Source organism: Stegostoma tigrinum, chromosome 23 (assembly GCF_030684315.1).
Source record: "Stegostoma tigrinum isolate sSteTig4 chromosome 23, sSteTig4.hap1, whole genome shotgun sequence".
Lineage (NCBI taxonomy): Eukaryota > Metazoa > Chordata > Chondrichthyes > Orectolobiformes > Stegostomatidae > Stegostoma > Stegostoma tigrinum.
In genome coordinates this window covers 22,079,223-22,620,016 of record NC_081376.1, presented here as the reverse complement: position 1 = coordinate 22,620,016, position 540,794 = coordinate 22,079,223, and the positions used below count along the sequence as shown (strand labels likewise).

Below are 540,794 nucleotides of genomic sequence, written 5' to 3'. Positions count from 1 at the left end.
AGTTTTTCCTGAATGCTTGTGAAACTGGTTTCAAGTAGTACCCTAATGTTTGTTCAATAGTCCTCCCATTGGAGGATGTAGTAGAGGTATTGCTAATAGAGTTTCTGTGGCATTCTTATATGTTGCTGATATAAATCCAAGTCTCACTGTACATGGTGCATGGTGATGACAACTGCTCTGTATAATAAAACCTTGGTTGATTTGCAGAGATTGTTGTTGGACCACCTCATCACTGGTGGACCTTTGAGACAGATGGCTGTCAATGTATGCAAATTCCTACTCACAGAAACAAGTTAGAAGGGTCCCAACCTGAAAAGTTGACTTTCCCACTCCTCTGATGCTACCTGACTTGCTGTATTCCTTCACCTCTACTCTGTTGTTTCTTACTCCAGCAGTTCTTGCTATCTTCACACACACAAACAGTATGCCTCAGTAGCCTATTTCTCTGCAATTACTTTTGAATTCATCAATTCTGAAACATTTTGCTTCAGATGCGCTCCTCTCAAGTGATTAAAATTCCATAGACCTCCCATTGTATTTTTTCTATGTATAAAGATAAATTGTACAATCAAAAATTGAAAAAACATATTTTCTGGGAGTGGTTAGCTCAGTTGTTTAGGTGGCAATTGTGTGATTCCGAGAACAGTAACAGCGAACGATATGGGTTGAATTCCTGTTCTGGTTGAGATAAGCTTGGAACTCTCTCTTTGCCTGATCTGAGAATTTCTGTTCAAGCTATATAGCCAATTGTCTCTCTTTAACAATGAAAGACATCTACAGTCTATGGTTATTAATTTTGTTTTCCTCACATTGTGAAATTTGATACTGAAAGTGAGCTACAATTCTGTACAATCATTGACAATTATGTGTGAATATCGTAGTCAATGTGCACCCTTTCTCAGTATATTGTTTTCATAGGTGTCATTCTTGAAAATACAGTGTCACATAAGTAGGTCTAAATGAGACCAGGTCTTTCAATGTCGTGCTCATTGAAGCATTCACATCAACAACTCTCATTGTCTTTACACACAGATTTTTATCTTTTGAACTTCTATCCAATATGTGTTGATAATTCAAATTGAAGTCAGCTTGCACTATTCAGAAAAGAGGGATGGCTTATGGTCGAGAGGGGTGTTGGGTGACTTTAATAATAAATCAAGCATTGCAGAGTCATAAAATAACATTTTTATTGGATCTTCATTGGAGTGAAACAATATTATAAGATTGCCAGCAATTTTGTTTCAATGTCAAACATTGTCAACAATTGTCTCATTAAAAAACAAGAGTGAGATATCAGGTGGATCACAAGATTGAATGGGGCTAATTGTGATGGCAATTGGTAGAAGCTGAGGAACAGAGTCAAGATTAATGGTGTTCAGAGAGGCCACAAAGCTGTGGATAATGCCTAAGGCTTTTCCCAAAGATAGTTATTTTGGCTGAGACCATTATGAATGCTGGATTATGCTTCAAAAACTCTAAAACCACAACAGCTTAACAGAGGAGATGAGTTCATATTTCAATTTACACTTTAGCTAGTCTTGTAATGATCTCCTGTCTTTGATATCATTACTTGTTTGGTTTTATGTAAGATTGAATGGATTTCATGAAAGATTTTTTTCTGGATCATGTTAAGTCTGAGCATGTTATTGGGAAAGATAATAGAAAGTTATAATTTATTACAAGGTGAATTGAGTACAAAAGTAGGGAGGTTATGAATCAGTTAGACAGGGCACTGGTGAGACCAGATATGGAGTCCTGTGCAAAATATTGGTTATCTTATTTAAGGAAGGGTGTAAAAATGTTGGAGATAGCTTCATAAACCTTCTCTGAACTAATACCTTAAATGGAGATGGTATCTTATGAGGGAAGTTTGGACAAGCTAAACTAGAAATTAGAAGAGAAAGAGGGAACTTGATTAAGGCACATAAGATCCTTTGGGTTCTTAATATGTTGGAGTCAGAAAGGATGTTTCTTCTTAAGAGAGAATCAGATGCAAGGTGTCAATGTTTTAAGAATTAGGGGTTGCCCATTTTAAAGCAGAAATGAAGTTTTTTTTCCTCTAAGAGGGCCATCAATCTTTAGAATCTCATTCTAGAAAGGTGGTTGAAGCGGACTTCTTAATTATTTTTAAAGCAGAGGTAGGTAGATTCTTGTTCAGCCCCAAAGGGGGTGAAAGGTTATTGAGTTAAGAGGAAATGTGGATAAGGTTACAATCAGGTCAGCTGTGGATTGGTGGACTAGGCTCAAGTTGCGAAATGGCCTACTGCTGGTCCTCTCAATCTGTAAAGACTACATATTTTGATATCCTGAATTTATGGACTGTGGACCAAAGGAGCACGATGATGCTTTAAACCAAGGAAACTGTGTAAAGAGATGCTTGTAGTTTTAAAAATTGTTTACTGGAGCACGTTGTGAGTTGAATACAATATTGCTTTCTCCTAGAACAGTAACAGCAAAAGCTGACACCAAAAAGCTGATGGGTTCTGAATTAGGGGGAACAGGTACTTGACAACATAATTTTGTTAGCTCCTGAATAAATGACCACTGTTTATTTGGGGTCATTGCAACAAAAAAGAAACACCTGTTCCTACAGTTTCAAAACAGTACATTGCTGACACTGGTATCCTTCATTGTGATCCACATGAACCATCTCTAAAATTCAGAACTCGTATTTAAAGGCTAGATAGCCTCGATGCAGACAACACGATTCAGAAGTCTAGAATCAGAGGACACCATTGAAATATAAGGCGGAACCACTTAGAAGCAAAGCAGCCTGCAAAGAAAAAGCATCAAAAAAAATCTGTGTGCTTATCTCCTGTGCAGAGATACCAGAAAGTCTCCAGTAACTGCCAAACTAAAACAAATAAGTAAAATAGCAGATGCCGAAAATCTGAAACACAAACTGAATCATAATCTGAAATTACTGAGAAATTCAGCAGTTCTGTGCCATCCAGTGACAGCTAATAGTTTTCTAATCACCTATCTCTGCAAATCTCTATTACAGGAAGAATAAAACACCTTCAGAGAATCTGAAAGCACAAATTCTCAACCAGTGAATAAAAGACAGCACTGATGTGCGTACAGTGATAATGGGAACTGCAGATGCTGGAGAATCCAAGATAACAAAATGTGAAGCTGGATGAACACAGCAGGCCCAGCAGCATCTCAAGAGCACAAAAGCTGACGTTTCGGGCTTAGACCCTTCTAGGCCCGAAACGTCAGCTTTTGTGCTCCTGAGATGCTGCTTGGCCTGCTGTGTTCATCCAGCTTCACACTTTATTATCACTGATGTGTGTACAACTTTGTCTCATTGGCAAGGTTCTGAAAAGAATTGAAAGGAACAAAAGGGACAGTTCATTGAATCCTGTCATCCAGACTGGTGCTATTGAACTGTGTTTCCTGATTATTTCACTTTTCACACCTAAAAATATAGCAAACAGGAACAGGAGTCGGCCATTTGGACCATTGTGCCTGGTCCGCCATTCAACATGATCACAGTTGATCATCCATCTCAATCTCTTCCTCCCTTTCTCTCCTCATACCCTTTGATACTTCCAGCTTTGAGAAATCTATCCATTTCTTTCTCAAACATATTCAGTGACCATCTCCAGTAGCCTTGTGGTATAAAATTTCATGAGTTCATCACCCTTCGAGGAAAGAAATTACTCCTCACCTCTATTCAAAATGGCCTACTGTGTATTTGAAGCCCTTTGTATCTCTCAGTCAGGGGAAGCATCATTTTTGCATCCAGTCTGTCAGCCCTGTCATTCTTCTAAACCCCAGTGAATCCTGGACCAGTTGACAACCTTCTAAGTAAAACAAATCCTCATTTTGGTTCTAAATGGTTCCCTCTTATTTTGAAATTGTGTCCCCTGATTTTAGACTCTCCAACCATAAGACATAGGAGTGGAAGTAAGGCCATTCAGCCCATCAAGTCCACTCCGCCATTTAAATCATGGCTGATGGGCATTTCAACTCCACTTCCCTGCACTCTCCCCGTAGCCTTTGATTCCTTGTGAGATCAAGAATTTATCGATCTCTGTCTTGAAGGCATTTAACGTCCCAGCCTCCACTGCACTTCTTGGCAATGAATTCCACAGGCCCACCACTCTCTGGCTGAAGAAACGTCCTCTCATTTCAGTTTTAAATTTACCCCCTCTAATTCTAAGGCTGTGCCCACGGGTCCTAGTCTCCCCGCCTAACGGAAACAACTTCCCAGCGACCACCCTTACATTATCTTGTAAGTTTCTATTAGATCTCCTGTCAGCCTTCGAAACTCTAATGAGTACAATCCCAGGATCCTTAGCCATTCATCGTACGTTAAACCTACCATTCCAGGGATCATCGTGTGAATCTCCGCTGGACATGCTCCAGCGCCAGATGTCCTTTCTGAAGTGTGGGGTCCAAAATTGGACACAGTATTCTAAATGGGGCCTAACTAGAACTTTATAAAGTCTCAGAAGCACATCACTGCTTTTATATTCCAACCCTGTGAAGATAAACGACATTACTTTCGCTTTCTTAATCATGGACTCTACCTGCAAGTTAACTTTTAGAGAATCCTGGACCAACACTCCCAGATCCCTTTGTACTTCTGCTTTATGAATTTTCTCACCGTTTAGAAAATAGTCCATGCCTGTATTTTTTTTTCCAAAGTGCAAAGCCTCACATTCGCTCACGTTGAATTTCATCAGCCATTTCCTGGACCACTCTCCTAAACTGTCCAAATCTTTCTGCAGCCTCCCCACCTCCTCAGTACTACCTGCCTGTCCACCTATCTTCGTATCAACGGCAAACTTCGCCAGAATGCCCCCAGTCCCTTCATCCAGATCATTAATATATAAAGTGAACAGCTGTGGCCCCAACACTAAACCCTGCAGGACACCACTTGTTGCCATTCCGAAAAAGAGCATTTTATCCCAACTCTCTGCCTTCTGTCAGACAGCCAATCCTCAATCCAAGCCAGTAGCTCACCTCGAACACCATGGGCCCTCACCTTGCTCAGCAGCCTCCTGTGAGGCACCTTATCAAAGGCCTTTTGGAAGTCTAGATAGATAACATCCACTGTGTTTCCCTGGTCTAACCTACTTGTTAGCTCTTCAAAGAATTCTAACAGGTTTGTCAGGCACGACCTCCCTTTACTAAATCCATGCTGACTTGTTCTAATCCGACCCTGTGCTTCCAAGAATTTGGAAATCTCATCCTTGACAATGGATTCTAGAATTTTACCAACAACTGAGGTTAGGCTAATCGACCTATAATTTTCCATCTTTTGTGTTGATCCTTTCTTAAACAAGGGGGTTACAACAGCAATTTTCCAATCATCTGGGACTTTCTAAGACTCCAATGACTTTTGAAAGATCACAACCAAAGCCTCAGCTTTGTTTACTCAGCCACCTCCCTCAGAACTCTAGGATGTAGCCCATCGGGGCCAGGAGATTTATTAATTTTTAGACCTTTTAGCTTTTCTAGCACTTTTTCTTTTGTAATGCCTATCATACTCAACTCTGCCCCCGGCTCTCCCTAATTGTTGGCATACTACTCATGTCTTCCACTGTGAAGACTGACGCAAAGTAGTTAAGTTCTTCAACTATTTCCTTACCTCCCATCACTCGCCTTCCAGTATCAATTTGGAGTGGCCCAATATTTACTTTTGCCTCTCATTTGTTTCTTATGTATTGAAAGAAACTTTTACTATCATTTCTAATATTACTAGCTAGCCTACCTTCATATTTGATCCTCTCCTTCCTTATTTCTCTCTGTTATCCTCTGTTTGTTTTTGTAGCCTTCCCAATCTTCTGATTTCCCAGTGCTCTTGGCCACTTTATAGGCTGTCTCTTTTTCTTTCATACATTTCCTGACTTCCTTTGTCAGCCATGACTGTCTAATCCTACCCCGGATAATCTTTCTTTTCTTTGGGATGAACGTCTGCACTGTCAGCCATCCTGTAAACATTCCATGAATTCCCTTTCTTTGGATCCACTGGCAACATTATTCACCCAGTCTACCTGCATATTGAAGTCCCCCATGATCACCGTGACCTTGCCTTTCTGACATGCCCTATCTATTTCCCAGTGGATCTTGCGCCCCTGGTCCTGATCACTGTTAGGAGGTCTGTACATAACTCCTATTTTTTTTTTGCCTTTGTGATTCCTCAATTCCACCCACACAGACTCCACATCCTCTGACCCTATGTCATTTAGTGCCGTAGATTTAATTTCATTCTTAACTAACAAGGTCATCCCGCTCCCCCGCCCACCTCCCTGTCTTTTCGATAAGTTGTGAATCCCTGGATGTTTAGAACATAGAACATAGAACATTACAGCACAGTACAGGCCCTTCGGCCCTCAACGTTGTGCCGACCTGTCATACCAATCTCAAACCCATCTAACCTACACTATTCCATAACTCCCAGTCCTGAACTCCCTGCAACCATGTCTCTGTGATGCCTACCACATCATAATCATTCAAGATGATTTATGCTGTTAATTCATCTACTTTGTTGCAAATACTACGAGCATTTAGGTAAAGTGCCTTAATGCTAACTTTCTTGCCATTATTAGAGATATTGGAAATCCTAAGATGTCTTAAGCTGTCCTTCCTTTTTGCTGTATAAACCCACCTGTACACATGCCCTCCTGTTGCTCATCTTTCCATTTAACTCCATACTCCCTGTCACTTTCGCTTTCCCTTCCCCCCAACTCGAAGTTTAAACTCCTACTGACCACCCTATTTATCCTTTTTGCTAGAACACTGGTTCCAGATTGGTTCAGGAGGAGACCGTCCCAACAGTACAGATCCCCCCCGGCTCCAAAACTGATGCCAATACCCCATGAAATAGAATCCCTCTTTCCCACACCAATCCCTTAGCCACGTGTTTACTTCCCTTACTTTCTTATCTCTATGCCAATTGGCACGTGGCTCAGGCAGTAATCCAGGCATTATGATCCTTGAGGACCTGTACTTCAATTTCTTTCCTAGTGCTTCATAATCCCTGAACAGGTCCTCTACCCGAGCTTTGCCTATGTTGTTAGTCCCAACGTGGACCACAACAACTGGATCCTCCCCCTCCTGCTCCAATATCCTTTCAAGCCGGTCAGAGATGTCCCGCACCCTGGCACCGGGCAGGCAACATACCATGAGGGACTCCCGATCCGGCTTGCATAGGATACTATCTGTCCCCCTAATTATAGAATCCCCTATAACAACTACCTGTCTTTTTGCTCCCCCCTCTTGAATGGCCTTCTGCACCACAGTGCCGTGGTCAGCTGGCTCAACCTGTCCACAGTCCTTTCCCTCATCCATACAGGGAGCAAGAATCTCATACCTGTTGGTCAAGGTCAAGGGCTGAGGCTCCTGCACTCCTGAACTCAGAATCCCCCTAACTGCCTCACTTACAGTCATGCCCTGTTGTCACTGAACACTTATTGAATTTGAATTACTTAATCTACTGGGTGTGACTGCCTCCTGAAACAAAGTGTCCAGGTAACTCTCCCCCTCCCGGATGTGCCACAGAGTTTGAAGCTCAGATTCCACAACATTAATTCCCAACTGCCTCTCTGCTCCGACTTCACTTCCGCCCAGCTCCTGCTGCTCTCTGCTGAAAAAAGGTCCTGTGTGCATCTTGGATAATAAAATGTGAGGCTGGATGAACACAGCAGGCCAAGCAGCATCTCAGGAGCACAAAAGCTGACGTTTCGGGCCTAGGCCCTTCATCAGAGAGGGTGCTCCTGAGATGCTGCTTGGCCTGCTGTGTTTATCCAGCCTCACATTTTATTATCTTGGAATTCTCCAGCATCTGCAGTTCCCATTATCCCTGTCTGCATCTTCCCTGTTTATATCTTTTAAGTGTTAGTTCTGAGTGTTAGTGATGGGTTAGTGATCATGATCACGTCGATCATGATCAAGGGGACCAGTATCAACAATGAATGCTTGCAAAACGTCATGAACAGGTGGTAATTTTTTCTTAGCTATATCAGGTGACCTGTAGTAGTTTTGTTTTATTCTGACCAGCAACTGCAGCTTGTTTTTTGTTTTCAAGTTTAAAGGTCTGGGGAATTTTAAAAACTTCAGGTCTTTACAGCTAACAGACTTTAACTGTCCATGAATCTGTGTCTATAGGTTAAGGTCATTGGAGCAGCAAAAATGTTGTCCATTTAAATTCAGCACTAATTTCAAATGGTGCTGCTGAGTTCAGGTTCCAGGTGTGTGAGTCACACCTTGTCTCCATCCTCCTGCATCAAAAATGGGATTTGTCACAACTGAGGATGGGATGACCACATCTAGGTCCTTGCATTTCATGGCAAAGCCCACAGACCTATTGCATTTAGATCACTCGAAAATCACTTACACAGTTAAAATCAGGTATGAATAGAAAGAAGATTGTGGATCTTAACTCAACATTTAAAATGTTTCTGTTGAAGCCGACCAATCTCATCCTTGTTTGAAATTATTACAACAAACCTGGTTTTCTTTAATTTCTTGCCCCAAGTTATTATTTTGAGGTGGGCAGTGAAGAATTTTCTCAATGTACTTATGTGTGTAATTATATACTTATTTTTAAGCCCCAGACATATGTTATAATTTGTCCAAACAGGCTGATTAAAAACACCTGCCCTTATTTCTTTCCTTTGAATCTACAGTTTAGATCCTATGAATTTCATGAACTAATGGATCTGACTGGTAGTAATTCTGTTAAATTCAAATTAAAAGAACCAAATCTGTATTGTGAGGTTACGGGGTTTGCATTTTGACATATTTGAGTGCTATTTTTATGTTCTTGTCTTTCTCTAAGTGTATAAGCCTTCATGGCCTCACCAATTCAATTTGTATGTCCTCATCCAGGCTTCTTGCACAGTCCTAATTTTAATTAGGACACTTTCAGAGAATCATTGGTGGAAAAGCCTTCATTTTTCAAAGCCAAAGCCTGGAATTTTGTCCCTACAGATTTCTGACACTCTACCTCTCTCCTTTTTTAAGCTACTTCTTAAAATCTGCTTGCTTGACCAAGAGTTTGGTTACCTGCCCTAACATGTCTTCATTTGGCTTAGTTTCAAATTTTGTTTGATAATTCTTTTACAAAATGCCTTGCCATATTTTACTATATTAAAGGCACTATTTAAATGCAAGCGTCAATTCTGGACAGATAGAAATTGGGGATGCATACGAAAACTGCAGGAGTACAGTTTCAGAGATAATGGGAACTGCAGATGCTGGAGAATCCAAGATAACAAAGTGTGGAGAGATAATGGGAACTGCAGATGCTGGAGAATCCAAGATAATAAAATGTGAGGCTGGATGAACACAGCAGGCCAAGCAGCATCTCAGGAGCACAAAAGCTGACGTTTCGGGCCTAGACCCTTCATCAGAGAGGGGGATGGGGTGAGGGTTCTGGAATAAATAGGGAGAGAGGGGGAGGCGGACCGAAGATGGAGAGAAAAGAAGATAGGTGGAGAGAGTATAGGTGGGGAGGTAGGGAGGGGATAGGTCAGTCCAGGGAAGACGGACAGGTCAAGGAGGTGGGATGAGGTTAGTAGCTAGGAGATGGGGGTGCGGCTTGGGGTGAGAGGAAGGACAGGTTAGGGAGGCAGAGACAGGTTGGACTGGTTTTGGGATGCAGTGGGTGGAGGGGAAGAGCTGGGCTGGTTGTGTGGTGCAGTGGGGGGAGGGGACGAACTGGGCTGATTTAGGGATGCGGTGGGGGAAGGGGAGATTTTGAAGCTGATGAAGTCCACATTGATACCATTAGGCTGCAGGGTTCCCAAGCAGCTTGGGAACCCTGCAGCCTAATGGTATCAATGTGGACTTCACCAGCTTCAAAATCTCCCCTTCCCCCACCGCATCCCTAAACCAGCCCAGTTCGTCCCCTCCCCCCACTGCACCACACAACCAGCCCAGCTCTTCCCCTCCACCCACTGCATCCCAAAACCAGTCCAACCTGTCTCTGCCTCCCTAACCTGTCCTTCCTCTCACCCATCCCTTCCTCCCACCCCAAGCCGCACTCCCATCTCCTACCTACTAACCTCATCCCACCTCCTTGACCTGTCCGTCTTCCCTGGACTGACCTATCCCCTCCCTACCTCCCCACCTATACTCTCTCCACCTATCTTCTTTTCTCTCCATCTTCGGTCCACCTCCCCCTCTCTCCCTATTTATTCCAGAACCCTCACCCCATGCCCCTCTCTGATGAAGGGTCAAGGCCCGAAACGTCAGCTTTTGTGCTCCTGAGATGCTGCTTGGCCTGCTGTGTTCATCCAGCCTCACATTTTATTATAACAAAGTGTGGAGCTGGATGAACACAGCAGGCCAAGCAGCATCTTAGGAGAAGGTTGTAGGTGCCTTCAGATAATTAGAGATGATCTCAGAGAAGGATTTGAAAACAGAGATGAGAAGTTTAAAACTTAGAAATGGCCCAGATCAAGAATCTTAAGTACGAGATTTGTATTCAGACGTTTTCTAGAGACAAGATAGACATAGTGATTGACTAGCCTCTCTAATGATGTGGATTTGTACCTTACACCTGCAGTTATGCAAAGAGTGACCACTAACTGAAGGATATGAGCACACATTGAGCTCCTGTCCATTCCTGGAAGACCAAGTGACAGTGACAAACTTGACTGATTGTGAGCTATTACCAGATAATGTGCTTATACCTTTTTGAATTAACCTGTTCTGACATGTTATTCCATACTTCAGCATCTGGTGGGATTTGAACCTGAGCATGCTTATTTGCTTATACTTTGATTTGTATAGAATTAGCCATTGCTTATAAATTCTCAGCATTGATAGATAAAGTAGATAATTCGTGAGATGAGTCTTTGCAAGACATAAGTAAGACACAGGGGTATGAAAATTTATTTTGCAGTGTAAAGCAATACTGTTAATATATTCGAAATTTTTATTTTAGTGCTTGCAGAAACTTTCAGGTTGGGTGAGTGATGGCTTATTTCCCCTGTAACACTCATTCTAGGTCAATGCTTCCCAAACTTTTCTCCTGTGCCTTGATCCAATTTCAAGGCTTGAAAATTGTCACAACCCCTGAGTGAGGACTGACAGCATGTGGAACTATCAGAGAAGTAGCACAACTCCATGATGGCCATTGTTACCTCCACTTTGGGAAGCCCCGTTGTAGGTTCAATCTGACAGCTCCAACACTGGGGACCGAAGAGAGTTTTAAGAAGTATTGAAAATGCTACACTGCATGGTCTCCACAACCAAAGGCCTTCACTGATTAAAACAGAACTCCCTCCACTAGCAGAGCAATGGATTTTCACAAGTCCTGCAGATTCCAAAGCAGCAGATCCTGGAATTCATTCAGATTTGAGGAAATTCTCCACCACATCCAAGAAAAAAAATGCTCAGAAATCTTGCAAGCCTGAGGCATTGTCTTCAATTTTTTCCACAATGAAAAAGGAAAGTGTACCAATAAAACAGAATGCAGTCAGAATAAGGAGTTGTGACGGCAGCACCAGATAGTTGCTATATCCAAAAGCCACTGCAGCAGAAATGGACTGAAAGCCAAGCAGAAAGAAAACAGTCACACAGACAGAGCCAGTAATTATTTTCTACTTCGAGGTTCTGTACACAAAACATATGAAAAGGATCTGCTAAATTCTTCCCTGTCCTGATGTGATGCTACCATTTCAAATAACTCAGCTATCTCCAACATGCCAGAGAGACAGAAACATCAGAGGTAACAAATGTGAGAAGAAATTTAAATAGATGGAGTGGATTTCCTTCCCTATTACGCTAATCAGGGAGTAACCTGGATACACAGATTAACTGCTCCTGTACCCATTAAAACGTGCTTACTCAGAAAGATTTGTAGGTCCTGTTAAAGGAATGCAGGGGGGGCATCCATAATCACCGTTTCAGTCTGTTCCAGAGTCCAATAACTCTCTCTGCCAATGAATATTTATTAACACGTCATCAAACTTTTGGACCAAAACAATTCCCACTTTTCCCTGATCCATCCCAGCTGAAAGTACTCTTCCTTCATCCTTTTAAAAGCCTAGGACTGGGTTAGTTACCATCCATTGGCCTTTCTAATGTCTTTGATGTTACATATCATGCACAGGATTAAATGTATTATACTCTAATAATGATGGATGATGGGGCCGTATCTCACCTGTGTGAAGCATAACTTGTGTACATAATGGCAGTGTTTGCCGACCCTGGCAACTGTGGGCATTTACACATGTATGCTCATTGGGGATCAAATGGTTTCAAGCACTGACATCACCATGTAGATTTTACATGTGACATCATGTGGCTATGACACCCTGAAGTCTGTGCATATGCAATTTAAAGCTGCACATAATGCGTGTGCATCAGTGTCAGCAAACACAGTCTACTGTAATTTAGTGTCATGCACATTATATTTGTAATTCAGTGCAAAACAGTGCAGGAGGATACAAGAAACCCAGTATAAACCAGTGGGAGGACAGCAGAGATCGCAGTATGTAACAGCAATGATGAAGGGAGAACTCGGTATAAACCAATGGGTGGAGAGCAGGGATTCTGTTATAAGACTGCAGGAAAAGAGCAGGGATCCCAATATTAAAAAGTAGGAAGGCAGTGGGTATCCTAGTATAAAACAGCAGGAGAGCAGCAAACCTAGTTAAAAATAGTACACCTGTGCACTTGACATATAGTGTACAGTTACTCAGACATAATGGGAACTGCAGATGCTGGAGAATCCAAGATAACAAAGTGTGAAGCTGGATGAACACAGCAGGCCAAGCAGCATCTCAGGAGCACAAAAGCTGACGTTTCAGGCCTAGACCCTTTACTGATGTGTTTGTCTTTTATAATTTTTATTTGAGTTCTACATCACCAAGATACTTTTGGAGGAAATAAATTGCAATGATTCTCTAAGTATTTTAAATTCTACTACACATTCCAGACACACACACATTTTCTAATATCCAATTGGGTCTCACTTATTTTCTCGTGACTACCACTGCATTATGGATACTGTGTGTATTACAGGTTAGAATATGAACGTTGGATACTGTGTGTTGTTCATGGCATGCTAAGAACATTGTTATGATACATAGGTGAAGGGGAATATTTAATTAAGTGCTATATGTCATCATATCTGAGCCAGAAAGTGTAGGTTCAAAGGTGTATAGTTTCAGAACAGGTTAATTAGAAAATATCCTTAAAGCACCTCCAAAAAAGCAAGACCGTGCCATATCCGCTGTCTGCTCAGGCCTTCCTACAACCGGAGGGCACCACAGGGGCTGGATTGCATAATCACTCCCAAGGAATTTAAATTTCAATTTTGCAATCTTTGTTCTGGAGTTATTTTCCCATATTTCAGCGCCTTTTATAAGGGCTGTCTTTTGTTTTATTTGGATTAATTGGTCTTACCCAAAATAATATGAAGAACGATTGCTTGATAGTTTTTGTGTTACCATTCCCCTTTTAAGGGGCTATTACTATTCAGTTTGATTTAAATAGCTAATTTGATTTTTAGTTTTTGTTCATTTATTTGGCTTATAAGGGAGACTTGACGCTTTTAAATGATGGTTATTTTAAGTCAATTATTTATTTGTTCATTCCTTTAACCAAACAAGTGTAAAGAGAGATTATGGAATACTGGTTTTAGTTAATAGGAAGCAGATACATGAAAAGTTGCATTCTAAATAAACTAGCTGTCAAGAAAAATATTTTCACTGAGTTTCTACTTCACTGTCTGGTTTGGAATTCATTTGTATCTCATTGGGATGCGTAATGAATACTGTATACAACCTAAGTCAATGTAATGGCTTAAGGGATACTGCATGTATATCCTATGTTAATGGGATGTTACTGGATACTGTGATCATAACTTAGCTCAGTGATAATAAATTAAACATAGCATTGTTAGACTGATTCTTTCTTGCAACTGTACCTGTACAAATTTGAAGATTGCAAAGGCTGGGCCACTTTGCTGTGCATACAGGATGCCAAGAATGCTGTAGAGTTGAGTGTTGAAGCAACTGTCACCAAGGCCAAGGAGGAAGCTGCTTACTAACGCTGCAGAGGGACTGTAAACACAATAAATGTTATTGGTACTGTCCTGCCTGTGATACCAAGGACCATTATCTGTCCTGAAACAGTCTGATCCAGTATTGTGTTCATGCTCCTATTACACTTACATCCCAACATTGTCCATGCTCAATATCTATCTACACCTCAGTGCTGCTCAGCACCCTGACACTGCCCAAAGAGAAAGAAGAACAGTTGGATAGACAAGGAGTGGATAACTACCTGGCCAGGAGGGTGAATAGCTATTAATGTGGACTGTTAGTGGCCAACAGTGGGTGGTGTGTAATTGCCGACTATGTGTTAATAAGGCCTGATCTATGGGAGTTAGAATAAGGACATGAGAGAGCTCAAGCCCTAATGTTATTGAACTCAATATTGAGTCCAGAGCAGAAAATGAGGTGCTGTTCTTCCAGCTTGTGCTGAGTTTTGCTGGAACACTGCAGCAAGCCTGAGATGGAGATGTTGACCAGGGAACAGGTTGAAGTGGCAAAACACAAACAGAAATTGCTGGAAAAGCTCAGTAGGTCTGGCAGCACCTGCGGAGAGAAATCAGAGTTAACGTTTCGGATCGAGTGACCCTTCCTTAGAACTGATGGTAGCTAGGAAAATGTCAGTTTATATGTAGGTCCAAAACATTAACTCTGGATTTCTCTCCGCAAGTGTTGCCAGACCTGCTGAGCTTTTCCAGCAATTTCTGTTTGTGTTTTGCCACTTCAACTTGTTCCGTGGCCAACATCGCCATCTCAGGCTTACTGCAGTGTTCCAGTGAAACTCAGCACAAGCTGGAAGAACAGCACCTCATTTTCCACTCTGGACTCAATATCGAGTTCAATAAGTTTGGGGCTTGAGCTCTCCCATGTCCTTAATCTAATGTTAACTCTGATTTCTCTCCACAGACGCTGCCAGATTTGCTGAGTTTTTCCAGGAATTTCTGTTTTTGTTTCTGATTTACAGCATCCTCGGTTTTTTTGGTTTTTACTTCACCTTGAACCACTGGCTAATAGCACAATGGTACAATTGGTACAATAATGATATAATAATTGACAGGCCAATTCAGAAGATAGTGAAGATTCAGTCACATTGCTTTGGGTCTAGAGCCACATATAAGTCCAGACTAGTAAAGATGGCAGGCTTTCTTACTTAAGGTGAGCCAGCTGGAATTTTGTCACAGTCCGTCAGTTTTGTATGGTCATTTTCGCAGATCTTACCTGGGGAACAGGTAGGGTTCATAGCGAGCACTGGTTGCATCCCCTACTGGAGCATCACCTGGGATTATAAGGAAGATCAGATAGAAAGCCAGAAAATGCACAATGACTCCGAGAAGGATTGTTGAGGTACGTCGGAACTGATTATTGATACACAGCAGCCCAAATATCCCACCTCCTGTAACAGAGAGACACAGATTTACCATGTGAACACAACATTGATATCTAGCTACTCAAGCATTTCTAAATGGGCCAGTTGAGCAGATTTTCTGAAGGGGTTTAATGAGCTAAAGGCTGTCACCCTACTAAGATTACCTGAATGGTCATTCTAGGGGGACATAAGGAGGTCCCTTTCTGATTTTTAGCACCACAGACCACAACTTGCTCACAACAAAAAACAAACAAAGTGCTGAACTTCATTTTACATTCATTCATGGGATGAGGGCATCACTGGCTGGGCCAGCATGTATTGCCCATCATTAGATACCCTCAAAAAGGTGGTGGTGGATTGTTTCTTGAACTGCTGCAGTACCTGGGAGTGGGTACACTCTCAATGCTGTGAGGATGGCAGTTCCAGGATCTGGACCCAGCAACATTGAAGGAATGGATTTGGTTCCAAGTCAGGATCGTAAACGAATTGGAAGAGAACTTGTAGCTGGTGATGTACCCATGTATCTGTTGCCCCTGACATTCTAGATGGTACAAATCACAGGTTTGGAAGGTGTTCTTGAAGAACATTGGCATATTGCTGCAGTGCAACTTGTAGATAGTAAAGATTGCTGCCACTATGTGTAAGTGGTGAAGTAACTAAGTGTAAAAATTAGCGAATGGGATGCCAATGAAGCAAGCTATTTGTTATGGATAGTGTCAGGCTTTTGTGTGTGTTGGACCTGCACTATCCACATAAGTAGAGAGCATTCCATCATACACCTGATTTGTGCCGTGTAAATGTTGAACAGACACTGAGGAGACAGAAGGTGAATTACTTGCCACAGTATTCCCAGCCTGTTCTTGTAGCTACAGCATTCATGTGATCGGTCCAGTTCAGTTCTGGTCAACAGGAATCCCCAGCATGTTGATAATGAGGAATTTAGCAATAGTCGTGGCATTAAATGTGAATGGGTGATGTTTGAGATGGTCATTGCCTGGCACTTGTGTGGCATGAATGACACTTGCCACTTATCAGCCCCAGCCTGTGTCTTGTCTTGATACATTTTGGTCATGGTCTATTTCAACTGAAGTTTCATGAATGGTAGGGAATATTGTGCAATCACCAGTGAATACCTGTAAGAACTTACAGCAATGAATGAGGAACTACTGTGAATTAGATTGTGGTCTATAACCCCATGCTTTCCCACTTTCCACCAGTCCATACTAACCAAAGAAGTCATTTGGACCATTGATCTGACAGGAACATGAGGAGACCAATTAACCCACTGAGGCCTTTTTCTGCTATTCTGTTAGATTCAGGATGACCTATATCCACTTAGGAGACAGAATCCAGATTTTCGCAACTTTTTCTGATTCCTAATTTCACAGAGAATGTGCTGGTTCAATTTTTATATTGGGCTACTTTGCTCACCCTCTCAGACCCTCTATACAACCTTTTACATTGTTGCTCAACATGTAACCTCCTCTGACCTCTCTCCCATGCTTGCGGGCTCTTTGTGGCCCTGGTATTTTTTTCATACTCACCAAGAATTTCTCCAATGCCAATGAATATCCCTGAGAGACCAATCAAACCCTTGGCCATTGTCCCAAACTGTCTGGTGGCTCCAATGCATGTTCCATACACCCCACTGTAAAAGGTCAGCACCAGGCCTGGAACATCAAAAGCCCCAAAATAAAAATTAACCAGTGACTGACCCACCAAGATTATGACAGCAGGTACAGCACAAGTAAAATACAAAGTAAAGCTCTTTCTTCACTACTTTTTGAACATCATAATCTAACTTGCCTCATCAGTTGCCCTTCTTGGTCTCTAATTGCTAATGTGGTTGAAACATGGTGGATCCATGTCCTTTAGGGACCAGATCAGACTGACACCAAATTCAGTCCCTTACAATGTCAGAGTGAGAGGAGGGAATGGGATGGGGTGGGGTCAGCATTGGGGATTCGGGGTTGGGGATGAATGTGAGGAGTGGTGGAAGTGAGTGCAGTGTAGGTGTAGATAAGAGATGGGGACAGTGTCAGGAAGAAGAGATCTGGGACGATGTGGGGGTGGAGGAGCCGTCATCACCCACTGCTCTGGCGGTACAGTTTAATTGTCAGATATCCATTCTCACATAATGCAGTCTGTATTTCTCACTTCCTGCTATATGTTCACTCATCCATTGCCGTACTCTCACTTACTTACCACTGTAGGCAATTGGTATGCTCAGCAGCACCATGTTCTTAGTACAGAACACCCTCAACATTGACCCTGAAAAAGAGATTGAACACATTGAGGAAAGAATGTTTTTCTACATTATAACATTGAGGCTGAGAAGGTTTCCCAATTTTCAGTCTCTGTGCTCTGACCTATGACTGGTCATTTTACCAAGCACCAGAATCTCCCACATCAGCTTGGAGGGTTATGTCTCTGGAACATGTCCCTGAGAGACCCACACACCTTCACAGTCCAGCATCAAAACAAAGGGCTTCCGTCACACCAAGGCTTCAAGCTTCCTACATCTCAGAATACTCTTGTTACCCACAAATACAAATCCACTGAAGACTCTGCTCACTGAAACACCTCATCAATGGATCCCAAGTGAAAACATACTGTACTCCCCCAATTAAAATGTACCACCCTCTCCCCTTCAGTCAATGACGACGCATACCTCCAAGTCTACTGTACACCCCAATCATTGTCTACCATACCCTGTAAGAAATAAGATACAGAAACCGAAGTAGGCCATTCAGCTTATTGAGCCTGTTTTGCCCTTTAATTAGATCATGACTGCTCTGATAATTCACTTTCCAGTCTCAAATCTATAATCTTTGATTCCATTACTGATTAAAACTCTGTCTTTTCTCAACCTTAATTCTTAACAACCTAGCTTATTTAGCTCTTTGTACTAAAGAATTCCACACATTCACTACTTTTTGAGAAAAGAAATTCCACCTCATCTCTGTCTTAAATGGACAACCCCTTTCTCTGAGATCATACCCTCTAATCCTAGACTCTCCCATTAGGAGAAACAACCTCTCAGCCATCTGTTCTGTCAAGTTACCTGTGTTTCATCGAAGTCATCTCTCACTCTTCTAAACTCCAATAGGTCCAGGCCCATCTTCCTCAACCTCTATACAAGGAAGTCCCTCCATACCCAGGATCAACCGGGTGAACTTTCTCTAGACTGCTTCTAATGTCAGAATGTCTTTTCTCGGATCAAGTGACCAAAACTGTTCGCAGTATTATAGGTGTAAACTGACAAGTTCCTTACATAGTTTTAGCAAGAACTGCCTATTTTTGTACTCTATTCCCTTTGAAATAAAGCCACAGTCCATTTGCCTTCTGTATTACCCACTGAACTTCTAAGCTACCTTTGTGATTTATGCACGAGAACACCCAAATCTGGCTGTGCTGCAGCTTTCTGCAGTCTTCTTCCATTTAAATAATATTCATACCCTCCAAAGTGTATAACCTTGAATTATCTCATACTATATGCAATCCCTCCCATCACTGTCCATTGTTCCCCCAACAACCGACCACTGTACACCTCCAATCACTAACCTACATTACATTCCCAATTACTAACCCACCTAGCCCTCAAACATAAACACACTTTACCCCTAATCACTAATACTCATACAATGCAAATCACTAAACGACCACACATCTCCACTCACTAACTCACCTTATTCCTCCATTAACTAACTCACTCTACCATCCAGACTTTATCCCATCATACCCCTCAAGTACTAGTCCACCATACCCCTAAATCACTAATCTACTATATCTCTCAATCACCCCTCAACCACTAACCCACTATGTCCCTCAAGCACTATACCATCTTCTCCAGACTATACCCATTGCCAAAAAGTGTCAATTCAGAACCATATCACATTTGGGAGCATTTGACAAGAACAGACGTCCGGAATGAGTTCAGCATCCTCAGGCACTTGTGCACAGGAACAACTTACTGAACTCTGATGTAATCTGGTCCAGGGTCGACATCACCTTCTCTTTAAACCTAGTCAACATTGAAATGAATCATATGGTTATAAAGACTAATATAAAAATAAAAAGTAAAGAAAGAGTTGATTTATATAGCACTTTCGACTACCTCTGGATGTCCCAAACTGCTTTGCAGCCAGGTACAGTCACTGTTGTAATGTAGGAAATGTGACAAGATGCCACATCTAAAAACACAAATTTGTTGCTGACAAAGAAAATCTTTTTGAGGTGTTATCTGAACAAAAAACATGGATTAGGACAACGGGATAACACCCTTGTGCATGTCTGAAACAATGCCTCAGGATCCCTAACATCCTGAGATAGGATTAATGGGTAGGTGGCATTTGAATTTGTCCTACTCCTGAAATTTACACTGGACTGTCAGCCTGGATTTTGTGCCCAAGTCTCAAGAGTTGAACTTCAACCCATGACCTTCTGATTCTCAGACAACAGCACTAGCCACAGAGTGATGTCTGACACAAATGTGATTTTAATAATTTTTCCAATGATTTCCTGTTTTGGGTTTGACACGTTGTTTATTGCAATACAGTGAGATCTTGATCTCAGCCAGGGTAATTAGGAACAGGGTAAGAAAGTTTTCTTGCATTCTGCCGTGACCAGTTTGAGAACTGCATGGGATTTATCTGCCTGAATTTAGAGCCATCCATGACAAATGGAGGAGAGCCAGTGCATTGGTTTTCACTTGAGTACTTACGGTCTAGGATCGAGAAGTAGAGGATCATTGATCTCAGAGTAGTGGTCCACATTTTTGGTGCTTTTCAGCGCAAGTAGGATGACTGTCCCAGCAAGAGAGATCACGAACAATACGATAAACAAAGTACTCCTATCATGATCTGACAAGTCACAAAGAAAAATAAACTTGCATTTCCAAAATTTTTCTTCAAATGTCTAGACATCTCAAAGTGTGTGATGTGTAACAACATCTCTGAACAGGTTGATTACAAAACGTCTACCCCACTAGTCATTGCCTGCGGCTCACAAAAAGAACAGTGTATAATTTTAGGACTCTTGTGGTTGCAGTGATTGTAACAAGGTTAGTCAGGCAGACCTCATAGAATTTGAGTTCCCATTTTTAGGGCTATTAATCTGGTCCAATCAGGAAGCCCTGGCTGAGAGATATGAACAGGTGTGTCAGACATCATGTTCACTCTGAGAGTTGGCTCTGAGGGAGCTGGATCAGTGTCAAGGGCTTGGCATGCGTCAAAAAAAGGGTGACTTGGTGATGGGATACTGGCCTCCCTGGAGTTTTCAGTGGTGCAGTGATATTTTTCCTACATCTGAGCGAGGAGGCATGGGTTCAAGTTCCACTTACTCCAGCGGTGTGTTATAACATCTGAGAACAGGTTGATTAGAAAAGGAGTGCAGAACTCCCTCAATACTGTGTCAGCCTGATTATAGAATCATGTTGTTTTGTAATGGGTTCAAATCCAGGACCTACTTACTCAGAGGCAAGAGACTTGATCCTGTATCAGTGGAACCCTGTACCACAGCGAGGCACGTCCTGTATATAGATCACTCAGTACCTGAGCTAGTGGAGGCCATGGTGGAATTATGCTATTGTCGCATTTGTGGGTCAGTAAGCCTGAGGTGGACAGGGAGGCTCAGATGGTTAGAAGGTTTAAGACAGTCAAGGAGGTCAAAGAGAAATAGCAGGGTGCTGGTAATGTCACTAGACAGCTAATTCAGAACCTCAGGCTGATATTTTAGGAAAATGGGTGTGAATTCCACCGTGGTAAGAATTGAAACTTGAATTCAACAAAATCTATGATTAAAAGTTCGCCTAATATTGACTTTGTAATGACTGCTGACTAAGATAAAAATGGATTTGGAGGGGAAAATAATGCTGTCCAGCCCCCCAAAATTTTTTTTATATGTACCATAAAATCACCAAAAAATCAATCACCAATCACCAATCAAAAAAACAACTAACAAGCACTACTTACCAAGGGAAGGTGAGGAAGAAAGGGAAGGGATTAAAATAAATGGATTTGGAGAGGGAGATAAGGCATTTCTGAACTGTTTGTTTTCCATCACCAGTTCACCCATGTTATTCTTTCCTTTGCAATCCACCACTAAATCACCTGAGCTTCTGGTTCAATTACCAATTTGTGTGCTTACCTATAGCGGTGCCCATGTTTTTTAAAATATTTTGTTTCATACCCAGAAGTGCTTTCATGCACAACTGAATGTTTTTTTACAATCCCCAAATCACATACAAAGCCAATTAGGGCAATGCAATAACACCAAAAAGTATGGGTAAATAAAGGGAGCGAGGGTGGGGACTAAATCAAAATGGAACCTTTTTTTTTCCTTGTTTTTCATAGACCCACAGTTTTTTTAAGACAAATTTTACTTTTATTTTAAATGTTTTAAAAGTATGAAAAACATTTTAGTTTTATAAGCAGACACATACAGTGCAACCAGAGTGAAACTGACATTACCTACCACCTTTCACCAAACCACACAACATCACAAATTTTCCCTACACCTAATGGAATCACTTTGGATTATTACTTCAGGTATCCCACTTTTTTAGTACATTTTCTAATCAACCTCTTGTGACACAGGGATAGTTTCTTTACCTCTAGACCAGGAAGCCTGGGCTCAAGTCCAACTTGAGCTGTGTAATAACATCTTTGATACAGGTTGCTTAGAAAGTATTTTTTGGTGGACCATTACAAGGATGTGTATTTCCAATACTGATAGCTCAACTATCAACTAAAGAACTGAACTCCGGAGGTGAGGTGAGATGAGATTGACTGCCCTCAGCATCAAGGTCCCAAGCAAAAATGGAATTAATGGGAATCAGAAGAAGCCTCTTGCTGGTTGAATCATTACCAGCACAAAGGAAGATGGTTATAGTTGTTGGAGCCATCTCAGCTCCAGGACATTTCTGAAGGAGCTTATCAAGGCAATGTTCAAGATCCAGTCATCTTCAGCTGCTTCATAAATGACCTTCCCACCTTAATAAGGTCAGAATGTTCACTGATGATTACTCAAAGTCCAGCACCATTCAAGACACCTCACACTATAGCAGTTTGTGTCCATTGACTGCAAATCCTGGACAACATCCTGGGTTGACAAGTGGCTGGTAGCATTTGTGCCATGTAGATGTGGGGTAATGATCATCTCCAATAAGACTGAATCTACCCGTCATGTCTTGGCATTCAATTGCAAACCCCACTACCAACAGCCTGACGGTTACCGTTAACCAAAACCTGAACTAGACTAGCCATATAAATACTTTGGCGACAACAGCAAGTCAGACATAGGAAAGCTGTGACAAGTGAGTTGCCTCTTGTCTCCTCAAAACCTGTTCACCAGATATAAGGCACAATTCAGGAGAATGGAATACTCACCATTTGCCTGGATGCGTGCAGCTTCAATAACATTCGAGAAGCTTGACACCATCCAGGACAAAGCAGTCCATTTGATGGGAACTCCATTCAATACTTTCAACCATTCAGTCTCTTCACCACTAACACATACTGGCAGCAATGTGTTTAGTATACAAGATGAACTGCAGTAACGCACCAGGCTCTTTTCACAGTACTTTCCAAACTTTCAACCACTACCATATAGAAGGAAACCATCAGCATATACATGGGTATGCCTCCACCTCCAAGGTCCCTTCCAAGCCCCACATCGTCCTAACTTGAAACTATGTCTGTTCCTTCAAAGTTGCTGGGTCAAGATTCTTGAATTCCATTCCTAAAGGCAGTTCACCATCTCCAGTGCAATTAGAGGAGGGCAATAAATCCTGGTTTAGCCAGCAATATCCACATGCCACAAATGAATACAAACAAAATCCAGAGGAACTGTGACAGACAGAAAATCGAAGGCAGTTGGGAGACTGAGGGGATCCAGACTTGTTGAAATATCTGACATTGTCTAGGGAAATGCCCAAATTGACCTTGTATTCAAGGCACCAACAGGGCTAAATGCTCCCTTACCTCATTATGATTGTCATCTTTGCATTCACACAAACAAGTCCTTTTGTCTTGTCACCCTGATCCCTCAACATACCTTTCATGACCTTCTATTACCCCAATACCCTACAGTCAAAAGCCCCATGCACCCCTAATGCCCCTGACAAACTTTACCCATCGCTGCTTTTCACATTTCTTGCTCTCTCGCTCACCTTAAAATGATAAAGCTGGAAGAAAAGTCAGTCCTTTACCTGAGATTGTTGTTGTGTCTCTCCATTGTAGGTAAACATAAAGGTTTCCAAACAACATGCTGTAATAACACATCAAGCATGTTAGTTGAGAGGTGAATGTATCAGACACATAAAGAAAAACACTAGGACTGAGATTCCCCATCACGGTAGATTATTTTGGGCACATTACTAGATGAGGTGGCAGAACTGAAAAAACAATATTGTATCCACTTTTCATTCAGAACAGTATATTGATATCCCAGGACACAGAATTACATGCAATTTACAACACCAAAACAGATCATTTCATTGAACTGTTCCGTGCTGGTATGTAACCTCAAAGTGAACCTTCTGTCATTCAAACCAATCATGGATGTAATGGGCTGAATGACCTCCTTGTATGCTGTATGTTTCTATTATCCCATTAGAAAGAGGGATAGTCCAGTCCATCAGATTATATCAGGCACCATACAGGACGCAGAAAGAATATTAAAGGGTCAGACTATATCTATGTTGCCCAGTACTTTTAAGAGTCTGCAGTTCCTTACCTGGATTGTAACAGAGCCCAAAAGGTCCCCGTATTCCTATTGATATTGGTGCAATCAGAGTTCAAGATAAGGAAGTTCCCCTGAGCAGTCCATAGCACTGAAAGAGAAGAGAGAACATGGACAGAGATGTCTCCTGAACCTGTACCACTATATTGAGTTAACTGGCATATGGTGAGATAGTGATTGGGGCTACAGCTGAGTTTGGAGTCCCTGGTGTGAGGAAGTGTGCAGAAAGCAGAAAGATAGTCAGGATTTCTGATCCCATTACTGCTCTGGTTAATAGGGAATGTGAAAATCTGTTCAAACCGTGACTAGAGTTCGCTGCAAACCCCTCTTAACCTACTCATCACATCTACCCCCTCACTTCAATAGCGTGTGGATTTTCATTGTCTGAGCTCATGCACAAAGATTGATCACTCATTTGAAACAGATGATGAGGAGACATCTCCAAGGTGTGGAGATAGTGACAAGGCAGATGGGGCTCCTCAGGAGAGAAGATGGCAGGACACCATGGTGGCTCAGTGATTAACACTGCTGCCTCTCAGCACCAGGGACCAGGGTACAATTCCACCCTCAGGCAACTGTCTATGTTCAGTTTGCATGTTTTCCCTGAGTCTGTGTAGGTTTCGTATGGTTTCCACTCACAGTCCAAAAATGTGCAGGTTACGTAGATTAGCCACGGGAAATACAGGATTACAGGGAATAAAGTTAGGAAGGCATGGGTCTGGGTGGGATGCTGTTCAGAGGGTGATGTGGACTAGAAGGCTGAATGGCCTGTGTCCACACTGTAAGGATTTTGTGATTCCATGAGAGGAGATGTGCTGGAACTGAGATTTGGAAATAAAGGTTCAAGAAGCATTCCACTCACCAGCTGCAGCAAATCCAATGAGGATGGAGGTAATGTAGAATGACCAAAGCATTGGCTTACTGAATGAAACCACGTAACCGCTGGGGATAAACAAAAAAAAACACACCAACAATAAAGGGCAACAACAAGGCCACAAGTCTGAGCTTCATTCCAGATGCTTGTGAAACAGACAATCATAAGAACAGGAGGACAGCATTCAGATATTTCCCCCAAATAGTACAATGCCATAATCTATTTTCAATCTATTTTCACCCTGAAATGTGTGAGGTGATTCATTTTGGAAGGGCAAATCTGAAAGCAGAATACAGGGTCACCGGAAAGATTCTCGGCAGTGTGGAGGAGGAGGGATCTTGGGGTTCATGTCCACAATTCCCTGAAAGCTGCCACCCAGGTGGATAGAGTTGTTAAGAAGGCGTATGGTGTGTTAGGTTTCATTAATCGAGGGATTGAGTTCAAGAGTTGTGAAGTTATGCTCCTGCTATACAAAAGCCTGGTTCAGCCACATCTGGAGTATTGCATCCAGTTCTGGTCGCCTCATTACAGGAAAGACATGGAAATGTTGGAAAAGGTGCAGAGGAGATTTAGCAGGATGTTGCCTGGAATGGACGGAAGGTCTTATGAGGAAAGGTTGAGAGAGTTAGGACTTTTCTCTTTAGAATGACAAAGGATGAGATGTGACTTAATAGAGGTGTACAAAATGATCAGAGGTATAGATAGAGTGGACAGCCAGAGACTTTTTCCTAGGGTGGAAGTAGCTATTACAAGGGGGCATAGTTTTAAAGTGAATAGAGATAAATATAGGGGAGACGTCAGAGGTAGGTTCTTTACTCACAGAGTGGTAGGGGCATGGAATGCATTGCTGGAGAGGGTACTGGAGTCAGCCTCATTAGGGGCATTTAAGAGGCTATTAGATAGGCTTATGGATGATAGTATAGTGTAGGGGTGGAGGTTAGATAGATCTTAGATTTAGGGTAAAAATTCGGCACAACACTGTGGGCCAAAGGGCGTGTACTGTTCTATGTTGTAAGGGGCTGTTGTAGCGCAATGAGCCAAGAGACCTGGGTTCAAGTCCCACCTGATCCAGAGGTGTGTAGTATCATCCCTGAACAGCTTGATCAAAAACATCTAGAAAGCTGACGCAGAAGGGGTCTTGTGGCATGATGGTAGTGTGCCTACCCTTGGGCCAGGAGACCCAGATTATCATCCCACCTGCTCCAGAGGTGAACAGGTTCATTAGAAAATATTTTTAAAAAGGAGACCCAGGGAAATGTACCCTTGTGGTGCAGTGGTTGTGTTGCTATCTCCAAACCACCTTCACCAGATGTCATGACTGATTAGGTTGACTAAAAAAAGCAGACTCAGTTGGGCACTGTGGGAGGGGGAGCATGTGGTGTCCATCAACGCATTCAATGCCTTCAGAGAGAGGTGGGCACCATAAGTATACAATATTTCCCCCTCCGATTCTATTTTGATTTACCCCTTTCCATTCTCCCCATCCTTTCTTCACATTTGACAGTGCACATTGCCTGTAATGGGCTTTGCATGTAAACATCTAACTGGCTACACAGTTAATTCACTAATGGCGGTTAATAGTTAAAAACAAAAAAAAAGTCACAGTGATTTGATGTTGGGAAAGCTATTGAGTTTTGTGTAAGAGCACTTCCAGACATAAAACAAAAAGCAGGCCCAAGGATGGGTCTGCAGAACTTTCTGTCCCACGCAGGGACGTCAGAATAGTGGCAATATTTTGGTGTTCAACAATAAATGATGTTCCCTTCCAGGCAGGTTTCCTGAGTTTTACACTCTGCAACATGAAATGATAGTCCACAGATTCCGGCAAAAAAAATTCATGATTTTTCTGTGCCTTCGCCAAGAATCTGGTGTTCAATCCACCAGAATTGTAAGAGACAAAAATCCAATAGGGTCCAACATTACCTGTAAACAACTCCACTGAAAACCATTGACATCTTCGGTCCAACAACTGCTACCACAGATGGTGCAATGAGATTAGAAGCTGAAAACACTCCATAGATAATGGCAAGGCTGGCAAAAGAAACATAAGAAAGTTTGATGCTTGGGCATACTATTTAATGATTCATTCCTGCTCTTCCAACTACTACTGGCAACATTACAATATTCTGCTCTGCCCATGGCATCTCTTTCCACAACTGTTGTGAAGTTTACCCATCATGGGCTTCTGTAGAAAAATGTTTCTTACGGAAACAGAAGAATGATGTGCGACACATCCTTAGGTTATAAATTGGACAGATAGAAGAAGATGCCCATAATAATGAGGATGATTCAAACTAGTAGTAAGACACAGTCAAGGCATGTTCACTGATTATATTGAGAACAGTTGGAAGCACAGAAATACATTTTGCAATTCCCAAATCATACCAAGTTTTACTGAGACATTTTCTCTTTGTTCAACTACATTAGCTCCTGGTCCTACAATAACTGAATGTTAAAAATCTCATTCTTGTTTCCAAATTGCCCCATAGTTTCAACCCTCTCCATCTGTAAACTTCTCCAGCTGTACCACTCTGCATGTTTTCTGCCAACCTCCAACTCAGACATCTTGCTCACTCTGATTTTAATTACTCCACCGTTGGAGTAATGATGCAGGGGTAGTAAGCTTTGGAATTCCTTGTCTTAACTTCTTTATTTCTCTATCTCCTTCAGGGTGCTTCTTAAAACTCAACACTGGCCAAGCTTCTGGTTCCCTGTCCTGAACATCTCCTTCTTTGTCTTGGTGTCAAATTGTGTCTTGTTCGTCTTAAGGCATTTTACCACATTAAATGTTCTATGAAAATGCAAGTTGTTGACTGCAACAAGTAATAGACTCCAATAAGATCACAATCAGAAAAATATTTTCTAGGGAGCAGGAATGCGTTCTAAATGTTCACCCATGGTCTCATCATGTGACCTCACATATTGCAAGGAATTCCTCTGCTATGGACGAGGCTTAAGAGTGAAATCAAGATGCACTGATTCCTGGCAACCTGGGGAACATCAGATTTCAAGTACGCCTCAGAGAAGTTACCAGCCTACCCCCCACCACCCCCCGCCTTGAGGTGAGTTTGGTGATATGGGATTTATTGGATGGGTCCCTACTGCTTTCCTACCTCAACCCTGATTAAGTCTGTGAATGGCTGGCAATTAGTCAAATGATATTGGCTACTAAGACACCTACCAGAAGCATCGTGTAAAGGCTGTGAGATAGGGTGTGGGGTACATCAGTCTGCATATAATGCTGCAGACTGTTTCAGCAGTCAGTAAAGAGTCAGGATTTCTGGTACCTGTTGTAACCACTGCCGGAGAAACTGCTGTTGGTCAAACTCCTTATTACTGTTTGCTGCAAAAGAACATTGAAAGGATTTACATTTATAAATTGCTCAGAAATATCCACAATAGAAGCAAGTTCATATTACACTTCTCAGGCTCACAAGGGCCAACCATTCGCCACATTGCTAGATCCCACAAGCAGAAATGAAATGTGTTAATAGGTTTTTTAATGGTCTTGGTTAAGAATTGCATATTGACTCACAGAATCAGGGACAGGTCTCCTTTCAATACTGGATCTGGGATCTTTAACATCTGCCCCAACTAGCAGAATGCACATTGGTTTAATAGTTAATGTTTTATCTGAAAGGCAGTCTTTGTAATAGTGCAGCACTCTCTCAATACTCCACTTAAGAGTCACTGTAAATTCTGTGTTCAAAGCATGGTGTGTGGCAAAATTATAATTACTTATGAATAAAGAAATGATATGTAATGTTTAGAAGGGATAAATGTGAAAGGTAGTAGATTCTAACTTCAGGTAATGCTGACTCTATTGGCAAGAAACAAAGACCATCACTATAACGTGGGATTATCTGTCCATGGGTTTGATGCCACTGATTAGAGTCAAGCATTCAAAAAGGAATTTGACACGATAGATAATCAGCTTATGCTTCCATAGGGCAGGGTTTCTATTTGCCCAAAATAGAGACATAGACAACTAAAGTGGTGAGAAAAAACATAAAATCAGAAGGAAAGCATTAAAAACTCCATTGCAAAAAATAACACATATGTTGGTGAACAGGAAGTGTATATGAAAAAAATCAGCACAAGGACAAAACAGAAAATAGGAACTATAAAAAGGGAGTATAATAAGTTTGCAACTATCAAAATCGACTCCAAAAACTTTTGCAATTACATTGGGATATGAAAGTGGTTGGTGTGTGTGCTGCCATCCATATCGTCTAATTGTGTGTTCTTTAAGGGTTACTTGGTCTTTTGCTTGCAATGGTAGCTACTTTCTTGTTCAATGAGAAGAGGCTTGTAGAGTAAGCAAGATGTAGTTTATTCCATCTCTGTAAATATACACAGGTTGTAAGAATAGGCTCTACATCAGTACAAAGACTGTTGGGAGGACACAGCCTTAGGTCTGTCTCCCATGAGATCCTACGTACTCTCCCATGAAGTGCTCATGATATTATTACAGTGGGTGATGTTTACTTCACTGGGTCATTTATTAACATTCTTGGATCATTCTGGACCCCAACAGTTGGAGTAATGTGGGGCCCTTGAAAATATATAGGTGATACTGTCAACAAAAATAAGGAAATGACAGACATACTGAATAGTTACTTTGCGTTAGGATATACAGTAGAATGAGAGGACAGAATGCCAGACAGAATGGCACCAGACACAGCCCAACACCAGACACAGCCCAACACGGACACAGGTAGCACCCCAGGTCAGTGTCATTTCCTGTAGTGAGAGGAATGCACAGCATGGGTACAAGACGGTTAGTGATCTTCTGTGATAATGGGAACTGCAGATGCTGGAGAATCCAAGATAATAAAATGTGAGGCTGGATGAACACAGCAGGCCAAGCAGCATCTCAGGAGCACAAAAGCTGACATTTCGGGCCTAGACCCTTCATCAGAGAGGGGGATGGGGTGAGGGTTCTGGAATAAATAGGGAGAGAGTGGGAGGCAGACCGAAGATGGAGAGAAAAGAAGATAGGTGGAGAGAGTATAGGTGGGGAGGTAGGGAGGGGATAGGTCATCCAGGGAAGGCAGACAGGTCAAGGAGGTGGGATGAGGTTAGTAGGTAGATGGGGGTGCGGCTTGGGGTGGGAGGAAGGGATGGGTGAGAGGAAGAACTGGTTAGGGAGGCAGAGACAGGTTGGATTGGTTTTGGGATGCAGTGGGTGGAGGGGAAGAGCTGGGCTGGTTGTGTGGTGCAGTGGGGGGGGAGGGGACAAACTGGGCTGGTTTAGGGATGCGGTGGGGGAAGGGGAGATTTTAAAACTGGTGAAGTCCACATTGATACCATTAGGCTGCAGGGTTCCCAGGCGGAACATGAGTTGCTGTTCCTGCAACCTTCGGGTGGCATCATTGTGGCACTGCAGGAGGCCCATGATGGACATGTCATCTAAAGAATGGGAGGGGGAGTGGAAATGGTTTGCGACTGGGAGGTGCAGTTGTTTGTTGCGTATCAATGTGGTATCAATGTGGACTTCACCAGTTTCAAAATCTCCCCTTCCCCCACCGCGTCCCTAAACCAGCCCACTTCGTCCCCTCCCCCCACTGCACCACACAACCAGCCCAGCTCTTCCCCTCCACCCACTGCATCCCAAAACCAGTCCAACCTGTCTCTGCCTCCCTAACCTGTTCTTCCTCTCACCCATCCCTTCCTCCCACCCCAAGCCGCACCCCCATCTACCTACTAACCTCATCCCACCTCCTTGACCTGTCCGTCTTCCCTGGACTGACCTATCCCCTCCCTACCTCCCCACCGATACTCTCTCCACCTATCTTCTTTTCTCTCCATCTTCGGTCCGCCTCCCCCTCTCTCCCTATTTATTCCAGAACCCTCACCCCATCCCCCTCTCTGATGAAGGGTCTAGGCCCAAAACGTCAGCTTTTGTGCTCCTGAGATGCTGCTTGGCCTGCTGCGTTCATCCAGCCTCACATTTTATTATCTAGTGATCTTCTGTGTTCTGAAAGCTAAGTGTCACTGCCTTCTCTCTACTACCTTACACTTACACTAACTCTGCGACTGCACATACCTCTCACCACTATCACTATCCGTTGTCCAGCCATTGAAGTCAGAGTGGTGCTGACTTGCCAAAACTCTCCTTCCTCCAGTATCCCACACCCTCCCATGCTAATTTTTTTTTCATTCATGGGATGACAGCACCGCTGGTTGGGTCAGAATTTATTCCCCATCCCAATTGCCCAGGGGCAGTTTAGAGTAAACCACATTTCTGTGGGTATGGAGTCACGTGTAAGGCAGATCAAAAAAAGGATGGCAGTTCCCTTCCCTAAAGAACATTAGTGAACCAGATGGGTTTTTCCAACCATCGACAATGGATTCATAGTCATCATTAGACTCTTAATTCCAGATTTTCATTGAATTCAAATTCTAACCATCTGCCATGGCAGGATTCAAATATGATTAGGCCATTACCTCCCTAATCTTATACTTTGGAGTCGACCTCCTTCATAGTCTTTATTCCCTCAGAGTCACAGCCGCAATGCATCCCATACCCAATTTTGAGTTTCCCATTTTCCCAAGTACAGCATGGATTGCTCTCTGATAATCCCCCTTGATATTCAGGTGACTATGGCAAGCCCACAAAATTATTTGTAAGGACAGGTCTGCATGAGCACAATCTAGCTCCCTGACTGATTTAATGATAATTCTGGACTGGTTAGACTTGACCTACAGGATTGACCATGGGCCAGACTCTGGACTGGAGGGACACAGATCCCTGGATCCTGATCACGCCAAGTGCCTGACTGACCATGGCTCACTCCCTGACCGAGACTAGACAATACGTTTGATAAAATGTGATAGTACCCCTTGCCCACAGACTACCTTCACTTCTCTAACAAAATGGACGAACTTAAAGCTAGGCTTATCTTCCAGACAGAACTGACAAACTGGTGTGTGTTCTGTTTTACAGAGACATGGCTCACACCTGCTACACCTGACTGTGCCTCACAACCTGAAGGTTTCTCTATACATCACATGGACTGCATGGTGTCCTCAGGTAAGGCAAGGGCCAGTGCAGTCTACATCCTAATCAGTAACTCTTAGTGCTCAGATGTGGTGACCCTGGCGAGTTACTGCTCCCCACACATAGAATATCTAACAGTGAAATGCCGTCCCTATCTACCTGCTGTGCGAGTTCACATCTGCCATCCCGATAGCACAGTCATAGACTTCATTAGCACAGACTGCATCCCAAAGAAGTCAATCTGTATGTTCTCCAAGGGGAAACAAAAGAAGAAGCAGGAAATCCATTGCCTACTGAAGACCAGACATGTGGCGTTCAAGGCAGATTATCCAGACCTTTACAGGAAATCCAAATATGACCTCCGCAAGGCCACTAGAGATGCCAAGAGGCAACACAGAACCAAGTTAGTGACTCAAACTAGCCACACAGACAGCCACCATGTGTGGAAAGCCCACGCAACATAACAGGCTACAAAATGAGGCAGACCAGAATAGCGACCAAGAAAAAATACATCCCTTCTGATGTGCTCAATGCTTTTTACATTGAATTTGAACAGAACATCAGTAAAATGGTGTTACCAGCCCTGACAGCTTCAGATACACCTATTCCCTCAGAGAACCTTCTTGAGATTGAACTCATGGAAAGTGACTGGCCCAGATGAAGTCCCCAGTCGTGCGCTCAGATCCTGTGTGGACCAGCTGACAGGAATATTTGCTGACATCTTTAACCTCCGCTTCCTCCAATCTGAAGTCCCCACCTGCCTGGCGTTCATCAGCCTTACCTGTAAGATGCTTTGTGTTGAAATAAATGCAGTTTAATTCTTCAGAATTACCTTGTTCTCTGACTTGCTCTCTCCTGCCTTTTCTAATTAACTTACAGTTTTCTGATTCAGAACCATACTTATCTGTCTTTCTATTTTTAATGCTACTTAGGAAACCCCACTGCCCTCTAGTTTAAAGCCTCCTGAAATAGAACTGGCAAACAGCCCTGCCAGAATATTGGCCCTTTTCCAATTCAAGTGAAACCCATCCCTTTTGAACAGGTCTTTTCTCTCCAGAAATCATCCCAATGATTCAAAGATCTGAATCCTTGCACATTGCAACATCTCTTCAGCAACTGGCTTACTCTGCCCTATCTTTTTATTCCAATGCTCACTAGAATGTGACATTAGAAGCAAACCAGAGATTACTACATTTGAGGCTCTGCTCGTTAACTTTCTATCTAACCTCTTATATTCATTCTGCAAAACCTTAACCCTTTCCCTAACAATGTCATTCCTACCAGTGTGTACAACATCTTGCTGGATCTATTTGAAGTCTGTCCACTTTGGCACCTAGGTAGTGCCACACAACATGATGAAGGGTATCTTCAATGTGAAAATGAGACTTCCTTTATATAATGACTGTCGGCTAGTTGCTCCTACCAATACTGTTAATGAGGGATGCATTTATAACGGGTAGATTAGTGAGGATGAGTTCAAGTTGATTTATCACCAGCCACACATCAGGTCTAGCAGCTATGTGCTTTAGGTAAAGACTGGCTTGGTCAATAGTGGTGCTACTGAGCCACTGCTTGTGATGGATCTTGAAGTCCACCATCCAGGGTACATTCCATGCCCTTGGCCACCCTCCCCCGTGGTGTTCAAAATGGAGGATTACTGATTCATCAGCTGACGGAGGATAGACATGGCTTACTATACATTAGTGCACACAATATATAACTCAGACTGTCGGGTTCTTATAGAGTCATAGAGTCATACAGCATGGAAACATACCTTTTGGTCCAACCTGCGCATGCTTAACATAATTCCAAAATGAACTAATCCCACCTGCCTGCCCCTGGCCCATATCCCTCCAAACCATTCCTATTCTTGTACTTACCAAAGTGATTTTTAAAAATTGTAACTGTGATGGGATCCACCACTTCCTCAGGAAATTCATTCCGCATGTAAACCACTTTGTGTGTAAACATTTTGCCCCTCATATCTTATTTTAAATTTCTCACCTCTCACCTTAAAAACCCCCCAGTCTTGAAATTCCTCATCCAAGGGAAAAGACACCTATCATTAACCCTATCTGCTTGTAAACCTCCATAAGGTGACCTGTCAACTTCCTATGCTCCAGTGAGAAAAGGCCCAACCTATCCAGCCTTTCTTTCTAACTCAAACCTTCCATACCTGGCAACATCCTTTTTCTTGATTCTTCTTGAATCAGATATTTGAAATTTGTTTACAATACTAATTATTTACAATGCTATGATATCACGGGCTTACACACAGTCTGCGTTCTAAGTTTACTGTGTTACAGCATATTATATATATATCTTGATAACTGACTACGCTGACTCCATTGCATTGACAGAATGATTGCAGGCAAGGCAGAACATCCACACACAAGGGTCTGGTCTGAATCTGTGCCATAAGACAACAACTAGTGCCCCCATGTCAGGCTGACCATTTTTACCTTAAACAACCCTGACATCAATATGGTTATTCTGATTGACCATTTCAAATTAAGCCTGAATTGTGAAACAAATTCCATGGGCTGAAAGGTCTCTTTCTGTTCTAGTACTAAGAACTAATTTATGGCCTCTTGTCATCAGTCAGTAGAATTAATGTCTCAACATATAATTTTAAGCTTTCCCAGAATATGGATTACTTGTTGGATTTTCACTAACTCTCTGTACTCCTTTGAATATAGACTTAAATTTCAGCTGTCATGTAGTAACTCTTAATTCTCAACCTTTCCGTCATCCTGATGAATTTACACTGTAGGTGTCACACAGAGAAAGAAAAAGAAAAAAAGTGTGGGAGAGAGAGATGAAACTTGTTCTCAAGTAAAGATCTCATGTTAAGTTTGTCCAAATATTGTGTTTATTGTTATGATGAGGAACTTGAGTTACTGAAACAATCTGTATTTGAGCAGAGAAGGGTGGTTTGCTAAGGTTTTTATTGGTATAGAAAGATTTGAAGATACAGGGTGATAAGGAGAGAGGTAAGCAATGGGATTGTTTTTGGTTGCCAGCACAGATATGATTGGCCTACCCTGTGCTGTAAATATAGTATGGTTCTGACCAGCAAGTTAAATTGAGACGTGCCCTGTGACTCCTGTTCAAATGATGTCATGATCATGGGTTGGTGGTGGGAGATAATGTTATTTAAAGAACAGAGTTTTTGTTGTGTCCCAGTTAAGAGATCACATGTTATGAATCAATGAGTAAATAGCAACAGCAGCCAATTGTTTCAGTTTCTCCTGTAAGGTCTGTTTGTCCCCTTATTTCCAGCTGGCCTCTTGCCATCACTCCTCCAATATTTCATTCTTCAAAAGTGGGCTGGTCAGTCAATGTCAGCCAACTGCTTGGCAATGGTGAGTATAAGCCCCCTTCCCTGCCAGAAGCATGAGAAGATTCCCTTGTTCTCACCTTCCAACCTCCAGCCTCCATGTTCAACAGGTCATCTTCTGGTCTTTTTGTTGCCTCCACAATATGTCAGCACTAAACATAGCTCCAACCCTTATCAGCATTCCCCAAACCTCTGGGTTCACTTCTTAGCCACTCCCAAAACCCTTTTTCCCATAGTAGCATGCACAGTAGAAGCAACCTGTCCTTTTCCTGGCACATTCTCACCACTGGAGACCACCACACACCTTCCAGGTGATTAAACAGTTCTACTTAAACCTCTTTTTCAATAAACCTTCTGGATTTATTGTTCACTATACTTTGGGGAAGGTAAAAGCAGATAAGGTGATCAGTTTGTGGTACACCTTTATTCAAGCCACAAAGCTAGCACCAAAGCATCCAGTAGCCTTCAATTTTAATTCTCTACTTTCCTACTCTGACCTCTCCTGCATGGATCCAAGAAACTCAACATAAACTCGAGGAACCTTTTTATGGACTTTTTACAGCCTTTCCGGATCCAGCACTGAGTTCAACAATTTCAGATAAAAGCTTTGCCCCTTGTGTTTTGGACAGCAACTGTTGGTTGCAAATTCCACCCTGTCCATTCAAGCCTAATTAATTAGAACTCTTTTATCCTTATTAACATTTCTCTTTGCATTGTAACATCTTCGTTCTGAATCTTCCTTCATATCACAGACCTTGCAGCTTGCTCTTTAAACCACCCCTTTCACCACTTCATTTATAAATTATTACATCTCAAAGCATTGTTGGTTTTAAGGAAGGTTTACAGACCTGAAACTTTAACTCCGTTTCTCTGTCCAGAGATGGTGAATGTTTCTGCCTTTATTTCAAGTTTCCAGCACCCAAAACACAGTACTTAACCGTTGTAATAGGTTTAACACTGAATTCTGTTTCCCTGGGACTCGTTGCCCGTATACTTCATGTTAACCGAGTTAACGCTCACCTCTATGTTCCCGCAGGTGGTAAAGGCTGTGAAGATGAGCATGAAGGCGAATCCCAAGAGGTAAACATTGATCACCTTGCGATCGCCCATTTAGACACTGTACGGTGCAGCAGCGGCTTAGAGTGAAGGAGAGGGGTGGTAACTGTGTACATGACAGAGGGGCGGGGTCTGTTGATCAGCATATAATGTTCATGAAGCTAATGCAAGAAACTGCCCCTCACTCACCATGACAGCTGAGCCTGTGATTCCTCTCTGATTGGTTTTACTCTTCGCAGGCATCCTTCAATTCACTCACGTCTCCATAAACGAATTTACTTATGACATAGAAGTCGACTTTGAAAGACATCACAGCCTATCCTAATCCTCACCTGATATTTAAATACGTTTCTCAATAGCTATATAGTTGTTGACTAGTGAGCAAACTTCCTCCTCCGAGTACATAGTCACAAAGCGTCCTGATACCAGTTGAACACAGACTCGATGGAACCTGTGATCACATTGATCAGTGATTTTATCTCGAGCCAGCAGCAGGTCTGCACAGAATCCTACAATACAGCAGGAAGCCATTCGGCCCATTGTAACGGTGCTTTGAGGTCAATCTTAACTCCGCAACTCTTACCTAGACGCCAGCTGGAAACAATCTACAGCTATGGAAAATTTACATTTACAGTGAGAAAGACAATGTCTGAAATAGAGCAGGAACAATTCTGATTTGGGTTATACCTGGAACTTTGCCTCCAGATGCTGCCTGGCTTGCTGTGTTCTTCCAGCGTCCTGTTTGTCGACCTTGATTTCCAGTATCTGCAGTTTTCTTTTTGACATCTTTATGTTTACTCTTTCTCTTTGTACATATGCTGCCTGATCTGTTGGGTATTTTCAGTGATAATGGAATGATCTTGGAACTGATTTCGTACCTCCTTCAGATTATAGTTTAACAACCACAACTGGAAGTAGGGCATGAAATGAGGGTGAATGGAAAGCAGAGTAAAGCAATGATATATGGAAAAGATAAGGAACTGGGTGACTAGTGATAGAAAACACATAGATAATGAATGGAGGTGAGACAGTAGTTAATGAGGGCCTGGATGGTTAGTGAGAAACAATCTGTACCATCCCTCAGACGGTGAACGTAACAAAGTGACATGGGGAGAGACACAGACAGGCGAAAGTGACGGAGGCAAATAATATGGTCAAGTACGTAATGAATAGGAGAAGGTGGTGAGGCTGGTACAACAGCAGGTATAAATTACCTGACCCCTCCATATCTTTGTTAGCTCTTTAAGTCCTACATCCCACTCCACAGTTCTCCATTTCTCTGACCCTGACACATTTTGTATCACTGTCTTTAACTCCAACATTGGTAACTGTGTCTTCAGTTGTCTAGGCCCCAAGCTCTGAAACTCCTGAACTAAACTGTTCCATCTCTCTCCCTCTCCTGAGACCATCTTTAAAACCATCTCTTTCACCCACCATCTTTTTTTTCGCCTTATCACGCTGTGAAATTTCACGGGCCATTGTTTCCTAGTTACAGGCAGCATATATACAGAATTGTGGAAGAAGATATAAACATGAGTAAGCCGTTCAACCCCTCAACTCTGTTCCTCAATTCAAATAGGTTATAGCTAATTTGTATCTTAACTCCACTTACTTACTTGGGTATTGTAACTCTAAGTATTGCAGGTGACCTAGAATTGATCAATTCAGTTTTGAAATTTTCAACTGACCCCGAATTTCAGCAGCTTCTTGGAAAAGAAATGCCTGGATTTTCATTATCTTTTGTGTGAAGAAGTGCTTCCTGACATCACTCCTGAAATCTAAAGTTACGCATCCTTGGGTTCGCCCATGAGCAAAAACAGCACGTATCTCCCTCCCAAATAAAATCCTTTAATCATCTGCAGCATCTTGATCAGATCACCACTTAATCTTCTATATTCAGGGAAGTACAAGCCTTGTCTATGCAACCTGACCTCATAGAATTTTAGAAATTTACAGCACACAAGAAGGCTACTTGGACCATGGTGTCCATGTTGGCTAAAAAGGAGCCTGCCAGCTTTATCCCACTTTCCAGATCTTGGTCCACAGCATTATAGGTTACCACACTGCTACTTCTGGTGCATATCCAATCTTTAAATGTGGCGATGATTTGTGTCTCTACCATCCTTTCATGCAGTGAGTTCCTGATCCTACCACTCTATGGTTGAAAAAAAACTCTCCTTAACTCTGCTCTAATCCATTTGCCAATTACCTCAAATACATGCCTCCAGGTTATAGACCCACTTCAACCATGGGAAATAGAGCCTTTATATCCAACCTGTCTTGATGTATCCTAGTTTTAAATATTTCAATCTAGGTCGACCCTTGACCTTCTCTGTTCTAAAGAAAACAGCCATTGTATATTAAAAATTTGCTTGTAACAAAAATAGTTCAGTTCAGGTAGCATCCTTTTTAATCTCTTCTGTGCCTTCTCCAATGCAATCACATCATTCCTGTAACACAGTGACCAGAAGGTCATGCAGTAGTCCACATGTGTCCTAACCAGAGATTTTGCAGTTCCAATACAACTTCCCAGCTTTTACATTTTATGCCTCAGCTACTAAAAGTGAATATCCTGTATACCTTCTTGACCAGTGCAACAAAATATCCAGTCACATTAGACATACATGCCAAATCTTGTTGTTCCATTTCACTTCCAGTATCTGACCAATTCCTGCGTGTCCCTCGCCTTGTTAGCCTTCCCCAGTTTTGGATTGAATTCTACCAATCAACCTGCTGGGGTAGTCCATTGATTTCTTCTTATAATCTTCAGTATCTTTCTTTGTTACCAGACACACAGTCAATTTTAATATTACCTGCAAATGTCTTAATCATGTCTTCTACATTCAAGTCTAAATCATCAATATAGAATACAAAAAGTAAAGGACCTAGTACTGAGCTCTGTGAAACCTCACTAGAATAATCTTCTACTTACAAAAGCATCTATTAACAATTATCCTTTGTTTCCTCCCTCTAATCCCATATAGTTCAAAATTGCTTCTTCACCTTAGATTCTATGAGTTATCATTTCATGACTAGTTTGCATCTGTGTTCTTATCAAAAGCCTTGCTACAATCCATATAGACAACATCACATGCACCACCTTCATCAACCTTCCTTGTTACTTCTTCAAAAAAATTCAGTTATGCTAATCAGATCTCTCCTTAACAAATGTGCTGTGTTTAATTCATCTATACCTTTCTAAATGAAGCTTTAACCTGTCCCCGAGGATTTTTAAAATCATCTTCCCTCAACAATGTAAAGTTGACTGTCCCTTAATAATCAGTCTGTCTCCTTCTATCAATATTCAGTCCTGTGGCATCACACCAGCAGCCAGAGAGGATTGGAAAATGGTGGTGTGAGTCTCTGCTATTTCATTCCTTGCTTCTCTTAATTGCCCAGGTTATAGTTCATATGGGCCGAGGCAATTATCCACTTTTAAAGATGTTCAATCCTTCAATACACTTCTCTCACATTGCTAATTTAATATTTCATAATCCTTCCCTCATTATAATCCCTGTATTATCCATCCTCCCCTCTGACTGCAATGTCGACATCATCCCTCTCTTTTATGTAAATAGACGCAAATGTTCATTAAAAATCATACTAACCCAACGCATCTTCAATTTCCACAGAGAGGTCACCCTTAGGATTTGGAATGGATTTACTCTTTCTTAAATTATCTTATCCTTCATGGAAAATCAAACAATTTAGTTCTTAGTGTTGTCACTTTTAGGATGCTGAAGGTGCTGCTACATCTGAGGAATGTCCTCATTGTCAAAATGCTTTGGTATTCACAGATCCCCAACATTGATCCTACATTCCCTCTAGTGCTAGTGCCTCCCAAAAACCTGCCTGCTGCTTCTGGGTCTGTATGTGTATTTGGATGAAGTTCTTAATGGCTAACAGTATGGAGTCTTGTCCTGTCTAGGGCTGAGCAAATATATGATCTCTGGTTGTCCTTGGAGTATCAGAAAAATTGGTTATTTCTTCCTTGACCAGCTGCAGACACATAGCAGTGAGGTGCTCACCTGCATGTGCTCACACCTCTAATCTAATTAACATGCTCACCGAGGTGTCAGTATCTGAGTTGTGGAGGTTGCTGGAAGCAGCCTTGCAAAGCTTCTTTTGAGGGATCTATAGTATAGAATCTATACTGGGCTAGTAGATAGTAGGTAGGAGCAGGAGGCGGCCATTTGGCCATTTCAGCCCACTCCGCTATTCATCACAATCATGGCTGATCATCCAACGCAATAACCTAACCGTAATTTCTCCCCATAACCTTTGATCCTAATCACCCCAAGTGTGATATCTAGCTGCCTCTTGAATACATTCAATGTTTTAGCTTCTCCCTCAGAGTTGAGAAGGGGTTGTCTTGCAAGGCTGTCCTCTTTATAGTGCACTCTGTGCGGATGCCACTGAACCTACAGGAGACAAAATATGAGTTGTGAATTAGGATGAGAGGTTTTGGCATGTTAAAAATACAATAATAATGGCATAATGAGAGAGCAGCATAACAAAGGACAATTACTTGGTTACCAGATCATCACAGTTACAGCATCTCCACGTGAACAGTCATTGTCCTCTCCCACCAAGGCAAAGATCCTAATCTCTAGGGGGACCCCACTGTTGGGCACCCCACCACCTGTCCTTGCTCCTTCAGTCCTATTATAGCCATTTTTTTGTGGAATGAGGCAGAGGAAGAGAATGATTGAGGTGCAAGTGGCTGGCACTGCTCTAAGTGCTGGTGGGACAGGGGTGAAGTGATGAGGAGTCCCCAGTGAGTGAGTAGGCAGTGCAGAGGCCATGGTGAATTAGTGATGTGGGGAGAAACTTTGATTCAGCAGGAACCACTGCATCCCAAAACCAGCCCAGCTTGTCCCTGCCTCCCTAACCTGTTCTTCCTCTAATCTATCCCCCACCTCAGGCCGCACCCCCATTTCCTTGCTATTAACCTCAGCCGGCCCCCTTGACCTGTCGGTCCTCCCCAGACCGACCTATCCCCTCCTTACCTCTCCACCTACACTCACCTCTACTGGCTCCATCCTCGTTTCTTTAACTTGTCTGTGTCCTCTCCACCTATCTTCTCTTCTATCCATCTTCGATCCACCTCTCCCTCTCTCCCTATTTATTTCAGAACCCTCTCTCCCTCCCCCTTTTCTGATGAAGAGTCTAGGCCCGAAACATCAGCTTTTGTGCTCCTAAGGTGCTGCGTGGCCTGCTGTGTTCATCCAACTCTACATTTTGTTATCGCGGATTTTCCAGCACCTGCAGTTCCTATTATCTCTTGTTCAGCAGGAACTGTTTCCTCTAGGAACACCCTGGTCCACTTCTCCTCAATTCACGACACCTCCTCATACCGCAATGGCATAAGCTGCAACATTTATCCATCAACCTCCTTCTTCCTCATTACTTAAGGCCTCAGGTACACATTCCATGTGAGGTAGTGATTTATCTGCATTTCATTTTATCTGTCCAGTGTACTTGCTGCTCACAATGTGATCTACTCTACACTGGGGAGATGAAACACAGAATGAGCGACAGCTTTGCAGATGATCTACCGTCAGTCCATAAAAACGATCCTGAGTTTCCAGTTGCCTGCCACTTCAACACATCACCATGTTTCCATGATAACAAGGTATAGAGTTGGATGAACACAGCAGGCCAAGCAGCATCAGAGGAGCAGAAAAGCTGATATTTTGGATCTGGACTTCTGAAGAAGGGTCCAGGCCCAAAATGTCAGCTCTCCTGCTCCTCTGATGCTGCTAGGCCTGCTGTGTTCATCCAGCTCTACACCTTGTTATCTCAGATTCTCCAGCATTGACAGTTCCTACTATCTTTCACCATGTTTCCATGCCAACATTTCCGTTTCTAGACTGCGGCAGTGCTCCAGAAAAGCTCAACACAAGCGGGAGGAACAAGACTTTGTTTCTGCCGAGGTGCCTTACAGTCTTAAAGAATCAACATTGAGTTAAACAATTTGAGAACGTGAACACCCTCCTCCACGTTTGTCACTCAATCCAACAGTCGGAGGTCCTGTTTCCCAGAGTGGTGACCTCCCGGTCTGGCCTAGTGGCCTCCCCAACTGGTGTGATGGCCTTCCTGAATGACGTCTCAGCATGGTGGGGCGATCTCCTGGCATGGTGCCCATTTGGCTTGGTGTGGTATCTGTGGTCCTGTGCAATGGTCTGTAGCGATCTACCAGCCTTGTGATCCTCAAGGTGAGGCCTGGCATAGTCTGGAGCCAGGACCGGTGCAGATTGGAGGCTAAGTGCCGCTGTGTATGGGTTAGAAGAGCGCTGTTCTGAATTTTAATTTTGGCAATGCTGGACATTTTATTTCTCTATTTTCCAAGATCTTGTAACTAAAGAAGCTGTACCTATGTACCTTTGTACTTAAGATCGCCATCTTAAGTGGCGCATATAAACGTTTCACTGTACTCATTGAGTATATTTAGCAATAAAGCTAATTTATTCATTCATTCATTCCATTTTCAACATTTCTACATTTTTCATTAGCACCCATTTGGTTTTTATCTCACTTTCTGCTTATCATAAATTCCTTTGTTGCCTCTCCATTTTTCTCTCTCTTTCTCTCAGTGCTACCTCCATGTATTCTACTCACTTCCTGCTATCCACCATCATCATCAACATTAATACCATTCCCATCTGGTTTTAGTCCTGACAAAGGGTCACTGGACTTAAAACATTAACTCAGATTTTCTCTCTACAATTGCTGCCAGACCTGCTGAACTTCTCCAGCACATTCTGTTTTTGTTTCAGATCTCCAGTGCCTGCACATCTTTATTTTATTATGGGCAGCCTGGACTGAGTGACAGTAAATTAGAGATGATGTATATTCAATCATGAGAGTTGTGGATCATGAGTTTTGAGGGGACATGTGGGCAAAAGCAGAATGAGTGTCAGGAAGTAGAGAAAAGAACCTACCCTTGTGGAGCATGGAGGGTCATTGACTTTTATTATCACATTGCTGGGCATACTTGTGGCTCGTGGACACTGCATTAACCCAAGGAGCAACTTTGGATCTTCAGGATCTTGTGCCACGGTCTTCTCTGGAAATCTTGACAAAATAGAATGACCCTCCTCTGCACCAGTAGCCTGACTTCTACCACAGATAGCAGAAGATAGTATGGACAGGGAATCTTAGAACCCTGGTGCATTGGCAATGAGATGAGCTGTATGGATTAGCATGGAAAAACTCATGCGAACTCATGGCCAGAAATTAACATTTAACTAATTACTGATAAAATTCAGCCCTATGACTTTATTTACAAAGCTCAGGATCCCGTAAGAGTTATCATTTGCTTTCTCAACCTGATTTGAACCTGTAAAATCCAGATCCCTCTGATCCTGCATTCCAGTTAGAATTGTTTTGTTTATTTTATACAGCCTTTCCTTGGTCTTCCTACCAAAAGGTATCACTTCAAATTTCATTGCCTTGAATTTTATTTACTAAATGTCTGCCCATTCCAGTGGTATTTCTATCTCCGTTTCAAGACTATTGCTACCCTCTTCACAGATCACAATATTTCCGTGCCTTGTGACACCTGCAAGTTTTGAAATTGTGCCCTAGATGTCAAAGTCTAGGTCATTTATATATATAACGTATCAAGAATGTTCTGATATGGTGCTGACCTTCAGGATACTCCACTGCATACTTTCCTGCAATATACAAAAAAACTAATAATTAAGAAATAATGCATCTGTACCTGTCATTCAACTAAATATTTTCTGTACTGCCGCTGCTCCTTTTATTCCATGGGTTTCAAATTTAATGGTAAAGAAGTTCTGTGGCACTTTATCAAATTACTTTTGGAAGTCTCTATAAACCTATCAACTGCATTATGTTCATCGACAGTCTCTATTATTTCATAGTAAGTCTCAACTAAATTAACGCATAGCTCCAGGGACCCATGGCAGATTTTTTTGAAAGCATGTGTTTGGTTTCTGGTTTGTTCCGGCACATGGAAACACACACTGCTGTCTGGGATTGTGATGAGGCCATCTACATATTCTGGCTCATTGGTTCCATGCAAATGTGAACCAAAAGTCTGCAATCTTCATTCTATACATAGAATTCAGGGTTCACATGGTTTCTAGAGTAAGTAGAAATTGGGTAATAATCCTTAATGAAATGGGAACCACTACTGATTCAATTAAAATTAAGGAAATATTTGCACTCATAATGTATTTTCACAACCTCTCAAAGCATTTTATAAACTAACAAAGTACTTTTGAAATGTTGGCAATGCTCAAACCACACGGTAATAGGATGATAAAGGACAAAAGGTAGCCATTCAATCCATTGTAACTGACCTGGCGTTTTGAAAGTGCTAGTGGATTAGTCCCACTCCCCTTCTCTTTTCTCATATTCCTGTAAACCTTTTTCCCTTAAATATTTATCCAACACCATTTTGAAAGATGCTATTGATTGTGCTTCCATCCCACCCTCCTTCCAGGTAATACATTCCAGATCATAATGACTCTGCATATTTTTCTGTTGGCACCTCTGGTATAGCAGCGAATTTATGCAAAGCCAGAATCCACAAACAACAATGAGTTAATGATGAACAGAAGGGATTCATGAGAATGATTCCAGGCATGAAGGAATTCAGTCGTGAATATAGATTGGAATTTCGGAGACTTCCTTGAAAAAGGCTGAATGGAGATCTGATAAAATTATTCAAAATCATGAAGTGTCTGGACAGAGTAGATGGGGAGAATTTGTTCTTACTAGTGAAAGGGTCAAGAAAGAGAGGGCACAGATTTGGATAGAGATAACAAGGTGTAGAGCTGGATGAACACAGCAGGCCAAGCAGCATCAGAGGAGCAGGAAGGCTGACGTTTCGGGCCTAGACCCTTCTTCAGATTCTCCAGCATCTGCAGTTCCTACTATCTCTGAAACAGATTTGGATCGGAAAGGTTTGGAGGGATATGGGCCAGGAGCTGGCAGATGGGACTACTTTAGTTTGGGATGATGTTCAGCATCAACTGGTTGAACCAAAGGGTCTGTTTCGATTTAACGCATTCAGTAAAAGAAGCAAAAGTGATTTTAGTGAAAACAATTTTGTGTAGTGTTTTGAATAAGATCTAGAATGCATTGCCTGAAAGTATAGGGAAGAAATGTTCAATTAAAACAACGCTATTTTGAAAAGGAAGAATGTGTAGTGTTACAGGGAGAAGGCAGGAGAATGGGATTCAGTGAAATGTTCATTCAGAGAGCTGATGCCAATATGATGGGCTAAATTCTCTACAATAATAGTAAATGAACACTTTTACTAATGTTGCTTGAAGGAGTAATATAGGCTAAGATAACAGGACGAACTCGTCTTCTGTTTTACAAATATGGATTCTTATTTCTTTTTAACAGGGCAGACTGGGCTTTTGTTTAATATTTATTGGAGTGTTTACTTGAATTTTGTGGTCATGTCTGAACTTTCTGACACAAAAGGAAAAGAGGTACTGTATCAAGGCTGACACAGATTTAAACACCCCGACATCATCTCTGCCACTAAAGATCAAAAGAGAGCATGAATCTTAAATCTGGAGCAGGGTTAGGCTGCAATGTTGGGCCCTATTTTAATTTTGTGCAAAAAGATCAATTTTGAATCAGTTGAAATCTCATTGCAATGATTCTGCAGGAACTGTTATCACAGACATGCTGCCAACGTGCTTTACTGTGTCACTGTGGCTTAGTTGGTCGCACTTATGATTCTGGCTATAGGTTGAGTTAAGGTCTCTAATCTCTAATTTAAGAAGGGATGGAAGTGATGCACTATCATGATCACAGCTGTGTCTACCTTTATTCTCAAATCATAGACTTTAACTTCGCATCTTAAAACTTCCTGTCTCATGAACAATGAGAGTGTCTTTAAAAGACGAGATGGTCAAATGAAATTTAATTGGCAAAACATGAGGTTTAGGACATAATCAAGACATTACTGTAAATGCTGGAGCTTGAAGAAGTGATAAGCAGAGTTATCTTTAAAAATCTAAGTGGCTTTCATCCCAACTACCACTGAAGTGGAACTGAAATCTGGGTCAGAACCTGGATATTCTTGGATTCAGTACCAATCATTAGTGCTTAGGGTCAGTTTCAAGCGATGTGTCAAGGATGGTGGTATTCCCAGGCTTTGCATGGAAATTCCTTAGTTTTCTGACTTTAAAAGGCCTTAGCAGTGATAAAAAGTGAGTACAATTCAGGCTTTCTGAAAATTCAAATCTCTACTAGAGTAAAGATTGGGAATTTAACTCATATATTTCTTGTTCTGAAGAAGGGTCACTGGACCTGAGACGTTAACTCTAATTTCTCTCCATAGATGCTGAGATTTCCCAGCAATTTGTGTTTTTGTTACTAATTTCCAGCATCTGCAGCCCTTTATAATAAAGTGTGAAGCTGGATGAACAAAGCAGGCCAAGAAGCATCTCAGGAGCACAAAAGCTGACATTTCGGGCTTAGACCCTTCATCAGAGAGGGGGATGGGGTGACGGTTCTGGAATAAATAGGGAGAGAGGGGGAGGCGGACCGAAGATGGAGAGAAAAGAAGATAGGTGGAGAGGAGAGTATAGGTGGGGACGGGATAGGTCAGTCCAGGGAAGACGGACAGGTCAAGGAGGTGGGATGAGGTTAGTAGGTAGGAAATGGAGGTGCGGCTTGGGGTGGGAGGAAGGGATGGGTGAGAGGAAGAACAGGTTAGGGAGGCAGAGACAGTGATAATGGGAACTGCAGATGCTGGAGAATCCAAGATAATAAAATGTGAGGCTGGATGAGACAGGTTGGGCTGGTTTTGGGTTGCAGTGGGGGGAGGGGAAGAGCTGGGCTGGTTGTGTGGTGCAGTGGGGAGAGGGGATGAACTGGGCTGGTTTTGGGATGCAGTGGGGGGAGGGGAGATTTTGAAGCTGGTGAAGTCCACATTGATACCGTTGGGCTACAGGGTTCCCAAGCGGAATACGAGTTGCTGTTCCTGCAACCTTCGGGTGGCATCATTGTGGCACTGCAGGAGGCCCATGATGGACATGTCATCTAAAGAATGGGAGGGGGAGTGGAAATGGTTCGCGACTGGGAGGTGCAGTTGTTTATTGCGAACCGAGCGGAGGTGTTCTGCAAAGAGGTCCCCAAGCCTCCGCTTGGTTTCCCCAATGTAGAGGAAGCCACACCGGGTATAATGGATACAGTATACCACATTAGCAGATGTGCAGGTGAACCTCTGATTAATATGGAAAGTCATCTTGGGGCCTGAGATAGGGGTGAGGGAGGAGGTGTGGGGGCAAGTGTAGCACTTCCTGTGGTTGCAGGGGAAGGTGCTGGGTGTGGTGGGGCTGGAGGGCAGTGTGGAGCGAACAAGCGAGTCACGGAGAGAGTGGTCTCTCCGGAAAGCAGACAAGGGTGGAGATGGAAAAATGTCTTGGGTGGTGGCGTCGGATTCACACTTTATTATCTTGGATCCTCCAGCATCTGCAGTTCCCATGTTCACATCTGCAGCCCTTTCTTTGTTTTTCAAACTACGTATATTTTTGTCTTCAGCCCAGGTGACCTACTGCAAATGGCGGAAACATGACCTAAATATCCAAAGGGCCTTACACCAGAAACTGTCATAGCATCTCTGCTCTGGGCCAAGAGTGGACCCACTTAAATGAGCAAAACCACGCATTAAGCTCAACCTGAAGGACATGTGTAAAGTTTTGACCATTATAAATGTGTCAACAAATTATAGTGAATTTTGAATAAGTCGCGTTTAGACTATGATGTACTACGATAGAAAATACTTTGAAAAATATCGAAGATTCACCAAATTATGTCAGAAATAACTTGAAGTTAGCTAACATGAACACAACAACCCGAACAAACTCCTTGTGAGCTCCGCGACTGGGCGATGAATCAATCCGTAATCCACCAGGACGCTTAGATTATTAACCACGCCCACTAGTTGCTAAGGGAACACGCACCTGCCAATCAAGATAATAAAATGGGAGGCTGGACGAACACAGCAGGCCAAGCAGCATTCTCAGGAGCACAAAAGCTGACGTTTCGGGCCTAGACCCGCCAATCAATTAGTCCCCGCCCTCCAGCGGCAGAAACTCACCATTTAGCTGAGAGACTCACCCATCACGTGATTCGGTGGGTGTCAATCATGTGGAAACACGCGTATGGGCGGTTTCAGGTATGACACCGTCCTTTGGAACTGCCAATCAAATTAGAGCGGTGGGCCCGGTAACGGATGTTGTCAGCGTGTTCCCAGCAGGCGTTGGGCTTTGCGCGATAGCGATGGCGGCTAGTGATGGTAGGTAGCGGTTATGGCTGAATGCAGAGCTCGGCAACCTGGTCTGCTTACAGTGGGATACTGTTCTCCTAGCTATGCTAGTTGGTGCTGCACATGGATTTTCATGTGTCGGGATCGCATTGTCAAGAGACAAGTGTTGAACAGGCACTCGAGGCCCAGTGTGATCAAGATGCAATCATCTAAGAGCGAAGAGTTATCAGGAGACCGGGGTGCGAGGGTTTTGTGGTGGGGTGGTGAGCTTGGCGACCAGAGTGTGAGAGATCTAGCTGGGTGTATTGTGTTGGACAGCAAGGTGCAAAGGAGTGGTGGGGGTGTTGAGCTGGAGATCAGAATATCTGGTAGCAACATGCTAATATTGTGGCGTCTCTGGCTGGCTTCTCCATATAACCGTCACTGTAGGCAGGATGTGATAACCACTGAAGTTCAGTGGTGCATTGTATGGAAGATTCAGGATGTTTTTTTTCCCAATCTCGAATGCTTTCTATGCAGTAATTAGGTTAGGTTCTGTTATTTTGGGTACTATGTATGAGTGCTTTGAGACAGTGCAGGCAACCTATATGAGCTGGTGATTTTTTGAGCTTATGGTCCTCCAAAAGTGGGAAACTAAGAATTGGCTCAGGATTTGAGGGTTTTCCTCCTCTCATCTCTGTCTGTAGAGATTGATTTTAGTAATAGAGCTGTACAGCATGAAAACTTTGTCTTTGGTCCAACTCATCCATGTAGACCAGATAACCTAAATAAATCTAGTTGCATTTGGCCCATAACCCTCTAACTGCTGTGCCCTGGTGAAGTGTTGACTGTCCTACTCTTCTGCTGGCTGACTTGTTGTGTTCCTCCAGGTGCACACTGTAAGATTCCAACTAAACTGTTGCCATTCATATACTCATCCTGATGCCTTTTAAATGTTGTAATTGTACCAGCCTCCTCCACTTCCTCTGGTAGCTCATTCCATATGCTAGTTGGTGCTGCACATGGATTTTCATGTGTCGGGATCATCACCCTCTGTGTGAAATAGTTACCCCTTAGGTCTCTTTTAAATCCCCCCCCCCCCTGCTTTGAATCTATGCTGTCTAGAACATAGAACGTTACAGCACAGTACAGGCCCTTTGGCCCTCGATGTTGTGCCGACCTGTCATACCGATCTCAAGCCCATCTAACCTACACTATTCCATGTACGTCCATATGCTTGTCCAATGCTGACTTAAATGTACCTAAAGTTGGCGAATCTACTACCGTTGCAGGCAAAGCGTTCCATTCCCTTACTACTCTCTGAGTAAAGAAACTACCTCTGACATCTGTCCTATATCTTTCACCCCTCAATTTAAAGCTATGCCCCCTCGTACTTGCCGTCACCATCCTAGGAAAAAGGCTCTCCCTATCCACCCTGTCTAACCCTCTGATTATTTTATATGTTTCAATTAAGACACCTCTCAACCTTCTTCTCTAATGAAAACAGCCTCGAGTCCCTCAGCCTTTCCTCTTAAGACCTTCCCTCCATACCAGGCAACATCCGAGTAAATCTCCTCTGCACCCTTTCCAAAGCTTCCACGTCCTTATAATGTGGTGACCAGAACTGTACACAATACTCCAAGTGCGGCTGCACCAGAGTTTTGTACAGCTTCACCATAACCTCTTGGTTCTGGAACTCGATCCCTCTATTAATAAAAGCTAAAACACTGTATGCCTTCTTAACAGCCCTGTCAACCTGGGTGGCAACTTTCAAGGATCTGTGTACACGGACACCGATCTCTCTGCTCATCTACACTGCTAAGAATCTTACCATTAGCCCTGTACTTTGCCTTCTGGTTACTCCTACCAAAGTGCATCACCTCACACTTGTCTGCATTAAACTCCATTTGCCACCTCTCAGCCCAGCTCTGCAGCTTATCTATGTCTCTCTGCAACCTACAGCATCCTTCGTCACTATCCACAACTCCACCCACCTTAGTGTTGTCTGCAAGTTTACTAACCTATCCTTCTACGCCCTCATCCAGGTCATTTATAAAAATGACAAACAGCAGTGGACCCAACACCGACCCTTGTGGTACATCACTAGTAATTGGTCTCCAGGATGAACATTTCCTATCAACTACCACCCTCTGTCTTCTTTCAGCAAGCTACTTTCCGATCCAAACTGCTATATCTCCCACAATTCCATTCCTCCACATTTTGTACAATAGCCTATTGTGGGGAACCTTATTGAGCGCCTTGCTGAAATCCATATACACCACATCAACCGGTTTACTCTCATCTACCTGTTTGGTCACCTTCACCTCGTAGCCCTCAAGTGCTCTAACTGAGCCTTAACATCTCATCCTAACATAAGCCTTCTTCTTCCTCTTGACCAGAGATTCCACCTCCTTCGTAAACCACGGCTCCCACACTGTACAGCTTCCTCCCTGCCTGACAGGTACATATTTATCTAGGACACACAGGAGCTTTTCCTTGAATAAGCTCCACATTTCTAATGTGCCCATCCCCTGCAGTTTCCTTCCCCATTCTATGCTCCTTAAATCTTGCCTAATCTCATCGTAATTGCCTTTCCCCCAGCTATAACTCTAGCCCGGTGGTATGCACCTATCCCTTTCCATCACTAAAGTAAACATAACAGAATTGTGATCGCTATCACCAAAGTGCTCACCTACTTCCAAATCTAACACCTGGCCGGGATCATTACCCAGTACCAAATCTAATGTGGCTTCGCCCCTTGTTGGCCTATCTACATACTGTGTGAGGAAGCCCTCCTGCACACTCTGGACAAAAACTGACTCATCTATAGTACTCGAACTATAGTGTTCCCAGCCAATATTTGGAAAGTTGAAGTCCCCCATGACAACTACCCTGCCTCTCTTACCCTTATCGAGAATCATCTTTGCTAGCCTTTCCTTTACATCTCTGGACCTATTCGGAGGCCTGTAGAGAACTCCCAACAGGGTGAACTCCCCTTTCCTGTTTCTAACCTCAGCCCGTTCTACCTCAGTTGACGAGTCCCCAAACATCCTTTCTGCAACTGTAATACTGTCCTTGACCAACAATGCCACACCTCCGCCCCTTTTACCATCTTCTCTGTTCTTACTGAAACATCTAAATCCCGGAACCTCCAACAACCATTCCTGTCCCTGCTCTATCCATGTCTCCGAAATGGCCACAACATCAAAGTCCCAGGTACTAACCCATGCTGCAAGTTCACCCACCTTATTTCGGACGCTCCTGGCATTGAAGTAGACACACTTCAATCCAACTTCTTGCTTGCCGGTGCCAACTTGCTTCCCTGAAACTTTATTTCGGATCACCCTACTCTTAACCTTTTCTATAGTCGAACTACAATTTTGGTGCCCATCCCCCTGCTGAATTAGTTTAAACCCACCCGAACAGCCTTAGCAAATTCCCCCCCTGCCCCAGGATATCGGTACGCCTCTGGTTCAGGTGAAGACCATCTTGCTTGTAGAGGTCCCACCTACCCCAGAAAGAGCCCCACTTATCCAAGAATCCAAAACCCTCCCTCCTGCACCATCCCTGTAGCCACGTGTTCAACTCCTCTCTCCCCCTATTCCTCGCCTCACTAGCACGTGGCACAGAAACAAACCAGAGACAACAACTCTGTTCGTCCTAGCTCTCAGCTTCTGTCCTAGCTCTCAGCTTCTATCCTAGCTCCCTGAATTTCTGCCTTAAATCCCCATCTCCCTTCCTACCTATGTTGTTGGTGCCAATGTGGACCACGACTTGGGGCTGCTCCCCCTCCCTCATAAGGATCCCAAAAACACGATCAGAGACGTCATGCACCCTGGCACCTGGGAGGCAACACACCAACCGTGAATCTCTCTCGTCCCCACAGAAACTCCTATCTGTCCCCCTAACTATGGAGTCCCCAATGACTAATGCTCTGCGCCTCTTCCCCCTTCCCTTGTGAGCAGCAGGGTCAGACTCTGTGCCAGAGACCTGTGCCCCACTGCTTTCCCCTGGTAAGTCATCCCCCCGCAACAGTATCCAAAACGGTATACTTATTGTTGAGGGGAATGGCCACAGGGGATCCCTGCACTGCCTGCCGGCTCCCTTTCCGTCCCCTGACCGTAACCCATCTGCCTTTTTCTTGTACTTGAGGAGTGACTACCTCCCTGTAACTCCTCTCAATAACCCCCTCTGCCTCCCGAATGATCCGAAGTTCATCCAGCTCCAGTTCCCTAACACGGTTTTCTAGTTATGGACTCGTCCACTCTAGGGACAAAGATCTTGTCTATTTACCCAATCCATGCACCTCATGATTTTATGAACCTCTGTAAGGTCACTCCTGAGCCTCTGACATTCCAGAGAAAGTAGCCTCTCCCTATGACTCAAACCATACATATCTGGCAACATCCTGGTAAATTCCTTTCTGAATCCTTTGAAGTTTCACATCATCCTTCCTGTAACAAGGAGATGAGAATTGAAAGCAGTTTTCCGACAGTGGCCTCACTAATGTCCTGTACAGCTGCAACATTACCTCCCACCTCCTGTACTGAATGCACTGACCAATAAAGGCAAAAATACCAAATGCTGCCTTCACGATCCTGTCTACCTGTGGCTCCCCTTTCAAGAAACTATGAACCTATACTCCAAGATCTGTTTATTCAGTAACACTCTCCAAGACCTTACCATGATTTGCTATTGAATATTGTATTTTGCAACTGTAGGCCTGCTGGATTTAAAGGAATTCAAATTTTGTTGAGTTATTCATGTGCTTTAAGTGCAGCAACTGTCAATTAAGTCAAGTTTAGGGTTTGAATTTGAAAAACAGTAACCAATTTTGTCACTTATGCAAGATTTCTTTAAGTGCACATCTTGGAACTTGTTCAGTTTACTGGTCTAATTAAAAATGACAAATGGTTTTCTGACCTTTCGTTTAAAAAGGAGAACAGGCAGAGGTCTGAAAAATACCAGAGAATGTTGAGTTGACAGTGTTTAATTCCAGATACTCTGGAGGAGAACAACCATTTGAATAACCAGCTTGTGTCATCGAAAAGATTAAGTAGTCTGTCTGTCCTATCTCAATACAGGTAACAGCCATTATGTCATCAACAATGCCCCTTGCCACATCAGATAGGCACAAAAAAAATCCTGTGAAGTAGCAGGGGATTGCAGTTACTTGTATCAAAACATCACTTGTTCCATCTTTGCCTACTTCTGTACCTTGAGATCCTCAAAAATGAAACTTTTTTGGAAGTGTTATGTGATTCCAAACTTACTGCATATTCCATTCTGATATCAGTGATTCAAAAGCATAGCACCCTGTATTCTGATCCAATTTTTTTCAATACCCTCCAATACATGAGGCAGTAATGGAATTGAAGACTTGCAGGGGTACTTGCAACAATTGGATTTTTCTGAAAGAAAGGGTCTCCCTGGAACTTTTTAATTAAATGAATTGAAGGAGAGGACAATGTTTAGGTGGATTAAAGATTTTTTCATCTTGATGTGTATAGAGTAGTCATTCCTTGTCTGAACACAACTAGGTCTTACTGGCATGCTCTTAGAAGAAACCGAAAGGAGTAGAAGGAGAATAGGAAAGAAATATTGCTTTAAAAATGAATTTGCTTTATGTTGGGAGTTCTGCAGTGTGCCCAGAATTGCTTCCTAGATCAATGTATTAAGCTGAAATGGTACAAAAGAAAAAGCTGGAAACATTTAGCAGCCAAGGCAGTATCTAATGTTTCTGGTTGATAACGTTTCAACAAAACAGATGTATCTGTGATGAATTTTAAACAGTTATAGTAAAGGGAGAAGAACAAAAGAATAGGCAGATCTGCAATTGATTGGCAAGCAGGAGAGACTGTACTCAAATGCATGGTGATATGGGAAGACTTTGGGGGGGTTTTGTTCTTGTGCCAAGAAACCAAAGTAGAGTGACTAGATAAGACAGTAATAATCATAACCTAATTAGACTTGATATAAAATTTGAAGGAGTAAGGAGGAAATTCCAGAGTTGGGACTTGGGCGTTGGTGGATTAATTGAAATTTGTCATTGTGCAGAACAGGAGTAGAGCATAGACCTTCTGACATTGTAGGGAGAGTAAGTCAGGCAGGTGAGGATTACCAACAAGGATGAGAATTTTAGAACTATATAATCACTGCACTCTTTCAAATGTTGCTATTGATCTACAGTTTCGGTTTAAACAGTTAGAATACTTCTCAGTATAGTAACTGATCTGATGCTGAGATCTCCAGCAACGCATGACTCGAGTGTCATACAAAGTAATGAGCTGATGATCCAAGCTCCACTTCAAGACTATAGCCATCTCGGGTGACAGTGCTACCACCTTTAAATAAAATGAACCCTATCATTATTTGAATAAGTCATTTCTGATGATAAATGATGTTTAGGTGACTTTTATGAAGATTGAGTTGTGGTATATTTCTTTAAGCATAGGACTTTATTTCTCCCAGTATTGCAAGCAAAATTGGGCAAAACTTTGCTGATTAGTTTTCAAATAGTCAAAATTAATTTACAACTATGAAAAATTAATGTGTATACTGTTTTAATGAGAGAAAATTACATTCCCACCCCCACGACCACTTGTGTTTAAGGAGATTCACTTAAGAATTATTTCTAGAACTAAATAAGTTTTTTTTTATTTTGTTTAAACAGGGAAGAAAGTCTGAATGAATGTTTTCAACTTACGGAGAGCAACTGTTCTCTGCTATTTGGAAGCGATCAGAATTTTATCAGTAAATGATGTCTTCTTGGTTGGTGCTGCTGGATTAGATTCACGTGTAAGCATTGCATATTAGGAGGTAGATTTATATTTGAAACCTGTCTGGAGATGCTTGAAGGGAGGTTCACCTTTTGCCCAATAGGTTATTCTGGTTACTTCTTAATTCGTGCATGTCTGTAGGCTGTCCTAAACCACCATCCTGTCAATTTTGAGAGCTGTCACAGCTGAAGTTGATCCTGTCATTGCCTAGAACCTACTTGTACTCCATCCTGTGTTTTGTTGGTACCTGTAATGGTCAAGTAATTGAAATGTTGGAAGGGATTTTCATTTTTATAACTTAAATAAACATTTAAAAGCATCCATTCTCCACTGATGCGAGTCGATTGAAAGGACTGTGGGGTCTGTGATTGTTGGCTAGGGATGCACGTGGGTCAGTAGAACATGACATCTCTCTGTTTGTCTTTCCTCACCCTTTTCTTTCGTTGAATTGTCTAATGAGGTCTCTTAATACCATGTATGCAAGATGGCACTTGGGACAATGCAAACCTAGGCAACTGTATATACTCCAGACATACTAAAACTGATACACAGCAAAAACGAAGATCATTGAGCAATTGTAAATCCATGACCTTGCTTGGATGTTGGGTTGACTGCTGAAGCTCTTTTTTTTAAACAAATATGTACCTTGTATTTATTCATAGAATGCTAATTGGATAAGAAGTGCTTAGCACTTTAGAAAGAGATGCTGTCTCCTTCTGTTGACGTTGAGCTCTTTCAGTTTAGTGTTCTCTCCCTATAGCTGCTACTTGTAATGCTGAACTCTGCTGGCTGCATATGTGGTAGGATCCTTTTTGAACCCGTAGATGCCTTGCTTTCATTTGTTGAGTTTTTGATGTTTGGTGATTTTTTTTTTTATTTGTTTACAGTAAGTTGGGCGATGGAAGAGGTGTGACCTCACCCTAGACCCACTATTAGCCTGGCCAGCTGACCAGTATCAACCAATGATACACAGACTTTGACTTGTTGATTTGTTTGAGTGGTAGGGATATGTAATTCAATTGAAAAATCTTTTTTAAAAAAGAAACTTCAGAATTGACTGTGAATAAGCTATCAGATCAGGGCATGGATTTAATGCAGGTAACATCTTGATCACTTTGCCTTATTTTTGTTTAATTTAACTGGTGGTTTAACAAAGAAGTGATTCACAAATAGAAGAACCTCTCTAATGTATGTTTGAAAGCTAGGAAGTACAAAAGTGAGGTGTTACAACATGGCCAATTGAAAGGATATAGAACATAGAACATAGAACATAGAACAGTACAGCACAGAACAGGCCCTTCAGCCCACAATGTTGTGCCGACCATTGATCCTCATGGATGCACCCTCAAATTTCTGTGACCATATGCATGTCCAGCAGTCTCTTAAATGACCCCAATGACCTTGCTTCCACAACTGCTGCTGGCAACGCATTCCATGCTCTCACAACTCTCTGCGTAAAGAACCTGCCTCTGACATCCCCTCTATACTTTCCACCAACCAGCTTAAAACTATGACCCCTCGTGCTAGCCATTTCTGCCCTGGGAAATAGTCTCTGGCTATCGACTCTATCTATGCCTCTCATATAATTGGTGTGAGAGTTACATAGGGAGTTTTCACTGTACATGGGTATGTAACCATTTTAAAGAAAGAGTTAAAAAGAAAATATAACAAATTTCTGGTTGTGTGGATGTGAAATTGGTGTAAGTTTTTTAAATATTTTCAAGATTAATTCAAATTCTGATATTTGGGTAATTAGTAACCTCGTTTTCTTTGATTTTGTAGGGGCAGATACTGGTGGAATGGCAACAGAGGCCTGCAAAGACATCACCATTCAGAAAGAGAAACCAAGCTGTGGGACTGCTGGTGAAGGAGATGCTCAAACCTTGCTGACTGAGCAAATGGAGAATGAGAGTGCACTCCCTCAAACTTCAGTTAGCAATGGTGGGGAGTCAGATGCAGGGAAGGAAATGGTCGACCTGAAAATTATTTGGAACAAAAACAAGTATGATTTGAGAGTTCCGTTGGATAGTACAGGAGCAAGTTTGAAAGAAAAAATTCATACACTCACAGGTGTGTTTTCCTGGGCCACTTTGGATCATATTAACTTTCCTGCCATGTCTGTAGTTGAGGATGACAGATGGCTGAACAATGCCAAACCTTGGTGTACTGGGGAAATGCTGGAGTATTGGTTCTGCCACTATTTGCCACTATTTGCCATAAATTATATAGCATTTACAATACACTAACAGCATTCAACTCTGGTGTTTTATGCTTCACACAAGCCTACTTTCATACAGTTGTCTCGCTATCAGCATGCCCTTTATTCCTTTCTCCCTGTTGCCTCTCTGTTTTCCCCTAAAGGAATTTATGCGATTTTTATGGATTATGCAAATAATCATGTAATTTTAGGTTCACTTTCTCACCTTGTCTTCATGAAGAAGTTTGTCCTGAATAGTTTATTGGATTTGAAAACCTTCCTTATCTTGAGTGGAGAGAATTCCTTTCAAGTTGTAGGAAACTGATATTGCAGCAATTTGGTTTTCTGTGTAGTCCTTCCTCTCTAACCTGAAAAGCTACCGAGCTAGTTGGATTTTTCACCATTGGAAACTCTTAACCAGAAGCTTGATTGCTGCTATATAAATAATCTTGTGTGTTGTTGAGCAGTTGATCAGTGTGTCTTGCCCTTGTTTTAATCTGACCCAGTCCCATGGAGACACACTTTTCTCAGTAATTTAGATGTTTGACACCAATGTACAGTACAAAGTACTGACTTGTTAGTTTGCTAAATTCTCAGTCTTGTGCAAGGATTTTGAGTACCGTTAAAGGAAATATAAACATTTATACTTGCGAGGCTGTTTTTCTGATACTTGACTGTGCTTTATTGTGTCTCACCTTTTCCCGTACTTGCCCAGGAAATGTTGAAGGAGTATTTTGTTTTATCTAACTTGTGTTGTAGTTACTCTGGGAATATATGGTAGTGTAGAAAGAGCTTTATTCTGCTTCAAGATTGTGCTGTATCTGCTCTGAAAATATTGAATGCAGCCATAGATGGTAGCTGTGGTATATCATGCTGTATTAGTGCTATGTGGTACCTCCTAACATTGGCCATGATAGTCATTCTTACAAAGTTTGCCACCGCTCCCAATTTTCTGATTATACTGATTTTTGGCAAGTGATCTCTGATCATTCATTGGAGACATAACATTTAACAACTTGGGAGTGGGAAACCAGAGAGGATTAATTGTGTTGGTGGTTGGGGGTGGAGAAGTTGAAGTATAGATTTCATACTGGTTTTCTTATTTGTATTGATCCCGGCCTTTCTGATTCTCACTGGTCCTGACAGTGATGAGAATGTTATCCCAATTTTTCAAGCATTAGACTAAGATCAATACTATCTTTCCTCTTTGCAGGTCTCACTCCCGCTATGCAGAAGGTTATGCACAAGGGTCTGCTCCAAGAAGATAAAACTTTACGTGAAATTAAAGTCACGAATGGTGCGAAGATAATGGTAATCGGATCAACAATTAATGATGTTCTAGCAGTAAACACGCCAAAAGAAGTGGTGCAACAAGAGGCCAAAGCTGAAGAGCCTAAAAAGGAACCTTTATGTAGGCAAAAGGTAAAGACCATTTTGTACAAAAAAATTCTAGTGTTGGGTAACATGAATGGGAGGCTTTTTAGCTACTTGAATCTGCAGTAGACTATTGAGCCCTCAAGCCCAACCGACAGCACTGGGGACAGGTTATTCAGCCCAGTGAGTCCACGGTCAGATCATAGCTGATCTGTAATACTATCGGTCGTAGCCTATGCGCCGTCCTTGACTCCCCAGTCCAACAAAATTTCACATTGGTTCACAGTACCTTGTGTGACCCAGTGAAGCCTTATTATCTCAATGTGGTCCATGCTAGATTGCACTTACAAACGTATGATTTAGGAGCTGGAGAAAGCCACATGGCACCTCTAACCGCCATCATTCAGTAGGATCATGGCTGATCTGGTTGTGACCTCAATACCAAGTTCTTTCCTTCTCTCTTCTTCCACCCCCAAAAAGCTAATCATTGAGTCCCTTGTTATTCAAGAATCATATCTGTCTCTGCCTTGATTATTCAATGCTCCACCACATTGCCCTCTGGGACACAGTTATGAAGACACCTGACCCTCGGAGAGAAAAAGTTCAACTTAAATGGGAGGAACCTTTTTATTTCTAGAGTGTGTCCCTTGATTTTAGTGTCTTCTCCAAGGGAAAACATCTCTTTTAAACATGCACCCTGTTATGTTCTGTTTAATTCAATTGCTTCTTATTCTTTTAAATTGAAGGAAACGCTAGTACCCATTTTAATTCCTGTAACCATGATTTTCCCATCACAACTGCTGTTCCTCCCCAAACCCCACCCCATAAAAACTCAAATACAAGTTAAGTAAATCTCATCTGAACTACTGCTAATGCATTTAAACCTTTTCTTAAGTAGATAGATCTACTTGTATATAATTGTAGTCAAAAATCTGAACTCTTATACTCTGTCTTTCTAATCTCAGTAAGGACGCTCTGATCCTTATGTATGTCTATTCTGTGATTTCTATTTAAGTAAATGTAGACATATTCCCTTTCCTCACACACTCTTCTGCCAAATGTTTGTTGATCTGACTTTATCCCCCTTTGCAGACTACTTGTGTTCTCTTCAGAACTTTGTTTCATACATATCTTTGTATCATCAAATTTAGCAACCATACATTTGGTACCTTCATCTAAGTAATTGATATAAATTGTTAACAAATTGAGGTTTTATCAGCAAATCCTGTGTACACCACTTGTCACCTCCCAACCTCAAAATGGCCCATTTTACGCACACCCTCTACTTTTATATTAACTTACCAAATCCCTCTGTGTGATGAGATACTTTTGTGTGTACACAAATGCTCTTTGTTGCATCGTAACTTTTGTGGCATCTTGTCAACTACTTTCTGGAAATCTAAATAAACGCATTCTTCTTTATCCCAAGTTACTTATTAAGTCCTCAGAGCTCTAATTTAGTCAAACATGATTTCTTTTCACACAACCACATTGACTCTGATTGCACTAAGATTTAATTACCTGGCAATAATCACCTGCAGTTAGTGTTGCTGTCTTACATTGCCTTGTGAGTCATGGCACCAGAACAAAAATGGACCTACTTGGACTCCAAAGGATTCTTCACTGGCAAGCTCTTAGGATTTTTACAACTCCTGACCATTTTATACTGTCGGTGGGATTCATGCGAGGGTTGCAGTTGGAGGACAGCTCATTGCATTGGTCAGGGTTATACGCATCAGCAAGCTAGATATCTCCCTGTTCTTTGCCGGATTGTAGTTCATTCCGTTGGTATCTAATGAAGGCATAATTGACATCCGATTGGTCGGTGGCTGAGTGAGTTGGCCATTCATTCGTTTTGAGTCTGCAACCATCCAACAATATAATGGCTGCTCATTCAACTGAGTTTACTGTTCCCATTTTATCCCAATACCCTGTGATCCCTTTAGCCTTAAGAACTATATCTTGAAGACATTCATCGTTTAGGCTTCAATCACTTTTTTTGTTCTGTGACAGAGATTTTCACAACCTAACGACTCGACATTATCCTCATCTTAGTCCTAAATGGCCTGCCTGTTGTCCTTAGATTGTGACCTCTAGTTGTAGGTGCACTACAATTTTTCATAATCATAGAATGATTACAGGCCAGGAGACCCACGTTAAAATTCTACCTGCTATGGAAATGTGTGAAAACATTGCTGAACAAGTTGGTTAGAAAATATCTAGAATGGCTACACCACAGAAGGGGCTGTTGGATCTTTCATGTCTGTTTGGCTCAATTCAGAATCTACTGAACTGTCCACACTGTTCCTGTAACACTGCTTTTCAGATAATTGTCCATGCTCCTTTTTGAAGGTCTGATTTGAATTTAGCGCTGTTGCTTTCTGTGGCCCTGCATTTCTGGATTTAAACATTTCTTTTAATCCTTCCCTGATGCCTTAGATTATCTTGCCTTTCACCTAAATTGATCATTCTGCTATTGGAACAGTTTCTTTTCCTTTTTTCAACCCTGCCCTGATTTCATGATTTTGATGAAATCAAATTTCCTCTCCATCTTCTATAATGAGAGCAGCCCTACATTTACTAGTCCATCCAGATGTCTGGTTCCAAGGCTTTTCGAATCATTTCTGCAACCTCTCCAATATCTTCATCCTTCCTTGAGCGTCATGCCCAGAATTGGGCGCAAGAGTTGTGTTGAGTCCCTATCCATGTTTTATAAAGGTGGTTGATAACTTTTTTTGTATTCTGTCTCTAATAAATTAAGAAATTGATTAAAAACAAACCTCTGTGTCCTTCCACCTTCGAAGATTGCACACAGGAGCCACAGGAAATGGCAGTATGTACTTTCGGATCATTCGGGAGGCTGAGGGGATAATTGAGAGGAGTTACAGGGAGGTAGTCACACCTCAGGTACAGGAAAAAGGTAGATGGGTTAAAGTCAGGGCACGGAAGGGGAACAGGCAGACAGTGCAGGGATCCCCTGTAGCCGTTCCCCTCAATAACAAGTATACAGTTTTGGATACTGTTGGGGGAGTGGGGGAACTTACCGCAGTAAACCATGGGGTACAGGTCTCTGGCACACAGTCTGTCCCTGTTGCTCAGAAGGGAAGGGGTGGGGGGAGAGGAGGAGAGCATTGGTCATTGGGACTCCATAGTCAAAGGGACAGATAGGAGGTTCTGTGGGAACGAGACAGACTCGCAGTTGGTGTTTTGCCTCCCAGGTGCCAGGGTCCGTGATGACTTGGATTGTGTTTTTGGGATCCTGAAGGGGGAGTGGGAGCAGCCCCAAGTCATGGTCCACATAGGCACCAATGACCTAGGTAGGAAAAGGGATGGACATGTAAGGCAGAAATTCGAGGAACTAGGGTGGAAGCTTAGAGCTAGAACAAGCAGAGTTATCATCTCTGGTTTGTTAGCCATGCCGCTTGCTAGCGAGGTGAGGAATAGGGAGAGAGTATCCCTGTGGCCACAGGGATGGTGCAGGAGGGAGGGATTCAGACACCTGGATAATTTGGAGCTCATTCTGGGGTAGGTGGGACCTCTACAAACAGGATGGTTTACACCTGAACCAGAGGGGTACCAATATCCTGGGGAGAAATTTGCTAATCCTCTTCTGAAGGGTTTAAACTAATTCAGGGGGATGGGAACCTGAATTGTCACTCCACTATACAGGAGGTTGAGAATAGTGAGGTCATGAATAAGATTTCAAGGTCGCAGGAGTGTACCGGCAGGCAGGAAGGTGGTTTGAAGTGTGTCTAATTCAACGTCAGGAGCATCTGGAACAAGGTGGGTGAACTTGCAGCATGGGTTGGTACCCTGGATTTTGATGTTGTGGCCATTTCGGAGACATGGATAGAGCAGGGACAGGAATGGTTGTTGCAGGTTCTGGGTTTGGATGTTTCATTAAAATCAGGGAAGATGGTAAAGAGGGGGAGGTGTGGCACTGTTAGTCAAGGACAGTATTATGGTGGCAGAAAGGATGTTTGAGGACTCATCTACTGAGGTAACGTGGGCTGAGGTTAGAAACAGAAAAAGAGAGGTCACCCTTTTGGGAGTTTTCTATAGGTCTCTGAAAAGTTCCAGAGATGTCAAGGAAAGGATTGCAAAGATGATTCTGGATAGGAGTGAAAGTAACAGGGTAGTTGTTATGGGGTCTTTAACTTTCCAAATATTGACTGGAAATTCTATAGTTTGAGTACTTTAAATGCGTCAATTTTTGTCCAATGTGTGCAGGAGGATTTCCTCACACAGTATGTAGATAGGCCAACAAGGGGCAAGGCCACATTGGATTTGGAACTGGGTAATGAACCAGGCCAGGTGTTAGATTTGGAGGTGGGTGAGCACTTTGGTGTTAGTGACCACAGTTGGGTTCTGTTTACTTTAGCAATGGAAAGGGATAGGTGTATACCACAGGGCAAGAGTTATAGCTGAGGGGGAGGCAATTATCAGGTGATTAGACAAGATATAGGATGGGGAAGGACTAGGCACAATTGAAATGTAGAGCTTGTTCAAGGAACAGCTACTGCATGCCCTTCATAAGTACGTATCTGTCAGGCAGGGAGGAAGTGGTCGAACGAGTGAATCATGATTTATTAAAGAAGTTGAATCTCTTGTTAAGAGGAAGAATGAGGCTTATGTAAAGATGAGGTGTGAAGGCTCAGTTAGGGCGCTTGAGAGTTACAAGTTAGCTAGGAAGGATCTAAAGAGAGCTAGGAAGAGCCAGGAGGGGACATGAGAAATCTTTGGCAGGTAGGATCAAGGAAAACCCTAAAGTTTCCATAGGTATGTCAGGAATAAAAGAATGACTAGAGTAAGATTAGGGCCAGTCAAGGACAGTAGTGGGAAGTTGTGTGTGGAGTCCAAAGAGATAGGAGAGGTGCTAAATGAATGTCTTTTTCCTGTGTGAATACTGACAAAAAATATTGTCGAGGAGAATACTGAGGTACAGGCTATTAGACTAGATGGGATTGAGGTTCATAAGTAGGAGGTGTTAGCAATTCTGGAAAGTGTGAAAATAGATGAGTCCCTGGGCTGGATGGGATTAATCCTAGGATTCTCTGGGATGCTAGGGAGGAAATTGCAGAGCCTTTGGCTTTGATCTTTATGTTGTCACTGTCTACAGGAACAGTGCCAGAAAACTGAGGGATAGCAAATGTTGTCCCTTTGTTCAAGAAGGGGAATAGAGACAACCCTGGTAATTATAGACCAGTGAGCCTGCCTTCAGCTGTGGGTAAAGTGTTGGAAAGGATTATAAGAGATGGGATTTATAATCACCTAGAAATTTGAATAGGGATAGTCAACATGGTTTTGTGAAGGGTAGGTCATGCCTCTCAAATCTTGAGTTCTTTGACAAGCTGACCAAACAGCTGGATGAGGGTAAAGCTGTTGATGTAGTGTATATGGATTTCAGTAAAGCGTTTGATAAGGTTCCCCACGGTAGGCTGTTGCAGAAAATACAGAGGCATGGGATTTAGGGTGATTTAGTGGTTTGGATCAGAACAGAGGGTGCTGATTGATGGGGAAATGTGCATCCTGGAGTTCAGTTACTAATGATGTACGCAAGGATCTGTTTTGGGGCCACTGCTGTTTGTCATTTTTATAAATGACCTGGATGAGGACGTAGAAGGATGGGTTAGTAAATTTGCGGATGACGCGAAAGTCGGTGGAGTTGTGGGTAGTGCGGAAGGATGTTGTAGATTAGAGGGACATAGATAAGCTGCAGAGCTGGACTGAGAGGTGGCAAATGGCGTTTAATGCAGAAAAGTGTGAGATGATTCACTTTGGAAGGAGTAACAGGAATACAGACCACTGGGCTAATGGTAAGATTCTTGGCAGTGTGGATGAGCAGAGAGATCTCTGTGTCCATGGGCATAGATTCCTGTAAGTTGCCACCCAGGTTGATACAATCATTAAAAAGGCGTACAATGTGTTAGGTTTTATTGGTAGAGGGATTGAGTTTCGGAGCCATGAGGTCATGTTGCAGCTGTGCAAAATTCTGGTGCGGCCACACTTGGAGTATTGCGTACAGTTCTGTTCGCTGCATTATAGGAAGGATGTGGAAGCATTGGTGCAGAGGAGATTTACCAGGATGTTGCCTGGTTTGGAGGGAAGGTCTTATGAGGAAAGGCTGAGGGACTTGAGGCTGTTTTCATTAGTGAGAAGAAGGTTAAGAAGTGACTTAATAGAGACATACAAAATGATCAGATGATTAGATGGGTGGACAGTGAGAGCCTTTTTCCTCAGATGGTGATGGCTGGCACGAGGGGACATAGCTCTAAATTGAGGAGTGATGGATATAGGACAGATGTCAGAGGTAGGTTCTTTACTCAGAGTAGTAAAGGCGTGGAATGCCCTGCCTACAACAGTAGACTCACCAACTTTCAGGACATTTAAATGGTCATTGGATAAACATATGGATAATAATTGAATAGTGGAGGTTAGATGGGCTTAAGATTGGTTTCACAGGTCGGCAAAACATCAAGGGCTGAAGGGCCTGTACTGCGCTGTAGTGTTCTATGTTCTTTAAAGGGTTGGGATTAGAATGAGGATAGGTATCATTTTAGAGTTCTTTACATTGAATTTCATCTGCCACATGAGATCTTGAAAGGAACTCTGTAAATTAAGCTCTGTATTAAAATACTGCCCACCCTTGTATACACTGCTTATGAATAGAGTGCTGCTTGTTAGTTTTCAGCAAAAGTGCTTACACCAGTGGAAACAAGTGCCCCCAAGAGACCTTTTCTTACTGAAGATGTTCATTTTAAGGAGTATGGATAAACTAATAAATAAGGCGTAAGCTCTGTGGCAGTGGCGCATACTGCAGCTCAGAGGGAGGTAAGTACCTGGAGCAAACTGCTTAAAGGAAGTGCTCTTTGATAGAAATGAAGGAAGTTGTGTAGTTCGTTTTAATATTGTTTTGAGGCAGATTGAGATGCAAATGAGATAATGGGAACTGCAGATGCTGGAGATTCCAAGATAATAAAATGTGAGGCTGGATGAACACAGCAGGCCAAGCAGCATCTCAGGAGCACAAAAGCTGACGTTTCGGGCCTAGACCCTTCATCAGAGAGGGGGATGGGGGGAGGGAACTGGAATAAATAGGGAGAGAGGGGGAGGCGGACCGAAGATGGAGAGTAAAGATGATAGGTGGAGAGAGTGTAGGTGGGGAGGTAGCGAGGGGATAGGTCAGTCCAGGGAAGACGGACAGGTCAAGGAGGTGGGATGAGGTTAGTAGGTAGCTGGGGGTGCGGCTTGGGGTGGGAGGAAGGGATGGGTGAGAGGAAGAACCGGTTAGGGAGGCAGAGACAGGTTGGACAGGTTTTGGGATGCAGTGGGTGGTGGGGAAGAGCTGGGCTGATTGTGTGGTGCAGTGGGGGGAGGGGATGAACTGGGCTGGTTTAGGGATGCAGTAGGGGAAGGGGAGATTTTGAAACTGGTGAAGTCCACATTGATACCATATGGCTGCAGGGTTCCCAGGCGGAATATGAGTTGCTGTTCCTGCAACCTTCGGGTGGCATCATTGTGGCAGTGCAGGAGGCCCATGATGGACATGTCATCAAGAGAATGGGAGGGGGAGTGGAAATGGTTTGCGACTGGGAGGTGCAGTTGTTTGTTGTGAACTGAGCGGAGGTGTTCTGCAAAGCGGTCCCCAAGCCTCCGCTTGGTTTCCCCAATGTAGAGGAAGCTGCACCGGGTACAGTGGATGCAGTATACCACATTGGCAGATGTGCAGCAGATCCTCCGACACTTCCGCCATTTACAATCCGACCCCACCACCCAAGACATTTTTCCATCCCCTCCCCTGTCTGCTTTCCGGAGAGACCACTCTCTCCGTGACTCCCTTGTTCGCTCCACACTGCCCTCCAACCCCACCACACCCGGCACCTTCCCCTGCAACCGCAAGAAATGCTACACTTGTCCCCACACCTCCTCCCTCACCCCCATCCCAGGCCCCAAGATGACATTCCACATTAAGCAGAGGTTCACCTGCACATCTGCCAATGTGGTATACTGCATCCACTGTACCCGGTGCGGCTTCCTCTACATTGGGGAAACCAAGCGGAGGCTTGGGGACCGCTTTGCAGAACACCTCTGCTCAGTTCGCAACAAACAACTGCACCTCCCAGTCGCAAACCATTTCCACTCCCCCTCCCATTCTTTAAATCACACGTCCATCATGGGCCTCCTGCAGTGCCACAATGATGCCACCCGAAGGTTGCAGGAACAGCAACTCATATTCCGCCTGGGAACCCTGCAGCCATATGGTATCAATGTGGACTTCACCAGTTTCAAAATCTCCCCTTCCCCTACTGCATCCCTAAACCAGCCCAGTTCATCCCCTCCCCCCACTGCACCACACAACCAGCCCAGCTCTTCCCCACCACCCACTGCATCCCAAAACCAGTCCAACCTGTCTCTGCCTCCCTAACCGGTTCTTCCTCTCACCCATCCCTTCCTCCCACCCCAAGCCGCACCCCCAGCTACCTACTAACCTCATCCCACCTCCTTGACCTGTCCGTCTTCCCTGGACTGACCTATCCCCTCCCTACCTCCCCACCTACACTCTCTCCACCTATCTTCTTTACTCTCCATCTTCGGTCCGCCTCCCCCTCTCTCCCTATTTATTCCAGTTCCCTCTCCCCATCCCCCTCTCTGATGAAGGGTCTAGGCCCGAAACGTCAGCTTTTGTGCTCCTGAGATGCTTCTTGGCCTGCTGTGTTCATCCAGCCTCACATTTTATTATCTTGAGATGCAAATGATTGAGCTTTGTGATGTTAAGATGTATGTTTTCTTCATTATGTATATTTATGTTCATGTAATTCACAAGTTGGATTTAACTGACGAGTGCTCACTTTTCACCATGCTATTGTTTAGGGGGAAGCTTTCATACTGATGTTTCAAGTGAGTTTGCTTCGGTGTGTCATTAACTTCCTGTGGTTTCATTGGCTACTCTTTTTCTTCTCCTAGCAACACAGGAAAGTATTAGACAAAGGAAAACCAGAAGATGTCATGCCGTCCATTAAAGGTGTTAAGGTAAGTTGCTGCATTTGATGTTTTTCTGTGCTTTATGAAGGATTCATGGTGTTTCTACCTGTTGTCTGTGATCAGTAGGAGTGGAGCCTGTCTTGCCTCTGAATTGTAAAGCATGGGTTCAAGACCTACTGAAGATACTTGTGTGCAAGTATCCATGCTGAGTCCTCAGTACTGAGGGAGTGTTGCCATCTTTCAGCCATAGATCTCCACTGTATTGGAAAGATCTAAGATCCATTGGTGTAATGATGATATTCCAGGTCATAGTAGGAGGGGGAGTTGCTGCTGAAATTTCTAAAATCTTTGGAAAATCCAGGAGTATCAGACAGCTTGAAGATGAAGAAAATCACTCACTGAGAAATCAGCCCATTACCATCAGCACTGATCTCTTACGCATGAAAGCTTTCAAACTGTATGCAGAGCCAAGCCCAATTTACGGTGCCGCCTCAAATTGCAAAGATAAATATAGAATAAAGCTTCTTTGACACTGACAACTCCAAGACATCTCTGCAGCAGTAACAGTGTAATATCCTTGGCCTAACCATCTTCAACTACAACATCAATGGCCTTCCCTCCATCATAACAGCAGCACTGTTCATGATTCAGACATTGAAGTATCCATGTCAATACTCAAAAAAAATTCTAGATCGTTTTAAAGCTTGGTCCGTCAAATAAGTAGTATTTGTGCCACACAGCTATAATTTTCAACAAGAGCATCTTAATTATTGCCCCTTGATATTCATTGGTATTTCACTGAATCTCCTGGGGGTTACTGATGACCTGAAATTTAACTGGACTAACTGTAAAAAGACAGTGGCTACAAGAACAGGTCTGAGGTAATGAATCTTACTATGTAACTTAGCTCCTGACTCCCTGAGGCCTGTGTCCACAAGGCACAGGTCAGGAGAATGATTGATTGCATCCTTCTCACTTCCCTGGGTGAGTACAGCTCTAACAACAAAGAGCTTGACGCCATCTAGAACAAAGCAGCCTACTTCATTGTCACCACATCTGCAGATGTTCAGATTCTCTACCACTGATGTCCTGCTGAGCAATGTACTATCTACAAGATGCACTGCAGAATTTTACTAAGGTTCCATTTGCTTCTAAACAAATGAGCATTGCCAACTAGAAGGGCAGGACAGCAGATATGATAACACCATTTTCAACTCCACATCCAGGCTTGCAACTATCTCTCTATTCCTTCTGTTACTGAGTCAAACTTGTAGAATCCTCTCCTTTAATATGCGTATGGGTGTCTGTACACGAAGTGGACTGTAGCAGTTCAAAAGGCAGCTCGCAACCATCAATTAGACATGGGCAATAAATACATTGAGTGAATGTTTAAATTCTTGAAGCACTCAGGATTAGCTGTTGAATTTAACTCTACTCCCCCACTTCAAAGTAGGCTGCGCTAGTGTGATAGTTTAATTTGGCACATCTGTCTTTGTAGATGGTCTAAATTTATACCTTCCACTCTGCACTTTGGGGCAGTTTGGCTCCCCCAGTGGTTGAGATTTGTGATTCTTATTTGAAGCTCTCATTTCTAATACAATGAATGGGGCAGTCTGACAGGCCACCTTATCCCTCAAAAAGGTTTGTGATACTAACTGGTGCATCCTGAACACTCTGCAGGAGCGCTTACCGAGTGTACCGTTATCTGGCATGTACAACAAGTCAAGTGGAAAAGTAAGGTTAACCTTCAAACTGGAGCAGGACCAGCTCTGGATTGGAACCAAGGGTGAGTTTTAAAGTATACGTGTTGCTTTGACTCGTTGCACTCTCGTAACAAACCTTGTATGTGTAATAATACTTGCCCCCCACACCCCTATCCCAGGCCCCAAGATGACTTTCCACATTTAAGCACATCTGCCAATGTGGTATACTGCATCCATTGTACCCGGTGTGGCTTCCTCTACATTGGGGAAACCAAGCCGAGGCTTGGGGACCGCTTTGCAGATCACCTCCGCTCGGTTCGCAATAAACAACTGCACCTCCCAGTCGCAAACCATTTCCACTCCCCCTCCCATTCTTTAGATGACATGTCCATCGTGGGCCTCCTGCAGTGCCACAATGATGCCACCCGAAGGTTGCAGGAACAGCAACTCATTCTGCTTGGGAACCCTGCAGCCCAATGGTATCAATGTGGACTTCACCAGCTTCAAAATCTCCCCTTCCACCCACTGCATCCCAAAACCAGTCCAACCTGTCTCTGCCTCCCTAACCTGTTCTTCCTCTCACCCATCCCTTCCTCCCACCCCAAGCCGCACCTCCATCTCCTACCTACCAACCTCATCCCACCTCCTTGACCTGTCCGTCTTCTCTGGACTGATCTATCCCCACCCTACCTCCCCACCTGTACTCTCCTCTCCACCTATCTTCTTTTCTCTCCATCTTCGGTCCGCCTCCCCCCTCTCTCCCTATTTATTCCAGAACCCTCACCCCATCCCCCTCTCTGATGAAGGGTCTAGGCCCGAAATGTCAGCTTTTGTGCTCCTGAGATGCTGCTCGGCCTGCTGTGTTCATCCAGCCTCACATTTCATTACCTCTTATGCGTAATAATACTTGCATGTTTACCCTGATCTGTCCAGTCTCTGAGGAAGTGTTATAAATACTGTATAACTGTAAACTGCAGTGGAAGGTAGCTGAGCAGTGTCCTTTTCTGGTGTCACCTATATATTAAATGGACTTTCTGGCTGGTTTTTATTAATCCATCCTCAAAAATCTGCACTTGGAAAAAGAACCAGTTAGAGAGCAACTGGAAAAAGTGGGGAAGTGCATCTTATTGGATAATTGTTTGGAAGTGTTTCTTGGGAACAGCATGCTGAATGGACTCCCTTGGTACAATAAGATTTTGTGGGTAACTGGGGTTTTGTTTCTAACAGAGAGAACAGAAAAAATCCCTATGGGTTCTATCAAAAATGTGATCACTGAACCCATTGAAGGACATGAAGATTATCACATGATGGTGAGTACTGAGCCCAGTGCCTGGTAAATGTGGAGGGCGTAGGGTTTCTGGATATTGGCGTGTGTGGGACTGTAATTCATGTTTACATATTTTTGAGGGTTGAACCTTGAGGATTTACTGAGAATTTATATTGGATCTGGTTTAACAGCATATTTGGTTGAGTTGAGATTTTTGGAAGGTAGGAGATGGGAGACTGATCAGGACTAGACTCTGGAGGAAGAAAATTGCAGATTTTGGCATTAGATGAGTTGAAGGAAGAATAGAGTATATGGTGGAATGGCAGTGGCAAAAGGTATTCTTGTGTTGGAGTATGTAGAAATCGCAGAGTCCTTGAAGTTTGGTTCATGTCAGAGATTGACTTGATAAGGTAATGCATAATGTACAGATTTCCAAAACCTCCAGCTCATTGTGTTCTCACTGTCCTGTTAGTGCAATTACATGTGAACAACTCTTTCTGCCACTCTGTAACCAGCCATTGGGATTTACACGCCAGTGCAGCCTGTATGCATTGTCAGTAACTTCAATCCTTGTCTATTTAATTTGTTGTTGATGACACTTGCATTAGACTGTTATGGATCAATTGCTGTTCAATTACCACTTTTCAAAATTAAAAAGTTACATGATTGGCACAATTCACTGAAGCTGTAACTCCCAATATCTTCTGATTGCAACTGCATTTTGTTAAGAAGACAAGATAATCCCTATATAACTTCCAGGAACAGAACAAAAAGGTCAGACCTTTTGGCCTGTCGCCAGTAAGTTAACTAGTCTGTAGTTTCTTGCTTTCTGCCTCCCAGCTTTCTTGAACGAAGGTATTGTTTGCTATCTTACAACCTGCAGGAACCTTTCAGATCTAACAAATTTTGAAAGATTATAACCAATGCATCTATCTGTGCCGACACTAGATTTAATACCTTTAGGATGCAGACTGTCAAGTGCTGATTGACTTGTCAGTCTTTAGGCCGAAGAATATTACTAAAACCCTTTTGCTGGTGAAGTTTGGTCCTCAACATCATCTCTCTTGATTTTTATCTTTTGGAAGTTTAAGTTTTCTACAGTGAAGACAGCCAAAACATTCTTGTTCATATATCCCCTCTGTTTTTGTTGTTTTCCTTTATCAATGCTCCAGCTTCAACCTCTGGAGGACTAACACCTGCTTTAGTGACACATTTTAACTCCTTTTAAAACTTGAAGGAATTCTACATTGTTTCTGTATTACTAGCTAGCCTTCAAATTATACTTTGTCCTCCTTTTTACTACTTTGTTCTTTAAATATTGTCTAATCCTCTGGTCTGGCTTTGTAATACTGTGACTTCAAGAGCAGGTCAGAGGCTAGAAATCCTGCAATGGGTATTTTGCTTATGGGCTCCTTCAAAGCTTATTCACTGTCTACAATGTGCAAGTCAGGAGTATGATGGAATTATCTGTTGTTGGAGTTACTGTCTTCCAGGCATTCACAGAACATAGCAGGCCCTTCGGCCCACAATGTTGTGCTGACCTATTATCTGAGTAAGATCAATCTACACTGCATATTTTGTTTTACTGTCCTCCATGTGCCTATCCAATAGCTGCTTAAAAGTCTCTAAAAGGAGCTTGTTTCTATCCAGGACAGAGCAGGCAATATGGCCTCCTGGAATTTTGCTCTCAGCTACAGCTGCCACCATCACCACCGCACCCTCTTCGCCTGGTTGGGGTGGGGGGGGGAGGTGGGATGCAAGGGAGAGAGGGATTCTAACTGCAACCTATTTATCAATGGGCCAGGTAATGTCTGAGAACCTAGGTTTGAATCTTGCCATGGCAACTCATGAAATTTAATTCCAGACATTTTTAAAAAAACAAAATTTAAGAATCTAATCACTATGAAACCGTTGTCAATTGTCAGAAATACCAATCTGTTTCACTAATATCCCTCCTTTTTTAGGAAGGAAACTGCTGTCCTTATCTGGCCTAGCCTACATGTGACACCAGACCTAGCAATGTGGTTGCTTCTTAATTGCTGTCTGTGCATTTGGGGGTTGCGCAATAAATTCTGACCTAGGCATTGAGGCCAACATCCCGTGAATAAATTCAAGATAAATTGCACCTGGTTGAATGACACCATCCTATAGCAAGACATTTAGTTTGCCTATTAACCTTGGAGTCCATGTTGAGGCAAGGGCAGACGTTGTGAACACTAGCACGAGGTAGGCAACATAGCTGGCTGGTCTCCCTTGATTATCCTCTCCTACCATTAAATTCTTGATAATGTCCCTGCTAGGACGGCTACCTGCACTGTGGTGCCAAGATCAATTTACCCATCTGCTGCTTTCATCAATACAGGCTCCAAGAATCCTTGCTACTCATCAAGGTTTATTCCTGCTAGTCAACTTAAATACCAAAGAAACATTACAATGCTAATTTTCTGGGCTTCTCACTTTCTCAAACAAACAAGATTCAGAATAATGAAATTGAGTAAAATTGGGAAGCAGTGCACATATGACACCAAGTTAAAGTTGTAAAAGTCATTAGGCTGTGCCATTGGAGGAGGATGAGAAGAAGGTTTTCTCCATATTGTAAGTTTGTTTTAGTGCACAGTTCAGTTATCAGGTATGTCTAAAAGTCTTGGTGGGCATGTGGGATGTTTTAGTTGAGTGCAGTCTGAAGGAAAAGTTTCTTTTATTTCACATTGCCATTGGGATGTTAAACAGCTGTTTTAAAACTTGTAGTTCAGAAGAAATGTGAGCTCCGCTGGTGACCTGGCCAACATTACTCCCTCTACTCCACCAGAAAGAACAAAATAACTGGTTGTCCATCATGTTGTTTGTGGAATTTTCCCTTTGCATGTGCTGTTTTCTAGCCCATCAGTAAAATGAAGACATTTGAAATGTTTTGGTGTGAACTGTAATTTTGAATGAATGATCTTGTTCCTGTGGCTAAAATGACTACTCTAATTTTTTTAGACGTATGTCCCTACTGCAGTTCTAATCTCCATTCATTGATTTTTCTTTTTGTTGCTTTTCTAGGCATTTCAGCTGGGTCCCACTGAAGCGTCATACTATTGGGTTTACTGGGTGCCTACACAGTATGTTGATGCAATCAAAGATACAGTTCTTGGAAAGTGGCAGTATTTTTGAATGTGCCTCCACCTCTGGCAGTGAAGGATGGACTCAAACCAAAGGACTATAAAACTGATTAATTGGAACTTTCTCATACTGGATTGTAATTCTTCCTCCCCACTCCCTTCCCAACCCTTGGAAGATGCCAACAATGATAAATAGATTTATAAAAATGTGTTGGAAGATCCTCACCAGCAGCTGGAGGTGGTATGTCCAATCAGACTTTACCTTTGAACTTCAAATTCAAAAAATGTTCAAAGAAGGAAAACTCCAAATTATTTGAAGTTCTGTAAGAGCCACAATTACTTGCAGGTTATGCACTAGAAGCATTATTATATTTTCTGTAACATGGATAACCTCTCATCCAGGGCTGAATCTCTAATAGTACAGTGGGCCTCTACTTACTTGTACTCCTGGCTGCCTGGTCCTGCTATCATGTGTGGATCTACTATATCAACTTATAAAGCTTAATTGGAGTGTTTATTTCTATAAACAAGCTTACATTACATGTCTATTCTCAGGACACTTTACAGTCAGATGCCTTCTATTTAAATAACTTCTCCTATTGTCTCCTTAGTATCCCAATGGCATTCTTTTGACTTGCCTTGTTTGCAAAATCCAAGTAAAAGGGAGAGTGCAAAGAAAAAATGGTGCACAATGAATTCTGTTTGTCTACCATCTTGACTGTCTAACTGGCTTTGCTAGTTAATTGCATTAATTTTTCCAGGCACAACACTATGCAATTAAGCGGAACCCACTGTACTTCCACTAATTTCTGAGGGATTTTAAAAAACCATATTTGGGTGAACCATGTAATTGTACTGTGTGTGCTGAGTTTTCAACTTGTTGCCATAATGCGGTACTGATTTTTAAAGTTGCATGACCATTTCCACTTCATTGGTTTTAGTTTCCGTGTAGCATGAGGGACAGAGGATAAGTCTCAAAGCATTTTGTCTCTGTTAGTAAGTTTCAAGATCTTTTTATCAAGTAGATAGTTTTACCTGGGACCCCAAATGGGAAGGTGATCAAGGATAAAATGCTTGTTATTTTTAATGCTTGATGTTGAAGGATCTTCATTGTAGTGCCATATATACCTCTTCTCTGGGTTATCCTGTAAATCAGTTCTCATTATAAAGTTGGTAGTGTGCACTCGGCCAAGTCAAGTATTGTCTTTCGAACAAATTAAAATGATTACATGTTTTTAAATAACTTCAAAATTAAACCTGATTCTTTGTGAGCAAACTTTTCAGCAATTTTGAAATGAGAGCAGCAAACAATTTTTAAATCCATTTGGTACTTCCACTTGATGCAATATATTGGGCACTGATAAGGGGTTGTGTAGGTTTTGGCTTTTTTGCTGTGTAATTCTGTTTCAAGTGGTGAAAAGAGTTCCCAGCTTGGCTAACCTCTCAGACTGAGAGATCTGTGCCACCCATTCACTTTCATAATCTTCCAGAAAATGCATTGTTCTAAACAATGTGGATGATCTTTGCTTTGTTTCTAACCAGTGTTTTCAGCACTGTCTAACCAGTGTTGCATCTGCCCTGGGAGCTTTTGATCAGACACTGCAGAAGGAGCTTTACTGTGTAACTTCACATGTGCTGTGCCTGCCTTGGAAGTATTTATAAAAGTGCAGTAGAGGCTTCATTCTGTACTGTTCACATGTATAGAATAACTGCACTTATGGCAATAAATGGCAGTTTCTAATCACTGATAATCCTTACTTGAATTCATATAAGCCAGTGAAATGTTTTGATTTAATGGGCTTTGGATAAAGTTTTTAATAGATCAAAGGCCAGATAACTATGAAAAGAAGGTGCAATATTTAAGTGTAAATACCATCTTTCAACAAAACAAATCCTCTGTCCTATTCTGGAATTTTCCATGTTTGGAAACTGATGCTATGATTCAGATGATTGCAAAGGGTCATGCAGCTTTTAATACCACTTAACTTGCAGAACGCATGATTCAAGCACCCCAAGTATCTGGTGAACTGAGGGAGTTGACTTGGTTTTAGAGTTGCACTGCTTCTGATTTTAGTGCTGACCATTAGTTAGCCCAATCTTTAATTGTAAAGATTAGTCTTTATTGCCAATTAAAGTTTGTTACTTTACAGTATTAAATTTGTGTTGTCTTCTGTTGTGGGTCTAATGTGGAGTATCACCAGAACTACACAAACAAAATACTGTGTATACTGAAGAAACTCGACAGGTCTGGTAGCATGTGTGGAGAGAAAAACTACCAATTTTAATCGTGTTCCAAAGAATTAATTGAACTGCAAACACATACTGTGTACTGAATGCTGCTAAACCTCTTGAATTTTACCAGTATTTTCTATCTTTAACTACGGTTAAGAACTGCTGAGAGTGGATTTGCTTTGCTTTTGTCTGATTGCGGATGAATGATAGAAACGGTCTCTCGGGACTGGCCTACGCCCGTACCTACATTAGATCGTTGCTAGTGTTTTCTATTGGGTTCTTAGTAATGTAAAGTGGTGTTGTTTGCGCCGTCAGCATGCTCCCGGAACAGGAAGTTACTGGAAGCTGTCTCCAACATTTACAAACAAAACAGCTCCACGTGTCAGAGCTGTCACTTTCGTTTGTAAAGACCCAGCCCCTGACGCGCACCAGTTTCCGATTCGTTAATCTTGAGGTCCCGCCTATCGCTCGAGAAAGATGATTGGTTACTGTCAACAGGTTTCATGGATTATGCACGCCGTCGCCTGCAGTCACGTGGGTGTTCCTCCCAATTCTGTCCGAGCTCCTAGTTTTGAACCAATGAGAAGGGAATTGGGTTGTGCGCGCGCCAGCCCAGGCCGGATGTGCGCGCGCCCCCGAGCTGCGTGTTGTCCGCTGGCGGTTGGAGCCGTGAAGTATGGAGGGAGACTGGCCACTGACAGCGTTTCCTCACTACCAACCCTCCTGAGTGAGTGAGCCGGGTCATGGCTGAGCCTCGGGGGCTACCAGCCCCCCTCTTGTTAGCCATACTGTTGCTGGGCGTAAGGCAGGTGAGTGAGCCCGAAAGGTCGGAGACGCTTCTAATGGCCGGAAATCTCGGACCGAAGCTTGAAGTTGGCTCCGACGGCCGCCCGACCTAAGTGGGGATTGGCGATGGAGGGTGGGAGGTTGGCATTCACTTGTCGCTTTGTGTCTTTGGTGGCCTTGATAATACTAGGAGCCATGAGCAGAAATTTGGGTTGTATGGGACATTAGTACACCGTAATGTGCCCTGACTGATTCTTCTTGCCTGTGTCTGCAGATCATGAAAGTGACTGTCAGTTGTCCGTAATCGTTGAATGTTTTGGGACGATACAAAAACATCCTTTTTTTTATTAAAAGCACGACAATTACTAAAAATAGCAATTATTAACAAGACAGACACTGTCAGATTTCCATAACCCGTATAAACGATTACAAGTGATATGTGAGGCTGGAAGAACACAGCAGGCCCAGCAGCTTTTGTGCTCCTGAGATGCTGCTGGGCCTGCTGTGTTCATCCAGCCTCATATTTTATTATAAACGATTACAAGGTTGCCACATTGACCAACTGCGTTTCAGCCCTGTTTTATTTTGCAAGGGCTTTGCTTTGATTTGAACGTTTGAAATTTGTTTGCCCCGTTTTCAGTTTTTTTTAGTACAGCGAGTCGGGGAGCCTCTACTTAAGAACTTGGCTTAAGGTGGCTGCCGGAGGAGAGGGTCTGGGCTGTTGGTCTGTCCAGACTCGGGCGTGTTGCATGGCGGAGGAGCAGGCTGGATGGTGCTGACATAGGTCAGTTACCAGTACTTGGTCAAGCCATCCGTAGCCTCATGACTCTTGTACTCGGCCCGAGAATGCACCGGATTGAGGTGACTTAAATGCGTGGTGGGTTTCCAGACGAACTGAACCCGTCCATCCAGAGCTTAATGTTGACCACTAAGCGAAAACCTGCCTTTGAACTTGCTTCGCATAATTTGGCTCGTCTGTAGAAAACTAGTTTTATGCACTTTTAAAACAGCACAAAGAGGCTTTCTCTGTGGACTACTGCTGCACCTACTCCTCTTCGCCACCCAGATTTGCGTTACAGCAGCAAACAAGCCAATTGGAGGAATCTCTGTAAGGGAATCCTTTCAATCGGGGATCTAGGGTGGAGGCTGTTCCTTGTAGGAGTCTCGTACAACAGACACTTAAGTCAGTACCTGGTGTGCCAGGCCACATGTAGGGGGTCTACATGCTGTATCTTTGCGAAGATATGTTTATCAAAGTGACTAACAATTACAAATTTTCCTTTGTAGGTTCTATTTGAAGTAACAGTTGTGCTGGATTCAAATGTAGCTTTGTTAGTTTTGATGATGGAAGATTTTCTTGTGGTCTGGAGAAAAGTTTTAAGTTGTAATTTGCATGATTTTTGTTTGCAGCCTCTTTCAAAAGACTGCTTTAAAATTCTTAGTCGCGTGAGGCTGAAATGCAACCGACCTCAGGGCACTTGGTGGGGCAGGCAAATCCAGAAGAACTCTTGGGCTGGCCTATGTGGCCATCAACAACTCTATTGCTATGGGATCTTCCTGTCTGTCCGTTTTTATGTGGTTACATCTGTGCTGGAGTGTCCTCAGACGGGGAGATTACATGTTCTCACTTGCATAAAAAAGTCATTACCATGGGTGATAATGCACCCAACTCCTGCAGTGCCATCTATCCCCTAAAAGCCTTTTGTTGTAGTTAACGTTTTGGTTTTGTTTTGTTAGTGCTCCACTGGGCTATCTAAATCATTTTTGAGTAACATGTTTTGAGAGAGAGCCTATAAATGGAAGTTATTCATATCTAAACTCGACGGACAGTCCAATGAAAAACAAGCATGCTTTTGTCACATGACTGCAGCGTGTGGGATAAAAATAAGAATTTGGAGTTGCTGCTTTGTCTCCAGACTATTGGTTGCTCTTCTGTGAATTTTCAGTACTTAATTTGTATCTCGTACAAGTTGGTAGTGACAAACTGATCATGAACAACTGATTTTATTTTCTTTTGAAATTTCAATTTGCTTGACCCTGTTGGGCTACGGAATGAAATTATTGTATAAATATTTGACTAAAGCACTGGAGCTGGAATTGATTTAATCGCAGAATAAAACCTACAAACGTGTTGCACTGTTTATGATGCAAGACTTATGGTAATTAAGTTTGGAATGTTTGATGTATATTACAAACTAGTGTTTTGAAGGGACAAAAGTTTTCCTTTAAACTGTCCACAATCAGTACCTATGGCCAGTAATGTATAATACTTAATTTAAATTAAGGTTTTAAACCAAGGTAATTCTTTGTTTGAGCTCTGCATTAAGTTTGACTGTTGATTTGTCATGCTATTAAGTGTGCAACAGATTTACTACAATTGTAATTGTCTGTCTTGTTTAAAATGTCTTCTATGCCTCAACAATAGTGGCTCCAAATATGACTTCTCCCCCTGTCCCAGGGTTCGCATATGTATATGTTCAAAGGTATGCTTATTGGAGGGACTGACAATAAGTTTTTCTTTGAATCTTGCGCATTGATAGACACCAGCACAGTCCTGTAAATTCCATGTGAAGTGCTAGTTGTGGATCAGGAATTGAATGTTGTTTTTATTATTAGATGCTTTTTTAGCTTTTTTGCTCCATTTCAAGCACTTCACTGTGTCTTTGAATTTTGTTATTACCACTTTTTAAAAAATCCTTGAACACTGTGGAATATTGAAAACATAAGTACTAAATTTTAATTTAAAAACTAAGTTTGAATCTCTGAAACCAAACATGCTGAGTCACTTGCTGAGTTTTATTCAATTGCCACTTAGTCTGTACAGGTTGCACTCATTGGAAGTGTGCAGTGTTTGAATTTGTAGAAAGACACAAGGCTTGTACTGTTGCCCCATTGGTGGCGTTTGGCCGTATAGGGGCTGTGGACTGTTCCACAAGGGCCAGTTCGCTGTGGTAGTTCAAGGATTGCCATTCAATAAATCGGTTATGTCACTAGAAACATGATTTCCTGTTTCTTTTCTCACATCCTTTTGAATTGAGAGATCTTGTTCAAGAGCGTTGCTCTATGTGGGTTACTGAGATGGAAGAAGTACGATGTGTAGGTAGTCATAGTGGTAAGTGAAATGCAGCATGGATGGTTCTAACCAGCTTGTCAGTTTTCATCAGTTGGCAGATGTGTGCGGCATTGACATTTGCAGGGAAGGAGATTCATTTTAGTTGGAGCATTTAGTGAATAATACAATCCTGAGAAGGTAAAGCTTTAGCCTTTTGAAGTTCTGAAAACTGTTGAGCTCGTCACAGAATGCGATGAATAGATATTTAAATCTTCCCTTTCAATAAATCCAAGTAATTCAGTCATGTTAATGAAAACATTTTGTTTAGTGAAATGCTATGAAGTATAAGTTCATATTCCATTGAAATATAGAGTATTGATGCTGGACAGAGTTTGTATACTAAACTAGTAACCTCTTCCTTTGGACCTTCCAACCAATCTCCTTTTGGGAAAACCTAGTTTTAAATTGTCAAGATAATAAGGTGTAGAGCTGGATGAACACAGCAGGCCAAGCAGCATCTCAGGAGCACAAAAGCTGAAGTTTCGGGCCTAGACCCTTCAGAAAATTGTTGCTGTCCACCTGTAGTGCTGGAGGGTCTATCAACTATTGTCAGAATAAAGTTGGGCATGCATCTTTCGCTGTAAATCAAATACAGTCCATTATTGGTAACTTAGTACAAGCTTGGTGTGCCAAGTACACGTTGAACCTAATCCACTTCTTGCCTTGATAACAGAGCAAAAGAACAAAAAAAATTACAGCACAAGAGCAGGCCCTTTGGCACTCCCAAGCCTGCGCCGATCCAGATCCTCTATCTAAACCTGTTGCCTGTTTTCCAAGGATCTGCATCTCTGCTCCTGCCCATTCATCTATCTAGATACATCTTAAATGATGCTATCGTGCCCACCTCTACCACCACCGCTGGAAATGCATTCCAGGCACTGACCAGCCTCTGTAAAGAACTTTCCACGCATATCTCCATTAAACTTGCCCTCTGTCACCTTGAAATCATGACCCCTTGTAATTGAGTCCCGCACTCGCGCGCACGTGTGCGCGTGGTGGGGGGTGGGGAAGAGGAGGAGGGGGAGGAGAAGATGTGGTATGCTTCTTGCTATCCACCCTGTCTATCCCCTCATGATTTTGTAGACCTCAATCAGGTTCCCCCTCAACCTCCATCTTTCTAATGTAAATAATCCTAAACTACTCAACCTCTCTTCATAGCTAGTGTCCTCCATACCAGGCAACATCCTGGTGAACCTCCTCTGCACCCTCTCCATGCTGTACGCGGTATTCCAAATGTGGTCGAACCAAAATCCAATACAACTGTAACATGACCTGCCAACTCTTGTACTCAATACCCTGTCTGATGAATGAAAGCATGCCGTATGCCTTCTCGACCACTCAGTCCACCCATGTCACCACCTTCAGGGTACAATGGACCTAAACACCAGATCTCTCTATCAGTTTTGCCCAGGGCTTTTCCATTTACCACAGTTCGCTCTTGAATTGGAACTTCCAAAATGCATCACCTTGTATTTGCCTGGATTGAACTCCATCTGCCATTGTTTTTGCCCAACTCTCCAATCTATCTGTAGTCTGCTATAATCTCTGACAGTCCCCTTCACTATCTGCTACTCCACCAGTCTTAGTGTCATCTGCAAACTAGCTTATCAGACCTTCCTCCAGATCATTTATGTATATCACAAACAACAGTGGGCCCAACATGGATTCCTGTAGAACACCACTGGTCACAGTTAACTAAGTGTGAAGCTGGATGAACACAGCAGGCCCAGCAGCATCTCAGGAGCACAAAAGCTGACGTTTCGGGCCTAGACCCTTCAACAGAGAGGGGGATGGGGAGAGGGTTCTGGAATAAATAGGGAGAAAGGGGGAGGTGGACCGAAGATGGAGAGAAAAGAAGATAGGTAGGGAGGGGATAGGTCAGTCCAGGGAAGACGGACAGGTCAAGGAGGCGGGATGTGGTTAGTAGGTAGGAAATGGAGGTGCGGCGTGGGGTGGGAGGAAGGGATAGGTGAGAGGAAGAACAGGTTAGGGAGGCGGTGACAGGCTGGGCTGGTTTTGGGATGCAGTGGGGGGAGGGGAGAGTTTGAAGCTGGTGAAGTCCACGTTGATACCATTGGGCTGCAGGGTTCCCGGGCGGAATATGATTTGCTGTTCCTGCAACCTTCGGGTGGCATCATTGTGGCGCTGCAGGAGGCCCCTTGATGGACATGTCGTCTAAGGAATGGGAGGAGGATTTAAAATGGTTCGCGACTGGGAGGTGCAGTTGTTTATTGCGAACCGAGTGGAGGTGTTCTGCAAGGCGGTCCCCAAGCCTCCGCTTGGTTTCCCCAATGTAGAGGAAGCCACACCGGGTGCAGTGGGTACAGTATAACACATTGGCAGATGTGCAGGTGAACCTCTGCTTAAATGTGGAAAGTCATCTTGGGGCCTGGGATGGGGGTGAGGGAGGAGGTGTGGGGCCAAGTGTAGCACTTCCTGCGGTTGCAGGGGAAGGTGCCAGGTGTAGTGGGGCTGGAGGGCAGTGTGGCGCGGACAAGGGAGTCACAGAGAGAGTGGTCTCTCGACCACTGCGGGGTGTGGGGGGGAAGCTGCTGTCCTTGAAGAATGTGGCCATCTGGGATGTGCGGGAGTGGAATGCCTCATCCTGGGAGCAGATGAGGCGGAGGAATTGGGAATAGGGGATGAAATGTTTGCAGGAGGGTGGGTGGGAGGAGGTGTATTCTAGGTAGCTGTAGGTAACTGGTCACAGTTCTCCATTTTGAGAATCTCCCTTCCACTACAACTGTCTCCTATTGCCCAGCTAGTTCTCTATCCATGTGGCTAGGACACACGTGGGCTCTAGGGACTTCACTTTCTCCATCAGCCTACCATGGGGAGCCTTATCAAAAGCCTTACTCAAGTCCATGTACGTGATATCTTTAGCCTTCCCTCATCAGTCAACTTTGTCACTTCCTCAAAGAATTCAATCAAGTTGGTAAGACATGACCTTCCATGCACTAAACAATGCTGCCTATCACTAATAAGCCTATTTTCTTCCAAATATAAATAATCTTATCCCTCAGTATCTTCTCCAGCAGCTTCCCCACCACTGTCAGGCTCACTGGTCTATAATTTCCTGGATTGTCCTTGCTACCCTTGTTAAACAAGGGGACAAGGTTAGCAATTCTCCGGTCCTCCGGGACCTCACCCATGCTCAAGCATGCTGCAAAGATATCTGTTGAGGCCCCAGCTATTTCCTCTTTTGCTTCACTCAGTAACCTGGGATAGATCCCATCCGAGCCTGGGAACTTGTCCACCCTAAAGTCCTCCAGAATAACAACACCTCCCCACCCTCCCCGCCTTATGCTGATTTGACCTAAAGTAATCGAACATCTATCCCTAACCTCAATATCCGTCATGTCCCTCTCAGTGAATACCGACACACAGTACTCACGAAGAATCTGGCTCATTTTCTCTGACTCCTCGCGTAACTTCCCTCCTTGAGTGAGCCGATCCTTTCTCTAGTTACCCTTTTTGCTCCTTATGTATGAGTAAAAGGCTTTGGGATTTTCCTTAACCCTGTTTGATAAAGATATTTCATGACCCCTTTTAGCCCTCTTAATTCCTCGTTTCAGCAAGGATCGTGAATTTCTTGTGTGAGGAAACGGGCATCTGCTGTGCTGTGGCACACAATCCTACCTTGTAAATGCAGTTATGTACAACTATCTGAGTTTTGTATATTCTTCAAGGTGAAGGCATCATTGATCCAAGTGTTAATTGTATCTTTTCATTAATCTGCCTATCCTGTCCAGTGCTTCCAGCACTTTTTCCTGTTTTTGGATTTTCAGCATCTTGTAGTATATCAGTGTAATAGGTTCATGAGTGCAGTACCCTAGAACAAGTTGCAATTGTTATGGTGCAAAAGGAGGCGATTTTGCATGTAGAAGGGTCTAGGCCTGAAACATCAGCCATCCTGCTCCTGTGATGCTGCTTGGCCTGCTGTGTTCATCCAGCTCTACACCTTGTTATCTCGGATTCTCCAGCACCTGCAGTTCCTGTTATCTCCGATTTTGCATGTCTCTGAGCACTTAACTTGGCGCTGTCTCTCTAATGTCTCATGTGCACATTTGCATAGGTAAATGATCACCTAATGCCCTCCTTGGAATGTCACCTGCATGTTTGAACAGAGCATTCATCTCCACGCTCCCCCCTCTCTTCTTGTCCGCGCCACCCCCCCCCCCCCCCTTGCTTTTCTTTTGTAAAACACTTAAAGGACCAGCGGGCACAGTTTGAGTTTGGATAAAGTCATTTTAATTGCCCTGAAATTCTGATGGGCACCTTAAATTGCATTTCATGCAATTTGTAACTATTGTTACATGGAGTTTCCTTTGGGAGCCGCCACAAATTGGTTGCCATCATGACCACATATCCAGGATATGTTTGAGCGTGGAGTGCTTTGGGCCTTGTGGTTTTGAAACGTGCTAGACAAATGAAGTCTTTTTTACCCCAAGTGTAGGTTAGACTAGATAGGGGTGATGAAGTCCCTTTTGTGAGGAAAATTAATGAGATAGTTCATCTTTAATTTGGAAGCCTTGTTCATCTTGTACCAGTCTATAAAGATTTAATGAATTCAATTTCAATAATTTACTGTTTGAGAATTGAAATATTTGTTTCAAAATTGCTAGTCCAGTACCGGAAACACTGCAGTGGAGTTTGTATTATTCATTGTCAGTGCATTCTATTGTACAAAATACTTTTAAAGACAAAAGTTGCACATAATGGGAATTCATGTGACTTGTTCAAATGGCTTATTGAGTGAGTAATCCTCAAATGTGTGTCTGTCTGTGTGTCTACATGTACATATTATGTAGGTGGCAGTAGCTTCTTTAGTGTCTAACAAATCTGCTCACCTGACCAAAGAGCACCATTTTTCTAAGCCCTACAATGTAACACTGCTGTAAAGAGTCCTGAACCCTGTGTTGTCAGATTGTCGCTTGGACATGGGAAGCTTGTCACATGATATATGTGGGTAATAAAATGATGATTCAGCACCCACACCCCTACTGCCTATCATTTGTCAGAGGTGCAGCTACTTCCTAAAATACTGTGTACTGTCAGGTGACTGCCCTTTGGATGACAAGCCCCAGGCCACCCTGCTGTTGGCTGAGTGTGAAAGCCATCACCAAGAGCAAGGGAATTATTCCCAGTGTCCTGGTCAGTATCGATCAACATCGTTAAAAAAATCATTGCGCAATTGTTGCTCTGCTATTTCTGGAAATTAGTTCTGTGCAAATTGCCTTGTTCATATTTAAACAGTGATTTACATTTCAAAAAATCTTCTAACTGTAAAATGCTTCAAAGGTACTGTAATATGAAAGTCTGGTTTTTGACGAAATGAAAGGTGGAGGAAGAGGACATCTGTCACGTGACAACTAACAATCCAACTTGCTTACAGGTCATTGGAGGTTTTTTCAAAATGTGAAGAGTTGAAATTCCTATCTACTGTTTAAAGATTATCTCTGTCAAGTTGCACAAAGGCACGAGTGGATGGGAAAAAAGGTACAGCTGTCTACTTTGCCCCCACTAGTAGAGTATAAAAAGCCGGGGTGGGGGGGGGGGGTGCGGCAACAGGAAAATAAACTATAGTTGGCAGAGTAAATATTGAGAGAATGACGGAACATGTTAACCTTGCATTTTAGTTTGGTTAGAATAGCTTAGGAAGCCAGAGACACTGCCGAGTGAGAATGTGAGGAGCTGTAAAAGTTGCCAGCTTTTGTCCCTCTCTGCCTGAAACATCAACTGTCTCTTTTTTTTTGGTGTTTAAAGGATTGGTAGAGTATTTTGTTATTTTCTTGTTAGAGCTGTACTGCCTTTTGTGCAATGGCTACTTCAATACTTAACTGCAATAAGAATTTAAATAAATTGCATTCAGATCTTTTAAGTGGTGATATTCCATGAGGGCAAGCTCTCTTTACCCTGCTTACGCTCCCCAGGCAAGCGAGGATTGTAAAAGATTGATCAAGAGAAATGTACAAATAGGGCCCTGTTTATCACTGTGCTGCCTTGCCAATAAGAAGATAAAGACTACCTTGGCTCTAGAATGGTTATTTTAACTGACCTGCTTAGTCAAACCTCTTGTACGTGGGAGTTGAACTTTCTGGCCTAAAGCTAGGGATACAGTCGCTGCCACAATACGTTATGCCTGTGGCCAATCCTTCTGGTATTGTCTACAACCATTTAATCAAACACTTACAAATCACTTCAGGCTGCATTCAGGCAACTTTGGAGGGGATATGATATGCAAGCTGAGTGATTTTTGGTAATCTATTCCGTCCGCTACCCTGATCTAGCAATGAAAAACTCCAGGTTTGTTCAGGCTGAGTCCAGGCAGTTCATGTCTGTTTTCAAACTTCCACCTCCAGTTAGGTCTGCATTAGCAACAGCATACAGCTGTGTCTAGCAATGGATAAACATGAATTTCAGGTGAAATGAATAAAGGGAGAGATGGTTCAATGGTAGAAATTAGCATGGAATGTCATTGATTCCTGGAATGATAGGCCTAACATACGATGAATGGCTGAGGATCCTGGGATTGTATTCATTGGAGATTTTAGAAGGTTGAGGGGAGATCTAATAGAAACATACAAGATAATGCATGGCTTAGAAAGGGTGGACGCTGGGAGGTTGTTTCCGTTAGGCGGGGAGACTAGGACCCGTGGGCACAGCCTTAGAATTAGAGGAGGTAAATTTAGAATGGAAATGAGGAGACATTTCTTCAGCCAGAGAGTAGTGGGCCTGTGGAATTCATTGCCGTGGAGTACAGTGGAGGCCGGGACGTTAAATGTCTTCAAGGCAGAGATTGATAATTTCTTCATCTCGCAAGGAATTAAGGGCTACGGGGAGAGTGTGAGTAAGTGGAGTTGAAATGCCCACCAGCCATGATTAAATGGCGGCGTGGACTCTGGGCCGAATGGCCTTACTTCCACTCCTATGTCTTATGGTCTGGTGATGCAGACTTAAAAGTAGCAGGAATACGGTATCCTGCAAATACTATGTGGAATGCAGTTATCTCATTTACTCCACATAAGTGACTTTGATGTAGAAATTGTGGACACTTCCTTAGTTGGTTGATAACAGTAGATTAAATTGAGACCACCAGCATGACTAGGAGGATGGGTATACATGAGCAGTATGATATATGTGGCAGATGCAGTTCATTGGAGACATCCATCTCTCTGTCCTTGTGCAATATTTCAAGACCATCCGCATGCAGTAGCAGCAAAGAAAGCCATTCTGTTTTGTTCTGAGGCAGTCGGGAACTTTTCCTTTCAAAACTCCATTTTCTCCCCCTTGGTGCAGGAGCTCCCTACCTATATCTGTGACACCACCCATGCTCTCCACCTCCTCCAGAACTTCCAATTTCCCGGTCCCCAACACCTCATTGTTTCAGGGTATGGAAGATCTCATTCCGTCTATGCCTGAAACTGTAAGAGACTTGTAAGCTTGTCGCACCACATGCTTTTAGTATTATGTGTAAGAAATGTAAGGTTTGAGTGATTAATGACTCTCTCAGAAATGGATAAAACACCCAGTGTGTTCTGATTGTCCTGAGACAGGAAGCCTGAATTCAAATCGCTCTTGTTCCAAAGGTTTGTCATAACGTCTCTGAACAGACTATTCAGAAAATATTGACATTGTGTGCATCTTAATTTTGCTGAGTGTGTGATAACATATCTAGAAGAATGGGTATGTATTATACTTTCTCAATCTACCCAAGCCTCCCTCACCCCTCCAGCAGCATTGTCATTATGGATCACATAGGAAAAGACATTCAGTGACTTAAGTCGATTCTTTCCTTTTGTTCAGTGAGATTATGACTGATCTGTGCCATAACGTCATCTATTTACCTTGGTGAATACTCCTTAATATCAAAAAATCAGTCTCTCAGATTTTAAGTTTTACTTGAGCAAGCATTTGCCAATGTTTCTCACTTCCATTCTCTGAAGCAGTGTTTCCTAACATAGTTCCTTAATGGCCTGATTCTGAATCTACGGTTGTCTTCCTTGTCCTAGACCCATTTTTAATAACTAATATAACCGCTTTCAAGTCCTACAAACTTAATCCAATCTATTCCTTATCCTTCTGCATTTCAGGCAACATAAGTTTAACCATACAACCACTCATAATTTAACACCTTGGAGACCTGTTGTCATTCTGCAGTGTCATCTTTTTAAGGTCAAATATGTCCTTTTCTAAGGTACCTAGAACTGCATACTGTATGCCTCGTGGTCTGCCTGGGGCTTAGTATAACTAATACTTTTAGCCTTTTTATAGCTTAGTCTTCCAACCGTAAAGGCTTGCATTCCATTTCTCACCCACTCCAACCTCTTCCCTGCAGAACGTGCAGCCCTCCGCTCCAATCCCGACCTCACTATAAAACCCGCAGACAAGGGAGGCGCAGTAGTAGTACGGCGCACTGACGTCTACATCCACCTCATCTCGGGTGACCTTCCACCCATCGTTCCCTAACCCCGTGCCGCCTGCTTCTATCTCCTTCCCAAAATCCACAAACCTGACTGCCCACTGTCTCCGCCTGCTCCTGCCCCTCCGAACTTATTTCCACCTACCTGGACTCCATTTTCTCCCCCTTGGTGCAGGAGCTCCCTACCTACATCCGTGACACCACCCATGCTCTCCACCTCCTCCAGAACTTACAATTCCCCGGTCCCCAACACCTCATTTTTACTATGGATGTCCAGTCCCTTTTACACCTGCATTCCTCATGCAGATGGCCTAAAGGCCCTCCGCTTCTTCCTGTCCCACAGGCCCGACCAGCCCCCCTCCACTGACACCCTCATCCGCCTATCCGCAACCCTACTTTTTCTAACCTCCTTATAGCTCATAACCTCCAATCCAGACAGCATCCTGGTAAACTTCTTCGCACCATTTCCAATGTTTCTGGACCCTCCCTGAAATGCAACCAGAATTGAATGCAATAATAAGTGTGGCCTAACTTTTTTGTTTTTTGAGCATCTGAGACCTGGGATATAATCACCATATTTCACCTTGTTTAAATCCATGTAGACGACATCAAATGTGCTACCCTTTATTGACCTACTTGACTCAATGTTTTGAGAAAGTATCACACTGGTTAGACATAACCTTCTTTGAAAGAGATTAATGCTGATTGAGTGCAATCACCTGTGCCTTTCTAAGTGACTATTTATATTTGGATGCAATGTTTATACTATCAATATTTCATAAGTACAATGTCAGCTTTACCTCCCCTCTTTTTTATGAAAACAGTTGTAAAACATGAGCCATTCTCATTATATCTGACTCCACACTATATTTTTGGACTTATGTGACTGACTTAGTAATCAATTTGCTGTTTAGGCATTTATAAAATTACTTCAGATTTTCAGTTTTACCTGTCAGATATTTTACTCATTCTCTACTTTCTTGATTTTTATTTTTCCTCTTACATTCCTCCTGCTGTTTCTGTACTTTGCTAGACTTTCTATAATCAATTGTAGCCATCCAACAAAAATTTCTGTTACTATGCTACATCTAACTAAACTATGATCGCTATCACTAAAACACCCTCTTCTTTTAAATTTACAAGAATTTTAAACTGAGGAGGCTAGGCTGGCTTCCGAGGACTATTCCCGTAAATCTTTTCTGAACATCTCCAAATTAATAATATCCTTCCCGTAGTTGGGTGACATGTTTTCACTTATTTGCAGAGACGTGGTGCCTGGTTCATGCTTCAAGTTTTTGTATTATTGGGTAAGAGCCACAGCTTAACAGCAACTGATCCCTAAACCAGCCCAGTTCATCCCCTCCCCCCACTGCACCACACAACCAGCCCAGCTCTTCCCCCCCACCCACTGCATCCCAAAACCAGTCCAACCTGTCTCTGCCTCCCTAACCGGTTCTTCCTCTCACCCATCCCTTCCTCCCACCCCAAGCCGCACCCCCAGCTACCTACTAACCTCATCCCACCTCCTTGACCTGTCCGTCTTCCCTGGACTGACCTATCCCCTCCCTACCTCCCCACCTACACCCTCTCCACCTATCTTCTTTACTCTCCATCTTCGGTCCGCCTCCCCCTCTCTCCCTATTTATTCCAGTTCCCTCCCCCCATCCCCCTCTCTGATGAAGGGTCTAGGCCCGAAACGTCAGCTTTTGTGCTCCTGAGATGCTGCTTGGCCTGCTGTGTTCATCCAGCCTCACATTTTATTTTCTTAGATGAGTTGTTTTTTTAAAATTACAGAGAAAGACAGCTGCTTCCTTATGGGAGGGCTGATGGATTATGACTGAACGTTCAAACCTATAAGCAGCTTACCTACTTGAGAGCCAACTGAGTAGTTGCAGAAAGACTCTCAACTGGTCACTATTCCCTAGTCCAATCAGCCAGTTGTTGCTGACTAAATCTTGGTTTGTAAAATGCTGTTGGCTCCAGCTTGTCTGCGATTATACCACTCATTGTTTTAATGAACGGCAGCGTAAACAGCTCTTACAATTAATATCAGGTAACCTGCTTTTAAAAAGTGCAGAAATCCTTCTACAATCTTTGACTTTTAAAACAATTCTTTTCCCATTTCAACCCACAGACAAAAATAAGATATGGTCTTTACCAACCTCCACCCTTTTTAAAAGAGAAATGCTATTCTGAAATTGCGTTTCATCACAATGAGAGATATAAGGACAACACAATTTATTAGTTCATTCTTCCTCGATTTTATTCCCCCCCAACATATCTCCAACTTTACCCAAACCTAGCAATTTTTTAAACCTTTAACTTATTCAGTTATTTTCAATTGCCACAATGAATCTGCGGTAACGTTAGCTTTTCCAGCAGTATGAGTAATCTTTACATTAACTATTTGAAACAAAAGACTGGATTTGGAATGAGACTATTCACATATTGACCTTTTCGGTGAAGGGCAGTGGCTTTTAATCTGTTTCCTTTGTTCCCCTGTCAGCCAGAGACTTCAAAGTATTGAAGAGTCAGAAACTGTGAGTCTCCTTTTCTGCAGTAGAGTACTTTGCGTGCAGGTTCAGTTTCTTCAAATAGTAATCCACTGGCTTCTCTATTCCTAACGTCTTCAGGCAACAAAACTGTCCCTGCTCCCAAGTCGCTGTCATTATTTGCCATTTCGAAAGGTCTGGAAAAATCAAGAGTAGCCAATACCAGTTTGTGTATTAGGACTGCCTTTGCCTTCACCTTCTCAAACACTGCCTGGCATTCTGCTGAACATACCACCTTTGCTTGTTCTTTTATATATAACAGATTTGTTAAGGGCACAGCTGAAATTACAAACAGATTTACAGCAATACCATCCATTCCTTAAAAAAAACTCATGAATTCTCACTTAGTTTTAGGAACAGGGACTTCCACTAATGCCTTCATTTTCTCTGATCTTGACAGCACTTTGTTTTTGTCCTATAATAGTATATTGTAGGTATATAATTCTCCAAATTCACTTCTAGGCGAAAGTTATTACTATGCCAGCCAATTGTAATGGTTTAATCAGGTCCTAGACTTGTTTCTCATGATTTTCCCATGTGCCAATATGTACTACAATATAGTTAAACTAGACAGTTATGGACCTTGAGACTGCCCTGATTCATGAGCCTCTAGAATGAGGCTCAGGTGTTCTTTAACCCAAATGGCATCACAAACGTAAGCAGGAACAGATTTAACATTTGATGTTAATTACACTTGCCAAGACTCCTTCAATAGGTTATTCTTAAGAATGAGGTACTGCCAGCCCTATCAATGTAGCCTTCTAATTGTGTAAGTGGGTAAAGATTGTCTTCATAACTGCATTTATGTTTCTATATATGAAGTCTAGCCAATCCATCTGGTTTAGGAACTAACGCTACCGGTAAACTCCAACTGCTTTGAGGTTTGTTGAGGTGGTTTTCCAGCAAGTACTGAATCTCTGTCTCCATCTTAGCTTGTTTTATTTTCTTGGCTTAGCTAGTAAGGATGATATTTTATAGGTCCTGATTATCCTGCATCCACATCATGTATTTTGTTAGCTAAGCAACTGGATGTATCTCTACAGATTGCTGATACTTCCTTGGTAGTCTTACAAGATTGTCCCTTTGTTTGTTCTATAAATATGAGAAAGATCATGTAACTTTCCTAATATTTGTGTTAGGGGGTTCACTTTGACAAGGATCTACCTCATCTACTACTCTTACTGCAAGACATATATGTTTTCCTCATCTTCTCCGCTATGATACCCTTTCAATATGTTTTTTTTTATTGGACCACTAAACTTCACTTTCAGGAGTTTATGCACAATATGAGCACTACATCTCCCATGTGAAACATTCTAGTTGCTGTATGTTTATCTGCCCATTCTTTTATTTTCATTGTTAAATGTACAAGTAGTTGGTGCCACCTGACAAGCTCCTTCTAAGTTTTTCTAGAAATGTGCGGGGTTGAACCCATTAGAGGCAAGAATGTTAGCTGCTGAGCCTGATACTCTCTCTGATACTTTATTGAGTTATCTAATTCATTTAAGAATGTAATGCTTACTTTAGACCCTAGCACAGATCCATGATGCCTCATTGGGATAGCATATGGGTAAATCAAGCCCCTGCTGTTCTGCAAGTCATCACCTTTTTAAAATCTTTAACGTTTTTGCAAAATTACCCATTGGTTGGGCTGAAGGGCTTGTTTCCTTGCTATGACTCTGACACTCTTGTACTGCAGTGAGACCTAGACTGTGAGTCCTTGATGCATGATGCCTTAAAAAATTTTCCATCAGTGATGCCCCCACTGAATCCACTGGATTCAGGTCCTCTGTGGTATAATGGTTAGCATACCCACCTATCACGTGGGAGACCGAGGTTCAGTTCCCCGCTGGCGAGGATTCAAGCTTTAGGGCAGCATAGTGGCTCAGCGGTTAGCACTGCAGCCTTACAGTGCCAGGGACCCCAGCTCGATTCCACTGCCGGGTGACTGTCTGTGTGGAGTTTGCACATTCTCTCCATGTCTGCATGGGTTTCCTCTGGGTGTTCCGGGTTTCCTCCCACAGTCCAAAGCTGTGCAGGCTAGGTGCATTAGCCATGCTAAATTGCCTGTAGTATTCAGGGATGTGGAGATTAGGTGGGTTATAAGGGAATGGGTAGGTGTGGACTTGTTAGGCCGAAGAGCCTGTTTCCACACTGTAGGCTTTCGATGATTCAAGTGCTAGTGACCTGCGTGAAGTGGGCTGTACAAGCATTGAGACAAGCCCGCTCCAAAATCGACCTCATTATGGCCTAGATACAGTGTCTGGCTGGCTGAAAAATGGCAGATCATATTTTCTCAACACAAATTACATATTTTCTATATTGAGGATAAAGAAAATGCTTGAAAGACACTCTGAAGTTCTCCATGATGCATGTGGGAAATGACGTTAATGATTGGGAGGACCTTTCAACCAATTGTTTAGAATGAAGACAATTTGTTTGTATCAAGCTGTATCCCATTCTGAGTCCCAGCATCTTGATGAAGTAGAGTGGTGCCAAAGTAGAAAAGAAGTGGAAGCACATCATGAATTCTGGTTTCCAGCTCCCCTCAGGACATCCTGCCCTATCCGGCCAAGATCTGTGGGAATCACAATTAGACTTTTCAATCGCACAAAGACCTATAGCAGCAATTTGTGACCTGGAATCGACATCACCCTCAATTCAGGGATTGCCAACAGTAGATTATACATCCTTTTTATGGCCCTAGAAATATCATGCAAAGGTTTTTCCACAAAAAAGATTTTTATTACAGTGTATGAAGAATTTAAAGCTTAAATTAACTCTCTTCGAAGTTTTAAGTCCAGTTAAATGTATGTGACATTCATGTACGGAATGTGTAGATTTCTGCGCAAAAAGATCCATTCCGTTCTTGGACAAATGTTGATACTCCTGTTAAAAACGCGTAGGATGTGGTTCAAAATAAAGAATACTCTGACATCAAGCCTCCAATGGCATTCTCTGAAAATGTTACCTGAGTAATGTTTTTGTCCTCGAGCCAGGTTTGGGTGTGGTACAGATCCTGTTCCTTATGTGATTTCATGTTATCATGATAAAAGCTGCACTGAAAGAATTGTATTTATTAACTAGGATGTGGTGGTTGTCCTACTAAAAATGCCATTTTAATGTTTATTGAGCTTGACCTTGCATTTTATCATAATTGTGAGAAACCAAAAGCAGGTAATGAAGAAATGTTGCAGGTCATATTTCATAATTGTTAAATCTTTTAGAATATATAGCTGGGCATTTTATATATTAAATTATGGAATTGATAATCGTGGCATTACGCTGCCCAATGAACTCTGTTTTCACAGCGGTTTAAATGTGAGAACAGCCGTCTAATGCTAAATTTGTTTTACTTCTTAACGAAGGATAGATGTGAATTTCTTTTATTGAAGAATGCAGCCAATTGTTCAAAATAATTGCTTTGTTGTCCAAACATTGTGAATTAAAATTCAAATTCATTGAAGCACTCTCTGTACTTTCTGTGCTATACAGTCTTCTGTTGGTTATTTGTCTTGTGTTTTAAAGTTTAGCAGTAAAGGGTTATCTTGCATGCAGATTTTGATTTCCCCTTTATACATGTGATGTTTTGCACTAGAGGAAAGGGATCTTGACAGTATCCCAATTTCTGATATCACTGATATATATTGCAGTTGTCACTGTGCTATTATTGATCAGCAATATTAAAATGGAAAATAAACACATTTAAGGTGTTTATCTTCAGAGAAGCACATTAATTTGAATATAATTGTTTAATCCTAAACATTATGATTAGACTATAGAGATATACTTGATCCAGGTATTTGTGTTTTAAATCATGAAGTCTGAGACTCCTGCAGTACTGCCAGTATAGAATAGGGAAGGTTCACAAGATAAAAGTAGTTCTTCTATAATATGATAGTTGCGTTCTTGTGTGACCTCACACTTTGGAAAACCACCATAGAAAATTGCTATACCTGTGCACAGAAAGTTTGTGTAATCCAGATGGCATCCACTATTCATCAACTGTGTTAAATCCAATTTGCGTTAACGAAACACGTGTTTTGGCAGAACTACCCTGTATGACATGTTCCCATTGTTTAAAATTTACATACTTGTATTTGGATTACTGTAAAATATTGAGTAGGTGTGTGCATATTTGTTCAATGAATCAAGGTAATTTTGGTAACTGTAAGTTACACTTGTTCTTCGAATATGGAACAGATCCAATACCTCTGCAATTTGACCCAGAGATTGAGTACATATTCTCAATTACAAGTCCATCATTTAGAGTTGGGTTGCTTTCTTTTTAATTTCTTTTTCAAGTAGAGGGAATTAATTGAACATGTGCTTTTCTGTGAATTTAGTATATAAATGTGGTGGAGAGGTTATATCTTCACAAAGGTTGAATGTATTGTTTCTTCTTTAATTTGTTCATAGGCATATGGATGTATTCGCCCAAGAGAATGTCGTGATGAGCTGCTTTCCTGAATCACTGCAGTCTATGTACCTTCAACACACTATTAGGCAGTGAATTTAGAGTTTCACAATTTTGATCTAATGATCGTGAAGGCACAGTGATGGATTTTGTGTGGCTAGGAAGGGAACTTGCAGTTGGTGAGTGCATCATTTGCCCTTGCTCATCTAGGTGTAGAGGTTGCAGATTTGGAAGGGCTTATCGAAAGAGCAGGGATGTGTTACTGCATTGCATCTTATAGTTGGTATACGCTGCTGCTGTTCGTTGGTGATGACGGTGGATGAGGTGTCAGGCCGTCAGACTGCTTTGTTCTGGATATTGTGGAGCTTCTTGAGTGTTACGGAGTTGCATCTAACCAGGGATTTCAGCTGAGTTGTTGCTGTTCAGACCCAGTAACCAGTTAATTTAGTTTGAGAAATGTGAGGCCTCGACTAAAATCCATAAAGGACATTTCTGAATAAGGCATAGGTTTGCTTTTGTAGCTCATAATGACAGATAGTTCTGATTGGTGGCTCATAATTTTGAGCTCTAGAAATTATTATGCTCTTTATCATCTTAAGGTTTTGATAGGATTTCTATCACATAAAACAGGCCTTGTCATTGCAGTGGCTGAGAATTGATTATCTAAGGTTTGTTAGTATCACTTAATTTCACCAAACTTGGTTGTTAAATTTAATAGCCATCAAAAAAAGTTAATTTATGAATATTGAAAGTTTTTGATGTTGGAATATCTAACTTTTCCTTCAATACATGCACTCATTCACAGCATCAAAAATTCCTGTGTCAGACAGTGGGGAAAAAGAATTGAGTAAAACTGTCCATACTGTACTCACCTGCTGCTTCAGTAGGTCAATTCCATTTTACACATCAGTCCTCACTTTTGGATGATAAAAGTAAGTTAGAGATGTGTTATATTCTGTATCACTAATTGTTCATGCCACTCAAAAGAGCTATTGTGTAAAATATGATTGCATTGGTAGCACTTTTCATCAAAAGAACAATAGAAACCTTGAACTCAGTCTCCAAAAGACTGTTGAAATTGTTGCGTGAGTTGGACCTTTCAAGACGGAGATACTTTTCCATGAGGGTTTCAAAGAATGTGGAGGAAAAGGCTGGCATCTGCAAGTCAATGGTGTTAATAGTGCATAAATAAAATTAATTTAATAGAGCAGACTCAAACGACCAAATGACTGACTGTGGTTTCCGAAGTCCCAACGTGCAATGAGGTTGATCGACTGATTGGCCCTTTTCTTGTTCTGAGAGTTGTTAAATTCTTAACTTACCACTATGGGAACATGAATGTGAATGGACTGGGAAAACCCTGTCTTTACTTTATAAACGTCTTGTTTAATAAAGGACATTTGTCCCTGATTTGATTAGTGAAAGTAATCAATGCTTACTGATCTATTATGTCAAAAAAAGCCATTGTTACTCTTGGATGACGAGTGCCTAATTAATGCCACTAATCAAAGTATAAATAAGTTAATTTATTACAAGAAAACAGTTTTGAATTTATAAGCATCATTGAATCGTAGAATCTTTACAGTGTGAAGGCAGGCCTTTTGACCCATCTAATCCACATTGACCCTGTAAAGAGCATCCCGCCCAGATCCTCCATCCACAACCCCCCCCCCCCCCCCACCCCTCTCTGTAACCCTTCGTTTCCTATGGCTCATTCACCTAGCCTGCACATTCCTGGGCAACTTAGCATGGCTAATCTACCTAACCTGTACAGCTTTGGACTGTGGGAGGAAACCGGAGCACCTAGAGGAAACCAATGCAGACACTGGGAGAGTGTGCAAAGTCCACCCAGAAAGTGGATTCGAACCTGGGTCCCTGGCGCTGTGAGGCAGCAATGTTCGTATAGGTAGAAGAAGCCATCCCACGAACAATTCAGGATCTCAGATTTTCTATGCTTAGTTCTATACAATACTCTTAATCTGAAACTTTCTATCCTTCATTTGAGCATCCACAATTCAGTTAATAAGTAATCAGGCACAGTAGGGTTATTGCAGCTTTTAAACAAACTAACCATGAGCTGCAAGGGTGTTGGTCTAGATACACATTGCAATATTTCCTTGTTACTGTTTGCTGTTGGGTTGTATTCAGTTTAGCTCTGATAGGGAAATTTTATTAATGTTACTTTATGCAATTCTAAGGGAAAATAGTATCATTATTTAAAGAAGTGAAGAAAACAGACTATGGGAGAGAATAGAGATAATAGGAACTGCAGATGCTGGAAAATCTGTGATATACAAGTTATAGAGCTGGATGAACACAGCAGGCCAAGCAGCATCAGAGGAGCAGGAAGGCTGATGTTTCGGGCCTAGACCCTTTCGCAGAAGAAGGATCTCGGCCCGAAATGTCAGCCTTCCTGCTCCTGTGATGCTGCTTGGCCTGCTGTGTTCATCCATCTCTACACCTTTGGGAGAGAATAGTAAGGTAGAATTTATTTTAGTTGCTTTCCCAAAGATCTAACAGGTTTGGGTCTCAGTTTGTCTTATAATGAGAGATTGGACAGTAACATGCTTATTAGCCTGTGACAGACATAAAAACTTAAAAGTAATTACTGATAAAAGATAACTAAACATGATGTGGTTAGTCAATAAACATTAATCCAGAATTACTTTTAATTTTTGTATGTAAAAAGAAACTTGCAAGTGATATGGTGTGTAGATAAACATCAGATACAAAAATTAAAAATGTTGACAGATAAAGGATGCTGAAAAGTGATGTCATTTCTGTTTGTAGCATTAGGTCTTTGACTTCTTTGATCACGCCCATGCTATCTGGCTTTGAGAGAGAGACCAAATACGATCAACCAGATCCAGGCCCCAAAATGTCTGCTGAGCTCTCCCTCAAACCCAAAGCTTTGTGTGCAATGCAAGACCACCTCTTCGGGTGTCGTGCTTCACTGAAGCCACTGGATGGAAGCCCCTATCAGCTGCTTGGTCTTCTATTACAACCCTAATGTGATGAGGGACAAATCCACAACAGACACCAATGTATTGGATTCCCAGATTAAAAGCATTTGTCGCATATTTATACATGTCCCATCTGGTGAGAATTTGTGGCACCAGACCAAATGAAAATTTGGGAAGACCATTGAATCCTTCTCCTGTTGTAGCCAGCTGTGTACAGATCCATGGTTTGCATCATTAAGTGTGTTTTTCCTTTGGCAGCTTCTAAACCTTTTCTCATAAGCATCATAGTTTTGAGGCAACTGGCTAACTCAAAATGGTAGTTTGCTCTAATACTGCCAGTACCAACATTTACAAGCCTACGTGCACTGTATCCTACTGGTAATGCAGTCAAATCACCTGGACCAAAGCATAAGGTGGGACTAACTGGTTTACCAGATTCCTTCAAAATATGAACTATTGACTCTGTTTCCTTCATATGTTGAAAGTACTCAGCAAGCATGAAGTTTCCGCTTCTCTTGATAAAGACATCTAGTTATTCTCTGAAGATTGTCTCCACTCCTGCCTCATTTTTGCAGCTGAGGTCGGAAGGGATTTGGCTGACTACTCCAGTAACAATGGTGTCTCCTGCATCAGCCATCACCCTAGCAACGTCACAAACTGCTTCACTTTCAAGCCTGAAAATTTTTGTTTCATATAATTTTCTCTGTTTTCCAACTTGTCTTCACTTGCATAAAAGGTGAAATTTACATGCCTGTAGAACCTGCTCTGAGGAGCTCACGGTGTAGCTGTTCATAGCCTTGGATTTTACAGTTGTCACTTCTGGTGTCCAGGGTCCAGCTTTACATAGGAACATAAGAACTGGGAGCAGGAGTAGGCCATCTGGCCCCTCGGGCCTGCCCCGCCATTTAATAAGATTAGATTCCCTACAGTGTGGAAATAAGTCCACACCACCCTTTTGAAGCATCCCACCCAGACCCATTGAGACTCGACTCTGCTTACCCGCCCACTCACCGTAAACCCTCAATTCCTTTACTGTTCAAAAATTTATCTAGCCTTGCCTTAAAAACATTCAGTGGGGTAGTTTCAACTATTTCACTGGGCAGGGAATTCCACAGATTCACAATCATTTGGGTGAAGAAGTACCTCCTGACCTCAGTCCTACATCTGCTGCCCTTTATTTTGAGGCGATGCCCTCTAGTCCTAGTTTCACCTAGCGGAAACAACCTCTCTGCCTCCACTTTATCTATTCCCTTCATAATCTTATGTTTCTATAAGATCTCCCCTCATTCTTCTGAATTCCATTGAGTATAATCCCAGTCACCTCAGTCTTTCTTCATAATCCAACCCTCTCAACTCTGAAATCAACCGAGTGAATCTCCTCCGCACCCCCTCCAGTGCTAGTATATCTCTTCTCAAGTAAGAAGATCAAAACTGCACACAATACTTCAGGTGTGGCCTTACCAGGACCCTATACAGCTGAAGTATAGCCTCCCTGTTTTTAAACTCCATCCCTCGAGCAATGGCAGACAAAATTCCACTTGCCTTTTTAATCACCTGCACTCCCACCTTCAGCGATTCATGCACAAGGACACCCAAGTCCCCCTGCACGGCAGCGTGCTGCAGTTTTTTTACCACTTAAAACATAGTCGATTTTGCTGTTAATCCTACCAAGATGGATGACCTCACACTTGTCACCATTGTACTCCATCTGCCAGACTTTTGCCCATTCATTTAGGCTACTTATATCCCTCTGCAGACTTTCAGTGTCTTCTGCACAGTTTGCTGTACCAATCCCCCTAGTGGCTTCTGCAAATTTTGACACACCACACTTAGATGATTTGCAGTTGGGTACTATGTAAATTGTAAACAGTTGAGGTCTGAACACTGATTCCTGAGGCACACCGCTAGCTACTGACCGCCAACCAGAAAAACACCCATTTGCCCCTACTCTTTGCTTTCTACTGGTCAACCAATCCTCTATCCATGCTAATACATTACCTGTAATACCACGCAATTTTATCTTGTGTTGCAGCCTTTGGTGTGGCACCTTGTCCAATGCCTTCCGGAAATCCAGATACACCACATCCACAATGCAAATAATGTCCTCAAAGAATTCCACAAATTAGTTAAACGTGGCCTATCCTTCATGAACCCATTCTGGGTATTCCCAGTGGGATAATTTATATCCAGATGTCTTGCTATTTCTTCCTTAATGATAGATTCAAGCATTTTCCCCACTACCAAAGTTAAGCTAACTGGCCTATAGTTACCTGCTTTTTGTCTACTTCCCTTTTTTAAACAGTGGCATCACATTAGCTGTTTTCCAATCTGCAGGAACCACCCCAGAATCCAGTGAATTTGGTAAATAATTACTAGTGCATTTGCTATTTCCCCATCACCTCTTTTAGTATCCTGGGATGCATTTCTTCAGGGCCAGGAGACTTGTCTACCTTTAGCCCCAATAGCTTGCCCAGCACTGCCTCTTTAGTGATAATGATAGTTTCTAGTTTCAAGAGCAAAAGCAAACCCTCCATCTCCAATAATGACCTTCCCAGAGGACAAACACTCCAGATGCCTTCTTTTGGCGGCAGTTTTTCTGTCTTTCCTGAATGGTGAAATTCCAAAAGCACTTACTAGCTCTTAAGAGGCATATGGCTGTCTCCTTGTTTTCAGCATTGAGGGACTATTACATATCTATAAATGCAAGCATTCTGACTCTGTTTCAGGCATGGACCCAGGATGTTATTTATTTTCTTTCACTGAATGGGATGACAAATTTGTGACTAAAAATTTGCTTGTTACTGTCCAACATATGCTTATTGACTATTAACAAAACAATTGCACAGTACATCAGATTTCACATGAGTGCAAACATAAGGTTGAAGCATTTGCAACAATTTTGAGCCAGAAATGCTAAGTGGATGATCTATTTCAACCTCCTTCAGAAGTTCTCAATATAAGAGATGCCAGTCTTCAACCAATTTGACTTCACAAGAATCACAAAATGGCTGAAGGCAGTGAATATCGAAACAGTTGTGAGCCCTAACAACATTCAGGCAACAACGCTGAAGACATATGTTTCAGAATTTGCTGTGCTCCTAGCCATAATATTTCAGTGCAGCTAAACACTGGCATCTACCTATGTAGAAAATTGCCTAAGTATATACAAAGCACAAGACGAATTCAAACAGGCCAATCACTTCCCGAACAGTCTACTACCAATCATAGAACATAGAACATTACAGCGCAGTACAGGCCATTTGACCCTCAATGTTGCACCGACCTGTGAAACCAATCTGAAGCCTATCTAATCTACAGTATTCCATTATCATCCATATGTTTATCCAATGACCATTTAAATGCCCTTAAAGTTGGTGATCAGTAAAGTCAGAGAAGGGGTTATTAACAGTACTTAGTAATAACCTGTTCACTGATGCTAAATTTGGGTTCCTCCAGGACCACTCAGCTCCTGATCATATTACAGCCCTGGTTCATACATGGACAAAAGACCTGAATTACAGAGGTGAGGTAAAAATGACAGCCCTATGCTGGTGTGAGTCATACCTAGAAGATCAGAAAATGGTTACAGTTATTACAGGCTAATCAGCTTAGTGCCAGAACATCTCTGTAGGAGTTCCCCAATGTAGTGTCCTCGCCCCAACTTCAACCACAAACACACACACCCAGACTTACATCAGCATTTTGTGATGACTCATTGCATCTGGGCAAGAATGGATATGATGGATTGCTGTACTGCACAGATTGGAACTAGTAGAATGCATTGCTAGGTCATAAATGCTAAAACAGGCACATGTAGATTCTTCCTAACAGTAACAATTTTTATGCGCTTAAAATTTCAGTTACGGTGTGTAACTGGATTACATTAAATCAATAGGAAACACAAATAACTACTAGACTGAAACTAGAGGCTCTTTTGAATCTTTCTACTTGTTCATGAAGTTGGTGCCTATGGTAGCCTAAAATATGCCTACGCTCTTTCACACCCTTGTAGAGAGTTTAAAAAGATCTGGTTGCACAAGTTATAAATGAATGGAAATTGCCCTGCAATTTATCACATTGTGATTAATCTGCAGACATTCAATAAATAACCACACAGATAATAAGTCGCAAATCTTCTTCCTAAACCGGCATCCAGATGGATAGTGGTGAATAATAATAGTTAAATCACCACTTTATTCAACTGCTACGTGACCTGCAGAACTTTTAAGCCAACTAAATCTCCATGAAAAGTACTGTAGTTTATTACCAATATTGTATTCTGCTTATTTTAGTTGAGAATGCTGTAATTGTGTAATTTTCTATTTGTTTGAACAGGGGTGTGCTTGCCTACAGTTCTGTTCCCTTCCAGTAATATGTTGCATTACTTGCGATCAAAGCTTATACATCATAATCATGTATAAGTACCAGAGTTTGTGTCATAAAATGGCAATGAATTTATCAGTTTCAAGAAATGAAAGGAAGGGAAGGGAGTAATGGTGTGAAATAAAAGAAAAAAAATTGTGAAGCTAATAACAACAATAGGCTGAATTATGTGGGTTTAGGAAAACTCTAAAAACTTTTCTATGTTTTTTTTTAAATTCAATGGAAGTAGAAATTTATCTTGTGCTTTGGTAGTAACCTTGTACTTCAGGAAGCAGCCTGCAGTGATTATTTCACATTATCTAGAAAAGGTAAGAAAGCTGTGTTTGTATCTTAACATACAAAAAAGCACTTTTAAAATCCAGATCATTATCATATTATTTTCCTGTAAAACATGGTGAGATTTGCTTGTGTTCCCCTGGTTTATCAGTTGTACCATTAGTCAGCCATTCTAAGGGTTTTCTGAGTTGCTTGTTATGAACTGAAGGAACATTCCTGGTATTAATTCTTTTTATATAATTCATTCATTGGATGTGATTGTTGCTGGATCGGCCAGTATTTACTACCTGTCCATAATTGCCTAGAGGGCAGTTTAAAGTCACCCACATTGCTATGGGTTTGGAGTCACATGTAGGTCAGACGAGATAAGGATGGCAGTTTCCTTCCCTAAAGGACATTCATGAATCTGATGGGTTTTTCTGACAATCAACAGTGGTCATCCATGGTATCATTTGACCCTTAATTCCAGGTTTTCTCATTGAATTCCAATTCCCCCATTTGCACGGGAGGATTCAAACATGTAAAAGTTAGCGATTAATACCACTAGAAAATACGTGTCTCCACATGTTCGTATTCAGGAATATCCCATGCATTATGCTGCAGAGCATAAATGGGGCCTCCTCGCTGGTTGTTTGTACTTGCAGTCTTGGCTCAAACAGAAAATCTGGTCACCTAGTTGGCATACTAGCCTGTGTCACAGTCTGAGAACGATGTTCTGTGGTAAGTAAGCACTCTTGACAAAAAGCAATCATTCAAATTTTAAAGAAAAAACAAACCAAGTTGTACCAAAATATGAATAGCTCTATGATTACTGCAAGATTCTGCAGTCTGATGACTAGAATTAGCCTTTCTCTTTAGGTGCTGTGATAGAAAACACAGCCTCGTCCTCCTCTCCATTTTAGGTATTCAGCATTTAGAGAACTTTTTTCTTTAACTATAACATCACATGTTGTACTGAGTGTAGAAATGGTAAATACATTAATCTATGTGAGAATCAGGTAGTGTTGTGAAACTTCAAAGTGGCTGATGACCTTGACTATCTGTGGACCTAAGAACTAAGAAGTCAGCAGCACTTGTTAGTCAGCAACATACAATCTTCTTTAACACAGGGTGAATAACTTCTTTAACTCTTTCAAACGTGTCTGCACATCTGGATTGCACTCATCAGAGCAGTAAGTGTAGATGTTTTACTGAAACATATGTTCGACCATCTTAGAAAAATAGTGCTGAAATATTGACTTTACAACTGACCTCTTTCTCTTATTTCCCATCATTGCCCTATTTTCAGACTTTGGCATGGATGAGTGTTCTGCATTCCAACCAATGCCAACACTCAGTCTTAGCCCAGAACTAGTTGGCAATTTTGAATTCACTTTTCTTTCCCAGTGAGATATGTTTGGCCAGAAATCAATGCCTTTCCTGACAGCACAACTGATATCAGAATTATGTAAATAGGAAGCTATTTCTCGCAGCAATTTACATTGATCCTGACCATTAGTTAATAATCTTGGGTATTTCTGAGCATCTAATTCTTTGCAGTCAAAGTTTAGCAGCTGTATTAGATGCAAATATCAAGAGCTGAACCTAATGAAGTACCCTGGAGGCAATACCATTCTTGTTAAACTGCACTGAAAATCTTAGTCAGTAAAGATGTTGCTGTTGATTTCTGTAAGCCAGTTCTAGGAAGAAAATTATCGGACCAAATTAGACGCAAATGTGTATGAATGGATTTGAATTTTGAGTTATTTTCTTATGTTTTGAATTTTGACAGTGAATACCATTTTATATTTCACCAGTGTGCTGTTAGCACAGTGACTATCCCAGAAACATTACTCTTTATATCAACACTCGATGGGAACCTGCATGCTGTCAGTAAACGAACTGGAGAAATCAAGTGGACCTTAAAAGAAGGTAAAACATTTTTAATGGATATAATATTTTTAAATAAAGACAAATTGTTATTAAGGCTTTCTGCATAAATAACAGAAAAGTCACCAATGAATTGAAGGTAACTTTCTGAGTTTAACCAAGTTATGGCCAATTGATGGTAAACATTCTTTACCCCCTTCCTACTTCCTGAAGTTGTCAACTCTCTTTTTATACCAGAGCTGTAGCCTATTGCAGCCGGTGTTCCCAAGATATCTCCTATCTTCGTACTAACCAAGTGTGAGTCTGCATATTTTCTGAGATCAGACAAGACTGGGTAATTTCGGACTTATATAGCCATAGGCAGAACATTAGCCTGGAGTTCTGGATTGCTAGACCAGTGACATTGCCACTACGTTTCCGCTTCCCCCAATTATTTTTAATCAGCCTATTCAGGCATGAACAGCTCTGGGACAGGTGGGTAATTGAGCCCAGATTTTGTAACCCACACTTTATCATTGCACAATATAGCACGTTAATATTTTCAAAATCAGCCTGTACAGACATGTTATATATTTGTTATGACAGATGTGACTTGAATTCAGAGTTTCTGACCCAGAGGTATGAACAGTACCCCAGCACCGCAAAAGCCTTTTTGCATGAGTTACATGCTGGTTAACAGATGGTGAAAACCTTTTGTATGCTTATTATAAGCCTGGATCACCCATCAGGGTCCAATGGCTGCTGTAAAAAAAATTAATCTCATTAGGTTATATCATTACTGAGAAATCTAATGTTCGTGAGAGTACTGTGGATTTCGTTCTGGTTGGGTGTGGAGATCTGATTTCTTTGCTGGCTGTAAATGACCATCAAAAGCTTGATCTTTGACTACAGAATATTGTTAATCAAAGAACAAGAAACATGCAGACTAGCACTGTGCAGTAACAATACATGGTTCCTCTTATTCTATTTGTTTCTGCACCCAGTGAGTTCTCAGTCTTTTTTGGGCTAAGTAAGGAAGCTGATGTCATACTTCTCTTGAAACTGTGCAAATTGGATTCAGTGTAAAGCACAAGGGAAGACAATGGCATAATGGTAATGTCACTGGACTAATGATTGATCCAGAGTCTCCGGTTAATGTTCTTGGGTTTAAATTGCACCATGGCAGATAGTTAAACTTAAATTCAATAAAATCTAGAAATGTAGAGCTAGCCTAATGGTGACTTTATGATCACTGTTGATTGTCATAAAAACCCATTGGATTTATTAAGGTCCTTTCGGGAAGAAAGTCTGCTGTCCCTACTTTCTTTGGCCTACATGTGACTCCAGAATCACAACAATATGGTAGACTTTTAACTTGCCTGTCAAAGAACCTAGCAAGCCATTAAGTTGTATCAAACCACTATGAAGCCTAAACGAAAGAATGGAACTGGACAGACCACCTAGACTCAATTTAGGCACCGGAAACCAGAATAGCAAGGAACAGCCTAGGAAACTGTTAAAGTCTTCCTTAGCAATAACAAGAGGCTTGTACTAACACTGGAAGAGTAATCACACAGACTAGTCAAGCAAAAGTTATACTGATAGAATTATACCTTACAATGTTCCGTACACCGCTACCATCACCCCGGGTGCATCCTTTCCCAGCAGCAGGACAGTTCCTTCGGAGGTGGCAGTGCAGGGGTAGGCAGCCAAGAAGGGGTTGTCCTCTGAGTCATTAACATTGACTCTGGATTTCATGGCAACAAGTCAAATATGTGCAAAGAAAGCTTCTGCTTACTGGTAATATCAATCTGGTGAAGTTACAATACAGGATGACTTGCATGCTAACAGTGAAAGCAACTTGCAGTCGACAGGCTAAGTGATCCCACAACCAATCGATCAGATTCAATCATAGCAATCTTGTCACAATCAGTCTGAATGGTGGTGGACAATTAAATAACTAACAGGAGCTAGAGGCTGTAGAAGGGCTTCCATTCTTAGTGATGGAGGGGTCCCTGCATAAAAAGAGTAAAGGAGAAGGCTGAGCATTTGCATCCATCTTCCATTGCTATGATCTGTTCCACCTTGGTCTGTTACTGAGGTTCTGGCATAATTGGTGCCAATTTTCAAAAAAATTCAGTTCATTCCGCATGATCTCAAGAAATGGTTGAAGAAACTGACTACTGCAAAGATTATTAACTCTGATGGTATTAATGATAATACTGAAGGACTCGTGCTGCAGAATTAGCTCACTGATGTCTAGGGGATCCAGGATAGCTATAATATTGGCAGCCAACTGTCAATGTTGAAAACTGCTCAGTTATGACCTGTACACAATAAACATTACAAATCCCCAATTGCTCATTCTCGATGGAAGTGGTCATTGACAATACTATCAAGCAACAGTTCAAAGGTTTGACCTGCTGACTAATGCTCAGTTTGGGTTCCTCCAGGTCTGCTTAGCTGCTGACCTCATTATATCCTTGGACCGTACATAGACAAAAGATCTGAACCCCAGAAATGAGCAGAGACTGCCTTCCCTTGATACCAAGACAGTATTCAACCAAGTGTAGCATCAAGTGAGCAGTATCAAAACTGGAGACAGTGGAAATCAGGAAAACATCTCTGCTGTTTGCAGTCATACCTAGCTCAAAAAGAAGAAAGTTATAGTTGTTAAAGATCAATCATCTCAGCACCAGAACATCAGTGCAAGAGTTTGTTAGGGTGGGAGCTGATGGCAGCTACCCACCTCAGTGGGTTACTGAGGGTGGAGAGAATCTAGGTTACTGGAGGCTCAGAAAGAACCGATGAAAGCTGAACATAGGTTTGACATTCAGAACCATTCAACTCTTCCCCAAATTAGAAACAGGAGAACGGGCTTCTCCTGTGAGGGAATTAGGTAGGGAAATCCAGCAATTCCTAATATTTTAAAGAATCAATAAACTCCCGACCTCTCATTAATGATCTTTAGACTTTTTAAAATAAATCTGTGCAATTCCAAACGCTTTTAAAAATCAGTTAGTGGACGGGGTGGGGTGAGATGATAAGTAATTTTGCAGATGACACAAAAATTGGCTGGATGATTATCAGTGAGGAAGAATCTCTTAGATGACAGGATGTATATGGATTAGTCAAATGGGTAGATTGGTGGCAGATGGAATTTGGCCCTGAAAAGTGTGAATTGGTACATCTTGGAAGAAGTTGCAAGACAAAGGAGTACTCAATGAATGGCAGGAGGCTAGGAAGCTCAGAGCAATGGAGGGATCTTGGAGTGCTTGTCCATAGACCCCTGATGGCAGGTTAAAAGAGTAGTTAAGAAAGTATAAAGAACACTCGCCTTTATCAATCATGATGTAGAATATAACAGCAGATAAGTTAAATTGGAGCTATACAAAACTTTGGTTAGGCCACAATTGGAGTACTGTGTGCAGTTCTGGTCACTGCATTTTCGAAAGGATGTGATTGAATTGGAGGGGTGCAGATGAGATTTACCAGGTTGTTGCCTGGGACAGAACAGTTTAGTTCTGAAGAGAGGCTGGATAAGTTCAGGTTATTTTCTTTGGACCAGAGAATACTGAGAGCGGACCTGGATGAGATATGTAAGATTAAGAGGAACGTAGACATGGTGGGTGGAAAGCAACTGTTCCCATAGTTGAAGAGCCATTTACAATGGGGGCATAATTTTAAGGTAAAAGGCAGGATGTTTAGAGGGGATTTGAGGGAAATAATTTTCACCCACAGGATGGTGGACACCTGAAATGCACTGTGCGAAAGGGTAGTTGAGGCAAGAAACCTTGTAACCATTGAACATACTTGGATGAGCATTTTGAAATGTCGTAACATTCAAGGCTATGGGCCAAGTGTTGGAAAATGGGGCTAGTGTAGATTTAGAGTTTTTATTAGTGCAGACTCAATGGGATAGAGGGCATCACCTGTACTGTATGATTCTCTGATAGTGTCTTCAGCCCAACTGTCTTTAACTACTTCATCAATGACATTTCCTCTGTCATGGGAACAAAAGTGGGGATCTCCACCAATCGTTATGCAATTTTCAGCACAATTTGCAGTTCCCCAGATACTGAAGCAGCCCAAGTAACTATGCAGCAAAATCTGGATAACATCCAGGCTTGGGCTGATATGTGGCAAGTAATACTCATGCCACACAAGTGCCAGGCAATGACCAGCTCTGACCAGAGAAAATCTAACCATTGCCCTTGACGCTGAGTGGCAGTTAGTGAATCCTCTACTGTCAATATCCTGGGGGTTACCATCAGAAATGGAACTTGACCAGTCATCTAAATACTATGGCTGCAAAAGCAGGTGAGAGGCTGGAATTCTATGGCAGGTAATCCAGCAACTGTCTCTGCAGCACCCTTCCATCATCTACAAGGTACTAATCAGAAGTATTATGGAAAACACACCACTTACCCAAAGGGTGCAACTCCACCAACATTCAAGACATTTAACACCATCCAAGACAAGGCAACCATTTTGATTTGGACCCCAAGCACAACCTTCAGCATTCACTCTCATCACCACTGAAACACACTGACAGCTGTGTTTACCATCTTCAAGATGCAGAATAGCAATTCACCAAGACTCCTTCAACAGCATCGTATGAACCCACAACCTCTACTGCCTAGAAGAACAATGGTAAGCAGATGCATGGGAACACCACCACAAGTGGGACGAGTTGAGCCAAAGGAGCTTTTTCCATACTGTATGACTCTATGACCACCAGCTGTAAGATCCCCTCTAAGGGGACCATTTTGACTTGAAACTATTTTCCATCACTTTTGCTTGGTCAAAATCCTCGATCTCCTTTGTTAACTCACTGAGTGTCCTTGCATCCCAAGGACTGAATAGATTCAAGCAGGTATCTCACCACCACCTTCTCCAGGTTAATTAGAGATGGCCAATAAATGCTGACCTAGTCAGAGATGTCTGCATCCCATGAATGAATTTTTAAAAAATTGCAGTGCCTTATTTGAGGGCTGGTGTGAGATGACTTGAAATAATAGCAGAAGCGATACATCAAATGAATCATAATCAAACCCTCTACAAGGCACAAAAATCTATACATGAAAGTACAAACCATAAACATATACAATAACATGTTTTAAATCATTGATTTATAATTACAGTACCAGCTGTCAGTCATCAGTGACATGAGTGGATCTTACTGTTCAGATAGTCAAATAGCTCTGCATAATGCACAAGTTCATTTTTTGAGTACTTAAGATAGTAGATCTTTACATAAGATCATGACGTAGGAAATTTCCAATCAACTTGTTCAGAGGTGCTATCACATGCCTCCAGAGCAGGTGTGATTTGAACCCAAGCCTACTAGAATGATAGAGATAAAACAGGATATTAGGATTAATTGGGAGTACTGAGAGTCAACATGAACTTGACAGACAGGTAGCCACCTTCTCTGCCATAATGATTCTAAATGAACATGTGGAATTCTAGTCCTGTAAAATAGTTGGCAGGTGGGTGCAGACTTTCAGTGTTGTGGTATAATTATCTCAACAACTTTGAAGAAGAACCTCAAGATTGCTTGGATAGATATGAAATAGGTGCATGATTCAACAAAGTTCTCAGTTTGGTTTGGGAGAATGGATCCAGGTTTAGCACTGTCACGGGGATTCTGTTCAGCATTGCCACATTTCTGAAGCAGGACTGAATTCTGTCTATAATTTATTTTTCAGATCCCATCATTCAAGTTCCAGTTTATGTTGCTGAGTAAGTTTCTGTTGGAAGTTATTTTAATTCTGAAAACTTCTACAATATAGGTTTGAACTGTTCCGCTATGAAGACACCCAGTTGCTGATCTTGTGAATGATTAAATGTTTTTCCTGTAACTGTTGTGTACTTGACATTGTTGCAAAGAGCCATGTTGATGGGTTGAGTATGAGGTTAAGTCAGTCTATAAGCAGGTAAGGCACTTAGCCACATCCTTCACTTTATTTAAAATCAAAAATCCACTTTCACTTAAAAACTACACTTACCTTAAAAATGTATGATACAGCCTTTTGACATTGGCAGTTTTCCATTCCCTCTCATTATTTCTCTGCCTTGCTGTCAATTTCAGGATGTTCTTATTTAAGTGTTGATCTGTTGCTGTAGCAGTTCCAGAAGGCAGCTCACCGCAACCTTCTCAAGTTCAACCCGGGATGAGAAATGTATGTTGGTCCAGAAAGCAACACTTGCATCCCATGAATAAAACAAAAAAAACTTCCCTCTCGTCCAAGTCTTTCTTTGGTAGTCCGCTTTGGCCTCCCAGCCTTAATTGGGGGCCTCTCATTTCTCATGCGTAAGCCTTGTATTTGCATTATTCCTTCAGCTCACTTCATAGTCCCTTCTACTATTACAATGGTTTTTGGTCCGTTAGTGACCTTTCTATATAATTTACATGTGTAATTCTCCCAGTCCATTATGAACTGCGGTTTGTCCTTTTAGTCGTGCTTTTTGGGCCCCTTCCAAATGTGAGAATAAGTTAATAAAGTGTGAAGCTGGATGAACACATCAGGCCAAGCAGCATCTCAGGAGCACAAAAGCTGATGTTTCGGGCCTAGACCCTTCATCAGAGGATTCTCCGGCATCTGCAGTTCCCATTATCTGTGAGAATAAGTTGTTGGATTTTGCAATCTCAGGTTTCATGGCCAAGATTTTTTAATTACTGAATGTTCCTCAGTATTGATTTATTTCTGTTGATGTTCCTTCTATCTTCAGTTATATAAAATTTAGGTTACCTTTTGTTTCTGAATGACCCCTCCTGTGTTTAAAAAGTAACATACACTTAACCACAGCTTCAATGAGTGACATTCTGCATAATGCGAAGTCCACATGAATAAGCAGTTACCAAAAGTAATCGTCTGTCTTGGCACTGTGACATTTTAAAGTAAGTGTCAAACTTCAGAGAGTTTTTGCTTGTATTCTACCCACTCTATTTTCAAACGAGTGTGTCTGCCAGTTGACTAGTTACAATGCCTCAGAAGAGCACTGGAACCATGGCATCTTAGAGCACAGAAATGGATCATTTGGTCCATTAATCCTGTTTGTGACAGCATAAAACTGTAGGAAAGGGAAAAGAAAACCAGATGTAGGTGGCTCCAGTGATTGATTAAAACATAAAACACTACAGCGCAGTACAGGCCCTTCGGCCCTCGATGTTGCGCCAACCTGTGAAACCAAACTGAAGCCCATCTCACCTACACTATTCCATTATTATCCATATGTTTATCCAATGACCATTTAAATGCCCTTAAACTTGGCGAGTCTACTACTGTTGCAGGCAGGGCATTCCACGCCTTAACTACTCTCTGAGTAAAGAACCTACCTCCGACATCTGTCCTATATCTATCGCCCCTCAATTTAAAGCTGTGTCCCCTCATGCTAGCCATCTCCATCCAAGGAAGAAAGAGGCTCTCACTGTCCACCCTATCTAATCCTCTGATCATCTTGTATGTCTCTATTAGGTCACCTCTTAACCTTCTTCTCTGTAACGAAAACAGCCTCAAAATGCTTCCACATCCTTCCTATAACGCAGCAACCAGAACTGTACACAATACTTCAAGTGTGGCCGCACCAGAGTTTTGTACAGCTGCAACATGACCTCATGGCTCCGAAACTCAATCCCTCTACCAATAAAACCTAACACACCATACGCCTTCTTAACAACCATATCAACCAGGGTGGCAACTTTCAGGGATCTATGCCCATGGACACTGAGATCTCTCTGCTCATTCACACTACCAAGAATCTTACTAGTAGCCCATTACTCTGTGATTAGATTGTTTTCTAAATCCTCAAAAAATTGTTAATAATTTATGATTGTCATTTGAAGCTATATTAAATGCATTTATTACATTTTGTTCATTTGTATCTATTACAAAGTGTATCCTACATTGTGGTGCCTGTTTCATGCCAAGTTTGTACAAATTGTTTTTGTGTTCTGAATGTAGGCCAGCATTTCTTCCAGATCCAAATGATGGCAGCCTTTATGTCATGGGAGGGGCAACCAAAGAGGGTCTAATGGTAAGTTGCATAACATTTCATCAATCCCAAGAATGAACTTCAATTCTGAACTTGTTATTCATCTGCAATACCAAGAGTGTTGCTAGTCAAACTCTCCAGCTCTATCTCTGTAGTCCTTTAAGTTCATCACTTTCAAGTATATATCTAACTCCCTTATGAAACTTCCAGTAGAATCAATCTCCACCACTCCCAGGCAACACATTCCAAGTTGTAAAAACGTTTCTCCCCATCTCATCCCTCGCTCATTTGCTGACAATCTTGAAATTGTGACCCTTGATTACTGACATTACCAGCTAGTGGAAATAGAATATCCTCTTTACCCTATCAAAATTGTTGATAATTTTGAGCACCACAATACGGTCATTTCTTAATCTTCTCTTCTCCAAAGAGAATAAGCCGAATTTCTCTAATCTTTACTTGTATCTAAAAACCCTCATTCCTGTGTCATTCTAGTAAATCTGCTTTGAACAGTACTCCAAATATGGTCTGACCAATTATTTGTAGACGTGTAGCATCACTTCCTTGCTTTTATACTCTATGCCTCTACTTGTAAACCCAGGATTTCTATAAGCCTTCTTAACAATTGTTTCAACTGCCTGGCCACTTTCAAAGAATCATGCGTGTGAGCCCCCAGGTGCCTCTGTTCCTGTACTCCTCTGACGTTGTACTCTTGAGCCTGTATTGTATCTCTGTGTTTCTTCTACCTAAATGTATTACCTCACTTTTCCCTGCATTGGAATTCATTTACCAGGTGTCTGCCCATTTGACTAATTTCCCTCTGAGGTCGCTCAGCGTCATTCTCACAATTCTCTATTCTCCCTAGCTTAGTATAATTTGCAAATTTAGAGATTTTGCTCTCAACTCCCATCTCCACATCATTTACATAAATCATAAAAAGCAACTTTCAAGTCGTCTGCAATCTGAGAAATATCCATCTATGCCTAGCCTCTATTTCCTGTCTTTTAGCCATCTTCTAATCCATGCTGCTAAAGACCCATCAATCCCAATTTGCTCATCATCCTGTCATGTGGCACTATATCAAATGCTTTCTGAGAGACCAAATATACAACATCCATAGCACTACCCTCATCCACTTCCTGTGTCATCTCGTCAGAGCACATTTAAGTTTGCCAGACATGACACACTCTGACAAAGCCATGTTGACTATCTAGTATGAACTTATTTTTCTCTATGTGTATATTTATCTTATGGTGTACAATGCCGTTCATTAGTTTTCCCACTATTGATGTCAAGCTGACAGGTGTGTAGTTTCCTGCATTATCCTTTCTGTCTTAAACAACAGTGTCATAATTACGATTCTCCAGGCCTCCAGGATAAATCTCTGTTCAGGGAGACCTGGAAAATTTCTGAGATTGTTTAAAAACTAATCTTTCATCGTTAGAAAAAGTCGTGTCAAATAGTTATTTGGTGCAAAAGATCACTAATGGTAGTCGTCTTGCTCTTATTTCCAGCTTTAAATTTTAAGCAGAACGTTGCAAAAGGAAAAGAAAATATGGAATAAGAGGCCATTCAACTCCTATACCAGCTGCTTTCGCATTACAGTCTACATTGAAGGACTGTACTGTCTTCCTTTCATGCCAACCCACTATATTACCAATACATTATCTTGAACATTCACTCCCTCCACAAATGATGGAAGAGACAAATAAGTCCACAAATAACTCCCTGTCATTATGTATTCCTTGTTTATTCTTAAAGGCCAGCATCGGTTGCAGACGAAGGAGCATCTACACGCGCTCCTTGTTACGTTGTAAGCTAGAGAATGTATGTTGCAACAGTGCAGATTTGATTTTGAGAGTGTAACAAATTAATTTATATTGGGAAGCTAATTTTCAGATTAGCTCAATCACTATACAAATTGGGACTGCTAATAAGGGCTGGACATAGAAGAGAGTGCAGAAACTGATTGCTTATGTAACTTGTGTAGATACTTGAACAGGCAGGGAATAGAGGGATACCAACCATGAGCAGGCAAATGGAATTGGATTAAAATAGCATCGTGGTTAGCACCAATATGGTAGGCTGAAGGATCTGTTCCTGCGCAGTACTGTTCTATGTTAACTCCATTTGCAGAGAGAATTTGGAATGAACACACCATCATTATGGACCAGACCAAACCCCCTCAAAATATATTAAGGAGATAGGCTGGACCCTAACTTTTATCTTATTCAAAGGCAAGTGTAAGGTGCTACGTTCTGGGTGCAAATGGATTGGTCGTACTCCTCAGCTTTAAGGAAAACACACTTAATTCTTACCTCTAGTTAAAATACTAACAAGAGAAAGAATTGGTATAACCTTCTCTATTGGAAAACGTAACAGAGTAGTAGATTCTTTAACTATTAAACTGTTCCAATACAGTAATATCCCATAAACACACCCTTGTCAAAGGAAAGTCAGTAAAACAGATTGTATCACACGCAATTCTGGCAGTTGAAAGGAAACCCAAGCATTTTAGCTGTAACAGAAAGAGATGCAACAGCTTCCACAGCCAACTTCAAAACCCTAACAACTGCCGAAAGCTAAACTAAAAACCCTGTTTCTGTGGGAACCTGACTCCATCCATTCATGCTGCTTCTGTTGTTCCAACTTTTATAATACACTCAAAGTCTCAGAAGCTGTTTACTTTATTGGCTTCTCGTAGACAGTGTTGCAAGTATGGCTCAAAATTTCTCTTCAAAAAATAAACCAGGACAAAATACACCTCTTAAAGCCATAGTATTGACACACCAGTACAAAGTCATAAGAAACAATGATCCATGCGTGATATCAGTATGTCACATGATGAAGATTATTGTTGACAGTACCTATGTGGAAAATGCCAAATTTAGGTGTGTTTGGGTGGTAATAGTCCAAATGAGGGAAATACAAAATATAAGCCAGTCACTTTGGTGGAGGGATTGGGTGTAAGGAGGAATGGCAGGGAAAGTGACGATGAGTAAACGGCTGCGAATTTTTGCAGTATTCTGTGGTTTTATGTCCTCTTTAAACAACGTATTTTCAATGGCTAACTGAGAGCTAACAATGGCATCTATTTTCTAATGTTATGCTATATCTGATTTTTAAACAGTATGTATTACCATTGTGTTATAATGTACCATGTATTATTGTCTGAATAATATATTAAGAGTCGAAAAAAGACTTCATTGAATACCATTGTCTGAAAGTTAGTGCATCTCTCTGCTTTTGGTCAAAAAGAATTGTTTATTTCAGAAACTACCTTTCACCATCCCTGAATTGGTCCATTCCTCTCCATGTCGAAGTTCTGATGGAATATTGTACACAGGTAAAGTTGTTTGAATTATTAACTAGCACTTTATGCACTTGCATTTCTTTGGTTATAGTAAAGCAATTTTTATACATTTAAAAGCCTCCTTTTGTAATAAAAGCTTCTTAGGTTACATATTACAGCATTTCCCAAATTAGACGGTGATTTCTCATGCCGTGAATAATGCTCTTTTTAAACAGTAACTAAGAGAAACATAGCTGGGCAATTGCGCTGAGTTGTTACTTGCATTAATGAAAGTGGGAAGAGATAATGTTTGTGCCCCTGTCTGTTAGTCTGTTTGTAAACAATGTATCTTAAAAATTAGTGTATAGATTTCAGTTAAACTTGGTATATAGATAAGGTATGAACCAAGAAGGAGCTGATTTCTTAAAATTCATTTATGGGATGAGGGCATCGCTGGCTAAGAAGCATTTATTGCCCCGGTAGTTAAGAGTCAACCATATTGCTGTGCGTCTGGAGTCACATGTAGGTGGCTCAGTGATTAGCACTGCTGCCTCATAGTGCCAGGGACCCAGGTTTGATTCCACTGCTGGCAACTGTTGGTGTGGAGTTTGCACATTCTCCCCAGTGTCTGCCTGGGTTTTGTCTAGGTACTCCAGTTTCCTCCCAGAGTCTAAAGATGTGCAGTCTAGGTGGATTGGCCATGCTAAATTTCCCTTAGTGTTCAGGGATGTGGAGATTAGCTGGGTTATAGATGGACGGGTCAGTGTGGATTTGTTGGGCTGAAGGGTCTGTTTCCACACTGTAGGGGTTCTGTAATAAGGGAAGGATGGCAGTTTCCTTCCCTAAAGGACATTAGTGAATTAGATGGGTTTTTCAACAATCAACAATGGGTTCACAGTCATCATTAGACCCTTATTAATTGAATTCATATTCCACCAGCTTCAGGGTGAGATTCGAACTCAGGTCCCCTGAACGTTCTCTGGGTCTCTGGATTAAGAGTCCAGTGATAATGCCACTAGGACATCGGCTCCCTACGGGTTTTTGAAAGATGTAGCTCCAGATCTTGGAATTTTAAAAAATTAACATCTAGAAAAATGCTAATTGACTTTTATTTAAATTTTGCGGATTGTTTTATTTTGAATGTTCTGCATTGCCTCAGCTGTTATGGTACAATTTGCCATTGTTGTCAAAATGTGAGCAGAGTTTTCAGAGCAAATTATTGGATGTGGATTGGTATTCAGTCTCCTCAGTGAAATAGAAGCATGATAGAAGTACATGCTCTACTATGCCATTTACTTATCCTACAATGTTTTTCCCTGGCACCTTATTCTCCATTCATTATACTTCACACCCAGTCCACATCTAGGCTCAGAAATATACCTTATAAGTAGGTATAGGTTTGGTTTATCATCATAACAATGGTACGGAATATTGGAATAGCATACTGCACTATTTCTACTGTTCACCTATTGCTCAAGGGAAATCAGAAAGATGTCATTGTTACATTATTGAGTTGCACATGCTTTTTGTATATATGCTTCTTTTCTGTGTGTGCATGTGCTGATGCCATTGTCTATGTCAACTATTTTCCCGGCATAACTACTTGTGCCTGAGTGTGTATCTGTATTAGACACATGAATAGATCAAAGTTTGAGATTATTCGACTTCTAGGAGTTAATAATGCAAGAAGAAAAGAATACAGAATTTTAAAATAGGCCTCTTCACCCTTTGCTTCAACAGATTGAGCACAGTTTACTTTATCAGAGACTCCAGTCAACTTTTATTCACCAGAAACAGGTAGCTTCTGAAAGGCTCGAATAGAATCAGTCTGGCACTCTTAATTAAATATCAGGATCTCTAACATTAACAATGCCTAACATTACAAATCTATCTGATTCAATCATGTCTGGTCATATTCCAAAGATGACATCCACATGGTCTTAGAGGCACAGGAACAATCATGTTCCAAATTTTGCTAACCGTCTTTGTGTGTACTTATCCTGAGAACCTGTTTTATCAGATTTATCCAATCTTTTTCAAAGGCATTGACAGGGTTTGCATGTTTGTCTGTTTCACATGTCTACTCCTTTATGGACAAATAGATATACAACAAACTTGTGTTGATTGATTAATTTGAAAGAGATATTTGTAATCCTGGCAATTCAGTGGCAAGAGAATCATTATATTGGATCTTTCTGTGATTGAGAAGGTATTATGTGGTATCTATGTAATAATTAAGCCCTTTTTTTGTATGCCTGCTCTTGCGGAAGCTGTTCAAGCAAAGGGCAGCCTAAAGAAAAATAGTTTTTAACATTTGGCTGCATAATTGCAAGTTTTAAAGCATGTGTGGTCTGCTTTTTTTTAACACCAGGTAAGAAGCAGGACTTGTGGTTTGTTGTGGATCCCACAACTGGAGAAAAGCAGACTACATTGACCACTGATATGTCAGAGAACATTTGTCCATCAGCCCCCCTCCTGTACATTGGACGCACGGGTAAGAACACTGGTTGTTTGCGCGGTAAAAGAGGTGAGCTTTTGGAAGGTAGATTCATAAAAGTGAAAGATTTTGGTGCTTTGAGGAAGAGTCCAAATTCCAGGGAGACAAATATAAAAGAAGTTCAGAGTGTGAAAGTAAGTAATGTACAACACTCTTTAATAGGGTGTGGAATGAATGAAAAAAGACAGTATAAATTGGTTCAGAAGGCAGCTAGATGCATTCCTGGAAAAAGGGAGGCTTGGAAGTTTTCATAGATTTGGAGTAAAACCAATACAGAGGAGGATGGCAGGTCCGTTCTCTGCTCCTAGGAATTCTTATGCTCACATGTACACAGTGAATATACGCTTAAATTTTGTCTGCTGCCTGGAAAATTGTAATCTGCAAATGGGTAATGCACTTTGTTTCCCCAAAATTTGCTTGGCCTAGTGAGTTGACAGAAATGTTTTAATTATTGAAAAAATAGATATTTGGTTTCATTTAAATATTTGTGGATTGGCAGTGTTGATTTGCATATGTAAAACAAATAATTAGACCAGCTAATTGCTACTTGAGAGCTTGCTATGCACAAATTGACAGCTTTATTACCAAAGACAGTGTCTGCTAACACCAGCGCAAGCATGTTATGCATTGCTTAAACTCACATGCACATTTAAAAGTGCTTGGGTTCAAATGTGGCGCGCTGTGAACGGATGTGCCGTGAGGTGTGGCCTGTGAGAGAAATGTGAAAGAGGATGGAGGTGTGGCATGAGTGAGAGATGTGAGGGCCATTTCAATATTGTGTTTCTTCTCTGTGCACATACAGTGCTGCCATCACGTGGTAATGCAGTGGGACTGGAATTGAGTACTTATGCTCTTCCAGATGAGCATGCATGTACAGTTGTCCCACAGTTACAGGTGTCAGGGGACAGTCATTTCCAGGCTAGAACAGTAGCTACACTTCCCAAAGTGTTTTACAATCAATTAAGCACTTTTAATGACCGAGGCAATGAAAGAAAAGCTCCTGTCCTTAAAGGACATAAAAACTGTCTTAGAATATGGTTCAGCATAGTAAAACATTTTTGTGACATGTTGGTCACCTAAATTGTATTTGTTAGTATAGTTGTACTGTATCAGTTTTATGGTGTGCTTAATACAGGATGGTGGTCACTTCAAGTGGTAGAAATGGTCCTGTGACCAACTTTGTCCATGAATCACAAAAAGCTAGATTCAGCAAGTAATTAGGAAGACGGATGGAATGTTGATGTTTTTTGTATAACAGTAAGGAATTTTTACAGCAGCTGTACAGCATCTTGGTGAGACCACATCTGGGGTACTGTGTGCAGTTTTGACCCCCTTGTTTGAAAAGGGGTATAATTGTGTTAGCGAAGGTTCAGTCAACTGATTCCTAGGAAAAAGCCCTACCTTATGAAAAATGGTTGAGTAGGTTCAGCCTGACTGACTGAAGTTCAGAAACATATAAGACCCTGAAGAGACTTGATAGGATAGATACTAGGAGTTCAGAGATAATGGGAACTGCAGATGCTGGAGAATCCAAGATAACAAAGTGTGGAGCTGGACGAACACAGCAGGCCAAGCAGCATCTTAGGAGCACAAAAGCTGACATTTTGGGCCTAGACCCTTCATCAGAAATTTTTTCTGATGAAGGGTCTAGGCCCAAAATGTCAGCTTTTGTGCTCCTAAGATGCTGCTTGGCCTGCTGTGTTTGTCAAGCGCCACACCTTGTTATCTTAGATACTAGGAGTTGTTTCCTCTTTCAGGAGATACTAGAACTATGGGACATTGTTTAAAATTAAAGGGTCTCCCTATAAAGATGGAGCTGATGAGAACTTTTGTTTTGTCTCAGAGAACCATTCGTCTCGGAATTCTGTTCCACAGAAAGCAACGGAGAAAAGAGTTAGATAGATTGTTGACAGATAAGGGAATAGTGGGTTGAGGTGTCGACAGGGAAGGGAATTTGAGACTACTGTCAGATCAACCATGATCTTATTGAATGCCAGTATAGGTTGAAGGGAACAACCGGCCTACTGCTGCTCCTCAGTGCTTTATTTGTAACTGAACAAATCTCTACATTTAACTTAAGTGTTACTGAAAAAGATACATTTTGTCAAAAGTTTTTGGTTTTGCAATTATCATGACAGTTTTCAAGATTACCAATTGAAGGAGAAAATCAAAATTAATACGACATGGGAAGAAAGTGTTGATAAATCTGCAAGTGGACTCCAATTGGTAGAGATATTGGCATGGAGAATGAACCTATTAATGCTGATTGACATTTAACAGCCATATTTTACTTTAGTGATTGGCCAGGGCATTGCCCTGAGAATTGAAACACTGAATGGCTGTCATTCATTCTGTTGATTTGAATCAGGTGCAGTGCATATCCAAGGTCTTTCTGTCTGAAAAGCATAAGGCCTTGTGTAGTAATATATGTAGCTTCTGTGGGTCTGCATGGCAATCCTAAATTTGTGGTCAGTGTGATTATTTGCTCATGCAGGATTATTGAAAAGCTTTAACAAAATGTGTTTCTAAATTTCTTTATTCATCTCTTGAAAATTCCATCCTGTACCAGAAGAAATTGAGATTGATTATAACATTATTCACATCCTAGCTTCAAACAAATGGCCTGGATTTTTGCCAAGACAAAGAGCATTTCCATTGTTGCAAAAATGGCATTTGAGCCCAAATATCAGAAGTGTGGATAGGGAGAATAGCCAAGGTCTTTTAGCCAGAGTATGGGAGTCCAGTACTGGTGGGCATAGGTTTAAGGTGAGAGAGAAAAGATTTAAAAGGGACTTAAGGACTAACATTTTCATGCAGAGGGTGGTGCATGTGTGGAGTGAGCTGCCAGAGGAAGTAGCGGAGACTGATACAATTATAACATTTAAAAGGCATCTGGATGGACACTTGAATAGGAAATGTTTAGAGGGATATGGGGCAAATGCTGGCAAATGGGAGTAGAGTAATTCAGGATATCTGGTCCCATGGACAAGTTGGACCAAAAGGTCTGTTTCAGTGCTGTACAACTCTATGACTTTAAAGCTAGCACCTACAATTTTTGTGGAAATGTGAATGAGGGCATGTCCTCGTTTTGTGCTTGCACATTTCAAAGAGGAAGCTGTCCATATAAATCTGTACCTGCCTCCACAATGTGTAATCTTGGTGTTCTGGGTATCAGAGATATGATGTGTGCAAGTTAAACTGGAAAGGAGTGTTTCTGAACTTGGTGGATTTGTTTGGATAGCCAGGATGTTCTTTTGGAGAGTTAAGGTAATCGTTTACATATGATCCCAGGATGTCTTTGGGCAGGTCAGGTGGCCAAACTGTTAAATGTAGGCACGAGTGTGGATTAAAAAGTGCATAAACGTATTGAAACTTAGACGCTCTTTGGAACTGAACAAAAGTATAAGAGACCTACCAAAAATACCATGAGGATCTAATGTAAGTTCAAAGAGGACCTGGCAAAAAGTGCCACAGAAGGACCTGTCACTGAAGGAAGTATGAGGACAGCACATGTCACAAAATTGTCTGCCAAGAGAGCTGTCAACAGCATCTAGAGGAGCTATTAAAATGAATTGTCAAATGTATCCAAACATTTAAACTCCTACCCTTAAAATCTCTGAGAAAAATGTCTGGAACTTCAAAAAAGCTTTCTATTTAACTCTTTGTTGACAGAAGACTGAAGGTTTCCATTACTTGATAGGTGCCATGTGACTGAGTTCACAGCCTTCTATTATCATAATATTATCATTACTACTTTGTTATTGAGAGTCATGAGAAGTCAATGCACAGCTGTATCGGGCATGTTTGCCCAATGTGATTGGGGTTAGGGGATAAATTAGAGCAATGAAGACTGAGATAGTGTGGTTGGTTGTGAACATGGGCAAGTTCAGAGCCTGTGGCTTCATAGGGAAGGTGATCAAGACAGGAATGAGTACATTTGGAGTTCACCAAGTGGCTGAGCCAGACACTCTCAGTCTGATGGGCGACCACTGCTTTCTTTCATCCTGCTGTAAAAGATAAGTGTGCAGTGGAAATGAGAATAGCTCCCACCACAGCCAATGTGGGCAGGGTAGTTGGTTCATTCTTTGAGGCAGGACAATTCAATTTTGAGCAAGACGAGACCCTTCAAAGGGAAAGAGCATTACAAATACACTCACACCGTAAAACTGAAACACACCTGGGAGCACTACATGCTGTTTGAACATTGGGCATTAACTTACTGTGTGCAGTTCAAATCCTTTGTTTAAGGACTTTTGAACACTGGGGCAGCATCACCAATCGCACCAGTAATGACTGTGATACACATGCAATGTGTTATAGCCTGGCGAGTTGCCAAAGGAGCAGTCACCTTCCTAATTCCTATAACCTATGCCTGCTGCAGGAGCTGCTAAGTTCACATCTTGGACCATAAAACCTTGCCTGACACTAGCAATGATTAAGCTGTGTACCTTCATTGTGGCTAGATGGTTATTTGCTCACAAGACTGATGATTAAAAGTGAACGCATGTTAACAAATGTGATAAAGTAGTTACAACGATGCATCACCAGTGCTACCTGTGTGCTGTTAAAACTTCTTTCTTTTCCTCCCTGTCTCAGTGCAGTGTTGGGGTCTGAAGTTGACATGAATGAGTTTGCCCTAAAGTGGAGTCTGTTGATGTTGATGTTTGGTTTGGGCAGCCCTGAGGGCATTTAAAGGGCCCAGAAATGTCAATGTGTTCTGCCCTGAGACAGGTCCACCCTCCTTGGCTTGACCTCCCGCAGGGCTATGAGTGGCAGACAAAGTGGACATGGAATTACTCCACTTCTGGATTATCCTGAGGAGGCTTCTGGGGTCTCGTATGTGGTTCTTCCTCAACTAGGCATGTATTGGCTCCACTTTGTGTCCTTGTCAAGTCAAAGACCCTCGTCCCCTGACACCTTGTTGTTAGTGTTGAGTATTAATGACTTAAGGATGGAGTATAGATTGGTGCAGATATTCAGCAGACTGAGAGATTGCTGCACCTGAATCTCATGGCAGCTAACAGTGTGTCCATGGAGGTGCCAGACATTCGTAAATCTGAGGGAGCAGTGTTCCAGCAGTGCTGGTTTAGTCTTGCATTCTTTATGTCTGTTGCCAGTGCCCCCGACAAACCTGCTTGCTGCACTTCTGTATGCTCTTGTATCTCAGAGCGGTTACAATTTACTGACACTTTGGGGTCATTTCCTGCCCAGAGCCAAGTAGATGCCAATTCTCCGGCAGTCTCCTGAGTTCCATTGGTCTCGGGCATTACTTTCTTGACTAGCTGCAGAGACATGGCAGTAAAGTACTCACCAGCATTCTAATATAGCTAAATTACCTCCAACGTGTCAGAGAGAGAGGCAGCTTTACTGGTGCATCCTCTGTGGTATCTGTGCACTGTTCATCAGAGTTGGGGGAGGAGATGTTTTGTGGGGCAGTCCTCTTGGCTCTGGAGACCATGCTGTTGCTGTTTGTGGCTGTTAAAGACAAAAGAGAGAGGACAAGGGAGACCAAGAAGTTCTGGTAAGTTAAGAATATAGTTGGAGAGTAGCACCACAATAGACAATGAATCTTACTTGGTTGCTGGGACATGGATGTTTCCACATCTCCACAAGATTGGTCCTGACCCTCACCAGCGATGACCAAGATTCTCTTTTCATTAGGGGTGAGGAACAGAATGTCAGGTAACCCACCACCCATCCTGGCTCTTTTGGTCCTGCGATGGTTGTTTTCTCCTGTAATAAAAGAAAGGGAGGAATTGAGTAAAATGTGTGACTGGCCCTGCTTGTTACAATGGTTAAGTCAGGGAAGGTAACGAGGTGTTCCGAATGAGTGGGCAGTACAGAGGCTGTGTTGAATTGATTGTCTTGGGGAGTGGGAGTTGTCAGCAAGTGAACAAGATATTGCATGCAGTAATGAAAGTGGTAGAACCTGAGCTCTAGTGGGACTTAGGTGCAGTAGCAGAGATAGAGTATGAGGGAACAGGGAGGAGATCGTAGTCCTTACCACCCCAGCAATCATTCTGATGAACCTTTGTTACAGTTCCTCTATAGCAAGTGTGTCTCTTTTAAGCTGAGGAGACAAAAACTGCACAGAACTTCATGTATCTTCTCATCAAGGCCCTGTACAACTGCAGTAAGACTTCCCTGTTCCAATCCTTAACCCATAAGAAAATTATAATTTCTGGGCCCCATTTCCCTGATTGGTTTGCAGAGCTGGAGAATATCCTGACTCTGCTCTGCTGTTGCAAGAGTTTAAAAATTGGTTTTATGCCTTTTAGATAATAAAGTCAACAATGGAATTGGTGTTTTCAGGCTTCACTAAGTTGTTGGTATTGTGAATGATAAAACTCCTCTCATAAAGCCAACCAATTGTTAATCTATATAGCATCTACTCTACTGTCAGTGTTCGCTATCATTGGTCTTGTGAGACTGATAGCAACATTTGGGATCAGCATATTTGAGGTTAAGCATGAAAATTTTAAAAGTTGCTGTCAGTGAACCCATGTTTCTCTATGCGTAGCTTGTGTTCCTGCAGATTATAATTTAATAGATGTCACTGAACTGACAAGAACTCCCTCTTTTGTGCTGAAGTATTATGATGAAAAGCTCATCAAAAATGTACATCTTATTAATAAGAGGTAACCAGATATTATGCAGGTGTGCTTAGTCACAAGTTCTTCTGAAGAACCTGTCTGGCTGAGAAAATTATTTTTACGTTGTGTGTAATGTCAGTTTTTCTTACTGAGATATAAGTCCAAGTATTTTAATATGACAATTAAAAAGCATTATTGTTTCAGCTATTAGTGTATGCCCCAATTATTTATTTAGCTCTCTAAAATTTAAATCAAAAGTGATAAGATAATTGCTGCATTTTACTTCAGGATTTGCAATCTGTAAGCACATTTCAGTTTGACCAGCTGCTTACCTTGCTTGATGACATCCTTGTTGCTGGATGCTTGGAAGACTACTTGAATTGCGCCACTTTAAGACTAATGTGAGACAAAGTGAAATCCATGTCATAACGATCGCTGAATCTATATGGGCAGCTCTCTTCCAGGCCAGTAGTGAGGGTCTTGTTAATTGCAAAAACCAAGCTAATACGATTTGGTTTATTTGTGTTTTTGTTTGTATTTTCATTGAATGCTGTTGCCATATGACTGATTGCAGTGGATACATTATGTGATGGATGCGTGCATAAAGAGAATATGACTAAAAAGCTCAAATTAATCTGAAATTTGAAATGTCATGTCCATTATTTGAGTTGTCATATAGTTCTGCGGGTAAAATGCCTTTGCCAGCAGTTTTTAATTCCTTTTAAAATTCCTTAACTGATGTTGAAAAGGGAAAATTCATAAGCTATATTGTGACTATTTTTCCATTTCATGTCTTGACAGAGTATATGATTACTATGTATGACACCAAGACTCGAGAACTTTACTGGAATGCTACTTATTATGACTATTCCGCTCCTTTATGCAATGAGAATACAGACTACAGTAAGTTTGAGTTTCATTTAATTAGCAAAGTTTGCTGACACTTCTCAGGAGTTTTGCTACCTATAATTATTGGGCATTGGAATTGGATCCACTTCTTGTGTGAAATTTCAACTTTTCTCATTTAATGAAATCGTTGTTAGAACTGTTGCATCTGCCTTGTTTCTGATTTGTACAGAAATGGCTCATTTTGCATCAAATGGGGATGGTTTGGTGGTGACAGTAGACAGGGAGTCAGGTGACGTTCTTTGGATGCAGAACTACGGCTCTCCAGTGGTGGGGATGTTCATTTGGCAACAGGACAGCCTGCGGCGGATACTTCATCTCAATGTTGCCATGGAAACTCTGCGGTATCTCACTTTCAACTCTCAAGACATCCGAATGATAAAGTGGAAGTACCAGTTCCCTAAAGAACCGTCCACCACGAAAACTCAACTGGTGTAAGTAGACACTTTATTAAACCAAATGTAATCCCCAAATATGTATCTGATAGTGACTAGTTTTCATACAATCACTTAAAAAAAATTAGAATGTAAGACAAAGGCTGTCAGAAAAAAGTGCCTTTTTAATGAATATTTACGCTGTATCTTTTCTCTTCATTTTTTTGCTTCCCTATGGCTTGTGTTGGTACTGTGCTGCAAATCACTTAACTGCAAAACTTCAGTGTCTTTCTGCACTGAGGTGCACATGAGTGCCTTGGAATGTTGTTCCATTATTCTGCAGTTCTGAAGAAGAGTCATACCAGATTTGAAACATTAACTCTGTTTCTCTTTCCACAGATATTGCCAGACCCGCTGAGTTTCTCAAGCGCCCTCTGTGTTTGTTCCTTTAATCTACCCTCTCCACAGCAACAAGACTGAAGTAGAGAACTCGGACAGCAAAGAGACCTGCGTCATGACTGATGGCATGCTTCAAGCCATTCAGTTAGTGACACAGTTGAACTGCTCACAGTTCCAAGGGCCGCTATGGTTAGGAAATAAGCGCTGGCCTACCCAGCAGATCCCAGATCTCAGGAATCCACTTTCCAACATGTTAAGCTGTATTTCAGACCACCATTATGAGGCAAGGCTTAATGTCTTCCAGACAGAGCTTTTCAGTGAATCATGTAACAACATAAAATGTGCCAAAACACTTTACAGGAGCATTATCAGATAAACAATGCCATCGATGAAGCATACGTTAAAGCAGAGAAATTTTAGGGCTAATTTTAGAATCTGTATCTCGTACAATATAATATTGCGTTAATTAAAATAAAGTCATTTCTAATTTAAACTCTTGAAAGTGATCATGCGGATATATGATTTCCCACTAATTTAAAATGCTGTCTACTTTAAATCTTGTCCTCTTGTTACAGACCCACACTTTATGTTGGGAAACATGCATCTGCTTTCTATGCCTCATCATCACTTGTCCATGAAGGTGTTGCTGTAGTGGTAAGTACATAATTCCATTGGGGTCAATGCACCATCATTGTGAAGTTGTTGATCTTAATTAGCAGTACTGGAAGTAAAAAGTAAGTCTCTGAAAAATGTATAAAGCCCACAAGAATTTTTTTTTGTCAGAAGAATCTGTGAACACCATTTGGGAAGGAAAAAACTTTCATTCAACTTTTATCAATATAGTCAACTAAGTTGATAAAAGTTGAATAACAAGTTCATAGCAACTTGTCTTAATCTACAAAATGTTCATGAACTACCTGTCTTTTTTCCCCAGCCGCGTGGAATCACTATTGCCCGTGTTGATGGTCCCATGACCGATGATGTCACTGTGGGGGAGGAAGGTGCATGTGAAAGAACTCCAAGCACAAGTGTCAAATATCCACAAGGGAGTATCCTATCGTCTGGAAATGACAAGAATCAATGGTTGTTCATAGGTATGTAAATAATCTCCCAATTATTGTAATGACAATGAAACTCATGATCTTTGACTGCAGAGCATGTTTTAACAAAAAAAAGGCATATAATTCACTGCCCACCGGCGTGTTCCCCACCCCCACCCAATAATGTGGATTCTTTCGCACTGCCAGTTTCTACACCTAGCGAGTCCCCACTTGATCGTGAGCCATCATGGAAAGGAGATACTAGCTTTGAAAATAGACACATTAGTGAAGTAGTAGCCAACGAGCTTAAACTCCTGCCATGGAATCCAACATACAACCCCTCTGCTCAAGAAAAAAATGCGTGACACATAGACCAATAGCAACACACGTCCCTGAATGAATGAATAATTTATTTATTGTCACATATATCTTGAAGATACAGGGAAATGTGTTCTGTTGCCACTATCCAGCTTCATCTTGTTTTACAATAAAGATAAAACAAATTACTTCAGTAACAGTTCATCTTCACTGCAGCAAGTAGACTACAAAAATCTGTGTTGGAGATCAAGTGGTGCATTAGCATTGCAAATGACTTAAATTTTGGGGTCATGTTTGCAGACTAAATGGAGAGGTTCTGCAAAGCAGTCACCCAGACTGCCTTTGGCATTCACGGTGTACAGGAGACTGCAGTGTAAGCTTTGAATACAGTATACTAAATTGAATGTACAACTACATCGCTGCTTTACTTGGAAAGAGTGTTTGAGGCGTTGGATGGTAAATTGAGTTGAGGTGGGCTTTTGGAAGTGGGGTGATGGGGTAGCGAAAAGGACAGCTGTGACACTTTCTGCAATTGAGTACGAAAGTGAGAAGGGACAAGGTGTTGATAATTATTGAGGAGTGGTCCAGAATGTCATCAAAGGGAATTATCCTTTCAGAATGCTAATGAGAATGGAGAGAAAGATATGTTGGTGGTAGCAACCCCTTGGAAGTAGTAGAAATAGTGGAAGATGATCCTTTGACTATGAGGCCAGTGGGGTGGAAAATGAGGAGAAGGAGAACCTCACCAAATGGAAACAAGTCTGGGTTTAATAAACTGTCAAACATTCCTTAAATAATTAACATTCAAAGGATGATTTACTTCTTAGACTCGGTAGGGGTGGGGTGGGGTTGGTGGTGCAGAGAGAGAGAGAGGCAGAGAGAGAGAAAGCTGCCAGGAGTCAACTTGAGAAGACAGTGGTATACTGGGCAGCAGCCAAGAAAAAAAGCGTAGAGGCCATCAGAAAGCAAGATAGTTCCTGCATTGGAGTCACGGAAGACCAGTTGAGAGGGGAGCTCATGCTCACAGCAAAAGGTTTAAATTCATGAAAACGTGAAGTTATCAGATCTGTCTAGTAAAACTACTGGAAGTGATCCACAAGGGAACCCTGCAGAGAGCAGGAGCTCAGAAAGTCTAAGTAGCAAATTTGGAAACTGAGGACAAAAAACGCATTTCTGAAAGCTGTGGCACACCATGATTTGGTGCCAGGAGAAATGAAAACCCCTCAAAATCCTGGAATTTAGGGAATTCTTCGGTGGAATTAAAGACAGAACAGAAAGTGATTCTTTCAGTAAAGAACTGTAGAGGTTTGAATTTCTTTTTAAAAGTTAATGGTTTCCTTGTGATCATAACACCATGAATGGAAAGTGTTACCAGGCTGTCAGAGAATACAGTTTTACAGTCTTTACAGAATCTCCACCAGTTGAGAGAGTCAGTTTTGCGGAGAAATACTTCAGCAAAGAATGCAGTAGTTGGAGATGCATGGATCAGATTTCATTGTATGTGTCCAGATCTAGAAAACTGTTCTAGGAAGAATAGATCAGCCTTTAAGGGGGACGACTCATATTTATCAGAACATCAGGTGAAAAGGGATAAATTACAGACAGAGGTAGACTCGGTTTGCATTCCAGTGGTGTCCAAAATATTAAGGACTGATCAAATCAAGATATTTAAGATGATTAGAAGTTTCAATAGCATAGATATGAAGCACCTCTTTCTCTGGTAAGGCGGGGGGGTGATGTGGAATTCTGAATAAGATGGAGTACAATCTTAAAAAAAAATTGAGGTACACTGTTCAGGAGTGATGGCAGTTATTATTTCTTTATTCAAAACATAATGGAAACCTAGAACTCTCACAGGTAAACTGAAAACACTGGATAAGAATGCACCATAGAATTATCATTAGTTTGCACTTAAAACTCAAAAAGATACATTACTGAATTAGAAAGCTTTCTACAATACCTTTGTTGATCAGACTTTAATTAGATCTTTAAAAATCGATATTTCCCAGCTTTATTCTGAAAGTGTGTGCGACAGTTATTCATACAGGTCCTTTTGTCGAAAGCCTCCATTAAAATATTAGTCAATGTAATTTTATATGAATATATTACACACCTCAGATCTGGAATAGAATAGAAAGCATTGTGACAAGATTTTCAGGAAAACACAATTGCTTTCAGTTCTCTAGATAATAAGATGTGAGGCTGGATGAACACAGCAGGCCAAGCAGCATCTGAGGAGCACAAAAGCTGACGTTTCGGGCCTAGACCCTTCATCAGAGAGGGGGATGGGGGGAGGGAACTGGAATAAATAGGGAGAGAGGGGGAGGCGGACCGAAGATGGAGAGTAAAGAAGATAGGTGGAGAAAGTGTAGGTGGGGAGGTAGGGAGGGGATAGGTCAGTCCAGGGAAGACGGACAGGTCAAGGAGGTGGGATGAGGTTAGTAGGTAGCTGGGGGTGCGGCTTGGGGTGGGAGGAAGGGATGGGTGAGAGGAAGAACCGATTAGGGAGGCAGAGACAGGTTGGACTGGTTTTGGGATGCAGTGGGTGGGGGGGAAGAGCTGGGCTGGTTGTGTGGTGCAGTGGGGGGAGGGGATGAACTGGGCTGGTTGAGGGATGCAGTAGGGGAAGGGGAGATTTTGAAACTGGTGAAGTCCACATTGATACCATATGGCTGCAGGGTTCCCAGGCGGAATATGAGTTGCTGTTCCTGCAACCTTCGGGTGGCATCATTGTGGCAGTGCAGGAGGCCCATGATGGACATGTCATCAAGAGAATGGGAGGGGGAGTGGAAATGGTTTGCGACTGGGAGGTGCAGTTGTTTGTTGCGAACTGAGCGGAGGTGTTCTGCAAAGCGGTCCCCAAGCCTCCGCTTGGTTTCCCCAATGTAGAGGAAGCCGCACCGGGTACAGTGGATGCAGTATACCACATTGGCAGATGTGCAGGTGAACCTCTGCTTAATGTGGAATGTCATCTTGGGGCCTGGGATAGGGGTGAGGGAGGAGGTGTGGGGACAAGTGTAGCATTTCCTGCGGTTGCAGGGGAAGGTGCCGGGTGTGGTGGGGTTGGAGGGCAGTGTGGAGCGAACAAGGGAGTCACGGAGAGAGTGGTCTCTCCGGAAAGCAGACAGGGGAGGGGATGGAAAAATGTCTTGGGTGGTGGGGTCGGATTGTAAATGGCGGAAGTGTCGGAGGATAATGCGTTGTATCCGGAGGTTGGTAGGGTGGTGTGTGAGAACGAGGGGGATCCTCTTGGGGCGGTTGTGGCGGGGGCGGGGTGTGAGGGATGTGTCACGGGAAATGCGGGAGACGCGGTCAAGGGCGTTCTCGATCACCGTGGGGGGAAAGTTGCGGTCCTTAAAGAACTTGGACATCTGGGATGTGCGGGAGTGGAATGTCTTATCGTGGGAGCAGATGCGGCGGAGGCGGAGGAATTGGGAATAGGGGATGGAATTTTTGCAGGAGGGTGGGTGGGAGGAGGTGTATTCTAGGTAGCTGTGGGAGTCGGTGGGCTTGAAATGGACATCAGTTACAAGCTGGTTGCCTGAGATGGAGACTGAGAGGTCCAGGAAGATGAGGGATGTGCTGGAGATGGCCCAGGTGAACTGAAGGTTGGGGTGGAAGGTGTTGGTGAAGTGGATGAACTGTTCGAGCTCCTCTGGGGAGCAAGAGGCGGCGCCGATACAGTCATCAATGTACCGGAGGAAGAGGTGGGGTTTGGGGCCTGTGTAGGTGCGGAAGAGGGACTGTTCCACGTAACCTACAAAGAGGCAGGCATAGCTGGGGCCCATGCGGGTGCCCATGGCCACCCCCTTAGTCTGTAGGAAGTGGGAGGAGTCAAAAGAGAAGTTGTTGAGTGTGAGGACGAGTTCAGCTAGGCGGATGAGAGTGTCGGTGGAGGGGGACTGGTCGGGCCTGCGGGACAGGAAGAAGCGGAGGGCCTTGAGGCCATCTCCATGCGGAATGCAGGTGTACAGGGACTGGACGTCCATGGTGAATATGAGGTGTTGGGGGCCAGGGAATTGGAAGTCCTGGAGGAGGTGGAGGGCGTGGGTGGTGTCACGGACGTAGGTGGGGAGTTCCTGGACCAAAGGGGAGAAAATGGAGTCCAGATAGCTGGAGATGAGTTCGGTGGGGCAGGAGCAGGCTGAGACGATGGGTCGACCAGGGCAGGCAGGTTTGTGGATTTTGGGAAGGAGATAGAAACGGGTCGTGCGGTGTTTTGGAACAATGAGGTTGGAGGCTGTGGGTGGGAGGTCCCCTGAGGTGATGAGGTCGTGAATGGTGTTGGAGATGATGGTTTGGTGTTCGGGTGTGGGGTCATGATCGAGGAGGCGGTAGGAGGTGGTGTCGGAGAGTTGGCGTCTGGCCTCGGCGATGTAGAGGTCAGTGCGCCATACTACCACTGCGCCACCCTTGTCTGCGGGTTTGATGGTGAGGTTGGGGTTGGAGCGGAGGGAGCGGAGGGCTGCCCGTTCTGCGGGGGAGAGGTTGGAGTGGGTGAGAGGGGTGGAGAGGTTGAGGCGGTTAATGTCTCGACGGCAGTTGGAGATATGTCTAAGATACTGGAAAATCTTAGTTTTTTCACAAGGTTGGATTAATGACTGCCCTCAACTGAGAAAACACACAGTGTCCATCTTTGTTGAAAATCTTGTTTACACTTGTATAATATTAATGATATCAGGCTGAAAACTTATGGTAGATGCAAATTTGGTGAGTTGGGTGCAAATCTATCATATTCGTATTAAACATAAGAGCATTGCCAAGGTGTTGAATGGAGTTTGACTCCTGTAAACTAAGTCAATATACAGGCAGTTATTATGCGAAATGGGCATATGGCGGCAATGAGTGAATAAATTGAAATTTCTGGGATGTACAACGATCAATTAAAGCTTCGCAGACAGTGTGTACTTGTGTAAGCTTTAATTTGGAATTATGATGTCAACCTTTTCTTTCTAAGAATTGATTTTTATCTGAAGGTCACCATGAGCTGCCACCAGTAGCACATACCACCATCCTGAGGGCATTTCCAGATCCATTGAAGAAGAATGAAGAGACTGTCATCACCACAAAGACTAACACCAGGACTCTTGATGAAGTAGGTTGCAAACAGTTCATTTTTAGTTTTCAGTGCTGATTTATACCTCCCATGCTGCGCTTTTTATTATGTAAAGAGAATGAGCGGCACCAGTTTTTGCAAGGAAAGAACCTCAATGACCTGCACAATTTTCGCCCCACCCTGCACTGATATAAGTCTATGGAGCAGAATGGGCCATTCAACCCATGAAGTCTACTCTACCATCCAATGAGATCATGGCTTACTGTATCATCCTCAATTGTATAATTTCACTTTCCTGTCTTTTCTCTTGATTCCCTGAACATGCTTGTCTCAGTGATCAGCACTTCTGCCTTACAGCGTTAGGGACCTGAGTTTGATTCCAGCTTTGGACGACTGTCTGTGTAGAGTTTGCACATTCTCCCCCTATCTGCGTGGGTTTCCTCTGGGAGCTCCAGTTTCCTCCCACAGTCCAAAGATGTGCAGATTAGGTGGATTGGGAATGCTACTGTCTGGGGTGTACAGTTTAGATGGATTAGCCATGTGGAATGCAGGGTTACAGAGGTAGGGTGGGTGTGAGTAGGATGCTTTTCAGAGGGTCAGTTTGGACTTGTTGGGTTAAATGACTTGCTTCTACACCACAGGGATTCTATAATTAAAAATCTGACTGTTTCAGCCTTGAATATAGTCAGTGACCTAGCCTCAACAATCGTCTGCACTAAAGAATTCCACTGATTCACTTCCCTGTGAGAGAACAAATTCCTCCTCGTCTCTGTCTTAAAGGTATGACCACTTATTCTGAAATTATGTCCTCTGCGCCTAGACTGTCCCACAAGGAGAAACAACCCATCCATATCTACTTGTCAAATCCTGTATGAGTCTTGTATGTTTCAATAAGGTTGCCTCACATTCTTCTACATTGTGTTGTCCAATCTACACAATCTTTCTTCCTAAAACAGTACTTCCATACTTGGTATCAGCCCAGAGACACAGCTACTGCCAGGGAAGTGACTTTACCAAAATCAATCCATATTTTGTCACCTTTTGGCTTGCAACAGAATCATTGCGTTTTTATAGTGTGCAAAGAGGTCCTTTGGTCTGTCATGCCAGTGCCAATCATCAAGCATTCATCTATTTAAATCCCATTTTCCAGCATTTAGCAAAGAGCTTTGAATGCTGTGATGTTCCAAATGCTCATCTAAATAATTTTTAAATATCTTGAGAGGTTCCCGATCCACAGCACTTCCATGCATTGACTTCCAGGTACCCACGATCCTTTGGGTGAATTTTGTTTTGTTTCCAATCCCCTCAAAATCTCCTACTGCTTACCTTAAAACAGTCATTCCTGGTTATTGACCCCTCTATAAAGGGAAAACGTTTCGCCCTAGCTACCATATTTATGCCCTTCAGAATTTTGTCCGTCTCAGTTAGATCCACCCTCAGCCTTTTCTGCTCCAGCCCAGGCAACATCTTGTGGATCTCTTTTGCACCATTTTTGTGCAATCATACCCTTACAATAGTTGAAATCACCTATTATTATTGCCCTATTAATCCTGTTGTTGCTTCCTGATGTGCTTCCATGAACTCTCACCTGCATCTCTAGTGTCAGAGAGTCATCCAGCATGGAAACGCACCCTTTGATCCAACTTGTCCATTCCAACCATGTTTCAAAGAAACATAGAAGATAGGAGCAGGAGGAAGCCATTTGGCCCTTCGAGCCTGCTCCGCGATTCATCACAATCAAAGCTGATCATTCAACTCAGTAGCCTAATACTACTTTCTCCCCATAACTTTTGTTTCCATTTGCCTAAAGTGCTATATCTAGCTACCTCTTGAATACATTTAATGTTTTGTCATCAAGTACTACCTGTGATAATGAATTTCACAGGCTCACCACTCTTTGGGTGAAGAAATGTCTCCTCATCTCCATCCTAAATGGCCTACTCTGAATCCTCAAACCCTTGATTCTGGACACACCCACCTTCGGGAACATCTTCCCTACATCTACACTGTCCAGTCCTGTTAAAATTTTATAAGTCTCTATGCGATCCCCCCTCATTCATCTGATCTCCAGCGGAAACAATCTCTCCTCATATGTCATTCATATTAAAACTTCAGTGCACTCCCTCAAGAGCAAGAGCATCTTTCTGCAGGAAAGGAGACCAAAACTGCGCACGATATTCTAGGTGTGGCCTCACCAAGGCCCTGTATAACTGCAACAGCACATTCCTGCTCCTGTACTTAACCTCTCGCAGTGAAGGCCAACATACCATTTGCCTTCTTTACCACATGCTGCACTGCATGCTTACCTTTAGCGACTGGTGCACAAGGGTACCCAGGTCCTGCTGCACACTCCCCTCTCCAAGATAACAACCATTCAGGTAGTAATCTGCCTTCTTGTTTTTGCTTCCAAAATGAATAACTATCCAAGTTATACTGCATCCGCATTGATTTGACCACTCCTCCAAGCTGTCCAGATCTTGTTGAAGGATCCTTGTCGCAATTCACCCTCCGACCCAACTTGGTATCACCTGCAGACTTTGAGATGTTACATTTTGTTCCCCCATCCAAATCATGTAGTGTGACTAGCTGGGGTCACCGCTGATTCCTGTAGCACTGCACTAGCTACTGTCTGCCCATTTGAAAAGGACCCATTAATTCCTACTCTTTGTTTCCTCTCTGCCAACCAGTTTTCTATCCATCTCAGTGCACTTCCTCCAATCCCATGTACTTTAGTCTTGCGCAATAATCTGTTATGCAGGACTTTGTCAAAAGCTTTCTGAAGTCCAAATATACTACATCGACGGCTCCCTGTTGTCAAATCTACTAGTTACATCTTTATAGAATTCTAACAGATTTGTCAACCATGATTTCCTCTTCATAAATCCATGCTGACTGTGATCCTGCCACAGCTTTCTAAATGTTCTGCTATAAAGTCCTTGATAATGGATTTGACAATTTTCCCCACTGCCAACGTTAGGCTTATTGGTCTATAATTCCTTGTTTTCTCTCTACCTCTCTTTTTGAATATTGAAGTGACATTACCTACCCTCCAATCTGCAGGGACAGCTCCACAGTCTATAGAATCCTGGAAGATGACCGCCAATGCATTTCTAGATCCACTTTCTTAAGTACTCTGGATGTAGATTATTCAACCTTAGGGATTTATCCGCTTTGAGTCCCATCAATTTTCCCAGTACTAGTATTGATCTTCATCAATTTTTCCCCTCACTAAATCTTGTGTTCTCCATCATTTCTGGTATCTGATTTGTGTCTTCTTTTGTGAAGACAGAACCAAAGCATTCAGTTACTCAGCCATTTCTTTTTCCCCTATTCTACATTTCCCTAATCTCTTTTTCTTCATGTACCTATAGAAATTCTTAGTGTGAGTCTTTATGTTCCCTGCAAGCTTACTTTCGTACTATATTTTCCGCTTCTTAATCAATCCCTTGGCCCTCCTTTGCTGAATTCTAAACTGCTCCCAATCCTCAGACATAGTATTTTTCTTGGACAATCTGGATGCTTCTTTCTTGGGTCAGATACTGTCTCTAATTTCCTTTGCAAACCATGGATTTTGCCCTCTTACCCATTTTGCTTTTGTGCCAGACAGAAATAAACAGTTGTTGCATGTCCCCTATGCATTCCTTGAATGTTTGCCATTGCCTATCCACTATCCACCCTTTAAGTAACTTTCCCCAGTCCATCAAGGCCAACTCGTGCCTCATATCTTCATAGTTTCATTTGTTAAAATTCAGCATTCTAGTCTCCAAATCAACTACCTCACTCTCCATCTTAATAAAAAATTCATCATGTTATGGTCACTTATCCCCAAGGTGTCCTGCACAGCTAGATTGTCAGTGATTCCCTTCTCATTACACAGTACCCAGTCTAAGATGGCCTGCTGTCTTGTTGGCTCTTCCACATATTGGTCAAGTAAACCATCCTGTATACACTCCAGGAATTCCTCTTTTAGGACATTGTGGTAAATTGGTTTTCCATATCTCTGTGCAGATTAAAATCACCCATGATCACAAATATTCCCTTATCACATGTTGATTCCCAAACTGAACCAGGTGCATTTGCCTGCATTTGGCCCATATCCCTCTAAAACTTTTCCATTCATACACCTGTCCAAATGTTTTTGAAATGTTGTAATTGTACTTACCTCCAGCAACTTGTTGCACATTGGTACCACCCTTTGTGTGAAAAGTGTTGCCCCTCAGGTCCCTTTTAAATCATGCCCCTCTCACCTTAAACCCTTGCCCTCTAGTTTTGGACTCCCCTACCCAGGGAAAGAGACCTTGGCTATTCATCTTAATCACTCCTCAGCCTCCTACATTCCAGGGTAAAAGGCCCAGCCTAGCAAGCCTATCCTTATAACTCAAACCCTCCAGTCTTGGTAACATCCTTGTAAATCTTTTCTGCCAGAATTGTATGCAGTACTCCAAAATTGGCTTCACCTGTGTCTTGGACAGTCACAACATGATTCCCAACTCCTATACTAAGTGGTCTGACCAATGAAGCCATGTGTGCCAAATGCCTTCTACCTATGATGCCACTTTCAAGGAATTATGTACCCATACCACTAGGCCTTTCTGTTTGGCAGCTCTCTCCAGGGCCCTACCAGGACTTACCTGTTTAAGTCCTACCCATGGGCGATTTTGTTTGGTGTATAAGGGGAATTCTCGTAACAATATGTAGATAGGGAAGGGCAGTACTGGAACTTGTACTGAGGAATGAAACTGGCCAGGTGATCAAAGTTTCAGTGGGGAAGCATTTTGGGAGCAACAATCACAATTCTGTAAGTTTTAAGATAGCTATGCATAAGAATAAGACTGGTCCTTGAGTGAAAGGCTAATTACAATACTTTTAGGCAGGAACTGGAGAAAATGAATTGAAAAATATCAAGGTTGCTAAGTCCCCATGGCCTGATCCCAGGTTACTGAGGGGACAGCTATTTTAGGGTAAATCCACATTTGATACAGCAGTCTTTTAAAGGCTTGTTGATCATTGCTTAGGAGCAACATGTTCCTGTGAGGTTAAAAAGATGGGATAGCAAGATTTGGAAACCCTGGATGACAAGATGTTTGAAGTTTAGTGAAGAGGGGAAAGAAAGCAAATATAATGTTTAGGAAACTGACATCAGACAAGGCCCTTGAGGGTTATAAAAGAAGCAAGAAAGAACTTAAACAAGGAATTAGGAAGGCTAACAGGGGCTATGAAATGTCCTTGACAAGTAAGATTAAGAAGAATCCCAAGGTATTTTGTACATATATTAGGAGCAAGAAGGTATGTAGCAAAAAGATAGGTTCCCCTAAGAGCAATGGAGGGAATTATGTGTGGATTCAGAGGAGGTGGGTGACAACCTTATCACCAAGGACATGGATGATATTAAGATAAGGCAGTGGTATATTGATATTCTAAGGCATGTTGATATTAAGAAGAAGGTGTTGGGTATTTTGAAAAACATTAAGGTAGCTAAGTCCCCAGGGCCTGATGGGATCTATCCAAGAGTACAGAGAAAGGCAAGGGAGGAGATTGCTGGTGCCTTGTCAAAGATCTTTAGCTATTCTGCACTCTTCTCAGACCTCGCCTGAGGCTAAACAGGTACAGTGTTGTTCCTTTGTTTAAGAAAGGCAGCAGGGATAATCCAGGAAATTATAGATTGGTGAGCCTCCCATCAGTGTAGAGAAATTATTGGAGAAGATCCTTCAGACAGGATTTACCCACATTTTAAAAGAATGGACTTCTTAGGGATAGTCAGCATGGCTTTGTCCATGGAAGGGCTGTCTCACAAATTTGATTGAGTTTCTTGAGGAAGTGACAAAGATGATTGGTGAGGGTAGGGCAATGGATGTTGTTTAAATGAACTTAACTAAAACATTGGACAAGGTCCCTTATGTTAAGCTGGTCCAGAAGATGATGTCACGTGGGATCCTCAGTGATTTGGTAAACTGGGTATAAAATTGGCTTGGTGTAGAAGACAGAGGATAGTTGTGGAGGAATATTTTTTCTGACAGGATCACTGTGATCAGTAATATCGTGCAAGGAGCAGTGCTGGCTTCTCTGCAGTTTGTAACATATATAAATTGTTTTGATGAAAATGTACACAGTCTGATTACTAAACTTACAGATGACACGAAAATTGTGGTGAGTTGTGGATAGTGAGAAGATTGTCAAAGGATACAGCAGGATATAGATCACTTGAAAAGTTGGACAGAGAAATGGCAGATGGAGATAAATCCAGACAAATGTGAGGTTATGCATTTTGGAGGTCAAATGCAAGAGAAAAGTATACAGACCGTTAAGAGCATTGATATACAGAGGGATCTTGAGGTGCAATTCTGTAGCTCCCTGAAAGTAGCAGCATAAGTGAATAAGGTGGTAAAGGCGTATGGCGTGCTGCCTTCATTGACCGAAACACTGAGTATAAAAGTTGGCAAGACATGTTGCAGCTGTATAAGACTTAAGTTGGCCATATTTGGAGTATTATGTGCATTTCTGATTGCCTTAGGTTTGGAGAGAGTGCAAAAGAGGTTTACTGGAATGTTACCTGAATTAGAGTGTATTAGCTATAAAGAGAGGTTGGACAAATTTGGATTGTTTTTGCTAGTGCAACAGAGGCTGAGTGGTGACCCGATGGAAGTATATAAAATTATGAGAGGCATGGAAAGGGTGGATAGTTCGGAGTTTTTTGTCTAGGCAGAAATGTCAAAAACTAGGGGACATAATTTTAAGGTGGGAAAGGGAAGTTTAAAGGAGATGAGTGAGGCCGTTTTTTTTCACAGATGGTGGTAGAAGCAGATATTTAGACAGTCACATGTACAGACACAAATAGAGGGATAAGGACTATTTGCAGGCAGATTGGATTAGTTTAGAATGGCATCATGATTGGCACGGAAATGGTAGGCCAAAAGGCCTGTTCCTGTGCTGCACAATAAAAAGGGATAGAAATCATGCTTTAGCCATGGTTAGATCGTCCCAGAGTACATGAGAAAGTTTGTGCACCACACCCCTGGAAGGGTATTTAGATCTTGGAGAAAATAGGAACTGAATCACAGTTAGTAGTCATACTCTTGGACTTTGGTATACAGACTAAAATTAATTTGGTAAATACATACTATTTATGCCTTCTCTGATTGGCAGAAAAGTACCAACTCAACAGTCTATATTTCAGACTAAACTGCGAAAGAAAACATTTTTAAAAACTGTAACTTTGCAAGAAGCATGTATAATTTTTCTAAAAGAACTCTTCCTTGTTTCCTTAAGTTTATGATGCATTCAGACCAGATGCACTCGAAAACATTTGATGAAAGTTATCGGATGGACAGTGACATAAAGCAGGAGGCTGCAAGTGAGATTGTGCCTGAATCAGGAAACCACGACATCTTGACTGTGGCCATATTCACTGTGCTAGTAGGAGGATGGATGGTGTTTCTAATTATATATCCAAAAGTAAGTTATTTTTATTATGCAGAGCTTTATGTTATCCATTATTATCCTCCTGCAACTTGCATGCATTAACATAGCGTTACATTTACCTGCCATACAGCTCTCCTCCATTTAACTAGTACCCCGGTGTACTCCTTTCGCCCCTTGTCATGACTATCTCACTGAACTTGCTGCCATTACCCTGTTGTCATACTCAGCACCCCCACCCAGAAGTCCCCTTCCTTAACTGGTGTTATTTTATCTGGCGTTGCAGTCCTGACACCCCCACCCACTGGCCACATCTCTGTTAACTTGATGCTACAGTGAATCTGATCTGAATGTGTATTCTGTCTTCAAACTATTTTGTGTTGCTTTTGTTTAGTGTGGTGGGATTGGAAGAGAGTCAGACTTTTAACCTCAATCATGAGCATTTACCTCTGGATTCAATTGCTCCACACTCTAACGTACTGTTATCAAAGTTTCCCTGTCTATTTTAACCTGCACTTCCATCTTTTCTGTGGCAGAAAATGCACCAACAGCAGAAACTACATCAGCAACAGCTGGAACAAAACCTGGAAGAGAAATTCCAGCTGCTTCAGCAGGAGCCCCCACAATCTGCCGACCAGCTCAGGGCAGACTTCCCAGAATTCTCAGAAGATGCAGCTCAGGTCTCCCAAAAAGATCCACAGGGATCCAACTCCTCCACCCAAGACAGGAACAGCCAATCCTCAGAGCAGCGTGCCTACATTTTGCAAAATGGCACTACCTGTTATGATGAAATTGTTGCTGGTTGGTATTTGAACTTGTCTTTGGTAGTTTAGAATTTTTTTTTAATTTGGGAAAAGATTGAAGTGATGCAGCATAAAGCACCATTTTATATAAAAACTCAGAAACCGCTGGAAATTCACTGCTGAATACGCAGAGTTCTGTTACATTCTGTACCTAGAAATGCCTGTGATAATAGGGGTTAAATGCCTATCAACTCAGTTTGACATCCCTGATTGCCTTTTATGTCAGTAACTTCTATTTTGAATAGACTTGTATCTCCGTCAAGATTGCTAAGAGAAAAATGCCTCATCAATGCTTCATTGATATTGCAAAAAACAATTTCTTGGCTGTGGTCAATTTTAATCTTGATTTTGTCTCCTTCTCACTACAGCTGTTCATCTTTTTTTCACTATTCATCACTCTGCCTCTTTCCTTCTCTCTGCATGCCTTCCTTTCTGTATGTGTACACCAATCCAGACATTGAAAGTGGATAAGAATGTTCTAGCCTGATTCTTTCTCTGCTTTAATTAGTATTTCTGTTTTTTTTATTTTGTTTATCCTGCTGCCTCCCTCTGAACAAGCCTAAAACATAGAGTGTAGGTAAGAACGTGCCTGGAATAATATATGCAATTTTTGTCACCTAATCTAAGGAATTATGTGCTCACTACAGAGTGCGTGCAATAATATTCACCAAACATATAGGAATGGAGGGGTAATCCTGGGTTTAAACAGGATTTGTCTTCTCTTGGTTTATAAGAATCAGAGGTGTTGTAACAAGCAGAATTCTTTGACTACAATAGCGTTGATTACCTTGGCCAAGGTGTCTAAAATCATGGCATACAGTTTCAGAACAAGTGGAGGGACTTTCAAGAATGAGGCTTGAAGAGATTTCTTCACTTAGACCGTAATGAAACTTTGGAGTTTTCTGCTCAAGAGGACTGTGAAAGATCAATTGTTGAATATATCTAGACAGAAGTTAATTCCGACATTTTAAAAGTCTCAGGAATATTGGGCTACTGCATCAAAATGGCGTTGAGATAGAAGATTAGCCATCATCTCACTGAATGGGGAAGCAGGCTTGGTGGGTTGAATGACCAACTGCTGTGATCATTTCTTAGGTTTCCAAAATAACAAAGTTCACAATCTGACAGCACTGTCACCGGACCATGCTTAGTAAATCTGTTGGTAGGTTTAAAACTCTGCTAAGCGATCATGATGACTGTGTCAGAAAGCAATCAGAATAACTGTGTCCAGAAACTGTTCTAAGCTGAATGTGTTAAAACTTTTGAATACCTAAGTGATTAACCAGAATGCACAGTGGCCCCTGTGCATGAGCATTTGGCTGAATGAGGATGAATAATGTTTGGAGAGGAGTATAAGAACAAGGTGGAGTCAGAAGCTATTGCTTAAGGGGTTTGGCAGCTGAGAAGGCTGGGGAAGGCAGTGGTGGAGGCTGGAACTGATGAAGTGGAGCTTCCTATACCTGGCTGTGTTTCCTGAGCTGCTGGTATTTTGCGTGGCTCACCTGGCTGTTGCTGTGTGACTGGAATCTGGGTGGGATGATGGCAAGTGGAGCAGCTTGAACAGAGGACAAGCACTGTAGCAGTCTGGTCCCCAAGCATCACCTTCTGGTTCTAGGAAGGGTGTCCCACTGAGAGCACAACAGAAAGAGATGGAGCATGGACAACAACTGGATCTTCATAGTGAGGGAACGGTGCTTGAAGAGACACAGGGAAAGCTCTTCTCCATCAGCCTCTGCCTCTGCCTCCCAGAGTTTTGGATCACACTTGTGGCTGAAGTTTCCAGCAGTACCATCTTTCTGGTTCACTGCTTCTGATGCCTCATAATTACATTGAGGGCCTCTTTGCAAATGTGTCCTCTTAGCACCACCTAACGGTGGAATTTACAATATTCGCAGCCTGTGAAGACAGCCAGAATCTCAGACATATGTCCAGGCTTTGTAACAGCCAGACCGGTGGCTGAGCTGACCTTCAAGGAAACCATGAAAACTGTGGGACATTTCACTCAACTATCTGAATTTTCCTTTTGCACAATGGAAAGTATTATTTCTTGAGCAGATAATATATTTAAGTTCAGCTGAAGACTTTTCACTTTCACAACGCTGTTCATTTCCTCAACAGCATACCAGATTGTCAGAATTGACTACCTGATTATTTAATGATATTTTCAAAGCAAGTCCTTATCATCATGCACTGTATTGTAAATGTATAATTTATGATGCAGCACCTTTTGGTTTTACCTTCCATATGATCCTCATTTCCACGCCAGGGTGTCTCCGATAGTTCATAACATCTTTATCATGGTATAAGACGTATTACCTTCCAAAATCAGCCTAACTCAGTTAAAATTGTGAGAGGTCTGAAATGTTCTCTTCTGCAATGGAGCCAGCAGTGAGAGGAGAGCTGTGTAGAGGCTTGCAAAGCACCCTTTACCTGGGCCGTTGAAAATTACCAGTGCTGGTAGTGGCAATGGAAATCCATAGTTGGTTCATGCCCATTTTTAAAGTTAATTCAGTCCCACATCAAGATGGAAAAATGTAGCCTTACAGTTTTAATTGTGTTGCTTTCAGAGTCTTTACTGTATATACCAGAAGATTAATGTAAATCTGAAACTTGAGGTTTTTTTTGCTTCTGTCTGGCATCTTTCCTGAAATATACCTCTAAATTTCATAAAATTATCTTCTTTCTTCTCTGTGCACTCTAATTCTCTTTCTTTACCTTTAGTTTCCAATGACTTGAATTGTGTTTTAAAACTGAACTATTCTTTAGCTTTTATCTAACAAGTTGACTACAATTCTCCTTTACTGGATACTATTCAACTGGTCTGTTCTTGAACTCAGGGTTTAAGTGAGCAGTGGAAATCTCAATGCTTAATAAGAGTAGATTGAACATACTCCCTCCTTTTAAACCTTCCCCAGAAATATTTGTAACTACAAACTTGAAATGATAAATGGTCCTGCTTGAAAGATTAATGGAGTTCTGTGTTCCCTTTCATCTAGATAATGGAACCAACTTGGTTACCGTAGGAAAGATTTCCTTCAAGCCAAAAGATGTGTTGGGTCATGGAGCTGAGGGAACATTTGTGTTCCGGTAAGGCAAGGAAAACCATGGGTGATAGTCACTTCACGTACAGTCAGTAATGGATCGAAAAGCAACACGTGCTATTGAGAATGTGCCCTGGATTCTAATATCAAAGACACAGCTTCTAGTTGCAGTGAACTTCACAATCAAGAATTTTAAAGGGCAAATGTTCTGGTATAAGTATTAGAGAATGAACATGCTTCACTGCCTAATGCTGGTATATGAGTTCATGCTGTGATTCATTGACCTTCATTTGCTAAGTGGAAATTAAATTCTCCCCAAAGCAGAGTAAGTGAAGAATCATTCATTTCAATGTCACTCTCTTGAACTTCGTGCCAGGCAATTCCAGAATATAATATTAGTTGAGGCTTGGATGACTACATAGGATAGGAGAAAACCATTCGATTCCTTTAGAGGATTATGCCGTTTAACTGAACCTTGACTAACTACTCTGGGAGAAATAGGTTCCAATTTGTTATGCACTTATATCAGCTCTGTGAGAAGGGAGAGCTGTTCCATTGGCATGGGCTTCAGTTGAACCGTGCTGGGACTAGTGTTCTGGTGAACTGTTGTAACTAGAATTGTAGATGGGCTTTAAAGTGTTACAGAAAGAGGCAGAAAATACAAGCAGAAGCGTGCAGCAGAAATTTTACTTTATTTAATAAGTAAAAATGGTTGAAAAGTCAAACATTAAGGCTGTTTATGGGAACACACCTGTAACAAGATAGATGAGTAACAACACAAAATAGAAATAAATTCATATGACTTGTTAGCTATCACAGAGACATGCTTGCAAGATGACTAGGACTGGGAGCTTAATATTCAAGGATATTTGACATTTTGGAAGAATTTGCAAAAGGAAAATGTGGATGGGATGGCTTTGTTAATGAAGGAGATTTCAGTGCGTTGCTGTGTAGTGATATAGGTGCAATAGATTGTGATGTGGAATCAGTTGGAGTGGAAGAAAGGAATAGCAAGGGAAATAAGTCATGGATAGAAGTTATTTATTTCATCCAAAGTGTTGGCTCACTGCATTACAAAGTATAGATTAGGAAATAATGGAGGCTTGTAAAAAGGCCACTACAATTATCATACGTAATTTTAATCTGCATATTGACTGCACAGATCAGATGGGCAAGGATAATGTGGAGAATTTGTACAGTGCATTAGGTATTGTTTCTTAAATCAGTATGTTGCCAAAACTGCCCAGGAATGGGCTGTTACATCACCAGTAATATGTAATGAGGTAGGTTTAATATGAGATTTTGTACTTTAGGATTCTCTAACGGGTAGTGATCATATCATGATAGAATTCAAAATTCTGTTTCAAGGAGATCTTTGAATAAGGACAATTAGAAAGCTATGAAGACAGAGTCATCTAAAGTGGACTGGGAAAATAGACAAAGCAGAATGTTAATGGACGAACAGGTATTTCATAAGACTCAGCAAAAATTTAATCCAGTCAAAAAAAAGGATGCAATGAGGATGAACCAACCTGTAGTTAACAAAGGCAGTCAAGGGCAGTGTCCAATCAAAACTAAGGCAATACAAAGCAGCAGAAACATGTGGTAGGGCTAAGATTAGAACATTTTTCTGAACCATCAGTCGATGACTAAAAAGCTAATAAAAAGGGAGAAAAAATAATTATGAAAATAAATAAGCAGTGATATAAGAGCAAACCCCAAGTCCTTCCACAGCTAGATAAAAACAGCAGTTAAAGTGAATATGACACTTGAAGGATATGACTGGGGAATTGACAGTGGTGAACAGGAAAATGGCAGACAATTTAATTTGTTATTTTATATCATTATTCACAGTGGAGGGCCCTGTAAACAATCCAATGATATCAGATAAGCAAGATGCTTGGGAGTGTGGAGGGTGGATAAATTGGAGAAAGGAGTGGGAGGTCTTATAAACCTCTCTTTTATAAGGACAAAGAATTCGACAAAATAACGGAAATGAAGACACATCAGTCACCATGACCTGATGGCCTACGTCCTGGGGTTTTAAAGAAAATAGCTGTAGAGATATTGGAGGCATTAGTTGAAATATTCCAGAATTCATTCAGCTCTGGGAAGGTTCTGGTAATTTAGAAAACCACTCATGCAACACCACTGCTCATGAAGGGAGAAAAAGCATAGACCATAAAACATAAGAGCGGAAATTAGGTCATTCAGCCCATCGAGTCTGCTCCACCATTCGGCCATGGCTGATAAGTTCCTCAACTCCCATTCTCCTGCCTTCTCCCCATAACCTTTGTGATCTCCTTAACAATCAAGAACCTATCGATCTCTGTCTTAAATATACTCAATGACCTGGCCTCCACAGCCTTTTATGGCAGTAAATTCCATAGATTCACCACTCTCTGGCTGAAGAAGTTTCTTCTCATCTCCGTTCTAAAGGGTCTTCCATTTACCCTAAGGCAGTGCTATCAGGTCCTTGTCTCTCCTACTAATGGAAACATCTTCCCAATGTCCACTCTATTAAGGCCTTCCAGTATTCTGCAAGTTTCAATTAGATCCCTCCTCATCCTTCTAAACTCCATTCAGTATAGACCCAGAGTCCTTAAACATCCCTCACATGTTAAGCCTTTCATTCCTGGGATCATTCTCACAAACTTCCTCTGGACCCGCTCCAGGGCTTCTGACATCAATGTATTTCAAGAGTCAAGCAGCATGGTCTCAGCTTGAACCATTTATCTGTTTTATTCAAACTCAAAAATACCAGTATTCTAAAACATTTTGTTTTGTTTTTATAATCTCTCATACTTGAATTATCTGTTCTACCCCCCATAAACTCAAAATTATTCAAAATTACTATCCACACCCTAACTTCTATCGCATTCCATTTGCCTAACCTACATTCTGGTCAAGGAATCACCTCAATTTAATATTCTCCTCCTAGTTGCCACATCCTTCCCCATCTCTGTAATCTCTTGCAGCCCTCTAACCAACCTAGATATCTTCGTTCTTTCAAACCTGACCACTTGAGCATCCCCAATTTTAATTGTCCATTGCTGGAGACTGTGCATATGGGAGTCCTAAACTCTGCAATTCCCCTGTCTAAACATCTCCAATTGTCTGCCTCTGTTTTCTCCTTCAAGCCGTTCGTTAAGACTTCTTTCTTTAACCAAACATTTGATGATTTGTCTTAATATTTCCTTATGTCGTTCAACATCAAATTTTGTTTGATAATCCTCCTTTGATGTGCCTTGTTATAGTTTACTATGTTATGGGACTATAGGCACAAAATTTTGTTTGTGTTGGTAACTGATTTTCCTATTCATGACCCAGAGGCAGCTTTGATAATCGTAATGTTGCTGTGAAAAGGATTCTCCCTGAATGTTTCAATTTTGCTGACCGTGAAGTTCAGCTCCTTCGTGAATCTGATGAGCATCCCAATGTCATTCGCTATTTCTGCACCGAAAGAGACAAGCAGTTCTACTATATCGCAATTGAGCTTTGCACTGCCACACTGCAGGAGGTGAGTCAGAAATTTTCTGTTTAATGTTTTAGTGGTTCCACTCACTGTATCAAAGGATATACCCAAGTTAGTTAAGGTTTCACTCAGTTCGAAAAGTTTTGAGTAATCCAGTTGATGTTTCTGAAATTAGGTAGGAAACTGCCCATGTTGATTTGGGCAAGTTGTTCATTTAATGAAGGGTTAAAATAGCAATGGAAGTAATTTGTAAAAACAGAAATTATTGTATAAAGAGAATCTGAAGTTTCTGTTTCATGCAAAGGATAACAATTATGAATTATTTTGCCTGTGAAGAACATTGAAATAGATGGCTGCAGCAGGTTCATGGTTTCTGATTAAGGAACAGATTAAGGTGAAGTTATGTAAATAGGATTGTATGCATTTCTTTTCAATGAATTACTTATCTTTCTCTGTGTCCGACTTGCATTCATTCCAGTTTTCAAAGTCCAGTCTCATTTCAGTGCAGGAGTGTTGTGCAAACTATTGACACCGAGATAGAAAGGAAAGTATGTTGTGAAGATGACATAACAAGAACGCAGGTGACGATAGATGAATTGGGTGAGTTGGCAAAATTCTAGCTCATGGAGTATAACATGGCAAGTTGATCACTTTGCCATGAAGGCCACAAAAGCAAAGAATTATTTAAATGGCGAATAACTGTAAATTCTGAGGTGCGGTCATCTCATCATTCTAGTGCATGAGTCACAAAAGTTAATATGCAAGTGCAGCAAGAAATTAAGAAAGCTAATGGGATGCAGTCATTTATTACAAATAAGCATGTTATGCTTCAGTTATACAGGGCAATGCTGAAAGCATATACTGTGTGTAATTTAGTCTTTTTAAAGTTATCCCTGATTTATGAATGTCTGATTTACAAATAGATGCTTGTAGTTACAAACACAGTCACATTCAGGGTGTAATTTTAAAGACCCAACATATGAGTATTTCTTTTATTTACAGACAGCTGCTTTACATTGTCCTGCATTGTGTTCTGACTTGCATGCAAATTGACTTGTGAACAGACTCCAGACGGAAACCATTCACAACCCAGGGAGAGCCTATGTATAAATGCACTGTAGGCAGTTCAGAGGATACTTACTAAATTGATACCTGGAATGAGCTGGTTGTCTTGTGAGGAAAGATTGCACAGGCTGAGCTTGTTTTCATTTGAGTTAGAAGAACAATTGAAAGGTCAGTGAACAAATGAAAGTTGATTGATTGAAGTTTATAAGATACTGAACAGTCTTGACAAGGTGAACATGGAAACTTCTGAGCCTGCTCAAAACTATTTGACTGTTTTAAGTTAGGAGTCACCTTTTTTAAGGCTGAGATAAAGAGAACTTTTCTGTCAGAGGGTTGTGCGATTTTGGAACACTATCACAGAAGGCAGATGAGGTGGGTTCATGAATGTTTTAAGGCAAAGATGGATTCTTGTTTGGAAAAGAGTCAGGGGATAGATGGGAATTCAAAACACAAACACATCAGTGTTGATCATATTGAATGGTGAAGTGAGCTTGAAGGACTGAATGGTCTACTTCTAATTTTTATGTAAACACTGAGTTTTGTTGATTTCCTGGGATCTTGACTGTCAATCACTCACTGCTGTAATTTGTAGAAGGCTGAACTGGCACAACATTTCAGTGTTGAATCTTCACATTATTGGTGGCTATTTGAGAAAAGTGGCTGCCAATGGGAAGTGCTCAACAAATTCCAGAATCTGTTCTTCCGCAAATACAAGAGATGGAATATTTGGCTGATTTGGAGTAGGATCAACAAGAGTTTTGTTTTGCCAGATTTCAAGGAAAGACAGATTTTCTTGTATGCAGTGTTAAAGAGATCAAGAGTGGCTTGCAGATGTGATGCCAAGTCAGCAATGTCACCACAGTTATACAAAAACTCTTCAGTGGTCAGATTCATTTTGACACAGAGGCAAATAAGGTAAAAGAGTTTTCCGTCTAGATAGTCTCAAATACAGGCAGTCAGTCTTGATGAAATGAATACTTGGATTTATCACTGACACATGAGAGTGCTAGAGAAGTTCCTTCATTACAGTTTCCACCACCTCCTCTGGATTCACTGAAATAACCAGCAAACATGCTAGTATCCCCTAGCTGACAGCCGTAGAAATATTCAGGCAAAACTTGAAAAACCAACTTTAATGGACTAGACACTTCTTTTAGTTGATAAATGTCTCCCCACCAAGTCTTGTTTACCTAATTCTCAAATGGTTAGTATTTCAGGGAGGAGAAAGGAAACATTTAAAGACACCTTGAAGCAAACAGGGAGGAGTTTGCTACCATTCATTCAGAATGACAATAACTTGTCCATCAAGCTGCATTACACTTTAAGTCTGTATGCCTTGATTATGAGGTAGAGTGGTGGCAGAGAAGGGAAGAAAGATACTAAATGCTGAACTTCGAATCCCTTTGCCTCATGATACATCCTGCTCCATTTGCCCAAAGATCAAAGTGTTGAGAATTAACTGTTCAGCCGCATGAAGACCTGTGGCAGAAATGAATGACTGAGTAGATTTCACCTTCAAATAGGAACAGTGGGCAACAATGAGCCTATGCAGTGCCTGCCTTTAGAGTGTTTGATGGAATATTGTAGAGGAATCTTTACTCTGTTTTAGGCTGTTTTCTATTTGTCCTGGAAATATTTGATGGGACAGTGTCGAGGGCAATTTCCCATGTACCCAGAAATGAACCTGTCCTGCAATATTTAATAGAACAATGTAGAATACATGAAAAAGGAGCTGAGTTAGACAATATAGACTGTTAGACTATATAGAAGTGTGCTTTTCCATTTAATAGAATCATGGCTGATCTTGGGCTTTAACTTGATGTTTAACTTCCCAAATGACCTTAGATGGATGTTGCTAAGTTTTTATTTTACAATTAAATGTATTTTTGTTAAACATTTTGAATTTTTTTTCAATGTTTCCCATGTTTGTTTACTGCCATAATTTTTAGTCTGTTTTCTCAGTTAACCTGAAGTTCTCCCTTTATATTTATATAATTAGTTTTGTTTACATTTAAGATTCTTGTATGTAACGAAGTATGTCACTTTCAAGCATAACATGGAATTTAATGGTATATTGGTCACTTCCCCACTGAATTTTTTATTATGACATTAATAATTAAACCTGCCTCATTAAACAATATTAGATCTAATATGCTTACATCTTTCCACGATGTATTGCTCCAAGAAACAGTCACAAAATATTTGACTAAATCATCTTCTATAACAGTCTTTCCAATTTAATTGTGCAATTCTTCATGAAAGTTAGATTTACCGTAATTATTACAGTTCCTTTGGTACAAACTCCAATGATTTCTCATTAAATGTTCTGTCCAGCGGTTTAACCATTGTTGAGGGTGGTGGTGCAATATACCGCCTACATCAGTGTTTTCTGACTATTGCTACTTCTGATTTCCACCTATACTGATGCAATTTTGTGATATTCTGAAGCCAGATCCTTTCTAAGGAATTTTCTTTTGTAATTCTTTACTGTCAGGACTACCCCTTCTCCTCTGTCTTTCTCTCCATTTTTCTGAATATTTTGTTCCTTGCGATATTTATTTTCTAACCTTGATCATCTTGTATAAACATATTTTTGAAGTGACAATTTGATCTAAATCACTTTCCTCTATTTTTGCCTATGGTTCATCTATAATATTGGAGATGTTTCATGCATTCAGGCAAAGAACCGTTAATTTTATTCACTAATTCCATTCTCTGTACAAAGTCGGTTAAACTCACTGTCCCTTCCCACTTGATTTTATCCATATCTGTGCCACGACCATTCCCTTTGAATTTCTAAAACTCCCTGTCCACAGGTCTGCTTAAACTATTGACCAGGGTTCTGGTCCTAGCCGGTTGAAGTGGAATCCATGTAAGATCTGGGATTCATTTTAAATTAGTTATAAGATTTAAGTGAATGATAATTATACTTTTGAATTAGGAAAGTTAACATTAAAAAGGAAATGACTATTATGAGGGTACATAATTTTAAGATGATTGGAGAAAGGTATAGGGGAGATGTCAGAGGTAGGTTCTTTACACAGAAAGTGGTGGGGCATGTGGAATGCGCTTCCAACAGTGGTAGTGGAGTCAGATACTTAGAGACTTTTAAGCTACTCTTGGAAAGGCACCAGGATGATAGTATAATGTAGGGTATGCAGGGTGGTTTGATCTGAGTAGGATAATAGGTTGGCACAACCATCGTGGGCTGAAGTACTACCCAATGCTGGTGCCCGAAATGTCAAGCTTCTGTCTTTCCAACCATTCTTAGAACCAGTTGACTCTATGCCAGTTAGCAGGTGGCTCAGGTAACAATCCATAGTTGATTACCTTTGATGTTATGATTCTTCATTTGGACCTTAACTCTCAAATTCTCCTTTAGTAGAGGATGCTTTAGTCTCTTTTTAGCCTGTGCTATGCTTGCTAAAAGATCATAAGACCATATGATATAGGTGCAGGATGAGGCCATTTGGCCCATCGTGTCTGCTCTGCCATTTAATCATGGCTTATACGTTTCTCAACCCTATTCTCTTGCCATCTCCCCAAAATCTTTTATCTCCTTTGCTCAGGGAATAATTGATGATACGTTGTCATAAAAGAAAGTATTCTGTCTCTAACCTATTGTTGTTCCTGCTCAAAGAGATCCTTGTTTATTGCTGGGAACCAATAACTGGCATTCTATTCCACAAAATTATTTTACCATGGTGAGGTCTGATTATCCCCTCCCCCCCATTTGTTAGTTTGGGTGAGAAACATATTTTATCTGAATAATATAAGCAGTAGATGCTGAAAATACTCAGCAAGTCTGGCAGTATCTGTGAAGAAAGAAACATTGCTGATGTTTCAGTATCTACAGTATATCTCTTTTATATTTTACTACTTTTATTTGCAGTATGTGGAAGATTCCAAGTTTGACCGCGTTAATCTGGATCCGGTAACTGCACTTTTTCAGACCATGTCTGGTCTGGCTCACCTGCATTCCCTCAATATTGGTGAGGCCCTTCTTACATTTCAATATATAATCTAAAAATAATCTAGCTAATTGGGATAATTAAGTTAACATTCGTGTTCCTGTTTATGAATCACTTAGTGTAATCATGTTCTCCTCACTTAACCTAATATTTACTATTCCACTAAACTGAGTCCTATTCTATTGAGTTTCTACTCAATAGAATTCTACTGACCCTCCCCATTCCACCATGTTTTTTACTTTTCAAATGATTCTAATCCTACTCTTTCCTTGACTCTGCACATTTTCTGATGTACCACCAAGTTTAATACCAAGTTTAATCCCACCCACCCCCCTACCTTCATGCTCTTATTATTCAAGTTAGTCTATTCCACACTTTCCTTCCCAAGAATTGATTAATTATGCTTACCAACATTGACATATTGGACCAAATGGCAGTTCCCAGGCTTTAAATGCTACATGATACCTCAACAGCAGTCTGTTGCTCTCTGTAAAGTTACTTTCTAACAACCCCTTCAGGTCTTTTTGAGATTATTTTAGATATATGCTCCCTTTTGTAATCGCTAAATGCTTTTACTATTTCCATCCCTTCTTAAAAATTCCTTCTCTGACTAAGGCATTTTCATATCTACTAACTTTCCCCTGTGCAATTCTGTATTTTGTTGAGAGTGAAGTGCCTTGGAATCAGTTACTCTGGATGGAATCTGTCAGCCCTTGAACAATGTTGGCACTGGGGGGTCAGTTGGGAAAGTAGGATAAGATTGGCAGAATTTTGTTCTTGAGAAGTAGAAGTCTAATTCTAAACCATGTTTTTAATGACAAGGTGAGAAGCTCACTAGAGAATAACAAGAGGTCTATTTGCAAAATGCCATCATTACCTCACTACACCAACATGCAACTTTCCAATCTCCCACCACCGGATAGAAGATAGACGTCAACAATTCCTGACACGAAGGAGCAGGTTCCTAGCAACAGCAGCCCACTGCTTACTCCTCCAGACCTCCATCTTGGTCAGCAGTCACCAACACCTCAGTATGCACTCCATGGGCAGCGACTGCCACATCTCTGTCCACAGATGTTGCTATTTGACATGGCTCAGCCTTACTGTACCTTCATGGCACATCTCTGACCCACTTGCACCTCATTGCCACACTTTGGAACATACTGGAACCTCTCATTGTATTGCTGCTACAGCAGGAGGTTTATGCACAGGAGGAAGTGCCTATCTCGAATTGGACTGGGTACATCTCTGGACTCCTCACTTGCTGTCTTAGCATTCACTGACTTACCCTTACTTCAGTGCATGCAACATCTTTGCCTTGCATTTTTGCAATTTTCTCCCTCAGACAGAGCTTAAAGACAAGCATATGGACGTAGATGGAATAGTGTAGGTTCGATGGGCTTCAGATTGGTGTGGCAGGTTGGAACAACATCAAGGGCCGAAGGGCCTGTACTGTGCTGTAATGTTCTATGTTCTATGTACCACTGCACCACTGTGTTGTGTTGTCTTTTAATGCAGATGCAAAGCCAGGCAGCTTGTAAGGTTGTCAGCAATCATCAGCCAAAGGTGTGGACATGTTGCTGGATGGTACCATGCTATGTTGAGCTCACATCTAAACCATGAGCTAACAGCAGTCATGGCAATCACACAATGTGCTTCAACCAAATGGCCATATCTCAAATAAAAACAAAAAGAACTGTGGATGCCGTAAATCAGGAATAAAAACAAAGTTGCTGAACAGGCCTGGCAGCTTCTGTGAAGTCCTGCAGGTCCAGTACAGCCAGTCCAAGGAATTGCAGTAAGTCAGTCATGGAACTGGATAGAGATTAGATTAGATTCCCTACAGTGTGGAAACAGACCCTTCGGCCCAACAAGTCCACACCGCCCCTTGGAGCATCCCACCCAGACCCATCCCCCTCTAGCCCACACACCCCTGAACACTATGGACAATTTAGCATGGCCAATCCACCTAGCCTGCACATCTTTGGACTGTGGGAGGAAACCGGAGCATCTGGAGGAAACCCACGCAGACACGGGGAGAATGTGCAAACTCCACACAGACAGTTATCCGAGGCTGGAATCAAACCTGGGTCCCTGGCGCTGTGAAGCTGCATTGCTAACCAATGAACCACCATGCCGCCCAAGATCAGTCAAGGGTCCTATCACTCATCAGTCAGGGCTGCCCATCCAGGTCTGTTGGGGGTTTGGAAGCCATCAGCCCTAGGGGACAGCTCAGTGGAGCTCAAAGAAAATTATCAGAGGACACTACTGTGATAGGAGGTTGGGGAAGTTAATTGTGGGGATTGGAAGCAACACACTGGATTGTGGCAGGGACAATACTCATGATGGCGGGGGAAACTCAACATGTAAGTTGGGGGGGAAACAGTAGTGCATTGAAAGACATAGGTACTGTGGGAGGGAAATCATCAATGATCACAACCATCCTGCCTTTGATGGGTGGGGGAGCGAGTATAAGCTATAGTGCAGGGGCTCAGTGATTACTATTGAGAGATGAAGTTGTAATTCAAAGAGATGTGTGGGCATCTTTGGAAGCTCAGTACTGGTAGCTCAGCAATGTTGCAGGGATCATGGAGGTTCAGGGTGGAGGTGCTCTTTATTACCAGGCTGAGTCTATGTCTCATTGTGTCAAGTGTGCCCTGTGTTACCTTCCATACACATGTCACTTGTAATGTACGCTGCAAATGGAAAATGGCTGAGACAAAACCCAAAGCAGGTGGAGTAACTTTTGTTGTCTTTCTGAGCATGGGAGCTCTACTTGTAAGCAATGCAAGGCTGTCCAGGGGTCTATTGCATTAATCTGGTGCTAACAGTGTACATATAGGCGTCATCGTCATCATCAGCATTTATTCGCTAATGAGCATGATTGTCCATCGAGGAATTTCCATACCATTGGTCATGCGTTCTTTGGGTCCTTGCTTAGCCAATTAGCCTGTCCCTAGAGCCACATCTCCGACTGCATATGGCACGTGTTTCTGAGAGATGGAAGTGGTGCTTGGCCTTGAGATCACTGGCATTCCTTTTTCATACTTCTTTTCCATACCTTCTTTTGCTGACAGGTGTTCTCATCGAATTATTTCCCTTCATATAGGAGGTTCCTCCAGGTCAGTTTCTTCCGTGTGAGGGTTTCCCATGTATTCCTTCAGGTATTTACCTTGTGCGAGACATCTTTTAATGTGGAAATACTGTTGCACATCAGCAGACACATGGTCCTTGACAGACGTAGATCCATTTCTAGTGGCAAGAAAACCTAGATGACTGGGGATCTCCCTAATCTGCAGCCTTCATCCGTCTTCACAGCTGTTGATGTCCCACCATCATCTTACATCTGAATTGCCACTGAGGACTTGTTTTGGATTGCTTTTGTCTGGTTCCTCCCCTCTGACTTTACTTTCATGACCCTACTTATATGATCCTGCCAGGAGTATGTAAATGCATGCAGTGTCAGAAGCAGTCTTAACCATGTCACTAAGTTCTGAGGAAGGGTCACCGGACACAAAACATTAATTCTGTTTTCTCCTTCACAGATGCTGCCAGACCTGCTGAGCTTTTCTAGCAACTTTGTTTTTGTTCTTAACCACATCATTGGTCTTTGCAGATTGAAGACAGTCATCTCTGTATAACAGAATTAATCACAGATGACCTTAAAAATGGCCTCTGTGGCATCACAAAGACGCTCCAAGATCTGATATGTTGCACAAGGGTACAGAACTGATTTCCTGTCATCTTGATATGTAAATATTCGCCAACATGCTTTTCTATGCTATGTTGCCTTTTTGGGGTAATGTCGGGTATGAGGACAAGGTATCAGCATCATGCTGTCCTTGTAATTTCCTACAGTATTTGCTCAATATGGATTGTACTGTATTCATTCAAAAGGTCCTACCATCATAGGTCCATGTAGAGGCATTCCATGGCTTCAGCATTCCTTTTTGAAGCCCTCCATGTCCCAATGTAGGGATGACAGTGCTAAGCGTCACTTGAGACTGATGGAAATGCTGATTGCTCACATTGCTAAGGACCCATTCTGTTTCTTATATTCTCCACGTAAGTTAATTGGAATTGTGGCCGATGTATCCAGCCATAGCAGGGGTTATTGTTGCGTTTGTTGTGGGCCAAGAACGATGCAGAGAACCTGAGAACAACAGATTGGTCAACAAGCACAGGACCAACAGCTACTTCTAGTGCACTCCTGAATAACTCCACATGAAGCCACCATAGTAGAAGGTCCCCCAGGATTTATAGGAGACCAAGAATTTTCAATCTTTGATGCTGTTTCCTTCAGATTAATAAGTTTCAAACAGTGCATAAGTTTCAACGGTGGCTCAGTCGTTTAGCACGGCACTGCTGCCTCACAGCACCAGGGACCCAGGTTCGATTCCAGCCTTTGGTGACTGTCTGTGTGGAGTTGCACATTCTCCCGTGTGTGCGTGCGTTTCATCTGGGTGCTCCGGTTTCTTCCATAGGTCCAAAGATGTGCAGGATAGTTGGATTAAATTTAGCAATTTAACTATGCTAAATTGCTCATAGTGTCCAGGGGTGTTTAGGTTAGGTGGGTTAAACATGGGAAATGGGTCTGGGTGGGATGCTCTTTGGAGGGGCAGTGTGTTGGGCCGAATGGCCTATTTCTACACTGTAGGGATTCTGTGATTTTATGAACTCAGATCTAGGATTTTCCGGGACACTCATAGTTCTATGTCAATTGCTGGAGCAGGATCTGCAATAAGAAGAATGGGTAGCCATCTTATCCTGATGTCATTAAGGTGACAGCTGTGCCAATTTTTCATGCATTGGGCTGCTTCTAAGGATACCCTAAGGAGTTGTGCATATCTCATTAACAACTCATAAATCTGTCAAGGCAGTTACCATGCAATTTATGGAAATTTGCACAATTTCATCAAATTTCCCCGTGCTAAGGTCACTGCTGCAGATGGGCAGTATGCTTTGACAACATAGCTGGCATCCTAAAGTACAGGGCACTATAGATTGAACACACATTGTATTGACAGTGCATATTGTAATGCAACCGACTTCACGATCATGTATTCCATGCCATCAGTGCATGAGTCATCTGTGGTCATTGCTACCACGTCGTATGAGACATCACCAGGGATCCTGGGAGACAAATGATGCCTGTACTCTCATGAAAACTCTCATGTTGCAGCTTTGTTTCAAGCATTGTATACCTTACAAGGATAATTGCTGGGAGATAAGAGCTATGCTCTGCAACCATGGTTGATTTCTCCAACATTCAACCTCTGGCTGAGGCCAGGTATAGATACAATGCAACCTGTTCTTTGACCCAGGCTATCTTGGAGTAGACGATAGGCCTGCTGAAGATGAGGTTCCAATGCTTGGATTGGTCTGTGGAGCGTTTTCAGCATATTCCAAAGAGGGTGTACTGTGTAACCCTAGCTTGCTGTGCTGTGCACAATTGGAGCAGGCAAACGTGGGATGTGATAGACATTGAAGAGTTGGACAGTGACAGTTGTCTTCTGAAGAGGAAGGTGAGGACGTTGACCAGAAGAAATGTCACCTTTTGCGTGATATGGCTTCTGTTTCAGTTGCTGAATAAAAGTGAATGCGTTCAACCATCTGAAGACTTTTCAGTATGTGATACTCCCACATTGAACAAAGAGAATATGTTAGGCCACACTGGGCATTGGGGTAGAGGTAGCACACCTGCGACAGTCTTCTCAGGTGGGCTGCTACTAAGGCTGTGTAGCTTGGTTCTTAAATAGAAATACATTTATGAATGAGCATTCATTGCATTTGCATTGAAGTGTCAGCTGTGCCAACGTGTACCCCGAGAAGCACTTCTTTTTGGTTCTCTTCCTGCTACTTTGCACAGTGAAGGGCAATTCCTGACTGGCAGCAAAACCAGAAATTGCTGGAGAAACTCAGCAGGTGTGGCAGCTTGCTTGGCCGGGTGCCTGATGGGGCTTTGAAAATGGCACCAGCAGGAGTGAGTACTTCTGCCTCTGCTGACAGAAATATGACAAGCAAAAAGCCATCGAGGTGAGGTGGATTAGTAATGAGATTAATTTCAGAAAGTAGTGTGAGAAATCCCGTGAGGGATTATGGAGAGAATCCCTCTGTGAAACATAACTTAGCCAATTTCTTGTAAAATTTAGATGTCTGTTATGTCAGCAAGTTGCTATTCGTTAGCCATATCTGATCATTGTTTTATTTTTGGAATTCTGGTTCTAGTCCATCGAGATTTGAAACCACGCAACATCCTTATCTCTCTGCCAAACTCTCATGGGAAGGTGAGGGCAGTAATCTCTGATTTTGGCCTGTGTAAAAAGCTCTCTGTTGGGCATCACAGTTTCAGCCTGCGGTCTGGCATACCTGGAACAGAGGGCTGGATCGCACCAGAAGTCTTAAGAGAGGAGCCTAAAGATAAGCCTGTAAGTATTGGCACAAAGATAGTCTGTTCTCTCAAAAGTAGGCACTTGGATAAACAGCCTCTCAAAATTTCAAGGCTACAAAGAAAATCTGGAAATGTCCATCAGTGAGCAACTGATGGACAAATTAAAAGTTAACCTTTTCATGGAGATCCTCCTCAATTGGAACCTGTCACAGCAGTGCTGACAAAATTCACCTTTATTTTCTCACCTGCGGCAAACAGGTTTGTATCCCCAGTATTTTCTGATTTACAGTAAGCGACTAACTAGTCAGCTGTATGTTCATTGAAGTGTTAGGGATTTCATTAATTTTTCTGATAAATACTGAGACTTACAACTTTAGCCTTCCCACATTGAGAATGGTAGAGATAGTAACTGCAAATTGTTCCATTAAATGAGCCAAATTGAGAACAGGACTGTGATCATGTGAACTGCACTGACCTCAGGATTCAGTATGGGTGGGCAGGGTTGACCTGGGGCTTCAGGACAGATGAGTAGGGTTGACCTCAGGATTCAGGACAGGTAAACAGGGTGACCTCAGGATTCGGTACAGGTAAGCAGGGCTGACCTCAGGATTCGATGCAGGTGAACAGGGCTGACCAGTATTTGAGACAAGGGAGCAGGGTTGACCTGAGGATTTGGTATAAGTGAGTAGGGTTGATCTCAGAATTTGGGACAGGTAAGCAGGTAAGGGGAGAGGATGGATGTAGTATATTTGGATTTTCAGAAGGATTTTACTAAGGTCCTCCACAGGAAGTTGGTGAGCAAAATTAAGGCACATTGGATATGAGGTAATTGGCCTAAGGCAGAAAACAGCGTACAGGAATGAATGGGTAACTAGTGAGGTACTGCAAAGATCAATACTTAGACCTCAGTTGTTCACAATATACTAATGATTTGGATGTGGGTTCAAATGTATTAATTCCACATTTGCTGAAGATAAAGAAAGATAAGCAGGAATATATGTGCTGAGGATGATGGAAAATGTTTCCAGGAGAATGAGGAAAGTTTTAGTGTTTGAGCAAGAAACATGGCCAGTGGAATATAATACAGAAAGTTGTGAAGATATCTACTGTTGTAGGTAGAAGAAATGTGCAGAGTGTTTCTTAAATGGGAGGTTGAAAAATGTAGACATGCAAAGGGATTTGGGTCACTGAAGACTAACAAGGAGATGCAGCAAGCTTTCAGAAGACTAATGCAATGTTAGACTTTATTGCAAAAGGATTTGAATACAGGAGTGGTGAATTCTTGCTTCAGTTGTACAGGAGCTTTGTTAGAAATGCACCTGGAGTACTGTGTGCAATTTTGATCTCCTTATCACAGGAAAAGTATTATTGTCATCGAGGGAATGCAACAGATGTTCACCAGACATGTTCCCAGAATGGTGAGGCTGTCCTGTGAAGAGTGATTGGGCAAACTAAACTGTACCTCTGTGCTGTAGAGTTTTGAAGAATAAGAAACGATCTAATTGAAACCCACAAAATACTTAAAGGAAAAGGCAGGATAGTTGTTTCCCTGGTTGCTAAGTGTAGAACCAGGGGCATAGTTTAAAAATAAGGGGGATGCCTTTTAGGTCTGAGTTTGGGAAAAATAATTTCATTGAGAGGATGGTGAATCTTAGGAATTCTCTATCCCAGATGGCAGGGTTACGGGGATAGTATGCATAAAAGGCATTGAAGTATTCAGTCAGCCGTGATCATGTTAAATGATGAAGAACTTAATGGATGGAGTGGCCTACTCCTGTTCTTACGTTCCTAAGGGATATAAGAGGCAGACAGGAGAGTAGGTTTGAGATCACAACCAGATCAGCATTGATCTTATTTTGTGGTGGAGCAGGCTCAAAAGGATCAATGGTCGAATTCTGCTCCTGAGCGCTATGTCATTTTGAGTACTTTGTGTTCAGACTCAGAACCACTTCAAAAATAGCACTTGTATTTTCCCATCAGACATATGCAATTGACATTTTCTCAGCGGGCTGTGTCTTCTACTACGCTATTTCAGAGGGGAAACATCCATTTGGCGATCCTTTGAGACGGCAGAGCAATATTTCACTTGGAAAATATAATTTACAGCACTTTGAGCAAGAGGTATATGGTAAGGACTTTCTTTTTTTGGTTATGGTTATGATATGGATTTTGCAGCTTCCATGCATCTTCAGCATTGGGTATGGCTACCTGTTATGGTAGAACCAGTAAGAAATTGTGTTCAATTTTCTGAGCTTGTTATTCTAAATAATAAACAGACTCTCAAAACGTAGCTTTGGTCTTGCACCTGTATCTAGCCTCATCAGAAATCTGGAGAGTACAGCCAATAGTTCACGTGCAGTCATTGAAATTATTGTTCCAGGCTTGTTCAGATAGGTTCAAATAGATTTAGAACATTTGTTAGCCTTTTCTTGGTCTGAGAGGGAAAGTTGGGAATCATCACATCTCTTGAATGGATCTCCTGAAGTAAATGTTTGATATAGCATTTACCCTCACACTCAAATGAAAATCTCTATGTTACAAGTTATCTGAACATTCCTAAGACCATAGGACATGGAAGCAGAAATAAGCTATTCAGTCCATCGAGTCTGCTGCACGACTCAGTGATCTTGTATTTTTCAACTCCAATTTCTTGACCTTTCCTTGTAACCCTTGATTTCTTTCTGTGTAAAAATCTCTTTATCTCAGCCTTGAGTATATTAAACAATATAGTCTCAGCAGCTCTCTTCAACAAAGAATTCCACAGATTCATTACCCTTTGAGAGAGGAAATTGTGCACTCTGGTCCAAGACCATTCCATAATGGAAACAACCTCTCAGTATTTACCCCGCATGCCCCCTAAGAATCTTACATATTTCAATGAGGTTGCCTCTCATTCTTCTTAACTACAATGAGTATGACCTACACAATCTCTCCTCCTAAGAAAATCCCTCCAGAATCAACCTAGTGAAACTTCTAGGGACAGACTCCGATGCCTGTATATCTTTTGTAATATATTTTGTGCTCACTTTTATTTATGAATCCTACAGTCCAACATACTTTGCTAACTACTCTCTCAATATATCCTGTTACATAGGAAACACCAATAAAAGTACTCATTAGGCATTGTAGTTTTATTTTCCAACTACCTTCTCTGCCCTGAATAGACTCCACCCACCTCTTATTATCTATTACTGTTTACTTACTGGTGGAAAATTTTAGATTGACTGGTATACCATTTCATTATACCCTTTTTTTTGCCAGCTCAATTTTGCTGTTCCCTTTCCCTCTCCTCTCAATTGATTGCATTTGCTGTAGTTCTCAGTTAAGAAATTCATCTGGCATGTATCATACATTCCGCATTTTTAATTAATCATATTTGCAACTTCCCTTGTCATCTGAAGAGCCCTGACTTTGGTTCCCCTACCTTTTCTTGTTGTTGGAATGTTCATTGCCTATTTCTAAATCAACTGTTTAGGCAATTGTTTCTTCCTTGTTGGAGAGAGAACATACTGGTCAAAAAATTTCTCCTGAGCAAACTTCATAATTCATGCCTGTCTTTTTCACTTTACTCCAATATTATCCCATTGATATATGGGCACTTAAAGACTCATAAAATTACCACCTTCCATAAGTCTTGCACGTTCACAATTTTCTTGACGTTTTGCTCTCCTCTCCCCCACTTTTTCATGGTATACAGAATTCTTCCTGTAGCACAATCGTATTTTTGTTGCTTCTCAGCTCTAACCTAGTAGATTTGACCTCTCACCATTAAGGATATCCTGTCTTTCCAACTCTATAGTGATGTCCTTAATCAGTACTGTCCCTCCACTGCCTTTTGTTCCTTCTCTGTTTCTGCTGAGATCCGTGAATATTAAGTTTGCATTTATCACCATTCTCAAGCTACAACATCATATTCTCCCACGATTATTTGCACTTGTAGCTCAGCAAACTTATTGACTGTACTGTGTTTACATACAAGTTCTGAACTGTACTTCATTGTTCATTGTACTTTTTAATCTACTACTAATGTGGAACAACTCCCTTGTTTGGTACTCTAATCCCTTTATCCACCTTATTCCCCTTTTTTACTTGAACATGCCGGCTTTTTACTCACATGCCAATCTAGTTTAAACCCTCCCCGGTGACAGGAGTGAAACCTCCCCACATGGATCCGGTTCTGTTAAGGTGCAACTCATTTTTGACTAGGTATCACTTGCCCCAAAACTGTACGCAATGTCTGATGAACATATAGCTCTTCTTTCTGTCCCGCACCTCAAACCATACATTGCTCCCCCTATTTCTGCTCTTACTGGAGTGAGGCATAGGAATAATCCAGGGATTATCACCTTTGAAATCCAGTTTTTTAACTTTCACCCTAGCTGCTGAATGTCTGACCATAGAACATTGATACCTATGACCTTTATGTCTGGTATTGGCATGTACCATAATTCTGGCTCTTTCCTTTTCTGCTGTAGAATATTCTAATATTCTGCATCATGAAAGAAAGGATTTACAAAAATGCAAACAAAACACAGATCCTGTTGAATGGGAAAAGAAACAAAGGCTAGCAAAGGACCACAAAACATCTTATAAGAGCTTCTAAAAAGGATTATGAAAGAAAACTTGCCAGGAACCATAAAATCATTAAGAAGAGATTTTATAGTTAAGAGAAAATAGGTGGTCGGAGCAGCGTTGGCCCACTAAAGACTGAAAATGGGGATGTTGTCAATGACTATTGGAAATGGCAAAGATCTTAAATAATTACTTTGCCTCAGTATTTACAGTAGAAAAGGACAATAGCTTGCCAGAAGTCCTGAAGAAATTAGTAGTGGATTGGGAACAGGAACTGAATTAAATTAACATGAGTAAAATGTCAGTGATGAGGAAATAAATAGAATTATAGAGTGACAGATCCCCAGGACCTGATGGTTCCCTTCCGAGAAATGAATTATGGGAGCACATTGTAGACACCCTAACTATAATTTTTCAGAGATCCCTAGATTCAGGAGTCATCCCTCTGGATTTGGAAATTGCTCGGCGTTACTTCACTTTTTAAGAAAAATGAAAGAGAAAAACCAGGGAATTACAAACCAGTTAGCTTAACATCAGTGATGGGATAAGCGTTAGAGTCTATAATCAAGGTTGGGGTAACGGAACATCTTGAAAATTTCCAGTTAATCAGGGAGAGCCAGCATGGATTCAAGGCAGGTGATTATGCCTGACAAACCTCATTGAAATTTCTGAAGAGGTTACTAAGGTGATGAACAGGGAAATGGGTAGTGGACAGAGTCTACGAATGTTATTTATGTGGACTTTCAGAAGGCATTTGATGAAGTCTGACCTAAGGGTATATTAACTAAAGTAGAAGCCTACAGAATTGAGTATAATTACTGACGTGGCTGGGAAATTGGTTGAGTGGCAGATGGCAGAAGGTGGTGATAATGGGTAGGTACACAAATTGACAGGATGTGGCTGGTGATGTCTTAGAAGGATCTGTATTAAGGTCTCAATTATTCACATTATTTATTAACTATTTGGATATGGCATACAAAATCATATTTGCAATTTTGCTGATGACGCAAAGTTAGGCAGCATTGTAGACAATGAAGATAATGGCATAAAAGAGAAAGCGATGCAGATAGACCAAGTGAATGGGCAAAACTGGCAGATGGAGTTTAAATACGTGAGGTTATTCATTTTGGACCAAAAAAATGGGTATTTTCTAGAATGTATGAAGTTAAATACAATAGATGTCCAAAAACACTCTTTTTGAGGAAGATGTGGGGGAGCTGGCATGGTGGGCTGGAACAGATTTGAGGGGCTGAATGACGTACTCCTGTTCTTATGTTCTGCTCAATGATGCCATGTATCCTAGCAGCAGGAAGGGAAGGCACCATTGCAGGACTTAATAGTGTTTAAAGAATCATCAGCAATGACTGTCTAGACTAGTAAGTCCAAGAGGTAAATAGTCTACCTAAATTGGATCTTGGACAAAGTTCCACCTTGATTGGAAAATGATTATCTTGTTGCAGTATTAATCAGCATGGACTAGTATATGTTAGATGGGAATCATATAGTAATAGGAAATCAATCAAGATCTTCATTGGCTGTTGATGGAATAGGATCATATGTACACTGGTAAAGAGAGGATTGGACTTGGCTGTGGTGACTGTACAGTCAATAGTTTTGACAATTTTAAAACTGAAAAATTACATTTGCATTTGCATTTTTTTAGAGAATGTTGTGGGTAGACACTTAATTGAACAGATGATCAGTGAGGACCCAAAACAGCGGCCCTCAGCTCAGTGTGTCCTGAAACATCCCTTCTTCTGGACTAAAGAAAAGCAGCTTCAGTTTTTTCAGGTAAGATTTCTCAAGGGAAAATCAACAAAGTTAATGAGGCTCACATGAAACAGAGTATGACAGGGAACAATATTTACCAAGCTGCCTTTGCCACATTTTCCTCATGTTCCTTTGTCACAAAGCGTTGCCAGGATTACTGATCATAAATCCCAGGACTGCCTGTCATATTTTTCCATTCTTTAATTTTAAAGGATGGAAAATCAGGAGAACCTAGTTTCAATTTACCAGCTCCCAGAGGATCAGCCATTGAGACATGAAAAAAAAATCCACTATCCAATAACTGATATTACAAAAGAAGGCGTGACTGTCACTATATTCTGAGCTATTAAACCAGAGTCCAGTTGTGTAAAACTTCTCTTACCAGTGTCATAAATTTGTGACATAGTCTGAAGTATTTTCAGCCATTTACGTTTGTGACCGACTGAAATTAATTTGCAGGAAAATTTAAGTAACAGGAAGATATATACAGGTTAATGATGGCATTTTGGAATTACATTTTGATGTAATGGCATCTTAAATAATGTGAAATAATTGTTCCTTAACAAGAGTTCAAAATAAAATGGATGTTATGCTTTGAAGTAAATTAACAGGCATAGTGTTTGACATATACAGCAGATTAGCCAGCACCTAAAGGAGGACACAAGGAACAATGTTCTGATAGAGGGTCACAATCCACCCAAAATTTTAACTTTTCTTTTTGAGATGCCAGTCAACCACTTATGCATTTTCTGTTTAAATCTTTCACTTAAATGGTGGAATTTTAATTGCATGAGTATGGGTCATAACAGCATAATTTGCCAAATTGTAAAAATTGACAAATTAAATTCTGCTCAAATAAATGAGGTAATATGGTTTGGAGAGAAAAGGTGGCCGCTTATTATTTAGAAGAATTAAGTTTAGGTCGGCTAGAACAACAAAGGGATCATGGAGTACAAATTCATCAATCACAGAAATTTGCGATACAAAAACCCTCCTCAAAAGTGAGTGGATGCAGAATCTTTAAATACTTTGAAGACAGAGGTAGATATATTCTCGACTACCATGGAATTGAAGGATTATGAGTGATATGCAGGAATGGAGGTTAAAATCAGCCATGATGTTATTGGATGACAGAGCAGACTTGAAGCGCTGAATGGACTACCTTTATTCCTTGTTTATATTAGAAAAGGAAAATCAAGCACCAGATTTTACTTTTTGAGAGATAAATTGAGAGGACAGATTTTATGCTAAACCTGCATCAAACCTTGAGTTGGACAGCACTTGGAGTGCTATGTGCATTTCTGTTCACCATATCGTGACGAGTGTGGCATTGGAAAGGATAGTACCAGAAATACATGGGTTTGTGTATTTGGTAAAGGTTGATAAGCTGCTGCCGTTTTCTTTTCAGGAAGAAGTGCTGAAAATAAACCTATTTGAGATCTTTAAAGTTATGAAGTATTTTATCAGAGTGGATACAGAGAAAACATTGTGGAAAAGAGTACAGTTTGAGCTTACCAATGTAGGATATTCACCAAGAAATTCAATGGTGAAACAAAGAAGAAATGCGTTTACCTGGAGTATGAAAAGAATGTGGATTTAATACCAAAATTTTAAGTACAATTGTAGTGAATAGTATGGTTCCATTAAGGGGAAGCCAGGTGAGGATGTGAAAGAAAATACCGTAGTAATTATGTTGTAGATTTACACGAGGAATGATGAGGAGAAGCCCAAGTGGTATATAAACATTGTTATGGACTTGTTGGACTGAAGGACCTGTTTTTGTGTCATAATCCCAAAATAAATCTTTGGGGGAGGCGATGGCCTAGTGGTATTATCGCTGGACTGTTAGTCCACGAATCTAGGTCATGTTCTGGGGGCCTGGGTTCTAAACCTGTATTTAAATTAAGAGTCGAATGATGACCATTGCTGATTGTCGGAAAAACCCATCTGGATCACTAATGTCCTTCAGGGAAGGAAACTGTCATCCTCACCTGGTCTGGACTACAAGTGACTTCAGAGCCACAGCAACGTGGTTGACCCCTAACAGCCCTGTAGGCAATTAGGGCTAGGCAATCAATGCTGATCGAACCAGCGATGCCCACATCCTGTGAATGAATTTTTTTAAAAATCAGGCCAGATATTCTAAAGTATATAGATTAAGAAATATTAATTATAATCCAAGCAAGGGAGATATTTGTATCATCGATAGTCACAGGTGATGTGCTGGAAGACTGAAGGTTGGCTAATGTTGTGCCATCAATTAAGAAAGGTGGTAAGGAAAATCCAAGGAATTATAGACCTGTGAACCTGACATCAGTGGTGGGTAAGTTGTTGGAGGGAATCCTGAGAGACAGGATTTACGTGAATTTGGAAAGTCAAAGACTGATTAAGGATAGTCAACATTGCTTTGTGCGTGGGAAATTGTGTCTGACTAACTTGATTTAGTTTTTTGAAGAAGTAACAAAGAGAATTGATGAGACCAGAGCAGTGGACGTGATCTTTAGTAAGGTGTTTGAGAAGGTTCCTCATTGTAGGCTGATTGGCAGGGTTAGATCACACAACATACAGGGAGAACTAGCTATTTGGATACAGAACTGACTCAAAGGTGGAAGACAGAGGGTAGTGGCGGATCAGGCTGGAGGCTTGTGACCAGCGGTCTGCCACAGGATCGGTGCTGGGTCCACTGTGTTTTGTCTCTTATATAAATTATTTGGTAGTGAAGATAGGAGGTATGGTTAGTAAATTTGCAGATGACACCAAAATTGGAGGTGTAGTGGACAGCGAAGAAGGTTACCTCAGAGTACAACGGGATCTTGATCAGATGGGCCAGTGGGCCCAGGCGTGGCAAGTGATGTTTAATTTAGATAAATTGTGAGGTGCTGCATTTTGGAAAGGCAAATCAAGGCAGGACTTATATACTTAATGGTAAAATTCTGGAGAGTGTTGCTGAACAAAGAGATCTTGGCATGCAGGTTCATAGTTTCTCGAAAGTGGAGTCGCAAGTAGATAGGATAGTGAAGAAGGCATTTGGTATGCTTGCCTTTATTGGTCAGTGCTTTGAATACAGGACATTGGTTCGGTCACTTTTGGAGTATTACATGCAATCTGACCTTCTGCCAATAGGAAGGGTTTTGTGAAACTAGAAAGGGTTCAGAAAAGATTTACAAGAATGTTGCCAGGGTTGACATGTTTGAGCTTTGGGAGGGGCTATTTTCCCTGGAGTGCCAGAGGGTGAGGGGTGACCATGTAGAGGTTTATGAAATCATGAAGGGCATGAATAGGGTGAATAGACAAGGTCTTTTCCCCAGGATAGAGGAGTCCAAAACTAGAGGGCATAGATTTAAGGTGAGAGGGGAAAGATATAAAAGGGACCTAAGGAACAACTATTTTGTGCAGAGGGTGGAGCATTTATGAAGTGAGCTGCCAGAGGAATTGGTGGAGGCAGGTACAATTACAACATTTAAAAGACATCTGGATGGGTATATGAATATGAAAACTTTAGAGGGATATGGGCCAAATGCTGGCACATAGGACTAGATTTATGTAGGTTATCTGGTCGGCATGGAGGAATTGAACCAAAGGGTCTGACTCATGCTGTATGAGTCTATAACTCTGACTCTATCTAGCGATGATTCCACTGATAGTAGTAATGGTTTAATTTTGTCACATATAATGCCCTAACTTGTCTGTGACAATAGGTACATATCTTTATCCTTGTAATTGAAGTGAACTTCAATAGAATTTCTATTTATACTGCATGAGTTTAACCTCAACAACTTCAAGGAAAAGTCCATAGCTATTGTTGGCAAGACCAGCATTTATCACCCACCCATACTGCCCTTGAGATAGTGAGGGTGAACCATATCTTAGGATAACTACGGTACTTACCACAGCAGTAAAAAGTCAACCATATTAATGTGGGATAATAAAGTGTGAAGCTGGATGAACACAGCAGGCCAAGCAGCCTCTCAGGAGTATAAAAGCTGACATTTCGGGCCGAGACCCTTCATCAGAGAGGATATTACCCCTATTATTGTGGGTATGGAATCACTTACAAGTCCCAAGAGCAAAGATCTTTCGGAACCAGTTGCGATTTGACAGGAATTTATATCAGAATTAAGTCATTAAAACTCCCCAACTCATGTAGGGCGATTTTAACTTATGACTCCAGGTCAATAGTCTGGATTTCTAGAGTAGTAACATTGCTACTGTATTACCATACCCACATTGTGGATAGGGTAGTTTAGTGGTTATGTTATGGACTGCTAATCTGTTAGCATAGTGTAACTCAGCATTAACAGTTAACCTCGGTTTCTTCCATCTGTATGACTAAGCTGCACCTGTTAGATACTCAGTAGTTATAGTCTGTGAAATCTGGTTACATGTTGTACTGTTGGACTGATATTTTGTTTTCAATCTTTGAGCTTGAATTCATCATTGACAAAACCTGAAATGCACCAAAAAGTGTGGAAATAAAATATCGGAAAGTTATAGTACTGAAAAACCACATTCAAAGCTCACTTTACATCTAGGATGTCAGCGACCGGATAGAAAAGGAACCATTAGAAGGGCCAATAGTTGGTGGATTGGAGTGCAATGGCAGCATGGTGGTGAGGACTAATTGGAGGATGCACATCTCCATCCCTCTACAAACAGGTGAGCTATCCCAACACAGTAAATGATTCAAAATAAAAACCAAAAGAACTGTGGATGCTGCAAATCACGAACAAAACAAATTTGTTGTGACGGTAAATGATCCACAGTAAATACAAAGATCCAGTTTACAGTGTGTTTCTTTTCTTCCTAAGATTTGAGAAAGTTTCGGACATACAAAGGAAATTCTGTGCGAGACCTACTCCGAGCCATGAGAAATAAGGTGAGGAATAGGCCATTGTGTTTCTTAGCCAAATCGAAGACTTTAAAATGTAGCTGTTGGGATTTGGACTTAATTCTGAACCCATGATCAGAACTTTAACCATGCTGGCAACAAGGACAGTTAATAATTTAGCAAGCAAAACTAACATGTTTTATTGGAGAACAATACTTAACGTTCCACTAGTCGAGATGTGGCACAATACATGTGTTTAATGAGTTTAATTTCCTGTGAATTTCTGCACTTCAAGGGTCTTCTCTTTGATTCCTTTTACCTGGTTCTCTTGATTCACAACTTCCTTTGTTGTTTTAAGTTACTTAAGTTAAACTTAACATAAATACAAATTCCTTTGTACCTTGAGACTTCTCAGTCTACTTTAACTGTTAAAGCCAAGCTGCACCTCATACAACTACACGAGCACAACAAATTCTTCCTTCCCACACAAATGATAATTCCTTCGAAAGTATCTTACCCCCACTAACTTTAATTCTCTGAGTAAGTGCCTGCTAGCAAGTGTCTTTTTACAAAACGCTATTCCTTAGCAAATGCAGAGATCTTATTAATGTAACTCTATTCTGCAAACCTCATAATTAAAGACTCCAAATCAGTATTTCTGACTCTTGCCAAATGAGAATGCATTCTAGCCTCTCTTAGCAATAATGCTGGAGGCAATTATTTCAGTCAGTCAATGTTGTGAGCCTTCTAACTGTTCGTGATATTCTGTATCTCAACAGGATGCCCTGGAATAGGTGGTGGTCTAACCCTTTCTTGGCTATAACTTCAACTTTTTCTTTCTGTTAAAACCACTTTACAACACCAAGGCATTTAAGAGACATGGAATTTAAGACTTGTCATCACCAAGCTTATATACAGTACAATATGACAATCCTAAGCTTTTCAATTGCACCAATATACTAGCAAGAACTCTTATAAAGGACTTCTGTATTAAAGAAGAATTAGGGTTGGGGAGCAAAGCCAAGTTTAAAAGGGATTCCATGAGGATGATTTTGGAAATGGAGAGATGTGACGAAGAGAAAAATGGGACTTTAGTGGTTGAAAGTTTTAAATTAATGAGGATGTATACACAGCAGAATAATATCTCAGAAATAGTGGTGTGTGCTTCTGTATTGGGTTAAAGAGTTTGTAGAGCTATATATCTTCGATAACAAATAAAAGTTAACTCAAATATACGTTTTGAAACATGGTCGGCTGCCCTTAAAATCCCATTCACTTTCATCTAATGCTACTATTTACCTCATACTTTTAAGGGATAGCGAAACTAGTTTGAATGGTCTTGGGTCACTACCTTGTGGGCATGGGAAGACAGCATTCTACTGTTCCCAGTAAAGTGCTAATTGTTAATGTTATTCAGATAGTCTTAAAGAATGGCTGCTGTGCAAAATGAGAAGTGTCACAATGTTGCAGTAGGGAGAGGATTGGTGTAGAGTGGAGGGAGCTACACTCTGTATGTGGCTGTGTTTAACTTCCCAGCACAGACCTGATGAAGTCAGTGACTGCTCGAAATTGAAGTGTTCCATTTTGCCAGTGCAGTCATCAATCACCTCAGTGAGCGAAAGAACATTTTTGTATTTAAAAATCAGATTACATTTTATAGGTTAAAATATTAAAAGTTGTTTTCACTTATCTTTTATGTATAATAACTCTTCACAGAAACATCACTATCATGAATTGCCCCCAGAGGTACAGGAGACACTGGGAGACGTACCTGACCAGTTTGTGCAGTACTTTACATTTCGATTCCCAAACTTGCTGTTGCACACTTACAATGCAATGCAGATATGCAGCCATGAGAGGCTTTTTCACCCATACTATCATCAGGGAGTTGGAGACGAGGAAAAATTAACTACTGTACTTGCCTGCACTTCAACTGTGCCAACATAAAAAACTTTCTAACCCCAGGAACCCCACGGATATGCTTGTGGTATCCTGTGAAACTAAGAGAACTGCTCTTCACATTGGGATTTGTCATGTAGAGAACAAGACAGCATCCTCGGAGAACAGGAGAATTAACTTAAATCACTGCACTGACGTAAGTTTATGTTTGGAACTCTACATCCCACAACAGAACAAACTGCTTTACTGCACTTCGTTGGCAAGATTGGACTGGAAGCCAAAACATCCCTGCTGATATTTCCACTCAGTGTGGTGTACAACCAGACAAATGGACTGTCCTGCAGGGAGATGGGGAATTAAGACATAATGGGGAGAGAAGTGATCTATTAACATTGCTGCATCACTTAACAGTGATGTCACTACTGCGGAAGCAAAAGTGTTTCTCTATTAAGGAGGGTTCTGTGCTGTTGGCATTGTCAGGACTATTATTCATAAATGAACTGAATTGACTCATCAACATGTTTGTGTCATACACATAATCACTGACCATTGCAGAAGACTAGAGGGCAGCAGCTAAAGATATCTGAACAAGTTTATATGTAGCTGTAATTTTGTTGTATAAGAATGGTTTCACTAGTAACAAAAAACAATGACAATTTACTTGGTAAGATTCCTGCTTTGTCACTAATCCAAGAAGGTGAGAAACATGGTAGAATCCCAACAACAACCTGCACTATGTTGAAACAATTGATTCTGGAAATGTCATCAGTGCGCTTGTGAAGAATCTGCTGTTTGTGACAATGTTATGAAGGTTTATAGTGTAATGTTGCTGCAGCATGATTTTATTACGAATGATTGGATAAATCTTTTCTACAGAGATTATTTTCATATTGAGTAATTAATGTAATGTATTTTTTGAAAAAAAAAATTTTAATTTTATTTGAACAACCAAAGTGACTTTTCACGTCAGTAAATACATGGTTGCCCCTTCACGTGGGTAGGAATCACTGTCATCATTTACCCCTCTCTACTGAAGCCAGTGCTGTTTTGCTGAGTTACACTGAAAGGAGGGGTAGTAATGTGGTGGGTAGTTGATAGTGATGGAGGGCAGGAACAACAGGTCTCAGGACCACTGCTGTCTCCCAGCTAAGTCTGCGTAAATCCCTTTACCTGCCAGTTTCTAAACTCAACTACTCATTCCTTCTGTCAGCACATCAGTGGAGGGCCATGCATTATTTGGCTTCATAATTGAGCAAATTCAGAGATACTTTCTGTAGGCTCTATGCATTGTCTACACAGTGAAGCAGGACATAATTTAAAATGAGCACTGCACAATTGGGAGTGAACATTCTTATGTCTAATATTTGGATGTTTGACCATATCAATTTTTTTGGAGGGAGAAAAACCAGGAACCCTATAACCTACACTGCAGCTGGTATGTGTGATCCTGTATAATGTACATGGTTAAGATTTTTAAAATATCAATAGAAAGATAAATGGCACAGAAAGGTCCATTCAAATTCCATCTTCCAGCGCTTGAGCCTCTTGGACTGTAGCCATGAGGGTTATAGCACTTCAGGTGCATAGTCAAGCATTTTTCGATGCAATTAAAGTTTCTATCTTGATCAACCTTTTAGGTAATAAGTTCTAAATCCGTTACATCCACTGGGTGAAAATATTATCAATTCCTTCAGCCAATTATTTTTAAATTGTGCTATGCCTTGTGCTTGTTGATCTCTGCTAATGGAAATAGGTGATGGTATCTTTGGTGTATTCTTAAAATGCATTTGAAAAATCAAACTGCTAAAGATTTGAGGTGAATTAAAAATGGTTTGCTACGGATAAATTGTAGGAGTAGTTGCATTAAGAACTTAATAAAACACTGGGAATTTGATGTGCAATATATTTAGTCTTAGATACAAATTATTAAGATAACCATGGTTATCTCAACTCATCATTTCAACTTGCTAGCTGCTTTGCAGAAAAATTCTCCACATTGACATTAGAAGAGTGTTTGACATCTGCTGTTTGGATTTCTTTCACAGTTGACTTTTGAGCCATCAGTTCTCAATGCACCTGTAGCACCTAGTGTGTTTACACCACTATTTTCCAGCTATGCTTTATGCACATTAGTTTCTCACTCAGTTGCACAGGCTGGGTGGTTTGCGATCTTAGGAATTAGCTGTCCACCTCAACAACTTGGATAAGTTCATTAGTCACTGTGACTGCTTGGGTGCCTGAAACCCTTTACGCAAAGGGTTTCAATAATCTGCCCACTACTGCCACTAAGGGCATGATCTATTACAGCTGTGTATCCTGCTCCATTCAGACAGATGTTTTATAAAAGAGCAAATAGTTAAACGTGGGTATTGAGTTTTTTGTTTTACAAGTAACACTGACTGTATAGAAGCTCTCTTTACTATGCAGGAAGCAGAATTGTGGCACATGATTTTGTTAAATGAAGTTCACCTTCCTGTATCCTTTAATTTCTTGGATTGTACAGTTTATATTGTAAATATGATTAAAAACTTTTGTATTGGAAAGTAAAAAGGATAAAATAAAATTCCTAAACACCAAGCACCCTATGCTTTCTTCCCACACTTGGCAGAACAACATTCATGCAGAAAAAGAAAGCAGCTGTTGGCTATTTGCATTATATTGTTATTTCCCTTTTCTGTCGGGCAGAAACAGACTTGTTTCCAGTGATCCACATCCATGATTCCACTTACCAGGTGTGTGTCTTTGTGGAGGAGGTCTTTCAACAAGTACTGGCCATGCAGCTAGTAGAGGATACCCCAAAATATGTTGGGGTATGAATGTACTGTCTTTTTCCTCTATTTTATCTTTAAATCAAACACTACAAAAATTATTCAAGAACAGATTTATTTCTTTAATATGTTATGTTAAAAAATTGTAATCAAGTACAAAATGTTCTCCCATTAAACAGAGAGACCAGTGTTAATAGCTGTACAGGTAGTTGTTCCTAAAAATGTATTCAGCTGTACTCAGGATAGGTTTCATTGGATATATAGGGCCAAAAGGTTTAGCAAAATATATTCATCAAGATTCTCATTTCAGTTTTTCAACTAAACAAAATTACATGCCCATTGGAAATCAGTCACTGCATTTCCTATTGTTAAAACACCAACATACAATGTTTTCCTCCAACCACTAGAGTTCCTTATCTCCAATCTGACCAGGGAGAGGTTGGTGCAAGAAAATACAAAGTGCAAGATAGTTGTTGCCTGAGAAGCAGTAGATCAAGGTTGTAAAGTGCTATTGACATTGAGTATAAAATGTAGAACAACTAGACACCTGCAAAGAGGAGTGTAAAAGCAAGCTTGGTGGCGCACAATGTACAGCTTAAATTTACATGATCTCATCTGCGAGTCACTACACATAATGGAGAGTCACCATGTTTCTTCCCTCTTCCAACTCGATTCAAAACACATTGTTCACATGTTTACTTCAAAAAAAGTGTTTTAATACAAAAGAAAACCGAGCTGTACAAAAAGAGGGATATATTTACACAAACATTTTGTGCCCTAAAATAGCAAAGACTTGGTCCAATGAGGGCAGACATAGGTCAGCCAGACAGAAGCGCCAGTCTTCATGCTGCGTGTTTGACCCGTGTTCCCATAGTTTTTGTGGTGAGCAGCTTCTCCACCATTGTGCGTGCATAACGCAGTCGACTTGCCAGCTCCTTACAGCAGCCATGCTCCTCAATCATACTCAGCTTGAATGTATGAAATTCTCGTTTCTCATCAATATAGGTCACAGCATTCATTAGTGGGCACAGGATGATTTTGGTGTGGTCCTGAAAAAAAGTTAAAATTTCTGCATTGCATTGATCCACCAAAAGTAACTTCTAAATGGTGATTTAAAGAGGTGCTCACCTGAAAGAAGTTGATCTGAACAGTGCCATTGCTGAGGTGCAACACAATTGCACTGCGAGTCCTGAACCAGATCCGCAGGAACGGAAGCCGTGCCAATTCGTCACCTTCCCGGGGAGTGATGTTGGCCCCCGCCTTCAACAAGTGCTCACTCATGTAGTTACGGAAGTATTTCAATAGAGTTGCCTGCAAGTAGAGGACCCAATGAACAACACTCCCACTAACACTCCCTTCAACATTTTCACTTTCATGACTGTTTTGGGGCAGGTCAGAGAAGTTGTCATCCAGTTCAGGTGAACTATTACCATTCTGAGAAAACAGAAGTTGGACAGGCACCCACCATCCTCATACTTTAGAGGAGGCAGAGTCCAGATGACCACAATTCAATTGTCAAAGCTCAATCCTTTTCAATTTTAGCAGGAACCAGTGAAGTGGTAACCCTGATTTTGCTGATCCCTGAACCCATCCTGAAATCAAATCACATTAATCCTAATGGGAGGATGTCCAGGCTGACTAATAATCTCACAGACCTAACAATTATACCTCAGGCTGGAACCACATGGATTGTTGGTAGATTACTTGTTTACTGCAGGAAGACTTATTCTTCTGACAGGATCTGACGATTTTTAAGAACAGAGTGTTGCATTTACACAGCAATATCTCGCTGAATATCAAGTGACAATTCAGAGCTGCAACTCATCTCCATGCCAGAGGAATATCTGGGTTAGGAGTTCAAAACTGTTCCTCCTGATAAAGGTGGGAGTGATTCTACCAAGCTAAAGTTTCCTCCTTGGTACATTAAATATGTGCATTTAACAGATGATAGACCACTTGTGCACACCAAAGTGGATGAGATTTCTGGGATTTCTCCAATGCTTATGAATAACAAGGCAGACCAGGGTCTTGAGTCCAAATCACCAGAACTATCTGTTGATGACTAATAAATCCTGCCAGTGCTTCTCTGGTACTCACCTTTTTACTTAGGCTGGGAGGGTAGGAGCGAAAGTTCAGGTAAGTCTCAGTCATGTCACGCTCAATGTATTGAAGACTCTCCCCATCATTGTACATGATTAAACGAGTGGAATCATTGAAGAGTACACCAACACTGTTGTCACATAACTGATAACCTAGAGAATGATTTAATTTTGGGTCAGTGTACTGCCACAAGGTAAATGAACAGAATATAGAGGCTACTGTACACCCACTTAAGATACAGTATCTGACCAGGAAGAAAATTGTCATCGAATATTACACACCATGAGACACCAATAAAAAAAAGAAAGCCATCTACAAACAAACAAAAAAAATACAAACAAGTCCTGAACCAGTATGGCAATATCTGTTTCTCCACTTAGCCATCCAGATCAGACAAAAGTACAGGATGGATATGGCCTACTTGACGCAAAATCCAACATTTCACTGATTGCAAGAAGTTTCTCTTGATATTGGAATTTGTTAACTACACATCAAGCAGATAAATTATTGCAAGCGTAGTGCATTTCACAAGTTGTCTGAACAGTACTGTTCAGACTGGTACTTACCTAAACCATATTTATCTGAATAATCCACCCATTTACTGACCCAGAAGATTGGTATACAGGCTGGGTCTTCAGCCTCCTCTGTGGTGGGGAAAGAGAAAAAGGAAAATTGGTAAATCGCACATGCATACAAACAAGTTTAATTGAGAAAACTCAGACAAACAAAGATGGAGAGGGGGAAATTAAAAGTTCTTCTAGTGGTAGGGTCGACACATTGAAATACCCCAACTTTATTTTAAAAAGTTGTTTGTTTTTCTTCAAAGAAGCTTTTTCAATAGGAGAACAATTCTTTATTTGGTTCTCCCAATAGCTCTGGAGGTAGATAAAGCACTTGCCAGTTTTCTTAACTACTTTTATCCTGAAACAGGTCAGGAGAAGTCAGTTTGAGGAGTACCACACCACATAAGTTATTGCTGACTGGGGAGTTTCTTGCCTATACCACCTGTCTGAGGCACACTGGCAAGCTTTACTAGTTGATCGTGTGGGGAATACAATCAATTATGAAGAAAGCTTGCAGGACCATCAAGTCCTAGAGTTTTACAGGAATGGAGCTACCAGCTCAGAGGCAGTGACACTAATAACTGCAAGACAAAACCTCCTCCTTATATTAAGATTACTCATCCACAAAAGTAGTGATTAGTTTAATGGATCTAGCAATTTAAGTAATTTGTTAAACTAATAGGCAGTATTTTCAGAAAGAAACAAAAAGTTAACAATATGACATCATTCCACTGTTCCATTGCCATTTAATGGAGAGATTAATTGTTCAGACTAATCTTTCTCCATTACGCCAGGTCAAAAGGAGGCCCAAATTGCATTAGAAAATAAACAATTTTCAAGAGCTACCACTGAGAAAGCAGTTTCCATACCTTGTCTGATGACTGCTTTGTCAGCTGGCCTTGCTGCTACTACACTACTTAACTGTTGCAATAGATCAGAGAGGTAGAAATCACTGCATTCCCCAACATCCCTGTAGAAAATAAATTTGTTTGGTTAAAAACTAATGTTCTTAAAGCTACTCTTCAGTTTAACACAGTCACCATTACTAGCAACGGTTATAAAAAAGTCCATCTAGTTCACTGATATTGTTTAGGGAAGGAAATCGGCTTTCCTCTCTCTCACTCAGTCTGGCTGGCTGATATGTGACTCTCGACTCAAACATGATTGACTGTTAAACAACCCTGAAAAATCAGTTCAAGGACAATTAGGGAGAGGTTCTCAACATCTTGCACAATAAACAAACAAAGCTTGAAGACAAGCAATCACACTGCACAGCTGTTTGCTATTTAATCTAAGTCACAATAAGCATATGTCACCATATAAAACAGAGATTTTCTTGATCAAATCTTATGGTTTGATTAGACCAGTACAGTAGCTGTGACCCACATTCAGGATATTTGTAAAGTATTGCAAGTTGTTATTTGGAAGTACCATTTTAAGCCTTCATTCAACTCCCTTCCTATATTTGAGCAGGATATAGGTAGCATGAGTGGTATAGGAGCAAGTCCATAGGTTAGGTTGACAATGAACCTGGGCTGATAAGAGGGCAAGTATCAATCATACCAAGCAGTGACCATCTCCAATAATAGATGGTTTAACCATCACCCATTGGCTATCATTGAGGGTTTACAGTGACCACAAATGGAACTGAAATAGCACTCCTGCAGTGAGCAACTCATTGTACCCACAAAGCCTGTCCATCATCTGCAAGACAGTAGCATGATGACATACTCCCCATGTGCCTGGATGAGCGCATTTCCAAAAACACAAGAAGCTCGACACCATCCAGAACAATGTAGTCTGTTTGATAGATACCCCAAAACATCAACTATCACCCCAATTCGCAGTAGCAGCTGTGTGCCACCTGGCGAGATGCACTGTAGAAATCCAAAGATTCTTAGACAACACCATCCAAATTTATGACCACTTCCACCTAGAAGGTCAAGAGCAGTAGAAACTGGAGAACACCATCACCTACTATTTCTTCTCCAAGTCACTCCTATCTTGACTTAAACACATCGGCCCAATGCCAGTGAAAAAATGACAAAATTCTGGAAATACACCACTGCAAATCTACTGTAGTCCATAGACTGAAGCTATTCTCAGCAGCAGCAGCCCGCTACCACTTACTGAGAGAGCCAAGGTCAGGCAAGAAGTGCTGGCCCAGACAATAATGCCCACATTCTATGAGTGAATTTAAAAATCTAACTGATATTTCCATCACAATATTGAAATACAACAGGTCCAAAGCATTGTTTAAAAAAAATCTGAATCTCCTTGTCATAATTAAAACTTCCTCTGACTTCCATGAAACAATCAATTCAGAAGGCAAAACACAAATTCAAAAGGGCATTATTTACCTTGCTACTCCATCATCTTCTGACTTGCCTGGTCTGTCACCAGCTGGAACATCTATTGGATTAACATTAGAAGGATCAATAACTCAAAGACATGACTTAGAATCTCAAACAAACAATTAGGGGAAGTGAATCACCAACAGACCTCCCTGATAAGATCAGAATTATGATGCTGGCAAATTGCAGATGAATTCAAGAGGCAGAAACTTATATGTCCTCAAACTTGGCCTTTTGTTAAAAAGCACTTTCAAACCCCTTTTTAAGATTACAATGTGATCATTGATGTAATCAGAATGCAGTTCTACAGCTTGGGATAAGAAACAATTACTCACTGGACTATCATTAAGTCATAGCATCTTCAAAATTCTGGTGATGCTTTCCCTGAACGGCTGCTGATTTGTGCTACAATAGTTGCATGGAGCACTTTCATCACATGTGAATGCAGTGTCAATCTCAGCGCGTTCATTTAACACTGAGGCTTTTAAAAATCAAAGTACAGCTTTGCCTTGTTGCTGAATTATGAAAAATGTAGTGGAGACACCGGCACGCAGTTTTAAACAAAAAAAAACATAAAACAGTGCTGCACTTAAAAACATCTCACTCTAAACAAAACATTTGTGAATTCTAGTATGTATGTGTGTTCAATAGAAATAAAAGCCATGAAAAGAAATTTCCAACAAAGTTTTGACCCTATCCTATTAACTACTAGAGTTGCTTGCCTGTGAAGTAACTTGCTCCAGAAAGCTTTTTAAAAACACAAGCCATGATAGAATGGAACCAGAGAATCAAATAGTGAAGTGTAGTTTGTATATTTTAAAATATATTAACACAATTGTTCCCAATGCCTTTTCAGTCAGAGAGAGTTATAATGTTCGTTGTGCAGAAGTTTCAGTCAAATATCAACAACCAACATACCATCCTACAGATAGAGTAACTGGACTCAGTGGTGATATCATGAACAAAGTAAAGTCATCAGACAGTAATCATAGAATCCCTACAGTCTTTAAGCAGGCCATTCGGCCAACAGAGTCCCCACCAACCTTCCAAACAGCATCCCAAGCAGACCCACCCTGCTACCCTATTCCTGCAACCCGACATTTCCCATGATTGAAAACTGACCACCTAGCCTGCACATCCCTGACTCTACAGGCAATTTATCACAAACAGTCTAACCCGCACACCTTTAAATTAGATTCCATAGTGTGGAAACAGGCCCTTCGGCCCAACAAGTCCACACCACCCCTTGGAGCATCCCACCCACACCCATCCCCCTATAAGCCACACACCCTTGAACACTACAGGCAATTTTGCATGGCCAATCCACCTAGCCTGCACATCTTTGGACTGTGGGAGGAAACACCCAGAAGAAACCCACGTAGACACAGGGAGAACGTGCATACTCCACAGAGACAGTTACCAGAGGCTGGAATCAAATCTGGGTCCCTAGCGCTGCAAGGCTCCAGTGCTCACCACTGGGCTCACTTCAATATCAAGGAACAGTATCACTACAGATTCCTTCCATTTGGACTTTTACATCTTGCACAACTGTGGATGACTTATTTCATGGTCACTGGTGGCGGAATTGTGTGTTATTACAAGTTGGCTACAATTCATAATTCTGCACCATCTATTCTGTTAACCTTGTTGCCCAATCATTTCATGCGTGAAAGTCTTTACAGCCTATCATTCTTATAGCTTACATTTCATTCTAGTGTTGATGATCTGAAAGCTGACATACATTTCTGTCCTTTCACCCAAAATATTACAGATTGTAAATAGCTATTTATTGATTCTTGTAATAGTCAGTCTGTCAAGTAGTTTATTTATCCCTACTGCACATTAACCAATCCAAATATTTCTACTGCCCCATCTGTGAACACTTACCTTGTAATAAATTTAAAGCATCACAAAAGGCTATGATAATTGATACTATATCCTGTATTTACCATGCTCATTACAATTTCAAAATACTGCTGATTTTCTTTGTAAAAATATAATTTACTTTTTGACTGATTTTCAAAGACTTCATTACTAACAGATCCAGCATTTTCCCCAGCTGTTAGTGTTGTGATTGCTGGCTGCAGCTCGTAGTTTCATGTCTGTTCATGTCCCTAAATCTAACAACTTCAATCAGGTCCATTCTCAGTCATTTCCACCCCAAAAGAAAAATAACTGGAGCTTATGTAGCCACTCTTCATAAAGAAGATGCTCCACAACAAGCAACATCTTGGTGAATCTCACATCTTTCCGTACAATGGTGACCAGAAGTGTACACATTACTCCAGCTGTGGCCTAACCAAAGTCCTGTATGGTTCTAATGTAACTTTCCTGCTGTTATAAACTATGCTATGAATGATAAAGGCAGGGGTCCTGTATGCCTTAACTACCCTATTAACTTGTCCTACTGGCTGCAGGGATCTGTGGACAAGCACCAAGAATTTTCTATTCCTCCGAGCTTCCTGGTGCCCTGCCATTCATTGAGTACTCCCTTGTCTTCTTACTTCTTCCAAATGTATATCACCTTATACTTTTCGTGGTTAAATTCCATCTGCCATTTATCTGTCCAATCTATTTATATCCTTCTTCCTCTACACTCAGATTCCTACTTCACACAACGCTACATACATACCAAAAGTCAAGGACCAGCAACATTCAACACATGATACCTTTGTTGAGTTCAGCGAGTGGCCGTCTCATACTGGAATCAATCCCACCAGGAGCCAGAGAAAATCGGGGAGCCATAGTCAAGCAAGTTGTGGGCAAACGTACAGGCAGGTAGCCAGATGTAAAGAACTCATCATTCAACAGCTCATGGATGCTGGGCCGTGCACTTGGATCTGACCGAAGCATCCTCTGTATGAGGTTGGCGGCCACGGGATTAATGTGCTAGAAAAGGAATTAGAGCAGTTAATAGTTTCAAAAGCAATATGGAATTTATAGAACTGAAACAGACCATTAAATCCATCCAGACCAACCTCTTCACATTTGAAATGCCACAAACGTTTGTGCACCCCCCCACTTGCCTGTGTGGCTTTCTCTTCAAAATGTATGCTGTTCACCTCATCCACTTTGTGTAATAATCAGTGGCATATTTTTAGTAGTGTCTGGGTGACTAAATCCATCTCTCTTATCAGCGTGGATGGGGATATTTGTGGAGTTGCTTCCTTCAATACACTGAAGTTAATTGCAGGTTATCATTTCAAGATCACTGTAGCTGCTTTAGCACTTAAAATGCATCATGCACAAAGACAAGCAGATGCTTGGACATGAAGAGGGACCAATACAGTGAGGCCAGTGCTAATTAGTTAAATGAAGAATATTGAAGAAAACAGAACTGTTCCTTTTTTAGGCAGAAGGCAGCGTGGTTGTGAAAAATGTTGGACAGATCTTTAGAATTCAAGAGGATACTATCCCATCTGCCTATAAATCTGTGTTACGTGCACAGAATTTCATAAAGCTGCCGTACTCATTATTGAAACAGTCATTGAAGTGGCCAGTTACTCATTTTTCTTTCAATTTAAATCGCTTAAATTAAAAAAGGTATGCCTGAGAGTGGGGGTTACAATCAAAGAAAACAAGATTCCCATCCATGTTAGTGTGCATCAACCTTATTTCACACAAGAGCTTTCATGTTGCAGATATTTTTGAAGCAATTTCCCCATAATAGTAGCAAAATGCACACACCTTGGGAATATTATATTCATTTTTCTTTATCCTCAGGTAGGTCTCTTTCAGACAGGATGTTTCAAATGGAGGTTTCCCCACAAGTAGTGTGTACCTTTAAGTGGTGGTGGAGAAAACAAGGAGTTAAAAAAGTGACAAGTAAGATGCAATACATTTTTTAAAATTAAAAATGACCCAACAGCAGATGATGAAATACTCACATAATACAGCCCAGAGACCAAACATCAACTTCAAAACTATGCCCTTTCTTGCCAATTACTTCTGGGGCAATGTAGTTGGGGGTCCCACATAAGGTCTTTTTGCGTTCTCCTTCATACTGTACGGTCGTGGCTAGACCAAAGTCACCTTCAAAACAATCCACATGCAGGCCAGTGATTATTCTCAATCATAGACTGGTTACATCGCAGCTCAATTTGACCTGATACTTAAGTGCCAATTTCCAGATGCAGCAACTCCATGTTTGCATCATAGGCCTTATTTTCTTAGGCAATCATCCAATTTTTTTTGGGATTACAAAAGGGATACAATCAGAAAAAAAAAAGACCAAATTAGAATCCACTGACACTGTTTGAAGGTAAATCCACATTTGATACGTGGGAGGCTTTTAAGGAGAGGTTGATTAGCGTGCAGGAGAGACATGTTCCTGTGAAAATTAGGAATAGAAATGGCAAGATTAGGGAACCATGGATGACAGGTGAAATTGTGAGACTAGCCAAGAGGAAAAAGGGAAGCATACATGGGGTCTAGGCAACTGAAGACAGATGAAGCTTTGTAAGAATATCAGGAATGTAGAGCGAATCTGAAAAAAAGGGATTAAGAGGGCTAAGAGAGGACATGAGATATTGCTGGCAAACATGGTTAAGGAAAATCCCAAAGCCTTTTATTCACATATAAAGAACAAGAGGGTAACTAGAGGAAGGATTGACCCACTTAAGGGCAAAAAAGGAAAGTTATGTGCTGATTCAGAGAAAATGGGTGACATTCTTAACGAGTACTTTGCATCGGTATTCACCAACGAGAGGGAAATGACGGATGTTGAGGTTAGGGATAGATGTTTGCTTACTCTAGGTCAAGTTGACATAAGGAAGGAGGAAGTGTTAGGTATCCTAAAAGACATTAGGGTGGACAAGTCCCCAGGTCCGGATGGGATCTATCCCAGGGTACTGAGGGAAGCGAGAGAGGAAATAGCCAGGGCCTTAACAGATATCTTTGCAGTGTCCTTAGACTCGGGTGAGGTCCCAGAGGACTGGAGACTTGCTAATGTTGTCCCCTTGTTTAAGAAGGCCAGCAAGGATAATCCAGGTACAAAGAACAAAGAAACCTACAGCACAGGAACAGGCCCTTCGGCCCTCCAAGCCAGCGCCAATCAAGATCCTCTGTCTAAGGTAATTATCGACCAGTGAGCCTGACATCAGTGGTTGGGAAGCTACTGGAGAAGATAGTGAGGGATAGGATCTATTCCCATTTGGAAGAAAATGGGCTTATCAGTGATAGGCAACATGGTTTTGTGCAGGGAAGGTCATGTCTTACCAACTTAGTAGAATTCTTTGAGGACGTGACAAAGTTGATTGATGACGGAAAGGCTGTTGATGTCATATACATGGACTTCAGTAAGGCGTTTGATAAGGTTCCCCATGGCAGGCTGATGGAGAAAGTGAAATCACATGGGGTCCAGGGTGTACTAGCTAGATGGATAAAAAAACTGGCTAGGCAACAGGAGACAGAGGGTAGTAGTAGAAGGGAGTTTCTCAAATTGGAGACCTGTGACCAGTGGCGTTTCACAGGTATCTGTACTGGGACCACTGTTGTTTGTGATATACGTAAATGATCTGGAGAAGGTGTACGTGGTCTGATCAGCAAGTTTGCTGATGACACCAAGATTGGTGGAGTAGCTGATAGTGAAGGGGACTGTCAGTGATTACAGCAGAATATAAATAGACTGGAAAGTTGGGCAGATAGAGTTCAATCCAGGCAAATGCGAGGTGATGCATTTTGGAAGATCAAATTCAAGGGCGAACTATACAGTAAATGGAAAAGTCCTAGGGAAAATTGATGAACAGAGAGATCTGGGTGTTCAGGTCCATTGTTCCCTGAAGGTGACAACGCAGGTCAATAAGGTGGTCAAAAAGGCATACGGCATGCTTTCTTTCATTGGGCAGAGTACTGAGTACAAGAGTTGGCAAGTCATGTTGCAGTTGTATAGGACTTTGGTTCGGCCACATTTGGAGTAGTGTGTGCACATTACCAAAAGGACGTGGATACTTTGGAGAGGATGCAGAGGAGGTTTACCAGGATGTTGCCTGGTATGGAGGGTGCTAGCTATGAAGAGAGGTTGAGTAGATTAGGATTATTTTCATTAGAAAGACAGAGATTGAGCGGGGACCTGATTCAGGTCTACAAAATCATGAGGGGTATAGACAGGGTGGATAGCAAAAAGCTTCTCTCCTCTCCTCTCCCCCCCCCCCCCCCCCCCCCAGAGTGGGAGACTCAATTAATAGGGGTCATGGGTTCAAAGTGAGAGGAGGAAAGTTTAAGGGAAATATGCATGGAAAGTTCTTTACAGAGAGGGTGGTGGGTGCCTGGAACACGTTGCCAGCGGAGGTGGTAGACGCAGACACGTTAGGGTCTTTTAAGATACATTTGGACAGGTACATGGATGGGCGGGGAGCAAATGGACGCAGACCATTAGAAAATAGATGACAGTTGACAGAGGATCTTGATCGGCACAGGCTTGGAGGGCCGGTTCCTGTGCTGTAGCTTTCTTTGTTCTTTGACACTATCAAGCTGGACCTTCCAGATCCAAACCACATACTGTCCGGTTCATTCGCATCAAATGCACAATAACATCTCCCTGTCTGTGCCATACTCATGCACTCTGGTTTACCATGCTTGCACAGAGCTTCCTTTAAACACTATTGGCAATATCCACAGCCCAGATGACCCTTTTGCTAGATTGGGATTGCCTATTCTAGAACCATGTACATGCAAAACCACCAACAAATCCAGGGAGGTTTGGGCCAGCTCTTGAGTTTTATAGTCAGGAATGGGATACAATAATCTAGAAAAATTAAGCTAGCGTTTAACTGCTCAACTTCTCTATTCATCTTCTGTTAAAATGAAGACGCACAGGGCAGCATAGTAGCTCAGTGGTCAGCTCTGCTTCCTCACAGCACCAGGGGCCTGGGTTCAATGCCACTTTCAGTCTGTGTGGAGTTTGCACATTCGCCCAGTGTCTGTGCAAGTTTCCTCTGCGTGCTCTGGTTTCCGCCCACAGTCCAAAGATGGTCAAACTACCTAACATGCACGGGGGAAATGCAGGGTTACAGGGATAGGGTAGGCAAATGGCTTTGGGTGGGATACTTTCTGAAGGGTCAGTGTGGACCTGTTGGGTCAAATGGCCCATTTCCTCACTGTAGGGATTCTAGTTTCATACGATGCACTTCTGTTGCAAAACTAAGTGTCTCCATCAGATCAGCTGAGGAGTTGCAGTAGAGGTTTAATTTGGATAAATAAATGTGAGGTGCTGGTGCTGGTAAGGCAAATCAGGGCAGGTCAGTTGTACACCTAATGGTAAAGCCCTTTTGAGAGTATTGCCAAACAGAGAGGCCTTGGGTTGAAGGCTCATAGCATAGAAGGTGGAGTTGCAGGTAAACCAGGTAGCGAAGGTAGAGTTTGGTACACTTGCCTTATCAGTCAGTGCAATGAATATCGGAGTTGGGAAGGTCATGTTGCGGCTGTACAGGATATTGGTGAGGCCACTGTTGGAATACTGGTCTCCGTGATAGAGGAAAGGGATCGTTCAGAAAAGATTTACAAGAATGTTGTTGGGTTCAGAGGGTTTGAGCTAGAGGAAGAGGCTGAATGGACTGGAGTTTTCATCCCCCAACCTGGACATTGGAACCTGAGGAATGACCTTATAGGAGATTTATAAAATCATGAGGGGCACAGATATAGTGAATCGCCAAGGTCTTCCCCCCCGCAAGGTATAGGAGTCCTAGATTGGAAGGCATAGGTTTATGGTGAGAGGGGAAAGATTTAAAAAGGGACCTATGGGGCAACTTTTTTTCCACACAGAAGGTGATGTGTGTATGGAATGAGCTGCCAGCAGTAGTAGTGGAGGCCGTCATAATTACAGCATTTCAAAGGCATCTGGTTGGGTGTATGAATAGGAAGGGTTTAGAGAGATATTGCCAAATGGGACTAGACCTATTTACGATATCTGGTTGGCATGGCTGGGTTGGACCGAACGGTCTGCTTCCGTGCTGTACAGCTCTATGACTAAGTGACTGTTGGCTTCATGAACTGGCTAAAGACTATCGACAACCGACTGCAATGCTTTACCTATTTAACAATGAACACAGCAGGCCAAGCAGCATCTCAGGAGCACAAAAGCTGACGTTTCGTGCCTAGACCCTTCAAGGTTCTAGGCACGAAACGTCAGCTTTTGCGCTCCTGAGATGCTGCTTGGCCTGCTGTGTTCATCCAGCTCCACACTTTGTTATCTTGGATTCTCCAGCATCTGCAGTTCCCATTATCTCTTATCATGCTTTACCTATTTTCACTTCCATATCATCATTGAGGAAAAGATTGCCAAGCTTGAGATCTCGATGAATAACGTTGTTATCGTGCAGATATTGGCTGCCCAGGATGACTTGCTTCAGGTAATACCGGGCCTCGGGCTCAGTGACAGCCTTCCGCCTCTTGTGCAATTCTAGTAAAGACTGAATGTGACAATTAACTTGTGATCGGTATTAAAAGAAAACCAGTTCACTTTATAAACAAAATTAAAGAAAAAAACAGTATTGAACTTTTGGCCGCAGCCGATCAGTAACACAAGGCAGTGCCAGCTGACAGAGGAGAGGAGAATCACCAGCTAGACTTAGGGTAGCAACTGTGGCTTTACCGAACCATTTGAGGAATTAAACAGAGTGAGGAGTGGAGATGGGAATAGCACGAAACAGGATCAGACCAACCAGGGGCTGCTCCTTCTGGCTCGCAAGGCCGAAGCTCCGCCTTCTTTAATACGAGGCACCCGCCAGCCAACCGGCTCCGAGCTGCCGCAATTTTAAATACAAACCCCATTTCAACTAAAAAAGACAGCAGCGGGCAGCCCTTCAACCTGGATGGGGGGGGGGGGGGGGAAGAGAACGGACAGGCTGAGCGCTGCCCAGGCCCAGGGCCCTGAGCTGCTGTACCCGGTCTGACAGTGTCCAGTTCCCCCACCTGATCGGTGCCACTTATGGGTGAGACCCTCCCCCAGCCCCAAATTGTTACAGTTGGTTCCAATGGGAGAACGCTCCGACTCGGCTCCATTCACCGGGATCCTTTGTCCCGCAGCTCTTCCCTTCCTCCGCTTACAACCGTCGATCCCGGGGGGAAGAGAGGGGGTGGGGGACGCGGCGGTCAGTATAAACCGGTGCCAGCAGCTCCCGTCAATTCTCCCCCCCACTCCTCAACCCGAGGCACTCACCCTCCGCCTGCATAGCTCCAGGACAACGTAGACGAAGTCATCGTCCTCGAAGAAGCCGTGGAAGCCCACCACGTTGGCGTGATTGAGGCTCTTGTGTATGGAGATCTCCATGGACATCTTCTCCCTCTGGTGCGGCTTCATCAGCAGCGTCTTGGGCACGATCTTCCCGGCGAACACCTCGTTGGTGTCCATGTCGGAGATCTCGTAACACTTGGCGAACCCCCCTTTGCCCAAGAAACGGCCCCGCACGTACCTCTTCATGGTCTTGGGGTTCACCAGGATGTCGGGGATCTCCTTGGCCACCGGAGCGACGACCGACGGGGCCGCAGACCCCGGCTTGGCGGACGGTTTACCGGCCACCGTGGTCATTATTTGACCGGTTCACAGTGCAGACAGGGGGAATGGGGAGAATGGAGTGCCAAATCGAAGTTGAGCAGGGTCTTCTCCGAGTCTGGTTAAAAAGTCGCTGCAAACCGTGTCCGTCCCAGGCCAGATGCTCGGGGGCTCTGATTCAAATCTGGAGCGTCGACAGTTAGCAAGCCGTGCGCCGCTCCTGATTGGCCAATTGTATTTAAATAGAACCCGAGGGCCCGGCTGAATGCCGGGAAAGAACGGTTTAAATGCACCGTGCCGGCTGCTTGGTGACTACGCTGAATGACAGCACCTTCCACCAATCACAGCCGACACCCCCAACCTGTCGGTTCGTTTCTGAGCAACGGAAGGAAAGGGCTGGGATTCGAGCTGCGACCCCCACCCCAATCCCTCCACGTTCTCAAAGCTACCCAAGCATCTCAGTCTGCCCCAGGCTTCTGAAGGCATTGATTGGGTGTAGGACTTCCAAAGTTACTGCTCAGTTGGGAACATCCTTGCCTGAGAGCCTTAAACAAAATAAAATTAGATTAAATGCCTTAAATCGGGTGCTTGTGCACTCCACCTTAGAGGCTCTGGAGCTATAATCCAGACTGACATTGACAGAGATGCTGTTTTACAGATGCGATTTTAAATAGAAACCCTGTCTACTCTCTCAAGCGGACATTCTGGGATTCACCTGGTTCTTTTCCTAACTATTGTGAGTTACATGCATCCTTCCACTTCCACACGATTAGCTCTGATGACCCTCAAAAATCTATTTACACCCCCTTCTTGCCTACATGTTCTCTTTTAGCAGCATCTTCAGAAAACAGGGTTACTTACTAATGCTGACGATGTCCAGCTCTAAGTTGCTAGCACTTTGTTGATTCCTGTATTTCCAATTTGTCAAATTCCATAACTGACATCCAGTAAAGTACAGGTAGAAATTTCCTCCTATTAAATATTGGGGACACAAAAACTCAAACGTAGAAATTAAAAGTTGATTGTATTAGTTTTAAACACATTAATAGGAAAAACTGATTAGCAAGTTTGAGACTCTAGGACTGGTGGCATAGAAAGAAAACTTGGAGGCAGACTTTCAGAAATTACATTAGGAAATACTTCTCACATTAAAGGTAGTAGCAAAACTCTCTTCTACATCTAGCAATCAATACTAAATTAATTTATAATTTCAAAACCGAGATACAGTTTGTCTAAGTGGCAGAGTAGCCTGGGTTTGGATTTGCCCACATGGGACTTTCAAACATTTTCACAATCTTTCCTCAATCTGTTTTATTTGCTCCCTGCCCCCAATTCCTCTTCCCGCTCATGTCTGAGCCTTGGAATTTTTGACCTCTGAAACCCTTATTCACGCCTTCATTACCTCTAGATTCAACAATTCCTGCATACTTTTGGTTGGCCTCCCACATTCTACCCTTGCAACAACTTAAATTCACCAAAATCTCTGCTGTTTGTGTCCTTAATTGCAACAAGTCTGTTTAGCTAATACCTTGTCTTTGCTGACCTAAACTATTTTCTGGTCCAGTAAAGCATTAAATTAAAAGAAATCTTATCTTTATTTACAGATCCTCAATTGCATTGTTCAGCCCATCTTTATAATCTCTGCCAATCCCGTAACTCTCCAACAGACCTGTATTCATCTAAGGTAGGCTGAGGAATGGCTTGATTTTAATTGTTCCATTCTTAACTGTCCTTTGTCATCTTATCAAAGGTATGATATCAATGTAAGTACGTTAAAAAATGGGATGTGGGTATTGCTGGTTAGGGCAACATTTATTGCCCATCCCCAAGAGACAGTTAAAAAATCAATCACATTGCTGTGAGCCTGGAGTCACATGGGCCATACTAAGTAAGGATGGCAGTTTCCTTTCCTAAAGCATATTAGCCCAAATCGGTTTTGCCAAAACAGTGACATAGTCATCAATTGACTCTCAATTCTGGATTTTTATTAATTTCAATTTGCACGATCTACCATGGCAAGATTCTAACCCAGTTCCTCAAAACATCATCTGTCTCTCTGGGTTAATAGTCTAGGGCTAATGCCATTAGGTTGTTACCACTCCGTTATGCTCAGTTTTGGTCATTTTATTTAAGCAGGGACACTATCGCTTTGGAGGCAGTTCAGAGAAGATTCACTTGGCTAATTTCTGGTCTAAAGGAACTTGTCATGAGGAGAGACTGTGTAAGTTGGTTTGAATGCATTATAGTTTTGAAGAATGAGACACATCTTTTTGAAACTTCTAACACTACAGGAACATTGCAAGGTAGAAGCTGAAATAATGTTTCCTAAGTGTGTCGTTTCAAAACAAGGGCTCACCTATTTAACGCAGAAGTAAGATAATATAATTTATTTCAATGCTGTTAACATTTGGAATCCTCTCCCCAACGAGTATTTTTCAAGGCTTAGTTAGATCGTTGGTTGACAAGGGATCAAAAATTATGGGAGAGGGGCAGCAGAGTGAAGATATGTCTATATTAGACAACCAATAATCTTCCTGAGAGACACAGCAGGCTTGAGGGGACTAACGGCCTACTCTACCCGTATTTCTTACATCCTGAAGGCAGGTGACAGTTTGGTCTGTACCAAGAATGGGGCATACTAAGATGGTGTTTTGATCCTTACTGAGGATACAGCATGTTAAGGTAATGCTTACTGCACAGAATGGGTAAGGCAGGTTAGGATCATGCAAGATCAACTTCAGTTTCCTTTGCTCATTAAAGATCTCTTAGGATACAGGTTAGGTTGTTTCTCTAACCTGTCTGGCTGCCACTCAGTCTGAGGCAAATTTTGCCAAAAAAAAACAAAAAACAAAAAAACCCAACAGATAGCCCACACAGAGCCACTCAGATCAATTTAACACACAGACTGGAACATCTTTAAGTCAGTACTGTTTGATTTATTGGCTCCGAGAAATTAGTTGGTACCAAAAGGGTCCTGAAAAACACTCTGGGTAGCCACACCACATAGATGTAGCAACTCACCACCACCTTTCCAAGTGCAATTTGGGATGGCAAAAAAAATCTGGTCAAGCCAGCAAAATGCTGCATTATGTGAAAGAACAAGAAAAACTGAATAGGAGAGAATAAAATAATGAGCTATTCATTGAATAATGATCAAAGGTGCAATATAAACAGAGCAGTATACTGTCAGAAGTGCCATTTTTCAGATAATGTAATTAACTGAAGCAAATATTTACACTTGCATGCCATTACTTGAAGAAAAACAAAGTGTCATGGTCATCACTAGTAAATATCAACTACACTTACAGCTTACATGTAGTTTTCAACACAGCAAGTTATTGCATTCAAAAGCAAAATATTTTATTTTACATTGTTTCAGAATTGTAGTTTGCCATATTATCGAACCCTACACTCCTTCAGCTATGGCTTCCTACACATTGTCTAAACTTATCACCTACCAACAGTGTGGACCCCAACTCCTGAAATCTCTCCCCAAACTTTTTTAATTTCCACAAAAAGTTGTTAAAAGTAGGTTTTGAGCCATCTAGTTCAATACTTTATGTCCTTGTTGTCAACTTAGATTCAGTTACTGAAGTGTTTTGAGATTTTACTGTAGTAAAAGGTAGTATAAAAGATCATTACTTAAGATTTGGCCTGCTCAATTCCCCTTATCCTCTGGGTGGTTCTCTTGGCTCACTGAGGGAGCATATGAAACACGGCAAGATGTAAGACTACTCCAACTGTGGCCTGGTCATGCTGCACAGTCATCACACTGGGAAGACTCCCTTGTCAACCAAGAATACAACTAAGCCTTGGTAAATACTCACAATGGAAAGGATTCCAAAACAGCCAGAATAGCACACTCAAGCAGCCTATCTTTTAAAAATTTCCACTGGCACCAGCAGCAGTAACTGAGGTTAAACAGAATAGCCGTTGGGAGACAAGGTCAAGAAAAAAAAAATATTCAAACTTCGTGCTTCTACTGCAGCGACTTTCTCAATGTAATACAAATATTTCTTTCATAGTTAGTTGAAAAATACGTAAATATTTGAGAATGAAAAAAGAAGCAGCAGGATAATTGGAAAAATGGAACTGCTTTTGTAGAGAATTGTCACTGACACAGTGAGCTGAATAGCCTACTTCTGTGTTGTAAAGTTGTGATTCTAAAGCTTGCTGGATTGAGTGTTTACAGCCTATTATAGATTGTACATCTTTCCCCCACCTATCCTTTGAGCTGTATAAATTCCCCCTGTTCTGCAGTCTGTCATGTTTCATTTATACATTAAGAGAATTTACACAAACAAAAATGTAACCACAATCATTTATTTCATTTGCATGTCATTTTCCAATTTGTAATTCTTTGACAGATGTGATTGACAAAACAGGTCCAAGTTTAGTGTTCAATTATCCCAGTTTCTTTTGAAGTGTTGCATGCAGAGTGGACTGCATAAGGAACCAGTCTGGAAACATCCTGGACAGCACTGGCATGGGAAAGTATAGAATCCGGTTCTCCCTCCAAATAAAAGACAAGTAGACTAGGTACTGTACACAGTTGATAACAACAGTAAATTAGGCTGCATTCAGATTTTGGTTGGAGCTGGGTACTATGAAATTGCACGATATGTACTGCATGAAACAACACTGATATCCATTTACAACTACAGTGTAGTTGTACATTTTTTTAACCACTGCAAAATTAGAGAGTGTTATATTGCAAGTTCTCACTAGCCACTGTCCATACGTTTAACTTCAAACAACTCATTTACTATGCAAAGAATTTGCAGGATACAAGAATCATTTTAAGAAGAGATAAACAGCAGAAAAGAAAGGTACAAACAGCAGAAAAGAAAGGTACAAACAGCAGAAAAGAAAGGTACAAACAGCAGAAAAGAAAGGTACAAACAGCAGAAAAGAAAGGTACAAACAGCAGAAAAGAAAGGTACAAACAGCAGAAAAGAAAGATATAAACAGACAGACAGCTTAAATGTAACCCTGTAGTTCAGAATCTTGTATAATTCTTACCCCTAGCAGTGAGATGACCTGTACTCTCAGAATTATGGGATTACATGATGCCTTCCACAAAGTCAATTTATGGACCACTGACCAATTCAAGTGAGTGAGGCAGGTTGCCCTAGTAGATGCCAAAAGGCTACCCAATTCCTTAACATCCATTAGCCATGGGTGGGGATCAAGAACAATCAAATAACCAGGGAGCTCCAAAACCAACACTGACTTGTACTCGAGATAATGGGAACTGCAGATGCTGGAGATTCCAAGATAATAAAGTGTGAAGCTGGATGAACACAGCAGGCCAAGCAGCATCTCAGGAGCACAAAAGCTGACGTTTCGGGCCTAGACCCTTCATCAGAGAGCTCTCTGATGAAGGGTCTAGGCCCGAAACGTCAGCTTTTGTGCTCCTGAGATGCTGCTTGGCCTGCTGTGTTCATCCAGCTTCACACTTTATTATCACTGACTTGTACTCTATTTGCTTGCCTCAAGATCCCCAAATCTGGACTGTTACATCTTTAGTTAGAAGGATTAAAGTGCACATAGCTATGCTAGACGATACTGCACATAACTGTAAGTAGGGTTAAATTTATCACATAGCATGCTCACTGCAGTAGCCTGAAAAACTAAATTTTATTTGTTAGTTAAAGCTCAAACAAAATGCTGCCTATCCTTTAGTTTCCCCGTGGTGTCAATTCCCTTGGGTCATACTATTTCATCAGGCAACATGCCTTGCCTGAGGAATTGGTCTTAAATGAAAGTTCTGTCATACAACCTAGTTACATTTTAGGTAACCAAGCATGACTGCTATTTCGAAAGGAGGGCTGACGCCCTACTATACACCTATCCACCCCTTAGTTCTCACCAGGTTCCAAGAAACAGCCAAAGCCCTGACATAATGCTGCATGTTGCACTACTCACTGTTTTCCAAGAATCCTGCCCGCTAGAGATCCGAGTAATAACTGAATCAGTGAGAATTCCAACTGGTGTTGGTAGTCAAGCAGACTAAAGTCACGAACTTCGCAAATAGTAAGTACCAGTTAATCAGAAGGGCATTTCAGACCAACATTATACCTAGTGTAAGTGAATTCTAAAGACAGAACTCGTACAATCTTTACATTCAGTCACAATTGAAGTCTTTTCCAAATTAGAAAGGGATTAAATCCAGTTAAAGTGTGTAGGAGGATCAGTGATTTAACATTTAGTCAAATAAGTATATTCTTTAGGGTCTGAATTTTCTCTGGTATTATACAGAGCCTATTTATGCTTTAGCATCGAACTGAAGGCTACGTAGACAAAGAGAATCACTCCCAGTGTGGAGCAGCAGCAAATCTTCATCAGACCAAAGTTGAACACATTTATCATTTGGAAGACTTGAGCTTCTCCATGTTAGAGCCACTCCATCACTTTGAAGTGCTCGGGCAGAATTTGGGCCCTGTTTTTCCAGCTGTTCACTTTCAGGTTCCCAATTAACTGGATTCTGCAACAAGAAAAGTAAAATTAAATGTAGAATGATGGACGCTCAGTAAGAGTGAGTTTAAAAACCAGGATTAAATGAAAGAGTTTGGCTGGTTTATACAAAGAACAAAAAACATGGTGACAGAGTTAGGATTGCACAATCCTAAAAGACTGTTAAGAATTGATTAAATTATCAACTATCAACAGACGACATGTCTTATCTCACTGGATATATATTTAGATTATGCACAGCAAGCAGAATTGTACATGAGCAAATTTGAGAACAAATGAATCCAGCTAGGTCCTTAAGCATTGTTGGCTTGTAAAATATAGCAGCCCTATACTAAACTTTCAAGACAAATCAAACACTGCCTCCAAACAAATGTTGGAAAAAACTGAAAGAACAATTTGCAGTTGTGAATAAGTGATTTTTCAAAATTAGTTTGGGGTGGGATAGGGTAGAAATGCTGAGTCAGATAAGCACTGGAACATCAGTCACTAAATACATGTATTTAATCATAAATTTCCTAGAATGCTTTATATTTAGTTACAATGCACCAGACAACATTACATAGCTATATATTATATGTTCATTTTGTATAGACAGATACTGGATCATGGATGACCAGTCATAGTTGATGAAGGTTGTTGGTCAGGAAAACAAAACTATTTACATACATATCATGTCACAATATCTAGGATCTTGAACATCTATTGACACAAAGACAGGGCCTTGGTTTAATGCCATATTTGGACGATGGCACCTGTGACAACTTAGTACTGTCAGAATGGAAAGTTGAGAGAATGGTCAAGTCCTAATGTTTCTGGCACCCTTCTTAATCAGTAGCACTGGCTATTCAGTAACTCCTAGCTCAGTGCACCTCTTTAAAATCTAGCGGAGATCTAGTTGTAAATTGTTTTACTCTGGTTAGAGGGATGAGAACAGATCAACAGTTTTCAAAAGGAAAATGCTTTAAAGAGAAATCAATATTTCTACAGGAGTCAGAAGAGAGTCAAGCAAATCACAAAGGAAATAAAAACTTCAGGATTTGGTCCACAGACGAAAAAAAAATAATAATGGGGTCTCAAATCGACCTTGGAGATCAAGAATTCAGACGGGGCTGGAATGAAACAAGAGCACCTTAAATATTAAATCAAATCTTGTTTTCAAACCTAGTATATGCTGATTTTCACTAAGTGCTTCACTAGCACAAGGTACTACTGATCATCTTACCTGTACTCTTAATGCTCTGAAGTAAAGCCATGTCTCATATCTGAGACAACGGCAGGAACTTCTGGTAATAACTCTTTGTGACATCCATCATAAGCTCCTGTGTACACTCTGGGAGCTCACCAGCAAACAGGCCTATCAACAAACAAAATAATTCCATAAACCTCTCCATTCAACCAATAGTGAATTGCAATGTTATTGTATACATGAAAGCTTGGCTTTTCATAGTTGCTTTTAGAATTTTAGGATACTTTAAAGTGATTACAGCCACAAAATGACTTTAAATGAAACAGAATAAATGTGGGAAACATGGCAGGCAAATTACATATAGTAATGCTCCACAAACAGCAATTTGATAGCGGTCAAATAATCTGTCTTAAAGATATTGATTGAGGAATTAATTCTCTTGTTTGTCTTTAAGTAATGTTTTGCATCCACCTGAAAAATCATACAGGATCTTGTTCTATTACTTGATTGGAAAGATGCACCTCAGCTGATGCAATGCTCCTTCAGGGCTGTACTAAGTGTCAGCTTAGATCTTGGGCTCAAGTCACTGTAGGTACAAGTCCAATTTCAATCAGAGGAGAGTGCTACCCACGGACCTATAGCTGGACCTTGAAACAAACAGGACAGTCCACTATAGATAACAAAGTGTGGAGCTGGATGAACACAGCAGGCCAAGCAGCATCTCAGGAGCACAAAAGCTGACGTTTCGGGCCTAGACCCTTCTTCAGAGGGCTCTGATGAAGGGTCTAGGCCCAAAATGTCAGCTTTTGTGCTCCTGAGATGCTGCTTGGCCTGCTGTGTTCATCCAGCTCCACACTTTGTTATCTTGGATTCTGCAGTTCCGTTATCACAGGATAGTCCACTATCTGAGGAACACACAAATTATACTGCAGGTGAAATAATCCAAAACAATTAGGAATGACGTTCCACCTCTGATACTCAGTTTCTATATCAAGCACTAATCTGTGGATTAAATGACTTGAAAAGCTGCTGGGATGAAGACATCAGAAGGTGAATAGAGTGATTCCCTTTTACCAAGGGCCTTCACATGAACAAACATTACCCCCATACCTTGAAGTAAAGTGAAAACATTACCAACAGTTCAAAGATTCTCGAAATTATGTTCAGATGTGAATATTCAAGCATCTGATTGCACACTGTGCCAATGTGTCAGAAGTGTATAAATGGCTGCAACCAGAACTTATATTTATATCGTGCCTTTAACATAGTAAAACATTTTCAGGTGCTGAATTACACTTAGTTTATTCTGTAGCCGCATTCCCATGTAATGCCACACTATTACAGAGTCAGTCATACAGCATGGAAACCGACCTTTCAGTTCAACTCGTCAATGCTGACGAGACATCCCAACCCGACTTAGTCCCATCTGGTCCATATCCCTCTATATCCTTCCTATTCATATATCCATCCAGATACCTTTTAAATATTGCAATGTGACATCCCAACTCCTTTATTCAATGTTCTGACCAATGAAGACAAGCATGCCAAACACCTCCTTCACCACCCTGTCTACCTGTGACATCACTTTCAAGGAACTGTGTGCCTGCACCTCTAGGTCTCTGTTCAGCTACACTCCCCAGGGCCCTACCATTAAGTGTATAAATCCTGCCCTGGTTTGCCTTATCAAAATGCAACACCACACATTTATCTAAGTAAACTTCATCTGTCACTCATTGGCCCATCTGATCAAGGTCCCGTTGCACTCAGAGATAATCTTCTTCAAATGTTCAGTGCACCACCTATTTTGGCGTCATCTGCAAACTTACCAACCATGCTCCTATGTTCACATCCAAGTCATTTACGTAAGTGACAAAAAGCAGCGGATCCAGTATCAATCACTGCGGCACACTGTTGATCACAGGCCACATTCTATCACCACCCTACGTCTGCTACCTTCAAGCCAATTTTGCATCCAATCGGCTAGGTCTCCGGATCCTATATGATTTAACCTTACTAACCAGTCTACCACGTGGAACATTAGAAGCTCTGCTGCTAAAATAATACATGCACTAAATATGACTTTATCCAGCTCACTAACTATAATAAACATGGCTGCCTCTCCTTCCTCGACCCAAAGAATCAGCTATTGTGTGTGTGATGTGGTGTTTTAACTTTACTCACCTGGACAGCCCGAGAAGACAGTGAAAGGTGGAACCACGGTTTCTGGTGGAAGGACAGTGTTGTCCAGAATTTTGCAGCAATCTTTCAGAACACATCTTCGACCCTATATAAAGAAAATAGTAAGGATTAGAGACAACACACTGCATCTGCCAAGAGGAAGCAATAAACTGTACAACCAAGTATGCACACTGAGAAACATCAACAGGACAAAGGTAAAGATGATCACGATAAGTGCTAGTTGCTACTGTAGTCCTATTAAAGCTGTTTATTTGTTTGTGAATCAGCTCAGGGAAACACTGGCTTAGTGGTAATGCTCACTACCCAAGAACATAGGTTTGTATCTCATCATGGTGGTTGGTGAAATTTGAATTTAATAAAAATATAGAATTCAAGTTGAACTCAGTAATAGTGACCATGAAGCCATTATTGATTGTCAGAAAAACCCACCCGATTATTTAATACTCTTTAAAAGGAAGGAAATCCGCTGTCCTCACCACCAGACCCACAATCTTAAATGCTGTCTGACTGCATCAAATTACCACAGAAAAGTCAATAAGCAATGAAGTGGAATGGAATACCTGGCACTAGAAACAATAACAGCACATACAGCCCAGTTTTCTCTGCTCAGTACTTAAGAACAACCGGGGCTTGTGCCAAAATTGAAGAAGAGATGCCTGTCATAGAAACATACTATAGTTAAAATGGCAGACACTGTCATCCCTGGCACTGTCCTATCCCTCTGTCAAAATGGATCCACTAGATGTCTTGGTGTAATTGTACACAGTAGCCAGGGAGTTCTCAACATTGACTCCAGACCCCCATGGAGTTTCAGGACATTAGGTCAAACAAGGGCAAGGAAATGTCTTATTAATTACCACCATCACCCTCCAGGAATAAGTACTTGGAAGAAAGGCAAGGATACAGAAAATAATCCAACAGCACCAAAACACCAAATCCTTCATATTTGTGGGGGCGTGGGGCATGGACCTCCCATGGATAATGCTAGAATAGAAATCCATTATCCACCACGAAGTACCATGCAATCTGTCGAAATCTGTCCATATGAGAGAGAGTGTGTTTTCCAGGGCTAAACCCACAAGTACATGAATTGTAGCAAATTCGTGTATAACAAAGTTATATTACTGACAGAGCTTGCCGCATTTTAAAGAACATAGCTGCTAGAGTGGGTCTGTTACAAGTAGTGAAGAAACTAGTGAGGAAGAAAATTTACTTCTCCTCGTCATCACCAATTTACTTGTCACAAACATCCATCCGTGACAACAGCTGAAAAAAAAATTACACAGCCCTTGAGACAAAAGTCTTCTTCATTTTGAAGATACCCTCAAGCTTTTACATGGGGTGAACACCTGCTAAATGGAATAATTTGCAAGCAGATCTAGCATCGTGATTCATAAGTTACAGTGGCCTATCAGCAGCTGAAAAAATATATTCAACTACAATCTGTAACTTCATGACACGACATAGTTCCTACTTTGCCACTGCCATCACATTCAAAGATGACTGCAGTATCACATGCTAGGAGCAGCACCAGGCATACCTAAAAAACTGCTGACACGTGGTGAAACAACAATATTCAACTATTTCCATGCTAACTAATACAAGCAATTTGCAATAAACAGAGCCAAGCAATCCCACAACAATCACACCTGATCTAAGTTCTGCAGACCTGCCACATCAATTGAGAATGATGGTGGACAATTAACAAACTGGAGGAAGGTCCACACATATCCCACTGTCAACGATGGGAAAGCTCAGCACTTCAGTGAAAAAGATAAATCTGTAGCACTTACAAGCATCTTCAGCCAAAAGTGCCAAGTGACGATCCCATCTTAGCTTCCTCCTGAGGTTGCCAGCATCACAGATACCAGCCTTTGATCAATGTGAAGTGAATCAATTTGACATCAACAAATAACTGATGACACTGGATACTGCAATTGCTGAACCATGACAATGTTGTGGAATTAGTATGGAGGATCGTGCCACAGAACCAGCTGCATCCCTAGCCTGGCTGTTCCAGTACAGCTACAACACTGGCATCTAGCCAGGAATGTGCAAAATTGGCTGGCTATGTCCTGTCCGCAAAAAGTAGGACAAATCTAACCTGACTGTCTAATTGCACAATCAGGCTATCAAAGTGATGGAAGGATCACAAAGTCCTACGAAGCAGCAGGTACTCAGAAATTAACTGCTTAATGAGGCTCAGTTCAGGTTCTGTTTGGGCGACTCACCTTGCGGCCATATTATAGCCTTGGTCTAAATCTGCACAAAAGAGCTGAACATGAGGGGTGAGGTCAGAGTGACTGTCCTTGACATCAAAGCCATGTTTGTTGGGGGGGTAGTAGGAACTACTGATGCTGGAGAATCTGAGATAACATGGTGTGAAGCTGAATGAACACAGCAGGCCAAGTAGCAGAGGAGCAGGAAATTTTCTGAAGAAGGGTCCCGACCCGAAATGTCAAACTTTCCTGCTCAACTTGCTGCGTTTATCCAGCTTCACACCATGTCATCTCATTTTTGTCGGGTTATGGTTTCAAGCAGCCATTGCAAAATTGAAGTAAATGGGAATTAAGATGAAAACGCAAATGTTTTGAGTTATACCTAGCACAGAAAGGTAGTTGTGCTTGTTGGAGGTCGCCTATCTCAGTCCCAGAACATCACTGTAGGAGTTCCTCACGAGAGATTCCTAGACCCAAACAATTCTATCTGCTTCAATGATCTTCCTTCCTTACTACAGTTAAAAGTGGAATCTTCGCTGAAGATTACAGTGTTCAGCACCATTTGCAACTCATACAGAAACAGCTCAAATCCTTATGCAACAAAACCCTGACAACAACCCCAATTTCGCTAATAAGTCATCTAGAAAAAAGCAGTCCACTTGGTTGGCAGCCCATTCTCCATCAACAGTTACTCCATTCACCACAGACATGTAGTAGTAGTAGCAGCAACGTGTATACCATCTACAAGATGCACATCAGTAAACTACCCAAGCTCCTTGAAAGAAACTTCCAAACTCACCACCTCTACTACATATACAGATAAGGGCAGCAGATACACGTGAAAACCACGAGCTGAAAATTCTTCTCCAAGCCATACCTTAACCTGACTTAGAACCAAATCACCATTGTTCACTGTCATTAGGTTAGTGCTGTGGGTATCCCTACTCCCCGAGGACTGCAGCAGTTCAAGAAGGCTTCTCACTACGTTCACAAAGGCAAGCCAGCAACATCCACATCCCGAAATCAACTAAAAACACTTCATTGCCCATTTATCATGATTAAAAGCTAATGAACAATACACTATTAAACACTTTATTGACACCATTATCCCACACAAAATTTCAGGCTTTCAAATCCCAATGTCTTAATGAGGTAAAGTGGTGGCAGAATAAAAGAAAGCAGGAAAATCCTTCACCCTGGATTCCACCATCCTGTCCCATTTGTCCAAAGACAGAAAATTCACTTGCTCAGTCACATGACAATTCCTAGCAGAAATTCAACAGAGTTGATATCATCCTCAAATTAAGGGTCAGTCAACAAAGATAACTTAGTCTGTGCGCGCTTGAATGAGTGAACACGGGGGTGCACATCAATAAAAAAAATGACAACAGGAAACAAATAATTAGCAAGCAAAACGCCATCTGTTGAAGGCTGAATAATTTCTTATCACCACGGACCACTGACAAATGATCAGCAACAGGCGTCCGTTCAGTGGTTAAAGATAAATTGTCTTTATTCTCAGTTGCTGCAATAAAAAGTTGATTTCTTGAATTGACAATAAAATCAGCACAGGTCCAGACAATACATCTACCTTCTATACTTCCTAATGAACTTTTTTTAAAGGCTCCAACTCCTCCTTTATTTTTAGTGTCTCTTTATATTCAATTAGTTCTGGGCGAGGAGGTTTATGTTCAAGTTCCACCTTCCCTGGAGATGGGTCGTAACATGTTCAAAAAGGCTGATTAACAAAGCTACTCCAACATCCCCTCCTAAACGTAACCTTGAGCACATAATTCCTCTAACATCCCTGTGTAGGTCCAAATCTCAGAAAATCTTATAATTTTTTCTTTCAATTTCCTGTCTATCACTAGCTTCTACTGCAAACCAAACAACAGGAAGGTGCATTACAGTTAGAGAGCATCGTGTGATCATGAATAAGAGGCAATATACTTACAATAACACAATTCTTCCCTATGTGAACATAGGATCCAATCTGAGCAGCATTTACCACACAGTCTTCCTCAATGAACACATGGTCTCCAATGTGCAGTGGGAAGAAGGCAACCCTAATTGCAGAGGAAATGTTTAATTCAATTACTGACATCTTGATCAATAGGAAGTTAACATACAAGTGATTTAGTCCAGACTGTTCCCATATACCAGCTTTCTCAACAGTCAGAGAGTAGCACTAGCATAAACTTCCTGAAATAGAGTGCTATCTAGTTGCTTATAATATCGGCTAATGAAGATAACAGGATCCCTGTATCCTTGTATGCAGAAAACTAAAGCTCATCATGCTCTTCCTCAATGACCAGTCACTCTTAGAACATAGAACATTACAGCACAGTACAGGCCCTTCGGCCCTCGATGTTGTGCCGACCTGTCATACCAATCTGAAGCCCATCTAACCTATACTATTCCATGTACATCATATGCTTGTCCAATGACGACTTGAATGTACTTAAAGTTGGCGAATCTATTCTAACTGCATGCCATACCCTTACTACTCTGGATAAAGAAACTACCTCTGACATCTGTCCTCTATTTTTCACCCCTCAATTTAAAGCTATGTCCGCTCACGCTCGCCGTCACCATCTTGGAAAAAGGCTCTCCCTATCCACCCTATCTAATCCTTTGATTATCTTATATGTCTCAATTAAGTCAACTCTCAACGTTCTTCTCTCTAACGAAAACAGCCTCAAGTCCCTCAGCCTTTCCTAAGACCTTCCCTCCATACCAGGCAACATCCGAGTAAATCTCCTCTGCACCCTTTCCAAAGCTTCCACATCCTTCTTATAATGCAGTGACCAGGACTGTGCACAATACTGTTCAGGAGATCTGAAGTTTAGAGCTTCTCACCACTGCCAGGAAGATTAACTTTATTTTGGGTCTGATAATAATTTAGTGTCAAACAACTACCTATTTCTAAGTTCATAAGAAGACATTTACCAAAAGGCAACTGTGTTTCTCCATTCTAATCTAAGGAGTCCCACTACACAGTGGTGCTAAGTGGGAACAGCACTTATTCAGCTGGACAATCCATCAAGCTGATCTTTCAGCTAAAGCTTCCAGGTTGACTGATGCATGTGCAGTTACTTATCTAATGCCAGGGATGGCTGGGCCCACAAACATGTAACCACATTACCCCTGCACTCCTCAGGGAGAACAGAACTATCTGCTATCGTTCCTCATTCTAATCACTGGGTAAAGGTTCTTCCCAGAAAGTAAGAACAATTTCGAGGCAAGATCTGCCCCTATGTTTCAGATATTTCCCCTGCAGTCTGCCACCATGGCAGGGCACTTGGGAGATGGGATTGTCCCATTTCAGTGAAGCAAGGGAAGAGAGAAAGGACCTTGTTGAACAGAGAAAGACAATGGGGAAGGACTTGAGCTGCCTCATCCATTTTGTAATCACTTTCTTAAATCCTCTACATCTCCTCGCAGTAAAATGTCTCTTCCAGACAGGATTTTTAAACGCTTCAATGAGCCTATTCAGATGCTGTAATAACACCTCTGAAGACTTCAACCTGGATCTCCTGGTCTAGAGATAGGGACGCTGCCACCACACCACAAAATGCTAAATTCTAGATATGACTGATATATGACACCTTTCCAGTCCTATGGTACAGTAATTTCCATGTCTGTACTACGCATTTGCCTCACCCTTTGCTGAATTTCTTGAAAGGTGGGCGTATGACACTTCGACTCTTGATGACACAGTGCCGTCCAACCCTCACATTCGCCAGGTCTCCACGGATGATGCAATCGTTCATAACAATAGTCTGATTTTAAAAATAACATGATTACAACAGATTCTCTGGATGAAGTGATTAAATTTACTGATGTCAAGTGATCAACAGATGCGAACAACAGCCCAAGAGAAAGGCATCTAGACAGACTTTGTAAATTAGTCTAGGGAGCTGCTGGTTTCTCTGTGGGCAGGTATATCACACACTGTCAGGCATGGTAATGAAGGCAGGGTAATGAGGCAGGCACGCCAGAGGATCCCAGATCTGTGCAATTATTTGATCTCTTCACAGCTACATCAGGTTGCCTAAATTGATGTCAATACTTCTGGGTCTACAGCAAGAGAAACAATACTGCCAGAAGCTCTGGCAGTTCCCCAATCAAGAATGCTGGGGGGTCCAATGGGGTACAAAACATTGAGGTTTAGATTTTTTTAGATTAGTAATCATTGTTAGATTAATAATCCAGAGACCTGTACTGATGATCCAGAAACAGGAATTTAAATTCACTTTGTTAATGGTGTTTTTTAAATGGTAAATTTACATAATTAACTGTGATCATGAAACCACTGGATTGTTGTGAAAACACATTTCGTTCATTAACTAACTTTCAGGCCTGTATTATTCCAATCCTTGCAAATCTACAGTAACTGTTCATTCTTGACTTCTCCTTGAAATAGCCATTTATGTTGTACTCAAGAACCTTTTAAGAGGTTGGAAATAATGCTGGTCCTTAAGAGGAACATGTACCTTTTGCATATGGCTTCAGAAAAGAATGCATGTCTAAATAACGCTGAGCCACAAAGAAATATTAGGACAGGTAACAAAAACCTTGTTCAGAGATACAAATTAAGGAGTGTCTCAAAGCAAGTAAAAGAAGGGTAGAGTGGTAGAAAGTTTCACACAGAGCTAATTTAACAATCTGGGGCTGAGACAGTGAATACACTGTATTCACTAACGGGTGAAAACTAGAAGTCAGAATTGGAAAATAAGAGATGCTGGAAGATATTGAGCTAATGAAGAATATGCAGATGGGAGGCAGGAGAGTGACTGCACACAACTACAGGAACAGATGAGCACTACTATAAGGAGTTAAAATTGAGATGTTGTCAGACCAAGAGGCAAATAGATTATCAAGAATATGGTAATCGATGAGCTGATCCTGGTGCATGTCATGATATGCCCAAACACACGTAAAAAGAGTGTTATTTGCATGTTCCTACATCCCATTCCACTTACCTTGCCATTTAAAACAATGTTCTGGCTTCCACAAAGCACAGACTGCCTGCTCACCTTGTTGCCAGAGGCCTGTAGACATAAGTTATATTTTTCAAATTAGCTCACATTGTCAGAAAAAATTATAAATCAAAGTCAGAATTATCATGACCATGGATCACAACTACAAAGCATGAAGGGCTGACACAGCCATAAATGGCTGATCCATGGTTGTCTGGACAGAGATCCAGAGTGTCACATCTGAAGATGAAAAGGGAACCTCAAAAAAAGGGGGAAAAAAAAGTCAAAACAAATTAGGTTGTACTGTAATCTCATAACTAAAAAATTACGCAAGGCTGATGACACCCCTGCTCAAAACAAGCCACCCTCCATGGGTTACGGCTCAAACTACAAACAGATTGTGTGTCTTTCCCCCCTAAAGAAATACACATGGACAGGAGGTGGTGTAGTGATAGTATCAATACTTTTAGACCAAAAGGCCTGGGATCAAGTCCCACTTGCTCCATAAGTGTATAATAACATCCCTGAACAGGTGGATTAGAATATATCTACACAAGGACAGTGTTCAGAAGGCAAGTTTCAACTCTACTGTACTACAGTGTGCTGGCAGGACTGGAGGTTCTTGTGTGGGGTAGCAGGCCAAGGTAATCTGGTGTACTAGCCAGAGTTCAAGCATTAGCATGCTGTGAAGATCATAATCAAAGAACTATCCCTTCATCACCCATGGTGCAAATAAAGGCAACAATAGGACTGCGAATGCTGGAAGCTAGAATCTATAGTTATGTGGCTGCAAAAGCACAGCAGGTCAGACAGCACCTGAAGAGCAGGTACGTCAATGTTGTTGGGCCAAAGCCTGATTAAGGGTTTCGGCCCAAAACACTGACTTATCTGCACCTAAGATGCTGGCTGAATGGCTGCGCTTTTCCAGCCTCATACCTTGCAGGTAAAGGAATTATCTCAGTCAGTGCTAGCAGCCAACAAGCTAGTTAACCAGGCAAAAACAAACAGATCAATGAAGTACTCTCTCACAGCTATAAAGGTGCAGCAGCCGAAATCAGTTGTTTAGCCCATTGAGTCCATTCTGCTATCCAACCCCACTTTCCTGCCTTTCCACCATAACCCTTAATTCTACTACTGATTATAAACATCTGTCTATTTCAGCTTTAAACACACTTAATAACTCAGCCTCAATAGTTCTCTGCAGTAAATACATCCATATATTTATGACCACTGGAAAAATCTTCCTTTTCTGTACAGTCTCTAATGCCAGGATATCATTCCTTAAGTAAGGAGACCAAAACCTCTCAGCATTCTGGGTGTGATCTAACCATTGCCCTATATAGTTTTAGTAAGACTTCTCTGAAAGCCAACAGTCTATTGCCTTTCCATTATCTGTTCAACCTGTCTGCTAGTTTTTTTGGGATTTATGCAAATGGCCACCTAAATCCCTCTGTGATACAGATTTCTGCAGTCTCCATTTAAAAATATTCAGCTCTTCTATTTTTCCTGTTGAAGTGCAGAATCTCACATTACATTCCATCCACCAAGATTCTGCCACCCACTTAGCCAGTTTATGTCCCTCTGCGGATACTTTGTATCATCCTCGCTATTTGCCTTCCCACCTATTTTTGCGCCATCTGCAAACTTGTCCATCGTACATTCAGTTCCCTAATCCAAATCCATATTAATGATTGTAAATAATTGCAGACACAGCACTAATCACTGTGGCACTCCATCAGTTACAGGGTCTCTGAAAATGCCCTTCTTAACCCACAGTGGGCAGCACGGTGGCTCAGTGGTCAGCACTGTAGCCTCACAGCGCCAGGGACCTGGGTTCAATTCCAGCCTCGGGTGACTGTCTGTGTGGAGTTTGCACACTCTCCCAGTGTCTGCGTTGGTTTCCTCTAGGTGCTCCGGTTTCCTCCCACAGTCCAAAGATGTGCAGGCTAGGTGGATTGGCCATGCTAAATTGCCTATACTGTTCAGGGGTGTGTGGGTTATAGGGGGATGGGTCTGGGCGGTGTGGACTTGTTGGGCCGAAGGGCCTGTTTTCACACTGTAGGGAATCTAATCTAATCTAATTCTGTCTTCTATTAGTTAGCCAATCCTCTATTCATGCTAATCTACTACCTCAACACCAATGGCTCCTATCCTGCTAAGTATGAGTGGTACTTTTGTGAATGCATTTTGGAAGTACCATTTACAAAGCCACACTGACTGTTTGATCATACTATGAATTTCTAAATGCTCTGCTTTTACACCCTTTATGATTCCATGAATAGGCCAGTTACCTTAGTGCTGTTGCTTGGAAAATATTATCATTATAGAATCCCTACAGAGTGGAAACCGGCCATTTGGCCCAACTAGTCCACACCGCCCCTCCGAAGAGCATCCCACCCGACTCATTCCCCGACCCTTGTGTTTCCGCATGTCCAACCTGCCTAACCTAACCATTCCTGGGCACTATGGGCAATTTAGCATGGCCAATTCACCTAGCCTGCAAATCTATCTGTGGGAGAAAACCAGAGCACCTGGAGGAAACCCACCCAGACATGAGGAGAATGTGCAAACTCCAGACAGACAGTCGCCCAAGGCTGCAGGAGGTAGTCTGTGGGGATCAGGTCCTGCTGACTGTAGAATTAAAACAAATCCTGACAGCAGTATTGACGAAGTGCTGCAGCTTGTTACTTGCTTTTGCTTTTTGTCTCATTCCCTTTCAAAGTAAAAGGTGTTACAGTGGCAGTTTTCTAAACCTCTAGGATTTTTCCAGAGTCTAAGGTTTTTTGGAAGGTTACTAACAATTCATCCACCATTCTCTGCAACTACTTCTTTTAATATCCAAGGATCTATCTGGTGTCCAGCCACATTAGTTTCTCTAGCACTTTTCTGCAAGTTATAATTGTGTTTATTTTCTCCCTTGATTATTCAGTTTTAATGTCTTCCACTATGAAGATTGCCAAAAAGCATTCATGTGATTCCTTTGCCATTACCCAACCTCATTCTGAGAAGTATACGTTCACTTTGGTCTCTTTCTTTCTATTTACTTAAAGAAGTTCTTGCTGTCAATCTTGATATTTCTTAAAAGCTTACCTTCAAAGTTTATCTTATTATTTCACAAAGCCATTCTGACTCTGCTTGATCATTTTATGTATTTCTAAATGTTTGGCTATTATATTCTTCATATTAGACTCTTAACGTTTTCCCAATGACAATGTTGAGCCTACAGTTAACTGTTTTTTTTAATGAAGTTGTTGACTTGCTCGCCAAGCTGGCTTGTTTTTGTTCAAATGTTTCATCACCATGCGAGGTGGCATCATCAATAGAGCCTTCGATGAAGCAACGTCATTCTATTCCACTTGGAATTTATAATGTCAGGTCCATTATGGTGTGTACTGTCATTTCCAGTTTTGATCTGTATGGGTATATATAGGGGGTCCAATTCTATACGTTTGTTGATTGCATTACAGGTGGAGAACCATGCCTCTAGGAATTCCCGTGCTTTCTATGTTTGGCTTGGGCTACTATGGTTACTTTGTCCCAGTTAAACTGATGGACTTCATTGTCTGAATGTACAGATCTGAAACAGTTTTGTAATCTCCACCACACACCCCCCCAACTTTCTGCATAATTGGCAGTTTTCCAATTCTGTGACTTTACCAAAATCTGAAGACGCTTGGAAGACTATCAGTGCATCCACTATTTTGGTAGCTAAAGGCACTTCATTTACATCTTAAAACGCAACTTATCAGACTTTAGCCCCATTTATTTCTCTAGTACTTTCTCTCTCCAGGTGATAGTTATCATATTTGTATCCTGTACCCACCCCCCAGTTATTTAATTATTTTTGGAATATTAGTAGCATCTTCTGCTCTAATGACAGATACAGGGTATTTATTCAACTTCTCTGCCACCTTCTGGTTCCTCATTATTCTCCCAGTTCATTCTCAAAAGGATGACATGTTCACTTTGGCCTCTTTCTTCCTTACATATGTAAAGAAGCTCTTACCGTCCATTCTACTGTTGCTGCTCTTGTTTTATCCCACTGGCTTATTTTCTCCCCTTTTTAGGATCATCTTTTGTTAGCTTTTAAATATTTTCCCAATCACATACTCTTACCACTAATCTTTGCCATATTGTATGCTTTTTCTTTCAATGTGATACCATTCTTAACCTTCTTGCTTAATCATAGCTAGTTTATCCCCTTCATAAAACCCTTCTTCCTACGATATATCTTTGCTGTGAATTAGTCACAGAATCTTGACAACCTGCAAAACTAAGAACCTTCAAATCAACTGACCTTTCATCCAACTTTAAACCCACCACCAGCTAACTTAAGGGCTGCACACGGTCGCTCAGAGGTTAGCACTGCTGCCTCACAGCATCTGGGACCCAGATTCGAAGTCACTCGAGGGTGGAAGTCTGGGTAGAGTTTGCACATTCTGCCTGTGTCTGCATGGGTTTCAGCCAGGTGCTCTGGTTTTCTCCCAGAGATAGATTTGCAGGTTAGGTGGAATGGTCATGCTAAATTACCCATAGCAATCCCATTAGCCATGGGAAATACAGGGTTCCAGGGATACTGTCGGAGGCTGGTTCCGGGTGGGATGCTCAGCAGAGGGTCAGTGCCAACTTGTTGGGCTGTTTCCACACTGTAGGGATTCTATTTTAAAAACAAATTGATGAAACTCTATATACAGCCTGCATTGAACCTACAGAAACTAATTCGGAGAGGTTTCAATCCAGTTCTGGAAACAACATCCATCAGACTAGAAAACTTAGCACATTAGTGCAATGATAAAAGGTGATTTTTAAGTACACGATCGTGCAAAAACACCTTCACCCTGCATCTCATTGACTGACATTTGACGTGAAATACTGTAGCAAGAGTCAGCGCAGCATTTACCATACTTAAGCCCTTCCTAACTGGACACCTAGTGAACAAAGAACTTGCATTAATAGAAAATTGTTCAGAAACTCAGGACGTTACAAAGCACGGCACAGTCACTGAAATAATTTTCAAGACCCCACTGCAGCCAATTATCACCAGGGATACCTCCCCTTTTCCGTGGGATATGTCACATCCACCGAAACAGAATGGTCTAGGCCCGAAACGTCAGCTTTTGTGCTCCTAAGATGCTGCTTGGCCTGCTGTGTTCATCCAGCTTCACACTTTGTTATCTCGGATTCTCCAGCATCTGCGGTTCCCATTATCTCCGACAGATAAGGTCTCAGTTTAAGATCTGAGCCAAAAGGCAACTCCCTGCTCATCCCAGACTGCCGTCGATTCCCGTTGCAGAGAACAGAACAAGAACACTCGCAACATTATGAGATTCTCACCGTCTCGATGTATTCCGCCTTATTATACAGGATCTCACACAGCTCCATCCTCGGTCATCTGTCGGAGCGACCGCCTCCCCGTTTCAGCCGGAAACACAATGAGCACTTCCGGGGGCAAAAAGACCCCAAGGCAAAGGCCAGAATGAAAATAATCAGTCCACCGTGCTTCTTTTAATTCCCTTTCGTTGAACTGACATCCCCGAATAATGGGCAATATTTAACCTATTTTTCTAGTCACACTGTTCAGAGATGTCACGCTGCCAAAAATATTATTTTAAGTCGTAGAAGCGCCAAGACCTTTAATGATTGAAGTTGGCAATGACCAATAGCGTCTAGGCGTGGCCCTGCCGTTTCTCCAATCAGCTAACGGGGAAGGCGGGACAAATGGGGAATCTGTATTCGGATTGGTTAGAATTGGCGGGGGGGATTGATAGTCCGTTAGCCGCCTCCCCTCGCTCACTTCAGTTCGTCTGGAGTGAAGGTTCGGTGGTCTCCTTCCCTCATTTTCACTAACATTCGGAGGAATAGTTAATAGCCCTTCCTCTGGGCATAATGGAGCATAGTGTGAAAAAACCCCTGAGCTGGGAAACCAGGGAGCAGGTAAAACAAAAGTCAACGCTGTTAAATTCACAACATCTTAACCACAGTAAAAATTATATAAACATTATATAATCATTTCGTTTACAGCTCAAAGAAAGGCTGGCCTTGTTGAAGAAAGAATATGCAAAAACAGTCCATAAGTTACAGGTAAATGTCCCCTTCTCACAACATCACACTTATCCTTGAGACCTTTCAGACGTATGGGTGCCATATGACTTTAGCGGAACAGATGCCTGTGAATCCCAAAGTTCAGCATGCTAATTGATAGACAGAATGCTTCGATTCGCAGTAATTCAAGCACTTTTATATCATGCAACTTCCATGATGACAAGGTGAATGTGTTGGAGCAGATCCTCTTGTTCATTCAACAGTTCTCATCTTCCTTGGGAGGTAGAGAAGCCAATAAATTTAAAGGCTTTCAGCAGCTCACAACACCTCAATGTGTTTTACAGCTCATAAAGTACTTAACTAAAGAAAAGTGAATTGAAACTAAAAATTGAAAACGTACAATAAGTTAGGCTGGAATTAGCATAATAGTTGATATTCTGGTTTGGGTTCTTCATTCTGGTAGCTTAGCCTTTGAGAAGGGAGACTAGTCATTTGAAGTGCAGTCAGTGTTCCAAAGATGAACTATCAGTCCAGATTATACCTGTTGTATACTTTGAGCATTTTCAATGTCTATCCTGACTATTTAGATAGTTAAGTGGTTGTCTATGGGATAATGTAGGGGGAGGGGCTTAGATTAGTTGATAGGCTGGTGCAACATCGAGGGCCGAAGGCCCTATTCTGCGCTGTGTTCTATGTTGTCCTATGTTCTATGTTCTGTTGATGTGGCTGAGGAGAAATCTTTACACTAAAATGATTTGGGATTTAATTACAATATATCATGTCAAGCAGCATATCGTGTCAGGCTGTGGGTGTGGTATCAAGCTCTAGTTAAAGCGCTGAACATACATTAAGCCTGCGGTGAAATAGAAACTTTTTGGAAATGACATGTACTTCTGTGTTAGAGGCTGTAGGTTTAAGTCCCACTAAAGAATTAGAACCCATAGTCAAGGCATCCCTCTTGCTGACTTTATGTTGGACAGTCTAATATTAAACTCTTTTCTTTTTCCTTCATTTTTTTGCCACTAGCGTGCTCAGAAAGCTGAACGGGTGCGGAATCATGTTAAAAGCACCATAATGCACCAGAATCATCTGTTGGAAGAGCAGAGCATAACTCCATTGAAGACTGGTAGGTTTTCAGCAAATTACTTAAACTTTGGGTGGATCACTTGACTTCTTCTCAATCATAGTGGCCTCAGTGGTGGGGTTTCCAATAGGAAATGAAACCTGTCAGATGACATCTCACTAGGCAATGCTTGCACTCTGTGCAAGTGACATTTGCAAGTTAACTTGCTCTCTGTTATCACCAAGTGATTTGTAAATGGGAGATACAAGGTGTGGAGCTGGATGAACACAGCAGGCCGAGCAGCATCTTAGGAGCAAGAAGGCTGACGTTTCGGGCCTAGACCCTTCATCAGAAAAACTGATAAAGGGTCTAGGCCTAAAACATCAGCTTTCCTGCCTCTAAGATGCTGCTCGGCTTGCTGTGTTCATCCAGCTCCACACCTCGTTATCTTGGATTCTGCAGCATTTGCAGTTTCTGTTATCTCTGCTTTGAAAATGGCACTGGTATTAGCCATCTCATATAAGATGAACCACCTTAGCAGATCATTCACCCAGGAATAGGAGGAGATGTGTACTTGATGGGCTGAATGGCCTCTTTCCACACCATAGGGATTCTGTGATTCCTCAGACCGTTTTTCTTTTTGGTAAATTTATAGTGGTTACATCAGTGTTGTCAAAAATATGTTTTGGTGCCGCTTGCCTTTGTATTCAGATTGTGTATCTAGCTGCCTCCTCTCCTCCCCCTCCCACAATAAAAATAAATTCAGGCCCTAATGTATTTCCTGAATTTCTTTTTGTTTTTATAAAGGTGAGGCCTCATCATTTTTGGATGTATGTCAGTCAAGCTCTTCTTGTCAGAGAAACCGAGTCCCAGTAGAAGAAAGCAAAGAGAAGAGATCAGCTGTGAGTTTTAATCTTGAACCGGAAATCATAGAAGTCATCAGTAGCCCAAATGTGGCTTTGGCAAGCACATTTGAAAGAGTTGAAGACCCTTCAACAGATCCCACCCTTTCCCCCGTTGTGCAAACAATCCCCAATGCAAAGAAAAACAGTCAAGTTCACAGTCGTCTGAAGCTGAAAAAAAGGAGGTCATGTGAAATGCTGAGAAAGGAAGCAGCCAGTGAGCAGAATGAATTTCTAGCTGCTGATGGAAAATCCTGTGATAAAGAAATAGAGGAACTGGATTCACCTCTTTACAAAGAGCCTGTAAGATCTTACAACTTTGACAGGGATACAAATGCCTCTACATTAGAATATGGGGATGTAAAGGAAATTGTGGAGCATAGAACATTCCTTGATTCTTCTCAAGGTAAAGAACAGTTTAAATCATTCAAAAATGGAGTGCAGGAGGTGGAAGGCGATTGTTTGATCTTATCCTTGGGCAGCACTGTGAATGGCTCGGTTTACTGCAGTCCTGGTGATAAGTCTATAGGAGTGTCTGCTTGTGAAAATAAAGCTTTCAGTTCAAGAGACCTCAACGTCCTGACGGAAGATGCCCAACAACAGCAAGTAATGAAAAACTGCTCTGAGGATCTCATTGAAGCTTCTGAGAGCAATCTTGCAAATAAGTCAGCAGTGTTAAATCCAGATTGTCTTCAGGAAAGTACTGCTGCAGCTGAAGCTTCGGAAGAGACCCCACTGAACTCTTGTACCCTTGTCGAGGGCCTTCTCTTCCCTGTTGAGTACTACGTACGAACAACTCGACGCATGACCAACTGTCAGCGACAAGTGGATCTGGATGCAGTGATTCACAGCCACTTGGGAAAATGCAGAAATGGTGGTAGGGGAAGGTCTAGGAAATTGACTCGTGACCAGAGCAATCCTGTAAAAGGCTTTCCCAAGTCTGAGGGAGAGCTCAGCAACACATTATTACTTTTTAACAGTCAGGAGGATGGTATTGCTGTATCTGATGCAGATACTTCACAGCTGGACTCACTGTGCCCCTCGAATATTGGTATTGATGCTCAGAAAATTAAATCAAGTCCAGAAAAAGAGAGAAAAAGTGAGAGAGAAGAATCCACAAAACCCAAACTCACTGATAATGAAGTGTTTAAAGATGAGCTTGTAGAGTGGACCTTGAATAACCACAGACTTCCTAATGATGTTCAGTGTGCTATGACTTCTGAAGTTCAAAAGGAGAGAGATAGCAAGGAGAATGAAAGTAACCCTTGTCAGTCGGTGTCTGATGTGGATGAATTATGTGGAAGTGCTGTTAATAAGTTGGGTGCTCGTCGTTTTTCAAATATTACTAACTTTACTGTCAAGGGTTCCAACCCCTCTCAGTATGATTCTGAGCATATTGTGGAATCATTACAGAACTCTGAAAACCAGACCAGTAATATGTTAGTAGAATCTTTCAAAGGGAATTCAATTGATCTGTCAACTGTGAACAAGGAGTCTATATTCACTCTGTCAGAGCATCATTCAGGCTTAAATAGTGCCACTGACAGTCAAGAATTGATCCCAGAGACTCAGCAAGATTCCTTTTTTAGCACAGCAAGGAATAAGAGTTTCAGAGGTACAAGACAGTCTTTACCATTGGGAACTGATTCATACACTGAGGAATCTCTATGCCAGGTGTCTCAGCCCAAAAGGAGGGTGAGGCTGTCAAAAGGTAAGCTCAAAGTAGATTTCCATTATTGTATTTTTAAAGGTGTGACAGCAAGTCTCCTGATTAATTCTGACCTGACAGAGTGGATAGTGTGTATTAGCCTTTATTTAGGAGAAGGAAAGAGGTTGCACTTCACAAGCACCTTTTTTTTAAACAACCTTAGGAGGTCTTGATGCTTCACAGTCAATAGTTGTAATTTGTGACATGTATTACAGTAGCCACTGTTGTAAGAGTTGGGCCTCGTGACCAAAGAAATTGCAGTGATCTTGGGTGTACAACTTAATATTCAAGGAAAAGCATGTTTTGTTTAGCCTTATCTTTAATCAAAGAGCAATAAGTCTGATGATGCTAACTTATTAAGAACTATAACAATTGTGAGAAGTTTATGGTTTTTACAACAGTAGGACGAAAATCTAGATGACCAGATACTGGAGATATCCGCTGTTCTGTAATAGATGACATACGAGACCTCCATTTTGTGGAATAGGTTAATGTTAAAGGGATCCTGGTGTCCTCATCTCATCTGCACTATAGATGTAGAATTAAATAAAAATTTGGGCAATAGTGATTAGCTCTGACCTGTATATTTACACTGCCCATTTAATGATTTACTGAACTTCTGAGATTATGGAAGCCTCAGTATGGTTAAATTGTGATTGTGGGGCAGTCTTGGTACTGTTTGGCCTTTGCCTGCCTGTCAATTTCCATATGCATTTGCAAGTGCTGATGTAATACGACTTGTGTTTGCCCAGTAGGTAACTCTTATCGCAGAACACGTGCTGGCTTAAGGAAGCTCAACACAGGACTTGAAGAGGGAACCCTTACATGCTCGGAACCATTACTCTCTGTCAAAAAGCCTGTTGTCAAAAAGCTATTTCACAGTCTGGAGGTCCAGGATTTTGACCTCCCCGATGAGGAATATGGTCAACTTAAAGAGAAATTAAAAGCAGAGTCATTGAGGAAATTGCTTCTTCCATCCCAGCATAATATGTTTAACTGTGCTACGGAAACACAGGTGAAAACTGAGAATGGGGATATAGGGAAATGTGACAGCCCACATTCACGAAACAGCAAACAAAATGTAGAAAACTTTGAAGAACGCCGCCTACAAAGTAAGATGGCCCAGTCATTCCCATAAACAGTAGATCTCAATGTTCTTGAAAATGCACCAGTTACATTGTTTGTTAAATGCCCAATTTATTTTCTCTTAAATAATTTATCATTATTAACCAATATACTTTGACAGAGTTAGGACATGTACTGCTTCATAATGCAGACAGAGCTTGTGTAAATAAGCTATTTATAAATCACACCCTTACAGTACAAATCTTTATGCATATAACTGTAAAGTGCGTGCATTTTGACGTGTAACAGTGGTAGAGATATTCTGTGTGAATGAGCAGGCTGAACTGCAGTTCTCCAATGACTGACAATATGCCTGCTAGTAATGCTGCTTGGTGGGTGGGGCAGTCTGTTCTATTTCACTCATGGATTGGTGAACAGAAGATAAATGACAAATTTATTGTTGTTGTAATGAAAATTTATGTGATTGAGATTCTTTTAGTTTTGATTGTTGCCATATATGTGTGTCATTTGATTTTTCTGTGAAGAAGCCTATCACTGCTTCTTCACCAACACTTGAACTCCCCCCGCACGTTCCCTTTGGGAGTATATTAATCACTAGGGCTGCAGGAGGTCAGGAAAGTGCCTTAACACATTTTTAGAGCATCTGAGGGTAGACAATAAATGCTTACCTAGGAGATTTAAATCTTGGACCCCACTCTGTGAAAAGGACCCTTGCCAATGATGTTCTGTAATGAATTGTTAGAAAATATGTACCAGTCATCCATTTTAAAACTGAATGTAAGTTGATAATGATCTTGTGTCAAATCCATTAATAGACATATGTTTTTCACCTAGAGAGTTTGGATTGCAAGGAAATCAACAGGACTGCAGAGAAATCAGCATCAGATGATGTCATTTGTCCTTCTGATCAGAAAACACCAAAAACTACATCTAGCTATAAACTATCTTCCAGTGTTCTGCTGTCAACACCTTCCTGTACTCCACAGGTAGGGAGGGTCCACCAGTGTGAACAAGATGCAAGTAGCCCTGTTTTTCCTTCGCTTGGCTTCACTCCTGCATCAGGTTCTGCAAAACATTCTCAAAACAGCTGTGGAAACCAGAACTCCTCCCAAACTGACATACTGTCACAGAATAATGATAGCAACTGTGAGGAAGGGTTACAAACGTCTGTTGAAGGAGAGGTGCCATTAACGAATGGAAAAGGCACTCTGTCTGCAATGGAATATCCAGAAAAGGAGGAACAACCTACACAGTGCTGCCATGTCAGTCAGTCAGAGGTGGTGAATGAGGATTGTGCTGTGGAATGTCTTGAAGAGGTATGTTTTCTTTTAGATGGCACATGTTGGTTAGTGTAGTGGTGAGGTGATTGCCATGAAGTGTTAGTGTCGTATAAGATGTACTGACTCTCTCAACGAGTGTTGTTGGTCAAGCAAAATTGCAAAGTAGAGGTATGCAGCTATCTGACAAGAGCTAGATCAACTGGAGTTGTTGGTTGGTTCGCCGAGCTGACTGGTTTTCATGCAAACATTTCATCTCCCTTCTAGGGGACATCATCAGTGCTGTGTAGCCCTCTTTGAAGCACTTGTTCTGTCCCATTCTGAATTTATATGGTCTGGGCAGTCATTTTTCTGGTTTTGTACCACAGTGGCATGTAGATGGGGTCAATGTTAACATGGAACAAAAACAAAATTGCTGGAAAAGCTCAGCAGGTCTGGCAGCATCTGTGAAGGAGAAAAAAAGTTAATGTTTCAGGTCCAGTGACCATTCCTCAGAACCCTTTCTTCTTCACAGACGCTGCCAGACCTACTGAGCTTTTCTAGCAACTTTGTTTTTGTTCCTGATTTATAGCATCCACAGCTCTTTTGGTTACTATTTTAACATGTTTGTTAATTGCTTTGGTGTTTGAAAACCGGGCCTTTAGGAATTCTCGTGCTTCTCTTTGTCTTGCTTGACCTAGTACGGTAACTTCATCCCAGTCAAATTGATGTTCTTCTATGTTGGAGTGTGTTGAAATGAGGGAGATTGGTTGTGCTATTTTGCTGCAAGTTGGTGTTCATGTATCCTGGTGGCAAGTTTCCTGCCTGGCTGTCCTATGTAGTGTTTCTTGCAGTTTACTGCATGGTATTTTATATATCACATTTGTCCTGCTCGTTGTGGGGATGGAGTCTTTTGTCTTTGAGAGTAATGGTGAAGTGTGGCTGTTGGTTTGTGTGCTATCCTTATTCCAAGAGGGTGTAGGAGTCTTGTAGTCAGTTCTGATGTGTTTTTAACGTAGGGGAGGGTGGCCAGTGTGTTGAGATGTACTGTGTCTTCTTTATATTATTTGTTTGCCAAGCATCAGCGGATGAAGCTGTTAGGATAACTATTGTTTGCAAACACTCTGTACAGGTATTCCTCTTCGTTTTTGCACAGCTCCGGAGTGTTGTGGTGAGTTATCGCTGGTTTAAACAGAGTCTTGACATAAAAACAAAGTTGCTGGAAAAGCTCAAAAGGTCTGACGGTATTTGTGAACGAAAAAACAGAGTTTTTGTTTCAGGTCTGGTGACCTTTCCTCAGAACTGAGTCTTGACACAGCTCTTTGGAGCTGTTTGTGGATGCTGGGGTGGTTACTGTTGTAATTCAGGATTTGGTCTGTGTGTAGTCTTTCTGTATAGGCTGGTAAGGAATTCCCTGTTGTTCTTCATTCCACCATTACGTCTGGAAACTTGAGTTGATTGTTGTTCTCTTCTTCCATGGCGAACCTGATCCTGGTGAATATGCTGTTAATAAAGCGGTGTGTTTCTTCTAACTTTGCTCATTTAATGATCAGGAAAGTGTTGTCCATGTAGCTAACCCATAGTTTAGGCTGGATCTGGGGGAGTGCTGTGTGCTCCAGTCTTTGCATTACAGCATCCCTTATGAGCCCCGAGGTGGGTGGACCCATACATGTTCTATTAATTTGTTCACATACCTGGCCATTAAAGACGAAGTGTGTGGTAAGGCATAGATCTAGTAATTTTAGCATGTTGTCCTTTTTGATAGTTTCATTGGAGGTTTGTATTTTCGGATTGTCCAGCAATGTGGCCAATGTCATGTCGATAGAGGTGAATAGTGCTGTAATGTCAAAGGATACCATCATTTCCACCTTGTCGATTTTTTATGTTCATGATGTTGTCCAGCACTTCCTGTGCTGAGCGTATGGAGTGGCTCAATCCATTGGTGAGGCGTTTCAGTCTCTGTTGTTACTCCTTGGCTAGCTTGTGTGTTGGTTTGTCTGGCAGGAAAACTATGGGTCTGAGGGGGATGTCAGGTTTGTGTACTTTGTGTAGTCTGTTGAATCGGGGGGCATTTGACCCATCAGGTTTCATTTTTAGGAGACGATGTCACCTAGAAGGGAGACAAAACATTTGCATGAAAACCAGTCGTTTCGGCAAGCCAACCAATAAATCCAACTGCAACCTGAGCTACAGATCTTCGTTAAACACCTACAGGTGAAACACACTCAAACAAGTCCGAAAATGGGAAACCTATGCCAGTCGGCTGAGTGCTATCTGTGAGCAACTCCGTTTTCTGCTAGAATGCCTCAAACCAGGTACTACCTCACATCGTTGAATAAAACCACCCCCACCCCCATTTAACAGCCCATAAACAAGAAAAACAGCTGGAAAAACATCTGCAGGGTGCTATAAGTTATGATAATGGACGCCCATGACTGCCTCCATAAATACAAATGAGAAATTTTGCACCAGAAATCTCTATACTTGAACTTGACCAACGAATATATGATCACAACTCTTGAAGAGGCCATCAGGGTTAAGCAAAACAGGACCAGAACCAAGAAGAGACTCTCACTACAAGAAAAACTGATGAAACTGATGCACAGTAATGACAAGAACAAACCAGACACGTGGATAAGAAATTTATTAGATAGACCCCTTACAGACACCGAGGAAACTGTCCTAATACAGGGATTCAACTATAATTATAAGGACGTCAAGAAAACGGACTTCCTGGCGATGCTCGTGACTACACTGAAATCTAATGGACTCAGACGAAATATAATAAACATTCCATCAAACCATAAACCCTATGCTGAACAGGAGAAGCCAGGCAAACACAATCAACACATCAGAAAGAAAGCCCTCAAAGGACAAAAGAAGGACAGGAACATCATAATCTTACCAGCAGACACAGGCTGCTTGATGGTTGTGAAGAAGAAATCGGGCTGCATTAAACTATTTGCAGATACCAACAGAGGGAGTCAGACCTCACACCACAGATAGGGAACAGACTCACCTCTACATGAAAGGAATTACAACATTACAAAATTGGAATAGACTTCCTAAAAGTGAAACCCGATGCGTCAAACACCCTGTTGATTCTATGGAATACCCAAAGTACACAAACCTGACAGCCCCCTCAGACCCATAGTTTCCCTGCCGGGCGCACTGACACACAAGCTAGCCATGGAGTTACAAAAGAGACTTAAACACCTCACCAATGGATCGACCCACTCCTTACACTCAAAACAGGAATTACTGGACAACATCAGGAACATAAAAATCGACAATGAGGAAATGATGGTATCCTTTGACATTACAGCACTATTCACCTCCGTCAACATGACACTAGCAAAAGAGACACTAGCCATATTACTGGACAATCCAAAAACACACACCTCCAATGAAATCATCAACAAGGACAACATGCTGAAATTACTAGATCTCTGCCTTATCACACACTTTGTATTCAGTGGCCAGGTATATGAACAAATTAATGGAGCACCCATGTTTTCACCCATCTCAGGGCTCATAGTGAAAGTTGTTACGCAAAGCCCTCCCCAACCAGCCTAAACTAGGGGTCAGATACGTGGACGATACGTTCCTGATCATTAAACGAGCAAAGTTAGAAGAAACACACCACCTTATTAACAATATATTCACCGGGATCAGGTTCACCATGGAAGAAGACAACAATCAACTCCTGTTTCTAGATGTAACTAGTGGAATGAACAAACAATCAGGAATTTCTTACCAGCGTATACAGAAAGACTACACACACAGACCAATTCCTGAATTACAGCAGTAACCACCCCAGCATCCACAAACAGAGCTGTGTCAAGACTCTGTTTAAACTAGTGATGACCCACCACAACGCTCTGGAGCTGTGCAGAAACAAAGAGGAACACCTGTATAGAGTGTTTGCAAACAATAGTTACCTTAACAGCTTCATCTACCGATGTCTGGCAAACAAATAACACAAAGAAGACACTGAACGCCCCAAGACACTGGCTGCCCTTCCCTACGTTAAAAACACATAAGAACTGACTACAAGACGCCTACACCCTCTTGGAATAAGGACAGCACACAAACCAACAGCCACACTTTGCCAGTTACTCTCAAAGACAGAAGACCTCATCCCCACAATGACCAGGACAAACGTGATATATAAAATATCATGCAGCAAAGGACTGATGGGAAGAAAATTTGCTACCAGGATACATTGACAATAACTTGCATCAAAATAGCACAACCAACTCTCCCTCATTTCAATACAGTCCAACATAAAAGAACATCAATTTGACTGAGACAAAGTTCCAGTACTCGGTCAAGCAAGACAAAGACAAGCACAAGAATTCCTAGAGGCCTGGTTTTCAACACTGATGCAATTAGCAAACGTTGAAATAGACCCCATCTACATAGCACTACAGTACAAAACCGAAATGAAGATTGCTCACTGTGACGGAGCGGGACAGAGCAACAGCATTACAGTGAAGGCTATAGAGCACTGACAATGTCACCTAGAAGGGAGATGAAACATTTGCATGAAAACCAGTCAGCTCGGCGATCCAACCAACAACTCCAACCGCAACCTAGCGCACCTTTTTTAGTTTGTTTGGTACTCCTGATCTGACTCTACTGCTGCGGCAGCAGTTTCTATCAGTCATTCTGTATTACCGCCTAAACAAAGAAAATACAATTATTAATGTGTTACATCTTCAAACTTCATATGGTAGTTTCTTAGACTCCTTGAATACTATCCCAAATGCCTTGGGTAGGATCTGGCATTGACAAAAAATATTTGTGTTTAGGTAGCAACTTGGCAACTTTTACTTTTCATTTGTTTTTGAACAGAGTTAAGAGACTGCTGACCCACCTAAAGTTTGACAATTTTATACTATCGAACAGATTGTCTATAACAATTCTTTATTCATGATAGAGTCTTCTAACTAAGTTTTGTGGGGTTTTTTTCTGTAGGAGAATAATGATGCTTTGTCTTCTCTTCTTGGCAACCAGTTACAACAAAAGCTACAGAGGCCAACGTTGCAGCTAATCTCCAAGATACAGGTTAGTAAACACGGGCCAATTTCAGATTATAAAAGGTAATGTTTCTTTGCAAGTGACTGAGATACCAATGAAACAACCTGATTTATCAACCCATTCAGAATATTGATCAGCTCTGTAGTTGGATCTAGGAATGACGCTGGTAAATGCAGAATTATTATGGTGCAGAAGGTTATTTGGCCCATTGTACGTACACTGGCTCTTCAAATATCATCACCTACTGCCAATTTCCCACTTTATCCCCATTGCCTTGCACGTAATTTATTTCTAAGTAATCTTCCGGTAACCATTGAATCCCTCAAATGAATCTGTCTTTGCCACACTTCAAGGCAGTACATTTCTTACTGTAATTGCTCACTATGTGAAAAAGCTTTCATCATGGATTATATTTGCTCCTTTTGCATATCACTTTAAATATGTGCGCTCTGTTTGACTCTTTAAAAAACGGGGAAACATTTCTCTCAACATACTTCGTCAAGCGCGCTGATGATTTTGAATACCTCTACCAGATCTCCTCTTAGATTTCTTCCTTCCAAGGAGAACAGTCCCAACTTCTTCAATTTATCCTTGTATTGCTTGCATCCTGGAACCATTCTTGTAAATCACTTTTGCACTGTCCACAGCGCATTCACATCCTTCCTATAAATGTAGCGCTAAAAGCTGTACACAGTACTCAAGATGAGATCCAACAATTGTCTTACGAAAGTTCAAAATCATCTCCTTTGCCTTGTACTCAGTGGACCTATGAATAAAACCTAATACTATACACTTTATTAATTGCTCTCTCAACCTAGTCTGCCACCTTCAGTGATCTGTACACACATCCACGTAGGTTCCTGTACTCCTGCACCTCTTTTAGAATTGTACCCCACCCTCCCCCTGTTTTGTCTTTTAATGTTCTTCCTGTCAGAATGCATCACTTCACACTTTTCTGCAATGAACCCCATTTCCCACCAATCTTCCCATTCCACAAACTTGTCTACATTCTTCAGGAGTCCTACATTGCCCTTCTTGCAGTTTACAGTACTTAAACATTTCTCTGTTTTGTTGAACAAAATTCCAGGAAGTACCCATTGTAATGGAGGAGGAACAATTGTTTTCTTTTTAAATAGGAAATGCCAACATTTGGTCCTTCAAAAAGGCAAATTTATGCCTGCTTTTGGTTACTGTTGTGAAGTAGAGTTGTTCTTCAATTGCAATAGCTCTTTGTATTCATATTTGGAGTCTAAATGATTTTCTCATTTATATTCTTAGAATCCATCAACCTCCTGCATTATTGACTTATGTACAGTATTCTGGATGGTGAAAGATGCCAAAATGTCATGCATTGCCTGTGCCTGTGAAACAGCAGTGTTCTTGTGGGCCCCACAACAGTTAAACCAGTGGACTAATATCCATATGTGGGTCTTTGATAAAGTAAGGATGCCAGTTCTTTTTGTGCATTGCCTTAACTCTGATCTGACAATCTAGTATTCAGTGCCAAACAATTTACATTGAACGGTGTTGAAATAGATGTTTGAATCAATTACTTTACTTTAAATTCTGACAGAATTGTGAATGCCTTGTTAAAATTGCAAAGTTTGAATCCTTTTTAATCTGTTTTCTAATGTCTGTGCAAACATGCATACAGAACCAGCTGATAACGGTCTTCCACTTAGAATGGGAAAAGGTTGGAATGATGTATTTCAGAAGAAACAGTATCGGTGCCACAAGCTGGAAAAATAACGCCTCTGTACCAGTTACCTCTCTGTTCTCCTCCCCTCATCCCCAAAGATCCTTCTGGATTTGCCCTATATACCTGCGTTCCTTTACCCTGAGGTTGGGAGGAGTCTCAATTCCATGTTCCCACAACAAGATCCTTCAGGGATATTAATCATTGTACATATGGATTTAAAAAAAGAAAATTCTAACCTTAAATCCCTAGACAAGAGATTAATATAGCAGGGGAGAGGGATGTATTGCCTTCCACTAATCTGAACTGCTGAATCAGTTGATACATGACAGACAAAAGCAGGCCAGGGTTCAATTACCTTTACTTTTTCTACCACCTCATCCTCTTATGTTTGTGGGAGAAGGGTAGGGATGTGCCCAGCAGAAGCCCCAATGTGATAAGGGTGTAATCGGGAACTTACCTGGGTCCCAAATCAAATAAATACTCCAATCTAGTTTTGCTTCACAGATCACTGATGTCCTGATGCAAGTTGATAGCTATACCAGCTGCTTATATTCAGTAGTCAATTGGCAACTGTTTAACTTTGGTTTCATATACAGCTCATATTGTGTTTTTGAGTTGAAGCTAAACAAGAAGTGTGCTAAGACAAATGATCGTGGTTGTTATGACCAGTGGCAGTGAACAGGACCCTCGTAGGATTTTAAAAAAAATTATATGATTTTGTCTTGATGTGATTTCCACTTCCCCACTCTTGCAGGTTCCTATAATTGAACTGATCCCCATTCCAGATGCTGTGAACATCCTGTGTGTGGCCTTTGGAAGCCTGGAAATAAGGGAAGTCAAGTAAGACAACAAAGCATTTTGACAAAATCATGGAAGGAACTGATATGATATGATATTATTAGAGAAGTGGGGGTTTGCACTACATTTAAAGTTGTGGAGTAATTTTGTTTTCCGTATCAGGTGAAATTACAAAGAGAGACTCCTTTGCAGCCTCCCTTCTCACCTGGTGACCCTTAGGTTAAGCCATCACCAGCTGTCTCCCTCTAATGAAAAAGTGTGACGTGGTATGACAATGGTGATTTCACTTCCGTTTTGTATCCTGACATACTTTTCTGAAATTGGGTATTTTTGTGATAATAAGACTTTCACAGACCAACTATTGTTATGTCAAGTTGAAGAGAAACCCCTCCCTTCAGTCAGTTGCAACAAACGTTTTTATCTTCTTTTATTCATCTGGCATAAGATTTAATTAATTAGATCTAATAAGTGAACCAATTACAAGGTTTTCTTGAGCAAAAGATAGAAGAATTTTATTATTGACTAACCCCAAGGAAACAATTTCAACATACATATCAGCATGGACAATAAATTTAAAAAGCAGAGTGGTACAGACTGGAAGAACCAAGGTTATGCAGTTTAAAAGGCCTTGGTGTCATTGAGGTATTAGACTCAAACCTGAGGCTAAGGTTAGTTAGCATTGACTCGTTTCTGTATTTGTAACAGAATCTCTAAAAAGTTTTGAGTTGTTGGTGAATGGTTATTCCTCCAAGTTGCTTTTCCACCAGGTTCTGTTTTCGAACTTGATGAGAGTTAGAGGTATAGTTCATGTCATAAATTCGTTTATCCTTTTTGCCCTGCTGCTCAGAAGCAGCTGTTGAAAAGTAGTTTAATGGATATTCCAGAACCTAGCTCCCTTGTCTTTCCAAATGGTTACCTGGGTAGGGTGGTCTTCCATCTCAATATTTGAACATACCATGCACATCTGAATTAAACAGATGTGAATTTCTTGAAGCTGACTCAGTTGCCTGGTTTCAAATAGCTTTAGATAAGAATAGTAATTTCAGTGCACCCAGTTTTATTTGTTCCACACAAGTCTGTTGAATTACTCTTCAATCTGTGGTCTAGTGACCCAGTGCAGCCATTTTTGTTTCATTTTTGTCTATTACTTTAGTCTAACTGCTCTCATATATAATTAGGAGTTGATGGACGTTAAAATTCATTTATCCATATTTCCTATTTTAGTAACAATATTTTCATAAAAATAATCAATTCTACAGTATATTATTGAACAGTTGGAATTGAGCCCCACTCTACCTCACATAGTGCAAAGAACAATGTGTGTGTGGTGCATTGAAAAAGTGAGAAGTGAACTTAAACATTGCTGAGGTGTGAGAATGGAATAGTGGCTAGATATTTCTACCTAATGAGTAAAGAAAACAGATTTAGACCTTAAGACAGCTTGAGGAAGTGGTGGCACAGTGGTAATGTCACTGGAATAGTAATTTAGAGGCACAGGTGAATGTTCTGGGGACATTTGTTTGAATCCTATCATGACAGGGAGAGAGATCTGAATTTGTTTAAAAAGGAAATCTGGAATTAAAAGTTTATCTAATGGTAACCATGTAACCATTGTTGTATAAAAAAGCCCATTTGTTTCACTCTTGTTCTTTAGAAAAGGAAATCTGCCGTTTTTACCTGATCTAGGCTATATTCGAATCAAACTCAGAGAAATGTGTTGATTCTTAAATGCCTTCTGAAATGTCAGTTCAAGTGCAATAGGGACAACCATCAAATGCAGCTTGCCAGCGACCCCTGCATCCCCCGCATTGTGATGAATTTTATTAGTACGTCTAACTTCTCTTGAATACAAAATTACTTCACTTATGCTTAAACTACTGTATTGAAGCACTGAAAAGAGTTTTACTGTATATCTAACCTGCGCTTGTACTTGCCATTTGATGTGTTTAATGCATGGGGAGCTTTGCCCTGTACCTAAACTGATTTGTTTTCAGTATTAACTATATACCAAAGTGTTGAAAGTGGTGAGATTTTCTCTTCCCATCACAGGCATCTTATGTACTTCATCAAATTCTTTTTGTGTATATGTAAGAAATTATTTTTACCCAGATTATTAGAACATTCCTAGTAATGGACCCAATTAAAATTGCAACTCGGTCAAAGCTGCTGATTGTTTTTGTTTTCTATTGTCCCTGTGTTTTGTTTCTAAAGGGTATTGCACTCTGTGGACAGAAACTGTTTGGAACACACCCTGCTGCAGACAGGAGATATTAATGCAGTGCTTGGGTTACCTGGAAGGAGGCTGGTCTGCTCTTGTGGCACACTCCAGAGTCAGCACATAGAATTGAACATCTTATCCAAAGAAGGAAGGTCAGAATCCGATAGCTTTTTCTTCAGAATGTTACTTGTTGGTTTCAAAAACAAAGTTGCTGGAAAAGCTCTGGCAGCATCTGTGAAGAAAAAAAATACAGTTAACATTTTGGGTCCAGTGACCCTTCCTCAGAACCAAGAGAGGTGTGTCATAATTTAAATAGGAGCCTTATTAGTAATAAGACCCTCAAACATGTCATCTGTGCATACCCCAAATTGAATCTTGATTCATTGTCTTCCTTTAACATTTTTGACTTAGCATTAAGCTCAATGCCGAAGGCAGACAGTAGATAACATTTCATTATTATACCCCTTCTCAAGTAACAGCAAGGAGTAACGTCTACTAAACCTGGGCCCTGTAATGTTGATCAGGTTGTTCCATGGGAATATAAATACAGATTCAAAACCCTTCTTGGATAAAGTCAACACCTACCTAGAGTGTGATTCAAAGTCAAACCTTTAAATAAGAGAAAATAAATGAGACGTGAAGAAAACCATTGCAGAACTTTTGACTTATTTTTAAAAGATAAGCTGCTGGAAAACTTTTGATTTTATGTTTTAAATGTAAAAGACTCCGGGATGTTAAAACCGGATTTGATAGAATTACTCTCAATATTTTACTGGTTAAGTCTGTAACACCAGGTACTTTCTCTGAGCAAAAGATCACAATTATTTATTCAGTCCCAGATTTTTGTTTCCTTAGCTGGAATGAAGAATATTACTCAGTATCCTCCAAATACAAAACAATTCCAGCACAATAAAGCGAAATAGGAAGGATACATAAACAGAACTTTTTCTGTGGCAGAAGAATAATTTCACAGCAAGGCAATTGTGAAAGTTGTAATAAGCAAATAATCTAGATTTTAATTTCTAAACAGAAATATTTTTGATTCCTTAGAATGCAGTTTAATTGTCAGCAGTTAGCCAGAAATGTGACTGGAAATGTTGTCAGCTATATTCCAATCTTGTTATAATATTTTTTAGGCCCTGATGACTGAGATAAAATGGACTTTAACATTTCTTATATTCTTCTGTGGCTACTTTCTGACTCCATATTTGAATGATGTCACAAAAGTTAATACTTGTTCAAGACAAGTGATCCAAGTCTTATAGTGGAGACATAAGTAATGCAATCAAGCAAAATTCAGGAAACCACAGACTAATTACATTCATAACTCCTTTTTCAAACCCTATACTGGTAAAGGCCCATGAAGAGAGCCCGAGCTGGTGAGTATTGCCTTTATGAAGCGGAGAGGCTATATAAGGAGATGAGGAAAAAGTGTCGCTTGTGAGGTAATAGCAGTTTTGTGATTTCCTGCCTGAATTTTTGTGGTTAGGAGTGAACGACGTATGCAGTTGGTCCCACCCAATGAGATGATTCTGGCTTTCAGTGAAATCAAAGGGGAGGCAGAAGCTTTGATTGGATCGACAATAATGAGCAATGTTGTCATTTGGTAAGTACACAATTCCCTTTAACTGGATTACAGATCAGATGTGTTAATCATTTATGAATTCATTCATATATCCATTTTTATGTCTGGTCTGACTGTTTCCTGTGACTAATTTGTACAGCGAGGCTGAAATTAGTAATATAAACATCTAGAAGAAATAAACTAAAACATCAGTAGTAACTTTACTAACTCTAACATGCCAAATAATTGCACAGGATACAATTTTTTGCTGATTCTGTCTGCCCTTGCAATCACCGTTATTTCTTTCCCAAATAAACTCCTTCCTTTGTTTTGCTATCTTTATGGTAGTGAGATAGAAAGGAAAGCTGTTCTAAGCTAATCTGTTTTACCTTTTGCTCCCTTCCACTAGTTGTTTTTTCGGTGTTTCTCGCAAGTAGAGATGTGCAGGAGGTCAAATGACCTCCTTCGTATTTTCTGACATACAGTTAGATTGTGGCAATTTTTTAAAAACTGAAGTTTTCTTTGGGATTATAGTTTTAAGGTCAGTCTGATGGCACTGATTTCCAATGTGATCATAAACATCTGTGGACCATATCTCTCACTTACCTTAAGGTCTGTATTCTGTACACATTGTACGTCAACAAATTCATTGAGGATTAGTAACATTTACTTGTACAAGTTCTGATTGGCTGTTTCATATTTCACTGAAATAGCAACATTGGCTTTCTTGGATGTAACCGGGTCTTTCAATCAATCTTTCAAAGCAAGTGAAGGTAATGTTGAGATATGATGCCAGCTTGAATCACTTATGAGTTCATGCTTATGAGTAAGAAGGCTGTTGTTGTTTTCAGCGTCAACCTAAGACATGAGCTGGCACTCAAGTGCATCACTCAAAATGCCACTGTGTTGTACATTCTATCCTTTGGATGCATCATTAACCCAGGTCCTGAATACTGGCTCCTGTTCAGATTCAAAGATCCTTTGGAAGAAGGCCAAAGAACTATGGAAATTTAGAATGGTTACACAACAGAAGGAGACTTTGTTCAGATGTGTCTGTTCTGGCTATCTGCAGGTGCAGTTTAGTTTGTCCTCCCATTTGTCCTGTAAACTACTTTTCCCTTCAGGTGCTGTCCAATTTTCTTTCGAAAGCTGGGATTGGGCCTATCTGTATCACCCTTTCAGGCGGTTCATCCTAGATTCTAATAACTTGTCTTTGGTAACAGAGCTAATCATTTTGAATCTGTTTACTCTGGTTTTAAACGTTTCTTTCAATGGGAACAATTTATCTCGAGCTATCCTATCTCTCACGATTTTTAATACATCAATCAAATCTTTTCTCAAAGTCCTCTTTAAAGAAAACAACCTCAGCTTCTCAATTTAAGCGAACTTCCTCATCCCTGCAGCCATTCTCAAAACCTTACCTGCATCTTTCCTAAGATCATCATTCTTCCCAAAGAGAGGCCCAGAATTAGATGCAGTACTCCAGTTGAGGCCACACCAGTTTATTATAAGATTCATTATAACTTCCTTGCTCTGGTGATCTTTGCCTGTATTTATAAAGCTTAGGACAATTAACATTTTCTTAATCTTTTTCCTCAACCCTTCCTGCCACCCATGATTTTGTGCACATTTTCCACCAGTTCTTGCTTTTCCTGCACCTGTTTTTAAATTGTATCCTTCAATTTTTATTGTCTCTTCTCATTCTTCCTTACAAAAGGTCTTACTCTTCGCATCTCTGCTTTAAAGCATTTCTCTCTCATGTGTTTATTTGCCCATTCTGCCAACCTGTCTATGACCTCTTGAAGTCTATCACTATCTCCCTCAGCGTTCATCATACTTCTGAGTCTTCAGTAATCTGAAAATTTTGAAATTAATCACTGTACACTCAAGTCCGAGTCATTTATTTCAGTGGTCCTAATATTGATTCCTGGAAACACAACTGCATTCCTTTCTCCAGTCCAAAAAACAATAGTTCACTGGTATGTTCTGTTTCCTGTCATTTCACCAACTTTGTATCCATGCTACCTATTTCTCTTTTATTCCATAGGTTTAAACTTTGCTGACTAATCTGTTATATAACACATTGCCAAATATATTTTGCAAGTCCACACACACTACAGAAGGTGTATTATCCTCATTGGCCTGTGTTCCCTAATGAAAAATCTTAACTAAATTGGTTGAAAATAGTTTGCCTTTAGTAGATTCATGCTGGCTTTCCTTAAAATTATCCAAGAGACTGTTGATTTTATTCTGGATTATTATTTCTCAATGATTTCCTACCACTAAGGTTAAACTTCATAGACCTTGCCTTGCTGGGTTAATCATTGCACCCTTTTTGAACAAGGGTGTAATGTTTAAAGTTTTCCAGTCCTCTGGAATCACTTCTGAATCTGAGGAACATTGGAAAGTTGGTACCTCTGAAATTTCCATCATTGCATCTTTCAGAAACCTTCGATGCATCTAATCTGATAGTGGTGATTTAGCAAATCTGATTATAGCCAGCCTTTCCTGGTGTCTCTGCTTTATCAACTTTTAGCCAATCTAATATCTCAATTGCATTCTCTTTCACAATGCTTTAGTGACATCTTCTTCCCTGCAAAGTGTTTGTTTAGCCATTTCCTCTGCTTTCACATGTAAGTCTCCTTTATGGTTCTTAATCAGTTCCACACCTTCTTAATTTATTTGTAGAACCCCTGATTTTGTTCTGATGAAGGATCATCATCAGCTTACAATTTTAACACTTGTTTCTTTCCACAGTATATCTGTGTGCTTCCAGCATTTTCTGTTTATATTTTTGCTTTCTTGTTGGGCTTAAAATGCACTGCTAGCGAGAATTCTCCTGAATACATTACAGAAATGTCCTCCTTTCTTTATACCACTACTGTTTCCGTCTATGCCATAATAATGGAAGACCTCTTACAGATGATACCACTCTTTTTTGAAACTTAAAACAAAATGTCTCCTGATAGATGTAATTCTGCCTTTGGACGGCACTTTTTTTTTTAACAATCCTGGATGTGCTGTTAGTTAAACAATCTCAAGGGCATCGATACTCGGATTAGCAACCAATTTAAGCTAACCAGTTGAATTTATAACATGGTTCGTTTATGCTTGCTAGAAACATCAAATATTCAAACACAATAATTCATTCCCTGCTAACAAAAGGAATTTGTTCAAGCCTCAGACTTTTGAATTGTATAGAGGTGTGGGAGCCTGAAACTTCGGCCAGTCAGAGTTAACCTACCAACCACATAGTACCTCTTGACTTCTGTTGTATAAATTGATGTGGCCATTTGAAATTTGGTATTGTTCTGTTTGTCTTGATTAGTGCAAGACAAAAAGAACTTCAGCAACAGTTCTCTCTTTTCAACAATACTCTGTTTAGACAGCACTGTCGTACAACATTTTTTTAACCCTTTCCTATTCTCTGAATGCCATCTGTTAGGCATCTCTTGTCCCCAGTTCTGCTTTTTTTTGAGCCCAATCCATATCATTGCTACAGCATCAGATTCCTCAGAAGGCGTGGTCATTGAATATATTTAAGACAGAGGTCGATAGATTCTTATTAAGCAGAGGAAATAAATATTATTGAGGGTAAATGAAAATTCAGAACACAAACGGATCAACCATGATCAAATTCACCTGAGGAGTTAGCTCAGGGAATGAGTGATCTACTCTGCTCCTATTTCATACGCAGCCATCTGCATGTACAAAACATCAGTGAACTTTCTGAAAAGGTAGACCAACACTCCTCCTTGAACCAACACTGTTTAAAAAGTGGTCCTTAACAGACTGCTGTTGAAGGATTTTGCTGTGCAAATAAAGTTGCCACATCTAATACACCAATATACATAAAAGGAATAAAAGATATTTGAAGATACTTGAACATTTCTTTCAGAAATGGTGATTCTCAATACAAAAGCATTCTTTAAACGACTTAAGGTGTTTTAATTTAAATCTTGCCACAGCCTGTGTTATGCTCAACTCCCATCCTTATTTTCTCTGTTTTGCGTCATTCTTCTAATGATTCCTATATGAAACTATTCAGATAGTGTTAGTCAGGGGGGAAACTCTATTCAGATTAACTTTTGTTTATCTGTCAGGAACTTAAAGACTGGACATCTTCTGAAGAAAATCCACTTAAGTGAAAGCTACCCAGGCACTGTCTGCCAGAAGGCCTATTCAGAGTCTGTAAGGAGCAATTTTTTTAATGCTTTTAACTGCACAAGGTTGTGATGTCCCAGGCTACTAGCTTGTGTAGTTCAGAGAAGGTTTGCTAGGCTAATACCAGAAATGGGTGGATTGCCTTGTAAGGAAAGCTTTCACAGGCATGCTTGTATCTGCTGGAGTTTAGAAGAATAGATGGTGACAGGATTGAAACATATGATCCTCAGGAGTCTTGACAGACTGCATGTAAAGAGGATGTTTCCTCTTGTGGGAGATTCTAGAACTGGGAATAACTGCTTCAAAGTAAGGAAATCTTTGGCACGCTGTTCGTCAAAAGATAGTAGTAGCAGAACGTTTGAATATTTTTAAACTGGAGCCAGATAGCTTCTTGACAAACAAAAGGATGAAAGATTATAGGGGTGGCTGGGAATGCGGAGTAATCAAAATAACTGTGATCTTATTGAATAGCAAATTAGGCTCGAGGCTGAGTGGCCTATTTTGCTCCTAATTTGCATGTTCATACGACATATCTACTTCGAGTAAAGGACAGTGACAGGTTTTCAGAACAGAATTTGTATTGCATTATATATTTAAAGACAGACGGGACCATGGAGTAAATGAAATACTATGTGAAGTGTGGTTTGTTTTGAAAGGGTGTGCTTTGTGAGGGAGAGTGCCAGTGTCCCAGCACTAACCTTCATCTCTACTTCCAGTTCAGATTAATGGAAGTAAATATGAGTTTGGTTGTAAGAATTTTAATTGGTAAATGTAGCTTGCTCCTATTTAGCCATATCCAGGACTCAGAAATAACATCACATGCGGCTCCAGATCCACATTAATTGTGGATTGCTGTTGACTTAAACTCCCTGCCAGGCAAAAGTGCTGGCCAAGCCAATGATGCCCACGTCCCATTAGAAAACGGATAAATAAATGAATTCTCTATAGCAGAAATGGGCTGTTTGCTTTGAATAAACTGTGCATATGGACATATACCTATGGTGCAATCTTCACAACCTTGGATGAACAATAATTACTTATTTACACACTTTTGCAGTGTTGGTAAGTGAGAACTTTCCAAGATCTGGACTAGTTGACTGGCCAACCCACTTGATTAAATAACATGCAGTAATTACTCAAAATTTACAAAAGGACCTAGTGCATCAGTGAGATTTTAAAAGGCAAGTTAATGTTTGCATATCAGTCCTCTGACAAATCTGAAGTTTGAACAGAGTTGATACCTGAAACCTGTTTTCTCTAGTGTAAAAATCTTGACTGTCTTGCATATATATTTTAAGAATTTATAGTCTGTTTATCTTTGGAGCTGCATTTCTGTCCCAATTCAATTGATAAAGGCTACCACTTTATGAATTTTCATGGAAAATAGAAGAATGCAGAACTTACAGAATATCGTGTACAGAGCAATGATAGTAGTAGTATAGAAATTTACCTACCATAAAGCAGGGGCTCTAACTATAATTGGACAGAATTATGATCGCTCCTTCTAAAGCAGCAGTAAAAATGTGCAAAGTATAGATTGATAGTCCTTTTCAAAGTAAATTATTTATTTAATCATTTATTTCATTTTTATTATTTTTGTGTTTTAGGGCTTATTGTTCATACTCCTCAGTCATCGGTATGTTGGCACTTGTGATGGATCTGGTGGAAATGGAATCTGTATTTTAAGAATGGTTGGTGTCAATCCTATGAATGGTAAAAGTAAACCTGTCATGTCATATATGCTTCCACAGGAATGCCATGGAAGGTAAGATGCATTCTATACTGCCTATACATCAATGTCCTCGTCCATCGGGAAGGTGCCACTCAATCCTTGGCGTTAGGGAGCTGTGCAGACTCGAAGTTCTTTAGCTCAATCTCTATTTGTTAAGTTAGCAGATCACAACAGTGGATTAGTTGGGATGTCTTCATTGTACGCATGTTCTAATTGGGCTGTTCAAAAAAAAGGGTTACTGTTTAGGCACCATCCTCCTCAGTTTGGTGCACAATGAAGCAAGTGAGCTTTCCAAGAAAACTCGTCAGTTCTGTGAATCAGAGCTGTATAGTAAGGCTACCTATATGAGATACGTGGATCCAGAATTAAGTACAGTGAGAATCCTGTCCTGTGTCAAATATCAACTATCGTCCTCGCCTTCCATTTTACAGTCAGATTCTTTGTGGTCATTTTTTTTATCGACCCCCATTTTGCTATATTAAGCAGCAGAACTATTGGATAAACCAATCAGATGTTTATGTATCCAGCAATACAAAGCTCTAATTTAGATGACAGAAACAAATGAGACCCCATCTGATGACTCAAATCCCACTGCATTACATCTTAAATAATCAAAGCTGTACAAGAGGCTACTTTAACCACCCTCCACTGGGGGAGTCTGATTAGCCATCCTGATTTTTCATTCAACTTTACTTTGAATTTGAAGGAAATTAAAACTGGGCAGAGGTGTACAATAGGTTCCTGATCCAATGTATTTGCTGTCCTGCTGGGTATGTTAGATTAAAATAACTGCTCCAATCTCAAAGTAGGGAGACTATGCTGCAGCTTTTTATTCACTTAGCTCACTAACAACAGCAGTGATGAAACAGCTATTTTTCGTTCAATTTTTTTCTTTTAAATGTATTTATTTTTGGAACAGGTACCTTGTTGGAGGTGTGAAAGACCAGTCAATTGCAGCAATTGTAACCCCTGGAACCCTGATTCTTTGGGATGTACTTTCTGGCCACATCTCGACCGTTCTACACCATGGCCCCAATGCATTCTGGTCACTTTTCCACTGGGCAGAAGCCAATTCCTGCCTCCTGGCCAGAAAGAATGACCAAACTGTGTATATCTATAAATATTTGGGAGCTGGATTGAATTAAGTATAATGGTATTACTGCATCACGATTGATGCAAGAAAGTAGCTTCAAAATCTGTTTATTTATTTGAAACTTCTCACCTTATCAGTTGAATGAAAACACCAAATAATATGTTTGTAGAACAAAACGTTGCAGTGCAAAGATGATTACTTTTGTTTCCTTTGTACTATATAAAGTTGTACTACAATTTGTATTGATGTATTGAACTGTTGTGTAGTGTCTGTTTATTGCTATTGGGGAAAGCCAGAATATGAAATCTGGACAGGCCTATTTCAACAAAATGTTCAGAGGATACCTGGTATACAATATAAAAAAAAATTACCTTTTGTACGTTTAGGTGAGCATTAGACACACTTTTCTTTCCAAATGTTCAGTTCTGGGTGATTCAGGAAAAGCATTGTGAACTTCCTGTGTCGTAGTTTTACACTGCACAGGTCATTCTTACTCATTTTCACAATTTTTTTGTTAGTGGAATTAGACCCTGAGAATGTCAGGTTGGAAACATTTGCATTATCTTCCCATATTGAAAGATATTATTGTTAATTTAGGATTTACAGCTTTGAAGGAGTAAGGGGAAATCATCAAATAGCTTGCTGTGATCATTTGAGTGTAAACATATGAATAAGAACAGCAGTAAATCACAGCTCTTTACCAGTAATAAAAGATAGTTGACCAGTCCATTTTGTACATAAACACTAATTTGGATAAGAAGTAATGTCTTTCATAAACTGTATAATAAACCATGGTACAGAGTTCTTATTTTGAATGCTGCAATGTTGCATAGTATCTGGCAGTCTGGAGCAGTTCCTCCTATGGTAGTCAGCAAAACAGCTACCCGAGTTTTGAGCTTTTCAGTACCTACCTGCTCAAAGTGTTTGGAATTCTTGTGTTACAGCTCACAAACTGTCTTCATTCATGTGGCCAGTCACCTTTGATTGTGCAGCTGTCTACAACAGATATTGTTGATCTAGGCAAAGATTTGTAGCTGCAATGTCAATGAAAAGAACATCATTTAAAATGTACCAAGAAATGTGAGTAGAGTGTCTAGAAAACATCCTTGCTTCCTCTCATATTAGAAAATTAATTATCACTAGTCACAACTTACTAGTAGAACAGCATATGGTCAAAGCGTCAAGAACTCTAGTACACTTGATCAAAATGAAGTGATCATAGAACAATCAATATGGATATAGGAACAGACAGAAACATTGCATGCAAGAATATAAGCAAGTACTTACCTGCAGTGATTGCAGGCCCACCAGCCTAAAAGACTAGATACGGAGGATATTGTTTGTCTTGTCAACAAATTGGAAATACGTTGTGGATAGGTTGGGATCTTCAAGCTGTTTGCATTTATTGAGAATTGTCATAACATCTATAGTGGTGTATGATTGGACAATTCTGGTTGCAGGCCCCTGAATTAATACTTTGAGGGTGGAGAGGTACCAGCTTTTGAACAGGCAGTGAACTGTTGGAAGAATGTTAAAGGAAAAATCTGGAACTGTTCCCAGCTGCTGGTTTAATCAGTTAGACTTAAGTTGGTTGTTGGTTCAAGTCCATTTCAGAAAGCTCAGCTCAGAAAACTATGCTGATACTTGAGGCCTGAAGAACTGTTGACTTTTACAAGCGGTTTGAAACCAAGAACCTAAATACTCCATAAAAACCGAAAGAACTGCAGATGCTGTGATTCAGGAACAAAAACAAAGTTGCTGGAAAATAGACTAAACGTTTTATGTCCAGTGACCCTTCCTCAGAAGTTCTGAGGAAGGACCACTGAACCCGAAACGTTAATTCTGTTTTTTTCCCTTCACAGATGCTGCCAGACCTGCTGAGCTTTTCCAGCAACTTAGTTTCTGAACCTAAATACTCCCTCAAGCAAAAATAAAAGATTCAAAATTTGGTCTTTTATGAGATTCTGACTGGAGATGAGACCCAGCTTGGAAAGAATTACAAAATGAAAAATGTAAATGCACTACAAACAAAGAATAATAAGAGGAATTATAACAATATTCTTTGAAACAAAAAGTAAATTGTAAACACTAAAAACTTAAATTCTGGAAATACCGCGTCTATGACTATCTAAAACAAATGCTTTGTATTCAGCTTCAGTCCTTATGTTTCGAAAATGCTTTTTAAAAAAAATTTAAATCAAGCTCACTGTGTAACTAAGATTACCTGAATACATACTAAATCATCCTCTGATTTCTTTCACTCCTGTTTGTCATGTTTTCATATCTTACAATTGTTATCTTGCATCACTGGATACAATGTATAAAATAAGTCTGTTGGTGTTTTCAGCAATATAATGAGTTTGTGCTTGTAATGCTGCACTTTCGAGGGACAAGCCCCACATGTATTAAAGATTTCTTCTTTGAGATTACTGATTTATTGGGATTTAAGGCATGGTGGTTAGCACTGCTGCCTGACAGCACCAGGGACCTGGGTTCGATTCCACTGAAGGGTGACTGCCTGTGTGGAGTTTGTACATTCTCCCTGTGTCTGTGTGGGTTTCCTCTGGGTGCTCTGCTTTCTCCCTACAATACAAAGATGTGCAGTTTAGGGTGGCATGGTGGCTCAGTGGTTAGCACTGTGATCTCACAGCGCTAGGGACACAGGTTCAATTCCAGCCACGGATGACTCTGTCTGTGGAGTTTGCACATTCTCCCCATGTCTGTGTGGGTTTCCTCCGGGTGATCCAGTTTCTTCCCACAGTTCAAAGATGTGCAGGTTAAGTGGATTGGCCATGCTAAAATGCCGATAGTGCCCAGGGTGTTTAGGTTAGCTGGATTAGACCTGGGAAATGCAGGGATGGAGGAATAGGTCTAGATGGGATGGTCTTCAAAGGGGCGGTATGGACATGTTGGGTTGAATAGCCTGTTTCCGCACTCCAGGATTCTGATTCTATGAAATATAAATGAGGACTTAGGCAAAGGGATGATTTGCTACAAATTACACTTGTCTACCTATTCAAAGCTTACAGCATAGCTTGTTTGAATTTTAGTCTATACTTAAGATTAGAAAAGGCTTTTTTTTAAAGTTTAGAATCATAACAAGAACATTGATTTAATGCTACTGACAAAGGTACCAAGCAACTTTGCAAAATTTGACACTGACCTATGTTAAATACTTAAGCTGGTGAGGAAGATGTCTTTAAGGATTGTATTACTGCAGAAAAGTGTGGTTCGTAAGGAGAAATTCTAGATCTTAGTACCTCAGCAACAGAAACTCTGGCTACTAGTGGAATGATTAAAATTTGAGAGGCATTACAGCCCACAATTAGAGGGATACAGAAATCTTGAACAAGTGAGCCCAACGCTGAGTTATTAGAATGTTTTTGCAATATGTGAAATGGGTAGGGCACATGGGTATGATTTATATTCGTATTTGGATTACATCCTACCAGATCAGACCTGTGAGTCTGACTGCGGTTATGGGTAAATTGTTGGAGGTGATTATAAAAGACAGGATTTATGACATTTAGAGAGGCAAAAATTGACTAGGGATAGTCAGCATGGCTTTATGCGAGGAAAATCGTGTCTCTCAAACATTTGATTTTTCTTGAGGAAGTTACCAAAAAGGTTGATGATGGCAGTGCAGTAGACATTGTTTCTTTGGAATTTAGTGAAGCCTTTGACAAATTTCCACACGGTAGACTAATTAGTGAAGTTAGGTCACATGGGATTCAGGATGACCTTGCCAATTGGATACATAATTGGCTTAACGGCAGGAGACAGAGAATAATGATGGAGGATTGCTTTTCGAATGGAGGTTTGTGACTAGTAGTGTTCCACAGGGATTGGTTGTGGTTCTCTTTTGTTTGTCATTTTTATAAATGATTAGGCTGAGGAAGTAGAAGGCATGGTTGGTAAGTTTGTGGATGACATCAAAATTAGTGACATTGTAAACAGTGAAGAAAGTTTTCCAAGATTACAAAAGGATCTTGATTACATGGGTCATTGGACTGAAAAATGGCAGATGGAGTTCAATCCAGATAAATGTGAGGTGCTGCTTTTGGTGCAACAAACAAGGCTAGACCTTAATTAATGGTAGGTTCTTGGGTAGCATTGTTGAACGGGGGGAAGTAGGGGTGCAGGTACATAATTCTCTAAAGTTCGTATCACACATAGTCAGGATTTTTAAAAAACTCATTCTTGGGATGAGTGTGCTACAGGATAGGCAGCATTATTGTCCATTCCTAATTGCCCGGAAGGCAGATGAGAGTCAACCATATTGCTGTGGGTCTGGAGTCAACATGTAGGCCAGGCCAGGTAAGGATGGCAATTTCCTTCCCTAAGGGACATTAGTGAACCAGATGGATTTTTCTGACAATTGACAATGGATTCACGGTAATCATTAGATTCTTAATTTCAGACATTTATTAAATTCAAATTCTACTATCTGCCATGATGTGATTTGAATCCAGGTCCCCAGAACGTTATCTGGGTCTTTAGATTAATGGTCAAACAATAATACAACTAGACTATCACCTCCCCAAAGCCGCTTGGCCTTTGAGTGTAGGAGTTGGGATGTTATTTTGAGGTTAGTACAAGACATTGCTGAGGCCTCTTCTGGAATATTGTCTCCCATTTAGTCACCCAGTTATAGGAATGATATTATCAAGCTGGAGAGGGTTCAGAAGAGATTTATCAGGATGTTGCTGGGTGTGGAAGGTTTGAGTTATAAGGAAAGGCTGTAGAGGCTGGAATATCTTTCACTGGAGCGTAGGAGTTTGATAAGTGACCAAATTGAAGTTTATAAAATAGTGACAGATATAGAGCTGATGGTCATTGTCCTTTCCCTAAGATGGGGAACCTCAAGCCTAGGGCACACACTTTTTGCAGATGAGAGGAAAGAGATTTCAAAAGAAGGCAAGAGGCAAATTTCAAACACAGAGGGTCGTTTGCATTTGGAATGAACTTCCTGAGGAAGTGGTGGATGCAGGTCCAATTACAATGTTTAAAAGACATTTGGATGGATATATGAATGGCAAAGGTTTGGAGGGATATCGGCCAGAAGCAAGCAAATGGGACTAGTTTAGTTGGGATTATGTTCAGCATGAACTGGTTGGACTGAGGGGTCTGTTTCTGTGCCCTATGACTCTATGATTCTTAAGTAATTTATTGGAAGTTAATATACATTTTATTGTAACACAAGTTTCAGAAATGTTTACTGATATCAACCATTTACTCAGTTTCTTTTTAAGCTAAATTCAAATTCTAAAAACTACCATGGCTATTTTCCAATCATGTTGTCTGGATTATTTGTTGTGTTATAATAGCATGCCCTTCAGCATTACCCAATGAACACAGAGATCCAAGTATATTAAGTGATACTTAGACCATTCAAATCAGGTCATGCATGCTTCGAACAGAGTTGATCAAGGTAATGTCTTTCACAATCTCGGAAATACCTGCAAAGCACTTCAGGATGTTAAGTACTACTAGTGTAGTCACTGTTCTGGAGAAAACAGCAGTCTACCACACTGTTGAGATTAATGAAGGATATGATGTTTGATAGTTAAATATCAGGCCAGGAAGACAAAGAACAGCCCCCTTGTTTTTCTAGAAATGATGCTTTACAGCTGAAAGGGCAAAGATCTCAGTTTACATCTAAACCAGTGCACTTGGATTTTGTATTGGAATTTTAGAACTTGGAGCCATGACTCTGTCTCAGCAAACATGAGGCACAGTTGATACGTCAAGTTAAAAGGTTTGTGTGTACAGGTCAATGCCTGCCAAAAGGTGATGTTTTTATATAAATATGTTATTCACAGGATTGTGGTGTGCAATCACAGCACTTCAAACCGTCCGTATAACAAGTTTCTTAAATACAATGTTTTCAATATTTGCCTTTCTGCAGTTTTTGTGTGAGATCTGTTTACTAGTCTGACACTTCATCATCGGTTCTGTACTACACCACCCCCTGCTGGCAGAAGGACAACATTTTAGTGACATTTTAATTGCCCAAGTTACATATTCGCCCTATGTCCGTACCGACCATTTGGAAACAAAACCCAATTAGACTGACTCACCTGCAAATTTTTTGCAGAGGCCAAGTCATGTTAAAACAAAAACGTCTAATTTTTGTTACCGTTTATCTTGGATTAAGGTTAGAGGAAGGTCAAATTGTGCAGAGCATGTCACCTCGTTCAGGAGCTGGGGAAAGAAAAGTCACACTGCAAGAGCACAAGACAAGGGTTGCACTGTTTTTATTTAGTTTTTTTGTACACTTGGCCCTCGTTGGTTATTCTGACTTACATGAGCTTTATACAAACTGTTTTCAGAACATAGGAAACAATACAGACTCTGAATATTAAAAAGTGCGAGTACGTCCTGTTAATAAAACAAAAATAAATTATCAAAAGGCAGCAACACATACTCATGCATCTGCCCAAAATAACTTAAACATGTTTTCAGCAAACAGGTAATCTAATTTACAAGGAGAAAGCTACACCACACAAGGGTCTGGGAATTGGGCCAATATTGGTTGCTTCTCTCAACTTTTTCGTGTTCTGGTTTTGAAGATGTGCTGTTCCTGAAGCTTCATGGGGTCATTGGCACAGCTCCAGGCCTTACGCAGGGTGAACTGAGTGCAGTCAATGGCCCAGATGGGGTAGATACCTCCCTTACCCAGGCAGGAACCAGCAGTCAGTGCCTGGTTACGATGGCGCAGGCACTTGGTTATGCTTGCAGGGAGAACTGAAGAGCCATGGGTAATAAGGCGCTGTTGCTACAACTGGTTAAGTCTCTTCACAGAAGCTCGCTGTTCCATAGGCAGACTCCTGTGCTCCCTGTTGTTGTAACAACAGCAAGCTGAACTCCAGACATCTACTCAATATCTATTCAATGAAAGGAGTGCATCTCCAACTTTTCCTCAGTATTAGGAATTACTAGATTTTACAAAGGCCAAGGCCCATCTACTTTGCCTTGTGCTGTCCTGGGGAAGAAAATCTTACTTTTATATGTTTAAAACAATGATCAATTACTATTCATAACAATCATGTTCTCAATTAGTCCACGGTAAATTAGTACATAACGTAAGAAAACTCATTGATCAAGGTCTTTGAGAATCATATTTAAAATTTTTCTGATCTACCCAAGCATATGACTTTCACTACGTGTCATTTCTCAAAAGTCTTCATATCAAATTAGTCCTTGTAATCAAATCTTATTATAGCATTCTTTCTTGCCACTTTGTGGGTGGTTTATGGTCAGTTGTACAAAGCAGGTAACCAACTCTTAAGAAATAAATAAAGAACATTTTTTGGTGGTGGACAGGGTGGTTATTGCGCTGACATGATTGTGAAATTAGGTCAGCGACACACCGACAAACCAGTAGAACTTGCAAATGATGTGTACCAGTCCAACTTGTCTTGTGTACCTCAGAACAGTGCTCCAGTATGACCAGTACATTCACTACCAATTTCCTTACTGATTTCTTCTCTTTGGGGTTGGGAGTGTTGGTATAGAAGCATGGAGACCCTATGTTAAGAAGCTGTGGTACCACTGCTCTGAAACTATATTGATAAGATACGTTGTATAAATAAGAAAATTCACAGCTTCATTAGTAAACAGTTATCATTTCCTACACTTAGGTGATTCCAGTCAAGGTAACTTACCATTGGTCAAAGAGTTGGTGACAGTGACCAATTCTGGGTGAAAAGCTGTTTACCATGGGGGGTTATGGACGTGATTTAGGAATGGACTGGAGGCTGGGGCACGTTAATGCAAATACAGAAGTAACTCAGGACAAAATAATTCTCAGAAGGCTCGACGTGGGATGCCAGGTAGAAAGGAAAATTATGGAACAGTCCTGGACAATTGCTAGTTGGTGAAGGGTCCTCTCATGCAGCTTCTAGCCCAGGATGCTCTATAAAATGACAGCTGTACATGCTTTCTGTTGTACATTACCTCCTATAAAGATGGTAGTGCACTGCAGTTTCCTGCTGCACTTACCCCATATAAAATGTTGGATGGAAATGCTTTATGCTGCACTGAACACCTTGTAAAGATAGCAATGGCGCCTACTTCCCTGAGGGCTACAATCCACTGCCATCTCGTGGCCCATGGCAGGATTGCACCTTGTAAACTTTTGGTCAAATAGGAATGTTGAAGTTAGAACATATTTTTTCTTTATTTTCTCACAGGTGCAGATGTCATAAAGTCAGTATTTGTTGTCCATCCTTAATTCCTCTTGAGGTGAGCGTATGTTGTGCCAATTCAGAGGGTACTTTAGAGTAATCCGCATTAGTGGTTCTCGAGTCACGTGTAGGCCAGATTAGGTAAGAACGCCATATTTCCTCTTCTGAAGGACAATCACGAACCAGAATATTTTAGTTTCGTAGCAACATTACTGAGGCTAGCCTTCAATTCAAGATGGTATTAACTTGAACCCCTGCCTCCAGAACATTGGTCTGCGCTTTTAGATTAGTAGCCTTGTTACTCGACTAGTGACTACACCACTACCTCCCCTATCCTGACTATTAAAGAAGGACTTTTCATTACAAGCCAGAGTACCACCCTACAGATCTCGCTATATTGCAAGCAATACGAACAGTCAGTTAAGTGACAGAACGAAAATTAAAATCTGGAGTATCTATTTTGATCAACCTTATCCAAAGTTTCTTATCCAAATCCCTGAAATCTGGACTATGACCCATAACTCCACACTGACTTAACTTGGTTGTATCACTTATCTCCACAAAGGTAGATAAGTTCCACAGCAGCTACGAGTCGTCAGACTGCAGACTCTCCACGGACAGCGCCACCAGCGGCGGTAGGTGTGGAGTTCGGGGGCGGGGCAGGCCGGGCCGCGCATGGGCGTTGTTGACCTTGCCACGGCCGCCGCGCTACACGCTGGAAACAGAATCGTTTCCAAGATGGCGTTGCGTGTCCTCTCTGGATGTCTCCGCCGGTGGCCGCAACCTTGGGGCCGGCCAAGGGCAAGCCCGAGTGTCGGGGCCCTGCCCCTCGCCGGATCCAGCAGCAACTACTCTCAGTACGTCTGCAACAGGCGGGTTGTAGATGTGGCGCCCCGAGCTCAGGTAATTTGGGGGTTGGTGATCAGGCCGGACCCAGAGCTCCTCTTCTCAGTCCGAAAGGACGCTGAGGCAACGGGTGTAGCATAACTCCAAGTGCCATCTGCGTCAGACGTTGGAGTAAAAATCCTTAATTATTCGATTAAAACTTGAGTCGAGCTGGAAAGTGTGGAATAAAATGTTATCACTCCCTAATCCAGTGGAGTTTAGAATTGGCTTGAGCCTCGGGGGGGGAAATGCACTTGTTCTTCTCTGTACTGCTAATTGTCAGGGTCAAATCTTCAAATTGGGTAACAAGATTTAAAATAAATACATTTATTAATAACCAGGATATTCTGTAAGAACAGAAGTCGGAGCAGAGTTGGCCATACGACCCCTTAAATCTGCTGGGTTATTCTGTTAAAACCACGACTAATCGTCTATATTGACTACACTTTGCATGTTGATCCCCAGATCTGTGAATTCCTTAATTTCAAAAAATTCATTTATCTGTGTCTGGAAAATACTTGATTTGAAGTTTCACAGTCCTCTGAAGATCATTTTCATCTTCAACCTGAAATTAACTTTGCTGCCCTAATACCCCAAATCTTTTTTGAAGTGAAGTTTGCAATGTGGAAAAGTGGCAGCTAAGTTATGCATAAGTTTTTCACAACAATGTTAAATGATGGGATAATTTGATTGTTAGTAATGTTGATTGAGAGATCATTTCTGAACCAGTGTAGTGCAGAGAGTGCTGCATTGGCAAAAAATGTCAACTTTCAGGTGATAAACTGAGGTCCTGTCTAAGTGGATGTCAAAACAAAAGTTCTGTGGCACTATTCAGGCAGTTCTCCTGGTATCCTGGCCTAATTAACTAGGGAGGTATTAAATAGATTGGAAACTGAAATAAATGTGGACGTTGGAAGTCAGAAACAATAAAACAGAAATTGCTGTAAAGCTTAACAGTTCTGGCAGCATCTGTGGAGAGAGACCAGTTAACATTTTAGGTGCAGTAACCCTTCCTCAGAACTGATGTTGGCTAGTAAGAAGAGAGATAACAAGGTGTAGAGCTGGATGAACACAGTAGGCCAAGCAGCATCAGAGGAGCAGGAAGGCTGATGTTTCGGACCTAGACCTTTCTTCAGAAATGGGGGAAGAGAAGGGAGTTCTGAAATAAATAGGGAGGGGGAGGTGGATAGAGGAGAAGATAGACGAGAGCACTCAGACAGGTCAAAGAGGCAGGGATGGAGCCAGTAAAGGTGAGTGTATGTGGGGAGGTAGGGAGGAGGTAGGTCAGTCCAGGGAGGACGGACAGGTCAAGGAGGTGGGATGAGGTTAGTAGGTAGGAGATGGGGATAGGGCTTGAGGTGGGAGGAAGGACAGGTTAGGGAGGTGGGGACGAGCTGCACTGGTTAAGGGATGCGGTGGGGGAGGGGAGATTTTGAAGCTTGTGCAGTCCACATTGAGACCATTGGGCAGCAGGGTTGCCAAGCTGAATATGAATTGCTGTTCCTGCAGCCTTCAAGTAGCACCATTGTGACACTGCAGTAGGCCCAGGATGGGCGTGTTCTCTGAAGAATGGGAGGGGGAGTTGAAATGGTTCATGACTGGGAGGTGCAGTTGTTTAGTGCAAACCGAGCGCAGGTGTTCTACAAAGCAGTCCACAAGCCTCCACTTGGTTTCCCCGATGTAGAGGATGCCATAACGGGAACAGCGGATGCAGTATACTACATTAACAGATGTGCAGGTGAACATCTGCTTGATGTGGAAAGTCTTCTTGGGGCCTGGATGGGGATGAGGGAGGAGGTGTAGGGGCAGGTGGAGCAGTTCCTGCGGTTGCGGGGTAAAGTGCCGGGTGTGGTAGGGCTGAAGGGGAGTGTGGAGTGGGCAAGGGAGTCATGGAGCGAGTGGTCCCTCCTGAAAGCAGATAAGGGTGGGGAGGGAAAAATGTCTTTGGTGGTGGGGTTGGATGCAGATGGCGGAAGTGTCGGTGGATGATCCATTGGATCCAGAGGTTGGTGGGGTGATACACGAGGACGAAGGGGATTCTGATTTGTTATTGAGGGGATGGGGTGTGCGGCATGAGTTGCGGGAGACACGGTCGAGGGTGTTCTCGACCACTGAGGGGGGGAAGTTGTGGTGGTCCTTGAAAGACAAGGACATCTGAGATGTACGGGAGTGGGATGCCTCATCTTGGGAGCAGATGCGGCGGAGGCGAAGGAATTGGCAATAAGGAATGGCATTTTTGCAGGAAGGTGGGTGGGAAGAGGTGTATTCTAGGTAGCTGTGGGAGTCAGTGGGCTTGAAATAGACATCAGTTTCTGGGTGGTTTCAGAAATGGAGACAGATCCAGAAAGGAGAGAGATGTATTACAGATGTTGCAGGTGAACTTAAGTTTGGGGTGGAATGTGTTGGTTAAGTGGATGAACTGTTGGAGCTCCTCGTGGGAGCAAGAGGCAGTGCCGATACAGGAGGCCACAAAGGAAACAGCAGATACAGTATACCACATTAGCAGATGTGCAGGCGAACATCTGTTTGATGTGGAAGGTCTTCTCAGGGCCTGGGATTGGGGAGGTGTAGGGACAGGTGTAGCACATGCTTCGGTTGCAGGGAAAAGTGCGAGGGGTGGTGGGGCTGGAGGGGACTGTGGAGAAGACAAGGGAGTCACAGAGAGAGTGGTCCCTCCTGAAAGCAGATAAGGGTGGGGAGGGAAAAATGTCTTTGGTAGTGGGGTCAGATTGCAGATGGTGGAAAAGATGGAGGATGATGCTTTGGATTCTGAGGTTGGTGGGATGGTTCGTGAGGACGAGGGGGTTCTGTTATGGTTATTATTGCAGATAGGGGTGTGAGGGATGAGTTGTGGAAAATGCGGGGAAACACAGTCAAGGACATTTTTGATCACTGTGGTTGGGAAGTTGCGGCCCTTAAAAAAGAGGGCATCTGGGATGTCCAGGAGTGGAATGCCTCATCTCGGGAGCAGATGCGGCGGAGGCAAAAGTAATTGGGAATAGGGGATCTGTGGACACAGCCTTTGATTTAGAGGGGGTCAATTTAGAACGGAGATGAGGAGACATTTCTTCAGCCAGAGAGTGGTGGGCCTGTAGAATTCATTGCCACGGAGTGCAGTGGAGGCCGGGACGTTAAATGTCTTCAAGGCAGAGATTGATAACTTCTTGATCTCGCAAGGAATTAAGGGTTACGGGGAGAGTGCGGGTGAGTGGAGTTGAAATGCCCATCAGTCATGATTAAATGGCGGAGTGGACTCGATGGGACGAATGGCCTTACTTCCACTCCCATGTCTTATGGTCTATTGGCCTCTTTTCATGAAGGTTCGTGAGAGAAGCTGTATTCTAGGTAGTTGTCAGAGTCGGTAGGTTTGAAATGGATATCGGTTTCCAGGTGGATGCCAGAGATGGAGACAGAGAGATCCAGGAAGGAGAGAGAGGTATCAGAGACGGTCCAGGTGAACTTAAGGTTGGGATGGAAGGTGTTAGTGAAGTGGGTGAACTGTTTGAGCTCCTCATGGGAGTATGAGGCGGCGCCGATTACAGTCATCAGTGTAATGGAGGAAGAGATGGGGGATAGGACCAGTGTAGGTGTGGAAGAGGGATTGTTCCATGTATCCTACAAAGAGGCAGGCATAGCTTGGGCCGCGTGGGTACTCATGGCCACTCCCTTTGTCTGTAGGAAGTGGGAGGAATTGAAAGAGAAGTTGTTGAGGGTGAGGACGAGTTCGGCTAAGCCTTTGTAGGATATATAGAACAATCCCTCTTCCAAAGCTACACTGGCCCAATGCCCCACCTCTTCCTCTGGTACATTGATGACTGTATCAGCGCCGCCTCCTGCTCCCACGAGCATCTCAAACCGTTCATCCACTTCACCCCCTACCCTGTTCCGGTTGTGTCCTTCTCTACATCGGGGAAACCAAGCAGAGGCTTGGGGACCACTTTGCGGAACACCAGCACTCAGTTCGAAACAAACAACTGCACCTGCCAGTCGTGAACCATTTCAACTACCCCTCCCACTCCTTGGACAACATGTCCATCCTGGGCCTCCTGCACTGCCACAGTGACGCCACCCGAAAGCTGCAGGAACAGCATCTCGTCTTTCACTTGGGAACCCTGCAGCCCAAGGGTATCAATATGGACTTCACAAGCTTCAAAATCTCCCCTTCCCCGACTGCATCCCAAAACCAGCCCAGCTAGTCCCTGCCTCTCTAACCATTCCTCCCACCCCAAACCCCCCCCCCCAATCTCCTACCCACCAACCTCATCCCATCTCCTTAAACTGTCCGTCCTCCCTGGACCGACCTATCCCCTCCCTAACTCCCCACCTACGTTCATCTTCACTGGCTCCAACCCTGCCTCTTTGACCTGTCTATCTCCTCTCTACCTATCTTCTCCTTTATCCATCGTCCATCTCCCCCACCCCCCACCATTTATTTCAGAATCCCGTCCCCTCCCCCATTCCTGAAGAAAGGTCTTGACCCGAAATGTCAGCTTTCCTGCTCCTCTGATGCTGCTTGGCCTGCTGTGTTCATCCAGCTCTACACTGTGTTATCTCAGATTCTCCAGCATCGACAATTCCTACTATCTCTGCAACAATTCAGCACACCACCTTGTTTCCTTGCAACATCTCTGTCTCAGGCTTGCCCATGTTCCAGCAAAGCTCAGTGCAAGATGAAATAACAATACCTCATTTTCTCCTTACCTATACCCTTCAGTATTTTATAAATCTTTGTAAGGTCGCCCATCAACCTCCTACACTCCAGTGGAAAAAATGCCCCAGCCCCTCCCTATCACTCAAACCTTTTATTCTCGGCAACATCCTGGTAAATGTTTTCTGAACACACTCCAGCTTGATAATATCCTTCCTATAGAACGGTGACCAGACCTGGACACATTACTCCAGAAGAGGCCTCATCAATGTCCTGTACAACCTTAACATGACATCCTGACTCCCATAATCAAAGGTCTGAGTGATAAAGTTGATTCATAATTGTTTGTCTATAGTTGGCATCTAATTGTAAAAAAAAAGTAATTCCTAAATACAGAAACCTGGTCTGTGCATACTGTCAACTAATTTGGGGAATTTTATGTAATTTTATAAAATCTTCAACTTTTATGACAACTTTAACAGCTTGAGTTCCAATGAGCTGCCCCAACGAGGCGTAACGCTATTGTATGTCAAAACAATGGACTTTTTATTTGCAAACACAGTCTACAGGCTCTGCAACTGGCATTTTAAATTAACCTGTTTCTTGCATCTCCCTTTGCAGAGTTGTAGTCTGTTTCTACAATCGTTGCGTCATTATGGGGATCTGCCCCCCCTCTCACTTGACAGCATCCAGGAACGAGTGCTGTATGTGTTAAAACTCTATGATAAAATTAATCCTGACAAGGTAAGGAAACAATGTCACTGACCTTTTATTGAATTTTCATAATACAAATGATATCACTCTGAGAAAATGTAATGTCTTTGAAAGGGAGTTGCCAACATTTCTTTATTTAATTCTTAAAAAAGAAAATAAGCAGTAAAGAGCTTAAAATATAAACTGAGTGAGGTGATGACTGAGTTTGCAGGGACTGGAACAGAAGCCACTACTAGCAGGAGCATGAAAAATTAACATGTAGCCCTGAACAACAGGCCAGTGTAAGCAGCCTCCATGCACCCACCTTTAGATGCTTCATAGTACACAGTTTTGCTAACATGGTATGTCTGAAAGTTGGCTGTAGATGTCAATCATCTTGTCTCAGGGCAAAGAGGAACAATATATAAATATCCTTATAGTTTGTTACTTGTCTCCAGGGTAACCAGAAGTAATTTCAGCTTAGCTTTTCTTGCTGCTCTAACCCATAGTTTTATAAATACTAAAACACAATGGCTTTTACAGATAGAGATATGCAAAACCTTCCTGGCATATCTCATATCTTCTTGTCTTTTTGACAATCCTTTTAGCCAATCTCAGCTAGTTTACAAAATATTCCAACGAACCCTTAAGTTTTCTTGAAGACCAAGAATGCCGAAATACCTGGATAACGTTCAGGCTTGGGCTGAGAGCTGGTAGGTAATGTTCTCGATCAAAGAGCAGGCAATGATCATGTTAAACTGGAGAGAATCTAGCCCTGTCCCCTTGACGTTCATCCAGGCAAGTGGGAAATATTCCATTAAAGACCTGACTAATGGGGCGTACTTTGGAGGGGTAGTGGGGCAGTCATGAGCTGAGTTAGTTGCTGCTGAATTATGAGCCTCCTGCCAGCTCCTTAGAAGCTACAGTATATGTGGCTGATCTATTGAGTTTCTGGTCCTTAGAACGAGTAACAAACTTTAAAAATTACAGAAGTATTTTAGAGGCTTAAGACATCTGTTGGTGTGTGTGCTGTGTGGTCAATCAGCTGGTGAGAATGACTTCAATCAGCACCCATCCACCATGTAGCAAAGAGGCAGTTGTAACATGCATACTCCCTGTCCTCTTTCCATTTTTAAATAAAGCTTTTCAGAGCCTCATTATGAGGCAGGAAACCCCAGTTTTTCTTGGATACTGAAAGTACAAGGTTGTCTGTTCTTTGTTTTCAAAGGATTAAATCTGTTGTTGGTTGTGCTGAATGTCTCGATTGCCTGTGGATTTTCTCTTGTATTTCTGAAACCCCCTATATTTACAATATTTCCTTTCTTCTCAAAGCTTCTACTAAGCTCTCATTTTATGAAAGATTTGGGTTTGGACAGTTTGGATCAAGTAGAAATCATTATGGCCATGGAAGATGAGTTTGGTAAGTGTCTGTGTGTGTGGTAGGTTGTAATGTGTTCAGTATATCTTGGTGTTTTAATCCAAACACCTCAGGGTTTTTGTCAATTAAACTGAATCTTTTGACTCCTTTGCCTGAAGTTACTTGAGTTGTAGCCTGCTGTATATTCCACAGTCATAGCTATCCTCTCTGTTGCTGTCAAGTAGCTAATCATCCTTTGTGAACCCAGACACACTCAGCCTATTCAACCCTACAGGCTTTGCAGACTGTCTGGTCCTATATATTACCTGTTTCAAAGATTGCATCATATTTAGCTTAATTTGCAAATCCTTGTTTGATGAAATAGTTCTAGCCTACATGCAATAAGATCTGGTTAACATTCAGGCTTGACCTGCGAGTACTAAGTAACATTTGTGCCAGGTAAGTGCCAGCCAGTCTATTGACTATCTCTAGCAAGAGAACCCTGAACCACTTCTCCTTTAATAAGAACAACATTATCAATGATTCTACCACCAGTTACATTTCTGGAGGAGGTGGAGTGGCAGATGCTTTTAATCAAAAACTCTCTGGACCTGCTAAATAAGTAGATGCAATATTTTCTGTGACACATCCCTCCAAAGCCACTTTTTTGCAAGGAAGAGAAATCATAAGTGTAAGGAGGTAATCTGTACTTTCCTGAATGGCCACAATTGCATTCTCGAACATCCACCCACTCCCTCCATTAATAGTACATGTGCTTGCAGTGTATTTCATCTACAAGCTGCATTGTTGTAACCCTCCGTGGCTTATTTGAAACTACCTCTAAAACTTGCAACCACTAGTATTTAGAAGAACACTGGGTAGCAGTGCTTGACAGGTACCTCACCACAGGAAGGTTGTGGGATCTCTGTTAAAATGTTACCTCAATCAGAGGTGATTCAGGCTGGTGATAAATTATACGTTAAGGGAAGGTTGTTGAAGGGCTTTGAAAGAATTGCAGTTTTGTCCAATGTGGGAACGTGAAGTGTGTTAAATCTGTACGTTGGCCATGTTGTTTGTCTCTAGGAGTCATTGAGCTTTATTTTTGTCTTTTTGTAGGATTTGAGATTCCGGATGTAGATGCAGAAAAGTTGATGACACCTGATGAGATTATAACTTATATTGCAGATAAGAAGGATGTGTATGAATAACTTTTTTTCCCTGGAGACAAAAAATGGGTAAGAATTTGTCAGATAAGTTCTTAAAAGGGGAAGAGAAGTGTGCATTTTTTAACTTAAGCCATATCACAATGACACAGTCTCTGTCAGATAAAAGCAGAATCGATTGGGACTGTTCTCCCACAGACAAAACTCATGCACTAAAACTTTGTTGAGTCTGGTGTCTGAAGAATGTTGCTTGCATTAATGTTTGACTGTTGGAGGAAATGATACCCTGAAACTGTCCTGGCTTCAACCAATCCTCAGGATAGAGGTTGGAACATAGACATCCCAACCATGAGGAAGGAGCTTGATCTCTGAATCGTTCAGCATATTACCACTCCAGTTGGGCCTTTATTTGTGGTATGAACTGGTGTTGGGATGGCGTAAGTAGATCAGCAACACACTTAATTCAGTTAGTCGATGCTGAAATAAAAGGTTTTCTTTATCTCCCCCAGCAAGGAGATCAGTACGTTCCAAGAGACTTGACTAGACCCCATTGCCCTCTCCAAACCAAAGTCCCCAAATCTTTGCAGTCTAAAGAACTGTAGAGATTAACTAATTCAGCACAACCTATAGTTTGAACCTAGCACTGAAGAAAGGCAACTTTACCCTAATAAGTACTGACATCACAGCTGATCAGTCATTGAGAAATGTTTTGGAAACATTCGAAAAACATAAATTCTAAAATCTGTCTTTGGCTTTGCAGGTACTTGCTGCTGGGAGCATACTCTGTGAGGGATCAAAAACATTTTTTGATGCATAAGTGCTGGTTTATGGTTTTTGTTGTCTGATTATATTTGTTCAACCAATGATATTTCAAGTTCTAGAACACTGACTTCAGGAATTAATAAATTACTCTTGAACCTGGATATGTGTGTGTGTGTATGCTGTTCATTCACCCACCAACTCTGATACTGTACCTCTCCACAAATTCTAGACTTATGAGCATCAGTAGATATTCTTGTTCCTTGTTAGGAACCAGTGAAGGCCGCCCAACACTTCCAAGTCTGTTCCAACATTCAATGACAATGTGACTGATCCCTGTCCTAACTCCATTTACCTGTTTTGGCTGATGAAAGTCTGATCTTGGATTTTAAAAACTTTAATGTAGCCAGCATCCATGTTTATTAATCAAGGTGTGATTTTTTTTTTGTGGAAGAAAGTTACAGATTTTGATCACTGAATGAAAGTGTTTCTGAACTTCTTTCTGAAGTTGTTTGGCTCTTGTCACCCACCAACAGATGGATGTTTCTCCTTAACTGCGTAATCACTTCCTTTCAAAATTACGTAACGACTTCAATCCAATCATCCTCAACCAGAGAAAAGAAGTTGCTTGAGTTTCTTTGTAATGATAATAGTTATGAGGTAGCAGTCAATGTTCTGGTCAGCCATAATCTAATTGAATGGTTAGAAGAGGCTTGAGGAACTGAATTGACTTGGTTTTTCTTGTTCATTGTCATCCCTGGTCTCTCTCAAACCAGCTCATAGAGCAAGATGAAACTCTAGCTTTTCTTCTTAACTTTCTGTCTACTTGACATTTTTCTCAAATAATTTTAAATTTGCTTTCACTCTGCTGTACTGTTAAATTTCTGTTATAAAGTGAATATTAATCCTTGGGCTGTTTCAGTTCATTTTGCTAATTTGATGCTTAACCATCCAGTGATAGAGCTGTGCAACACATTGCATTTATATAGCACCTTTTAATGTAATTTAAATAGTCCCAAAGTGCTCCACAACAACATTAATCGAACAATAATTGCCACTGAATCAATGTTGTTGTGGAGCACTTTGGGACTATTTAAACTACATTAAAAGGTGCTATATAAATGCAATGTGTTGCACAGCTCTATCACTGGATGGTTAAGCATCAAATTAGCAAAATGAACTGAAACAGCCCAAGGATTAATATTCACTTTATAACAGAAATTTAACAGTACAGCAGAGTGAAAGCAAATTTAAAATTAATTGAGAAAAATGTCAAGTAGACAGAAAGTTAAGAAGAAAAGCTAGAGTTTCATCTTGCTCTATGAGCTGGTTTGAGAGAGACCAGGGATGACAATGAACAAGAAAAACCAAGTCAATTCAGTTCCTCAAGCCTCTTCTAACCATTCAATTAGATTATGGCTGACCAGAACATTGACTGCTACCTCATAACTATTATCATTACAAAGAAACTCAAGCAACTTCTTTTCTCTGGTTGAGGATGATTGGATTGAAGTCGTTACATAATTTTGAAAGGAAGTGATTACGCAGTTAACATTTTATTATCTTGGAATTCCCCAGCATCTGCAGTTCCCATTATCTCTGAGTCCATGTTGGTATTTGTGCTCTGTTCAAGTTTCCACCCATGTTTTTTCTCTTCTATGTCTATCACCATTATCCTGTGTTCCGTTCTCCTTCATATGCTTGTTTTATTTCCCTATTAATGCTGATTGCTTTTAACCACTGTCCGTGGTAATAAGTTCTACATTCTTACAGCTGTAGGTAAAGTTCTTTGAGTTCCGTATTGGACCTCTTGATGACAGCCCTTTTGATGGTTTCTGGTCATGCCCTTCCCGTATCTCTACATAATCTCTAGCCAACCGCTCATTGTTTTAAAGACCCCTATTAGATCAGCCTTCGACCTTTTCTCAAGATAGAGACCAGGCTGTCGATCCTTTTCCTGATGCACAATCCTCTATGTTTCTGGCATAATCCTTGTAAATCTCTGCAAAATCCTAGTGCCTGGACTTTTTTTTTATATAACGGTTTGAAGATGTGCAGGTTAGGTGATTGGCCTTGTAAATTGCGCATAGTTTGCAGGTATGTGCTGGTTAGGTGGATTAGCCATGGGAAATGTAGGATTACAGGGCTGTGGTAGGGGTCTGGGTGGGATGCTCTTCAAAGGGTCAGCGTGGACTTGATGGCCCGTATCTAAAGGCATTCTATAATATGACTGGAGGACCAAGAACAGGTTAAGTGTGAACTTTTCAATTTTATTCTAGAAATAAAACTTAGTATTTTGTTATTTTTAAAAAATAGTCTGTTGAATTGTGTGCAGCTTTTAATCAATAATGTGTACTCCAAGTTCTTTTTGTTTAAAAGCTTGGGTCAAAGAGGTTTATGAAGTGGGAACACAGGGAAGAGATTCCAGGAGGTAATTTCAGACCTTTACATAAATTTACTTTGTACAGCACAGAATCGGGTCATTTGGCACAACTAGCCTATGCAAGCATTTATCTAGAAACCTCTTCTAACCTTATTGCAGTTACCACTTTATTTCTGACTATAAGACACTTAATTTTAAATGTCTCTCTGCTAGTTGCCTAACTCGCTCCATATGCTAATAAATTTCACTGTCTAACAACTGAATAATTCCTGAATTCTTTATTAGATTTCACGATAACTTTCATTTATGTGACAGAATACTAATCTCACACAAAGGGCAACACCTCTACTTCCCTTCTGAAATCACTTCATAACTTCAAAGAACTTTAGGCCGAGGACAAGTTAATTCCAAACTGTTCGCTGTGCTGGTAGTTATAACTTATTAGTTTTTGTTGTGTTCTGTACCTTTCCAATTCCTCTATTTAGTTTAATGATTATGGAGATCAGAACTAAATTCCACTCCAATTTTGGCTGTGAGACATTAAAAATCTGGTGAGCCCCAATCCATGTCTCCCTTAACTATGCTTACACACTATAGTTGTTTGAAAATTGTCTTTGGAGAATACCAATAGGGCAATGAATCTAAGGAAGAACAAGCAAAAGCAAGTTTACAGCCCTAGTTTGCGATTAGGAATAGTTAAACCTGCAAGCGTTATTAGAAAGCGGTGCGGCGCAGCCTGCGTACGCCTGCCCACAGAGGGCAGTGAGTGGGAGTTTTGTCTCGAGTCCAGTGTGAGGTGTGGCTTCGGGATCCTGAAAATCTTGGCGGGCGCTTCAGAGGAAATATCTGAATTTCCTTTCGCCGCTTTATAGCGTATTTTCAAGTAAATACATAGCAATTCACGACACTCTAAATCCCATTAATAGGCACTCAATTATATGTTCCTTTTTGGGGGGAAAAAGTCTACAGTCAGACTAACTGGACAGCATTCAGCTGGTATGGGCATGATGGGCCGAATCTTATGCTTTAGGATTGTTTTCTCTCGAATCTTTTTAAGTTTTTTATCGCCTCACCTCTATCTCTACCTCCTCCCTCCCTCCTTTCCTGCTCTCGTTTCCTTCCCGTTTTGTTCTGCGTTGTCTTTCTTGTCCATTTTTCTCCCCAGTCAGTCGCTTTTCCAAGTGCTCTACACAGAGGGGTGTTGACTGTCACCCTCCCCTAGATAAGTCATGCAGACCTCTGCCCTTTTTCCCTGACCAGTCACAGACGGAAATCCTTTCAGGCTCACTCCCAAGCACCATCGCTGAGATATCGCCATCCTCCTGCCGCTCTGACCTTCACTGCAATAAATGCAGCTCCCAGACCGGCCACCGCTAGCACTGCTCTCCCGGAACCTCGGCTTCCTGAGCTCCAGCCATGGGGCAGCACCGGACCACGTTGGCCCGGGCGGGCTTGCTGCTCCTTCTCACCGGCACAGGTAACCCCAGCACTTAGTCCGACACCGTTACATAGAGGATGGGCTCGGATAAGAAAAAGGGAAATCTACTCTTTATCGGATTGTTTTGCACTGTGTTCGTTGTATCAAATTCTATCCTGTTACATTGCATGATATTTCAATTAATGCATTTTGCATTTATGTAGGGTGCAATGGCGCCGTACTAATCCTAAAAGTCAGCTTGGAAATTGCTCCTGATGTATACTGCGTGAGAAAGAAGAGGTCTAGCATTAACAGGGCTTTCTATCTGACGCATGTGTGTAAGGGGGCTTCCTGCCTTAACCATGGGATAATATCACTGCTCAGCGCAGACCACAAAATCCTGTGAGGCCGGTGATTCACCCCGACCAGACCTGTGCTGTACTGGACAGGATGATCTCTGAGAGCCTGGTGGTCTCGCCAACGTGCAGGATAGTGGGATGGGTTCCTGCCTCATCAGCCTTTGCCAGGATGTCGTACATGTACGTGTAGGGTGCTCTCCAAATTGGGCTTTGGGAATGGGATCTGAAATTGGATCGGATTGCTCTACACCAACATCAGTAGTGCAAGACTGGAATTAGAAAATTTCCCGAATCAGATCCAGAGTCGGATAGGCCTGCGCACTCTCTCCTGCCCTGCTTGTTATTGTACACAGCCTTTTGCTGAGTCCATCGGGAAGGATGCGAGCTTGAGAGGGGTGACAGTTACAGGCAGCAGAGGCCTGTAGGTCAAAACCTCCCTGTGCATGGATGACATCACCATTTTCGGTTGTCAGTGTGAGACTCGTGAGTATCAGCAACCAGTTTGGACCTGGGGAACCAAGGTAAATAGAAGCAAGAGCAAGGCCATGTTCTTTGGGTTGACCGACTCTTTATCCCCTTCACCATCAGGACAGGTTACCTGAGGGTGCTGGGAACATGATACAGAGGGGCTGGGGCATGAGCAAAGTCTTGGAAGGAGCAGATAGCCAAAGTGAGGCAGAAACTGGTCTTATGGGAGCACTGGTCCCCCTCCATTGCAGGTAAAAACCTGGTCATTGGGTGTGAAGCACTGTTGTACATGGTGCAAATCTGGTCCATTCCCTGAAACTGCATTGCAATCACCTGAGCTATTTTTCATTTCACCTGGTGGTCTAAAATGGACCGTGTCTGCAAAGACACAATGTACAAACTCTGGATAATGGGGGGAGAACATACCCAATGCTGCCCTCATCCCTGATGTGTGTGGCTGCGTCAAGCTGTGCGTGGACTCTCGATACACAAACACCAAGTGCCACTGTGTTCCACCTGTCTCTGCTGTTGCAAAGGATGGGACTGGCCTCGCTGCCACGGAATGCTCCAAGTAGTTGGACCGTTCTGTATCACCTGTCCTTCACAGAGAAATTTGCAAAGCAAAGCACCTTTGACCACAAGACCACCTCCTGATGGACAGTACATAGCGGCCTTGACACCCTGAGGTAAAGCAGAAGGTGGATCCTGTTGTGTGATTCCCTGAGCAGACTGTCATTTGGCAGAAAGCCTCATCACCAGAACTTTCCAGCAAACACAAACACTTCACTTGGCTGGTGGTAAGAACCTGTGAGGTCCTACTTGTACACCTGGTCGGCCTATACCACCACAACACTGTCCTTAAAGCAGCTGGGGGTTGGGGTAGAGACTGTCGCACACCTCCTGCTGGAATATGCCTTTACAAAGGAAGTTGGGAGAGAGATGCTGTAGATTTTGTCAAGGCTTGTCCCGAGGAGCTCTGTTACGCAGGAGTCTGTACTGTATGGTCTGTTCCCCGGAGCGTACACCGAGACAAACATTGACTGCACCTGGGGGACCATCAACTCAATGAATGACACACTTTGGTCTGCCTCAAACTTGCTGATCTCCCAGAGCAAGGAGTTGACCTTGTCTGAGTGCTGCAGACTGGCACATTCCAAGGCCCAGGACTACGTGCTGGAAGATGAAGCTTGGACGCTGTGGGGAAAGACCACCACCTGAGGTCTTTCTGCTGAAGTCAAATAGGGCCCATTCACTTATTGGACCCTCCCAGTGCCTCAAGTGCATGTAAATATAGCCTAGTTCAAGTAAGAGATGCCTTTGGTTTGTTTGGATAGAGTCTGATGAAGGGTCTAGGCCCAAAACGTCAGTTTTTGTGCTCATAAGATGCTGCTTGGCCTACTGTGTTCATCCAGCTCCACACTTTGTTATCTCTAGTGTTTGTTTGTTTCGTTGATGTGGAGGTGCTGGTGTTGGACTGGGGTGAACAAAATCAGAAGTCACATGACACCAGGTTAAAGTCCAGCAGGCTTATTTGGAATCTCTCAAACTTTTGGAGTTCAGATCCTTCATAAGGTGCACCTGACAAAGGATCTGATCTGCGCTGCGAAAGCTTGTGTGATTCCAAATAAGCCTGTTGGACTTTAACCTGGTGTCATGTGACTTCTGACTTTGTTTCCTTGACATGCTACTGTACAGGATTGAACTGTGTTTATGACTGTGTATATACAAAATATATATAGATTTTATGAATAAGATATATTCTTGAAATTAAAAAAGTATGCATAACGGGGCCCCCTGCCTGGAACCCCGTGCGCGCGGCGGGGCCCCCTGCCTAGCAGTGCGTGTGTAATGGCATTCTATCTTGCACTGACTATGTGTATAATCTTATCTGCACAGCAGCATTTTCTACTGAGCACTGATTATGTGATGGGTCTGAATGCTCCAGCTGTCTTTGCCTTTAGGGAAGATGACTGACTGCCCCTACACAGAATAACTGTCGGTATGTTTAGCATCGGACAGAGCATGTATGTAGAAGGTGATAACAGATCTCAACTGAGTATTTCACTGACGATTGGGAGAGTGGTCCATTGGTCCAAGGGTAAATATCGGTCCAGAACACAATGTCACTAAAACTAAATATCTGACCATTATCAAATTATTCTTGTTTGAAATCTTGAAGTGTGCAAATTGGTTGCCCCATCACAACATAACTGCACTTCAAAGGCATTCCATTAGCTTGTCCTGATGTTGTGAAAGGTCCTGTAGAAGTAACATCTTTGTTCTTTCTTTGTGTTCAGGGGTTAGATGCTTCATTTTGTGGAGCCTCTGATCCTCTCAGTCTAGCACCATGGCTGTATGGTAGGTGAGGTACAAAAGGGCAAGATGGTGGCTGAACAGTAATGTGGCAAGAGCTGATGCACATAAGAGAAATTAGTAAATAAAGACACAGAAACTTGTACCATTATAGCATCTTGAACATGGGAGAAGATAGTTGCGTAGTGGTAATGCCACTAGACAAGTAATCTAAGGGCTTAGGGTTCACATCCCACCAAAATCGATTTTTGAACTCAATTAATAAAATTTTGAATTGAAAGCTAGTCAGTGAATATGATGAGTATGAAATTACATCCAGTGGCCTTCATAAAAATCAGGACGAATCATTGGTGCTCTTTAGGGAAGGAAATCTGCTATCCTGATCTAGTTTGACCATGCAACTGTAGCTAATTCTTCATTGGCTTGGAAATAACCCACAAACCACTCAGTTCTAAGGCAATTAGGGCTACGCAACAAATGCTGCCCTTGCTGGTGAGATGCACACACACATATCCTGTAAAGAAATAATGAACTTAGCAAAAGGTACCAAGCATGTGACTGGGGCATTAGCAACAGAATTAACACCAGCCTAAATGGGGACATAGTGGGATAGATTTGGGCAGCATGGTGGCTTAGTGGTTAGCATGGCTACCTCACAGCACCAGGGGCCTGGGTTCAATTCCCTCTCGGGCGACTGTCTGTGTGGAGTATGAATGTTCTCCCCGTGTCTGTGTGGGTTTCCTCCAAGTGCTCCAGTTTCCTCCCACAGTCCAAAGACACGCAGACTAGCAGGATTGGCCATGCTAAATTGCCCATAGTGTTCAGGGATCTGTGGATTTGGGGAATGGGCCTGGGTGGCATGCTCTGAGGGTCGATGTGGACTTGTTGGGCCAAAGGGCCTGTTACCACACTGTAGGGATTCTATGGGTTCTGTTCTATGGGTATTTCCAACATAAAGAAGTAGGATTTAGCTTGTTCAAACAAGGAAGAGAAAGAGCCCAAGAGTTTGGGGAGGTAATTGACGGGCTCAGGGCCTTGATAGACCACCGGTGGTTCATGTCATGGATGCTCAAGAGGCTAGAGTTGGAAAAGTGCTGGTATCTCGGAGCCCTGTAGTGCTGGATAAGGTTACAGTTACAGTGAGACCTTCAAGGACTTTTAACAAAGGGTGTGAATTTTATTGAGAGAGAATTCAAACTTCCGGACTAAGTTGACTTATTAATTGGGTGCCTGTGTCCTCCAGGATTTCTGCTCACCTCAACGCGGCCAGATTGTGGAGGTGTCCTGCTGCCCACCGCCACCCATAATATTCTACGGTATGCCCTGCTGGTGACAGACTCTTTCAATGGGACCAAGTGCTCTTGGATTCTGCAAGCAGCTTCGACAGAGACCCTCGAGCTAGAGGTTATCTCCTACCAGACCGTGTCCTGGACAGATGCCAGCTGCACCTCTGCTTACCTGGCCATTAAACTGGGACCAAAACAGAAGGAAAGGCGCTTATGTGACCCATTCCAGAGTATTCCTGAGGTTGGCAGGAAGCTAGTGTTCCGAGGGAAAGGGGTGGGTGTTGTCACCTTACGAGCTGCTTACGGCATGAAACAAGGATTCACTGTCCGGTACTCAGGTGAGCTATGATACCTTATAACCTACATTTAGAAATGTTTACAGCATTTCTACATGGAGTGGGGGCTTGGTTAGCTGAATTGGCTGAAAGATTGATGTATCATGTGGAGCAATTTAACCCTTGTACCTGCTGAAATCACTGTGAAGGCCCCATTCTCTCAGCACTGCCTGTCGTCTGAGGTGTGGTGACCCTCAGGCTTAGCTCACCGTCAGGCTAAGGCCACCCAGACCCATTCCCCAAACCCATCTAACGAGGGACCAGCCTGTGGCCTTCTGGGCTTATAGAGTCATACAGCATGGAAACAGACCCTTCAGTCCAACCAGCCCATGCCAACCATTATCCCAAATTAAACTTAGTCATACTTGCCTACAGTTGGCCCATATCCCTCCAAACATTTCTTATCCATGTATGTATTTAGATGTCTTTTAAATGATGTAACTATACTCACATCCACCATTTTCTCTGGAAGTTCATTCCACACAAAAATTACCCTGTGTTTAAAAAAATGTTGCCTGTCATGTTTTTTTAAATCTTATTCCTCTCACCTTAAAAATACACCCTGTAATCTTGAAATCCCCTTGGGAAAAGACGTTTGCCACTCACCTTATGATTTTATAAACCCCTATAAAAATGTCCAAGCCTATCCAGCCTCTTCTTATAACTTAAACACTCCATTCCCAGCAACATCCTCGTAAATCTCTTCTGAACCCTGTCCAGTTTAATGATATCCTTAATGCTTAATTCTGTAAAGCTATAAATAGGATGCAGTTTATAGCGTGAATGACGATACAGTAGTACCTTTCACTTCAGGCATTTGAGTCTGTGTGTGCCTTTGTCAATCTGCATTAATTGTGCATACCTCCCTCCGGCTTATGTATGTCTCATGTATCCATATCTACATCTGTACTTTTGTGTGTCTAACTCATAGATACAGAAATTTTCAGCACAAACATAAGCCATTCAGCCCATTGCTATTTTGCTGGCTGAAGCACCTTTACAAAACTAATCCCTCTCTTCAGCGCTCGCTCCATAACTTACTATTTTTTTAAATTTTGCCATCATTGATCATCTTCAGATCCCAAACTGTGCAATTCCATCCATAAGCCACTCTGCGTTGTTACCTCATTCTCCTCTTCTCAGGTTTTCCATAAAGCCTGTCAATTTGACAGAGGTTTCGTGGTCTGCCACCATATCTCCTTATGTGGCTTTGATGTCAACTTTAATGGCACTCCTAGGAAATGCCTTGAGATACTTTAGGTGCTATGTAAATGTAGTCTGTGTATTTTTCTGTGTCTGACTCTCTTTTAAAGTGTTTCTCATAATCTGGTAGTTGGGTATGGTTGTTACTCCATTTGTCAGTCAGATATTCAACATGGTATAGGTGATGAGGGAGCAATGCAGTTTTGAGTGTTATTAAAATTCCAATCATATGTTTAAATGCCAGGCTCTGCTGATGGAATTCCACCCACTGTTTGTTCTCATTCTCAGTGCTTGTACCAGATCCTATCCATGGTGAAGTTGACATACGAGCCTTGGAGCTGCAAACTGTGACTCCACTACCATTGGCAGAGATTGAACAGGTTGACCTCAGTAAACGAGAAGCAGGGACACACTCAACATCAACTGGACAAGGGCAGCAAATCATTTCCCAGTACCCCAGGATGTCGAATGTGCGGGAGGGATTGGGGCCTCCCTGGATTCATCAGTTTTTGTGGTATCCCAGACATCCAAAGCTCTCGGGTATTCTTTCAGGTCAGGGACTGAGGGCACAAACACAGCCACAGCCAAGAGAAACCCTAACAAGAAGAAATTTCAAGTCAGATTCTGGAACCAAATTTCACCCCAAATCTCTGGGAAGACAAACCTCCTCAGAAAGATCAAATACTTCACCAAGTCTTGCAAGCTTTAATATTGCTGCTGTTTCAGACTCCAACACCATTACCCAGTCCCAGCTCACTTCCATTATCCAATTGTTATCCTTCTCTGACTCCGCTCTGCGCTCCCTCTCCCCCTTCGGCCGAGCTCCGAGCTCCCCCTCCTCCCCCAGACGATCTCCAAACACCCCCTCCCCATCCGGCCTTGCTCCAAGCTCCCCCTCCTCCCTTAGCCGATCTCCAAACACCCCCTCCCCATCTGGCCTCGCTCCGAGCTCTCCCTCCTCCCCCAGCCGATCTCCAAACACCCCCTCCCCATCCGGTCTCGCTCCGAGCTCCCCCTCCAGCCTTGCTAAAAGCACTCCCACCCCCACTTCATCTGACCTCACCCAGAGCTCCCCCTCCCCCTCCAATCTCGGTCCCATCTCCCCCTCCCTCTCTGGCCTCGGTCCCAGCTCCCTCTCTGGCCTCGGCCCCAGCTCCCCCTCCCCCTCTGGCCTCAGTCCCAGCTCCCCCTCCCCCTCCGGCCTCGGTCCCAGCTCCCCCTCCCCCTCCGGCCTCGGTCCCAGCTCCCCCTCCCCCTCTGGCCTCGGTCCCAGCCCCCCCTCCCCCTCCAGCCTCGGTCCCAGCTCCCCCACCCCCTCCACCTCCAGTTGGGGAACCCCTTCCCCCTCCATCTGGGGTTGGATTTTCCACTCCCCCTTCCCCCCGGTTCCATATCAGAGCACGCCAACTCAGTCAGTTCTTATTCTGAGCTCCCCCTCACCATCTAGCCCTGCACAAAGCTCCCCCTCCTCCTCCGTTTCACCCCTTGGCTCCAGATCAAACATTAACTCAGGCCAAACACTCAACCCTCAATCTCTGTTCTCTTCATTATTACCTGACAAAATTATTGAGGATTCATCAGCTCCAGCTTCAACATCTCCACATGAGGAGGAGGAGAATGTAATGAGCCAAAGTAGACCCAGAGAGAGCAGCCTGCCTGTTGTGGACTCATCAGGAAGAGCCTGGGCCTTATCCTCTGACTTTTTCACACAGTCCAATCCAGGCCTGTGGCCACTGCTGACCAGCACAGGGACTGTGGGCCCCATGAAGATCAACATGAACCAAGAAGACGTGGATACCATAAGTGATGCAGATACCCATCTGGTCATTACTTCAGAGGGAGAACCAAACTCCCTGCCAAAGATCTCAGGAGATATTGAAATGGGTATTTTACCAAGAACTGTCCAAAAATCAACAAACCAATCAGCAGGTAGGATGACAACACCTCTTGGGACGGAATCTGAAGTATCCTTGGTCCCAATTAGCATTCCGGGTGATGACGTTTCCCATCATGCGCAGAGGAGCAGGCAGCGAGACCGTTCATCTGAACACAGACTTGCTCTTTCAGCAGGCTATGAGGTTGACCTTGTGACACAGCCCCAGTTACAGGATAAAGTGGAGGTTTCAGTTACTTTGACTCCAGCCCGTGAGGTTTCGACTCGTCTGAGTGTTCTGCAGGGTGTGGTGGAGATGTCCCTGGGGAGTGGTTCTGTGAGTAGGGTGGAAAGATCCAGTACAGCAAGTGATACAGCACACAGCGAGAGCCAGGACCGAAACTCCCTTCCGAGTATCCCTGCCAGACCTGGAGAGCTTATCACACCTCAGCCTGACCAGAGCAGGAAACAGGAAAGTGAATCAGATCAACACACGCTTTCCTTCTCTCAACCCACTCACGTTCCTACATCAGAATTGTTCGCCACTCAAAATATAAACACACAAAACCTTGTAAACAGTCTCAAAATAGATTCAGTAGCAGAGTCAGTGAATCAGCTGGAAACCACTCATTGGACATTGGATTTCAAAGGCTCTTCATCAGATTTTGATGGGTCCATTACACCAATCTTCAGCCAAGTAATGATTAAACCAACATCCCGTGCCTGGAACATGTTTGAAATTCCTGAATTGATGACCCATTCTTCAAACCTTCCAGTACAGGAAGTTGCTAATGTTGCTAAAACAGATACAGTAGCAGTGAGCTCTGAGCCAGGCCTCCGTGAAAGTCTCCCTGAAATAATTTCAGCAGATAGCTCTCTGAATGGTGCTGTCACAACACTGTCAGCTCGACCATGGTCACCACTGACAAATGACGATGACCTCACGTCCACCAACAGATTCTCCAGATCGATTTCCTTCACTCCAGATTTGAGCCTCACTGCTGTTTCTGTTGTTGCAAGTGGAGGTGAAATGGCGTCAAGTGAAGTTACGGACAACAGTGGTAGTGTTAGGGGCAAGGAGTCCAAAACTCAGAGTTCTAGAGACACCACTGTTGAGGATGATAGAAACGTGACGCAATTCACCTTCTCCAAAGACAGGATGGCCAAAGGATCAGCCAATCACAGCCAAAGGTTAGAGGTTACTCAGAGTGCTGAAAGCAGTACAGGATTCTGGGTAACTTATGGCACATCAGTGGCCAAAAAGGACAGTGGCAGAAGGAACACTGCCCGTGACAGTGCTACTGAAAGGTTAGTTAGCACAAAGCCTTCTGACCAAATCCTTTGGTTTGAAGGAGGAACCATTTTACCACCAAACTTTGCAGGGGAAAGTACAGGAGGGTCCCCGACTGGACATAATGTTGTATCTGGGGATACAGTCCCATTGTTCAGTCCAAGAACACCTGCACCAGAGCTGATCACATCACCGACAGTAGTAAACATAAGCTCACCATTTTTTGGAGTTGATCACAGTGCATCTCCAACTAAAGAGACCTTTCCAACAACACTGTCACTCTCAGAGTTTCCAGAACAGTCTTCAACAAGCTTCGAGGAGTCTCTGTTGCTGACCAGAGTCAGAGAAACCATTACGCCAACCTTAAGTAATACGACACTGTCCAGATCTGGCAATGCAGTGTCACCCTCACAAAGCAAAATTGAGCCCCAGACATCTGCAGGCGAGAGGCTGAGAGAGACCTCAGTCACAGCAATGAATCAAACTTTCCAGGAGGTGACTGTGCTGGACAAACTAGTAGTTACCTCTGGAACACCAGTCTCGGTGCAAGGTTCCTGGAGTGAAACACAACTTGATTCCCAAGCCACGACACCACCTTCGTTCCCGGTACTGACCTCCTCTGTTATTTCGGTGACAAATGTGAAATATCTTTTGCCGTCTGTCTCTGCCTTTGAGGCAGCATCTCAACCATCATCTGACCAGACTGGCACAGGGCTTTCACACGCGCTGAGCAGCCCCCTTGCAATCTCTGGCGTCTCAGATCAAGGGGAAGCAGTCTGGCAAAACACTGTGAGTTCAAAGTTTACAGCTCCATCTCCTCCAGCTTTACCTTTTGCTGCTGGCAAGGAAGAAACTGTTGCAACTGGTGAGGGATCTCCCTCGTTCTGGGCAGCCCAGATGCACCAATCAGGATTGGAACCTGTCGATGGTTCTCCAGGGCCCAATGTCACGCGCACTGACACAAAGGGCCTTAACCGTGATGCAGCGCAAACAGTCAAACCTTTAGGAAACAAACGGTGGCCAAAAAAAATATTGTCCACGCTTGCTGCTGTGCATACTGTTGTAACTGAGGGCTTTTGGACTCGGGGTTGGTCTGGTTTAGGGACGCCATCAGTCAGCCATGGGCTAGCACCAACCTTAGGGTCTTCAGCGCCCCCTGTAGGAACCACATCGTTTCGGGCAGTGACAATGAAACCCAGGTCAGTGACCAGGCACAAACATCCTGTTACTCTAACCCCCGGTAGTGGCAATAGCTGGACATCAGGGAGGAATGGCCCCTCTCTAATCTCACCGACTCTCAGAATTGGACAATCGATGTCACCAGTGCCAACGTCTGAGGCACCGCACCTGCCTGTCGACACAACACTATCGGAGAGACCCGTACAAACTGTAACGCAGCACCGTACCCTGGGCACGCTCGGGGAGATGTCGAAGTCAGCTCCATCGTTTAATCCAACAGAGAGGCGCAAAAACATTTTCATTGTGGAGAACGAGCTGCCGACAATCAAAGGTGAATTTGGTGATCAGCCATTCAGTTCCCAACTAGAATGGTCAGAGTTTCTCTGCTCATTGTTTTCAGCAGCATTGGCAATCGGTGCATGGGAGAATCCAGAATAAGTCATTCCCTGTGAGAGTTAGATGAGCCAGGGCAGCTGCTGGTTTCCCCAGTTATTTTCACTAGAAACGTCCGATGTCATAGGAACAAAGGTCAAAATTGGGTGTTGAAAAGCCATGGGAAGGCAATGCCCTGTGATAGTTGTGTCAGGTGACTGAAGGCAGGGGCCTAGGGACGGCCAGCTGAAGTTGGGAAGTCATTGTGATGACATTGCTAGAATATGTTAATCCAGATTTGGCAACACAACTCTTTAAACAATGTCCTCAGCAATGAAACCATTTTCACAAACCCTTGGAAATGTCAAGGGAATGATGGCAGGAAGGATACAGGCCCACTGCATGTAATATAATGCAATGCAGGATAATGGGAGCTCACAGGAAGAGGCACAAAATTTCACACCGCGTTTCTCTTTTGCTGGCCTAGTTTACCTTTGGCAAAAAGAGAAAAGATGAAAACCGAGACGTGAACTATTTTTAGGAACTTTTCTGGACCCTAGGATTTTGAAAGAAAAGTCTGGACATCTAGTCACAGACACTATTAGCGGATCAGCAATATCAACACATTTCCATTGTGGAACCAAAGCCTCTGGGAAAAGAAACAACTGTCATTCGTTTAGTGTCTTTTGTCTATTGAGATGTCCACTTTGCAGTTAGAACATAGAACAGTACAGCACAGAACAGGCCCTTCAGCCCACAATGTTGTGCCCACCATTGATCCTCATGTATGCACCCTCAAATTTCTGTGACCATATACATGTCCAGCAGTCTCTTAAATGACCCCAATGACCTTGCTTCCACAACTGCTGCTGGCAACGCATTCCATGCTCTCACAACTCTCTGCGTAAAGAACCTGCCTCTGACATCCCCTCTATACTTTCCACCAACCAGCTTAAAACTATGACCCCTCGTGCTAGCCATTTCTGCCCTGGGAAATAGTCTCTGGCTATCAACTCTATCTATGCCTCTCATTATCTTGTATACCTCAATTAGGTCCCCTCTCCTCCTCCTTTTCTCCAATGAAAAGAGACCGAGCTCAGTCAACCTCTCTTCATAAGATAAGCCCTCCAGTCCAGGCAGCATCCTGGTAAACCTCCTCTGAACCCTCTCCAAAGCATCCACATCTTTCCTATAATAGGGCGCCCAGAACTGGACGCAGTATTCCAAGTGCGGTCTAACCAAAGTTTTATAGAGCTGCAACAAGATCTCACGACTCTTAAACTCAATCCCCCTGTTAATGAAAGCCAAAACACCATATGCTTTCTTAACAACCCTGTCCACTTGGGTGGCCATTTTAAGGGATCTATGTATCTGCACACCAAGATCCCTCTGTTCCTCCACGCTGCCAAGAATCCTATCCTTAATACTGTACTAATGAAGTAATTCTCCTCTTTTTCATATCAGTGATGTGGGATTTGGTAGGACTAATGAGCCCTAAACAGAAGTAAAAATACAAAGAACTATAGATGCTGGGAATCAGAAACAAAAGCAGAAATTGCTAGGAAGTGCTGGGTGGCTCAGTGGTTAGCACTGCTGCCTCATGGTGACAGCGACATGAGTTCGATTCCTCCCTTGAGCAACTGTCAGTGTGGCGTTTGCACATTCTTCCCATGTCTAGATTAGATTCCCTACAGTATGGAAACAGACCCTTCGGCCCAACAAGTCCACACCGCCTCTTGGAGCATCCCACCCAGATCCATCCCCCTATAACCCACACACCCCTGAACACTACGGGCAATTTAGCATGGCCGATCCACCTATCCTGCACATCTTTGGACTGTGGGAGGAAACCGAAGCACTCGGAGGAAACCCAGGCAGACACGGGGAGAATGTGCACACTCCGCACAGACAGTTACCTGAGGCTGGAATTGAACCCAGGTCCCTGGCGCTGTGAGGCTGCAGTGCTAGTCACTGAGCCGCCGTGCCACCTTTTTTTTAATGTGTCTATGTGGGTTTTACTCCAGGTACTCCAGTTTCCTCCCACAGTCCAAAGGTAGGTGGATTGACCATTGCTAAAATTGCCCGTTCAGGGATGTGCAGGGTAGGTGGGTTAGCGGCTAGGTGGATTAGCCATGAGAAATGCAGGGTTACAGGAGATGGGTGTTGCTGGGATGTTCTTCGGATGGTTGGCGTGGACTTGATGGGCGTGGACTTGATGGGCCAAATGGTCTCCTTCCTTTTTGTAGGCATTCAATGAATTCAGCAGGCCTGGCAGTATCAGTGGAGAGAAAGCAGAGGTAACATTTCAGGTCTAATGACCCTTTTTTAGAACTGACTACACCTTCTATCATCACCTCCCCTGTCTATTTATTTCAGAATCCCCTTCTCCCCCTGCCATTTCTGAAGAAGGGTCCAGACCTGAAACATCAACTTTGCTGCTCCTCTGATGCTGCTTGGCCTGCTGTGTTCATCCAGCTCTACACCTTGTTATTTCAGACTCCAGCATCGGCAGTTCCTGCTATCTCTAATGGTTAGGGAAAGGTTGCTATATCAATCAGTTCTGTCGTTCTGCAATGACAATAAGTTCTAAAGAAGAGTTACTGGACCCAAAATGTTAACTCTGTTTTCTCTCTACAGGTGCTGCCAGACCTGCTGAGTTTCCCCAGAAATTTATGTTTCTGTTTCTGATAAGCCCATAGTTTAACACTTCATACAAAAATCAGATCTAATTGGGAACATGAAGTATATAAATGGCATCAGGAACAATGGAATATAGAGAAACGACATTGGGAGCAGTGGGATGTGGAGAGAACAGATTAGGAACTTTAGCAAAAGGTGGTGATATTCAGGGAGTGGAAAGTTCAGGAGGGAACACACTGTGAACAGTTGAAAGTTGGAGAAGTTTGAAAGACAAGAGTGACAGGTTTGAGTGGGAGCATGCTGGGGAGGGGGCTGGGTTTATCAGAAATATCGCACTGGCAATGGAAAGGAAATTGTCACAAGTCCTTAATTCAAATGTTCCTCTTTGTAGCCGTTATAATATGAGCTTTGGTCAGGGTTTGGTCTAAAATGTTGATGTGGAAAAATGATCACAGTTTCCAACATTTTTTAATCAATAAAACAACCCTAAAATTGGACTGCAGCCAGCAGGCAAACCCTAGCCTTCAGTCAAATGTTCCACAGGCCAGTCTGCCTGTCACAGAATACAATATTTCATAATTTTCTACCTTAGTCAGACCTCTTTTTATTTTTGGTTCAATTGCTTCTGATTGAATATTGCTTAGAATTTCTAATACAAAAACTGATCATTTGGTTTAAATGACCTATGCCGACACTTATGTTCTAACCCTATCAGCATAATCCTTCTGTTCCTTCCCTTTAGATGTATCTGTTTGCGACACAGTAGTGAGTTCCACGTGTTACTTTATCCAGAGAGTAGTCAGTATCGCTTGCATTCCTCATGTGGTTTATTACTGATATCTTGTATTTATGATTCTTAGTTTTTGACAACAGTTCAGAAACAGTAAAGTACTTTGAGAGATCGTGAGGTTGTGGAAAGTATACTGGAATATAGACTGGAGACACTGGAAACTGTTTAAAGTTTGACTAAATAAAAAAAACAAACAAAAAAAGTTCTTTCTTGTATTGTGTAATATGGTCACTCTTGTGCCTGGAGTGAAGGGTGCAGTAAGAGTGAGTGATGTCTTCTGTGCATTTTTAGGTGCCATCATCTTCCCACAAGTAAAACCCTTCACAGGAATATAGTCTTTAAAGAAAATTGACACTATGACATGTAAGGAGACAATAGGACTGGTGACCAAAAGCTTGGTCACAGGGAGATTTAAATGGACGTCCACACAGAGGATAGGAAGTGAGGTGGAGAGATTTAGGGCCTTTATAGCTAAACATTGCTTCCTACATGGAATGATGGAAATTGGGGGATGTCCAAAGGCAAAATTGGAGGAGTGCAGATTTTTTGAAGGGTTGTGGAGCTGAAGGAAGTTAGAGTTAGGGATGGACAAGGCCATGGAGGTATTGGGACAGAAGGATGAAATTTTGATTTTTCTGTCTTTTTCAGAGGGTGTCACATTGAACATTCCGACAAAACTCATTCTGGATATGAACTTCACCCACCAGTTGGGAGACCCAGCGTCTGACGAATACCAGAATCTGGCCAAGCATTTCACACACAAAGTGAGGTTTCAAAATCATGCTGTTTTCTTTAAAACTCTTGTTACTGTCTTGTACAACGTTGTGAGGACTTTTTTAGACAGTGTGTGATTTTGCTATTGTACGATGTGTTTGCTGTTCCCTCACTTAAAAATTGAAGGGTCTCAATAGTTCATTGCGGCTTCTGGTGTCCCTCCTGTCAAGTGATATAATGAATGTGTGAGTTACAACATGACTCATTTACAGCATGTGCTTTGTTAACATCATTAATTGGTTCCTGGAAAATGTGATTTTTATTAATGGGGTTTTGTTCCTGGTGGAAGGGCCAGCCAGCAAGTCCATTAGCATTTTAAAACTTAGAAAACATGGAATTACTACCATAAGTGTATTTCAATGTCAGGAAATTTGTGAAAACATGAAAGTTGGATACTCACCAAGCCATGAAGCTTTGTCTGTCCGATGAATGGTGCTGGAGCTGGGTGTTACTGGAGGTTGGGGAAGACTACTGGAGGGCTTATTGAAGGAATTTGTTTGGACTTTTTAAGGCATTATTAGTACTTCAGTTCATCCATAAACTGCACTCTGTCATCTGTCTTACTATCAAAATACATCATTGAGTAATCTTCATGACTTTATACAGGAACTTTTGAAGGATTCTTTGCAATAGGTTTTTAAAATACTTTTTCTCATGACAACTACAGTTTGTTTTATTTTTTTCTCTGTAGAGCTCCCTGTAGCAGTTAACGGCCATGTTGATGCATCTGTTCACTATATTTCTTTGAGGAGGGAACAAACTGTTTAAATAAAGGAGAAGCAGTAAATCTAATTTATTCGGATATCCAGAAGTTACTTGGTAAAGTACAACATTGTAAAGATTCTTAGTATGATAAGAGCCCATTGTGCTGGAGGTAGTATATTAGCATGTATAGTGGATTGACTGACTAGTAGAAGACAAAGCTAGGATAAGGGGCATTTTCAGGATGGCAGCCTGTAACTAGTGGAGTACCACAGGGATCAAACCAGGATTTACAATATGTATTACTGACCTGGATGAGGGATTTAAATGTATTGTAGCCAAGTTTGCAGAGAATGCAAAATTTGATGGGAAAGCAAGTGGCATGGACAACAGAGTTTATAGAGGGATACAGACAACTTGAGCTAATGGTAAAATCTTGGCAGATGGGCTATAATGTGGGAAATGTGAGGTGGTGCATTTTGGCAGGAAGAATAGAGAAGCTGAATATCATTTAAACTGAGAAATACTGTAGGAAGTTACTGTGGGATGTGGGAGTCCTCATCCATCTATCACAAAAAGCTAGCATACAGGTTTAGCAGGTACTGGGGAGACAAATGGAATGTTGGCTTTTATTTCAAAGGGAGTGGAGTATAAAAATAGAGAAGCCTTGCTAAAACTGTACAGGCAATAGACTATACCTAGAATACTGTGAACAATTTTGATTTCCTTATGTAAGGAAAGATTTATCAGCTGGGATGTAATCCAGAGAAAGTTCACTAGGTTGATCCCAAGAATGGAGAGATTCTTTTATAAGAAGAAGTTGAATAGGTTAGACCCGTACTCACTGGAGTTTAGAAAAATGAGATGTGATCTTCCTGAACCATACAAGATTTTTAGGGGACTTGGTGAGGCAGTTGTTTCCCTTGTAGGAGAATCTAGGATAAGAGTGCACAACCTGAGTAAAACCTTGCCCAGTAGGGCGAGGAATTTCTTCTCTCAGATGGTAGTGAATCCATGGAATTCTTCATTGCAGAGGAATGTTGAGGCTGCATCATTAAGTGTATTCAAGGCTAAGATAGACAAGTTTTTAATCAGTAGAAGAATCAAGGGTTATGTGGATATGGCAGGAAACTAGAATTCTGGATTATCAAATCGGCCATGATCTTATTGAATGGCGGAGTAGAATTAATGGGCTGAATGGTCTACCTCTGCTTCTATGCGTTATGCACTCTCTATCAGAATCTTCACCAAAGCTGGTCAAATACCTCTTTAAGCTCTTTCAAGGTACCAGAGAGTGGACTTGAGCTAAATCACCTGCTCATCAACATTCCTGTCCTCATCAGTTCTGAGGAACGGTCACCGGATCCAAAATGTTAACTCTGTTTTCTCCTTCACAGGTGATGCTAGACCTGCTGAGCTTTTCCAGCAACTTTTGTTTTTGTTTCTCATCAGTCCTCTGTTATTCCACTTTCTTCAAATCCTCAATAAACAACACTTCTGTATGGGAGGCAAGAAACTGCAATATCAATAGTGTGAAGCTCATCCAAACCAATTTGCTTGCCCGTTTTCACGTCATCTCTTGGATCTTGATAGGTTCAATAAAATCACTTGCTCCAACACAATCTGGTCACAACTTTCTCCACACACCATTTATGGTAGATAGCATGCTATTACCATATAGATGTTAAGGATGGCCCTGACGAAGTTCTGATTCTTCCAATGTTCCTTCAAGGTAGGAGCATTGTATCTTCAGTTCCCTGTTGGCTTGTCCAAAACATTTTCTGTGCTAATCAACCTTGAATATTGCAATAATCCTTTGATCCATAATTTGAAAAATTCATGTGGTGCTAGGAAGAGCATGTTAACACTCACTGAGGTCATTAAGTTCCACAGGGTAGTTAGGACCATTTTGCTGAAGAGCTGTGCTGTTTTTTTGTCATGATTCTCTGCAGAGCAATAATCTGTAATTGCTAGACACAACTAAGGGAGTTGATCATTATGAGGGGTAGAACAAATTGTGACTACAATACCACAATTAGATCAGCTATCATTTCGTTGAGGAGTTGAGTTGTTAGATTGCAAAATGATCCTCGAAAATTGCTCATGTTACCTGTACCTCTTTCATTTGGCCTCCACATAATTGGTATCTTGTTTTTTTAATCGCCCTTCGTTGCTCAGAGATTTTGGGACTGTTACGTGTGTACTGGCTTTGCTTTAAAATCATTCGCTGCAATGTCACATGATCATGAGTTGCTTTAAAGCCTGGCATACAGATTTCTTTAAATGTATGGTCTGGAAGACATTCTTTTCCAGAAATAAACTAGGCTTTTCAATCTTAAATATTTGTGGAGGAGTGAATCCATCCTTCTTTGCGATTACACAGTGCTTTTAAATCAGCTGCTTTACCATCACCAATGACAAGTTCCCCATCTACAACTATGTTTGCAAGTTTGTATGATTTTACCACCTTACAAATAAGCCATGAATAATACTAAATGGTTTTAAATTTGAACTTTGGTAAGATTTCTTTTGGGAGGTCAGTTGGCCAAATGACCAGAGTGTGGTGTAGAATAAAGACAACATTTCATGGAGGCCTGCTTTCTCATCTTGCCTCACACTTTTTGGAGTGGTTGCCTTCAAGCTGTACATAACCAGTTCCCTCTATCTCTGCTGGAGAATTGTGTCTGTGCCTCTTTATGGTTTTTCTTAATTTTATTGTACAGACTTGAAGCCTTTTCTTGAATAAGCACAAAACTAAGAGGCGCCTGATATTGAATTTAATGTGTGATTCAAATGGTTAACAGTTTTTTTCATGTCCAACATAACTGCAATCCGATTTTTTTCTACTTAACCTAATAGCTGCCAAGGAAGATATTAATTTGCCAGACTTTCATCCATGTTTTTAATAATTGCTCTGTCAGCTGCTGCTGGCAATCTCCAATCGCTAATGTTGTCAACCATACATTGTAAGATCGAATTTCATTTGAAGTATAACTTTTGTTCTCTTATCTCAGCAGAAAGTGCTTCACTATCAGTGGCGTATTATGAACAAATTAATGAATAATTTGAATAATGAACAATTCAACTAAGATGGCAACAGGAAGAAATGCTGTTCTGCATCCTTTTCAAATTGACACAAGCACTGCCACGTCTACAAGACAGTCATTGCTTAACTAGTGGTTCTCAAAAGGACCGTTGTAGACCAAAGTACTCAAAGGTTTTCCAAATTCTCCCAATAATATTGCCTGCAGCCTCAGCTCCAGGAACTCTGCAGGAGTTCCTCAAGGAAGTATTCTGTTGGCTGAACATCTTCAACTGCTTCATCAATGATCTGCCCTCCATCATCAGTTCAGAAGTGGGAATGTTTGCTGATGATTGTACAGTGTTCAGCACCAGTCACGACTCCTCAGATACTGAATCGGTCCATGTTCAAATGCAATAAGACTTACAAAATAGGCTTGTGCTGACAAGTGGCAACATTGATGCCACACAACTTCCAGCCAATGGCCATCTCCAACAAGAGAGAACATAATCATCACTCCTTGATGTTCAGTGGCATTCCCATTGCTCAACCTCCAACTATCACCCTGGGGGTTAGTGTTGACCAGAAACTGATCTAAACCCAGCCACAAAAATACTGCGCTACAAGAGCAGGTGAAAGGCTAGGAATTCTGCAGGAAGTAACTCATTTCACTTCCTGATGCCCCAGTGCCCAGCATCTACAAGGCACAAAACAAAAGGGTGTTGGAATACTCCCCACTTGCATGGTTAGGTGCAGCTCCTATTATCCTCACTCCCTCCAACACTGATGCACAGTGGCAGCACAGCACTGATGATGCACTGCAGTAACTGACGTAGGCTCCTCCAACAACACTTTTGAAGAAACTATGATCTCTACCATCTAGAAGGAAAAGGACAGCAGATGTATTGGAACAGCTCTATTTGCATGCCCCTCTCCAAGTCTCTCACAATCCAGATTTGGGCTTACATTATCGTTCCATCATGGTTACAAGGTCAAAATCCTGCAACTCCCTCTCTAACAGCACTGTGAGTGTTCTCACAGTGCAAGGACTGCAATGGTTCGAGACGGCAGCTCACCACTGCCTTCTGAAGGGAATCTAGGGGTGGGCAATAAATGTGGGCCCTAGCCAGCATCACGCACATTCCATGAGCAAAAAGAACAAAAGCCTCCTCATGGGCTGCCCAGTTCCCACAGCTTCATGAAAATTACATGGGATCATCCCAGTGACATTAACACAAATCATTGGCAATATTGCACAAGGCTTGGTATTCATTTAACAATGGCCTTTATGTAAAACTATATTGTGCAGGACAATGTTAAGTGAGGAAACTGTATGCTTGAGAGCTCCTCGATTATTTAGTTAGCGGTTTAAGGATGGTCTGATTGACTAATCTTGCTCAAATTGCCATGTTACTAATTCTGTAAGCATTTTAGGTAAACTGGATTCATGGCTCCAGGCTCCTGTTTATTCTTCCTCCTCTCAATTGATGTAATGCTGGATGACTGCTCACAGTTCGTGTAACATTATTGGTGCAACACTAAGTAATCATTATACTGTTAATATCATGAGTTGACTGCACACATTGGTAGTTTTTGCGTAATCTTATAGGAAAGTGAGATCATTTCAATCCAATTTTCTGCAGGTTTCTCCATTTTATAAGAAAGTCCCTGGATTTCAGCAGTTGCTGATTAAACACTTCAGGTGATTAAAATTCAATTGATTGATTCATCCATCATGTTTCATATTGAGATTTCTTTTCCTTTTTGTTTAGTGCAAAATTGTCACTTGCCAGAATTCCTAACATTACTGTAATGCCTTGCCTTTCCTCCATCATTAATACTGTCTACTAATGCTTCCATCATTAGTAGTCTGTAGCATTAAAAATGAATTATTTGTGAAGTGTTTATGTTTGGGTATTGTGTTACTTATGACAAGTGATATCTGTAGACTCTGTCTGTGTGTTTGTGTGTCTGTGTGTTTGTGTGTGTGTGTGTCTGTGTGTTTGTGTCTGATTCCAACTCTTGTCTTATTCACCATCTTGTTTCCACAGGGCAGGAAGTGTGCTGATTGAGTTTGACGTTGTCTTTATTGCAAAGGAAATCCAAGGTTATTTGCTGGACCTTAGTTTGATCTTGAATATTACTGGACTGAATGACGTGATTGCTGATGGGTTTGAGATTGATGGAGCCCAGGTGCTGAGCATATATGTTTCCGGTAACTGTCACCTAATTCCTGTACAAAATGTACCTGCTCATAACTCCCCTTATCTCTCCTCGTACAATGTCTTTCCCATATTGTCTCCTCCTATTTTCAAATTCCTTGAGTTTAGAAGATCAAGGGTGGGAGTGATCAAAATTAACTGAGATGATTGAAGAATTTGATGAGGTGAATACAGAGATAAGTATTCCTCTGGTTGGGGACAGGGTATGAAGAAGTATTACCTTAACAATTGGATCTAGGCCTTATTTGAAACACTTTTTCACACAAAGAATAGTGGAATTTCCAGATTCTCCCTAAAACTCTGTGGATTCTGTAGAATTCTATGGACTTAATTAATACTTACAAAATTGAGTTTAAAAGACTTTTTTTAAGGTATTAGGGATTACAGAACAAAGGTGGGTGGTTGGATTTAAGATACTGAATAGACAGGATGTAGATGTCAATTTCAAGGCAGTTCAAAGGCATTAGAAATGGCTTATCAGCAATGCCATGTCTCATGAAAGAATGAAACAAACAATGCACTTGAATTGCAGACCATGCTGAAGATGCTGAGTTGTCTCCCTGGATGAGCAGAGAGGTCTCCTCCTGCTGCCTCACTGCTGTTGCGAAATTCCTACCTTGAGGGCCCGGAAAGCTCCTCTGGACCTTAGCCAGTTAAAAGTTAGCATCTTGAGGAAAATAGGGAGAAATGCGCCAGAATGATGAATGAATCAAACTGTTTTTCACACTTTTGTCTGTGTCTGCAGATGATCCCATTGCTTTGTGTGGTCAGGTGTTTTCCTGCCCAACTGGGTTCCAGTGTATTCATCGTGACAGAAGGAATGTGTCGTGCACCTCCCTTTGCCATACTGACTACTGCAAAAGCAGTGGCATCTGTACTCACAGCCAGGGGCAGGAGCCCATATGCCAGTAAGTAACACATTTGTGCATTCACCTGGAGTGATTGTATGGACCTGCAAACTGAAAACAACCTTATGCCTGCTGCTATCTGACTAAAACTCAAATACAGCAACCAAAGTAGGCATTTAACTCCTCAAGCCTGTTCACCATGCGATGAGATAATGACTGATCTGGCACTCAATGCTGTGTACCAGGCTTTGCGTTATGTCCATGAACACTTTCTGTTTAACAAAACATCTTATTAATTTCAATTTTGAAGTCAATTAGTCTAACATAAATTCCTATTTGTCAAACAGCATTCCATACATCTACTACCTTCTGCATGCAGAATTTCCTGAAGCGTGTTGTAATTATATCCACCACTTCCTCTGGCAGCTTGTTCCATACACGCACCAAAGGTTGGTGTGGCCTTGTTGGGCCGAAGGACCTGTTTCCACACTGTACGGATTCTGTGATTCCAAAAATTGCCCCTCAGATCCTTTTTAAATTTTTCTCCTCTCACCTTAAACCTGTGCCTCCTAGTTTTGGACTCCCCTACCCTGGGGAAAAGACCTTATCTATTCACCCTATCCATGCCCCTCACGATTTTATAAACCTCTATAAGGTCACCCTTCAACCTCCAAAGCTCCAGGTCAAAAAGCCCCAACCTATTCAGCCTCTCTCTGTAGCTCAAATGCTCTAATTCCCTAATATCCTTGTAAATCTTTTCTGACAATATATTTCTCATAGCAGGAAATATGAAAGAAATGTGTTCCAGTAGACATGGGGAATAGATAGGTAGGATAAAAATGGAAAGAGATGCTATATGGTTTGGTATCTCTTAAAGTTACCATATGACTCAGTCTGGATGGGATGTATTGGAGTTTCTAGAGTGGATAAGGCAGAAGTTCTGACCATAGTCTTTCAATCCCCGTTGGATGAGAATAGTAATGGAGAACTGGCAGATAACAAATAATCCTTTTCTTTTCAAGAAAGGGGAGAAAAGGAGAGTAGTACTTTAATCCAGACTGTAGTCTAGTCAGTTAAATGTTGGTGATGGAAAAATCAGTAGAGATCATTATTGAGAGTAAAATTAATTCTAATTTGGAGAAGCATGTGTTAATAAGGACTTGCTAATAACAATATACTTTTTTAAAGTGATTAACTGAATTTAAATTTGTTGAAGATAGAGCAGTATATATACATGCAGGGTTTTAAATGACATCACTCAAGTGTCACGTGACAGATTCCGTTGGAATGCACAAGTGGTATATTAACTGCAAGGTGGTAACTTGAGTTTGTAATTGGCTCAGGGATATAAGGCAGAAAGTAGTGGTGAACACGTGTATCTAAATTGGAATGAAGAATGCAGTGGTTGACATACACATATAAATGACAGGAGTAGGGACTCAGGTTAGATTCCAGCCTTGGGTGACTGTGCAGGCTCCACATAGACATTCTCCCCATTTCTGCATGGCTTTCCTTTGGGTGCTCTGCTTTGCTCCCACAGTCCAAAGATGTGAAGGTTAGGTAGGTTAGCCATAGTGGTTGTCTATGTGTGGAATTACAGGGGATGGAAGAGATCCAAAAAACATTTAGTTTTTACTGTAGGGAAAGACGTGGAGGTGAGCAAACTCGGGCAAATAAATTGATTTTTTTTTGAAACAGCTGAAGGCCTTAAAAACGTAAAGGTGGATAAATCTCTGGCAAGTTCTGAGCAAGGGTCACTGGGACTGAAACGTTAACTCTGATTTTCTTCTTCAGAGATACTGCCAGACCTGCTGAGCATTTCTAGCAACTTCTGTTTTTGTTCCTGATTTACAGCATCCACAGTTCTTTCGGTTTTTATAAATCTCTGGGACCTGATTAAGGGTATCTCGGGATGTTGCGGGGAAAACAGGGAAGAAATTGTGGGGCCCCCAGCAGAGATATTTGTATCATCCACAGCCGTGGGTGAAGTGCTGGCAGACTTTCAGAACAGCTATAAGAAGAAGCCTGGGAATTATAGACTGGTGAGCTTAATGTCACTGGTGGGTAAGTTATTGGATGGGATTCTGAGAGATAGGATTTACGTGCATTTGGAGAGGCACGGACTGATTCAGGATAGTCAGCATGGCTTTGTGCATGGGAAATCAAGTCTTACAAACTTGGTTGAGATTTTTGAGGACATAATCAAAAAGGTAGATGAGGGCAAAGCAGTAGATGTTGTCTACATGAACTTTACTAAAGCCTTTGGCAAGGTTCCATGTGGTAGACTGGCTAATAAAGTTAGATCACATGGGATTGAGGGAAAGCTTGCCAATTGGATGTAGAGTTGGCTTTATGGTTGACAGAGTGTGGTGGTGGAGGTTGTTTCTGGGCTGGAGGCCTATGGCCAGCAGTGTTCTGCAGGAATCAGTGCGGGGTCCACTGTTGTTTGTCATTTTTTCCACCGACTTGGGTGAGAATTTAGCAGGCATGGTTAGTACATTTGCGGATGACACCAAAATTGGTGGTATAGTAAACAGTGAAGAAGATTATCCAAGATTACAAAGGATTCTTGATCAATTGGGCCAATGGGCTGAGGAATGCCAGAGGGAGTTTAATTTGGATAAACGCATTTTGGTAAAATGAACAAGGGCAGGAGTCATACAATTAATGGTAGAGTCCTGGTTAGTGTTGTGGAATAGAGAGACCTAGAGGTTCAGCAAGTTACACCACAGATAGATAGGGTAGTTAAGAAGGCATTCCTTACCTTCATTGCTGAGATCTTTGAGTGTAGGAGTTGACATATCATATTGAGGACATTGTGAGGCCACTTTTGGAGTACTGTTCACAGTTTTGGTTGCCCTGCTATAGGAAGAATATTATTGAACTGGAAAGGTTTCAGAAAAGATTTACCAGGATGTTGCTGGGACTGGAGGGTTTGAGTTACAAGGAGAGGCTGGATAGGCTGAGTCTTTTTTTTACTGGAGCGCAGGCGTTTGAGGGGTGACTTTATGAAGGTTTAGAAAATCATGGGGGCTATAGACAAGGTGAGTAGCAAAGGTCTTTTCCCTAAGGTGGGGGATTTAAAAATATGCCCCCTCATTTTGAAGGTGAAAGTAGAAAGATTTAAAAGGGAACTGAGGGGCAACGTTTTCATACAGAGGGTGGTTTGTGTGTGGATTGAACTGCCAGAAGTGATGAATGCAGGTACAGTTACAAAATTTAAAAATAATTTGGACAGGTATATAGAAAGGAAAGGTGTGGAGGGACATAGACCAAAGGCAGGCAAGCAGGACTAGTTTAGTTGGCATGGATGAGTTGGACTGAAGGATCTGTATCTGTACTGTATGACTTGATAAATTGCCCTGCACAGGTTAGTTGGGTTAGCTATGATAAATGCAGGGTCATGGGGATAGGGTGGAGGGATGGAATGCTGTTCGGAGGGTTAGTGTAGACGTGATGGGCTGAATAGCCTCTATGGGCACTGTAGGGGAATATGTAGTACTATGACCTGGATTTGGCATGGGGAGCACATTTTAAGGTTTGCAGACAGTACAAAACTTGGCATTATTTTCTGTATGCATACTCCTCAGGTCTGCTACTAAATTCACTATTGACAACATTGCTAATTTGTGCAGAAACGTGAAAGATGCAGCTTAAAGTGCTCAAGTATTGAGTGATGTCCTTTTTAGAGAAAGAACATGGTCAGGCATGTGAGGGTGCATATTCACAAATTCCTGAAGGTGGCAAATCAGCTGATAAGACAGCTATTTAAGTGTATGAGAAATTTGGCTGGCTTTGTAGGGTTATTGCAAAGAAAAACAAAGATCATTCTAAATCTTTCTAAATTATTGGTGAGGCCTCAACTGGAGTATTGTGTAATATTTTGGGCATCGCACTTTACTCAGGATGTCAAGGCCTGAGAGAGGAGGCTTAACAGGATGATACCAGGGGTGAGTCAGTTTAGTTATGCGGTGAGACTGGAGAAGGTGGCATTGTTTCCCATTGAGTAGACAAGATTTATAGTTTGGACCCAATACAGGGTTGATTGAGCAAGGAGGGAAAATGGCCTAATGTGGTTAGCAAATAACACTTACTCATCAATATCCTGCTCATCGCTGCTCAGTTCAATTCTCCAGGATCACTTGGCTCTGATCCTCATTATAGTCTTCGTCCGAGGAGGTGAATTCCAGAGATGAAGTGGGAGAAACTGCTTTGAACACCAAGGTCAGAACTGAATCAAACATACATCAAATAACCCAAATACAATTGAAGTCAATGAGAATAAGGGAAAACATTCTATCGACTGATTTCCAAATCAGTACAAAGGAACATGTTTGTGGTTGTTGAGGCAAATCAGTCTCAGCCCACCGACTGTACAAAGGGTCTTCAGGGCAGTTGCCCAGGCTCAAGATATTTCTTAGCTCTTTCAGGAAATATGTCCCTTACATCATGAGATTAGAAGTAAGATGATGCCTGAATATTGTACGATTTTGAGTTCCATTTGCCACTCGTTAGATAATGTGGCAATCTGTGACCACCTACAGTAGTACTGGACAACATCATGCTTGGGCTGATGAGTGAGAAGTAACATTCACAACACACAAAAGCTAGGCAAAGATGTCTCCAACCAGAGAAAGCCTACCCAACTAACATTGGCACCTGATGCTGTCACCATTGTCAAAGCCCCACAATCAAGATCGCTGTTAACTAGCCATTCACAGTAACAGTACCACTGTAACCAGATTTAGAATAGAATAGCCGTTATCGTCATATGCGCTGAAATGAGTGCAGTGAAAAGTTTGTAATGTTGTCACTTTGGCGTCATCTTACGTACTGAGTACTTAGATACTGTCAGTGTTTGGCACAGAATTGAAAGAGTTAAAAAAAAATCCGTCATAGGAACACAAAGTGTTAACAAGTACTCAAACTATACTCCTTTCCACTGAGTCCGTGCCTGCTGGTCTTCAGAACACGAGGCCTCACTGTCTGCACCCACAGGGCTCTGACCTGCCAGATGCTTCCAGGGCTTGACTCCCAGGCCAGCCTGAACTCCCGATTGCCTCTCACTCCAGGCTCTGACCTCCCACCCGCCTGGGACTTGTCTCCCAGGCTAGGATTTAGAATGATGTCTTTGTTTTTTGACCCAATGATCTTGCAAAGCTAGCAGTATATATGGCTACAAGAATGGGTCAGAGGCTGGAAATTCTGTAACAAGTGCTTCGTTCCTGATTCCCCGAAATCTGTTTATCTAAAAGGTAAATGTCAGCTGGAACACTACTTGCTGGATAAATACACCTTTGACAACATCAGATCAAAGCACTTTAGTTGGTTACAACCCCATCCACTACTTTAAACGTTTAATCCCTCTACCACAAGCAGGGTATAACTGTCTTGTATACCGTCTATAAGAAGTACTGCAGCAAATCACGCAGCCTTTCAACAACACCTTCGAATGTCATGACCACTAGAAGAACAAGGGTAGCACATTGATGGAACAGTACTAATACACCATTGTTCCTTCTGGGACAAAATCCTGAAATCTCTTCCCATCACCTTTTCAAGGCAATTAGCAATGGGAAAGAAATGTTGGCTTTGTCAAATCTCATTAACAAATGAATTTAAGAGAAATTGGCAAAAGAATGTGAAGAAATTTTTCAAAAAAAATTTGTTCTGGAGTGGAATGCAATATCTGAAAGGGCAATCGAGAGATTCTGGAAGAACTTTCAACAAGAAGGGCTTGGATGGAGAGGAATGTAAGTGTGCAGAAGAAAATTTTCTGTTGTGGATGTACCTACTAGAGAAGTTGAAAAACTTGACCTACTCTTGGAAAATAAGGCAGGGCAGATGACTGGGGTATCAGTGGGGGAGCACATTTGGGGCAGTGACCATAATAGCGATGGAAAAGGATAGACCGGATCTGAAAGTTAAAGTTCTTAATTAGAGGAAGGCCAATTTTGACAGTGTTAGGCAAGAACGTTCAAAAGTTGATTGGGGGCAGATGTTTGCAGGTAAAGGGGCAGCTGGAAAATGGGAAGCCTTCAAAAATGAGATAACAAGTGTACAGAGACAGTATGTTCCTGTTAGGATGAAGGGCAAGGCTGGTAGGTGTAGGGAATGCTGGACAACTAGAGAAGTTGAAGTTTTGTTCAAGAAAAAGAAGCAAGTATATGTCAGGTACAAACAGCAGGGATCGAGTGAATCCCCAGAAGAGTATAAAGACGGTAGGAGTATACTTAAGTGGGAAATCAGGAAGGCAAAAAGGGGACATGAATTAGCTTTGGTGAATAGGGTTAAGGGGAGTCCAGTGGGATTCTACAAATACGCTAAGGACAAAAGGGTAACAAAGGTGAGAATAGGGCCCCTTAAAGATGAGCAAGACCACCCATGTGTGGAACCCCAGGACATGGAGATACTAAATGAGCATTTTGTGTCAGCATTCACTGTGGAGAAGGATATGGAAGATAGAGAACGTGGGGAAATAAATAGCGACATCTTGAAAAATGTCCATATTACAGAGGAGGAAGTGCTGAATGTCTTAAAACACATAAAGGTGGATAAATACCTAGGACCTGATCAGGTGTACCCTAGAACTCTGCAGGAAATGAAGCGATTGCTGGACCCCTTGCTGAGGTACTCGTGTCATCGATAGCCACAGGTGAGGTGCCGGAAGACTGGAGGTTGGTAATGTTGTGCCATTATTTATGAAAGGTGGAAAAGAAAAGCCAGGGAACTGTAGGCCAGTGAGCCTGACATTGATGGTGGAGAGAATCCTGAGGGACAGGATTTACATGTATTTGGAAAGGCAAGGACTGATTCGGGATAGTCAACATGGCTTTGTGTGTGGGAAATCGTGTCTTACTAACGAGTGTTTTGAAGAAGTAACGAAGAGGATTGATGTGGGCAGAACAGTGGACATGATTTATATGGACTTCAGTAAGGCGTTCGACAAGGTTCCTCGTGGTAGACTGGTTAGAGACATAGGAACAGGAGGAGGCCTTTCGGGCCTTTGAGCCTGCTCCGCCATTCATCATGATGGCTGATCGTCCAACTCAATAGCCTAATCCTGCTTTCTCTCCATAATCTAAAATCCCATTCACCCCAAGTGCTATATCTTGCCTCCTCTTGAATACATTCAGTGTTTCAGCATCAACTACTTCCTGTGGTAATGAATTCCAGACTGACCATTCTTTGGGTGAAGAAATGTTTCCTCATCTCTATCCTAAATGGTCTACCCTGAATCCTCAGACTGTGACCCCTGATTCTGGACACACCCACCCTCAGAAACATCTTCCCTGCATCTACCCTATATAGTCCTGTTAGAATTTTGTAAGTCTGTATAAGATCTCCCCTCATCTGAACTCCAGCAAAAACAATCCAACCTAGACAATCTCTCCTCATACATCAGCCCTGGAATCAACCTGGTAAACCTTCACTGCACTCCCTCGAGAACAAGAGCATCTTACCTCAGAAAAGGAGACCAAAACTGCACACAGTTATCTAGGTGTGGCCTTACCAAGGCTCAGTATAACTGCAACAACACATCCCTACTCCTGTATTCAACCTCTCGCAATGAAGGTCAACATACCATTTGCCTTCCTTACTGCCTGCTGCACCTGCATGGTTACCTTGAGCGACTGGTGCACACTCCCCTTTCCCAATTTACAGCCATTCAGGTAGTAATCTGACTTCTTGTTTTTGCTTCCAAAACGAATAACCTCATATTAATCCAAATTATACTGCATCTGCTATTGATTTACCAACTCACCCAACATGCCCAGATCATGCTGAAGGATCTCTGTATCCTCATCACAGTTCACCCTCCCACCCAATTTGCTATCATCTGCAAACTTAGTGTCATTTTGTTCCCTCATCAAAATCATTAATAAATATTGTGAATAGCTGGAGTCCCTGCACTGATCTCTGTAGCACCCCACTAGTTACTGCCTGCCAATTTGAAAACAAGGTTGGAAACAGAATACAGGGAGAACTATTTGCAGGGAGCTATTTGGATATAGAACTCGCTCAAAGGCAGAGTCAGAGGGTGGTGGTGGAGGGTTGCTTTTCAGACTGGAGGCCTGTAATCAGTGATGTGCCAGAAGGATCGGTGCTGGGTCCACTGCTTTTTGTCTTTTATATAAATGATTTGGTGTGAACATAGGAGGTATGGTTCGAAAGTTTGCAGATGGCACGAAAATTGGAAGTGTAGTGAACAGTGAAAAGGTTACCTCAGAATACAGTGGAATCTTGATCAGATGTGCCAATGGGCTGAGGAGTGGAAGATGAATTTTAATTTAGATAAATGTGAGGTGCTGCATTTTGGAAAGGCAAACCGGGGCAGGATGTGCACGCTTAATGGTAAGGTCCTGGGGACACCTGAACAAGAGAGACCTTGAGGTGCAGGTTCATAGTTCCTTGAAAGTGGAGTCGCAGGTAGACAGGATAACAAAGGAGGTGTTTGGTATGCTTGCCTGTTTTAGTCCGTGCATTGAGTATAGGAGTTGGAAGGTCATGTTGCAGCTGTACAGGACATTGGTGAGGCCACTTTTGTTGTATTGCATGCAATTCTTTTCTCCCTGCTCTAGGAAGGATGTTGTCAAACTAGAAAGGGCTCAGAGAATATTTACAAGAATGTTGCCAGGGTAGGAGGGTTTGAGCTATAGGGAGAGGCTGAATAGGCTGGGGCTATTTTCCCTGGAGTGTCAGAGGCTGAGGGGGATGACCTTTATAGAAGTTTATAAATTCATGACAAACATGGATAGGGTAAATAGACAAGGTCTTTTCCTCAGGGTGGGTGAGTCCAAAACTAGAGGGCATAGGTTTCAGGTGAGAGGGGGAAGATTTATAAGAGACCAACGGGCAAATTTTTCACGCAGAAGGCGATGCACATGTGGAATGAGCTGCCAGGGGAAGTGGTGGAGGCTGGTACTATTACAAATTTAAAAGATATCTGGATGTGTATATGCATAGGATGGGTTTAGAGGGATATGGACCACATGTTGGCAAATAAGACTAGATTTACATAGGATATCTAGTTGGCATGGATAAGTTGGACCAAAGGGTCTGTTTCGGCACTATGACTATATAACATATGAAAATTAATTTGGGGCTTCATGGGAAATGCTTTGTGAGACTTAGTAGGATAGCTTTTTAAAAGAGCTGGCAGAAACAAGACGGACTGAATTGGTTTACTTCTGTTAGCTATTACTAAGATTCGGTGAAGCCACCTGTATGAATAATCGTTACATTTTATTGCAGGTGCCCTGTTGGCATTGATTACTGGTTCATGGGTCCCAGATGTGACCACAGGATGACACGGCAAAGCTTGATTGGAATTGTGTTTGGTGTCATACTCAGTCTTCTGTTGGTCACAACAGCTGTTGCAATCATTGTCCTGAGGAGGTTCAAGATCTTGTTGATCGAGGCTAAAATCGACCAAACTAAGAGTAGGTAAGTTATTGACCTTTTGCAGTTGGTCCCACATCTGTCAGTTGAGTTTGCACCAACTTTTCGAGACAGGAGTGTGGCTCATAATGGGATGGAATGTGCAGAGAGATCTGTGACCAACCTTGGGGTTCGCACATCCATATTTCACCCTTGCAGCAAGGGTCTTAAGGCTGAATATTCTGTTTTCTGTGATATAAGTACGGTTCACACATTGCAACAGTGACTGCCGTGACATGTACTAATTCATTAGAGCAGGGATATAACTTCTATCTATGGACCTCCGAAGACCATGGTATCACCCAAGTAACCCCTTAAGATAAACCTCTCAATTACTTCTGCTCTCAAAACTGTACTCTCAGCATGCAGGATGATTCCCTGATGATCTTGCTTCCTTTATTTTGAAATACTGCCAGCTAAAACACCTCGGAGATGAAAGGTAATGAATTTACTTAACATAAAAATTATATCAAAATTATATCATGTAAAATGGAGAGGTGGCAGTATGGGATCTCTGAGTATGGGAGGAGTGATGACAATAATAGGAAGCATTCATTAATCATTAGGATTTGACCTGCTTCTTGCTGGAGCACAGACAGGTCTGATTTATAAGGTGCGAGAACTGCTTCATCTGCTGCACCTCTAAAGGTTAATTTGAATCAGCACGTTGTGCAAATTGCTTCATTAATATGCATGGTTTATTGGCCTCTGCCTCATGGCTATATCCTTGTGAGTTTGTGCTGTTCAGACAGATTTAAAGAACTGGATTTTCTAAACAGACATTTCCTTGTCAAATTGCCTCACACCCACAAGAATGCAGCAGCATAAAGGACACAAAACACTGCCTTTCTACTTTTCCTATCCTCACTGTTTGTCATTTCCTAACTGTGTTTCAGCTCATCTCTCTTCGTCCCTATATTCCTCATTCATTGAAAAATTACACCATTTGTCCGGTCTTGTCCATGCTGGTTGCCTGGAAGAAAATCTCAGGTAGTCCTACTCCATTGCCATTATCTCAAAGGCCTGCATTATTTTTTTCAGGTGCTTATCTAATTTACTTCTGAAAGCCACACACTGTGGCATTATATTTCCAATTCCTAAGCACTCACTGCCTAATGGATATTCCTGAAATTTTTTTGTCACCAGTCATCTTTAAATTGGTGTGCTACCAGTGGCAACAGTTTCTATTTCCTCCATCAAAGTTTCTCTTAACTTGCTCTTCTCTAAGGAGTAAAACCATTGCTTCTCCAACATATCCATCAACCCTTATCCCTGGAACCATTGCAGATTTTCTTTCACTCTCTAAAGTCTTCACACCCTACCTATGTGCCCAGAATTGGAAATACCATTCCAGTGAAGGCTGAGCCACGGTTTTCTACAGATTCATCTGAACTTTCTTGCGTTTGTACTCAGTGCCTGTATTTATAAAGTCCAAGATCCTGAATGTCTTTTTAATCACTTCCTCAACCTACCCTGCTACTTTCACTGGTTTGCACATATATACACTGAATTGCACTGACCACTTTTTATTGTACCTACCTAAACGTAACACTTCATATTTCTGTACATTAAGTTTCATCTGCTACATGTCAGCCCACTCCACTTCGTGAGGAACGAGATGGAATAGCCTTCAGAGACCTAGCACTCCACATAGAAAGCACGAAGATTCCAAGCTCTATTTCAGCTTCCAGTCAGGGAGTAAGAATTAGACTCTGTATTGTAGGCTAGTTGGATAAGAGCAGGGGAGAGGAGCAGACAGTGGGAAGAAAATAGACCAGGAATTGTAGATGAATAGTCAAAAACAGAAAAATGGATCAGAAAGGCTGTAGCTTAGTTAGCGCAAGTATCAATGGGTTAATAACTAAAACACCAGCTCTGACGGGGATAATGGCAAAATTTCCTCCTGACTCAATTGCCTTAAGCGGTTCCTCATTTCCTGCTTCTCTGAGCAACATTTCCTCAGCTGCACGTCTCAGACTTTTGGTTTCAGTGATGGCAAGCAGCATTGCATAACTGAGATCTGGAGGAATTCCACTCCTGCCCTAGAAATCAGTTAGCCGTGGCAGCGTGGTCTACATTCCCAATCTCCTTCCTTGTTCTCCTTCCCACTTCTGCCCTGTGCCATGCCTTGTCCTGTCATCTCTCTCCCCTCCTTTCACCAAACCTCGCCCCTCTCCTCCTCTGGCAGTGTCATAAATAGATGAACAAACTGAACGAAAGAATACAAATTTTTCAATTACAGACTCGTTTCCAACATTTTCTGAATCTCTCCAACTCTGCTTCCCATTGCTATAAGTAGTAATGTGCTGAGGAAAGTTTCCTAGATCCTGGTCACTGTCCAGTGCTTTGTACAAGTGGCTGAATATTGGGTACACTGCAGTTAGCAACTTAAGGCAGTGAAATTACCCATGTACACAGTGAGTTTAGCTACAAATATATCAGATAGCAGAGCTTTGACACAAGATGGTTGTATACTGCTTGTTTTGAAATGTGAACATATGAGCAAGGAGCAGGAGTGGGTCATTTTGAATCTGCTCTACCATTCAGTAAGATCATGATTGATTTGGATTATGACCTCAAATCCACATTCCTGTCTAATATCCTTCCATATCCCATGCTTAGAATCTACCTACCTCTGCCTTAAACATATTCAAGGACTCTGCTTCCACCATCCTTCAGGGAAAGAGTTCCAAAGACACCCCTCAGAGAGAAAAGATGTAGCCTGATCTCTGTCTCAAATGGGTGAACCCTAATTTATAAACAGTGATCCCTAGTTCTAGGTTCTCCCATAAGAGGAACATCTTCTCCCTGTTTACCCTATCAAGACTACTCGGGATCTTTGAATGCTTTAATCAAAGCATCTCTTATAAGTGTGTATACATTGAGATCCCCGTACCAGTCCTTGACGCACAAAACTCAATACATCTTATCAACTTAAAAAATCCATTTACACGCACTATCTGCTTTCTATTGGCTAGCCAATCTTCTATGCCAATATTTTATCCCCTACACCATAAGCATTTATTTTCCACAATAGCCTTTGGCAGTTTATTAAATGCCTTCTGGAAATCTAAATCTGTACATGTATCCCTCCTGATTTCACACATTATATGTTACCACCTGAATGAATTCTATTAGATTGATTAAACATGATTTCCTTTTCACAAAATCATGCTGACTCTGCCAGATTACCTTGATCTAAGTGTCTTGCTTTAAACTTTTATTAAGAGCTTCTACCATTTCCCCTACATCAGCTAAGCTAACTGGCCCTGTAGGTTCCTGCTTTTTTTCTCCATCCCATTTTTTTGATAAAGGGGTAACATTTGCAACCTACAATGGGACTGTCCTCGAATCAAGGAAATTTTTGAAAATTAAAATCAATGCATCAACTATCTCGCTAGCCATTTATGTACAACCTAGGATAAAGCCCACTTGTCAGCTCATATTTCCAACAATTTACATAAATCAATAACATTTTTCTGGTGTTTGTGATTTTCTCATGTTCCTTTCCACTTCTATTCCCTAAATTATAACTGCTTGTGGGATGTTACTTTTATCCTCTACAGTGAAGACTGATGCAAAAGATCTATTAATTTAATCTGATCTTTCATTTTTTACACTATTAATTCTCTAGTCTCACTTTCTGTAGACCCAACTCTCACTTTGCTAACTTTTAAAAATATTTGTAGAAACACTGTTCATATTTCTGGTCAGCTTTGTCTTGTACTCCAGTGTTTCCCTCTTTTATTAATTTTTGGTCATTCTGTACTAATTCTTACGTACTACCTAAAGTCCTAACCTGCTACCCGTCTTCGTACAACCATATGCCTTCTCTTTCAATTTGATATCTTTGAACATTTCTCATTAACCATGAATGGACCTGTTCCTTGGAATATTTTTTACAGAATTTATATATTTGAAAGAATATTGTGAAATATGCCTTTAAATTTCTGCCTATGCTTTTAACCTTATTTACTTCCTAAACTTAGTTTATCCAGCTGTTTTCATACCCTCATAATTGCCCTTATATAGCTATTTTAAAAGCGCCTTGGATCGCTCCTCTCTCAAATAGAATATAAAATTCAATCATAATATAGTTGCTGCTAGCACCCCAACTACATTCTAGTTTTATGAATTTAGGTCATCCCTCTCTATTTTGTTCTTACCATAATTAACTAACAAAGCTACCCTGTCTCATGTACTGTACTGTTCAAGATTCAGGTTTCAATTCACGTCATTCTGCAATAGCTACAAGATTGCACTTATTTATTTTTATTTGTATATAGTTTTGTTTTGTTCAGGAAACAATGAGCATTCAGATACAGAGCCTTTAGTGTTAATCTTTTGTTCCTTTTGTAAATTCTAGTCTTAGATGTTGGTTGCTTTTTGATCTGTACTCTATAGCAGGCAGGCAGTGTGTTTATCATTCCCTGCATTAATACCACTCTCTTTGGCCTTCATGCACTCAAATTTAATCCTTAGCTGTCACTAATTTAAAATCACCTTTACCTCTCTAGATAGCCACCTTTGGCTACGTAGTTGTGCCACTGCTGAACAGAATGTGACCATGTCCCAATTGTCAAAACAAGTGTGGGGTTTGACAATTCCATCATGCTTCCATCACTACAGATTCTAAAATCTGAAATAAGATTAGTTTGGGACATTGCTAAGCTATAAATTGACATTGTTGAATGACAGAGTGGTTATGTATAAATTAAGGTGTGTTGATGGAAGTGATTGATTCCTTTGTGTTATGAAGCTGCTGAAACTCTACAGGTCTTTGAAGATTGTCTTGAACTTTCCTTTATGTTGTTTGACCTTTAACTCCCCTGGGGCTTATTAATAAGAGAGAAACAAAGAAACGTGCAACAGTACCAGCTCAATCCAACATGATATTCCTTGGGATGGCTGTGCAGAGGGAGCATGTGCACATTTATTTCTTATATATATGTAGGAGTCTGCCCGGCTTAGTTATCCATATGATTAGAATGTTGTTCAGGATAATGGCCAGTGTGTGAATTTGATTCTCAGTCTGACAGATTTATTTGGAACCTGGCTCCATGCCCTATCCCAAGAGTTGAAGGTAAAGACAAAAACTGCCATGAAATGGCTCAGCATTAACATAAACAGAGAGTGACCCAAGGACCCATCTTCAGGCAGAACAATGAGTAATATGAGATATATACACATTTAAAGATCTATCATTGTCTCAGTGCAAAAGAATTATATCCAATTCATTATGCCAATATGGGAAAGAACATTTTTTTCAGTATTTGTCCTCACCCTCTGAAACCAGCTAGCAGGAGGAAAAAGGTCCTTGGAGATTTCAATAATTGTTCCATACTAGAAATTATCTGTGACCCAATTCTCTCTCTCAAGAGCAGCTGGGATTCAGGACTGTCTTGTATGGACAGAAACTGTTCACCAATACCCTGTTAACAGAGTGCTGAATGACCTCACTCAAACACTTGGAAAGGAGGGGAATGTTGTAACGTTGTAATTTTCCCCTCTCCAGTTACAAGCGCTTCAGTCAGTTTGATGATTTCTCCAGTCAATACCAGTCACAGTCCTGGCTCAACTACTCAGTCAGCTCTTTGAATAATCCTGGCTTCAGTAACTCTGACGAACTGATCCACCTGCAGATGTTGGACAGTAGTTACCATTCTTGTCATGAGGAGTTTCTGACTGGTACCTGCAGCAGCTGGAGGACAACTCCATGTGGTCACTCAACCTACAGGCACAGGTGAGGATCAATAGTAAGAAAACAAACTACAAATTGAAAGTAAGGAATGGCAGAATTGTATAAAAGGACACCCAGACTGCTCTATCAAGGTCAGACTCTGGTGCCCTGACTCTCCAAGAACGAAGAAAAATGGGCTTACATTTTTATACAGGGGATGTCCTGAGTTGTAAAAGGCCAAGATGCTTCACAATAGAAATACTTTTGAAATATAGTTGCTTGTAATGTATAAAAGGTAGCCTGAATGTTTCTTTATTCTTCCATGAAACGTGGGGATTTCTGGTAAGACCACCATAAGTTAGCTCGAGTTGCTCTAAATGCACTCCAAAATGGCATTCAGTTTAAGAGCCAACCATGTTACTGTGGATCTGAAGTCACAAGGTGGCCAGGCCAGGTAAGGACAAGATCCCCTTCCCCAGATATTGTTTTTACGACAATCGACAATGGTTGCACTGTCACCTTCATTTGTTATTTTACATCAGCTGCCCCGCAGAGCATAATTAGCTCTGGTCTCTATTACTACTGTTAATATTACCATTACACAATGCCATACCTAGCACAAAGGAGTGTAGTTGTGAACGATGGATGTCAATCATCTCAGCCCCAGAACATCTTTGCAGGAGTACCTCAGGGTAGTGTTCAAGCCCTGAACATGATCAGCTGCTTCACCAGTGATCTTCCCTCCATCATGTGGTCAGAAGTGAGATGTTTGCTGATTGTGGTGTTGAACATTGCACAATTTTCAACACCTAACATATCGAAGTAGCTTATGTCCATTTACAACAAGAACTGGACAACATCCAGGTTTGGGCTGACATGGGTCAAGTAACATTCACATCCCACAACGTGAGACAGTGATTAACAGGACAGAGATTAACAAGACAGAAGCTTAGTTGACAAAAACAAAGTTGATGGAAAAGCTCAGCAGGGCCAGCAGTATCTGTGAAGTAAAAAACAGAACTGAGGAAGAGTCACCGGACCCGAAACGTTAACTCTGTTTTTTCCTTCACAGATGCTGCCGGACCTGCTGAGCTTTTCCAACGACGTTGTTTTTGTTCCTGATGTACAGCATCCGCAGTTCTTTTGATTCTTAAGAATTTTAGTTGACAGAAATCTGGACTCCATTTTCTCCCCCCTCGGTCCAGGAACTCCCTACCTATGTCCATAACACCACCCACACTCTCCACCTCCTCCACTACTTCCAATTCCTTCGTTCCCCAACACCTCATTTTTACTATGAACGTCCAGTCCCTATACAGCTGCATTTCCCATTCAGATAGACTAAAGGCCCTCCACTTCTTCCTGTCCTGCAGGCGCGACCAGTCCCCCTCCACTGACATGCTCATGCGAACTCACCCTCAACAACTTCACCTTTAATTCCTCCCACTTCCGACAAAGGGGATGGCCATGGGTATCTACATGGGCCCAAGCTATGCCTGCCTCTTTGTAGGATACGTGGAACAATCCCTCTTCCAAAGCTACACTGGCCCTGTCCTCCATCTGTTCTTCCGTTACATTGATGACTGTTTCGGCGCCGCCTCACGTTCCCATGAGGAGCTCGAACAGTTCATCCACTTCACTAACACCTTCCACCCCAACCTTACATTTACCTGGACCATCTCTGGCATCCACCTGTAAACCAATATCCATTTTAAGACTACCAACTCCCACAACTACCTGGAATACTCCTCCTCTCACCCATCTTCCTGTAAAAAGGCCATCCACTGTTCCCAATTCCTTTGCCTCCGCCACATCTGCTCCCGAGGTGAGGCATTCCACTCCCGAACATCCCAGATGTCCTCTTTTTTCAAGGACTGCAACTTCCTCTCCGCAGTGATCAAAAATGCCCTCAACGGTGTCTCCCATACTTCCTGCTACTCATCCCTTACACCCCCATCCACAATAATAACCAAAACACAATCCCCCTCGTCCTCACGTACCACCCCACCAACCTCCAAATCCAACGCATCATCCCCCAACATTTCCGCCATTTGCAATCTGACCCTACCACCAAAGACATTTTTCCCTTCCCACCCTTATGTGCTTTCCGGAGGGACCATTCTCTGAGACTCCCTTGGCCACTCCACACTCCTCTCCAGCCCCACCACCCCTGGCACTTTTCCCTGCAACCGAAGCAAGTGCTACACCTGCCCCTATACTCCGCGTTCCCCCCCCCCCATCCCAGGCCCCAAGAAGACCTTCCACATCAAACAGATGTTCACCTGCACATCTGTTAAAGTGATATACTGTATCCACTGTTTTCGTGGCTTCCTCTACATCGGGGAAACCGAGCAGAGGCTTGGGGACCGCTTTGTGGAACACCGACGCTCAGTTTGCAACAAACAACTACACCTGCCAGTCGCGAACCATTTCAACTCCTTTCCATCTCTCTCTCTCTTTTCCACCCCACGGACGACACATCCATCACTGCATTGACGCCACCCGAAAAATGCAGGAACAGCATCTCATATTTTGCTTGGAACCCTGCAGCCCAAGGGTATCAATGTGGACTTCACAAGCTTCAAAATCTCCCCTTCCCCAACCGCATCCCAAAACCAGCCCAGCTAGTCCCTGCCTTCCTAACCATTTCTCCCAACTCAAGTCCCACCCCCATCTCCTAGCCTCTAACCTCATCCCGCCTCCTTGACCTGTCTATCCTCCCTAACTCCTCACCTTCACTGGCTCTAACCTTGCCTCTTCAACCCATTTGTCTACTCCCACCCTATCTTCTCCTTTATCCATCTTCTATCCACCTCCTTCCCCCCCCCTATTTATTTCAGAATCCCCTTCTCCTCCCCCATTTCTGAAGAAGGGTCTCCACCCAAAACGTCAGCTTTCCCGCTCCTCATGCTGTGTTATCTCAGATTCTCCAGCATCGACAGTTCCTACTATCTCTGACAGAAGAATACTGCCTCAATAATGGAATAATTCCACTGCTCAGCCTTAATATAATGTATTATAGTCGCTAGAGTTAGTGTTTTATCTTAAAGTAATATTTCCTTAGTTAGCACTGGAGCATCAGTTGCATGTTGTGCTCAAATCACGGCTGAGAGGCTAAACTGTGACCTCTACATGGAGTGACTGAAAATCTTTTTCGGGTTCCTCAACTTTCCCACCCCTCTAAAACACTACACCCGAGCCTGGTGGATAATTCATATTTATTTGAAGTTCGGCTCTTCAAAGGCTTATTACCACGACCTAATTTTTTTACAACATGAAACGTAAGAAGTTAATTCCGAAATACACAGTTAGCTGGTCATTTTGGGAAGATTGCCACAAATACTGAAATAATATCACCAAGATATAGGTGGTGATTGGGGTGGGGGACAAACAAAGATTCCTCACCTCTGCAGACCAGACCCATGCTGTCTCTTCTGCATTATCAAAAGAACTAAAGTTGCTTGTTGTTTTAGCCTTTGTCTCGTTAATTAAGCCCCTAGAGAGCAGAGTGCAGTTCCACAGATATCACTAAATAATTAAATGTCAGTTCCACCCACTTAATCTTATTAAATAAACATGACACACTGGCAGTGAGGGCCTGTGATTTATGATGGACAGTGTCAGCTGCAATCTACACAACCCAAACTCACAGCAAATAGTCACCCCCTGCTCAACTTCTTTGTGAGGCGAGGCCCATCCCATCACTGAGCTAAGAACAGACTCCATGAAGCCTCGGAATTGGGCTGTGGGGTTAGGGAATAAAAAAAATCCGAGAAGTGGGGAAGAGCAGAGGAATGATGGGGCGGGGTGCGGGTTAAAAGAAAATCACTATTCCATACATGATGACAACTCCACCAGGACACATGCATGAAGATGTTAACAAAGGGCAGTTGATGACCATTCAGGACCCGAAATTTCCAGCAGCGAGCTGCTAGTTCAACTCGGGCACATTTCAGTAATGCAGTGACTGATCATTTATAGTATTTGGTGTAATCTTCAATTTTCTTTTGATTCTTAATAGTTTACAAAACAACTTGGATGTCAGTATCAGTAGCATCAATGAGCATGCTGGGGACTCTGGGAAAGCCAGTGATTTATCCGTTTACAGCTGGCCTACTGATCCTCTCCAGTGGTCACCCTTTCCAATCTTGTACCAGCTGAGCAGGGACAGACCTGTAAGTATCTCACTTTGATTTGTTTTTTTTTCCCTATTTAAATCTTGTGACATTATTCCTCATTACCAGCAGGAAGTGGCATCCACAAAGTGGGAGATAGCAGAAACTGCAGAATCTGAGATAACAAGGTGTACAGCTGGATGAACACAACCAGCATCAGAGGAGCAGGAAGGCTGATGTTTCAGGTCTGCTGTGTTCATCCAGCTCTACACCTTGTTATTCCAGAAAGTGGGACCTTTCTTTCCTCCAAGACTGTACTTAGACAAAGAAGCAAGTGGAGTGAGGCTGAGGGGGGCCCAATCTCCATGTCAGTGCACTCACTCAAATGCAAATACAAAGTGGAGATTCGTTAATTCAAGAGAATGGCCTGTACCCACCCCCTTCACTGGAGTGAAATTGTTATTTTTTCAACTCAAAACCAAGTGAGATATGCTATGCAAATAACTGCCAAAGTATATGCTGAATCCCAGTTCTCAGCTTCCTTTCATCCCTAGAAAAGTCAATTGCACTTTTTGCTGAACGTACATTGACTATTTATATTTGAATGTGAACATGGAGGTGTGATAAGTAAATTTGCAGATGACACCAAAATTGGAGGTGTAGTGAGACAGTAAACAAAGTTACCTCAGTATACAACAGGATCTTGATCAGATGGGCCAACGGGTCAAAGAGTGGCAGATGACATTTAATTTAGATAAATGTGAAGTGCTGAATTTTGGAAAGGCAAATCAGGGTGGGACTTGTACATTTAATGGTAAGGTTTTGGGAAGTGTTGCTCAACAACAAGACCTCCGAATGCAGGTTCATAGTTTCTTGAAAGTGGAGGCACAGGTAGATAAGATAATGAAAAAGGCATTTGGTATGCTTGCTTCTATTGGTCAGTGCATTGAGTATAGGAGGTGAGAGGTCATGTTGTGGCCATACAGGACATTGGTTAGGCCACTTTTGGAAGACGTTACGAAACTAGAAAGGGTTCTGAAAAGATTTACAAGGATAGTGCCAGGGTTGGAAATTTAGGGAGAGGACAAATAGGCTGGGGCTATTTTCCCTAGAGCATCAGTGGCTGAGGGGTGACTTTATAGAGGTTTATAAAAATCATGAGGGGACATGGATAGGGTAAATAGGCAGGGTCTTTTCCTGAGGGTCGGGGGAGTCCAAAACAAGAGGGCAAAGGTTTAAGATGAGGGGGTAAAATTTAAAAGGGACCTAAGGAGCAACATTTTCACGCAGAGGGTGGTGCATGTTAAGAATGAGCTGCCAGAGGATCAGTGGAGGCTCGTACAGTTACAACAGTGAGAAGGCATCTAGGTGAATAAATGAATGGAAAAGATTTAGAGGGATATGGACCAAATGCTGGAAAACGGGACTAGATTTATTTAGGATATCTGGTCAGCATGGACGAGTTGGACCGAAGGGTCTGTCTCTATGCTGTACATCTTTGACTCTGTAACTGGGCAACCTGAAGTTGCTGATAAAATATTTGTTTAAAACTTTTGCTAACACTAGTTGCAATCTGATGTTGGCTGAATTTGACCCACTTGTTAAAATTACTGACTATTTATCTACCACTGGAAAGGGAGCAAGACTAAGGGATATTGTTTGCCTGGACTGGACTCAGCCAGGAGAAATAACTGGAGTTAAATCTTAGAATTGTACAGTACAGAAGAGGCCTTCCTGCCCTCAAGTCTGTATCGCCAAAAATGTACTACAACCTACCCAATGTTCATGGCTGAAATGTTCCACACCAAGAAATATGCTGGTGACTTCCCTGCACCCCTCCTGTGCAATCATAGGTGATCAAAAGTGCACGCAGTACTCCAGCTGTGAGTTAAGCAAAGTTCTGTATAACTTAAACATGATTCTCTTATCTTTGCCTCAACTGATAAGGTGACATACAGGATGCTTGCCTTTAACCACCCTATTAACAAGCCCTGCCACCGTAAGGAATGTGAATTAGCACCGTAAGATCCCACTGTTCCTCTAAGCCTCCTAATCATTCATTATTACTTTTGTCCTGTTATCTCTTCCGAAGTGCATAATCTCATTTATCAGGGTTACACTCCATCTGCAAATGAAGACCTGTTTCCTCACTGTCAACTGGCCAATCTTTGCATCTTCCACAAACATCACTGTCTCCTCCCCTTCACAACATTCTCAACTACATCATTTATGAATATCACAAATAGTAAAGAACTCAGCCCTGATCTGTGGTATGCCCCTGGCCTCAAGTCACACAAATAGCTTTCTAGCATTAGCTAATTTTGGATCTGTCTAAAGAAAACAGCAAAGGGGTATTAATCACGTGATAACAAATTAAAGAACAGAATTTAGGAGGAATTTCTTTACACTGCTGAAAATAAGGAATTCGCTAAGAGAATAGTTAATGCTTAGCTGCATTTAAAGGTGATCTGAGGGAGAAAGCATGGGGGAACGATACAAGCCCAGCCCAGGGAGCAAGGTTGTGACATGAGAGCACCTGCATTCATCATTTGGTCTGAATGGTTTTGTTACGGTGTGCTGCAGATTCTACACAATAAAAATCACATCACTTCTTTCTTGCAGTTTACAGCTAGGAGGCCTCGTTCATACTGCGAAGGGATGGAACTAGTAAGTTTGGAAAAAAACTGGACAGCATGAAAACATACAGAAAGTCAACCTTTTCCTGAAGGTCAGGAACATTTTCCTACTTGGATTGGGAGCAGTACACGTATCACCAGAGTATCTTTTTCCATGTTATTGTACTGCCCCACACAAAAACAATTAGCCTTCAACTTGGCTTTGGAGTTTTAACGTCACTCCTGAGAGTGCAAGCTTCCTGTGGAACCAGGCTACAATAACAGATTAAAACAACATGCCATCTGCTAACTGCACTCTGACCTGTGCTGAACCGAGCCCTTGTGCTTTGCATATACAAGCGACAAGGCAGTGGGTTGAGAGGGTGCATGCATGTTTCTTGAACTTAACACGCACAGCTTTGAACTTGGATTGAAACACCAGAAAAGGAAACAACCACGACAGATAAAACCACTGTGCAGAAGCAACAGAACTGAAGGAATATAAATGCTGAGCAGCCAAAAAAGTCATGATTTATTAATATTTGAAGTAACTTCATAATTCAACACAACCAAATTATACATTTTACAATCACATTCTATTTGTAAACAGTTAAAAAGCCACTGACTTGTTTGCATCTTCCAACAGACAGTTATAATGAAGGCAATGAAATGGTGGCATTGTCTGCAGTGTTAAAATTGTGTCCTGGTTTATCTGCTCTCCGTACAAGCACAAATGAATACATTTAGTGGCAATAAAACAAAAAAAAAGTGTAATTTGTTTTCTGTAGGACTCATATGCAAACTTTTACATTAAAAACACCCTCTTACAGATGAACGATATGATTCTGTAAACCAGAGCTGGTTACAGTATGCATAGTTACAGATCTCAGCCGGTTTCTCTTTTTAAGTACAACAGTCATTGGACACAGTCACAATAGCAAAATACATTTAGCCACTCAATAATGGGAATATAAAGGAGGGAAAAAATAAAGTATATATACTACAACATGTCACCTTCACTCACTATAAAAAGACAGCAATTTCAAAGCAATGACTGGAAACTCCAGCTTGAAGCAGTTTAACTTGGCAAAAAAAGGTAACTTTTACAGAGCAGTTTAATTCAGTGCTAAAGTTGGGGGTTTCCTACACAAATCTACCAGGAGTTTCTACTGTGTCGGAGGCGGGGAGGGGGGAACTATTTCCTGAGAACCATGCTCTCTCTCGTTTCAGGATATAGAGGAATAGAAAAAAAAAGAACATGGTCAAAACACTGTTCAATATTCCCAGAGATAGAACATCTTCATCTGCAATTTTTTTTTTAAAATATTTTTAATTTTTTTCCTTTTTTTCATTTTTATGAATGATGGAAGAGTAAACATTTCCCCTCGAAAGTCTGTAAACAAGAGGGCACGACCAGGGCACCTCCAAAAAAAAATGAAAGCTCTATTGAAAGTGCTGTACCCTCCTGGCTTGCAGGGTGGGGTTGCAAGTCACAGCTGCTGCCCACAGTGTCACACTGTAGAGATTAAATTCTTTAGGTTTTCATTTTATCATATTAAAACGTTTTCAAAAGAAACAGATTGGTGCAATACTTTTTGAAATTGCAAAGTCAGTATGATAACAACCTTGCTCTACAATACCACATTAAGGTAAGTACGTGTCAAGGCATATTAAAGAGCACACTTTGTCCATTTTTTTCCTTGCTAAAAGAACATCCTTGAGTAAACATTTACACTTGAACTACCCTCTCCCCCCCACCCCGCCCTATTGCCAATCGGACAGGGAGACAGTACTCAGTGCAGATTAACAGCTCACACTCCCATCAGCTAACTCAAAGTTTTGGAATTTAAGGAACAAACATGATGAGTGCACACAAACTAGCTCATTTGAAGCAGTTTTTTCTTTTTAAATGGATAGCACTATCTGGAAGTATAAATATATACTTTTTCACATTTTTAACTATTGGCCTGCATGATTCAAGTATTAAAACTGATATGTTCTGGGCTAAAAGAAAGTGGAAATAAAGGTGCAGAACGGAACATTTCCACAGGTGACCCCTTTTCTCCCCATTTCTCTCACGCTGTAGGTGAAAAGTCCTATTAGTGCTGCTTTTCATGTAGAGGTCACAGTTCGAGTCATGAGTAAAGTTCAGATGGACTCTCCACTTCCAAGGTGGTCAACAGGGAGGAAAGCATTGATAGGGGAGGGGCTGCCGATTCCCCGCGTGTCATTGCTGCTTGGGGTTCCCCAGAGGCTTGTGGAATAATTGGGGGTGCCCCAGAGTGAAGTGCCGTGGAGGTCTCCACTACCTGTTCCTGACAACCCAGCACCATTCCAGTGATTGAGATCATTGCGATTTGAGAATGGGTGGGAACTGTCAATGGATGCGATACGGTTCTGGCTGGATCCCAGAGATTGCCAGCCCAGAGAGGGGGTCAGCGACTGGCCTTGTGCAAAGAAGCGATTAATCTCGTCTTCACTGGCAAACTCAGCAAGAATGGTAGTGTTCCCTAAAACACACCTGTAAACCAAAGGGGGGGAAAAAATGTCAATTGCAGTTAACAACCTATTCTCATATAACAATGCGAAGTAAAGAAACAAACCGTGGGTGGGGGGGAGGAGGAAGGAAGGAGGTAGATTTTCAGATTGACTTTAAAGTTGGATAAAGAAATGGATTATGCATTTTTAAAAAGATTCCTTGGCGTTGAGTTGGAAAAACTTGACCATGACAAATAAGCGATAGCACAAAGGTGGTCAAAGCATCAGCAGAAAAAGCCTAACAAAATATCCTAGGGGAGAGTCAGGGGTTTGTGTAGAAATGGAAAGAAAATTTATAGCTGGGAATGCACTGGTTATTTTTAGACATGTAGGACTGGAATCATGTTTCATTTTTTTCCCCCAGAGTCAGTATAAGGAGGTGACAAGATTATCAGTTAACCATCATGTCAAAGAATTTGTAGCATTAATCTAGATGATTTAGGTCTATGCAAAGATAAATCAGGTTTGAAAAGATTCAAGCAGGGATCTTCGTCAGAGACCTTGAAAGCACCACACTCAAAAGGTCCAATGTGGTACAGGTAGTTGAGAGACAATATAACAGTTAGAGAGGACAGAAAAATTCTGGGCTGGATCTGCAGGAGGGAAGGCTGCTGGATTTGAAAGTGAAGAGGAACTGGTTTTGAAACAGACAGTGGAGAGAGAACTATTTATTATCAATGATCGGCTAGTTTACAAATTAAAAACAAAATCAAGATGGCCCGGAGTCTGGTACTCTGTAGGCTTTCCCCAGCATATCATCCCTTCACATCTTTTATAACTGTTCTACTCTTTTAAATCTCAATATTCTACTTTATCCCCTTATCGACTTTTTAATCATCTTTCGGTGGTCACTAAAACTCCCATTTCCCAGGCTGTTCTGTGCAACATTAGAAGCCTCTTCTTTTAATCTAAAACTATCCTTGACTTATCTAATGAGGTACTCAAGGATTTTTCTGGCTGAGTTACATACCACCATACTTTTTTGTTCCTTTACCCAAACAAAATTAGTTAGTTTTTCCCTCATATCCACATAACTGGCCTTTTCTTGTTTCATTTTCGAGTATTCACACTCAGACTTATTATGGAGTTCAAATTATATTTTTGCCACATTCCCTACCTACCCTCCTGATTTTTTTCTGAGATTACTAATTAATCCTCATCGTGCAACACTAGATTTGAAATAGTTTTATCCTTCATTATTTCCATAATGTACGAGCCTCAGAAACTGTCATGAAAACTTTCTACTACTTCCAGAACACAGTTTTATTTAAAATTGCCCTGTTTAGCATTATCTCATTTTAATGTTGTTTATTGTAGTACCTAACCTAACTACTGTTGTTTTGGTGCAACTTGCTCCACTCTGGGACTTGGGCAGCTTAACACCCAGCCTCCCGATTTGCAGCCCCTCCATGTTCCACATACTGCCCAAAACCTGCAGCAGGAAGCCCTGGTTTGGTTATTCGGAGTTTTGAAATTCTTACATCATGAGACACTTTTTCTGCCACTTCCCAGTGGCTCAGCGGTTAGCACTGCTGCCTCACAGTACCAGGGTCCTGGGTTCAATACAGGCTTCAGACAACGGTTTCCTCTGGGTGCTCCAGTTTCCTCCTACGCCCCAAAGCAGCGCAGGTTAGGTGGACTGGCCATGCTAAATTGCTCATAGTGTCCAGGAATGTGCAGGGTTACAGGGTTGGGAGAATGGGATGCTCATCGGTGGGTCAGTGTGGTCTTAACAGGCTGAATGGTCTGCTTCCACATTTGGGGATTCTATGATATCAGTCTCTGCAAAATACAAGATTTCACTCCAGATTATTTATAAAGCTCATGTGCAACTTACATGTGTAGAGATTTCTGTGCCTTGGCTGCCTCTTCCTTTGAACTGTAACAGACCAAAGCGTTTCCATGGGGTAGGTTAAGGTGGAATGTTATTAGTGGACCGTGCTGCATACACAGTGTACGCAAAGTAGAGCCATCAATCTGAAGGTTAAAGACACAACAACAGTCTCGTCAGCAGGATTTATCCAGGCCTGTAGCATTTCTTTAGCATATTTAATACAATAAAACATCTTAAAGTGTTTCATGGGAAAGGATTTCAAAATTCAACATCAACTAACAGAAGGCATATTAGGTCAGGTGACCAAAAACACGATCAGAAGGGTACGTTTTAAGGAAAAGGTCTCTGGAGATATAAGGACAGAGTTCAGAGTCTAAAAGCTAGGATGTTGAAGGTATGACCATCAATGAAAGGGGTGAAGGGCTGCGCACGAGGTGAAGGGCTGCGCACGGGGTGAAGGGCTGCGCACGGGGTGAAGGGCTGCGCACGGGGTGAAGGGCTGCGCACGGGGTGAAGGGCTGCGCACGGGGTGAAGGGCTGCGCACGGGGTGAAGGATTCAGAGTAAGAGATCTCATATCTAGAATGCACCATAACTGTCTGATTGACAAGACTGAGAAAGTGATAAACAGAACCTCCTGATGTATAAAACACCAGTTATTCCTCACAGGCAATTAAACTGTGAGCCTCAATTATCAAGAGGGGAGAAATTTAAAATTGCGCTGTATCTTTTATCACATTTTAATTCCCTCATACAGCTCAAAAAAAAATTGAACGGGTTACACTCTTGAACCACCTAGCTTCTGTTAAATCTCTGTTACAATCTGTAGCAGCAAAAGCTGGAAGGGAAGAAACAATCTAACCAAGGCAGGGTTCCAGTAATCCAGTGTCCTGGAAAGTATCCCAGTAAGACAATAAAATTGACCTGTTGACTGTCTACAATCACATACAGCAAATGCCATTTAAAAAAGGAAGTGGCAGCGGATTCCCGTGCTCCTCAGCACAACTCCATGCCTTTGGAAATGGAGAAAAGTGAATTAAGACTGGACAGGTTAATTTGCTTGTAATTTAAAATTGCTGAAGTTCACAATATGCAAACAATCTTGGTCCTTTCAGGTGGCAACGAGGTTACAATTTCTTAAAATGGAGAGTGTGTCAGGGATCAGGGTAGACTGTTTCGGCTCTCAGTCAAGATTCAATTAACTAAAGTGAAAGGTATGCAGGTGGAGTGAGCTGCTATGCATATGGATTATTGAATCACAGCCTGAATAAAATGGATTTGCTTACCTGAGGCGTGAGGTTCTTGAGAACAAGCCAATTGGTTATTCTCCCTGAGCTGATGTCGCCCCAGCTTGGACCTGCATTAAATCAAAACAGAAAGATGCAACTAACAAAATGGAGATCACCCCCAATCATCTGCCCTATTACTCAAACTAACATCTCAATTGAAAAGCTCCCATTCTCCATTCTGTTTGATATCAACAATAAGTGCAATCCAGCAGTCTCAGTAAACCTGATCCTGGAGTTCATTCCAGTGTACTATTAACACTGATGGCCGGGAACTGAACCCAAATCAAATGCTGGGAAGGCTGCTACGCTTACCACGAGACCATCATCAATGCATCCAGCCATGCCACATGCCCGTGTGGAGCTTGCACATTCTCCCTGTGTCTGCGTAGGTTTCTGCTGGGTGCTCCATTTTCCTCCCACAGCCCAAAGATGTGCAGGTTTAGGTAGATTTGCCATGCAAAATTTCCCACAGTGTCCAGAAGTGTTTGTTAGTTGGGTTGGCCTTGGGAAATGTTGGATTACAAGGAAAGAGTATGAGGATGGATCTGGGTGGGATACTCTTCATAGAGTCAGTGAGAACTTGTTCGGGCCGAATGGCCTGTTTCCACACTGTAGGGATTCTATGATTCTATTCTATTCCAAAACCAACTATGTAACTTGTAATCCTCACCCCAATACAATACAACAACCATTTAAAACCATACCTGCGGAGAAGACAGAAGTTAAAGTTGCTGCTTTGGTTATTAAGCATGCATCGTTTTAATGTTGTGGAGGACAGAAAATTCTGTTACATTCTCGACATAACCACTTGACCAATATTTTTTGTATATATTTTTGCAATCCCAGCTGATGATACTACTGGACAAATCAAATCCCACAATGAAATCTGACCTGATAAATCATATCTCTTTTTGAAAATGCAGTAACTTTTGTTTTATTTATAAAACAAAAGTTCATTACATGAAGTAAGTAAAATGAGGAAATAAAACAGATTCAGCTATCTAGATGTAACAGTTGAAAGAATCTGAAACAATCAGGAAAACAAAATCCTAAATATTCCCCAACACCAATACTTGACAGTTACTCGAGAAAGTTTCTTTCTCAAAGAAATCCATAGGCTTGATTTAATTGCTTCTTCTTAACTCCTGTCGTTGAACTGAGAGACTTTCTCTGTTGACCATTCACAATTCAACCTTAGATTTCCTTAGCCCTTTAATAATCTGTAAAAATTTCAAGCAAATATCTGGTCTGGAAGTGTCAGTCTGTTTTACTGAGGTAATTTATTACCTCAACTGCTCTGAACAATCTCCATTTCTAAGAGATTGCATTTGAATCTGACTTCAATCAGGGGTTCCTCTGAACTGCACAGAAGCGTTATGTATGTAGTTGATCATGCGTCCCTTTTAAGAGAGCTGGTTAGGTGACCTGGAGGGGCAGAGCTTGGGTCCAGTCTAAAACTGGCTGCAGAGGTGTGTACATCGTCAATAAAATTTTCCTGCTCAGATTTACCATTTGTCTACCTAGTGTTTAACTCCTGGTTTCAAAGGAAGCACCAATTGTGTGGAAAAGTAGGCTTTTTATTTTTTCGGAAGTAGAGACATCCACGAGCTATTGAAGTTGTCGTGGAAAGCAGTCACTGGGGAACTTGGGCTGTGGGTGATGCCAGGAGGAGGAATGGTCCACTGCCACAGCCAGTGAGGGAGCGGCTGATACAGAAGTGTTTCATGAGGGGACTGGGGCACGAACGATTACTAGATTTGAGCAGCAGGAAATATTCCCACCTGCGGGAAAACAAAATGGTGAGCCAATGTGGTTGAGGGGAGAGTTTAATGAAGTGTCAGAAAATTGACATTATATACGGAACATTTTCATTTGTTCTTAAAGATGAACACCTTGGCTGAGGACACCATTTTTTTTTTTAAGTATCATCAGTAGTAAGATCTTCATAATTCCAGGAGTCTGCTACAACCAGAGAAATGCACAGAAAAGACACCGCAAGAGCTAAGCGAAGTACTAGGAAATTATTTTGCACCCAAGCTACTGGTGATTATGAAGCATTTTCATTTTTACAGAAGGGTATAACACAAAGGTGAGTCCTTCGCCCAATTCGCGTCTGCTTTAAACAGATTAGTGGAACACTGTGAATTCGGAGGGTTCCTCCAAGTCATCTAGCAGGACTATGTGGTTTGTGGACATAAAGCTGTCAAACAGAAGCTATTAACAAGGAGGGGCTTGGATTTCAAAATCACTACCACAATGAAGTTTTAGAAACACTGATTTGGCCTCTACGCCTTCTGCAACAATGACTTCCACAGATTTCACCACCCTCTGGCTCAGTTCTAAAGGGTCATTCCTTCACTGATGCAATGCCCTCAGATCATAGTCCCTTCTACGAGTGGAAACATTTTCTCCACATCCACACTCTCCAGGCCTCTCGATGTTCTGAGTTTCAATGAGATTGCCCCTCATCCTTCTGAACTCTGTCAAGTACAGATCCACAGTCCTCAACTGCTCCTCATACAACAAGCCATTCATTCCCAAGATCATGTTCGTAAACCTTTTCTGGAGCTGCTCCAAAGTCAGCACATACTCCCTTAGATATAGGGCCCTAAACTGCCCTCAATACTCCAAATGCGGTCTGACCAGAGCCTTAGATAATAAGGTGCAGAGCTGGATGAACACAGCAGGCCAAGCAGCATCAGAAGAGCAGGAAGGCTGATGTTTCAGGCCTAGACCCTCAGCCTTCCTGCTCCTCTGATGCTGCTTGGCCTGCTGTGTTCATCCAGCTCTACACCTTGTTATCTCAGATTCTCCAGCATCTGCAGTTCCTACTCTCTCTGACCAGAGCCTTATACAGGTTTAGCGATACATCTTTGCTCTTGTATTCGAGCCCCCTTGAAAAGAATGCTAACACTGCATTTGCCTTCGTGACTGCTAAATGAACATGCATGTTAACTTTAAGAGAATCCTAACATGGGCTCTCAAGTCTTTGTTTCAGATTTCTGAAGCTGCTCCCCATTTAGAAAATAATCTATTCCTCTATTCTTCCTACTAAAATTCATAACCTCACTTTCCCCACATTGTATTCCATCTGTCACTTCAGTGCCCACTCTTCTTGCCTGTCCAAATCCTTCTGCAGCCTCCCACCTCAACACTACCTACTGCTTCACCTATCTTTGTGTCATCTACAAACTTAGCAACAATGCCCTCAGTTTCTCTGTCCAGATCACTAATGTATTAGGTGAATAACTGTGATCCCAATACTGACCCCTGCAAAACTCCACCAGTCACCAGCTGCCAACCTGAATGGGGCCCCTTTATCCCAGTCTGTGTCCTGTCAGTCAGCCAACCCTCTACCCTTGCCAGTGCCATATTACCAGGAATGGAGATTATAGCTATCAGGTGGCACTGGATGTGTTAGGTTTGGTTTTGTTGGGACAGAGGAGAGATTTAATCGGAGTATAAAAAATTAGGAGAGACTTGGACTCAGTGGATAGACAGGACTTATTTACCTCAGCAAAGAGTTCAATAATCAGGAAATCTAGAATAATAGGATTTGGCAAAAGGTTAAGAGAGGAGTAGAAGAAAAATATTTTTTCATTTAGAGAGCAGTGTGTGTTTGGAGCTCAAAAAGTGGCATAGGTAGAAACCAAATCCCGTTTTAGAAAATTACTTGGATATGCACTAAAAATGTCACATATAGGCTTATGAACACGGAGCTGAAAAACTATATTTGGCCGAAATCCCCTTTTCAGTAAGCACACAGTGGGGCAAACAGTTTCCAGCAAACGCTGTTCATTTTCTGTTTCTATGTGTACCTATGTTAAGGTACCAAATAGAAATACAAGTACAGGTTCGCACAGGGAGGCGATGGCTTAGTGGTATTATTACTGGACTGTTAATCCAGAGACTCAGGTTCGATTCCTGCCACAGCAGATGGTGGCATTTGATTTCGACAAATGTCTGGAATTAGGAGTCTAATGAAGACCATGAGTCCACTGTTGATTGTCAGGAAATGCCCATCTGTTTCATTAATGCTCTTTAGGGAAGGAAACCACAATCCTTACCTGGTCTGGCCTGCATGTGACTCCAGACCCAAAGCAATGTGGCTGATTCTTAACTGCCATTTGGGCAATTAGGGATAGGGAATAAATGTTGCCTGGTCAGCGACGCTCTCATCCCGTGAATAAATAATGGAAAAATAATTGTACTGAATAGCTGCTGGTGCGTGTGTGACATATCCAACACAATTCAGAACTCCAGGAGCAAGAAATAAATAAATTGGCAAGGAGTGGGGTGGGGGAAGACAGTGAGTGAAGGAAGAGGTGTTGGGAGGGGCAAGTAGGCTAAACACATCAATGCGTAATTGCTTCTAGAACAAAATTCCACAAAACAACTTTGCCAGTACTATAATATCTACACAGCAACAAAGCTTCTGTAATATCATTTAATTTGAATTGCAGCCAATTCTTTATTTCACTTACTGCAGTGGAAGAGAAACGCTATGCTCCACACCCTCTTACCAGGATTGTATCTGGACTCTGAAGTCCCCCATCCTCCACCCACACGCAGCGAGCTATTTCCCCATGAGGACGAAGGCTTCTGATTGGTCAACCCTGGTGGTGGACGGGATGGAGCAGTAGTGTTTTTGGGTGGCAGGGGGACTTTCCACAGCTCATGAGCAAGGGAAGCGTTGGTAACTGGACCAGGAGACCAAGTGGATTTGGGGTCACCAATTCTGGCTGAAATTTGAAAGGATAAATAAGGTTAGCATTTAATTATTAAATCTTTCAATGTACATCTATTACTGCCATGTGGAACTTACCAATTTACAATTCCTCAGCTTTTTAAATTTAGAATTCAATACCAACTTCCAAATGCATTCCCCCAAATAATTGCACAGTGAGGAATGGATGTTGGTTGCAATCGACTGTGAACAGTCCCTCAAACACATTGAGCAATTAGGGGAAAGACTGGTGATTCTGTGAAGAAGAAAGCGTCATTTTGGGACAGACCCTTGCCACCTCTTGGTGGTTCCTAGGCAGCAGCAACCTCGTGATAATGTTTCCATCCACTGTCAAATTGTAGGCCATGCTAAGGAGGAAATCAAGAGGAAGGGCGTGTTGATTTATGAAAATCCAGCCATTAAAAATGTTAAAAGAAATGTCTTAGCTACAGCGACAATCTATATCTTATCTGCAGCCTGTGCATTTGCAGGCTTTGCATAGTGACTTGATCAGAGAGAGATTTCTGTAAGGTTTAAAAGCAGGCCTTGTACAAATCTTCCTACCTGGAGTGCTTTGTGCTGTACTGCTAAGGGAACTGTTGTAGCTGGAGGCACCAACAAGGGACCAGGCACTAGTTGAAGGCAGCGTGGTGTTCATAGATGAGGACGACCCTATTGAATATAAACAAAGGTGATGCATCAATGGCTTGCTGGGAGGTGTATGACAAATTATTTCAACCAGGAAACAAACTTTTAAAAAAACTAACCTATGATTTCTTAATGTTAAATGAAATAGGTTGGTTCAGTAAAATAAAAAACATTGAGACTTTTAAAACAGCAAACAATTCCCACACCCTTCACACCACCCCCTCCAAAAAAAAGTACAAATGCTCTTATTCAAGAACGACCCCTCCCTTTGTTCATATCAAGAATACATCCAGAGTTCCCGTTTGCTATGACATTTCTCAATTCCCTCTTTTCCTTATACAAGTACCTCGCTGTCCACTCAGATGTGGTAAATGGGGGGCAGGGAGGAGATTGTGTTTGGGGTATGCGCACACACAGGTGTTTCTATGCATGCATCTGTAAATAGCTATTGCTTGGGGTCCATATCTGTAACAACGAGTAGGAAGAATAATAAGGTCCCGCAGAATTTAGGGGAGCAAGGAAGGAAACTAGTTAGCATGCAGTAGTTCAAAAGCTCAATCTTTGGATTACTACTAATCCTATAGTGCATTTAGAGCTACTAGAATAAAGTAGTTCTAAAATTTGTGCCTTGAGAAATGGTGCTGGAGAGATGGCTTCAAATTCCCGGGACCTGGGGCATTCTGGGTAGATGGAATCTATACAGTTCCAATGATTTGCACCTGAACAGAGTTGGCACCAATGTCCTTATGAAGCTATTTATTGGTGCTAGTGGGAAGGATTTTAACTAACTTGGCGGTGGCGAGGGACATAGAAGGCCGCATAAAGAATTGGAACAGACAGACTACACTAATAGTGAAAGGGTCAAGCTCCAAGACAATAATCACCTAATTGCCGTAACATGGATTGGAATGGTAACAGTAGAAACAGCAGAGAGAGCGAGAGATTTTAGGGTGTATTCAGGACAATTTCCAATGCAAGTGTGCTTTCAAACTATCAATGGAGGCGGCATCTGCTGGAAAGCATTATGGAAATGACGTGGATTATTTGTCAATAATATTTAAGAAACAGCGATCGTAGTATCATTAAGGTTTAAGTTAGTTATGGAAAAGGACAAGAATCAATCCCGACCAAGGTAATTAATTTAAACTTTTAAAAATGTACATATTTGTAATGCAGTGTATAATTAGCATATGGAAAGCACTACAAATTTCAGGTCAAGTTACATTCAATCGTGACTTTCAAAATCGAATTAGACATCTATCTTAAGAAAGAAAACATTGAGACTTACAGCTAAGTGGAACAAGATGTTTGCTAATAAGGTGTGTTGCTCTTACAGATAGCCAGGCCAAATAATTTCCTTCTGCACTGTAAGCGTTCTTTGAATCTACATTAGTTTCTACAACATGACTCAATTTACACTGAAGTAATTTAAGTATACAATTTACCTTTCGTTAAGAGTACAATTTACCTTTTGTTCAACTTCATACGCTCTCCCTCACTCCCTCAAATTAACCCCTTCTCAAAATTAAATCCTTGACTTCACCATGTATCTAACTTGGCAGGGGATTGGGATCCAGGGAGAAGGTTCAGCAGGGAGATGAACAGCCAAAATCAGAAGAGACAGCAAAGGAATAAAGAAAGCAATAATGACATTATGGGCCAAATAAGGCACAATGGAGTTTGTCATAATCAGTGAGATATACAGCACCGAAACAGACCCTTGGGTCCAACTTGTCCATGCCAGCCAGATATTTTATATAAATCTAGTCTCATCTGACAACATTTCACCCATATCCCTCTAAACCCTTCCTATTCATATAACCATCCAGATGAGTTTTAAATACTGTAATAGGGGTAGCCTCTACCGCTTCCTCTGGCAGCTCATGCCATACACGCATCACCCTCGGTGTGGAAAAAGTTGCCCCTCAGGTTGCTTTTACATCTTTCCCCTCTCACCTTAAACCTATGCCCTCTGGCTTTGGACTCTCCCACCCTGGGCAAAAGACCATAACTATTTACCCTATCCATGCCGGTCATGAATTTATAAACCTTAACAAAGGTTACCCCTGAGTCTCCAGGAAAAATAGGAGTTTGGATAGTATTTATTTAAATGTAAGGAATATGACAAACACGGCAGATGAGTTGAGGGCACAAATTAAAACAGGGAGTATGATGTCACTAAGACATGTTTGGGGGAGGGGACATGGCAGGATTGGTTCAATATTCCAAGGTATATGGTCTTTGGGGGAGGCAGGAAAGAGGTAAAAGAGAAGGGGTATCACAATATTCATCAGGGAATCAATTAGAGCAGTAGGGGGGAGATGACAGGCCAGCTAGAGGTCTGCAGCACAGTAAAGACCCTTTGGCACATCAAGCCTGCTATGGTCAAAAACAAGCATCTAATTAGTCTAATCTCTATGTCTTCATTTTAGAAGGATCCTCAAATGAATCCATATAGGTAGAACTTAAACATTAAACAGGGACAAACAACATTATTAGGAATGTACTATAAGGCCTCTAACAATCCAAGAGAAACAGAAGAGCAGATATGTAGATAAACTTCAGAAAATTGTAAAATATGACATGAAAGTAGGGGATTTCAATTTGGGGTTACACAGTTGTACTGCATGGAAACAGACCCTTTGGTCCAACTAGTCCTTGCCAGCCAGATTCCCAAACTAAACTAGTCTCACTGATCTGCATTTGGCCCATATCCCTCCAAACCTTTTCTATTTATGAACTATAACTGTATCTATCACCTCCTCTTGCAATTCCTTCCACACATGAACTTTGTGTGAAAACACTGCCCTTCAGGTCCCTTATAAATCTTTGTCACATTGAAAATATGTCCCCTAGCTTTGAACTGCCCCACCCTAAGGGAGAGAGTTTTGCTATTCACCATATCAATGGCCCGCATGATTTTGCAAACCTCTAAGTCACCCCTTAACCTCCTGCACTCCCGTGAAAAAAGCTGCAGCCTATTTTTATAACTCAAACCTTGCATTCCCAGCGGCATTCTGTTAAGTCTTTTCTAAACCATCTCCAATTTAATAATATCCTTTCTATAGCAAAAGTGATCAGAACTGCACATAGTACTGCAGAAGAGGCCTCACCAATATCCTGTAAACCTCAACGCGATATTCCAACTCCTGTACTCAAAAGTTCTGAGCAATGAAGGCAAACGTGCTAAACACCTTCTTAACCACCACGTCTACCTGTGATGCAAACTTCGAACGATTAAGTGGCTGAACCCCTAGGTCTCTGTTCTAACAGCACTACCCAGGGCCCTACCATTAATTGCACAAGTTCTGTCCTTATTTGCATTACCAAAACGTAATACCTTACATTTATTCAAGTTAAATTCCATCTACCTAAGCCAACTGACCTATCTGATCAAGGTCTCTTTGTAATTTGACTTAACTTTCAAGTAATGACAAACAAGGGGCTGGAAAAACAAAGTCAGGCAACATCTCAAGGAAAGGAGCAGTCAACGTTTCAGGTACAACACGAACTGGATGTGGGGTTTGGAGGAGCTGCAGATTATTGGGGGGGGGGGGGCAGTGGGGAGAGGATGGAGGCAGACTGGTGGTGACAGTAGACATTGGTAGTAGGTACGATTTGGCTGGTCAATGAGAAGAATGAATCAGGTTGGTGGCTCGGAAGGTGGAATGGAAGGGAGGTGGTCAGGCTGGAAGGGGAGTCGGGGATGGATGGGAAAGTTAATTGAAATTGGAGAACCTGATATCAAGTCCTCCGGGCTATAGGGGGCCCAGGTGGAAGATTTGCGTTGAGTGCCACTGTGACACTGGAAGCAGCAGAGGATGAACATGTCAGAAGGAGAGTGGAGCAGGGAGTTGAAATGGGCAGTGACCAGGTGGTTAGGTTGGCCCTTATGGGCCAGGTGAAGATGCTCGGCGAAACAGTCACCTAGTCTACCTTTGGTCTCACTAACGTACACAAGACCACATCAGTAGACTAGGTTGGAGGAGATCCAGGTGAAGTTCTGTCTCATTTGGAAGGGCTGTTTAGGGCTCTGGATGGAGGTGAGGGAGGTGACGTGTGAGCAGGTATTACATTTTTTATGGTTACAGGGGAAGGTACTGGGCAGGTTGGAATAGTTCGTGGAGAGAGCGGCGCAAACAAAGGAGTGGCGAAGGGAATGGTCCTTGCAGAAGACAGATGGGTGGGGAGTGGAAGATGTTCCAAGGGGTGGGGAATGGAAGATGTCCAAGGGGTGGGGAGTGAAAGATGTTCCAAGGGGTGGGGTCTAACTGGAGCTGGCAGAAGTGTTTGAGGATGATACTTTGGATGTGGAGGCTGGTGGGGCAGAAAGTGAGGACAAGGCAGATGCTATCTTTATTTTGTCTAGAGGTGGGGAACGGGGCAGCATGGAGGAGGGCTGTCTGGATGAGAAAGGTAGCCTTAAATTACAAAAAGATACAAATTGTCTGATCAGTGGAAAATGGAATTCAATTCAGGCTAGTGTGAGGTGATGCAATTGGTCAGTATAAGCAAGGCAAGGGAATATACAAACGACAGAACCCTGGGAAGCAGCAAGGTCCACAAGGACCTTAGTGTGTGTGTTCAATGGTCCCTGAAGGTAGGACACGTAGATTTGAAAAGTGGCTGAGGCAACATATGGGATAACAAAGTGTGAAGCTGGATGAACACAGCAGGCCAAGCAGCATCTCAGGAGCTCTCAACATATGGGACACTTGCCTTTTAAAAAGTAAAGATCAAATTGCCATTGTCCCAGTGGCCACAAGGTGGACTTCTCATTCGACAGAAACAACTAGTTGTGGCTTAACTTAAGGTCACCACACCTCAGAGAGAGCTTGAGGAGGAAAGTCCTTCACGGGAACCTCAGCTAGTGCAAGAACTGAAACCTGGCATCACTCTGCACTGCAAATCAAATGTCCAGCCAACCCAAGGTAACTCATTCGATACACGCACCACACTTTGCATGAAAACGCTGTCCCTCAGGTCCTTTTCAAATCATCCCTCTCTCACCTTAAGCCTCTGCCCTCTAGATTTGGACTCCCTTACCCTCGGTTATTCACCCTATCCGTGCCCTTCATGATTTTATAAACCTCTATGAAGTCACACCTCAGCATCCAACTCTCCAGGGGAAAAAAGCCCCAGCATACTCAGCCTCTCCCTACACCTCAAACCCTCCAGTCCTCAACATTCCTAAATCTTTTCCACACCCTCTCAAGTTTAACAACATCTTTCCTCACAGCAGGGAGACCAGAATTGAATGCAGTACTCAAAGTGGCCTAACCAAGTAATGAACAGTCACAACAAGGTATTTCAACTTCTAAACTCAAATGCACTGACCAACAGCAGCAAGCACTTTCAAATGCCTTCTTCACTAACTTGTCTGCCTGCAACTCCACCTTCAAGGAATTAAGAAATGGCTACACTCCCCAGGATCCCACCATTAAATGCATAATAATTATCCCGATGTGCCTTATCAAAATGCAACACCTCACATTTATCCAAATTAAACTCCATTTACAACTCCTCAGTCTATCGGATCTAGGTCCAACTGTATCAAGATGACCTTCTTCACTGACCACTACACCACCAATTTTGGTGTCATTTGTAAACTTACTAACCATTCCTCCTATATTCACATCCAAATCATTTAAATAAATGACAAAAAGCAGTAGACCCAGCACTGATTCTTGCAGCACACTGCTGGTCACAGGTCTTCAGTCTGAAAAACAACCCTCCTCCACCACCACCCTCTGTCTCCTACTTTCAAGCCAATTTTGCATCCACATGGCTAGCCTTCTCTAGATTCCGTGTGATCTAACTTTGCTAACTAATCTATCTTGTCAAACACCTTACTGAAGTCCATTTAGACAATGTCCACTGCTCTGCCACTTCTTCAAAAGTTAAATCAGGTTTGTCAGATATCATTTCCCATACACAAAGCCATGTTTGTATGGGAACTAACCCTAATCAGTCTTTGCCTTTCCAAACACATGTAAATCCTGTCCCTCAGAATCCCCTCCAACAGCTTACCCACCGCTAACATCGGGCTCTGGGGTTATAGTTCCCTGGCTTTTCGTTATCACCTTTTTTAAATAATGGCACCACATTAGCCATCCTCCAGTCTTTATGTTGTAGACTCCTATGACTATGAACTAACCCTCCACATCCTTCTCTACAATGGCTGACCAAACCATCCTCCAACACTTCCCTACTCCCAGGGTCCCTAGGAGGCAGGTCTGCTTTTGTCTGGCTCCCTTCTAATTTATCTATTCATAGTCAGTATCACTTACAATGGCTTCTCTTTCCAGACACGCATTATTCTCTCTGATATGCCCAAAGCATCTAGCCTTAGTCTATTCCTATTTCTGACGTCTTGGTGACACCATCTGAAAGCAGAGTGTCAGTTTTCAAATGTAGTCTGATGACACTCAGTTCTACCACATCATTATCATTCTCGACCTCTCCACTTATCATTCTGCTTAAGTGGCATTCAAGACTTATGTAAAATATCCCCCTAATTAGGTATTAGAAAAACTAAAACCATTGCTTTCAATCTTTGCTTTTAACATCATTCCCTAGTTACCAATCCCTTTCCTCGCTGGTAACTGCCAAAACAGTTGACAACCTTGGTGTCATATCTGACTCAACAGTGAGCTTCTGATCACATCATCAGTTTGGCTTTGACTCATGTCATTTGTGTTGAAGCTTTTTGTCATGTCTTCATTAACTCTAAACTTGACTATTCCAATACACCCTTATTTTAACCTTTGTAAACTTGAGGTCATAAAAAACTCTTGTCTTTGCCTTTGTGTGCGTCAAATTCTTTCCCCCTTCCATCCCTATACATGCGCTATGTTTGCTCCCAATCAAGCAGCATATTGATTTTAAAATGTTTACCTAGTTTTCAAATCGCTGTACTACCTCATCCTACCCTATCTCGAATCTCCTTTAGCCCACAACAGTCAGTTATATGTGCTTCTCTAATTCTAGCCAAGGTCTTAAGTGCTGGGATTCTCTTGTTACACCATTCAAATTCTGAACCTCGCTTTCCTGCTTTAAAAAGTACTTTCAAACCTAACACTTTGACCAAGATCAAGATCATTTTCTTAAGTGGCTTGATGTCATAGTTTGTTGAAGGACCTTGGAACAGTTCATTGTAAATTCTCACACAAATATAACGTACTGCTAAAAGAGCACAAGGCTGACACTTACCATTGTTCCTGTCCCTGAGGAGGTCAAGATCCCGGGCAGTAGAGATTGATAGACTTGTCATCACACTGCCAGGAGTGACGTAAGGGTCAGTTTCTGGGTCAATGTTCTGATAACCTTTCCAAGGCTCACCAGGCCGAAACTCTATGTGGAAGATTCAAGCAGTGAATTTAAGCTTTCCAGAAGGTGGTAGATCCTGGGAAAACCATCTCAAATTCCCAAAATAGGAACCAACAAAAAGAGGAACTCAATTCATACAGTGCTCCAGGTACAAATGCACAATTCACTATAAATGCAACGTAAAGATAGTTGACTCTGCTAGTGTCCTTTCTTCCCAAATAGAGGAAGTAGTATTCTGTCAAATCCACTTCTTACTTCTTCACCACACCCCCAAATCCTACATAATTCAGAAATCCCTCCACTGTCATCAGTCCATTTTCCTGATTGGCATCAATTCAAGTCTTTTCAAATGGTAGCATTTGACCTACAACTAAATGTCTTATTTCACAGGCTTGCTTTATTTTCAGCAAATTATCCATCTGATTGTTCTGCCCTCCATACATTGATACACAAAGTGAAAATTTTTCACAGCCATTATGTTTCGTTGCTCTTTATGGATAAAGATTAACATTTTAAATTGCACTAAGATGTGAGAAAATGTCACCCCGAAAGAATGATTCCTCTTCTAATGAACGAGATGCAAGCACCTGGGGGAAAGATGTACTCTATCCAATATCACATTCTTATGAAAAGACGACCTTACAGCCCCATAAAAGCCACAGGAATTCCCAAAGCACAATGAAATTAAAAGTTTAAAAACAATTAAAAATTATACAATTGACACTGCAGAAGTTAACAATTTTGGAAGCCAAACTAAAGAAAAACAAAGAACAAAGAAAATTACAGCACAGTCCCTTGGCCCTCCAAGCCTGCGCCGATCCAGATCCTCTGTCTAAACCTGTCACCTATTTTCCAAGGATCTGTATCCCTCTGCTCCCTCCCCATTCATGTATCTGTCTAGATACATCTTAAATGACGCTGTCGTGCCTGCCTCTACCACCTCCGCTGGCAACACATTCCAGGCATCCACCACCCTCTGCGTAAAGAACTTTCCATGCATATCTCCCTTAAAACTTTTCCCCTCACTTTGAAATCATGACCCCTAGTAATTGAGTTCCCCACTCTGGGGGGGAAAAAAGCTTCTTGCTATCCACGCTGTCTATACCTCTCATGATTTTGTAGACCTCAATCAGGTCCCCCCCAGCCTCTGTCTTTCTAATGTAAATAATCCTAATCTACTCAACCTCTCTTCATAGCTAGCGCCCTCCATACCAGAGACCATCCTGGTGAACCTCCTCTGCACCCTTTCCAATGTGGTGACAAGAACTGCATGCAGTATTCCAAAGGTGGTCGAACCAAAGTCCTATACAACTGCAACATGACCTGCCAACTCTTGTACTCAGTACCCCGTCTGATGAATTGAAGCATGCCATATGCCTTCTTGGCCATTCTACCGACCTGTGTTGCCACCTTCAGGGTACAATAGACCTGAACAACCAGATCTCTCTGTGCAACAATTTTCTTCAGGGTTTTTCCATTTACTGTATAGTTTGCTCTTGAACTGGATCTCCCAAAATGCATCACCTCGCATTTGCCTGGACTGAACTCCATCTGTCATTTCTCTGCCGAACTCTCCAATCTATCTATATTTTGGTGCATTCTCCGACAGTCCCCTTTACTATCTGCTACTTCACCAATCTTAGTGTCATCTGCAAACTTGCTAATCAGACCATCTACATCTTCCTCCAGATCATTTATGTATATAAGAAACCCACTAGTCACCCTATCACTGAACCAGAGACAGTCATCACCACAGTTTAGGCCGCCACCACTGGGCCTGTTGAGTCCATGTCAGATCTCTACACAAAACAGCCAGTGTCATTCCCCTGACTCCTACAAGTTACATACAAAATCAGAGCAAAAGGTGATGATTGAGCCCCTTGACTCTGGTCTGCCATTTAATAAGATCATGGTTGATATGTTTATTTCAAATCCACATTCCCATCTACCCATGATCATTCTCAGTCTTCCAACCTAGCATTAACCTGCCTAGGGGAATCTTAGAAGAACTAATCTCTGCCCTGAAAAGACAATCCCTAAATTTAAAAGTGCCCCTAGTTCTGGGCTGACCAACAAACAGAAACCTCCTTTCCACATCCACTTTGTCAAGACCATTCAAGATCTCATACATTTCAATCAATTATCCCTCGCTCTTCTAAACCCCAGGAGAAAACAAGAGTCAACGTTTCGGGTCCAGTGACCCTTCCTCAGAACTGATGGTGGCTGGGAAAATGCAAGTTTATATGCAGAAAACAGGGAGGTGGGTGGGATAGGGAGTAAACGATAGAACCCAAAGAGAGAGAAAAGACAGTTGGACAGACAAAGGAGTTGCTAAAAATCAGGCTGGGAGGGCAAGTAGTTGTTAATGGAGACTATTAGTGACTAACAACAGCGGGTGTGTAGTGGCAGGCTATGTGGTAATAAGGCCTGGCGTGTGGGGAGGGGGAATGCAACATGGGAGAGGTCCTAAAATTATTGAGTCCAGAGGGCTGTAGTGCCCCCAAGCGAAAAGTATGAGGTGTTGTTCCTCCAGCTTGTGTTGGGCTTCACTGGAACACTGTAGCAAGCCAGAGACAGATGTCGGCCAGGGAGCAAGTTGGTGCATTGAAGTGGCAGGCAACAGGTAGTTCAGGGTCTTTTTTGCAAACAGGATGTAGATGTTCTGCAAAGTGATCGCCAAGTCTATGCTTCGTTTCCCCAGTGTAGAGGAGACCCCACTGTGAGCAGTGAAAGTAATAGACTAGATTCTTGGAAGTGCAGGTGAAGTGCTGTTTCACCTGAAAAGTATGTTTGGGCCATTGAATCCTGAGGAGGTAAATGCACAGGTGTTGTACCTTCACCGGTTACGGGGGAAGGTGTCGTATGGCTGTGGGGAGGTTTTGCAGGCGATGGAAGTGTGGACGAGGGTGTCCGGAGGGCAGACAAGGGAGGGGAGGGGAATGTGTGTCCTGTGGTGGCATCTTGCTGGAGGTGGCAGAAATGGCGTCTGATGATCTTCTGGATGCTGCAAATCCCTGAACACTACGGACAATTTAGCCTAGCCAACCCACCTAACCTGCACATCTTTGGACTGTGGGAGTACCCGGAGGAAACCCACGCAGACAGGGAGAACATGCAAGCGCCACACAGACAGCTGCCCAAGGGTGGAATTGAACCTGGGTCCCTGCTGCTGTGAGGCAGCAGTGCTACCCAGTGAGTATTCAAAATGTGCTCTCATAATTCCCTGTATGGCTAAACCATAACATCTTTACTTATATTCAATTCCCCTCACAATAAAGTACAGTACCCCATTAGCCTTCTTGATTTTGTGCTGTACTTGCATACGAACCATTTCAGAATCATACACTACAAGTGTTCTTTCCTGAAGTCCTCACATGAAATACCATTCATAATCAACCAGCTCTTCTTCTACGATTAGGCATGAGTTCTAGATCACTACCACTATCCCTCCTGTATCTCTTACCCAACAACCTTGCATCTGTGTTCACCTCATCCTTGAGGCTTCAGCTTTCTTGATTACCTTTTATCTCTTATCTGCACATACATACAAATAATTTTTAAATCTCTATCAGACCAACCCTTAGCCAGATTTGCCAAAGAACCACCTCAGCTTCTACAACGTTATCAAAGAACCAAATTCTCTCATCCATGAACTATTTTGGCAATTCTATTTGGCAGGGCTCTGTTCTAGGGCCTCTGCTCATTGTAGTTTTTATAAATGACTTGGATGAGGAGGTTATGGGGTGGGTTAGTATGTTTGCTGATGACACAAAGGTTGGAGGTGCCGTTGATAGTATCGAGGGCTATTGCAGGCTTCAGTGAGACATTGACAGAACGCAGAGCTGGGCTGAGAAATGGCAGATGGAGTTCAACCTGGATAAATGCGAAGTAATGCATTTTGGAAGGTTGAAATTAACTGCTAAATACAGGATTAAAGGCAGGATTCTCGGCAGTGTGGAGGAACAGCAGGATCTTGGTGTTCAAGTGCATAGCTCCCTCAAAGGTGCCACCCAGGTGGATAAGGTGGTTAAGAAAGCATATGGTGTTTTGGCTTTCATTAACAGGGGGATCGAGTTTAAGAGCCACGAGGTTATGCTGCAGCTCTACAAAGCCCTGGTGAAACCACACTTGGAATACTGTGTCCAGTTCTAGTCGCCCTATTATAGGAAAGATGTGGAGGCTTTGGAGAGGGTGCAAAGGAGGTTTACCAGGATGCTGCCTGGACTGGAGGGCTTGTCTTACAAGGAGAGGTTGACTGAGCTCGGACTTTTCTCTCTGGAGAGGAGGAGGAAGAGAGGTGACCTGATCAAGGTGTACAAGGTAATGAGAGGCATGGATAGAGTTGATAGCCAGAGACTTTTCCCCAGGGCAGGATTGACTGCTACGAGGGGTCATAGTTTTAAGGTGTTAGGAGGAAGGTATAGAGGAGACGTCAGAGGGAGGTCTTCACCCAGAGAGTTGAGAGTACATGGAATAGTTTGCCAGTGGTAGTCGTGGATGCGGAGTCATTAGTGACATTTAAGCGACTGCTGGACATGCACATGGACAGTGAATTGAGAGGAATGTAGGTTATTTTATTTTTGGATTATGATTATTCCACGGCACAACATCATGGGCTGAAGGGCCTGTAGCGTGCTGTACTTTTCTATGTTCTATTCTGCACGCTGTCAAGGACCTTTAAGTGCTGTGATCTAAATATAGAGATATTGAGTACAAAAGCAGCTATGAAGTTCAGAATCCCATCAGCTTTGTTAACTATCTCAACACATCTTGCCCCCTTCAAGGATCTATGTACATGAACGCCCAGGTGTCTGTCCCAGTACAATACTTAGAACTGTTGAGTAATTAGTACCTCTGCCTATTGTTTCTATCAAAATGCATGACCTCACATTTCAGCTTCGATCATTTGCTCTCTCCAAACAGCTGGTTTAATTATGTCCTGTCACATTCAAATGATATCAACTTCACTGTATGCCAATCCCCCCAAGCCTGTTCTTATTGGCAAATTTTGAAATCTTACTTAATATTTACTTGAGAAAGGCACTGATTCAGCACTGACGTTGGAGAACACTGCTATCATCCATCCACCAGTCTGGAAAACAATTTAATGTAACTTGATGTTTCACTTCTTGAACCAATTATCTTTCCAAATTTATCTATTATTTCAACAGCCTCAATTTTATTAACCAGACTTTCATGCAGCTTTGTCAAAATCTTTCTTAAAATCTATACAGACAACACTCACTGCATAGCTTCAACAACTTCGTGTTACTTCAAAAAATTTAATTAATCAAGCATAATTCACCTCTTAATGAAGGAAAGCCCTCAAGACCTTTTAATTCAAATCTCTCCAAGTACCTTTCAATTTTATCCTGTTTAATAATTTTAAAACCAGATGTTAAACTCATCAATTAATTGTTGTGAAGAATACCTTACATCCTTTTTTTGAACAAGTATTACATTTCCCACTTCTCAATTTTGACATCTCCCCTCAATTTAGGAATGAGCAGCAATACATTTCGCCATCTCTACTCCCACGTGCTTTAGCAAACTGAGACGACAGCTATCTGGTTTAGTTAGGTCTCTCCAGTTCTCTCACCATGGAACTTCCACTTCCATTATTACCTTCACCTTCATTTCTGACAGTATTTTCTCAGCATCTTGTTCCTTAATAAATACCAATATGAAATACTCATTCAGATTTATAACCTTGTCCTGTGTCTTGAAACATTATCTCTGACCCAAATAGGCTCAACATTTCTTACTACTTATTTAATGCAACATTTACGTTTGTTTTTATGTTAGTTGCTGTCGAATTTTTAATATTCTGTCACTCTCACTCTTCCTTCACTTCCTTTCTCAACTTATTGTATTTGGTCTCATTTTCAATTCAACCAGACATGCAGCATATAGCATTTTTCTCTATCATTATGATCCCTGCCTCACTTGTCATCCAAGGAACCTTGGCTCTGACTCCCTGTCTTTCCCTCTTGTTGGGCTGTACATTAAAGACCATCCAAGGCACTGGTCATTCTGTTGACCACTGTAGGAAAAAATACATGGTGATTCAAATTACCATAAACAAGTACAGTTAGTGTCAAAGAACAGTATGGCACTGAAATAGACCCTCAACCTACCAAGCCTGCATTGACACACAATGCCTTTCTAAACTAAAATCCTTTCTTCGCTACATGGATTTCCCTAATCCTTGCTTACTCGTGCCTGTCAAGGTGCCATTCACTTTCTTGACCACCTTATCTACTTGTGCTGGGACCTGTATGCCAAGATCCCTCTGTATGTTAATGGGTACGCTCATTGCAGGTAACTTAAATTCCTTTTTACTATTTTTGTTTTTTCACATGATTGCATTATCAGGAATTCTCTCAAATCCTTTCTAACTGCTATCATTCTTTAGGGCTTCCTTTAAAGCTGATCTCTCTGACCAAGCTTTCTGTCATCTTCCCTAATCTCATACGACTCATCAAGTTTTATTTTGCACTGCCACTTTGATGTATCTTATAATGTTTCACTACTTTGAAAGGCGTATTGCTTGATCACTGACAACGTAATCTTGAAACTGGACTTGAAGTTATTTGAAAATAAAAATCTAACTCTAACTTCAGTTGTGCCAGTGCACAATATCTTACCTGGCGGCCAATTAACATTGCTAGACAGCTTATCACTGGGTGATTTGGCACTTGGCCAGCCATCTCCAATAGATCCAGGAGGACTGGCCAGAGAGTTCATGGAAATGTCAAAGTGACCAAAAGGAGGTTCTTCAAGCAACTTGCCAGAACAAATACTAAGACCACTTGAAGTAGCACCTAGGGAGAGAAAACATGATTTGTTTTAAACTTCACCACTAAACAGTGCAGTAAAGAATAAAATGGCAAGAGTACAAACACCCACATAAAAGTGGCAGTTTATAGGTCATGAGCAAAGACACAAAATTCCACGATTCAGAGATTCTCCCAGCAGGCTATTCAAATAGCAAAAAACCAGAAATTAATATTTTACCCGTTTGTGTGTTAGGGAATCTACCGTGTCTTACCATGTTTGCTGGAGTTTTGATCTAGAGAGGAATTAACAGGAAGGTTCTCTGAGGCAGTCCATTGCTTCAGTCGGGATTGTTGGGATTGCGGCTCTTTCAGGTTAACAATACTGCCGAAATCCAGGGGTACATTCAAGTTTGGATTCAAGCCTATGAAAGTAAATTGATTTTATTCACAATGCCACTTCTAGGAACCAAAAGATCAAACATGGTAACCATCAATCCTCCACCTTTGCAGTGATATTGACTTGGTGAGATAGTTACAGAGTACAGCAGTTCAATGGCACTTCAATCTTCCTCTGAACATGACAACCAAATGTCAGCAGCCATTCTGTCCTGGACAGACTCACATGGCAGAGGTTGACGTGTCATCAAGGGCGAGACTCAAGTCACATCTCAGTCAAACCATGCAGTTATGGCAAATTTTGTTCCCTGAAGGCCAGTGGCAGAAATGTTAAGGACTTTTTTTTTAAGAAAGAACAGCCTGACAGCTTAAGATCAATTCTCTCCGGTGTCAGTCTACATATTACCAGCATTATTAAATTCAATCCCAGAACATGCCTCTGGTGGGACCTCAACTCAGGGCCTTTGGTCTGCTTTCCAATTTACAGCAAGTGTCAAAGGAAACAACAGGTGGCAAGACAATGGGGCACCTTTAGTTTTATTCAAATACTTCTGTAGCAAAAGATTATACAAACAGATTATTCACCTCTTGACAAAGACCTTTCTTGAGTGACAGGCTTCCTTCCTGCATGTTGATGGATGGGTGAGCTTGGTATGTGGTTGTTTGCATTACACAGTGGAGGGCTGAGGAGGTTGTGGTTAGGACTGTTGTCAGGAAGAAACATTTTAGGTATAGGATACTGAGAGGGCATTGGGGAAAGGTGAGCAGCTTGTGACACTGCGGGATCAGATTGACTGGGTTGTGGAAACCCACCTAAAGGGTAGCTGCTGTATGAGTTGAGCGAAGACGGCTCTTTCGCTTGCAGCTCGTGAGGGGTGGGGGGCATGAGGTTCTCCGGGAAGGGCTTCATGGAGGGCTGATGCTGCGGCGGAGGCTGCTGCTTCAGGAGGCTTGTTTCCAGTTGACGGGGGTGTTGCAGCATCTGTTGCATGTTGAGCACACGAGCAGCCTGAACATGTGGGGAGGGAAAAAACAGACGTTTAGTGGTCATACATTCCAAGGCCAAGTTAGTCTTTGTTGGGAGTCACTTTTATCTCCTCCCCACAGTATATACTAGCAACATAAACTTTAACATTCTAAAATCTAGTGATTTTAGAAATTCAGGTTGGATAAGGATTTTACTTCATTGCCAGAACTTAGTTGCTGCCCCCTTTTAAATTAGCAGTTCTGCTTGATGAGATGAAGAACTGAACAGGTAATGAGTGGCTTTATTTTTGAGGAGGCGGAAGAGGGGCGGGGGTGGGTTGGCTGTATGGATTGGTGTAGTTTGATATTCATGATCGGTTCATTGAAGGAGATAATCCAAAATGGTTTGAGCACATGCAAAAAGACTCAGATCAGATCAAATTCAAGCACAGTAACAACCAACAAATATGCAAGCATTCAGCACTGCCTCTGCCACAGCCCCCTGCACAGTATCCACCCTGGCACCTCTGCCACCCCACCACCATGGCTCTGGTATATTCACCACCAGCGCCACACAGCTTCACCGCAGCTCCAGTGCATGCACCACCCTTACAACAGAGTTGCTGCACAGACAGGCAGGGTTCAAGCCAGAATTTATATAATGGGGCACTGGCCTCAGTTGACCAGAATACAGAACACTGTGATATGGTTTCACTGAAATCAATGCTATATTTAAGTTTTCAAAGAATATATCTAGCAATCAAGAATATTCTAGAAGATTTTACCTGTTCTTGAGACTGACGCATGGGTCCAGGCACGTTCCTCTGATTCTGTGCCTTCTGTTGCTGAAGCAGCAGTCGCTAATATTAAGAAAGGACACAGAAGTGTAAAATCGATAATTAGTGGCTAACTGATCACACAGTAGACATTGAAAACCTGGTCAATGGGGAGGATTGAATCTGTCACATTCTATAGTTTTGACCTCCATAATGATATTTAATTTGTTTATTTAGGCTCTGAGGAATGGTACTTTACCCAAAGGAACTGCAACCTCGAGTGGAAGAAGATGGCAAAGCATTGGATGTAGACTTTTCTAAGTCACCACAGTGGGGTAATGTTCAGTAGGGTAAATTTCCAGATGGGCATAGCCCTGGTCAGATGAGTACCACTGTGACAGTGTTGTTTACCAGAACCTTGATTTAATGTCTACCTAGAAGCCTGCACATCTTAAGAAGGCATTTTCAGCATAACTTTACAATGCGCTGACAGTATTAGATACAAATAAATTTCTCTTTGCTTTATCAGATTTTACTGATCGATGGAGCACTGATTATCGGCACAATAAATTAAGGTAAGTACAGCCTCCCCCCTCCACTCAATCTGATCCATTCAGCCTGTGGTTCCCCACAGTGCCAGGAAGGTAGTGGTATGGGGAAACAGAAATCCTGTCTTTCTGGAACATACTCACTCCCTTTTATTCCTAGACGGATTCATTAATTGCACACCACAGGACAAATTCAAACCTGTTCAATTTGCAGGTATTTTCTTTGAGGGATGTTTAGAAAGCATTGTGATACATTTGGGAGGGGGAGTGTGTACAGGCAAAGGTGTTTTCTCCAAAAAGCCAAACTTGCCATTCACTGCCAGCTGAATGTTTTAAGATGGTTTAAGGGTCAGCAGACACTGCTTCGTTAACTTGTCCTTCATTAATCTCTTTGGCCAAATATCCAACACCATAAATATTCATCTGAGAGATGATACAGTAGGCTTTATTCAAGTGTCAGCAAGTAATTTGAATCCAGGTGGCACTGCAGCATGGTGGATCCTGCACGCTCCTAACACAAGTAGCTTACAGCTGGGACACAGAACAATCAGCAGGCAGCAGGAATCCAGACTAATCCTAGCCACATAACTATTACAGCAATCCTACCCAATCCCTCATTGAGATCAACTGTTCTCGCGCAGGTTAGGGATTGAATTTATGACTTTCAGGTCCAATAGCTCTCCTACTTGTTGAAATGTTACTCTCTACATGCTGAAGCAGATCATTGCTTCAAGATACAGAGTGCAATCTTCAGCAAAGTGTTTGATGAGGTTCTGCATGGTAGACTGGTTAGTAAGGTTAAATCACATGGGATGTGGGAGAAGATAGCCAACTGGAAACAAAATTGGCTTAAAAGTAGGAGACAGAGGGTGGTGGTAGCGGTAGCGAGTTGCTTTTCTGATTGGAGATCTTTGACCAGGCTCATGGATTGTGCTGGGTCCACTGCTTTGTCACTCGTATAAATAATTTGGAAGTGAATACAGGCGGCATGACTTACTAAGTTTGCAGATACCAACAAAATAGTTAGGGCTGTGGACAGTGAAGAATATTATCTCAGAGTACAACAGGGCCTTGGTCAGACAGGCCAAGGGGCTAAGGAGTGATAGATGGAGTTTAATTTAGACAAACATAATTTTGCTAAGATAAACCAGGGCAGAACTTATACAATTAATGGTAGGGCCTTGGGGAGTGTTACCGAACAATGAGACCAAAGGATGCAGGTGCAGAGTCTCAGGTAGAACATGAAGTTTGGCACCCTTGCCTTCATTGATCAGAACACTGAGTATAGGAGTTCGGACATCATGTTTCAGCTACACAGGACATTGGTGAGGCCACTTTTAAAATAATACAGGCAATTCTTCTACAGGAAAAATGTTGTTAAATTTGAGAGGATGCAGCAAAGATTTAAGGATGTTGTGTTGCCTGGAAGGTTCAAGTTATAGGGAGAGGCTGAATACGCTGGGGGCTTTTTCCTAAGGAGAGTTGGAGGCTGAGACGTGACCTTATAGAGGTTTATAAGATCATGAGGGGCATGGATAGGGTGATTAACCAAGTATAAGGGAGTCCAAGACTAGACAGCATAGGTTTAAGGTGAGGGGAAAGATTTAAAAAGGGACGTAAGGGCAACTTTTTCACACAGAGGATGGTGCGTGTATGGAATGAGCTGCCAGAGGAATTGGTGGAGGCTGGTATAATTACAGCATTTAAAAGGCATCTGGATGGGCACATGAAAAGAACTGGTTTAGAGGGATGTTGTCCAAATGCTGGCAAATGGAACTAGGTCAGATTGGGCTATCTGGTCACTAGATGAGTTGGACCAAAGGGTCTGTTTCCATACTATATGACTCTTATAAAATCATAGAAATAAAGTGTTGCTGTACCTGTAGCTGGGAGATCTGTGAAAGTTGAGACAGCTGGTTCAACTGAGAGAGCTGGTTCAGCATGGCTACCTGCTGGGGGCCAAAATTTAATAGTGCAGTGTTTAGGCTCCCATTAGCTGTTGCATACTTCAGTAATGATGCTGGAACCTTTAAGAGAGCAGAAAAGAATTTATGACAGATTACTCAGATTCAAACATTCTTTAAACATTCAGCTGTTCTGTCTTTTTGTTAATTTTTCTCCAGGCCAAAGCTAATATTAGCGGTTAGTGGCCTCTGGTCATATTTGGAAGGTTGTAATAAATAAAAACATTTTGTATGGTTCAGGAATCACATTTAAAAAGAAAAATCACTCCCACAGTTAGCTGCAATTCCTAAACTCTAGCACAAGCTGGAGTGACTCACTTCTTCCCCTCAGACAGCACACCGTGCAAATATTAACAAGTAGCCATACTGTTTGCCTTGGGTACGCAAATGCATCCTATTACACATGCCAAAAAAGGTGCACCACTGCCAATGAAGACTTTACATAAAGACTTTCAAGTGAGAAAGACTGGACGTTGGGAAGATGGAAGGAGAAACTAGACCTGAGGGCACAGTCTTAGAGTAAAGGGAAGACCCTTTAGAACGGAGACAAGGAGAAAATTCTTCAGCTAGAAAGTGGTGAATCTATGGAATTCATTGCCACAGAAAGCGGAGAGGGCCAAGTCACCGAGTATATTTGAGAGAGATAGATAGGTTCTTGATTGGTCAAGGGGATCAAGGATTACAGGCAGAAAGCAGGAGAATGGGGTTGAGAAACGTATCAGCAATGAGCGAACGGTGGAGAAGATTCAACAGGTTGAATGGCATAATTTCTGCTCCATTGTTTTATGGATAGCACAATCCTGTCGCAACAAACTATCAGCAACAGAGTCTTTTTTAGCTGTTAGCTTGATTTTACTGTGGCATACAAACCTGCATTTCAGAAAGAAAAAGAGAATGTAGAGAAGATACTGCATTCCAAACATGCAAATGCTTCTTTGCAGAGCCATCATCCTGGAGGTAATGGCAGACAAGGGGAACGACAATGAAATATAAAGTCACGTGGGGCCCAATGTTCAAAACACAGCTCAAGAGATATTGATAAAAAATGCTTTCTGCACTGTTACTCAATCGAGGATATTCTTCCCATGCCTCTCCAGAAATAACCTCACCCCCAATAATTTGAGACAAATTGCATTGAGACATCACAACACCTTCCTCTCAAAGAACACAAATAATTAAGCTCACCATACACCAAAAATGAAGGCCAAAATTTTTCAAATGGCCAAACATTATTGCTTCTGGTTAAGTCAAGGAACAAAGGGATCTAAGGAAAACTTTGAACAGCAAAGGAAATCCCAAAAGAAGTCAAAAGGCATGTACCTGAGGGGATAACAATGGAGGAGGCACTTGAGCGCGGAGATTAGGCTGAGATGAGTTAAGAGGTTGTGCTGGAGGCTGTTGCATGCCCCTGGCTTGTGCTGCTGCATTGCTGCCGCCAAATATGTTAGGATTGCCATTCTATAAATAAGAGCACAAGCAGCAGTAGAAAGATTCATTATTTTGAACACCGTAAATTGCAGAAAGATCCAAAGACAGTGACGGAATGATAAGATAACAATGCATCGAATATTCAACAAGTATCACATCAAGAGTCTGCTGTCTGCTCCATTTCATTCTGAATTAAGTTGAACCAACAGCTCCTCTACGCTTGTAATGTCAGTCAAATCTTTTTAAAATGAGCCCAACCATCCATGAAGACCCTATTTGTGTTGACATTGTTCTTTTAAATGACTAGCTTGCCACTTTCTGCAAAAATTATAAATACTAAATATACTACATAGTAATTCAACTTTGCTTCAACTCGAGCTCACCTATGATAGTGGAAGGGAAAGAGATAGGAATTAACCTACTTTACCCATTCTACAAAGATAAACTCTCCTTTTCTCCCTTAAAGAGGAATTGCTTATTATTCTTTGCATCATTGTACCACTAACAATAAGTATCTATGACAGTTTTACTTTTCCAAGTATTATTTGCACTCAACTAGTCAGTAATATCTGTACAAAAATATGAAAAAATATCAAGACTATACTGTTATTCATAGCTGATCGAAGTTCTGATCGTCATCTATAAATGATCTTTGTCAGAGGATCTGTAAAATATAACGGATCTGGTAACTGCTTTTTGATGAGGAGCAGTGACTTATTACCCACTATGCAAGCTGAACAGAAACAGTGGAGTCCATAAAGAAGTATTTAAAAGGGGAGTTAACAAATACTCAACTAAAAAGTGAGGGCACATAAAAAGGCCAGAATAAAGGGATTAAGAAGGTAGCCTTTTCTTTCCTGTGAGCTGGCACAACTTAAAAGGCTCAGTTAAACATTTTTGGCACTGTAACATTCTACTTTTGCTTGCTCATTTGTGCCATCATTTCTTTACCCTACTTTTAAGTGTCAGAGCTGAAATTACAAAGATTTCCAGAATTCAAGGGAAATATACCAAAGCCAAAATACAAGCATCTCAAAGTTGCACCACCAGACACTGCCTGCTTTCTGATCGGGATTATTGGGAGAAGGTAAGAAGAGGCAAAAGAAATAATGAAGCAAAAATAAGGAAGGGCAAAATATTGAGAATAATCCTGGATATGTCACCAAAACGAATGTTAACACTTGACACATTACAATTGACACCATGCACACAGCAGGTTGTGAACAGACTCACCTGTCTAACAGAATTCAAGTTTTGAATGCCCAGCCCCATTGAGCCAAAGGCCTGATTAGGTAGTGCACTGTTTGAAAGGGGAAGCTTCACGCTTGGTGTGGACATGTACGATATGTTTTGGGGCTCTTCTGCTATAATGCCATCTTGATTGGACAGAGACAAAGACAGCTGGGCAGGGGAAGTGGGTTTGGAAAAAGCACACAACGGAAAGCCCATCAGCAGCAGAAAAGCGGACATGGTAGGAACAAGAGAAGAGACGAAGGGTTAGCATCTATTTGAAGTCCACGAGCAGAGTTAAATGGCCTGCTACCAAGAGGAGTCCATAATGTAAAAACAAGTCACATTACAAATATTGACTAGTACTTCCAGATGCAGTGAACAAAGTGAATGCAGCCACATTGTGATGAAAAACATTTCAGCATGATAATGAACTGAGTAAATCAAAATATTGCTTTTACATCAGACAAGGGCCCAGTGACAAAAATTCCTAGTTTCAAAGCAAGAAAAACTAAAGCCACCATGAAGGACCAGATATTTATCATCAGTATTCATGCTGAATTAGTGCTGGGGTCTTGCTATCAATGCAGAATCCAGATAAAAAGTAGTAATCGCCCGTTATCAAAAGTTAGAATCAAATCAGCTTCATACCTTACTTTGTTGTCACTTATATCTGCAAAATTAGCTAGAAGTGATTAAAAAGGCACTCATCTGTTTCTCTCACATAGGCAGAAATGGAAGGAATGCTAACCTTATCGTAGTAAGGATTGCGTTCCATGGAAGACTCTTTGGAAATCTGAGGACGAGAAGCATGTCCTTTGCCTATAATGCCATTGTATTCACCAATGTTCATGCTGTGCTTGTCCATTTCCATTCTTTTATCTCTTAACATACCTGGAAGGGCAGGAGTCAGACAGGTTTTATCATTGTTATTAAGTGTAGTCAATGAGCAATGACTGCATTCAGGATTGAAAATTGCTGAGCGTGACAGATGTTAAGAGTTTTACTGCAATAGCAGCTTACCAACAGGTATGTCCGTCTTATTGCTCTTGGTTTCTTCAGCAGACTCCCTCTGTAACATGCAGATATCACCGTAAACATTTGCAACACTCTGCATTCAGGTATATTTACATTACTATCAATTAGAAGTCTAAAAGATAATTTCTTCCAATCCCGTATGTTGTCCCATTTCAACCAGATTTAGCAAAAAGGTCACTTCTCTCAGCCAAGAGATGCAGTGGTAGGTGAGTGGATGTCAGCAGCAGCAAAAGGTAATTTTCAGTTCTATATCTTGAATTTTATTGAAAAACATCACTACTGAGAAACAACACTACTCAGGTGTCACTGAAACTTTGATAGCAAGGGCAGAAGTACAATGGATCTTAGGAAATGAGTAGGGCTTCTCAAAAGAGACTAAAGAAATAATGAACGTTGACTCTTGACAGTTAACAAAACAGTATTTAGTAAGATTTTGTACTCCATATTGCAGCATCATCAATAAGGACACTCAGTTCAGCTCCACCATTAGAGAGAAACAACAGAGTTCCTGCTAAGATGTCACATTCATAAATACCATTCTTATCAACAATTTCAGAATCTTAAAACACTTGTGCCATTATCACACCTCAGGTCAGAACTAAAATCAACATTCTTTGTTTGACAGAAATCGGGTTCTTACTTACCAGAAAATTAAATTGAATTAAGACGTCAGAACAGAAACGACATCACAGATACATTTTCCTGACTTCACTCTGTCCCACAGAGAAAAACTCCAGCTCTGGTCAGGGTCATTAGTGATAAGGACAAGGGCCCATTCCATTGTATCAGTCAAAGGGATGGGAGAGAGAATGAAACCTCATTGTTATCAATTGTACTTACAGGAAATCCAATGTTAGAGAATTGCTTCATTAATTGATTCATCCACATATCATCTTGTTTGCTTCCTCCTTTCATCATGCCCTAAAATGAAAAAATTAATCATGAGGGACAATGGAAACAAATAAGCCAGAACATAACATACTTAAAAACCCAAATACATGTAAAAATAAGTTTGCTTCATAACTCTGGCAGTCATCACATACATAACCTGATGCTATTTCACAGTGATATAGATACAAAAATGTGCATTGCTTTTGTTCATAACTTGCTCACCCGTATCTCCTCTCTGCATCACACCCATACTTGAGACCAAGCTGAACAGTCAGAGATGGGGGGGCATGCTGGTCACTATGTGCCAGTTTGCAGTAATCTTCTACTGCACAATCTGAAGGTGGACCAGAAGTAAAGCACTGACAGCACCAAAGCCAACTCCTCAAAATATGATTTTTGATTGATTACATCACTATTATCTCCAGTGCAGTAACATTTATAGCAATACACGAGCATTTGCAGTAGCCCTTCTAATTTGATATATTAAACTGACGGCAACTTAATTATCTTAAACTTTTTACAGCTAACACCAGTTCATCAATATTTTAGAACATTAGAAATAAAATCTCTATCATACAGACTGCATCACTATTCAATAATAGTGTGGTTCATTTTGGTGTCAACACCATTTGCCATTTACCCCCATATTATGTGTTTCTAGCGTCTAGTTCAGCCTTAAAAATACTCAACAATGGAGCATCCAACCCTTCTGAGGTAGAGAAATCCAAAATTTCACAACTCTGACCGAAGGAGTATTTTACTTAAGTCCCAAACTAGTCCCTTATCCTGAGGCAGCATGCTGTTCTCAGGTAAGAGGACCAAACTCTTCCCTGTCAAGCCACATCAGAATCTTCTACATTTCAATGAAATTACTTCTCATGCTTTGAAGCTCCACAGAGTATCAACCTAATATACTTAGCCATCTCATCGTATGGCTACACACTCATTAATTCAGTGAAGCTTCACTGCACTGCCTTGAATGCAAGTATATTCCCCATTAAATATGGTGACCAAGACTGCAACAACTCCAGGGTTTCATCGTACTACGAAAATCCAGCGAGTACATATAAATGTCCGCAAGGTTAGTTAGCGAGTGCTTTAAAAAACAAAGAGACATAAAACCATATACATCTTTGAAGTCAATGGTATAGGTGTAAGCAACATAGATGCCAAAAATCTCTACCTTTTGAGCTATCTTTTTTGATGTCCAGTTTGAAGAGGTGGTGTTATCCTGTGAGATGTTGCTGTTCCACATCACAGATTCTCCTTCTTCATCCTCCCAGCTAGAGTGACGAGTTCCTGGCACTGATGCTTCCTCATCACCCCAGCCATCTTGCATAGGTTTGGGCACTGTAAAGAACAGATGACTGATTACAACTACTAAGAAAACCACAGTCTGAATTTATCCCTCACCCTGATTTAGAAACCAAAGCTTGTGAACATTAAAAGAACAATGTTGATCTGGTCCGAACTGATGGAATAATGTTTTCCATAATTTACTTACAACATTCATCCATGGTATACACCGGAATGGAAGGCCCAACTACTAGCCAGGATGACAAAATACCATAATGTGCCTTGGAGGAATATTCTTGTAATACTACACAGGAAGAGTAACCTGTGTATTTTTTTTATATTTATATTAAAATATATATTCATTTTCCCAACGAAAACTATAAGCTGACAGACTCTAGGTGATTGCAGAGATGACCATGAGATGGGCAATGAGGGGGGAGGAAAAACTTGACCATGTTTTTACTAGTTGCCTATTTCAGACTTGATATTTGAAGTGCCTTAAGGACAGGCAATCTGACAATGTGCTTGAACACAAAAAGCTCTCATCACTGGGGAAACAAATCGAGTAAAGAATTCAAAGGTAATTGAGGGCATTTTATAAACAGTCAAGATGTTTGCATCGAATGTTCAGAGCAGCATCTACACAATTGGCAAAGGGGTTAAATGAAATGGAGGACGGCATACTTAATAATTTAATGAACATTAGGTAAAGTTTAATGCTACATATAATAAATTAAACTTGGGATGGAACTTATTACTCAAAGCCTCAATGCATAATGATTCAAACCTCCTCTCAAAATATGCAGCCAGTGGAAATGACAAAGTATTAAGAGCTTTACCAGGTCTATTTGGAGGTGGTGGGGCAGCTGGGGTGTTACCCCATCCAGAGGTACCAGCATTGTCACTAACTGGCTCTCTCCAGCTGGTTCCTGTGTCCATGGGTTGACCCCAGGCTGCGGTTCCATTGTCCACTGTTGCAGTTAGAGCTGGTGGCTCTCCCCAAGAGGATTCAGAGTTTGTCTGAACATTGCAAGGGTCTCCCCAACCTTTATTAAACACAAAATTTAAAAAAAAAAGGGCTCAGGCGATATTCTTGTCAACACAAGCTGCTCTGATGCTTTAGTGCTAAAATTAAGAAGTTGTACTTTTTATTTGAGATGGGGATTTGGAAGAAAAACCAAGCAAACACAGTCTGCACAGGGCATACACAAAACAAATGTAGTAGATCACTTTCACTAACACAATACCCAGGCACAAAGCAGTTTTCCTCTTATCCCCATTTACCAAAAAGCATTTTCTCCAGATAAATCTGTTACTATGAAATACAGCACAGCCTCCTCCAAGTAGCAATTTTCATCTTACTTTCACTAGGTAGAACAACTTATTATTCTGTAAATTTAATGGCCTCTCCTATGTTTTATCGAATCTGTTTCACCAATTAACGAGATCAATTAATGATCTGATATACCTCAACTCCACTTACCTGCACTTTTCCCCATAACCCTTGATACCATTAATAACTGAAAATTTACCTCAGCCTTGAAAATGTTAATTATCCAAATGTGATAGCTCTCTGCAGTAAACAATTTTACAGATTCATTATACTCAGAAGAATTTCATCTCCTCTTCAGGGTGACCCGTTATTCTGCGATTATGCCCTCTTGCCTTGACTGTTCCACAAGAGGAAACCACCTCTCTGTAACTACCTATCAAGGCTAATCCATACGAAAATGTTCTGGCTTCTATCGATATCCATACCCCAAATCATCCTACTGAACCTCCTAAAGATTGCATCCAACATCCATATATGTCTCCTTAAATGGGGACTAAACATGTTCACAATTCTAGTGCGATGTGACTGGTGCCCAGTATAACTTGCAAAGCTTCCCTTTTTTTAAAGCAACGCTATTCTAAAAGGCCAACAGACCATTTGCCTTCCACATAGCCTGAATTTGGATATTAATTTTTTTAATATTTGAGCAGGAGAGTCCCCAAATCCCTATGATGCAGCTTTCTCCAAACTCTTCCCAGTTAAACAATAGTCAGCTCTTTCAGACTCTTTTCCAAAACACACAGTCTCATTTTTTTCCCCATATTACAATTTATTTGTTATGTTTTTGTCTATTCACTTTATTTGTCTAGACTCCTGTGTAAACTGCATCTGATCCTCTTTTGTGGATGACACAAGTGGGAAGGCAAACTTAGCAATAGCACATTTACTTTCTGCATTCAAGCTGTTAATAAATATTGCAAATAACTGTAGCACCAGCACTGATCCCTGTGGCACACCACTGGTTACAGCATGTCATCCTGAAAATGATAGTTTTATTCCAACTTAGGCAATCCACTATCCAAGGGTAAGTAGTCTTACGTGCAGTACTTCAAAAACCTTTTGGAAATCCAAATATACTACACCTACCAATTCCCATTTATTTATCCTGCTCGTTACCACCTCAAAGAATTCTAATCAATTTTAAGGTATGGCTTTCCCTTCATGACGGCAGCAGACTCTAGTTGATATTACATATTTCCATACGCTCTGCCTTTACATCCTTTATTACAGACGCTGACATTTTCCTAATAGTAGATGTTAAACTAACTGGCCTATGACTACTTGAATTTTACTTCCCTCACTTGTTGGCGTAATTTTCTAATCCTTTGGGACTTTTCCAGAATTTAGTAATTTTCCAAGAATTCTTATCAGTGCATCCACTGAGTAGCTACTTCCTTTACTTTCCTTCCATGAAATCCATCAGCTCCCAGGGACTTGTCAGTTTTTCATACCATTAGTTTCTCTGACTTTTTCTCTAGTGATATTTACTGTATGTAGCCTCCAACACCCCCAGGATGGATCAGTTATCACAGCATACACTACCAACCTAAAAATGGTCCTTACTGAGTCATCACTGTAGCTGTATCAGATCTATTCTGCCTCATTCCCCAAACACCAGATCTAGACAAGAGAAGAGGATTGTAACTTATGTACAAGAGTTGTCCAAGAGGCAGCATTCAGCTAGACTATGTTTCACCATGACACAGGGCTGAAGCTCTTAAGGGTTCATGAGGACTCAATATATGCCTCAGACCCTAGCACTCTAGTGAATGTAGCAGGGCACTAACAATCCCAGTCATTCATCAGGGCAGAGTTGGAAGAAATGTGGGGAAACAGGAACCATTGCAGATTTGATATGGTGAAGGGAAAAATGCTGAACTTCCACTTAGCAGGTCTTGATACAAATTCAAAGCAGCTTCTATAACCCATCTCATCAATTCAATCATTTCTTGCAGTAATTAAAATAAAATGATTAAATTTACTTTTGTCCAGAGGATCTTGTTAATTGACTAAGTGATTGGGAGGGGAAATAACCAACTAATTGAACCACACACTTAGCTTCGTAATCAAAACAAAGTGACTTGCCAAACTCCAGTGACATGTTTGAGTATTTCAAGGAATAAGACATTCAGCCTTGCTGGATTGCTCTAGCATTCTCACAGATCATAGCTGACATTTCTGCTGCCTTTTCTCCCTAGCTGTCAATATTTAACTAACAATAACTATTTTATTTCCATTACCAAACATCTGCACCCTTAAGGAAAGAGTTCCAGTGCTTGACTACTACATTTGTTAAAGTACCTCTGGCTATCATCTCTAATTTCAAATTGTGCTCCCTTTTCAGGAATTCGCTAACCATGTGAAGGAACTTTCGCATCGTTCCGAAGAACTCAATTAGATCACCTCCCAATCATCTACACTTGAGAATAAAAGCAAAGTTTATGCAACCCATCTTCAAGTATGTATTTAAATTCCAGCACCATTCTTTTGAATCTGCGCTGTAGCTTTTCGAAGATTCAATACAGCACTGGAAACTGGGATCTCTGAGAAGAGAAGCATAGTGACTGGACTGAGAATTTGAACCAAGAAAGACTAAAGTAATCACAAAGGATATCACAGGACAAATTGTTAGCTATGGTGCTGGAGGAACGCAGCAGTCTCGGCAGCATCAGAGGAGCAGGAAAGCTGATGTTCCTGGTCAGGATCCTTCTTTTCTCAAGAAGGGTCCCAACCTGAAGCGTCAGCTTTCCTCTCCTCTGATGCTGCCTGGCCTGCTGTGTTCCTCTAGCTCCACACTGCGTTGTCTCGAACTCCGGCATCAGCAGTTCTTGCTATCTCCAAATGGTTACCTGTGCTGGGTATACTGGTAAGTTTACAATTCCATTTGGATTAACAAATTATTAACAAGTATAAATATTAAAAGCAGTTTGACAATTCATAATAGTCAAAACCTACATTCAAATTTCATTTGTTCAATCAGATCTACAGGATTCAAGAAAGACCAAGACATGTTTCTGAAGAAAAGTGGGATAAAGGGCTATGGAGAGCAGGCAGGAAAGTGGAGTTGAGACGAGGATAAGATCAGCCATGACAGAGTGGGCTCAAAGGGATGAACTACCCACTCCCGCTCCAATTCTTATATTCTTATGAAGAGCCGAATAGTCTATTCCTGCTCCTATTTTCTATGTCTAGGTTTTCTACAAGTATGAGGGGTGCAGTTTTGGGGTTAATGATCAGCCATGACCTAAATGAACAGAACCTCAAAGTTGCTACCCAAGTTGACAGAACATCAGAAAATATTTGCAAGGCTATAAGGAAAGGAGGGCAGGTGGTGAGTCAAGCTGAGCTGTGTTCGAGGATATAATCATATGGATTAGATGGGTCTATTAGGTTTCTTTCTGTTCTGTAACTATTCTATGATTCAAAGATGCAAGTGGTCAACTGTGCTATGTAAATGACTGATTAACTTTTAAATTTATAGCAAGCATAGAAGACAGTTGTAATTTAAACTGTAAAATCTTTACTATGTTCCTGAGGAGGCCAGTGGATGTCCTTTGTATTGTCCTCCTAGATGGTATTATTTCCCACAAGGTAGAATACTAACTTGGCAGCCAGCTGAATTAGAACATTAGCTACTACACTAAAGTTCCAGTAGATTGGTACAAGAGGCTTTAAAGTACAGAAGATATTGGTTTGTCACAGAACAACATGTTTACATTTCTTGGCACTTTATTTGCCAACATCCTTATTATTCTGCATGTTTTAAGTCTAATTTCTTTCCCACTTGGAACAATCTATCCAAGGAAGACCTAACACCACTCAGTCAATTCCTAGATGAGTAAACCTGAATTATTTGTATAGTCAGTCTCCAAACGAACACCTGTGCTTCCTTGTAGACAGCTGAGTGATAACACCTCTGTCCAATAGACCCATGTGCTACCATTTAATAGCATTTGAACAATGAGGGGGCTCAGCCTCACCAAGGATCCCTTGGCCTCTTCATCCATGATACTTCAAACCACAATTTCACCAGTTCTAATTTCATCCTTACCTTTCAAAACCAATGCTACCCTTCACCTCAAAATACCCAGCATTGTAATCTCCCTGATACTCTGCCCTTTTCACTGTTTGCATGAATAATTATCCCTCACTGTGCAAGAACAAACAAGGCAATCGCGTAAGGTAGAAAAACAGGTAGTGATAACAAGTGTATGAAAAGCTTAGACAATAAAAATGATAAGAATGCATCAAACAAAAGTCTTAGCAGGGGAAAGAAGGTGAAAAGACAGAATTAAGAGCTCATTACGCAAATGTTCATAGCATTTGCAATAAAGACAAAGAAGTTGATAACACAAAAAAATAGAAAAAGGATGGTGAGCAGGGTAACTCTGTAAATAAAAGAGGAGATCAGTAATGAGCAATGATCTTGATTCAGGAGACTTAGATACAGAAGAAATACCAAAGGAAAACACTGTTGTGAGTATTTCTAAGTCCGCAACAACAGCTACACCACAGGGGATTTGAATGCGTGCTCAAGTCTGGGTGAAAACTGTCCTGCCATATACTTGATTCAAACAATCTGGCAGTGATATTAATTTCTGAAGCCATTTTCTTAATGATGGTTCGTATTATTTTCACACCCCACAGTTTCCAAGAAGTGAAACTCAAACTGCATGAAATGCATGTTTACAGACTGGTCCTCATTCCGGGTTCCAATGGGACTAAGACACCCTGCAAGTCTCGTCCCTAAAATACTTGGTTTACATTAGATATTTATAAATAGGATCTAGGGGCTGTTTACATTAGATATTATAGAATACACTGCAGTATTCATACAAACTTAATTTATAAAGTCAGTCCTGTGTTCAGGTTTGCACCATTTTAAAGGCTTTTTAAATACTTGCACATTCTACTTTCTATATCACTACAATTTGCGACAGGTTGCAGATATTTTTAAATCAACCTGTTCAGACATACCTCTAGATCAAGTAAGACTTGAATCAAGACCTTCTGGTTCAGAGGCATGACACTACAACTGTGTGACAAAACTCCCTTAGCGCAGAGAGCATTTTCACTCTGTTTTTGTTAAGCCAAAATGCAGAAGCCAGAACATAGCTTTGTCTAGCCTGTCGGGATGGGGAAATTTATTAAAGATATTTTGACCGCAAGCTTATCTTTACATTTCTGTAGAGACCTTCACTGTCCATTGTAAAATATTTGGCATTAGGGATTGTGGTGATTGAGTTAACCATCTGAAGAATGTGATGCGTGTCTTGAATGCAACAGGGTATTTATGTGCTAAGGGGTTCCAATAAATTCCATTAAATCACTGACATGTGGTGTATTAGGAGATGAAAAGAAAGAAAAAATCATTGAAATGTGAATGTTATTAAATGGTTAGCCTCATGAAACAGAATTAATTTATGTGACACTGAAAACTAAGTTTAGATTTGAAATGCAAAGTGTTCGAAATCTTTTGATATTGCGAACAGAATTACTTGTGCGTCTGGGCTGTTACGTGAACTACACCTCAGGTGGACTGTGTGGTTAAAGGAGGCAACTAGGGACGGCAATAAATACTAGCCAGACAGCAATGCCCACATCCCAGAAATGAATAAGAACTACTTTCCCCAGTTGCAATGCCAACCCTGCAGGCACTGTAAACAGAATGTCAACTTAATACACCCTGAAAAATGCAGAAAGTGACAAGAATCTAAGCCTCTGAATCCTGAGAACAAATAACCCAATAGAGAAAACAATTCCTCAGCACTTCAACCAAAATGAAAGAACAGGCAGAAACAGTTATGCAGACAATTAAGGGTTTCATTTTGTGGGAAGTTTGACAATATTTGAAGATGAGAAAATACTTAGTTGTTCTCCTTCAAGCAGAGAAGGATGGGAAGAAAATTCAGGGAGGAGAAAACTACATATCCTGTAGCTTAAAAGGATGATGGCACCAGCTTCAAAAGTCTTAAAATGACATGAGATATCATATTGAAGAGGAAAAACTACACCAGTTAGTGTGCAGACAAGCGGGAGCACTTGGGAAACCAGCAGAGACAAGATGGGCTAAATACCTTCTACGAGAAATGATGCACTAAGTAAAGATATGGATATGGTTTAGAATGTCAGGACAGAAGTGGAAGGACAGTAGGGAGAGAGGATCAAAAGACTGAAGGACATTTCCTAATATGCATTGTTCCAGAGTTAGAACAGAGCGAAGTCATACAGGGATTTGTAAATTAAGTTAAATGAAGGGAAATGAAGTCTGAATTCAAAGTACTGCAGAATGGGTTACAACTTGGTGGGGGGGGGGGGGAATAGATGATGACTGGTAAAAGGATTGGATTAAGTTGAAATTGACACAGATTGACATTCAGGATACTGAAGACAGCACAAATAGACACTAAGCACTGGGCGAGTTCAGTTAAAAATAGTTCAAGTGTGGACGGCGTTACAGAGTTAAAGGCTAGTAGTTTTGGTGTCAAGAAACAGAGTTTGAATCTCTGAACCAAACTCAACATGTATTTGGCCATTTACAAACTATGTAAATAAAATATACACTGCTCAACATAAAACGGGAATTAGAAAATATAGTGAAATTATTCCTACAGAAAATTAGGAATGGAGGACAAAGAGAGGACAAGCAAATTAGACAGGTATTTTGCATTGGTCTTCACCAGGGAGTACACAAGTAACATCCTAGAAATAGTTCAAATTGAAAAGGAGGAAAGAAAACTACTATTACCAGAGAAGTAGTACTAAGTAAACCATTGGAACTGCAAGTTATCAAGCTGATGGATTTCATCTTGGGGTCTTAAAAAAGGGAGTAGTGAGATCGTTGAAATGCTGGTTTTAATTTTCCACTCATTAGATTTGGGATTGGTTCATTTAGATTGGAAAATAGCTAATGTAGCTCTTAGTCAAAAAGGGAGAGACGCAGAAAGCTGGAAGCTATAGGTCAGTTAGCTTAACATCTATCATGGGGAAAGTGATAGCTGCTTTCATTAAACATGTTATATACCAGGTATATCGATAAGTTCAAGATAACCAGGCACAGCTGATATGGTTTTATCAAGAGGAAATCAATGATTTATTGGAGTTCTTTGAAGAAGTAACTTTTGCTGTGGATACAGGGGAACCAGTGAATACTTGGATTTCCAGACGGCATTTGATAAAGTGTCTCAAAGGTTATTGTGAGAATTAAAAGCTAATGATATTGGGATAACATGTTAGCATGGATAGACTAACAAGAAACCAAGTAAGAAAAGACAGGTCTTTTTCAGGCTAGCAGGATGTCACAGGTGCACCATGAGGCAGGTGTGAGGACTCAATTCTTTACAATTTATATAACTAATTTGGATGAAGGTACTCAAGGTGTGGTCACTAAATTTGATGATGCAATGGTAGGTAGGAAAGCAAGCGGGCATAAGGAACCTATAAAGGGATATAGATAGTTTAAGAGAGCGGGGAAAGATCTGGCAAATGGGGCATAATGTGGGAAAGTGTGAAACTGTCCATTTTGACAGAAAGATTTGAAAAGGTATAGTACCAAAATGATGAGAAGTTAAAGAGCTCCGAGATGCAGAGAGATCTGGGCATCCAAGTGCATGGATCACAGGTGGTTAGTGTGCAGGTATAGCAAGCAATCAGGAAAGCTATGAGAATTGTGTGTTTCATTGTGAGGAACTGAATGCAAGAGTAGGGAGTTTATGATTCAGTTACATACGGCATTACACAGATCACATCTGGATTACTATGTGCAGCAGTCACTGTACTTACAGAAGGATGCTAACGCACTGGAAGCAGCTCAGAGAAGGTTTATTACACGAATATGTGGGATGACGGGACACCCTTATGAAAAAAAAGCTTGGTCTACTTTTGAGTTTAGAAGAGTGACAGGTGACTTAAACGAAACAAAGATGATCCTGAGGGGACTTGACCAGTCAGATGAGGAAAGGATGTTTCTTTCTGTGGGAAAGATTACAAAACTATCACCTGTCTAAAAAGTCTCCCATTTAAGACACACAAGGAACAAAAAAAATTCTCAGAAGGACGAGTGTCTTGAGAATGTTCTTCCACAACAGGCAGTGAATACAGAATTATTGAAACTTTTAAGGCTGAGGTAGACAGACTCTGGATTATCAAAGTGTGAAAGAGTATTGCAGGTATGCAGTAAGATAGAGTTGAGACTAGAATCAGATCAGACATGATCTTATTGAATGGCAAAGCAGGCTTGAGGGGCTAAGTGGCTTGCTCTTATCACTTGCTCATTTGAAAACCTAACTACAATTAGTCTTTGACGGTACCATACCGTCAACCTATCATAAATAGTACCACATATCCAAGGGCGGAAACTGGGCACGTTATCAATAGCTACACTACGCTATGTTTTTGCCTATTAAACTATGGTTAACCATGATTAGACAATTATTAATTATATGGTGTGTTTAATATAGAAAATGTCTCAAAATGCTTAATTGAAGCATTATACAAACTAACATGATTACAAGAGAAGGTATTAGAACATATGACCAAAAACTTAATTTTTTTAAGAAGTGTGTCTTAAACCAGGTGAAGTAAATGTAATGGTTAAAAGATAGAGGTTTAACAAATGACCTCCAAAGATTACAGCCTAGGCAACTAAACGTACTACCAGCAGACTTAATACAATTAAACCCAAGCTATAAGAGGCTATAACTGGAAAAGCACTGAGCAAAGTTCAGGGCCAGAGGCAAAACCGACAGAGAGACAAGGTTGGACAGCCCTTTTAAATAAAAGAAGTGAGCAAAGTTGGAGTGCACGAAAGGGTGGGGGCAAGAAAGACAGGAGCCCCTGGAGAAGAGAAACAGGGGAAAAAAAGACATAACAGGAGAATGGGGGTCAAGGTGGAGCAAACAGAAAAGGAAAAAAGCAGAGGAAAACAAGACAATAGGCTCAAATCAGAAGTGAACGTGAAACAAACACAAATGGAGACGGAAAATTAAGTTACACAGACACGATTATAGAGCAAGATTAACAAGATATCCCATCCGCAGTCTCAAACTGTATTGGAAATCAGGTAGCAGAGAGATGCTTGTAAACACACAGGAAACATCTCCAAAAACAAGAATGGCTCCTTCTTAAAAACACAAAGTAGTGCAAAAATTCTGTCTTCATGGCATCCTGGGCATTTCATGACAGTTCATGTTACATGTGAGCGTGCAGGTCACCTAGTAACATAAGCAACATTCAACAGTAACTCTAATCACAGGCTCACGAAATGGACCTGATTAAGGGAACAGGCGCAGAAAAGTAAAAAAGTGAATCACCTTGCTTCTGCTGAAACCAAAATACAGTCAAGAATCATTGATACCCAATGTCACAAGTATAAAGGCAGCACAAGAACCTAAAAAGTAACAGCAGAAAGTAGACCTCATTCACAGATGCCATTCCACTCTGCTTGTCTTTACCCAAGGTGTTGCACTCCTGGATTGCCCTGATTATTCCCTTTAGACTTTAAATGGTCCTTCAGCTCTTTAGTGCATACCTGATCCATGGCTAAGGTTATGTGAATTGCCAGGACATTGGTCCCAGTGCAGTCTATCCTCATAGAACAGCCTAGTACAGGTACCAGTACCCCATGAATCAATCATTTCTTCCCAGCCACAAACTGTCTAGTCTACATGACCCTACGCCAAATGGCATGAGACTCAGGTCACAATCCAGACTCTCTCTACTGCGGTTTTGCCTTTCAATTTGACCCATAAGTCCTTAAACTCTCTCAGCAGAACATCTATGGCTCTATGGGTGTTGCGGGTTCCTACAGAGATCTATGCAGGCACACAGATAACATGCTCTCAAAAGAAGCAGTAGAAAAAGGAACGCATTAGTATCGGATGAATTAGACAACATGCTTGGGTAAATAAATCCATCTAGTTTACTAGCAAATTCTCACAAATAGCCCATCTGGTCATTTTTGTACATGCCATAGGCTTATGAATGGGAAGCAGCATTCAATGAAAATTAAAGTCTCGTTTTTAAAACGAATAAGAATAATGGATATTCCAATAATTTAAAAAACTTCATCTACAGACTCAAAGTAAATAATTCTTCCAAACAATCCTAATGCAGTTTTTAAAAGTCCGAATGAAATTCAGAGCTTTCACAGAAACTAAGCAGACCGAAACAGAATCCACCCTGTTGGGAAATATACACTCATCACAGCCGAACATTTTTAACGACTAGATCTGAGGGTGTAGCAAGGAATTAATAAACAAACGTATGTACATAATAGATATACAGGTAAAGGTACTGGAACAGATACAGACCAATTTCTCATTAAGATTTGCAAATACACTGTAGAGAACAAATCAGAACCTCAAATTTCACTCGTTTCACTGAAGGTGTGAATCAGTGTTAAACTTACCAGAGCCACTGTTTTCTTTGTTTTGCATGGCACTTGGCGGTGGCATTTGCTGCGGCAACTGTTGTGACGGCGTCTGCTGCAGTGCTGGCGAGGGCTGAACCTGCGCTGGCTGCTCAGAGTTGTTGCCACTACTGTGTGTGTTTTTGTTCCACATATTCACACCTTTGTAGTTATACTTGCTCGGGTCACCCCAGGCAGCGGTGCCATCGTCAATTTCCATTTTGCGGCGAATAGACTCTGGAGAGGGTTCCTCCCAGCCCGTAGGTTCTTCCTCTTTTGGCGGAGCTGGCATTGGGCCATTGAGCCAGCCAGAGCCAGAGGATTTATTAGGTGGTGGTGCAGCTCCCCAAGAGCCATTACTGTCCTGCTGCTTAGTCCAGTCTGCAGAGCTATTCGGTTTGGCAGGCTCACCCCAGCCTGAAGTACCATTGGGGTTTGAACTGTTGCTACTTGCCCAAGTGCTTCGGCCTGTTCCTGGTCTCCCAGATTCATTCCACCCAGATCTATCACCATCATTGTCCCAGTTGGCTGAACTACTCTTCTGGGAATCCCCCCACTGGCTATTCCTTGAATTTTCTCCCCATCCATCAGCTCCAGAAATTCCCCAACCTTGGTTTGATTTCTGCCCATCAACCCATCCTTGCTTAACCTTTTGTGCATCATTCCATGCAGCTGACTTGTCTTCTTTATTACCTCCCCATGTTTGATTACTCTTAACCAATCCTGTAGCAGCAGAATTATTCTCCCAACCCCCTTGACTGCTCGAGCCTTTGGTGTCTCCCCACCCTGTGTTGCAAGAGACTGTAGCAGACTTTGGATCGCCCCATCCAGACACTGGTGAGGTATCATTACTGATAGGGCCAGGCCCATCCCCCCACCCCCCTGAGTTAGAAGTTTGAGAAACACAACCTCCCCAGGCTTCTGTTCCATTGTCAGTTTTTTTCTCACTCTTTGCTGAAGGTTCAATATCCCAGGCAGTGTTTTGTTTGATTGGAGTCTGCCCCCAACCTGTATTGGAAAGGACACGTGGGTCCAAGTCAGTTCTAGTCAGAATACTTTGGACCACTCCAGGTTGATCAGGTTTCCTTTTTTCACCACGTCTGTTATTGCCATCACCACTTCCTACACTCATTCTATCATGTCGACTCCCTGTGCTCTCTGTGCTCCCTTCACTGTCCGCTGTACCTGAAGTTGATGGAGTTCTAACCCACATATTGTTCTGTTCACTTGGCTGACATGTAGAATTCTGATTTTGACCACAAAGAGCATCATCTAGACTTTTCCATCCATTTGTTCCCTTCCTGTTACAACTTCCATTTAGACCATTATTGGAATGCTGATTGTTAGGCAGTTTACTCCATTCCCCATTTGAGACATTAGTGCCAGTGTTTGCGTTCGGTGCCAAGTTTCCCCAGACTCTTCTAGTTCCCCCGGAGCCTGTATTATTCCCTGCCCCCCAACTCATATTATGGGTGTTGACCACACCAGATTCCCAAGCAACTCCCCCTCTATTGCTTCCACCATTACTTCTGTAGGCAGTACTCCCAGATCCATTGACAGCGGATTGTGCTAGAGTTGCGTTCACAGTGTCGCCACAAGTTTGTCCCAAATTACTGCTTAAGCCTGGACATTTTTCTCCAGAGTAGTTAGTGCCAGATGTACCCCAAGTAGTACCATTAGTCCCACTGTTCATTCCTTCGCCAATTCCTCCATTGCCTGGTTTAGAAACGCAAGTGCCATTTGTAACTGAAGTGGCCTGAAGCTGAGATGGGTTTACTGTGCTCATTCCTAAGGATACACCCCAGGCCCCAGGCCCTGTAAGTTTAGGCAGTTCACTTGTCTGCATCGAACTAGTAGAGTTTGGTAAGCTAGAGGTCAAAGGGTTAGTAGTGTTATTTGGTCCATTCATCTCAGTGTTAAGATTTTGAGGTTGACCACTGAATGAAATGTTCCTTGTACCATTAACTTCTGCATCTGAATTCTCCTGCATACCTTCCCAAGAACCATGAACTGACAGTTCCATATTAACACTCTGATTATTTAGGATTTGACCTACAGTGCTACGTTGAACATTGTTGCCAGAATTACTACCTGGCATAGGTCCTTGCACAGCATTTCCATCATTTTCTACAACAGGCCAACCACGCAGGTTGGTAGTTGATGTGGAACCTATGCTGCCCCAAGCATTCAGTTTACCATGGTCACTTTCTGGTTTGCCATCTCCGTTTTCTGCTGAAACTTGACATGTGCTTGACAAAGGGCCTCGAGGTCCACCCCAAGGCCCGTTAATACTTCCATTTCCTACATTATTGCCGACATTTCCAACCACAAACTGACTTGAAGAACCGTTTCCACTGCTTGTTCTGTTGCTATCACCATCCGTACTTCCCGAAGCCATGATATTGAGGTTCTTCTCAGACCCAGAGCTTGAAGCAGAGTCAACGTCCATACATTCTGAAGCTAACTCCGGATCACTGCCAGTGATTGAAGGCCAGGCTTCTTTGTCAGACCCGTCTACAATAACTTTATCCCAATTTGTAGAAGAGTCACCATTGGTAGAGACGGGTCCCCAGTGAGAGTTTTCATAATGCGATCCCAAACCACTGTGGTTCAAATCTGTAAGAAAAACAGGAATCTGAAGTTTACATTTTAACATTAAGCAATAGCACAGAATCAAGTTACCATTAGATCAATCTTTCAAATGCATTCTTACTAAAGTCTCGCTGATATTTAATTTAGTACTGGAGCAGTGCTAATAGCAATTTCAATTCCTTTGCTTGACAATCCGCAAGTGCAGCCACCATACCGATATTTGGAATTTCAAAATGGATTTATGGACCTGATTGTAACTGCTTTTATGAAAAGAGACTTCTGTAAATTCTTAAACTGTACTTTAAAGAAAGAGAACTTTTAGTAATTGCAAGAGGATAAAGATTCCTCCTTCTCTGCAAAAAGAAATTGATCTTAAAAGGTATTTCTTAGTGAACTTCTCAATCCTACAAGTTTGTGATCAATGCACCACCCCAAGAAAAACACAGTCCAATTTCAAGAGCCACAGCACAGAACCTCTGCCGCTGTTATTCTGAAAGATTCCATACATAAACCATACTCCTAGTTTCTCTAATCCACATAATATTAGTAAAGGAACATAGCAATAAATATATAAACACGTTCTTTCAAAAAGCAAACAAAATGCTGAATCATATTGCTAGTTGCTAGATCACAGTAGAATAGATCATACTGAAATTATGTAAGTGCCCAAGTTACACAGTACTTCAACTATCATTCAGTTTTGAAAGCAACAAACAAGAGTAATTACACAGGTTCTGCATTAATCCAGAGATGATCCAATTTGCTGGTTATTGGTACTCAAGCAAATTATGATCAAAGGCTACAAAAACTATATTTGACATTTAATAGGGTAAGCAAGACAAATCTGGAGGACTATGCCAAGGAATGACAAGACTGTCAGAGCAATGGTTTACTCCGGTGCTAGGAGAATTTAGGACCAATGTCGCTTCACTATATAAAGTGAAAAGCACAAAGTGACCTGCAAACAGAATAATGTCAGTGAAAACTTTAGTACAAGACTGAGATGAGAAATAGAAAGGGGAATTGTGTTTTTAACTTGGCAATCCTTAATAAGTATAGGTCAACTTCTCCTTTATCTGTAGATACTCCGCTGTTTTTTTTTAATAATACTACCTGCAGAGTCTGGAACAGAGAGTTAATTCTAAGTTCCTTTCATCCCAAAACCAGCCCATCTCGTCCCTGTCTGTCTTTTCTCCCACCTACCCACCCCGCCCTCCCCACTGACCAACTCCCATCCCAACAACCTACTTACACGCACTTTTACTGGCTTCATCCCAGCCTCTTTGACCTGTCTGTCTTCTCTCCACCTACCTGCTCCTCTATCCACCTTCTATCATCGCCTCTCCCTCTCTCTACTTATTTCAGAGCCCTCTCCCCGTCTCTGAAGGGTCCAGACCCAAAACATCGGCTTTCCTGCTCCTCTGATGCAGCCTGGCCTGCTGTGTTCATTCAGCTCTACACCCTGTTATCCTATTGGGCGCAGTCTTCTTGCAGTGGAAGCATGGGTGCTTTGCCATTTGCTCCCCATCAGGGTCTCTTCTTTAAAATGTCAGAGAGAGTTGTGCTTACACAATCTGGTTTCCCTTTTCTCCCCAGCTGGTTTCAGGGATATTTACCACTGCTTTCTGTCTCTGATCTTAGAACGGTCCCAGATGCAGCTGGACTGAACATATGGATCTGTGTGTCAACTATTAGCCATCAGGCAGAATAGCCACATATCTGGACATTTACCTAATGCTCGTCAACAGGAGTCTGGATTCAAAAGGATACGTATCTTTTTCCAAAAATTGAGAACTACCTCAACGGTTGTAATAGATGGCCTCAATTTTAAATGTCCATAGACACTGGTCAAAAGTAAGCTGTTAAATTTGCTAGGTATATCTGCTTAGACTATTTCAAGGGTATGGACTGGTTATGCACTTAAAATAATCCTCCGTGTCACTTCAGAGATCTCTTAGATTGAAGACAGATCGAAGAATGGGGTGTCAATTTTGAGAGCTTTTTGTGTCAGCCTACTCTGTGCCCAACAGCAGTGCCCAATGTTGGACTGGTCACTTTAACTGCAGTACCATCTAGTCAAAAGAGATAAAGATGACTACCTCATCTTTAAACTTAGGGATCAAAACTGTAAACTTTCATCCCTCTACCTTTAAATCGAAATTCGGGGTAGTTGTCCTCATCAGGGACATCCAGGTTTCCCTACAGCTGGGATGTGTATGCCACTGTCACAGCTTATTTTCCACACTTGGTAATAACAGGCAATGTCTTTCATCTCTAAGTTAGAAATTTTTACAGGTGCAAATCAAAATAGGAGAAGAGTGTTTCTTCAGAGCTGACTAAATCAAATATTTTTCAATGTCTTTTGATAAAAGAGATCATTATAATTTAGACTACATTGTCATACCACATTGATAATACAGACTGGTTTCACAAAGTTTGGCCAAGGATAATTGTGGCCATTTTGTCATATTTCTTTCCCTATTTAATACCATTTTAGTCCATAAAACTTCAATGTATTAAAATCAGATTATGGAATTCAAAAATCACCAGTCCATATTTTATCATTTAGCAGTTAACATAGTTTTTACAGTACGGAAAGAGGCCCTTTGGACCATGACATCCATGCAGGTCATCAGGCATCTATTTATTCTAATCCTGTCTATCAGCACTTAGTATAAAAGGCTAAAGGCCATGGTATTTCAAGTGCTCATTTAAATACTATTTAAATATCTTAAGGGTTCCTGCCTATACAATTCTTTTAGGTGGTGACTTCCAGGGATCCCCACCATGCTTCAAATCAGAACTAGTTTATCTAGCATTATTGAGAATTAATGTGCATTTGAAGAGGCAGGATTAATTAAGAACAGTCAGCACATGTTTGTTAAGAGGAAGCCATGCCCTACCAACTTAAGTGAATGTTTTTGAAGAGGTGACCATGTGTGTAGATAAGGGCAATGTCCTTGACATAGTCCACTTAGACTTCAGCAACACTTCTTTTAAAAAAAAGGTCTCACCTGGGAGACTGAGGAGAAACAACAGCCCATGTGATCAAAGGGCTAACTGGATATAAAGTTAGCTGAGTGGCAGGAGCAAGAGAATAATTGTTGAGAGATTTTGACAGAGTGGAAATCTGGGCCGACTGGGTTCCGCAGGGATCAGTGTTGGCTTCTGTTATTTGTGCAGTCTTAGACTAAGCTGACTAGTAAGCTCACGGACAACACATGAAATTTGGTGGCAAACAGTGAGGAAGACAGCATGAGCTTACAGGAGGATACAGATGAGTTGGTCATACGGGTTGATAAGTGACAAATGGAATTCAATTCAGAGACAAATGAGGTGATGCACAAGGGCATGACAAACAAGGCATGGGAATACAGGATTAACAGTAAGATCCTGGCAAGCGCCAAAGATCAAAGGGACCTTGATGTGCATGACCCCCAGTCCTTCGAGGTAATGGTACATTAGATAAAGTGGTTAAGGCAACATATCCAATACTGTATCTTATTAGCCAAAGTTTAACTGTTTTAAGTGCAGGGAGCTTAAGCTGGAACTGTATAAAATACTGGTTAGGCCGCGGCTAGAGTACTGTGTGCAGCCATGTTTTGGGAGGGATGCAACTACACTAGAGAGGGTGCAGAAGAGAATTAGCAGGTTGTGGCCTGGGCTGGAGTGCTTTAGTTACGAAGCAAGTTTGGATAACTCACCTCAACAGGCTACATCCCTGTCCCTTTAACTTGTCTGTCTCCTCTCCACCTATCTTCTCCTCTGTCCATCTTTGATCCACCTGCCCCTCTCTCCCTATTTATTTCAGAGCTCTCTCCCCATTCCCCTCTTCTGATGAAGGGTCTAGGCCCGAAACGTCAGCTTTTATGCACCTAAGAAGACGTGATTAGAGCAGGGTCAGGAATGGATGTTGCAGATTCCAGTGTTTAGATCTTTCATTAAGATCAGGGAAGGTGGTAAAAGAGGGGGACGTGTGGCTTTGTTAGTCAAGGACAGTATAACGGTGGCTGAAAGAACTTCTGATGAGGACTCGTCTACTGAGGTGGTATGGGCTAAGGTCAGAAACAGGAGAGGAGAGGTTACACAGCTGAGAGTTTTTTATAGGCCTCTGCAAAGTTCCAGGGATGTGGAGAAGATTGGCAAAACTATTCTGGGCAGGAGTGAAAGGAACAGGGTGGTCATTATGGGAGACTTTAACTTCCCTAACATTGACTGGAAATGCTATAACTCTAGTACGTCGGTTGGATCAGTTTTTGTCCAACGTGTGCAGAGGGTTTCCTGACTCAGTATGTTGAAGGGCCGACAAGAGGGGAGAACACACTGGATCTGGTACTTGATAATGAACCAGGCCAGGTGTTTGATTTAGTGATAGGTGAGCACTTTGGAGAAAGTGACAATAATTCGGTTATATTTACTTTAGCAATGGAAGGAGATAGGAACATGCCACAGGGCAAGAGTTATAGAGGGGGGAAGGGCAATTCTAATGCAATTAGGCAAGACTTAGGAGGCATAGAATAGGTTAGCAAAATGCAGGGGATGGGGACAATTGAAATGTGGAGCTGGTTTAAGGAACAGATATTGCATGTCCTTGCTAGGTATGTCCCTGTCAGGCAGGGAGGAAGCGATAAGGAAAGGGAACCGTGGTTTACTAAAGAAATTATATCACTTGTTAAGCGGAAGAGGGAGACTTATGTGACGATGAGACGAGATGGTTCAGATGCGGCGATAGAGAGTTACAGATTAGCCAGGAAGGATTTACAGAGAGAGTGAAGAAGAGCAAGGAGGGGACATTAGCAGACATGAGCAGGTAGAATAAAGAAGAACCCTAAAGCTTTCTATAGGCATGTGAGGAATAAGAGGATGACTAGGGTAGGAATAGGGCCAGTCAAAGACAGAAGTGGGAAGTTGTGTGTGGACCCTGTAGAGATCGGAGAGGTGCTAAACGATTATTTCTCATCTGTTTTCACTGAGGAACAGGAGAATATTGTAGAGGAGATGAAAGGTGGCAATTGCGGATAAATGTGAGGTGATTCACTTTGGGAATAATAGGAAGGCAGAATACTGGGTCAGTGGAAAGATCCTTGGTAGTGTGGATGTGCAGAGGGATCTTGGTGTCCATGTACATAGATCCCTGTAAGTTGCCACCCAGGTTGATAGTGCTGTTAAGGCTTACGGTGTGTTAGGTTTTATTGGTAGAGGGATTGAGTTCCAGAGCCGTGATGTCATGCTGCAACTGTACAAAACGCTAGTGCGGCCCTACTTGGAACATTGCGTGCAGTCCTGGTCGCCCCATTACAGGAAGGATGCGGAAGCATTGGAAAAGGTGCAGAGGAGATTTACCAGGATGTTGCCTGGTCTGAAGCGCAGGCCCTATGAAGAAAGGCTGAGGGACTTGGGTCTGTTCTCATTGGAGAGAAGGAGGCTAAGAAGGGATTTAATAGAGACATACAAGATGATCAGAGGATTAGATAGGGTGGACAGTGAGAGTCTTTTCCTGAGGATGATGTCTTCAGCTTTACAAGGGGGCATAGCTACAAATTGAGGGGTGATAGATTTAAGACAGATGTCAGAGGCAGTTTCTTTACTCAGAGTGGTAAGGGTGTGGAATGCCCTGCCTGCCAATGTAGTTAACTCAGTCACATTCAGGGCATTTAAACAATCCTTGGATAACCATATGGATGATGCTGGGATAGTGTAGGGGGAGGGGCTTAGATTAGTTTACAGGTCGGTGCAACATCGAGGGCCGAAGGGCCTGTTCTGCGTTGTATTGTTCTATGTTCTATGTTATTTTCCTTGGAGCAAAGGACACTTGGTTGGTGGTTGTTGGGGTGAGAAAAACATGCTAAAGATAGAAAATTATGAAGGGTGTATGGTAGACTGGAAGGGCCTTTTCGACTTTATGGAACGAGCAGTGGCTAAGGGTATAGGTTTAAAAGGTAAGGGTAGAAAGGTTCAGAGCGGACGTGAAAAGAAGTTTTTTTCCCCCACCAACGGATGGTGGGTATCCCTAAGTCTCTGCCAATAAGGGAAGTAGAAGAAGAAACTCTCGTATTTTTAAGTATTTAGATGCGCACTTTCAATGCCAAGACATACGAGGCTACAGGCCAAGTGTTGGAAAATGGAACGGGAATAGCTAGGTGCTTGTTTTTGACTGGCAGAGACTCAACATACTAAAGGGCCTTTTTCTGTGCTGTAGCCCTCTACAACTGAAAAACTGCTACTTCTTAACTCATAACTGTACCCCTTAGTTACTGAGCCCTCTGAAGGGAGAAAGTTTCCCCACCTATAAACCACATACTAATGTACACCTCAAGACCGTCATCTTGAGCCTTCTATGCTCTAAAGAAAACATCTCTAGCCTCAGCATTCTATCTTTATAACTAAAAAACTCCAGACCAGGCAACATCCTGGTGAATCTTCTCTGCATCCTCTCTAGTGCAATCATATCCTTCCTATAGAGTAACAACCAAAAGAACACAGAACTCCATCTGTGACCTGAAGTTATATACTTCACCATGAGCTCCTTGCTAGTGTTCAAAGCCTTAACTCAAATACCCCATGTGCCTTCAAGGATCTATGAGCATGAGCCCCAAGATCCTTTTGCTTTTCTGTGTTTCCTAGGGTCCTACCATTCCATGTGTGCGGACTTGCCTTTTTAGTGTTAACAAAATGCATAACCTCACACTTTTCAGGATTAAATTGCATTTGCCACTGTTCTTTATCATTCTGTAATCCTTCCTTTCTTTCTCGCCATGTTGCGCAGCATCATACAGCCTACATTCATCTCCGTGTTATTGATTTACACTACAAACAGCACTGAACCCTGCGGCGCATGCTTCCAGTCACAACAGTTAGATAAAGTGGTTAAGGTAGCGTATCCAATACTTGCTTTTATTAGTCAAGGTTGAGTGTTTAAGTGCAGGGAGCTTCCATCTTCACCCTCTGCTTCTTGCCACAAAGCCAAATTTGGATCCAGTTTGCCAAAATGCCCCTAATCCTGTGGGGTCTTAGCTGCATAACCAGTCTGCCATGATAGATCTTGTCAAAAACCTCAGTGAAGTCCAAGGAGACTACATCAACTGCATTATTCTCATCTATACACTATGTTAACTCCTCAAAAACATTCAAATTTGTTAGACATGATCTCCCCCGACAAAACCACTCTGGCTATTCTTGATTAAGCCTGGTCTCTCCAAGTGGAGATCAGGTCTGATCCCTCAAGTTTTATTCCCCAATAGTTGCTCTACTGCTAACGTTACACTCATTTGCCTACAGTTTCCTGGTCTGTCCCCACCATGTCTTGAATAAAGGCGCCAAATTAGCCGACACTCCAGTCCACTGGCACCCCTCCTATAGCCAGAAGCAATTTAAAAATTAATGTTAGTGCACCTGAAATATCCTCCCTTACCTCCTAAAGCATCCTGGAATACATCTGAGAGTCTGGAGATATATCCACTTTCAATTCTGCTAAAACCGCTAATAATTATGTCTTGCTCACTCTCAATGCTAAAATCATTCAATTATATCACAGTTTTCCCCCATTTCTAAACCCATGTCATCCTTCTCTACACTGAACTCTGTTTTCCAGCTGCATGTACAAATTGTCACTTTCGCCTCTTCTGGGCTCTACTCTTTCCCTGGTTACTCTCTTGCCCATAATATATCCACAAAACGTCTTAAACTTTCATTAGTGTTACTTGCCAGAATTTTTTCCATGGTCCCTGTTTGCTTGCCCCAATTTTCTTTTCAAGTAATTCTCTGCATTTTCTGTCCTTCACTACAGCATCTGCTGTTTTGAGCTCTCCAGACCTGACATAAGATTCCTTTTTCTTCTTATTCAATCCCAGACAGACCTCTGCATCCAGCATTCTGTGGATCGATCACACCCTTAACCTTTACCGTAACGCGCTAGCCCGACATTCACAAATTACCCTTCTGAATGGCTCCTACTGCTTTGACGTGGATTTTCCTTCAAGTAGCTCTCTGCAGTTCACTTTGGCCATACTATATTAAAAGCGGCTTTCGAATTCAAAACCCTTATTTCCAGCCTATGTTTCTCATTACCTGTTATTAGCCGAAATCTTAATGAATTATGGTCACTATCACTGAAATGCAACCTCCCACCCCAAAAATCTATCACTTGCCTGGCTTGATTTCCTAAAACTAGGTCCAGCTTGAGGTTTCCTCATTTTTGGGCTTTGCATATTTGCAGGACCCATTTTAAGATTTCTACCCTTCAAAGATTTTTACACATTCATTATCCCAATAATAATGGGGAAGTTGAAATTCCTTATTATTCTAATACAGTTTTCAAACTTCTGAGACTTTTCTACATATCTGACCTTCTATCTCTCTCCTACTGTTTCGGGCCTATAATACACCCCAGAAAAGTAACTGCCCCCTTTATGTTTTAAAGCTCATTTGAAGAGCCTAAGTTACCATTCTTCCTTACTGCAGTAATCGCCACCTTGATCAATACTTCAACACAACCTCCACTTTTACATCTCCCTGCCAGTTCTGAGCCTCCCTCAACCATGTCTCCATCAGTACTCTCAGCTCATCTGCTTTACCACAAGATTCCCAACATTAAAATAAATGCCACTGATTTGATTCTGCAATGCTTGTCTCTACATCTCACACCATCCTTGCCAAATTAGTTTTAACCCCCTAGCAAACCGATAACCCCACCAAGATATTGGTCCTTTGTCATCCGCTTTCCCTCTCAAAATTATTACCAAAATATTAAACAGAAAATGTAACTAGCCCCTCAGTAAGGAACAAAAATATGCAAAAGTTTCAGACTCAATACAAAAATTAAATTTATGGAGGAGCCACGAATAAAACAAAAACTGAGTTGAGTTTGTAAAAAGAGAACTTTTACTTCACAAATAAAAGGACATTTGTAATCACTACCATCATTTCTTCATAGAATGCACGCAACTGCTAATAGCCAGGTAATTTACACTCAATTATGAACCTGCTGCTCTTCACTCTTTCGATGGCAAAGATATCATTCCCAGCCAGTACAAACTAATCTAAACCATCTGCTGGTCATTAAAAGCAATTATTGAACATATGCACCACACTGTGGGTAGGTGCAGAGCTTCTCAAATTCAAGTTGCACTCTTGTCCAAGTATTTGATCATGTTTGATGAATATTTGCCAATAGATAACTGGGTGACAGAGAGTGTGTAGTCAAGTAATTAAAGTCAGAAACAGGTAGCACAGTCAACTTTAAGTCCTTTATTTAATTTTTATGAAGTTGAACAAGCAAAATACTTTTCTGTAATATTAAATCTACAAGATATGGCCTTTTAATACCATTATATCCAGTCATGCACACAAAGATTGAAATGAAATTGCAGAAGAAACAAATAGGGAGCATATTTTTAAGGAAAGGGTTTGCTTCCATGCTGTGTGGCTATGATAGTATAATATTAAAGACAACATAGCTTTGATTAGCTGCATTCAATGGTGCACTAAGTAGCTGTCGCCATTTCATAGATCCACAAAAGGAGAAATCATCAGAATATATCCCTATAAATTTAGATAACACCTCCCCATTGCTTTGATCTACCGTGAATGCCAAACATTCAGTCTGGAGACACCCTGCTCCTAGATCTTATTCCCTCCAGACAGCACTGAATTAAAGCTCATTTCTCCCTTAGCTAAACTACAGTTTCAAAATGCTCTACAAGATGGCTGCCGAAGACTCCCCCCCCCCCCTCCCTCGCACCCACCCACCCCCCCACCCCAACCAAAGCTGATTCTGTCCCTTTGCCAAGGTTAGCCTGAGCAGTCTCTCATACAACATGCAAAACTAAAATCACGCACAAGTCATGCAGCAATATTTTAAAACACACATCTGGTTTAACAGCAAAACTGATGGTTAACAAGGCAAATGGAACATCATGTAGTATATCATAATTCTTGTGAAATTACACAAATCCTTTTTGTCTTGGAACAGACTGAAACTCCTGCCATCGGGGTACACCAACCAACACTGAAATGCAGCCAACAGCAACAACCATAGTACATAGTAACAGAAGCACTGCGCAAAATCTTTGCTGTAAACAATCAAGAAATGGCTGCTGGGGAGAATGCAGCCAGAAACAAATCACGGCAAATAAACAACCCCTGCATAAGACCACCAGGCAAAGTAGGGACCCATGCATTTTTACATCACATTGTTGTACTCCTATTTTAGATTAGAAAATTCATTTTATAAGCCGCAACAAACTCAGGTTTGTTGAATCAATTCGCATAATAAGAGCAAAACAAAATTCCAGCCACAGTGCCTTGCACGTATTATTTTCATGTCACTGGGTTGAATGCTTTGTAAAAATTGACTACCAAGGAGAAATTCAAGGACAAATGAAGCTGTTTGTCTGCCATGAGCTCAAGTGAAGCAAGCTGCTCTAGTTACTAGTTTAGTGTGCCTAACAGACTGTAGTCAAGTGTAATATGAGATGTGATGAATACCTTACTAAATATATTCACTTTGCACAATTGATATTTAATTTATTACAACTCTATTAGCATTCAGTTCAGAATAGTCTGGTGCCAGCCCAGTAGAATACAAAAAAATAGGAGTGCATCAAAATCCTGCCACAAGTTATATTCCTTGAAAATCACATAAATGCCAATCACTGCATTTGCGAAAGGTGAACCAAAGAGACCCAAAACAAAATCAAGACCACTTAACCTAGCAACAGTTAGCCAGTAACATGGACAACCTGTTCCTGTTTGAAAACCTATCCAATCCCTATCAATGAACATTTCCCCACGCTCAGAAATGAAGAAAAAAATTTAAAGCTCAACTTTGTAATGCTTCACAATGAAATGGATAAAACAAGTTAGACATTTCATATAAAGTGAGCACTGGCTCACATTGTAGAAACTTGGGGATTCTGAAATGGTAGGAAAGTTGGGCCGATTTGCAAGTCAATAACATATTTATGGACTTGAAAAGGAAAGGGAGGCTGGAATTGGGGAAATGCTTGGAAGGGACCAGGTTAGTTTGAGGAGAAAAATGAAGAAGGCACATCTGAAGGGGAAGACCCAAAGGGAAAGACCATCACTATCACTTTCAGTAATTTTGTTTTAAAAATACAACCAACCTCATCTTCTAATGCTTGTGAAATACTTGGTTTAAAGCTGAAAATTTTCATGAATCTCCTGTGTTCAATAGGGTTAATATGTGCATAACTGTACAGAGCTTCTGTTTATTTGGCATTAGTCTGCTTAATCACCAGAGGAAGACTGTCACCATTCATCAAGGATACCAACTTCCAGCTATCTCACTGGATAACCAAATCTGAAAGTGCAATTATGTCCTTTCATAAATATAAACCTCTAATGAAAGAAAACACTTGCAGTGAAATCATGTATATGCTACAAACTAATCTTGATATTTTTAAACTTCTCAATTCTCTCTCCAGGCTGAGAGTTGTCACTTTACTAACCATGTAAGGAATTACTAAATTATTACCTCAACTTCTCACCCCCAAATGATAAATATATTGAAGAGTACCATTTCAACAAACTGCAAAGGTTTTCAAAAAAAAACTTGAATGGTTCTCAGAAAGGTGAAAGCATGGCATGGTTCAATCTGCTCACACAGTGAGCTGAATGCAAAGGGCATTTTTCAGCATTAAGTATACATCTTGATAAAATAATAAACAATTGTGTATGTTTGAGAGTGAACTTGTGAACAGAACTGACTTAGCAGATCTCAGAAATAATAACAAAAAGGTAGATGGAAGGTGTAGAACTACATAAAAGTCATAGAACATTAGCAACTGTTGTGATCAGGAAAGGGAGGAAAAATTAAAGGTCAAATTTGTGAAGCATTGCAACAAAATGGATAAAATAAAGACAGAAATTAATAGGTCTGATTAAACAGACATTATAGTTAAGTAGTTACACAGCAACCAAGATTGGGTATTAAATATTCCAGATACTTGACATTTAAAAGATATAGGCAGAATGAAAAAGGAGGAAGAGTTGCCTTGATAATAAGGAATAGAATAAAGACAGTGAGAAAAGATTTTAACTCAATCAAAATGTGGAATCAGTTTAAGTGGATTTAAGAGAGAGGGGGTTAAAAATAGTTAGGAATATTTATGTTCACAACTGAATTTGTTGTGTCAGGCAGACTAATAAATCAGAAAACTAGAAGCACTGACAATAATATAATAGTTACAATGAAATTAAATCTTCATATAAACTGGGCAAACCAATTTCAAGCAATAGCGTGGGGGGATGAGGAGAAGCAAGTTCAGGAAATGCATTCAGATAGATTTCCAGATTGTATGTCAAGGAACCAACTGAAGAACAGATTATTTCGGTCTAATTTTGTACAATGAGACAAAATTATTGAAGAACTTTGCTGTAAGGGAGCCACTGAGAAAGAATATGATCACGCTGATACCACACAGAGAGAAATGGCCGAAGTAGATTGGAAACTAGATTAAAATGTAATGGTAGATAAGCAACGAACTTTCAAATAATTAATTCATAATTTGCAAAGAAGACATATTCCCTTAGAGAACAAAATGTAGTCTATCAATGGCCAATAAGTGAAAAGGCAGGATTAGATCTAAGGCTAATGTTTATAACATTGACAGCAAACAGTTTCTAGTCTGCAGGATAGGGTCTTAAAATATAACAAGTGATAATGAAACTGATAGGGAGAGAGAATGATGGTTAAGAAAGAAAACTAAATGAGATAGCTTCTTTAAGTATAAAAAGAAAAGCATAGTAAAAGTAACCATCCCTTATAGATGGGAGATACTATAAGGTGGAGTAAATGGCAAGGCATGAAACAAACACTTTGGAGGCCAATAGTCAAGAAATATACTAAAGAAATTGAAGACTTAAAAGTTGACAAGTCTCCCGATAAAAGTCACATCATGATTGGTGCTTTACAAGCAGCGGGGAAAGGTGTAGGTGTGCACACTCCTGTGCTCTCTAAGTGACACTCTGCCAGAAGAACGTTGTTGATTGGCTGTGGATTTGTGACCAGTTGTGGCTGCCAACAGCCATCAGCCTGACAACAAGTATCTTATTGGCTCCTTGGTAGACCTGAACAGCTTGAGGATCTGAATGATCCTGGCACAAGCCTTGAGAATGCGGCAAGGCAGATAGGATCCTCCCTCTCTCCCCTCGCAGTTAAATACCTAAAGCCTGGAGAAAGTTTTTTTTCATCAGTTGCTGCAGGCTATTGCTTGAAACCAATGAGCCAGAGACTTCATAATTTGTGAACCTATCCCCTTGTGCAGAAACGACAAGGCACATCAGATGAACAATTTGGGAAACATACAAGGATCCCATCGAATCCTGCAAACCAGTGTTTTTAAACTGTTGCTCCAAGTCTCTGCAAGTGCATGTCTCTCTGTGAGAGACAAGTGCATACGAGGGGGAGAGAAGGGGGATTTTAGAAGTGGGTTACAGCCTTAATGTGCAGTTATCTGTCAACAGCCCATAATTTACTTATGATTAGAATATTTTCATTTGCAATAAATTGCAATTCCTGATAAAGTTTGAGAAGATTTGAGAAGCTGTTCCATTGATTTGTTTGGATGTGCGGTCACTGAAGGTGAAGTAGATTGTGAGGCACAGATCCAGCAGTTTCAGGGCACCATCTTTGTTGATGCTGTTGGTGTCTTGTGGTACCTGCCTTCCTGATTTTGTCCAGCAGTGCGGTAATCGTCTTCTTTTTCTCCCTTTTTTCCCCTGTTAACTACAGAAACTTGGTGCATGTTTTCTGTTAACTGGAGTCTATCCAATACAAATTGGGGATTTTGTGAAGGGTGAAAAATATTTTTAACTTCTCTAATGACTCCAGTAGTAACAGGGCTCGATTTCCAGGCCACTATCCAGGAGGCATGACATCACAATGACAGTGAAAGCACTGGCTCTAATTTTCTCTAACTAGAGATTCCGAAAATATATCCCCCTACTAGAAAATTGTAAATGTAATACTTATGCCAGAGAGTGAAAAAGAAAACAAGACAACTATAAGCCAGTTAGGTCTGACAACACTGGCAGAGAAAAAAATAGGATTTATCATTAGGATGCAATAAAAAGGCATTTAGAAAATTAGTGTGCGACTGGATAGAGCCAATGTGGATTTGACAAATTTACCAAGTTTGAAGGTGTAACTAGGGTGGACCAAGAAAAGAAACCCAATAAATGTAATTACTTGGATTTTCAAGAAGCATTTAATAATCAAGTTTGAATTTAAAGGCTATTATCTGAATCTGACAATAAGTTCAGTTCATCATCAGAATTCTTTTGTATATTTTCTAATCAACCTGTTCAGAGATGTTATTACACATGTTTGAAACAGCCTTTATCTTAAAATAGCCTAATTAGATAACACAGTTGTTAGGATGGTGTCAGTTATCATTCAAGCATCTGAAATTCCTTGTCCAAATAGCATGCTGATTACTGTGACTCCAACAGATCCATACAAGAAAGGGGCTTTTTGCACTGCTTGAATGGAAACTTAATACCCGCAAAAGGCTGAGTGTATTTGGGAATTTTGCTGAAAGTGGGAATTTCATATAGCACGGGAAAGAGAAGCTAAAAGTAAGGCATTCTGCAGCAAGTCTCTGGAGGAAGAGGACAGAAGGGGAGGATAAGACATGTGGATTGAGGGGCCTCCATGCAGTAACAGTGGCAGAGTGACCTCACAAACTACAATGTGACACAAGTGCAGGGTAAGAAAAAAAACTGACTGGTGAATATTTCTATTCTTTAAAATAAAAGCAAGGTTTTCAGTTTATATTTAGGTTTCTGCTGTTTTGGAGCTTCAGCATAAAATTAATACATTTTTAAAGAATATAGTAACAATAAAGCATGGAAGAACAAGCATTCATGAAGTACCAAAAGATGACAGAGGGAGAAAGATGTCTTCTCCGTAATATCAAGACTGAGAGAAAGAGCTCCTTTATATAAATAAGGAAGAAAGGCTAAAGTGAACGTTAGCGAACAATAATGTTTTCCCAGCCTCATTCTCATTTTCCCAGGAAACAGTAGAGGAGTTGAATCAATACTTTGCACCTGTTTTTATGGTAGAAGGCATTAGAAGAATTCCAAAAATACAAAATAATCAATGGGCAAAGGGCAGCTGGGGAGAAAATAAGTAATAACCGCTAGAGGAAAAAGTACAAGAAAAACTAATGAGATTAAAGGTTGATAATCCTCTGGGTTTGATGGATGGCAGCCCAAGATACCAACAGAAGTAGACACTCAGATAGTGAATGCACTGGAAAGTATTCTTCCAAGAATCCTGAGATTTTGGAAAAAGTCACAGAGGATTATAAAACTGCCAAAGTAACACCACGTTCAAGAATGGAAAGAGACAAAAAAAAAGGGTAACTACAAGCCAGTTAGCTTAAAATCTATTACTGGGACAATGTCAATGTCTGTGATAAAGGATATAATGTCAGAGCATTTAGAAATACATTTGATAGAGCAGAGAGATGAGAAGAAATCATGCCTTCCAAATTTACTGGATATCCGAGGTAACAAGCAGAATTGATAAAGGGATATCAGTACACATAATATATTTGGATTTCTAAAAGGAACTTGATAAGATACTACACATTAAGCCAATAGTGTTAGGGTAACATACAAGAATGGAACGATTAAGTAACTAATAGAAAGCAAAGTTGGAATAAGGATATTTTTAGGATAACTTATAACTGGTGGAAAGCCACAGGGATCAGTGCTAGGGCTACATCTAAGTCATAGCTTAACTGAACGTATCACAACCAAGTTTCTAATGATGTAAATAGGTGGGAAGGCAAGTGGTGAAGATGACAATCTGCAGAGGGATATAGACTGGCTATGTGAGTGGTCAAAAACTTAGCAGATGGTATTCAATGTAGGAAAACAACATACTATGCACATTGGCAGGGAGAAAACAGCTGAGTATTATTTAAATTGAAAGAGACTGCAGAAGGGGAATTAGAGGGTCCACATGTATCAGCAAAGAGGATTAGTTCACAACAGGCAGCAGAGTTTGTCAAGTAATGATTTAAACAAACAGAGCTGAAGAGTTCTAGCTTGAATCAAGTTTACAATCTTATTTTTGATTACTTGAGAAAAGTCCACAGCCTTACTTGTTAATGTATGATAGCTTTTTCGTGATTAGTTTGAGTTTAGCAGGTAATAAGGAAGGCAAATGGACTGTTAGACTATATTTCCTTTAAAATAAAGGCTAAAATAGAGAAGTCTTGCTAAAACTATACAAAGCAGTCTGAAAGCAAGTAGAATACTGTGAACAGACATGCTCACCTCATCTGAAGGAAAGATAGGCTGGTATTGCAGCCAGTCCAGAAAAGATTCACTAGACTGAACCCAGATATTGAGGAATTCTCCTGAGCCTACGCTGAGTGGGTTGGGTCCTTACTCATTGAAGCTTAGGAAGGTAACCATATCAAAATAAAAGATTCTTATGGGGCCTGACAGGATCGGTGCTAAAAGTTTGTTCCTCTTACATGAGTCTAGGACCGGAGGGCATAACCTCAGAGTAAGGGATCACCCATTTAGGACAGAGATGGGGAGGAATTTCTTCTTTCAGCATGTAGTGAATCTGTGGAATTCTTTGTTGTCACAGATTGTAGAGGCTGGGTTAAGAATATTCAAAAGCTGAGTTAGATCATTTTTAATCAGGAAGGGACTCAGGTAACAAAGATCATTCATCATCACAATGAATTGCAGAGCAGACTCAATGGGTCAAATGGCATATTTCTGTTCCTACATCTTAGTTTTGAAGGCACTACTAAACAGGCTGTAAGACAAAGGTAGGGATTCATGGGCTTGGGGGCAACATATTACAATAGATTGAGGACTGGTGAACGAAGGAAGCAGCAAAAATAAAGAAATCATTGATAAGCTGGAACACTGATATGGATCAGTTGGGCCTGAAGTATTTAAAAATTTATAACAATAGCTTAGATTAAGGAATTGAATAAAACTGCGTTCTTGTTAACACACCACTTAAGCACCACTTCTCCCACTTCAAGTAAACCAGGCTTACCTGACAACCAGACTCAGGGCCAGAATGAGGCCCACTAAGCACTTTCTAAAATAGTGTATTTTGTTTTTTCTTCAAATGATCATTTTATTATTTTTACACTTTTTGAAACTCAATCTTGTGCCTAGCCAAATCTGAACTTTGCTCAATGACCCTTTGAGCAAGAAAAGATTGAAATGTGATCCTTTGTGCGACAAGTATGAATCTAAACCCCAGTTTGTAGTGGATTTTGTCTCAAATAAGCTATCTTTATGCAGAGTAAGCAATAAGAATCAGAATGAATTGCAAGCAATTTCCAATATCTTCCAGAACACCAGCCAAGATTTTCTGCCAGAAGACATGAAATAATTATTTTTCTCTTCCAAGTTAAATAACCAGTAAACCTAAAATATGGTAGAACATGACACGAATTCAGCTTGGAAGGCTCTCTGGCAGCGGAAGGAGGAAGACAGAGGACAAAGACAGCAACAGGACCCAATATCTCATGTTAAAAATTAGAAAACATACACTGATTTTAATGGAAGAATCTTGCAGAATTTTCTACATACTGCTTATTATTCACAATGGTTGTAGAAATATCTTAAGAGGACTGTAAAACTTGAATAATTTATAAGACTACTGGCTTTTCAAGATTCCTTCATATTGATGCCAGCTAAGGTAAGACAGACTACCCACCGCATTCTATGATGATTCACAAAATGTATGCATCACAGCTAACTGAAAACAATGAAACATTTTAACTGTAACTCATAGTAGTTGCGCTAATTTATTTCTATCTTTCTCTTCCTTCAGCCACAAAACCTAAGTAATGAAAGTCAAAGACCTCTGTACCTTGTAGGTCTCCACGCATTTTCATAACAGATGTGGTTCATAACAAAATAACCAGAGGGATTCCAAGAGTACTGACTCTCTTCTCCCGCTGATGTCACGAGATATTAAGAAACTTTGCTGCCTTTGAGTGATGTTTGGATGAGTTTTCTTTACAAACACACAAGCCATAATGATGGTGGCAAAGTGTGAATTCTCAATGAATAAAATGAATCAGTTGCATAGTCAAGTTTGTTATTTGTTGACAGAGGAGATCCTATACACAAGCATACAACTACTCTAATCCCATTCAACCCTGCAACTAAACTGTCAAAGCTTTATAGAAAAATACACTTTCTACACAGATGATGTTTATGGTGAAGTATTAATGCAAAATATTGTAGAAATAAAAGAAATACTACAAAAAATTCACTTTGCTCGTTAGAACAGGCTTATCACTGTTAATTTAAGTCAGCATCAAGATCAAACCTTGCTATGAACCAGCTGACCACAACCCATATATTTAGTACAAGAACAAACTGTTGGCTTTAGATTTATATAGCATTAAAAACAAAGTATACATAATTATATGCTTCATTCTCCACTCACCAAGTCTCAGTGTGATACCAGTGAATGCACACTATCTGCCTGTACCTTTATGTCTGGGTTACAGTTTGAGACTGTCACATACAGTCCATCAAATGGGTACGCAAGAAGATGCGATACTAAATGAGATTACCTTCATTTAGAAATATGCCGTCTCTCAGAAGTACGTGGAGTCAAAGTACAGTCAGTCAGAGTCATACAGCACAGAAACAGATTCTTCGATCCAACCAGTCTATGCTGACCATAATCCCAAACTAAACTAGTCCCACCTGCTTGCACTTGATCCATATCACTCCATTTATTTTCATGTACTTATTAAAATGTCTTTTAAAACGCTGTAACTATACTTGCATCCACCACTTCCTCTGGAAGTTCCATCCACAAATGGACCACTGTTTAAAAAAAAAGTCCCTCATGTATTTTTTTAAAATCTCTCCTCTCACCTTAAAAATATGCCCCTAGTCTTAAAATTCCCCTCCCTCGGGAATCTGCCAATCATCTTATCTATACCCATCATGATCTTACAAACCTCCGTATGGTCAGCCCTCGACCTCCTATGCTCAGTGAAAATTGTCCCAGCCTATCCTTATGATACAAATGTTCCAGGCAACATCCTGGTAAATCTCTTTTGAATCGTCTCCAGCTTAATATCCTTCCTGTAACAGGACAACCAAAATTGTTCACAGTACTCCAGAAGAGGCCTCACCAATATCTTGTATAATCTTAATATAACATCCCGATTCCTATTCTCAAGATGTCAGCAATTAAGGCAAGCATGCTAAATGCCTTAACCACCCCATCTATGTGAGATGCAAACTTCAAAGAATTATGTACCTGAACCCCTAGTCCCTCTGTTCTACAACACTACAAGTAAACTTTAATTTTAAAAGCAGAGGATGATAGGAATGGATATTTTTGTTTGGAGTCCTTGAAAATCACCAATCCTTGATCCGAAAGACATTCAGCTCAAAATCATTCTGCATAAAAAATTATCTGCATATCAACTTAGGTGTTTTGTAAATCTAACACTTAACAGAATTTGGTAGCCAATCCAATGTCACATCTAATCCCTGAAATCACCTACTGAACTTTCCTGCTAGCTTTGCACACCTGAGGAAGTTCTCTAGATGAGATCAATTATCTGTCTTTGAAGTTTTTCCCAGTATTTTCTCCAGACTCAGGAAGGATTGTAGCATTTTGTTTCTTTAATTGGGAGGACCATGGTCCCAATTTCAAATTTAATACATTAAGAGCATCATATGCACAAAGGTCACTGTCCTTTCACTGCAGTTCACAGTTCAGCTTTCTCAGTTTGAGGTTATGCCTGAATGGAATCCAGTGTCGAGCAGCCACACAACACATAACAACTCATTGTACATTTCATTCCTTGATTTAAGGGCAAGTAACAAGGTTTGGCATCAGATCTTAGCAGGACCTTTCTTCAACTTAACCACCTCAAATCAGCATGGAGGATCAGTTCACAAGAGGGAGCAGAGTTTGTCAAGTAATGATTTAAACAAACAGAGCTGAAGGGTTCTAGCTTGAATCAAATTTGCAGTCTTATTTTTGATTACTTGAGAAAAGTCCACAACTTTACTTGTTAATTATAGATTATATACTGGTAATTGACAAAACAGGGATTACCAGGACCATTTCTGCAAAGTGCAAAGTCCATATTTGAGCCAAACATGACGGTGTACCATCAGTTATGATAGTAACCAGTTTCTTGATTAGAAAGTTTTTCAACCATGCATCTTTTGCATTGGTTGTAGATATCCGCATCCCTTGTTCACTCTTTTAAGGGTCTAAACATGAGAAAATCCTTAGTGGTTACATCTTTAAAAACCATGCACACAATAACACAGTTGGGTTCGTACCAATGGAGTTATCAAAGTGCACTGAGGGCATTTGCCATCTTTCAAATTTAGTTGATGTTAATGAAAAATGTCTTCAGGCAAATGTTCCTCTCACCTTTGAAGCACCAAATGGCATGCTTTGGATTCCCACTAATGTTTCTTCTTTGGCCTTAAAGTCTTTGAAGAGAGAGCCAGTCCTTAGCCATTGTTTCTTTAACTAACTCGCCATTGAAATAATGTGTGTATTTTATCAGAGCAGAGCCATCAAAAGGGTCTTCCGCTCACTCTACTTCTTTGGCCAAAGCACATCATTCAAGGAAAAACTATCCTTAACTTTACTATGCATCTTCAGGGTGTCATTCCAAATTCCTTCTCCAACTTAACAATAATTTGGCACTGGTCACTCTGCAGTGAGGCCTCTGGAACATCCAGAACGTTGCTAGCTACTTTCAAGTGGCAAGGTACAGGAGGTCACATCTGTGGTCGAGACTTGTATCTATGACTCCTGGTCAGCTTCCATTGCTTAGATAATGGATGTGAGGATGCAGCTAAACTCCCCATATTTTGTCTTCATCTGCATGGGCATGTTAAATAAGCAGGTGTACAGAGAAGACACGAAGGAGATCTGGCTAAGCTGTTTTTGCAAAGAATCCACATGAGAATTATTGGCTGAATAGCCTAGGTTTCTAATACTGCAATAGATATTTTTGACATCAGTTCCTTGTACTTCTTCACTTTGTTGCCACAAAGCTTACTTTATCCAGCAAATGGTAGCCCACATGCTCAAAACTGAAACAACGTAACCAGCTCGCAGAGCATGTTAAGGGCATGCACTTGTCTTTTGCTGCATGGTTTCTGGAAATAGAAGTACTGCACCGGCATGATGACTGTTGCATGCATGCTGTGCACACAATGACATTAATTGTCAGAGACTCTGATCAACCAGTCAATCGCATTCTACATTTGGAGAAGACAGCTGTATGATAATATCTTTCCTGAGAAGAAACCAAAACTGCAAATATTCCAAGTGTGGTTTACCCAAGCTCCTGTATGATTGAAGACTTTAATAGGCCTGAACTCAAATCTTCTTGCAATACAGGTGAACATTTCCGAATACTTGCTGCTCCTTCAAGTTATCCTTTAGCGACTTAGTGACAAAGATACTCAAGTCCCATAGCAGACCTAACGTTCTAACTCTTACCATTAAAGAAACATCCAGCTCATCTGTTCTTTCTACTGCATATCCTCACATTTATCCACATTATATTCTGTCTGCCATGATCTTGACTAATCACTAAACCAATCCAAATATTCCTGAAAATAAAACATTTTCACAACTCATGTTCCACTTAGCTTGATATTATCGGTGGATGTGAATTATTCCAGTGGTCCAGCAGTGATTTAGCAGAATTTAAGGGAAACAGTGGTCACTAGAAAACTGGAAGTACACAGGTTAATCAGAACCACAATCCTCAGGTATCATGCAGTTCAAACATTTTGCAGTTCTCTTTAAAAACGTTTCTCATAAGGAATGATGCAAGCTGAGGCTTTCCATCGTTTCCTCCAGAAAGAATTTGGAATTGATTTCAGAATGCATATATATTGGCCGCAAGAAATGCATGGAAAAGGAGACTAAATATTATATGCCTACCTCAAAATGGACATGAAGTCTTACACTTCTTCAGGAAGGAAGTTGAATCACAAATTAAAATTATTCTGACCTCACAAAGTTCCCTTCAACTTGAAAAAGAGGAGCTGGTGGCCATGAGACAGTTCAGTTTCTTTTGGGCAATGTAGTGGAACTTCATGTTCAAGCTGAAGCCACCGTCCAATACGTGCTTGAGGTCTGGATAACATACACTCACGTGCAAATGTATTTCACTTTGTGGTAATCCCCTAAACTCTCCAGGAAGTCCCGAAAAGCATGTTAGCGCTAGTGCCCTATTAATGGATAAACCATAGATCGCAACCTCAAGGTTAGTTAAAGTAAGTAACTAGAGATACCTAGAGATGAATATGAATAGTGATTTAAATGAGATTCCTACCAAGATGCTATAACACGCCATTGTGGGTAATTCAAGAGGGTGGTGATTTTTGCACTGAACAGCTCTTCAAAATAGCCACAAAAACCTAAAAGTGGGACGTTTATCATTTTGCAACACAGATGTTTTATCACAATATTGGCACCAAGTAAAACTTCGCAATAATCTCAACTTAAATTGGCCTTTCAATACAGATAATTTAAAAAACATCTTAAAATGCTACTCCTTTACATATGCACACCGAGGTTCCCTGGCAATCTAGTCTGCACAATAGGTAAACCATGAGATATTGTACTTGAGCCAAAAGTGAAAAGACACTTCAGAAAAACATGCAAGTCTGTTAACACTATCAAACATAAAACACAACAGGCACATCAGGAAGCAAAGCAAGCTGGTTGAATCCAAATAATATCCCCAGTTAGCAACTACAAGCACACCCAGCAAGTATCATGTAAGCAGTCACTCCCACAGTTCTCTAAATTTTTTTTGCAAAGTGCAAAATCAAGCCACACAGTGACAGAAAGGAAGGGAATGGAAAGGGAGACACAAGGAAAAAGGAAGAGAAAATATAAAGCTTTAGTCACCTGACTGGTTAGGGGAGTGGCTGACCAAATCCCGAATGGGAGGCATGCCTAAGAAAAAGCAAGAGAACCATAAAGGGTGTCAAGCCTCATTATATTCTCAGCTCACTCTTGATCAAAGAGTAAAACTGAACACGCTCATCAAAATTAAAACAAAACAAACTTTATCAAGCAGTTTATTAGTCACTCTCAGTACTACTGGTGCTCTTTTACTATTCTGAAGTAGTCCAGGAAGCACAATGCACTGTATAGTGGCTCTCAATAGCATTATACTGCAAAAAAAAGCTATTTAACACTCAACTGCAACAATTTCTACTAGGAATAAACTTACCAAAAGGCAGCTCAGATCACATCAAAATCAGACATGATTCGATAACAGAGCTTTGATACAACTGAACTTGTGATGAAAAGGAAACTAAAACAAAATGAAGAGGAGGTGGACTGTGACAGACCAATGCATGCTGTTTGAGCAAGTGAAATGAATGGGGAGCAACTGGGTCAGGCTTGCCTTCTGTTGGAATTGCAATCTTTTAGGCAGCAGGTCAAAACTGAAAAGTGAAGAAAAGTCTGTCTTCATGTGGATCCAACAGATCAAGTCAAATATCTAGGCCCGCACTCATCCTTCAGCCAACATCTTAAAAAAAATTACAGATGAACTCGTCATTTGCTTAATTACCAGTTGTGGAACATTGCTGAATGAAAATTGGCCTTTTTTGACATTACAAGTAGGATGAATGACCTACTCCTGTTCTTACATCTTGTATGTGTACATCAGAGGACTTTTATCAGTGGTACTTTTAGAATTTTTCACCAAATCATTGCCTAAGTGCAACATAATACTAATGAGAAATATTAATGCAATGAACAGTAATAAGTTCTTAGTCAACATCTTGAGTTATGATAACAGCAACACAAATATAACATTCTGCATTCAGTAAATGAAGAGCTTAGCAGACACATTAATAAGGCTGCACAACTCAACTGTTAATCATCTCCCCCATGAACTCTCAAATGCAACATAAGGAAGAAGTTGGCCAGGAGGACAGTTACCTATTGTTGTGCCAAGTAGAGAAAATGCAATCCTTAGATTGCCACAGTTTCCCAAGAGATTCCTGTACACCAGGCCAAATTTTTCAGTTAATTTGTTACAAATTATTACTTAACATTCTAAATAAGATATCAGGAAGACCTTAGCAGTATTAACCTTAATATATGGTTCAATTCTCACTGTGACCCATTCAGCCAACTCATTCCCATTCACCTTTGAAAAAAAATTTTTAAGTTTCAACGTGATCTAGAGCATCTTTTCCCAATGATGAAAAATGTCAAGCACACACAAGTATTCAACATTCAAGTTAAACTGTCATAACAGGGCTGGGTGACGAAGGTGAAAATTGTACTTATGAACGCTCCAAAGTTCAAGTAAAAAAACTATTGGCTCGCTGGAGAGGCTTGCATAGCTACAAGTGGCCAATTGCAATTCTTGTGGAACTAACCTACAAAATAACCAAGAAAACTTTTGGCACTACAATACATGGCTAGTGCTGAAGTACAGTTGTGCAGGTCTTCTCACAAAACCTTTACTCAAGATTCTACAAGAGAGTGTTGAACAACACTGACAGGGGAAATTCTACAGGTTTACAAGGAAAGTCCAGAGGATTAAGAGGGCTAAGAGAGGACATGAGATATTGGTGGTAAACATGGTTAAGGAAAATCCCAAAGCCTTTTATTCATACATAAAGAGCAAGAGGGTAACTAGAGAAAGGATTGGCCCACTTAAGGACAAAGAAGGAAAGTTATGCGCTGATTCAGAGAAAATGGGTGACATTCTTAACGAGTACTTTGCATCGGTATTCACCAACGAGAGGGACATGACGCACGTTGAGGTTAGGGATAGATGTTTGCTTACTCTAGGTCAAGTTGACATAAGGAAGGAGGAAGTGTCAGGTATCTTAAAAGGCATTAAGGTGGACAAGTCCCCAGGTCCGGATGGGATCTATCCCAGGGTACTGAAGGAAGCGAGAGAAGAAATAGCCGGAGCCTTAACAGATATCTTTGCAGCGTCCTTAGACACGGGTGAGGTCCCAGAGGACTGGAGACTTGCTAATGTTGTCCCCTTGTTTAAGAAGGGCAGCAAGGATAATCCAGGTAATTATCGACCGGTGAGCCTGACGTCAGTGGTAGGGAAGCTCCTGGAGAAGATACTGAGGGATAGGATCTATTCCCATTTGGAAGAAAATGGGCTTATCAGTGATAGTCAACATGGTTTTGTGCAGGGAAGGTCATGTTTTACCAACTTAATAGAATTCTTTGAGGACGTGACAAAGTTGATTGATGACGGAAAGGCTGGACTTCAGTAAGGCGTTTGATAGGGTTCCCCATGGCAGGCTGATGGAGAAAGTGAAGTCACATGGGGTCCAGGGGTGCTAGCTAGATGGATAAAAAAAACTGGCTAAGCAACAGGAGACAGAGGGTAGTAGTAGAAGGGAGTTTCTCAAATTGGAGACCTGTGACCAGTGGTGTTCCACAAGGATCTGTGCTAGGACCACTGTTGTTTCTGATATGTGTAAATGATCTGGAGGAAGGTGTAGGCGGTCAGATCAGCAAGTTTGCTGATGACACCAAGATTGGTGGAGTAGCTGATAGTGAAGGGCACTGTCAGAGATTACAGCAGAATATAGATAGACTGGAGAGTTGGGCAGATAAATGGCAGATGGCGTTCAATCCGGGCAAAAGTGAGGTGATGCATTTTGGAAGGTCAAATTCAAGGGCGAACTATACAGTAAATGGAAAAGTCCTAGGGAAAATTGATGAACAGAGAGATCTGGGTGTTCAGGTCCATTGTTCCCTGAAGGTGACAACGCAGGTCAATAAGGTGGTCAAAAAGGCATATGGCATATTTTCCTTCATTGGGCAGGGTACTGAGTACAAGAGTTGGCACGTCATGTTGCAGTTGTATAGGACTTTGGTTCGGCCACATTTGGAGTACTGTGTGCACATTACCAAAAGGATATGGTTACTTTGGAGAGGGTGCAGAGGTGGTTTACCAGGATGTTGCCTGGTATGGAGGGTGCTAGCTATGAAGAGAGGTTGAGTAGATTAGGATTATTTTCATTAGAAAGACAGAGATTGAGGGGGGGGGCCAGATTCAGGTCTACAAAATCATGAGGGGTATAGACAGGGTGGATAGCAAAAAGCTTTTTTGCCACAGTGGGGGACTCAATTACTAGGGGTCATGAGTTCAAAGTGAGAGGAGGAAAGTTTAAGGGAGATATGCATGGAAAGTTCTTTACACAGAGGGTGGTGGGTGCCTGGAACGCGATGCCAGCAGAGGTGGTAGACGCAGACACGTTAGCATCTTTTAAGATATATTTGAACAGGTACATGGATGGGCAGGGAGCAAATGGACACAGACCGTTAGAAAATAGATGACAGGTTAGACAGAGAATCTTGATCGGCGCAGGCTTGGAGGGCTGAACGGCCTGTTCCTGTGCTGTAGGTTTCTTTGTTCTTTGAGTTATAAACTAGCTAAATTTCACGTAGAGAGATCAGGCAGTGGCTAATTGTGCTTCTAGGATGTAATCAATTTATGATTGTGCTTATGTAAGATAATTAAACATACATTAAAAATCAGTAAAACTCAGAAAAGGTGCTACTGGCAGGCTATTGAAGAATACTCCTGAAATATGAAAACAAATAGGAATGTATGGCAGCTATCATTACAAGCAATTAGACTGAGCATTTTGACTACAAGATCCCACAATTGTGAGTTCATCATTAAAACAGTTTCAAAGGGCTGGAATTTTTTCATTTTGAAAAGGTCCTTACGTTTGTCCTAACCAACCAGGACAAGTTGCGATTCCCAGTGTTCCTCTACTATCACTTCAGTCACTTGGCCTGTCTCATTACCCAAGGTAAGGTAACGTTTTGGTCCTTCTCTCGCAGGAACATGCGCATATTGATAAAGAAACTTTTCTTGAACACACTTAAGTTCTTCACCACACAAACCTTTAACACTACGGTAGCCCGAGTCAATGTTTTGAAAATAAAAATCACCTATTACAACCTTATTATTCTTACATATAATCGGAGACCTCTCAACATATTTGTTCCCCAATTTCCCTCCAACTATTGGGAAGTCCATTATGCAACCCCATGGTTTTGTGCCAGGGAAATCTGGTCTCACAAACTTGATTGAGTTTTTTGAGGGAGTAACCCAAGAAGATTGACGAGGGCAGAGCAGTAGATACTGTTTATTTGGACTCTAGTAAAGCCTTTGACAAAGTTCCACATGGTAGACTAATAAGTAAAGTTAGATCATACAGGATTCAAGGTGAGCTGCCAACTGGATACAAAATTGGCTTAATGGCAGGAGACAGATTGTGATGGTAGAGGGTTTTGTTTTCCTGAGCAGAGACCTGTGGCCAGCAGTGTTCCACAGTGCTGGGTCCACTTGGTTTGTCATTCATATCAATGCTTTCGATGAAAATATGGAAAGCATGAAAATATGGAAATCATGATTAGTAAGTTTGCAGATGACACCAAGATTGGTCATACAGTGGACAGTGAAGAAGGTTATCTAAGGTTACTAAGAGATCTTGATCATTTTGATCAATAGGTTGAAGAGAGGCAAATGAAATTTAATTTGGATAAACATGAGGTATTGTACTTTGGTAAAACAAACAAGAACAGAACTTATACAACTAAAAATAGGGCCTTGGGCAGTGTTATAGAAGACACCTAGGAGTTCAGGTACATAATTCTCTGAAGTTTGCATCACAGAGATAGGTTGGTTTAGCATGCTTGCCTTCATTTTTCAGATCTTTGAGTATAGAATTTGGGATGTTATGTTGAGATTGTACAGGCTGCTGGTCAGGCCTCTTCTGGAGTACTATGCACAGTTCTGGTTGCCCTGTTAAAGGAAGGATATTATCAAGCTGGAGATGGTTCAGAAGAGATTTAACAGGATTTTGCCAGGACTGGAGCACTTGATTTATAAAGGAGAGGCTAGATAGCCTAGGACTTTTTTCACTGGAGTGTGGGAGGTTGAGAGTTGATCTTGTAGAGGTTTATAAAATAATTGAGGGGTATAGATAAGGTTTTCTTTTACACCCAGGGTGAGGGATTTGAAGATCAGAGGGCATATTTTTAAGGTTAGAGGAGAAAGATTAAAAATAAGTTTATACAAAGAGGTATAATTTGTTTTTTTTTAAAACAGAGTGGTTCATCCGCGGATTGAACTTCCAGAAGAAGCGGTGGATGCGGGGACAGTTATATCATTTAAGTGGCATTTAGATAAGTACATGAATAAGAAATGTTTGGTGGGATTTTGGCCAAGTGCAGGCATGTGGGACTATGGGTGGCATGGGCTGGTTGGACCAAAGGATTTGTGTGTGCACTGATTACAACCTCTAGCTTGCGAGTACGAGAATGAAAGAATATAGTAGTATACACAGTAGTATAATGTATTGATACTCAAGCGTGCAATGACAAAGGAGAAACCTTACAACCTTCATGATGCATCTGCAGAACGGTACAATTTTGTGCTAAAACCAGAGCCTTGCATTCCAAACACTTGTCTCTGCAGGCGAATTTCGTTAGCAGGGAAGGCTGTTACATTTGTAGGTAACTGAGTAACTATACTGGCAGGCACAGATCCAGCTAAGAGTTTCTATCTGAAGACATGACTACCAATTTGATCTAAAACATTCAAAAGTTGAACATACATTCACAGTTAATTGATCCTTTCTTGAAATTCTGAAATGAAGCACTTAATTAAATGCTATGCTCTAGTCATTAGCATCATTTCCAGTAGAGTGATAAGCTAGCCTGGATGCTAAAACAATAAGGCAGTCATATGAGCAATTCTCGAATCGCAGAATCTAGTGGCGTAGAAGCAGGCTATTCAGTCCATCGAGCCCATACTAACCCTTTGAAGAACATCCCACCCAAACCCTCACTTTACCCTATTCATGTAACCCCGTACTTCCTAAGGCTAAACCACCTAGCCTGCCCATCCCTAGATGCATGGGCAAATAGCACAGCCAATCCATCTAACCTGCACATTATTGGGACTGTGGGCACTTGAAGGAAACCCATGGAGAGATAATATCTGTGTGGAATCTGCACAGTTGCCCAAGGGTGAAATCAAACTGGGTGCCTGGCGCTGTGAGGCAGCAGTACTAACCACTGAGCCACAGGGCAATAACAATTGATTATCAAAAATTTAAGTGCCAAAGCTACTTCTTGGTGCACAGAATTATGCAAACTTAGTTACCTGTCTGAGTTTTGCTGCTGTTTTGCAGCTGCCCGTTGGTTACCGGGTGTAGAGTAACAGCACTGCCTCCAGACAAATTACTGAGTACTGGTGATGTGGTCTCAGCTGTTGGTAGTTGCTGGCCTCTTTTCAGCAGTTGCTTTTGTTCCTGGTGTCGAAAGCGCGGCGGTACTTCACGAGGTGGATAGCGAGACAAGGCTTGCTGCTGAGTGTTGGCTGGGACACGCTTGGCATTGCTACTGTTGCTGGTTGTGGAAGTGCCGCTGTTGGGGTTGGCAGGCTGAGGCTGGCTTTGACTGGTCTTGGTTGGTTCTGGCACTTAACGGGGGGGGAAAAAATTAATCAGTTAGCATCTGTCGTATGAACAGCATATTGAATATCCACTACATTAACGAGCACTGAATCAGAAATTGTTGGTGGGAGCCTCAATCTGGTTAATTTCACACACAAATCTCCGAAAGATACAAGCAGTGGACCGCTAAAAATCAGGGCTCTCACTAGGAAAGGAATAGTTCAAGTTTCCAAGAAGAGAATAGGATGCATCAATGGAGTGAAATCCGCAGTAATTTAAAGAACTCCATCATAGAAAGTAGAACATAAAAAATCATCGATAATAATGGAGCTTCATGTGGAAGCTCAAGTAGTCAACAGTAATCCAAGCACTGAGGTGCTAGATTATTTGAACAAACATATACCAAATTATACTGGATGAAGGGAAGGCTGAACAGGGGGAAATCCTCTTCTGGAGCCTGGACAGCACACCAAGTGTCTCTTGCAATATACAGACTTGCATGCTCTTAAAAAGTACAAAATCTACAAAGTATGTGCCCCAAATAAGAATTACCATTCCATTTCAATATCTTTTAAAAAAAGGGTATTTGCAAAATTATGCACCCTGATAACATTTTCATCAAATGATATTCAACCAAAAATAGTCAGAAACTGCAGATCAAATATTTAAGACTGTATAAAAGGGCAAGGTCACACTTTTTCTCCAAACAGCAATGTTCATATGCCCATAAGGTCAGCATCACACTGAGCTATTGAAATCATGAAGACTCCATGTTGTAAAACTGTCTTCAAACACCATTTATGAAGGGTTGAGACTACAGTTATTCCTCTTCATACAAAAACCCTTGCCACACAAGATCTACAGATGTGAACAAACCTGTTTTCAGCTTCATTCAGAAGACGACTAGAGTCCTCTGGCTGTATTTGTGGTAATCTTCATATCGTGAGGGCTCAATGCATGAGTAAAGCAGCTACAAATCTCACTTTAGGGATACAGAATTTTAGATTCTCATTACAGTGCCTTTATCCATTCCCTGATCCCCATCAATCCAAAGCAGGGTTGGCACAACACTAACCTAACCTTCTGCTGTTTTGCAGCTACATAAATACTAAGGGCAAGTAAGAGAGTTACCCAGGTACATGACTCTTGAAAGATGACATCTCAGTGGATGTTCACCATACTGGATGTCTGATTACCTGAATTCTTCTCAATCAAGCTGTTACCTTTCCCTCCAAGCAATACAATCTATTTTCCCTTGCTCTCTCCCAAAAACTCTAAACTACATCATCTTGATTAGCTGAGCTCCTATTACTTTAATTGAATTCATAAGCAGTATTTTTCCTGGTAGTTTTGTGGAATATTTAATTGAATAGGTTTATGTAGCTGCCATACACTATGCACTGTACATTTTCAAATCCAAAGAACAAAGTATAATTTGCCCAAAAGGAGCTGAAGAGGCACCACCTTACATTTTGTACTTCCCTCCCACCAACCTATCCTGCACCCTGCCCTGTCACCGCATTGCAGACACGTGCTTTCTGTTATATTCCAGATTACAAACATTGAAGATCAGTAGTGAAATGAATGTCACAAATCTATGCATTATGTGTTTGCTGCACAAACATTCAACTACGTCAGCTAGCTAACAATCACAATATCTCGGAAACTGAAGGCTTGATAAGGAATAAACACTCCATGAGAGTTGAGTGGATGATTCAAGCTCAAGAAGGCTTTGAAAAAAATTGTAAATATGTAAATTCTTGGTAATATCTGAAAACTGAATGTCATAGCAAAAAAATCTAAAGGTCACCTGTCAATCAATTCTTTAAATATTGCAATAGAACAGATATTGCAAGGAAAAATGTATAGATTCAGCACAACTGGTTATAAGATACATTGATCAATTATTATCTACGAGCAATGAGTTAAATGAGCAAAAACCAAGATGATGCAGTGAGAAAGAGATGTCCAATTTCTTAGTTGAGCTTCATACTATTTTCTAAACACAAAAACTTTACATTCGACAGGGCATTACCACATCACAGATATGTCTCAATGGTATTCTGCACTGAAGTATTTAAGCGCAATGGCTTGTTCATACAGCAAGTTCCCACCCAAAATTAATCTAGTGGTTTTTAGTGGCCACAGTCCTGATTAAGTGCGGATACTAAAAACATAGAACAGCACCATAATTCCTCACATATATACTAACTGAATTTTTGAAACATGTAACTTTAAACCAAACAACATTAAGCAAATTGGACTTTTCAATAACTAATGCAAAAACTTTAGTAAAGGTTTTGTAGGACTATTCCTGTAGGGCAAAACAGAACATTAACCATTATATCCTGTAAATGTAAGTACTTAGCGCTGTTAAAATTACGATATACATAAACTAAACAACTTCTAAAACATTCTTTTAAGTTGAGAAATACACTAACTGTTCAAATTACCTCCTGTCCTCTGATCAGCTGCTTGCCACCTCATGCTCCCTGAATGCACCCTCCACCCCAATTTGCCACTGCCCTCTCCTCAACTCTGTTTGTGAATTACAGCTCTAGAAATAAGCAACAAGAGGCAGGAAGAAACAAGAATGACAGCAACTTTGAGTTGCAGAGCTATAGAGGCAAGCCACAAGTCAGTGGCATAGCAATTAGGCAGGTGGGACAGTGAGAGAGTCAGGGGCCAAAATTAAGCCACTCCAAAGAAACACTGATCCCTCCCCCTTCAGCGGTGTGAGGTTGTGGGTGGAGGAGAGAGAGGGAAAGGGAGAGAGAACACAGGCGGAGTGTTCTCCCCACAAAATTTCTCTAGTTGGAAAGTATATATGTATTCTACGTATCCCAAAACGTGCCTTAAATATCAGGCACTGCATCTCTCAGTTTGCCAGTGCATCTTAGTAGCTCTTTTCATAGCTGTTCTTAAATTTTAAAATGTTCGTCATGGAGCCATTTTTCTCTCTCTCAAAATGAATGTAAAATTCAAATATATTATGGTTATTGCCACCCAGGGATACTTTCACTACTAGATCATTAGTTAATCACCTGCACTCTGGTTGGTTCTGGAACAAGAAGTTTAATTTATCCCAAAAACATGGAATGAACCTAGGATATCTTAGCACATCTACGTATAGATTAAATCTCCTGTGATTATAACAATACTTTTCTGACAAGCCATTACCTTTGCCTTCGTGTTCCATGTTTCAATTATGTTTACTGTTAGCAGGCCTCTACATGACAACTTTTTTTTAAAATCCCCACCCAAACTACTTTTAATCATTATTTCCTAAACTTAGGTTATCCCCTCTACTGTGCTAAACTATTATTAACATAGTTTTCCATACAACTTTTTTTTTTAAGCTCCCTACCCTTAATATGTCATACTCAAGTCCTAATCTATATCATCTTGCAGCCGTACCTTTAAATCAAAACTTATTAGTTTCTATTTGCACTATCAATTCATCTGTTTTGTTTCAAATTTTACACGCATTCAACAGTGTTCAGTTTGTCATTATTCATTTTGTAACATCTAACCTTATTTGTGATTTACTTAGATTTTTATAAACTATTACTTCATGATCAGTTCATCATTTCTCACATCAATACTTATTCTCTTCCCTCTGATATACCAAACTTCAGTTGCTAAGAGTCATAATGGATTCAAAACATTAACTGTTTCTCTCTCCGCAGATGCTTCCAAGCCTGCAGTTTCTTCACTATTTTGCATTTGTACCATGTCATCCTACTAACCATGTAGTAGATTATTAAATCAATTAATGTCTTTCTCATCACCACTTTACTAATTTAAACCTTAGAATCTAACAAACATTACCACTTAAAATGAAAATAAACAATGAAATCACTAGAGCTGTACCTCCCTTCTGTTAGAATCTCTTAAATAAGCTGAGTAATTACAGATCATTGATAAAATCTTATTCTCTCAAGTACAAGATTAGACCTTTCTGTGGAATGATTCACAGTATAATTGTCTTTTAAAAGGCACATGGTAGGACACAAGGATGAGGAAACAGCATTCAGGTTTTTCACAATGCTGTTTGTTCTCTTTTAAGAATACCTTAGATTTGGCAACCTAGGAGTAAATATTTAAATCTGAATACATCCTAGGGGCCTTCACTTTCTTATCTTGAGCAGAACTCTTACCCTCTTATCCCTGCCAGCCCACAGCCTCAAAAACATGAATCAGGAAAAGCCTCAACTAAATTTGCATTTGGTACATTTGCTGATAATTGATTCCCAAAGTCAAGTAGCTGCTCATTAAGTTACATAAAGCACCTGCAAGCTTACAGTAGGAAAGGAAATGAAACTCCAGCCTGATGAAAAAATTTGGCTAATGGATTGAGTTTGGGGAGCTGCAGCACTCAGCTTGTTTCCAGTTTTACACTGCTGAACCTCATTTTGATGGTCGCTAATTTTTAATTTTACTTTGACAGAAGATTAGTGTTCACAAACCTTGCAGGACAATGTTTGAAAGAACGAGTGTCAGGTAGCCAATTATTAGTTCATTCTTGATCAGCTAAATCAGCACTGTAGCTCATTTGGGGAAGCAAGTGATGCTTAGGTGCTAAGTCTGTTTGATTTGTTGACTTGCAGCACAATGGTAGTGTCCCTAGTTCTGGACTAGGAGGCTCAGGTTGGAGTACCACTTCCTTCAGAGACACGTAATTACATCTGAAGAGGTTGTTCAAAAATTATCTCCCCGATACAGCCCAAATACATGAGCACTAGTGATTTTAAGGTTGATCAAACTGAAAAGAGAAGCCTTGACAAAAAAATTCACAGTGCATTAGGTATAGTTTCTACATCAATACAGCATTGAACAAACAGGGAGCAGGCTACTTTGAATCTGGCAATGGGTAATAAGGCAAGTTTAATAAAGGCAGTGTCTGCTGACACCAACAACTGTATACAACTAAGCATGACCACTCAAATCACGAACACACAGTTGCGAACACTGATGCCATCATGTCGACTTTTACAAGTGACATCAGACGAAAATGCATTACTGCATATGCACAGGAAAGCACACACAATTCTGAACTGGGTTTCAGTGGTGGGTAGAGACCCTGGTTTCAGTGAGAAGGAAAGACAATCCAGAAGCTGGGGCTGACCAGAAGAGCATGGAAGCAGAGATGTCAAAGTAAAATGACAGGAATGCAGGAGGTCATGTTTCTGACACATCAGTACAAAAAGGTCACATTTAAACTCTGGATTTGATAGTCATGCGATCATCTCATCTGTTTTTTCAGTTGCTGCTAACAATTCAATCTTTTGAGGCCAAGCAGGCAGGTTATTTCTTTTGTTGCATGCTCAAGGAACATCTCAAAGAATTATAACACAAAAAAAACTTATCTATTAAAAACTCAGGTTTCAAATGATCACCAATTAAGCCTTGTAGTGCAGTATATAAAGCTTCACGATTGTGAAGCATTTCCATATTCACTATTGTACAAATCAGATATTTTCACTAGAAATGTATTTCTCTGCTACAGCTAACTGCATCTCTACATGATTTTTGCAGTTCACCTCCCCCAGTTCTTTTAAATAAAGGAGTTCAAATTCAACTATTCAAAGAAAGTTTAAATGATTGGAAATGGTCCACTAATTAGCAGCTGTTAGATTTCCCGGGGCACTACTTTAAGAGGTAAATTTCAGCTACATTTCAAGTTTTTACACACTTGCCAAACATTTAAGAATATACACTTTTGAAAATCAAAAAATCTAAAAGTGCCCAGTCCATAACTAACCTGAGTAGGTGCCACAATTTGGGATGGCAGGGGTGGGGTGCTTAAAATAGGAAAGCAGTTTGAAAGGTTTTGGTGGAAGACTTTTTCAACTTTTGTTTCTTTTCCACTCTGCAAGCTTCATAAGAAAATGGAGGGAAAGTGTGGTGTCATTTTACTGCTACAAAAGAGCACTGTTTGCCAACTCCTCCTGTAGTAGGGGCCCAAGGCAAAGCTGGGTTAACTTGAGAAGTGTAGCAACTTCCTACGTATTTTGTCTAAATCAAAGGCAGATGGAACAACTTAAGCCAATCAGAATCAAAGCAAGGCAACAACACAAAGCTAAAGCGGTGAACAACCACAGTAACATGCAAACATTTGCAGCCAGAGATGTTTCTTCCTTGCTCCCTTCTGCAGTTTTTACTGTACATTTCCTATGTTTGCTACGTCCCATGGTGGAATTAGTTATGGCATGTTAAAGACCAAACAAAGGGAAACCTAGCTTTCAGACAAACAATGCTTAAAATTCTGCTGTTCATACGGCCGTGAGTTAGGAGAAAAGGTAACTGCACCTATGCTATACCAACCTATCATCCCCTCAATGGTAAGGAGCACAAACCAAGCTGCACTTGGTTCAACAAAACGGCAGAAATTATCAGCAAATTTATTAGGAAGATGATTTATTTTATCCAATGCACATTTTCCCTGATTTTCTAAATTCAACTGACAATCACAAGTTCTCCTCGAGCACTTTACTACCAATTAACTACTTTTCCTTAAGTGCAGTCATATTTGCAATACAGAAATGCAACTTGTGTCCTCAGCAGGGTCTCACAAGTGTCATAATAATGACCAGGAAACACAAAGATGGTAACACTGGCACAGTAGGTTGTGTTCAGGCTTGTCAGAGCCTGTCCGCTCCAGGCCAGCAGCATCCTTTTAGTCGGCGTCTTTTTCTTTTCTTTCTTCATCAAGGCCAGATGGGTGTTGGTAGGGCAGCAACTGCAGGTCTGCAGTGCGGTTCAGGACTCCTGCCAGTGGAGGCCAGAGCCTGGACTCTTTTCGGCAAAGCCCTGGGTGGGGACTCCTGGTGGCAGTACGCCCTGAGCCTGGAATCTTGGCAGCCGTAGGCCTGGGGTAGCTGCTCCCAGAGCCGGGACTCCTGCCAGTTTCAGGTGGCAGCAGAGTCAGGGTCTCCCGGGGCATTGGCGTTATTGTTATTGTTCCCACAGTGGGTCTCCTTGAGGACCAGAACAGCTGAAGCCCTGGAACTGTGCTTGAGACCTAATCTGAATAGGTGAACTCTGAAGTAATTGATTTTTATTCTTTTTGTAGCTCAAAATGCTAGATTGTGGCAACAAAATACTTGCCACTGTACCTTGAAGATGTGTGTTATACTTTCAGAATAGTATAAATGGTAAAGCCAGAGATTAGGGCTGCCCATTTAACATCACAACTGAAATAAGACAGCAAGCGGAGGACTCACTGAGAATTACATTAAAGCACCAGCCTAAATTCATCTCAACTGGCTGCAGTGGGGTTTGAAACCACAAACTTGAGTAGAATAGCGATTTGTTGTCACTTGTAATGACAAACCTAAAGTGAGATGTGTATAAGTCGCCACAATTCAGCACCATTTTAATTACAGAAATTATAAGAAGAAATAATTAAGACAAAGGACGTCCTTTGTTCCCTCCCGAGCCCTTAGGTCTCTGAAGCAGCTACGGGACACTGCAGCAAAGCCACCCAAGCAATGATTTCTGGACCAGATCCATCACTCTGCCACTGCCAAAGCAGAAACCAAAGCCATGGTACTGCTGCCATAGCAAGGAGGTTTAAACTTGACCACCAAGTCACCACTGCCGAAACCGTCACCACTTTATTTGCTCCCCAAAGCTGTCACATTGCTGCCATAACTGCAAGGAATGAACTGGAACCACCATACTGCCACCGCAGAAATTGCCGCACACCAGGGAGGAACAGATCAGCCATGGCGTTCGATAAAGCCACGGCCACTATGGCCACAAGGAACAGATAGTTGGATCCAGCACGCCGCTGCTGCCTCAGCAGGGCCTCACAACTGCCTTCCTCCGCCACAACCACAGAAAAGGTAAATTTTGATACAAAAGAGAAATGAGAAACAAAACTATACATTGGCACATATCATTAAGTCAAAGATAATACTAAGGATCATTTAAATACTGAGGCTAGTACTATAACTTGTAATGACATATTTAATTCCATCAATAGCACATTCAGTTTTGGCATCAACAGCACATCTCAGTAAATGTCAAAGCCCTGTCTAGAATATCTGACAAGCAGCGGGCATAAGCACTGTCACTAGAGAAATGTAAGGTCATATATGGGACAATTCATATACACAGAACACACCAATTCAATCCACAAATACAACCTGAAGACTTGCCATTTTAACTCTCCACCTTTCTCTCAGGCTGACATCACTGTCCTCTCCCGACTAAAGCGCTACTGCAAAGCAGTTTAATGCAAGCTCAAGGATCAGCACCTTATCTTTCAATTCGGCACCTGACAGCCTTTTGGGCTGAAGGTAGAGTTAGAAAGTTGACTGAAACTTTCTGTTCCACCACTGTTTGCTTTTCTCTGCGTTCATCAATTTTGGTCCATCTGCCATTCATCTCAGCACTTCTTTAAAAGAATGTATTCAATTACTGCTCCCGTGTCTAGCCCCACCAACATTTCTGTAATTAAAGGTCTCCTATCTTCTGCCCAGAACAGGTTTTCTCTTGTCCATTTTCCACCCTTCCCCATTTAACCTCCTTAAAAAGTCAGAACATTTTTAACTTTGCCCAGTCCTGATGAAAGATCAAAGCCTGAAATCTGAACTGCTTTCTCTCCACTGATGGAGACAGACCTGTTGAGAACTGCCAGCACCTATCCAGTTTTGCTTTTAAATTTATCCAAGGGACCAGAAATGAACCAGTGAAGAATCCTAATTGGATTAATTTGATGATTAGGTAGAGACAGATTGTTGGTTATGAGTTTGCCACATGAATATGTCCCAATGTCTGCAACAAAAACGAACATGAACAGTAACATCAGGTGTGACTCAGTTGATAGCACTTGAATTCAAAATACACAATTCCAGGTTCAAGTTTCACTCCAGTGCAGGAATATAATATTCCACTGCAACACTATGGGACTGTTGCTCTCCAAAGTGTCACCTTTCAAATGATACATTAAACTGAGGTCTAATATTCCTGCTTTGCAAGATGCCGAAGATTCTAAGGTATAATTTCAAAAAAGAACAGGAGAGTTCATCCTTCATGTTCTGGCCAATATTTATTCCTCAAAGAATGTCTCAAAAAATCTCATCATTATCACTTTGCTGCTCTTAACAGTTTGCTGCATACATACCAGCTGCTGTGATTACTATATTACAGTAGCAACATTTCAGAAGACTACCTTACCATTTCAGTGGTTGGGTCTGCTTTTAGGCCCAGTACTCATGTAAATTATGATTTTTTTTTGTTTTTGTAGAACATGGCTTGAGAACAACACACCAACAGTAGAATTTTTTTTTTAAAATCGCATTATACTTTCGCTGATAAAATTCCATAAAACAAACCTCACTTCCTACAGAGAACAGGCAATCACTTGTATTTCACAAAGCATAATTTTCAAAATACTAGTGCTCCACAGGTGCCATGTTTGCTCCCAGTGTAACAAAGTGCCCCTTTTTGTTAGGAGCATTAAAATTCTTTAACATAAGCAAAGCTAACATCACCAAACAAGGTAAAAAGGTTACAATAATTTACAAAGCAGCTGTGATACAATGCCATAGTGTCCAATATCACGACTTTTGCTTCTTGAGCGCTTGAGATTGTACAACACCTTCATGAAGGCTCCACTTATAGTGACTTGGCTATGCTCCGCCAAACCTCAAACACATCTAGATGGGAATTAATCATAGCACAACATCGTTAAAAGATTCTGACAACCTGTAGAAAAGTTTATTTTCCATTTTGTCCTCCCTACTTATATGTAAAGCTTGACCAAGATACTACTGCAACACAAGGCTGGAAAACATCAACATTTTAACAATACATTTCTAGCTTGGGGTCTGTGAGACTTGCACCTATGATGCTGTAAAACCGATCCAAACAATCATGTCAGTGAATGGAAACCTTTTCAGTGGGAAATGGAAAGATGGAGAAACAGATTCAAGAGTTCTACAAACACATCTAATAAAGTGCCATTGCGCTGTGCCACAGTTAAATGGTCCAAAAGATCTTGTTTTGATGTATTATGATACGCTGTCGCTATAATGACATTTTTTCCAGTTCATTAGTACAAGTAGTAGTCTCCACAGTCCTACCAGACTATATGGCTGCTCTCAGAGCTGGTGATGGTTTAACCTGAAGGTCATCATGCCTCAAACATGGAAGAGGTTGAGAACTACTCTATATTAGTACATAAAATTTAGCGCATACTTAAATATTCAGAAATTAAACAACTGGAAAATCAATTCTTGCTTCATTTTGAGCCATGAACCATGTCGCTGGAAGAGATGTCTTGACCACACATCTGAAAATCTATTTCACAGCAATCAGCTGTAATCCACATAACCAGTGACAAATTCAAAAACTAAGTAAAGACAATAACACTAGCAGATGAATGCAGATACAAAGTTTATTTTATCACTGAAGGCTAAAGTTAAGTACAACAGAGTGCAATACAAACATTGTTACCTTTAAATACAACTGCATATAATGCAAAACACTGCTTCCATAATATTTTCTTGTCTTTTGATTGAACGTGGGTATTGCTTCTTTGATTTCCAAACCTTTGATTGTAAAACTGAGGGTCAGGCAACATATCCGCGTTGTTTTTAAGAGCACAAGAACAAATAGCTGAACAATCCAAATAGCTCAACAATCAATTCTATCCTGTTATTTATGAGTCACAGGACTGCTTCCAGCCCTTTTCAACATACACTTTCAAATATGACCTTTTTTATGCCCAAAAACCTTTCAAATGCATTCATGCTGTTTTCAAATATTCCATATGGCAGAGGTTTTCATATTCTCACGAAGACAGAAATTTCCTCCTAAACTAATAAATAGATTTATTAAATTATATTTACCTCCTCTGGTTTTGGTGTCCCCAAAGTGGTAAACCTGTAAAGCCAATCTATAAAACCCCTTCATAATTTTAAAAATCTGCATTCAACTACTTATCAGTCTTTTGTTAATGACAGAGCATTGAATCTCAACTTCTTCAGCCTTTCCTGATAAAAATATATTTCAGTTTTGTTACTGTATCAACCTTGAAAATCATTTTACCTTTTCCGGGTGTCCTGGATATCCATGTGGGAAATTCTCTTAGGAATTCTAATTGACCACCATCACTTCTCAAGAACCCAAAGAGCCTAGACTTGACCTTGAGTTCCAAAGATGGACAATCAATATCAGACTTGCTGTCAAATCATTTCCCAGAATTTGGTTTTCCTGAACCCTAGTAATTCCAATCACATTCTCAGTTTACATTCTGACTGCAACATTTGTGCCAGTCAGATCGTTACTTACTCCATTTCAAAGCTGGTACACACTAGTGGTCTGCATATATTAATGTCGTTCTTTTAAGAGCAGTGAACATGAAATTAAGCAATAGCTGTTTAATTTTTTTTAAGCGAACCAGTTCAAGGATGTTATTTAACATCTCTGGAGCTCATGGGGCATGAACCCAAGGTTCCTGCTCATAAGGAGGGACACTGCCACTGCACCACAAGAGCCTCCTACGTTTGCTTTCTCCTACTCCTTCCCACTGCTTTCTAAACACAACCAGGAGAAAGGCAAGGCCAACTGCTGAGTCTCACTAACTACTTGTACTTTTTATGTATCACTTTTAACTTGAATATAGTGGTAGTTCTGTTCAGTTATTCATGACTATAACTAGCAAAGGGGAGAAATAGATATAATAAAAATTGAGCATTTTCCAACATCATTAACCACTAAATTGGAGCTCTGAATATCACTGAAATACACAAGGGTTCTTTCCTGTTATCAACACAAGTCACTACTGCAGTTATTTTGACTATAGCTCTGACAAAACAGAAACAAGTTCATTTATTTTTGCAGTGTTGGTTACAAGACTGTTGGAAGAATAGCATATGTTGCTTAATCACATTCCAACTCCACAGGACATGAGGCATTTTTTACAGTTACACAAAAGCCTGTAAAACTGATTGAGTGAAAGGCATTAAAAACAGCTCTTTCAATGTGAAAACTGAGGAGAGGTGGTAGCAACAGGAGTGAACACCATCACACTCCATTAAATATGTCATAGAAACAGATGTCAGCTACTGATATTAGGGTAACTTTGTCCAGCAATGAAAGCTACTGACAAACAATACCCAAGTTTGCACTTTTTCTTCTTAATTTTCTTAATCTGAGACACAATCTTCAAGTGTCGTGTATTTGTTCCTTTTGACTTCTTATCCAGATACCATCTGTCACACATATCCAGCATCATTACCTAGCTACATGTACAATCATTCCAAGTCTGGCTGTGATCAAAATTGCAAGATTTCTAACAACTGTTCTTTAATTCTAGAGGATACTCCTAACAGTGCATAATAGTTATTGCACAAGAATGAATGGTGGATCTCATAGTCTGATCTTTTAAACAGCTTCTGAAAATGTTAATAGCTCCAATACCGTAAATAGAACAGAAAGAATAAGTGGGAGGAAAGAAACTTAAGTGTGCTCCATAACTAATGTCACAAGAGTCATGAAATCTTCAGAAAATTATGCAGAAATAGATAAAAGTGAAATTTAAACTGAATTGATATGTAGCTCATGCTCAGATTACAATGGCAGCCTTTCCAAACTAATACCAGCCCCAGCAAAATTGGAGTCAATAAGAAACTCTCCGTTGGTTATAGTCATAAAACAAAGATAGATTCTTCTGGCCATTGAAGATGAATCATGTCAACCAAGGGACACCGCAGGTATTCCTCAAGCCTAAAACATCTTCAGCTGCTTCATAACTGTTCTTTCCTCCATCAGAAAGTCAATCTGAGGATGTGTGCTGATGATTTTAATGTTCAACATCATTCACAATTGCTCAGATATTGAAACTGTACATGTCCAAGTGTCTCAAGAACTGCACATGGTTCAAGTTTGAGCTGATAAGTGACAAGTAGGATTCATACCACACCAATGTCAGGAAATGACCATCTCAATAATACAGAATCCAATCATTGTCTGTTGAAGTTCAAAAGCACAATCAATGCTGAATAATCCTCCATTAACAACATCCTGGGGTTACTGTTGACCAGAAACTGCACCAACCACATAAATACCACTGCCACAAGAACAGGTCAGAGGATGGGAATTCTGCAAGTAACTTACTTCTTGGCTCCCCAGTGCTTGTTCACCATCTTCAACATAACAACATGGAACAGAAACCGCAATTCAGCCCCTTGAGACTACCCTGCCATTTTGATGTAATCATGACTAATCTCATTCAAAAACAGAAATGGATAGAGAAACTCAGTAGATCTGGCAACGGCTCAAGAAAAAGCAGAGTTAATGTTACAGGTCCAATAACCCTTCTTCAGAACTGGTTGATCTCATCTCGGCCTCAACTCCACTTTCCTGCCAGATACCCTTCAATCTATTACGGATTAAAGTATCTTATCTCTTCTTTAAAACTTAATGTCCCAGCATCCACCATACTTTAGGGTTGTGAATTGTTCAGATTTCTTCTTGTTTTTAAAATTGGCTACTCCTTATCCTAAAACCAAGACTCTCAAGATTGCTCCACAAGGAAGCATCCTTTTTATGATTTTATCAATCCCCTTTAGCATCTTATGTACTTCAATTAGATCTGTTCTCATTCTTTTAAACTTCGCAGGAAATAAGCCTTAATTGTTCTTTCCCTCAGGAATGAAACCCCCCCCCCGCCCCCCCATGGAATCCACATTAAAATTTCCACCTGCCAAATTTTAGCCCATTCACCAAAGCTATCCATATCCCTTTGTAAATTTCTTATTTCTTCATTGCTACTTACTTTCCATCTATTTTAACTGCATCTGCAAACTTAGCTATATTATTTTCCATCCCCACAGATTTTAAATAGCTGGGCCAAAGGCCCGAAATCTGTGGCACCCCACTAGTTACATGTTACCAACCAGCAAAAGGCACATTTATCGTGACTGTTTACTGCTGGTTAGTTAATCCTCAAGTAAGGAGTGTGATGAAACTCTCCATTTGCCTGAATGAGTACGGTCATAACACTCAAGAAGCTTGACTTCATCCAGAAAATTCAGCCAAGTTGAGTGGCAAGCCAATTAACACCAAACTCGTTCGATTCCCATCCAACACATCAACAGAATTGGGTACAACCCACAAGGTAGACTTATAATTCACCCCACATAACATAAACTTTTAATATTCGTTAAGTTTGGATTTTTGAATTTTAAATTAGGGACATATTGATTTTTTGGTGTGTCTGAAGGGTTTAATGCTTAACTTGCAAGTACTTCTATAATCTTGGTTTTTTTTTAAAGTTTGAAAGGGATAGTCTGCATGACTAATGGATTTTTGTTTACATTGGGAGAGTTTGCAACAAGCAAGGCTCACAGGCATAGGTCTTAAGCTTTCAGGTGGTATTTTCTGATTTTTTTTGGGTAAAGAAGTTCATTTTTCAGTTTCAGTTTGGGGCCCTTTCAAGTCTTGGAAGACGATGAATGTGCAAAACAGTTACTCCTGAGAGGGGGAGAAGATAACTATATTTGTTAACCTTAGATTACCTCAGCATATGGAGCTCAGTAATAGCACTAGTCAAGGGGTATCTGGATAAAACCCTGAAGAGTTTGTTGATGCTGAGAAAATTTAAGCTCAGGTATATAAAAGTACCAGGAAGGGGCTACCACATTTTGCAAACCGTGAGTGAAAGTCACAGTTAAATTATGTCTATAGTGGTGTTAGACAGGCAATTTTCTCTGAGCACTTTACAAGAGGTACTTTTAGGAGAGCTTTGGCGACTAATGGGATTGCGTTTGAGTGTTTCAAAATCTTTAAGTTTGTGTTATAAGTATATAGTCTTGTTTGTTATTATACTTTCACTTCCTTTAACTTCTGTTTTATTGTTAAATCTGCATGTTGGTGCTTCACAGAAACATAGAAAATAGGACATGTAGGCAATTCAGCCCTTCAAGCCTGTTTCTCCATTGATAATGATCATGGTTGATCAACTCAGTACTCTTTCCCTGTTTTCTTTGCAAACCTTTGAATGTTTTCAAGCAGTTTTTAAGGTTCAAGGAATCCACGTTTTGGCCTCAATGTTTTCTGTAGTAAATAAGTCCACATACTCAACACTTTTGGGGTGAAGAATTTCTCCATGTCAGTCCTAAATGTCTTATCACATATCTTTAGACTGTGACTCCTATTCTGGACCCACTGGTCATTGGAAACATCCTTCTGGCATTTACCCTATCTAGTCCTGTTAGAATTTTATAGGTTTCTTTGAAAGGGTCGCTCATTCTTTGAAACTTCAAAATGGTCCTAATCAATCCAGTCTCTCTTCAGAAGTCACTCCCACCATCCCAGAAATCAAGCTGTGAAACCTCAGTTGCGCTCCCTGCATCATTAGAACATCTTTCCTCAAATATGGAGGTCACAGTTGTGGTCTCACACTGTACAACTGCAGCTAGGCATCCCTGGTCCTGTACTCAAAATCTCACACCATGTCGGCCAATATACCATTTGGTTTCTTTGTCTGCTGCACCAGCACACTTAATTTCAGTGAAAGGTGCACAAGAAAACCCAGGTCTCATTGCACCTTCCCCTCTCCCAATCTATTGCCATTCACATAATTATCATCTTCCTGTTTTTGCTACCAAATTGGATAACCTCACATTTATCCACATTATACTTCATCTGCCATGCATTTCTTACTTGTTCAAAATGTCCAAATCATACTGCAGCTAATCTACATGTTCTCCACTGTTCACCTTTCGATCCACTTTGGCAAGTCTGCAAACTTGGAGATATTACCTTTGTTCCCTCATCTCAATCATTAATATATACTGTGAACATCTATGGCCTAAAGCTCGGATCCCTGTATTATCCCAAAAATTAGTGTCTGCCAGTCAAACAGACCCATTTATTCCTATTCTTTGTTTTCGGTCTGCCAAACTGTTCTCTGTGAACAAACAAAAACGAAGTGCTGGAGAAATTCAGCTAGTCTGGCAGCATTTATGGAGGAGGGGTAAAAGTGTTAACATCTCAAGTCAGATATTTCTTCAGACAATTCTATATTCATGTCAATACACTACTCCCAATCTAATGCACTCGTCCTGAAAAAGATTCAAAACAAAGAGCAAGATTCCACTTTGAGCGGTTGCTAAATAGGAGCTTGTAAAAATAAAAACTGTCCATAATTATCGAACATAAAACAGCACAGCACAGGAACAGACATTTCAGCCCACAGTGTTGTGCCAAACATGACACCTTCTGCATGACAATCAACCATATCCCTCCATTTCTTGTTTATTCACATTCTTATGTAAAAGCTCCTTAAACATCCCTATCATATTTGCCTCCAGTGCTACCCCGGCAGCACATTTCAAGCACCTTCCACTGTTTAAAAAAAAATTGCCCCTCACATCTCCTTCAAATTTTTCCCCTCTTACCTAAAATGCACGCCCTCTAGTATGAGACACTTCAACTCTGGAACAAAGATTCTGAATGTCAATCCTATCTATGCCTATCAATTTTACAAACTTCTATCAGGTTTGCTCAGCCTCTGCCACTTCAGGAAAAATAAATCGTAGTTTGTCCAGTTTCCCCTTATACAGCTCATACCCTCTAATTGAGACAGTATCCTAAAAAACCTCATCTGCATCTTCTCCAAAGCCTCCACATCCTTCTTGTAGTGTGGCGATCAGAATTGAATGCAATATTCTCTTATGTGGGGCCTTACCTAAAGCCAATTAAACTACATCAACTGTCCCCACCCATAAGTTCTATGAGTTACATCCTCCAAAATTATTGCAAATTTGTCACGCATGATTTCTCCATCATATAAGTTAGATGATTGTTTAATACAGTCACTAGTTTCCAAGTGCTCTATTAAACCCTCGATAATGTGTTCTCGCAATTTACCTACTATCAACTTCAGGCTAACCAGTCTATAATGTTGTTTTCTCTCACCTTCCTTTTTATATAGTGGATTACATGAGGTACCTTCCACGCCATCAGAACATTTCCAGAATCTACAGAATCTTGAAAGATGTTGAAAGATGACCACCTTGTTAAAACCAAAACAAAGAGAACGTACGATCTCTCAAGTCAGATTTCAGTCTGGGATCTGACTTGTCCAATAACATCTGTGGGGATCGTAGCACATTGAACAACTCACAAAGGCTCCTTTGACAGTACATTTCAAACCTCCAAACTCTACCAGGTAAACGTACAAGGAGGAACACATACTTGGGAATACCACCAGCTACAAGCTCCCCTCTAAGTCAATACTAACTGGGAACTATATTATTATTTTATTGTCGCAGGAGCCTACATCCTGCATATCTACACCAAATTCTCAAGGACAATTAGGGATGAACAATAAATGCTGGCAGAACCGGCGGTATCTAAATCCTATTAACAAAAAAGTCTTCAACAACTTAAGATTCATTAGCTGAAACTTCACAAGTGCTTATTTCTTAGTCATGTAAAGAGAATAAAAGATCTAATTCTGCAACACAGGAACAGGAGTAGGCCATTAAGTCCAATGAGCTTGTTCTGTCAATGAAATGGATTTCACAACTGAACTACAATCAAACCCCGTTTGGCCACCTTTGTCTTGCGTCCCTTAATACTTTCGGCCAATGAGAAAAATCCACTACTGATTGACTATTTAGCTTTGATCCAATATTAATTCAAATTTAGAGAAAAGATTCCAAACTTCTTCTACACCTTGAATTTACAATGCTCATTTCATTCCTGCAAGGGCTGGCCTAATTTATTAACTAAAATCACCAGGCCTCAATTCCCGAACAAATGGGAGAGTAGTTCCTATCGCTCCCCTCAACATATTGAAAACTTTCAGGAAACCCGTTTCTTAAATTTCTAAATTTCAGGGAATATAGCTGAAGTTTGTTTAATTTCTCCTTTGAGGGCAAGCATCATACTGGTAAACCTATACCACACTTGCTTCAAAGTCAACATCTATACAAGATAACGGTTTAAGTTTTTACATACTTGTACTCTAATTCTTTCAAATACAGGTTTTTTTTTAGCATGTCACAATAACTGTACTTCATTGGCTGCAAGGTAGCATGAAGCCTTCTGAATGAGAAAAAACACTTAATTGCAAATCTTTTTTGTACTTGTTTTAAACACATATACAGTTCATTTGCAATAGTTACGCTCTGCTCATTCTCCATCCATCCTGAACATTGACAGCTTTTCCTTGAACATTTTCAGTGCAGAAAGTTTCACCTGGAATAACAAGCTCTTCAAAGTATTTTGCACAGCAGACAGCAAAAGGCCACAAAATTCATTCTTTGGCATTACCCTGTTTTGCACAATACTCTTGGATTTTTTGGTGGGACAAGCAGGTTTTAAGCATAACCATGATAGATGATAGATATTGGAATACCATTCAAAATCCAGAGTTATAAACTGCGTGCAGGGACAATTACCATTAACAAAAGTATTTTAGGATGATGGTGCTTGTGTTCGTGCGTGTGCGTGTGCGTGTGCATGTGCTTCCCCACCTGCACACCCTGGCGCTCGTGCGTGTGCGCATTTCCCCACCCACATACGCTGGTGTGCATGCGTGTGCATGTTTCCCCGCCTGCGCATGCTGGTATGCGTGCGTGTACGCATGCGTTTCGCCGCCCGCGCGCACACACTCACGCGTGCGTGCATTTGCGCGTTTGTGCGTGGGGTCAGGAGAAGAAACACATTCACAAAACATTCATAAACACAATGCTAATGTTTGACTGAAACTTGAAAGTTCCTCATCCTCAACTCAGGTGGACTGAAGCAAACTGTTACATTCGACATAGTAACATCAGGCAGGTCAACAGACCGAAAACCAAACATGGGAATTTTGAGGTCTACAGGGCTTGGTATCTCAGAGGTTGTTACTCAAAGCTATTAGGAACAGTCAGCTCACTTACATTTCAACCAGCAGGTTAATGACTAGAAACCAGAAAAGTTTTTGGGAGGGAATTTCATCAGGGTGGTCAAGGAGAAAATGGTTTCAAAAGCCAATCGGCAATTCAGGCGGAAAGATGCAATAACCAGACCAGTTCAGCAGAAGGTGCAGATAGGGCTATGAAATCAGGCACTAAATTAGTGTGGCCAACATCGAGCCGGTATAATGTAGTGACTACACTTTTGACCAAGACCAAAATCAGTTCCTCAGTTAACAAGTGAAAGACTAAAATACATGAATTGTTTTGGATGAATGGCTAAATTCAACCACCTTCCAAACAAAAGGATATACTCACTGAATCAAATGCATACACCAACTTGTACATAATACATTTTTGAATTGAAAATGAGATTATAAAAATTTGCCTACAGAGAGCCAATATCATGAACCATGACAATGATTGAATAGTGATGTACAGTGTAATTAACATGCACACTATATTTACAGGGAGCAATGAAGCACCCAGTCCAATCTTTGCCATCCAGAACTATCAAGATTGTGTCTTAAAAAACACTTGCATTTTCCTGTCTACATACTTTGAAAATGAATTATTCATGTACAGTGGCTCTAGCTGAATTTATTCAATGTCCAGACCTCTGTGGACAAAGAAACTCCAGCTTCAAGGTAAACATGACAAAAGGTCCCCAAGGTTTCAATTATCAAAAGGCATGTTTAAATTATTCAGCTACGATAACTGATTGATTTACCAAGTCGATACATGTTTGGGACAAGCGGTCAGGTACACAGTACAGGTAAAGCTTGAGGTTTAAAATACAATTGGATATCAAAATGGGAGAGCAAAAATGCTTAAGCCATCAATTTAAACTATTTTTTAAATTCACACGTTGGATAGGAGTGCGGCTGTCTGGCCAGCATTAATTGCCTGTCCTTATAGTTACCCACGAGCTGGTAGTGGGTGGTGAGCCGCCTTCTCAAATTGCTCGTCGACATGCTGCACATTGATACATAATGCTATTCAAGAGGCAGTTCTAGGATTTTAACCCAGCAACAGTGAAGGAATTGAGATATATTTTCAAGGCAAGGTGGTGACTCACTTGAAGGGAAACTTGCAGGTGGTGACATTTCCATGTATCTACTGCCCCTTTCCTTTCAGATGGAAGGAATTGTGGATTTGGAACGTGCCCTCTAAAGGATCTTTGTTCAACTTCCACACATGGCTGCTATTATGCATTGGAGGAGGGGGGATGGATGCTTATGAACATGGTGCCAATCCAGCGGACTGTTTGCTCCTGGATGGTTTCAAGCTTGTGTGCTATTGAAACTGCACCTATCCAGGGATGCACAAGTACTGGGAGTAAAAGACATGACCACAATTAATTACCCGAATCAACGTCTAGGTGAGCTTCCTTTGACACTTTTGAACCATATGGTCCTCTTCTAATTTTCCACCACCGAAGTTTAGCTGGTGACGGAGTTGCTCTAGACTTAGTTCCATCCTTCCTTAGCTTGTAGTCAGAGAATCACTTATAGTGGCTACTCTTCAGACTTCTGCATCTCATTGCATTCTCTGAAGAAAGGCCCTGACCCGAAACGTCAAATTTCCTACTCCCCTGATGCTGACTGGGCTGCTGTGTTCCTCCAGCTCCACAATGTTATCTGACTCCAGCATCAGCTGATCTTACTATCTCTCAAAATTTATCCTTCTTTCTCATCTACCTCACAGTGTCAGATTCCATACATAGGTAAATAACACACAGCTGTAACTTACTGAATCTCTTGATTCCACTACTGTCTTTGATTTGTCACACTGATTTTTGACACTCAGTATTGGGTGAGCATAAATTTCCTCCAAGATCAAAAAGGCTGAAATTAATTGTCTTTGGTACACAACTACTCCCCCCACCTCAGTTAACTACCTAATGTTAAATAACAAACAACACAGATATTGTGCTTGAGCAAGAGATAAAATTCTGACCAAAGATCCAAATCAAGACTGCCCACTCCCACTTCCACAACATTGCTTTACTCCAATCCGGCCTCAGCTCATCTGCTGAAATCCTCACTTATGATTTTTCCCTTCTAGATTTGATTATTTTATTGCTCTCCTAGAAGATTTGCAATCCTCCACCCTACATAAATGTGCACTCATCGAGGACTTGGCTATCCAACATCCTGCAATTGGTGACTTTCACTGACTCCAAGTTAAGCAATATTTCAATATCAAAATAGTCACCACCTGCTTTAAATCTCTAAATTGCCTTAACCAACCAACGACCCTCCATTCCAAAGTCCCACCTTTGCAGCCGTACAAGTCTTCAAACATTTCAATCAATGCTATTGCAATGGTTTCTCCAGGTCATAGATAGGGCTGACAGAGGCCAAAGGCAGGAACCAATATAAAATGAGTCTGCTGAAATAAATGGTTTGACAAAAAGAAAATATTATAACATAATTATTTTCTCTGTGCATACTACATTGGGGTGGGAAAGAAGAACTTTTAAAAAGTTAATATTAAAGTTAGGAGAAACAACTTCAATCAAAATCCTTCAACAGCATGTCACTTTGATGAAAGCAAGCCAACCAATACTTTGCGCTGAGCACACAGTACAGTGAAATAACTTTTACTTGCAGTCTTTTCACTATAGGCCAGCTGGTTTAATTTATAGATTTTTTTTCAAAAAGCACTAGCATTTATAAAGTCTTGTAAAAGTTTAACTGTCACATGTGTTCCTATCAACTGATTATGGCCACTTAACACCGAAATGAAACATAGATAGAAGATAAGACACTAAGATAAAACACTAATCCCAATCTCATTTACTGGTATCCTCCAATACATTGCTTGCCATCTCTTCATTCCCATTTTGCCAAAAGCAACAGGAAACACCGAACCAACATTTTAAAAGTGCTGTGAACCATTACACTATCTATGAAAACATTGCTTAATGATGCATTCACTGCCTTTTTTGACTATTTAGTAAGAAAATAAAAAGTTACATGGTAATACTGCCAAAAACTTACAAGGAAACATACAATAACTGAGCAACAGATGTCATCTTACCTTTATTTTTTTGTTCAATTGCCTGCAACAAAAGAAAGTCAGTCAGTTTGAAATGAAGCCTTATGCCTAAAGATCACCAAAGAGCTGCACAAATGGATTACATCCTCTACTGGAAAACATACAAATAAATTTCAAAAATCAATGAAAATGGCCATTTATTATAAAAACTTAAGTACTGCAATTACTGGTACATTAGAACAACTGCAAAACAAAGTTTTATTATAATGTGTTTTCAGCAAAAGCAGAGGTTTTTATTACAGAAAGGCAGTTTACATTACTCATGGGCAGGTGTCAGATGCATTACCAGCCATCCACTTATGCAACTGAGACTCCACATACGCGCTATTTAAACAAATTGCCTTTAAAAGTGGGTAACTAATCAGAGTTGCTACCACTGATACAGCAATCACATTTCCTCATTCCACAAAAGCTAGAAAAATGGGTGGCCTAAATAACAGGTAAGGTCTGCATGCAGATCATTTTTTAGAGAGGAACTTTTAAAGAAACTGCCAGACTTCCTCAGGCCCCGACTTTGAACAAACTATTCCATTTAGTACAAAGCTTCTAAACAGGTTAGTTCTGTAACATGTCCAAAATCAATTCAGACTTTCCAAGGTCCCTAGACAGCCAGTACCAAACTGAGACAGAAACAGGAATAGGCCATTTGGCCCTTCAAACCTGTTCCACCATTCAATTATGATTGTGGCCGATTGTCCACATCTGAATCCAGTTCCCGGTTTTTCCCCATACCTTTTGGATTCTTTAGCCTTAACAGCTTTATCTCTCCTTGAAAACATTCAGTGCTTTGCTCTCAAACACTTTCTGTGGTAGAGAATACCCCAGGATTACCACTCAGTGATTTGCTGAAGACATTTTTCTTCAGCTCAGTCCTAAATGGACTACGCTAAATCCTTAAACAAGTGTTGAACTCCCCACTCATCAGAAACATCCTTCTTGCACTTACCCTGACTAGTCCTGTCAGAATTTTATAGGTTTTCAAGATTTCCACCCCCCACCGTTTGTCTAAATTCAAGTAAATATAGACCTGATATAACCGATAACTGATCCAGTCTTTTTTCAAACATCAGCCCTGTCATCCCAGGAGTATCTCTGCTATCTTATAAAGATGGGCAATTTTTGCTCCTCTGTATCACTGACCTGCCGGTAGATAAATCTATCAGGTACAAGGACGATGGCAACAACTCTTTTCACTAGAGGAAAGGTAACAAACAGCTTCTGTGATATGCCCTGAACCTCACTATAAACTTTAGACAATGACCATGCAGTTGCATCTAGTAATAGCAGCATGATGGCAAATCATTCAAAGCCCATGCTACAACAGCAACTACTATCTCAAAAGTAGTTTATTGGCTGTAAAGCACTGTAGAACATCCCATGGTTATGAAAGGTACAACATAACCGCAACTTTTCTTTACCAGCAGTTAATTTGTTTAAGAGTTTTGGAAAAGCTGTGATGCAATGACCTGGATTTAATTTGACAAATGTCATATACAGTTGGATTCTGAATTGGCCAGCCTTAAATTCGCACCAATAGTAGTCTTTGCATCACTCTGTGCCATTGTTTCAAGTACTGTTTGTAATACTTGAATGAACAGATGTCTCTGCATCGAGTCAGAACAGCAACTCGAGATTCAGCTCGAAAATATCAAAATGAACAGTTCAAACAATTAGAATAAAAACCTCCGAAACAGGTCTAAGTTAGCTGTGATTCTACAGCACATTATGGCACCTGATGTTTTTGGAAAGAGACATCCAAATTAGACAGCATATCTTGTACTAGTAAACAGGCCATTTTGAAGACTATCCTTTAAAATAGTATGTTAAAATCTTCTGGATTCATGGGGAAGAATCTGTTTCCGACAAAAGATACATTACATTGAGCCTCCTAAATATTTAAATTCCCACACTTCGATGGAGTTATTAATTGGTGGGTTTTGGGGTCCTTGTCTATCAGGACAGAAGTATCATACAATCTACAAAACCGAACGTGAGTGGTGGTGGGAGGAGCAAGTGTCTATTGTTCTAATCCTAACAATTTCCCAATGAAACAGTGAAAATTTTCTAACTTAACAGAACAATTTGAAAGGTACTGAATAATCCACGTATAAAATTTCAAAGTTTTTCAATAAAAGGTCATTCCAAGGCAGGCAGCTGCATCTTTCATTGCCCACCCCACAATAATGCACTTTTATTTCAAACACACTAGAAAAAAGGGCGAAGTTCATTTTATGCTGCTCTCCCAACAAGTGCAGTACCTTCTTCAAAGCGGCTTCCTTTTTCTTTTTGTCGTCTTTTCTTTTTTTCCTTTCTTCCATCAACTGTTCTTCCTTTTCTTGCACTCTATCCCTTTGAAATAAAAACAATAAGATTCAGAAGGAGGCACTTTGTTTTCATTACTGGAATGAAAGACATGGTCTGACAAGTGAAAAACAGAAAGAGCTCTGTCTAATGTATCTCCAGGATAACCTTATTTTAACCTTTCAAGGTGTAGCTCAAAATGCTATGCCTGCCTAAGATATGACAGTGAACTTCAGCAATCAATTTCTTTTAATCAATAAAAATGATCAAAGTACTTTGATTTTGCAAGTGCTTTTGAACCTCCCAAATGAAGAGAAGGGGGGAAAAAAATGAAAGCCTGCAAGAAGACAAACTTCTAGTCAAATTGCTTTATCAAACCCGGACAAGCATATATATATATATATATATATATATACACACACACACACACTTGGGGAAGCGACAATGCTTAGTTTTACTGTCACAAAAAATAAAGTAGCCTGATGAACAGCTGAATTATTTCTGCAGGGATCATATCACATAAGCACCAGGATGTAGGAATCCAAACTCATCAACAAAATAGTGCGATCCAAGAAAACTAAAATGGACTCAAGTTGCACTTACAACCTGTCCTTTCGGACTGTTCTAAAATAGATCCTGTTCCGTCTAGACTTTCCTTGTTTCAAGGAAATCTTATTTTTTTACATTTCTGCCAATTCTTCAATTGCAGTTCTCTTGCTACTAATGGGAGCTAATACAATCCCGTTAATTCCTTTGTCCTTTCTGCAGAAATAATCTTTTTCCATGAGTGACAAGGACAGCCTCTGGATTTGCCACCACAACCTTTACCTGAAGACTGCAAATTGATGCCAGACAGCTTTGCAAATAATGTAGAATGGCTCCAATTGACCAATCACCCTCTAATATCAATTGGTGATACATGGAAGTGATTTGTCATAGGTAGATTAATGGGAAAGGCCAAGACTGTGCCAAAAAGCAACTCTAAAGAAATTTTCAATATTGTATCAGCCTAAGAAACCCTAAATGAGCAATAGTAGTCCTTATATTTTAAAGTTTATTATGTGTACCAAATTATTAAAAACAAATTTTAAAAATTGGGCATCACCATGCTTGCATTACTGCATGCCAGATGTGCTCATTTTCAAGTATTTTAAAAGCGTTTAGAAAAGGTTCTGCTCACCACAGCTGTAACATTTTAAGTTCCACTCCAACATCATAACTGAAAATACAGGGCTAGTCAAAAAACATTCCATCACAACACTGCAGGGAAAAGTGGAATTCCATACAAAGTAAGTTTACTGCTGTCTTGAAGCATATTGAGGGAAAATAAGGGGTGTCAAGAAGTGAATACATAAATCTTTTTTCTTTTAAGGTGTTAGCTTGGCTCTGTTTGCATCACTTTCACATGCAATGCAAAGTATGACCACCAAACAGTGGAAGCAGTATATGTCAAATACAGTCAAGCAAATCCATAACCTACAGAACAGATCTAAGCTCCTGTCACATCTAAACAAGAATGGTAGTAGACAATTAATCAAGAGGAAGATAACCATTAAACATCCCCATCCTCAGTAGTAGGGAAGCCCAACACATTAGTGCAAAATGCTGAAACATAACGCTTCACTATCAACATTCCGGAAACACTATTAACATTCTGGAAACACTACCACCATTGACTAGTTATTCAATTGGACCTGCCGCGTAAATTCTTTGGGAACAAAAGCACATCAGTGGGTAGGAATTCTGAGCAAGTAAATGACCTTCCAAAACTCTCAAGGTCCACCATCTAAAAGGCGCAAGTCAGGAGTATGACGGAATACTCTCCATTTGCCTGGAAAAGTGCAGCTCCAACAATACTCAAGAGGCATGACATCATCTAAGAAAAAGCAGCCCAACTGACGAGTGTCATCTACCACCTTCAGTATTCACACTGTCCATTACCAAAGCAAGGTGGCAGAGAGTACCATCTAAAATATGTACAGCAGCATCTCACTATGGCTCCTTCAACCAATACCTTCCAAACCTCTACAACTTAGGAGGACAAAGGCATCAGACACAAAGAATACCCGCAAGTTCCCTTCAAACAACACACCATCCTTACTTGGAACTATATCATCATTCCTTCTCTGCTATAGGATCAAAATCTTGAAACTCCCTTTCTAATAGCACTGTGGAATACATACACAGAATGGGCTATTGTAGTTCAAGATGGCAGCTATCCACCATCTTATCAAGGACAATTATGGGTGGGGAAAATGCCAGCCTAGCTGCGAAATAATAGTTAATTATTTTTCACTTCAGGATTTGGGCAAACACTGAACTGCAACATTGAAGGAGCGGTCTGTTTTCAAAAATGTTAAACAGTGGCCAAAGATATCCAATGGCATACTCTTGGTAACTAGACAAAAACTGCTCAAGCTGTTGCTCCCGCATCCAGAATTAGGGGCGGCACCATGGCTCAGTGATTAGCACTGCTACCTTACAACGCCAGGAGCCCAAGTTCAATTCCACCCTCGGACGACTGTGTGGTGTTTGCACGTTCTCCCTGTATCTGCACGGGTTTCATCTGGGTGCTCCAGTTTCCTCCCACAGATGTGCAGGCTAGGTGGTCAGGCCACACTAAATTGCCTACAGTTTTCAGGGATGTGTAGATTAAGTGGGTTATAGGTCTGGGTGGGATGCTCTGAGGGTCAGCGTGGACTTGTTCGGCCAAAGGGCCTGTTTCCACACTGCAGGGATTCTATGATGTGTCTCTAATGTGAATTATCAGCATGACAATATTTAAAATACTTATTCAATCTTTGCTTTCATTTCTTGATCTTTGAGTCTACACCGCACTGATTAATCTGTGTGAAGAGCTTCCAATCAGTTCAAAGATTATCCTTTACTAAGTTGAATTCAGGGCCCTTATCCTACTGGAAATGACTGAGGGCTTTTTTTTGTAATTCAATTATCTGCCTTAAATATTCTTTTTAAACAATCATCTCAATTGCTTCCTTTTCATATTCAAATATTTACATTTCCCTTGCCATCTCCCAAATCCAAGGACAATTTGAGTTATTCTTTGCAACCCAATGCTTGAATGTTTGAGATCAGATCTAGAGGAATTATTCTTGGTATCAGATGTAGAGGGCGGCACACTGGGAGCAACACATACAGTAGACCAAGTTGGAGGATGTATAGGTGAAACCCTGTTGGATATGAAGGGTTTGCTTTGGGCCTTGAATGGAAGTGAGGGGTGAGGTGCAGGGGCAGGTGTAGCCATTCCTGCAGTTGCAGGGAATGGTACCAGGTGGGGTGGGGGTTAGTGGGGAGCATAGAGTGGACGAGGGAGTCGCGGAGAGAGCAGTCCCCATGAAAGGCAGATAGGGGCAGGGAGGGAAATGTCACTTTGGTTAGGACCGCTCATTTCATCCAGGGAGTTAAAATGGTTGGTGAACGGAATATGGCAGTGTTTGTGATGTAGAAAGAGTGTAGATTTTCTACGAAACAGTCCCCAAGTCTCCACGTGGTCTCACTGGTGTACAGGAGGTCACATCGGACACAACGGATATATGAGGCTAAGTTGGAGGGTATACAGGTGAACCCCTATCAGATATGAAAGGTTTGTTTTGGGCCTTGAATGGAGGTGAGGGGGACACCACACACAAACTGGAGGAGGAACACCGCATATTCTGCCTCGAAAGCCTACAGCCCAGTGGCCTAAATGTAGAATTCACCAGTTTTAAAAATCTTCCCACCATTGGTCTCATTCCATGTCCAACCCTCCCTCTCATCTGCACCTCCTTGACCTGACACAACCTGACCACTACTCCCCTACCCATCCGCCCTACTCTACCTGCTTTCTAATTCCCACTATCCATTACCTGCATCCAATCTATCACCACCCCACCTACCTTCTCTCCCACGTCCTTGACCAAATGCAATCTGTCCATCTTCTATGCCACCTATCCATCTCAGGACATCCAACTGACTAACCCCCATCACTGCCTACCTGCACTCACCTATCACCATCCCACCTACCTTCCTCAGCGACACCCTCCTCTATTTATTTCTCGGCTCCCTTCGCCCTCCCCTTTTCTGAAGAAGGATCCCAACTCAAAACATCAACTTTCTTGCTCCTTTGATGCTGCCTAGCCTGCCGTGTTCCTCCAGCTCCATACTGTTGCCTCTGACTCCAGCATCTGCAGTTCTTGCTATCTCAGAGTGATGTGTCACAATTGTATACCTCTTCTTTGGCATCTACATCTAAAACCTTATATTGTTTTGTTAGAAACCATGTTGGGTCTGGATCATTAGTGAGCTAGCATTCCCCTTTCAAAGTAAATTAAAATTTCTGCCAGCTTTTGAATCAAGCTGACTATGTCTTCATGCTTCAAAAAGAACTTCGAGTACTGATGTCATCTGGTAGGAAACGATTGAGACTGAGCTTGAACAAGAGGACCAAAAATGGGTACACCTTTGGTACTTTGTTGGTTGAACCACACAGATATGACCACATTGAGTGGTATGTTAGTAGCATTTTGGGCTTTTTCTTGCGTGACCACTTTTATCCATCTCAATGAACTGGCCCATAGCCACCATGGAACATTCATTTAGAAATCTTCAAAACTGACAACTGCTAGATCTGCTCAATTCTTAGTTTCTCGGCAGTAGTTTAAGGTGTTCTGTATTGGAACGTCAGAGACCCAAAATTCAAAATTTATTTCTACTTTGTATTATGGGGCAAAAAGTTGAATTGAGTTTGGAAATCAGCCACAGTTGTTAAATGACTATGCAGACTACACTGACCAAATGACTAATTCATACTATTTCGTGCATTTCTATATCCTGATCAACATTCTGCCCTCAATTAGTGTGACCAGAAATCAATTAACCAGTTCATTGGTGATACTGAACTTGAATACTGGTAGAAAAAATATCACATTGTTGAAACTTTTCATCTTAACTCATGAGGGCAATTTGCAAGAAAACAAATTCAAATGGAAAACCAAAATTTAAAGGGCATGAGAGGAGATTGCTTGGCAAGTGGACTCGGATCGGAGGTGGTACTCCAACAGAAAATGCTCCTGTTAGTGATTATTGACTGTCAAGACTTTGTTTAGATTTTAAACCAATTATATTGACTCATTGTTTGGAGCATTTCACTATAATCCTGATTAAATCAAGGTGAGAAAGAAAGCATCAAGAAAATCTGTGCCTTGCTAGATTTGCACAACACCAAACTTTATCTTGTAGCACATCACTGCTGGCTATATAAGTTCAAACAGGTCATGGAAAATATACAGCAACAAAAACCAAGAATCTGAAAATACTTCTACGTTCAACTGCAGGTATCCTCTCCAGCTCCAGTAATTTGACAAAGTATCCAGCTTTAGATCTTCTACAAATCTAAACTCCCTTCTCTTCTAGATCTGCAGTAAAATAAATCATAGAGATCAGTTTCCTCATTCTTATACTGCGATCAAGACTTCAGGCAGGTTTTTGTGGGAATTTAATAAAAATATTTAATTATCTTCAGATGGCACACTGTTGCTATTATTGGCATAATAATTAATGAATATAGAACTGCTGCAGCTCTACTCAGACTAACAAATTATTGACCTGTTTATTACCCTGTAGTCACTGGATTCTGCACTGAATCATGCATTTCATTTCAGGCAATTCAATCTGAGCAGACTTGTTTTGGTTTTACTATTCTGATCCTCAACCAGGTGGGAAAAGGTGTCTGTATTTGCAGCAATAGTGGTAGCAGTGGGGATGGAAAGGGTACCTGGGAGCAGAGATGGATGGGTTAAACTTTAAAAGGAAAGGCTAAAGCTGCTGTTACAAGTATTATGCACACTCAAATGCAGTTATACAGTCATTAACTTAGAACCAAGAGCTGCCTCTTCTTCAGCACTAGCAAAGATTATGCTTGGATGGCATTGCCAGATTAACTTTGTTACATTGCCAAACCAATCTATAATGCCAGTCAGGTCATGTTCAAATGACACTTTTCATCACATTGTAAACGGAAGTCACTGATTATTACTGTATTACCTATGTTACATACATCTCCAATTCATACTGAGCCAACATTACTACTATATTTTCATGGCCTATAAAGAAATCCCATCAATACTTGACACCCTCAGCTGTTTCTTAGATCCACCCAAATAGATTCCATACATCAGAGATAATGGGAACTGCAGATGCTGGAGAATTCCAAGATAATAAAATGTGAGGCTAGATGAACACAGCAGGCCAAGCAGCATCTCAGGAGCACAAAAGCTGACGTTTCGGGCCTAGACCCTTCATCAGAGAGGGGGATGGGGAGAGGGAACTGGAATAAATAGGGAGAGAGGGGGAGGCGGACCGAAGATAGAGAGTAAAGAAGATAGGTAGGGAGAGTATAGGTGGGGAGGTAGGGAGGGGATAGGTCAGTCCAGGGAAGACTGACAGGTCAAGGAGGTGGGATGAGGTTAGTAGGTACCTGGGGGTGCGGCTTGGGGTGGGAGGAAGGGATGGGTGAGAGGAAGACCTGGTTAGGGAGGCAGAGACAGGTTGGACTGGTTTTGGGATGCAGTGGGTGGGGGGGAAGAGCTGGGCTGGTTGTGTGGTGCAGTGGGGGGAGGGGACGAACTAGGCTGGTTTAGGGATGAAGTAGGGGAAGGGGAGATTTTGAAACTGGTGAAGTCCACATTGATACCATATGGCTGCAGGGTTCCCAGGCGGAATATGAGTTGCTGTTCCTGCAACCTTCGGGTGGCATCATTGTGGCACTGCTGGAGGCCCATGATGGACATGTCATCTAGAGAATGGGAGGGGGAGTGGAAATGGTCTGCGATTGGGAGGTGCAGTTGTTTGTTGCGAACTGAGCGGAGGTGTTCTGCAAAGCGGTCCCCAAGCCTCCGCTTGGTTTCCCCAATATAGAGGAAGCCGCACCGGGTACAGTGGATGCAGTATACCACCAGCTTGTAACTGATGTCCATTTCAAGCCCACCGACTCCCACAGCTACCTAGAATACACCTCCTCCCACCCACCCTCCTGCTAAAATTCCATCCCCTATTCCCAATTCCTCCGCCTCCGCCGCATCTGCTCCCACGATAAGACATTCCACTCTCGCACATCCCAGATGTCCATGTTCTTTAAGGACCGCAACTTTCCCCCCACAGTGATCGAGAACGCCCTTGACCGCGTCTCCCGTATTTCCCACAACACATCCCTCACACCCCACCCCCGCCACAACCGCCCTAAGAGGATCCCCCTCGTTCTCACACACCACCCCACCAACCTCTGGATACAACGTATCATCCTCCGACACTTCCGCCATTTACAATCCGACCCCACCACCCAAGACATTTTTCCATCCCCTCCCCTGTCTGCTTTCCAGAGAGACCACTCTCTCCGTGACTCCCTTGTTCGCTCCACACTGCCCTCCAACCCCACCACACCCGGCACCTTCCCCTGCAACCGCAGGAAATGCTACACTTGTCCCCACACCTCCTCCCTCACCCCTATCCCAGGCCCCAAGATGACATTCCACATTAAGCAGAGGTTCACCTACACATCTGCCAATGTGGTATACTGCATCCACTGTACCCGGTGCGGCTTCCTCTATATTGGGGAAACCAAGCGGAGGCTTGGGGACCGCTTTGCAGAACACCTCCGCTCAGTTCGCAACAAACAACTGCACCTCCCAGTCGCAAACCATTTCCACTCCCCCTCCCATTCTCTAGATGACATGTCCATCATGGGCCTCCTGCACTGCCACAATGATGCCACCCGAAGGTTGCAGGAACAGCAACTCATATTCCGCCTGGGAACCCTGCAGCCATATGGTATCAATGTGGACTTCACCAGTTTCAAAATCTCCCCTTCCCCTACTGCATCCCTAAACCAGCCTAGTTCGTCCCCTCCCCCCCACTGCACCACACAACCAGCCCAGCTCTTCCCCCCCACCCACTGCATCCCAAAACCAGTCCAACCTGTCTCTGCCTCCCTAACCGGTTCTTCCTCTCACCCATCCCTTCCTCCCACCCCAAGCCGCACCCCCAGCTATCTACTAACCTCATCCCACCTCCTTGACCTGTCAGTCTTCCCTGGACTGACCTATCCCCTCCCTACCTCCCCACCTATACTCTCTCCACCTATCTTCTTTACTCTCCATCTTCGGTCCGCCTCCCCCTCTCTCCCTATTTATTCCAGTTCCCTCTCCGATGAAGGGTCTAGGCCCGAAACATCAGCTTTTGTGCTCCTGAGATGCTGCTTGGCCTACTGTGTTCATCCAGCCTCACATTTTATTATCTTAGATTCCATACATGATGTTCTCACCAATGGAGGATGCAACCTTCTAATCTGTCCCAAATGATGAATATCCCTCAGGTTTTTTTCTTTATTCTTTCACTGGATGTGGACATCACTGAAAAGGGCAACCTTTGTTGCCCATTCCCTCATCGCCCTTGAACTGACTGGTTTGCAAGGCCATTTCAGAAGACACTGAAACGTCAACCATACTGTTGTGGATCTAAAATGACATGTATCCAGACCAAATGTGTATGACAGCTTACTCCCCCAGAGGATATGAGTGAACCAGATGAGGTTTTACAACAATGATAGTTGTCACAGTCACTTTTTCAGTTACCAAAACAGATCTGATTCTTTAACTAATAAAGCCCTCTCCTGTGCAGCTGAGCCACCTGCAGTGCCATGAACTTGGATCCAGTTGGACTGCTGAGGAACCATCACCCACGTCAGTATCCAAAATGAAAACTCAGTTATGAGCTACATCAACTAACTGCCTGGTACTCCTGATTACTGAGTGGTTACCTATACCCACGCTACTTTATATGCTCCAAATCTGCAGGACCACCTTTCTAAGCATTCTAGCTAAACAGACCTCTGCCACCCTGATACAGTAATTCAAGATGCAGAGCTCAAATTTTTGCAGTTACTGTTCTTGCACGTGTGTAAAGACACATGGGAGCAATCTCAAATTCCCAAATACTACCAAAAACACAATCCACTCAACAGAGCTGTCTTGCCATTCCTTAAACTTCACAAGCTATTAGAAATTAAGCAGAGTAACTTACTCGCCAGTATCTTATCAGGTATCAAAGCAATAAAATACTGTAGGCTATGTTCTGACCACCTGTTCAGAGATGTTATGACAAACCTCTGGAGTAGAGGAGATTAAAACCCAGGCCTCCAAGCTCAGTGGTAGGAGTATTATCAATGCACACGGAAGCTGATGGTAGTAATTCAAAGCAGCACCACCTGCACCCCTTCACTGAACATCTGCAGGGTCTGGTTCACTCTATCCAACCAGACTCAACGTAAGGCACATTCAGCTGCTTATGCTTATATTACCCGTGGCTCAGATGCTGCCAGAGCTAAAGTAACTTGTTCAATCAAGCTACCTATTTAAATCGTTTCAGTTGCTTTCCAGTAGAGAGCTTGCTCATCCAAGCTCAATCCCAAAAGAAACCTAAATCTAAATTTTCATGAAATGCTAAACACAGGACTAGATTTTTCTAGAGGAGTTTAGCCCTAAATATTTGCTCACTCAAGTTCCCAGCTTCACACTGTCCTGCCACTGCAGGGCCACTGAAGATAAATTCACCATTTTAAAAAATGCTCAGTGGCATATTTAGACAAATCTTGCTTTATTGCAATTTTATTCTCAAGCATAAATATACCTGAACAGTTAAAAACTGATTTTAAAACTCAATTTTAACCCCACTGCGAAGCCTCTTCTAAGGACACCTACCTTGAAGTTACCCTCCTCCCTCCAGAAAGACCTCAGTGGATCTCTCTCCCACTGCAACTCTCATAATCTCTTCGGGCCTGAAACTGCTCGACCATTTTCTGAAGGAGGGGGTCTAGGCCCGAAACGTCAGCTTTCCTATTCCTCTGATGTTGCTTGGCCTGCTGTGTGCATCCAGCTGTACACCTTTTTATCTCTGACTCTCCAGCATCTGCAGTTCCTACTATCGCTAGTTAAAAACTGATTACTGTTTCATTCTAACCATTTCAAATTTTTTGTTATTTATAACAATTGCATAATATGGAGAACAGGAGCTTGACCAATTGCTAAAAACAGGAAATATTTCCTGAATATTTGCTATGATTTATGCTTGAAGTTACCAGGAACAAAACGTTTTATAACACTGCACATTAAAGGGAAGAAAAATCTCTCAAAAGTACATCTTCAATAAACTTCCTGCCAGCAACTAGACCCAGTCTGTCAGTTTAATCCTTGGATTAGCATATCTGATTTCCAGTGCAGTCTAATGAGGTACACTTTTCCTTAACTGGTATGGATCATTTCATTGTCAAATGAATCAAACTGAATTTTGTCCAAAATTAAAGTTAATTGCATGTGGGTACCTTTCCAATAGTACCAAAAAAAACTGCAGTATAAAACAAATGCTGTTGCAGCAGATTTTCATCAGAATGCTTTTATTCCAAGAGACCTCCATGCTATCACTGCCAAGTTCCCAACATAAGGCTCATGAATCTAGAGACAACCCAAAGGTAAAATCTGCTGGGTTTCAGCAAAGTTTCAGTGAATTTTGGCAGAATTACCTTTGGGATTTGGATGTCAGGCAAGATGCCTGCACTGGAACTGGTGCTGCAAGATCAAGTCTGATATTTTATGAAAATCACTCAAATTATACAAATAAAAGAAACGTGGTCTCATACTAAGCACATGACTTAGAAATGCATGCAGAGAAGGAATTTATTGAACTGTTCAAGGGCAGCAAAAAAAAAATTCCTAAGATTTTAATCGAAAGCAGAATCTAAATACGCATTTTGCCTTTATACTACTTGGCTTTAAAAACAAATGATTGAACAAAATCTCAAATATCTCAAAGCATATTTTTGATATTTCAGAGTACAATGATGCAAAAACTGAATGAACAGTTTTTAAACTAACTGTCTGAAAAACTACCAACATTCAACAACCAATATTACGCCCATTTGCACTTGAACGTGGCCCTTCACTCCCTCACTGCATTTGGGAGACAGTTTAATGACGCCTTTTAATAACAGCCTTTTCTCCTGCTGGCCAGCAGTTGGTTCTGTAGCCACAAAGGGACAATTGTTCCAACTCCAGACATGCTTAACACAAACATCTATAACCATTATCAAGCACAACAAACCACATCCCTTATTATCAATCGTGACCTCTCTTTTTAGGGGCATATAATGACAGGAGTTTGCAGTAGACTGTCTGCAAGTATGGCCTACAGGATTAACAAAACCCTGCTCACAACAAGAAGAATCTGACATGCCGAAGTGAAGTGCAGTTGCTGCATGCAGTGTGAAATGCATTTCATTAGGCCGGCTAAGAATATTTTGGCCAAATGTCCCCTAATTTGTAGTCAAATACCTACTAGATTGAAACGCTGTGTTGTTCAATCAGGTCTTATTGGTCATTTCAATGTGCACTATTAACACCAAACTAATCAGACTCTTTCACACAACCAGATTTCTCAGTTTTTTGTGTCACTAAGACAGGTCACAAATGATAGACTTGTTCTGCTTCATAATCTCTTCTGGCCACAAACATATTTCCACTCCTGGGCAAAAAAACATCAAGTATTTGCTGATGTCATACCACATCAACATCACCCACTGTTTTCTTTTCCATGAAGTGCACAATTTAGAATAGCATGAGGCAATCACAGTTGCAGAGGCACTCTACCGTGGTCATTCATTACACACACCAGGTAAGGATTAACTCTTATAGTCAAGAAACGGAGTAGCTGAAAGTGAAGGTTAAGGAAGTCCTGAATTACAACCTGTAGCATATATTCAAAATCAAACCATATTGCCCTGTCATCAGGAATAGAGGAACAGGTTTAAACTTTGATACAGTATCTCAAATCAAGTAACTAATGAAAATTTGCCATCAATTGTCACAAATAGCAGACATGTGGGTGAGCAAGTGAAGGGTAAACAGTGCCTGTGTAATGTCTCTCCTCTTTTTTCACCACCCTCACAATGACTAAGGGTCAGTTGCTAATGGCAGGAAATTGGCCAGAGATAAGACTAAACAAACTGCCACATAATAATATGAAAGGTAAATTCAACAAAGCTAGCAAGATTGATCTATTATATTTATATCTGTCCCCAGTTCTCTATTGTATGGAGTGCACTGCTACAATTAACATTTGATTGATATCATGAATCAATGCTGACATAACTCAACATTACGACAATGCATAACAGTCTAATAACATTTTGTGCCCTGTTAAAAAGGCTAATGGCTGTACAATTATATATACAAGCATCAAGCAACAGTAACTGAATTCAAGCTGGATTTGAAACTGTACTACAGTAATTGCTTTCTTTCCCCACTATTGCTCAGATTAAATAGAATAACAATCTCCATAAAGATAAGACATGACTAGCAGTGCCAAATCTTTCATCATTATCTAGTCCATCAGAAAGAGATTCAACATTTCCATTTTCCTACATTCCCCCCGAGAGTCTAAAAGTTTAACAAACGTAGTTACTGAGTATGACAAAGGCTAAGGAACAAAAACAAAAACAAAAATTGCTGGAAAAGTCCAGTGCGTCTGTCAGCATCTGTGGAGATAAATCAGACGTAACATTTGGGATCGAGAGGCCCTTCCTCACAACCAATGGGAGCTAGGAAAGTGTTGGTTTTTATGAAGATGACAGGGTGGGGGCAGAGGTAAGGAGAAATGATAGGTGCAGATAAAGTCCAAAAAGGGAGAGAACAGTTGAACAGGCAAAGGAGCGGATAATGATTAGCCTGGGAGAATGAATAGCTACTAATGGGACATTACTGCTAGACCTGATGAGCTTTTCCAGTAATTTCTATTTTTGTTTCTGATTTCCAGCATCCGCAGTTCTTTTGGTTTTTATTCAATAATTAAGGATCCACAACCCACTAGATGGAAAATTCCCCAGAATCAGAACAGTGTGGAGAAACTGATCCTTATCTGATTCATATATGTTCACCCCCTTATCCAGCAACTACATCACCACTTGATCTCCAGATGGGGAAAACAGCCATCTGCATCACCCAACTTTTCTCAATCTATGCTTCAATGCAATTTCTTCTCATTCCTCCTAAGAGCATGGGCTAATGTAATGTAATGTCTCATCGCAGCAACTCTCTCAACTCAAAACAGACCTAGTGATTGATCTTGCATGTCCTCCTTTGGGTAGGGAAACTAGAATGGTACTCATAACTGCAGGTGCGATCTCGGCAAATCCCAGTACAAAGCAACAATAGACCCTTGCTCAACACAGGTAGTTCTCCTATAACACGGTAGTTGCATTGTGTTATCTCCCAATATAGAAAATCTCCATACCTAGACAGCAGAAAGTTTGCGTTTTGTAAAGAGCATCCGCTATTCAAACACGTTATTGCCATTTCACATTAACAAAACACATATTATAGGAGAACTCCTGTGCCACGACTTTCATAATTATTTGCTGAACCTGTATGGTTAACACTGTTTCATGAACAGGCACTACAAATCTCTCAAACATTAAAAAAAATACTCCTAGCAAAGTGAATAGCCACATATTTTTCCACATGATAATCCAGCTGCCACTCTCCTGTCTACTCAGTTACATTATCTAGATGTATCATTGCAGGTTCTGCACACTTTCCTAACAGCTTAATTTCCTACCCAGCACTCTGCCCTTAATTAACTTGGACACAATGCTCACTTTCTCTTCACCTCTGGCATTTTTGGCAGTCATGAAGTTTTCTTATTCTATAATGTCAGGCATTTCAACTGTGTTTTCGTTGGAGGTGGAGGCCCCACAAATATCTTCATCCTCAACAGTGAGAGAGCCCAGCGTATTAGTGCAAAAGACAAGGCTGTGGTATCTGCATCTAACTTCAGCCATAGTGTTGAGTAGATGATCAATGTCTGCCTGAGGCCCTCAGCATCATAACTGTCACTTCTCAACATACTCAATTTATTCCATTCCACAATGGTATCAAGAAACAGAAGACGTTACATATCAACACCTAAAGATCTGCTGTAGAACTAGACATTCCAGTGCAGCTACAGACTAGCACACACTTGAACATGTGGGAAATTGTTCAGGTTTGTCTTATACACTGAATAGGATAAATCAGACCCAGTCAATTATTTTCCCTTAACTTTCACTGCTTCAGCAAAGTGATAAACAGAATCTGTGCAGGATTATCAAGCAACAATTACAATGGAATACCTGCTCATTGAAGCTCAGCTTAGGTCCGCACGGTCCCTGGCCTCATTAACAGCCTTAGTACAAACATGCAAACAGCTGGAACACTCCAGAAATGGCCCTCAACATCAGTGCAGCATTTGAAGAAATATGGCACCCAGGAGCTTTAGCAAAACTTTAGACAGCAATAGTCAGGGAAAACTCTCTACTGGTCAGAGACATACCCAGCACAAAAAAATGGTGACCATTAGCCAGCAATAATTTCAGTTGCGGAACATCACCGCAGGCACTCCATTGGCTAGATTTTTTTTAAAATCAACCTGTTCAGGGGTGTTATTACATGGCTCCGGAGCAAGTGGAACTTGAAACTAAGCCTCCTGGCTCAGAGGCTGGGACATTACTACACAAGAGCCCATCTCAGTCTAGGCATTTCACCCCCCTAATCAATCTGTTCAGAGATGTTATAACAAACCTCTGGAGTAGATTGGACTTGAACACAGGTCCCCTGGCTCAGATATAGAGATAACCACTGCACCGCTAGAGATCCATTTCACTGGCTATTGCTCTAGACCAAATCATCTTCAGCTGCTTCATCTGTGACTTTCCATATGATCCTAAATGGATCACTCGCAGGTGATTATACAATGTTCAGCATCATTCTTAGCTCCTCAGGTGCTGCAGTTAGAAATACAGGCTTGACAATTAACATTCATGATCATCTTGAACAAGAGAAAATTTAACATGACGCCTTAAAATCCCATAGCATCATTATTGCTGAATCTCCCAACATATTGGGAATCACCAATGACCAAACATTGTACCAACCATAAAAATCCAATGACTACAACAGCTGAACAGAGGCTAGGAATTATGCAGTGAATAACTCTCCTTCTGTTTCCCTTAAGCTTGTTCAACATCTAGATGGCCCCAGTCAGTACTGCGAAGGAATACTCAACTTCAACAACAGTCAAGGAGCATGACACAATCCAGGATAAAGCAATCTGCTCGAGTGGCAACCCATCCTCCACTTCCAACATTTACTCTATCAGAGGGATGCATTGGTAGCATTATAGTTACTCAACAGTCCTCCAACAACATTTCTATCAGTTAGGAGGACATAGGCATGCCACTACCAGCAAGTTGCCCTCCAAATAATAGCCCATCTTGAATCGGAATAATATCACCGTTCCATCACTGTAACTTTATCAAAATCTAGGAACTCAAAAGAACCCACATTGCAGGGAGGCCATTCAGCTCATCATGACACCCCCATCCTATCCCCATATCCCTACATTAACCATGGCTAATCCACCAGCCTGGGCACTACAGGGCAATTTAAAACAGCCAATCCACCTAACTTGTACATCCTGGACTTTTGGAGAAAACCAGGTTATCTGGCAGAAAGCCACACAGACATAGGGAGAGCATGCAAACTCCACAGACACCCAAGGCTGTAAGTGAACCTGGGCCCTGGTGTCATGAGGCAGCAGTACGAACCACTGTGCCACCATGCTGTCCCTTTCTAACAGCAGAGGACATCCTATGCCAGCACACTGATAAGAAATCTGGGCTAAAAAAGGAAATGGAGAAAATAAAATGAAAAAACCAGCAAAATTTTTTTTTTTAAAAAAGGTTCATTTCGCACCTTTCAAAAAGCACAGAACATCTCAAATCAATTCCCAAGACAAGAAACTTTGTACTTATTAAAGCGCAGTCTCAATTTTAACAAAGGAAACAACGTGGAAGATTGAGAGGATGGAATAAGAAAGTAACAAAACCTAAATGGAGATCCTTCTTCACACTGAGAAAGTGAAATTATGCTGGGGAACAATAGAATACCAGAGTCGATAATCAAGTACTTTGTCAGAGTAGAAATACAAAACAGAACAGTTAGGAAACCAAGAGTATTAGGAGCGTGGAACCAAACTTAATTTTAGTAAAGAGAGAAAATATCAGTGAAATTAATTGGTTCTGTGTCAAAACTGCTTTGGTCCAACAACTAACATTCTCACGTTCTAAAGGAGGTGGCTGACAGGATAACGAGATTGGTTTTATGTCTTGTGTGGATGTAGAAAATATAGCATCACTGCTGAATAGATTGAAGGAGGGAGAAAACTGGAAAGTAAATGACAGTTAAACTAACTCCAAGTTGTCAGAGGAAGGGCACAGATTCATTAAGGACCTGTTAAAAGAACTTAGAAAATTAGGTAAATCAACATAATTTTCCAAAAAGGAATAATCTTACTGATCAATCTGTTTTTGGGATTGTAACGAACAGTAGACAAAGACAAGCCAGTGGATGTAACATAACTGCTATCATTTCCATCCGGCACTGTGGGTCAATGGTTAGCACAGCGGCCTCTCAGCACCAGGGACCCGGGTTCGATTTCAGACTCGAGTAACTGTCTGTGCGGAGTTTGCACATTCTCCCCGTGTCTGCGTGGGTTTCCTCCAGGTGCTCCCGTTTCCTGCCACAGTCCAAAGATGTGCAGGCTAGGTAGATGGGCCATGCTAAATTGCCCGTAGTGTTCAGGGGTGTGTGGGTTAGGGGGTATGGGTCTGGGTGGGATGCTCCAAGGGGCGGTGTGGACTTGTTGGGCCAAAAAGGGCCTGTTTCCACACTGTAGGGAATCTAATCTAATCTAATCCATTCAATAGTTGCTTCATGAAAGATAATTGGATGACCAGGTTTTTTTTATTCATGGGATATGGGTGTCAGCAGCTAAACGAGGATTTATTGCCCTTCATTGTCACCGAGAAGGAAGTGATGAGTTGCTATCTTGAACGGTTGCAGTATTCGCATCGCCCACACGTTTTCTCTGATTAAAATTAGCATAACCAGTGTTTTGTAGTTTCCAGAACTCAACTGGCTGGCCTTTTACATTCTACGCTGAAAACTCTGTTGCCTTTACCCCAAGTCACCCCAGGTCCTATTCACCAATAACCTAGAGTTTGGTGATCTATACCACTTATTTATGAGCCAAGTCAAGATTCTCATTCTGGTTTTCAGATCCCTTTACAGTCCCATTTCTCACTCTATAATCTTCTAAAAAATATTACACCAATTTAGGTCTAGCTGACACAGCATTCTTAACATTTAGTTATAGCACTGCCAATCACCATTCTTTCGGCTGCCTGGGCACTAAAGCACTGGAATTCCTCCTCTATACCTCCTCATCTTAAGCACCAAAATTCTCTTCCACAGAACCTCTCCACCTTATATTCCTCCCTCAAAATACTCCCCAAACCTACGTCTGACCAAACTTGTCCTCTTTCCCAACATCTCCTGGTGCTCTGATTTTTCTTTTATGCCTCTGTGAAGGCCCTCAAAGATGCTGTAATGTGTTAAAGGCGCTTTATAAGTCCAGGTGGTTGATACTCAGCTCTTAAATTAGGCAAGACTGAACCACTCTTTCCACGGAGGTTTAACTCCTCAATGAATATAAATTCAGAGAAAATCATGACAAAGTTGTAGTTCATTAAATGCTTGTCAATGCTCCCGTATAATTATGCCTTTTAATCTAACTTTCCATCTACTTAGCCAACTTGATTCTCACTCTATGTATCTGATTGAAATTCAATACTCTGGCTTTTGGCTTAATTCTGTCACTCTAAAATTCATTCTATCATATCACAATCTTTCATGCCCAGAACATCAAAGAAATGATTAAATAACATTGAATTACACTACACAAGGTAAAATAGAAATTGCCTGACCTGGTTTATACCATTCAAGGATACTGCTGCAAATTCATTCCACGAACACATTCGCCAAGTGCTTGCCAATTTGACATGTCTCATTCATATGATGGAACAGTTATAGTATATTATAACAATATTCTAAAGGGTACATATAAACTGTGTTAAACACATAACCCGTGTTTTTTCATTTATCATCTAAAGTGATTGTGTGCTCTTTCAAGTCAAACCCTTACCCCATTACATTCATATTTATAATATCAGGGTTACCACCCACAATTTTTCCATTTTACTTTTTCACGAGATACAATATCATTATAATTGACTTAAGAGCAGGTGCTTTGAAATAGTTTAGTTGGAGGTAACTGCATCAAATTCCACATCCAAAATACAACACTTTGCCTTTCTTTGATTATTGTTCACTGGGACCACAAGATTGCAAGCTAAATCTCTGTATAATCTAGTGCACATTCCATCCTGTCCACTCTATAATATAAAATGTGCCAATTACGATTACAGAAAGCAAGGGCAACCAATCCCCAAAAGACACAGCAAAGTGGATCAAGTAATCTGATACTGACAGACGACGGTGATGAATCAAATGAGGAGAGTGTGGGAACAAGCTGTTTGCCAAAAACCTGTAATCATCTCTAATGTACACACACAGCATCAACCTCTGAAAAGCTAAGAAAAAGACAGAACCAATGCATTTCTAAAAAAAAGTCCTGTCTGAATCTCAAACATCTTACAAAGCTCTGAAACCATCTTGTGCAATTGCCCTTTTGATGAACACCAAGTTATGCTGATAAATGAATACTGTTTACATACAAACCTTGCAACTGTCATTCAAATAACAAAATAAGCTGTTAACCAACAGGAACCCAGAGGTAATTCTTGATCTCTACCAGTCCTACAATGATTCTGGCAATTACGTTCCCAGTGCGACTCAGCATTTAATTAGCCAAATGAATGATCAGTTCTGAAGCAACCTCTGCAGATTTGACTGCCTTGTTAACTACAAAACACCAATGCTCATCTCATTTTCTTCCTTGCCTCAGTCAGATGGTGGCATAAATAAAAATGACAAAATGACCTGCTTATCAATATTATAAACACACTTCAAAGGAAATTTTACATTAGTAGTGGTCAGTTTTTTCCACCGGTGCTCCAAATAATGTATTTTTCCTGTAGGAATCCAATGTTATTCAAATTAAACTCATCTGTCACTTGCTGAATGTGAAGTATTGTATTTTAGGAAGAGGTAAGGCAAATCCGAGCAAGGATATATACAGATAATGGCAGGCCTTGGGGAACTGTGTTGAACAAAGGAACCTGGGGTGCAGGTGCATATCTCCCTGAAAGTGGAGTCACAGTTAGACAGGGTAGCGAAGGACGCATTTGGCATGTTTCCCTTCATTGGTCAGTGCACTGAATGTAGGAATTGAAGGATCATGGTGCAGCTGTATAGGACACTGGTGAGGCCACTTTTGGAATTAGCGTTCAATTCTGGCCTCCCTGCTATACGAAAGATGTTGTTAAACTTGAAAGGGTTCAGAAAAGATTTACAATGATATTACTTCGATTGAAGGGTTTGAGCTACAGGGAGAGGCCGAATAGGCTAAGGCGTTTCTCCCCGGAGCGTCAGAGACTAAGGGGCGACCTTATAGAGGGGTAAATGGGGATCGGGTAGACAGACAAGTCTTTATCTCAGGATATGGAAGGCCAAAACTAGAGGGCAAAGGTTTACGGTAAGAGTAGAAAGATTTAAAAGGGACCTGAGATGCAACATTTTCATGCAGAGGGTCGTGCATGTATGGAACTAGCTGCTAGAGGAAGTAGAGGCAGCAGTATTTAAAAGAAATCTGGATGAAAACATAATTAGGAAGGGTTTAGAGGGATATGGCCAAATGGGACCAGGTCAGTTTAAGATAGACGGTCAACATGGATAAGTTAGACCAAAAGGAGTGATTCCATGCTTTATAACTATGGATCTGTGACTATGTAGTACAGAGTTCTGAGGAAGGGTCAGAGGACCCAAGATGTTAACTCCGATTTTTTTTTCTTCACAGATACTGCCAGAGCTGCTGACCTTTTCCAGCAACTTCTGTTTTTGTTATCAAGTACAGGTCAATTCAATGCTAATCTAACAGAGCTGTTCAGTATGTTTAGCAAAATGTTCTTTAGAATGACAATTACTATCATTTGGTACTTATACTCGTCAGCGGTTCCTCCCAGATGAAGGAGGCTCTTCCACACTCAGTGAGCACGTAGGTAGCTGCACAGACCAATGTGGTTACCATGGGCTCTGAAGGCAGGTAGTTATCATGGGACATGACCCACTATCACTGGTATCCTTACATACAGATGAGAAAGGACACCACTTTGATTGGGACAACACATCCATCCTAGGACGAGCCAAACACAGACACGCACGAGAATTCCTATTCCATGGCATTCCAACCAGAGCTCCATCAACAAATACATTGATTTGGAGCCCATCTACAACCCTCTGAGAAAAAGAGCAGGAAATCACCAACGCAGGAAATGACATCACCAACCCAAGGAAACCTAAACACATAAATGGAAAGCGGGACACAACACCAGCGCTTCAATGGAGGCTCACTGATGATATTACCTAGAATGGTGACGAAACGTCTGAAAACGAACCTTCCAGCTCAGCAAGCAAACTTACATGCAGAACCTCAACCTGAGCTACAAATCTTCTCAAAACTCGCTAGCAGGTGGTCATCGCACAAAGGGGTGGTCAGGGCACTCGTGATGCAGTGTGCTCCTTTCACTGTTTTCACCTGGCTTCCATGTGTTTTCCCAATGGTAAGTCAAGGTTCTCGACACATTCCCAGATGCTCCTACTCCACTTTGGGCCAGTGAACCCCAGTCGTCTGCGGGAATGCCACACTTTGCCTGTGAGGCCTTGAGGGTATCATTGAAGAGCTTACTCTGTTTGTCTGGGGCTCACCTGCCATTTCAAAGCTGGGAATACAGCACTTGCATGGGGACAACGCACCCAGACGATGAAGGGTGGTCAGTGCTTCCATGCTGGGGACAGTTGGTGTGCCTTTCTTCCCAGTGGGTTCACGGTATCTCGCGCAGGCAGTGTAGATGGTACTGCTCCAATGCCATGAGGTGTGTTCTGTAAACAGACCATCTTTCAGAACCATACAGGTGACCGGGAACCACCACAACTCCATAAACCTTTATCTTGGTGTCAGATCTCATGTTGTTGTTCTCAAACACCCTTTTCCTCACGGGGCCAAAGGCTGTGCTAGCACCCTGGAGGCGATGCTGGATCTCTCCAACTGCTGCTTTGGACAAGACACTTGAGGTATTGGAAGTGGTCAACATTTTCCAAGGCCTCCCCATGGACTTTGATGAGCCGAGGGTTTGCTCCAAGCCAGGTTAATGGAGAATCTTCATCCTATGGATGTTCAGAGTAAGACCTATGCTCTCATATGCCTCCATAAAGCTGACAATCGTCTGGAGTATATCCTCAGTGTGCACGTACACAAGCATCATCTGTGTACTGCAGTTTGATGACACTGGTTGGGTAATTTTGATTTTGGCTCGAAGGTAGCGGAGGGTGAATAATTTCCCACAGGTTCAGCAAGTTTACCCTACTCCAGCAGGGTGCTTGTTAGCGGAGAAGTGAAGCATTGCACCAAGGTAGATCAAGAACAGTATTAGAGCAAATGATGCAGCCCGATTTGACACCAGTCCAAATAGGGACTAGGTTAGTGGTGGGGCAATTTGTCATTACCACAGCTTCCATGTCATCGTGGAGCAGGCAAAGGATGGTATTATTTGGTACCAGCCTATTGAGATGCATGTAGGTTTCTGCTGCCACTCATTATAACAAATCTTTCTTGCATCTCCTCATATCACAATCTCCACCATTTCCATTTTAAGACACCAAGTATCTGTTCAAGATCTCTACTGATATTGGGATCGATCAGCTAGGTTGGCTGGATGGCTGGTTTGTGAAAGACAGTGATGCCAACAGAATGGATTCAACTCCTGCACCAGCTGAGGTTACCCAAAAGAACATTCCTTCTCAAATTCTCCTCTCACCTTAAGCATGATGACCCTCAAGTTTAACCACTACTAGTTTTCTCACTAATGAGAAAACTGTTCTTTAGTCCACTGGAATTATGGCAACTTCACCTTTACAGATTAAGGGGTAAAAATGTAGCTGCTAACCCTCAAATTAACAGGTTCACATAGTAACATCAACATAAACCTTATCAATAAAGCATGCACTTGATACAAAAGGGAGAACTGAAACACAGTTTCAGTGAAATTACAGTTGTGGTTCTGTAATTTTGCTTTCTTGATAATGGAACATAGTGGGACTGACAAAGCATTAAAATGTTGTGAAGGTCAAACAAAGTAGTAAAATCAGAGAAATACCCAGAGACCATATGATAGTCAAGTGCCGGATCACGACTCGACAGGTCAACTACCATCTAAAATTTGCATGTCTGCCGTGCTCAGTTTGCAACACACTCAACTTTAGGTTCAGATGGTTCTGGGTTCAGATTGAAAAATAAGGCCTGACATTCCAGTGTCAGTACCGAGTGAGTGCTATATTGGCAGAAATACCTTTTAGTTGAGAATTACCGTAAGGAACTGGCAGTCATAGTTATCCCTTACATCCTGGACAGTGTTCATAAACATCTCTCACAATTGCTTGAAATTATCAAATTGCTGGATATGGGTGTTTGATATGTACAAATTGGCTGCCATGTTTCCTACATTAAATCAATGATTACACTTCAAAACTACTTCTTACTTAGAAAGCAAGTCTTTTTTTTAAACAACTTTGGGCTGATATAGATAGGAGAAAGTACAGCCGGACCTACAGTAGACTACTCGGACAGTGAATATAGAGAGGGCAAGGCTCAGGGACTTCATTCATCTTCTGGGAACAGAGACAATCAGACTTGTGGGAGACACCTCAACAAAGCTACTTGGCACCCAAGTTAAGTGTGACTTTGTAGGAAACGAAGTGCTCTGGCTGGTGAGAAGCTGCTGTTACGGAGTGATTTTAAATAGCATAAAACTAGAAAAAAATGCATAACGAACTGTAATAGTAGCAACTTGGATTTCAATAAAAACACTACCAAAAAGTAAGTTAAATCAAGTTAAAGTAAACCAAACAAAAATAAAGTTAACGCAACTGAAACAAAAGTAAGTTTTTACGCTTATTCAAGGGTAACAGTGAGTCTTTAGAGTCACAGGATAGTAGATCAACTGGGTGAAGAGAAGTGCATCCTGTGATAAGTCAGAAGTCACAGACATACCACGTGTCCCAGGCAAGCACATCTGCAGGCAACATCATCAGGTCTAGGCTTTGGAACTTCCGCAGTGACTTAGAGTCTGTGGTGCGTTACTGAGGCAAAGGACTATGCAAATGTGCGAGGGAAGTGGTGACACCACAGGTTAGAAGCATGCAGACAAAGGAGGACTGGTAATGTAGCCCATATTGCTACCAACAACACAACTCGGAAGACGGAAGAGGTCCTGTAAGCAGAATTCAGGCAAACAGGAAAGAAATTAAAAATTCCCAGCGCCATGTACGTTAAACATAAAATCAAGACAACTGATTTCTTGAGCACAGTTAGACAACTGATGGAAGGAGGGCATCAGATGTGAGGTACTTGGACCAGTTCTCAGAATTTTACATTGCATTTGACAGGTCATGTTGTTCAAACTGACACAAGGATGTCAAATTTGAATAAGGGAAATTATGGAGATGAGAGGCACAAATTTGCTAAGGTGGACTGGAAAAATACATTACGGTACAATAGTACATTGGCTATAGTCTTCAAAGAACTATTGAATGACTTACAGCAACTCTAAATTTCTTCAAGGTGCAAAAGCTCAGAAGGAATGTTAATGAAATGGGTAAATTTAAAAAAGGCTTGTAAAGTTGCCAAAAAAACAGAATCTGAGGATTGGGAGATTTTTTTAAGATTATGGCAAATGAACACAAAAGATAAGAAGAAAAGGGAACTAAAATACGCACATAATTTACCAAAAACAAAAAGTGGATTGTAAAATCTTTTGTGGAGCATAAAATGTAAAATAAAACATTCAGCTGAGAAAGATGTGGGTTCATCATAAGCAGAATCAGGTGAAGTTATAATAGGGAATAGAGATTACTTTGTGTCTCTTTTCACTGAAAAAGATTGTGAATCTTTGTAATTCTCTACCCCAACAGGCCATGAAAGCTCAGTCTTTGAGTATGATTAAAATAGGTATTGATAGATTTGATCGCCAAAAGGTACAGAGTTAAGGGGATGGGCGTGAGTAAATGACGCTGAAGGGTTAGATCTGCCATGATTGTATTAAATGGCACAACAGGCTCAGTGGGCTGAACACCTGCTTCTGTTCCTATGCCCCCAAAACTCAGCCTCATACAAAACGAAGACAGGTTAACAATCTGCCCTATGACCTCCAAACTATAAATACACAGCTCTCTGGCATGAGAAGTCTCTGCTGTATTGGCTGCATATGAAATCAGTGGCCTGAGACAGTGCACCATTCACTAGCCTCTTCACTCTGGGCCCCCTCTGCAGCCAGTTAAGTTTCTTGCTTTTGTTCACTTCTTCCAACAGTGCTCCAGTCAGACCCTAGATGTCATCACTGTCGACATCAACTATGTTCATGCTTTCATGCAGATGTCCTTGTAGCAGAGGTATGGATGCATAGCGGCTTAATAGCCAATGACCAGCTTACTATACACAATGTCTTTGGGTATATGGCCACCATCCCTTTAAACGTACATGGCCAGACCAGTGTAGGTATCATTGACTGAGTCAAAAATGTATGCTGATGGAATCAGCATGCTCCAGGACACTCTGGTCAACTTGTGCCAAAAAATGCTAAGCTTACAGAGGAGACAAAGAAAGGGGCATTCAAACTTTTCTCCAGCATAGTGTATGTTTTACCGGTCTCACCGTTATAGTGCCCTGCGCTAAGGGCACAGGCTGGGTGGACTGACAGGAAGGACGGACGGACACAGGCAGACGCACCCTGAGCTTGGTCTGAAAAGTTGCTAATTTTGTAATGAGTGTTCATTTCAGTATCAAGTGACAAATTGCTGTTAACTGTAGAGACTAGATATGTGAAACCTCAGGCTTCAAATTATCAATGCTGACACACTTCGATATGACAGTATCCCAGAACACAGTACTTATCTTCCAACATTCGTTGTCAGACAGCACTCTTTTTAGGCATGACAGACTGCATCCATTTTGTTGAAGTGGCTTCCTGGCAGTTTAGAGTTTCATCAATGACCATGTTTGCCTACAGAACAGAACATTACAACGAATCATCAATCTCACCAAACATTTATTGTGATTGGCTATCACTTCTCGTTGTGGTTTTCCATGGAGCCATTTTCTCGGCTGATGGACCTGGTGTCTTTTTGATCCCTTCATACATGCCCAAATTGTGTGTCAGGCACCTGGGTGCTCCAGCCAAGATGCAACCAGTAGTCAGTGGTATACTGACAAGCAGTCTATTGGACTGTACCTCAAGTAGATATTGGTGCATATTCGGAGTCTTTTTGTCAGATTGATCTTGTAATTAATGAAATTGGATTATTTGGCTGAAATGACAGACTCTAATGGTATTAGCATCAAAACAATATATTCCAGTGATTGCTTCCTGTGTGTTGACAGTGCAGAAGTATATGTGGCATCTCCACTTTCCATTTCATTTCCACACTGAACAAGCACTTTTTCACACCATCAAGTTAGACTGTTGGTTCTTACATGGGTGGACAGCATGCCTGATGAGGAAGACAGCATTTCTACTTTGTTTGAAAAGATTGAGAGTTGAATCCTAACTCTGGTGCATACCAGGGCATGACCTACACCACAGTCAGCACCATGGTTGCTCGTTAAAATGGATGCTACCTACAACTGCAGCAGGGTCAAGGCCAGGTGCTTAGTGGTTAAACCACTAACAACACACTGCTGCATGCTAAGAATGCTGTTCAGACACTTATCTGGCGATGATCAGGTGCACCTTGTGTCAACCATCAAATCTTTATGTCTTCACAACCTCCTCTGGCATAGTTTTTTTTCCTGAAAGAGGGTATTAGTTATGCAATGTCAGTGGCAGCAAAGTTCAAGCAGTCTTTGTCTGTTCTCTTGACCTTCCAAGTCATCACATCAAAGACGCAAGATCCATGCCTTATGGCCTGCATTGAAATCTTGCAGTAGGTAAAATATTCTGTCTTAAGAATTCTACAGATAGCGCCTTACAGAATTGATCTTTTGCCTTTGTTTTAGAGGACAGATACTCATGAGGTTTGAGAAGGTGACCAAACAGGTAGATGAGAGTAAACCTGTTGATGTGGTATATAGGGATTTCAGCAAGGCGTTTCGATAAGGTTCCCCACAATAGGCTATTGTACAAAATGCGGAGGAATGGAATTGTGGGAGATATAGCAGTTTGGATCGGAAATTGGCTTGCTGAAAGACGTCAGAAGGTGGTAGTTGATGAGAAATGTTCATCCTGGAGACCAGTTTCTAGTGGTGTACCTCAAGGGTCGGTGTTGGGTCCACTGCTGTTTGTCATTTTTATAAAATGACCTGGATGAGGGCGTAGAAGGATGGGTTAGTAAATTTGCAGACGACACTAAGGTCGGTGGAGCTGTGGATAGTGACGAAGGATGCTGTAGGTTGCAGAGAGACATATAGATAAGCTGCAGAGCTGGGCTGAGAGGTGGCAAATGGAGTTTAATGCAGTCAAGTGTGAGGTGATGCACTTTGGTAGGAGTAACCGGAAGGCAAAATACAGGGCTAATGGTAAGATTCTTAGCAGTGTAGATGAGCAGAGGGATCTCGGTGTCCATGCACACAGATCCTTGAAAGTTGCCACCCAGGTTGACAGGGCTGTTAAGAAGGCATATAGTGTTTTAGCTTTTATTAAAAGAGGGATCGAGTTCCGGAACCAAGAGGTTATGGTGAAGCTGAACAAAACTCTGGAGTATTGTGAACAGTTCTGGTCACCGCATTATAAGAAGGATTTGGAAGCTTTGGAAAGGGTGCAGAGGAGATTTACTAGGATGTTGCCTGGTATGGAGGGAAGGTCTTACGAGGAAAGGCTGAGGGACTTGAGGCTGTTTTCATTAGAGAGAAGGTGGTTGAGAGGGGACTTAATTGAAACATATAACACCGGGACAATGTCCTCACTGGCACCATCTCCTATCACCAGGAGAGGCCACATCTGTCACTCCACGTGTGACCAGCCCTCACTGCCGTGCAGATGTTGCTGACCCAATCTGCTGCTGAAAAGAAAAGAACAAAAGAAAAGGAAAATAAAGCAAAGAAAAAGACCAAAAGCAAAGATAACATAAAGAAGGAAAGCAGATGGCGAGAGCCCACACACAGCCCTGTCATCTCAGACCGGGACCTGGAGTACTGAAGTCAACTCGAGTTCCCTTTTTTAAGGAGAGGTATAATTTCATTGGAGGCAGTTCAGAGAAGGTTCACTAGGATAATCCCTGGTAAAAGGTGAAACAGGCTGGGATTCTACACACAAGCTCAGAACAATGAGAAGAGATCTCATTGAAACATGAGATTCTGAAGGGGCTTGACAGGGTAAATGCTGAGAAGATGTTTCCCCTCATGGAAGAGTGTAGGACCAGAGGGCATAGCCTCAGTAAAGAAGTGGCAATTTAAGATTGAGATGAAGAGGAATTTCTTCTCTGAGGTTGTGAATCTTTGTAACTCCTTGCCACAGAGATCTGTGGTGGCAGCTTGTGTATATTTAAGGCTGAAACAGTTAGGGCAGGGAAGTGGATGTGAGGAATGTCAGATGAACCATAATCCTGTTGAATGGCTTAGTGTGTTGCTATTTCACCTGGTTTAGTGGATGCATTGCTGTAAGTACTGTATGTCCTATTGAACATTGGTGTATTTAATTCCTGCTTTAAGATGAACTTTAATAGCTAGCAAAGTGAGTTGATGTTGCACAGTCTGAGTTCTGGATGACCGTTATTCTTAGCATGTTCTGAATAGCAGTTTCGCAACAACTTAAACACAACCCCTCAAGATCTGTGGAAGTGCTCATTGGTCAGCATGAACTCGGCTTTGTAATGTCCTGATAGGAAATTAGGTTCAGCAAGAACTCTATTCCAGGTTAATTCAGAACTTTCAGTCAGCATGACATTTCTCTCTCATGGCATGTAATAACCACATCTGTGACCTGTTCACTATCAATATTCTCTAATATCACACCACCAATGCTGGATTGTGTTTTACTATGCTAGTGCATGTGCCAAACATTTTACTGATAATTGACAGGCTGGTGGTCCTCCATGCTGCATTGTTATGGTATAAAGCCATATTTTGGTCTTGCATTGCCATTACCTGCAGTTTCTGCGCAATCAAATCAAGCATTCCCTTCCAACTAATATATGGTGCAAATCAATTAAGCTATGATTAGCATCACAAATGAAATTTGGCATGTCCACAAGGACTCTTAGCAATTTTTATAGATGCACCATATAAAACATCTTATCGAAATGCACCACACTGTGGTATGGCAACTTCTCTGCCCAAGACCACAAGAAACTATAGAGAGTTGTGAGCACAGCCCAGTCTGTCAGGCAAAGCGGCCTTCCGTCTATTGACTCTGTCTATATTTCCTGCTGCCTTGGGAAGCAACCAACATAATCAAAGACCCTTCCCACCAAGGTTATACACTCTTGCACCCTCTTCCATTGGACGGAGGATATCAGATTTTTGAATGGCCCCCTCAAATGTTAATTCTGATCTCTCTCTGAGCAGCTGTTACACTGTATTTTGCATTCTATTCTCCTACCCTGCTGCACTTTGTGCAATATAATATGCCTGTATAGCACGCAAAACAGGGGTCATAGTTTTAAGCTGGTTGGTGGAAAGTGTAGAGGGGATGTCAGAGGCAGGTTCTTTACGCAGAGAGTTGTGAGAGCATGGAATGCGTTGCCAGCAGCAGTTGTGGAAGCAAGGTCATTGGGGTCATTTAAGAGACTGCTGGACATGTATATGGTCACAGAAATTTGAGGGTGCATACATGAGGATCAATGGTCGGCACAACATTGTGGGCTGAAGGGCCTGTTCTGTGCTGTACTGTTCTATGTTCTATGTTCTATGTTCTATAATCAGAGGGTTAGATAGGGTGGATAGGGAGAGCCTTTTTCCTAGGATGGTGACGGCGAGCATGAGGGGGCACAGCTTTAAATTGAGGGGTGAAAGATATAGGACAGATGTCGGAGGTAGTTTCTTTACTCAGAGTAGTAAGGGAATGGAACGCTTTGCCTGCAACGGTAGTAGATTTGCCAACTTTAGGTACATTTAAGTCGGCACTGGACAAGCATATGGACGTACATGGATAGTGTAGGTTAGACGGGCTTGAGATCGGTATGACAGGTCGGCACAACATTGAGGGCCGAAGGGCCTGTAATGTTCTACGTTCTATATTCTATGAGGTTAACTGGCCCTACTTCAGTAGAAATATTTCCAAGAGACAAGACTTGCAATGTCAACATTCAGAGTAGCAAGTTGTTGCTGCGAGCCCAGAGCAGCATGGGGAAGAAACCCACAGCAGTACGCAGGCAGCAAGTCCTGAACAGAGACCAGTGTGAGAGGTCAAGCCTTACCTTAGGATACTATCACATTAACCCCTTAATATTTTCCTATTTTCATCTTATTTTCAACTCTAATTAAGCAACTACTTCTATCCCTCTGCAGTATCTGAGAAGTGCATTCACGTTATTGTACCCAAGATGTCCCCACGAGAATGTAGACATTGTAAAAGTTTTTCACTGTACTCCTGCAACGGAGTACACATGACAATAAATGGGTATTCTGATCGTTGATCGCAGGCGACTCGTACATGTTATTAGCCAGTTTCAAGCAGTTAGTCACACAGCAGACACTACATCAGGAAACAAAATAACATCCAGAGCAAACTGTAGTTCCTAACCAGATGATAACTGGTTGTAATAGAACCGTAAATGTCAGACAGCTTGTCAGAAATCCAAGTTTGCACTCACTGACGTGAGCAGAATTTGACAGCAGGTTCTACAAAGTCAGTTTTTTAAAAATTCATTTGTGGGAGGTGGGTGTCGCTGGCTGACCAGCATCTATTGCCCATCCCTGGTTGCCATGGAGGTGGTGGTGGTGAGCATTCCTTCTCAATCTGCTGCAGTTAACCCACAGCACCATTAAAACAGAGAATTCTGGGATACTGACCCAGCAACAGCGAAGGAACAGCAATATATTTCCCAGTCAGGATGGTGAGTGGCTCGGAAAGGAACTTGAAGGTGGGTATGATCCTATGTATCATTCCTCTTTTGTTTAAGATGGAAGTTGTTGAGGATTTGGAAGGTGCTGTCTTAGGATCTTTGATGAATTTCTGCAGAACATTTTGTAGATAGCACACACTACTGATACTGAGCGTCAGTGAAGGAGGGAGTGGATGTTGTGCCAGTCAAGAGTGCTGCTTTGTTCTGGACGGTGTCAAGCTTCTGCAGTGTTGTTGGAGCTGCACCCATCCAGGAAAGTAAGGAGTATTCTATCACACTCTTGACTTATGCCTTGTAGATGTCTGGCGGGCTTTGGCAAATCAGAGATGAGTCAATTGCTGCTGAATTCCTAGACTCTGACCTGCTCTTGTAGCATTGTGCTTACGCAGCAAGTCAAGTTGAGTTTCTGGTCAATGATAACCCCTCAGGATGTTGATCGTAGGTGATTCAGTGATGGAAACACCACAATGTCATGGGCCAGTGATTAGATTGTCACTTATTGGAGATGGTCATTGCCTGGCATTTGTGTGGCACAAAAGTTACTTGTCATTTGTCAGCCAAAGCCTGAATCTTATTGCATTTGAACATGGATTGCTTCAGTGTCTGAGGAGTTATGATTGGTGTCGAACATTGTGCAAACATCTGTGAACATCCTCACATCTCATCTTATGATGGAAGGGAGGTCACTGATGAAGCAGCTGAAGATGGCTGGACCTAGAACACTACCTTGAGAAACTCCTGCAGAGATGTTCTGGAGCTGAGATGACCGGCCTCCAACAACTATGACCGGTGTGACTCCAATTAAACAAGAGCTTGCCCCTATTCCCACTGATTCCAGTTTTGCTAGGGCTCATTGATGCCATACACAGTTGAACATGGCCTTGATATCAAGGGCTGTCACTCTCACCTCAACTCTGGAATTCAGCTCTCTTATCCATGTTTGAAACAAGGCTTAAATGAAGTCAGGAGCTGAGTAGCCCAGGCAGCACCCAAACTGAACATCACTGAGCAGGTTATTGCCAAGCAGATGCTGCTGGATCACACCATTGACGACACCTTCCATCACTTCACCGATGAATCAGGAGTAGACTGATGGAGCGGTAATTGGCCCGGTTAGATTTGTCCTTTTTTTTGTATAACAATGTGGGCAATTTTCCACATTAGCGGGTAGGTGCTAGTATTGTGACTGTACTGGAACAGCCAACTAAAGAAGCACAAGTAGAATTGCCAGAATATTGCCAGGGCCCATAGCCTGTCCAACTGTTTCTTGATATCATGACGCATAAATTAACTGAATTGTTATAATACATAAACAACTTGGACCAGGTAGTCACACCACTCTCTCGCAGCAGGATATCAACAAATATGCTGTTCCAGGTCTGACAGGTCAGTGCAAGTCCAGTCTGAAGCACAGATAAAATGCCTGAACGTGCATAACTTGATCCAAATCACAACTAGCCAACAATATTTATCTCCTCCTTTGGAGTGACCTCCAGAGCCAGAAACCCACATAAGTCGAATCATAGGTGCAAAGTGGCAAACTTCAACACCACCCTCAAAAGTAACCAAGTTGAAATAAACTCTAAAATAAAACAAACTCTTCAAATATGCCAAAGATTTTTGCAGAGCTGCTGCAAGTTCATGAGCATAGAGACTTGGAACAAAATTACTTTGGAAATCATGAACCAACGATAACACTGAGATTGAACCCCTTTCCTGACCGACACGTGACTGCAAGCGTGAAGAATATATTAAAATAAAACAAGGTTTGACTACAAAATTTGAGACTTGAGATCTTGACAAGTTGCAAAATGCATTAGTGGAAGTGCATCTGGTAAGCAAATGCTAGTTGTACAGACCTATCATTAATAAACAGGCACTGTAATAATACACACAAGGAAACACAACAGTTACGAGCTTCAATTAGGTGGAGTTATGCAAATTGCATGTTGCTGGGTCTCGTAAAAAGATGCCAGACAGAAAGGAAATATCAGGAACGTGCAGTGTTTAGAAATTTAATTTAATTTTCAACTGAAGTTAGTGCTGAAATCCAGTCTGGGCGGGGGAAAAAAAAAACATAAATGAGCCAGACATATTTAGCAATTCAGAGACTTTCCCCGATAATTCAGATGTTGTCTTCAGGCCAGATGCATTTGTACTTGTATGAACTTAAATATTTCAGCCAGAGAAACAACTGGATCATAATAATTAATCTTGTGCCTGTAGTTAAAGGGATGTGGGAAGACTACTACCTCTCATCATTTTTCTTTTACCCAAGTGAATGTGCATAGACATAGACATCAGATGACCATTGTCTCAACAGTCTGCAAGCAGTTCCTTCAGTGAAATTCCTGGAACACCCTCCCTTACAGCATTGAGAGTCAACCTATGTCAAATGGACTGTAATGGTTCAAGAAAGTAGCTCACCACCATCTTGTCAAGGGCAATTGGGTATAAGCAGCCAGCAACATCCACATCCAATGAATGAAAAAAATCCAAACAGTGAAGGTCCGAATCAAATAATGGCAAGTTGAACAAGGTGGAAGAGAGTTAGCAACACTGAGGAATCATTACAGAATATTGGGGGGGGGGGGGGGGGGGGGGGGGTCTCTTCAGGGAAATTAGGTTATTAAAAAATACTGAAGTAAGTTTTATATATTTGCCTGTAATGATTTCCACATGCATCACTGAAAGAATCTGAATTGATGTGAGATGGCAGAGACAAGGGGTGAATATCAGAGGGACAGGTTTCACGATAATTCCAAATTGGTTAAAAAATACCTGTGGTGTTCCTGACTGAAGATGGTACAAAGGGGTTGATGCATTTGTTTCTGAACAATATTCAAAATGTCAGACAACTTTACACTTCCAAACTGCAGCAGGTAAACAAAGAAAGAGGTGCACGAGACATTCCATCAATAGAACATTTCACGAGGTGCCATCATGGATCCAGAAGCTTAATGATGAGTACTGCCTGATTCCAAGCCAATCCAATCACTTTTCTTTTCCTCAACTTCAAAACTTTTGTGATTATAGCACCAGTGAAGAGGGTTAGCAACACTGAGGAATCATTACAGAATATTGGGGGGGGGGGGGGGGGGGGGGGTGTCTCTTCAGGGAAATTAGGTTATTAAAAAATACTGAAGGAAGTTTTATATATTTGCCTGTAATGATTTCCACATGCATCACTGAAAGAAGAATTGCATTTCTTACAATGCTCAGAATCTGGGTAGGATCAACGATCCACGAACAAAAATTAACAGTCCTTCTTGCTCTCTTTCGCTCTCACTACTTTATTTTGTTATTTCAGCTGAAACTTAAAGAGTGAATACTCATCAACCACTTGTACATGCGAGTTTTGAGAAGATTTGTAACTCGGATTAAGGTTCTGGATAGGAGTTTGCTTGCTGAGCTGGAAGGTTAGTTTTCAGACGTTTTGTCACCATTCTAGGTAACATCAGTGATGGGACTTATGATAGGACAAGCCAAACAGAGACATTCCAACCGGAACTCCATCAACAAACACATTGATTTGGAGCCCGTCTACCATCCTCTGAGAAAAAGAACAGGAAATGACATCACCAACCCAAGGAAACCTAAACACATAAATAGAAAGTGGGATCATAACACTAGCACTTCACCAGAGGCTCACGGGTGATGTTAACTAGAATGGTGACAAAACGTCTGAAAACTAACCTTCCAGCTCAGCAAGCAAACTCACATCCAGAACCACTTGTACATATTTTCCCTCTTGCAGCAAGGCAGTTTCATCATAATAAGTTGAAAACAAAGTTGATCAAAAACACCTGATTTTGCAGACAAATTGGAGAAACAGCTCCCAAATTTTGAAAACTATGAAGAATTTTGAAAACCATCATGACATAGCAGACCAACATTAAATCAGAGAATTTGGGCAAAGATTAGGTATGCTGAGTTTAAGGGCATGTGCTAAAAATGTTTGTATTAATGTCAGATCTTATTAATTCTTAGAATATCTCAAAAAAGACTGTATTTACAAAAGGTCTGTAAAATGTCCAAACCAGATTTCCAAACAAAATTTGAACCACTGTTAAAATAATCCCTGTCTTGTAGATTCAACTGCTCAGGATAATTGGACTCAACCAACATCTTGAGATATCTACAAAATTAAGATAATTTGTCCACAAACATAAATGCCCTTTATATATAATTTTTGAAATTGCTATGATACAGCTTTCATTTTGATTTTTTTTATTAGATCAACTGCTATGAGGAAAGCCTTTATCCAATTCTGTCGGCAAGCCACATTAAAAAAAAAATCAATATTGATTAACTGAGTTTTGGTAGCAGGCAGTTAAGTGTATTTGCAAATTGCATAGCCAACAACGGTTGGCTCAAGTCAGGAAGGGAAATTTATGATTTTTCAGGTGAAGTGGTATATGGAGGGAAAAGGGATAAACAAACTATAGGATCTTTCTAGGTGAAAGAATTAACAGCTAAATGCCATGTCATTAACTCATGCTTGGTTTATTTGGTACAAATATTGCACCTTATTCCTGCAAAAAAGTCAAAGCGCATCATAATCAATTAATTGCTTAGATTTTGACGAGTTTTTAAACAGGAGAAGTACCAAACTAAGGTTCTGGGTATCTTTTAAAATCTCAATACGAGAGAGACAGAACATCTCTCAATGCAGTGGGGGCTGCCTCAATACAGCCCTGGAAAGAACAGTTAGCTCCTTTTTACACCTGGAATGGGAATTTAATCCACAACTGTTTCAAGACTAGAGAGTCACCAATGTGTCAAACTATTGCCATCCAGGTCCGAATCATTGCAATGTGATGCACAGCAGCTCGTACTTGTTTCTTTTCTTTCCATCTTACCAGCTCACTGATCCAATGTGACTTCACCTTTAGTATCAGTCTACCATGAGGGGCATTGTCAAAGGCCTTGCTAAAGAAAGCTGACATCATGCACCACCCTATCCTCAATCATCTTTCTCACCTCAAAAACTTGACTGAAGTTTGCAAGATAGAACCTCCCACATTTCAAAGCCATGCTGTGAATTGCTAATAAGTCCAATTTTTCCCAAATGCAAGATCTCCGAGAATCTTCTCCAATAATTTCCCTACCACTGATGTAAGGTTCAACTGCCTGAAATTTCCAGATTATCCCTGTTGCCCTCCTTACGCTAAAGGAACAATACTGGCTATTTCCTAATCCTCTCCCGAATTCAAGGAGATACAAAAATTCCATACTAGGCCCGTTGTCTCCCTCAGTATTCTGCAATAGATCCTATCAGATTTTGGGGTGTGGAACCAACCACAGTGCCATTCGGGAAGGAGTCCAGGACACTGGCACAGTGAATAAAGGAATGGAGATATTGTGCTAAGTCTGGATGGTTGAGCCCAAGGTCACTATCTTTAGAAACTCTTGCAGTAATGACCTGGGACTAAAATGATTGTCTTCCAACCATAACATCTTTCTGTGCCCTAGGTGTGACTGCAAATAGTGTTTCCCCAATTCCCATCAACCTGTTTTGCCAGGGTTCCATAATGCCACACATGGCAATACTGCTTGATGTCAAAAGAAGTCAGTTTCACCTTCAGGTTCAGCTCTTATGTCAATGCTCGAACTGGAGATGTACAGGGGTCAGGATCTGGTACCCTGGCAGAATCCAAACTGAGCATGTGCAGGCAAGTTATCCCTGTGCAAGTATAATCATGGCACAGTCGACAGCACCTGTCACTTAAATGATCGAGTATACAGAGATTGGAAACTGGCTCTGCCAATCTGTTCTTATTTTTTGCACTGAACACATCCAATTTTCTACGCTGCTGATAGATGCCAATGTTGTAACTGTGCTGAAACTGCATAGCTAGGGGTAATCTAGTGGACAGAACAAAATTAACTGAAGGCTGCTATGTATGATGTTGATACCTCTGGGAGAGATTATCCACTCAACATTTCTAGCTGAAGATGTATGCAACCACATCATTCTTGTCTTGTGCAATGGGATCCCACACCAACACATGCAGCTGTGAAACTCCACCTCCATTAATTTACAACTGACTGCCTGATCCACTGGTTGTAGGAACGCTTAGCCCTCGGTATTCCACACTGCTTCTTGTGTCTGCTGCAATTCTACTCATGGCCCACTGCACCTCATGGATGCCCAGTTTAGCTATCTCAACTGCGCTGCCATGGTGGCTTCCAGTATCTAGGTTGATGCCAGTTCAAAGTCTGTCCCATTTAAGACGGTGGTGGCACCACACTACATGATAGAGGGTACTGCCCACGCACAGACAGGATTTGGTCTCTACTGTGCCATGGTCACTAATACCAATACTATTGCGGACAGATACATCTGCTACAGGGATACGGGTGAGGATGAACATTCCCTCTAAGCTGTGCAGCTGTTCCACCCAAGCCAATTGGTGAGTCAATGCAGTGACTTTGAAAACTTTTGAAAAGTTGCAGCAGTACTCAGAATTTGGAAACCAACACAGAAGATTAAAAAAAATTAGAAGCAACATAGGTGAGGATGAAATCAAGTACACTGTTTCTCATTGGCTCCCTCACCCACCTGCCACACACCAAGTCTAGCAGCAATGTCCCTTAAGTGGTGCTCGTGAGACAGTCTTAGAACCATAGAAACTCTAGTGTGGAAGCAGGCCATTCAGCTCCACATGTTGCTTGTTATTCCTACCCCGACCCTCTCCCACCTTATCCAATAATGCTGATTTCCCATTGCACCTAAACTACACATCCCCGCACACTGTAGACAATTTAACATGGCCAATCCATATAATGTGCACATCTTTGGATTGTGGGAGGACACCGGAGAATCTGGAGGAAATCCTCGCAGATACAGGAAAAATGTGCAAACTCCATACAGATACAGTCACCAGAGGTTAGAACTGAACCAGGTCCCTGATACTGTGAGGCAACAGTGCTAACCACTGACCCTTGTGCTGCTTTTGGCATCGTGGCTCAGCCTTGGTGGTGAACATTGAAATTCCCCATCAGGAGTACATTCTGTGCTCGCCAGCATCAGTGCCTCCTGCAAATAACAGAGGAGTAGTGATTCATCAGTTAATTGGGTACAGTCAGTGGTAATCAACAGGAGACTTCCTTACCCATTTTTAACCTGATGACACGAAGTTTCATGAGTTCCAAAGTCAATATTGAGGACTCCCAGAGCAGCCCTCTCTTGATTGTATGCAATTATATTGAAACTTCTGAGCAGTCTGTCCTGCTAACGTGATGGAACGTATCTAGATATGGAGACTGTGATGCCTGGAATCTGTAAGGTAGGATTCCAGGAGTATGACAATGTCAAGCAACAGCCTGCTTAGTATGTGGGATAGCTGCCAGTTGTTGGCGAAAAGAACTTTGCAAGGGTGGCTTTGTTGTCATGGTTTTTTGCAGTGTGTAGATCAATGCTAAATTATTCATCCAGTTCCTTTTATTTAGGCTTTACACTGGTTGATACAACTGAGTGGCATGCGAGACCCATTTCACAGTCAATCGCACAGCAGTGGGTTTTCAGGTGAGGATGACAAATTTCCTTCTTAAAAGAATAGTAGTGAACCAAACAGGTTTTTACAAATCAAGTCCCCAGAACATTAGCCCAAGATTCTAGGTTAATGATCCAATAACATTGCTGAGGAATTTCATTCTAGGGTCTTGAAAAGCACCTGTGATCAAAGAAGCATTGGTTTTATTGTACAAAAACTCCCTAGGATTCCAGTAAAGTCTCATCAGATTGGAGAACAGTGAATGTAAATCCACTAAGGATGCTGGGAAGATAGACATGAGGAAACTCCAGGCTAGTTAGCATAAAATCTATCATGGGGAAATATTTGTATCAATATTTAAGGAGGTTACAGAAGAACAATGTACTCAGGCAGACATCAATTTGGTTTCATGAAAAGGAAATCATACCAGATTAATTGAGTTCTTTAAGGAATAACAAGCAACATACATAAAGGGGAATGTGTGCACTTTAAAATTTCCAGAAGGCACTTGACAGGTGCCACATCAAAGGTTAACGTGAAGAAGCTAACAGAACAGCACAGAAAAACTGGTTAGTTAATTGGGTCATTTTCCAGCTGGCAAGTGTGCTGGACCTCAACCACAATCCATATCAATTAGCTGACTGAAGGAATTAAAGGTATAGTTGCTAAATTTGCTGATGACACTCTTAGACAGGTAAGACAGTAATGGTGAAAAGGACAAACAATCTGCAAGAGAATTCAGGTATGTTAAGGGAATGGGTAAACATTTGGCATTTGGAATATAATGTAGGAAAATGTGAACCTGCCCAGTTTGGCAGGAAGAACAGACATAACATTGTTTAAATGGACAGATATTGTAAAACTTTGTTACAATGAGGTCTGGGCTTCTGGCTATCTGAATCAAAAAATGCATTTGTCAGGTACAGTAAGTGATTAGGAAGGTACAGGAAATACTGTCATTTATTGCAGGGGCAATGGAATACAAACCAGGGATATTTTGACATAGTTGGACAAGATGTTGGTGAGACTGCATCTGAACTACTGTGCACCATTTTCATGCCCTTATTTAGGAAAAGATACTTTGCACTGCCTCCAGTGCAACAGAAGATTTACTTATTGATTTCACAGATAAAAGAGGTCTTTTATGAGCAAAGATTGGACAATGTGAGTCCACATCTATTAGACTTTAGAAGATGAGATTGATTCCTATTGAAACATAAAAGATCATCATAGGGTGTGACAGGGTAAATTCTGAACAGGTGTTCTCACTTACAGTATAGTCTAGGGTGAGGAGACAGAGTTTAAAAATAATGGGTGTTTAAGCCAAGATGTGGAGATTTTTTTTTCATCTCAGAGATATTAGTGTTTCGCATTTTCTTCCCCAGAGAAGGCAGAGGTGAACAGATTCTTGACGGACAAGGATGTTGTAACACCTTTCCCCCTTTCGGACTGTAAACTGAAAGATGGAATTTGGACACTGCTGTATTGCCAAAAGTTCGAGGTAAGTTCTTTTTGCAATTTGAAGGTCAAGTGGGTTTGTGCAGTGTACACTTAAGTTACACGGATGCATTATTTCATGGAGCATTGAGCTGCATAATTTATTAATTCATCAAAAAGGCCTCGTACCAGTCTAAGGAAAATCGTCTTAACAAAAGCCTTCCGACTGCACAGATGCAATTTATTAGATTTGTTAGTGTAGCGCACACAGATATCTATTTGGGCACAAGGAACAACAGTAGGCCATTTGGCCCCTTCAGCCTGCTCCACCATTCAACAGGATCAAGGCTAATTCAACATTCCCCACATCAAGTTGCCAGCATTTGCCCCATAACTTTGATTCTCCTACTAATCAAGAATTTCTCAGCTTTAAATATACACAGAAGCCTGCAAAAAGTAGAAGTCCTTCCCTCTTCTGTCGATGAAAAGGATGCGAAACCCAGAGGGCCCAAAGAAAGTGTTGCGGGAAATACGGGAGCCGCAGTCAAGGGCGTTCTCGATCACTGTGGGGGGAAAGTTGCGGTCCTAAAGAACTTGCACATCTGGGATGTGCGGGAGTGGAATGTCTTATCGTGGGAGCAGATGCGGCGGAGGCGGAGGAATTGGGAATAGGGGATGGAATTTTTGCAGGAGGGTGGGTGGGAGGAGGTGTATTCTAGGTAGCTGTGGGAGTCGGTGGGCTTGAAATGGACATCAGTTACAAGCTGGTTGCCTGAGATGGAGACTGAGAGGTCCAGGAAGGTGAGGGATGTGCTGGAGATGGCCCAGGTGAACTGAAGGTTGGGGTGGAAGGTGTTGGTGAAGTGGATGAACTGCTCGAGCTCCTCTGGGGAGCAAGAGGCGGCGCCGATACAGTCATCAATGTACCGGAGGAAGAGGTGGGGTTTGGGGCCTGTGTAGGAGTTTTTCCGCCGTCTTCGCCACCATGCCTACTTCTTCAACCGGGAACCTAACCCTCCTTCCACTGACCCCTTCACCCGCTTCCAACACAAGTCCTCCTCCTGGACACCACCCCCAGGCCTCCTACCCTCCCTCGACCTCTTCATCTCCAACTGCCGTCGAGACATTAACCGCCTCAACCTCTCCACCCCTCTCACCCACTCCAACCTCTCCCCCGCAGAACGGGTAGCCCTCCGCTCCAACCCCAACCTCAACATCAAATCCGCAGACAAGGGTGGCGCAGTGGTAGTATGGCGCACTGACCTCTACATCGCCGAGGCCAGACGCCAACTCTCCGACACCACCTCCTACCGCCTCCTCGATCTTGACCCCACACCCGAGCACCAAACCATCATCTCCAACACCATTCACGACCTCATCACCTCAGGGGACCTCCCATCCACAGCCTCCAACCTCATTGTTCCCCAACCCGCTCGGCCCGTTTCTATCTCCTTCCCAAAATCCACAAACCTGCCTGCCCTGGTCGACCCATCGTCTCAGCCTGCTCCTGCCCCACCGAACTCATCTCCACCTATCTGGACTCCATTTTCTCCCCTTTGGTCCAGGAACTCCCCACCTACGTCCGTGACACCACCCACGCCCTCCACGACTTCCAATTCCCTGGCCCCCAACACCTCATATTCACCATGGACGTCCAGTTCCTGTACACCTGCATTCCGCATGCAGATGGCCTCAAGGCCCTCCGCTTCTTCCTGTCCCGCAGGCCCGACCAGTCCCGCTCCAATGACACTCTCATCCGCCTAGCTGAACTCATCCTCACACTCAACAACTTCTCTTTTGACTCCTCCCACTTCCTACAGACTAAGGGGGTGGCCATGGGCACCCGCATGGGCCCCAGCTATGCCTGCCTCTTTGTAGGTTACGTGGAACAGTCCCTCTTCCGCACCTACACAGGCCCCAAACCCCACCTCTTCCTCCGGTACATTGATGACTGTATCGGCGCCGCCTCTTGCTCCCCAGAGGAGCTCGAGCAGTTCATCCACTTCACCAACACCTTCCACCCCAACCTTCAGTTCACCTGGGCCATCTCCAGCACATCCCTTACCTTCCTGGACCTCTCAGTCTCCATCTCAGGCAACCAGCTTGTAACTGATGTCCATTTCAAGCCCACCGACTCCCACAGCTACCTAGAATACACCTCCTCCCACCCACCCTCCTGCAAAAATTCCATCCCCTATCCCCTATTCCTCCGCCTCCGCCGATCTGCTCCCACGATAAGACATTCCACTCCCGCACATCCCAAATGTCCAAGTTCTTTTAGGACCGCAACTTTCCCCCCATAGTGATCGAGATCGCCCTTGACCGCGTCTCCCGTATTTCCCGCAACACATCCCTCACACCCCACCCCCGCCACAACCGCCCTAAGAGGATCCCCCTCGTTCACACACACCACCCTACCAACCTCTGGATACAACGCATCATCCTCCGACACTTCCGCCATTTACAATCCGACCCCACCACCCAAGACATTTTTCCATCCCCACCCCTGTCTGCTTTCCGGAGAGACCACTCTCTCCGTGACTCCCTTGTTCGCTCCACACTGCCCTCCAACCCCACCACACCCGGCACCTTCCCCTGCAACCGCAGGAAATGCTACACTTGTCCCCACACCTCCTCCCTCACCCCTATCCCAGGCCCCAAGATGACATTCCACATTAAGCAGAGGTTCACCTGCACATCTGCCAATGTGGTATACTGCATCCACTGTACCCGGTGCGGCTTCCTCTACATTGGGGAAACCAAGCGGAGGCTTGGGAACCGCTTTGCAGAACACCTCCGCTCAGTTCGCAACAAACAACTGCACCTCCCAGTCGCAAACCATTTCCACTCCCCCTCCCATTCTCTAGATGACATGTCCATCATGGGCCTCCTGCACTGCCACAATGATGCCACCCGAAGGTTGCAGGAATAGCAACTCATATTCCGCCTGGGAACCCTGCAGCCATATGGTATCAATGTGGACTTCACTAGTTTCAAAATCTCCCCTTCCCCTACTGCATCCCTTAACCAGCCCAGTTCGTCCCCTCCCCCCACTGCACCACACAACCAGCCCAGCTCTTCCCCCCCCACCCACTGCATCCCAAAACCAGTCCAACCTGTCTCTGCCTCCCTAAGCGGTTCTTCCTCTCACCCATCCCTTCCTCCCACCCCATGCCGCACCCCCAGCTACCTACTAACCTCACCCCACCTCCTTGACCTGTCCGTCTTCCCTGGACTGACCTATCCCCTCCCTACCTCCCCACCTATACTCTCTTCACCTATCTTCTTTACTCTCCATCTTCGGTCCGCCTCCCCCTCTCTCCCTATTTATTCCAGTTCCCTCTCCCCATCCCCCTCTCTGATGAAGGGTCTAGGCCCAAAACGTCAGCTTTTGTGCTCCTGAGATGCTGCTTGGCCTGCTGTGTTCATCCAGCCTCACATTTTATTATCTTGGAATTCTCCAGCATCTGCAGTTCCCATTATCTCTGAGGCAAAATGATCTCGCTAGTTATACAGCTGCTACAGATCAGATTTGAGTTCTGCACTGCTGTCATGCTGTCGTAAGGTGTGATCAATTAAACAATTCATTGGAGGAGGCACCACAAAGATCTCTATGCTTAATTACAGCGGAGCTCAAATGAATCAGTGTAAAATATAAAGTTGAAACATTTGCAACAATCTTCAGCCAGAAGTACCAAATCAATGATTCATCTTGGCCTCCTCCAGGGTCCATAACATCACAGGCGCTGGTCTCCTGGCAATTCGATGTCACTCCACGCAAAATCAAGAAGTGACTGATGATATGGACTCCAACATTCCAGCCACAGCACTGCAAACCTATGCTCAAAAGCCTGCCAGACCTCTAGCCAAGCTGTTCCAGCACAGCTACAACAGTGGCACATACTCAACAATCTGGGGAATGGCCCAACATTTTCCCGAACACAACAGGCAGGACAAATTCAACCCAGTCAATTATTGTCTCAGTGAAGTAATAGAAGGGGTCATCAACAAATGACCACATTATAGCCTCAGTTCAAGCATGGACAAGATAGAGGAATTCCAGAGGTAATGAGGATGACTGCCCTTAACATCAAGACTGCAAATGACTGAGGGTAGCATGAAGGAGCCCTAACAAAATGAGAATCAGTAGAAATGCACACTCACGAGTGCAAATTGTTCAGCACCAATTACGACTCCTCAGACGCTGCAGGAAGCCACGTTTAAATGCAGCAAAGCCTGGACAATTTTTAAGATGTGAGCTAACAGGGGTCAAGTTACATTCACACCACACAACCACAAGACAACAAACAACACCGAATCATAAAATCCCTTCAGAGTGGAAGCAGATCATTCAGCCATTGAGTCCACAATGACCTGAAAAGAGCATCCTACCCAGGCACATCTGCCTATTGCATTCTTGTAACAGACAGTAGGAACTATTCTTGTAACTTTGCATTTCCCATGGCTAACCCACCTAGCCTGCACATCTTTGGAGTGTGGGAGTGAACCACAACACCTGGAGGAAACCCATGCAGACATGGGGAGAATGTGCAAACGCCCCACAGACAGTCATCCAACGTTAGAACTGAACCAAGGTCCTTAGTGTTGTGTAGCAGCAGTGTCAACCACTAGTTACAGTGTGACATCCCCAGCTCCAGCAGCAGACAATCTAACCTTCAGTCTCTGGCATTCAGTGGCATTACCACTGTTAAATCCTCCACTAACATCATTGTTGCCATGAGCCAGAAACTGAACTGGACTAGCTATAAAAATTTTGGGGCTACAAGAGCAGGTCAGAGCCTTGGAATTTTGCAGTGATTCACTCAACTTCCAACTCCCCAAAACCTGTTAACTTCAAGGAACAACTCAGGAATGTGATGGAATGCTCCCTTGCAGTCTGGACGGGTGTAGATCCAAAGAAAACAAGCAGCTTTACACCATCCAAGAGAAAACAACCCAGTTGTCTGGGACCACATTCAGAAGATACAATGCAGAAATCCACCAAGGCTCCTCTGAAAAGCACATTCCAAACCCAAAATCACTACCGGCCAAGCAGCATCAGAGGAGCAGGAAAGTTTGACATTTCAGGTTGAGACCCTTCTTCAGAAAATCTTTTTCAAAATTCAGAAGATTTCCTGAAGAAGGCTCTCAACCCAAAACGTCAAACTTTCCTGCTCCTCTGATGCTGCTTGGCCGGTGTTCATCCAGCTTCAGACTGTTATCTCAGATTCTTCGGTATCGGCAGTTCCTACTATCTCTATAATCACTACCATCTGGATCATTAAGGACAACAGACACATGGGAACACCATCAACAGCTCCCAAACAGCTCACCATCTTGACTTGGAATTGCATTACTGTTCCTTCATTGTCACCGAATCAAAATCCTGGAACTTCTTCCCAAACAGCATTGTTAACCTACACCTCAGACAGGCACTGTTCAAGGCAAGTCATCACCATCTCAAGACCAGAAAGTGGCTTTGAATATTGACTCTTAGTTGAGTCTTGACCATTTCAAAGGAATAAAGGTTAACAAGAAAGTAGAGGCCCTGGTCACATTGGCCATGATCTTATCAGATAAAGGAGCAGGCTCATTAGGCTTAAATCACTCAACCCAGTTCCTAATTCACATACATTCGGGTATACAAAAGGTGAACGGGGTAACTAAACTGTACAGTGTACACAGTCATAAACAGTACAAGAAAAATTTCCAGACCAATAATGTCTTCTCATTTTCAATGTAATAGTGGCAAAAAGAGATGTGATAAGGTGACCAGTTCTGGTCTCACTGGAGCTATGACAGGACACTAGCCTCATTGGCAGAGCACAGATGAATGGAAAATTAACTTTCTAATTCTTTTAACTCACTTTTTACTCTCAGATCAGAAGCTGAAAGAAATGTGACTCTCAATAATGTGCAGAATGGTTCCTCCGCCCATTTGCACAAAAAGGAAACGGTATTTGAAATGATAATGAAATGCAAAAGTCAGTAAGTACTGTTGCATCTAGGAACCACTAGTGCACAATTGCATAATACTTTGCCTAAAGGAACACAGGTATTTCTTTCAGTAGCTCCATGTCCTCTTTAATAGTTTAAGCACCGAAGTGAGAATTGATGAGCAATTTCATTGGGAAAAGAGAGCATCTCCAAACAGCAATGGGAAAAGAATTCATGTTATCAACTCCGAGGTCATTTGGGGAAAGTCATCCCCAAAAGAAGAAAGAATCAAGAACCAGAGATAATGGGAACTGCAGATGCTGGAGAATCCAAGACAACAAAGTGTGATGCTGGATGAACACAGCAGGCCAATCAGCCCTCTTCCACAATGACAGCCATTAAACAGTTACATTGCTTATACAAGTCAGACTCAGCAACACATACGCTACTTTTCAGAAATAAAGGGAATTTCAGCCACAATCACTTGCAGTTTTCCAGGAGTCTTGACACTAAATTAAAATGAAGTACATCACGTAGGGGGAAGGTCAACACGTAGTGGAGAAAAACAGGGAAAAAAGTCATTGCTTTTAATTTTTCCTTCCATGCGCATGGGACTCTGAATAAAGAAATTAATTATAAAGCAACATGTTTTCAATTCTCTGCCTGCGAGTTAACATTTGAGTGTTACTATCCTACAGATTGATATGAGACACCGCAAAAAAACTTAATGAGTTGTTACATCAAAATAATCACTAGCTGAAATGTTTAAATAAAAGCAATTACAAATGAACAACGAAACGATTTCATTCTCCACTGTTTTATACAATAGTAGTATTGAAAGATTTTGACAAATTTAGAGAGGATTAAAATATGCTGCATAGATACCTAACATGCTTTCAAGGATACTGTTACCTTAAAATTTCCTCAGGTTTTAACCATCCTTCCCAGTTCCACCAAAAATTTCTCTGGATTCATCCTGCTCATTTATAGATATTGCAAATTTCTTCTGTTATCTAGGAGCCAACTACATTGCAGGCCAACATCTCAAAACAGATTCTGAAGAAGGGTCGCCAGACCCGAAACATTAAATTTTTTTTCCTCCTCCACAGGTGCTGCCAGGCCTGCCGAGCTTTTCCAGCAACTTTGTTTTTGTGTCTCAAAACAGACATTCCACATTTTTAAAAAAAATTTAAGTCCCTATTTCAGAACATATTCAATGTATTTCACGTAAGTAAAAGTTCTTTTTTAAATCTTTGCCTATGTTAGAATACCATGGAAGAAATTATTTAAAGAAGTCTATCCTATTTCTCCTGGTTAGTTAGAGACATAGGATTGGCACAAGTCACCATCATACCAATCATTACAAGCTAAACAAAACTGAAACCTTCAGATACAAGTTACTCAGCTCTCCCACAGGTAAAATTGGTGCCAAGGAGGACTGCTAGTGTACTTTTACATGTCAAACTTATATTTGGCATCAAAGCCACAATAATCACTACCCTCCAAACAACAATTGTTAAGCAGCATTAGGTTTTTCTTTAGAAAGCTTACGTACTGGGTTAAAAAAAAGTACTGGCTAGAATCCAAGCAGGCTCAGCCACAGATCAGTTCTAGGTGTTTCAGTAAACCCAGCTTTGTTTGTACAACAAGAGCAGTGAGTGTCTGGCACTAATTGGGAAAGAATCCATATGACATACAAATAAAGGGAAATATCTGGAGTGTGGAGCATGTATTTTCCACAAACGAGAAACAACCCGTGAGCTAGAGGCCACATATTCATGCTGAAACACAATGAGAAACGAAAGGTCACCATTCAGTCGCTGAGCCCTCTGCTTGATAATGATCATCTGCCTTCCTATTTAAGTGATGCCTTCAGCATGACTCAGACCTGGCTTACTTCAGCTCTGGATCATTGCCAGAGAATAACCAACTTCCATTTTAGTCTAACAAATTTTACAGTTTCTAACACAAAGTTGGTTCCTATGTTTATTGATGTGATGTAATTTACAGTAATTTTAAACAGGTGGAAAAACAAAAGCAACGATACAAGAACATAATCAACTAAAACTATATAATAACCTTGTCGGTTGAAGTCATACAGCATGGAGACAGACCCTTTGGTCCATCTCATCCATGCTAAACAGACATCCCAGTGTGACCTAATCCAATGTGCCAGCATTTGGCCCATTTCCCTCTAAATCCTTTCCAGATGCCTTTTATATGTTGCAATTGTACCCACTCCACCATTTCCTCCAGCAGCTTGTTCCATACACACACCGTCCTTTGGGTGAAAAGGACTCAGGTCCTTTTTAAATCTTTTCCCCTCTCACCTTAAACCTATGCCCTCCAGTTTTGGACTACCCCACCCCAGGCAAGAGGCCTTGGCTACATTCACCATTTCTGTGGCCCTCATGACTTTGTGAACCTCTACAAAGGAGGCTCCTCAGTCTCCGATGGTCCAACAAAAATAGCCCCAGCCTATTCAGCCTCACCCTATAGCTCAAACCCACCAGGCCAGCAACATCCTTGCAAATCTTCTCTGCACCCTTTCAAGTTTTACAGCAACCATCCCACAGAAGAACAACTAGAATTGTTCGCAGTAGTCCAAAAGCAGCCTCACCAAATGTCCTGTACAGCCGTGACATGACATCCCAACTCCTGTACTCAATGCACTGACCAATGAAGGCCAGCATGCCAAGTCCCTTTTTCACCACCCTGTCTACCCATGATTCCACTTTCAAGAAACCGTGCATCTCACCGCTAGATCTCTTTGTTCATTAACACTCCCCAAGACCATACCATTAACTATATAAGTCCTGCCCTGGTGCGTCTTACCAAAATGCAACACCTCATACTTACCCAAATTAAACTCAAACTTGGAGATATTACATTTAGTTCCTTCATCAATATTATTAATATATTGATTGTGAATAGCTGAGGACCAAGCACTGACTCCCGCCTGTACCCCAAAAGTCCATTTCTGGCACTCAAAAGAAACCTATTCTTTGTTTGCTAACAATCAGTTCTCTATCCATGTCAGTAAACTACCCCTAATCCTTTGCACCTTAATTTTTATATACTAATCTCTTACATGAGGTCTTTTCGAAAGTCCTTTGAAAGTCTAACTAGCCACATGCACCAGCCCTGACTGATCACCTCTACTGGCTACGTTTTCAAAACATGCTAGAGGATTTGTGAAGTATGATTTCTCTTTCACAAACCCATGCAAATGTCAATCCTGTCACTATTATCTGCTTTTACTGTCAAGATCCTCATATGTTGAAGGTTAACTTGACCGAGTCCTAGCCCTATCTTCCTAACAACCAGTCCTGAAACAGAAAAAGGCACAACAACGCAGGGACAGGATGTTGTCAAAAAGAACAAAGTTTTTTAAGCAGCAGCAACCTACCATACATAATCAAAAAATAAATAAAATTGCCCTTTTGGCAAGGCAATCATTGAAAATAGTAAGATTTATATTCCCATATTTGCACTTTCAACATTGCATCCAATGTGATCTCAGAAACTCAGCATTTGGTGGATAGAAAACCAACGTAAGCTTTTGGAGCTAGTAGGAACTGCCGATGCTGGAGAATCTGAGATAACAAGGTGTAGAGCTGGATGAACACAGCAGGCCAAGGAGCAGGAAAGCTGATGTTTCGGGTCGAGACCCTTCTTCAGGAATGGGTCAGACATCTTCATTTCTGAAGAAGGGTCTCAACCCGAAACATCAGCTTTGCCACTCCTCTGATGCTGCTTTGTCTGTTGTGTTCATCCAGCTCTACACCTTGTTATCTTATAAGCTAATGGAGCACCTTTCACAACCTCAAAACATCTCAACCTCAAAACAGAAGCTTGTTTTGAGGTAACGAATCCAAAATTTTGGAGCCTGTCCCATTCATGCTTGCACTGCCTGTATTTTTTTTTACGATATTACCATCATGCTAATGTTTGAATCCAGTCTCATAATTCTGAGAATGGCACATGACTAATGTGGCCCTCCACTGCACCCTACATTCCTGCTCACCACTTTTGCCTCCAGCTACATCTATAAATTTTATTCTTTAAGCCTTAGAAACCACCTAATTAACCAAATTTTTACCATTAGTCTTCACATTTTCATTCATTTAGTGTAAATGTGGATCTGGTCATAGTCCTGTGAAGTATGTTGGGATATCTTATTACTGAAAATGTGTCAGAACATTTTCCTACATTTATAAACGTCTCTCAAATGTTTAGCAGCTTCACAATTTCTATAAAAATTTAAACAGATTGAGGAATCATGTTTTTTTTGGCATCTGAGGATACACACACGCACACACACGATACGGAACTGAACCGTATGGACAAGGCAAGCTCACCCTAGAACTTGAAGTTAAGAAATAACAACAATGATAATATACTACAGGAACACTCATTCACCAATGAAAGATAATAACTACCTTCAAAAAATGGAGGAGCAAAGTAAATGCTCTCAAAGTAACAGCCAGTTGAAAGAATAACCACATCTGAAAAATCTGAATTACTTCTAAATTTGTATACACTGCACTTTACATCCCTTAATTTGCAGCGAGGCCGATCGACTCTTGCAAAATGCATGTTTACCAGTTAACATCTGGTTGGGCGGCACAACACGCCATGCCTTTCCTGACCCCGATCCAATCCCAGTTATTTTTATAGTATATGCAACATTTGCAAGTTCCAGTATTTATTCTACAATTTTTCTTCACAGTTCAACTCAAGCGAGATAAGGGGGGGGGGGGGGAGGAGGAGGAGGCTATACATGAGTGGGTGAAGGCCAGATATTTTCCTCCCCAAATTTAACTTGAATATATTTAACTGCAAAATGAACCAAAGGCAAACCTTACCTGTTTAGTTTACCTTGAGCTTCTTTGGTAGCGTTAGCCTCCAATCCTCTGCAATTAAACAGGCGACAATCAGAAGGCTATTTTGAGTATTATTTTTAAGCACAAAACCGCAGAAATGCCTTAAGTTCAGAGCGCTGCAATGCGGGATTTGCACACAGGCCCTATCCTACGGCTGCAGCAACAGAGGGGCCTACTTGTTTCTCTCTCACTCTCTCCACCCCATTACCCGACGCTCCCCCGTTTAGCGGCGACACAGCATCAAACAAAACGGTCGGTGGACTGCGTGCTCCCGAGCCGGCTCGTTTGCACAATCCAGGGAAAAAATAAATCTACACACCTCATTAATGTAAAGTGCAACAGTGAGAAATTCGAAAGCTAAACATGCGAATAAGGCTTTAACAGTGAGTGTGCGAGTGGCCGCGGCGCCAAACACAGCGATCACTTTCCACAGCCGCCATCTTCTCCTAACTGACAGGAACTGGTCCAACAGCGCGCGGCTGGGCACTTCCGGTCCGCAAATGGCTGATCACATGGCAACCGGCTCAGCATTGAGGGGAGGGCAGGAAAGAAAACGAGCTGTAAGTTGACAGTAAGCTCTCAAGGATGTACGAATACCAATAATAATTAATTCTCTAGCGTTGGAAGGGAGTTCGGAGACAGGAAGTCATTGGATATTTATCTCAAAAATCGCGTTTGGAAGTTAAATTAAAGACAGTCATTGTGCACACCCAGTTTTCTCCTCATGTAGTTTCCCCAGTTCAAGTCACCCTTGCCCGTTCATCATAGAATATTCGTGCGATATTCTACTGTACAACTTGTCCTCATCGAGCGATCACATATTTGTGCTTTCCAACCTCAAGTTTCCAAACTCCATTTTACCGTTGTTCTCATAGAATATTCGACCTTGGGCATTTTCACATTCTCAAGCAGTTGAGTTCGCTCGGCTGTTAGTTTCGACGGACTACCCCTGCAATTGATTTACTTTTTAATTCATTCCAATCTCAATAGATTTTGGTATTATTTTACCACAGTTGAATTATCTGGTGTTTTTTTCTGCATTTGATTTGATTGATTTTATTGTCACGTGTACCGAAATAGAGTGAAAAGCATTGTTTACGGTCGGTACAGGCAGATTACAGCAAAGGATGTACAGACCAAAGACATACAGGTTACATTATTTGAGGCTAGAGTCCTTTCAACAGTCTGATAACAGCCAGAAAGAAACTGTTCCTGAACCTGTCACTGTGTGTGTTCATGCTTCTGTATCTTCTGCCTAACAGAAGACGTTGGAGGAGTTCATTATCAGGGTGAGATGGGTCTTTGATGATGTAGGCTGCTTTTATGCGGTAGAGAGCTATTTAAGTAGAGTCCATGGATGGAAGGTTGACTTCTGTGATGGTATGGGCTGTGCACACCATCTTCTGTAGTTCCTTGCAGTCCTGGGCAGAGCAGTTGCCATACCAAGCCATTATGCACGTGGACAGTATGCTTTCAATGGTGCACCTGTAGAAGTTGGTGAAGGACATTATAGACCTGCCAAATTTCCTGAGCCACCTGAGGAAGAAGAGGCATTGTTGTGCCTTCTTGTCTTGCATTTATGTGAAGTCCAGGACAGGTCACCAGTTATCATCACTCGGAGGAACTTGATGTTCTTCACTCTCTCAAACTCAGTTTCGTTGATTTAGATGGGAGTGTGTTCTCCTCCTTTCTTTAAGAAGTCGATGATCAGTTCTTTAGTTTTGTTGACGTTGAGACAGATTGATTTCATTGCATCAAGTCACCAAGCTCTTTATCTCCCTTCTGTATTTTGACTCATCATTGTTAGATATCCATAATCAAAGTGATAGAAATCTGTTGGTGAATTAAACAATTTCCCTTGTTGGGTGCTGTGTATCATCATCAGGCATAGCTCAGAATAAAGCCATTCAAACCATCTGAAGTTAACCATATCATGAATTAAACGTAGAATAAAACTGACTTAACACTCTTTTATTTAATACCTCCAGGCAAGTACGGCGAAGGTTAGATTTTGAGTAAAACTCCTAAATATTATACTGTTAAACACTGATATTGTACCAGCTTTATCAGTCAAAAGATCCCTTTACTTTGTTTTATAAATCCCTTGACAATTCACAGTACATTTTCAATGAGAAAACCTTCTCCTCATAAAAATTAATCCTAAATTTAGAAACCTACATCTTCAACACTAATCTCAGACTTTCTTCTCTCTACCTACTAGTTTCTTGTGAGATTGAGCCCAAAGTTTATTGGCAACTTCTGGCACTTTCAGCCGTAGCATTGGAGAGATGCCAGCAGAGTGGTATTATCACTGGACCAGTAACTCCAGAGGCCCTGAGGACTTTTGTTTGAATCTCACTACAAAAAAAAATCCTGACATTTGAAATCACCAAATTTAAATGCGGAATTCAATGGTGGCCACAAGTGTTGTAAAGCCCTTTAGGGAAGTGATATCTGTAATCCTCACCTGGTCTGTTCTACTTGTGTCTGCATATTCACAGTACTGTGGTTGATTCGTAAATGTCCAGGAGTTGTACCTAACCACAACGAAGTCTGTTAAAGGAGATGAAACCAGGCAGACCAGAAGTGATAATGGCCCTGGTTGACCCTAAAATGTCCTCCTTACTAACATCAAGAGTCTTCTCCCAATTTTGGTATATATGTCCAACTGCTAGACATAGTCATTCTGATTGAATCAGATCTGACAGGCACTGTCCATGACACCATGATCACAAGCCCAATGACAGAAAAGAGCCACTGTAGCAGCACAGTGATAGGCATTCAAAAGAGTGTTTCCCTGGGATTCCTCAAGTTTGACTACAGGCCCCATGAAATCTCATGGATCAAGTTAAACATGGCCAAAGAAACCTCCTGCTTATTACCACTTACTACAGTTGATAAATCAGTTGTACTCTATTTTAATAGCCACTTGGAGGTCATACTGATGGTGTCAAGGACACAGAATGTACACAGGTGGGGACTTCAATGTACAGCACCAAGAGTGGCTCAGTAGCACCACTATTAGCAAATGTGTCTGAATCTTAAAGGACATAGCTGCAATACTGAGCTTGCAGCAGGCAATGACAGAACCAACAAAACGAAAAAAATATAATTGACCTCATCCTAAATGATCTACATTTAGCGGATACACCTGTCCCTGACATTATCGCACTGTCTTTACAGACTTCACTTTGAGGATACTTCCATCATTTTCTGTGGCAAAATCACTGTGTGGAATTGGTTAGATTTCAAACCAATCTAGCAAATGAAAACTGAGCAACATGATGTGCTGTGGATCAGCAGCACCAAAACTTTATGCAACATTTGACTTCATAGCCTAGGAGATCCCCAAATCAAAGATTACAAGCACAAACCTTTAGTATATTTCCAGAATGTTGTCATGACCTGTAACATTTACAGCAGCCAGTGCCTTCAGCCGTTGTTTGATATCATGTAGAGCAAATTGTGTTGGCAAAAGGCTGGCTTTTGTGATCCTGTAACTTTAGGAAGAGGCCAAGGTGAATCGTCAACTTGGCACTCCTGACTGAAAATGCTTCGAACTCGTTTTTTGCATTGATGGGCTGGGCTTCCCAATCGACAAGGATGGAGTTATTTGTGGAACCTACTTTTCCAAGTGAGTTGCTTAGTTGTCCAGTACCGTTAATGACTGGATGTGGCAGATTTGCAGAGCTAGGATCTGATCTGTTGGTTATGGGATTGCCCAAGCAGGGGAATCAACCCTGGTTCAATGAAGAGTGCAAGACATCACGTCAGGAGCAGCACCAAGTATATCTAACGATTAGATGTCAACTTGGTGAAGCCACAGAGCAGCAGTACTAGCAACATGTGATTAGACAGACTTAAGCAATACCAGGTTGACTGTCCTTGACATCAAGGCTGTGTTTGATTGGATGTGGCATCAAACAGTATTAGAATAACTGTCGTCAATCAGAATCAAAGGAGTCATATGTAGCACAAAGGACAATAGTTGTTATTGTTTGAAGTCAATCATCTCAGCCACAGGACATCACTGCAAGAGTTCCTCAGACTGGTGTCCTAGGCCCAAACACCTTCATCCATCCCTTCAATTATTTTCTTCCATCATAAGATCAGAGGTAGGGATGTTCATGAAGATTGTACAATGTTCAGCACAATTCACAACTCCTCAAATACCAAGGCATGGACAAAATTCAAGCTTGGGTTTATAAGGAACAGGTGCATCATATAAGTGCCAGGGAATGAACACCTCCAACAAGTGAGAAACCAACCAATGCCTCTTGACATTCAATGGCACTAAAAATGCTGAATCCCCTACTTTAAACATACTGGGAGTTACCAGTTACTAGAAGGTGAACTGGCTACAAGATGAAGCCATGAATTCTGCATCACGCAACTCACCTCTAGACTTCTCAAAGTCCATCTACTGGGCACAAATCAAAAGTGTGATGACATACTCTCCCCTTGCATGGATGAGTGCAGATCCAAGAATGCTCAAGAAGCTGTCTTGATCAAATGGGTCAATGGGCTGAAAAATCACAGATGGAACTCAATCTGGATAAATGCAAGATATTGCATTTTGGTACAACAAACAAGGGTAGGGTCTTGGATAGTGTGGTAGAACAAAAGGACCCAGGGGTTCATGTGTATAATTCTTTTACGTTTCCATCACATGTAGACAAGGTGGGTAAAAAGGCATTTGGCACACTTGCTCGCAATGTTCCATCCTTTGAGTATAGGAGTTGAGAAGTCACATTGAAGAGTTGTACGGGCCATTGGTGACGCCCCTTATAAAACACTGTATCCAGTTCTGGTTAACCAGAATATTATTAAACTGGAGACAGGTCGGAAGAGATTTTCCAGGATGTTGCCGGTTATGGAAGGTTTGAGTTATAAAGAAAGGCTGGTTAGACTGGGACCTTTTCCACTGGATCGTAGGAGGTCGAGAGGTAACCTTAGAGAAGATTATAAAATCATGAGGGGTATGGTAGAACTAATGATAGTTGTCTATCCCTAGGATGGGGGATTTCAAGACTTGGGGGACCATTTTTTAAAGGTGATACGAGTGAGATTTAAAAAAAGATATGTGGGGCAATTTGTTTTTTTACACAGTGGGTGATTCATATGTGGAATGAACTTCCTGATGAAGTGTTGGATGTGGGTACAATTAGAAATGTTGAAAAGACATTTGCATAAGTACATGACTAGGAAGGGGTTGGGGGGGATATGGGCCAGGAGCAGGCAGATGGTATTAGTTTGGGATTATGTTCAGTATGGATTGGTGGGATGGAAGGGTCTTTCTGTGCTGTGTGACCATTCAGGATGAAACAGGCACTCAAATGTCACACTAGCACACAGAGACAGCAGCATGCATAATGTGCAAAATGCACTACAACAATGGACCAAAGATCCTCAGAAGGCATCTTCCAACCTGCAACATCCACACCTAGAAGGACAAGGATAGCCAGTACATGGGAACACAGCCATGAGTTTCCATCCAACTCACAAATCATCCTGAATTGAAACCATGTCAGCATTTCTTCATTGTCACTAGATCAAAGTCCTGAAATTTCCTCCTTAACAGAACTTTAATAGGAAGTGGATCTACATCACATCGGCTATAGTAGTTCAAGAAAGCTGGGCAAATTTGCTCATGTTATTGGGGAGGGTTTACACAAGTTTGGCTGGGTGATGGGATTTCAGAGCAGGGAGGCAAAACCTGAGTCACTCTGAAATGCAGAGGTTAAAATATGTACCACAGAAAACTGACAAATTTAAAAGATATGTATGTAAAAGCAAGGACTTCAGTGAATAGGTGAGGTGATGGCACAAATAGACACATGATAGCATGATACCATGGCCATAAACAGAATCTTAGCTTAAGAAGAGGCAAGAGTGTCAGCAAAACATCCCTGGATATTGTGTTTTCAAGCAGGGTAGAGAAGGGGATTAAATAAAAGGGGTGTAGCATTATTGGTTAAAGAACCAATCAAAGCTAGGCAGATGGATGATACATTGGATGAAACATCAAATGAGGCTAAATGCGCTGATCCCAGAAACAAAAAAAACCACAGTTACACTACTAGATAACAAAGTGTGGAGCTGGATGAACACAGCAGGCCAAGCAGCATCTTAGGAGCACAAAAGCTGATGTTTCAGGCCTAGACCCTTCTTCAGAAAAGGGGGAGGGGAAGAGGGTTCTGAAGTAAATAGGGAGAGAGGGGGAGGTGGATCAAAGATGTATAGGGGAGAAGATAGGTGGAGAGGAGACAGACAAGTTGAAGAGGCAGGGATGGAGCCAGTGGAGGTGAGTGTAGGTAGGGAGGGGATAGGTCAGTCCAGGGAGGATGGACAGGTCAAGGGGGCGGGATGAGGTTAGTAGGTAGGAAACGGGGGTGCAGCTTGAGGTGGGAGGAGGGGATAGGAGAGAGGAAGAACAGGTTAGGCAGGCGGGGATGAGCTGGGCTGGTTTTGGGACGCAGTGGGGTGGGAGGGGAGATTTTGAAGCTTGTGAAATCCACATTGATACCATTGGGCTGCAGGGTTCCCAAGTGGAATATGAGGTGCTGTTCCTGCAACCTTCAGGTGGCATCGTTGTGGCACTGCAGGAGGCCCAGGATGGACATGTCATCGAAGGAATGGGAGGGGAAGTTGAAATGGTTGGCAACTGAGAGGTGCAGTTGTTTACTGCGAACCGAGCATAGGTGTTCTGCAAAGCAGTCCCGAAGCCTCAGCTTGGTTTCCCCAATGTAGAGTAGACCACAAACGGATGCAGTATACCACATTGGCAGATGTGCAGGTGAACATCTGTTTGATGTGGAAAGTCTTCTTGGGGCCTGGGATGAGGGTGAGGGGGGAGATGTAGGGGCAGGTGTAGCATTTCCTGCGGTTGCAGGAAAAAGTGCCGAATGTGGTGGGGTTGGACGGGTGTGTGGAGCAGACAAGGGAATCACGGAGAGAGAGAGTGGTCCCTTCAGAAAACAGACAAGGGTGGGAATGGAAAAATGTCTTTGGTGGTGGGGTCGGATTGCAGATGGCGGAAGCATCAGAGGATGATGCGTTGGATCCGGAGGTTGGTGGGGTGGTACGTGAGGCTGAGGGGAATTCTCTTTTGGGTTATTGCGGAGACTGCTGGATGATCTTTACTCAACTCATTATAAGACATGATAGGTACAATGCCACATGAAAAGAAAAACATATAATCTGCTCAGATTACTGCCAAAGCCCACCTAGAGAGGATCTCTTCTTCCTGTGTCAGATGTGACTGCCTAACTTGGTGCAATTCAACCTGGAAACTGAGAAAAATACGACCCAAGCCACCCATCCCTGCTTGGAGGTCTTGTATCTACCAAGTAGGTACAGGAATAAATCCAATTATGTCAAGGCAGCTCGGGTACAACCTCCAGCAAAACCTTATTAATGACTTAGTTAAATCTTCACAGGTTATGATCCTTATTTAAAAACTCTACTACTGTATGTGAAAATGCTTTAACAAAACTTTGTTCAAATTCCTACCCATTATCCAGATATGATCATGTTAAATCGGATTTGTTCACCTCCCTGCATTTCCCTATGGCTTTCCCTTTTTCAACCACATATAAAAAAACTACTGTCTCTCCTCATTCCATATTTACACAGAGAATGACTTACTGTTTTGTACATAACATTGAAACATCTTGGAAAAGGAGCCCTTTTTCAACCACATATAAAAAAACTACTGTTCTCTCCTCATTCCATATTTACACAGAGAATGACTTACTGTTTTGTACATAACATTGAAACATCTTGGAAAAGGAGCTTCACTACAGAAGCTCAGATCAAAAACAATACTGTTCATCTGTGCCAGATGCAGAAGGGATTGAAGGGTTATCCTCCACAGCCACAACAAATAATGTTTAATCCAGAAGTGAGATGCTGAAAATTTACATCTCCCAAGACAGACAAATGCCAAGAAAGGTTGAAAGAATGATCAAATACTGGAAAATTTTTATTTTCAATAGCGTCACGGGGCTGAATCAGGTAAAGAGACCTTTGCAAGGTTCATTTCACAGGATGGACTTGATGTCTCTGCTAATTTGCAAATATTATTTATTCATTTTTTTAAGATCTTCCCACCCCCAAAATACCTGAGAGATGCAGTTTGAAACATGCATCCATCCTGGATGTTAAGATGAGATTTGCACAAGTGTGTGGCAAATGACTAGCATGGTTTATTGCTCAGTATCACCCTCAATACCATCTAATCTGCCTTGTTAAAATGCAGTCTTCTACACTTCCTCCCAGTGGATAGAAACTATATGCCAAGAATTCCAAATGTAAATGTCTGAGCAGGTACCTGGTGATTTCTGCTCACCACTTTCTCCTCCAGACCTCCATCTTGGATACCCAGCACCAACATCTCAGGATGTACTCTATGGCCAATGACCTTACATACCAACATCCTAGGATGTTGGCATCTGCTATGTACCAGGCTCACTGCAACACCAAACATCTCCAATCCACTTACAATATTGTTCTGCACTTCAATGCTGCTTTTTGGAGCCTACTGGCAACTTGTACACAAGGACAGGTGCCCAGTTCATTTATTGGACCAAGGTGCATCTTGGGACAGCTCACTCGCTCTCTTAGGCTTCATTCACTTATCTTACATGGATGCTAACAGCATAATTGCCAACCTTTTTTGCGCTTTTCCCCCTTAGCCAGACCTTAAAGGTTCACAATATTTCTGTCTTGCTTTGCTTAGTTCATTTAATGCAGACACAGCCAAGCAGCTTGTCACAGTTGTCAGCAGTCATCGGTCACGAGGTGCCTAGCATTACATATGCTGCCTTTCATAAACTCTTGATTCCTAAATATAACCTATGAATGTAAAATGGCTGAAAACATACCTGTAGTGGGAGGAATCAATTTTTTTTATCTGGTACAAAATTAAACTTCTGAATGACAAGAGGCCCTTCTATTGCCAATTGCATCAATCATCCACTTGCAGAGTGTAGGCTAAAGTCATTTGCATGTGCAGCATACAACTGTGTTGGTGCAAATGGTGTCATGGGCAATCTTGACCACTGGTCTTTATAGATTGAAAATTTACATCTCTGTAGAACAGAAGTAATCGTACACCATCTTAGACTTTAAAGAGGCGCCCGAGAGTCAAAGCACAAAGTTAAAACAAGATTTCTGAGGCTGCATTTGGGCATGGAACTGATTCCCTCTTAATTTGAACTGTTAGAATAATGTAGCACACTCTGATATGCAGTTATGCCTTCCATGGCTGACATAGGGCTGGGAAGAGAAAGGTTCAGTATTTGCAATCTCCTTCTATATCATTGGAATATCGTCCAATTTCAGAGTTCCATGTCGAGCCATTTTCATGGCCCTCCTTGTTTCATGTAGTGTTATAGTGTTTCATGTCCCAGTATATGGAGCAATATGCCATGCTATCATTCAATCATCCACCTACAAATGTCATTTATGCCAGTTCAGACCATTTCATCTTGTTTCCCCACGAAGAAATCACTCCTGCAGCCCAAACAGTAGGATTCAGCAATGTGCCTGGCTTCCCCAGGTGCAGGGCTCAATAGACTGTACAAATACCACACTGAGACACTTCATAACATAGCTGATTTCATCAGTAGAAAATGGTTCCATTCCACCAATGTGCAAATGATCTATGATCTTCGGTACCCCACCTAATAATTTTATAATCTGAAAATCACTAATGCCTATATTCTTGAGAACTCCCATGTTCCTGCTGTGTTTGAGGGGCCAAATTCTTTGTAAGGATATTTACTAGGAGAAAGGGCAATCCTCTGCCACCATGGCTGGTGATTCAATTATGCAAACCCCTGACTAAGGCAGAACATGGTTATAATGTAATCCATTCTTTGACCAGGACCCTAGTGCAGCTGACAATAGGCCTACTGAAGATGAGGTTTCATTGCTTGGATCAGACTTGGTGGGGGGAAACCTGCAGTGTTGTCTGAACAGAGTGTGCTGCATCATCCTAGCATGCTGTGCTCTGCACAACTGAAGCAGGCAAAGAGGGAATGTGATGGAGACTAACCAGCTGGGAGAGCAAGAACAATCTTCCAAGTAGGAGAATGATGACATTGAACAAGAGGAACATCACCTTCTACATTATCAAGCGCAGTAGCATCAGGCACTACAAGCCGGATAGGAGTTCATTAACACCCAGTTCCAGCAGATGAGACCTGGTTGCTGTGACCATTAACTGACTATAAAATTATTGCTGTTCAAATGCAAGCAGTTAGTTTCTGTTCCAAGGTGCGAATGCAGCATTTGGTTGATTGACTTCTGTTCACTTTTGGTCTTGATGAATAAATCGAATGTTTTGAACCAATTGAAGCTCCCCTGTGCATGATGATCCCACAATGAACATTGATAAGGTGTAGGGCTATAGTGTAAATGAGGTAGCAGTGAGTTACAGAGGGTGGCAAGATGGAATGTGGCTAAGGACAGGTAAGCTGGGTGCCCTTTGTAATTTGGGTAGGAAGATGCACTTGTAAGTACAAGGAAATGTCAACTGTGGTATATATGTGCTGTGAGAAGCATTCTTAATGGCTGTTGTGCCACTTTGTTGATGTTGAACAGCAACTCTGGGCTGCCTGTGTTTTATCAGTTGCACAGCTGGGCATCAAAGATGGCACTAGTGCCAAGGGTCCCAAGATATCCCAGCAGTGGTGAATACTTTTGGCCATGGTGAATGAGGGAATTCAAATGAGAAAGTCATGGGTGTGTGATTCTTAGTTAATCAGGTGAGTTTGGAGAAAGTCGACAAAAATTACACTTACTGATTTCTGGTCAAATTCAGGCCATAGTCTCCATAAGATAATATGTCAAGATTTAATTCATTTAGTGTCATTACTTGTTTATTTTTTGTTGAAAAGAATAGATTGAGTTACATAGATTACACCTTTAATGTCAACAATTTTGGGGGTTTTTTTAGCATTTACCATTGCAATTTACATGTCACCTGTCACTGTTACTGGTTCTGACCACTGGGTAGCAAACACTGTGTAGGTGGTTTTAGATTTTTTTTCGTAGATTAGGTGTTCTGAAGAAAGGTCTCTGGACCTGATTTCTCTCCATCGCTGCTGCTAGACCTACTGCGACTTTTCAGCAATTTCTTATTTTGTTTTAGATAGTTTTACAGTTCTCTCCAGATACTGACACGAACCCATATAGGAAAAAAATACATTTTTGCCACAGATAGCGAGCAATTTACTAATATTCTATGTAGTAATGCGCCAACAGAACAGGACGGAAGAAAAATTCGAAGGAATTTTTAAAAATATGCGCGTAAGTGCAGCTGTAAACCAATCACATTTTAATCAGTTTCCGAGCAACTAGACACCAGTATGTTTAACTCCTGGATATTCCTATGTCATAAATCAATGTAGTTTAAGAGAGGTTTATAATGTAGTAGAACGAGAGACTACAATTTAACCAGCACCGCATGTACTGGATTTAAATCCAAATATCCTCATGGAAATTAACTGAAGAGAACAGTGCTCTTGAGGGTTCAGAAGTTATGTAATTCTAACAATTCTGCTCTTAGTATTGAATACCAAACAATTTGATGAGAACACCATAACATCACACAGAACAAAATATTTTAAGCATTCTCTCTCAGAAACTTCACTAACTTGTAGTTCCTTTGAAAGTCTTTAACTAGTCTTCCCTTTTGTTTGAGGCAATTCTACATGAGCCCACTAGTTAAATCACAACGAACCAACCATATTTTCACTTTAACAAAGTGTGAAGCTGGATAAACACAGCAGGCCAAGCAGCATCTCAGGAGCACAAAAGCTGTGCTCCTGAGATGCTGCTTGGCCTGCTGTGTTCATCCAGCTTCACACTTTGTTATCTTGGATTCTCCAGCATCTGCAGTTCCCATTGTCTCTGATACATATTTTCACTTTATGCGTACTGGGATTGTCAAATTGCAATAGTGAACCGTGGGTCTTAGTTACAGGTCTGAAGACATCCATGTTAGCACAATATTAACAAATATTAGCTTTACTGACGTTGAAATATGAACTAGAGATTTAATGAGCCCACTTCTGTTTAGTTTAATGTAAATCAAATTGTGCAGTAAAGTGCCTTTCACTAAACTCTAACCATCTTGAAAATCCAGGAATTAAATATACTTGGTGTCCAGTTTCTCCGAGACTGATAAAAGGAGTTACAGCCGCGCTGACGCACCTCTTTTTTAAAATCCCTTCCAATTTTGTCTTCCGTCTTCACTCGTTGGTGTATTACCACACCGAAACGAGTTATTCCAGTCTGTTCATGCTTTATTTCATCCATTGTTAATACCACTGCCCTATTCTAGTCTCGTCGCAAATTTACATTGTTCAAAAAGTTCCAAATCATGCTTATTTCAGAAAATTCTGCTTTTTCATACCCCTTGTGTAAACAGCTTCTCTAATCGTTCCTTATTCTGACGACCTTTCATTTTCGTACACCCCTTGTTTGGGCACAGATCTATGGTGATTCAGCCAAAGCAAAGTCATACCTAAGCCTAGAAAGCATGTACCAACTGTTCACAAAAAGCGGGCATCATATCCGGGCTTAATTCTATACTTGTGCAGGCCAAATAAGCACAAAATCAGCTTGCATTCAACAGCGGAAGACTGTGAAACGACCAGATACAGCAGTGGAGAGAGAGAGATACAGCAGTGATTGTCTATCTCATGTAAACTGAAGACAGCTCTGTGGCGTCAATCTTGCAATATTGTTCAAGATATCTCATTGAAGACAACAGCCCATGGTCACGACGTTAACCCCCATGTAGCTGTAGATTCCTCACCAATGTGAAGGGCACTGCACGCTGGAAGTACTTGTTGCAAGCATCACCTGACCTGGCCAGAAAATGAAAATTGTCTTTCTATGATCCAAATAGGGCTTTCCTTTCATTCCACTTCAAATTCACGCCATTGATATCAAGAAACAGCTGCAATCTCTGGATACTACAACTACAATAATCCTGAAGACTCGTGCGCCAGAACTTGCTGCTGTTCCAGTACAGTTAACAGCAATGACATGTACCTCCAATATGTATGTCTTGTACACAAGGAGAATAAATCCAACCCAATTAACTATTGCCCCATCAGTTTACTATCAATCATCAGTAAATTGATAGAAGGATTGCAATGCAATCAGGCAGCACCTGCCGAACCACCCAGCTCAATAACATTTCATTTGGGTCTGCCGGAGCCACTCAGCTCATGACCTCATTACCCCCTCAGTTCAGATACAGTTAGAAGAGCTAAATATAAGAAGTGAGAGGAGAGTGACTGTCGGTGAGAAAGTCACGTTTGACCAGATAAAGCACCAAGAAACCTAACAAGCAAGAATCAATGGGAATCAAAGGGAAAACTCTCCATACCTTGGAGTATTATCCTGCACAATGGAAAATGGCTGTGGTTGTATGAAGCCAGTCATCTCTGCTCCAGGACTTCACTGCAGGGGTTCTCCAGGGTAATGTTCTAGGCCCAGACATCTTCAGCTGCTTCAATGATCTATCCTCCACTATGATGTCAAAAGTGGGGATGTTTGTACAGTCTTCAACATCATTCACAATCCCTGAGGTACTGAATCGGTCCATGTCCAAATTAAGCTTGACCTAGACAGTATTCAGGTTTGAGCTGACAAGTAGCAAGTAATATTATTAGAAGGGGCCAAGTCTCAAAGAAATGAAACATTGTTCATCAGGCATTGACCTAGGAACTGGAAAAGATAATGGCAGAAACGGCCATGCTGACCCTGCAAAGTCCTCCTTACTAACATCTGGAAGCTAGTGCCAAAATTGGGAGAGCTGGCTCACAGACTAATCAAGCAACAGCCTGACACAATCATACACACAGAATCATACCTTACAGTGAATGTCGCAGACCCCACCGTCATCATCCCTGGACATGCCCTGTCTCACCAGCAGGAAAGACCCAGCAGAGGTGGTGACGCAGTAGTTTACATCTGGAGGGAGTTCTCCGGGAGTCTTCAACATTGACGCCAGATCCCTTGAAATATTGTGGGTTCAGGTTCAACATGGGCAAGGAAACCTCCTGCTGATTACCATGTACTATCCTCCCTCACCTGATGAATTGGTATGTGTTCATGTTGAATAACACTTAGTGGAAGCACATAGGAATGGCAAAGGAACAAAATGTATTCTGGTTGGGGGATTTCAATGTCCACCAGCAAGAGTGGCTCAGCAGCAGTATGTCTGTTTGAGCTGGTCAGGTCCTAAAGGACATAGTTGCAAGTCTGCAGCAGGTGATGAGGGAACCAACAATAGGGAAAAACATACTTGACCTCATCCTTACCAATCTGCCAGCTGCAGTTGCATCTGTCCATGACAACGCCAGTAAGAGTGACCACTGCACAGTCCTTGTGGAGATGAAGTCCTACCCTCACACTGAGAATAACCTCCATTGTGTTGTGTGGCACTATCAATGGGACAGACTTCAAATAGATCAAGCAACTCAAGACTGAGCATCCATGAGGCACTGTGGACCAATAACAGCAGCAGACATGTACTCCAGCATAACCTGTAATTTCATGGTTTCCCCATTCAACCATTACCATCAAGCCAGGAGATCAGCCTTGGTTCATTGGAGACTACAGGAGGGCATGTCAGCAGCAGCACCAGTAATACCTGAAAATGAGGTGTCAACCTGGTGAAACCACTAAACAGGACTACTTGTATGCCAAAAAACATAAGCAGCAAGTGATAGATACATCTAAGTGATCCCACACCAACGAATTAGATCTAAGCTAGGCAACCCTGCCACATCCAGTTGTGAATGATGGTGGATGATTAAACAACTCACTGGAGGAGGAGGCTCCACATATATCCCCATCCTCAATGATGGAAGAGCCCAGCACATTAGTGCAAAAGACAAGGCCGAAGCTTTCGCAGCAATCTTCAGCCAGAAGTGCTGAGGGGATGATCCATCTCAGCCTCCTCCAGTGGTCCCCAGCATTACAGATACCAGTCTTCAGCCAATTCAATTCACTCCACGTGATATCAAGAAATGGTTGAGGCATTGGATACTGCCAAGGCAATGGGCCATGACAACATTCTGGCAATAGTAATGAAGACTTGTGCTCTGGACCCTGCGTCACCCTTACCCAAGCTATTCCATATCGTTACAACAGTGGCGTCTACCTGACAAATGTGGAAAATTGCCTAAGTAGGTCCTGTGCATAAAAAGCAGGACAAATCCAACTCAGCCAATTAGTGCCCCATCAATCTACTGTCAATCTTCAGTAAAGTGATGGAAGTTGTCATCAACACTACTATCAAACAGCACCTGCTCAGCAATCACCTGCTCAGTAATACTCAGTTTGGGTTCTGCCAGGGCTACTCAGCTCCTGATCTCATTACAGCCTTAGTTCAAACATGGACAAAAGAGCTGAATTCCAGAGTGAAGATGAGAGTGACAGCCATTGACATCAAGACTGCATTCGACCATGTGGCATCACGGACCACTAGCAGAATTGTAATCAGTGGGTATTGGGAAAAATTCTCCTGTGCTTACAGTCATACCTGACACATAGGAAGATGGTTGTGGTTGTTGCAGATCAATCATTTCAACTCTAGGACATCTCTGTAGGAGTTCCTCAAGGTAGTGTCCTCAGCCCAACTATCTTCAGCTGCTTCATCAATGACCTTCACTCCTTTATAAGGTCAGAAATGGGGATGTTCGCCGATGATTACACAATGTTCAGCACCATTTGCAATTCCTCAGATACTGAAGCAGTCAGTGTCCAAATGCAACAAGATCTGGACAATATGCAGGCTTGGGCTGATAAGTGGAAAGTAACATTTGCGCCACACATATGCCACACTATGACTATCACCAATAAGACACTATGTAACCACCACCCCTTGACATTTAATGGAGTTACTATCACTGAATCCCCCACTATCAACATCCTGGGAGTTAACATTGATCAGAAACTCAACTGGACTCACCACACAAATGTAGTGGTTACAAGAGAGGTAAGAGGCAAGCAATACCATGGCAAGTAACTCACCTCCTGACTCCTCAAAGCTTGTCTGCCACCTACAAGGCTCAAGTTTACAGTGTGATGGAATACTCCCCTCTTGCATCGATGAGTGCAGCCCCAACAACACTCAAGAAGCTTGACACCATCCAGGACAAAGCAGCCCACTTGATTGGCACTGCATCCACAAGCATCCCCTCACCCTACGACTGGCGATCAGTAGTAGCAGAGTTTGGTATCTCCAAGATGCACTGCAGAAATTCACCAAAGATCCTTAGACAGCACCTTCCAAACCCATGATTACTTCCATCTAGAAGGACAAGGGCAGTAGATACATGAGAAAATCACCACCTTCAAGTTCCCCTGCAAGTCTCTCCCCATCCTGACTTGAAAATATATCACCGTTCCTTTGTCACTGCGTCAAAATCCTGGAATTCCCTCCCAATTGGCAATATGGGTCAACCCACAGCAGGTGGACTGCGACTGCAGTGTTTCAAGAAGGCAGCTCACCACCCCTTCTCAAGGGCAACTAGGGACAGGCAATAAATGCTGGCCAGCCAGTGATGTCCACATCCCACAAAATTAATTAAAAATAAATATCCGCATCAAATGTTAGGCAGTGACCATCTCGGTAAGACAGAATGTAACCCTAATCCTTGACATTGAATGACATTAACATTGTTGAATCCCTCACCATCAGCATAAATAGAGTCATACAGCATGGAAACAGACCTTTTGATCTAACTTGTCCATGCCAACCGAGTTTCCCAAACTAAACTAGTCACATTTGCCTGCATTTGGCCCATTTCCCTCTAAACCTTTCCTCTTCATGTGCCTGTTTTAATGTCTTATACCATTGACCAGAAACTGAACTAGACAAGCTTTCTAAATATGGTTGTTACAAGAGAAGGTCAGAGGCTGGGAACTTTATGACAGTTGGGAATCTTGTGCAGAAGAAATTTACGAGGATTTTTCCAGGACCCAAGGGACTGAGTTACAGGGAGAGGTTGGACAAACTAGGAATTCTTTATTTCGACCATAGGAGATGGAGGGGATATCTTACAGAAATGTATAAGATCATGAGAGACATGGATAGGATGAATGCAGTCAGTCATTTTCCCAGGGTTGTGGAATCGAGGACTACAGGGCATCAGCTTAAGGTAAGAGGGGCAAGAATACATGGTAACTTGAGGGGCAACATTTTTTTACAGAGGGTGGTGCGCATATGGAATGAGCTGTAGTGGAAGTGGTTGAGATGGGTACATTAACAATATTTAAAAGACATTTGGATGAATATATGGATTGGAAAGGTTTAAGAGGGATATGGGCCAAATGCAGGGAAATGGGGTGAGCATGGATGGACATTTTGATCAGCCTGGACCAGTTTGGGCTGAAGGTCCTGTCTCTGTGTTGTAGGATTCAATGACACAATGACCTAACTCACCTCCTGACTCCCCAAAACTGTCCACCATCTATAAGACACAAGTCATGAGTATAGTGGAATACTCCCTATTTGCCTGGATAAATGCAGTTCCAACCACACTTAAAAATCTTGAAACCATCCAGAAGAAAGCACCTTACTTTGTTGGCCTCACATTCACAAACATTCACCACCTTCGCCATTGACTCTCAACTGCAGCAGTATGTACCATCTATGAGATACACTGCAGAAGTTTACCAAGGCTCCTCTACAGCTAGAAGGATAAGGGCAGCAGAGCCATCATAAAACCACCATGTCAACGTTCCTCACCAAATATTCACCAGCCTGACTTGGAAATATATCACTGTTACTTCAGTGATGTTGAATCAACATCCTGGAACTCCCTTTCTAGTATCATCAACACACAACAGCAAATGGAATTGTAGCATCTCAAGAAGCTTACCACCACATTCTCAAGAGGTAGTGAGGGATGGACAGTGAATGTTGGCTCAGCCAGTGAAGCCAATGTCCCCTGAATGAATAAGAGTGTCTAAATGAGGCATGGTTTCCTCTATGGCTGGGTTACACTTACTGGAGTTATTGTCTGTGGGAACAGTGGGGCAGCTGTAAATGGCAAGATACCACACCTAGCCTGAAGTCCTTTGTTGAAGTCCACAAGAGACAATTTTTGAAATATGGAAACAGTGCAATTATATCTAACATTTCTGGCACTGGATCTTGTACTATCTGCACTTATCTCACACAATATGTGCATTGAGGGAGTGAAAACCTTTCCCATTGAAGTAGTTGGGCCATGTTCTGAGATATCAGTTGGGGAGGCCAGCAGTTCTATACAGAGAAGTGGAAGAATTCATTTCACTGCTGCCTAGCTAAGATGCAAAAGGGAATCAGGTTATCAATAAAAGATATGAGTCACCTGATGAATGTACCCTGACTGATATCATAGAGATTTGTGGTGCCGGGCATTGCATGTAATTTGATTTATTGAAAACACAGATGATTTTAGTGGTGATGGTTAAGAGAAGAAAAGTACCTTGGGTGATTTGTTGGTGAAAAATAAAAGCTGATTGACAAAACAATGATATTTATTGTACAAATCGTGCAGTGCAAGTGTAATGTTCCTATCTCTGGGCCAGAAGATCAGGTTTCAAGTCCTACCTGCCCCAGACAAGTATCATAAAATATCATAATTGATTTTAAAAATCTGGAAATTGAATATGTAGGTCAATCCTGAATAGTGTGAGATATTAGCCACAATGGTGGTATGGAAGGTGTTTGGCATACTTGACTTCATTGGTCATAACACTGAGTATAGGATTTGGGATATCATGTTGCAACTGTACAGGACATTGGTGAGGCCACTTTTGGAATACTGCGCTCATTTCTGGTTATCTTCTATTGGAAGAATGTTGTTCAATCCAAGAATGTGCAGAAAAGATTTGAATGGATGTTGCCAGGACCTGGAGGGTTTGAGCTTTAGGTAAAGGCTGAATAGGCTGGAGCTTTTTCGCTGGAGCATCAGTGGCTGAGGTTATAGAGATTTTAAAAGCTGCAGGTCCTCATGCAATAAGTGATGCTGTCTCCTTATCTTTTGATGAAGCACACTTATAATGATCATCTCTGCATGAAGGCTCACATATAACCTGTGCTGTTGGCTTTTCTATGGGAAGAGAGGACTTGCATTTTCTTCAAATGCAGTCTGTGTCTCCATTGCTTTATCAAATGCTGAGTCTTCTGAAAATACATACAAGGACATTCCCATAGGAAACTTTATATGTGCCCCTGAGAAGCCGCACCGTTTCAGAGATAAAGAGGATAGCTGGTGTTAGGCAGTAACACTAGTAGAATAACTGTTAAGTACAGTGAGAAGCAAGTCCAGGTGTTGTGAGAAAAATGCAACAAAAATAGAGATTTGGCAAATGTCTAAGACAGAAAGCACATCTGAAACTCAAGATTTTTCTGTGTCAAACTTCCAAAGTCAGCTGCTGCATCTTCTGAATCTCAGACAAGACCAAAAGCATATTAGCGTAGAAGCAGAAAACCTGATGTGGATTAGATATCAGCAGACATAAGATCCAAAACAACACAAGAGGGGTAAAGCAATGCAATTGTTGAAATTGGCTTCAGTCAATGTAACGTAAAATGCACCTGTTATACATCACTAACAAACCAAAACCAGAGAAAAAAATTAGCATCACAATCTTTGATCAAGATGCTTTATTTCTATGTATTAATGCAGAACAGAACTGCTTTCACTTACTCTCCTGGGTCTATAAATTGCTGCCAAGTTCCTCAGTAGATGACACTTTCTGTAATTAGATCTAAAAAGTCATTGTGTTTAACTTATCTCATTGAAACTGTGCCACAGACTCAGCATTGTTCATTATCGGTTACCAGTCTCCCCTCTCAGAACCTTACTGCACTACTTTTTTTGGTTTAATAGGAAGGACGTGTAAATAATCCCACATTCCCACACATTGCGGCCTGTCTGCTGTCAAGGTTACAGGGACTATAAAAGTCCCAGGGCTCTGTATCTAATGCAGCAGAGTGATGCACATCAATAATACTGACAGTCCTAGCTTTAAGATTAAATGTAATTGATTCTGTATATGAACGCTGTAAAGAATGTTGATATTTGAAACGCTTAATAAAGCTTTTGCCTGTTTTTCCCCTGATCCTCTATTATAGGCATATTTGAGCATTGGAGCTTGACAAATGTCATTTCTGTTTCCACAACGAAAGTCTGGACAGGTCACGCAGTCAGGACTCTTTATTAAAGGTGTACTCAATATCAGAACTTCTAAACGTTTTATATGGACTGACTGAGCTGGAACTTGGTCTGTCTGCAGCGGAAGTGAAAATCAGGCAAAATTGTAGGGCATTTTACAGGCTCTCAACATTCTTTTCCTTGAAAATCAGAATGTTAAGCAGGCAGCTGGTTCACTATCACATGTTCATAGACTGCCCAAAGCCAATATTATCTGCAAACCCCTTCAAACTGTTTCGTCCCTCCTCCTCACCTCCCTACCTCTCCCTCACCTTAGACAGTTTGCATTTCTCTTAACAGGGTTTGCACATAAATTACTCATTTGGAAACAGGGATGATTTAGTGGCGGTGGTTAATAGCTGAAAAATCAGAGGAAAAAACATTCATTTGTGTGTAAAAGCTTTTCTGGATTTAAAATTTTAAACAAAGAAAAAATATTGAATGCAAAATCAATTGGGAAGGACAGGTGATTTAATGGTGGCTGTTATAAGCGAAAATGGACATACATGTTTTAGTGGTGGCAATCACTTTTGGATTCTGTGCAATAGCGCTTGCAGGTTCAAAAAAAAACGTACAAGTATCAGCTGTGGCTCCAGTGGTATCTCTAGCCTCTGATTCAGGTAGCACTGAGTTCAAATCCTAGTCCAGGGATTTGAGTACAAAATTATGCTGGTAATCCAGGCCAGTGCTGATGAAGTACTGCATTGCCGGAGATACCATATTTTGGATGTGGTGTTCTGAGGCTCCATTCCCTTTAAGGTAGACATAAAATATGCCACTATACTATTGTGAACAAGAACAGGGATGTTCTGCGTGATGTCTTGGCCAATATTTATCCACAATCAAAGCCACAAATGAAAACATTTACCTTTTTATTATCTCATTGCTACGTTTGGAAACTAATTGTAATATGGACTATGGTTTAAAAAAACCTTTTGAGTTGTCCTGTGATGACTAAAGGCGCTATAGAAATGCTAGAGTTTCTTTCATAATCTCACCATTAACAACCCATTTCAGGGAAATCCTCTCACCAGCAAATGCATTTCTTTTCCTCAACCTCAGTACTGAAGTACTGTCTCCTTGTGGACTGCTGGCTACATGAATGTCCATTCTCCACATCTAGAGATGAGCACAGTATAAACTTGTCATTTGTTTAATCCACTGTGTTCTCAAAAACCAGCATCAAGAAATTCCCCAGCACTGGTAGAACATTAAAATAGTCTAGTCTGGAAGTGATAAAGGTATGGATGAAGGTTTCAGCAACGGATATGCTGAACAGGTAAAAACAAAGGCAGACAGACAATTTGTTAAAGGTGTAATTAGGTAAATCTGTGTGATAGCATTTGCCTAACATTCACACTGCATGAATGCCAGGCAATGACCATCACCAATAAGAGGCATTCTAACCATCATTCTTTGTAATTCAATGGTGTTGCCATCACTGAATGCCCCACTATCAATGTCCTGGGGGTTATTGTTAACAGAAATTCAACTGGACTCTCTATTTAAATAGAGTGGCTACAAGACCAGGTTAGAAGTTGGAATACTGCAGCAAATAATTCACCTCCTGACTCCCCAAAGCCTGCCCACCATCTAAAATGCACAAGTCAGGATGCGATGGAATACTCCCCACTTCCCAACTATACTCAAGAAGCTTGACATCATCCTGAATAAAGCAGCCACTTGATTGGCATCTGATCCACAAATGTGCACTTTCTCCACCGTCAAAGCGGAGTAACATCACTATGTTTAACCTACAAGATATACCGCAGAAATTCACAAAATAATCCTTAGACAGCACTTCCAAACCTACGACCACTACCATCAAAAATATCAAGGGCAGCAAATCCATGGGAATGTAACCACCTGCAAGTTCCTCTTAGAAGCCACTAACTACCCTGTTTTGGAAACATACCAATGTTCCTTCAGTGTCTTTGCGTCAAAATTCTGGAATTCCCTCCCTGACATCATTGTCAGTCTACCTATAGCAGATGGACTGCTGTGGTTCAAAAAGGCAGCTCATCACTGCTTTCTTATGGGGAGCTAAGGACGGCAATAAATGTTAGCCCAGCCAGCAATGTCCACTTCCCATCAGTGAATAAAAAATGTATGAAATCAAAGGGACCAACAGGACAGCATTTTTGCAAATTTGCATGCGTCAGCCCATAAGTGGCTAGTCATGAGTCTAGAATTATCCAAGGAGATAAACTTTATCATGGGGTCTGAAAATGACAGCTTTGGTCTTCCCAATATTGAATTGGAGGAAATTGTAACTCACCCTACACCCAGGGTAGATCGTCCTAGAACATTCTCATTGTCTGCAGACTCTGAGAATCCTGATGAGTCAAACATCCTTTCAAGGTGCACCAATATTCAAGACTATCATTACACTAGGATCTTTATAGTACAGAAATTGTGGAGAGAGGAGTTGAAACGGGCAATGGGGAGGCAAATTAAATCAGTGTGAAAGAGGACCCACCTCTGAGAATGAGGGGCAGCATGTCAATGAGGACAAGGAGGGGGCTTGAAGGACTCCAAAGGTAACAATTTGTGGATATGCTGAGAAATTATTGCTAAAGATGTTTTGGCTAAGGGCAAACAAGTAACAGTAGTCACACTGAACTGGGAAATAAAGTAATGGTCTTAGAGGAAGCTTTGCTCTTTATGCTTTTATCAAAAGCGACAGAGAGTCCAAGGAATGATAATTCACCAACTCATTTCTTGGCAAGAAAGTTATATGTTTCTCTCCCTTCTTCTTAAGTGCCAACTCTGGCTATGGGACAGATCCATGGTTCGACAGCGCTTCTGTGAATCCATGTGAACTGAGACAGTGTCTGCAGACTATTCTATCACAGAGCCTCTTCGAACCATATTCACCTAACATTCACATATACATCAGGTTGAAGCATACAACGATTGGAAGCAAGAATTTCAGTGAATTCTGAATTCAAAGGACCCAAAGCCAATTCTAATGGTCCATACACTGAAGTGATTTTGTTTTCCTTGGACTTATTCAAGAGGGACTACCATGATCTGTATGTTAAGTGGGGAGCCACATACAACATGAACTTGCATTTGCATAATTTGCATTTGCAACAAAGTAGAGTTTGTCAGGGTGCTTCACAGGAGCATTATTGGACAATATTTCATACTGAGGCACTTAAAGTGATATTTGGACAGTGACATCAATCTAAGGAGTAAGTTAATGGAAGAGAGAGCATGGAGATATTTAGGGAAGAAATCCCATTAGAGCCTCAGGAGGTGAAGCTTTGGCAACTATTATTGGAGCAATTAAAATTGGAAATGTGCAAGAAGTTAGAAATTTGAGAAATGTAAATATCTTGGCGGGTTATAGCGACAGAGAAGTTTAAAATAAATAGGGAGGGCTGAAACCATGTGGAAATTTTAAAATCAAGGAGTCAACGGTCAAAGAGCCAATTTTAGTCAGAGAACATATTTGTGGTCCATGCTTCTTGCAGCCAAACTCCCTACAACCAACACAGACTTACAGAAACGATCCTTACATGTGAACTGAGACCATGTTAACAGACGCTTCTATCACAGGACCCTCTTAATGCCAACCTCATCTAATATTCACACATGCATCAGATTGAAGCATGTAACAATTGGTAACAGGAATTCCAGTGATTTCTGAATTCTCAGGGCACAAGGCCAATTCGAATGGCCCAAATGCTGCCCTGATTTTTTTTTCCCAGACCTACAAATATGTAGATTTTAGTGTCATAGGCCATAAAGGAGGTGCTGCTTGTATGATTATCAGCATTTAACTGAAGTAACATGATGATGAGTGAAGAAAGCAATAGCTGGTTATACAAAAATGACATTTAGAAGACTGATATTTACTTTGGAGCTGCTTTTGCACATGGACGACAGAGCTCTGTCACGTGGTCATGCATGATTAAACAGCTGCTGCTTCTCACATCCCCATGGTAATGAGCAGCCATTAGTTCTGGGCTCATAGATTCACTGCCTTGCCTTCAGGCTTCAATTCCATTTGGAGTATTATTACAGCATGCCAAGTGCCTCCAGTCGGGAGAACGGGCACCCAAGTTATTAAAGACAAAATTCATTTCCAGCCTTTAAATTACAGAGAACTATGGAAGAACAATCTTTTGCTTCAGTTTTAAGTTGTGGCAAGCTGCATTGCCCAGCTGAGCAGTGTGTGCATGCAGAGGAGCTGCAAAATAGAGTAAACCAGATTCCGTTGCACTCTGAATGACCCTGGCACTGTCTGAACAGCTGCCAGACTATACACATCCAAAGCAAGAGATAAATTAGTACAAGAAGCAAGCAGAGAAAAGTGGAAAGGATAAGCACAAGGACTGTATGGCCTATGTCCATCAATTAAAAAGTCTCTGATGAATATGGAAATTTCTTCCACATTTTTCCAATTTTCTTTGAACTCTCTGGTTATTACTTCAAAAATTAGTTAGGAGCTGACGATGCAGTGGCAATATCACTGAACTAGTTAATCCAGAGTTCCAGGCTTTGGAGGTATAGGTTCAAATGTTGGTTTGCAGTTGGTTAAATTTTAAATCCAATCAACAAATATGATTTATAAAGCTAGATGTAGCAATAGTGACCATGAAACTGTCCATATTTTCATAAAACCTCAACTGGTGTACCAACAGCATTAAGGGAAAAAAATGTGCCATATCCTTATCTGGTCTAGCCTACATGTGACTCCAGACTGACAAAATTAAGATTGACTCTTAATTGCCCTTTGAAATGGCCTGAGCAAATCACTCAATTCAAGGGGGAAGATTAGAAGTTGCAGAGAGAGATCAAACTTTTCAGGGTGGAATCATGTTGAGACATTGCAATTGGAGAGGCGAAAAGAGACCTGTGCTGCTGGTGGGAAGGTCCACAAAATCCCAAGCAATTAAGCAGTGGCAAGGCCACCAGTGAGCCTTGGAATCAAAATCTCAAGGATAGAAGACTCATCTCCTAAGCTGCTGACAGATCATACACTGGCAGCTCTTGTATCAGCAACACTACAGGAGAGCCATGGCCTTGCAGGAAAAACTGAATGGTAATATGCTACAAGAATGAACGTCTTGACCAATGAGTGGTGGTGTAATCCAGTTAGAAGTGGGACATCTGATAAGACCTCCTGCAGTCATCCAATCAGAGCTGACAATTCCATCCTGAACTCAGTATAATTGGAAAGCCACTTTTACCTGCAGATCTCAGTGCTCAGATCATTATTTTCTGATCTGCTTAGTCAGTGGTTGTACCCATTTCAGCAATTTGATGTCCTACAACTTCTTTCACCCTGCTAATGCAAAATTAAAAAAAAAATGGACAGAGTTGGATTAGAGGAACAATGCACATCAAGAAATATTCTCACCAGTCTTCACAAAGCAATCTTGCAGACTGAAAATAGCCAAGATCTGGGAGTAGTTTGTCCACCCTCTTGTTACAGATCTCATGTGGTTCATCGAGAACAGGGCAATGTATGGTGGATGTTGCATTTGCTTATTTCATCTTTGATGAAAGTAGACATCCTTTCTGATGCACAAGAAATGGCAATGCGCTGCAGACATCTTGCGGGTAATCAGGATTTTGTTCTATAAAATTAATGTCCTATTTATTCTAAGGCTTTTTCTTTTTATTTTTTCATTAGATAAAAGCAGCACAGGCAAGGCCAGCATTTGTTGACCATCCCTAATGATTCTTGGGAAGGTGATGAATAACTGCCTTTCAAAGTGTGTAAAGACACTTCTAGGAAAAATAATACTGCTTTAAACCATGGAAACTGTAGAAGATGATTGTAATTTTAAAATCAAATTACGAGAACACATTGTATATACAATGTTGTATTATTTCAACAGTGGTGGATAATGCTAGACAGCTTGCCTTATGTGTAGATATGTTCAAGGCAGCTTTGTTCAGAGATAGTCCTTTGATTGGTTTTTCAGTTGTTGTTTGCTCAAGGGAGTTCAGAAGAGTAGCAACCAATTTCCAGACAAATGGCAACAGCCCTGTTCGTGGATAAAGAGAAGAAAGCACCTTACCCTCTTTCTCTCCTTCCTCCATGGAGAAGTATCAAAAAATCTCCTGGTAGCTGTGTGACTCTCAAATTTCCTGTAAATTGCTCTCTGCAAATGCCTTTGTTGAAAGGAAAAAGGGAAAATCTCCTTCAGTGACTATAAAAGAGTGAGTCCTTAACCAGTGTCTTCAAAGAGTCATAAGGAATTGAAAAGAACTGAAAAGAAAACTCATTGACATCTGTGATCCAAACTAGCATCTGACATGTTTTGCCTTCCCCACCCACAATACCTGTGTCATGTCTTGTCTATTTTTTGTCCAGATGCACATGTATACGAATTTTAGAAAATAAATTTAAAGAAGTTTAAGTTACAGAGTTGTAAGTTAGCAATTCCTGTTTCATTAGAACATAGAACATAGAAAAGTACAGCACAGTACAAGCCCTTCGGCCCACGATGTTGTGACATGGAATAATCCTAATCCAAAAATAAAATAACCTAACCTACATTCCCTCAATTCGCTGCTGTCCTTGTGCATGTCCAGCAGTCACTTAAATGTCACTAATGACTCTGCTTCCACGACTACCACTGGCAAACTATTCCATGTGCTCACAACTCTCTGGGTGAAGAACCTCCCTCTGACGTCTCCTCTATACCTTTCTCCTACCACCTTAAAACTATGACCCCTTGTGGCAGTCAATCCTGCCCTGGAGAAAAGTCTCTGGCTATCGACACTATGACATTTTATTTGTGCCATTTTATTACTATAATTAATTCTTTTCCTATAAATAAAAGCCTAGTGTGAATATTATTTTAACCTGAATTGGTTAGGTAAAATTGTAGTAAAATTAAAATGGTTTAAATGAAAATTTTCATGTTTATGATTACTCAGGGAATAGTGAGGCTTGATTTCCAGTATGCTGCCCAAATGAGTCATGATAAAGATAACTGATATAATAAGGAAAACTATTTTATTTCCATAATATTTATAGCTTGTATTTGTTAAACTTTTGTCGGTCATATCTCTAACTTAGAATAACAATAATAATGGGACCCTTAAAGCTTACTTTTTTATTATTCATTCATGGGATGAGGGTGTCACTGCTAGGCAGCATTTACTGTCCATCCCAATTAAGAGTCAACCATATTGTTGTGGGGCTGAAGTCACATACAGACCAGACCAGGTAACGATGGCAGATTTCCCTCCCTAAAGGGCATTAATGAACGAGGTGGGTTTTTCCAACAATCGACAATGGGTTCATGGTCATCATTATGACAGTAGTGTTATAATACAAGACCAAGGAAGAAGATTATAATAGGTCCAGTAATTCTTAATCACCAGTAAAGTATTTCTGAAAAGATACTCTATAGAAAATTAGAGGAAAGAACATTCTCTCTATTACTTTTTATTCAGTTATGAAACATATGTCATTGTCAAAGCCAACATTATTATCCAATGTTTAATTATCTTGAGAAAATCATGGTGATCTACCTTCTTGAACTGCTAAAGTTCATGTGGTGAACATAAAGCATTGTCAGGGAGACATTTCCAGGATTTTGACTGTCTGATGAGATATTTTCACGTCATTATGGTTTGTGATTTGACGAGAAATTTGCAGGTGATTGTTCCTATGTGCTAATCTCCTTGCCCTTCTAAGTGCTAGCGGGCAAGAGTTGAGAAGGTGCAGAAAAAAGTGCCTTTCTGGCTTGTTCCAAAATAGATGGTACACCTTGCAGCCATTGTGAGCTGGTGATGGAGGGTGTGAATGTTTAAATGTGGTGGGTAGGGTGCCAAACAAGCAGATATTTTAATGGTGCCGAGTTTCTTGAGGCACTCATCCAGTCAGGTCGTGCATATTCTATCACACTCTTGACTTATGCTTCACATATGGTTCAATGACTTCAAGAAATCAAGAGGTGACACACTAACTATTTCTAGTTTCTGACATTCCTCATTACCTCAGTATTTACACAGACTGGTTCAATTAAATATCTGGTCAATAGTGACTCCTGTGATATTGATGATCTAAGATTTGGCAATAATAATGCAGTTAAATGTCGAGAAGAAGAAATTAACTTCTCTTTTGCTGGAGTTGATCATTATCTATACTCTTGTATATCGCTGATGTTAATTGCCACTTGTCAGCACAAGCCTGTACATTGTCCAAGTCTTGCTCCAATTGGCATTAGCTGCCTCATAAGGTGAAGAGTTGTAAATGGAACTGGACACAATGTAATCTTCCATGAATATCCTACTTCTGACATTACACTTAAGGGAAAGTGATTGATGATGCATTTGAAGGTGGCTGGGCTGAGCAGACTCAACAATGTGCTGGGGCTGACCTGATTGGCCTCCGGTAATGACACCCATCCTCCTGAATCTGGGTATTACTCCATCCAGTGGAAAATTTTCCCCCTGAATTTGTTTTTATTCATTAATGGATGACTTCCATTTTACCAGGATAGTTTGATGCCACATTTTGTAAAATGCTGCCTTAATATCAGGAGGAGTAACTCTCAGAATATTTTTTGGCCCATGGTTATATCAGGAGCTGTAAGGTCTTAGTAGGTCCTAAAGCAATTGTAAGTCAAGTTCCTTTTAAATATGCTCCAGCTCTGTGTGTGGACGTACTGTACATGCATACAAAATATCCATAAACTGTGCCATCACACATGGCACATACACCTTGCACTTGAGCCCCATACTCTTAACTCCACCTTTGCATTACTCCTACAATGTAGTACACACAGTCCCACTACACATCCAACCTTGTTAGTTCTCTGATGGGGGAAGTCCACTGGTAATCAGACTCCACTCCTAATCTATTACTCAATATTGTGTAAATGTCCAATTGAATCACCAAATGATTAATTTGCTTTACTTCTACTGTTATCCACGACAGAAAATGAGACTCCCATAAGGTTTCATCAATAATCACAAAAACTCATTTATTATGAATAAATTTCATTTTTATATAATGGCCAAACAAATTAACAACTACAATTATGCAAACTTAAACTATATCATTTTTAAACCCACACATTCGTACAGCGATAGCATGAGACAAGTCAGTTCTACAAAGTTATTACAGGTAGAAAAAAAAAGCAAGACAAAGATTTTCTTTATCAAGAAACCAAACACAAAGGTTGAAATGAGGATACATTCTAGTAGTTCTTTTTAGCTTCCATGAACAAGATCACCTTGCTGTTTGCATGAGGGAAATGAAAGATCCTCAGTTTAAGTAGCTGATCAATTAGACTCAGAAATTTTATGAGTGAGCTGATCAGTATTCAGCGTCTTTGAGGGTTGCCTTTTACTCATTGAGAGGGAAGGAGAGTATAGGAATCTGCAAACACTGTCCTTGCAAACCTCTGCACAAGTGTAAGGGTTTTCTTTTCCAGGAGAGAGGGAGAAAGACCTGACTATGTTGCAAGCTTCTTGGAAATCTATTTTCAACTGCACCTTTCCAGCCTGTGACAAAACAAAAGTTAACAGTCCAAAAGCTGTTACCTGGTAACCTACAACCTCGAGAGCTCCACTTTGGACTTCTGAGTTCCAAAATGTCACATGATAAACTGCAGATGATTGTTCCTATGTGCTAATCTCCTTGCCCTTCTAAGTGCTAGCGGTCAAGAGCTGAGAAGGTGCTGAAAAAAGTGATGACTGGCTTGTTCCAAAATAGATGATACACATTGCAGCCATTGTGAGCTGGCGATGGAGGGTGTGAATGTTTAAAGGTGGTGGGTAGGGTGCCAAACAAGCAGACATTGTCCAAAGCAGGCCAAGCAGCATCTCAGGAGCACAAAAGCTGACGTTTCGGGCCTAGACCCTTCATCAGAGAGGGGGATGGGGAGAGGGAACTGGAATAAATAGGGAGAGAGGGGGAGGCGGACCGAAGATGGAGAGTAAAGAAGATAGGTGGAGAGAGTATAGGTGGGGAGGTAGGGAGGGAATAGGTCAGTCCAGCGAAGACGGACAGATCAAGGAGGTGGGATGAGGTTAGTAGGTAGATGGGGGTGCGGCTTGGGGTGGGAGGAAGGGATGGGTGAGAGGAAGAACCGGTTAGGGAGGCAGAGACAGGTTGGACTGGTTTTGGGATGCAGTGGGGGAAGGGGAGAGTTTGAAACTGGTGAAGTCCACATTGATACCATATGGCTGCAGGGTTCCCAGGTGGAATATGAGTTGCTGTTCCTGCAACCTTCGGGTGGCATCATTGTGGCAGTGCAGGAGGCCCATGATGGACATGTCATCTAGAGAATGGGAGGGGGAGTGGAAATGGTTTGCGACTGGGAGGTGCAGTTGTTTGTTGCGAACTGAGCGGAGGTGTTCTGCAAAGCAGTCCCCAAGCCTCCGCTTGGTTTCCCCAATGTAGAGGAAGCCGCACCGGGTACAGTGGATGCAGTATACCACATTGGCAGATGTGCAGGTGAACCTCTGCTTAATGTGGAATGTCATCTTGGGGCCAGGGATAGGGGTGAGGGAGGAGGTGTGGGGACAAGTGTAGCATTTCCTGCGGTTGCAGGGGAAGGTGCCGGGTGTGGTGGGGTTGGAGGGCAGTGTGGAGCGAACAAGGGAGTCACGGAGAGAGTGGTCTCTCCGGAAAGCAGACAGGGGAGGGGATGGAAAAATGTCTTGGGTGGTGGGGTCGGATTGTAAATGGCGGAAGTGTCGGAGGATGATGCGTTGTATCCGGAGGTTGGTAGGGTGGTGTGTGAGAACGAGGGGGATCCTCTTAGGGCGGTTGTGGCGGGGGCGGGGTGTGAGGGATGTGTTGCGGGAAATACGGGAGACGCGGTCAAGGGCGTTCTCGATCACTATGGGGGGAAAGTTGCAGTCCTTAAAGAACTTGGACATCTGGGATGTGCGGGAGTGGAATGCCTTATTGAGGGAGCAGATGCAGCGGAGGCGGGGGAATTGGGTATAGGGGATGGAATTTTTGCAGGAGGGTGGGTGGGAGGAGGTGTATTCTAGGTAGCTGTGGGAGTCGGTGGGCTTGAAATGGACATCAGTTACAAGTTGGTTGCCTGAGATGGAGACTGAGAGGTCCAGGAAGGTGAGGGATGTGCTGGAGATGGCCCAGGTGAACTGAAGGTTGGGGTGGAAGGTGTTGGTGAAGTGGATGAACTGTTCGAGCTCCTCTGGGGAGCAAGAGGCAGCGCCGATACAGTCATCAATGTACCGGAGGAAGAGGTGGGGTTTGGGGCCTATGTAGGTGCGGAAGAGGAACTGTTCCACGTAACCTACAAAGAGGCAGGCATAGCTGGGGCCCATGCGGGTCCCCATGGCCACCCCCTTAGTCTGTAGGAAGTGGAAGGAGTCAAAAGAGAAGTTGTTGAGTCTGAGGACGAGTTCAGCTAGGCGGATGAGCGTGTCGGTGGAGGGGGCCTGGTCTGGCCTGCGGGACAGGAAGAAGCGGAGGGCCTTGAGGTCATCTCCATGCGGAATGCAGGTGTACAGGGACTGGACGTCCATGGTGAATATGAGGTGTTGGGGGCCAGGGAATTGGAAGTCCTGGAGGAGGTGGAGGGCATGGGTGGTGTCACGGACGTAGGTGGGGAGTTCCTGGACCAAAGGGGAGAAAATGGAGTCCAGATAGGTGGAGATGAGTTCGGTGGGGCAGGAGCAGGCTGAGACGATGGGTCGACCAGGGCAGGCAGGTTTGTGGATTTTGGGAAGGAGATAGAAACGGGCCGTGCGGGGTTGGGGAACAATGAGGTTGGAGGCTGTGGGTGGGAGGTCCCCTGAGGTGATGAGGTCATGAATGGTGTTGGAGATGATGGTTTGGTGCTCGGGTGTGGGGTCATGATCGAGGGGGCGGTAGGAGGTGGTGTCGGAGAGTTGGCGTCTGGCCTCGGCGATGTAGAGGTCAGTGCGCCATACTACCACTGCGCCACCCTTGTCTGCGGGTTTGATGGTGAGGTTGGGGTTGGAGCGGAGGGCTACCCGTTCTGCGGGGGAGAGGTTGGAGTGGGTGAGAGGGGTGGAGAGTTTGAGGCGGTTAATGTCTCGACGGCAGTTGGAGATGAAGAGGTCGAGGGAGGGTAGGAGGCCTGGGGGTGGTGTCCAGGAGGAGGACTTGTGTTGGAAGCGGGTGATGGGGTCAGTGGAAGGAGGGTTAGGTTCCCGGTTGAAGAAGTAGGCAGCTTTCCGGAGAGACCTCTCTCTCCGTGACTCCCTTTTTCGCTCCACACTGCCCTCCAACCCCACCACACCCGGCACCTTCCCCTGCAACCGCAGAAAATGCTACACTTGTCCCCACACCTCCTCCCTCACCCCTATCCCAGGCCCCAAGATGACATTCCACATTAAGCAGAGGTTCACCTGCACATCTGCCAATGTGGTATACTGCATCCACTGTACCCGGTGCGGCTTCCTCTACACTGGGGAAACCAAGCGGAGGCTTGGGGACCGCTTTGCAGAACACCTCCGCTCAGTTCGCAACAAACAACTGCACCTCCCAGTCGCAAACCATTTCCACTCCCCCTCCCATTCTCTGGATGACATGTCCATCATGGGCCTCCTGCACTGCCACAATGATGCCACCCGAAGGTTGCAGGAACAGCAACTCATATTCCGCCTGGGAACCCTGCAGCCATATGGTATCAATGTGGACTTCACCAGTTTCAAAATCTCCCCTTCCCCTACTGCATCCCTTAACCAGCCCAGTTCGTCCCCTCCCCCCACTGCACCACACAACCAGCCCAGCTCTTCCCCCCCACCCACTGCATCCCAAAACCAGTCCAACCTGTCTCTGCCTCCCTAACCGGTTCTTCCTCTCACCCATCCCTTCCTCCCACCCCCAAGCCGCACCCCCATCTACCTACTAACCTCATCCCACCTCCTTGACCTGTCCGTCTTCGCTGGACTGACCTATCCCCTCCCTACCTCCCCACCTATACTCTCTCCACCTATCTTCTTTACTCTCCATCTTCGGTCCGCCTCCCCCTCTCTCCCTATTTATTCCAGTTCCCTCTCCCCATCCCCCTCTCTGAAGAAGGGTCTAGGCCCGAAACGTCAGCTTTTGTGCTCCTGAGATGCTGCTTGGCCTGCTGTGTTCATCTAGCCTCACATTTTATTATCTTGGAATTCTCCAGCATCTGCAGTTCCCATTATCTCAGACATTGTCCAAATCTTCCTTCAGTCCAAACAGAAAATGATTCTGACAATACTGTACCACCACACATCATGTGCCTTACACTGCAAATCCAGATAAAGTACCCCCATACTGTACCCCACAGGCAACACATCCAACACTAACCACAGCAGTACAATGAACACCCCAACAATCTTTGGCGTCACATTATATTGCATTGCTGGTTGAATAAAAGGAAGCACGAGGCTATTAATTGTTAAATGTACCTGGTTCACAGATGTGCTTGAAGCAAGGATTCCAACTAATCTTACCTGGTTTGGGCTGCATATGAACTTGTCCTGCACCAATATGATTGATTCCTAACTCTGCTCTAAAGTGGCCAACCAAGTTTCTGTTATTAAAATACTACAATCATGCAAACTGCAATTGTGCACAAAGGCTACTGTCGGACAACCAAAGATAGGAAATAAATGCTGGCCTCGCTAATGCATGCTCATAGATAAATTATCAGTGATACACATAGAAAACAACTTACTCACTTTCATGCAATATTGTCAAAGCAACCATTTACAACTGAACATGACCAATATGACAAACTGACCCACATTCCCCAAACCTTAATCTAAACAGACAAGAGAGTTGCTTGTGTTAGGAACTTAAAAACCTATGTTAGATACACAGAGCTTTTACAGTGAATTTCAGTCTTGATCTGAATTGGCTACATTGCTTGTTAGAATAAACATCAGAGGCTGGGCTAATCACACATACTTTAACTCTGCAGAGTTGCCCCTAAGGCTTGCCGCATTTATGTACAGGCAATAAAATTCCAGCCTCCATCAAAAGGCTTTCAATTATCTCAAATGCACTTCCTAATATGCTGGCAATTCCCTTGTACTGATGCATGCAAAGTGAAAGGTCTTCATTGAACTCTATGGGGAGTCATAGGAATGTGGATGGAATTACACTCCTTCCACAAAGGAGGAGATGTGGGCATGTGCTTTTATACGCCTATATTTGTGTGCCTATGTGCATCTCATTGTACTATGCTGTGTCCATTTATATATGTAGATATATTTATATATATCTGTCATTATTTATGTATTTATTTCTGTTTATATATAAATGTCTGTCTGAACCTGTCCGTGTGTCTGGGTATTTGCTTCTCCTTGTATATATCTCTTTGTTTGTCCCTTATATGTTTGTGTCTGAGTCTGTGTATACTTCTCTGTTTACTAATATTTGTGTCTCTATACCAGTGTATGTGTCTGTGTACAGGTGTACAAGGTATTAATAGATCAAAGAGAAGAGCTTGGGTGGAATTAACCCTTCATAGGAATAAGTTTCAGAATACTGATATTAACATTATAGAAGGCTCTGTGGTGCAGTGACAGTGTCCCTAATTCTGAGCTAGGAGGTCCAAGCCCCACCTCCTCCAGAGCTGGTTAGTAACATTACTGAACAGGTTGATTAGAAAATATCTATTAATATTATTGTTTTTGTAGGATCTGTTTTTCTCATCTGTACCATATTATAATATCCAGAAGTAAATATAATACTGGTGCTGCAAAGAAATGTATGTCTGTGTGCATCTGTGAATATAGACATATATTTTTACCTTATGTGGAAGTTTGTGTGAGGGTATGTATCTCTATTTTATGTGAAAATGTATGTGTATTTGCATGTGTCTGCCTCCATATGTTTATCTATATGTAACTTGCATATGTGTTTATTTATTGGCATAATTATTTAGATAAAATAACATTAATTGTTTGTGGAACTCCTGTTACCCTCCTGTGAGTTTCCTCTTTGCTTGTTTCAAGCTCTTGTTAATTGTTATGAAGATTGAAGTCCCATAGTTTTGATAAAACAAACCCACAAGGCAGGGTGGGGAGGTCCAAGTGCATTTCTCACTCAGATTAAAACGGTAATTTGACCACTCACAGCACTTCTCCAACAAGACCTCCTCAAAAGTCACTTGATGTTCTCAGACAGAGGGTAAACACCCCTTAAATACAGCCCTTCTCATGCCCATTCAATACTCCAGGGAGGTAACATAGGGTCAAAGGATATTAACTCACATGAACAATCTTGATATAAATAAAAATAATTGCAAGCAGCATCAAAATTTTCAACTACACATAATATTAAGGTAGGTTCTGTAAGACTCCATGGCAGATCTTTTAAAAATCAGAGATCATATGAACAACTGAAAAAGTATTGTTTGAGGACTCCAGACTAAAGCCAGTTCCTATGCCTGGTTCCCTGATATTTTAAATATACTGAGGACTGTCTGAGACAGGGTTTGAAGCTAAGTTCTGATTTATTTGTTCAGCAGCCAGACATTTGTAGGAATTCAAACTTAAACCATAGGCTTCATATTTTAGAAGGCTGACTTCAAAGAATCATATAAGAAGAATCTAGAACCAAAACGTCAGCTTTCCTGCTCCTCTGATGCTGCTCGGCCTGCTGTATTCATCCACTCTACACCTTGTTATCTTGAAACATTAACTGTGTTTTTCTCTGCAGAGATACTGCCAGACCTGCTGAGTTTATCCAGTTTTCTTTCTGTTTTCATTATTATAAAAATCTGCATTCTTTTTACTAATTGGATTTATAATTTAGTCCTAAACTCAAATTTCATTGAGAAAGAGAGCTTTTCAAAAGTAAAACACCATTGCTGGTAGGGTATGCTTATATCCACATCTATGGTTGATCTTACAAGGTGGTACTGAATGATTTGTTATGGCGCAAGGAAGTCAAACTCATTGGCCTGGGATTGTTAATGGGTGAATTTACATACAAACCATATGAAATATGTCAGTCAGTTGTATTACATGAAAACTTCTCAGAAGCAACATTTCCACTTGGGTGACGGGATTTATAAGTTAGGTGCTCTGTGGTCAAGGTTGAGGCAGGGGAAAACTTGCTGGCTGATCTGACTGTGGCCTGTTTACAACCATTGAAATCAGGTCTAGTGGTTTCAGACTCTGTGTCCCACGCCAATGTTTGTTGACTCTTAATGCCATCTGGAGTTCACTCAGAATGACCTAAATCTGGACAAAGCAGTAAGTGACAGGGTGATAACATATCGGTCAAAGTACCAGAAATCCCCACCTTATGAAACGTGGACTCTTGATTCCAATTAAGTACTCTGACGGTTAACTGTCATTAGCAACCTGTTGACAACTGTGAGCTCTGCCATTGGATAATTAGTGGTGGGAGCCCCTGCAGACTCACTGCTGCTCTGCTTATAGCAAAACCAGATGGCAGCAATCAATCTGTCACAGGTCAACAGTTTGACGGAGAATCAGGTTGTGAGTCTCAGTACATTGTAATTAATATTTCATTCTGGCAATGACTCTATACTTCACATGCAGATGATGGGTTCATATAGGCAACAAGGACCTGGAAAGTCCTGTGATTTATAAACTCACCCAAGTGAAGAGGACCTCACTTCTCTGGCCACCTCAACGCTTTGACAGCTGAGAAGATATTTAATTAATGGATCAACTTTAATTGTTTAGACTATGTTTTAAAGTTATGTTCCCACCAGGTCTATGTACTGTGTATGAGTGACAACATTTAACACAGGCAGTCTCCACCAGGAAGAGAATCCAATCTTCCAGGAGTTATTCCACCCCATTCTACTAACACCATAGTCTAAGTACAAGGCTTTAGCCTATAACATTTTTGTGGTTTCACCCCAAGCTTAGTTTAAGAATCTCCAATTTCAGTTAACAACATTGTCTGTGTTACAATCTGTCCTCAGTGTAAAGTGAGCTTTATGCTGCATCTAACCAATGTCACACCTGCCCTGGAAGTGGCTGAGAGGACAGTATAAATGTATCTAACCTGTACTATATCTGATTTGATGTTTTAGGCACTGCTTTTTTAAACTAACATCCCAGAAAACTCATTGGTATCCTGAGAGGGGAAATATAATGTAACAATATTTGAAGGAGAATTCAAAGAAAGGATTCCTCGATGCCACAAGATTTATGCTCTATATCCCAAAAGCCATTTGGCTGATTGACATTCTCTGATTAACTGCTTATTTCTAGTATTTAATTACACTGATCAATAATGGATGACACATGTCCTCTCCAATTTACTGCAGCGTATGGCGTGCAGCTAGGGAGTTCAGTGCTAGGCAACCACTGCAATTATATACAGGCTTAGAAAAAAGGAACAGTGAGGTATTAAGAATATGGACTGGACAGCAATCAGATGTAGAGAGGATGTATACATACCACAGTGTGATATAGAAAATACTTATTAAGAACAATGGAAGCAAAGAGGACACCAGGCAACAGTGAGATATAGAAGGACGTACAGAATGGTGAGATATATAATGTATATACACACACACACACACAGGTACTAGTGGGATACATAAAGGGTATAGAATAGCAATGAGATGTAAAGAACAAATGCAGGGAACACTGGACTCTAGAGGTGATACGTTGGGGAGTGGAGTATAGAGAGGACACTGCGGAACACAGCATAAGGAGGGAAGAAATTCCCTGAGTTTTGGGTGTCACAGTGGGAATGGTGGAATATATATTGGACACAATGGCAATAATAGGATATAGAGGGACATGGGTAAAAGTGACATTGAAAGACAGACTGGGAACAGTGGAAATTTAGAGGGGATAGACCAGGAACGGTGTGATATGGAAGATGCAGGGGAATGGTGAGACACAGATGATTTTAAAAAAGGCACTAGTATAATATTAAGTATAAGGGGAAATATTTAAAAGGAGTCACATTGGGAATGAATGGGTTTTGGAATGGATATACTGGGAACCAAGGGATATAGAGAATAAATGCTTGGAAAAGTTGAATACAGAGGACGCACACTGGAGAAAAATGGGTTACAGAGCAGGTGTGAGAACAATGTGATAAAGAAGGTAAAGGCGGATATGGAGGGGACACATTGGGAACAATGAGGTTTAGGAGGAACACTTGGAAACCTGATGTAGAGACACACTGAGAACAGTGGCATGTACAGGAAACACTGGGAACAATGAGATATGGTTGGCAAAGAATGAGAACAGTTGGATATGAAGTATAGACATGGAGATATAAGGGAAACATAATGCAGAACAGTGGGATATGGTGGGCACACACAGGAAATATATAGAGGAATATGGAGGGTGCATACTGGAACAAAGGAATAGGAAGGAACATACTGAGAATAATGGAATTATACAGGAGACACAAGCTGGGAACAGTGAAATATAGAGCAAACACACTGGAAATAGTGAAATATAGGAGAAAAATATGATTAGTGAAATATATAGGCTCATTCAGAAGGTCAGGAGGAATGGGATACAGGGGAACTTAGCTGCTTGGATACAGAATTGGCTGGCCAACAGAAGACAGCGAGTGGTAGTAGAAGGAAAATATTCTGCCTGGAAGTCAGTGGTGAGTGGGGTTCCACAGGGCTCTGTCCTTGGGCCTCTACTGTTTTTAATTTTTATTAATGACTTGGATGAGGGGATTGAAGGATGGGTCAGCAAGTTTGCAGACGACACAAAGGTCGGAGGTGTCGTTGACAGTGTAGAGGGCTGTTGTAGGCTGCAGCGGGACATTGACAGGATGCAGAGATGGGCTGAGAGGTGGCAGATGGAGTTCAACCTGGATAAATGCGAGGTGATGCATTTTGGAAGGTCGAATTTGAAAGCAGAGTACAGGATTAAGGATAGGATTCTTGGCAGCGTGGAGGAACAGAGGGATCTTGGTGTGCAGATACATAGATCCCTTAAAATGGCCACCCAAGTGGACAGGGTTGTTAAGAAAGCATATGGTGTTTTGGCTTTCATTAACAGGGGGATTGAGTTTGAGTCGTGAGATCTTGTTGCAGCTCTATAAAACTTTGGTTAGACCGCACTTGGAATACTGCGTCCAGTTCTGGTCGCCGTATTATAGGAAAGATGTGGATGCTTTGGAGAGGGTTCAGAGGAGGTTTACCAGGATGCTGCCTGGACTGGAGGGCTTATCTTATGAAGAGAGGTTGACTGAGCTCGGTCTCTTTTCATTGGAGAAAAGGAGGAGGAGAGGGGACCTAATTGAGGTATACAAGATAATGAGAGGCATAGATAGAGTTGATAGCCAGAGACTATTTCCCAGGGCAGAAATGGCTAGCACGAGGGGTCATAGTTTTAAGCTGGTTGGTGGAAAGTATAGAGGGGATGTCAGAGGCAGGTTCTTTACGCAGAGAGTTGTGAGAGCATGGAATGCGTTGCCGGCAGCAGTTGTGGAAGCAAGGTCATTGGGGTCGTTTAAGAGACTGCTGGACCTGTATATGGTCACAGAAATTTGAGGGTGCATACATGAGGATCAGTGGTCGGCACAACATTGTGGGCTGAAGGGCCTGTTCTGTGCTGTACTGTTCTATGTTCTATGTTCTAACACATTGGAAATAGTAAATAATAAGGCAATAAATGGGAGGAATGAGATAGACAGCACACAATTGGAATAGCGGGATGTAAAGGAACACTGTAGGGACAGTGGAATATAAAGCTGACCCTCTCAACAGTGGGATATAGAAATGACACACTGGGAACAACTGAATATTGAAACAACACACAAGGAACAGTGTGATATGGAGGAGACACAATGAGAATTACAGGATACTACAAGGTAACTAGGACAGAGAGGATATTCATGGTGAAGTGCACAGACAATGGAATATAAAGTATAAAAGACAAGGAGCTGTGGGATACAGAAGGAATACACTGAGAAAAGCAGGATATAGAAGATACATACTGGGGTTTTATGGGATATAGAAGATAATCTCTGTGCACAATGGAACATGAATTTGCACCTGATACAGTGGGATGTACTAAGGTTGCAGTGCCATGCACCATGATTAGTATCTATTCTTTTTTATAAGCTTTGGTAGTAACTGTGAGCATAGCATTCAAAAGTTAGCAGTATGACAGCTAAGTCCAAACCTGTGTAGATTGATGCAGAGATGGCTGCATTTTGTAGTCTGTAGTCCAGGCACTAACTGGATGCTGAACTGAAGCACTCTGCATTCTAATCCAGGAGTCAGTATTGGATAACTGAATTAACTGGTAACTCGTATGTGAATTCCACATTAAGCCACAGGTACTGTCTGTAGGATGTTCTAATGGAATGATTGAACTCTCCTCTGAGATTTTACACATATCTTCAAATGAATTAACTGCAGAAACTTCTCCAAATGATGAAGGTGCAGAAAGCATGAGATGTTTCCTTACGGTGCAACAGTGACGACATTTCAAAAGTACTCCACTGACTATTAACTGCTTTGGGATGTTGTGAGATTGTGACAAGCGCTACAGAAATGCAAGTCTTTTTCTTTTATGATGCACTCGTGGAGATTCAATGATAACAAAAAACTCGAGGCTGACCTAAGAAATTGTTGTACAATTACGCATATTATTTTATTTGCACTTTTGTTTATTTTACCAGTCGTGCCACCACATTTTTATGACAATAATTATAGATTTATTTGACAATATTCTGGCAATTCAAAGTTACCCATACTGGTTTAAGTGGTTTAAGATAAAGGTATAAAGGAACTAATGGATCCCATAGGGCAGAGATAATGCATAGTGGAGCAATCGTATGCTGATCACACTAAAAGATCAAATCATCTGGAATGTTTTGTGTATGTGTGTCTTACACCATCCATAGCACATTAGGTAATTATGAGGATTTGATATCATTAAATGTAGAATTGTGGTAATAGATTGGTACTTGTTTGCAAATTGAATATTAATATTAAAAATTGTTATTTCTTTTCTTTGTGGGCAAAAATGCTGCCAGGCTTAATTATGTATGGCTTTAAATTAATCAGTCCTGCTTAATGCGTTGCTGTGGTGATTAAGAAGGCCTTTGTGTACAACAGTTCTGACTTCTGTTGAAACAGATTTTCACAGGCGCTGGGAATCAGAATATTGAGTCGATCACAGGCACTCAATGCGAAAGAGAAAGTGAGAGAGAGAGAGAGAGAGAGAGAGAGTCTGTAACACAGTTTGGGACTTAATTCCTCCAATAATTAACAGTTCATGGGCATCATTGACTCTGTCCTATGTGTTATGCCTTCAATGTAACATCTGTGACATGCGACTGATATTGTACACGCAGATTTCAACCTTGACTATTTCCTCGTTGCTGAATTGTTGCTAGTACTTTTTTTGGAGCTGGTGTCCCAGCTTATGAGATCACCAAGTGATTTGAGACTTTTCCAATTCTCACCTAATCGGCCTGAACATGATAGTGCAGTCATGAATTGACCCCTTCTTCAATTTCAACTTGAGGGAAATAGGCATACAAGGCTCACTTCTGTTCACCTTCTTCAGTCAGAGACCAGCACTAGAGGGCATCAGGGGACAAGCTGCCCACTTTTCCAGGCTGATGCAGTCTGTGACACAAACAGAATTGGAGGGTTTGTGAACACAGAATCAAAGGCTTATTAGCATCATGGGGTGTGATTGTATTCCAGGCTGGGACTTACTTACAATGAAGCTACTACCAATCGTGCAGAGTGCAGAGAGTGCTGCACTCTCTGTGAATTAGTACATGTTCTTATTTATACACCTTGTACATAGATAAATGACAACTCATAGCAATTTAAATATAGCCAGTCCATTAAAAATGGCGGAAATGCAGAAGAGCTATTCAGTTCTGAGGAAAGGTTGCCGGACCAAAACGTTAACTCTGATTTTTTTCTTCACAGATGCCTCCAGACCTGCTGAGCTTTTCCGCAACTTTTGTTTTTGTTCCTGCTTTGGACTGTTGGGATTTCTGTTAAAGTTATGTTTGTGAACCTTATGTTTTATTAGACAATGGTACCAAGAGCTTTTTTAAAAAACATTGTATCACTTGTCATCCCACACCCTTTCATCCCCCTCAACATATCACTTGTAAGACTTGCAATTATTGTCTGTTTGCAACATCTCTTGAGAAGCTTCCATCTTGAAAACCTTCAGTCTATGTGGTGTGGGTTGTTAAGGAGGGAAGTTCAGGTTTTGACTCCGTGACAAGGAAGAAGTGGTGATATAGTTTCAATTCAGAAGAGTGTATAGCTTGGAGCTGAATGTGGATCTGCTGGCATTCTCATACGCTTGCTCCCTTGTTCATGGGACCTAGAAGGAGAGTAGGGTTCCCCCGCATGTTTTCCTCTCATAACCCAGTTTTAATGCCTCAGACTTCTTGTAACTCCAGTGAAAATTCAGGGGATACAATTATAGGGCAGTGCTGGTCGATGGAGGAAAGGGTGGCAAGAAAATCTGTAATTGAGCTGGGACAGGGTTAAACGAGTTTAAGATGGGACAGTTGGCAGGGTTTCCACAAAAAAAAACCTGTCTTATCACAGGCTTCTTTCTCGCAGCAGTCGAGCCTCAGAACGCAGGCCATCAAGCCATATCCACCAATAGGAAACCCACAGAATATAAAAGGGACCTAAAAGTTGTCAGAAATTAGCTAGAGTGCCACAGCAGCCATTGCTGCCTTGGAGCACACGCCCCCAAAATCTCATCTCACCATCCCACTCAAGTTCATGACACACAGTTTTGGGAAGCATTGTTTTAGAGATTATGGTTTGACAGATAATGATGTTACAATTTGTTATAATTATTAAAAGCAAAGATAAATGAATCTATTAAACTGATCGCCTCTTTGTAACTTTTATTATACAATGTACTTATTCATTTAAACTCTGAGAACTGGAAATCACTGCCCCCGTGTGCGCCAAAAAGTATGGAAGGCTGGACAAATGTTTAACTTTCATCTAGCAGTCAATTCTGACCCTGCCCTATTCAACAACAACGGCAGTCCATGGTCGCCCCTCCTGACCCCTCTCCTTGGCCCTTGAACCTATCCTAGTCCATGATCCCACTCACCAAACCCTGACTGTACAACCCAAAGCCAACATTTCAATTTTCTGACCCGTCTTTGTGGTTCCTAACCCACTTCCCAAACACATCTCCTTAGATTCCCACTACTGATTCTCTCTACACCAAAAGCCAAACACTGAACTGATTCTGCTACTCTGTAATGTTCCAAAATAACATCATGAAGCTGAGGCCAATGGGATTCTGCTAATTAGTGCAATTCACTACATGGACCAAAGAAGATAGCAATACTGTTCATCTCAAGGACTTGTTGGTGCCATTCTACATTTTCTGGGTAAATTTTCTCATGAAATGTTGAGTGATTATTTTATACTTTATATCTGTAGTTTTCCATAAATGAAACATTTTATCTACATCAACTATATTCTACAACAAACCCTTAAGTAATTTAAGAAGTCTCTATCAGCTCAGCTCTCAACCTTCTATTATGGATAGAAGTTAACTCCAAACTGTTTAGTATTTCCGTGAAGTGTTATGCCTGTGTATATTTCCATAGATGTATCTATACCTACTGAGTGTTTCCAGCATTTTCTGTTATTATTTGTCAACTGTAACTAGCTCCCGTATTCTTGCTTTGTCTATTTCCATCCATGTATCTGCCCTCCGGCTGCATTTATCTGTATAGCACCACCCCCTCCACCCCTCACTCATCTATCTGATAACCCACTTTGCAGGTGCTCAGTGCAGGTTGAGGAGGAGGCATCAGCTGCCGCTACATTCTGGATTCTTCCCCAAGCATTGGTCCTGGGACTTCTCTTCCATTCTTCATTTGTAGCATTAAATTTTTTGAGTTCCGGGTTTGTCCTTGCTGGGGTACAGTTATATGTACTATGACAGCCACCCAGTAAGACCCCATTTTGCACATGCCAGTAGAAACAGTAAGTGATGACAATCTATTTCAACATAGGACCATCAAAACTGAACTCGATCATCTTTCTGCAGGGGTCACTGTTAACTATCAGCTGAAGAATTGTTTTTAGCTGTTCCCATAAAGCAGAGTTATTCACCATCGAAGATGGTAAAGCCAAGCCTGATGTGGTCCTTAGCTGAACTACACAGTATCCAGTTTACAGGAGTGACACAGTTACAGTTATTGTTGTGACTAAGATAGGCTAATTCTGAACATAGTTGGTTGTGGAGGGAGGTTGCAAACTTGGATTATTGTCTGTTATAGGCAAGGACAATATTTACTTATTGACGAGCATCAGCAGAGCTGGCATGGATTAGCCCAGATCAGTGCATTCCCAATGCTACCTTATTAGTCCTTTTACCACAATGTACAAGTGCGTCAAGACTCTGTGAACAAATTTTGTATTTCTCCGAAGTAGAAGGTATTCACATTTAGAAGTAGAACAGTTGGATTTATAAATAAATTGAGTCAGATGACAACAGCAAGTCAAGCCAATATTAATCATGGAAAAGTGTCACAAGACTCAAATCATTAATGCTCCTTTCTTTCCACAGATACTGCCAGTCCTGCTAAGCTTTTCCTGCAATTTCTGTTTTCGTTTCAAATTTTACAGCATCTTCAGTTCTTTGTGTTATTTCATTAATGAATTCCTGACATGTATCACATGTGTACTTTGGCTTCTGTTGTGTTTATGACATATTTTAAATAATGGGAGGTGAGGCTGCAGAAAGAGAACTTAGAAATCTTCAGAACCTGCTGCCATTATAGGATGAGGCCAGCATACACAATTGCATTTTTAAAAAATATTCATTCACAGAATGTGGATGTTCAGATGTCGTTGGCTAGGCCAGCATTTATTTCCCATCGCTAATTGCCCACAGCGCAGTTAAGATACAATAGTACTGCTGTGCTGGAGTCATATCTTGGCCAGACCAGGTAAGAACAGGAATTACCTAACCTAAACGCATTAGTGAACTAGATGGATTTTCCCAACAATGTGCAACATTTTCATGAGTGCAACCAATCATCACATTTTTGATTCCAGATTTTTATTGAATTCAAATTCCACCATCTACCATAGCGATATTAGGAAATCACCTTTCCTATTTCGTGATTCTGACTAATTGCAAACGATGACCACTGATGAGACAACAGGTTTTTATTATATCGCAACTTTAAACATAAATAAAACATCCTAAGAGATTTCAGAAAGAGTGATCAAAGGAAAAAGATTGACAATGAATTACATTAGGACATATAAGTACAAACACCCAAAAATCTGGTTAAAATACAGGTTTTAAGGAGTGTAAAGGAAGGTAGAAAGGGAAAAAAATCCATTGTTTAGGGCCTTGGCAGTTGAAGCTATGGCTGCCAGTAGTCAAGAAATTTAAATTGAAACTAAGGGAGCAAAACTTAAAGGAATGCAAAAATATTGAAAGATTGTAGGACAGAGTATTTACAGGAAGGAAAATTTGACACCATGGAAGGAATTGTAAGCAAGGATAGAAATTTTACATTTGACACATTGCATTGCTGAACTGTGGGTGGCCATAAACCCAGGGGGTGTGGCACATCAGTTGCATGGGGAGATTTGAGAATTTATGATTACTTATTCTTGGCAAAGCAGAGAAGACTAAAGAAGAATTTAATAGAATTGTCAAAAATTAAGAAGGATTGATAGAGTCTTTAGGCAGAAATTGTTCTGCCAATTGGAGGCACAATAACCAAAGGTCACAAATTTAACATAATTTTCAACAGAACCAAGAGAGATGAGAATCTTGTATGTGGCGAGTTTTATAATCTAGAATACATCGCCTGAAACTTTGATGAAAGTAGATTTAATCATAACTTTCAAAAGTCAACTGGATAAATACTTCTAGAGGAAATTATCAGGGCTTTGAAGAAAAAGCAGGGGAATGGGGCTAATTAGACAGATCTTTCAAACAGCAGTATAGGTATGATGAATTATTCTCTGTGCTAACATATTCCAAAGATATCTAGCTGTTCTATTATTAACAGTTTGCTGTCCAGTTGCAGGTAGTACCTCAAATTGAAGACATGAATAGATGGAAATGGTTTCACACTTTATTGAGGCCAAGTTACTTTTCGTTCATGTCCACGTTCTACTTTATTCATTCCTCAGAACATGTCTGTTCTCTTAGATGCAAAAGATCCCAAGGCATTACTTGAAGAATAATGGAAATGTTTTCCTCAGAGACCTGTCTAAGTGTTCTTTCGACCAATATTACCAAAGCAAATTATTTTGTTATTCCCGGTGTTTGTATGATGATGTCTTGCTTCCTATTTGCAGCAGCCACTATGCTTTCAAAAGTAACTCACTGAATGTAAAGCTCCGAGTGTGCTAAGGTTCTATATAAATGCAACTTAATCCATTCTTCTCATTTACAGAAAATATGCTGGTTATCCAAGGGAGTTGGACGAAAGAAGGATGAACTCCCAAAGAAGTGAAATGGAGTAAGTGGGTCTGTGAACGGGAGCAAGACCGTATTACTGCAGACAGGCAGCCGTAACAGACTCAAAGGGAATCATTTGAAGAAAACGTTAGAATAATTGCAATGGGCGCGGGGGGGGGGGGGGTGGAATCCGAGAACTGTGAAACCCCTCGTTATAAAACATAATTAATTGACCTGTAAAGGGGAGCGGAAGCTGTGTTAATTGTGTTCAGTATCAGGCGCTAGTTCATTCTGAATGCGGAGAATGTGTACAATGCTTTTTGTGAGGGTCACTCAGCACGGCAGCGAGCCCCTGCTTGGAGAGTCGAGTACACGGCAGTGGATCCGCAGTTTTTCGACATGAAGGGAAGGTGGGGTGATGGCGTTGGCAGACACGCTGTCCGGGGCTTCAGTCTTTAGGTGATGCTCCTGTTTCACTCTCTCCTAAAATATCGCAAAGGTATCTGCAGTCTACAACTGATGGTGTACACTTTACACGCCATTTGATCATGGGTCGGGCCACAACTATTGGTACTGCGTGGATGCGGCAAATGCAAATTTATCTGCAGCGAATTTGTGATGGCATCGAATGAATAAAGAGAGAGATTCATAGGGCGGGAGAGGATTTGTACAGCATCCAGTTCCCTCGCATTGCACAAAGAGCCGGCTACACCTTAAAGACACACTTGGAATAGTTTATTAGCTCACGGTTTGATAGCGTTAGTGAAGGAGACAAGAAGCTCCACGTCAGCTCTTGCCATCTTTAAACCATAGAATGGTTACAGCACGGAAGATGGCGATTCCGCCCACCGCGTCCATGCCAGCTCTGTAAAAACCATTCGGGAAGATGCACTTACCTTCATTTTCCCAGGAGCCCTTCAATTTTTGACTCCAAGAACCAATTCTTGTTAAAAGCTACAATTCGATCTGCCCCTAATACATTGCTGGCAATGGGTTCCAGATCCTAACCAAGTGGCAAAAGTATTTTCTCCTGTCCGTGTTGCTTCTTTTGCCAATTTAATTCGTTATGCTCTGGTCCTGGACTCTCACCATATACTCTCTGAATCCAGACCTCGCCTAGTTTTCAACACCTCTAAGAAATCTCAAATTTACTTCTTTAAGGAGAACAGCCCCAGCATCTCCAGTCTATCCACTTAACTGAAGTTCCTAATCCCTGGGAACCATTTTCATAAATCTTTTCTGCGATGACTTAACACCAATATCCCTCGTAGGCACGATAGCTCAGTGGTTAGCACTGCAGCCTCACAGCGCCAGGGACCCGGGTTCGATTACCGCCTCGGGCAACTGTGTGGAGTTTGCACATTCTCCCCGTGTCTGTGTGGGTTTCCACCGGGTGCTCCGGTTTCCTCCCACAGTCCAAAGATGTGCAGGTTAGGTGGATTGGCCGTAGTGTTCAGGGGTGTGTGGGTTACAGGGGGATGGGTCAGGGTGGGATGCTTCAAGGGGCGGTGTCGGTATGTTGGGCCGAAGGGCCTGTTTCCACACTGTAGGGAATCTAATTTAATCTCCAGTCTATTCACTTAACTGAAGTCCCCAATCCCTGGTAACCATTTTCGTAAATCTTTTCTGCGATGACTTAACACCAACATCCCTCTTAGGCTGTGGTGCTCTGAATTGAACATGATACCCTTCTGAGACTACACACTAATGCTTATAAAGGTTTAACAATAACTTATTTGCTTTTGCAGTTAATGCATCCCCTTATAAATCACCTAAGTCAGATCTTTCTCAACCAGCCCTACCATCTTCAAAAGATCTGTCGACATTCAGAACTGAATCATTTTATACAGCTTCACTCATTCTTACTCCCAAAGTGTACAATTTCACACCATCTTTGCATTCAATTTCATCTGCCACCTGTCCACAAATTCCACTAGCCAATCCACATCATCTTGAAGTTTACCATCCTCCTCCTCACAGTTCACAATACTTCCAAGTTTTATCTTATCTGCGATTTTGCTCTTTGTTTTTCTTTTAATTTTTGTATGCTTTCAATGTCCATGTTGAAATTAACATATGAACATTGTGTCTTTTAAGACATTTAACAGGTTTCTAAATTTGTTGAGTCTGTCACGTGTTATTTTCGCGCTAAATTTGTTTTTGGCAGTTCTGCCCTGGCTTCTGTGTCCAGGCCACTCTCTATCTCTTCCCAAGTGCAAGTGTTTGATTCTGATACTTTTCATGTTTTCAGTGCAGTTATGTTGGTTGTTAGAAAGGGGATACGGAATTACAAGAATGGAGCTGTCCACTTCTTTTTAACTAGTCTATTCGTTATGTTTTGCAGGCATCTCCTCTGACCTAATCCTCCCAAACTCTAACGAAGCCTCTCTATGTCCCTGACTGCCTCTCCCAACTTACTCTGAATCATATGAATTAGGGCAGCATTGTCAATAGCCATAGTGTCACACAGCAGCAGCACCTATTAGTACAGCAGACAGCAGTATTTTACACCATTTGGTCAAAAAGATAGTTATTACGAAAGAAGAGATTACCATTGTGGTATTTTCCCAGATAACCATTCCTGGTACCTTGTGATATTTGCGACGTCTACCGAGAGGTAGAACTGAGCAAGGATTGTTTGCTGCCACCAATCTTTGCTTTGTGATTAGTAGTAGAAGATACACTATCACAAAGTATCCACAGAAGAGGCACTATTTCTTTGCATAAGATTTTTTATTGCATTATAGCAATAAATACAACTATGTTTGGTGAGGCATGATTTACTAAGACCTTAGGGAGTTGGTAGAGATACATCTTCTTTCTCCAAAAGCTAGAATAAAACCCCTTGTCTCTATCCACAGTTGTGTAACATTAATAGAATTATTGGAGCTATTGAAACATGTACATTAGCCCCTTCAGCGCCATTATCTATACAACATCACATCCAAGCCTCTTCTCTACAGTTAAGTAATTATACAATCATACATTGCATTTACTACTATTCCATCTCCCAAGCCTCTGACTTCATAATTGCAAATGATTTAGGCATTTCACACTTTTCTAACAACACACTCTTCACACTTGGAAGAATGGTACATTTTTCACTTGAGGATCATTAACCGTGGTTCTGATCTATATATTATTTCTCTGGTGGAAGATATTTTATTTCTTGGATATCTTGGAGGATGCCATCCCTTGTAAACTTTGTAGTTGGCTCTTTAGTTTTCCAAATTCCCCTTGCAGAAGAGCATTACGCTGCTAAATCACATAATTCTCCCAATGCGTCTTCTAGGGGATTTTTAATCTTGTGACCTTCCGTCATGGAAGACAGCTGTTCTGTTGAAACAAATACTTTCTTTATTGAAGTATCCTAGATTTCTATACCAGGCAATATGTTTTCTACTGCAACAGATGCTGTCCTTTTTGTAGTATCTTGGGTGTTTAGACCAGGCAGCTTTTTCATCTTGACTATGTCATGGATCTGTGAATGTTGCTTTGGCTCCCACTGAATCATATGCAGCCTGTCCTATTTAACTGAAGGCTGGACATCTTTAGTCACGCATGGTGTTTGACTGGTGAAGAAAACCTTTTCACACTCTTTCATGTCACTGAAAGTTTGCTGTTCACTCAGCACCATCTCTGTCACTAACATTGACTGTTTTCTTTGAGAAGACAAAAGATTTAATATTTCAATCACTTCCTGTGAAGTCTGTGACTTTGTCTGTCTTGAAAATGTTAAATAGATATCTTGTACAAACATAAACAATCTTATCTGAATCTTTGTATCAGAGATAATGGGAGCTGCAGATGCTGGAGAATCCGAGTAACAAAGTGTGGTGCTGGATGAACACAGCAGGCCAAGCAGCATCTTAGGAGCACAAAAGCTTTTCGGGCCTGGACCCTTCATCAGAAAAGGGGGATGGGGAGAGGGTTCTGAAATAAATAGGGAGAGAGGGGGAGGCAGATCGAAGATGGATAGAGGAGAAGATAGTGCTCCTAAGATGCTGCTTGTCCTGCTGTGTTCATCCAGCTCCACACTTTGTTATTTGAATCTTTCTTCTTTTTGAGTTTAATTGTGAGTTTGGGCAACCCAGTTAAGTCTTTAAACTGGTTGGTCAATAATGATTTGTTCATCGATCAGTATTTGGATAGCTGCTTGCTTCAGGACCAATTATTCTCTGGGAGGTTATTGATTTCCTCAAACCCTTTGATGTAATTCATAACATTCCTATGTTTCAGACCAACAGCTAATCCACCTGTGCCATGTAATCTTACGTTTAAAGACCATAACTTCTGCTTCTTCAGCCATTATAATTTGTCTGATGGGAAAGTAACATTTGCTGCTTTATCAAGCACAAAATCAATAGAACGTATATTCATGCACACAAGTTCTAACTCTTCTGGCGCATCTGGTTTACCTAGTTCCCTTCAGAATGTCTCGGGTATCATTTCCAATACAAGTATTTCATCAAATCTGATTATTTTTTCAAGAAAAATGAAATCAACAGATCATCTGGCACCACCCTAGGCACTGGAAACAACATTGGCGAGAAATCCCTGTTGATCTTGCAAAGTCCTCCTTCTGGGGTCTAGTGCCAAAATTGGGAGAGCTGTCTCACAGAATAGTCAAGCAACAGCCTGACAGTCATAGATTCACACATTACAGACAGAATGTCACAAACATCACCATCAATGTTCGTGGGTATGTCCTGTCCCATGACTGGATGGGCCTAGTACCGGTGGCAGCATAGCAGTATACAGTTGGAATTGAATTTTCCTGGGATTCCTCAATACTGACTCCAGACATCATGAAATCTCACAGCATCCAGTCAAACGTAGAAAAGGGAACCTCCAACTGATTCCCTTGTACTGTCCTTCCCCCAGCTGAGGACTTGTGCTCCTCCATGTTGAACAACACTTGGAGGAAGCACTGTGGGTGGCAACAGTGCAGAATGTACACTGGGTAGGGAATTTCAGTGTCCACCACCAAGGGTGGCACAGCAGCAGCACAATTGATTGAGCTGGGTGAGTCCCAAAATACATTGCTGCTACACTGGGTGATCCGGGAACCAATAAAAGGGAAAAACATACTTGACCTCATCCTCACCAATCTGCCTGCTGCAGATGCATCGACCCATGATAGTATTAGTAACAGTAACCACTACACCAGCTTTTGGAGATGAAATCCTGCCTTCATACTGATAATACCTTCCATCATGTCATGTTATCGCCATCATCATATCGCCTTGCTAAATGGGACAAACTTTGGACAGATCTAGCAACTCAATTCTGGACATCCATGAGCTGCTGTAGGCTGTCAGTAGCAGCAAAATCCTACTCCAGCAGAACCTGCAACCTCATGGCTCCGCATATCTCCCACTCTAACAATACCAATAAGGTCACAGGGTCAACCCTGGTTCAATGAAAACTGCAGGAGGGCATGCCACGAGCAGCACTATGAGGTGTCAATCTGGTGAAGCTACCAAACAGGACTACTTGCATGCCAGACAGCGTAAGCAGAAAGTGATAGACAGAGCTAAGCGATCCCCTAAATAATGGATCAGATCTAAGCTCTGCAGTCCTATTACATCGAATCGTGAATGGTGGTGGGCAATCAAACAACTAACTGGAGGGGAAAGCTCCACAAATATATCACCTTCAGCAATGCGAGATTCCAGTATATCAGTGCAAAAGAAAAAGCTGAAGCTCTTCCAACAACCATCAGTCAGAAGTGCAGATGGATGATCCATTTCAGCTTCCTCCAGATACCAGGCTGATTCTAGGGATGGCGGGACTGACGTATAAGGAGGCATTGACTAGGTTACAATTGTTTTTGCTGGAGTTCAGACGAATTGGGGAGTGGGGGGGGTCTCAGAGACTTATAAAATTTTAATAGGACTAGACAGACCAGATGCAGGGAGGATGTTCCCAATAGTGGGTGTGTCCAGAACCAGAGGGCACAGTCTGAGGAATCAAGGTAGACCATTTAGGACAGAGATGAGGAGACATTTCTTCAACCAAAGAGTGGTGTGCCTGTGGAATTCATTGCTGTAAAGAAGTAGTTGATGCCAAAACATTGAAACTCCTCTAGAGGTGACTAAATATAGCACTTGGGGAGAATGAGATCAAAGGTTATGGGGAAAAAGCAGGACTAGGCTATTGAATTGGACCATCAGCCATGATCGTGATAAATAGCATGCTCCTGGACAAATATCCAGTCATTCCACCACAGACACTCAGTAGTACACAGTGTTACTATCTACAAGATGCACTGCAGGAATTCGCCAAAGATCCTTTGACAGGACCTTCGAAACCCATGACCACTACCTTTCAGAAGGACCAGGGCAGCAGACACATGGGAACACTATTACCAGCATGTTCATCTCCAAGCCACCCCACCATCCTGACTCTGAAATATTGCTGTTCCTTCATTATTGCCTGGTCAAAATCCCGAAATTCCCTGCCTAACAGTATTGTGTATCCAGCTACAGCACATGGACTGCAGCTCACCACCACTTTCCCGAGGGCAGCTATGGACAGGCAATGAATGCTGACTGAGCCAGTGATGCCCATTTCTCATGAGTGAACATAAAAATAACATATCACTGGCTATTCTCAAGAGATAGTAAAATGGGGTATTCCACTCCCGAACATCCCAGATGTCCTCTTATTTCAAGGGCCGCAACATCCCCCCACTTCATTAGTCGATAATGCTCTCAACCGCATCTCTTGCATTTCCCACACCTCTGCCCTCACATTCCGTCCCCACAAAAGACAGAATTCCCCTTGTCCTCAAATATCACCCTGCTAATCTCCGGATTCAACATATCATTCTCTGCCACACCTGGGACCCGCAATCCAACTCCACAACAAAGATATATTTCCCCCTCCACCCCTATCTGCCTTTCATAGGGACCGCTCACTCCGCAACTTCCTCATCCACTCCATACTCCACACCAGCCCCATCACCCCGGCACCTTTCCCTGGAACTGCCGGAAGTGCTAGACCTCCCACTCAGCTCCATCCAAGACACCAAACAAACCTTTCACATCAGACAGAGGTTCACCTGCACATCCGTCAATGTGGTCTATTGCATCTGCTGGTCTCGATGTGGCCTCTTCTACATCGGTGAGACCAAGCAGAGGCTCGGAGTCCGCTTTGTAGAGCGCCTGCAGTCTGTTTGCGACAAACAACAACAACACTTTCCAGTCACGAACAATTTCAACTCTCCCTCCCGTTCCCTGGCCTCCTCTTGAACTCGGTCCCGCAAACTCTTAAATGTGTTGGGACTCGCACCTGTCTTTCCATTGTTGCCTGGCTTTCTGGTATGTTTCCTGTGTAACAGCTTCTGGGGTGCCTACACCGGTTCCTGCGAAGTGCTGATCCTCTGCAGTTGTCAGATAAGAAGGAGTACAAGGTGAATGATTTCCATGGTGTAATGCACTGTCTATTTCTTTCAAGACAACTTCTGCAGTGCTCTTCCCTTAGGATCTCAGATATGTAACGCCACTTCCATGATTGGGCCCTCTGACCCGTGGCTGTATGCTGCTGTTTAATATTTGAGACCAACCCTTCAAGTTTAGTCACTTTCTACCTCAGATTCTGCAACCATCCACTGCAATTCCTGTGACTCGTTCATCTGCAAGTCAAAAGTGTTCTCAAAGTGGGTCAGGTTAGCCACATTTATTTTGCCAGCAGTCAAAAAGTGGCCTGAAGGCATTCCTGGTAGTTTAATTTACTAAGGGAGGCTGTATTAAACCCTAGATAATAAAATGTGAGGCTGGATGAACACAGCAGGCCAAGCAGCATCTCAGGAGCACAAAAGCTGACGTTTCGGGCCTAGACCCTTCATCAGAGAGGGGGATGGGGTGAGGTTTCTGGAATAAATAGGGAGAGAGGGGGAGGTGGACCGAAGATGGAGAGTAAAGAAGATAGGTGGACAGAGTATAGGTGGGGAGGTAGGGAGGGGATAGGTCAGTCCAGGGAAGACGGACAGGTCAAGAAGGTGGGATGAGGTTAGTAGGTAGATGGGGGTGCGGCTTGGGGTGGGAGGAAGGGATGGGTGAGAGGAAGAACAGGTTAGGGAGGCAGAGACAGGTTGGACTGGTTTTGGGATGCAGTGAGTGGAGGGGAAGAGCTGGGCTGGTTGTGTGGTGCCAGTGCCACAATGATGCCACCCGAAGGTTGCAGGAACAGCAACTCATATTCCGCCTGGGAACCCTGCAGCCTAATGGTATCAATGTGGACTTCACCAGTTTCAAAATCTCCCCTTCCCCAACTGCATCCCTAAACCAGCTCAGTTCGTCCCCTCCCCCCACTGCACCACACAACCAGCCCAGCTCTTCCCCTCCACCCACTGCATCCCAAAACCAGTCCAACCTGTCTCTGCCTCCCTAACCTGTTCTTCCTCTCACCCATCCCTTCCTCCCACCCCAAGCCGCACCCCCATCTACCTACTAACCTCATCCCACCTCCTTGACCTGTCCGTCTTCCCTGGACTGACCTATCCCCTCCCTACCTCCCCACCTACACTCTCTCCACCTATCTTCTTTTCTCTCCATCTTCGGTCCGCCTCCTCCTCTCTCCCTATTTATTCTAGTACCCTCTCCCCATCCCCCTCTCTGATGAAGGGTCTAGGCCCGAAACGTCAGCTTTTGTGCTCCCGAGATGCTGCTTGGCCTGCTGTGTTCATCCAGCCTCACATTTTATTATCTTGGATTGTCCAGCATCTGCAGTTCCTATTATCTCTGTATTAAACCCTTACAAGTTACATTTAAATTGGTTGCAAGTGGGTGATTTTCAAATTCCCTGGAGGATAATAGACAAATTTCCCACTTGCTTCCCCACCAGGGTGCTGAGACCGCCACCATCTTTATCACTCAAACAATCCAATTCAAAGCAGGAGATGGTCAGAGACACAGAGAGAGGGAGAGGGAGAGAGAGAGAGCGAGAGATAGAGAGAGATAGAGAGAGAGAGAGAGAGAATTGATTGCTACAGTGAGATATGATCATTATACATTCAAGAAGTCGTCACTCTGAAGAGAAAAATGGTTGCAACAAAGGGAGAGGGTCACTACCAAAAGCAATGATAACCATACTGAGAGACTTTCACTAGAGTGACTATTGCTGATGACTGAACTAAGACAACCCTTTCTACCTTAAATCAGTCCAACACTTTAACAGGACACCACATTTACATTTGAGATGTAAATAGTTTCTGGCCCTTTCCCTAGAAAACAATGACCAGCCTTTGGCCACCGAGGACCCTGCTATTGTTTAATAATTTAAACAAACAAACTCTGACATAACATCATTAATCCCTGGCTCTGACTGGTGTCAACATTCATAAATCAAATTAAAGTTTAGAAAATAATTATGAAGTAATTATTTCAGCAAATGCTGATTTCCCAAGACTTGATGCAAATTATTGGGACCTGCTTTGACATGAAGTTTTACGGAACACAGGTACAGACAATTAAAAAGATAAAGTATCAGAACCAGAAAACAAAATCATTGAGACCCTTGAGCCAGTTCCATTCTTTAATGGCGCAAGGCTGTTTCTGTACCCAACCTCAGTTTAGCCAAGTGTTCCAATCCTCTTAATATTTTCACAAACAACAAAAAAACTCCACCTTCAAAGCCCAAATGAACCTTAACATCCAAAGCCTTTAAGACAGAAAGTTCCAAATTTTCCACACTCTTAAAATGAATATTATTTTGTAACATGAATTTGGCCCTAATTTTAAAGGTTATATCCTCTTATTATGGATTTCTCACTGTGATGACCCATTTGCTTTAGGAATAGTGTACATTTGTTTGCATATATTGTCTCCTTTAAGCCCAAAGTGAAACTGAGATTTATTCTGCAAAAAAAAATGCAAGTTGTTTTCTTAGCAGGTATCTTAGCACCAAGAAATGCCCATGGAACCTAAGGCTATCATAGGAATGAAAAGCTTAGAAGCAAAGGGTAAATAGAATGCTAACTGCAACGGTGACAGGTTTCAAGCTATCTGTGTGTGTCAGAATTAAGGACAGAACTAGTAGTTCAAAATAAAATTAGCAATTCATAACAGATCACAGCTTTGAGGAAGATCTCAGAGAATACAGCATACATATTAACTGTGTGTTAAACATTTGGAAAGGATAGAAACCTGAAGGCACTAAGAGCAAGGGATTCTGGATTGGATAAGTCTCACTACTATTTTTTCAGTGTTTCCAGAGCCAGCTAAACTGTTTAAATGGATTTGGGAAGGGATTCTCTGGGAATTATGTGCATCAGGTCTTTTGTGACCTGAAATAGAGAGTCTGTAGATGTGCTCCTTGCTGGTGTTAACTGTATTCAGATAGAATATGGCTGTTGGTGAATGCAACACAAGGCAAAACATTTGAGTGGGAAATGAAAGATTCTATTCTACATAATGGAAGCTACATTAGAAAGACTGTGAGACAACACTTTGTGCCACATTTGTGAAGGAAAGAATGTGGTTTATAACCAGACAACGTATCTTTAAACAAAAAAAAATTGCAGAAGCTCGAAATCAGAAAAACACAGAAATTGCTGGGGAAACTCAGCAGGTCTGGCAGCATCTGTGGACAGAAAGCAGAGTTAACATTTTGGGTCCAGTGACATAAAATGTTCTGAAGAAGGGTCACTTGATGCTAAATGTTAAATCTGTTTTCTCTCCACAGCTGCTGCCAAACCTGCTGAGTTATCCCAGCAATTTCTGTGTTTGCTAAAGCATATCTTTGTTGCATCAGCTATTTCAAGTGAAATTGACATTTTTATTTGAAATATCTTTTTATTTTAATTAATGTTTGAAGTATATTCATTTTGGTTTGTTGCAGTCAAAGTTTTAAAAAACAATATTTTTTGTAAATTTCCATTTGGCATCATGGAGATTCCTTTCTTTCAGTCTCCACAGGGCTCATACCACCAGTGGAAAATGTATCTTTCTTTTACCCAATGGAATCTGGCTTGATAGGTATGCTTGGAAGTCTAGTTGGCTTCCGTAGCTTTTATGTGCTTTTCAATTTATTGCTAGTCTTATCGCACTGACAGTTTACTGACTGTGGGGCAAAGGTGATGGAACATCCCAACTCCCAGTCAAACCCCTCCATCCCAGAGATGGAGCCAATGTTGCCACACAGAATATAGAACTAAAACAACCCATTTATCCCAAGCTGCTGTTGTCCCTTCTGTTTAATCGTATTAATACTTTCCCTGTCCCGTTACCCATCAGCTGTATTGAACTTTTAGTTAGGCCATATTTGGAATATTGTGTACAGTTCTGGTCACAAACTACAAGAAAGATGTAGAGGGTTTGGAAAGGGTACAGAAACAGTTGGCCAGGATGTAGTCTGGCTTGGAGGGTATTAGCTGTGAGGAGTCATTGGACAATTTTGTTTACTTTCACTTGAACATTGAAGGATGAGGGGAGACCTGACTGAAATTTACAAAATTATGATAGGCATGGATAGAATGGATAATTGGAGTCTTTTTCATGGTAAAAGTGTCAATGGCTGGGGGACACAGGTTTAAAATAAAATGGGTAAGTTTAAATGAGATGTGAGAGGCACGTTTTCACACAGAGGATGGTAAGTACCTGCTGGAATGTACTGCCAGAGGTGATGGAGGCAAATACAACAGTAACATTTAAGACTTAGCTTGACAGATATATGAATAGGCAGGGAATAGAGGGATACAGACTGCACAGAGGCAAAAGGTTTTTAGTTTAGAAATACACAATCTTGGTGGGCCGAAGGGCCTGTTCCTGTGCACTAATATCTAATATTCTTTGTTTATCATGTATTCATCTAATTTTCCTTTTAATGTTACAGTGGCACTGCGCCCTTCACGAACCTGCTGATTAGATTCCACTCTCAATCTTGTGAAGGGTATCAGGATGGTGCAGAGTGAGGGGTTTGTACAGAACCTTATTAGCACAACCAGAAGCTAGACACACTGCATGCACAATCTCCTCCTCAGGTCTGTTCTTTCTCTCCAGCTCAGCTCAATCTTTCCCCTGTTAAACATGAACCTGCCTTTCTGTATCAGTTCTCACTGCTCATTAACATGCTCCTCCCAGCTTTGATTCTCACTGATTGCTTACTCATTGTAACCCTCCATTGCTATTCAAATTCAAATCTTTAATTGCAGCAAAATTACCACTGCAGGAATGAGTGTGATTAAACACGTCAGACAGACAACACTCACAGTCAGCAGTCAGAGTGCCTGATTATAATATTCCAGTTCATGGAGCAAGCATCATCTAATATTCCTTTGTCTTTCCTTTGTACCTCAGTGACAAGACAGTAAAGGGCTCCTTCCAGCCAGGATCACGTGTTTACATAAATCAGAGAATACAGATTATTAATCAGGAGCTAAGTATCACAGACTAAAACTGTCGAGAGCCTTAACAAAATAATGTCCTCACCCCGCCCCTCAATAACTCCCTCTCTGCCTCTCGCCCTCTCAACCTCTCCTCAGTCTTAGTTTCTCTTTAACTCACCTCATAGCATCTCATCCTCTTAGCCTGTCCTCTTTCCCAAAGCTTCTCTTCTCTTTTAGTCATTCATTTAATTTCTCTCATTCTCTTCGCAGTCTCTCTTCCATTCCACAGTCTGTCTTCCTTCTGTTTCTCCATCGCTAGTCCACAAGATTAATGCAAATTCAGAGGATCCCAGATCCTTTCCAATTATCAATATTTATTCATTCTTCAGAATATAAACATTGCGGGAAAGGTTGGTCTTTAAAACCTATCTTTGCTGAAAGTGAGCCATTTTGAACCATTGCAGCAGGTTCAGTGAAGTTGATCTCATAATGTAGTGTCAGCTGTAGGTCAGTCAGTTGCAGTCTTGCCTCTGAAGCAGACAGATAGGTTCAAGTCTCACTCTGAATGCAAAGTCTAGGTTGAAACTTTAGTGTACTGCTGAGGGAACAATGCATTGTTGTTGCTTATCAAATAATGTATTGAACCGAAATGTCAGGTCTCTCAAATTAATATAAGATTCCACAGCATGGTTCACAAAATAGCAAACTCCAGATGTTTGACACAAATCAATGATGGAAACAGCAAATAAACATCTAAACAAAACCATAAAACTATGGATGCTGGAAATCAGAAACAAAAACAGAAATTTCTGAAAAACTCAGCATATCTGGCAGTGTCTGGAGACACAAAGCAGAATTAATGTTTTGGGTCCAGTGACCCTTCTTCAGAACATTCAGAACAGTTCTGAAACTGAAACATTAACTTTGCTTTTTCTGCACAGAAGTTGCCAAACCTGCTGAGTTTTCCAGCAATTTCTGCTTTTGTTTCCAGTATACGTCCAAGTTGGGGTGGGGTGGAACAGGTATTCCTGAACTACTTGTCCCCAAGTATTTGCATGTGGCTCATATCCTCTAATCCCTTCCTAATCATATACTCATTCAGATGCCTTTTAAACGCTGTAACTGTACCAGCCTCTGCCACTTCCTCTGGCAGCTCATTCCATAAACGCACCACAAATCTGTGTGAAAACATTGCCCCTTAGATCCCTTTTAAATTTTTCCCCTCTCACCTTAAATCGATGCCCTCTAATTTTGGACTCTCCTACTTCAGGGAAAAGACCTTGGTTATTCACCCTATCCATGCCCCTCGTGATCTTATAAACTTCTATAAGGTCACCCCTCAGCCTCCGAAGCTCCAGGGGAAAATATCCCCAGCCTATTCAGCCTCTGCCTATGGCTCAAAGCCTCCAACCCTGGCAACATCTTTGTAAATCTTTTCTGAACCCTTTCAAGTTGCACAACCATCCTTCCTATAGCAGAGGCCAGAAATGCATGCTCCACCAATGTCCTATACAGTCACAACATGACCTCACAACTCCTATAACAAATGCACTGACCAATAACGGCAAGCATACCAAACACCTTCTCCACTATCCTATCTACCTGCAACTCCAGTTTTAAGGTGTCTTTGTTCAGCAACACTCCCCAGGAGTATAAGTTATGCCCTGATTTCCCTTTCTAAAATGCAGCATATCACAATTTATCTAAATGAAAATATTGCCTGCCACTGCTCAGTTCATTGGCCCATTTGATCAAGATCCTGTTGTGCACTAAGGTAACTTTCTTCACTATCACTCCACCGCTAATTTCGAACAAAATTTGACAGCTATTTGCATCACAAAAGGAGATATAGAAGAGGTTACCATGAGCTTGGTCAAATAGATAGGTTTTAAGGAATGTTTAAAGGATAAAAGAGTTAGCATTTTCACACAGGGCTCAGTTTCTCTGACTCAGCCTGAGGCATGGGAGGCACATACTGGACTGTAGCCCACTTCTTGTGCACACAGCATCTTGGAAGAAATATGTTCTCTTCTTCAGGCAGTAAAGGTGTCGAGGCTACAACTTCCACATGTCCATCTCGGATGCTGAGGTTTGTACCATGAGTTCCAATAGACTTTCTGGCTGTTCTGAGGAGCCGTGTATGTCTTGCTCCTGCTGCCTTTGAGAGTTTGCAGCTTTAATGTGTTCCACGTCCTTGTCCAGGACTGCCTCACCTATCCAAACTTTGTATGTCACAGGATGTGACCTTGCTTCAACCATATCTCTTAGCCATGCAGGGTCGCTTCCCTGGTTTCAGCACCAAACTTCATCTGCTGAAGTAAACTGTCCCTCTTGCTTAGCAGAGGTGTGTGTCCTGCATTGGCATTTCTGTTACCATTTCACCCACCCCCCAGGTACGGAAGATCAGATTTATCCTGTTGTATGAGGGGTGATCCTATAATCAAACCAGAACTCAAACAGTTTGGTGTTGACTGACGCTTTAGACCATTTCTTTAAGACTGCCTTCAAAGTTCAGACTGCACTTTCTGCCACACCATGGACTCTGGATGATATGGAACTATCCTTATATGCCGAATGCCATTTAACTTTTGGAAAAACTCAAATTCCCTACTAGTAAATGGTGGCCCATTGTCTGTGACCAACATTTCTGGAAACCCGTGTATTGCAAAAGATACTTGCAGCTTTTCTGTTGTCATCCCCATGTTTGACAAATGAATTCCATGCACATCCAATCATTTTTAGTGGGCATCCACAATGACTAAGAATGTTGAGCCCATGAAAGGGGTGGCATAGTTGACATGTAACCGAGTTCAGTGTTTACCTGGCCATTCCCACGAATGTGGGAGAGCTGCCGGTGGTAATTTTCATCCTTGTTGGCACTCTGGATACTACCCCACCAATGTGACTATGTCTGCTCCAATCCTGGCTATCAGGCATTACTTCTCTACAGCACCTTCATTTTAGACACACCTGGATGACCCTGGTAAAGTTCAGGTAGTATGTGTCAGTGACCTTTGCTTGGGACAGTCAATCTTGATACCCATAATAAAATGCCATCTTCTGCTGTGATCTGGTCTCGTTGGGTCCGGAAAGGTTTCAGTCCGGGTTGTGATGGCCCCTTTGTTTCTCCCAGTACCAACAGCTGTTTTAGTTTTGCCAGGACTGGATATGTTTGCATCTACAGTCTGATCCAGTCACTGCTGAGTGTAAGGGTGTCCAGAAAGTTTAAAACCAGAATGGAATCTTCTAGTGGCAGCACCACAGTGGTGTATCCACAAGCAGGAGGTGGCTCAAGGCATCTGCATTTGCGACTTGGCCTCTCGGACAGTGTTCCGACTTGTAGTTGTACACAATTAGATAAAAAACAGCCCACCGCTGAATTCAACTTGAAGCAATGGGCAGTACAGCCTTGTCCTTTTTGAATAGGCCTAGCAGGGCTTTATGGTCTGTTACGATCACAAAATTATGTCAGTAAAAGGTATTGGTGGAACTTTCTCATACCCAAGATGGCCACCAAACCTTCCTTTTCTACACAGACACATTTGAGTTCTGCATTAGCCAAACTCCTAGATCCACATGCTTTTGAGCATTCCTCTCCACTGGGCCATCAGTGAGCCAACACTACCCCGATACCATACGGGGAGACACCACATGTCACACCAGATCTTGCTTGGGATCGTAGTGTGCCAACACCTTAGATGATGATGGCTGCTTCTTCACTTCCCTAAAGGCTACATCTTGGCCACAAGACAATTTCCAAGGCTGACCCTTTTTCAAAAGCAGAAGTAAGAGTGCCAGGATGGAAGCCACGTTACATATGAACTTTCTGTAATAATTCACCAATCTAAGGAAAAACCTGAACTCCAGTCCAGATGTGGGAGCTGGGATACCTTTGATTGCCCTCACTATCTTCCAATGAGTGTGACCCAATCTTGTCGACTCTGTAGCCCAAGTAGATCACTTTGATTACACGTTTTTCCCTTTGAAGGCATGTACCCAGCTGGGAGAAATGTCTAAGGACTATGTCCAAGTTCTCCAAAAGTGCTACTTATTGATCTTCCCTGTTATTAGCAAATCATCCAGATAAATGGTAACCTGGAGTAGACCTTGCAATTGTTCTCCATCATCTGCTCAAAAATGGCACAGGCTGATGATACCCCAAATGGCATACTCACATACTGAGACAAACCCCAATGGGTATTAATTGCAGTATACTTCTGGGAGTCCTCATCTAACTGCCAATGTAGTTATGCATAGCTCATGTCCAACTTTGTGAAGGACAGCACCCCCCTGCCAGCTTTGTATACAATACCTCTTTGCAAGGGATTGATTATTTATCCAGCTGCCAAAAATGATTTACCGTTATTTAAAATCCCCGTACAGGGACTTGCCAGGCTTCACAATTGCCAGCCTGCTCCTGCCCCACCGAAGTCATCTCCACCTATCTGGACTCCATTTTCTCCCCTTTGGTACAGGAACTCCCTACCTACGTCCGTGACACCACCCACGCCCTCCACCTCCTCCAGGACTTCCAATTCCCTGGCCCCCAACACCTCATTTTCACCATGGACGTCCAGTCCCTATACACCTGCATTCCGCATGCAGATGGCCTCAAGGCCCACCGCTTCTTCCTGTCCCGCAGGCCCGACCAGTCCCCCTCCACCCTCACCCTCATCCGCCTAGCCGAACTCGTCCTCACCCTCAACAACTTCTCTTTTGATTCCTCCCACTTCCTACAGACTAAGGGGGTGGCCATGGGCACCCGCATGGGCCCCAGCTATGCCTGCCTCTTTGTAGGTTACGTGGAACAGTCCCTCTTCCGCACCTACACAGGCCCCAAACCCCACCTCTTCCTCCGGTACATTGATGACTGTATCGGCGCCGCCTCTTGCTCCCCAGAGGAGCTCGAACAGTTCATCCACTTCACCAACACCCTCCACCCCAACCTTCAGTTCACCTGGGCCATCTCCAGCACATCCCTCACCTTCCTAGATCTCTCAGTCTCCATCTCAGGCAACCAGCTTGTAACTGATGTCCATTTCAAGCCCACCGACTCCCACAGCTACCTAGAATACACCTCCTCCCACCCACCCTCCTGCAAAAATTCCATCCCCTATTCCCAATTCCTCCGCCGCATCTGCTCCCACGATAAGACATTCCACTCCCGCACAACCCAGATGTCCAAGTTCTTCAAGGACCGCAACTTTCCCCCCACAGTGGTCGAGAACGCCCTTGACCGCGTCTCCCGCATTTCCCGCAACACATCCCTCACACCCCGCCCCCGCCACAACCGCCCAAAGAGGATCCCCCTCGTTCTCACACACCACCCCACCAACCTCCAGATACAACACATCATCCTCCGACACTTCCGCCATCTACAATCCGACCCCACCACCCAAGACATTTTTCCATCCCCACCCCTGTCTGCTTTCCAGAGAGACCACTCTCTCCGTGACTCCCTTGTTCGCTCCACACTGCCCTCCAACCCCACCACACCCGGCACCTTCCTCTGCAACCGCAGGAAATGCTACACTTGTCCCCACACCTCCTCCCTCACCCCTATCCCAGGCCCCAAGATGACTTTCCACATTAAGCAGAGGTTCACCTGCACATCTGCCAATGTGGTAAACTGCATCCACTGTACCCGGTGTGGCTTCCTCTACATTGGGGAAACCAAGCGGAGGCTTGGGGACCGGTTTGCAGAACACCTTCACTCGGTTCGCAATAAACACCTGCACCTCCCAGTCGCAAACCATTTCCACTCCCCCTCCCATTCTCTAGATGACATGTCCATCATGGGCCTCCTGCACTGCCACAATGATGCCACCCAAAGGCTGCAGGAACAGCAACTCATATTCCACTTGGGAACCCTGCAGCCCAATGGTATCAATGTGGACTTCACCAGCTTCAAAATCTCCCCTTCCCCCACCGCATCCCAAAACCAACCCAGTTCGTCCCCTCCCCCCACTGCACCACACAACCAGCCCAGCTCTTCCCCTCCACCCACTGCATCCCAAAACCAGTCCAACCTGTCTCTGCCTCCCTAACCTGTTCTTCCTCTCACCCATCCCTTCCTCCCACCCCAAGCCGCACCTCCATCTCCTACTTACCAACCCCACCCCACCTCCTTGACCTGTCCGTCTTCCCTGGACTGACCTATCCCCTCCCTACCTCCCCCACCTATACTCTCCTCTCCACCTATCTTCTTTTCTCTCAATCTTCGGTCCGCCTCCCCCTCTCTCCCTATTTATTCCAGAACCCTCACCCCATCCCCCTCTCTGATGAAGGGTCTAGGCCCGAAACATCAGCTTTTGTGCTCCTGAGATGCTGCTGGGGCTGCTGTGTTCATCCAGCCTCACATTTTATTATCTTGGATTCTCCAGCATCTGCAGTTCCCATTATCACTTCACAATTGGTGCTGCTCATTCCGCAGACTGGGCTGGTTTGATAATCCCTTCATTTTCCAGCCTCCTGGTTTCTGCCTCTACTTTTGCACAGAAGGCAATTGGCACTGGGCAGGCCTTACAGGCTTGTGGAACTGCTTCCTGGTCAACAGGCAAGGTGGCCTTGGCTCCTTTGATAGTGTCAAGACCTTCCTGAAAAGCCTCCAGGTATTTAATTAGGACTTCACTCAGGTACCCATTTTCTAATTAAAAATGTTGAGCCTATCTAGGTGAATCTTGCTCAACCAATTTCACCCCATCAGTCTTGGGTTTGAGCCTTTTTCTAGAATGGTAACTAAACCAGCTTCTTTTCAAAAGAAACTGGGACCGAAGTTGTACCATTAATCTATAAAGGTTCCACAGTATAGGTTTGCAGTCTAACTGAGGTCTTATGCAAACTTAAGAGTTCAAGCCCAGAGTGAATTTTGTTAAAGACTGGTTCTGCAACCATTGATACAGCCACACCGGTGTCAACCTTCATGAGAACTGAGCGACCATTTAACCAGACATTTGGTTCTGATTCGGATGTTGCTAAGCAATTTAACTATTCCATGCCAGATGCAAGTGGGCTTTCCAGGGTATGCACTCTCCTTGATATCTATGGTTCTGTTACTTAATTCAGGCCTAGTGGGTCTCTTTTGCTGACTCAAGTCCACATAGTGAAGCAAGTACAATGGCTTGCTGGCCCGGATCCTGAAGGTAGTTTTCACCATTTGGCCGAAGCTTGGCTTTGTTTTCGGGTTTTGCTGTGGGCTGACCTAGAGTCCCTCTATTCAGGATATGTCCTATATGAGGCTATGCAATTGACTTCAGTCAAGTGGTATTCCCAAGCTTACTGGGACTCGCGAGGGTGTCCACTTCCATTAGCAAGCCCTGTAGCTCACATACTCCACTTGCCACATTTTCTAATGATAAAACAAGTTGTAGTGCCTGTTGAGGTCCAATTGGGCTTCACCTAGTAGGCACATTTGCATGGTTGCATCATTAATCCCACATACCAAACAAACAAAATCCCTCAGCTTCTCATTAATGGTTAAACCAAAGTGACATGCCTCTGCCAGTCATCTTAATCTTGTCAAAAATCCTGACATGGATTCCCCTGGTTCTCGAGTAAAGCTGATAAGCATCTCAGAATTACAGGAGGCTTGGGATTGTAATATTCCTTAACTAAATTCTTCGATTCTTGAAAGGTTTTAGTATCTGGTACGTCAGAAAAGGTTAGACCCCTAACAACCAAAAAAGCTGCAGGTACAGAAGCTGTCAGGAGAATTACTTATTACTTTTCATCCACCCAAATGTCATTTGCCCAGAAAAGAAATGCACTCCTTCCACACTCTGGCCTCCATCCTCGATGGCAAAATCAAATGAGTCAAGCTTCCAAAATAATGGCATGATGCCAGAAATGCTTAGCCCTAATTCAAAGACAATTGTTACAAGCAAATTTCTTCAGGACTGTAGTTATTTTCTCTCACTGCCACTGAGATAACTCCACAGAGGCCAGTATTCTGTCATCAAGTTACCCTTAATTTACACATGCATAGTACTTGACACTGATCTGGCTTCCTTAGTGCCAGCTCTCAGAGTGAGCAAAAGCGCTAACGCTCCTGTTTATATATGTCAGCCAGGGCTGCCTGATTGGACCACGTTAACAGCTCCAGAGAACTCATATTCTATGAGGTCCACCTGGCTGACTTCATTACATCCACTACAAAAGTAGCTCAAGGAAGGAATTCCAGAGTTAATGGCCTTGGCAGCTGAAGGCACATGCCAATGGTGAAATGAAGGAAATTGGGGATGTGCAAGTGATCAGAATTGTAGGGAAGGAGGCGCTCTTAGAACTAGGGAGTGATAGTGTTACATTGCTTTCAAATTTACCACTCACACTTGTTGGATACATGAAAGGTGGCAAGTGAAGGACCTTTTGATTTTTGTGGGAAGTAGTGTCACACTCTCACCGTCCTATTAATGAAGAAGTAATTTTCTAACTGTTCTTGTTCTGATTAAAAAGGTTATTACCACTTGTTCTAGACACCCAACAGCAGAAATAGGTTCTCTCTATCAACACTGTTGATTCTTTTTAAAATGATAAAAACCCAAATCACATCACCGTTTACCATTCCATATACCAGTTAATACAATTTGCATTAATGCAATCTTTCATCAAAAACTAGATCTAGAGGTCTGGTGACATCATGGTGAATCTGTAGAAAGGATTGACTTTCAGCAATGTGGTGTCTGGAACTGCTCCTTGGACAGGGTGAATAGAGAATCAGATTAGAGGTCAGGGGTGGCACAGGGGTAAAAACAAGGTCTGCTTCCATGGGGTGGGACCAAGGTGGTCATGCAGGAGGAGACTGCGTCTGTCACAACGCACACAGCTGCAGACTCCGACAGTAAGGAACTATTACTGGAAATCGCTGACAGTTCAGAAACCAAAGACTTGTTCTGCTGACACATGTATTTTCTAATATGCTAAGCACATTACTCACTTTCACACTGCTTGTGAGTTATTGGGAGCAGTTTACTGTCTGTGAGTCCCTGGAATTAGCTACAAAACTCTGTAATTAGAAAATGAAACAAGCTGCTTTGCTGGCAGGCTTATTGGTGAGCTGATTACACAATAATCGTCCTTCCCCTTGGATTAGCTGCTGATGTTGAAAATCATTATTCAACTGCAAGCATACACAAACAGTGAGATCAAACACTTCCAAGGCAGGACCAACACAGGTTAGGCCAAGGAAAGTTCCTTCAGCAGTGTCTCATCAAACACTGTTAAGGACAGGTACATAGGTTGGATGTTAAAAACTTACTCTGAAAGCTTCCAACAGTGTTGAATAGGAAGGTTTCGAGAGATATGGACCAAATGTTGGCAAATGGGACTAGGTCAGACTGGGATTTTTGGCTGGTGTGGATGAATTGTACCAAAGAGTCTGTTTCCATGCTCTATGTGTGTCAATTACAGCTGTTAAATAACTCATATTTCTCAATATAATCATTGACTACATGATTTAAAAACTGATGTTCTCAATTTAAGGGCAGGATCGCATTTATTGTGTGTTCTTGGTTGCTCCATGAAGATGGCAGGCCATCTTTGTGAACCAACATCTTTTTTCCCCATGGCAAAGGCTTGTAAGAGGTAATCGTCCCAAAGTTAAGAACATCTGTTGGGATTGTTACAAATATATTCCTTGTTAAACTGGAGTCTCACAATAGGTCCCAAATATCTTGAATGAGAGCAAGGACATTCTTCACAAATGTGGCAGAAGAAGCAACATCTGCCCTATACTTACCTAAACTTCCCAATTTAGTAGATTGTATTCATTGCTCATGATGTGATCTCTTCTACTTTGGGAGACCTAGTAGTGACTGGATAACCACTTTGTAGAATACCTCTGCTCAGTCCACAAGTATGACCCAGAATTTCTAGTCACCTGTCATTTTATTTGTCATCTTGCTCCTGCTTTGACCTTTCTACTCTTTTAAAACGAAAGTAAAATTCACTTGACACCATCTTCATCAAAAACTCCCTGGACAGGGACAACACAGGGTTAAATCTATCCTTGGCTTCCTGCAGTCTTCTACTTAAGCTCAACTCAAGTTTGAGGAACAGCCACTCATATTTCAACTAGGGCTTTACAGCCTTTGAGACACAACATTGAGTTCCACAACTTTAGAAATGACCTCTGTGCCCTTTCTGTTTCTTGTCTTTCTGGTGGATTTTTTTTTCATTATCTTGGTTCTGTTACTTCCACTACTTTGCACTTAAGACAGCAACTATCCTACTATTTACAAGTTGCCTAAATAAATGTTTCACTTCTTCACTTCCCCTAATATTATGATTGTACAAATACATATATACTAATTATAGCTATGTTAATATAATCTTAAATGATCCCTTGGCCTTGAAGAATTAAACATTTTACAATGTAATTTTAACTGCCCTTTAGCATATCACAGACCTTCTCTTTTGATAATTTTCTCATCCTCCCACCTTTCACTTGTTTAAGGTGTATTGGGTTTCCTACATTTATCGGTTCTGAGGAAAGGTCATGGACCTAAAACATTAGGCAGAATTTAATCTTCACCCCTCTCCAGAGATGTGATTATTAAGTCCGGGCAAGGAGAGTCATAGATTTAAGGGTCTCATCCCACTGCTGATGGAATTCACCGAGCAATTGGTGGGTTTGTGCCATGTGGGACTGTGCCATGCCCAGACGGCAAACTTATTTTGGGTTCTATGCCTAATTAAGGGACCTGGCATCAGAAACAGCAGGGAGGGAAGGCCACTGAAGGTCACCCATCTGCCCTTGCAATTGGTCCCCAAATGCAACCCCTTTTCACAACTATCATCCCTCGTTCATTCACCTGCTGCCTAGCTCTATTGGTGATCCTGGGCCTCCATGGAGTGCATTGCCAGCCACAACTACTGTTACTACTGGCGCTACCATGCGATACATAGATGCCAATCTTTGATTGGATGGCAGCTCTCAAGGGAGACAGAATTTCTACCCTAGAGTCCTTGATCCCAGAAAAGCTTTCTAGAAGAAAGTAACACAGAGGTCCTCTTGGTCTAGCTCCACAGAGGTGGGTAAGACCCCTCTCACTTCCACTAAATGTTTCTCTTTGCACAGATGCTGCCTGCTTTGCTAAGTATTTCTAGTATTTGTGCTTTTAGTTCTCCCCAGTGTTCTGGCCAATAATTAACAACAACATTAAAGCTGGTTATCATCATATTTTGTCCTGGGACCTTGTGTCCTACATGACAATAATAACTATATCACAAAAGCAGTAACATGGCTACAGAATGCTTTGAAATAACCCAAGGTTGTGAAAAGTGCTGTAAGAAAGTAAGTTACTTCTGTATTCTTTCTGAATTTGACAGGAAGTGCTACTCCACCACCAACGCCTCACCCTGTCACTCTCTGTGGTAGTGGATTAAGTGATCAGCTTGCTAATGCTGGAAAGAAGCTAACCCCCATTACAAGTCAATGTACGAGGGATTTATCAACCAAAGACATGTGGCCAAAGAAAATACTATTCAGGAATCTGCAGCACAAGATCACTAATCCTGGACTTCAGGGTGACCTAACACAATGGAGGGCCCTGATTGAGTGACAATAATAGGATGGTCATTCAGAAACTATGTCAAATGTACCAAGCAACAATTTTATGAGTGACTCTTGCAGAGATATTCGGTAAAAATGGCAGAAATTGGAGTTGGCTGTGATAGCACTATTGGAGGATAACTGATAGCCACCAGTTTAGTTTGACAATGGACAAATATTTTCTGCATCTGCACTCCATGAAAGTGATTGAAATCACAGAATCCTACAGTGTAGAAAGAAGCTATTTGGCCCTTGAGTCTCTACTGATTCTCCAAAGAGCATCCCACCCAGACAACTATTACCACTCCCTTAGCCTTTCGTTCCATGATATGTTAGTTATCTCTCCCATTCTCAATGTATCCCTGACCACTAGTTTTGTTCTATTTGACCCTCCTGCCTTTCCAACAGAATAAATCCTGTTCACCTCTGAAGAAAAATCATATAGGACTTTAAGGGTTAGCTTTTGTTTCTCTCTTCACAGGTGCTGCCAGAATTTGTGTTGGCACTTTCCGTTTTTTATATGAGGTAAAAAGCATGACCTTCTGGAGATAACACCACTAACAAACAGTAACAAAAAACAAAACAGAACTTTAAAAGAAACTTAACAAATTAAACTAATAATATTTCCAGGAATGGTGATGCACTCCAGGTCCCCTTTGTGCCCACCAGATGTAAGAGTCTTCAAACATACCAGATGATACCATGTACTCCTCTCCAGGAAAACTTTGGTGTCATGTCCTTGTCTGTCAGTGCTCAGCACTGTGACAGTGTTTGAAGGCTAATGTTACAGGGAAATGTAAGAATTGTGCAAAACCATTACCCCTAGGTACACCTGTTCTTTAAGAGGCTCCTACGCTTCATCTACAAAATTCATTTAATGATGTCAGTACTTTTTCATTTTCAAGAGGCTTTTTACATAAATGGCATTTAGAACAGATTAAAACCGCAAGTTCAGCTCTTGCTGCTGCTCATACACTGATTTTTGACGCCTTTCTTCACTGACAGGGACCAAGCAGTTCCTGTGATCTGTGTATCAGTGCCACTCATGACTGGCATACCCAAGGAACCGAGATCGAAAAAACAGGATTGACAGGTTCATAAGGCTATATTGTGAGGTCAGTTCAGAATATGGATTTGCTTAGTCTGAATTGTGCTGACTGAGCACTCCCCAGACAGTAGGCCTGTAAGTGGTAGATTAATGCAGTCCTAATGTTACTAGATGAATAATTCAGAAAAGATAAGTTCAAATGCCTTCATGAGCTATTTAAAAACTTGAATTCACTTTCCTCAAAAACTGAAAGTAAAAAACAGGAACTATAGGCCGGTGAGCCTTATGTCAAAGGTGGGTAAGTTGTTGGAGGGGATTCTGAGGGACTGGAATTGCATTTATTTGGAAAGGCAAGGTCTGATTAGGGATAGTCAGCACGCTTTCTACATGAGAATTTCAATCTAACTTGATTGAATTTTTTGAAGAAGTGACAAGGAAGATTGATGAAAGAAAGCAGTAAATGTTGTCTATTTGAATTTCAGCAGAGCATTTGACCAGGATCTGCATGGCAGACTGATTAGTAAGGTGAAATAGCATGGGATCCAGGGGGACCTAGCAACTGGGTACAAAATTGGCTTGAATATAGAAGACAGTAGGTGATGATGAATGGGTTGTTTTTAGGACTGGAAGCCTATGACTAGTGGTGTGCCATAAGGATCAGCACTGGATCCACTGTTGTTTGTCATTATATAAATGATTTGGATGTGAACATAGGAGGAATGGTTAATAAGTTTTGCAAGTGACACCAGAATAGGTGGTGTAATGGACAGTGAAGAAGATTAAGTCAGAGTACAATGGGGCCTTGATCAAGTGAGCCAATGGGCTGAGTAGTGGCAGTTGGAGTTCAAGTTAGATAAATATGAGGTGTTGCATTTCAACAAAGCAAACGAGGGCAGCATTTACACAATTAATGGTAGGGCCCTGAGGAGGGTTGCTGAACAAAGAGATCTAGGGGCGCAAATACATTGTTCCTTGAAAGTGGAATCTCAGGTAAGCAGGGTGGTGAAGAAGGTGTTTGACACGCAAACCTTCATTGGTCAGATCATTGAGTACGGGAGTTGGAAATCATGTTGCAGGACATTGGTGAGGCCACTTCTGGAATACTGCATACAATTTTGGTTGCCCTTCTACTGGAAGGATGTTGTTAAACTGGAGAGGGTGCAGAAAAGTTTTACATGTTGCCAGGACTGGACTGTTTGAGCTGTAGGGAGAGGCTCAGAAGGCTGAAACTATTTTCTCTGGAGCATAGCAGACTGAGAGGTAACCTTAAAGAGGTTTATAAAGTTATGAAGGGCATGGATAGGGTGAATAGCCGAGGTCTTTTTCCTAGGGTGGATGAAGTCCAAAACTAGAGAACCAAGGTTTAAGGTGAGAGGGGAAAGATTTAAACAGGACCTGAGAGGTGGTTTTTTCTCATGCAGAGGGTGGTGCGTGTATGGAACAAACTGCCTGAGAAAGTGGTGCAAGAGGGTACAATTACAACATTTAAACAGCATCTGGATGGATGTATGAATGGGAAGGGTTCAGAAGATATGGGACAATTGCTGGCAAATGGGACTAGGTCAGATTGGGATGTCTGGTTGGCGTGGATGAATTTGACCAATGGGTCTGTTTCTGTGCTGAATGACTCTCTGACCTGGGATTAGTAAATTGATTATAAGGCTACTGCATTGCCAACAAAACCCTATTCATTCTTCAGGAACATAGGAAAAGAAGGAGACCATTCTACGCATCAGGCTTACCTTGTCATTCAATGCAGTTGTGGCTGGTTGAACATTTCAATGCCTTTTACCCACACTACCCTATAACCCTTTCTGCCATTGCGAATCAAATCTATCAATCTCTGCATTAAAAAAACTCAAAGGCTATGTTCCACAACTGTTTCAGGTAGAGAATTCCAAAGTTTCACAATGTTCTGAGTTGAATCGTTTTCCTCCTCTTGGTCCTTTATGGTCTTCACTTTGTTCTTAAATTGTGGCCCTGGTTCTAGGTTCTCCAACCATGGGAAACACCTATCCTTCATTTGCTCTGCCTATTCCTCTAAATATTTAGTAAGTTTCAATACGATTGTCTCTCAGAGAAAACTCTAGACAATAGAAGATTGGTTTGCCAACCACTCTTCATAGGAGAATCCCAGGAACAAGGTGAACCTTCATTACACCACCTCAATGGCAGTAATATCCTTCCTGAGGTAAGGAGAACAAAATTGCACACAGTACTGTAGACGATTTCTCACCAAGCTCCTATGCAATTGAAATAAGACCTTTAAGTATCCTTTAGAGAAAGATATTTGCTATCCTTATCCCATCAGGGCATCTATGTGATTACAGTTGCACACCAACTCTTCACTGCCATTTGAACTGACGTGGCAAAATATCCCATTATATCAAATCAGTAGCTTAAAAAGGTTATCAGCACAACTTTCTCAGGACAACTAGAAATGGAAAATAAATTCTGGGTAAGAAAATGCAACATGAACCACATCAGTAGGAGAAATGATAATTGTGACCAGATTGTTGGTTAGGCCACAGGCAAGAATATAATTTTGGGATCCTTGTGAGATGATCATTAAAGCCACAGAAAGAATCAGAAATTTACGGGATGGAAGACAACCTTTCAGCCCAAATTGTCCCTGCTGGCCAACAAGCAGAAGTCCAGCATAATACCATTTTCTAGCTCTTGTTCAGTAGATTTGTGTTTTATAACACTTGAAGTGCAGGTCCAAGTGCTTTTTAAATTTTACGATGGTCTTTGTCTCCACCATCCTTTAATGCAGAAAGTTCCTGATTCTGCCATCTTCTCAGTCAAATCATTCTCCATCAAATCCCCTCAAACTTTTTTCTTAGCCTAAATCTATATATACACATGTTATGGTCCCCTCAAACAAAGAAAATATTGCAATCCTACCCACTATGTAAACCCACATAATGTTACACTTCAAACAGGCCTCCACGCAACCTCCTCTGTTCCAAAGACAGTCTAGCCTATCCATTCTATCCTTAAAATTATAATAGCTCAGGCAACATCCTTACACATCTCCTCTGTATCCTCTCAAGTGCAATGACATCTTTCTGAAGGAGGAGCAACAGAACTGCTTGCAGTACTCCACTTGTAGCCTAACTAGTGTTTAGCCAAGATCCAAACTTACTTCCCATTCTCATGCTTCATCTAATAAACGCAGGTACCTTACAGACCTTGCTGACTGTGAAAAACATACAGCATAGCTCTTCCATTGAAGTTATGAGCAGAGATAATGCGGTTATAATTAGGAAACCATTGGTTCAGTAATTGGAAGAGGGAAGAAATGAAGATCTGGAATGTGGGATTATCTTTAGCCAGAGGGTTTTCTTTCCAAGAAGAAATCTCTGACTTTGCTGAATGTTATTGAACATTTTAGAGTTTAATGGTAGAAATGGAGCTCTGAGTCATGAATCAACATGCAATGGCAGTGCCCTTTTGGTAGTGAAATATCTGAAGGTGTTTCAGAATGCAAATAAAATTCTAAATGCAAACATATATGATGATATTGGATAGATGACCACATTTTGGTCAGGGGGTAGTTTAAATGAGTCTCTTAAAGGTGGAATGAGAAATGTTGAGAGGCTTAATGAAGGGAATTTCAGAACTTAGGACCTAGTCAGCTGAAGATGGAGCAATTAAAATTGGGAATGTACTAAAAGCTAAAATTAAGAAATGTAGAGAATTTACGTTTGTACGACAGACAATTCCATACAGAAATTTGAAAATAAGAATAATAATTTTAAAACCAAAGCATTATTGAATCTGGAGCCAATGTAGGTCAACAAGTTATTGATAATGGGACTTCGGATATGGACAGACAAAATATGACTTTAGAGGGCACAGAGTATTAATCAGAAGGAGAAAGAGAAGCCTAATTCCCTCTACAGTCCTTGGAGAGATGCTAAGGTTATGTACCTTTAACACTCAAATACATGAGGGCAGTGGGAAAATCTGCCCCAGAAATCACCAAATCTCTCAGGAAAATTCACCCAAGAGGCTGACTAAGAGAAACAGGAAATAGAATAGATGGAAACTACAACAAGCTTCTCATCCAATTACAGGCTTGTTGTAAGGAGGCTCATTGTAGACCTATCAACAATAAGTAATAGGAGAGAAACAGCCCATGACTGAGAATGCAGCAAGTAACCTAGTAAGTGGCAGCAGTGAGCGAGTTGCTGATGAATCGTGGAGGCAACAGCCAGCCGAGAGATTATAACAGGAGGGAGAGTTTGGAGTCACCTTTTGTTAAGGTGGCTGCCTGCCCAGGGTCCGAGGGTGTTTCAGGAGAAGTGGGAGTTTGCAAAGAATGTAGGGGGAACATGGGAGATGCAAAGAGACTTGGGGAAACAGGGAGGTCACAAAGGATCTGCAGGGAATCTGAATGGCTATAAGAGGGGTGGGGGAAGATAGGGTGGCTGCATGGATGTAGAAGGAGATAAGGGTGTCAGGGGAGATGGGCAGGCAACAAGGAGTTGGGGAATTGGGAGGCCTAAAGGGGCCAGTAAAGTCAGAAAGGCTGCAAGGAGGCTGGCAAAAAAGACAACGGCTGAGAGGAAGGATTGGAGAGAGAAGCTACAAAGACAGGAAAGAGAGGATGACCAAAAGGGCAGGGAGAGTACAGGGAGGCTGTTAGGTCAGGGTAGGGAAAGGAAGGCTGCATCAAAGAGAGAATAGTTTCAAATCTGACTCCAAGGAACACTCAGCAAACAAACAGCCAGGAAATTTGAAGTCACTGATATAATTAATTACCCAAATAAATGTGGTATCTCTAGTTTAAGGCTGCATTTGTTCAGGGTTATATGGGTAAAAAGAAGTGGATTATATTATAATGAACAATGTGTCAACTGTTAAATTTAAATCTGAGAAGCAATAGAAAGGCTAGTGCATTGCTAAAATACATCATATTTATACATATGTGATGGAAACACATCAAATGTGACCTCACCAGTCTGTGGAAGGTATGTTTAGGCTGATGGTTTGTGTGAACAAAAGTGTATAAGTTATTGAATTTTTTTTCATTGCTGACTTATGTCTGTTGCCTTGTTCCACCTTAAATACTGTGATATCTAGGTCTTCCTTTGATATTGAGGCTTTAGGTTCAGTGGGATTGATAATAATTAAAGATATTGATTAATTCTAATTCTGCGTCTGCACGAGTCCAAACATCCTATACGTCAACACATGTCGGTAATGTTAGTACCTGGCTGCATTTAATAATACGGTTAATGAAAAAGCAAAAGTAGTCGCCAAAAATCAAAAGAAGTTGCTGTCAGGACGAATCCTCGAAAATATTTTCTGCACTGGTTATAATGCCGCTATTATCATTTTGCCAAACGTAAGGAGATGGTGGCGTTACATCGGCTGACTCAGCAGAGATCCTACCACATTCTGACTTGTGTAACTTGGTCCCATTTAGGACAGTGCATTCAACATGTCAGCTCCATGTCTCCTTCCTCAGTCTGATTTTCCTCACCCTTTGTTAATGGCAGTGCTTTCATCTGTCTCGTATCTAAACTCAAGTCTCTCTGCTCCTTCACTGCAATGTATCTCCTTGGACCACGCATCTGGTCACCGACCTCATATCTCCACCTTTGGTCGGATGCCCATTGCTTGGCCAATGCCTCCATGCGGCAGGATGTTCTCCTAGATTAGAGATCTGTACAAAGAAAGCCTGCCACTGATACAGAGCGGTTTTGACAATCTCAGGACGTCAGCCTTGCGCCCGACCACGCCGGTTCCCGACTGGGTGGGATTGGGCTAAAACCGGCCCGAACGGCGTGTGGCTTGTAGATGGAAATTAGTACCAGTTCGCGCAGCGCGCAATCTAATCATTTTCTGAAACGACTTCCCTCTCCTCCTTCTGGGAGAGAGAAGGACCGAGATCTGTTTGTCAGAGCCTTCCGCCCGCCCTTTGCAGACTGCATTCTCTGTCCCCTGGACCCCAGGGCTGGGCACTGCCAACGTTAAATCTTAACTAAACCACAGTCTGGACTCCGGTCTCTCGATAGTTTTACAGGACTCGAACTCTGATCTCGAGTAGCGACCAGCCCCTTCAGAGGGAGAAACTTGACCCCTGGTTCATTTGACATCAGAAAAATTAACACTTTCATCACCTAAATGTACCCGATTTGCTGCTACACTTTATTTGGAGGGAACGGTTTTGCCGCTATGTCATTTACTCTGCAAAACAACATGTTAGCGGCAGTCCCTAAAACAGCAAGTTCACATATCAGCACTCGCCTCCCAAAGTATTCACGGCATCACTTCTTCTCGCATTTGTAAAAAGTACAATTAAAAAAAACAGACAACCGTCATTAACCGGGGAGCTCTCTGCATCTGCAGCCAACAAATAGGGCCGGCATGTTCCCTTCATTGGTTCGAAGATTTTATTTAAAGAGGTTAAACAAGGAGGTTTCCAGTCTGGCAGGGATGTCGGTTGCAGGTCCCACACCCGTTTGTTTTACACACACGGGAGGAAATTAAAGAGCGATTGCAACAGGAGAGAGGACACGAAGTGCGTCAAATCAAACGAAAAGCCATGTGAGATTGCTCACTCCGAGAAAAAGGACTACCCATTGAGACGGATGTATAGAGGAACAGGGAACGGTAGACGCAGCTCGGAGCTCTGTGCAGAGACTGGGAGAATTCAGTGCACACACTGAGGCTCGGCGGTCCGGGCTATTTATTGATTGTGCGCCTGTGTAATTTCGCTTTGATGAAATTGCCCGCCTATTTACACCCGGCGCCGCGCCGCGCATGCTAATGAGTTACACTGGGTAAACCCACAAATTAATTAGTGAAAGTAACTGTTAACTTACCGAATCAGTATCCTCGCTGCCGATCTGTTCAGCTCGCCTTGCTGTGAAGTAGTGTCACTGAAATGAGGAACATGTTATTACAACCCGTGTCAGCCTGGCAAGGTGAACAGTCGGGAAAAAAGCTGCTTTATATTTTCCCTATTTAAATTTCGGAGGGTCTCAGGTAACATTAAGGGATCACATGTTGCTCGCTGGGATCGGTCCACTCCGTCACATGACTAAGGTCAAAAGTCACATGATAATAAGGGCTGATGAAGTGTCATTTCACCGACAGCCCGGGGACCCCGGAGGGTCTTTGCTCCGCTCGCAGTCTGGGTGACAGATATCGAATGAGAAGCACCGCGATCGGCAAAATCAAACATAAATCGCTTTTCTAGAAAGAACCCGAGCACAGTAAAATGCCAAGGCGGTTATATTTTCATGTATAATTGATGTGTCCTCCTCCATCCCTCCCACTTTACAGGCGCTGCTATGTTGGACGGGTGCCAACTTCATTTCAATATTCTCCTTTGTTAACTTGTGAATCTGTTCTCCCTGCCCTCTCAGCGCCAGCACTGCAGTCTGGCGTGTACTGCGTGCAATGAGATCCCATGGACCGTGTACATAGAATCAGGACCTATGCACCGGATACAGTGGGATTATGTGTACTTGCACATTGTGTGCTGATAAAGAAATATTCGCATATGTATAATGTCATTCACGATGTCCCAAATCGGTTTACAAGAGACCATATCTGAACTGTAGTCACTGCCGGAATAAGACAAAACCCGCGGCCAGTTTGCAGCTGGCAAGCCCCCTCTGACATAGGCGTGCTGGAAGGAATTACAGGTCAATCAACAGTTTGGCCACATTTTGAACACACCTTCAAAGTCCGAAGAGCAGCTTGAGCTCCATAATACATATATTGAGGGGCTTTATTCATCAAGAGGTGTAAATGTCAAGAGGTCCTGCAGTGTGTGCATTGAACTGTGTTCAGTACATGTGTGCACCTGCTGAGGTTCATGTAACCTACACTGGCGTTTGTGTACTGTACAAAGTGAGGTGTGTACTTACCGATACTGAGGTTAGTGTACCCAAAACTGAAGTGTGAGTGTTTTATGTATTGAGGTACATGTACTGTATGCACTGAAATGTGCGTGCTGAGGTGCATCTATGTGGTATTGAGGTGCATGTACCTGGTACTAAATTTTCTGTATTGCACATTCAGTTATGTGTGCCCTATACATACACTATACTCAGGTACGTGCACTGGTGTGTACTAAGGTCTGTGCACTCTATGGTCAGGTATGTGCATTACACAGGTTGAATTTCTGTATCTTACACTGGCTACATGTGCTGCAGCTGTGTGACCTGCACATACTGATATGGATGTACCCTACATTTTGGCGTGGGTATTGCATATACTGAGGAGGCCTCTGTACTCCACAGTTAGGTAGTGCATGTATATTATTCTAAGATGCATATATGCTGTACTAAAGTCTGTGTACTTTACACACACCACTGAATATTTGAAATGTTTGTACTCTATTTTGATTGAGATCCATATACGTTATGCTGAGGTGGACAACACCCTATTCTATATTGTGGTCTGCATATCATATACTGAGGTGGATGTGCCCTATTCTGAGGCATATGTATCCTGTACTGAGTAGCCAATGCTGAGGTGCATTGGCTGCATTTTTTGAAGTGCCCCTTTCATGTACTGCATGGATGTACTGAACACACTGAGGGTGAGGTTTACCCCACACCCATAACACATACCTCTACCAACATGTGTTCTGAAACGTATGCACAGTACCTATTAAAGCATATGTACTCTATACTGAGGTCCATGTATTCCATATATTAAGGTGTGAGTACCATGTATGTGCTGCATATTGTATGCTAGTGGTAAAATATACAGTATTAATTTTCGACTTCCATCATTTGATTTTAATACCTGAGACCTTCATATACTAAAATGCTTTTAAAAAAAAGTAGACATGAACCTAAGTTAGCTGCAGTGATCATCTGACCACAGATTGAGATAAATACAGGAATCAACATGAAATAAAAAGAATAATCTGAACTACAATCTTTTTCATTATCTGAAGACATCGAAAACAGTCAACTCAATCAGGTAACAATTTACATCTCCTGTTTTAATTTACACTTGTATGAGAAGTTGTATCTATTGGACATGAAAGGATTGCTTGCAATTATCCAGCTTGGAAAGACAATGGAGCTTGACTCAAAAGCACATAAATAAACCATGTTTCAGTAGCTGCTTGAGACAGCAGCTGTGTGTATGTGAGAGAGAGACAGAGAATAGATTGGTAACAGCAAGGACTTTCTCCCTGTTTCCTTCTTACCATCTCAAAATCCAGCACTGGCAACAAAGCAAATCAAAGAAACATTCACCCAAAACCCAAGAATTGAACAAATTTCTGTACAATTGAGGATACAAGACTCTATGGTGTCAGTCAATTTTAACAAGTTTAGGAGTCTTACAACTTTTGGGGTGACACAGTGGCTCAGTGGTTGGCACTGCTACCTCATAGTGCCAGGGACCCAGGTTCAATCCCATCCTTGGGCAACTACCCCTGTGGAGTTTGCACATTCTCCCCATGTCTGCATGGGTCCCTTTTAGGTGCTCCAGTTTCCTCCCACAGTCCAAAGATGTGCAGGCTAGGTGGATTAGCCATGTAAAATTTCCCATAATGTTCTGTGATATGTAGATTAGGTGGGTTTATAGGGGAATGGCTCTGTGGACTTGTTGGGCTGAAGGGCCTGTTCCACAGTGTAGGGATTTTATGACTTTTCAAACTGCATAGTCTTCATCTTCCTAATGTCCTAGAACTTTAAGATATAACTGTATACTTGATTATGCGTATTTCATGTTTTTTTTTGCTGTTAACACATAACAATTCAAGGAAACCTTGCAATTGGCTCCTTAATTTTGGCTAATATCACATTTCAATTGAAATCTGATACAGCTGCATGCTAAAAATAATTTAAATCTTTATTGCAAGGGGATTAAAAGGTGGAGGAGAACAAATTTATTCTTCTGCCACTGGTCATATCAAATTTGAGGGCTGGGCCAATATGTTCCAAAAGAATTGCAGTATTACAAATAAATTGTCTCTTTATTAGCTGTTTTCAAAATAAAAAGTGAGTAAATGAACTCAGGTCTTCTTGAGTCTGCACTATCAATGTACTAAGCTGCAATTTAATGTTAATTCCTTCATTGAGCAGAAAGAGTTAACTTCTGAAAAATTAAGGGGACTGTACTTGTAAGGTGAGTTAGTTAGGCACTTAGAGGTAGACATTTGCCTGAAAGCCAAGAGAACTGAAATTGCAAAATGCAAGCAAAATTTCTAGATGTGGAAGTGAGGATAGTGAAATAGAGAAATTAAAAATGGACCAGCTCTGATTAGAATTACAACCTCAGCTGAAAAGATAGGGAAAAGAATTCCAGGAATGAAAAGAGAGAAAGATAATGAGGAAACAAAAGAAATCAGAGAATTCCAGGATTGGGACAGCTTCAGCTGGGAAGGGTCATCAGCACAGCAGGTCAGGCAGCATCAGAGGAGTTGATGTTTCAGGTCGGGTCTGTGTATGTAATGGAAAATCTTTGGTTTCAGCATCCAACAGAAACTCAAACTGCAAAACTGGTTTCTGTTGCATTAAAGATGGGCACTGTCTGCTCAGATATTACTGTTGACCAGTATAGTTGTTAGGAGTTTGAGTCAAAAGCAATGATGACCACTGACAGTTTTAAACAACCAGAGGGATAAATTAGCTTTGTCTGAGATACAGGGAGCTTGCAGACCTTGCTAGTTGGGAAGATAAAAGATTTCCATCTGAAAGTGAGTTAAATTCTAGTGATCTGATAAAGGGCTGATAGGGAAAAGCTTAGAAGTGCCAATGTGAAGATTACTTGCAGAGTAATATGCTGATTATGCAGATTAATGTCATAATTGGCATTATTAGATTATGATATTTCCTCCAAATAGAAAAGGGCCTTCCAAAGAATCTGAAGAGGCAAGAAAGAGCCTTCCAAGGACAGACAAGCAGTGAGCTGAAAGAGGTTCCAAAGTCCCTCAGTGGGTAGTAAAACTTGTGAGAGTTGGAGTTTCTCAAGGAGGGTCATTTGAATTAAATCAGCAGGAAGTGACAAAGAGGATTGGAACAAGACAGATACGAAAGCCTTACAAGGCAATAAGGCTTCGGGATGCTCAGGTGGGGTAATTTGAATTAAACAAGCTGAAGTTCTAGCAGGTAGTTTCAGAAAGGATCAGAATAGAATCCAAGGGAGTCAGGTCAATAGCCATGAAAGAAGGCAAGAAAGAACAATGACAAAGATTTATAGAATGCAGTCAGAGATCTGGTTAACAGATACCATTATGGCAAAATTACAAGGCGAGCTGGAGGACTTCTCATACAAGCCAGGAGAAAATAAATGTGAAGCCTCGTTTATTGGAAGAACCACATGAGATAATGGCAGCAGCTGAACATCTACTTGAGGGTAGTAATGTTCGAGAGAAATGAAATAGAATGGGGGAAAGACCTTTCACATTACTAAGGGAACAGGGAATAAAACACAACCAACAGCAGCAACTAATGGAAACCACATGGGGTCTACCAGTGAGTCAAATACATAATAATCATTTGAAGTCAAATCGACAAAATGGCATTTCAACCCTCAGTCAATCCAATTATTTGAAGTAAATTTAAAGAAGAACGAGATGCTAAATACAAATCCAGACACCATACAGGAGGCAAACCTCAGATTAGCACCCACTCAAGATTAAATTTGTAAAAATGCCTGCACAGGCATATGGATTGTAAATGTGGTCAATAAAGGATTAAAACTCAGAGGCCACATTGCTCAGGCAACAAGACTGATTGACACACCAAAGGGAGTTTTGAAGCCAAGTTAGGTGAAATGAGTTACTGTGGAATTATTGCATGTGCTTTTGTCCCACTTTTCATATCGTTAGTTCATATTGACTTTCCAATGTAATGGTCACTGCAAACATAAAGGGAAAAAATCGTTCATGTTTATTTCTTATGGTTTGGGAAGTATCACAATAATGGTAAAATATGGACTATAAACGTTTTAACTTACATCATTTGATTTCAAATTCCTTTTTCAAATTAATTTTAATACCTGAGAACTTCATGGATTAAAGTGTTCCCTAAAATGGAAAAACAAAGACTTAAAGTGGCTGAGATTGAGGTGAATTCAAGGAAACAATATGGCATAAGCAAAATCATTTGAACTGATTATTATTTCATCTGAAGACATTGAAACCTGTGAACTGTGTCAGATATCAAAAAATTGGCAAATCCTATTTTAATTTGCACTTGTATGAGAAGTTGCACATGTTGGATATGAAAGGGTTGCCTGAAACTATCCAGTTTGGAAAGACAATGAAGCTAGACTCATTAATACATTAATAAGTATATTTCTGTAGCTGCATGGCAGAGCAGCATAGAGAGACAAAGAAAATGGTTTCATTATCGTAATGACTGGACATTCTGTTTCTCATCTTTCCCATCATCACAAAAACGAGCACATGTGAAAGAAATACAAAATGGAGAAATGTTTATTTAGGAATTATTCAAAAAATATCATTGCTGGGGTTACAGGATACCAACTAAACTGCCATGTTTCAGGTTCAACTGGGGGATGGGTCTGGGCAGGATGCTCTGAGGGTCGGTGTGGACTTGTTGGTCCGAAGGGCCTGTTTCCACACTGTAGGGATTCTACGATTCTATGATCTATGAACTGTAGCAACACAAAGGCGTTAAGACTTTTAAAGCTGCATATTCTTTATCTTCCTATTGTGTTGGACCCTCTGTATTTAAAAACATTACACTTGTGCTGGTGTGTGTGTTTGCTACACTATTATTTTTCCTGGGAGAATAGTGATAACATTGCTCCTTCTCCTTTTTTCAAGAATACCATGCATTTAGCTCCATAATTTTGACTAGTATTGTATTTTAATTGAAGTGTGACATTGCTGTATGCTGAGAAGTGAAAGTTGTTGCAGCTGACAGGGGAAGGGGGCTGATACACCCTTCACCTGATTGTGACAATATATTGACGTACAAGTATTATGTTGAAGTTTGTCCAACATACTGAGATGTGTGTAGCCACATGGAGGTGTGTGCACTGGACATATTGAGGTATGCGTGCCCTATG

At 41.7% G+C, this 540,794-nt stretch overlaps 10 protein-coding genes and 1 pseudogene across 33 annotated transcripts; 6 read left to right on the top strand and 5 right to left on the bottom strand.

The window, feature by feature from the left end:
• Window positions 1–10,372: 10,372 nt before the first annotated feature.
• On the bottom strand, window positions 10,373–36,481 carry LOC125462377 (UNC93-like protein MFSD11). 3 transcript variants are annotated; one of them, XM_048552376.1, is made up of 13 exons: window positions 36,370–36,481; window positions 28,294–28,349; window positions 26,930–27,037; window positions 24,995–25,074; window positions 24,127–24,223; window positions 23,600–23,658; window positions 20,114–20,252; window positions 19,365–19,414; window positions 17,596–17,661; window positions 16,935–17,060; window positions 15,243–15,417; window positions 13,898–14,033; window positions 10,373–11,510 (listed from the first exon to the last, which is right to left on the bottom strand). In XM_048552376.1, exons 1-13 carry the CDS (start codon window positions 36,457–36,459, stop codon window positions 11,358–11,360), a joined length of 1,335 nt encoding a protein of 444 aa, XP_048408333.1. In that variant the 5' UTR covers window positions 36,460–36,481; the 3' UTR covers window positions 10,373–11,357. The 3 variants fall into 3 exon arrangements, with proteins under 3 accessions (XP_048408333.1, XP_048408335.1, XP_048408336.1); XM_048552378.1 differs by having other exon boundaries at window positions 28,188–28,349; window positions 36,370–36,435; XM_048552379.2 differs by lacking the exon at window positions 28,294–28,349 and having other exon boundaries at window positions 10,374–11,510; window positions 36,370–36,476.
• Window positions 36,482–48,636: 12,155 nt separating this feature from the next.
• ubfd1 (ubiquitin family domain containing 1) lies at window positions 48,637–76,182 on the top strand. Of its 2 annotated transcripts, none has more exons than XM_059653994.1 (7): window positions 48,637–48,703; window positions 57,214–57,501; window positions 58,842–59,050; window positions 67,967–68,032; window positions 69,665–69,770; window positions 70,915–70,997; window positions 74,000–76,182. In XM_059653994.1, the coding sequence occupies exons 1-7, from the start codon at window positions 48,688–48,690 to the stop codon at window positions 74,108–74,110; spliced, it is 879 nt and encodes a 292-aa protein (XP_059509977.1). In that variant the 5' UTR covers window positions 48,637–48,687; the 3' UTR covers window positions 74,111–76,182. The 2 variants fall into 2 exon arrangements, with proteins under 2 accessions (XP_059509977.1, XP_059509978.1); XM_059653995.1 differs by lacking the exon at window positions 48,637–48,703 and adding an exon at window positions 55,334–55,450.
• Window positions 76,183–76,938: 756 nt separating this feature from the next.
• On the top strand, window positions 76,939–175,324 carry ern2 (endoplasmic reticulum to nucleus signaling 2). Of its 3 annotated transcripts, none has more exons than XM_048552241.1 (22): window positions 76,939–77,099; window positions 104,998–105,112; window positions 110,761–110,794; window positions 113,017–113,089; window positions 116,321–116,393; window positions 118,711–118,833; window positions 126,231–126,332; window positions 126,508–126,769; window positions 127,684–127,762; window positions 128,043–128,202; window positions 133,443–133,561; window positions 140,789–140,974; window positions 141,475–141,739; window positions 144,738–144,828; window positions 148,113–148,302; window positions 153,215–153,314; window positions 159,522–159,721; window positions 161,665–161,812; window positions 165,920–166,047; window positions 170,559–170,682; window positions 170,835–170,902; window positions 172,571–175,324. In XM_048552241.1, the coding sequence occupies exons 1-22, from the start codon at window positions 77,034–77,036 to the stop codon at window positions 172,799–172,801; spliced, it is 2,937 nt and encodes a 978-aa protein (XP_048408198.1). In that variant the 5' UTR covers window positions 76,939–77,033; the 3' UTR covers window positions 172,802–175,324. The 3 variants fall into 3 exon arrangements, with proteins under 3 accessions (XP_048408198.1, XP_048408197.1, XP_048408200.1); XM_048552240.1 differs by lacking the exon at window positions 76,939–77,099 and adding an exon at window positions 85,257–85,342; XM_048552243.1 differs by lacking the exon at window positions 76,939–77,099 and adding an exon at window positions 85,597–85,687.
• LOC132210916 (betaine--homocysteine S-methyltransferase 1-like) lies at window positions 98,477–104,814 on the bottom strand (annotated as a pseudogene).
• A 295-nt stretch (window positions 175,325–175,619) lies between the features above and the next one.
• plk1 (polo-like kinase 1 (Drosophila)) lies at window positions 175,620–190,234 on the bottom strand. The gene is made up of 11 exons (XM_048551675.2): window positions 189,696–190,234; window positions 188,778–188,946; window positions 184,426–184,570; window positions 184,226–184,319; window positions 183,208–183,427; window positions 180,545–180,596; window positions 179,054–179,154; window positions 178,188–178,265; window positions 177,619–177,773; window positions 176,650–176,832; window positions 175,620–176,570 (listed from the first exon to the last, which is right to left on the bottom strand). The coding sequence occupies exons 1-11, from the start codon at window positions 190,062–190,064 to the stop codon at window positions 176,364–176,366; spliced, it is 1,773 nt and encodes a 590-aa protein (XP_048407632.1). The 5' UTR covers window positions 190,065–190,234; the 3' UTR covers window positions 175,620–176,363.
• Window positions 190,235–195,447: 5,213 nt separating this feature from the next.
• Window positions 195,448–212,548, bottom strand: dctn5 (dynactin 5). Its single transcript, XM_048552784.2, has 7 exons — window positions 212,426–212,548; window positions 207,095–207,163; window positions 205,773–205,891; window positions 204,064–204,175; window positions 199,873–199,975; window positions 197,728–197,859; window positions 195,448–196,515 (listed from the first exon to the last, which is right to left on the bottom strand). The coding sequence occupies exons 1-6, from the start codon at window positions 212,471–212,473 to the stop codon at window positions 197,762–197,764; spliced, it is 549 nt and encodes a 182-aa protein (XP_048408741.1). The 5' UTR covers window positions 212,474–212,548; the 3' UTR covers window positions 195,448–196,515; window positions 197,728–197,761.
• A 327-nt stretch (window positions 212,549–212,875) lies between these two features.
• Window positions 212,876–243,283, top strand: palb2 (partner and localizer of BRCA2). Of its 9 annotated transcripts, none has more exons than XM_048552383.2 (14): window positions 212,876–213,025; window positions 213,113–213,172; window positions 214,160–214,259; window positions 215,004–216,809; window positions 217,562–217,918; window positions 218,727–219,208; window positions 224,129–224,218; window positions 225,470–225,631; window positions 226,645–226,730; window positions 228,900–229,058; window positions 230,396–230,512; window positions 234,574–234,661; window positions 236,242–236,399; window positions 237,286–243,283. In XM_048552383.2, exons 1-14 carry the CDS (start codon window positions 212,978–212,980, stop codon window positions 237,509–237,511), a joined length of 3,939 nt encoding a protein of 1,312 aa, XP_048408340.1. In that variant the 5' UTR covers window positions 212,876–212,977; the 3' UTR covers window positions 237,512–243,283. The 9 variants fall into 9 exon arrangements, 8 of the variants coding, with proteins under 8 accessions (XP_048408340.1, XP_048408341.1, XP_048408342.1 ...); XM_048552384.2 differs by having other exon boundaries at window positions 217,559–217,918; window positions 224,168–224,218; XM_048552385.2 differs by having other exon boundaries at window positions 217,559–217,918; window positions 236,242–236,270.
• A 3,025-nt stretch (window positions 243,284–246,308) lies between these two features.
• Window positions 246,309–255,317, top strand: LOC125462123 (acyl carrier protein, mitochondrial-like). The gene is made up of 5 exons (XM_048551692.1): window positions 246,309–246,551; window positions 251,803–251,925; window positions 253,207–253,294; window positions 254,348–254,466; window positions 255,155–255,317. The coding sequence occupies exons 1-4, from the start codon at window positions 246,324–246,326 to the stop codon at window positions 254,437–254,439; spliced, it is 531 nt and encodes a 176-aa protein (XP_048407649.1). The 5' UTR covers window positions 246,309–246,323; the 3' UTR covers window positions 254,440–254,466; window positions 255,155–255,317.
• A 3,038-nt stretch (window positions 255,318–258,355) lies between these two features.
• LOC132210887 (cadherin-related family member 5-like) lies at window positions 258,356–266,364 on the top strand. Its single transcript, XM_059653867.1, has 4 exons — window positions 258,356–259,013; window positions 263,337–263,717; window positions 265,206–266,123; window positions 266,315–266,364. Exons 1-4 carry the CDS (start codon window positions 258,953–258,955, stop codon window positions 266,362–266,364), a joined length of 1,410 nt encoding a protein of 469 aa, XP_059509850.1. The 5' UTR covers window positions 258,356–258,952.
• On the top strand, window positions 266,245–304,177 carry si:ch211-14k19.8 (serine-rich adhesin for platelets). Its single transcript, XM_048551720.2, has 9 exons — window positions 266,245–269,591; window positions 273,711–273,826; window positions 279,204–279,262; window positions 279,612–279,775; window positions 280,528–280,690; window positions 289,886–290,077; window positions 295,587–295,814; window positions 299,773–299,926; window positions 302,489–304,177. Exons 1-9 carry the CDS (start codon window positions 266,540–266,542, stop codon window positions 302,561–302,563), a joined length of 4,203 nt encoding a protein of 1,400 aa, XP_048407677.1. The 5' UTR covers window positions 266,245–266,539; the 3' UTR covers window positions 302,564–304,177.
• On the bottom strand, window positions 302,991–534,923 carry LOC125462131 (trinucleotide repeat-containing gene 6A protein-like). 11 transcript variants are annotated; one of them, XM_048551711.2, is made up of 25 exons: window positions 534,605–534,923; window positions 456,244–456,291; window positions 406,251–406,341; window positions 403,975–403,996; window positions 381,712–382,029; window positions 375,438–375,485; window positions 349,898–352,513; window positions 338,996–339,202; window positions 338,044–338,210; window positions 336,810–336,890; window positions 335,955–336,003; window positions 335,683–335,825; window positions 334,935–335,102; window positions 333,594–333,731; window positions 332,190–332,336; window positions 329,771–329,845; window positions 328,605–329,028; window positions 327,896–328,045; window positions 327,492–327,668; window positions 320,728–320,868; window positions 313,432–313,539; window positions 312,665–312,883; window positions 308,139–308,209; window positions 306,857–306,996; window positions 302,991–305,002 (listed from the first exon to the last, which is right to left on the bottom strand). In XM_048551711.2, exons 3-25 carry the CDS (start codon window positions 406,308–406,310, stop codon window positions 304,630–304,632), a joined length of 6,042 nt encoding a protein of 2,013 aa, XP_048407668.1. In that variant the 5' UTR covers window positions 406,311–406,341; window positions 456,244–456,291; window positions 534,605–534,923; the 3' UTR covers window positions 302,991–304,629. The 11 variants fall into 11 exon arrangements, with proteins under 11 accessions (XP_048407668.1, XP_048407666.1, XP_048407672.1 ...); XM_048551709.1 differs by lacking the exon at window positions 534,605–534,923 and adding an exon at window positions 456,581–456,710; XM_048551715.1 differs by lacking the exon at window positions 534,605–534,923 and adding an exon at window positions 456,581–456,710 and having other exon boundaries at window positions 328,833–329,028.
• Window positions 534,924–540,794: the final 5,871 nt, after the last annotated feature.

Coding starts and splice junctions, on each gene's coding strand:
- palb2 (XM_048552382.2), top strand. CDS start 212,978: ATGGAGCATAGTGTGAAAAAACCCCTGAGCTGGGAAACCAGGGAGCAG. Junction 226,731..228,899: donor CTGGAAATAAGGGAAGTCAA/GTAAGACAACAA, acceptor TTGTTTCTAAAG/GGTATTGCACTCTGTGGACA. Junction 229,059..230,395: donor ATCTTATCCAAAGAAGGAAG/GTCAGAATCCGA, acceptor TTTTGTGGTTAG/GAGTGAACGACGTATGCAGT.
- plk1 (XM_048551675.2), bottom strand. CDS start 190,064: ATGACCACGGTGGCCGGTAAACCGTCCGCCAAGCCGGGGTCTGCGGCC. Junction 176,833..177,618: donor CTCCCAGCCTAAGTAAAAAG/GTGAGTACCAGA, acceptor CTCTACTTGCAG/GCAACTCTATTGAAATACTT. Junction 176,571..176,649: donor TTCAGATCAACTTCTTTCAG/GTGAGCACCTCT, acceptor ACTTTTTTTCAG/GACCACACCAAAATCATCCT.
- si:ch211-14k19.8 (XM_048551720.2), top strand. CDS start 266,540: ATGAGCCAAAGTAGACCCAGAGAGAGCAGCCTGCCTGTTGTGGACTCA. Junction 269,592..273,710: donor CGAGCTGCCGACAATCAAAG/GTGAATTTGGTG, acceptor TGTCTTTTTCAG/AGGGTGTCACATTGAACATT. Junction 280,691..289,885: donor GGGCAGGAGCCCATATGCCA/GTAAGTAACACA, acceptor ATTTTATTGCAG/GTGCCCTGTTGGCATTGATT.
- LOC125462131 (XM_048551709.1), bottom strand. Junction 352,514..375,437: donor CCACTCCCCTAACCAGTCAG/GTGACTAAAGCT, acceptor TTTTTCTTACAG/ATTTGAACCACAGTGGTTTG. Junction 329,029..329,770: donor TGCGTCAGTCTCAAGAACAG/GTAAAATCTTCT, acceptor CCACATGTTCAG/GCTGCTCGTGTGCTCAACAT.
- dctn5 (XM_048552784.2), bottom strand. CDS start 212,473: ATGGAGCTGTGTGAGATCCTGTATAATAAGGCGGAATACATCGAGACG. Junction 205,892..207,094: donor ACATTGTTTTAAATGGCAAG/GTAAGTGGAATG, acceptor TTTTAAAATCAG/ACTATTGTTATGAACGATTG. Junction 204,176..205,772: donor TTCAAGAAATTCAGCAAAGG/GTGAGGCAAATG, acceptor CTCTGCAATTAG/GGTTGCCTTCTTCCCACTGC.
- LOC125462123 (XM_048551692.1), top strand. CDS start 246,324: ATGGGCGTTGTTGACCTTGCCACGGCCGCCGCGCTACACGCTGGAAAC. Junction 246,552..251,802: donor ATGTGGCGCCCCGAGCTCAG/GTAATTTGGGGG, acceptor CTCCCTTTGCAG/AGTTGTAGTCTGTTTCTACA. Junction 253,295..254,347: donor GGCCATGGAAGATGAGTTTG/GTAAGTGTCTGT, acceptor GTCTTTTTGTAG/GATTTGAGATTCCGGATGTA.
- ubfd1 (XM_059653994.1), top strand. Junction 69,771..70,914: donor GCTCTGGATTGGAACCAAGG/GTGAGTTTTAAA, acceptor TGTTTCTAACAG/AGAGAACAGAAAAAATCCCT. Junction 70,998..73,999: donor ATGAAGATTATCACATGATG/GTGAGTACTGAG, acceptor TTGCTTTTCTAG/GCATTTCAGCTGGGTCCCAC.
- LOC125462377 (XM_048552376.1), bottom strand. CDS start 36,459: ATGGGCGATCGCAAGGTGATCAATGTTTACCTCTTGGGATTCGCCTTC. Junction 20,253..23,599: donor AGACACAACAACAATCTCAG/GTAAAGGACTGA, acceptor GTGACTTGTCAG/ATCATGATAGGAGTACTTTG. Junction 14,034..15,242: donor GAACCCTACCTGTTCCCCAG/GTAAGATCTGCG, acceptor TTGTGTTTACAG/TCCCTCTGCAGCGTTAGTAA.
- ern2 (XM_048552240.1), top strand. CDS start 85,262: ATGACAAGCCCCAGGCCACCCTGCTGTTGGCTGAGTGTGAAAGCCATC. Junction 116,394..118,710: donor TGATGGAATATTGTACACAG/GTAAAGTTGTTT, acceptor TTTTAACACCAG/GTAAGAAGCAGGACTTGTGG. Junction 133,562..140,788: donor ACACCAGGACTCTTGATGAA/GTAGGTTGCAAA, acceptor TGTTTCCTTAAG/TTTATGATGCATTCAGACCA.
- LOC132210887 (XM_059653867.1), top strand. CDS start 258,953: ATGGGGCAGCACCGGACCACGTTGGCCCGGGCGGGCTTGCTGCTCCTT. Junction 259,014..263,336: donor GCTCCTTCTCACCGGCACAG/GTAACCCCAGCA, acceptor TGTGTCCTCCAG/GATTTCTGCTCACCTCAACG. Junction 266,124..266,314: donor CCCCTCCCCCTCCGGCCTCG/GTCCCAGCTCCC, acceptor GTTCCATATCAG/AGCACGCCAACTCAGTCAGT.